The 576,716-nt window shown below is 36.8% G+C and overlaps 6 protein-coding genes and 2 long non-coding RNA genes across 27 annotated transcripts; 3 read left to right on the top strand and 5 right to left on the bottom strand.

The window, feature by feature from the left end:
• Nucleotides 1-91,665: 91,665 nt before the first annotated feature.
• On the bottom strand, nt 91,666-150,390 carry GRB14 (growth factor receptor bound protein 14). 2 transcript variants are annotated; one of them, XM_088168136.1, is made up of 14 exons: nt 150,245-150,390; nt 148,506-148,638; nt 117,040-117,196; nt 112,493-112,614; nt 110,330-110,404; nt 104,940-105,077; nt 103,785-103,895; nt 103,500-103,595; nt 102,858-102,938; nt 100,495-100,611; nt 100,196-100,253; nt 100,016-100,103; nt 96,312-96,405; nt 91,666-92,352 (listed from the first exon to the last, which is right to left on the bottom strand). In XM_088168136.1, the coding sequence occupies exons 1-14, from the start codon at nt 150,373-150,375 to the stop codon at nt 92,206-92,208; spliced, it is 1,548 nt and encodes a 515-aa protein (XP_088024262.1). In that variant the 5' UTR covers nt 150,376-150,390; the 3' UTR covers nt 91,666-92,205. The 2 variants fall into 2 exon arrangements, with proteins under 2 accessions (XP_088024262.1, XP_014736381.1); XM_014880895.2 differs by lacking the exons at nt 148,506-148,638; nt 150,245-150,390 and adding an exon at nt 134,809-134,913.
• Nucleotides 150,391-166,882: 16,492 nt separating this feature from the next.
• On the bottom strand, nt 166,883-244,668 carry COBLL1 (cordon-bleu WH2 repeat protein like 1). 6 transcript variants are annotated; one of them, XM_088168131.1, is made up of 15 exons: nt 238,969-240,293; nt 234,823-235,030; nt 202,327-202,506; nt 197,044-197,245; nt 195,928-196,156; nt 194,231-194,269; nt 193,263-193,357; nt 192,899-193,138; nt 184,851-184,989; nt 183,873-183,941; nt 178,361-178,619; nt 175,814-175,896; nt 172,891-174,503; nt 172,102-172,284; nt 166,883-169,423 (listed from the first exon to the last, which is right to left on the bottom strand). In XM_088168131.1, exons 2-15 carry the CDS (start codon nt 234,846-234,848, stop codon nt 169,337-169,339), a joined length of 3,444 nt encoding a protein of 1,147 aa, XP_088024257.1. In that variant the 5' UTR covers nt 234,849-235,030; nt 238,969-240,293; the 3' UTR covers nt 166,883-169,336. The 6 variants fall into 6 exon arrangements, with proteins under 6 accessions (XP_088024257.1, XP_088024256.1, XP_088024259.1 ...); XM_088168130.1 differs by lacking the exons at nt 234,823-235,030; nt 238,969-240,293 and adding an exon at nt 244,591-244,668; XM_088168133.1 differs by lacking the exons at nt 234,823-235,030; nt 238,969-240,293 and adding an exon at nt 243,689-243,898.
• Nucleotides 244,669-264,713: 20,045 nt separating this feature from the next.
• Nucleotides 264,714-287,925, bottom strand: SLC38A11 (solute carrier family 38 member 11). Of its 3 annotated transcripts, XM_014880858.2 has the most exons (12): nt 287,877-287,925; nt 285,256-285,373; nt 284,767-284,841; nt 284,046-284,180; nt 282,309-282,374; nt 280,601-280,707; nt 280,361-280,440; nt 272,205-272,275; nt 271,200-271,361; nt 269,420-269,532; nt 268,741-268,872; nt 264,714-266,777 (listed from the first exon to the last, which is right to left on the bottom strand). In XM_014880858.2, exons 1-12 carry the CDS (start codon nt 287,904-287,906, stop codon nt 266,532-266,534), a joined length of 1,335 nt encoding a protein of 444 aa, XP_014736344.2. In that variant the 5' UTR covers nt 287,907-287,925; the 3' UTR covers nt 264,714-266,531. The 3 variants fall into 3 exon arrangements, with proteins under 3 accessions (XP_014736344.2, XP_088024254.1, XP_088024255.1); XM_088168128.1 differs by lacking the exon at nt 282,309-282,374; XM_088168129.1 differs by lacking the exon at nt 271,200-271,361 and having other exon boundaries at nt 287,877-287,924.
• Nucleotides 287,926-317,953: 30,028 nt separating this feature from the next.
• On the bottom strand, nt 317,954-388,285 carry LOC106855889 (sodium channel protein type 2 subunit alpha). Of its 5 annotated transcripts, none has more exons than XM_088168124.1 (29): nt 388,033-388,285; nt 379,225-379,825; nt 378,717-378,970; nt 372,229-372,545; nt 368,527-368,644; nt 367,554-367,644; nt 365,891-366,019; nt 365,292-365,383; nt 363,978-364,250; nt 363,617-363,680; nt 362,606-362,747; nt 362,269-362,475; nt 359,120-359,419; nt 355,248-355,595; nt 354,234-354,366; nt 351,516-351,754; nt 350,223-350,396; nt 348,662-349,018; nt 347,312-347,797; nt 337,352-337,472; nt 336,599-336,753; nt 335,431-335,604; nt 331,147-331,269; nt 328,910-329,191; nt 326,496-326,549; nt 325,204-325,341; nt 323,422-323,526; nt 322,068-322,338; nt 317,954-321,242 (listed from the first exon to the last, which is right to left on the bottom strand). In XM_088168124.1, the coding sequence occupies exons 4-29, from the start codon at nt 372,493-372,495 to the stop codon at nt 320,050-320,052; spliced, it is 6,036 nt and encodes a 2,011-aa protein (XP_088024250.1). In that variant the 5' UTR covers nt 372,496-372,545; nt 378,717-378,970; nt 379,225-379,825; nt 388,033-388,285; the 3' UTR covers nt 317,954-320,049. The 5 variants fall into 5 exon arrangements, with proteins under 5 accessions (XP_088024250.1, XP_088024248.1, XP_088024251.1 ...); XM_088168122.1 differs by having other exon boundaries at nt 379,442-379,825; XM_088168125.1 differs by lacking the exon at nt 365,292-365,383 and adding an exon at nt 365,104-365,195 and having other exon boundaries at nt 379,442-379,825.
• LOC148223209 (uncharacterized) lies at nt 323,945-325,196 on the bottom strand. Its single transcript, XR_015804886.1, has 2 exons — nt 324,584-325,196; nt 323,945-324,427 (listed from the first exon to the last, which is right to left on the bottom strand). It is a non-coding gene; the product is annotated as an uncharacterized LOC148223209 (long non-coding RNA).
• A 9,349-nt stretch (nt 388,286-397,634) lies between the features above and the next one.
• Nucleotides 397,635-473,063, top strand: LOC106855874 (sodium channel protein type 2 subunit alpha). Of its 5 annotated transcripts, none has more exons than XM_088168121.1 (27): nt 397,635-397,943; nt 417,826-418,144; nt 421,188-421,308; nt 423,801-423,888; nt 425,516-425,644; nt 426,324-426,415; nt 427,302-427,574; nt 431,417-431,480; nt 432,035-432,176; nt 432,963-433,169; nt 434,566-434,856; nt 438,015-438,362; nt 439,358-439,490; nt 441,153-441,391; nt 442,220-442,393; nt 444,105-444,461; nt 446,116-446,595; nt 455,514-455,634; nt 456,014-456,168; nt 458,232-458,405; nt 460,476-460,598; nt 465,363-465,644; nt 466,158-466,211; nt 467,271-467,408; nt 468,025-468,129; nt 468,293-468,563; nt 469,713-473,063. In XM_088168121.1, the coding sequence occupies exons 2-27, from the start codon at nt 417,878-417,880 to the stop codon at nt 470,906-470,908; spliced, it is 6,024 nt and encodes a 2,007-aa protein (XP_088024247.1). In that variant the 5' UTR covers nt 397,635-397,943; nt 417,826-417,877; the 3' UTR covers nt 470,909-473,063. The 5 variants fall into 5 exon arrangements, with proteins under 5 accessions (XP_088024247.1, XP_088024244.1, XP_088024246.1 ...); XM_088168118.1 differs by having other exon boundaries at nt 438,015-438,395; XM_088168120.1 differs by lacking the exon at nt 426,324-426,415 and adding an exon at nt 426,136-426,227.
• LOC148223208 (uncharacterized) lies at nt 446,612-453,428 on the top strand. The gene is made up of 2 exons (XR_015804885.1): nt 446,612-449,681; nt 451,525-453,428. It is a non-coding gene; the product is annotated as an uncharacterized LOC148223208 (long non-coding RNA).
• Nucleotides 473,064-474,747: 1,684 nt separating the features above from the next.
• CSRNP3 (cysteine and serine rich nuclear protein 3) lies at nt 474,748-573,154 on the top strand. Of its 4 annotated transcripts, none has more exons than XM_014880869.2 (7): nt 474,748-474,928; nt 504,127-504,298; nt 545,405-545,575; nt 556,708-556,967; nt 561,933-562,229; nt 563,714-566,764; nt 572,645-573,154. In XM_014880869.2, the coding sequence occupies exons 2-6, from the start codon at nt 504,151-504,153 to the stop codon at nt 564,755-564,757; spliced, it is 1,920 nt and encodes a 639-aa protein (XP_014736355.1). In that variant the 5' UTR covers nt 474,748-474,928; nt 504,127-504,150; the 3' UTR covers nt 564,758-566,764; nt 572,645-573,154. The 4 variants fall into 4 exon arrangements, with proteins under 4 accessions (XP_014736355.1, XP_088024239.1, XP_088024240.1 ...); XM_088168113.1 differs by lacking the exon at nt 474,748-474,928 and adding an exon at nt 490,892-491,046; XM_088168114.1 differs by lacking the exon at nt 474,748-474,928 and adding an exon at nt 490,892-491,046 and having other exon boundaries at nt 569,604-573,154.
• The last annotated feature ends 3,562 nt before the right edge of the window (nt 573,155-576,716 follow it).

Here is a 576,716-nt window from a genome sequence, read left to right as displayed (position 1 = left end):
GATTAATTCTGAAAGGAGAGGGGAAGCAAAAATCTGTCTTTCTTTCACCAGTGGAAATGGTGACATAATACCAGAAAGAAATTCATCCCCGAAATAGAATATGTTATAGCAGGAAGAAGTTGAAAGAAAGCTGTTTTCTTTTCTTGAAAGAAATTTCAAGACATTTTTCCCCCTATATCAGACTGTTTCTGATGCAATAATTAGAAATAAAAAATAGTTCTTTTTATAAAATACAACAAAATGAATAATTTTCCTACTTGAAACATTCCTTGTTTTAACAATCTGAAATTACAGCTTGTTTCTGCTTTTTTTATGGTATAATTGCCTTGTCTTTTAAATGGTATAAGTTTTAACCCAAACCGAAATCACTTTTGACCAAAAAAAAAAGACATTTTCTCACACCAAAGCAAGACCAAGACATTTCACTTGATCCTCTGTCAAAAATCGGTCTGAATTCAATAAAATGCAATGTCCCAACAAATTTTAAATCCAATTTTTGGCCAAGAAATCACTATTTTTAAAATTACTACTTCACCTCATGTGAAAACTTCCAACAGTTGCTTACTAGAGTAGATGAAGGTGCTGTGAGGAATGCTACACACTTCAGCACACAAGAGTTCATCCTGCAGCAGGTCAGTTTACCTATCTGCAAAGACAGAGTGTGTTTGCAGATTATTCACAGGCACCGAAGTGCAGAACACCCATCTTCCTTACAGACCACAAGAATATGCTTTGCTCCTGGAGGCTGCAGTGATGCAATCTGACATTAATATAAACCATCTACCTTGGATCCTGAAGCAGTTCAATATATTTCAACTCTAAGTAACATAGTTTTAACAAATTCATAATCCATCATTCATTTTCTACTGTAGAGGTGCTGTATTCTCGAGCCTTTCTTTTATATTCTATCCCTCATCCTTACTGCACTCAGTTTATCTTTTTATATTTGCTATATGTGAGAAATATTCAAACAAGGAAAAAATAAAGACACTTCTAGCGATGATCTCTATTCTTTACATAATTTTCTGAAAGGTTCCACATGACAATGCTAGCAGATGTTGATGCAGGCAACGTTTTAGCTAAGCCAATGATTGACAGGTACACCATTATTTCTGCAATCTGGACTGACTGCTTCACAGAGTAAATGCTAATCCTTCTCCATTCAGTTGTTTCTTCACATTATTCATCTTTTCCCTCCAGTGTAGAAATGACTTGTTTGTTGCACTCCTAATCCTGTGCATTTGTGCCAATGGACACCAGACTGCAATGAACACACCTGGACAACCATTCTCTGATGAGGCTACAGAAATGGTAACCACTATAGCAAATGCCTGCTAGTAAAAGTCACGATTTGTGACTCCTGGGAAGCCAAAGAACAATTCTCCTAGCTTCAATTAATTGATATATACCTAGAGATTTTGTGTGCTCATGTAGGTTTCTCTTTTTATGAGGACTGCTTTACATGTAGAAAAGATGCCTGACAATATAAACCTATACCACAGCCTGTTTTAAATTAGGTCCTCCACAAAATACACACTCAGGAGATGGAAGACTTTTACTGGATTTAATTGGATGTTAGCTTCTGAGTATTCCAATTGAATACTCAGTGAATTGTGGGAGATTTTGATGCCATGGTACATCAGGTTGGATTAGCAATAAAAGGAGAGCACATTCTGAGCAAGCTATCCAAAAAAATGCAATTGCAACAGGAAAATACCTTGGGACAATCAAAAGCAAGTCTAAAGTAATTTTGATTTGAGAATATTTTTCATCTTAAGTTTTGCCCTGGGCAGACCAGTTTTGTGTAGCACAACAGGGAAAAAGCTAGGCTTAACAAGTTGTATAAGACTAACGAAATTACAGAAAGCAAAAATTGTGGCAGGAAATTTTCACTCTAGGTGTTGGCAGGATCTTTATGCAGAAATCAGAAACATGCATTGTAACCACTTCCAAACAGACAAAAAAAAAAGCAGCGAGTAGATTATTGCAGTGCATTCCTCATTTCTAAATTTTGGCATCTGAAAATGGTAAACTGGACTGACACAGGTCATCGATCTGGGTAGTTTGCACCTCCCACTGTTACTCTTTGGAATTTCACTTTGTTGTGTTTTATTTTACAGGTAAAGAAGAATGCAACAAATTCAACAGACTGGGAACAAATCTATGAAGACAACATTTCTTGTGGTATTTTGGTCCAATCATTGTAACTAGCTCTAAGAAAAGTCTGTCCTTGTTACCTACTATGTGGAGAGCCCAATTTTCAATTATTTTAATGAATCCAGTACTTTATGCTTTCATCATATGACAATTATCATGGAAATAGAGGCTATTCCAACTTCTGTCAGACTTGATTTAACCATAGAATGCCTATGAGATTAAGAGATATTGCAAAAGGAAGTCAATGGCAAATGGCCAAAAAGTATTTGCAATATTTGGAGATACATCCATGTACTGGCCATCTGAACATTACAAACTTATAAAGTTCATTTGCATACTAAACCATAGGAAAAATATCAGTGCATACTCCTGAATGAAAATATTTCCAGTAGAAACGTTGGTGAGTTATTCTGTGACACTCCTTTACAGATTCTGATTCTGTTCCTCAATCCAAGAACATGCTACTTGTATACCAGTAAAGTGTGGGTTGGTGTTTAGGGTATTATACCAGCTAACAGGTTACAAAATCAGATAAACTGTATTGCCACTTTAGATATGTTTTGAAATATCTCTTAAAAATATTTGTCTGTGACCAGAAATAATTGATAAAGCAAGCTGAAAAACTTTGCATGGGGTATATTTAGCATGTGAATATATTTGTTCCCAGAGCATGGATCCAGCAAACTGTACACTTAACAAGTGGATGAAATTTTGGACTAAGTAATTAATCAAAATAGTTCCCAGCATCATGTGTACAAAAATCACATAAACCTCAGATAAATAGACTTCAAAATGAGACGGTCTAGACAACATTACAGAGCATAATTGTAGTGCCATGAACCTGAAGTGGCCCTGAAGACATTATTTGACCAGCAGTTAAACCTGTGACAATCCTTTGAGAAACTTTGATTTGGTGGAGTATGGAAAGAACAACCTGACAGATAGTAAGCTGATCTGACTGCAAAGCAAATTTCTGCATATGCTGAAGGACAACAAAATGTACAGATTTAAAAGGGAAAGAACATTTATTAGTGGAACTTGAATTTTGAATATCTGCCAGGTGTGAGGGGATTTGATAGCTGATGTTATTAGAGTAGGCATCATGAACCCAACAACTTCTTTAGAAGCTGAGATCAAGAATTGCAGTAACACAAGCTATAACAAAATTGGCCCTGAAACACATGCAGTTGTTACAGTTCTTGTTTCTCCCATCTTTAAAAGTAATACTGGCAGAAAGAAAAAAACAATGGCCAATAAAAGAAAATTCCTCACCAAAATAAGCCTTGAAGAGCTTGCCTAAAGATGGGAGTATTTCAATAGATATGTCTTCTAGAACAATTTTTCCAGCAAAGTTCTCTGAAATAAAAATAAAAGCAACTCTGCATGTTGAGTGCCCATGTAAAGTTGCCAAGGAACAAACCAATACATGACTGCTACAAAAAGCCATCACAGCTGTGCTCATCTTGGTGGCACCATGCCCCAAACAAAGGGATGCCTCTGTATTTATGGAATCCACAACTGAGACCCAAACCATCAATAATTCTATAGCTTTGAAATAAATGAAAGTTAGTTTGAAAGCCTTCAGACAATCTCTTAATAGGGAGCTGACTCTGCTCTGAAATGATGTCTCCTGGGCTTTTAATGGAGCCAATTCCTGCTAAATATTTCATAGTCCAGACCTCTTTTAAGGGAGGAAAAGAGCCAGGTACCTCTTTACCTTTTTTTCTGAATTTCTCAGGTGTTGTTTCAAGGTGGTGAAATGAACTTCCCTAGAAGGGAAATCCCCCTTCTTCACCTTTATATTTTTTTATATAAAAGCATTGCAGTATATACAGCGGGTGACAAACTGTGTTTAATACTACTGCTCTTAGCATTTTCTTAATTTTTAGATATGATTTAGGCAACTAAAGCTGCAGGAGCGATGCATCTCAGTTCTGGCAATTATCCCTCATTTTGGAACAGAGATCTGGATTTGAATTTTTGTACAAGAACCACAGGTAACATATTTAAACTTTTCCATCCACATTAGATACACTGTCCAATTGTCAAGCAAGTGAGACAAAGTAGCCGAGGCCTGCCATAGTCCTTCCACCATAAGTAAGGGATATTTGACAGGTATTTTGCAGAATGTGCAAAGCTTGAGAGCTCCCCTTCTGTAGGGAACCGTATGGTAATGTCCAGAGCACCTGCAGACAGAGAAAGAGGACATTTCCTGATGAAGATGGTGATTCAGTCACTTCATGTGATTCTAGTTAAACATTCCTTATTCCCAGTGCTTCCAGCATGACTGTCAACCAATCACTAATATAACCCACACATTCTGCGTTACTAGTCCCTGGATTTTCAGTCCAGGAAAGGAAATCAGATTTCAAATGAAGTTTAAAGTATGATGTGGAAAAAATAGAGTCCCCAGCATGAGCCTTATGGTGCATAACAACAGACCCCTTAATTCCTCACAGCTCTTAACCTTTTGATACCCTACTTTGAACTTCTGTAAAACTAGGATGCTGACCTGCTTCGTGGGTGGGTGATTATAACACTGAATTAATATTTGTAAACTACTGTGATACATTTGAATGAAAAATTTAGAACTGTAAAGAATTATGATTATGATGAACCTCCAATTCTTTTTTAAGTTGTCCATCTGTCATTATAAACCAACTCGAAGTAGGCTATTATTCAAAAAGCTTAAATATAGTTGCATAATACTAGTTATCAAGACATACCACTGCTTTAACTTAGCAAGTAGTGAAAGGAAAAAAAAAAGCTTCACTTGTATTTTAGAGTCCTTTTCTATTTATACAGCTTTTATACCATGATAAATGGTACAGCTGTTCTGTAAGATACCCCGTATTGTTATAGAGAAGAACTTCAGATTTAACCTGACCTACTCAGAATGGATATCTACACTACAGTATGTCATGAGACCTTTGTGATACTTCTTTGATAATTTTTCGCACACCTCCATTAGAAACATGGAAAAGCTACTTCAAGAGTGCACACTTACAGCTTACTGTTTACCTATACACTCATAAGATCAAAACCCCTGGTCTTACTGTTTTTGTTAACAAGGAGCACTAAAAGTCTTCCCACATACTGAGTTTTGGTTTCCATTTTACAATCTGAGATGACAGACAGCACAAAAATGATGAGAAAACTGTGGGGAGGCTTCCAGAAGATTGATTCTCTCATCAGCTGATTCTTTTCTAGTTAGTCTTTTATTGACTACAAAGGTATAGCCAATGCAGAAAAGGAAAACCAGACTGCCCTGTTTAATCCTGAGGGCATTGGCAAAAGGTGATCACTTTTTGAGAAAACAGAGGCCTACAAGGAAATCAGCACACTGTATGAGCCGTTAAGCTGATTTAAACACACAGGGGATGCCTGGGGTTGAGCTCAAGATCTCTGAGGTGTGAGATGAGTGAAGCCATTGCACAGACTAATATTACTGAGCTTTAGTAGCAGGTGGCATAGTTGATCAGTCAGGAACCTGTCATTTGGAGAATAGACCAATAGATCTGAGAGGTATGAAAAATCCTCCCTTTCTCCCCCCTCTTCCTTACCAAGAATAAAAATATCGTGATTACAAAGTTTAGCAATTACCATCTAAAGCTTATCACAATTTGTGACGTTATAAGGAATAAGGGAAAAAAACAAAATATAGTTGCAGAGCATACACCAGCAGAACACAGAAAAAAATTAAAAGAAATTGTAGCCATGATTGCAATAACAGTCTCTGCAATTCTGACACACAGAATTCCATTCCATGATCAGATGACAAAAAAGAAATATACAATGCCCCAGCATAGCAATATTTACTTTGCATTAAAATCTATACTTTATCATGAGAAACATATTCTGCAGCTCATACACTGTGTGCATGCTTCTAGCAAATATAGGGAACTAGCAATGGTTTCTGGTAGGTGCTTCTCCAGCAAACGAGCCACCATTGAATGGATAAAATTAAAAGCAAAATTTTCACTATGTTTTCTTCCTATATCCCATAATTCAAAACTCATTTTTCCTGCCCTTTTTCCCATTTTATCTTAACTCTTCCCCAAATTTTCAGATAAAAACCTATTACTGCTATTTGCCAATCAAAAGATACCTAGGCAACGTAGGCAAAAAAATAAATCTTTCCCACATTTCTGGTGGTTTTTGCACAAACAAATCTGTACACTTACTTATGATACACAAACTACTTGTTCATGGATTAGTTTGTTTTAAAATTCCAGCATAAAAGCCTATATAATGGTGTATCTTAACAAGTGGCTAATGTTAATAATCAAAATAATTGCAAATACTTTGTAGCTCGTATTTCAAAGACCAGCATCTATATACACTGGGAGAACTTGTATAATTTCTGACTATATTCACATTAAAAAGCACAACATCACAAATAAAACAAGCAATAAAATAAAATAAAATTCAAGGTTAAATATTTTGAATGCATTTTTATTTTTCTGGGGACACATAATTTAAAGTCTCTCAAATAGAACAAATATGGACACTATGCATGTATCTGGTACATCAGGTACAAATACACAATAATTGCAGACTCATTTTTAGCTTAGTAAATTAGTGTGAAATAAAATTGCATGCAATACAGATTATCCCACGAAAGAAAGTTGCACTCTAGATAGGATTTAATAGCGTACACAAAGGACTATCTTCTAAAACTGTCAAAGTTAAAAAAAAAAAAATTAAAAGTGCCATAACTTTCCTAGACAATGCTGTGGAATATTGCAATTCTACATGATAGAGGTGCCCATAGAGCAGCTACAACTAACCAACTGCTGACATGGCATGGCTGCAGGATCATAAAAATTTTGTAAATGGTGAGATTTCTGTCACTACTCTTGAATGCCAAGTTACCCAATTCTACAATCAAACATGAAAGCAAAGTCATTTACTGGATCTTTAGTTAGCTTAATAAACTAAGCACTGCTTTTACAATTAAAAATACACACATTTGAGTCTGAACTAAATTTTGATCATTTGAACAATGGCTATTATCTTAAAGTCTTCATACAGAAAGAAACAACCTTCAATCTTGTAAGTAAAGTGCCAAGTCCTCTTCCAGGCTGGGAGAATACACTTATTTCAAATCACTATAAGCACAAAAATAAATAGCATTAACCGTGAGTCTACAACACCTTTGTCTTGATAGGAAATAATTTTACTCTTATGAAACTAGAATAAAACTTAGAAAAGAATACCCATGGTTCTGAATCTCCAAAGCTGTTGCTTTTTTGGGTCTTGGATTCAACCATAAAGCATTTTTTAGAAGCTCTTATGGAATCACTGATTTCTGGAAGGATGTTAGTTTGGAGCCCTTACTAGATACAGTTTTGCACATATTGTACCAGTGCATCATACTACTAAATGCTTCAGATAAACCGAAAAACATAACACATGTCGCACAAGATGTCATTACCAACTTGCTAAAAGAAGGATTCATATGAAACTACATGCCATCAATATGTTGCTTCCCAAAAATAGTAATTTGTGGATACGTAGTTGAGACCATGACTGAAGATTTTTCTTTTTGTACATTTAAATCTGAATCAAGCAAACAGCAAAAATTTACATTGACAAAGGGATAGGAGTGGCTGACTTTTTTCATCTCACTTCAAAATTAGCTCAAATGACCATATGTTTGGACTCTATATTACACCATGACTAGCTTGGTGCCAATGTAGCTTTTTAGACACAGAGAAACATTTTCTGACAACATTAGAAACAGACTCTTCAAAAGATAGAGATAAAAAATTTAATTGCTTTCTAGCTACCTTCATTGCTATTCTCCTTAACTTGCCCCCAGCTGAAAGTTTTCTTCCAATTGATTTCTGTAGTTGGTACTAAGCTAGCATGTTTACAATGAGTATCATGTTGTGATCAACCACCTAAGTGAACTTTGCAAAGAAAAAGGTCACTATTATTCCTAAGGCTGTAGCATGTAAGTACCACTTTATGGAGGAACACGTTACTGATCCAGTCTGGTACACTGTGTGCTATGCACAGCTCTTCCTTTATGGTGCATGTAATTTGCATTTCTTACAGACAGTTACTGGAGAACTTGGGGGTTTGTCTCAGATTTTCACCACTAGATCCCCTTTTAGTCACTGACTTGCAGCTCAAGATAGCATTCCTCTTATTGACACTGTGGAATAAACAATACATAAAGCACATAGATGATTTCAACATTCACATTTCAAAAGTGGAACATAGTCCTTCAATATCAGACCAGGAGAAAACTATCCTTGTCCTTCGAGATTTTCCTTAGCCATCAATGATTTTCTTCTAATTCCTTCCATGCAACGAATATACAGAAATTCTGTGTTTGCAGATTCTGCCATTAGAGATCACAGATTACTTCAGCATATATATCTATATATATATAATGGCAAACCTCTTTCTGTACATACTCTGGTTATTGAAGTAAAGTTGGAGGGTTACTTCCATTTCCATTGCTGCATTTCGGGCTTCATACTCACCCATTCTCTGGCGCATAATGCCCTTTTTAGAAGATTAAGAAAAAACCTTTCCTGATCATTTCTCAGTCCTCAGAACAGAGGTGTTAGAACAAAATTCTCCACCCTCTAACCTTGATCTTAGTGTATGTTTTATCCTACCCCTTCATGGCAATGACACCAACATTAAAAGAGAACAAAAAAAGGAGCAGTAGCAGCAAGAATGTTGAAGAACTTAATGATAGAAAGATTGTTAAAAGTGACAAAACAGACCACTTTTTTCCCCCCAGGAAATATGACAATTATTTCAGCAGACTCAAGATGTTAACTTCATTTTATAACATTGAAGGTGATGACAAAATGCCCATCTTCAACAGTGATAACAATATCTACACACACACATACACATAAAATAGTTATATTTTTGTAAAGCAAGATTTACCCCTAGCTCAGTAAAATTCATGTTAACTTTGCTCCTCCTCCCAACACAAACGTATGGAAACAGGTGAATGCCACATCCTTCTCTTGCCTTTATAAAAGAAAAACACATCAAATTTGAGGCCTAAAACAACTTGTAATTTTTTTTAATGCTTTTTTAATTCCGTGTTTGACTGGTCACTGATGACCCCTCCTTGCCACAGCACAAGTTGCTGAGGCTGTGAAAGCGCGCGGGAGGAACCAGCCAATGACATTATGGAACAATGAGAAGGTCAAAGTTGCATTGCATATTGCTGTCCTCCTTCCAGCAATGCACACAGCAGCAGCCAAACGAGAAAAATTAACCCTTTACTCATATTCCTTATTACTCGAGTGAAACAGTGCAGGATGTCCTGCTAAGCCAGAGCAAGAAAAGTAGGGTAAAATTCTTGGGGAAAAGCAGTTATAATTAGAGTATTGCTTGCCCCCTCATTCTGCCTTTTGTGTCAAAAAAAAAAAAAAAAAAAAAAAAAAAAAAAAAAAAAAAAAGTTGCTAGTGAGGATGACATGGAAGTGTCTTTTGTTATCTAAAGAAACGAACTATAGTTTTCATCCCACTAGGGGTTTCCACAATAAATGGAGCTTTTCTTTCAGTCTTATTTTAACAGTTCTCAGACTGACAAGCTGTTATAAGCATCAAGTTATCTTCTATTGGAATTGCACTAAGGAAAAGGTCCTATCTTTATCCCTCAAGACAAAAATAATTAATTTTAACAAAAAGCAAAAAAATATGCCAGTATGGAAAAACATCAAATAGTGATTTTCAATATAGGCATAGCAAGAGCTTATAAAAATGCAATGCTTAAAATACTTTCATATTCACACATGAGAATACACATAGAGATATACATAAATTGTATATCATATATGCATATGTTTGTGTATATTTCGTAGGTTCAAATAAAGTGATTGCTGCGCTTTTATACTTAAATTCCAGGCATCTGATATTAGTTTCTTAAGTTAATGAGCCTTCACCTTATCTTGCTGCCCATATTGTATATGTTTTGCAAGCTGCCAGCTGCGCATCAGAACTGCCTCTAAAATTTCATGTTTGCTTATAAGCAAAAAAAATTGAACAAGAACTTCTTAAGAGCCCTGAAATTTACAAAGCAACAAAAGAAGAGCCCTCTATTTTTTCATACTTATTCTGGTGTCATTTTACAATTTATTTCTTTTTAATAAAAGAAAAACACACAGAATAATGCTTCCACTGGAAGAGGAAAAATAAATTTTAGTCTCACAGATTTACAGGTCTGATGGAGAGATTTCCTCCTCCATGATATAAGCAACAGTGATTCAAGCCATACGGGTGCTGGCTGGCTGGTAGGGCACTACAGCAGGAAGTAATTCCATCTGAGTGCTCCCCAGCTGAATGAAGAAACCAACCAAGGACAGTGGGAGCCAGAAAAAGATAAATGGAGAAACATAAAACACACATCAGAGAAATGTCTTTTGTCAATTCTCCTTAGTCTTAGGTTCTTTCATATTTTTCCTGACTCCTAAGATCAGCACTATATATATTTTTTTCCAGATACAACAGTATCGAGAAGAAAGAACAACACCTTGCATAGATTTAAAATGACGGCACTCTGCCTACTGCTAACAGGATATACAAATTCAGAGGGTTTCCTACAAAGCTAAATGGAAACTTTCAACTCAATTCATATTTGAGCCAACAGGAGCTATTAATTTCATCCAGATTTCTATTTGAGACAGAGAATTCAATAATCATTGCTACTTCTCAAAATTTGACTTGCCTGGTAATGTATTTCATTTTTGTTAGAAAGATAAAATATCACAAGTATTCCATCATTATAAATTCTTATGCCACAGAATGATAGAGTGGGTTTTATGTACAATCAATACTTTTTAGCAATACTTATGTGAATGGTTTATTCAAACATGGATAGCTAAAACAGAGAATTGAAAGAAATCAGCAAGCACTTATTAACAATATGGTAAAATGCTCTAAGAATGAACAACAGACATAGACTTGTGAGCCTTCTTTCCAAATGTAAAAAAAAAAAAAAAAAACAGAAAAAACCCACACAAACCACATATTGCAATCTCCTCCCCTCCCTGCCTCTCAAAAAAAAAAAAAAAACCCAAACTAAATCAAACAAAAAAATCCAAACACAGCAAAACAAACAAATATCTTAACAAAAACAGACCTTGTTTATTATTTATAACAAATAAAATTACTCCTATATGACACTTACCCATTGGGAAAAATGTTACCACTACTCCAGCTGCAGAAAAGGCCATATACAAGGTATTTTTCTTTAGTTGCATGGAGTGGGGGGAATAATCAGAAATAAAGGCAAAAGGATAATTAGGTAAAGAAAAAAAGCACTTGCTCTTTGTGCCCTCACTTTATTTCCTACTCGGATATCTGTCATTGATTTCCAGTACGAAGAAAACTGAGAACTCTGGTCCTTTGTTTTTATTGCTCTGGAGATACTAGGGATCAGAAAGACCCACCAGACTTCTGTCTAGATTAGGCCATAAGTGCAGAATTTAGTTTCTCATGGCTTTAGCTGTGATATGCAAAATGAGAAATAGATAATGGGATAAACTTTCTTTTGCATTAAGCTCTCCTTGGTGCCTGCAGTTTCACGAGTAAAGCTAACTGTCCTTTAGTATTACAATTCTTCAAGAAAAACAGAAAATATTTTAATTATGCTGGTGCCCACTGGATAAACTTCTCTGAATGAGGCTCTACACTGCCTGCTGAAGGATGAGACAGATGAGAAAGAGGCAGTAGCCTGTGTAGGTTGGTCCAGTGCCAGAGCTGGATGAGATGGCTAAAACATAATAAAACAAAACCAAGGTTAACCTCACAGTAATTTTAGCAATATTAAAGAACCTTCAAGCAGAGGTACAGTGATGCTAAGTGGAGGTGATCACATTTTAATTTCTTTCTTTAATCAAATGTATCTAAATTCATCATCCCTGAATAGCAAAACATATCAACAGCCAAATAGAAGATCATGCATAAAAGACAAAAGATCACATTCCTCAAAGTCTGAGAGGCTTTATGCATACTTGTGCCACATTCTTCAATCTTCAAAGGAGGTCATTCATATAAATTCAGTAAAGACAGTAATGTGTGAATCTGATGCTACCCTGACCCCTCTTCCACCTTCGAAAGCGACTCTAAAAGCTTAAACAGTAAAATTCAAGCAAAAAGGCACCTCCACTGCTGCCAAAGAGATAGATAGCCTATGCCTGAACTCAATTTACAAAACAGAGACATCACTGTATGTTAGCCACTTTAATAGATTCAAGTTTATTTTCAGAATATACATCTACTCCTTCAACAAACTGCAAAGCACAAACTGAATAAAAATGCTGACAGAGACAGCAATCTATAAGTAAAACAGGCAATGGAAAGAAAAAAATTAACAAATAATAATTATTTTCATAGAAAATGAGTTTTACCTTCAGAACTTGCCACAGCAGGAACAAAAATAGTGCTTGTAAATCTACTAATCCAGAAGGAAAAAAAAAATATATATTGGACCTATTCATGCTCAATATATTGCAGAAACCTGTCAGAAGCTCTGATATAGTCACCCTCAGGTCTAATTCCATTATATCAGATGGAACACTACAAGCATTCATACAAGAAAAGCCCTACCCAAGAAATATCAAGAAGAACCTATAGTAGCGTAGGTGTCTGGTCTTAAGTGTTGTGAGAACACTAACAAGCTGCAAGCAATCCATGAATCTAGAAATGGCACTAAATAGGATTGCTCTCTGTTTATGAGCCTTTTTCATCAAACAGTTCCCAGTGACTGAGAGTTAAGACATTGGCTCATCCAGTAGTGCTTGTGCTACATGGCAAGAGGCAGGGGGCCATGAAGGCTGAGGAAACTAAAACACCAAAAAAATAGTGACAAACATTCATCACATGTAGCCACCTTTCGAGCAGATGAAGAGAAGTTGGGAAATAGTTCTAAGCCATAGGCATTCCTAGAAGGGAACACAGAACAAATACAAAGAAAATATTTCTGGCTGGTTGCCAACGCTATGGAAAGAGTAGCAACAAATTGTTCTTGATATTAAATAATCCACTCCCCCTACAAAATATTTTAGAAGTCTTAGGCTGTTGGTTTTCTGCCTGGAATTGAGTTTTCTTCTTTTTCCTTGAAAAAGAATTGATTATAAGTTAAATTCAAGGTAGCGAATCTTTTTGATGCCTCTTTGTGCCATAAAAGAATCTGTTCAACATATTCTAATCTGTTTAATTTTGAAGGTAGATGCTTAATATTCTTAGAGATCATTTCACACATAGAAAAATAGAATAACGATTATAGAACTTAGAAAGATTATTTCTATTCTCCCTACTAACAGAAATATGCAAGGTGCAAAAGGATAGAATGGCGAGTCACATTTCCTTCCATTCACTCAATAAATCAAGCGCAGAGATGAAAACACACAAAAAAATATTAAGACTAAACTTGAAAGAGTATTGATAAAAATATCTCCACAAAACAGAGAGGAAGCAAGTCTTTGTATTATAATAAATGGATGCTACTACCAAATCTGGCTAGAAATATTTTATCAGTGTTGTATATAAATGGTAATGGAACAAGATAGAATAAAAATGTAATATTAAAAGAACAGAAAGATCTATATAAGACTTAATGATTTTAATTCCTGTTATATTCTGTTTGCTAAAGAAACTCAAGAAAGAATGAACTGAGTTTATATTTTCTTAAATTCAATTACCAGTTTGGTATTGCTACATCATCATTTTTAGTTGACTTCACGCACACAAAAGTACAATATCTCCAGGCAGCCTGCATATTCTTTGAGGATGATTTAACCCCTACACAGAAGTCTCATAAAAGCTTTCTCTCCAGTTTTGGACCACCAAGCCAGGCTTATATACAGAAGAAATTTCATGTAGACTTGCTGCACAAATATAAATTTCTCGTACAGAATTTATGTCTATCTAGCACTTAACAAAATATCATCTCTTTCAATTTTCTTACTTTCCCAAATTAAAAGAAATTGCTTTAGAAAAAACTAGGAAGAACCAAATCCTAGAAATCAAATTCAACTAAATTAGAATGAGCTCTAAGGTATAAGAGGTGAAGCAGTTTATTCCACTAAATTCAGGATATACAGGAAAAGAATCATGAGGACAGACAAGTTTAATAGAATAATTTTTCTGTTGGAATACAGCACAAATGAAAGCACTCTTCAAACAACTTTTTTTAACATCCTACGTTTCTCTTGAAATGACTGTTTTTGGTTGAAAATGTATCCTTTTTTCTAGATTAATAAAGCTTCTCTAAATTATGCCTTCAGTGTACTAATATACTGGGGGGAAGGGAGGGAGAAAAGGTTTTGATGTTTTCCATCAAACATCAAAGCAACAAAACAAGATAAGCTACTAGATCTCCTGTCTGTAGTGAGCCATTTCCTACTTCTTTCATTTGCCAAGCAGTTTTCCATACTTCTAAGATGAGCATCCAAATCCTTGAAACACAATACCTCAACTATGCAGGATATGTTTTATGTGGCTTCAATTGGGAATGTGCATTCAGAGAAAAAGAATAAAACTATCATTATGACACAAGGTTCCCTCATGTTCCTGCAGGCAGGACATTGTTTTTTTAGAACAAGTCCTTTGTTATACAGCATCATGGAAGTTTAAAAGGTGGAGAAAAGCAGCTCCTTTTGTTCTCAAACTCTACCTAAATGTAGAATTTTCAGGGAAAATTTAGGAATCTCCAAAATTAGATTTTTACTATTTCTTTAAGTCTGTACACTACACAATTTAACTGCCTCATGTAAAATATTGTTGGGGATATCTATTAGCTAAGTTACTGCAAATTATGTACATTTTAACCCCAATGTTGTGACATACGAAGGAAACAGCATCACACTGCATTCAAGACCCTATAGAGCCTGAGAAAAAAGTATGATGACTAATAGAATGCCTTCTTGCAATTTTAACTAACAGGAAAGCCAACTCCACCCAGCTCAGAAATGGTACTTGCAATGGAATTCTGTAAAAGTGAAAAAATTATGCATCCCTCAAAAAATGGAAAAGCTCATTTCCACCTCTATTACTCATTATACAATTAATATAGTACTTCATCAAGGATTAGAAACATCTATGGATACCAAAATCAGATATTTACAGAAATGCTAAATTTTTAAATAGAGACTTAGCAGACATAAACAAGAGCAATCATTTTCTGCAAGTCAACAGTGCAAAATTTTCATTTGATTTTACTGAATTGTATCCCAATATCTGCAAACAGGCTTATTTACACCCAGGTATTATATAAACAGGAATTACTAATACCTAGGATTGCATAATTCAAAATGTATTTCATATGTTATGTTACAAATATAATTGTTTTTTGTTGCATATTATTTAAAATAATTATCTTGGATTTCACTAACATTTCAATACTCTTTCACTGATTATTCAAAAGTGAAATTACTGCTTACAGGTGTTGCTCAATACTTCCTAAAAGGAAGGCAGGGAAAAAAAAGGTAGATTTTTATTTTCCATGAAAATTTCTCATTTTTCTCATATCCCAATATTTCTGGTAATGGATCATGACAGCAGTCCGGTATTCTGCAGTAGGAGAGAGAGCAAGCATCATTTTCTGCTCTTGACAAGCTCCCCCTTAAATGTGCCTCTTAGATGTAATGCCCTATGTCACTGCCTAGCTCTGTGCAGCTTCTGTTTCCATGGCTGCTTTTAAAGGTTTTAAAGCCTCCTTTTCACCTGGAAATGTAAATTTGGAAACTCTATCAGGAGGATTGCCTAGTAAGTATTTTTAATCAAAAACTAAATTTTAGGGGATACATTTAGAGCAAGCTTGCCTTAATACAGCCCACAAAATTGCAAACACATCAGTTTTGCACACATAAAAGCTATATTTGTGCAAATAAACAGGGCACTTTGCAAATGTTAACTTGACCAATCATCTGGTTTGTGTGTACTAATTCAGATTCACCATGTGTGTAATGCCTGAGGTGGCAAGTTTCCTGCCAGAAGTATAGAAACATCAGTAGTTCTGTAGTCAGACTGTTGAGTAAAAGCAAAAGTATTTCAACACCAGTCTAACATTGAAGAACAAAAAATATTCCACCAAAAAATGACATAAGGTTCAGTTGGACTTATCTGTTCACCAATACCCTATATTGTGAATCCATACCTTCCAGAACTTTCAGAAATTAGGATCTCAAGCAGGACTTGAAACAAACACATTCAAGAGCAAAAATAAATAATTCTGCACAAGACTGCCTATCATGTCGGCTGAAAAACACCGCTGAACTCTGCACTACAAACCAATTATCTATTAAATGTGTCAAAGCATAACAAAATTTTACAGACTATGGTATGCAACCAGCCCTGAAAACCTTATGCCTCTGGAATACCAAAGGTGGAGAAAGCCTGAATTGGTTTCTGGCTGAGCTGAAATAACGAGTACTTATGATCTAGAAGAGGCATTTTGTGAGTGGCTTTCTAGATAGCTTTTAGAGGGCTAGTACAGAACTGTAAGGCCCTGTATGGCTTATAACAAAATTACATCTTAAGAATACCAAGTTTAAGTAACCACAAGAATTATACCTGTGTAAAGAGTGTCCAGAGGCAGCTCCTCACATGCTGACTCCCACAGTGCCTTCAAACACCTGCTCTCCAGCCTGAGCTCGTTTTAACAACTAAATCAAACTGACAGGGCTAGATCACTACCATGGCACTTGTCTCTTAGTAGTCATGTGCATCACACACATATCTAGCACTCACAGGCTGATGCATGACCGGGCACACAAAAAAGAATATAAAAGGGAAAAAATAAAACCAAACCAAAATATGAAAATCAACAACATTGCACAATAGCAAGGTACAATCTTATGTAAGACTTCTTTAAGTCTTTAAAGAATCTCTGAACCCACACCAATCTCCTGGCCCTAACAGTCACAGTGATGCTGCTTGAGTAGCAGCAGCAGTTTGAGTTAGACATGAATGATGCATCTATGGGAGGAATGGGTTCCGGAGGAGAGCTGCAGCTTAGAAAGCTGATGGAACTTTTCACTCACTGAGTATCAACTGTTCAAATACCCTCAAAGGATGTGCTCCTAAGTCTCATGGCATTTGGCCAAAAGCAGCAGGGTTCTAAATCAGCAGCAATAAGAGAGAGTAAACTTTTCTCCAACATGGGCACTGATGTCAAAAAACAGCCAGTCCTCTAGGATAAGACAGATAATTTCAGTGGCATATGTCTCACCTAATTCTGATCTTTCAAGCACTGGCTAAAGTTATGGGGCAATATCTGTGGAAATCTAACCTTTCAAGGACACATGCATAGGGAAACAGATGGCTTGCAACAGACTGTTTAATCCCAAATCAAATAACAGAATCAGCATTTCAGAACGACTGCTTATACAGACACTTCTGTTAGAGAGTGTGGCCTACAGACAGGCAGCTTATGCAACAAGATGCCCAGAGAAGCTTATGTGATATATTAATAAAACATAGAAATTCAATATTTTAAAAAACTATTTTCCATAAATGTGCTATGGTTATGAAAAATCATCTGATCTTTTCTAGGACAAATACCTTCATTTTATACAAAAACTTCTGTTAACATAAATAATACTTAAAAATATGTAAGATATATCATTTTACTTATACATACCCCTTCCATAATAAAGCCATTAAGCCTCAAAATTAGTCTTTTTTATTATGTTCTGAAGGCAGTACAAAAAAATTCAGTTGATAGGAAGTGATCAAAGAACAAAGCAAAAAAAAAGGGTTTGCTGAACATTTTAAAAAATTTCATGTCACAACATGGCACACTAGAAAGTGTGAGCATAAGAATAGCCCAAGAAGCAAAACACTTGAGAAAAACAACAGCTTCATTATCACGTGAAACTCCATCTCATACATTACTAAGGAAAGAAATTCTTACTAGTGTAGAAACTCAGCAGAGAATTAGCTGCTTGCTCACATGACTATCAGGAAGAGAAAAGTGTTCTTTTAACATCCCAGTGCCTGACATTAAAATTGAAATGTTTGGAAATATTTCCTTTATTTGACTACTTAAGAAATGATGAAGTTGTCAAAGACCTCCAGGTCACCTGCTTGCTGTATAACTGCTCACCAGTGAAGCCAACTCACCCCGGGAGGTGTAAGCACCTCACCAGCTGCACACAACAGCACCAGGCTCTGTACCTGCCCTTGCTCAATACACCTTCAGCTCTAAATATTCACCGTTATGAGAAGCATCTCATGTGTTAAATATTAGCAGTATAACCACAACTCACATCTTCAGCATGATGTCAGCCTGTTGTGTAGTAGAAATTTTGAGAAGCTAAGAATCATTTTAACAGCTGGCAAACAGAACCTAGAATGTTATGCTGCTGTTGAATTTCAGCTTGTTTGCTGTTGAGCACAATAAAGGAATGGATCTTATCCCCAAAACCTATGCTTTCAATTTAAGGGGCAGGGAAGTGCTTTGTTTATCTCAAGATCAAATCCATAACTTAGTGTGTTAGAATTCAATGAAGGCACAAAGTAGAACTATGTGTGACACTTGCCTGGCATGACCTTTCTAGTCAGCTGGAAGACAAAACCTAAATATCTTTAAAACAGTTTAGTGCATGAAGAATCCACTGTCTGGCAGCCACCAAGCAACAGAATTCCCATTCTTTTAAATAAGCATTGAACCAATTTGTCCAGCTGCAGTGATTCCATAATGGCAACAAAATATTGTAGCATATCATGTATAAAACAGACATCCATTCTTAATTTTTGGAGATTGTATCATTACTAAGAAGCCATTAGACCTAAGAAGGTCTAATTCCTGAATTGTGGAAACATTTTATCGATCTAAACCTCCCCTTTTAAGGGTTACACTTTCTTCTCCCAGTTCCTTCCTGAAAACTATTGCATGGTCTTACTGAGTCATCTCAAAAGCAGGAACACATCAGCAGTGAACAAGTCATATATAAATAATGTAGATCAATAGTTTTCAACATGTGGTCTGCAGACTCTTTGGGTTCACATGACCCTGGTGCGAAACGGAAGCCTACTGCAGTAAGTTAACTTTTGCTGCACAGAGATACATTCCTCTGCTGAAAAGTACTTGGGGATCAACAAATCAAAAAGGTTATAAGCCAATGATGTAAGTAATCTGTTAGCAGTTTTAATGCTTTGTAGATTTTAAATGCCATTTCCGTTTACCGTTTAAACAAAATGTAGTGATTTAGGGCCTGGCTAATTTCTACAACAGAGATATTAAAAAATCAGAGTATGATTGTACCAAACTCCCAATGGAGGAAAGATCAAGTGATTTAGCTAAATAATGTTTTGATGAAGTAAAAACCTAAAATTTTGTACCTGTTCTAGTTTTGCACAGCCCTTCATAGCTTAGCGCCCTTGTATGTTAGTTTTTTATTCTTGTTTACTGACAAAAAAAAAAGCTGCAGAGTGAAAAAAAAAAATTTAGCACAGCTACAAATACTATATTATCTTTGAACAAATTAGTAGAATTAATCTCTAACAAAAAGCACACAGAATCAATGAGGCTGTTACATATAGACAACACCGACAAACAACCAGGCTATATTTGTTTGAAGAGCTTATGGGTTCCCCCCACATCCCTGCTCCTGCCTACAACGATTGAAAAGATGTCCTTATCTCAAGTACTTTTCACATATCAGAGAAGTGGTAAATTTCACAAAGCCTGCACTAATGTTTTGCATTTCCATTCCAAGTGAAATGCACTTCAGTAAGTAAACATGAGTATTCAAATAAAACTGTTGCTAGAGACAATGAAAAAAAACCCAACCAAAAAACAATGCCATTTCAAAATAGATTGATAAGTAAATAATTCTAAAAGCATTGGATAATGCTGCAGAACATTGAAGAGCCAAGGCATGCAATGCTGAGAATAGGGTTAGTTCCATTTTAGTGTTGATTCGGGTTTTGCTTTTGTGGGTTCCCTGCCCCGCCAAATCCTCACGGTGCTTGACAAGCATAAAACAAGACATTTGTATTCTAATATTTTGTAATTCTGTAGATAATTAAATTAATCAATGGAGAATAACCACATCCCTCTTACAGTCTGAGAGCACAGACTGTAAACAGCGTGCACATATTCCTTTTCAAATGTTTCACACAGCTGAGGGATGGGGGTGGTGAGGGGTGACTTGCTTAAGAAATGTTTTGCCTTATTTTGCAAGCCCTGAAATTCATAGTGTGTTGGATTTGAGCACCTCAGGATTTCTATTCTCAGAACTTATTAGAAATTCATAGACAAAGTAACTTCTTTTACTGGAGTACAGCACAGGGGGTCACCATCAAGAACCACAGCCTCTGTATTCTAGTTACTAATTTAAAAATATGTCTTGACTTCGCAAACGATGTATGCACATGCCTAACTTCACATGCTGCCAGATAGTCTCACTAGATTCAGCAGGGCCATCTACAGCAAGTTAAAAGCTAGTAAGCTTTTACAGCTTGGTGCTGTAAAAACCTACATATTCTCTAAGATGACGCAAATAAAAAAAAAAGAACCAAACAATGTGATTAGTGTTAATTAATTCATTAGACTATTAATTTGTCTCCTAACCTATATCTACCCTTTCTTCAGCAGGACTTATCTACTGCCAAAAAACTTAGACAATTAATATTTTTAAATTAAATTATTTTAAAATCTCTGCATAATCTTTTCATAGAGTGGGAGAAAAGCTTCTGATGGCAGTGTCTTACCAGAGAACAAGAACAGTCTGGGCTCATTCAGTGATTGCATGCTGTTTGCTGAAACAAGCACCTTAGATCCTGGGTTTCGCTTCTGATCCATTCCTCTGAATGGGAATCTTATTACTGACCTTTTCACTGTAAAGATCCTGATGAATTATATGTGATCAGTAGGCAGGAAAGAAGAGCCTTTAGAGTAAGATTAATTTTAAATATATTAAAAAAAAAAATCTACTAAAGGAGATGACAAATGCAGTTTTCTAAGCACCAGCCCGTGCTGTTCTCTCATGTAGTCATGTCCTGCATCACAGTCCTGCGAGCTGCCTCAGCTACTGTTTCTGAGACCCCACCATATTCAGCCCGTGGCAAAACAAGGCATTGCAGTTGTCTGTTTGTACCTCAGCAAGGTCCTCAACTGTGAAATCACTGGTTAATCAAAGATGATAAAAACAAGATGCAGTGCATGTCCTAAGGCAGAGCGAAGTCAGGCATAACACTGTCGTATCACACTATCTTAAAATCCAGTGGTCAGATGCCCTGAACCAAGGCAGAGGTCAGTCTTCCAGCAAGTTTGAATTTCTTAATCCTGTCTCTCAATTTTTTAAATTTCTTTTGTCTTCCTGATTCCAAGTTTGAACCTGTTCTTCACCCTTACACTTATTTCCAGACAATTTTATGAGACTATTTTAATTATAATCACATGTGTGTTTATCAACAAAACCTTCTAAATACACCAGCCAGCCATCTACACTATGGTCTGTCAGATTCAGATTCTCAAAAATCACTTAAATCAGATTTTTCCATTTCTTTTCAGTCTTTCATCAAATAATAATTCAATGGACTCTGCAGATCATATGGACTGAGTTGAGCTATATGTGAGAAGCTAGAAAAAGACAGGTAATTTGTCTAAGGCCACTCTTTCTGTTAAACTACGAGCACACTCAAGAAAAGTCCAACAATCTACAGCTGTTGAGTGTCCTCATTCTATAAAAAACTTGAAAAAATTTGTAAATAACAAAGTTTTAACAGCTACTCTTGTTTCACAAAATCAGTGACACTCTCAGCAACGTAGGTTGATTATAAATACTTCCAAATAACTTGTCCCCTGGTTTCCTAGGTCAGAAACCAGAGGAAATTACTCAAGCAACATGTAAAACAAAAAAACTATGGACTGAGATACTTGATCCTACAAATACTTGTAATAGCATAGTATTTCTTATCCTAAAAATACTGGTGTAATATTTAATTTTTTTTAAAAACACATTTTCCATAAAAGTTCTTTTCAAATCTTAACTTACATGTAACTGAGCTTCAGTTGTATGAAAAGTTGGTTGGCAAAATTCTCTATGGCCATACTTTGCCTGCCTGTAGAATAGTTTCTATAATTCAGCCTACCCCAGATTTTATTTACAATAAATTTACCTTCAGGATTGACAAATCCAGCTGCTGTGTACTATTCTCAGCTGCCTGGAATTATGAGTACCATTGACCTTCAGCTTCCTCAGAAAACGTGTTCTCCTTCTTCAGCCCCTAACATAGTAAAATTTTTCTGGTTACGGGTAGGTTTTAAAACTGTAATTAAAATTAAATGAAAGTCATTTTTTGGGTCTCCCTATCCTTTTAAATAGCAATGTATTTGGGGAGGGGGGGGGGAGAAATATAATAGGAATAACACAGGAATGCTTGGCATTCAGGTTGCTTATTTTTCTAAAATTGCCTATTTAATGCTTCATCCCCACCCCCTGGGTATTGTTCTTGCCAAGACATATACATTTCTATTCACTCTATTTTCCAGAGGAACTTTTACAAAGCTAACACATACAGTATGCATTAAGAGCCACTTCTAAGCTGCAGGCAGAATAAAACAAATCCAAAAAGTAAATGTACCTTTGCAGAAAATTGTTGAGTAGATTTAACTTGCAACAATAAACAATAAATAATAAAGTCTTTCTGAAAGCTAGAGAAGCACATGTGTCCTCTTCTTTGATTTTATCACTTCATCACACACAACGAATCTGTGTCAACATGAGTGGCAAGTCTCTGAGGTAAAAGATGTACAAGTCAAGGCCATAAAAGCAGACCACATGCTTAGGAATTTGTCTATTGTAACCATAATGAGGTGGCCTGCTGTCTCTAAGGAGACAATTCATGATACAGCATATACCCAGAGAGAAGTGAAAGACTATTTTGTGAATCCAATACAGTCAGCTGTAAGTCAATGAAGATACAATTTCTTAAAGAGACAGAGGAAGAAAGAATTCATGCAAAAAGTGGTGTCTCAAAAAGCTTGATCATATGCAGCTGGATATTTCCATGCACCAATACTATAATTTACTGGAACCAGCAAAGCTACTCATTTAAGTAAATTTTAATTACGTGCTCCTTCAAGAAGAGGCCTTTGATGCATAATATGATCTACCTTATATACATAAATTGCATTTTTCTGCACTCTATTAGTCCTGACAGTACTTCAGAGAGGTTGCCAGTATTAAAACATTTTCTGGAACATTCTGAGAAACAAAGAGGCAAAGCAATTCTTTTCAAGTTTATACTGTGCCTTAGTACTACCCTACAATACAAAACTCACTTTGGGTGACCACTGTAGAAAGCACATAGCACTAAACTGTAAAAGGAAGCTGCAGCCTAAAAACAACTGAAAATTGGGGTAACTGCCTGCTGTCTAAAGTGTTATTTACAGAGGTCTGCTCAGAGAGGCATAAACTCCCCATTTCATTGCAATGATTGCTCATAATGAAGAAAAAAATCTTTATGGAGAATATCCAATAATCTGAAATGACATATTGTGTGTTTAATGGAGGAGGAGGGGGACAGAGAATTGAAACTTGTGTTTTAACAAACATTTTACTTTTGACACAAGAAAACAAGAAGGGAAGAAGAGTTGTTTATCAAAGAACTGCAGAATAAAGAATAGATAAGGGTAGGGTGTTTGACTATCCAGTGGGAAGGGAACTCATAGAAAATAACAGTTTCTTGCTTTCTACCACAGACAAAGGGACCCTTTCTTAAAAGAAAGACAATACTGAAAGGGTTTTTTAATAATTCTTTTTCCTACTGGATGTTATGCAGTGATAAAGAGTTTTGGACACACATTTGGAGATTTTGTTTCAAACCCTGTGAATAGAGTGCATGGGCATGGGACTCTCACTGGAGTTTATAGTAAATATCTGATAACTTTGATTAGCCACCTATTTTCTTTTTTCTGCTCATTGGTAGAGTGTTACACAAAACATTTCAGACTCTTTAGTAGTAATTCATGTCAGCACACTTAGTCATAAAGGTTATTTCCAAATGTGTTTTTTCACATATGCAGCTGAGAGAAGTAATGCCAATATCAACAGAGTAGTTGATTATGGATTTATAGCCTATAAATGTGAGGGCATATGGTGAGACTCTAAAATGAATATCAAATGTTCACAGAGCCTCACACAGATCATGAAGTGAAGTGTAAAATAGGACACAAGTGATTTAGATACAGTAATTTAGCATCTGCTCCAGCTGTATTAATTCAGGTTGGACATTATACAGTAGCATGATACAGACACAGACAAGCAACTGCATACATAAGACAGCTTGATTATATCCTAGCCAAAAACGAACTCTCATGCAGCAGACCCGGGTTACCAGACAGTCCCTCTCCATTATGCTGGTATTAGGTGAAACAAAAATGGGTCTTTTAGTTATACCACTCCTGAATGCTATCCATAGTCCTCTCTTTCCTTCTTTACAAGTAGGAGAAAAGTTGTTTTCTAAGCATCACACCCAGCCTAATGTATGCATCAACAGTAACTCAACATACTTTCTCTTGAAAGGTATGGTTGATCATAAAATGAAAATCAAAACAGCGAGGAGAAGGTACCTTAAACCCCTGGAATTTTATCAATTTCACCAAGACATTAAAACTGTGTCTTTGACAAGCACAATCGCTTTCTTGGAAAAGGACATATTGACAGCAAATCTAATTTGAAGATCTAGAGGCTTCACATCAGAAACAATCATCACTCAAAATATACAGAGGACTGAGAGGGAGAGGCTGCTTTCTGATGTGGTTTCACCTTAAGGCTCCTTACAAAGAGACCAAAAGCAAAGGAAGAATTGATTTCATGATGCAAAAGTAGCACCGTCAGTACTAGTCTTGACAGAGAGTGGACAGTAATCATTAACATAATTTACATGAACTGTCTGGGGATCTGTCTTTCCATAGCTTACTAAACTGGATGGCACACAATAATGCTAAACAGAAGTGCTGGTTCTTGAGGTGACCATTTAGTATGCTGCATGTTTGTTCACATTAGTCTCTGTAGTCCAAGCAGATGGATGTCAGTCTGTCTCTCTTACACACAAACCACCATATTAGCAAAGCAGAAAAAAATATTTTAATTTAATGCTAAAATTTTACTCTTGCCACCTGTTTTTACCACTACCAATTAAAATTGATTGTTTTCATATTACAGGTAGTTAATAACTTGATTGCTTTGGATCTCCTCTCTCAAATAGCCTAAATTAGGAGATTGAGTAATTCATCAAGTCAAAATGAGTATAAATAAAAATGTATAGAAGAATTTATGAAACTCCAAAATGCAGGAACAGTATTTCTAGGCTTGATTAAAGGATTTATCTTTATCTTGCAATAACCAGCTTTTTGCTTTCCTTCTCTAGTCTCTTTTTATCTCCTATTCTTTTGTTTCACTGTTCTCCAATTTTCTCCTTTTTGGTTCTATTCTTTTATTTTTTGAATAGTCGTATAGTTCCCACTCTCATTTCTTCATCCAGCACAAGTTAAATGGTTCCATTTTTCAGCACCTAATGAGCTGATAAAAAGTCAGTGCAGAGTGTTGTCAAAATTTAAGGGATTAGTAACAAAACAAACAAGAGAAGACTGGTCACAAGTGCTGCTGCCTAGCCCTGTGGATATATATGGCAGCTCTGGGTAAACATCACAGTCATCTTTAAAACCCAAAGAACGACTGTTAATCTGAAACACAAGAACACACTTTCCCTGCTGAAAGAAATGCTGTCTGCTTCACCAATTTTTGTCCACATGCTCTCCGTGTTAATATTGGCCAGGTTGCAGATACACAAAACATCATCTTCTGTAGATTCCAGATACAATGTTATTGTAATTCTTGGCTATAATCTAAACATAGAACTCAACCCTCAGCTATCTCCAGCCTTTAATAGAAGCTTTTAAAGACCCATCTGAACAAGTGACTTAAATGCCAATGTCAGGGACAAAAGCAAGTTTTCATTGAATATTAATAAAAATAGCATATACTTTTCCAATAAGAATTGGCAATATCATAAATTTTCTAGTAACTTCCAGGCTGTTTTTTAATATTTGATTTACAGAAGGCTATTAATGAAAAATTTTGAATTGCAAAAGTTTCATGACTCTTACTGTGAATTAAATTTATCCTCCTAAATAATGGAATTTGTTGCTTGTTAAACTAATGTTCAAACATTTCAAACTAGTTCATTACAGAGCAGAAAAAAGTATCACATGACTTCAGTGAACAATCATGCAATATCAAAGAGCATAAGGCTCAAGTGACCAATTGATGAAAAAAAGATAAATTTTTTCTCAGTCTTTTTTCCTATTCTCCTATCTATCTGAAAATACTGTGCTTGTTAATTCATTTATTGCAGACTACAGTACTGAATTGTATAATGTCAGTATAGAATACTTCTATAAACTTAATCATCTTGTTTAACAGATTAACATTTAGCTATGAAAAGTAATTTTCCTCTACATACAGAAATTTCATTAAAAAAACAAGTAAGGTTGGAGTGCCATGGATTTTACATTACAAAATTATGAAAACATTGAAGTCTTCAATGTTGCTTGCTTAGCATTGCATCTTCATTATATCCAATATTGTTAAAAGCAAGTTCTGTTTTCTAATTAAGTTCCATCCTTGGCTTTCCCATTGCTTTTGCTCATGGCTACATACCAATTTTATTATTATAAAGAATCTTCTATTGATTCTACAAAGTTGACAATTTGCCTAATGGAAGGCAAGAATAATTTGCAACGGTGACTTCCTTTCCAAAGCGTGCCTCTACAGAATTTGCAGATGACGTACGAGCAGTGCACATTCGGTTCAGAAGGAAAACATTTGTCAGCCAGATATCTAATGGCCCATTTCACGGTGAATAGATGATGTTCAAAATATGCCAATTTTCATGGGTATTTTAATTACAGTTTTGATGGGTATGGTTTAGTTTACCTCATGTGTTTACCTAACAGGTACAAAAGGCTTGAAATCTCCTCTACTCTCATATTTACCTTGCAAAGCTTTAATTTGTGGAAGCTAATCAAAAGTATTTCCTTTCCAATGAGAATGAGAACTAAAAGGTTGCAACTGCAATATCTAAAATTTGAAGTATTAGACTAAATTGAATAACTAAAATCAAAGGACTGGATTAAATGCAGAAAAAAGAACCACCTTCTACCTGTTTAGAAAGGTAGACTCACTCATCAGCTACCCGATGCAAATATAAGGCAGTATCCATTTAGTTTTCAGCACTACTGAGAACCATATTAAAAAATTCTCTATTCTAGTTACTGGTTTTTTTCCACGCATTTTTATACATAAAGAGGATTTTAAATGAATTTAACACTACCGTGGAATTTCCTAGATTGGATATTATTTATTAATTTCTGAAAGCAGCATGCTGAAAAAAATGTTTTTAGAGAGGTAAGAAAGGAATTCATAGCCCTTGCCCAATTATGCTGCTATGTTGCTTAAGTAAATTTAAAATCTCAGCATTGTTTCATTATCTATGAAGTATCTTCACAAAGATTCCACTATTTGTGTTTCTCCCTGCCTCACAAAAAACGTTTCAAAAATGGGAACACAGAGGCAGAGATTTCATGTTGTTTCAGATGCTGTCAAAGAGGTTTCTTTTTCTCTCCCTTTCTCTGTTGTTTCCAGCCATCCTTCTCTCCATTCGCCTTTGTTTGCTAAAGTAGCTTACTGGCTGTAATAAAGGAAGCCCAAGTGTCAGCTTGAGTCTGCCATGAAAACTAACATTCACATAAACCATTTTTCCCACTTTTGTTAAGCTCCTTATCAAAAGAACTCTCCATCTCTCTCACTCTCTTTTACTCTCTCTCGTCTTCTGTCCTTTTTAGGGTATCTTTCTAATTTTATTGAGACTCCTCTGTTAAGGTACAGCACTATAGTTCAGTAACTATAGGAAAGTGAACCCAAAAGAACCAGCTTGAGACTACCACAAACCATTTTCACTTCTTATGTTAACATTTCATCTCAAAGGACTCTTTTCTCTCTCTGTCAGTTGCAAGGCATCTCTTTGTCTCTATTGTGCTTACTGCGCTAAGGTGCCTCATTGACTGGAGTGAAGTGAACTCAAGCGTGCCAACTTAAGGCTGGCACACATTTTTTAATTTGGTTGAAGTTGACAGCTTCCGACTCAGTTTTGGAGCAGCAACACTCCTCTCCTCCCCCACCTCATGCCCACTCCACTAAGGTAACTCCAAGATATATTTGCTATATTAATATTTTCTATATTATGTATTGAATCTGACAGAATTTAATCGCTCATAATCCTGTAGATCATTAAAAAAGTACTCATTTTATTCCTCACCACCTTGGACAGAATATGGGATACTGAAATATGAATACCGAATTGCCAAGCACACACAGCACCGTACCTGCCAAAAAGCTTGAGAAAACTTAGAAGTAAAACCTGCTTGAAAGAGAAATACCTCTGAAAATTAGAGACTGGGAAAAAAATTTAAAAATAAACATCCAAACTCACCATCTTAGCCTGTGAAGTTTCATGCCAACTGAAATAGTAAATATAGATTTCTAAACTAAGTCCTGACCACTTTGGTTTGACCTTTTTATAATCTTTAATTCCCTTGAGGATATATTTTGGTGACAATCTAATGATTAAATTTAAAAAAAAACTATGATTAAATGAATTATGGCAACCAAATTCATATCCCTGAGTTGAAAGATGCAAGTTGAAAGACAAGAGTCAAAACTGTCTTAACTGGAAATTTCCAGGACAGAACTTAAGTCACTTCAGCACTTAGAACTAGCAAGTTTTTGGTACCTGGAATAAAAAATTCAGAAGACTCTAGTATGCAATATTTTCCACCTTGTTTTGTGTTTGTCTTCAATTATGTTCTTCACTTACTTTCTATGCCTTTCACAACTCCTGACAATATTCAGCTAGCTCAATTTAACATTCTTATCTCTCTTCTGTATTGCCTAAATTAAATCATGCAGTTTTGAATTGGAAAACAAAAATGGACATTTTTGATAACACATTTTGATATCCTTCAGTTTTTCACAGCCAAAACCCCACACTTTGCAGCATGGAAAATCTGTACATCTTAAATTCATAATGTTGTAAAAAAAAGCTTGCTTATTTTTACACAAATCAGAGATTTGTAATGAAGCTACCCAGAAAAATTTGTGCTACTTATTTTCAATTTTTCCTTTTTAAATACCTGTGGATCACACTAGAATTTCAGCAACATGCCTAACATTGACAAAACCCACTCCAAGTAACAAGTAACAAATCTTAAAAAGTAACTCCAAGTAACAAATCTTCAAACCATGCCCATTAATTGTGAACACTGCAGAAATCTTACATAGATATTTTACAAGCTTTCACACACAGTTTGTCTCAGAAAAAAAGAAAAAAAAAACCCAGAAAAAATCCAAACTAAACTCTAAACAAACAAACCCAAACAAAACCCTAAACAAACAAAAACCCAAAACAAACAAACTCCACAAAAGTAACCAGAAACTCCCAGAAAAAAACAAACAAAGAAAAAAACCCCCAACCAACCATAAACAACACCTTTTTAAAATCCCTTAGCTGCTGGAGAAAATATAAAAATATTGTGATTTCAGGGCATACAAAATTTAATACCCCATCCTGTCCATTATACCAAAAGGTAGCACTGAGTACAGAAGTCATTTTACTTCTAACATTTCCAGTAAAAGCCTTAATCTTGGTTGCTACCCTCGAGGTCTTTCCAGCTCCTGAATATACTACTGTGCAATGGTGCCAGTTTCACTGAACATCACCCCAAGACAGCAGCATTCAAAAATGTAGGCTCCTCCATATCAAAAGGGCTTTATTTTTCCACAGTCCATTTGAGATTCATTCTATTCCTCTTCTTGTTTCTGAAACTTCAGAATTCAGTTAAGTCTATGCTTTCAGTTTTACATTGCCACAGCTAAGAGATGGGAAACATGCAATTTACCCTACAGAGAAAGAATCTGGAGAAAGGTGTAAGTTTAGAGGACAGAAGCTAAAAATGAAATAAAAGAAGGGAATAAATATGGATTTTAGACTTTCAGAAAGCTTGATTTTCACACCATGCTCTAATTGAAAACACTCTTTGACACATCAGTGCTTATTAATAAAATGAAGTACTACAAGTTCCTGAATAGTCAAGGTCAGGGATACATAAAAAAGCAAACAAAACTCAAGAACACCCACACCTAGTCAGGACCAAATAGTGAATAACAAAAGAGCTGGTGATGATTTTGTAGAAAACATAACATGAACCAGGTACATAAAAACATATGTTTTAGCATAGAATTTCAAGAATGTAACTAATGTTGCAAAGAACCATTTGCAAATAGTAAATGAACTGTAAAAAATCCATGTCACCTAATTGTAAACGTATTAGGAATTTTATCTCAGTATTTTATGAATTTTAATAATTGGTTTAAGTCTATTTCTTACATGACTAGCGAAATACACAAAGTCACTAGTCTGCAGGAAATTCTTTACAATAAATAAATAAATAAGAGTCATAATTTCTGCTCGGTCCATGGGCATTCTGCCATTGCTCTTGGTAAAATTACATTTTCATTAGTGCTTTTGGAAGACTGTTAGAAGCAGAGACAGGTGTTTTCTGATTTTGGAGTAAAGGAATGTTTACTTCACATTGCACCAGCACAAAAGCCAAGTTTCTCAAGCTGTAACCAGCTAAATTAACAATTGTGACAAAGCAAATCAGTCTCCTGGGCGAAATGATTGGATGTGCTGTAAGCAGTATCTTGCACAGATTCACAGGACTCAGGAATCTTTCTGAGAATTTTCTGGGCCCCCTTTCCTGTTAAAAATCAGTTAATAATCTATTATTTGCCAGCAGGAAACTAAACAAAATGTTACAATGCTCTAAGCCCGCAAACCTGTCTCTGGCAAACAGCAAAATAAATACAACTGGCCAATTTCAATCAGATTTCTTTGGCAATTTTTCAAAGATGGGAAGAAGCGTGACACTACTACTCTGCCAGGCCTCATGTGTCTGAATATTCTGTAAACAAAAGCACTTCAGTGCATCCCCAATCAAAGTCGTACCAGCTGTTGCTGGTATGTTGCTCTTCCTGCACTTATTCTCAGCAGTGAAAAAGAAGACAAAAACTACTGCTTGGACAAGAAAGGGGGGAGAGGGGGAAGAACAAAAACAATACAACAAAAAAACCCCAAAAACAACAACCAAAAAAACCCCACATAAAAACCACCAAAATAAAAGCAGGTAAAACAACACACATAGGAAAAAAAAGGGATATTAATAGCTCTTTCAAGAAGAAAAATTTTCTTTTCAGCAGGAATTTTGATACTCTCATAAAAAGGGCCCATGATGATGATGATGCCATAAAAAATAAAACTGTATCAAGCTAGGACTTTCATTTCCTTTTGACTCATGCAATTTTACCAGATTTGTGTAAAGTTCACAGCACTTCAAGAAACAACAGAAAGACACATTAACACTGCAGTAGTCCATAGAAACTTTCTATGAGATAGAAAATGTATTCATTTTGAAAATATTGAGTCACTAAGCCCCCAGACTGCATTCCAAAAGTCTACCAGAAACATTTCAATCAAGAAGTGAGTATGTGACAGCCAGGCCATTCGGGCTAAAAAGCATTGTGCAGAATTATGTCGGGTGAATCTAGTGCCCTCTAAATGACCTCATATTATGGCCATGGTATTAAGTCATGGAGAAACCTGTAAGTAAGACGAATAATTTTTCTTCCCTTAAAAAATAAAATTTAAAAAAAATAGGAAAGGGAAAACTCTCAAGTTCCCAGTAAGAATGTTAAATTACCCCCTCTCCCAATGGAATGTTTCACTTTCATTTCCAAGTAGCAGTAAGCCTATTGACCCCCACAGTGTTATCCTTTTCACTGCTCTTACAGTACTTTCTTTAATCTCTTGGATCAAAGATTGGTCAATAAAAATCATCTCTGCTTTTGTGGGGAGCAAACAAACTGCACCGAGACCTATGATAATTTTAAATCTTCACTAAAATCCCTGAGAAACTAAACAAAACAGAAAAAAACCGAAACAAAACACCACACCACATATATGTTGATGTTAACTTCGCAACTGGAAGTGCTTGTGTTCTTTTTGTTTTATATTAAATTTTTGGAAGTATTTTTAAAATATTTTTAATTGAATAAAATCAAGTTTTTTATACTTTTTCATGGGCCTTGTATTAAGTAGTTTTATGCCTTGAAAAACTAAAGCTAAATTATATTAACAACCATTATACACTATTTCCAAACAATTGGCTTAAGTCCTAATTGCAGAAAAACCTCTGCATCCTCCACAAAGATTAAAGGATTGCACAATGTTTTCATAACAGAAGAGACAGTTTTAAACACATAGCTCCCATAATATGTGGCATCCAAAGGCTTTATGTTACACCTTAGGCATCAAATCTAAAAAGAATCTGAGCCATGGGGGAAAAAAATTTTAAAAAATAAAAACAAATGCCCCAGTAGAATTCTTTTCCTGTGGAAAAAAAGCCAAAAAATGAAGCCAAACATCGAGACGTATTATCTCCAGGCTACATCACCTTACAACTTAACTCATTTTTAAATTATTTTTCAACTTTAACCAATGCCTCCTGTGTACAGCATCCATATCCTGACCTTATTATTCAGTGTTTCTAATATCCATTAGCTTTCCTGGCACCTAAACTGAAAGGAAGTGATTTCTGTTTAGCTGAAACTCCTTGAAGTCACTCATTATCACTGATCGCTTTGTCTTCATCTACTCTGGACTCCCTGATGAATGCCAAGCATTTCTCCCTTCCCAAGTCTCAAAAAAACTACAGACAGTGGATGGTCCTTTGGTCTGCCTGTGACACAGGCACAACTTTGAATGCTTTCACCAGGTCCCCCAAGACAGTGCTTGAAGGCCTTTACATTACTTACAGCATGCCTTGTAGACAGTCTCTTGCTATCACAATTTTATTGTCACCTCCAACCTGTCCTCTTCCTTCCCTTAGGAGCTGTTAAAGCCTAACATTGTTACCAAGAAGTCTCCCCATTTCACCAACTGTATTTGCCTGGCCCTCATGACAGGTTCTCTGCAAAGCTGCTGAGATTCATGGTCAAACATTGCTCATAGAATCAACAGTTACTCTAGTGAAAAACAACATATGTATGTTCCCATAACAGTTTAGTCATAATAGCAGACAACTTCCATCATTTTGGGCTACATCTTTTCAAAGCAGATGTCCAAGACTTGGAGCTTAAGTTAAGATTTGGTTTAAGTCTGCCTGAACTCTGCTATAACTAACATCTTTGTTTAGTAACAATTTCCTTCTTTATTTTATTGCTCAATGCCATTTTTCAGGTCATGTTGAATGGATCAGGAGATTCAAAGGTGAAGGGGAATGTTTTCTTATTTTGTCTATATGGCACCTTGTATGCACTCTGAAGTGATGTAAAATAACACATCAGTGTAAATACCACCCATAATTACTGAACTATAATTATTTTCTTGCACATTTATTGCAAGGTCAGGAGTTATTCTACCAGAGATTTTGAAAATGAAAAAGACCCTCAATTCCTGATGCCAAGGCTGAGAGAACAGTTAGTCTCCCCATACTCTAAAGTCATGTTAAAGATTATGAAGATGCATTTGGCATATCAGGTATGGCCCCTCAAGTCCCAGAGAGAGGAGATGATGTTTGGAAGACAGATTGGCTTAGGTGAATCTAGAGTGGCCTAAAACAAAAGGGCAACCTTGCATTTACTGCATGAAGAGAATTTCCCATTATTTTACTTAAAACTTTAAGCATACAAGCAATGGACAGTCCAAACCCTCAACAGTTTTGTCTGTCCCCACTGCACCGCCATGACCCCCCATCAGGGAAAACACTTTTTTTCATTTAGAATACAGATGAAAAAAGTAGTTTTTAAAAAACTTAAGAATTAACAGGTTGTTACTGAAGAAACAACCTTTTTTTTCCTATGATGTAGAAAGGGAGCCTGCTGGACATTTTCACAGTGTCAGTGATATTAGTGCACTGAGAGGCTAACAAAAGGCAGCCATGCTGTCTGCTGCAGCACTAAAAATGGAGAAAAATACAGTAAGGTAAAAGGGAAAAAAAGGCAGGACAAGCTAATTTCAATATCATTTTAACAGCAGATTTAGAAATATGAAAGAAGTTGATACCATTATGACAGGCTAAGATGACATTGATTCAGTTACATTTTTATAGAAAACTCAGAAAAATATTTCTTTGTTTAAAGGGACTTCATCATGATTCAAAAATATAATACATATGCACAGCTCATATATAATTTTTCCTAGATCTCAGTGCATCTGGCACATACATCACATGTAGCATCTATTGATACATTCTTGCTGTTCGACCATTTTTAAGATTTCTCATATCTGATAATAGTAATTCATTTAAAGTATAATGGTTTTATTGGTTTTTTTAAATAAAACTCTCATGCCAAAAATGGACATTTCATATAGAAAATAGGTTGCTGTTCTCTAAAATTGATTCTAATGTTAGTTGAATATCAATAAAATCCATAAACCATTAGTACATTATAGCTGCTTTGTTCTGAATTACATAGACCTTTTATGTTTATTCCTCAGTGAAAATGCATTAAAAAAAAAAAGAAATCCTCTCTAATTGTGCTCTCTGAAGATAGCTGGTAAAATCATTTCTAGCAGCAATAAATCAATTGCAGTATTAAAACAACCTGCCAGGTGCATTTTCTGCGTATCAGACTAATTAAGGGAATGTATTAATTGCAACTATTCATCAACACCACCAATATTAGATAATCCTTACATTGAATCTTTTTACTATATTATCCAGCAATGAAACTGCAGTTTGACAAAATATAGGAGATTAAACAACAACAATAACCAAAAAAATATTTTAAAAAACTACACACAACTTTATTACTTTGTTCCCAATTCATTGCTGGTAAATCAATCAAACACAAGAAATCATAACTACATGTACATAGGTAGCTTGTACTTAGACATATTTCTATCTCAGAAGAAAATTTCACAAGGTTACAGATACTAATGTGGATTTTTTCCCCTACCCCCAAATGTAATTCAGATAAAAATTCATATGCATTTTCTGTAGCTATGAGCCAAATGTGACCCAAATTTGAATCATCAAGCCTTCACTGGAAGTAACCATCTCAAAGTAAGCTTCATGGTATCTTCTCTATTTTTCCACCAGGATGTATTTATCACTTTATACATTCTTATAAATGCAAGTAACAAAATCTCAGTCTACTGGTTTGTATGGTTTACTGATTTCCCCCAGTCTTGTTTCCTGGGCTAAAAATAAAAACTGTTTTTCAAAGGTTTGGAGGTTTTTTTATCAGCATCTTTTGCAAACAAATTCTGGATTCCACAATAACTTCATACATTTCAGGCAAAGCACTGAAAGTTGCAGGATGAAGTAAAACTCCTACAATACCAATTTCTTTGCCATGTTTTTTTGTTATAGAAGAAAATTCAGAAAGGGCTACAATTATAGGCAGAGGGGGAAAAAAAATCTACATGTATACATTCAATTAGCAAAATACACAGAAAACAGTAAATACACAGACCAAATCCAAAATACATGAGGAAATAATTTGCCCCACAATATCAAAGTTCGCATTCCTCTCCCCAGTGTGCTGCAAATGCTCCTATCTAAGAGACTGGTTCTTGTTGACTCAGGAATACCTACAAGGTCTAAACAGACTGAGTGACCCTGGTGTCTAAGCACTAAAAATAATTAGATATAACTGGCTTTTCCATTTACAACCCTCTCTCCTATCCCCATCATTATGTCCCAGGTGAACCAGAGATTATAAGTAGCACCTATAGATTCACGGAAAGACATTCTTGTACCTGGATAAAATTTACCTTCTTTTCTGGCTGTATATCCATAGATGGGCAGTGAGATAAACTGGTCAGACTTATAAACCAACGCTCACACACATATTAGACCAATTATATCTTGGTTTCATTCAAAAGAGGGGCTGGGGAAAACTTCACAACTCTGGGGGTCCTGTTTGGGCTTTTGTAAAATTACTCTAAGTTGCATTTCTGCAGAAAACACAGAGAATTATGCACCTTGTCTCAAAGGTCACAGTATTAGATAGTGGCTAAAGTAGTGAGTGAGACTCAGGCATCAGCATTACAGTGCAGATGCACTGATAGCACCTCCCCAGGTGACTTCAACACAATTTCCCAGTAGCAGGCACTGGGGCTCACAGCAGGCAGCCTGTTCAGCACCCACAGCCACGCACACCACGGTCAGGATGCCTCTCTAACATGCATCTCTGCAAACACGCTGCAGTCCTGACCTCCAACACTGCTTATTGTGGGTTTGAGTGTTTCTTGAACAGCTACTGCCAGGAATTGTCAAAATGAATGAAATCGAAAGGAACTAGTCCCACAGTGAAAAACACTTGATTCATTTTTATTTATGACTCACAATAAGAATATACACCTTTCTACTTTTAAAGACTGTCAAATATAGAAATCTTAAAATTATATAGACGCTTCACAATCAGCAATGAATTTTAAAGCCAGTCACCTGTTTCCAGCTTGTGTCAATATGTCTGAAGAAATGCTCTCCATCGCCTTTGGTATTCAAAGAGTTAGAAATAGAAGTTCACAAGTAAGATATTGTTCCTGTCTCTCCCTTCACTACCCAGACTGCTTTCTGATCTTCCTTTTGTCCTCAATCCTTTCCTTATCCCTTTCACCTCTCTTTCTCACTCTCACTCCGTCCCCTTGATCCATCAGACACAGGCAAGCTATCTGACACCAATGCCTTAAAGTAATTTTGGACAGAGGCAAAATGCCCTAGAATCCTTAGTAATCCTCCTCAGATCCATGTACTGAGCCCCAGGTTGGCTCTTTTATAGCCACAAACAGTCTTTCAGCTAGGTAGCCTGGAAACTGAAAGCTGTTTCAGTAACAGAGGAAGGACAACAAGTCCTGAAAGAAAAATAAGCCTTCTCAGGAAGAAGGGGAGAAAAAAAAATCCACACTTTTTTTGCGTGCTAACATTAATATAAGTTAGGATGAATGAACTGATCAATAAACAAAGGAACTCTCTAACTGTAGTAGGCAAGTGGGGGACAGTCAGTTATGAAGGCAGGATCTGTCCTTTCATTGCAGTTGTATACACTCCACATCCTGGTACAAGACAATGGTTTCTAATAACCAGAGGTTTTGTGAATTATTGAAACAGCTACAGTGTTCTGTAGGCTCGTAGAAAAAAGTCTTTCGCCCTTTACCACATCATTCCCTACTGAGTCAGAGTATAGTTTTTGACATACCAGATAGTGGAATTTTTCTTTGTCCTTTTCCTGTACAGCTAAATCGAAAGCCATATGGAATTCAGAGAAGTAAATAAAAAATAAAACACAGAAATCAATAAACTACTGCCAAAACCCTGTGGATCATACTAAAGTCAGTGTTAAGTTACCTTTCATGACTAAGCAAGAATACAGAAAAACTGAAAAGACTGCTTGTACCACAAGAGCTGCTTTCCCCCAGGCTTGGTGTGTACCAGCACTCACACTCCCCTGGTACAAAAGGTAGATTGCAGTGACAGACTGTGGGTCCTAAAGCTATCTCACCTTTGAGAGGAAAAAAATATTTGACAAAATTATTCTTCTCAGTGTGGGAGCATAACAGATCCTACTCTTCACAGCCTAATATAAGCCCCTGTCATCTCACGACTTTCTAATCTTTTCATAGGATAAGAGAATAATTTATGTTGGAATATGCAGATACACTGCATGAGCCAACCCTTCCCAGCAAAAAACCCTAAAAACCCCAAAACAAACAAACAAAAAACCACAGTTGAATATAGTTAGGGAAAATAACACATGATCGAAAGCAATTAAGGATCATCTCTAAGTTGTGAATATTTTTACTGAAAGAATGTGGGGATTTTTGGAAAGGAAGATGAAGGAATAGAAGGAAATAGGAAGAAACTTAAGCTGCTTCTTTTTTTGAAGGCCCATCAGACTTGGCAAGTAGCAGGACACAGAGCCAGATATCACACACTCACCATTTTAGGGTAAGGGCTTAATTCTTCTTCAGCTCTGTCTTGTTGTTCTTGTGGTAAATCCCCGGGGACAATGGATGTCAGAAGACTTGTATTAGACTTACTCTAGCATAATGAGGAGCAGAACCCAACATCAAATTGTAGCAAATACAGTCAATGCGAGCTAACACATCTATCTGCCGATGATATTAGATTAGATTTTTGCAAGTTAAAAGACAAAACCTCACACACTCTTTGCTATTAAAGTTACCAGTCATTTTGAAATCAATTAATTAGTATTTCTCTGCGACAAAACAAAGAAAAGATGCCATATGAGACTTTTTAAGAAAAGAAAAAAGACAAATCATCGCTGAGGGAAGTGCAACATACCATACTAAGAGGTTCAAATATAGACTTGGCCAGCCCCTCTCATTCCCCCAAAGAAGCAATTTACAACAGTGAGAGAACGTAAGTCAGGGGATCAAACACAGGAGAAGTTTAAAAGCAGGTTTTGGCTGCTGTACTGATGCAACCTAATGGGGGCAAGAACAACTTAATGCCACACAAATCCATTTTTCTGGTAGGGCCAGAAGGCTCTGAGACAGTCTGACAGCTGATTCCACCTCTCTGGGATGTCAGTAGGCAATGCTCTTTAGAAAAGCACAGCCCAGACTTAAGAAGCTTTACTCACACTTACTTCGTCCTGATGAATTACAGTGCGTGCCACATCAAGAGGCAAAGACTTTCAGCACTGCCATGTCCAGTGCTCCTAGAATTAAGCTCTTAAAACAGACTGGGGTTCTTTTATTATAAAACTCCTGCTTCTAAAATCCATTTTTGCTTAAAAATAAAAAAAAATAAGAAAAAAAAAGAAAAATACTGGGCAATATAAGCTCAGCTCACACTACCACAAAAGCCATGAGATTAAACAAGCTCATGGTTTTGGAAATAACCAATTCTTGACATTTTTAATCTGGCAATAACAGCTATTTGAGAACCTAACATAAGGGAGATCATTTTCTATTCATGTCTCTATGCCCCCTCATAATTAATGGGAAAAAAATCATGAAGGACGCGTGAGTTTCAGTTTTGCTTTATTTTGCCAAAATGGGAATTGTCAAGAAGAAACCTGACCTTAACTTTCGTGGGTGACTGATTGCAAAACACATTTTCTTAGTCTGCTTTAACATCAGTCATTAGCTTCTTTCTCCAGTACTGTAGTATTGAGGTAAAATTTTACTCAAAACCATCCCAGATATCTGCCAATACAAATGGCATATAAGTACTTGATTTCCAAGGGTCAATACTTTGTGACAGGCCAAAAATTAGGTATCCCCATTTTAACTCTACAGTCTATTCAGTGAAGGCATGTATAAAAACATAGCTACAGTCTTTTGCACGCACCAATATATTCTATATGCTCTTTTCTTAAGAAGGCATTTGGCCTTATACACTTTGCCTACAGCAACAGCAGATCCTCTAAAAAGCAATATCAAAATCCATATTCGTAATCTGCAATTTTTCAGATTGTATTGGTACACCAGCTTCCAGCCATTAGCCTCTACCTTAGCTAGAAAAGAAAAAAGCATCCCTCTAAAATCCTATTGATTCTAAAAACATCTCCTGACCACATTTGTTCCAAAACATTGTTCTTTTTATTCTACTATTCTTCTAAACAATTATACCTTCAAAGGAGCAGATGCTTTCCTCCAAGGTTTATATCCAGTTTTGACTTTTACTTATGGCAGTGCTTTGTTCTTAATATAGTTGTAAAATATACCACATTTTGCCCTGTTCTCACATATTTATTCTGTAGTTTCTCTTTTTCTCTGAAAAGTGTCATCCTTCATGGCAATTTTTTATGCAAATGCACGAAGTCTTACAAACTTTTAATTCATTAAAAATGTAACCATTAGATCTCACAATCACACAAATAAGACAATTGTTTATCTGGGAAAAAATCGGGTTTTAATTATGAATAATTATTTAATGCTATTACATAGATGGAATTTTCTTTTAAAATCATTTTATTTAAGCATATTTAAGATGGCTAGGCCCATTTAGCAATACAGCTATCTGTCTTTCACTGCACATGTAGCTATGAAAAGCTATTGTTCAGGACTTCAGCGGCCTTGCCCAGTGCATGCATCAAGTTGATTTTTGCTGAATCAGGGTCTTAGCTCTAAATTATACCAATTTTTCTTTTTGGACTTCACATTTCCTCTTTAAAAAAATAGAAGAGGGTAGTTGTGGTGTTAAGGCAATTTGTTTACCTGTTCAAAAACACTGGAATATTACAACCTCTGTCATTTAATTAAAAAAAAAAAAGAAAAAGGATGAGCTCTACCTTTATCAGAAATTTTCAGTTGAGTTACTCTTGTTAAGAGTCACTAGTCTTATAAATAAAATGGAAATGTATAATTTGCATTATGAAGAATAATAAGCCAACTAATAGATTAGCAGCATACTTGCTTCCATGTGCTAGAAAATATTTACAGCATCATCCTGTATTGTTAATTTTCACTGCTATGATAATAGAAAATTATCTGCAAAATGGCTCAGTACAAATCCATTCACATTGTTACTTTAGCGAAAAGTACATCAGAATAATCATGTCAGACAACTAAGAGTTTCTATAATGACAAATGTAATTTTGAAACATTCTGGGCCAGAGGGACTAAGATTATGGCAATTTTGGACATTCTATATTTTCTTATTAAATCCTGAAAGACTTTCAGTGCTTACCAGTTCCTACGAAAATCCTTTTTTATTATGAAGAAATTAATATTTTATTAAAGAAAATGTGTACAATGATAATGGTATTAAACCATTTTAGCAACTCAGTTCAACCCAGTATATTTTACCAATAAACCAATATATTGCCAGTGAAATAAATCATTATTCCCTCAATACTTTTAGTTGACACAACACTGTCATTAACAATCTAGCTTCCGCGTTAATGTATCACTAGAGACACAGGTATCTCTTTAGTTGTATGTACCTATATACCCATACATTTCATTCAAACTACACTTAAACATGACTAGGTTTATATTCCAGCCTTTCATCCTTTTCTTCCTCATTTTTCTCAGTAGACCAAACAATCGAGAATTGCATATTTCATCTGTTGCAGTGCTCCTATAATTATGATGGAGCTGTAAAGGAAATTATACACTCTGTGGATGATTAAATCAGCCTAAACATTCTACTCTCATGATTCATTGTGGCATGAATGAAGACACCATATTCTTAGCCTTATATCTGTCCTGCTAATTTTCCTTAGCTTCATTATTTTTTTTGCCTGGTACTTTTGACCCTTCTTTTGCTCCCCCCTACCCTACCCCCTATCATCTGTCTCTCTCCTTTTTTCTTCTAATTAGGCCACTTCTGGGTTTTTCTCTTTTTTCCTGTCCTTCTTGCTCCAGGTATACGTCTGTCCCTGCTCTCACCTCTTTTCCACATTATCTCTTTCTAAGTACAATACCAATGCCACAATTTTTCCCTTTCTGATTTGTGAAACTCATTCTTTCCTCTGTCCCTGCCCAGGCTTCCTACCCCCTATGGGGAAAAGCCTGTGCTTTTCCTTTCTCCTCTATTATGAGGTATGGTCTCTCTTGTATTTCAAGCTCTAAAGTTCACTGAGCTTTTGGGAAGAGAAAACTACAGCTGTGGTGAAACAACATAGGTTAGTCCAGAACTACTGCTGTCAATTCAATTCAGTCAGAACTTTTATTCTGAAGTAATAATATAATTGCCCTAATTACTGGAAAATTAGAAACCAAATAAAATAAAAACACTACAACAGCAACAAAAAAAATCCCTCAAATCAAAACAAAAAGCAATCAAAAGTCTCAAACCAAACACCACAAAATGACAATCTCCTGGGGAAATACACTTAGAGAAATCCTTCTGCCAGAAATTTCACCGACTGCTTATGCTAGGTGATTGCTTTTTAGAGCATTATAGCACAGTACAACTCAACAGAAATTGCTAGACTTAAGTGATCTATACTGAAGCATCTCTGCTAACAACAAAACTGCACTAACATAATCCAAGTGAAGAGCCAGCTCTTCAAGTATATAGTTGTATGGTATAACCCTCTTGTGTAACACACACCCTCTACATTTATTCAGTTCAGCTTTTCTGACACCTAATGTTCCAAATCTAGGAGGATTGTATTATATTTTTTTGTTTGCAGGACTCCATAAAGTGTAAGAAGACTAAATAAAGTGACAAGCAATTGGCAGTCATTTGCCAAGACCTTAGATAAAAGCATAGCAAAGAAGAAACGCCATAATTGTATATTCTCATACTTGGTCTGTCTTGAAGTACACTGCATCAAGGTTCTTGTAACATTATTAGTACTTATGCTCTTTTGTAAGAAAATCACACACCTGTACAATGCACCTTACTAAACAGCTTCTTTTCCCTGCAACTAAATGTAAGCACTTCTATAAATCTTTTCTGATTTGGGTTTTGCATTTTATCTTGTAGCATTCTCATCTATATTTTATAAAGCCATTCCTATTTCTATGCCTGTATTAAGCATATTATCTTCTCTCTATATACATATTTTCTGCAGAACATCCATTGATACAAAACCCTCTATTTCCTTGCAAAAAAAAAAAAAAAGGCAGGAAGATTTCTCTGGCAAATTAAGTTATCATAAATCACTATTAGATTAATGAATTCTTTTAAATGTTGCCTTTGGGCAAAACAAAAAGAAATCAAGGGAAGAAGTTTAGAAATAGGCTTTTGAAAATAATCTGTAAAGTCAGAGTTTTGTTGGATTTATCACTCCATGATTGGTATAATTTTCTTCTTTGGTTGACTAAAAATACATTACTGCGCCATATTAGGTAAGCATTCATATATTCAAACATAAGTGGCAAGTTCTCAGAACTGTTAAACACCTTCAGAAATCATACCTATCACATGGAATCCTTTAGAAAGCAGCTACCCGTTCCCAAGGCATAAAAGGCTAATTTGAGCATTTAACTTTAGGCATACAATGTTAGAAGTTTTGAGGTGTAGAAATTATGTTTAAGTTCACAGAGAAGACCTTCATGTGTATAAATGCATTAATTATCATAAAAAAATCATTGCTGTCAATCTAGGTTTGCCACTCTTCATATTCAGTGGAAACATAGCTGAAAGCAATTCAAAAGAGTTAAACTGCAAAATATACGAAAGAATGAGGACTCCAGTCTTTGCTAACAAATGGATTAGTCAGTATAGCATGAATCAAGAAACAATATCTAATACACATATTCTGGAAGCTTTTTATTAAAGACTGAGAATTAAATACATAGACTGTTTGACTTCTTCTGAATGGTATGAACTAGATGAATTTTTGCAATCACCTGTAAATTAGAAGCAGAATTTGAAATCTTGTATGACAGTGGTCAGGTTGATGTAATTTTACTGCCAATTCTACTGCCCAGATTGGAAGAACTCCTTAGGAAGCACAAACTCTACCAAAGAAAATTATATTCCATTCACTGCCACATTTTTTAGAGTCACTTTAAGACAAATAGTGCTGTGATAAGAAGAAAAAAGGCATTAGCACTAGCATTTCAGTATAACTATTTCATTCTGAGAAGTTCTGCAGAAATCACACTATGCCAATGATATTTAATTGTAACATAAAAATTAAACACCATTTACTTGGTATAAAATTGGGATAGTATGTAAATTAAGTAAGTTTCAATTCATGTCTTCTTACTCACATCTGTTGGCAGTTTAAATAGTTTTAGTGTCATTAATTGTTATAAAAGTGCAAGATTTGCTGTATGCTTGCCACTTAGGACCAAAGGCACAAAAGTCTAATTGAACTAAGTAATTAGTAATTTGTCATTTCCTATTGTCAGCAATTACTTTCCATTAGAAATCCTCACTGAAAATTCTAATTTGAAGTGAAGTTCGTATTTTATTGCTGTCCATCCAAATTAGTTTAAAATTGACAGCTACATTTTCATTTAAAAATTTAAAGATATTAAATATGCTTGAAGACACTAAGACATATTGTACCCTGTGTGTAGTTGAGATAACATATCTGGACTCAGAATGAGATGCAAAATCCAAAACATTTCTTTGTCTTCTTTGATTACAAACTATATACCAGCTTTACATAGGCCACATCAAACTCTTGTGAATAGTGCCCTTAATTGGCAATTTAAATGGGTAACACAAACAGAGTATGGCACACAAAATTCCATAAGTCGTTGGATTTCTTACTCACTTTTATACAAGAAACCAGAAATATATATTGAGAATGCACATAAGAGCAATGGAAGCATTTTCATGCTTTGTCCTAGAGGCTTTTCCCTGTGGTTTTACTGTAAAATAATTTTTCATTTGTTATTTTGAAGACTTGTTAAAGCAATCAGTGGTGTTCAGTTATGAACCGTGCAGCACAAGGCTGTGCTTGGGAGGGCAGGAGTGCTGCAGGTTCTTTGGAAATGCACAGGGCTGATTAATCATGAGGAGGTGGAGATTTATAATTAAGACGTGTCAAATGGGTATGCACCATCATTTCAGGGCTCATAACATGGAACTGCCTAGCTAGCAGCAACTTGGTGCCTCGTGAAATGCTTCTGCTGCCCAGTACAACCCAGTACTGAAACTAGGGGATGACTTGATGTGCCAAGTGGCAAACTGGTTCAATTTTCTTGGCAGAATGTCAAAAGTAATAATAGCATAAATTCATCACTGTCCCGGAGATCTTTTGTAAGCAAGTTACAAACCTGAACACAAAGAGCACAGAGGTTTATTTTTTTAACGTGAAAAATGCTCAGGCCCGGAAATAAGATCATGCTTAGCTCCAGCTGACAAGCATTTCACCATAAAGCTAAGAGTTTAGCAGAGGCGCATACTAAACGTGCTCAGAAGATACCAGCTGGACATGAGTTGCTATCGACTTGTAAGTAAACTTCTCAAAGTCACATACAGAACATAAGAATCTACAATAAGTTCTCACCATAAAATAGGGGCAGGAATTTGATGTTTAAGAAGCTGTATTAATTTACAGAACCAGAAGACAACAGAATTGCACGTTTTTTTAATAACAATGGACAGTGGCTAGTGGTATTATCAAGCCTATCTGCAATTCAACCGCAGTAGTATACTATGGTATACTGCTGTCTTTCTTTGCTTAGTTTATGATACAATTATTTACCTTTAAATCTTGCAATGGTGATGAATTTCCCTCAAATAGTTATTCTACATTCATATCTCCCGAAAGCATACATCTTTTACTGAAATTCTCTCTCCCAAGTTGTTAATACACATCACAGATAACTATCACTCTAGATTAAGTGCACATTAATTACTGTTAACTTGGAACATAATTCCAATGAAGACGCATACCCACATGCTTACACGAAGTTTATCACAATTAATGCTGTGATAGACAAAAGTGAAGATTTCTAATGAGTTGTCACTAATAAGTAACAGGCATAGTCCACAGTATTTTCATACCTGGAGTAGACTGTGTCACAGAATGTCAGACAGTATCTTAAACCTCGCTCCTTAAACTGATTTAATAGATTTTTAACTTTTTCGGGGGGGAAATGTTTAAAAGAAAAACCAAAACACTGAAACAAACCCATAAAAAACCCAAAACACGCACACAACCAAAAAACCACACCAGAAGGGGGAAATGTCATCCAGACCCTCAACACAAGTCCTCTGGACAGGCAGAAACCTTAGCCCAACATCCCCCCCACTCCACCGAAATCAGTTCTACTTCATAGTCTATTGGAAGGAGCTGGTAATAATTAGATGGTTGACATGTATTTAAAAAAACCCTGATCTCAAATGCGAAGACTGTTTCTTAATTATGTGATTCCTACCATGGGGTGTTCAAAGCCAAGGTTTAGAGATATTTTTAGAATAATAAAGATAGTGTGTATATTGCAAACCATTATTCCGCTATTTCTGCAGCTGTGTTTAATCGCCAATAAGGCACTGGACAAAACAGAGAATTAAATTAAAAGTTCAATAAACACAGATCAATATTCTTGTAAATACCAAGTCTATAAAATGATCTCTTTAAATGTAGTTATACTAACAGGTACCATGTAGATAATCTGTATTTGAATTTTATATGCTGCTTTAAGTCTAGTTAAATTTCTTCCCAGTAAAAACGTTTTTGAATCTAGGAATGACATCAAAAAAGAAAAAAAATATTAAAACCTTTCTTTATTCTTAAACTGTTGCTGTGTTCTCATTTCACATTAGCTCACAATCAGCTGAATAAAGAAGTCATCTTCTGTCTAACATGTAAATAAATCATCAGCTTCAGTTACTTTACCACTAGCTGTTTGTCATTCAGAAAAATAATGGTTAATCAATGACTAATCAATGAAGATGTGTAACGTATTAGTTTGCAGTCCTTCATCATCCTATTTTCCTCAATTGCCTGGGGGTTTGTGTTCAGTACTTACAGAATCGATTACAATTGTGAGTGATCATTCAGCTCATGTTGAGAGCTGTCAGCTGGGCTTTCTGCTAGGAGTTTTCACCTTCCTGTTTAATACGAGATGCTAATATTTAGCTGCATCTGACAAGCCAGATACTGTAGTAGAAAATTTTATAAGAAGTGCTTAAGTAACTAATTGCAACACTACATGTCACTTGATGAAACTAAACTTTTCCTGACTTCACAATAATCATAAGCATTACTGCCTTGCTGTGGAAAATTAAAAGAAAATAGCTGTCTGCTTGAGTCTGATCATGCCTGCAGGGAAGGCCTAAGAAAGGCAACTGACAATGATGCCTTTGTGCATAACTGCAGGGGAAACACCGATAATTCTTCAATTTTCATATAAACTGACATTCTTCACCATATGACATTCATGTGTGCACTCAATTTCCTAGGAGAGACACTAGAAAAGTTGGACCCTCAGACTTTTGATACACAACAACATAAATTAATAACAAAGGTTTCTATAACAAAAGTCATGTTTCACTGCTTGACAAGACTATTTTGCTTTGAAGGAGATTTAAGCTTGTCACCAACAGAAGGAGAAAAGATTGGGTGTTGTTCCCACACACACACCAAATATATTACTGCAAATGTATAGGTTTATTCACTTTAATTATTGTTTTCATACTTCTCTCATAAAATGCATGTCAGTGGTAGTCAGAGAGCGTGATGGTGGAAACTAATAATTGTTAATGTATTTCATTAAATATTTAGAACTGAGCGCTATCGATTAAAACAGGAATACGAAGGTGAGCAGTTTTATCAGTTTGAGCTCCAACAGCTCCCTCTTGCGATTGAAGTGTCAAAGCTCCCTTGCTTAAACTGAGCAACATTTGGGTGTCAGGCTAAGTTTATAGGCACTCTTTCAATACACAATACTAAGAAAAAGAGCGAAAGAGACGTAGCCTTAGCTGCAAATAGTGCTAATATATCTTTTTTACACAAAACATTACAATTTATTTCAATAATCAAGGTCATTATACAAATTTAATCAAGAAACTTTTCTTGAGAAGAAAGAAAAAGTCATTTCTCCGCTAATTTAAGGAATATAACTCACCGAAAAGTTATTTTTATAGTGTAGGGGTTTGTTCAGTTACCTTATTTTTATAGCTAATTTGATAGACAGGGAAGATAGCAATTGATTTCGGGAAACAAGCACATTCCCACTAAAGAGACTAAAAGCTGCACTTATACCCATAGAACTGAAAATAATCAGTGCCTGCTTTTTGCATAGTGAATAAAACCACTCCTAAGTACATCCTCTAATTCAAAACAATCAGTGACCCACTAAAAATAGCTACAAAGCAACATTATCACCTTGCTAGAGTAAAGAACATTCCCAGCATTAAATCTTGTTTCGTTTCTGTTTTTGTCCCTGATCGGTGTTGAGAATAAAATTACCTTCTGCAAATGAATAGATATTCCAAAACTTTTTTTGTTTATAAACAGATTGATAGAAAACACTGGCTTCTAGCATGATCAGAGAAATCGCTGATGTATTGGCTATTAGTGCATCCAGCAAAACTAAACCAGAATTGCTATTAGTTACAAGACTAGTACTAAACCAACAAAAATATAAGGCCTAGAAATTATGTGTAGCAAGAATCTCCCTACAATCAAATACCGTGCAAATACTGTAAAGAAGTAAATAAAATACTTGTAAACACATAATACTCATATTTAGTAGACAGAAGAAAGGGTATTTTAATTTAAAATCACTTGAATAAGTTGCCCCCAAAGATTTGAATGAAATAACATATTTTAATTGGTTGTTTCTCCCCTAAAGCTTCCTATAAGTACACAGAAATATCTAGATATGGTCAATTCATATTAGCAATACCTTGAATACTCAGCCCAGCTCCCACTCCTTCAGAATGACAACAAAAATAATTGCTCCAAAATCGCAAAGTGAAGGAAACAACACTTTAAAACATGGATGGTATTCTTAGTGCACACTCCTTTTTGTTTCTCATTTGTTAAATTCCTGCAGAGATTCAAAAAACACAAATAGGCACAGCAGGTCCATTCCCACTTAGTTATCTGGTGTCTACAGAATAGCCTCATTTTCTTAAGCTGTTGAAGACTAGGGGAAAAAGAAAAAAGCACTCGTCTGCTTATATCAAATTCATATTCTGAATTACCTTGTTTGGTCACCTGACATTTTTTCCTTTGGTCAGGAAGCCTCCAGCTCGCTGCACTGTTATTAACAATAACAGCCAGAGTATGGCGGCTATGTGTGAATAAATACTCTCATTAATGACTTTACAAGCCATGCTGACATTTCATTAAAATGCATTTCTAACAAAATTTTCTTGAGCAAAATTGCTAATCTTTGACTTTGAAATCTCTACACCAAAACATCTAAGCACCCATAAGACAAAAAAATGCTAATTTTATCCAAAAAATTGATAAGCCTTATGAACTATGATATGATTCCTGATGCACAGAACATTTTTCTTTTCTTTTTTCTTAAGATATAATCATCAAAACAATGACAAATGAAAGACTCAGAAAAGGTTATGACTTGACAAAGTAACATTTTTAAAACTTGGACACCAATCAAATTGATATAAGCATCAGTGATGCAACACTTTCTGACACTAAAGTCTTTACCACTGTCTAAAACATATAGAATAGCCTATTGTGATTGCTTAATGTCAACTTTTGTTCATAAACTCTTTCATAAAAGTGAAACAGGGAAAAATGATTTAAAGCAGTTCAATTTGTCTATTTACCTTAATCTCTAACTATTCCCATATGTCTTAGATACATGATGTATGACATGCCATAAACCAATTTTTCAAAGATCTACAAGACAGGAAAAAGTCAGGCTCCTAACATTTTATGCACTGAACTTTCATAGACAGCTGGCAAAACAAAACACTTCTAGGCTTCAGAAAAAGCTGAAAGGTTTTATTTGCATCTCTTAAATAAGATACAGTTGAAATACTTCTTCATACACACAACCTAAAGGGAGGAAGGTGGTCTTAAAAATCTGAATTAAACCAAACAGTTGATGGATGATATTTTAATAGGACAAGTAGACTTTTATTTAAGTGGCAAATGCTAGAGCTGCATGCTCATTTCTAAAGCCAGCCTGTGACACTGTACATTAAAAATTGCAAGTGGTGTAATCTCACTTTGTGGTCATATGCATAACTCAAGGCACTAAGTGCAATGATTTTTTTCCCAAGTATTTATTAGCAATGCTCACTTTAATATGCATCAGTCTGAAGAACAGGGCAGGGCAGCACACATTTAGCAAGATTTCCACTGGCAACTTAGAAAACAAGAAATATTGTACAATAAAAACGTCTGTCTGACTTACCTAGAATAAGCAGTAGACTGGAGGAAGGTGATGTGTCAATTAGCAGAAAGTTTTTGTTGCATCCAAATTGCAGCATAGGATCCATTTGGGAATAGGGGGTAGGCAGGGTCTTCGGTGGGATTATTAAGAAAATTAACACTGCTACTCTAAAACAAACAAACACAAAAAATATTTTAAAACTGCATAGATTGAAACAAGCTTAGTTTTATAAAATAAAATTAATTTAAAATCCTGTATAAGACATATAATATTCAATTTATTTTTTTAAATTTCATGCACACTTTTTGTTTCAATTTGAAATACTTAAATAACATTTGTTATCAGGTACAGATACCTGACAATGAAGAGAAGGGTGTATAAATTTTCTAAGAATGTTGTTTCAGAAACTTCACTGTCATGAAATATGTTTATGCTAAAAAAGACCAAGAAGGTTGTATATAGAAATAGAGGAAAAAATAAACATGAATACCTCAAACTTATAGCTACAAAATAAAGAGTTTTAATCTGGAATATAAATTTGTACCAATATATTATAAATCCTAGGATTAAAATGGCTGGTTTTAAACTTCAAATAAGATTGAGAAACAGACTGCAGATCATGTATACAATGTAGGGTCAATGCTGTATTGAATTTCCAGACCATTTTCAGACTACCTTCTGGCAATGGAAGCATTTTGACCACTGACACTTCCTATGGGTATATCTGACTATCCTGGTACAATGCACCATTCCCCATTATTGAATCTACAACAAACTGCTGTAGGTTATTCATTGATTGAGTGTTTAAGTGTATTCTTTGGGAGCAAATGGAGCACAAAATCTGTAAACAATCACATACACAAAATCAGCAAAATTCTTCACTTGAACGTGGTTTTCAGTTTCAGCACTTAATTATCTGTATTATAAAATAAATACCAAGCTCTGTCACTTTAAATAAAGGTGCATAGGAATTTTGCACTTAAAAGTTATACCAAGCTACAGTGTGGAGCTGCACATTTTATCTCAAAGATTAAGCCATCATTGGACAATATGACTACATGGGGACATGTAGTTTAAGCACATCTGCCTACTTTACACTAACATCTTTATCTAGATCAATTACAATATGCACTATCACTGTTAAATAACAAATATAGATGCAGACTGCAGATCTATAATATTCCTAATGGAGGTTAGAACATATATTAAGAGCTCCATTTTCATAAGCTCGAGCAATAATCATGTGTGCTCGTACGCCTGTGCATATCTTCAATCAAACCATATTTTGATATCATAAGAAAATGTTCCTTTTTCTCCTTTAACCTGTGCAAAACACTCTCATATATATATAACTCAGAGTTCATTTGTACAGTTTGTCTGCCACTATGTATTTATAGCTACTGCCCGAATGAGCTGTTTATACAGCACTAGGGAGCTAAAAACATAAGAAAGATGTTTGATGCCTATTTCATCATAATTTCCACCTTTGATTTAACAAACAAAAAACCAAAATAAAAGTATCATCCTGAAAATATGTACAAGTTATATATCTTCACCTTGAGACAACTGTACATGTCACTGCAATACAAATGCATAATAGAAGATTTACATTTCTTACAATTACATATTTAAAATTAGTTTTACCATAAATCTACAAAGTTTTATTATTTCTCCCATTCTCACTGGAAAACTACAACAATATTACTCATAATTTCAAACTAGCCTCCAAACACCAGGAATACAGGAGTCTTAGCCATGTAAAGCCCTTTTTATACAGATAGTGAAGGTTTGACTGTCCTCCAAAGAGCTCAAAATTGAGTAGTTTGGAGCAAAACACACGTGTTGAAAACAACATTCTGTTCTGTGAACAGAACTTCATTATGATTGTTACACTAAATCCTTTAAGAAGGATGAAAACCTGCATCCCTGCTCACAGAGATATTCTAGTGTATGCTGAGCATAGACTATGTTAAAAAATCTGATCCATCCATACACCACTTAGGTATGCATATTGACAGACAAAAATATATCTACGGGTAAAACACAATAGGACTTCATAAGTATTCAAGTACTTTAGCTGCTCATGTACTGCAAGTCACAGCATTAGAATATTCCGAGTTGGAAAGGACCCACAAGTATCATCAAGTAGCCCATACAGAGATCAACCTGTAACTTTGGCATTATCAGCACCATGGTGTAACCTAGTGAGACAACCTCAGCCCATCAATGATCTCCTCTTCCTAGTGGAACCCAGACACACATAGCTATATTCTGATTGCAAGCTGGAGTGAGGTCTTCAGCAGGGCTCCCTTGGAGAGAACCTTAAGTCCACAGTAAATCCAGAAGAACTCCATTGACATTCAGGGAATAAGACTGCAAATTGCACCATGGAGGGCATCCACTCTGCAACTCAGACAGTCGCAATAGGAGCTTTTGAGCAGACGCTCAAGTGTGTTATTAAATTGTGGTGAGGTATCAATTTCCTCTTCTGTCTGACAAAGTTCAAATTCATAGCTCTTACCTCCCCAGGGGACAGCACAGCCATCTGCCAGTAAGCCCAGCCTATCCTTTCCCTTCCATTTAGTAAGGTGTGCTCACATACTTGCTGGTTGTTGCGGGACAGGACAGATTTGTGTTTGGAAACCCAGCAGCACCAACCTTTAGATGTTTGCTTATTTCCATAGCTGTCCAAAACTCACCCAGGAATGAGATTCGGTTGCACTCCATTACAGGTATTTTTGTAGAAAATCTAGAATATTTTATCTGATTTCCAGCTGTCACTTCAGAAACGTGTAGATTTCCTGTAGTGTATCTTCTGGTCAAATGCAGATACGTCAAATGCTCCAAGACTGAAACATCAAATATCTACATTTTGACACAACCTACACATAAATTGCCAACAGCCCATAATCCCAGGGCATCTCAAATATTAGAAGCAACCTGATCACATCAGCTTTCTTGAGATGTGATGATTAGCACAGCCAGAGTAGCCACAGATATTATGGTTTCAATATTTTAGCCTGAAGTCCAGTTATTTCTTCACAACATTCATTGGACTACTTAGCACTTACTCTGTTTCTAAATACACCCCAGAAGCATCTCATTCTTGAGCACTAAACAACCATTCAAACAGCTCACTACTTCATATGAAATTGTTAATGAGTAAAACACAAGCAGTCCCTAGAACGAGGAGCAGAGCACAGATTTCCCATTCCTAGCAGAATACCCCATCAGGAATTCTGCTTATTCCCTTCAGGCTAACACCTTTTTTCTGCAAAGAAGGAAGGGAACAGCAACCTAGGTACATGTAACAGTGAAGACTCTCGCTGAAAAAGGAGACATGGGATCTGATATAGGTTCAAGTCTCTGGCAGTCAGACTGATGCTTCTTCTGCTGAGCACCTCACACCAATGGAAAGAAACTCCTTTCAAGAAAAGAATATCATGTTTTGCTTTTTGTAAAGAAACAGCTCCCAGGATCAAACACCAAGAGAAAACTTAAGGCTATAAATATCACATAAAGGTATATGTTCAAGGTCTGAAAAATTAATGCAGAGCTTCGATACTGCTTGTAATCAGGATTTTTTATTGACTGATTTAGGCAGTCACCTCATAGATGTCTTTAAATAAAAGAAATCAGAAGATCTGATGGTTCATGCTATCAGTGAATCTCTACCAGTCAGATGTCAAAGTAGAGGTTTCATGTCACAAATGAAACCCCTAAATGTCAGGTACTTCCACATCCAGTGTCATAACAGCTGTACTGTGCCCTTTAGGGGCATATATATCTGCAGGTCCAAGCATACAATTGTGTGGATTATAAAAAAGACTTGGAAGCACTTAAAACCTCATCTCAAATCTCTTGTGACTGACTAGTTTCATGTGAATTCTGTTATGTCACAGGCTTCCTTTGGGAGCCGTTAGAAATGAGGATTTATGTCATCATGCAAGTTTTTGTAATACTTTAAAGTAAGGCAATCACAAGAACAATTACAACAAGAAAAGTAAAAGATGTGGGCTTTCTTTCATTTTTATGGGGTTTTTTAAATCAATGAAATTCTATAGGGCTGTTCTATAAAATTCTATAGCACTAGGCTTTTTTTATAAGCTCATCTTATAAGGTTGGGTAAATCTAACAGTATTTTTTTAAAAAAAAAAGTCACTGTAGAGTTTCCTATTTTTGTATTTGAGCTGGTAGGTGAACAAAATTAATTTCCTCCTCCACATATTAAACACATACAATAAAGCAAACTATCATCGTAAAGAATTTTTCCTTTGGGACAGTTGTCTGCACATCCTATCCCCAAATGATATTAATATGAAAACTGGGATATTCAGCACCTTTCTTCATAAAAATTGATTATCTTCTATTTCCTATCCTGAGGAAGACATCAAGACATCATGTGATCACCTTGTCACTGTTCTGGTTTAAATGTGGTCAAACTTCTGCTGTAAACTTCCAGAAGTGAGACTTAGTCATTTGACATTTCATTCCCCAAGTCAAGACGTTGATTTGCTTAAAGAAAGTGGCTGTGCTGCAATATTAATTTTAAAGTTGGTTGTTTTTAAAAGAGCTATCATAGGGATTGCTTACATGAGATTGAATCAAAAGGGCTAAATGAAAAGTATCTGAGTGTATTTGGACGAGCAAGCTGAAAACTGGCAGGGATGCAGAGCTTGCCATTACAGCTGTGCTCACAATCAGGAGTGGAAAGACTTGAGATTGCACACACTATATGAACTCTGCACCCTGATGCAGATGTATTACAGCACAGTTTTGAAATACATGGTCGCTTTCTTTTGCAGTCCTAATATGTACTTTCTATACAGAAACAAATGTAGTACCTTTATGCTACATATTCCAGGCAAAAAAAGTCTTCTAGAACATCCAAAATGTACATGTAAAAAACACAGTATCATCTTAGAAAAGAGAAAAACAAGTGCAACAATTCTTTTATTCTTTCATTCTCCCGAATGCCTATTTACCTGCTACCACGTGTTTTGTGGTGTCTAAGGGAGACATTGACAGCTGAAAAGAAATTTGTTCCATGGTTGCCACATAAGCCCACAAACTTGCCAGAGCACAGAAAGACTTATATCTTCAGGGAATACCACTCTCAAAAATACATTACTAGGACCATGCCAGGCTTTATCAAATGTGTTAGTAGGCACTGGTTTAGAAGTTAGGAGGTAAAGTTTGCTTTTCAGAAATAGTTTTATTCAATAGGAAGAAGAGATTTTCACTTTCATTTGTGGGATGAGAAAATGCATGAAACAGAAAAAATTCCTTGAAGATTATTTAGCTCCAACTTATCTCCATATTACCTGAAAGTTATTAACCACCACCTTCTTAGCAACAGAAGTTTTTCAGTTCCAATTATCCTGACTCAGAATTTTATCCATTCTGTAAAATTCTGTAATAAGAAAGGCTGAAGGAAAATTATTTTTTATCAACACAATGGTTCTGCTTCTAAGGAGCAATTCAAGGTGGAACGGCAAAAGCAGACAGGACTTGGTAGAATCCTGATAAATCACGGACTCATTTAGGTGATCTAGATGATTTTTAAGGTCCCATCCAACCTAAGCCGTCTTATGAATTAGGCTGGAAAAAACATTTAAGAACATAGAGTTCAACTGTTAACCTAATGCTGTCAGGTCCACTATTAAAAATGATTATATATATAGTCTGCTTCTCTTTGAACAATTGTTGAATTCTAGTGTTTATAATAGAATACCTGCATATTAAGTGATACTAAAAATAATGTCAGTCTTATACCAGGAAACCTAAAGAGAAAAAACCCTCAGAAACAGCTTTTTGAATGGACTGAGCTCTGACCCATCCCAACCCCAGATAATAATAACCCCAAATAATTTCCTCATCAAAACAATATTGAAGGGGAAAACTGACACTTAAAAGGAAATATTTCTAAGTTTTTGAAACTTTTATTGTTTTCAATTACATTTTCTGGGTAAAAGATAGTCTCTTAATTTAAGACTCTTTTCCACATTAAAAGTTTGTTAGTTTTGCATCATGATAGATTCAAAAGACCCAAAACAGAAGAAACATAAGTGGTAGTAAAGGAGAAAAGTAATATTAGAAGCTAGATTATTACACCTGAATGCAAGTAAGTGATTTCTGAAGATGCTACATTTCTTTTTTATAGAGTATAAATGGGGTGAGTTCATTTTTTTTTATATATCACAGCTCAGAAAATAACTGTTGATCTAGAACAGCTGGAAAAAATTAGTTATTGACACATCAGTTTAGAAAAGGCTTAATATAGAAGGACAAGGAAAGGGTGGCATATTTAACATTAGCATAACAGAATGACATTTATTGCAAATTTAATTACCTAATATGCATGTTTGAAAGTTGTCTGAAAATAATCACCAACGACTACTTGCAGTGACTGAAAAATTAACAGCTCCAATTGCTAAGGATGCCAGAGGCTGGCAGAGGTAATGCTTGCTGCTGTTAGCTGAAGGAGAAAGCTGGTATTAACACTGGCACGTTTTGGCTAACTAGGGTAGTATTATTCCTAAGGTAACAGTGCAGATGGTACATAAGTATTTCTGATGGAAGACATATCCAAAGAGTAGACGATAGACCCTGAAGAAATTTCTCTTCTTCCTTCTTCTAATAATCCTGCTACTTCCAAGTTAGAAAGAAAAACCCAAGTATGTCTAATATAGTGGGAAATACAGAAGACAAATCTATTGCTACCTGCTTGCTGCTCACAAAATTGACCCTTTTCTAACCTATGAGAAAATAGTAAAAATAGATAGACTTTGCCAGCGGTCAGCTGAATGCATAAGGTGAGCAGGGATGTTTGTGATTGATAAAAGATACAACACTTGGAAGCCTTGGAACAGAGACACTAATCCACAAAATGCTAACCAGAAAAAGTTTTTAAAAAGTATCCCAGACCAGACTGCAAATTCTTCCCAAGGAGAGGAACTGTATAAATTTTATCCCATGTTTTTTTAATGAGAAATGGCCCTAATAAAGATATTTATGTTATTGTCACAGGGGTAACCTGCCATGTAAGCACTGCCCATCACAAAATTAGCTTAATCAAGACTAAAAGGCATGCAAGACTTAGCAAGAACTATTTTAACTTCCCCCCAAAATACTCGAGCACTTCTGCAGCAATGTCAGCTAAAATTCACTTTAAGTTACATATAGACTTGAAATTATATACATACTACAAAGCCGAAGTCAAATTTAATTGTGCTTGATCTCCTGGTTCAAATATTGCTTCCAGACCTCAAAGAACACTATTCAGAAATAAGTTTAGACCATGATTATATTTATCCCAGGTATATAGTTGCAAATATTTCACTAGAACTATTTATATAAAAATGTGGTTGCTGTCACAATAATTTATTCTTATCTACTGATTTAATTACCTAGATAATCTCCAAATGTGAAGGCATAAGATGACATCCTCAATCCTACAACAGAGCTCTCCTTTCCACTGACTAGGATAGGCACTTATTCTTACGAGGATTACAGAAATGAACAAGAGCTGCATGCACAATCTCTCCTTGCCTTATTTAATTTTCAGCTGTAGCATAAACGAGGTCATCGCCTCTCTAAGACAAAGACTACACATGGAGAAGAGCCCATTGCAGAGCTTTCCCTAATTCAGGAAATTAAATTAGGGTCCTTTACATCTCACCACCCTCCAGCAAAAGGGAGCCCATAAGAGATGAACAGTAAATCTGCAAATCAGAAATGTGTTTGATTCCTTAGGAATCTGAGCTAGCCACTGTCACTTAGAAGAAAAGAAAATTGCTTATGAGTGATCTACTGCACAGCAGGACTTCGGTCGTGGTGACTTGAGTAACCAAAGAGCTGAGAGTACCTGAGAGCTACACTCACCCCTTCCGTGCTCAGGCAGTCTCAGAGCAGAAGTAAACACTGTCCCAAGTACTTACTGTTAAAATTAAACAGCTCCTTAACAAATGAGGGGACATCAAGCACCCAACCCATTTTAAACTTACAGGAGAGTCACTTCAAAAGCTGTTTAAAGCACACTGAATTTTTGATAACAGACTCTTTTTCTCCATACAGGCACAACGGCAAAGGGAGCATTTGTTTGAAATTGATCCCCTAGTGCAAGTTTTAATGTGCTGTTAAACTCAGCCATTTAAACCAGAACCAGTGAAATAAAACTCTGATGACTCTTAAAGATTTTAAGATTAATGCCGGAGGAAATTACCTTGCCTAGTCATGCCTACTTTTATTAGTACCCTGCAGTTGTGTTTCATTTTGGATGTGGCAAAAGTATGATTTGAAAGTCAAGAAGGCAACTACTTGCATTTTGTATTTAATTATTGAACACAGAACAGTGCTAAAGCTGCATTTCCAAAGTTTGTGGTGTTGTGATTTGCAAGTTTTTCTTAACAAAACTGCAATCTGGCAGTAAAACATTGTCTTATCACAATCAGACTGAAAAATGTCATGTGTCTTTTGTATAACATATGTGTAGTAATCATACTAGCATTGTAGATTTTGACAATTTATTTTCTTATTTTTAGATAAATTTAATTTTAATACAGTGAAACACATTTCAGTAGGCTCCATTGATTATAGACAAGGGTTGCAAACTTTAGTGTTATTCCCAGTGTATTACATTCAATTTTTATTGTAGTATGGGATTTTAAAGAGAAAGCCAGTTTCAGCTTATAGTGAAGTTGGCTTTATTCATAAGGTGTATAGTGTACAGGGAATTCATTAGCAAAACGGCAAAACAAACTAGACCAACTGGGTTAGAGAAGTCCTAAAACATTTATCAAGCTCTTCAGATGAGCTGTACTCCCCTGGCACATCCCAGCACACCACGTGAACTTCTGCCCAACTCTGCTCATGAGCTCTAGACAGCTACACACTTGTGGAAATGTTTCAGTGCCTAATCGCTAGATACACAGCTGAAAAGATATTCAATATACAAATTCAGCTTGAAATTAATACAACCTTCTCTGTTTACTTAGGCCTCCCTTTAAATGCAAAATTATGCTGAATGAAGCAATTTCATCACCTCCCATGTGTTCTCATCTTTTCACTACCTACAAGTGTAAGTGTCCACAAAATTTCTTATCAAAATATATGTGTACTAAACAGCAACAGTCTGGTGGAAGGCAGTACACTACCTTTTAACATTATTGAATAGAAGAATTGCACAAGAATAGCATTTGTTGCTCCATGATTTTATTTTGATGGTAGTTCACATGAAAAAGGACTGGAGGAAACAGACAGAATAGCAGCAGAAAATATCTAAATATTTCTGGAACTTTCTTTCTTCCTTTTATGGCAATAATGAAAGAGAAAATTTTACAGAAAATAGTAGTGAACATTTTTTAAAGTACTTTGAACTCTTCTTAAAGAAACATGCGACAAACAGCAAAAATCCTCCAAGATATGCAATGTTTTCATCATGGAACAGTACATGCCGATATTCAAACTTGAACTATGAATCACACAGAACTCCTTTCAGCTATTTGTGTCTGTGCACATGTTTAGCACGATGTGGACAGGTCTATAGAGAGAAGTAAATGGATTCTGTCTGAGTCTATACTTAACCCTCTCTGGCCCATGCTGAATGTTTTTATAGTACTCAGCATCACCAAGCAGTAATTTTGGGAAGATAAAGCACAGATTTTCCGTTTGTAACCAGCAAAGATACTTTTAGGAAGAGAAAGTATAGTTACTTAAGCCATCTGGCCAGGGCATTGGCCTTAACTTTCTTCCTCTTGCAAAGAGCTCCATGAAGACTTTGGTGACCATAGGTGGTCAAGGACATTGAATTTACATCTTGTCTCAAAAACCTGAAGATTGTTATGCAAGTATATATGAAAAAAATAAAATCTTGCACTGACAAAAGGTGTAATTCCTATAGTTAAATTTAAAATTTAAGGCTTATAGAAAAAAAAAAATCTCACATTCTCATCCCTGGACCGAAATTCAATGAGCACCTTTCATTGAGTCACTAGAAGAAATCAATTTTAGATGTTTTAATTTTATGCTGCAGAAATTTTACATTTCTTCACTGCAGATTGGACCTTTGTCTGAATAAAGTAAGAACACCAGCAATTTGTTATATCCAGGATCTTGGGGTGAGAAAAGAAACAGAGAAGTAGAGAAAAATACAGAACATGCTGCAATGCTAGCATGTACACTTGAGCATATACTATGAGGGCCAAAGAGGAAGGCAGTGGATGGTCCTGATAAAAATTTATGTTTGTATTCAAAGCCCTTCCCTTGGAAACAGAGCAGACAGAAGCTGTGGGATTTTTTAGTTGCTTTACTCCATAAATTACATTTGCTGAGCACAACACACTGTTGGAATGCCCAGTCAACCTCTAAATGATAAACCAATCCACCCTGCTGACCAACAGGCACCTGCCCCAGGACGTGGAAAGGGGATTCTTGTTCCAACCAAGAGAAAGGACTGAAAATCCATTGAAGTCTTCACTTCAAGGAGCAGCTGTCAAGCAATTCCTGACCCAAAATTCTAGTAGCAGTAGTGACAGGAAAAGTTTTCAGCCAGTTCCCTTTGGGATCAATCCTTCCCCTCCGTGTAATAAGACACAATAGTGTAATCTTCTCAGCAGTACAGATAGGTGCCAGAGCTAATGCTTACAATGTAGGAGCTGAAGGAAGCCGGTGCCTAATGCAGAATTAACACATTCTGAGAAAATGGTGAGGGATAGATACATTTGGATATCCTGGGAAGATTGAAGTGCAGAATTAAACCTGTTCCTCCAAGAACTGTATCCATCTCAGAATATCCAAATCAGCTCTTTCCCTTTCCCATCCCTCATATCCCGTCCCATGCCAAAATTATTTAAATTCAGCTTATACTATAAAGAAATCTTATGCCAGGTGATCATACAATAGCATCAGTTTTTGGCAAGACCTAAAAATTTTGCATATTCATGCCTTATTGTGGAACACTTTCATAAACATTTGTTGCAATTCATTTTCCTAATTTCAGCCTTTTGCTAATATTGAAGGCTCTGCTTTCCTTTTGCTGCTTGCTTTTATGTCCTTGCCATGTCTAATATTTCATTGTGTTTAACTACAAAACAGATTATTTTTCTAACTCATCTCCAGAAGTCAGTTTCTTCCACTCATACCCCAACAAGATTTCAGTCTTCTTGGTTTCTTACTGTAAGTAACTAGGATTGGATGGGAAGAATGGCTAGACTTCAGTACTACTTTATTCTGAATTAAGTTCTTGAAGATAAAGGCTTTACTTCTCTAAGTATTTATTTATTTTTTTTAGAAGCCATCAGACTTATTATACAAAAAAAAAAATCACATCTATTTGAATACAAAAGAAGTAAATCAGACTAGGAAAGGTTATATCTTTACTGAGAAAGTGCTAGTTACACCTAAACAGAAAGAAGTTGTCCCGGTTTAGCTAATAGAAACAGGCTGTGTTGTGGTTACATACGTAGGTTTGGGAGTTTCCCCTTCTATATTTACATACTTCTGTACATAGCTTCGATTAAACTAAGTTTATACTGTTTATCTCTTGGCATGAGAAAACCTCTCTACAGCACACTTCATGTGCAGTCCTGGACATACTCGGTCAATTGTCTCCAACACATCATTAAAAAACATTTAATCCTTCCCTTGTGGAGCCTGGCATAAGGCTCTCCCCTGTACATCCAGGGTGATGCTGTGATTTTATTACCAGTGCCAGTGGTTGGGCAACACTTACTGATGTGAAGCTGTGCTAAACTTTGCTGTGTTTCTCCATGATAGTTAAATATTTCTAGGATTCCTGCCATTGCAATGTGTAAGTGTATACTTAAATGCTTCTCTCAGTATTCCAAAAATTACATTCACTCTACAATGAGAAGGAAACAGAAGAAAGCACTGAAAAGATTTTAGAACAAGGTTGGGGATACCAAAAGAAGCGGGAGCTGTGTTGCCAGCCAGATTAGCAGAGCCAAAAGGAAAGCTACATACAAGGTAGAGGACATTAGATGTAATATAGTTCAAGTTTTTAAAAGTACAGGCAGAAAAAAATATAGTTTGAGCAAAAGTTTTAAAATAAACTTTAAAAACCCAAATACTTTCAAATATACCAGAGGGGGAGACAAGTGTTTGAGAAGAAGAGTTAAACAGTGAAGGTTTTGGTGAACAAAAAAACCCAAAGAAAGAAACCAAACCAACCAAAAGAACAGCACATTGCAATTCTTCAGGCACACAAACAGTGTGACACCATTTCCAGTTACAGACAGGATGTCCTGAAGGAAAATTTCCCTGAACATACACACAAAGCCTGAAGAAAAGATCTGAATGTCCAAATATATTTATACAACTATGTGCATTGACAGTGGTTCTTCTGCATTCATGATGTTCCACAGTTAGAAGAGGTGACCCTTCCTTGGAAATTTCACTTGAATCAACTACATAGAACTGGATTTTTAACAAAGGTGAGAACCCAGAAACCAGTCAAAACACCTGAAGAAGGACTTCTGTTCTTGGAAACTTCTAAGTTGAGAACTATCACAGCTTCATTTGATTAATTTGGAAGGGAAGGATGATCTAATCCCTTTAATGGTTTATAAAACAATCAGCACCAAAGAGACAATCAACCCAAGCTCCAAAACACTAAAAGACCCTGTGGACCTAGATCACAAAAGCCCCAGGCCTTCAAACACATCAAAAATGTGGACAGAGGCTCTCACACACTGCCTCACTTGCTTTCAGAACACCTTGAGCAAACTAAGGAATATCTGCAAGGTGCCCTTTCTCACAGACCCTTGGAACTTTCCTAACTCTTCTAAAAGACACATGGCTTCTCCAAAAATGTACTATGTACATACTCAAGATTTAAGGTGTGCCCAGTACATCTATATCCCCAATTGTCATCTACCAGACTTCCTTAAAATTTCATTCAGATGCAAGTTACCACTTATACTGGGAGAATATAACATGTCAAGAAATTCACTCACAGGGAAAGATTCTGTTTTTAAATTAATACCCATGACTGGAATCAAATATCCCACAAGTCATCCTTTGCCTAATGGAAGCCAGCAATCACAGAGCAGTCAAGACACAAGACGGACATTAATTGCCATAACTACAGCTGAAAATATTTGCTAAAATTATTTATACCACTAACAAAGCTATCCACAGGTTCAGCCAATTTCTAACCACCACTGTGAATCAAGAACTGATAAAAGGGATCAAAATATTGCTAAATACTGCAGAATATTTTTTCCAAAAAAGAACCATTCTATTTATAACTTCTCAGCCCAGAAATGAGAAAGAGCTGAATAAAGAAGAGACAAAACCAGAACTAACGTTCATAGCTCTACAGTGACAACAGTGTTTTGGGAATATTACAGTTTATTCACTAACCCTCTACCCCCAAATATTGCCTTAGTGTTTCACAAATGCTAATTATCTGTCTCTCTCTCTGTGCCATGAAGGTTAGTGACCTTGTCACTCCTCTCCTTGTTAATACTTCCCCTTCGCTCCACAGGTCCAATCACCTTTTCTTTCAAATTGCCTAATTGATGAACATAATCAAGTTAAGCTCAGAGCAATTGTTCTCCACCTATATTTAATTTTGAAGGGTTTTTACTTCTATTTCAGATGCTGAGACTGGCTTTGTGTTCAAAAGCTTTTTTGTCCCTCCCCTAGGAACCTGATAAGAAATAAGCTGATACAGATGCAGTCTTATCAAAGAGTTTGAGGTGGGGGGATAAAATTTGTTACAACTACCCAAAGAGCTGAACATCACACCATCATTACACTACTTAGCCTTCAGATATGTGGAATTTTTTTCTCAAGATTCAACTTATATTTGCAACCTGAAGTTTTGGAAGAAGACATAGGAGAGCATCACAGTTTTCTGTAACTATTTTTTTCTATATCAACAAAAACAAGTTAAGAACAAGGCAAATCTCAGACAACGATATTAGCCCTAATACTAATGCAAAATTTTGTGTTAAGATACTCCCCTCCTCCACAATCACTAAATCAGACTTACCACAGCTGCAGCAGCAGGATTTACAACAAGTAAAACACAAATTTTTTCCAAGTTTTGAGGGTACACAAGTATGGGTTAAAAAAACCCAACCAAACACACACACAAAAGGATAAAAACCCAAAACAAAATCCCAAACAAAAAAGCCCCAAACAAAACTTCAACCTTCTTCCACCTTACTTCCAAAGAAACTTAGTCTCCTAAGGCAACTTAGATCCTTTGAAAAGATTGATAAAGTTTCTGCAGACATTATCACATTCTGATTTAAGCCAAGCCAGAGACACAGTTTCCCTGCTCAGTACAGGGAAGCAATGCCAACCAGCATTAAGAGCCTCCCAACTGCACATATTGCTACAGTGCTGGCCATTGGACATATTGACACAGGATAATTCTGTGATAAGGTTCAAAGAATCAAGTGGAACCTTTTAAATCTCAATACACACTACTGTCTTGCAAAGGTACACATGCTCTGTAATGTCAGTGTTTACTATATCTGCAGACTAAGTATCATTTTGAAGTTGTATCACTGTTTTTCCCTCCAGCTGTTTTGGGTCCTTTCCCCATACAAAGTAAATCAATGTATAAATTTATCATGCTTTACCACACGTACTAAAGCACAATATGTTTTTAAATCTAGTCCAATATCAATAAACCACTACAAATAATTTCTGTGGCTCGGAATTTTAAAAACTCTAGGAAAAAAAAGGTTATTTTTCAGATTAGACAAGCCACACCTATTTCTTTCCTCCTGCCTCAACACTTTAGGGTTACTTTATTTCTACTGGAAGCAGCTACTGGTTTATGTTTGCCAACTTGGTTGTCACTGAGGCAAGCTTGACACTGATAGGCATCCTCACAGAAGCACACCAAGCTGTTTAAGAGCTGTAGGATCCCTCCTTTCCAGCTCTCAACATACTTGTATTTGAAGCTGCCAGTAGTACTTAATGTCATGGTTGTGGGTAGCAGCTTTACCAGCAGTAAAAGAGAAACCACCAAACTCCGTTCAGCACCTGCAATGCCAGTAAGATCTGAACTCAGGTTTCCCGAGGTGAAAGGAGAGTGTACCAAGTCCACCATGCCACCTAGCCCTCAGTGTATTAAGATTTTAATTAGTCACTTTACTTATTATTCAGTCAAAATATGCTGGATTGAAACAAATTAGATTTTTAGCACATATTTCAGACATTGGCTCAAGTCTTGCAAGGATTTTCTTTTATTATTTATAAGATCATGTGCTGTCTTCTTGCTGAAAATGAGATGGTCTGCAAGAGGAAAAAGGTAAAAGAAAAGCAGAGAAATGAAAATCAGATATTCCCTAATGATATTTAAAAATAGAAATTTTGCTACTGTTACATACAGCATGTTCCATCTTTTGAGATTTAATGGCTCTCTTGTGGTTTAATGGAGAATTACTTTCAGTAATTGATTATTAAAATTTAAAATTGCTAACCATCTTCATTATTAGATGAGCGAACATGTTATCCTTGTAATTAAAAAAGCTTGAGATTCACTTTCATCCTGTTGACAGAATGGGCAGATAGGCTCAGCACTCTAGTGCAATGGTTTCAGGGTTCTTGTTGGACAAAATTAGCCAGCAAGCTATTTGATGGTGAAAATAGAGAACATTCTCAGTCTGAGAAAAAAAATAACGAACAGAGATGAAATAATAAAAATCCTTACAAACTAATTAAAGCTTTCTGTCCAAACTATAATAGGCAGAATACAGAGAGCATTTTCCAATGAATTTCAGTTTAGTGAAAAAAAATTAAAAAACAAACCATTAAAGTGTATTGTTTGTGTTACAAATGTATATTATTATATGATTTTTTTCCCCTAGATTTAGGGCTATTTTCACCTTTTGGAACTCAGTGCTGGACTCGTTACATGCAGTAATACAGGAATGTGTCTGGGATAAATGGGAAGACTACCATGTTCCCCCTTAAGAAAGCCTTACAGCTGAAGGAAGGAAAATAGTCTTCCCAAATTACAAAAAGGAAAAACCAATTTTAAGATCAAGTCTTAAGTATAATCCAAAGGACTGAGGGCTTGCACAAGAAAAGTAATCCTTTGGCCTTTCTTTTGAGACTAAAAACAACACTTTAAGTCCTAATTTTAATGCCATAGGCAGCTAATTTTCATACCACAGGCAGAACATAAGCAAAACAAACCCAGCTTTCCCCTCCAAGGCATCCCCCCAACCCCCCCATAAAAAAGAAGGAATTATATTTATTACAAGGTTTTAATGTTAGTAAGCATATTACCTTTTTGGAAGTGTCTGCATTACGCTGTCAGTTCCCACACTTTGCAGAATTATACAAGACCACCAAGAGTTCAAGATTGCTACACAGTAGCAGAGCTTTAAACAACTGAAAATAATATTTTCATCCTGTATATTTAATAGTAGTCTCCTTGCCAGAGATACCACTTACAAAACTTAGTGATATATTTTCTCATTTCTCCAGCAAGATGAGAAATTCACCACCTACACTTCTTACACAAAAAGGAATCAAGAAATTTCCAAAATATAGAGCAATGTTGGAGAACAATTATTTTCCTATTGTAATTAGAGCAGGTATTTTTACCATCAAACTGGGTGATCTTTATAATTAATGGTAAGATCAGTGTGAAATGTATGAACCATGAGAAGCACATTCCACAAGCCCCAGAGTATTTAAAAACTCTTCTCCTGGCTATTCCAGTTCAGTTTGTTTCCCTTCAGTTCTTCCCTAAGATTGTTCTTTTCATCTCATGTCAAAGTGCAGGAATTCTGTTTACTGTATGCATATGGTGGCATAGGTTGCACCATCTCAGCACAATGCCAGGGCAGATTCAGAATGACAATAGTACCTCAGGTCACAACATCAACAATGGGCACGACATGCCAAAATTGTGTATGTGTTCCTCCATATAGTTACAGCAAGTATATTAACTGTAAAGTATTAATTACAAAATATGCAGTTTATATGCTTATTTTTCAGTGTATATGTTAATTTCTGTATCCTGAGTGGCTTGCAAACAAGCACTTTGCATTAGTGCATAAAGATATGTTATACCACATCCTGTCTAATGCTACAAAAATCATTCAAGAGGGGCATTAAATCTTACTTTGAATCACAGAGTAGGACCAAATAAACTGAACTTTCTAACTTCAGTGTATCCACAACTCTCTATAGCTAAACTAATATTACCAAAATACTTTATCCAGTAATAGATAACTTATCCTTAAGCCAGGAGACATGTGTGTGAAGGACCCATTTTTCTATATACATTATCATCATGAGACAGACTTTAAAGAAATTTCTTATTGAAGGGGAAAATTAGTATGGATTTCCTGTCTAGCAGGATGCAAGATGTGTATAGCTGTTCAGGAAGCCTCTGGTTTGTTTTTAAACAAAGGCAAGCTGGAGCTTAAATTGTGAGGTTATGGTATCACATGGCCCATTACATGTATAGCTCCATTTTACATAGATAAAAGATTCTCTTAATCTTCCAAACTGCAAAAAGTCCTTTCACTATAAATCACAGGACCACAGAATAAAATAGAATAGATTGCAAGGAAGGATGAGGCCACTATTTCAAATGTTTCTGTGTGAACCATTTTGCATTTTTATACACCCCTCCTTTGAACACTTGATGTCTTGAGCCTCACTGGAAGACAACTGAATTCCAAAGTTAAATTATTTTTGAGTGAGCACTGTCAGGTTAGGACCATGGAATTATAAAATGAGATGTCAATAGGATTAATTACAGGGATAGAACCAGAAGAACTGTATTTTTAATCATAAAAAATCAAGTTTTCCCTCCAATATAAAAAATACGTGGAAGTTCTTTGCATATATGAGTGATATTCCACAATATTAGCAACACCATGCTGCATTTTACTTCATCGTGCCTGAACTTCATACTTGGTATTCAATATCTTAGTGTAAAGACAAAAGCCAGATTTCACCCTCTTAGGTCACAGAAATTCATGTCAGAAATCTATTCTAATGCTAAAGACCTAGAAGATATTGGGAACATGAAACAAAAATACAGAAGAGCTTAGTTTTCAGCTTTATCCTGTGAGGCACAGAACACTAGCAGATATCAGCAAGGTCTTAAGTGATATAAGTACTTTGGAACACTCAAAACACCAGATTACTTGCTAGCCTCCGATTTCAGCTGAGATTAAATTTACAAAAGAACAATGTGAAAAATTAGATTTGTTGATTCCTTTGAGGAGGCTATTATGGTTAGCAGGCAGTATTCTGTAAAGTTGATCCAGTGGATTATACTTCCTTTGGTCACACATTGTTCATTTATGAAGGCTTGGAGAGATTGTACTGAATGGACTACATTTGGCAATCTCCAAATCGCCCACAACAAGGATTTAGTAGGGTAGGGTTGGAGGAAAACAGGAAAGGGACAGGTGGACAAACCTCTGAAGTGCTACACAAATAGTAATCCCAGCATGGTTTGCAGAGCCTAAAAACTGAATAAAAGAAGAGGTGGGAAGGAAAGGCAATTTATGTTTGCCGGAATCTGCCTTTTCCTTTAAGGATGATTCCTAGTTAGCAAGCTCTACCATAAGCAGTGACAGCAAGAAGCATCCCCTCATGTTTAAATGTAAATATTATAACCCTCAGGTTTGTTTTAGAGATAGGGAAGGGGAAACAGGATAGGCAAAGTGAGCACTCCAAAAGGAAACAGCTACAGCTTGGCCAAAAAGCTTCAAGATTCAAGTACCCACAATACACATCCACATAAAGCTAGTGCAAATAACCATACAATCACATGACTCTATACAGCACATGTGAAAATCCAAACCCTGGGCATGCTTGTGCTTTGCTTTTCTTGTGTAACTCATCACAATCTCCTGTATGAAAACACTAAATCCCTTGAACTTCACTAAAGCATCTATTTCCATAAAACACTTATTAAAATTACAGATTGCTCTAATTCAGTATGTCATTAACTAATGTTGTTGTGGCTGGATTACAAACCCAATGTCACCTCTACATGTGACGCACTGGGTATCAGTGGATGTTTGGCTCTGTGCCTGGCTACAGCATGGGAGACCCAAACCTTCAAAGCTGGCCTTGTGTCCTCCTTTCCTCCTGAGAGAGTTTCTCCTTGTCCTTACATGGCTCTGCTATGCTCTTATTATAGGAGCAGAATACCTAAAATCTCATGCAAAGAAATTTCTACCAGCAGAGACAGAATATAAAGGAACTACGTAGGCAACATAGTTGATTAAATTCAAATTTTCCTTCGCTTACATTTTGTAAGGTACATACTTTGCTTATGCATGCAGGAAACCCCTTCCACTCTTTTTTTGTTAACTGCATGCTCCATTTTGGTTCCAACATACATCACCCTGTCCAAGCTGATTTCCATTCCACTAATATTCTTAATGACTAGCTTATAGCAAGCAACTTCTTGGATTTTATGGTTTTACATACAATGAAGCAAAGAGAACTAATTGTTTGTATTTTCAAGTGAATCAGCAAAAATTACGTGTAATTTAACATGGATTCTTTAACCAAGATGCAGAGGAAAAAAAAATAGATCGTTATACTTGCTTAGAGGCATTATCAGAAGTCTGCTACTATTGACAACAAAAAGCTGTGTTTATATATTAAAGAAACATTTTTTAAGAAATACAGAAGCATTTACAATCGAAAATTCTACGTTCAGCTTCACAGGGAAAAATATACAAAAGCAGGGAAATTACTTTCAACTCCAATTACAATCTCAAAGATGAGAGAGAATACCCAAGAAAACCCCACCACACCAAAATCTCAATTTATCTTTTTTGTTTCTTCTGAATATGAATGAAATCTTATGCTAGTGACACTCACTCTATCATATACTGTTAAACATAACCATCATTTTTCATTCATATCGATATTCATTCAGGCAATGAAAGAATTTATCACATCATTAATGCTTGATTTAAAAAAGGATGCATAAGTGTTTAAGTACTGCATCTAGAACAGGTGATTAAAGGCATTGGTATGTTTTTTCAGTAGCTGAACTACCACAGTGTACTAAATTTGCACATTACTACTGAAGTTACAATTTGAATATTGTCCCAAAATGATAAAGGGAAATGGTGAAATACTTTGAAGACATTTTTTCAGACACCATCAGTGACACAGACAGACAATACAATCTTATCTTACTGACATCATTAAAATAAAGCTGAAATGGAGCATTCTAATTAAATTCATAATTTCATTACAAATAACATCAGCTGGTAGCTATAGCAAGCCACGACAGCATTTTTCTCCCTATCATGATATAGTCTATATGTGTTCTGGATCTAGAGACCTATGCCACTACTTGACAAAGTATAGTAAAACAGAAGATCACCAAATGAAAATAAGAGTTCAGCAAAAGAGGCCCTTTTTTTTAATAATAAACCCTTAAATGATTGAAATTTTACACTGTTATCTTTATGTAGGAGGTTTTTGATAGGCATTTTCTTTCTCTTGTTGTAATTATGACAACTCATAACTACAATATAGCTATCCATTTAAAAATCTCTTCATTAACATAAATGGTATCAACTTCAGTCAGTTTTGATCTTTCTACAGGGAATAAAATCTTCAAATGATTGATAACTCTCTCAGCTAACTACATTTTCACACCATAGCAAACCAAATAACTAGTTTACTGATAGATTCAGCAAATAGGACTTATGAAAGTCCTCCAGTCAAATTTTTCCATGGCTTTAAATATCTATTTGCTCAATTTGCAGGATCTGCTTTAGCTTGCTAAACTCCTGCAAATCCGTATTACTGTGCCAGAGGGACTTAGATGTGGGTTTACTTTCATAACTACTTTCATATCTGACACCTGAGAAAGAGGCCCAGTCTGGCACCCTGGGCTTTTATTTAGTTAGACCAGCCTATAACATACAGTATCAACTGCCCAAAAAAAGACAGTCTTGTACTAGCTAAGGAAATTGTTTGAATTATTGTGTTGTATCCAGGGCCATAATAGTGCAGAAGAGCATTTCTTCCTGGCAGCCACTGAATTAAGCACTGCTTCCAAAATTGATTAGGTGCAGAATGGTGATTTTAACAGTTGTTTTGGCTTTTAGGGTGAGGTGGAGGAACAACAAACTGAAAGACAACTTAGCATTGTAAATATGTGCCTTATTGCACACACACTAAAACCTTACAGCTTAAGTGAGGTGCTTTTCCCATTTTCAAAGAATTTCAATAGAGACATTTTGATGAAAACCCAGGGGAAAGTTGAAGTCATGAAAGCAGAGAACAGCTCCTACTCAGAACAGTGAAAAACAAAGATCCTGTTGTTCATAACTGCTCCAATCCCAGGTCATGTTAGCTTTTTTTGGCATTAAGCAACAGCTGCTTAAAAACTGTCTTTCTGCTGACCAGGGAGACAAAAACACAGCAGTGCAGATCATTACATTTCTGGTAACACTGAAAAACCTAGGGTACAGCTGAGCTGCTAATAAAGCCTGCACAAGACATTCTCTCACACCCCACATAATCTTCTGGTGTGTGCTCAAGGCACAGTTACTCCTTTTTAATCATATATTAGCTGTTAGCAACTCTTAGTCAAAAGATTCCTACTCTTCCTTTGCCGTATAGGAGGTAGCTATCACCCAGTCTTTTACCTTCCTCTGTCAACTCCTGCAGAAAAACCTCACTTTCCAATCCCCAAGTCACTAATGTCCCTCTGCTCAAGACCATCACCACCTCTCTTCTCCTGTCAGGTTGCCCAGCATATTTAATTCTATCTTGAGGCAGAGCTGAATGCAGTCTTTTACATCTGCCTCCATCAGGCTTGTGGAAGCACTGCTCAGCCATCTGGGAAGGTTTCTAGGCCTCTCTTTTCAGTAGAGAAAAAGTTATTCTGTAACCAAGTTGTTCTGCTTAACTAAGTATTACTAAAGCTTGTGATCCTTTTGGATCTTCACACCGCCTTTTCCTCGGTAAACCAAGTACAGATCCATTACCTTCCTCCAGTCTCTCCCACACTGGAATTTCAATTGCAATTGTCACATTTTTTTTCAATAGGATTTTTACTGCTATTAAATCTAAACTAAGTATGAGTTGCAAATGGCTTCTAGCCTAGGGCAGACACATCCTACTACAGGGCTTAATACTTTATTTGACCCTAGTTTGAACTTCATATCAGGATGCACAAGACTAATCAGATGGATAGCTTCAAAGAAGAACCAGGCATTAGCTATTTAGGCCTTTTGCTTAGAAATTTTTCCTCTAAGAACAAGCACAACACAAACAGTAGCCCGTTTAAGAACAAAGACTGTTTCCACAAGCTTTGCCTTTTCTCCCTGATAGGAACACGATTTAAGGACCTACAAGGCCTCTACAGCAGTGACCTTATCTAAGAAATGTTGCACATGAGGCAGTAACATACATACTTTAAGGCAGAATATCAGTGTGCAAAAGGCACTTAATATGTGCAATACTCTATTTATCCTCTTCAGGAATTCTAACCTCCTACAAACTGAGTCAAGAACAAACACAAACTGCATCTATAATAAATTTGCCTATAAGCAGCAATATAGTCATATTCTGCATTTACAGGAAACTCACTAATGGATCTGGACACCACCCTTAAAAGACCTGAAAGCTTGGGATCTTCTCATTCAGTTTATTCCTTTGCATCTGGAAGGCTATAAGAAATCTTTCCTCTACACATTTTTGACCCTTTTGCCAAAATTCATACATTTAGTATCTTATGTACTGTGATAGATGAGGCTCTTTTTCACCTCTGTTTTCACACCATCCCTAAAACTCATGACATTATTAACCTCTGTTTTTCAGCATCTAATAGATGTCACTAGAAAAACAGTTTTAATAAATGCATCCTGGAACATTCAGTTTGGAGCTAAGGTACCATGTGTGAAAAGGAAAAATAATGATAAGTGATAAATGGGATAAAGATTTTAGGGAAATTTTATTGTATTTAATTAATCTACCATTTTTACTAAGTTGCTTTCAAGTGAAATGGCTTTTACCAACTCCTTTTGAAAAGGTTAGAAGGGTATTCCCTGAGCTACAATCATTAGCATATAGATGTCTCTAAGTGTTAATTTCTGTTTTCACTGAATGAATGTAATTTAAAATGAGGCCCTTTCAAATCAGTTAACTTTGGCCATTTGAGGAAGATAAGAAAAACGGACTCAAGCATGAACCCCAGCAAAACCTGCTTCTTAAGGATAAATATATGTGACTATTTAAGAGTCTCCATTGCCACATGCTGCAAATGATAGATTTCAAGAAAATTATGAGAAAAGGTGGATGATGGGATTAAAATCCTTCCACTAGGTGATAGAGTCCAATAATAGGGTTAACAATAACAAAAAAAGGGTTATTTTTATAGTTCATTTTTAAAAAGAGTTGAAAACCAGTCTAGAAATTACAGAGGCAGCAATTAGTTTTATACCTACAGCAAAACGTTGAATTTCTCCTCTTCCAGTTTTATGCAACAAAGGAAGAAATTTAGGAGCTGATCCATCTCTTAAATTAATGATTAATATACCAACTCAACTTCATCCGGATAAGGCTTGCGACTCTTTTGAGGTTTTCATTTAAAAATAACCCAGTACATGTCCAGTATGGTGTACCATGAGCCTCTGACACAGCTGTCCATCCAGGCCTCCCACATGCCCCAAGGTTTCTCTTCAGCAGGTTTCTAACATATATACACCATAGAACATGGTTAATAAAGACACAGAATATTTGTAGTTAAATGCACCTCATCCTCCAACACAATCATACCTTCACCAGAACTTAACTTCCCTGAAACTACATTTTCCTCCATTGATAATTTCTTGCTTCAATGTTTTTAATTCATGGAAGAAAAACAAAGAAATAAGCAATCAGCTTTAGTCTTGGGGAACAGGAAATAAGCATAACATTTGGGAAAGTGATTTGTCCTAACCTACACAGAAATTCCACCCATTCTGGCAAAGCTACAAGGTTTTCGATTATATTTAATTTGCACATACTGAAATGATCATTGCCATATTTTGGTTAAGTCCTCAGAAAACATGTTTGCTCTGAACATATCAGGATCTGGAGAAGTCAGACCCAAGCCATACCATTCCCTTGGCAGCAGCAGATCCCTCAAGTGCAGCAGGAGCTAGGAAGGAAACCAGAAAGATCATTCTATCTTTTTACCCATACAAGATACGATTATATTAGGGAAGGAAAGAATGCATTGCTCAGAAAGTCAAAAAAACCAAAAAGGAGTAAGAGGAGACACTAATGCCTTGTCAGCCCTCTTTCCAGAAACAGAGAGCAGCAACAGCCACAAGATTGAGTCTGATAGATAAAATTGAAAGTCAGATCATACAGACATCAAAACTACAATCTAAAAAATCCACAAACTCCTGCTTCTACATTCTTGTTCATCAAGAGAGATTAATAGAAATCGTCTAAGTTATTTCTCTTTGCCACTTCTACAAGCTGCTTCATTAAATCAATTGAAGATTCCTGTTGTAGGCTACATGTAATGGATTGGTCAGGAGAGAAGTCAATATTTTTCCTTAGATATAATTTTTCTCTAGTTCCCCACTTAATAATCAAAACCAGTTAATTATACTCAAATAGTATTTAGGTTGCAAAGACACAAAATATCCTCCTTTAGAAGAGGCCAACAATGACCATCAAGTTCAACTTCCAGTTCTGCATATCCCCAAAAATTACACCATCTATCTGGAAACATTATGCAAACTCTCAAACTGTCAGGCTTGGTGCTGTGACCACTTTTCTGGGGAGATACTCCAGTGTTCAACCACCCTCTGTGTGGAGAGCCTTTTTCTAATATCCAACCTAAAACTCCCCTAATAACTTCAGGCCATTCCCTTGGGTCCTAGTGTTGGAGCAATCAGCCACTGCTCCTTCACTCTCCCTCACGAGGAAGCTAAAGACTGCAAAGAAGTCTCCCTTGTCCAAGCTGGAAAACCAAGTGACTTCAGCTGCTTCCCCCTGAGACCTCATAGCCCTCTTTTAGGTACCCTCTCATAGTTTTATATTATTCTTATATTGTGGCAGCCAGAACTACACACAACAATTAAGGTGAGGCTGCACCAGAGCAGAGCAGGACAATCCCCACCCTTGCCTGGCTGGCAATGCAGTGCTTGATGCACCCCAGGACAAGGTTGGTCCTCTTGGCTGCCAAGGCATTGCTGATTCATATTCCACTTGCCGTTGACCAGGACCCCCAGGTCCCATTCCATGGGGCTGCTGTCCAACCTCTGTTTCCCAGTTTGTAATGTACACGCAGGGCTGCCCCATCCCGGGTCCAGCACTACAGAATCCAGCACTCACTCCTGTTACACTTCATACAGGCTGGTGGTTGCCCAACTCTCCAATTTGTCAAGATTTCTTGGCAAGACCTCTCTGCCCTCGAGGGAATCAACAGCTCCTCTTAATTTAGTGTCATCAGCAAACCTAATATACCTTTGTGTCCTGCATCCAAGCCAACATTCAACTAGGGAGGAAATAATGCATTAAACAAGTCCTGACAATTACACACATATACAAGACTACTGATTTGAGTTCAAATAAAGTTCTCTTCCTGGGAAAGGTAATGTCAGTGCAAACTTTCCCCTCTAGATGCTCTAAACAATATGTCCAGATCAGTTCTCTTGCCTTAGCCTTCTTTCTTCTCTACCACCAGCCAAAAACAGGCCAGCTGATGTCAGTTGTAGTATGGATACAAGACTATTTGGACTTGGATTAAGACCAGCAACATGGTATATGAAAAACTGAACAGATGGCAAGAACATTCAGCTTTGATATTCTTTTTTATCCTGGTCACTTTTCTACCTCAGATTTGCTTGAAATATGCTGATCATGCAAACCCTCAAAATAAGCATTATCCTCTTCAGATACACACACATGCATTATGCAACCTAATATTTGCAACAACAAATATATAAACAAGCCAATCCCTAGCTGGTATTACTATGAATTGTTGCTAATAAATCCAGCTTGTTTGAATAAGTTGTGCAGTGGAATTGCAGGTAATCCAGTCTCTGTGTTGGATGTGAATTGGCTAGAGGAGGAGGGATTTCCCATACACAGAATTCTTCACATGATTTCCTAAACTTACACTATTTATGGGCAGTATCTACACTGCATATTGACTTCAACAGCCCTGTTCTATGAATAAGCAGAATTTATATGTAAAAGGCCAAGTGAAAGTTATGAAATCACCTTCCACAATTACAAGCCTAACTGTGTTATCCATTGCACAGTGTTATAAACAAATTATAAATACACACTTTTATCTTGGTTTCTAATCTGAAAGATATTTCGGAAAAGCATTATACACTTTTTACTCTCATTCGCATCCCTGAAATTCTATTTTGCTTTAAGTTTTCCTACATACAGTTCCCATAGAGTTTCAAAAAGTTCAATAATTAAATTTCTTCACATCATCCCTTCCACAACAAAAATTACCGAAAAACTCCTGTGCTTTTAGCAGACCTGTAAACAAATAAATGCCATCATAGTCTGTATCTTTTGCAAGGTTCTTCATTAAGTAGAATCCTTGTAGTTTGTTCTTAGTGTGTATGAAATGTGCACAGTCTTTAGAAATGCAGATAATCAAAAAAAGAGCCACTAGGGAAACAAAGTGATAACATTAGCTAATGCCACACAGTAATGTTTATTTAACAAATCTGTGTTGCATGCCTGACATTTCCCCTGGCATCAATTTGTTTTGCTTTTCTCTGATAGTAGCACAAATGCATTTAAAATGTAAACGTATTTTACACCTACCAAAGTGTATACACAATATAATAAAAGCATATATGTCTTTTTTAATATCTTATGGGAATACATACTGGAGATGTGCAGAAAGCCCAGCCACCAAGGTAAACGATCTAGATTATGAAAAATGTTCATTTTTAGCTTTCCCAATAGCTACTAAAACTGCAATTGTCAGTGCACTGTACATCACTGCATTATGTTATTTATAAAGTGCCACAATGTGACAAAATGATGCTATCCATCAGGATCCAATCTTAACTGAAAGTGGCAGGGGAAGTGGAGTGGATGGAAAGATATCTTCACAGACCTTTAAAACTGGCAGTTTGGAATACTTACAAATGGCAATTTTCAGAAGTTTAATTTACTAGTCATTTGTAAAAGTGTACACAAATGATTCAATGAACCAAATTAGAAAAAAAAAGAATTTCTACTTTCAAACTTCTCTGTAATCAAGCCATCTCTTTCTCCACTTTCCTTCCAGACAAAGTTCATGCTGCTTCATTCATCCACTCAACTTCATTCGAGTCCTAGATTTTCCAGCCTTTCTTTTCAGGATCAGTACCTTTCTTGACTTAGAAAGCCAGCCCAGTCAGTTGTCTCAAAAATATCCTATTTGTTTTCCCTTTTCCTTGATATCCAACAGTCTTTGCTGCCTCACTGGACTTTTTCTGAGCACTGACAACCCCAATTTTACATCTTCTAAAACATTCAAGTTATATCAGACAACACTTCAGGCAGGATGACATCCTCTCTTGTACCCATAATCTTCTGCAGTAACAACTTTTATCTCCCATTTTAAAAGAAAATAAAGTATCATTAAATTCAAAGTAATGGGGAAAAATAACCCTGAGGCATGCATATGCAATGATTGGTCAGCAGTTAGATACTACCACTATGAAAACACCAGTTCAATTCTCAGGGGTCAGAAAAAAAACAAACAGTATTAAAAACAGAAGAAAAACACACAGGGAAAACCAGACAAAAAAGTAAAAATACTACAAGATTTTATATACCAAATTAATCACAAACCTTTTATTTTTAAATGCAGCTCTGATTACCCCATTAAAAAGCCACCAGGAATACAGAAAACATTCATAAGGGAGACAGTTCAACTCTTCAACTGCTCTCTTGCCCAGCAGAGTTTCACCCATATCTATAAAGTAACAATTGCTGAAGTAAAGCACATCACCTACTCACTACTTGTTGCTTATAAACATCTGGTAAACACATCAAGAAGCATGTTTTAAAAGACACAAAACTTTCTTCACATGAGAACTGTAACACTGCCTGAGAGGGGGGTGGAAGTCAAGAGTAAAAATGGAACCAAATAGCTGCCAATACTCCAGTAATAACTAATTAAGAACATACAAGATGCAGCCCACTGAAATAGGGTCTCTAATGACAAAACGGTTACAAAAGGAGACCCAGCATTTTGGGGATGAGATGAGGAGAAACCCCTAATCTCAAAGTAGCATTTCCTAAAGCCAAAGAGTACTCCTCTTTTTGATTTGTTTTATCTCATCTCTTCAGTGCTCCATTGTGCTTTCTCCCATCTCTCCTGTAGAACAAGTCAGTTTGAATTTCTACCTCTGACAAGCATTAACAGTTTTCCAGATGCAAGAATTTGGGGCAGAAGGTTTCACAGGAGAGAGGATACATAAAAATTATTCTTTGACCCAAAGAGAATCAGAGCTGTTAACTCAGTTAACATTAACTCCAGTTATAAGCCAAAGTATTGAAAAATTAAAGTAAGCTAACTGGAAAATGAGGTTTAACAAGAAACTGTACACATATAGGTAGTTTTGACTAGATATGAAATTAATACTACAGGTTTATGTCTTTTTTAAACTATAATCAAGAAAAGGGGCCTAGATAGAGAACCTATTTTAGAACCTAACATAGAAGCCTTACTGCTATTATTTCCACAGTAGAATCTAGAAGAATATGCTAGGATATGCTGCCATATGGTCATATTTGCTCAGTTCCCCAGCTCCATCTATTTTCTTCTCCCTAATGAAGGCAGCTTGTGTCGCACAAAAAAAAAAAAAAAAAAAAAAAATCAAAACCAAACAATAAAAAACCCACAAAACAACAACAAAACACACAACAAAAAACCCAAACAACAAAAACAAACAAATCCCAACAACAACAAAATCAAACCAAATCTACAAACCATTACATGAAAAGATATCAGTCTAGGTAATAATGATCTATTGGCCTACATAAAAATATCACTTTTTACTTTTTTGACTGATAACTCCTCTACATGGCAGGAAAACAAAAAACATGAATACTTGCTCAAAGACATACCATGCTTTGCATTATAATAATGGAAAAGTCTGCACATAATACTCGGAGCTAAATGCCATTGTGTACTAACAGCACACTGATGTATTTGTTACACTGCTATGCTCTGTTAGTATGGACACAGTACACAGGTTGTACTTCAGAATATGTCTTACTGGGTAGCAAGAGTAACACCTGAACATGTGCACAGAATTATTTTTGAGTCTGCTGTCTTAAAAATATTTGAGTTAATGTTCAGTGGAAAGCAGAGAACTGAAAGCACAGTTCCTCCTTCTCTGACCTCAGTGTACCACACCAGCATGATTCGTTTCCATGTATCACCAGAATAGTAGTAAATGAATTGGCAGATCTCAATTTTTAAGTGGAAAACACCTCAATGCAGTCACCTACTTCTTTGGTACTCTTTTTCACAGCTTCATGTAATCCTGCTCTCTATTACCTCTGCAGAGAACTAGTCTTTTTTGGTTAGCAGAGGAAAACTCAAAATCTTCCACAAAAAATTGTAATCACTATATTTATTCCACATTCATCAACTTGACATGATGAGCCTTTATTGTTCTTCTTCTAAAGATGTTTAGATGTTTTTCCAGCACAAACACCAGGCAACACAGAAGTGTTTAGGTCAGAGTAATGTGTTACTGGCTGTAGGCTACAGTGTTTTATTTTCCTTCTTCAGTGCCAGTGCTGTTTATCCTCATATAGCATCACTCTAGACCTTTCTCTGCCACTACTGTTTTTCCTAACCTGTTAGTTACCCTTGTCTAGATCTGTCATTGCCTCTATCCCAAGCTCAAAAACTTAAACAGCGACATTCAAGATTTCCTATCGGAAGTCCACAGTGTAATTATTTTATGATTTTGGAAGTGTCAGCTGGGGGCAATGTGCAAGAGCCACAACTCTTTGAAGCCCCACTTTTTCTTGAGTTTCTACTACATAAAGAATCTCCTATGCATAATATCACAGAATAAGAGAAGTTGGGAGGTACCCATCAGGATCATCAAGTCCAACTCTTAGCCCTGCACAGAACACTCCCCCAAAGTCACACCATGTGCCCATGAACATTGAAAAAACTCTTTTTGAGCTATGTCAGGCTGGTGCTGTAACCACATCCATGGAGAGCCTGTCCCAATGCCCAACCACCCCTGGGGGGAACAACCTTTTCCTGATATCCAGCCTAAACCTCCCCAACACAGGTTCATGGCATTCCCTCCAGTCCTGTCAGTGGTCACAAGTGTGATCACTACTTGTCCCTCCACCTCCCCTCATGAGGATGTTGAAGACTGCAATTAGGTCTCCTCCAGGTTGACCTCAGCTGTCCCTTAAGAGGCTTCCTCTCCAGATCCTTTACCAATCTTCATGGCCCTCCTTTGGACATTGTAATTTGGATGCATAAGTTTTAGTTTTGACTTTTTATTACTCAACACCAGAAAAAAGCAAAAACAAAAAAAAAAAAAAATCTCAAAAAGAAAAACAAAAACCACAACCCACTCAGACTGAGGGTTGTTTCTCTGCCTTGCTCATATCAAAGATACCAGGACGTGTTACAAATAATAAAATCGAGGCAACAGTCTAATTCAATACACAGGAAAGTAGTAATATGCTGGGATTCACTGAGAACTGCGGCTGACACACTTGATGGAGATAATCAATTTACTCTTGTTCCTCTTCCCGCTACTCCGAAATAACATACAGTATAATGAGAGATGAAAGTCTGTTAGAGACTAATTAGAGATAAGGAAGTGTTTTGCACAGATTCTTCTTTACCAGATGGTTTCCACTAATATTCACTAATAAAAGCCTGGTTGAGGAGCTTGCATTCAGTCAGATTGGAGAAGGCAAGAAACAGCACAACTATGTCTGCAATTATTTCATTCTAATGACTGTGTCAGTACCATCCAGGAACTCTGTAGGCTTTATGATTTCCTTTACTCCATGTAAATTTATTTTCTGCAGAGTAACATACCTGACAGTCTTTCTGTAGCAAAACTGGTTCTTTTGGCTGTGAAGACGAAGTCTGAACTGGAGTCCTGTCAGTATACAAACATGCATGTATTAATGTGCATCCTTGAGGATAGTACTACCTGTCTTTCATTTGTCATCAATCCTATTCACCTATCAAAAGTTTTGAACAACTTCACTTTGACAGGTCAGTCAATGTATCAAAATATCTCTCATAAACTGTTTCTGTTGGCAAGATACCAATTCATCTCAAGTGTCATCAAATTATTTTGGCACCCTTTCACTGTCTCTCCTGTTCCTTATTACATCACTGCCCAGAAGGAAATTCAGATAAGTCTATTTTCTATTAGAAATATTTAATTCAAGTAGTAGGGGAAAAAACACTGCCCTGGCCATTTGTCAGAAGATCTAAGGTAACACACATTTAAGCATGAATAGCAAATCCTTCCCAAAGCATTATCATGTAGATCCTAGAAGCTATTTGCTAAAGATTACAAAATACAAGTAATTAGATTGCACACACACATTTTAGATATGAAAAGTAACCACAAAAATACCTACCTACTCAAAAAAAGAGGGACCCACTTCCCCTCAAAAAAACCCAAAAAACAAAAACAGACTTTGTGTTTCTTAATGCTCAAGAACCATTTCAACCCATGGTCTTGTGCCTTCCTCAGATCGTCTCCATCACCTGATGACTTTTTGCCATCTTCCTGTGTTCTTTCTGGTGGGATTTCTCTTTACTGATCTTCACTTAAAATTATTCTATCTTCTAAATACCATCTTGGTTCCACCCACACAGAGCAGACAAGTGATTTGTTCCTCCTTCCTCCCACACCAGTGAGAAAACAAACCTGAGGTCAGGACTGTTTGTTTATTTATCCTCAGAATCTGCATCCACAGGCAGAATACTCATCTCCCTTTGTACCAATTACACTTCTACAAAATACATTCATATGAAGTCCCTACTTTAATGAAATCATCTTAAATATGATTGTACCTTGAATGTCCTCTGGCAGAAAGGCATCAAAAGAAGAGATTGTCTGAGGTGATCTTGTGCTGTCTGTGAAGACTATTATATGTCCAGATAGACTAGGAATAGAACAAGAGAACCTCTTCACCAAACCTACTGCTACAGCCAAGCAATTTAAACTCACATCATGATTCCTGGGAAACAGAAATTCTTTGCAAGAATACTGTACAGAGGTACAATATATGGACAGGACATTTTGTTTGTTTAAAAAAGAAAAAAATAGAATTATTGAGTTGATTTGATACTTTGAGCCTGTATGTAAAGTGTGCATTTTAAAAATAATCATCTGCATTATGAAGTTTGTGACATCATGGACTATTCTATAAAGCACTTTTTAAACTGTCCCAGTTATATATGTGAAAAGAAACTATAAAAATCAGAATGAATGAACAATTCTTAAATTAGTACAAGGGCAGAGCAACAGCTTTTTTCAAAAATGGCTTTTATGCTGAACATGTTTGCAGTTTTCAAATTTATGGGTGTAGCTGTCAACATGTATATTCACTTTTAGAATATCGTCCTGGCTTAATGAGGTCTCCTGGAATGATTTCTTCTAATAAAAAGTTAACATGCTTACATATGTGGTTTCCACCTTTCTATTTTTTTTAAATATCTAAGCTACTCTTCAGCAGAGATTCCACAGCAAAGTTTAAAAGTAAACTTCACAGCACATTCAAATACTTCAACACTTCAAAGTCAGCTTCCAGTAAAACTTCCAAGTAACAATTGTCAAAGATAACTCCTAACAAGCATAGATCCACATCTTCAGCCAGAAACCTGTGCCAGAATAGAGTCACAAGACAATTGCATTTTAATTACAATTACATACCATCACACCAAATGATGCCAAATTAGTAAATAGAAACAGGACTGACTAGTCTCTTCATCTTTTCTCAGGTCTTGTAACTGCAACCCATACGATGGGGACAGCTCACTTCTGTCTCACCATCTTTCCACCTGTCTAGACTGTTTCTGCTAGGCAGAGCATAAAATGCTTAGATTGAGATAATCCACGCAACCCCCTGAGAACAAAACCTCCCCTACAACATCAGGCTGCCAAGCGATGGTTGAGAATTATCCAGTAAAAATACCAGTGCTTCACTAATTCAGAATTGCTCCATGAGACAAGTCACTGGCAGAGGTGGTGAGGCTTTTCAGATTCATACACATCCCTGCAAGAATGTCTCAATTATGGGTCAAACAGATTAAGAATCCTCCCCAGTCCCAAGCAGCTGAAGTAGTTGTTCTTTTCTAATGTACTCCATGTCATCTTCTCATTCACTTTTCTGCTTTTCAGGGTTCAAACTGCTACAGATCACATGGCTAAACAGCCACAGTTCTCTAGCTTTCACTCGAAGCTCGTTTCCTCCAGATTCATTATCACTGTTCTCTTCTTTGGGAGATCCCTATTTGCTTAGTTTTTCTTCTCTTGTATTCCCCACAACCACTCTGATATACTGTAAAGGCAAAGTACTCTACTATAAAGATAGTAAGTTAACTCAAAACGGAATTTTTAAAAATTTTTGTTCTGTATAACTTAACAGAGAAGAATTTCTCCACCATCACATTTACTTGTGAAGAGTCTGTATTATATCAAATACACATTTCTCCTACTGCTACAACTTTGAAAACATCCTGAACAGTGCATGTCCATTAATCTATTAAATACCAAGTGCTTCCAGCACTAGATTGAGCCACTGTAGATACAGAATCAATGCTGCTTCCAGGTTACATAAAAAATTTGTTAAGAGAACGTACAAATCTCTTTTTTATAGGAAAATATCTAGGAATATAATTCACAAAAAAAACCTTGAGAAATTATTTTCTGCAGCTAATAAAAATATAATTAGAAAAAGAAAACAAAAAGTTAACAAAAAGCTTTTAACAAAAGTTAAAAGCTGAAAAGAACATCAGTAGCTAACGTTCTTGCAACTCCTTGGATAAATGTGATGGCAAAAACATATTCATTCTTCCCTGTGTTTCTAAATCCATGCTGAGTGATATGGCATTATTTCAAGTGGAAGTAGAAGCAGAAGTAAAGCACACAGCACTGCAGACAAATAAGCATTTCACAGAACAATCTAGAATTTGTTGCAAACTCCCATTATCTTGATCAAGTGGTAATACAATTCAGCTGTACTTCTTTTCCATGGAAAAGCCCTTTTAAGCACCACCTGTACTGCTGGTACTCTGAATTAGCATGTTAGCTTTATTTCTAGCAAGAAACCAAAACAATCAGATCATTCCTTTAATATTTTTTAGTTCCTAACTCTACAGTCATGAGGAATGAAGAACTTTTTCTTTAAAAGTGTCATACATCTTACACTTTCACAAGGCCAAGGCCACTTCAAATATAGATTCCTACTGCAAGTTCTTTCCTTATGGAAAGCTCAGGGCCAGCATGGAGGGAGGTTTGGTTGGGTTTTTTGTGTTTCTTTTTCTTATGCACACACAATGCAGGATAATAAGCATAAAGAGCAATATCAACATACAAGAGAAAAACATTCTTAATTTTTAGTTCAACTTCATATACTGCTCTTCATTTACTTCAAAAATAGAGATGGATATTGTTCAGTCACAGTGAACCCAGTGACCACAGACCATCATTAAATATAAAATCAGCTACAATTTCCACTTCAGCACCAATTGAAGTATCACCTTATTACACTTTGTAAATTTCCACAAGCCCTCCAAGTTATTTTTGACATCTTTGACTCTGATCCTGCCAACACTTACACACATTATCTTAGGCATACAGAAATCCATAGCATTATGCACAGCACACAAAGACATACACGCATCATTTAAAATATGAGGACCTCATTAATTGTTTAGTACAGAAGCGAACCCCTCCAGACGTGATGCGTACAGGTTAGGAAAAATCACTCCAAGAGCATATCTATTGTTGTTCCAAGTGTTAGCATCTCTTAAAATTCTCTCAGTACCCTTCCACCCTCCTACACATATCACCTCCTTTACATTCTCCTTAAATGCCTAAAAATAACTAGCTATGCATATGGTCGGAGCACCACAGCCCTATACCATATAACTGGGGAAAGAATATTTTAGTTTGCAAAGCTGACCTCACATCCATCATCAGATTATATTTTTCCATGAGTTATTTCCCAGAACTTAAACATTTAGCATAGGCTGCAGATTTGGCAATTGCAAAGTTCCACATTATTTAGCAGAGCAAGTATTTTTGTTAAAAGATTACCACATCAAACCACAAATTAAACAAACAAAAAAAAAAAACCAAAAAAACAATCCTGTGAAAGCTTCATGTGTTTTTTGTCCTACCTGCATTCTCTTATATTATAAAGGGGTTTGAAATTATATATTTCATTTCCCTCCGTTTAAGGGCTTTTTCATTTTAGAAAGTTTTCACTGACATTAAAAACCAGTCTAAACTCATGACCTCACATAGCAACATAGCATTCTATGCTATATTCAGGAGTGGGAGATTAAGCACTCCTTCTTTGTTCAGCTTCAGCTGCAAGGAGAAAAGCAGGAAGCACCTCGGTCAATGTGCTCCTAACTTTTTTCTATCAATATTCTTGCTCTAGCTAATGCTTTTTCATCTGCTCCTTCCCTGTCCCCAATCAGGTGACTGGTACAGTAGAAGGGGAAGCTGAAGTATCTTTGTCAAAAGAGGTGTTTTGAGTTAGCTCAGAGCAAGGACATCTGAGTACAATGCATCTCTGGGAGCACTGCAGAAATGCTTCCCAAGACTGCCTTCTGCTAGGGAAATTCCTAGGGCACAGTCTTAATTTCTCACCATCAAAGAGGCACACCTTCTATTTTACCTAAAGAACAATCATTTTTTGCTCAGACTTATCCTTCCCAGTGAGCTCCTAGCCATGCAAGCTCAGTGGGGACAGTAATGCAAACACGGTTGTTGGGTCTCACTCTAGTAAAGGCTGTGCTGCAGTTCTGCTGCCTTCTACAGCCAGGGCTAAAACCACAAATGGTACTTCATAGAACTGAGGCCTCAAGTGCTACATAGAGCTTAGAACTTTAGAATAAAGGCACCCTACTTCATAAAAAGAAGAGAAAAACAAAAAGGGGTAACATAACAGATGCATGACAAGCTCCACTCATTACTTTCCCTTCCCATCTCAAAGCCCCAGTCTTAAAAAAAACAATAATAACACTTACTTTTCATACCAGCCTCATCCCAGCATACAACTACTATTCAAACCCCATTGCACATATTTATTAAGGGTAACTCATTAACTCTGATGGTTTCCAGCTTGTGGGGCTCACCAGCATCACCTGAGGGGCAGCTGCTGGTTTTCCAGGAGGCTGGGCTGCTTACACCCCCCCTTGTCCACACTCTCCAGGAGAAGCTGGAGCAGGTCCTCACCTCCCTTCAGGCTTCATCCACAGCAGCTCGCTCCTACCGTGTGCCTGGGGCCATCAGCTATGGCCTTTGGTGGCACTGCACCAGGCAGAGCTGAAGGAGAGGGAGAGAACAGAGAATTTGGGCTGTCCCTGCTACAGGGTGCTGAGTTGTGCTGCCTGCCACGCTGGGATGGCAGCCCACAGCTCATCCTAAAGCCTCCCTCATGCCCCTGACACACTTCAGCTCCAGTGTGTGGCCAGGTCTCATTTCCTCCTGAACTCTCTCACACAGGTGCTACAAACCAACTCACACCCCCCTGAATGTACCAGCAGATGCTGAAAGCTGTGCCATGTCAGCACCCTTGGCTGCTCTCAGCTGCCTGCTCTCCCTGCAGCCATAGCTACTGCCTTGAGGAGCGTGGAAGGCAAGAAGCCTGGCCCTAGGACTGACTTCTGTTCCAGCTACACCCTTAAAGGGCAGTAAAGTAATTTGTTTTCTCTCCCCCATTGAAAGGAGGATCTCCTGAGCCAGCCCTGTAGGTTCAACATCACCAGGTGCTCCCCCTCACAGTGGGCTCTGGGGAGTCCCTGCTGCCCACACCCCAAAGAGGCCATGGGCACAGCTGCAACACGCCTGCCCTCCTCCCACCCCCAGGAACACAGAGTGAGGGCAACCCTTCCTTCAGGACCAGTGTGAGGGCAACCCCTCCTCAGGAACTTTGCCTGGCACCAGCCATGCTGCCCAATGGCACCCCGTGTCCAATGGCACTCCTGTACCTCCCTCCCCATGGAAGCCCTGGGGCTCCTCACTTGCCTAAATCCAGCATGTGCTCAAATGTTGTAGGAACTGCATCTCCATCTTGACAGAGTTTTAATTGTAAAGTTTTGAGGAATCATCTGTATTATCAGTGCTAATCGCATCAAGTTCTATTTTGAAAATACGACTCACTAGTTGATAAGAGTTTTCCCAAATTGCTTAAAAGATTAATAAAATAATCAACTTAGCAGAGGGGAAGAAAAACCACAAACTATTCCTGTAAGGGAATCTCTTTATTGCCTATACATGTGAATAAGCTGTTTTAATGCTCAGGTTCACTGCCTCCTCTGCATTTAATCTCTTCCCTTTTATGTCCTACTCTGAATTTTTTTAAAAGACTTTCAGGCTTTTATAAAATTAATTATACAAATCATTAGTATTAAAAAGGTAATATAATGGTTTCAAGAACAAGTTTCACAGACTATCTGCATATTTAATCATCTCTGCTAATAAATTTTTAATCACTCATTGAGTTCAGGTTCTTGTCTTGAAGCTTAACTTGATAACAAACCTAGCAACTGGTAGAACTAATTGGTACAGAGTAAGTGAATAATTTATAAGAGGAAAAAGCACTGGGTGTTCTGGAGGTGTGCAGAGACCACAAGTCACAGATATTTCTGGGAGAAAGCATGAAAACAGTGGCTGATTACAGGAATTTCGTGATACACTGCTGACATCCAGAGGCCAACAGTCAATACTGTTCACATATGTGAGCCAGGCTGTAAAGCGTGCTGTAAAGTCAGATTCATTAAGTTTTAAATATTCATGCATTTCATTAAAGTTAACATTAATTGCACCACCATACACATTGATTATGCATAGACCATAAGTGTTTAACCTCTGAAAGCTTACAAGTATATTCAAGTAATGGGCTATGTCCTATCTTCGATGATTTTGGCTACAAAGTTGAAATTAGAAATTGAATGCATTACAGTGAAAGTACTAGAATAGTACTCTGAAATACCAGAACAGGAATAAAAATAATTTTTTTTAATCAAATAGAAACACTGATGTAAGCTGTAAATGGCTTTGTATTTTTCTAAACTAATTTAATAAAGGTAACAAAACTTATGTGTAAGATTTCTTACAGACAAATGCTAGACTGATTTGCAAGCCACAGCTAATAAATAGTTTTAAACAGTTAAAACTAATTAGTGAATGAGTGGCTTCTGTTTAGATGAAGATGAGTAGCTTTTAAACAACAACAACAACAAAAGGCTATTCTCTTGAAATAAGCTGATTTTAACTTAAAAGGAGATACTCGGAGCCCACTATAGAATAATTCTACCTCCAGGGAAGCACAAAATGCTACAATTCTCAAACCAGGATGTACCAGACAACATTTGACAGAAATTCAATTATCGTTGCAAGATCCCACTTGTAGTTAGTTACATACATAATCCTCTTTTATTTAATGGGTTAAAGCTTTCTTTCAAAACATTTAGCTGGATGACTCGAAGACTCACTACATTTCAAAAAATTCCTCAAGTGACTTAATAAGATTGTTAAGTAAAAACACTCAGAAATTTAAAAATGTAATTTAATGCTGCCAGTGCAACCTTAATTCCGGCCATGTATGTATATGCGTTATGAAACAGCAGTGAATTAACTTTTAATCTCCTTTGAGCCAAGAAGATTTTTAGATTGGAAACTAAGGCACAAAGGGCATGCCAACAAATACAATGCTGAGCTCTAGCACAATCTCTGCACTAGCTCACATCTCGCAGAGCATACCCCAGCAGGGCTAATTACCCCAGCTAGGCTTGTGCACTTATGCTGCTTTTGGTTCCTCCACATGGCAAGCTCACTTCTCTCTTCCTGGCAGTGCACTACCCATGAACACTCAGAGAAGCATAAAATTTTAAATCTGAAGAAAACATGAACAGTTTTTCAAATACTATGCTTCATGCCTAAGTGTTTTGGCACTGACTTTCCATCAACTAAAGGTAAAAACGTATCATTTAAATATTACAAAATCCTTCTGCAAATAACACCAGTTTCTATTGTTCTGTTGTTTTGGGTTTTTTTTTCCTTAAAAATCAGTCCATAAGCATTCTGTGAGGTAGATATAAAATTGCCCACATTTTGTAAAGAAGCAAATGTTGAAGACAGATAGACTGGCTTGCCCAAAATAGTACTGATTTCTTCCTGAGCTGTTAACAACTCCTGTTTAGCCAATTCTCTTTGTGAAGGTGGGCACCAAAGTGTAGTATTTCTAATTAGAAGTGACAGTTAACACACTGAAATTCTGTCTAAACAGCATTGCCTACACCCCCAAAGAACTTTATGGTCAGACACATCCTGGCTGATCTCATAGAAATTCCTTGTTGTTTTTTTTCTGATTGGTTGCAAGCAAGGATCTTGATAGTCATATATCAACCACTTGTACCATTTAGTACATCTGGAAGAAGTCTGGGATATCAGAATATTTGACTTTTGAGGGGTGGTGCTTGGTTCTTTGCTCTTACACATTAAGACTACTTCCTTCATGTTTGTTTCTCCAGTAATATTTAAACAAGGAGGTAGCCTGTGAAGTCATTTAAACAGCAAACTAGATTTTATTTGTTTTACTGGTTTGGTTTTTTCTGGCACAAATAACAGTAGAATTCAGGAAAGGTATACACATCATATAAAAGAGATCATGTATTCTCAGCAGCATTTCAGTTTAGATTTTAATTAAGAGAGCTGTCAAAATGCAGGAGGAAATGATTTGCAGTATAAGAAAGTTTTGAATATTTGACAGTTCAAATGCCCAAATCCCATTAAACAATACTTAATTTTACTTTTTTTTTAAAATTATTATTATTATCATTATTCTTATTTTGGTTTAGTTTTGTTTTTTGGTTTTTTTCAATTTCACTTGTGAAACAAAAACTGAAAAAGCAGGCAAAGCTTCTTGATGGTTAATGTCTCTCCACTATGTGACGTAATCCCTACATTATTTTCTTTTCTGATAGGTCCAAAGATGACATGTACTCACTCACTGAGCAGTTGGCTTCTCTGCCAAGCATACATAAATACAAATAAAAGTTACAGTGAAACTTTCACATGTCCAAGTGGAAATGGACTACAATTGACTATAGACATTTGTCAAGAGATGATTTTAAGAAGGGATGCAGAGAATGCTTCTACTTATTCTACGCCAACATCTGAAATTAAACTACCTGAGAAGTAATCACATTATCAAACCAAACCTGAAGAAACTTTAATTAAAATTATTTTTAAGTACAATTTGAAACTATGTCTGATGTTTAAGAGTTAAATTTATTAGACAGTAAAGAGTTTTACAAAGCTTTCCTAATATAATGAGCTTAGGCACCACATATGTTGTATCTTTGGTACACATTAGGAAGAGTTGCTTTTTTAATGAGCTTTAAAAACTGCATTTGCATACCAGAGGAAAAGGTCAGTGATGTGTGGATCAAGTCGGTAAATTAAGTATCACAGTATTGTGTTATTATGCTTGCCTTCCAGAGACGCACAATAACGAAACCACAGGCTACAGTTACCACACTGCTCTAATGCCTCCATGTCCGTGACCCTGTCCGCTGGCACATCCTGGCACGGCTGTGCCCCGGGCCCACTGGCTCCATCCCTCGCCCAGATCTCCTTTACCTTCTCTGCCTCCCCCTCCTGCAGCACTGCAGCTGCTGTGCCTGCCAGTCAGGGAACTCAAGCAGGCTCGGGAAGGGGAAGCTGGACTCAGTTTGACGGCCCATCTTCAAACACTGCTTTTACTCCAGCTTTTACCCTTTGTAAAGACACCCAGGACAATATCCTGAGCCCTCATAACAAGATCAAATCTCTTGGACAGAAAAGCATTAGGATGGGGATGCCTCTTTCCCAAGTCCCCTTCCACTCGAGTTTTTGTTCAAGGATAAAGCACTATCAACTCTCTTTCAAAACACAAATACCAAAATTAGTTGTAATGCTGTGGTCCAAAATTTGACTTGGTATGCTGGCACAGTTCTTTTCAGCAGTAATGTTAGATACTTGGTAATCTGTAAAGATTGCTTGACTGGTAGCTAAATTGACGTTTTTATTTTATAATAAATAACAAAATAAGCTAGGAACACTTTCATGAGGCTTTCATCTACGTCCACTGGATTTACCTTTATTTCTAAGTATTCTAAATTACTGATAATTTGCAACTATTATTACTTTTTATTTTTAAGGGCAATTGAAATTGATTCCTTCCCCAGCCACAGTACTTAAGAACCACAGTACTTAACAGGTCTTTCTGCCTCTCTTTGTATCAGAGATTATACGTGCACTAAACGACATTATGCACTACATAATAATTTATGCATGTTTATACATTTCACAGCCAAATAAGTGACAGTCCAGCTCTGTATAAAGATGTAGATTTAGTCATTGGATTAGAGAAAAGAATCCTTTAAAATATTACAAGAAGAATAGCACAACTCAATACAACTGAGCAGTTATAAGTGGTTTTAATGATTTTTCACCTTTTGGATACGATAATCCTCAAAGTAGCATTCAAAAATATAGTGCAAAATATTTATTCATTTTATTTACAAATAAAATGTGCAGTTCAGCTTCTTATCCTTGCCACAGTAAATATCATTCATTTATGTGAAGAACAGAAATTATGAGAAACATTTATAGAGAAAAAAATTTTTAACCTCAGAACAAAGATCTTCCTTCAGTTATATTTTTGTAGGAGTTACACAATATTTTTAAAACTGTCTTCGGTTGAAAAGAAAAGTCCAAGACAACACTAAAGAATTACATTGGAAACAATGGTTTATCAAAACCATTAAGTTAATTTTGCTGTGACAATCACAAAGCAAAGTTCTTATCTACACAGAATATAAATTTATTTAATTTTTTTGCAGCTTAAACAGAATCTTTACAATGTAATGATTTTTTTCTCCCCTTTTTGCTATACAAATTTAGGGGAAAAAGTATAATAGTATCTTCCTTTCCCTTTGATGAAACAACAATGCTTTGGTTAAAGAGCAATCCGTGCACAATAGTGTTTTAACTTGCAAGGCAGTACTCCTTTGTTAAGTTGATAGAATTCCACTAGCTGGATGAGATCAGTAAATCTGGTATGACCATCATCAAGGGTATAGAATAGCTTCCCATCATCTTCCAACTGTAAAAACGGAAAAACAAGATTCAATAAAATCCTCTTTTGCTATGGCATTTCCTTCTGACTGCAATACTTGTTTGAGAAGTGTTCTTACACACCAATATATTCATAATCTTGCAACTACTGTGAGCAGAAGAAATACAGTGATCATTTACACAAAAAAACAAAAACAAAACCAGAAAAACAAACAGAACAAACAAACAAACAAACAAAAAAAAAAAAAAAACACCAAAGAACAACCCAATAGGAAAACAATGTATTATTTGACTTCAAGCACACACCTAAAAGGAAATACTCTTTCTGCATTAACAATACTACTTCATGCCTTAGCTTTGGAATGATAACTGGGGTTAATACCAACCCTGAGCTCTTACAGAGCAATATGAAGCAACCAAGCTTGAAGTTACTCATAGATTTCAACCTCTGCTCCATTCACTTCCGTGATTTTCTACCACTTTTGTGTGATGAGGCTACACACCAGTGCAGTGGTGTGCTGGGTAGTATTAGCTACACAAGACACTACCCCTCACAAGAGTTACATGCTTGCTCTAGTAGCTCTTTGTTGTAGCAGGAAGAATTGCTGCAGCTCCAAACGTATTAGCAGAGACACAGAAGAGAAAGAAGAAACTTCAACAGATACCTTGAAAGATTCCTTTTGACTTCTAGATGCTTAAAAATTTGCAATCACTATTTCCCTCTTCTAAGTTACTGAATGTTAGCTCTTGCACAATTTGTTTTGCACTGCTGACTATATAATTTCTTGATTTAGTTCCTCTACTGCTGATATGTCTAATATCAAGAGGATTGGTGAAATAGTGACTAATTGGTATTCATGTAAATATAGGATGAAAAAATCGATTCTAACTATTTTTAAAAAGAAAAGGGGAAAAAAAGATACTTTATGAGACTGAAAGAGTAGTGAACAGAGAATCCTGAAGTAGGGCTAGCACAGAGTAGCAGATGGTGTGGTAGGGAAAGATGCAACTACCTTACTTGAATACAGAGGAAGAAAGAAGATATAATTAGCTGTCTTACCTGTAATTAAGATGTTTTGCCTGAAGCAGCTGTTGAACTGCTTATGACTCCTGGTTACTCTACCCCTTTCTACCATTACTGGAAGTAGTTTGTAATTTCTTTTTCTCAGACTTTGGTCAAACCAGGTCAAACACTGCTAGTTAAGGAATTACCAGTGTGAGAATGTGTAAATTCCTGTGCTCCAGCCAAGAACCTGAAAACGGATTATCATTCATTGGACTTTTTAATGCACGTAATTCTCCTGCCAACACAATGCAGACAAGGAGAGCTAACAATCCAAAAGTCTGTTCTCCTCCTAACAAGTTAATTCCAAACCTTGAAATGAATACCAGACAGATTGCTAATTCTAAAGCTATCAATATTTTGCAAAGTAAAAATTCATATCAAAGTCCTGTTGCCCAAGAACATAGCATCTTCTGCAAGCTAAGAAGGCTGTGACAAGAAAATATTTATTAGAAAAAAGACAGTTAGAGAATTCTGTATCAACTCTTCATCTTTCATATGGATGAAATTTCAGGATAGAATATATTGAAGTGGACTTGCATCAGCTCAGAGTATAAAAATACCTTTGAAAAATACCTTTAAACTAACAAGCTCTCCAATTTTCACAGTACAGGATCCCAAATGGATTCCAGAGGTTTCCTTCTGAAATTTTCACAATCAATTCCCTACTACCCACCTGCAATACCTGTTGCACAGGTTGCCAATGTTAACACATTGGCACCTTTTTACGTGGGGGAGGCGTGAACTAGCAGGCTGTGTGCCCTATCTAAAAGGAGACATTTTTAAGTGCAGCATAATCTGAAGCAACCTAAAATTCAAGAGAAAAATAATTCATTTAGAGATTGAATTGTTTTTACCTTGTGAAAAGGCTTTGTATATGGCATTTATTTGTTTACATTTAGTAAGAAACTTTGCCTTTACAATGGCTGGAAACAGGCAAGAGTTTCAAATTCAGTAGAATTTGAAATTCCAAGAGGTAACCTTGATCATCAACTAATAAGCTATGAATTTACAACAGTAATACAAAATGCCTTGTTTTTAGAAAATGATCACTTCATTTAGATCAGCAGCAACTGGAACCAAAACCCTTCCTCCCTTAAACAACAATTTTCTGAAATCTTTAAAGAGCACTGTTCTAGCAAAAACAGAGCACATTTAAGTCAGGGTATTGAGAATGGAATGAGGGTACTGAATGCAACCAGAAACTGACAGAAAGGAACTGAAATATGCCAGTATTTGGGGGAGAGCTTCCATGCTGAGACACTCTCTGTGGATTAAATTCTTCTCATCACAATTTTTTCTTCTGGTTACTAGCATAGGAAAAATTGCTTTACTTAAAAAACAATTCAAAAACATTTCCTTCAAGTCAAGTTTTGCAATGAAGTGGTACAGGTCTTCTCGATGAACAACACAGAAAATGTGACCCAAGTCTGTAGACAATTATATCAAGACTAAGAATTCCTGGTTCTTCCAAAGATCCCACAACAGAAGAGCGTGGTTTTAGCACAGTCTTTTGAAGGGAAGAAGAGAATAATCCATCTCAGAGGAAACTGAAGATAACTGAAGTCTCCTGCGCTTAGAGAAGAGAGGGTCTGTTTCCTGACAGGGAAAGCAAAAGGGCTCTCTTAAATTTGATAGTTAAAGGACATCCCAATGAAGTAGAATCATACACTCTTTGTACAGAGTTCAGGTTTTCTAAACCACACAACAGTTACACCAAAGTAAATACTAGAAGTGACTACAGTCAATGAATGCACAGAGATCTTACACCTGGGATTCTTATCAAGGATTATATGTTGATGATCACATGAGATCCAGAGCATAACTATCACTTTTGGATGAAGGAATCCTCCATATTCCGTACTTAAACACAACAAAATCCTGGACAATTCTTATAGCTAATCTGATCGATTTTTTTCCTCCTCTCAAATAATGCTTCAGTTTTATTCTACATGAACTTTTGTTAGTGGAGGGTATCAGCTACAAGCCCTAGGTAAGGCATACAGAAATTTGGTGAATGATCAGAGAGAATCAACATATCAAAGACCAAAAAAAAATAGTGCCACTTGACTAACTTCTACTGAGAAACAGCAGAATCTGCTAGAAACTTCAGCAGGAAGATACATGGAGGCTAGAGTATAACGTGTCTGGAAGAAAGGTTCTTGTAAAGAGAGATAAAAAAGTTCTGCGTCTGCTCAATTCTGTCAAGTATCTGTGGCCAAAACACAAAATGCTCAAGTATTTCTCACCTCATGAGAAGCAGCATGTAAAGAAACCCACATAAACCACCTCACAAGAGAGTGGAAGCAATGGGGATGGCTAACCATTCTGGACAGTGTGTTCAATGAAAACTAACAGAAATATTATTTCAGCTTAGTAACTTTCAGCTTACCTATAAAGCAGCTGGACTAAATAATGATTTTTTTTTTGCTCCCCTGAAGAAGACGCATACATGAATATATAGCAGTAACAAGAGAGGTCAATAAAATGTATTTGACTACAGATATTGAAACTATCCTGAACAGAACACTCAGTGAGATATGGACACATGATGGAGGCAGTCCAAAAGAGAAGACTTAAGAAACTGTGTACATACGGAAAAGTAAAAGGAAACATGAACTCTATTAATACATTATTTTCATGCCATCAGGGATTGCTTCTATTCCAGTTGAAATAGATTTGTTTAGTTTTTCAATAAATTTTTTAGGATTTCATAATCCTTGTCACGCTTTAGAATAAATCAAACTGCAAATCTCAAAAACATTCAACTCTACTAAAGAATACTAATTATATGTAGTGATACAGGTATGATATTTACATCTTCCATAAAACGGCAAAAGAAAAAGAATCCATCAATATTCTATCACAGTTATTCAATTATTTGGTTTTATAACTCTATATATAAATTGAAAAAACTTACTTACTGGTACAATTTGAAAATGTTTTATTTTTAATCCATGACTCAGTGACAATACAAATGTTTTGGGGTTACTTTGGCTATCACGTACCAGGAATACCCTAGAAGAGATGAAAAATTTCAAAGTAAGATAATCTGAAATACTTTTATAAACATCCAGTTAAAATTGTTCTAAATTCATTACAGCAAGTATTAGTGAAAAGCATAAATAATATCATTTATGTAAGTTAGGCTTTTAATCAGTATTTCTCTGCAAATGTGTCACTGGGAATACTTTCTCTTAAATTCTTCTTCACCTTGTCTATTATGTGAAAAACATGCATTCTCAGAATAAATGACACTGTAGGCGTTAGTTTTTACACTGCATAGAATTACAATACATTTCTTCAGACAGAAAAGCACCCTCAAAGTTTGTGCTTTGAAATTTTTTCTTTGTACTCTGACTAGAGAAAACTTGAATTTTCTAAATCACAAGAATTATAAGGAAAATTCAAAAGGTTAAACAGGAATTTTACAGAAAAGGTAATGCAAGGCACAACAGAATGTTTTTCACATCTGGCCAATCCTCATAAATGCACTCTCATTTCTGCACAGCAGCAAAATTCCCAACAAGAAAGAGCTACACTCTGCTTGCTTTATGGAATCATTATTCAAATCATGACACTCGGAATGGCCAAAAGGGCCACTGCAACTAATTTAACTTATTCCAGCCAGAACATGGACAAACATAACTTTGCCATAGTCCTGGTAGAATAATTTGGTCCAGGCAAAGGAAGATTACCAACATGAGATAGTTTTCACCGAATCACCTGGTTTGGAGTATTGGCAGAGAGTAGTTTGGGGGACAGGGAAGAACCTGATAGATAGCTTTGGAGTGGAGAGAGTCTGAACTGCTTGTACTGTACAGGTGTGGGACAGATACAGCTGACCAATGTACCAAAGGAGGGAAATGGAGGGACAGCCACTGGCAAGCATGCTCCTCTTTCAGGACAGAAAAGAAATGGGCAAAATGGATTTGCATCTTCCAATCAAGTGAGCATTAGTGACCACCTACTCATAATTGTTTGCCCCACTGCACACAGAAATGAGAGCCCAGCTACTACATAAAAAGAAAGAATTTCAACGGAGAAAAAATAAAAAGAAAAAAAAAAGCAAGGCAAAGGTTTGCAGTGGATTTTCACTGACTTCTGGCATGGATTCCAAGTACTAATATCATTCTCCACGTTTTTAAGAGTTCTGTTTTTACACAGTAAGAAAATATCTGGAATTAATAAATTTGGAGTCCATAATCATGACCATTTCTGTCCAAATCCCTGTGCAGTGTACTTCGGAGCCCTGTTACTAAGGCGCTCCTCCCGAGGGCGGCTGCCGGCTCCGCTCTCGGCAGGGACAGGGACAGGGACAGGGACAGGGACAGGGACAGGGACAGGGACAGGGACGGGCGCCGGCAGCACGGGCTCCGCTCAGAGCGGCTCGCTCCCACCACCTAGCGGGCTCACCCTGCCCGGGACGCGAAGGAGACAGCTCACAGCCCGCAGCACACACCCTGCGTACTGACTTCCATATTTTATGTATTTGTCATTAATGGCTGGCACTTCATTTCATTCAGAAAAATTGCACTGTAAGAATCCACTTTGCAGATATCCAAAATGAGGTCTCTACACCCAATTACTAGGATCCATATTAAATGATACACAATGTAATCACTTTGATTGGGATTTAAGTCCCCATTCATCAGTTCTTTTAAAGTACATTTTCTTACTTTTTTCCTCGTTTTATCACAAATATAAGAAACACTTCTTCTTCTTCTTCTTCAGATAAAAATATCTTTATTGTTTTCTAACATAATTACAATAGACCTACTTTAGTTGTCAAAGAACCTTTAAAAACTTTATTATGAAAAAAGGGTTGTAATTCACAGAATCTCAGAAATGTTGGCTGGAAGGAGCTTTTTAGACATGCTGAATTACTCCATTCAACTTCTCCCCCATGAACTACTCTGAATGAGTTGGACCTTTCCATGGGCCTTTTGGTAATGCTCTTATCCCTTTCATCAACCAGATGCTGATGATTTTGTAATCCTGTCAACCGTTTATCACTGGAAAGTCTTCAAACATACTTTAGGGGGTAAAATACAACATCTACAATATTACCAAGAGAATTTTTTAAAGAAAGGTAGTTTAACACCAGATCCAAAAACTTTCTTCCTTCATAGCATGCCTCAAGATTGCTGCTGTCCCTAATTGTTATTGAGTTATCCAAATACTGTAACTACTATAGTTAGTTTATATAATTGCCTCCTTGTCTTCTAAAAGCCATCATGAATAACACATTTGTTGGTTCATACAACATTACAGAGGTCCTACTCCCTTGTCATATATGCCTGAGAACTCCTTGCTCGGGATCACCTTAAAAGGATCAATATGGATTATTTTCGCTGCACTCACTCCCAGACTCCAAAGTAAAGTCTTATTTTTCCCATTAAAAATGGCTGCATTCCTGGTTAATACAGAATTAACCAGAATAATTCATGCTTTTAGCTCATCAAAATGATGTCACATGATGTCATGTGTTCATTACTTCACTGTATCTCCTGAATATGGATCTGACAGCATATCAACACTCCTACTATCAGTGTTGAATTAATGCTCGGCAGTCCACACAAATGTATCATCGTCCTCAAAATCCCACTGCACAGCCATGAATGGCTCCAAGAATAAAACATAAACCACACTCTATTAAACCAATGCTAGTATTCACTTTCTCACTTCAGTGTGTGTGTAAGAAATACGCCAGAAGATGCATCAGGCCTAGAATGACATCCTGCTCAGAAATGTATGTTGGATTCATCCCCATGTCCTGTCCCACTCTTCTAACAAATGCAAAAATAAATGCAGAGCACAAAATCAGTTTCAAGATGATAAGCCAGGCTTAAAAACAAGACCCTAGAAATTTTTAAAAAATTAAAAATATGAAAGTGGAAGTCCAATTAACCATCTCTGTGCTGATTATGACTGGGTTTGTCTCCCTTTCCTCCCCTTTTTTTTTTCCTGGAGCTCTTCCTGTAGATGTAGAAAACAATACTACAACATACTTCATCTAAAGCTGAAGGAATTTAACCAGCAATCTGATGTTCCAGGTACCTAACTGGAAACAGACTCAAAGAAACTGAGATTTTAATGGAATTACTCATTGAATGAAGAAGGTTCAAGTTTACATTTAGTACAAGACTAAGAATATAGATGCAGGAATGAAAATCAGGACGATTTGAACATAAAATACCTACTTGCTTTGCAATTTTTAAATTAATATTTAAATTAAATATTTTAAAAATTAAAGTTTTATCCTAACATTTATTGTTTACTATTGTTTTCAGGCTTTCTTTCACTCTTTCAACACTAATAGAGATACAAACGACAGTGGTGCCAAGGCTGACAGATCCCAGAGAATCCTGTGCAAAGGCACAGCTCTAGTGCTTGGCTCTGAACAGACAGAAGTAATGGGTCAGTGACAGAATCAAAGTCTTAGATCACCACTTCACTGTTTCCAAATGATATAAAATAGGAACCAACTGATCCCCAGATAGCCTTATATAAAAGAATTTTTATTCCTATTAGGTAAGTGCAAACTACTTCCTCCACCTCCCCCCAGTAAGAGGCACAGTTGGCCAGAAACATTGTCTCCAAGAAGCTAAGTAAAGAATTAACTTACCCATCTACAAGTCCATGCTGCAAAATAAGTCTCTGAGCCTCTTCTCTAGAGATTTTATGATGAAACCATGACTGAGATCTGTGTATAGCTGCAGAAATAAAGATCAGTGAAAAAACATTTTCCCTTCATTGAAAGAACCAGTTATTGCATTTCTCTGGCAAGGAATTAACTCACACATACCCATGTTAGCCACGGCAACAGGACTACCATGTGAGTTGAGTCGGAGACACCCTCTCCTCTGTATGAGAGAGAAGCAAAAACATGACTTCAAAGCTCTTTTGTTAAAAAATAAAAAATAAAAAAACCAAAAAACAAATAAACCAACCCTAACCAAACCAAACAAAAAAACCTAAAAACAAAAAAAACCCCAAACAACAACAACAAAACCAACAAAAAACAAACAAAAAAACCCCTCCACACACACAAAAAAAGCAACTCCACCAAACCAGCAAATATTATTCTGATAAAGGTGTTTATACCCGCCATGCTAATCCTTCTTCAACTGCAACTGAAAGGGCTTCTGTTGGATTTTCTATAATTCTGCTTCTGTGTCCTGAGAAATCCATTGCTACTAAAGAATTTTCTGAAATACTTCTCTGCAACAAAGAAAAATAAATTTAGTCTGCTCACTTTTTACAAGATTCATCATTTAGAAGTGAGCTTCTGAGAAAACATTATGTTTTTTAAATGATATTTCAAGTATTGGCAGTGTTTCCCATCAGAGCCAAACTCATTTTACCCTAGGGAGCATTTGTAATTCCAGTATGCTGCTGCAAAGCTGAATTTTACAGTCTGGCAGGACAGACCATCTTTTTGCATTACTGCAATGGATGACAAATACATCACTTCACCATAAACTGTATTTTTATTTTTAACTATAACTAGCCCTTTCCATGTCAAAACAAGTCAGGAAACTGTTATTAAGACGTCCAAGCAACAGGGGAAAAACGGTAAAATACAAAAATATTCTACATAATGATCAAAATAAAAAATATTCAAAATATTTCTTAGAAATATGTCAGATTTATATGTTTGCTATACAAATTTCCATTCAGTTTACCATATTTAAGCATTGAAAACAGCAATTTCTATGGAGTATAACTTCTATTTTAATACATCCCTTCTAACTCTAATCACAGACTGAATAACTGCAGCATCTGTTACAAAAAAATGCTTGTGTTTCTTTTCTCTCAGTGAAGATCAAATTTGTAACAACTGAATAAGAACACTGAGGTTTGACAAAACAGTCCTAAAAAAAATCCCCAAAATGTTTCTCAGAAATCAAGGTTTACAAAAACAGGTTTTATAAGAATTGTGATGGCTCAAATGTTGGCAGGCACTGGGATATCTAATAAATAAAAGAGCATTCTAGTACTGTGTAAGTTAAAGCAACATCTGGACACAAGAGGCTCAGATTTCTATAGGGTTATCAAAGCTTCCCAGTCCAAAACCAGAGCAGTTCTGGTGTTTGTTTGGTTGTTTTTTTTGTTTTGTTTTTTTTTTTTTTGCTTGGTTATATGCATGAATATAAGTAGAAATGGAAGACGGCAATTCTGTAGTTCACTGTAATTCTTGACACTGCAGACTAAGTTCTATCTGAGTAACTGCAAATCTGTAAAAAACATTGCAAAGGTAAAAAAACAAGGGAAAATTAAGATAAAATTTTTGCCTCTAGAACTCTTTGTAGCTGACATAACTGAGAAATTAAGGAATGTGAAATGTGAAAAGTGGCTTCCTTATTAAGTATATTCATTAGAGTGTGCACTTAATCCCCAGATTATTCAATTTGCTGTTTAATTCATGAATTATACACAAGTAGAAAACAGTGCCTTTGTTAGCAGTGGGTAGAGATTCTGCCTGTTAGAAGCTATGGGAGCTAAAATGCACAACAGTGAAAGAAGAGAGAATGAGTAATGGTTCCCTGATCCATCATAAGAGCAGCAGCTGGCTATTGCAGTAGCTTCACATAACACAAACCAAGACATGGGCAGTGTATTAAGCACATGCTTAATAAGCCATGCTTATTAGCAAGATCACTGAAAACTACTTTTGTGAATACCTGTGATAGCAAATGCATTTCTTAAGCATTTTATCAGCAAGAACTATAATAAAAGCTAAAAAAAAACCACCATAAAATCATTATCACAAATCTCAGCAACAAGTAATTTTTACCCAATTTAGCCAACAAAAAACACAAAAGGGATATAAATCATCCATGAAAAAGTCTGAAATTAAATTACTCATAAAGAGCTGGGATAACATAAGATATTAAGAAATGGACAACCTCATCCAATCCTAACTACCTGACTGAGAAGATAGATACAATATCTAGTATAGGCTGTTTTTTCTCCAAAACAGGGCAGACCATCTGCCAAATTATGGTCTTCCTCTGAAGTCCAGTCAGTATTGCACCAGCTGAAATTAATCTCAATTATTTATTTTTTTATTTAAATTAAAAGAGGAAGAATACCGAAAAGGATTTGTTATAATATTCTTATTCATCAGCATGTGTAACCTTGAACACGTTGCTTCTCTTTTAATGCATTTATAGTTCTGCTGCTTTGTTTTCAAAATCTTCTTTCCATTCAACAGTAATCAGCCAATGAACTCCCAAAATACTGAAGATGTTGCAAAGGGAAAAGTCTTTTATCCCCTTTATTCTAAGTAAGGAAATTAACTAATTAGCTGTCTAGTCAACCCTGGCAGCCCTAAATATTTCGGCAAGCGTTCGCACATGCAGGGTTTGGAAGGAGCAGGTCAGTAGGGTAACTGACACAAGTTACTTGAAAAGAGCACAATGGCAGAAACACGTATTTATTCATGGAGCTACTGTGGGACATACCATAGGTGTTATATTCAAAGGGCTGCAGCCACTTCTACCTTGATATGGTTGCATGTAATTCTGATACAGCTGCATCCCATACTAAAACCAGAAAATAACATGGTTAGCATTTTAAATTATAAACCTAAGCCAAGTAAGGTTTTTTTCCCCAGATGAAAAAGAGAGCATACGCTTTTCTTTACCATTAAAAACCAGGGACAAAAGCTGTTAGGCTAACGAAATGTACATCATCATTGTTGCTGCTGCCTTTATAAATGTACACTTTGCATTAAATACTACCCATTTAACATGCCAACTCGCCTGTTCCTATTTTGTCACAAACAGTCACATTTTAAAAACATTAAAGTTCCCTTCTTGTGTATTCTTCTTGTTTTGTTCAACATTACTCAGCAACCTCACTGAATTCAACAAGGTTACACAGAAACTCATACTTAATGTTAATGAGGCATCATTCCATCCCTTACAATGATTCTAGGATTTGATCTCTCTCTTCTTGTTGGGATGAAAAAAAAAAGCTTTCAAAATACAAAATTGATACTGTTATTGCATGGGAACCTAAAATCATGTTACCTCTCTACTCACAGCATCAAAATATCACATAGCACACTTAAGCAAGAAGTTAACTCCACACAGAAAAATTACCTTGAGTAACCTAATTGCTGTCATCCAACAGGTCCTACTTTGTTCATCATCTGCACAGAGCTGTTTCAGGTCTCTGGTTCCTCCTGATTTGTTAGGCTAGAAGGCCACAGCACATTTTTTTAGCATTAAAGCATATCTTGAAGATAAAACCTGTTGAAATAAAAGCCACTAATTCTCCTATTTTATAACAGACAGCTGAGTATTGCTTTCAAAGCCTTAAAGAAATTTAAGCTTACCTAAAGACTCTGGCTTGCTTTAATATGTATCAGAATAATAAGCTTGTACCTTAAAGCAGAATCCATAGTTTGTTGGTGCTCCAGAAATCTTTTTGCCTGTTAAAGACATGTACATATCACTATTGCTGAATTCACAGAAAAACTGCAGATGCCTTGGCTCCTAAAAAGAAAAGTAATGTAATACAGTTAGACTACTTTTAGCTAGCCTCTCCAGATAAGAAACTTGGAAGAGTACAGTAGTTATCCTGTTCCAAAACACAGACTTACAAACTTCAGTTTTAACCATGACATCATGAAATCTAAAAAGAGGCAACTCAATATACATTTCATAATGCAAAGGAAAAAAAAAAATCATATCAGTTAGAGTTTATTCTTCTAGAGAGGGAAAAAAGCCCAGAGTACAAGTACAAGTTACATAATTTCTGAGAAAACTTCTACTAGATTCAAGCAATAGTAAAATTAGAGTAGGAGGCAAGTTTTGAGAGCAGTATGCATTTCAAACATCAAAAAAAATAAATTTTCATAAACTGAAAAAAAACATACTGTTATAATTATTGCCCAGTACCATTTCTAACCATTATCTCTACTGCTAAGGTTAATTATGTCAAGGAAGCAAACAAAATAAATTTGCTAAAGGCTATAAACCAGCTCAATGAAAAGTTTGGAAGGTAATTACAGAAAATCCAAAACATGAATAAACATTGGTTTGAGTAGTTTATGTAAAAGGTTTCTCAACTCCAATGCTTAATATGATAAGGCTTAAAGAAACAACATCAAAATTTGAACTAGTAAAATTAAAGACTTTCCAGTGACAAACTTTGAGAATTCCTGAAGTTCTCCTGTACAAATTCTTACTTTATATAATTAATTACTATATCCACTTTTCAGAACATCTACTTATACTTCAGAAATTTAACAGTATTTGAAAATTCATTCTAACAGGGTATTCTGAGAAATATCAACCAGAATGAAGCAAATTTATCAGGGAAAAAGAAACTGCAGTTTCAAAGACAACACCTTGCCAGTTTTGTATCTCCATATCTCTCTAGATTTTGCCTATAATAATTAGATTTATTTTTTCATTTTTTATAAGTTTAATTACTTGGTTATAAATTTGGGTTATTATTACAACAAATGATAAATACATACATATTTGCTCTGACTTCACACTTCTTGCTCTCTCTCTTTTTTTTTCCTCCCTTACCTTAGATGTACCTTTAGTGGAAAAATAAAGGCCAGATCTTCTCAAAAGAAAGTACAATTTTTTCCATGATTTTTTCCCCTGCTCCTTTGCATGCAAATAACCATGAATCTCAGGATATGTGCTGGAGCTAAGGAACATCTGAAAGAAATTATCAGACATGCATTTTTCTTTTCCTCTGAAACCAGCTTTGTGTTTCATTAACATATACAGGACTAAGGAGAATAACTCCTAAATACACTATCACACCACAATGATCCAGTTGTGATTGCATCTAATCCCATTAACAGTACCTTTGATTTAAGGCATGTCAGAATGTTACACAACTCCAAGGTATGCTAAGCAAGTTACATATTTATATGGAACCATATGGTTTGAAATGAGAGCATTACTTCTGCAGTATGTGAACTTCTGCAACGAAGCCAGTGTAAGAAGTACTGATCCCATGCCTCAGATCCTATTTATATAAAACTGCTAATCAGTGCTAACAACAGAAGAAAAAAATTATGTCCCTCCCCTCACCCACCATGTTAAAAACCAGAGAAATTAACTGACCTGAGTTAAAACTGATTCAGCAAACAGCTCTGAATGACAAAACCATGCAGGTCAGGCAGATATTAGCATTTTCAAAAGGAGAGAATAAAGGTCTCTGCACCTGAAAGGTGCTTAAGGAGGAGCTTTAGTTGAACAAAAACCAGAGAGACTGGGCCAGTCCCCAAGACAGCTCCTGCCTCTACTCAGGATATTCAGTGACTTCTCTTCAGCCATTTCATCAGACATTGTCAAGAGTGCAACACAGCTCTTATCTTGCTGAGGCTTAGACACTTCTACTCAGTCTGCAAACGTACCCACTAAAAGTGAGCAGCCATGTTAACTTCACCATAATTCCATGCATACAATTTTATCACTCTTCTTCCAATAACACTACTCAGAACTATAACTCTAAACATACTAATACAGAATCTTCTATTTCCATATATTCCACAGAATCTATTATCACTGAGGTCTTCAAGAAACCTTGCCCCAGGACTGATCTATGGTATCATAAATTCTGTCAAGGCTTATATAGAGGTATGGCACGAAGGATTTTCTGGTTGATATCTGTAGTTTTCATTGCTGAATTTTCCTCCTACCCACTTCTCTTTCCAGAAAATCTTATTTGAGGAGTGAAAAAACTGATTACAAGGCAAGAGATGGACTGGTTACTACTGGGCTCCAGCAGAATGAAAAAGTGAGCGTGATTTTGGAAGCATACCAAGTTCTCTGGCCACTAAATAATACAGTTCAACCAAGATGTACAAGGTTTCTTTAACTTTCATTATTTTCCTGCCTTGCAGTGAGATGCATGACTGCACCAGCTGCAGACCAACCTGAGCTGGTGTGAATGCAGTAACACGAGCAGGGCTCCACTGGCCAGAGGAGTGCCCCAGTCCACCACCAGGACTGCATTATGAGCAGCTTCACAGCTATTCACCTGAACAGTTCCATTACAGTAAGCCTAGGTACATCTATCTACATGTGCTGCTGGCACACAGCTGTGTGCAAATGCAGTTTAAGCTATTTTAGCCACACTGAAGCAGACGGGTAGATCTTGATACGTGTCCCGGCTGCTAATCTTCCCTTTTGCCACGTACTAACAGGTTCACTGGTGGGAAATATACAGGCTGAACTGAAAAAGTATAAAATCCATAAACAAAGTCAAATGCAAGCCTTAGGAAAATATAAACGAGTCAATGTATGAAAAAACAAAAGAGCATCTTTTTAGGCTTTAATGTCTCTGCTGAAACTAAAAGGAGTGGTTGGCTTCCTGCCTGCACAAGTGTCTTCCCTAGGATTTCTGCCATAAGAGCTTCAAACCAGAAATTCTGTCATGAAAAACACTTCTCTTACTCAGCAGACCAAAGTGGAGGAGCAATACAATGCTAAGCTTCGACAGTCACTGTTGTACCCATGCTATCAATTAAAATAAAGTAGCAGTAATGCTAGGAAAAAGGCAATCTTAAATCCATCTTTTCTTTTCTAAGACAGCTGAGGACTGTGTGAAAAAATAGAACATGAACAAGCTGTAGTAAAAACCCTTAACTGTCAGAAGGATGAGCAGTAAAAATATTTCAGAGTGAGAACTGAATGTCTGTAATAAATGCCAAAAATGAATGATAGTAGAAAAGAAAATTTCCTTGGGTTGTTTTTTGTTTCAGGTTGTTTTTTGTTGGGGTTTTTTTGTTGCTCTTTTGTCGTGTTGGGTTTTTTTTAATGGAGGTACATACAAGTTTGTTATAGGAGGGAACAGATCTATGTTCATGAAGATAAAAATAAGAAAAATCCTCAATACTGGAAGAAGAGGGGAGACCTAAATGATAGTATGCCGCAGACAGGGACTATTGGTCACACAATATGCACAAATAAACTTGCATCCTGTTCCTCACAGTAAAATATATACCCTGATAAGTAGAGTGGTGTCAAATGCCACCACGTCTTTCATATACTGATATAGACAGCCCTTAGGACTTGATTACCATCTGATTAGATGTAAACTAACTAATTTAAAACCAATCTGAACACGAAACAAAGCAAATAAAAGTATTTTGTTGCAAAAAATCCCAAAACAACCCCTAAAGAAATAAACAAAATATCAAATCAATCAGAAAGTGAAAAAACAACAGAATAGGAAAAACATTGCATTGTCTCACATGAATAAAATGACAGTGAAAATGCAGATATCCCAGATGTCACTGGCACTCCTAACTATAAAACTTTTTTATCTACATCAACATTTTCAATGAAAGAATGGCTGCAGTAGCAGAAACAACAATAATATCTGCTAAGGTGGATGCTTCTTAAGCATTTATGCAGTGTTTTGGGGAGTTAAAGAAGCCATCTAAGACTTTGTGAATCATGTTGAATTTGATGACTGATTTCTTCAAAGATGTGATTACAGCTAACCATGGTCCATATCAATACTACTGGGAATGAACTGGATTTTTACCCTGAACCTGCTGAGAAATTTTGGGGGCCCAAAGTAATTCTAGTGAAGAATTGATTCTGAATCTCATTATTGTCTCCTATAGACTTCAGTCCACCTGACAGGTCTAGACTGGGAGGCCAACAAAACCTAGAGTGGAAGACAGAGTAAGGCAGTGGAGAGATTAAAACAATATCCAGGAGATTGACAAGAGAATGAATTTCAGTTCAGGGCTGTTTCAGCCTGAAGCCCAGAATGGCAGGTGAGAAACTGGTTAGGGAAAGAAGGACTTGCTACAGCAGAGAGATTAAAGAAATGAAAGCCTGGCTCTTAATAATGATCTTAAAATCTTCATACTACATTCATTTTGGACATATTTTAAAACATCCAATTTGCAAAAATAGCCTTAGGCAAGTTCCAAATGACCCAGACTGCCTACCACTAAGACATACACACAGTGTTGTGCCTCAGAGCAGCTATATCCTGACCAAACCACTTTTGTAGGCTAAAGATCTTCATGGCAGCAATTAAACCTCTCTCTTTGGTATATGCAGACATTCAGTATATCCTAGACCTGGTACTTTTACTTAGCACATGCTAAATGGGTAGGAGACAGATTAACTTCTCTTTTGTTTTCATGACTCTATTCTACAAAGATTTTCTGATTCAAAATCATCTGCCAAAATACTCACTCTTCCACTTTCAATGAGAGTGAAGAAAACAGACCTTGAAAACATTTTACTTGCTTATAGCTCAATCCAGAAAAGAATGCAAAAGTATCAGAAGAGATTTTTTAATCACTGTAAGCACTGAATTGTCAAATTAATGTCTCTTTTGATACTTAACCAAGCACATCACAAATAATAATGCAGCCCATTAACCTGTCTTAATGAAAGTTTCCAAGGAAATAGTGACTCACTGTAAACAATTTACCCAACAATTTCTGCTGAAATGTGCACAATGGCTGCACAATCCATCAAGGTATTCTCTACTTTGTGCCTATTAAGTTTTATTTGAAGAAATACAATTAAACATACAATGCAAAACAGAATAGCAACAGAGGAGAGTTTGAAACATGTTTTTCAAGCTACCAAAATGGCAAGTAACTAGATATATTTAGAATGATTCCTATCTTACCTACCAGCTTTGAATATATTCTAGATCTCAGAATACGGGTTTAAAGAAGTTCTGTACAAGAATATATGGCAAATAGTTCTCTTATAAAAGTCTTCATTTTTTAAACTACTGAATTATATTTGTGAGCAAAAAATATAAAGTTCTATTAACATAGGGGACAGAATTTTCTAAATTAAATGTTTATGCTAGACTGCAAAATCTGTGTTATGTAGGTGGCAAAAGGGAAACAATTTTCATTAGATCTGCAGCACTTTTGAAGTCATAAAAATTTAATCTAGGTTTGTAAAAATTACTTACAGAATCTAGCGTGTATCAAATTTAATTTGTAAAATTTTTTACTATATTTGGGATAATCTTAACATCTTGATTAACATTCACTTTTATAAGGATATAACTATTTAATATGAAGGAATGCTTTGTGAATTAGTAACTTAAAATGGTTTTCATTTACTGGTAGATACTAAGGTAGACTTTATCGTATAGATCTTCTAAAAATTGCAATTTCTGTTTCTTTTGCTTCTGCCCTAAATATCCTGTGTTATTATATTGCCTTTCCAATCATTCTTTATCCTCAAAACTCATGCATAGGGTTACTGCCTTAAGACTAGTGGAAGTTCTTCTTCTATGATTTAATTTTTCTAATGACAAGCAAACAAGAGTGATGTGTATGTTTCCACCTTTATTACTCATTTTTCCCCTCTTTGAAAGTAAGACGATGATCCCTGATATGGTCATTCTGTATTATCATTTCATTATTCCCACTGTAAATTAGAATCTTGTGTCTGCTCAAAAGATGACTAACTCTGAGTGACCTACCATAATTTTTTTTGACAGCTACAGTAGCTTTCAAGCTAACAAATCATACTAGTCAGTCTAAATTTTTTACTCGTTAAGTTTAACCATTTAACTCTTTTTCCTATCCATTTGTGTCACATCACCAGTTCTTTGGTATTCTACCATAGCCTGTTGCTAAGTTTGTTCAGCACTCCAGCTATTTATGGAAAAAGGGTCTTTCATCTGAAATACCCAAAAAAAGGTATTTAATGTTTTCACTGTATTTTCTCTGTTTTGGTGCTTCTTGATTCTTAAAGGATGTCCAAGTTTCCAAGTGTGGATAGCTGCTTGGAAAGGACACATAATTTCATATTTCTTGAGGGAAAAAGTTATTAACCCTGTCTTGAGTTATTCAAAACCTAGCAACAGATCCAACAGCAATAAGGAACTATACTTGCACAATACAGATAACAGGAAATTCTGAGTTGTGCTGGTTCATCTTCATTCAAGGACTACATACCTGTAATATCCCAGAGTGGCTTAAAGCTGCACTGGTCTCACTTGGAAAAGATATCATATGATCTGGAAAAAAGCTCTGTAACAACAAGAATTTGTATCAAAGTTCTGTAGAAATAAACATAAAACTTTCTCTTTTGTATATGCAATTTAGGTTCTCAGTGCAGTGCAAGACACTGAAGATTCTCTGAACCAATAGTTTAGGCTTACCTTAACATCATCCCAAAATTTGGCACATGTTATATATTATTTGCTAAAAAACACAGAATTTTGACAAAACATCGATAGTCTCTAGAAGAGGGTTTCAGACACCAATGCAAATCACATTGCAATATTTGGCCCATAGTATTTCCCCTTGCCTGGGGATTCAATATGCTACAAAGTAAGGAGACCATACACCAACACGTTAAAAAGTGTATTGTTTTCTGTTGTTTTCATTACACTAGAAACCCACTAAAATATTTTGGAATAACTTCCACTAACACAGAAAAAGTTGTCTCAGATATTTTTTTAATCTTCTATTTTATGTATTATATAAATTAACCAAAAAATTCTGACTACATCAACATGATGAGGTTAAAAGTCTATGGTTAAAATGCCAGTTTCATTATCAATGAAAGCTCAAGGGATAATTTATGCAACAGACCTGTAGCTGGGGTGTTCAATACTGTCATGCAGACATGAACCAGACAAGGGTTTGACCATGACAAATAATGTTTTCTCAAGGCCTGGGCAAGTTTGAAGTTAATACTCCCTTGGCTACCCAATGTCCAGCAATTTCCATTTTTAATGAAACTGAACTGCTGTTAGGGTTAATTTATATTAACTCATTAATAACTTGCTATAGCTGGGACCAGAACACCCAGAAGAACTCTGCTTAGCTATAGCTGCTGAAGCTGGTGTAGCTGCTGCCCTGCCATGCTCCACAGCTGGTTCCACTCACTGGCTAAACAGTGCATAAACTTAATTCTTGGAGGTAACAGACAGAAACCAATGCATAGAAAGTCCAACCTGAATATATGAGGAAGAGCTTCTTTACTACATGGGTGATCACACACTGGAACAGATTGCCAAGAAAGGTTGTGGAATCTCTTTCAATGGAGATATTCAAGAACCCTCTGGATGCAATCTGTGCCACGTGCTCTGGGAAGACTCTGCTTGAGCAGGTAGGTTGACCCATTCTATGATTCTGTGAAAGCCTCTTTACTAACCATCTCAAGCTCAAAAAAATTTTCACTGGTATAGTGATATCTCCATATCTAGGACAAATTTGTCCAGGGACACATTGGTCAATCAAACAAAAAAAAATCCCAAAACTTTTATATTTTTGTTATCTTTGTATTTACCTTTTTAACCTTTTCACAGATAGATAATCTGAGTTCCCTTTCACTCTTTACCTTTTAAACCCTCACACAATTTTGCTACTTCTCCCTTTTACATCTGAAACAAGGTGGCTTTATAAGAGACAGCATTAGGAGTTGTCCAAATATACCATGGAGCAACCAGATGGTAAGTTCCTTCTGCTGAACCAGGACTGCTTCCGTGGCCTTTGCCATCAGGCAAGGTCTGAATCAGCAGCATTAACCTTTGGCAACATCCCTGAGTTACAAGATATCTCTGCTCTCTTTCCATTCCTTATGTGCACTAACTTTGGCTTCACTTTCACTTACCCCTAATAGGTTATGGCTGCTCATGGCCTTTTGTGTCAGTTATCATTTAGCTACAGCTGGGAGAAGCTGCAATTGGGCAGTGCTGGGCCAGAACATTCAATTTTCACTTCAACAATAAAATCATCTTTGCTACAGGTGCCCCTCCTCACACTGCTTCATTTTATATGTTGTCACTTGATGAAAAGTTCACTGAGTTGCAAAAATCTAATTTTGTTTTACATCCGTGTGAAAATTTCCATACAATTAAATCCATTGCTGCTCCCCTCACCTCCAAAAATAAAAAATTAACATGGATATTTTACAACTGTAATAAAGAGACCAGCCAATGATCACGTTCACAACAATACATTCCTGTATTTCACATATTCCCTCTCGATTATTCCTTTTGACTCCTGTTCCAATTAAAAATTTAAACTCTGACTATCTGTGTGCGACAAAAAGACTTTTTTTTAGGAACAGTAACTGCACCACTTCACAGATATAATGTTAGGACTTACCAGTGGATTTTTAAAAAACTCATATTTTGCATAATTTTTTCTAAAATACAGTTTGGTTTCCTCTTCCATTACCCAGTTTGACTGGACTTCTATCACTAATTCATGGTCTTCTATAGCTCTTCCTATAAGAAAACAAAAAAAATTTAAAAGAAAATGCAAAAGAAAATATCAAGCTCATGACTAGCAGAAGATAAAGAACTCTCATGATCTACAGATAAAGCAGAGCAAAGTTAAACTTCCATTGAATTTAACTCATTCTTCACTGAATTTAACCAATTCTTTAGTCCAAAAATTCAAAGATTAAGGATGCTATATGAAAATCCCATTTTATAACCAGATTAAATGAAGCGAATAAAACCATAAAGGAATTCAGGAAACAAAAATACCCAAAAATAGTGAAAGGAAAGTAAGCATTTTAAAACTTTGTACAGGTTGTTCTACTCCAAAACACATTCTTCAGATGCAAGGGCAAAGAGACATTGAAGAACTGAAGCTGTTAGTTAAAAACAGCATTTTTTTTGCTTTCAGTTTTATAGAGAGAAAGTGCTCCTCTGAGATGACATTTAAAACTCTTAAATGCTTGGCATTGTGACATTTAAGAAAACACCATTTCCTCAAGACTTATTTCTTGGTTGAAAAATATGACATTGTGCATCACCCCAAAGGATGGGTAAAGGTGCTGATATTTCTTTATTTTTAAGGTGTCTCACAGCAAAAAATATTTTATAACTGAGTAAACTTACTTCTCTGCAGGAGCTGAAACACTGAGTGCCCTCCAAAAAACAGCCTTGTAATCAAATCCTTAAATGGTGACATGAAAAAGCTGCCCTTCAGTTTAGGTAGAACATTTTTGTCTTCCAACTAGACTGGAGAGGTTCTACCTCCCTTTCCATTATCTCTTTATTACTGCTATCTCTAACATGAGGAGCACCTGCTACAGTCTACAACAGCCTCCTTAACTATGGAAAGTATTTAATGCACATGAAAGATTTCATATTGGAGTACACGATAGAACACATTTCAAAAATCCTCTTCTCTAGCCACCCAGTGGGGAAAAAATTTAAACTAAATAAAAAATAGAAACATAATGCTCAGCACTATTGCACAGGTAGTGCTTTATGAGCCTTCCCAGCCTTCACAGACTACCTGAAAGAATGCAGATTGAAATCAAAATGTGACTGAAAGACACTGATGATGTTCCTGGCCAAAGCACTACCCTCAAAAGAAGAGCCCTAGAACCTGTGTGTTCAGGTGCAGATGCAAACAGAAAACTGTTTACAGTTAGCACAAAAATTTCTCACTAGAAAAGGAAAAATTTCCAGATGAAGATAGTTCTTCCCTTACAAAAGAGAGCAGTTATGGAGAACAGTTCTGTTTTCAGAGCCTGCCCTGCTGAGGGGAATTGCAGTGGAAGTATGGGACTCCCAGCATCAAGGCCCTTGGTGGTAGGGATGATATGGCATCACCCAAATTTAGGCACACTTCAGCTGCTTTCAGTGATCCTAGACATTGTGAAAACCATTCAAAGATGTATTTGAATTCAATATATTAGGATAAAAAAGAACACATACCAGAAAGACACAGTTCTGAAATATATTGATTTCTAGAACTGCAAGAATAGCTGAACAGATATTTGAAACAGAACCCCCGTTACTGCAAAACTTGGGTGGTGGGGAGGAAGGCTGAGCTTCCTGGCTGGCAAGGCAGCAGCAGGGGCCGGGTGCAGTGAGGACACAACCATCCTGAGTGTTCAACAATAGAGCTCTGCACCGAAGGCAGATATATTTGTGAGAACTGAAATGCAGAAACCGTGGGTTTCTGCTTTGCTTTAGGTGGGAGTTTTGTTGGGCTTTTTTCCTTTTTAAATCTTCACAGCAGATATCTCCACACAGCAATGCAGGCACAACCCAGTGATGTAATTAATGTCTGTCTTGATTAAAAGTAGAACACTGTGCTCAACTCATGAAGATTCATGCAATTATATCTAATTCAGGAGTATTCAGACAGCTGTTAGATTTTAAAGAAAATGTTCACTAATTGATGGATGAATTATTAATCCACATCATTCTGGAGTTTACTCAGACACACACATTTTCTCACAGCACCTCTCTTTTCAATACCGATTCACTTAACTTATGAAATAAAAAAGACTTTCCAAATTTACATGGGTAAAACATACAACAATAACAAACAGAAAACAATCCCAAACTAACTCATTATTTGAAAATTATTTGTTCAAGCTACTCTTCCAGTGCTTAAGAATATACTTGATGCAAGTCAAGATTAATATGTTAATTCTTTCTAACAAAACCAGATCTAAACCAATATAATAAAAATAACTCCATTATTGTTCAGTACTTGAAAAATATGTAGAGGATATCTGAAATTGTTCCTTTCCTTGACCAGCAATGTTGAATTGCCAACCTCATAATCTAGAAATTTATTTTAAAATGAAATAGTCACCTTTTTCTAGAACTACATTGAAAGCAGCTGGAGCAATTACAAGACTGCATGGTGAATGAAGGTCTTCAGCAATTTTGAGAATATCAAAATATTAGGAAAACCAATTTCACTAATTACTTGATATTGAAATCTTCCAAGAAATCCTCCAGATTGAAGAAAACACACTAGTCAAAAAGTGTACTGTGCAAATACAGAAACCTGGAGAAAACAGTGCCACTATAGCTCTGGCATGGTTTCCCAAAGGTGTCTTCTTCAATACTTACTACATTACTTGCACACCAGCTACAATATAAAATAGAGAAAACACTTCTGCTGTTTATATAGTACTGTTTTCTAAAGCCATTTTTCTACCTCTTCTTTTCTAGCAGTCATTTTCAGCCTCGACCCAGATTTAACTCTTGCCTTATTCTGAGTTGGAAGCATCTTACAGCTGATACATTCAGTGCAAAAGGTTACAAATATCTTTGAAATCTTATAAAGCAAGAGAAGAAATTTGAACAACGTTTGTGTCTGCCTTCACAGGATAAAGGAGTATAAAAGGGCAGAAAATAGTTTTAGCTTTTGTAGTTCATCCTTAAAATACAGCTGTTAAACATAATGGAGTCAGAGATGCACAGTCAAGTTTATTTTCAACAAATGCACAAGGCCGGATTCTCTTGGTACATGCAGAGAAAGGGACTCTTAACAACAGCTTTTAGCCATGTTGAAATAGCTGGAGGGGGAGGGAGGGAGTGGCCAGGGAAAATGTTTGTGGGGGTGTTTGATTTTTATTCGTGGTCCATACTTTTTTTTTTAATCAAAAGCATTGAAGTTACCAGGTACCAATGAAGCCTCTTTTGAGAATTAAGAACTCCATGGAGTTTTCTATATATTTTAGAATGCAGGAAGGCATCCAGAACATCCTCTTTTTCAAGCCACACTTTGCACTAGCAGATGGAACTGCCCTTGAAGTTGCAGAAGTACTACCTTTTTTAGCTCTAGTACAGTGCCAAAGTTCAAGAATAACATGGAAATTTTGAGTGATGCGAAATTATAACCATATTTCTTTGGCATTTGTCTTCTAGTAGATTTTTCTAACATAATTTCCTATCAAATCCATACACAATACAGCACTGAAACACAGAGCTGTATAAGCAAGTAAGATTGTCTAACTTGAGATTCAGTTCAATATTACATTCCAGCAGTGGCTTCTAAACTCCTCTCTTGCTAAGGAAAGTCTTTCCTGTATTCTGCATTTTTTACATCTCTGCAAACATCTCCATTCTTCCTACAATTAATTAGCCTTATGTTTTTTGTACTGCAAAACTACACCTATACACTTCAAAAAGGAACAGAGATCAGACATTGTATTTTGAAACCATAGATTACACATTTTGAACCGTATAGTAGAAAAAGAGAGGTTTTACTACTCTAGAGGAACACTGACAATGTGAAAGAACTGCAGAACATCTTGTTATCAGCAACTTAAAATACTACACATGGCATCGCTTCAACGCAGAGCACTGGTCCTATGTGGAAGTTTAGAGGAATGGTTTTGTTTTCCTTTTAAAGTAGCACTGTCACAGATTCACCATAAATCAGCCAAACTGGAGGTAGTGAAGGAAAATACTGACAGCCCACTCTGATATTATTTCTGCAAACGAAGTCCTAGAGTAAAGATAAAGCAGCACTGTGTAACCTCTTTCTGTTCCAGATGTCAGATATTTCACAAAGGTGTATTGGGAACAAACAGGATTTTATTTGCAATGAAAATAGCCCAAGTCTTTCTAGGAAGAGGAAGAATTGCCAGAGAAAAGCAATGTAGAGCAAGGAAGAATTTGCAATGAGAACTTTCTGTTAGTGTCTTCCAAATCGTTTTTACAGATGCAGATCAAGCAGTGTGAAGCAAATGTACCATGAAAAAAATCTAGTTTATACCTCTGCTTTCAAAAATAATCAGAAGAAACAACCCCAAAAAGAAAAAATTCACACAAGACTTCATATCATTTTGTTTGCAAGCCTTTCTATTAGAATTGTACTTCCAAATGAAAATGAAAGCCAAACACTTTATTTACCATGATATCATTATATATTATTAGTCTTACCTAAACCTGTGTGGGTAAGTTGTTCAAACAGAGTCCAGCTGTGGTCATCAACATAGTGGTTCTTCAATATCAAGAGCTGACACACATCCCTGGCTGTTATATCACTTGGTACTTCCAAAGCTCTGCTAGTATCATCTTCACTATAGACTTTGATTACCTGCAATAAATAAAAACTCTAAAATATCTGTAAGTTTAATCTTTGCTTTGGTTACTCCATATATGTTGCTCTCTCAGCTTCATGACTGAGACAAGAACCCACACATGCAATATGAAAGACAGCCATTCCTCTCTAGAGCAATGGCAAAATTGAGAACAGAACAGCCAAACAAATCATATTCCACTTCTAAATTTGGCTACTGGATATCCCTTGCCACAGGACTCTGGACAGATTGGTGCATTAGCTTTAAAAGTAAATATTAATAGACAGATAATTAAATGCAGTGAAACAGTACATTCTTAAGTAAGCTGAAAAAGAGACCACAGTGCATAAATGGTGAAACTCAAGAACTCTGTGACTGTAGAACTGCAGAAGATTTGATAAAGATTGTTAGTTCAGAGAATGGCAATCAGACTCAAGATACTCACAGTTCTGTAGACAATAAAACAGCAGATGTTACAGAGCGGCTTCAAATTTTGACAAGCAAGAACTGGAGTTCTTGAACACACATCCTCAGTTTAAAGGGTGCCCAAGACGCTTTTAACTGACAAAATACTCCTCTCAGTTTATTGAATTTATCCATATTCATGAGAATGCAAGACAAAACTCTCCTGAAATTTATGCACAAAACCTAAATATCATTGTAAACTCCTCATTAAACAGCAAGGTAGAAGTTCTCACTTGAAAGACAAACAAGCCTGTTACTGTCAATCATTCTTAACAGCTGCCTTACCCAATACATGCTCATTTCAAGCATCTAACAAACAACCAACAATGTATTGTATCCTAACTTGTCAAGGAGGCTCCCTCTCTGGTTTGTGCTGAAGTTGGTAGGAAAGTGAGCAAGGAACTCCAACTGTATCTCCTGCCACCTGCATCTTCTCACCAACAGAAAAAATCCAAAAATAATTTTAAAAAAACAAGTCATCTCACTCATGTTTTCCAAACATCAGATCAAGGTAAAAGCACTCAAGTTGTAAACCATTCCGAGATTTTAAAGCACATTGATGATCTTACTCCACTCCAAATACCTATTTTAGTGGAACTAAAGAGGTACAGAAGTTTGGTTCCAAACTTTGGCTCTGCACATTAAATGAGCATGAATCCATAATTTGCTTTAATATTGCACCTAATAAATGTTGACAGGTCAAGAGTTCCACACAATATTCAGCCATCCTTGCCACAACACCAATCTTCGGGATTTGGCAAACATTAAATTCATGCTCCTAAAGTGCTGAAAAACCTCTCCCTGCTCATGAATCAACCACCTCAAAGCTGAGACTTTAAAGGGAAATAGGCAAACCTCAGAGAAAGAAGATGTAGTGTTTCCACGGGCCTAAGCTGCAGCCCAGTACTTCCATTTAATACAAAGGCACAAGGACCACATTGCTACTGAATTCAATACTGCCAAAGCAGCCATGGGGGATGGCTGTGGCTGTTTTTGGAAGATGTCTGTGCTTGGGCACTGTTCCCACTGCTAAGCAAGAGAGATCAGCAGCAATGCAGCCTGCTTGCAGTAGAGCCTGGTTGCACACACACAAAGTCCTACTCCAGTCACACAGAAATGATGTTTGGCCATTCAGGATAAACCAGGATGAATTATTTAAATTCCTGCAATATTTACAATGAATCAAAGATGAAATCAAAAGATGTGTCTGGCAGGGTGCACTGTGAATGGGATGGAGGGCTGCAGGGGTGACTAGAGGAAACAGCATTCCATCACCTTAAAAGAGGTCCTGCTCTGGGCAGCACTGAAGGTCACGGACAGCTTCATTAGTCTGTCCAGCAAGTCTGTGTCAGGCTGAACCTAAAGAATTTTACAGGTTGAAATGCCAGAAAGGAGAGAGACAGCAGAGAAGGTGAAAGCAAAGGAAAGAATTGAAACAACTTTCCAAGTATTGACAATTGCTCTAAGTCCCTTCCAGCTGAAATATTCTATTCTGTTTCCTAATATTCTCGCAATAAAGCCAGGGTGGGAATTCATGTGAGCATGCTGGCTAGGGACTCCATGGCACAGAGCAGCAACTGCAGTTTTCCCCAGGCACTCATCAAGTTCAGTGATATGCTTATTTTACAGCAAGAGCACGTACAGCCCATGCTGAGGCTCTTGACGGATATTTTAACAGAAATTCTTTTTAAAAGGGTTAAGAGTCGCAGTGCAGATGACTTCACTCTTATTGCTAGAGAAACAGAAGAAGAGTTTTTAAAATGCTGGAGACAGCAACACAAGTCATGATAATGAGCTGCCTGTGGCCATTCAGCTCAGGGAGTGGGAAGCCTTGGAGGTGGCCTTGGACTACTGGAGCTCAGCTAAAGCAAAACAAAACAACATAACAAAAAAAAAAAAAAAAAAAAAACAAAAAAAAAAAAAAACAAAAAAAAACAAAAAAAAACAGAGACTAAAAACCGATTTGTATTCTCTGTGAGTATTCTCACTCAGCTTTCTCAGTATAGGGAAATAAATCCTGCTCAAGTCTAGGACAACACATCACCCCAGCTCATAGCTATGAGGGGGTACCTTATAAAACACAGATGTTGTGACCTTCTTCTCTTCCTTGCAAGAGACTAAGATGCAGCAGGAGACAAGTCACCTAATAGTCATCAACTTCTGTCACGCATTTTGCTTGACAAATTGGTATAAATCTCATCACAGAGTGATCTTTGAGGGTTTTTTAAATTAGAAGTTGCTCAGTAAGCACTTAGTGCTGGGTCTGAAGCAAAGTTTCCTGTAAGATTGCTGGGAATCCACTTATTCCAAAGGGGAGTGGACCAGATGAAAAAGGACAAACTTAAAATCTGATTTTTCCTTGGAAATACATTGTAATACTTCTCTTCCTAGAAATAGAAGATGCTTTAAGAATTAAAGGGTGGCAGAGCTATGGTAAAGATGCAGCTTTGCTGACTTGCTATAGAAATGAGTGAGCTTGAGTGATCACTTTATTTTTATTAGTGGTTCTCAGCATGTATTTGACCGACCAGTCATCTCCACTTCCATTTTTTTCCCTGAAAAATTTGTCTGAGAAGTATAACACAAGAAAAGAGCTGCTAATTGAGAACAAGTTCTCATTAGAGTTTTCATTATCCTACACTCTCAAACTTTTCTCCAAAGCAAGCTGTTTTTCTGCCCTTGACTATACCGATTAGTAAGGCAGAAAAAGTTGCATCAGCAGCACTGAAATCTTTCCGGGGTAGTTTATAAATACAAGGAGATTTTAGGTCTTCCCAAAGCTGGAAAAAGAAACACCTCAATAGCTTCTATTTAAGTCACTGGAAGTAAGAAACAAGCCAGGTCCAAGATCTTCCTATAACAGGAAAACACCATGCTCAGCATGACAGGCATTGATCATTTTTACTGCCTGTGGGAGAAGGCAAAGAGGTACAGCATTCCTACATGTTCTCTTTCAGTTTTTCAATATACTAAAAAGAAGCCAAGGTCCCAGAATTATGTGCAATGCATCTTTATCCCACCACAAATTACTTTTTTAAGAAATGTTGCTTCATAATGAAATATATTATTTTTTTATATTTCACTAATCAAATGAACTCAGAATGTAAAATAAATGTTGAAAAATACAATCAAATATTTAATAAAGGAAAATAAAAAGAGGACCCTGGATTTTACACTAAAAAGGAACCAGAAGCAGCAAAAATACAGCAATTGTTTAAAAGAATAAGTAAAAGAGCACATAAGGTAAGCAGTGTGGGAGGATGGAGGAGCAAGAGAAGCAAAGCTGGACTCTACTCCCCCGAGTCTTCTTTCCCACTCAACCGTCATCTCCACTACAATAATTAAATAATGTGTTCATAGACTTTTAAGAGAGGGTGTCCAAGTCTGATTCTTCAGAATCTTCATGCCATCTGTTTCGGAAGTTCCAATCTGCAGAAACAGCACAAACATATGCCCTGCACTGAGGAATTTAAAATTTCAAACCAAAGTCCTAACGTGTGAAAAAAGCCAGGTAGAACCCACAGAAAAAGAACCACTAGCACACAGATTCCATATTTAGGTGCCTACACCAATATGACCTGACATTTATATGATTCTTAATGCTTCTGTATAGCCATTGACATGGTGGGTATTTTTTTTTTTTTTAAATCAGGCCACTTTTATTTATAAAGATAAAAGCACCTAACTTTAGCTTATGATTTCTAAAATTAATCCCCCCTCCCCCCAAATAAAACACTGCACATTTTTGTACTTGCATTATAATTTTAGTCACATTTTTGTTAAATGCAAGATTATTGTATGCAAAACCAGGCTTAGAAAAGTCTTACACTCCAGGGTGTCATACTTCTTCTGAAATGCTGGCCTGATACTCTGCTAACCCCTCTCTGTAGTGTTAACAATCAGGCTATTTGCCTGCAGCATTTGTTCTGCAACTCCCAACCCTGCTGCCTGCTAGACAAAATTTTTTGCTTATTGATATTGGCAAAGGGTAGAGGAATTTGGAGTGTATTTTAACTACAACAGAGGCGCTTGGAAACTTCTAGCATTTCAAACTGGTTTATGACTTCTCGCAATAGTTTGTCTTGGTTTTAGTGAGAATCAGCAAAATTCTGCATTCATAAAAATATTTAAGAGGTTTAATCACAACTGTTAGAAACAAACAGCTCGTTAGTAAAGTTTACTGTTTTCTTTATCAACTGTGAATGCAAGACTTTCTCTTTAAATATCCCAGTCTACAGTTAAAATGTCAGCTTCCAGTATTTCCTCCAAAGGGAAGATTTCCAGGCCAAAAAGATTCACGCAGTTTCCAGAAATCTACATCTGTCATTAAAACAAGGTGCATCCAATGTCTACCTGTACATATCTTTACTTCTTATTTGGAACACAGTATAGCTTCAAGAGGCAGAAGGAACACTGCTCCTATATTCTGTCTTGCAATCAAACCAAAGTGCAAAGGAAGAGCAAAGTCTAGGAAGATTGTCCACCTTTTCTTCCACAGCCTCGAAAAATTCACTTTTTCCATAATCGAACCTTTTTTAAAATGACATTTCAAAGAGCAAAAATAATGTTAATTTCCAACCTTTATTCCAGTGTAAGACAATGCCTCAAAACATATATTTTTTTTAGACCTAAATATTCTTCTAGAAGGTACTAAAAAACTTGTTAAATTTCATATTAAAAGTATGCATATACTATCAATTAAAACAATTTCTACTTATTTTCTGCAATAATCTTCTGCGGCACTGTATTTACTATGGCACTATGGCAACTGTCCCTATTACACAGCCCCCAGAGCCACTCCCCTCCTTCAGACTCCTGGTACAAACTCCATGCCCTACCTAGTCCATGCCAGGAATGAATAAATTACACCAAAACCAGAAACTGAAGAGCAATGCAAAGAAGTAACAAAAAATACTTCATACTACCTACAGACAAAAAGGTCCAATTCTTACTTTTAAAAGACATACTTGCCACCTGACTTTGGGCAAGTCAGCATTAGTCCCCCAGTTTCACTCAATTTTACAACACGGGGCAGGGGAAGTGAAATCTGTTTCTGTACAGCAAGGTAACACTGAACTCATTAAGACTGGTAAAGCACTTACACGTCCTCACATGACTCCTGCTTTAGATGTGTAAATATGTAGTATGATGAAAAGGGAGGTTGAATTATGCAAATTGTAATAGGCTTCACATAAAAATATACCAGCAAAGTTCTTTCAAACAAAGGTTATGACAATCGCATCATGATACTGGAAAAAATGGCAGGATGAGGATAATATGACATGCAATCATGGCAAAGACAACATCAGTAAAACTGAAGAGAAACAGAACTTGAAAGACACAACAGGGAAGTTACAATACAAATATCATTATTTAATCCTGAATTTGATACATTCTGTTATACCATATTGGTCAACAGAAACAAAATATAGTTCTAAATAGTAATAAAATAGTTGAAGAAGATTTCATTTCCCTGTACAAAACTGAACAAAAAGGCAAATTCTAGAGAAAGTCACTGCCACATTTTGGACAATTAGTACAACTAGGACATAGTACAACTACTTTTAGAGGAGTAAGTGAGATTCTCATAAACTATATGATAATCAGATGACACTTGGCCCAAAACATTACAATAACTGAAGAATTAAATAGCAACAGCAACACTGTTCAACACCCTGTAAGTAGGAATGGCAGTAATAAACAGATTAAAAGTTGAAGATGTATCACCATCAACAGCCATTACCTCAAAGGACCAAATCAGGAGTGAGAAATACAAAGGGATCTACAGAAGTAAAACCCACAACAAACTCCTTAAAAAGAATGTACATTATTTATAAGGAAAGGTAGGGGGAGATCAAACAATTTATTTAAATAGAGAGTCTCAAGTTAATCTACCTTATCAAAATTTTTTTCAAACACTGGAGATTCCAAAGAAAGCCAATGAAAGATACTTCAAATACAACTCTTAAGATGTGTGTAAATAACTAGAAAGTTGTGAGGAAATTCAAATATTATCAGCAAAAATTTCAAATACTATGCTTCCATGGAACAGCAGAAATGAAAGAAAATTAGCAGACTTGCCAAATGATTAAGCTGTCAAAGGAGCACTTATACAAGATAAACACACCGCAGAGAAGCTAAATCATTTATCTGCATTAATTATTCACAACAGATATGGAAGAATAGGTTCCCAGATCTAGCCTTTATAGGTGAAATAAAATTGTCAGTTTAAATGGAGGGAAGGCTGGAAATAAAAAGGCAAATACTTAACAGGAGGTTATACAGTCTAGCATTTAAAGAAACTGAAATGGCAAATCTTAGCCTATCCTAGCACCAGTAGAAATGGAGGCTTAGGCTCCATCTATCACTTCATCTGATGTGCACTGAGTATAAAGTTCTGCTCAGACCTGAAAAACTGGAAAAGCCCAAGGGCTATTGCAGCAGATTAACTATGGGGTATTGCTTTGTAAATTTGTGAGTCATCAGTGCCTATCACCAGGCAGCTAAGAAAGAATCTACTAACATTACCTAAGAAAACCTAAAAAATTTATGAAAACTTTTCTCCATCTTGTTCATAGCAATTTCTAGAGTGATTTAGAGTAATTATCATAATTCTGAAAAATCTCAGTGGGGTAATGCAGTTCACACTGACTGACATCAATAACCTTTTCCAAGTCCTTCAAAATAAGAGCTATAATAAAAATTAAACAGTTATGAAGAAAGAGACTACAAAATAAGATAAACTTGGAATGCACAGTTCATTGTTAGAATAGCTGTCTATAATCAGGTAATTTTGGGGTCTTACTCATATTAACCCTTAAATCAGAATGAAAGAACCATGTCTTACCAGCCTTGATAAAAATAAGTCTTAGTTATTTTTCATTACAATACTATTAATGCTAACTTTATGCATTAACACTTGACACAAGGCTATTTGCAAAACTTCTTTGTGCTGAGAAAGGTAAATGGCTCCCTATTCCTTTCTTCTTAAGACTATCACTTAAAGAGAGCTAATGCAACATAGGTCCCTTCTCAACTCCTCAACACAGTATGCATGGCTTTCCAGTTAATCTAAACTCAATTTGTGGATGATCAGGAAGGCAAGAGAATTTTACACCTTCCTAGCCACTAAAAAGAAATTAATTAACAGTGAAATTTCTGTTAATGAAACTTGGGTAAAATTCTTTATGCAAGGGAAAGTAATTTTAAAACTCAGCTGAGACACTAAGGTAATCAAACCACTGAGTACACAGGCTGTGCTCCCTCAAGCCAAGCATCAGCACTTCTTAGTGCTGGAATCACAATGCTCTTCCATAGAGTTCAGCTCAAACAGACCACCCAACACAGCTCAGTTGTTTAGGCTGGATGCACACGTGCTTTATGACCCATTATTTTCACTCAGAGCTTCCTTATTATTTCTCATGAAATCCACAGAAGATTGCTAAAATAACCAGCAAGGTACCAAAATCCCCTTGGTAATGGCTAAGAGTTTTTGCCCTCAAACCAAGGCCTTTTTTGATAAAAGTTCAAAAATCTTATTGTTTGGCTTAAAGAGATTAATTTTCAGACCAAACTTGAGTATTCAGGTTAATAAAAATGTACATTCACATGAACTTTTCTTCATTAATTTAAAAGTTAATTTAGTGGAGGTGATCAGCTTATTAACCTTATTAATTACTATCTTCTGTCCTTTGTTTCCACACTGCCTGCTAAGTCTTAGCTTTAAATAGTTTTTATATATTTAATAATAATATTCAGGTTTACATTTTACTACATATAATAGCAATATTTAGAATGCACTTACCATAGACAGATGGAAAAACATCCAATAACTGCACTAAAAAAGAGAGATGGAACAATCATACTGGAGGAAGAATCTGACTTAAGAAGGCACTTCAGTATTTTATTTTTTATAAAAAAGTTTTTCAGATAGAAAATGAACAGAAAATGAGAAAAGCTACAAGTGCATCAGTGTTTTTATCCTCAAACCTAGAAACATGGTAGAAATTATCCATGTACTACTCTACTTTCCAAAGAAGTCATGTCTGAAGACAGAGGAAGAAAGAAATTTAAATACAAATCCACTAAAATAAACCACTCATCTTTGTTTTCTGTGTACAACGAAGATGAGGGCAAAATGTTATCAGCCTCATGTTTGTATAGCTTGTCCCTATTTATGTCAAGGCACTAACATTATTTAAATGAGGCTTTCTGTATTTAATAGTGCAGTTTGTCCAACATATCCTTTGCTTGTCAGAGATAAATAGAATGCTGTGTTCCAGCACAAGAGAAAGCAAATCTGTTACTGCCGCGTTCTGGCTGCAGTTTATGTTTCTGAAGAGATACCAGCTATAAAAAGAAGTACCTATTGTTTCTACCAGGTTTTTCACACCATGTTGCTGGTTTCTCAGTAGAGCAGATCTCTTGCAAAATTGAGAAAGACCAAGTCTCTGAATAACACTGTTAAGAGACCAATTAGCTTCCTATTTCCTTTGCAGCAGCCCTGAAATAGATTTTTTAAATAAGAAAAAAGAAAAAGGAGAACAGATTTTTTTCTTAAAACTCTCTTTCACTTGGGCCATTTTAAACAGAAGTTTTGGCTTGAACTGTAACACAGCTTCAAAGAGAAGAATGCCTTTATCATCAGCTATATCTACTGTACATTCCCCTGAAGGTCACTAGAGGAGAAAATAATGTAGACTCCAAGACAAAGCAAAGTTTAGATTTTTAGCTAAAGAAGACACAGTTTGGAAATTTTCTCTGTATTTCTAGAGTGGTACAAGGAATGTTCAGAGCAAATATGACGAAGGCCATGTAGGGTAACCCACTGTAATAAATGGTTGTTTTACAATGCTGAAATAGTTTGCCACTTGGTATATGATTAAAAAGCTTGCTTTGCTGGGTCAGATTTTAACACCCTTCCAGCTCAATACTCTCATACCTGGGTATCTGTTTCTAGTCATCAGTGGAACATAAGAGCAAAGTTTAACTGTTGTAGGATAGGTATTCTGACAGAACATTTTATTTCTCAGCACTTCTCAATCTTTTTTTTATTCACATAGCATTGTTCCCTCTGGCCAAAGCATAAAATCCAAATAAAGAGTAAATCCTGCAGTAAAGCTAGTAAGTCTACTCAAACCACATAAAACCTTCAACTATACACTGTTGTGTTATTACAGATTTGTCAGCAGGTTTTGTTGGCAAATCTAAACCTCTAAAGGAACAGAAAAAAAGATGAAAGGCATCTGGGCATGGAAACCAGTCCCTGTAACTGTTAGCAAAATGTAATAATCACCGAGTGCAGCAGACTAAAACAAATGAACAAAGTGAAATAGGAAGATAATAAGTGGGTGATGTAGTTAAAAGGGGGTGATAATTTCAGATATGTAGTCCGTTTTGATAATGTTTGCCTCTAATCATTTGTTCTAAAATGAAAATGAGATACGCAGACTGAGCAGTCTTCAATCATACAGGAAAGCTGAGAAGCCAGCAGCACATTTCCCATCTCGATGCTTGTTGTGATACCCTGCATTCAGAGGTCAGCTGGGTTGTCTGGCTGCTGCTTCACTTGCCCACACACAAGCCACGTTCATATTACCATAAATGTATGCATTTTATTTCTGTTATGATCATCCTACAAGTCTTGTCAAACAGGATACCCAGAAAGACGGTGACAGAACCAATCCAACAAGTTACAATCAAGAGGACCAAAGGAAAAACAACAACGCTGGGGGCTGACATTGCATATGCAGCTGATGGGTATGATGAGCTAATGAAGCCTGTCTCTCAGGCTAATACAAGACAAGTGGAGGGCTCCAATTGCTATTCAGTCTAGATATTATTTAATTGCTAACCTCTAGGAGAACGTGAATGACTAACTCAGAAAAGCAGTCCAAGTGGTCCGAAAAAAGAGCACAACACTATGTTAGGGCAAAGGTTGTCAGTAGAAATGATACAATAGGCAACAAGAGTGATAAAAAGACTGAATAAATTGGAATGCACTACAGAATAGTGGGAGGGGAAAAAAAGAGGCTACTAGTAGAAAATAAAGGAAAAGCATTAAGGGTGTCAACTGAACATCTCCTCCCAGGTCTCGGGCCTTCATTTGAATTTAGAGGTGTCAAACAAAAAAGGTATTGACAAAAACACCAATTGCAAGTTGCAACTGCAGGGATGTCCAAATCCTGGGAAAGAAAGGAATCAAAGATATCTCTCCAAGCCATCATTTTTGATGCCCAAGCATGAGTTTTAGTGAACACACTGGTCAACAGTCCAGGACAGCCACTTGCATCTCCCAGAAACAGAAAAAGGAGATGAAATATGAGATATATGCCAAGAGCCTGTCAACTCTGGGTGAAGAAGGTGGACGTGTACTCTTCGAAAGTGTACCTTAAAGTTTCACTCACCTGGCTTTGTATTGTTCCCACGGCATCTGTTATAAACTGTACTGCAGCAGAGTACATCTGTCTCGTATAACTACTTTAAACTGTGAAAAGCTGGTTGGCCTTGAAATAATGTAAACATAAATAAAGGGTTGAAAGCAACTGAATATGGACAACATCAAAACAAAAATTTTAGGAAGTCACTACCAGTGTAAGAGACTTAGACAGACTGGAACTGGGCTAAAATTCCCCATGTTACAACAGAGTTATATCGGTTGGGACACTTTGATCCATGGTGGGTTGACATTGTCTAGACACCTGGTGCCCACCAAAGCCACTCTATCACTTCCCTCCTCAGCTGGACAGAGGAGAGAAAATGTAACAAAAAGCTTGTGGGTCGAGAAAAGGACCAGGAAACACCACTCACTAATTACCATCACAGGCAAAACAGACAACTTGGGGAAACCAGTTTTATTATCAATCACACCACAGAAAGGCAATGACAAATAAAACTAAATCTTAAATCACCTTTCCCCACCGTGGACTGTGGGGGAATCCCTGCTCCAGTGCCTGGAGCACCTCCTCCCTTCCCTCCACTGACCATGGTGTCTGCAGGGCTACTCCTCTCAAATGTTCTCTCTTTTTTCTGCTGCAGTTGCACAGCAACCTTTTTTCCATTCTTAAATATATTAAGCATTGCCTCTATTGGACATAGAGGGAACTTTCTAAAAGCTTCTCACAGAAGCCACCTGTGTAGAGCCCCCCCTCCTCCTGTTACCAAAACCTTGCCATGCAAACCAAATACATGATCAAACAGTTGCAACTTCTTTAGGTCCTTAAGGTCCTTTAGGTCTTTGTTCTGTTGGGTTGGTCTTGCCTCTGCTCCTGACCAACAGGCAGAAAAACTAGGAGTGAAGAGGAATGGGGCATGGGCAGTACCTATAGCAACTGCATGAAAATGAGGAAGAAAGCATGTCTAAATATGAATAATTCCTTGGTTCACTGTGACAAGTTTTCTTTGCATTCATTGATGCAGCTTCAGTTTATCAAAAGTAAAGAAAATTTTCTAATTTTTCAGGCACTAGCTTATGCATGTTGAAAATAATATGTAACAGACATATAAGTAAGAGAAATTTGATCTTTTGCATAAGACATACCAGTACCTCGTCTGCTGTTTGTTGAGTGTCTCTCTTTACATGCAGCAGTGCAGCATAATCAGTATGGGGTTTACTTTAGCAGAAATAGCTATTGATATACTTCAAGGCCAGATAACACTGTCTGAAGGTCAAGTTCTGACTTCTTGAAGCCTAATTTATTCAAGAGGAGACTAAAGTACTAGAGCTAGAAAATGGCCAAGCACTTTCTTCAATTGATGAAAAAAATGTTTTTTTTTCCCAAAGGATTTCTTCCCACAGAAGAGGATTATGAGCAGAGTAGGGCACTAAACACTGCCAATTTCCTTGGTTACTGTATGAAGATGTTCAAAGAAAGCAAGAAGAAACTGAAAAAAAATATCAAAGATCTGTTCAAGAACTGAAGACAGAGAAGAGATGAAGTGCAACATTAATTGTATCACTAAACCTTGTCAAACTATACAAAGGACAAACAATAGCCAAGTGCATTAAACCACTGAGATTTTAAAAGACTTTTAAAAAGCTCTGTGAACTTAATACTCACCCTCTCACGGGCACATATACACATACATCTCTATCTATCCTTCATGGTAACTATGCAGCATGGTGCTTTACATTTTAAATTTCAAGATCACTGATGATTTTGTGTACAAAATACTCTGGAAAATCTGATCGCTTGTAGAGACTGGAATCTCAAAGGATAAAAAAGAACCTCCCTTTCCCTGCCTGCACCTAAACCATAAGGACTGCTAAAGTTTTGATTTTGATTTCATTTATACATGTGGGATCATTTTTGTACATAAATAAAATTTTTTGTATACAATAAAAAACAGTAGGAAGTTTCACTGGTTTTGTGCTAGTCAAAGCAGGAACTGGTCAACCAATATATGATGGCTACACCAGAATCCACTTTAGGTGCCTGCTTGAGTATAAGGAGTACATATGCAGTGCAAAAATTGTTCTAAAATTCTTTTCAAGAATAGGCTCTGATCTAGATTTATTTGGCCTACGTCATAAAGAAGGGGATGGGTGCTGCAATACTTTCCCTGGAGGAGGCTCTGTGAGTAGCTCTCTCCTAAACAGTCCCTGGATCTAAGCAGATTTCTTCCACAATGACTGAAAATGCTGGTCTGCCACCCTCCTTCTTCCCTATCATCATCCATCATGGAATCACTAGCCTCTCCTCATCCTCTGTCACAAGCAGATAACTTACTATCTCCAAGCACTGTACAGCAGAAGACTGAATTTTAGGCAGTTGATAAATCCTTTCAGAGCTAATATGGAAGTTGCATGCTCCCTCAAACAAGGCCCTGAGGTGGATACTTGTAAAGCTATTTTCACAAAGTTTTATGTATTAGAAGAAAGCAGGAATTCCACATCTCCCCAAACAAACTGTATCTATCCTAGCATGTGTTAGATACACAAAGGTGGCAAGACCTTTCTGTAAGCCTACATCCTAGCTTGGCCTTCTAGCAATCTTAAACATAAAATTCTTTCAAAAAACACACTACTATTTTTCTGAATTCAGTTTGGGTCTCTTCCCATTCCCATATATATTCCTCCTTCTCAAACTTCCTCAACTCTTTTTCTGGCTCAAAACTTTTATTCAATTTGTAACAAACTCTGCAGATAAAGAAGCAGCCTATTGTGATGTTTTATCCTATCCTATTATGTCTAAGACATAATTCTGTAGTGAATTTCCAGTCACACCAACCCTAATGATTTACCTCTGATTATCCCCATTACCTTCTCTCAGATCCCTCAATAATTAATTTAAGAAAATATTCCATTTTGAATAAAGACTTTAAATTCAAAAATTTCACCTCAACCACTACAGTTTTTCTGACCACTGCTCCTTAACATTTTAAAAGCCTTTAAAGCCCACTCAAGTCCATCTCCCACTCTCTCTGTCTCTAAGACACCTCTCAGCTGTCTTCAAAACTTTGCAGAATGCTGCCCTTATATGACTGTATTAAAGAAACATTTTATTACTGTATTATAGAATCAGAGAATCCTAAAAAGCCTAGGGTTGGAAGGGACCTCAAAGATCATCTCACTCCAATCCCTCTGCCATGGGCAGGGACACCTTCCACTAAACCAGATTTCTCAAAGCCCCATTCAACCTGGTCTTGGATTATATGATTTATTATTGTATTTCTTTTATTTCTATTACTGTATGAAAGACAAAAAAGGGCACTGGCATTGTTTCTGCATTTTTAAATTACTATTTTTCAAACTGTCTTTATGAAGACATGTTTCATACATGAATGCTTGGTCTGCATCCAGTAATTTCATAAAAGGTATCCATTTAATGACACCATTATCATGTCACTTAAAGTGCCTTATGTAAAATTCCTGGATTAGCACACTGGCCTTTCCTCTCAGGGATCCAAATGCAAAACTGAAAAATTACTTTCATGCTCTTAGCCTTGCAGACAGACATTACTAATTCTCAGTACAATTTGGCTTAAGTGACCATTTTTCCTTGGGGGAGGGATAAGTGTTGATTAAAGCAGCATGTGATTTTGGACCAGAAAAATAGACGGAATAAAAATGCAAGAGCATCTTGGAAATTTGCATGCTTACACCAGTCCTAGATTTGAGCAATCTAAATCATATCTTCATTTTCTGATCAATATTTCTTCCATTTTAAAGACACTACACAGTCTCTTCAAGAACTGCTGGAAATTATTCAGTCAATACATATTGACTATGTACACAATGCTTTTTAACATCATCTGACCTAGTGTGCTACGAAATTCTCAGCTCTTGTGGAAAAAAACTGCAAGTTGCCTAAGTCTTCTACTCACCATGTAACAAATCTAATCGACCTGTGAGTGTTAATATTGAAGAAATCTTTGGTCTTTGACAGTAAAACAATGTCTTGAATGCATTATAACCTTTCAAGTCTAATTTTTTTAAGTACTTTTAGAGCCGTACAAAGTTATTCATACAGAAGATAAAAACATTTACTCTGAGTTAGATTAAGTATATGGCTAGTCTATACATACTATAAATCTGGTTGTGATAGCACTCAATATACATAATTTCCCATGTTCATTAAGCATGTAATTTTCCCACCTGTGTTACAAGACCCCTTGGAACCTAAACAAGGCCCGGCAGCTTTAGTTAAAAATATATTACTTAATAATAAAACATATCAACTGTGATAAGTACTTCATATCAGACTTTAAAACAGGAAGTATAAAATAACTTTGGACAAAGTATATTAGACATTTTGAATGAAAATGAGAAAACCTAAGTGTTCAAGAAGCTGGCAGAACAGTCAGATTAGCACATTGACAATGCAAAATTTTACCTTCTGTGAGATGGAAATATACAGACTTGCAACTTTTGCAGTATTGTGGTTAAACTAGACTTCTTATACAATTACCTATTCCATTAATTTAAGAAACAATTATTTGTAATGATTGTAATGATACTCTAAAACAGCATTCCATGAGCTAATGTTTACATTTCTCTTGACTTTGCAGTATTAATGTAAAAATCCTACTTTTTCAAAAAGTAGAAATTACACTTTAAGTCAAAGGTTCTAATGTCCATAAGAAACACGAACAAATTTACACATGCACATATGGCACTCCTTACCAGCATGGCTCTTTCCTGCCTACCTTCCTGCCTTCCCTTCCTCCAGTATTCTAGTTCTAGAAAGTAAGGGTATTGCTACAGAAATAACAAAGCCCCTTCAGTAGAAATAAAAGATACTTCCAGAAGGAATTCTACATGCATAGATACAACCATCACAAGCCTTAACAAGCCTATTAAATTTGGCACACAGTGAGACCTCAGTGAGGACAGATGCCTTCAAGAATTTTTTGTAACAGTATGCAACCCAGTAGCTACCTACCTAAGGCAACATCCTATGCTGCTTCCTCCTACTGCTTCCATTAATTTTATTTTGGGCTTACAAAGTGCATAGATAAAGAGAAGTAAAGCCAATAACTGTTGGCAGCTAATTTGATAACAGCATGAAAAAAAATGAGAGAGAATGTGCAGAAAATTATTTTACTGTGAATTTGTCAAAAAACTCTTGTATTTTCTCAGAGAATGATTATCTTTCAACATAAAAAAAAACCCCAATCCATTGAAATACACACTACAGTTAAAAGTGAGTTTCCCAGCCTTCGGAATGCTAGATTGAGCAAAGTTACACCTCTCCCCTCCCACACAGCACCAAGTACTGCTGTGTGCATACCAGAGGAGTCTAACAGAACTACACACTGCAAGAACAAAGACCTTCCTCTCCTAACATACAATTAACAAAACCCAGACAAAAAAACCCCAAACTATGACAACTGAAGATTTGAGTTCTTAAGGGATGTTAGGGGGAGGAAGAGAAGACTGGGAGATAACCACAAGATTGAGAGGATGAGAGCTGAGAAGTTAAACCACAATTTTTAAAGGAGTATTTTTGAGAAGTGTAACAGAGATATTGCAAATTGTTTGATAATACTGTGTAAGAGCACATCTTGCACGTATCTAAATGTTAAAGTTACTATACCAGAAAAGTAGTATATTATTGTGCTAGTAAACCAGCAGCATAATCTAATCTGTACCAATCAATCCCAATAAAACTGTATGTTCACAGGCTCCCCTTCCAACTCAAACAATGAAATAATACAAATGAATACCACATATCCCAAATAAAAAAAAATTATGTGTTTATATACTTCTTTAGTCCTACAGGACCAATGCTGTAAGTACAGGCTGCATTCCACATAAACTGTTCATAAGAACCATTTAATACTATTTAGTAATATTTCAGTGAACTTTAATTTTTCACAATGCTGGTACATTAAAAGCCACTGAGTAAGAGAAGAGTCTATTAATAATGAGTAAAGCACATTATGCAGCAATGAGGTTTTGAAAAATATCTACACATTTACAAAATAAATCGAAATAATTAATAACTTACAGCTTGTTTGAAATAACTTCTCATAAATTAATATATCTGGCTCAGCAGAGAGTCTTATTTCTGTACTTCATTTCCGTGTGTATTTTTAACTTCACAGATACCCCCAACGCATTGAGTTACTCTAGGCAATCCTAGTGCACACAGATGTAATCATTTTGCACTGCTTGCACTTTTTATTGAGATAACAACAAAAAAAAGGCAAGCTACAGTGGTTATGGAAAAACATTGTACAGTGTCACCCTGATTCCCAAAATACATGATGAGCCATCCACTATTAAGGCATTAGCCAGAAAAGGTCAGGAAAAAGCACATTGTGTTTAAGGCTGATGGAAAATCTGTGGAAGCAGACTCCAGTAATCCTCTGTTAGGAACAATATCATAGCTTTCAACAGAGGCATATTTTAATGCAATCATGACACTTTGAAAACTACATTAATCTGTGAGAAAAATAATTTTCTGCAAAAAGTACAAAATTATAGCAACAAAATTATAGTAAAGACCACCAGTAAAAAAATTCAATTATGGATACATATATATTTATAAGCAAACATATTCCACATAATGAAATAAAAAATTTCTACATTTATCAGAAAAGAAACATTGTTATTACACTAGAGCAATTTTTTAAGTGAAAAAATAAATATAGCCATGTTTAAGCATTGTTATCAACCCATACTAATGTCAGAATTAAAAGACTGATTTAAAAGCCATACCCTTTTCTGCAGAGTTATTGGCATAACTGCAGGCAGTGTTACTCTTCTGGAAGACAAACTCATGTCTGCTTTTCACAGAACTTGCCCACCTTCATCCAGGTGATAATATGAAGCAGAACAAAGTAGTTAGTTTCTTGAAACCTAATTCCTCATAACCTAAATACTGGAGAGTCAGCACAAAGGCTAAGGCTCTAGTAAATGTCATTCCATTTATGTGAATTCAGTACTACTCAAAGCCAATGACAGAACACACTGGGGTAGGACAAACTAGAAATCAACCAACCAAAGAGCTTGAAAACTTCTCTTCTGTCCTTGGAAATGCCCACACTATCTCTGGCTATAAAAATAAGCAGAACAACATACATTTCTATCACTCAGAGCTTTGTCTTTACTGTCAAAACAAAACCAAATCATTAAAAAAGACTACATTCTAACACTTCACATTGAGTGGTTACAGTCTTGGGGCTTTTTCTCTGGCTTTTTCCAGGGAAACAAAATATTCTTCAGTGCTTCTGATCTTAGAGTTCAGAAAAGTAACTGAGCGTAAGAATAGATTTAATGAATCCATGGAGTTTAATTATATGATTCTTAACTACCTTTAGTCAAAGCAGAAGCAAAACACCCCTTTTACTTTAAGTAATGCAATTACATTTCCAATGCAACCAAGACCTGAAAAAGTGGCACATAAAATGCTACAAGGAGTGAAATTTAAGACTGTTTTATGAACCCAAGTTTTTGTCACCCTCATTCACGTAATTATTTTATGTATCAAATATCTGCATAACAAATCTGCTTTCATTAACATTGTTTGACAAAGAAAATCTGGGTTTCTTCTTTCCTTCTTTGTAAAAAAAGGTAACATTTTGTAATGCTTAAATGATAAAGCAAGCCATAATCTTTTTAGAGGTCTCATAATGCACTTAATAGCAGATTTTTTTTCTGCTTTTATGCAGTATGACTAAGCAATATTCCTGTTGTAAACCAAATTATTAAACAGATGTTAGAACTGTGATATTGGATATTTCTTTCATAACTCTTGACCAAGCAGTTCTCGGCAGAAACATTGCCTATCGTAGCAGAAAATTGCAGACATTTAAAAAATTATTTGAAATAAGTGTTCATAGCATCTTGAACAATAAAATGTCAGATATCCAGGCTACTGTATTTCATAGGCAGTCACTGCAAGTGTATTGTTGATCATACATCTGATGTATAGGTCCTAGAAGTATTCAGGACTGACTTGGTAAATATTACAATAATCCATACTAAATTTCACTAGATCATATTTATAGGGGTTTTTTTTCCCCCTCTCAGTAACTGGAAGTGAGAACACTTTGTAGCAATCCCAAAGTACTTAAAAAAAAGTCTCATCTCCAAGACATAAGAAACTTTACAATGACAAGTTAAAAATAAATTTTATTTCATGTGATTTTCTGATTTGAGTTTTACAGGTGGCAAATATATAACAAGTCTCTGGCACCAATGAGATACTTCACAATCTATGGATTCAAAGCCTCTCTTTTCATGCTAAATCACCTTCCTCAAACCCTACAATCAGTAGTGTTGAAGTAAGTTCTGTTGATGAACAAGAGGAGCAAACACCATAAATACAAAAAATACAGCTCCCTCCAAAAACTAAAACCTGCATTACACTGGCATTTTACCAGCAGCTCTCAAATAGTAATAAAATACTGCCAAGGAATAGGAAGCAAAGATAAATATTTTCCTAAAATTTCACAACCTGTTGTCCTTGATTAAGACACACAGGATGGAAAAAAATTGGTAAGAAATTGATGTCAAGTCAAAAAGAGAATTTCTTTACAAACAGACATTTGATCCTTCTTGTTGCTTTAAAAAAAGAGCTTCTAATAAAACTATTAAAAAATTAAAATACAGCATTATTATCAAATAACCCATTTCCATGCCTGATAATAAAGATTCACTTTTAACTTTGACTCCTTTTACATTCAGTTTATAGCAGCAAGAGATCCATAGCAACTAATCTTTTTGGTTGAAGGTATTTATTTCATTTTATTTTTGTCCAACTACAGTCCAAAATCTTTATGATTGTCTTGATAAAATAAAAAAGTATTTCTGAGATCAAGTTTAAAGTGCTACTTATGTAACATTTGGAATTAACATCCTTTTCTACTAGAGATAGCTACGATAAATGTCAAGTGTTTGCAATTAGGATTTTACCTTTCAGGCACACGGTTTTTATTTCCTATGGGAGCATGTTTTCAAAATTCTATAATACAGCTCCAAAATTTTGCTGTAAGAGTCAGAAAAAAACCTTGTGGTACCAGAGCCCGATCCCATCGCATTTTATTCAAGGAATATTAGACATGCATGTATTTGTAGCACCAGAACAAAAACCTCCCTCTACTCTTTTTCCCTTGGATCTTATGAAAAAAATGTTTGGGCAATAGTGATTGTAGAACTTGCAGCATTGCATTAATGACTTTACTAGGAAAGAAACAAAAATAACCCAAGCCATTTTTCCTTACCCCCGGGTACTGAAGGTCCTTGGATCTTGAAAGCATGTGCAGCTTTTTGCTCTATGAATAAAATTGACCCATTTGTCTGCAAGGTGAAGCAAAGGCTTATTTTCATCAGTGAAATTATTTGTATTGTATCTTTTCCAACCAGAGGAACAGACCAGACCCACTTAGAAAGTAACCAAAAACTTAAGTGCTGCATTTGACTTGGCAATAAAAATCCAATATTTAAGTAATGATTAGGTTTTAAATAAAAATATTACAGTAATTTATGTATAGTAGTGAAAGTAAATATGGTTGCACCAAAAATAACATCATGGAGTATTTTCTTTTCTTAAATTTCACAAACACATATTAAAGAAAATAAATTGAATAAAACAAGTGCAAGCCTTGCAGAATCACTTCATCATGTGAAAGTCAAGAGGAGTTCTATTGATAAATGTGAGATACAGAAGGCTTTGAAAGCCAATTATGCCTTCAAGGAAATACATATATAACCACTTTTTTTTCCCTACAGATAAAAGATTTCACTTGTCCATGGCAGGTCTGCAAGGAATTTTGCTGGTGCTGGTGGACAGGAAGGAAATCAGATCCAGCTCACTTGCTTAAGAGCCTTGTGAAATGACTATGTTTATGCAGCTTTTCACTCCTATTTTTGTCACTAAGCTACCAGATACAGTTGTGAAAACATTGTGCAGATACTTTTTAGATACTTCAAAATATAAACCACTTCTGCTTCTTGCCACTTAAGAAAGGGTGACTAAATGGAGTGGGCAAGAATTGAACTGCCCTTAGTAAATTAGTAACTCCAATAAGGGTTTTATACCAACATATGGAATAGAGATACCCTGCTAGAAGAGGAAGGTCAGTGATGTCCTTAAGGCACTGAATATGGAGTCACAAGAGCTGATCTATTCCTAGTTCTGCCAGATATAATGCAGGAATGTGAGCATTTATAGGTAACAAGAGCAAATCAGACTCAGCTTTTGCTTCTGCAGATGAAAAAAATCAATCTAGATAATATAAATCCAGTAAGGGTTATAAAAAAATTTGATGCTATTTTTTACTTGTCTTTGAGCTAAGGCAGAAGTTTATTACACAAAACCATGATAAATCAGGTAAGTTATTTGTGGTGCTATTTGCCCTTCCTGGTGAGAGTGCTGCTGTCTGCTTGGCACAGTCACTTTGTCTCTTTACCAGAAAAACCCTTTAATATGTGACCATAGAAACATACAGAGGCTGGTTTTTTGCACAGGCACATTTACATACACTTCACAAATAACTACTTACTTTAAAACCACCCCAAAAAAAGAGAGGTTTCAAAGTGATTGAATTGTTGTTTTTCTACTCATATAGTCCCTTATACAAAGAAAACTAATAGGCCTTAGTCTTCACATAGAGCATACAGGACACTCTCTTGGAGGGTCCATAAGGACTGCTGCAGATGCAGTTGTATTAAAACAGGCTGTATTACCTGTACAGCAACACAGACATTACAATGTACCTAGGAAATTCATAAACAAGTTTCAGCCACAAGGAACATAATGCAGTTTTCCATCCTCACCACCTTTCCTCACAAAATGGGGGATCTTAAAGCATTGTTACATATGCTCCTTGCAAAGCTTTTCAGCTGCCTATTTTTGTAATCAATAGGTTGAAGCCTTATAGAAAAGCACACTGAAGGTCTGTCAGTCGAATTATTTAAGACAACCCTTGTATTGCATGGGTTTCCCTCAAACTACATAGCACTAAATTCTAGCAATTAGGAGAATAAATTCTTGCAAACTTCCAGCCTGTTTCTCAACAGCTGATACCATTTCTGTGCCATTACCAAGAGCTTGCAGCTGTTCATAAACACCAAGTCTTAATGTAATCAGTAACAGGAGTTATCATAACATAACTAATAAAAAAAGGCTATTTATAGCCCAAGAATGCAGTAATTGCAAAATCCCATTCTGATCACAGGACAATCTAGCATATATTGATTTCCTGTGGATATAATATCAAGCAAAGAAGCTAGAAGACAGACCTACCAGTATGCAGTATAAGCATATCAGAAACAGGCAGGAACACCTCATCAGTATCCTAATTAGAAGCACAGGCATACCTCTAAGATAACCAATATATGTTTCCCTCTTGAGACTTAAGTATTAAATATCATGTACACTATTGGGCTAAAATATGAGCTGATTAGCTGCAAATGAATGTTCTGTGACTGAAACAGGAGAAAAGCAACTTCTCATTGTTACTAGAGCAGAGGTCTAATTTCTCCTCCCTCTTAATTTCTCCTCCCACAGCTGCCCTTCTTGAAAGATTTTTGTTGGCCTGTTTAGCTTTTTTTTTTTAAATCTTCCCATTTGAGGTGACTCCCATCAGGACTATAACATGAGAGGCACACTCTGTCTTGAAAGTCTCTCTCTCTGTTCATACTCAAATCAAAAGCAGTCATGGAAGTGTGAATGCCTTTAGAAGCAGTACCTTTAAACATGCTGAAGACAAACATGGAGAACATGGGCATTAGTCAACTGTTATCTCCCACTTACCACTGCCAAATTTCACCACTCGCTAGAAAGTGCCATCTTATTAGTAGGAATAATCAACTGCTAGAAAAGTTTGGAAACTCTGAGCCCCGAAATCCCCAGCTGGAAGCTGTATCAGTTAGTGCCTCTGCACACACACAGAAAGAAATCAGCAAGAATTGTCTGTAACAGGATGCCCTTCCACTGCCTGCCCATCAGGGTTCCTGCTACACAAGCACCAACAGACAACTATTATGCTAAAGATACTCATCTAAGTGATCTGCAGATGTCAAGACACAGATATAAGTTTGTCCTCTACTACACAGTTTGGTAAGAAGGGTGAGACATCTCAGGGTTATCGTCAGTTTCTATACATTTTCTTATGAAAGGGAAACCGAAAGCAGGGAGTGAAGCATGATATAAGCAGGCACCTTAAAAAAATGAGGAGCCCTTTTCCTGTCCTAACAGTGACATCTCCAATTGATCCAGTTTTCATTACAACTCTAGCTTGATCTCTTAATTACACTGGCACAGCATAAAGATCACTACTGCAAAGAGTTAGAAAGAGTATGAAGTAAAAATCATGGGGGAACAACCATACTGTATTAGTGGCTCTGGAATTATCATGTGAAAGAACAAGTCCTCAGTTATTATTGTAAATAGAAACAAGGAAATATGAGTATACAAAGAGTATTACAGTATTTTATCAATCACAAATATTCAATACAAGGATGATCAAGTTAATTCCACCTGGTGAAAACTGACCAGGTTCAACAGTGGTATTTATATGGAGGCATGCGGGTTTTTTTAACATAAAACCTAAATTATACTTATTGTGTCAACATTTACCCACAGAAGCAGGAGAGGAATCTGCCTCTGCTTGTTTCTCAAGCTCTTATTAGAAAAGATAACAACTCTCAGAACATCAGAAATGCAGCAATCCAAAGATATGCTAAAAGCTGCACCAAAACTCCTAGTAATAACTGATCTGAGTTTGAGCTCCATTCTTCGGTTAATGCCCAATACTAGAATAACAAAGTTTTATGATGACAAAATCATGAAAATTCAATCACCTTGTACACTTTTTAGTACTGTAAAATGTACGGTAAAGTACCTTGTATTTTCTCCTTCTATTGCACACCTTTTCATTCAAAAGGAGTTGTAAACCTTTATCAAGAATCATCTAAGTTGTCAGCTTTATTAAACCTGTAGCATTTAAGTAATTTAGACTACCCTAGTCTCATTCAATGCAACTATAAGGTGTTTATGATATAAAAACAGCAGTAGCTGATATAAAACAGTTGCTTAGAATACTGGGCAATGATACAATAAAAGTAGACCAGAACAGAACTACAGAAGTTTTGTAAGATCAGAAAAGAACACTGAGGAAAAACAAAATGGAGAAAAAACCCTCCACAAAAATACTTAATGCTTGATCTAATTGTATGAATATTACTAAACACTGTTCTGATTAATGTAGACTGTGTGCCCCAGGAAATCAGAGGGGAAAGTGTATCTGTTCTCATCAAAGACAGTTCAAACATGGTCTGTAAGAGGAAGATGTTAATCGTGTTCTGCTGTAACAATACTGACCTCTTGCATCCCCTCCTTACCACAGCATGACTTACTGACAATGCCATCAATGAGAAGAAACCTCAAAAAAGATCTGTAAATAAAATATTTCTTTAATCATATATCTGTCTATGGCAGGTATGGAGTAGCTACAAAATGACCCAAACTTTCCAATTCTCCAGTGTAATCCTAAATAAAAGCACCCATCCCTAGGAGCAATTATAAATAAAAACTGTGTTAGTATCTATCACATCTCACTTCCTTCTGAAAATTATGAGGATTCAAGATCCATTCATGAGAGTTTAATCTTTTAATGTCAAATTCAATAAAACTGAATTATCAAAAGTGACTCAGCAGCATTTGAGAAAAAGTTCCCTGCAGTTTCACCAGGCTTTAACTGACAAGTCTCTTGTATATTCAAAGAAGTTGATACTGTTTGTATCATCATCTGCTCTAGACACCTTGCAATGACACAGAGACATCACAGGGCCAAAATGCCAGATAGTCAATGCAGAACTCAAAAGATAAATATTAAAGCTTCACTTTTTGGAAAAATCAAGGTTTGCAAATTTACAGAGGTTTTTCTAGACATGTTATTAAATCTGCTGCAATAGCTCAGAGGTTTCTTGTTCAAATAGAATTTCCCAAATACCACAGAAGAAGCAGTCTCTTGTACTGACAAAACTGGCCTAAAAGAAAAGCTTGACTTTTATGCTGATGAATCCAAAACAATTAAAATACAAGACTGTTAAAACCATTAAATCTGACAAACACTGGCAAAATGTCTACCAAAATCTTTGACAGTATTGGTAATTTTTTTTTATTTTATATAACTAGAAACTGTAAAACTTAAAGCCTAACACCTTCCTGATATTACCAAATTAAGCAACAAGCTTGCAGAGACAATATATTAATAACCACAAAAGTTAAAGTGGCCTTGTTTTCTTGCCTAATAGAATGGGGGAAAAATAAATTCTAAAAAGAGGACATACTATTTTTGTGAATTTAGAATGCTTACAGTCTTTGTTTTGGTTGTTTTTGGACAGTAACAAAGTGAAAGAAAACACTGAGGGTTGACGTGAAGTTTAACAGAAAGCAACTAATTTCAATGTAAAGAAGATAAAGCAAAATACAAAAATAAACAACCAGGTGATTATTCTGAAGTTTCCCCGGCTGATGTATCAGACAGCTGGTGACAGGCCACCTCTGGTATAACCAGGCAATATTCCTGTTTGCTAAAACAAGAAACTGTTCAACTTGCCTCCAGAGTTTTACCTATATAAACCTGTGACTTTCTGTCACAGTGTTAAGAAGACTGGTTAAAGTACAAAGGTACCTGCATTAAAATAGCAAGTTTAATAGGGCTCTAAATAATTCCAATTTACTTTAATATAAATCAATCTTTCCTTGGTGGGCAGGTACAACAACATGAATGAAGAACAGAGCACAGGAACTGGAGCAGACTACCAAAAGAAACATCACAAAAAGGAATCCAACTGAACCCTTTTTGGAATCCTTACATTAGAGATTTCATTGAGCTCTTTAAATTGGCTCTGTACAAAATGTTTTTATTGTTAATCTATAAATCTCACTTTAAAATCCCAAGGTTTTTTTGTGTAATTTAAGGGAAAGACATAGGGAAAGCTGATATATTTTTAGAGGCTGTAAAGAAGAAAAAGTTTGAGAATTGATAAAGGAGGCCATGTGCAATTGTTTCCAGCTTGGAAGGAAATCTGGCAAGAAACACGGAGACTGGAATTACTAAGTTCAAGTAATGCCTCTTTTGGTTGGAAAAGATGTCTCAACCCTTGGAAATTGATTAAAAATTATGAATCATTGCATTTCAAAAAAACCCCCCCTTTTTGTTTTTGCATTATTTGAAAGTCAAGAGTAAACAGATATTTCAGCCAAAAAAATCTGTCATGAAAGCATTTAAGTACCAAAGACTTAGCCATATATGTCTGCTAGTAGAATTATATGCAGTTTTGCAGAATAGGGCTCCAAGAAGATACATTAGAAGACCCTGCACTATAGCTGTAAAAAAATAAATGGCACTCCAGTTACAACAGCAATGCTCAATATTATTCATAAACTTAGAACAGCACACATTAAAAAAAAAAACTGCTTTTTAACATAAAGTTGCTCTTAGCTCTTCTTTGTCAAAGAGCTTTACATGAAAATCTTTACGAATATAAAAAGCAAAGTCATTTCCACTACAATCACATGTATTTGAGGTCTCTATATAACTGATTTCCTGGAAAGAACATTGTGGGAGTATATTTGGATTCTACATGATAAAAATATCTACTTGTTTAGAACATCGAGAAAGACAAAAGAGGCAAGGTAAGATTTCAGATTTTCTTCACCTTGAGATTTACTTGAGTTTTATTTTTGCACTTCTAATTTAATTTAAAGAAACAAGGCACTAATTACCTTGAACTACTTTTGTCATGAAACACTTTTTGGCTTATCCTTGAGCAGGGCAAGAACTGTCACTGCAGTGCAAATATTAAGGGTTTTTTTCAGAAAGCATTAAAAACTAAGCTTCCATAAAGCTACAGTAACCTATTCTTAGGTCATTTGACCAAAGACAACAAGAACAGAGCAAGTTCTCTTACAATTAACATTTTTCCCGACTAATATTTATTTTTATCATAATTGAAGAGAGAAGTGCAGTGTTTTACATTTTCAGTTCCTTGTAATTTCTTAGAGAACAAAGGCTCTGAGACACAATCAGATTTTCTATACAAGTTCATGAATTCCACCTAATAGCAGCAGATGCTCGATTCCTTAGAGGAAGGCAACATTTCCCACCATCCACCAAACTGACCATGCTGTGCTGGACATGAGGGGAAAGATGGTTTCTTTGGCCTATTCAGATAAAAGTCTTCCACCCTGAAACATGAAATTCAGCTTATCTGAACACATTTCATAGAATCAGAGAATCATCAGGTTTGGAGGATACCTTTAGATCATCAGTCCAACCATCAACCCAGCACCAGCACTGTAACCCCTAAATCACCCAGCACCAGATGCAGATACCTCTGAAACACCTCCAGGGATGGTGACTCCACTGCCTCCCTGGGCAACCTACTCTGTTACCTGACCCCTAGTGAAAAAAAAGTTTCAGTTATCTAATCTGGATTCCCCTGTCTCAGCTTAAGAACACTTCCATGTGTTCTCTCACTGCAGGCACCATAGAAGGAAGAGACCAGCCCCCACCTCACTCCAGTCTCTCTTCAGGGAGCTGCAGAGAGCAATGAGGTCCCTCCTGAGACTCCTCATGACTAAACAAACCCAGCTCCCTCAGCCACTCCTCACAAGACACATTCTCCAGTTCATTCATGAGCCCTGCTGCCCTTTGCTGGACACTCTCTAGTATCTCCATGTTCTTTTTTGATGTGAGGAGCCCAGAACTGGACACAGCCAGCACTCAAGGTGTGGGCTCACCAGTGCCGAGGACAGTCCCTGGCCCTGCAGGAACCATTATTCCTGACCCAGGCCAGGATGCCCTTGACCTTCTTGGCCATCTGGGCACACACACTGGCTCATTGTCAACCAGCACCCCCAGGTCCTTTCCCACTGGGCCACTTTCCAGCCCCTCTGCCCCCAGCCTGTAGCACTGCATGGGGCTGTTGTATCCCAAGTGCAGGACCCAGCACTTGGTCATGGTGAACCTCATGGCTGTTGGTCTGGCCCATTGATCCAGCCTGTCCAGGTCCCTCTGCAGGGCTTCCCTACCCTCCAGCAGATCAAAATCTGAGAGGGCAGATCAAAATCTGACCCAGCTTCCCATGGTCTTTGAATTTGCTAATGGTAGGCTCAATCCCCTCATTCAGATCATCAGTAGAGATGTTAAACAAGACTAGGCCCAACACTCCTCCCTGGGGGACACCTCTAGTGACCCGACACCCACTGGATGGGCAGCACAACTCACCATCACTCTCTGGGCCTGGCCATGCTGACAGTTCTCAGCCCAGGGAAAAGTGTACTGTGGACTGACAGCTTTTCTGAATTTTTTCAGAGGAAGGCTGTTAAACACTGGAACAGGCTGTCCAGGGAGGCAGTAGAGTCATCATCCCTGGTAATGTTCAAGAAACTAATGGACATGGTACTCAGTGCTATGGTTAATTGAACATGGTGGTATTCAGTCAAAGGTTGGACCCAACAATCTTGGAGATCTTTTCCAAACTTTATGATTCTGTGACTCAAAGACATAACATGAAACTCTTCCAAACTGCAAGAGGAGAAAAGAGATGGACAGCTGTTGTTGGTGAGACAGACCAATAAAGTTCAGAGACACAGACATACTGCTTCCCAAGCAAAGAGGCAAATCACTACTCTGCTATGTGGCTTTTACCAATTTGCTTTTATAAACTTATTTTCAGTGAGTCAACCCCACAAACATGCTGTTCAAGCAGCATCTTCAATGTTTCGAGGGGCTTACGATAAAAGATCATCAGAAGACAGTAAGAATTTCAGCTTAGAAAAACAAGAATGCAAAATAATGTTAATCTATTTCAAAGTAGAAAGATTTCAGATGTCACAGGTGCTACGAATAAAAGAGCAGATATTCATGACAACTTCTTTCTTCTACAGAAGCAAAAAATCATTTTTGGAGAGAAAAACAAGACAGAAGAGGCATCTTTTTTTTTTCTCTTTGAGAAACACCCATTTTGATAATAGTTACCTACAAGACATAAGTAGATATTCACTCTGCAATTTTTCTTCCCTATGCTTGAAATTAAAAACACAGCAGAAAAAGAAACTAAATCAAAAGCAAGCAATCTAAAAGAAGAATCGTTGAAAACATATGTAGATCATCAAAGAGGCAACAGAAAGAATTCTGGCAGCTGTCAACGCTATGCACCAAAAAAAATTCTTAAAAGTAGTTGGTTTCTCTTAAGAGTTAGTAAACTATCAAACTGTAACAGTAATATTCATGAAATTTTTGTATAGAGATATGTATTTGCACACAGACCTGCTATAAAGTTGACAGAATAAGGACAGGGGGTAGAAATATGACATTTCCAAGCACAGCTCCACAGTCACCTGTGGGAAGTCAAAGTCACAGCCAGTTCACTTCTCTTTGCACACCTGTTTAGTATTCTCTCTCTTTTTAAACCTGAGTAATTTTATTAACCTATAAGAAGATTTCAATCTGAATTTCAAAGATAGAAGTTTAATTTGACAGTTGTCATTTGGCTTTAATAGTTCTAGATGAAGAATGTAACAGTCATGCTGAGTCTGACAAATGGTCGGCTTGGCCTAGTATCATTCCTCCTGCAGTGGCCATAAACAGACAGCGAGGTGACAGAAATCATAGTCTTGTTACAATGCTTCCACAAAAGTAGCAGGAATATTTCTCTCCATTTTTCTGGTAGCTGAAAAACAGGTCAGGCCCTCCAACAGACACTAGCATAATCTTAGTTCACTTCTGTCAGGAAACCAGTTGTTCTTGTTCCTGCTTTTACCAGAAAGAGTACAACATTCTTAAATGAAAATCCAGGAGAAATAGAAGGACTGTGAGCAGAAATCATCACAAAAAGTACACGTGAACCTATATGAAGAAGCAGGAGTAAAGTCAGCGAAAATACGAACTTCAACTTCTGGAAGACTGAGGCTAACACTTAGCTGGTTTAACTGATCCAGCCCACCAGTAATGTTAAATATGACTGGCCACAAAAACAATTGACCTTAGTGTGTTAAATCACGTTTTCCATTTTCAGGTCCAAAGATTACCACAATAACTGCCATTTAGGTCTGCAATATGAGTAATTTAAAAAATCTTTTTAAAAATGTGACTTTTAGTCCTTTTGTTCTGAAAGACAATATTACCAATTCAGTGTTTTTCCTGCCTCTGCAGGGACAGTCAATGCTTCTACCTTGACCAAGAAGATGAAATTAGAACAGTTTTATCCCACTGCATTAGCAATATTCAGATGCACGCTGACCAGAAATGCTTCAGATTAGTATTGCTATTGTGGGAGAAGAACTAAAAGTAGAAATAAAATGTAGTAGAAGAAATAAAAGTAGTCCAGAAAGACACCATAGCTTACAGAGAGACACTATGGTGTACATACAAAATAGGGCAAGATCAAATCAGGGCAGTTTCCCAGACACATGCATGTTTTTCACTGAAGAAGTGAGGAGAAGCTTCCTCCTTAAGGTGCTAGCCACAACTTGCAAACAAAGTTCTCTGGTAGATGCACAGAAACAGTTGTGCCAAGTTAGCTTCAGAAAAGCTAATACAACTACAAGAAACTTCAACTTCCAGGCATATTCTTCACGCAAATTTAAAAATGGAATAACCAGCAGAAGTTTAAGTTCTTACACCTCCAATATCTCCCTTAAAACTGTTTAAAAAGGGATCACGCAAACCAGAGAGTGTGAAGGAGGGAGTACTCTTAATACCACAGATGTCCCTTGTCAGAATTCTTTCCAGTCTTGAGAAGAGAGAATGAGACAGGTAAGCTTTCCAACAGTGAAACTGATCTTCGACACCAGTAATCTCCATTAACTGGAAATTCTTGTGTTTGAACAGTACTGCCAGCTCCTTCTGCCCACTCAGATCTTCCCCTGGCTTACAGTTTAAGGTCTTTATGGAAATATAGTAACATCAGCCATACACAGATAAACATACATGCATATGAGCACATATCCAGGTACACAGCATTTGCTCCTTCCCCAACAATTTAGGTTCTTTTCCATTACCCTGGCAAAATTAGAACTTCAGAAAAGCTGTTCAGTGACTGTAAAAACCCTCTGTTCTATAACACTGATGACAGTAATTGGAGGTGGGGAGGAAGGGAAAAAAGAAATTAACTTCTCATTTAAGGACATAAAGTACTGCCTGCCCCTGGTTCCACTTAAACTAAAAATCTGCAGAGCCACACATAGACTCTGTGAAAGAACAGCCATGTCTTAAGTCACAGATTCCAAAACCTCATTTTCTATAATCATTGATGACCTACAGAGAAAATTTCACCAAATTACAGAAATACGGAACACCTCTATTAGAAAAATAATTTAATAGGTAACCAAGCTTTTCCTCAACCTTTCATTTAACCAATTTAGAAAATGTCAAATAATAATTTATAAATCTTACCTGCTTTTTTCTTGAAGTTGCCTTGGGCAACAGACTGGCTGACAAAACTGATGCAAATGGTGAGCAACACAGCTCGGGAAAAGGATTTGGAATCGATGGGTTCTCCAAAATATTGTCACCTTTCTTTTTTCTCCTATTGCAAGAGAATACATAATATCAAGCAATGATTGTAACAGCTGCTGTTAAAATTGCAAGAACCAACCACGATACGTGAACTACTAATACCACGATGCTTCCTGGTTGCAGCAATTAGCTTTTTTTCTTTGCAGTTATTTTATTTAATCAGTAGGCTGAATATATTAACATACAGTGCCTAACACTACTTGAAAGCAATCCAAGTATTCAGCTCTGAATATAAAGTTGTTTGAACATGCGTAAATCTTTGCAGAGTAAGAGCAGAGATATATTTATATTGGCTTCTAAGGACATTAGTAAATATTTTGTTGTCCCTGTGTTTATGCCATCCTCTATGTACACATATTACAAGAGTAGATGCATGTAACTTCTCAGCAAAACTTCCCAAGTATATCACAACAGCATTTTAAACAAATGGAAACTTTTTTTTAACCAGAATCGAATCAAAGTGACTGACAAGAGAAAGCAGTGCAAAGCAATCCATTCATTTCTGTTTCCAGTTAGTTTTGTATTGGCATCTCTGCAGCTCTATCATAAAAAAAATGTCTCAGTTGTTGCTGTCTGCTGAAACAAGACTGTGTCAGAAGTATCCCCACGCAGCATTTGCAGGAGTAGAGAAGGTAATCACTACTGTACTTGCTGAAGAGCTCAGTTATGCATTGGTTTAAAGTATCACATTAATAATGTGGTTGTTTAGACTGCTGTGTACATTACAGTGCATGGTTTTCTCACATCAAATATTGAAGAGCACTTTGTCTACTTGATTTCATCTGAAAACCTGCACCCAAAGCACCCCATGTATTTGCATCTGCCAACATATAAGAGTTTTCTACGTGTGTGAGTTGATGCCTCCAAGCTTACTATTTTACTTCATTACCTTCTTTATTATCATTCCAGATGTAATATAGCAATTAGTACAAAGCGGGGAAAACCATCAGAATAAGGTAACAATGCAGAATGAGGATACTTTACTTACTGAAAATACACACCAAAAGAATTTATTTAAAGTGGTATTTTGCTTTAGGACGAGCAAAAAAATCATGTAATGCAGTATTTTAAGATTCGGTAAACTACCAAAACTCATCAGATGCTTCATGAAAAACTCAGCTCATTGCTTCCTTTACTAAGAACAGAGACCAATGCCTTTAAGAACAGCCTGAGAGGGAACAAACGGGGTGCACACCGCTGACAGCGGCACCGCTCCCGGTGAAGCGGTTTTATCTCACCAGCACTCTGAGAAAGACACTGCAAGGATAAAGTACCGGCTGGCTCACCCTGACGAGGCAGGCTCGGCACTGCCGGCTCCTTTCACCTCAAACTGAGAAACCTCAAAAATAAAAAGGGGGTGGGGGGGTGGGACACACACGCATCCGCAGCGGCGGAAAGTGTCTGCAGCGCCGGGAAACAACTTTTGAGCTGCGGAGAAGCGCGGGCCGGTCCAGAGCCAGGCCACCCCCCTGCTGCGCTTCTCCCCCTCCCCAAGCTGCCGCGCCCCGGCCCCGCCAGCCCCGCGTCCCGCCCGCAGGGCGCTCCCGCCCCCCGACGGCAGCGGGCGGACCCGAGGGAGCGGCAGGGCGGCGGCGCCAGCCCAGCTCCGGCCTTACCTGTCGGGGGGCGAGGGCGGCGGGTCCCCGCCGGGGGGCCGGGGGGGCGGGCGGGGGGAGCCGCGGGGGCCGCCGCCAGCGGACTCCGCCGCCCGCCCTCCGCCGGGCGCACCGGGCAGCGGGGCGGCCATCGGCGGCGGCGACGTCGTGGCGGGGCGGCACGGCGGCGAGCGGCCCCGGCGCTGCCGGGCGGAGGCTGCTCTCGCTCCCGCTGCGGAGGAGGGGGAGGCGACGGGGAGCGGGGGGAAGCGCCGCCCGGGCGGCACCGAGCGCCTTCCCCGGCACACGTGCGAGGGCGGCGGCGGGGGCGGGCGGCCGCCGGCTCCGCGCTGCGACGGGGAAGCGGCGCGGGGCGGGCGGGGACCGAGCGGTGCCCTTCGGCTGCTCCGCCAGGCCGGGCGGCGGAGCGGGGCGGGCCCGGCAGGTGCGCGGGCCCGGGACTCGAGGCCGCGCCGTGACCCGGTGGGGCCGAGGGCGGTGGGGCCCCGCTGAGCGGGCCCGGCCCCTGGTGCTGCCCGCTCCGCGCCTCCGCCCGAGGGGGCACCGCGGGCAGCGCTGCCCCGGCATGGCCCGTGACCTCCCGTCCCGCGCCGAGCAGCGGGCTCCGGCCGCGCACCGCCGGACGGGCCTGGCACGCGGCTCGGCGCCTGGCAAATCATTGACTAAACTGACACATCCCTCTGTGCATCGCGAATTTATGGATAAGCCTTGGAGAAACAGGGGATGACCGAGGCCGGGGGACAGAGCGTTGCCTTGTGCCGAAAAAGCAGCTCGTGAGGACGCTGGGCTCCGGGCTGGGCCCAGCACCCACGTCCAGCCACAGCCCGGAGCGCAGCGGAATGTGAAAAGGTTTTCCCTGAAGCCCAGGGCTGCTCCACAGCAGCCTGCTCCTGCTCTGCTTTAAGTATACAAATCCCTCTGTGGCAATTCCATGGCCGTCCTTATCAGCGTCCATCCGGTTTCAAAGTAAAAAATACCCCTTGCTGTATGAAGAACTGTTTGATAGCACCGAGCAGAGTGGGTAATACTGTGTAAGGCAAAAACTGAAACCCCGGTGAAGACAGCTCCATGTAGAAATCTTCTGAGTGTCCTTGGGCATGGTCAGGGGCAGAAACTGAGATGCGAGACTGGTAAAAATACAGAATGTTTTGAGGCAAATGCTTTGCTGTTTTCCTAAATCTGCTGAAAAAATCATCGCACACAAGCCAAGATTTCAATTCTGGGGAAAGAGTTTTGTGTCATAGAAGCAATACCCAGTTTTCATTTTGGCTGAGTCACAGATGATTTTGCAGGACATTCATTTTCAATGAAATGAAGGATTCCTTGTCCCCTGAACAGCTCATTCTGTTACACTTACAGTAGAAGTCGAAATCTGAGTTGATTAACAGTTCTTATATACAAAGTCTGGCAAATATATCAGGAATTTTACAGTGTCAGATAATTGACTGGATTTGCTCCTTGATTGTGAACAGCTAGCCTTTTACAAAACTACAGAGACCAGACCACTGGGGTTTTTTGCCTAATTGATTCTCATGCATAACTGTGGCATGTTAAACCTCATTGCCTTCAGAAGAACAGAAGGGAGGACAACTAGTATAGGTGCTGAAGGCAGAAAACTGAGATTGGGAAGAGATAAAAACCTGCAAGTGGCAGTTGTATGCTGATACTCATCATCACTTTAAAAGTTGAGCCACAAAAAGAAAATATATTTTGACTTCTCACCTATTCTGTACAATGCATTACACAGCTGCAACCTGATACACATGGCGGTTTTTTGTATCTTTGGCTTAGTCATGTAGTTGTTCTAAAATGCCAGGCAAATAAAAGCCACAGTTAGAATGAATAGTAGCAAATATGTTAAATATTTTATTTTTTAAAATACCTTTGGTGGCAATCTAATTACTCATGACAGAAACAATGCTACTTCTAGAAAAAATCAATAAAAATATAATACTATTATAATTTCACTTACATGTAAGAAACAAACTGACTTAATTTTTATCTCATAGTCTGTCCTGATGCTTGCTGCTGTCAGTGCTTTCTCTGGAATAGCATTGCATGGGGGAAATACAGTCAGTGGAATACTGAGGAATGGAAGGACCTATGTGATTGTTCCAGTGTAGCATTGGAAATGCTGCGTGCATGAGAACGTGAAACTGAAGGTTCTCCTGCCTTACTGCCTCTCTTTGCAAACAACTGTAAGAATAAAAATGGTTTCCTGAGCTTGGCCAAAATAACTGAGAGCATTTGACCTAGAATCTACTCAAGTGTAACCTTTATTAACTCCTTCTCTGAGCAAGTACAAACCCAGTAATCTCTGAACAGTTAACAGAGTTGATATTCAAAGACTAGCAGATTTCTGCTAAGACCCAACACCAAAACATTTATGGATATGTTGAGCTGTGTGACTTGGTTTCCTATTCATCATAAATACACTTAAGCTGTTTAGTGTGGTTTTTGATAATTGCTATGCTTGGGCAGCACAGTTGTTCAAAGTTTTACCATTTCCCTAAAACTAAGTTTCTGTGAATTCTTCAGAATACTCAACTCAGTAGGCTTTTCCCTCCTCTTTTAATTTTATCTTTCTTAGTCATAATCAGGTCGAGGTGTTTATCAGGTAAAATTAAAATATATACTGAGAAAAACTGCAAGGATTCAAGCTATTCAGTATGCACCCCACTTCCAGAAAATCAAGCTCTCCAGTTCTCAAAAGCCTGTATGTTGTTTAGAATCACAACACTTGATTAATGTGACAAAATTATGCCTTTAATTGGAGTAAACTCACAATTATTACTGACAAAGTGGAGGTTTAAAAAAATCTAGACTATCTCTGATTATCTTTGTAAACTGTAGAGGATTTTTGTTGGATTTCTCACCCTTCCACACATCCCCCCCTTGCTTTTATCAAAATACTCGCAATGTATATATGTATAATGGTTTTACCACAAAAAGTTTCACTGCCCTAAGAGAATTAATATCATACCTTTACACTATCTTTTGTCGTAGCTGCAGTAGTAGAGAAAGGAATTATTTCTATTCAAGTGCTAGATTGAAGCCACAGAAATAGCTACTTTTTCCAGTGCAAGGCTACAACCAAGCATGTCTTGTCTCCCCATACATTTTCTCCAAAAGCCCCCCCAAATAAATTGCATCAGCAGTAATGCTGCAGATCACCCTAAGAAAAAAATAATTCCTTCAGTAAAAAAAGGCATGCCCCAATTTATGTGTATTTATTATCTCAATGGACTTAAAATGTGTTGAACAAATGATCCTCATACAATGAGCTGTGCATTCTTGCTCCTTCTAGAGCATTTCAAAAGCCCATTTATAACTTTGAAAATGGGCTCAAGTACTTCATGAGAGCCAAATTTATCCAATGACCACAAATGGAGATACCACTAGCTAACTTCCTGGCAGTAGTGCATAAATCTTTGAAAAGTGTATGTGGTTGAATGTTTTTTGAGGAGTCTTCTCTATTATTACAGCTTGCATTGAATGTTAAGTTTGCAATTATTGTTAAAACGTGTATCTTTTATTGCAAGTAAGGAAAAAGTTCCAAGGAATTGAATTAAATTTCAAGGGATTAAGTGAAAGCAGTACCACCAGTCTCAGTCGTTTCTCCAAGCTGCTTTTCAATCTAATCTGAAACTCAGTGTACAGCTACACAAACTACAGCACAGTAACAGTGCAATGTTTCCCCTGACTACATTCTCTTTTTCTGCACTTATTATCAAGAAGCAGATTTGCACTTGTTTTCTGTTTCTGTTTGCTTTAGGATTTTTTTTTATCAATTGAAAAGCAAGAATACTTCAGCATACTTTTGTAAGGAACTTGAGTAGAGAGATGGATTTTATTGCCAGCTTTGACAACAGTGCTTGTTATTTCAATAGCAAGTTCTGTGATTCCCTATGATAGCTCTGTCAGAACTTCCCCTGATGGAATTTTGCCTTGAACTGTAACACAAGATTGGAATGAAATCCTGTGCAGGTTTTTTCAGAGTAAGAATGATACCCTTCAAATCTATCAAATTAAATCAAATCAAGAGCTTGTGATTTCTGAAATGTCGTAGCCAAGAGCAGATAATGAGGTTCAGCACAGGGTTGACTGAGTGGCATGTAGGGCTTGTGAGCTGCAGGTCAGACATGTGACACGCTGGCTTCTGCTCCCTTGCACTAGGGCTGCATGAAATCAGTCACACAGAACGTCTGTAATAAACGATGCATTAGGTGATGCAATCTGTGCTGGCCAACCTTGAACTGAGGCCTAAAGTTCTTTCCTAGAGAGAACTGTAATAGCCCAGGGTGAGTGTTACATACGTGGGGGTTACAGTGGCTACGTCGGCATCCAATGGTAGGGGAGGCTGTGTGCTCACTTCCAGAAATAACTGCAGCAGTATATTATGTGGTTCATTTGTCCATAACTACCCCCAGTACCATAACAGCTACTGCACTAGATGTAATCTTCTGGAAGGGAATTGACAAGTGGATGACTTTAAACATCGCATAAATTATTAACCATTTAGATAAATTAAACAGGCGATGTTTCACAACAGCAGAGTACTGCTGGTACTTTTTGCAGCCCTATTTCTGGAACTTCACCTTACACAAAAAAAATATCATTTCTGACCTCATATGTCTTCAGAATACTACACAAAAGCATGTAATTATTATGGAAGGAAGGTTGCAGGTGACTGTGCTATCTGGTACTCCATGTGTTTATCCAGCACATAGAAGTTTCGTTTCCATAATGTGAGTTGTTGGGAAATCAGATTTGAGATCCTTTAACACTAGTCATTTTGTCAGTAGGAAACAAAATACAAGCATTAAAAAAACCAAACAAACGAACAAACAAAAAAAAACACAACAAAACTCCCACTCCCCCAAACAAACCCAGACCAACCACAAAAAAAACCAAAAAAACCACCAAGAAATATAGAGCTAAAATGACTTTTCACAAACCATTCATAAGTCTCAGCCATTTTTGAGTTGCTGCCAAGGACACTGAAACAGTAGAACCAAAGCACAGTAAGAGTCTCCAGACACATGCAAAAAGGAAGGCAAATGTAAACTTCTTTTGGACTTTAAGAAACAACATACCTGGTCAGACTTAAGGCATGCAGCACTCCATTTTTGTTATCAGAGACAAGGCTCATGTATGCAATTGAAAGACAAAATTAATTGCTTTTGGAAGAATTGATATAAAGGGATTTATTTGCCTAAATGCAGATATTTCATACCAATTTAGATTCCTATTCTACCATGCCCTAAGATGGCACAGATTTCCTGTTCAGCCTGTGTCACACAGGTCTGTCCTGTGGGGATGTTTCAGATATCACTGGTATTAAATATGTCACCAGTCGCTTGTATTTAGGTGCCTAAACTTCACTCATATTATTTCTTTTCTCCTTCTGTAATATGCAGCTTGCAAAAACATAGCCATGGCTTTAAGAAACAAAGTCTAGGAACATCAGGCATACTGCAGTGTGAAACTGGAATTTTAAAGCTTTCATCAGATCTAAGGAGATTTTCTCTAATTCTGGGAACAGTAAGAAATTTGAAATGTGTTCATATGCATATCTGCATACATGTGAGGGAAGAAGGAATTTTTCTCTTCCAAAATCACTGCAATAGTCTAGCCCAGACTTGTACCCCCAAATTTGCACCAGCCCTGGTTGAGCAGAGCAATTTCCAAATCAATCTACCTGTGCATGTGCAATTTAGAATGCCTTGGAAATGGGCTCTGAAACGGAAAGCTCTGCTGAACCCTGATGATGGAGTCATTATGCTTCTGCCAAATGACAGAAACCAAACAAATGCTCTTCAGTCCAGCTGGAATTCCAGAGGTAGTGCCACTGTATGATAACATACCTGCCACCATTTTAATACATCACCTGGTAGGACATTTAGCACTCTTTGGAATGAATTAATCACACAGAGGAGGGCATTTGCTCTGTCTCAAGAATTATTGCAAGAAATCTATATTCAGGAAATGAGATACTCAACAAACCTTTGAAAAAACAACCTACCGTTCATATTTTAAAAGCATTGTGCTGACTACTTGGAAGTTATTATATTAAAAGGTTATTAATGCAAATCTCTGTAATTCAGGAACCTATCTAACAATGCCAATCTCAGCACTTATTATGGACCTAATTATCACATCAGTGCACCTAACATTTTAATGTATTTATTCCCTTCATACGGATGAGTAAATGTTTGCATCTTTATGTGCCTGAACATGTTTAAAAATTAACCCTAAGAGGGTATTCAGAGTGCCTGACTTTAGACAACTATACCATGTTAGCTTGGCCATCACAAAGGAGAGAAACAGAAGACTCCAGATGTCAACGAAAAAACACAGGGGGTTTAGCGCTGACAACCATCCCAGAACAACTTTTTGTTTCATCTGAATATATAGAAAACCTTAGGACAATTGTCTTATGATTTGCACATCTCTGTTTGCTGTTGAAAATTAGACAATGCAATTAATGTGCTAAGTGATTTTCTCAAAATCTAATGGAATTTGTGGCTCAGTAAGAAATGCAAACTCTGAGTCCAAAATTAGTACTCTAACAATCAAGCTGTCCTTCTTTGTATAATGGAGGTTTCTTATTTCTAAAAATAAAAAGTTAAAATGCATTAATACTTTGCCACTTCAAACAATAAATCAGCTTTAAATCTGGTCCAAAAGGCATTTTTCCTTTCAGCTGGAGAAAAAAAGTACCTTTTCCTTTGATTTCATGTTTATTGAAGCTCTGCTCTGGAGTTGTTTAGTACCTACTAGAATTTTTTTTTTTTCCTAGTAGTCATAATTTTACCATGAGAAATAGAACAATTTCATAACACTAAATGTAGTTTGTTTTTGTGTTTTTATGAAGGAGATACTACACAATATATGAATAATAATATTGAAGATCATTCCAGGCAATCATGTTACACATAGTGACCTTATAAATTCTGTTTAACAGTCAAAAAGTCTTAGAAAAATTCCCTTGGGGTGGGAGGACAGTGGGAGAATAAGAAAAATGCTGCCAACTGAACAAGCTAATAAATAATTAGCATCTGACTTCAAAGAAATCTAACATTTGGTGTATCTGAAGTATTTGGGAAGAAGGAGTACAAACTGGGGGATCATATCTAAAATTAAGAAAATTATTATAACCACTCAGCCCTTTCAAATTCAAGCTTTAGTGTTCTCCACTTCCAGAAATTTATCCCAACTCATTATACTTGTCTCAGCATTATAATATGAGAAAGCAGTTTTTTTTTCTTTTTCTTCTTTTTTTACACTACTTGAACTTACTTTCTAAGTGACAGTGAAGTTTTCAGACTTCATCTTGAGCTTTCATCCTATCCATCAAGAAGAGCTGCTGGACTAATACATCCCCCTTCTATAATGTCCAGGTCTTTATACATCCACACTAGACATAAACTTGGTATACTTTCTTATGACTAGATTTCTGTGCTACTGGATCACTCAAGATGACATATCCATCCCACAGATGGACTAAGCATACAGGCACAGTTCTGTCAAATTTGCCACAGCACACAACAAAGAATCTGTACTAGCTTTATGGTTTTTGTGTTCTCACTGTGGGCTGTGGGAGGACAGACAGTAACTGATCTGGCAAAAAGCCTAAAAGTTCAAACCACTGAAAGTCCTTAAAGAATTGGAACTAGCAAAGTGAGTTGGAGAACTCTTCTTTCTGTGGTAGCTCTGCAAGGCCTCAAGCCCATCTTAGCATTTTATACAAGCCCTGGCCACGGAGCCAATACCACCTATCATTGATCGTGTAAAAGCCAAGATGGATCGCTGAGGGTGACACATGAAACTTAGTAACTGATATACTGGACTTTGTGCAAGTCCTTTAACCAAATTCCAATTAACATTCCCAGCCTGCATGGTTTTATCTGGAGAAGATACTTTGCAGTGTAGCTGGAGCTAGCCCATTGAATATTGCATTTGATCCAAATGTAATTGCACTTCAGCAATGAGTGGAGTTAATTCTTGCATGGGCTGAATTTTGCTTAACTGCAACTTGGATTCAAGCAAAAGCTGTTTTAATTTCCATGGGGAGTAAGAAAGGTATATTTTAATATCTTTTGTTTTCACAGTCCCTTCAGAGCATTTCTCCTTTTGTTTATTTGGAAAGAAAAATCTACCATTAAGTGATTTGTTGAAATCTTTAAACTCCGTTTTGGCTGGCTCTCAAGCAAGAACGTAGGCTTCTATTATAACATATTGGGAGCTTTTAAACCAAAGCAATTCATAATAAATTTATTCAAACTGACACATTTCTGGTTATAATGTCTTCATTATTTCTTCAGAGTTATGAAACATGAATTATATCACTGTAACCACAACACTAGTCAAGGAAATCTAATTTTCTGTGAAGTCTGTTTGAACAGTCATCATGTAGCTCAAGGCATACATTCATTTTCTTCTACTGTTCCTTATATTGGTGTTATTCCAAAGGCTATACTAATATTATAACCTCATTGCATGTAATGCTAAAAAATGTCCTTACTTGGCATGTTCTAAAAATATATAACAACATAAAAAATTAAAAATAATTACATCATTACATTCTATAAGGCACACATTGAAGAGAAGTGCATTTCAGATTATTTTGTATGTTTCAAACATTCTCTTTAAGCAGCACATGTATTTTATCATCATAGCCAGCAAGTTAGCATATATTTTATTCAATTCAGATTAAAACTGAATTAAGTTAACATGGTATAGAATTCCTGAATCATGAGAACAATCATTAAAATGATCAACATAAACCAAAAAAGAACTTTTAAAAGCAACATAAAAAGGTTCCCTATAAGTATCTTGTCTCTCCTATGCTTCATTTATTAAATTATTTTAACAAGAATGAAATTAATTATAATTAAAACAAACAAAAAAAACCACCTCTGATAGCCTCTTTTACAGTTTCTTAGGATGGAAAGATTTTTTTCTCTCTGCTGTCAGAAATGAAAGCCCAAGCTGCAATTATTAAAGGCCTGAATTTGCATTTTTCAGCAATCCAGAGAAATGAGAGCAGGTATTGTTATCATCATTATCATTATAAAGTTCTTTGTCAATGGATACTCTAACAAAGCTGCTGGTCAGCTGTTTGTCAGATGCCTTGCCAGTTATCAGATAGTCTTATAGCAGATTAAGAAGAAAAGCAAATTAAAATTACAGCTTTGTGAACTCATAGCTATTAAATCCTCTATAAACTAAAATAACTGAATGTGGTGCCTAGTGCCAGAAGCTAACACAGAAAAACTGCTGAAGCTAAAAATAAATTAATGGATTTGTTTGTAAATAGCTGGTAGGATCTTGTCTCCTAACAGTCCTCTTTCCCTCTGGTCCTTTTTGTTAACCCAGCTGGACTGGACAAGCTAAAACTCCCCTAAGCCAAGACCTCTCCAGCTTACTGTATTTGGAACAGGGATTTGAGGATGCATGTTAAAGTCAAAATGACCCTTGATAAGACCTTGCTAGCCTGAACTATCAGAGCAAGATCCCTTCTGGAGTAGTGGAAGGCAGTGTCTGCCACAAGTCAGACCAATTTAGATTGCTCTTTGAGTAACTGAGCTGACTAAAAGAGGCAAACTCCGCTTTATTCTATGAATGAATCTTTACAGACCTGCTATGGAACTTGTCCAAAACCAGCTCAAGCAGACACCCCCAGAAAGAGTGTCTCAGTGTGTTATCTGCTACTAAAAGGTATCAGGAAAAGTGGAAGCCAAGAAGTTTACTGTTCCTAGGAAGGTTTGAAGTGTGCATATTTTATTTCCATGTTCTCTTACAAAGTACCTTTATTTGTCTTATTCTTTGCTATGATCAGATATGTGTCTCTCTAGTTTCCATGTGGAGTCAGTCTGGAAAGCTGGAATCCAGCACAGCATCCTTGAGTAAGTCTGGGCCCTGTTTAAATGCTGTTGCTGTAGTGGTTACTGTGGAAGTCTTCAATGGAGGGCTGCCACTGGCAGCTTTTTCCAGCCTTCACCCCAGGGCCAACCAGCAGCCTGTGCTCAGTGTGCTACCATGTGGAACAGGGAGGGTGAAGTGAGGCAGTAGGTCCTTATACCTGTGTGATGCTTCTGGAAGTGAGGCAAAACTATATTCCTCTGCACAGGCAATCAACACCATGTTTGCTTCCTGGTCCTGCACAAGGTGGGGGAACAGCTGGATGACAGTGTCTGCTTTTGGTGTAGGTTCCCTCACCATCTCTTTGTCTACCTCTGGCAGACGTGGACACTCTTCAAAAGCTCTTGGCACACCTTGCTGCAAGGGAGTCATGGAGGTGCCAGAAGGGCCTCCCAAACACAGGAGGTGATGTGGTGTTAGGTATTGTGGAGAACTCTTTGGAGTCTGCCGTATAGATTTGGGCAAGACACTCTGACCTGGAAAGGTCTTCTGAACTGCTCAGCAGCATTCAAATAGGACATTCTACTGGAATACTAGGATTCCACTTTTCAGGGAGTAATAGTGAAAATATATCAAATTGCTGACCCTTCACAAGTTAAATTAATTGTTGTGTAAAAAAATGAATTCTATGTTTACACTGCAATTTGTCCTTGAAATGGAGGCTCAATTAGAGTTTCAATGATTTACTAAAGACATTTTAAACATAATGTCCAAACAATGCTACATAAATTAAACATGATGTAATTGAGTGTAACACTAAGTGGCTCATCACTGTTGATTCATGTGGAAATCACTGAAATTCTACTGATCATTATGCACTCATTCAGTATTAATGTAGATACCATATGTGCTTCCATAGGGATTCTAGTGTTACTCAGCATTCATTAAGTTTTAATGTACCATTAAAAAGGCATCAAAAGACCCATCTAAAAACACTGACACAAAGGTAGTTCATTTAAAAACAGATAAAGCATCGTGTTTCACTTAAACATTGCAATACAAAGTAAGGTAACAATGAATCAGCAAGAAACAGTTCTGGAAAAAATAGTGTTTGTTTGCAAGCCAGACTAGAGTGTTTGAACTAAAGGCAATACATTCACCCTGTTCCAGATTTCTGGACAGCTACTTGTATTTGTAGACAAAAGTACTTATCATGCAAGTACATGGCCTTCAAGTTGAAATTAATGAACAAGTACATATCATATCCTTAAGGTTTTAAGTCCTTTTGTTCACTGGCCAGAGAACTGAAAAGATCATCTATGAATCAGGTGATCACATCTGTGAATAAATAGAACTTCACAAGATTCTATTCAGCTTGATATTTAGTGCTTTAGAAGCATGACACACAAACTTTTCTCAAACTTTAATCTTGTATAGAATAGGTATATCCTGTAGGTGACTCACAATAGCAAATAGCAAAAGGATACAGATTAAAAAAATTAATGTGTCTAAGACAAAAAAACCCTCTTCCCAAGATATTGAGAAAAATAAAGCATAGGCATACTCAGACCTACACATTTGTTTTGGCAAACCCGATGATATTTAATTGATAAAATGGCCAAAGTGTACAAGCCTCAAATGCCTATGGCACAACTCCTGATGTTATATAAGGATATTTGTGGCACAGAGAGCATGAATGGGGATTGATGAGTTAATGCCTCTTTCAGGAAAAGCATTGGAGAGGATTAAATTAGGCTAGCAAGTAGAAGCTCACAACAAACAAGAAATCATTTATCAGACAGTGTATTATTAAGTCAAAGAACTCTGTGTCACACAGAAATGTGTCACTGTTCAAAATTTATGGGAGTTGAAAAAATAAGTTGACAAGCCCTTGAACAAGACTATTTAAGACTATTAAATACACAGAAATCATCTTCACTTTGGCATTCTCAGAACTAAAAATTGTTGAAGGTTTAGCATACTTGGGGGTAAGTATTACTTTGTGTGTTTTATAATCTTATGTTTTTCCCTAAGCATATACTTTTGATCATTGTCAAAAGCCAAATAAAACTTCCGTTTGACCCAGCATAACTATTCTTCCTTTATGCTCTAAAACTAGCTGGAGCAGCCTATTGCTGGAAGATACAATGATTAATCACTTGCATTCATGTTGCAACTTTAGTGTTGAAACATGGTTATGTCATCATAATCAGTTTTCCTTTTGTTTTTATAACTAAAGCAACTCCATTCCTTTACTCTCTCTTGACATGGTTTCTAAAGGTCTTGTTTTATTCTCACCCAAACTGCCTTCTGCTGTTAGATAAGCAATCTAAAGAATCAGAATTCAATCTAAAATTCTGCTGCTTTTAACATCTTTATTTTTCACTTGGAGATTTGTTTGATTCCTGCTTATGTTGGTTTTTTTTGATGATCAGGCAACTCACATTTCACATCACCTCCAAATTATGTTTTTAAAGTAATGTAATAGTTACACAAGACACACCTACTTCCTTTTCCTGACAATATGGTCTAGCAGACCCTTCCTTATACCTTTTCAGCCTTTTATCTTTAGTTGGCAGCAAAGACTATGTATGTTGTGTCTATTGAACTTCCAAGCACGCCTGACAGCCTCAAATATTTTATTTTTACTTTAGAAATTTTCTTTAAAAGAACACAACAGCAGATAGAGTTTGAATAAAATGAAAAAAATTGAAATCACCATTTACAGGTAGAGCCTTGCAGCCCATGTCCCCCAGACCTCCCTCTCTCATGGTTCCTTTCCCTGAGGGGCCAAGCCCTAGGTGAACTTGATACATAGAGCTTGTGCCTGTGTCTCATGGTAGCTTCTGTTAAAGCTCTTAACACAGCTCACAGCAGAGCTCAGACAGAGGTTAAACAGATGTGTAAGAGATGGTCAAAACATGCTTAAAGAGCTGGGGCCACCAGCAGCTCAACTGTCTGCTGACCATTCACGAACCACCCTGGCACTAGTGCTGCTTTAGGAAGGTAGCACTATGCTAACCCAGGACAGTGAGGCACCTACCTGTGCAGCTGCCTGGGTGCCCAGTTTGCTCCCAGTCCTCTGCAATTTAAAAAAGAAGTTGTCTGTAACCCACTTCTTCAACCTCCTTGTTGCTTTGCTTCACCTCTTTGTTCACTTAGGTGCTGAAGTTTAGAATTGGCATTCATAGCATAGGGATTTCCTTTTTGGTACATGCACTTTGAAACTGCAGGTAGCCAAATACACTTCAGTTAGCAGAATGCAAGTATTTAATTAGCTTTTAGCAAATAAAGCAATGTAATACTGTCTGCTGATCAGACCAATCATGCTGTTTAACCAAAGCAATTTGACCAATTGCAGCTCCTTCTGCATTCCATCTCCCCATTTAGTTCAAGTATTTAATTTAGAAAACTGGAATCAGCTTAACTATTTAAGATATTATTTTTATTGTATTGTTGATAAATCAGAGCTATATAAAGCCTGTCCCTTTGCCACTTCAGATTAAGTGTGACTATAACCTGTTAGATTGTAGTCTTACTTGCTCAGGATCACATAGGGGGGAAGAAATGAAAAAAAGAGGCATTAAACAAACAGGTAGACAGACATATATAGTTGAGGGGAAATTACGAAATTCTGAGTCCAGCTATAGTTTATTAAATATTTTTTAACTAGAAATATTTTAACCATTAGTAAGTACTCTAGTGGTTAATGTACACCAGCACTAGCACACTGAGTACACTAGCAGTTGCAAGCAGTCACTGTTGGCCACGTGTTTTTTACCAGCTTTCACAGATTCTGTGGTCTTAACTCTCCCTCTGCCCTGAGCTGACTCTATACTTCAATTTCTTTACTCCTTTGGATGTTCACCACCACATACACAAGCCTAGTCTTTAACATTCACATTCCTTAAACTATTCTGTCGCTTGTGAAGATTTCCTTGGGTATCTGGTATTTTCGCATGTGTTTGTTGCTCTGGCTGGGATGACATCAAACGTAACAGGCAAAGCAAAGTCTGCCCTGCTTAGTTCTGAGAATAACTGGTAAAATAGATGAAGAGGCTAAAGAAAATGTATTCCATCATTACAGAAGACAAGGAATTTCTGAAGAATGCATTCTAGTATTGTCTTACCAAGGACAGCTTACATATCATGTTTGTTATTTTATTAACAGTGACCCAACTCTCAGTAAAAATGTACCAGTTGTTCTGAGAGCACTGAAATGACTAAGGGTAAACTTAAGAATAAGCTTTCCACCCTACCCCTAAAACTCCTGTTATATGCATTGTTTGGTAATTCCCAGACACTCATGGAAACTAATGCTTTAGAAATCACCAAGCAGATTTGTTGAAACAGAAGACAGTTGTTCTTCACCCACAACAGCTGCTATCAACAAATAGCTACTAAAAATACACTAATTTTACAATCACAAACTGGTAACAGGCAAACATCATTGGCATTTGTGTATAATGACACTGCTATGTTATGGGCACAGGGCTGTTCTCAAAGTTTGGGAAGTTCACAGAGGAATTAGCAACTTACATTCCAATTAAACTCTGGGATTCTTTTAGGCACTTGAGTTCTGTTTCAACTGGGAATGATATAGCCCTTGTTATTTCCAGGTCCATACATTCACAATCACTCTAAAATAATACTAATACTACTACTAAGCTGAAATTTCCTTAAATTATTAGTGTGCTTTTTGGATACATTTATTTTTCCTTTTCCCCATGCTAAGAGGTTTTTCTTCTATCACTATTACTAGCAAATGTGGAACAAGCTGTTCAAGAAAAGTATCCAGATTAAAAAAAGTAAAACTCCTTTTATCTCTGCCTTACCCCTTCTCCTTCCCCTCCCATTTTTTTAAACTGTCTTGAATAATTTAGGAATAATTTAGTCCATTAACAGTTTTGATGGTCTTTTCATGGTGATGGAGGGACATGAGAAGAGTTCATCTTCTCTATCCCTTAAACACTAGCTGTTTTACTGCTAGTGAATGTCAGGTTTAATACAACTAAAAATGAGAAAACTATACATCTCTTCCAAATTTGCTCCTCGAAGACATAAACCCACCAAAAAGTAAATTGCTTGTGTTAAGAAGTAGAAACAGATGACAAAAAGTAATGCAACTTTATGTACAATATATTGCAATAGACTCTTGACAAAGTTTATGTGTTAGTTCCAATACCACATAGCTCTTTCAAGGAAGGCAAAACAAAATTAACTATTTAAGTTTTTAACAAGCATAGTTTCCCATACTTTCAAATTTCATGTCATTTTAACAAGGATACCTTCCCTCTCACAAAGCTACCTAATCAGAAATTTTAAAGAAAAAAAAATCCATCTAAGCTGTGGTTTTCAATTGGGTTGTATAAAATTGTCCCCCATAGAAGGCATGCTTTCCAATTAGAAACTGTGAAACATTTCCATTGATATTGCTACAGCTTTGCTTTGTCACCAAAATAGACTTCATAAGCAATCTGTCTACAAGTGATATTTCAGCTACACCATCAGCAGCCAAGCACTAACAGAACACCACAGCTCCAGACCCTCACACCATTCACAGCATCCACAAACACTTTTGGGCCCATGACTGCAGCAGCTCCCACCCAAACACACCACTTTGACTTCAGCCTTGCAGTCAGTTCAGACAGACAGACAAATTAAGACAGGTTCCCTTCTGCAAAGAGCTCTATTTGTCTGGCTACCAACTCACCTGCTTAGTCAGTTACATTTAGGCTTTTATGTTGCTGTAGTTGTCCAACACCTCAAAGGATGCAGTCTGGCCAAGCATTCAAGGATGTTCACCCTACTGCTCAACAGCACTTTTTCCTAGCTTCTATTTAACAGAAGTACTGCAAACCTTTTGGCAACTTAAAACAGGATTCTAAATTGTTTGTTTTGGATGGTAACAGCTACCTGTAATAAACAAAGTTAAAAGTATTAGGTGCTGTCATGTGTGATACCATGCTTCTTGGTCCATATCCACATAATTTTAATGTCTTCCTTGGAGATCGTTGTGTTGTATGTTACAATTACAAGTAGCAGGAAAAACTAGGAGACTGATTATGTCATACTGAATATATATCCCAAAAATGGAGACACTGAGTGGTCTAACATCTTGCAGCTGCAAAGTATGAGAGCTCTTACCTCTGCCTTACAACCTTTAGTCACAAGAATATTTCCAAAAGTTATCTGGTGATGCTGTCCCAGCAAAACTGCTCTCTTCTCCAGGTACCTCTGTAGTATTAATTTTATTCTTCTGTAGAATAAATTTTAAAATATATCTTCTATAATTGCTAATAAGGTAACTTTTACTACCTAACTCATTGTTTTCCCAGCCCTCAACTTGAAATTCCCAGAGTCTGAACTGTTCACTGTGGATACCTGCTGCTTCTTCAAAGAACCGGTACCAGTAGATCTTAATGCACCTTCACTGGGGCCTGCTGTTTTTTCTGGACAATTACACTGATATTTCATTTACTTCAGTATCCTCACTTTCATTCCTGAACATTTTGACTGCCATGCAAAAGCAAGGGGATTATAAGAGGTATGGCATAACTAGTTGGCTCCTGTTGGAAGACATCTGTGATACATGTTGTCCAAACTGTAAGTATTCTTGGGCTCAAAAAATAGTCTGTTTACCTGCATGGAAGGTATCCACAACAACAAAAAAAGAAATGCTGTCTAGCTTAGGCTTGCAGTTATAGAAACACTTACTTGTTACTTGAGCAGAAATGTTTTTATGGTTGAATAATGAATAAACACATCAAGTTCATCAACAAGAGCTTCTCTAGTAGACTTTAATAAAAGAGTGTAAGAAAAAAAGCATCTGTAGAAATACAGCAGCAAGATTTAAAAATGTCTTACATATACATGTTGGAAAAAGAGGGAAAGAGAAAGTTTTGCTAATCAAAATAGGCAGCTAGTAACAAAAAGTCACATTGAAGAGTTTCACAGTACTATAGCATGTGTAGACATTTCAGTCAGTTATCAAGTTCAGTTACAGAAAGAAGAAATCCTAAAATTCAAGCAAGGTGGTTTTAATCTCTATTACATAAGATATTGCCTTCAGAAGTTCACATGAAAAGGCAGTTTATTTTTAATATATGGGACTAAGATACACAAAGTAGTACAGTTTTGTAGTCAGAACTAAAGAACAAAGTATGATTACTTGAACTTTCCCCAAACAAGAAATCAGACTTTGTTGATTTGTTTGAGAAAGTGAAACATCATATATACATTTGTATTAGCACAGATGGAGATTAAAATAATTTTACAAAATACCTTTGGTCACCTTGGCAGAGAATACCAACCATTTGAAAAAAATCCTGTAATCCCCACACACCCAAAGTACAAGAGACTCTTTTCATAATGCAACCCCTTCTCTGGCAGTTACAGATCAGCATGTTTTATAGGAATGCCTAAAACACAAACTTCATATATCAACAAGAACAGACTAGAATCCAGGGAGCAAGTTACAATTTTCAAGTCTGTCCCTCAAGACACTGTGACATCTAGAATGTAAGCCCCAGTGAGAAACTAGAAAAGCCTCTGTATCTTCTATCTCACTATTTTCAAGTGAAGGTTGAAACTTTATTTTGCAGTCAGACCCTGAAACAGATCTTCTGAACTGCCATGTGAGCTTCCCCCACCCTCGGAATGAACTCTTGATTGGAGGCAAGAAAAAGGAGGAGATGGAAGTGGTAACACACATTGACAAGGGACTAAGATACAGGAGAGAAAACAGGAGAGAACAGCAATGAAAAAATGTTCGTCAGATCTCTTTATGAATTTTTATTTACTAAAACATTCCTTAAAGGGTTTCAGCATTAAGTTAACGCCATAACTTGTAATTGGTAATTGACTCTCTATTAGGAAAGTAGTTAGACCTCTTTGAGATTATTGCACAAAAGCCTGGCAGCAAACAATTTGAAAATGCACAAATAGATCAGTTTCTGAAACTGAGTTACATAATGTTTCTAAAGTACAATATATATATATTGTTAAAGAATAGAAATAAAATACAATTGCTTAATTTTAAATCAAGTCCAGCATGAAAATATTTTAATATAGCAAATACCCCAGGACTTGCTGCATGCTTCCATAATGTAGTTATTTCATCATGAGTGTGATCATATTTCCACCCTCTCCCCAAAATGTATAATCTTGACAAGAAACTCAAAATAGATAAAATATAATGTGAAACATTTTCTTTTAATATATATTCCCATTTTGGTATTTAATGCTTAATCTATAAATAGATGCTCTCTGACACAAGCATGATTTATGTGTTTTTGTGCTGTTTTAAGATTAAAATATTTTATATTAATAAATCCAAAACAGTTCATTTTTTAGTTATACTAAAAAAAAAAAGTGAAAAAAATATTCTATTTCATTAAGTGTCAAACTGGAATTTGTCATTTATTAGTAAGTAACTACATGCTGATGACTACTTAAAGATATAATTAATTCACAAAAAGTATTGCTTATCTGAGTGCTAGGTAAATACTATATACAGATATTTAAAGAGTAGTTGAGAAACATCATGTAGTGCTATTGTTAAGAAAATGTTTTGAGTAGTACAGAAGTTTCCAATAATTTATGTCCTGATTTTTTTGTGTATGTGTGCTACCAGGAAAAAACATTACAGGAGGATAAAAAAAATCAAAATACATATCCAAATAACTGTCTGCTAGAGGAACAAAACATCTGTTTTTTTAGACAGAAACAAAGTATTGCATTGAATTAAAATTTCTACTAATTACAATTTTAATTTAATAAAGTAATATGGAGGCAGCATGTGGTAGATTTAAGTTCATACAATCTGTTAAAGTAATACATAATCAAAAATTAATAATTGGATCTACAACTTTTAGGTTGCTTCCAATCTGTAATTTCAGCATAGCGCTATATATTGTTCAGTCTTGAAGGCTAAAATCAAGAATCTTCAATTCTCATTCTGTCATAAGCAAAGCTCACCTATACCTCGTCTTAAAACTTTTTAGCAGCATAGTCAGCTTTATAAAGAGAAAAAGGCAAAAATATTACTATAATTTACATATTCTAATAATCTTTTCAAGGCATCAAAAGACCCAGCTTGAAATTGTTATAACGGTTGACAAAAATATATTAACATACACTTGCATTTACACTTTCAAAAATTTGTAGTTAGTATTAAGTTGGCCTATGAAGCAGTAGTAAAGTGCAAAATACTTGGTATAATATCTAGGGATTGGCCTTAGATTCTGTGGAATACAAAGGATTAAGCCTGGCTCTTCCATTGACAGCTATGGTGTTTGATGGAGGACCAACCTGGAGGCAGGATGGAGAAAAAAAAAGAAAGAGAAAAAAAAAGAAAATGTTAAACTAAATTTCCAGATTTTTATCTCTCCAATATGTTACATAATGTTGCTTCATTTAGTGTTTCTCTCATTGCAATGGAAGATATCCTATTTGATTTCTTAACTAAGCATATATTCTACATAAGTTGAAACAGAAGACATTGCTTAAAAACATATTTTATCCTGACTAAAAATTTCATGCATAACTATTCAAAAGACTCGCAATTTTTAGCCCTTCTCCACATCAAAGAACCACTAATGAAACATTTTTATTAAATATTGAACAGATCTGATTTCTTACTAAATCTTCTAACACTTCCTTTATACCATAGTATTATTTCTTTTATCAGAAGCAAACCATAACTTTTGGCACAGATAGCCAAAGCTTGATTTTCAGTGGAACTGCATAACCCAACAGCTCCAGCTGGAGTTAATGGGAGCTGTAGATGCTCCACAGCCATGAGAACCACATACCACTGCACTGAGTTTACTAAACACAATGAAAACATTCTCAAGAGAAAAATTGTTAAAAACAAACCTCACTTGACCCATTTTAGCTTAGTAATTACTGAGGGCCCTATTGAACAGGAAAGACCAGCAACACAAAAGGACACAGATCTCAGCACTGCATACTCACAACATATTAAGTAAAACAGAGGGTGAAAAAATTTAAAGAACTTGGCAAGTGGTGCCAGGATTCTATTTTTTAAATTACTCTCAGAACTGCAAGAAGAGAGAGTGTGGTAAGATATAAAAAGAGAAGGATGGCCCTGATGGACATCACTCATTATTCAAATGGATTTTCCTGACTGCAGCAGAATACTGGAAGCTATGAGGTGTATGCATTCTACAAGTCCTCTCAATTCTCAAAAGGACTTTTGGGTGCAAATTACTTATTGATACAAAATGCTTAATTTCTCTCTCCTACTATTGCCAGTTCTCCAATGTTAAACATAAAATGAGACCATGATTTTATTAAATTTGCTGTAGGCCAAATAAAAACCTTTCTCCTGTCAGATATACCTGTGCCACAGCATATGCACTCTGAGAGTGAAAAGAACAGCCTGTACAATTTTATGCTTGGCAAAACTTCAGTGAGTTCTTCACTGCATTTTGTTTGTGTTCCAGGGGGTTTTTTTAAGCCTGGTTCAGATTTCTGTGCTGCAGATTGCTCTTCTTTATGGTTACAGCTTCTTCATTATTATAATTTCTTCTTAAAAAGTACAGCCCTTTGATCACCCCAGTCTCAACATGTAATTTACTGACAAAGCACATATCCCACCCACAGAAGAGAAAGGGAGAAGAAAACCAATTTCAGTCATTATCTCTCTCCCTTTCCCCATGCCATTTTTGTACCTAGACTGAGAAAGAATATATGGGTCAACTCTACACTAAGAACATTTCTATTAAAAAATATGAATAAATAAATGTGTCATATTATTCAGAATGCAATTATGCACTAGAAGAAAAAAAAAATCTTAAAAATATATGCAAATAAAATCCAAACAGTATTTCTGGTAGAACAGATTTTACCTCTAACAGATTGTGAACAATACAGTGTTTCCTTAATCTTATCCTGTTATTAATGTGATTACTGACATGCAGTTAGAAGAAATTTTACAGTGTATTATATACCAGTTTTACTGACTAGAGATCAAACCCTACTTGAGCATCCTTGCAACTTTTCCAGGAAACTCAGTCTTCCTATTCACTGTAGAAAGGATGAGAGATTTACAAGCCTCAGAGAGACTGTTGCACTACTACACTGAAACAAAAAGCTATGAAATGGAATGTTCCACTATCTGACCATTCACTGGGAGATTTTGACCCGAGGGAATCAAAGACTTCGATAGAATAAACAAAAATGTTCCTTGTATCCACCTACCACACATCATTAGTTTCTTTCAAGTGGAAAAGAGAAGAAAAACAAAAAACGACTGAGTTTCTTTGACCTTCTGCAATGAAAAAATTATTCCTCAAAACAGAACGCAAAATACTAATGTGAGGTCAAGAAAACTTTGTGAGACTGTGATTGTCTGGTTGCAAACTTAAAACAGTACAGATTTTAGAAATGTAGACTGTTCTACCCAATGAGAGATGCACAGATTAATTTTAGGAGAGAAAGTTTCTAACCAGAGGGGGTAGGGGAAGATGGCCCTTCTAGGACTGCTGACAAAACATTGAGAAATATCTTAGTTATTATGCCTAACAGATTAAGGACCTGATAAAGTCTAATAAATACGAAAATAGTCTCAGAACCGTGTGCTATCTGCCTGCAAAAGGTTGCAGCCACTTCAGGTCTAGAACAAAGCTGCTCAGCCATACCATTTCAAACCATGTAAATACAAACAAGTCAGATTTTATGGACAAGATACTTAACTAATAACTTAGAGATTTCTATTTCATTTCAGGAAGATTTTGCTTACATTTGTACTGTATGAAAATAACAGACAGTTGAAGCTCTGTGGGTGCATTCACCAGTTTATTCTGCAAAATTGACCCTCTTCCCCACCTCCCTTCCCATTGTTTAGAGACCTCCCAGCAGCAGTTTGTGCCAAAACTAACTGCTTTTAGAATCAGGCATTAGCATGGTAATTTTGAAGGAAGTACCATGAGTTCTTTGTTTTGGATGCAATGATGAAAACTCACCCTTTTCAATTTGGCAGCAGCTTCCCCAGAGCGGATTGCAGCCAGCAAGCTCTGGTGGATCTGTTCGGGGTCAGCGCGCGGGAGCGTCATCGCGGTTTGTCTCTTGGTGACAGGGCGTGGGTGGTCAGGGGAAGCACCTGACTGTGCCTGACTCTTCTGCTCACTATGCACATGGCTGCCTTTCTATAAAAGGAGGAAGTGGAAGGAAAAGAAGCCAAAACCTTTTAATCTGAATTAGTTATAAATGGAAATCTGAATCAACCTGGCACAAGGTTGCATAGCAAACTGCTGCCATTCTAGTGTTTGCTTGGTTCAAGACTTCTGAGATCAGCCACATTTCCAGCATAGCATATAGTTTCTCTTTCATGTAATTATACCAGCAAAACTTTGTATCTCCATTCAAGACTGCTTGTGGCATGACCACTTGAAGCCAAGTGGATCACACCACTCAGAATTAAATTTAAGAAACTAGCACACAGAACTATAAAGCATAATAAGTATTACACAGGATAAATGACTATCTAATTTACAGTTCTTTAAAGCAGAGGCTGCTAATTATGGCAGGAAATAATTATTTCCAATCATCTGAATGATGTTGCTCTTATTTTTAACATTCCCTGTATTGCTCCACTCCATTATAATGCTGTGCTAGTGGTGGACACCACAGGGTGTTTTCCCTGCACAAATACAGTGCTTTCTGACCAGAGATGGTTCAGAAGCCAGCCTTTACTGTGGTTACATTTGATGGCACTGGATCCACAGACAATTAGTATTAGAAATAAAATTTACCTTATCCATTAGACTATTTTGTGACCCCGCTGTTACGGTCTGTAGGGAAGGACTTTTCACTTCAGGCATGGAGGTAGCTGAGGAGAATCCAGCTGCCAAGGGGACAGAGGAGAGTTCCACTGGCAATTCCTCTCTCGGTGCCTGGCTAGCGATTGTACGTGTCTTATTGAATGATTGTGACCTTTTGACTGCAGATGAGACAGCAAGAGCGAAAGGGGATGGTCTTGAACTAGAGTATGGCTTTGGAACTGCAAAAGTTCTGAGAGTTTTTAGATTCAACGGTGCTGGAGGGCAGGAGGAAAAACTTAAAGGTGTATTGCTTTTAACAGGAGAAGTGGAAGATTCAATGTTTTTTCCATCATCAACTTTTTCTTGATCTGCAGGAGGAGAGGGAATACTTGTTTTTTGTGAAACCAAAGAAGTCAAATCAGGTGATGAGATTTTTTTACCCATCTCTGTATTCTTAACTTCATTTTGAATTGTATTAGGAGCACAAACTGTGCTTCTGGCAACTGCAGATGTCACATAGTGACCTGAAGCTCTTCGTTGCATCTGCAGATAAAAAGAACTAGGCTTTGTTGTAGGACTTAAGGGACTTAATGCATTTGACTTGTCCTGAGTCTCAGAAGAAGCATTTGTATTATCCAAGTTCAGCATCAGTGGGACATGCTGCTGGAAAGATTGTCTTTCCATCTGGTTGCTCTCAGTAGTAGTCTCAGCTCCAGAGGTCACAGTATGTTCAGAAACACTGTTCACTCTCTGCAGCAGACCATTTGCTGCTGCAGCTTCATTTTGTGAACCAGCCTGTAAAGGACCCACACCTTTTGACAGACGAGGAATTTCAGTTTGTACTGTTAATTCCTTGGGGTCTTCCAAAGTAGATACCTCTTGATCCTTATAATCTGACAGAACTTCTGATTCCCAGCTCTTCATCATTTCTAAGAATTTTGGAGGCACTATCTTATAAGTAGTCATCCCAATTTTTGGTATGTAATCCCTTGTAATTTCATTAGCAGGTTTGGGTTTAGGTTTGGTGTCCTGTCTATAAAAGGGCTGACCTTTTACAGGAGAGTCATCTGGAGTTTCAGCAGTTGTTTCTGGTGAAGCAAAAACACTGCCATTTATACAGATGTGACTCTGGTCTTTTGTTGGAATTACTTTTTTACAGGTAACTTCTTGCATCTCAAGATTTGGTTCTATTGAAGTATCTTCACTCTCTTGATGCATTCCATGCATCACTTGAACAGAGGAGTTGTTCTTATCTTTGTTGTGTGGAGGGACCAGTTCTTTAAATGTGGATGATTCAACACGCTGAGGAACAGTAATTTCCTTCTGCGCAGTCCTTCCCAAATTGCTATCCAAAGTCTGGATTCCAACATCCTGAGTTTTCACTGTGTCCAAGCCAGTCTGATTTGTTTTGTCATCTTGCTTTTCTGAAATCAGTTGCGGATAATTCCTGTGACTTACAGAGATGTCATTTTTACATGCCTGGCAGTTTGATAGTCTGTCAACTTCAAGATTGTTATTTTCTTTAAAATCTACTGTTTTAATTTCAGCTGTCTGAAGTTCTTTCCCTTCTTCTGTTGTTGGAAGGAGTTTTGTATCACTTTGATCTTAAAGTTAAAGAAAGATTCCAAAATTAATACAAATGCCAAAAAGATTCAATCTTCCCCATTACATCATGAAGCTCTGCATCCAGTGCATTTAGTAACAATTATTAACTTCTCACTGATGCTAAGACTTTCCCTAAACCTTTTAAAGGCTATTTAAAGATATGTTTATATTGATTAATATTGCCAAATAATTGCATTCTAATTCAGGTATTTTTCCTTAATAAACGGGCTACAGATGCCATGCATGGACTTAATAGAAAAAAAACTACTTTAGAACAATTTTAAAAGTATTAATGAATTTCAGTTCATTATATAGGCATCAGTGACTCAAGAGCTCAAGGACTATTCAATATCAAGTAAGATGCAGTTTTTATTTAGTTCCACACATTTAGGGCTTCTGTTCTTCAGTTTTAATGTTACAAATCTTGTCAACTACACCTTATGTATTTGCACAAGGAAACAACTAAAAAACATATGGACAAGAGCAATTTGCCAAACCTATATTTCCTACCCTATAGCTGTCTGATAATTCAATTTTCTACCCCTGGACTAAACATATGATCATCTCCCAAACACAGGAATATGAAAATTAAATTCTTCAGGAATAGTCATATGGAGTGGTAATTTTGGGGGGGAGAAAATCCTCATTTCATGTATGCTATAAAATGGCAGTTAAAATTTATATCACATATAAACAGGACTTGTGTCGTTATGATTTATTAACAGAGGTGTACCGAGTAGAAAAGACTATAGAAGGCCTAATATATAAATCTGAAAATCAGTGTCACAAAAGAGTAAAATAAATCAGTCAGGTCACTAAATCCACAGGGAAATTTATGACCCATTAGATGCACAGGATGTCGTCATTTCGTTTCAGATCAGTGTGTCACTTTCTTTCATTTGTGCTTAAAAATATTTGCATTTTCATGCAGAAAACTCACCCTAACCTCATAAGCAAAGAACAACTGACGGCCTCTTCTTCCCCAGTGGGATGTGGCAGCCATGTCACCCCACGTTGCAGAATTACCTTCGTGTTCAGCCTTCCCTCCCCTCAGCACTGTCCCACCCACACCATCCTCTAACAGCACAATGCAGCTTTGACTACTGCTAAAATAAAAATATATTAAAAACAAACCCAAAAATCCCCAAACTGCAGCCAGCTCTTGCCACCTCATCTCAAAGAAAATACACTAGAGTTAGGGTAAAGAAAATAATCTGGTAACAACAATTCAAGAGTTGACTACATGGCCATTTCTTCAAAGAAATAGAAAAGTTCAAGCTTCAAGTATTAACAAGTGGGAACTACTCACCATCAATTTTATTTTGATCTAAAATTTTAGGCTTGTCTGTTTGAAATCCAGCATCCTCACTGCTTATCTTAGTCTGTAGTCCTCTGCAAAGCACAACAGTACATTAAATATGCTGGTACCATTCATTTCAGTAAACACAAGGAATGATGCAAGAGAACTGGCAATATTCTCCAAACACAGATGGACAAAACAGAACCACTCTGCCAAACACTGGAATACTCAACAGAATCGATTTAAAAAAAAAAAAAAAAAGAGGAAATGCTGCCATGATATTTTACCAAAATGACATGCAGCTCCACTTGCTTCTGTGTAAGCAGATGATCAGTCTTCCCTTCTCTTCTCCCCCTTCTTTTGTTTACATGTGCAGTGTGAACAAGACACTTTGCAATAGCAAATCCATTCCAGTGAAGCCACAATGGTTTTTCACTCATTTAAAGTGTTCTGACACACCTCAATCTAAAATGTGTCCCTGACTTTGTCCCTACCATGCTGCATGAGACACTGACTGTGTATGAACACAGGAACTGAGCAGTACAGACTTCTCAAAGTAGTCCCTTTCAAGAAATACCTTGAGAATAGCACAGGAATACACATGTTACTTGCATAGTAAACATCTTGTAAATGCATACAGTATCTATTTCCCTCATTTCATGGGAGACAAGAGAACTGCAAAAATGCTGAATAAAAACCTCATCTTTTTGGGGGTGAGGGGACATATTAAGTCCTTGGCCTCAAAAGGTAAATGAAAAAGGCAAAAATACTTAAAATTTCTTAATTAAAAAGTTATTAAAACTTCAAACTTTGTTCAAGATGTTTTTTTATAATATGTAGTTAGAAATACTGGCATGATGAAGATTCCAAATTATTTGCCCCATCAAATGCATTAGTTGTCAGAAGCAGTGCTTTGAGCTGACACATCTGCTTTGACTCATTTAAAATGATACATTTCTCAATAATCATCCATGCTCATGTTGCCTGTATAGTCCCAAGCATACTTTAAGTGTCCCATAAACCACTGAACGGGAGCATATGCTCTCAAAATTATTGTTGGAAGTTAAAGCTCAGTCCTGCACTGTGTGATCTTACTTAGCACCATTCTTTTTAACATAGCAGGGTGACTGAGCTAAATCTATTAACAACAGACTAAACTAGATTTTTAATAGGAGTTTTAAAAAAAATCTAATCAAAACCCACCAAATCCAAAAGCCACTAAACACCGTGGAGTATCATTATAGAAATCAGTGGTTTTGAGTAGAATATTTTGCAAATATTCCTAGTTTGATTTTTAGAAACACTTGTCAAAGTAACTAGATCTTATAAGATCAAAATTATCCAAAGTTTTCCAGAAATATAATGTCAAAGAAACCCCAATCCTCATTTTGGAATCCCCAAGATATTTTAGGAAGCAATTGCCAAACTAAAGCCAGAATGCAACCTACCTGATTGTCACCAGGATTATAAGACATGAAAGGTTACTACCAATTCACAGGGGGGAAAGGAAAGAAACATCCCCTGGACAATTAGGCAAACCGGCCCAATAACACAGGCTTGATAAATTGCAAATTCAAGACAATTTGTTAGATCCCCAAAGAGGAGAAACACCCAAGCAACTGGGACAATATTCACCAGGACAGGATTTTTGCAAAGCCACATTTGGCCTTGGACTGACAAAAACGTCCCTTCAAATACAAGTTAAACCTCTCTTTACTACCTTGAAAGTTCTTGGCTACTAGGGCAGCCACACGTTTTGGCTTCAGTACAATAATCGAAATAGTTCTTTCAATTTAATTTGGGAACAGTAGCCAGCTTAGTTGCCCCAGGGAACAGAGAAATAGTGAATTACATTAACACAATGGGACTTCTCTGGACAATCAACATTTATTTCAAGCAGGCACTAACTCATGTTGGAAACCTGCTGAGTCAGGTAGTTTAACAAACATGCTGAAGGGCAAAGGTACAGCATCACCAGAAGGGAAAAAGAGCGGTTAAGGAAACTAATGTGTTTATTTTTTAAAAAAGCTGAATTAACTTGTTTTCCTGAGAGCAAATGGATTGAGACAGGTCAAGACCACATATAAGGAAAAGAAAAAATAAAAATTAAAGCCAAAACAAATATGCAAGCAGTAAGACTCATGCCCAAAAAACCAGAAATGGCGATGTATCCATTTTCCCTCATCTGCAAGAATTAAGTTGTATACTTTTATTTAACTAATTAATCCAAATTTTTTTTTGCAGCATGCTGCTCTTGTAAATACACTGGGCATTTTAGAGCTGGGTTCAGCTTTTCTGGGCTCCAGCTGTTTGAGTAGTAAGGAAAGGGAAGATTAAACAGAATAGACTGCAGAACACTTCACTGTCATTTTTGTTGAAAAGCTTCATGAATTACTGTGCACAGAAGAGTGCTACAATGAAAGCTAAGCATATTAAAGCTCATTCCTCTCTCACAATTCTCTATTCTGTGCTTCACAATGAAACAGCACTCAGCATTTTATTTGCCTCCCCCATTGTCCCCCCAGTGCTCCTTTCTTTGTCACAAAACGTACTTACTTGCCATCTGTGCTCATATTTTCTTGTTTTTCTTCCTTGAAGCTTTGCGAGTTGTCTATGGGAACAGTGCCAGGAACAGGAGCTGATGAAGCAGGATCGTTTTTGTCAGCTTCCAGTGGTACCTCAGCAGAGCTGAAGGCTGCAGTAACCTCTCCTATCCCAGGAGAGGTATTGGTACTTCCACTGTCCTCTCTCTGTTGCACACTTAACTCTTCCCTTTCATCAATTTCTTCTAGGTTGTATTCTGAGTTCCTTACATCTACATTCACAAAAGAAAGGAAAAGAAAGTAAAAATACCTCCAAACCAAGAAAATTTAAACTAATCCACGGTTCTTAATGCAGGCTGTAGATTAAAAAAAAGGAGACTGTTCAAGGCAGCCTAAAGAGTTTGAAGAAGGAAAACTGACTTTTTTTCATAACTCAGGTAAATTTTAAAAAATAATTTAAGAGATCCATTCAGACTTCACAGAATTCTGTTTCTTTTCAATTCTCTCTCTTGACACAAGAATATGCTGATCACAATGCTACTGTCCATCTGGTTCTGTATCTGTACCTACCATAAAACATTTCCATATTTAACCCAAGTATTGAATTAAGATTGCTAAATATATTTTTATTTTTCTCATAACACCAAATTTCACAGTTGCTTTTACTCAGACTTCTTGTACTTCCATTAGCTCTCAGGTGAGTTTTTATATACACAGTTCCTCTATATCAGAGTAGGAATGTCCAAGAACTAAAGAGTAACCCAAATATCAATTTTGCCCATGGTTTGAACAAATTTCATCACCACTATCAAAAATTTCCCATAAGCATCCTAAGTATATTAAGTGTCTTGTGCAGTGCTTCACGTCACAGTAGAAAAATAAAGTTCATAGAAAAGTGCTAATCCATAAAAATACTGACATTTGCAGCCAGAGCACAGTTAAACTAAAAGGTTGAGTTGCTGGATTAGGACACAAATAGATCAGCGTACTTGAAGTTGAACTAATAAATACACTTGACCAGGGTACTCCCATCAGCTTTGGGTGCAGTGACACCTGTCAAGAACAAGCCTTGCACTTGGACAATTAGGTTTCAGTCGAAGTAGCACCAGTAAATTTCCAAGTGTAAACCAAAGTCAACAAAAACAGAAAGGAATACTAGAAAGATGCAGATCCCAGAGTACAAAAAAAAAAAAAAAAGTTTGACTGACATTTTTTAGCAGCTCTAGTCTACAATGCTTCCAGTACCTCCAGAGAAATACAGTGCTATAGAAAAGTAATAAGAGGATATATATATATATATTGGAGAAAGGCTCAGTAGAGAAGAGAAACTTTGATGTTTACAATAGGGTCAGTAGTTAAGAGTTTGGTAATACCAAAGATACTCATTCAGAGTTAGGGAGAAACTACAAAAGACAAACATTCGATTCTTGGTTTTACATTGCAGTCTTGTAATAGTGTTTTGTAGTTACACATGAAGCAATGTGATCAACACATGCCATAGTGCTGAATGCAGAGTGATTTAGATCCCCAAGGAAAGAAAGGCAGGACTGCAAAATGGTGCAGGTGAGCTCCTTCCATGTGGTTTCAGCACAGGTACACAGAAATACGTCACTTGGGGATTACAGGACTCCAACAGGTATACTAGTCATAAGGGCCTTCTCTTCCTTTCACCATCCACCAATCCCTTTTCCACCTAGGGAAAACTCATACCCAGCAGCCTCATACTTTGGGAGATCATTTTAGCGATGGCAGTATCATTTAATGTGTGATAAGTTAAATATATATGTCAAAATGAACAAACAAAGCATAAGAGAATGTGAGCAAACATTAAACCAGCTAAGATTATCCCACAGCCCATAACTGGCTCTCTAGAACATTGCCTCCTTCACTGGTAAGACCTATTATGCCATGGGCTTGAGCCATCACCAGCTACAGGAACAAAGACTGAGATTTTCAGTCTAAATACTCTATGGAAACCTGAATTATACAACAAAGAATAGCCAAGACTTCTGACAGGAGAAGTGGAAGCATTCTGGAGCTTCTGTGGCTTCGTGCCCAGGCCCTGCTGTCATTTCTCTGCTGCTTTTCCTCTGGAGAGAAGTGTAACAAAGGCTGAGTTGTATCTCCTGGGATGGAAACTTAGCTTGGGTTGGCAGGAGACATTCCTGACATTCCTGCTATGTAAAAGTCTGTTCTTTGCTGTGCTAGAAACACTTCCAAGCACTGGGGTGGACCAACCTGACCTACAAATGGATAATACCAAACAAAACCAGCCCTCACACCTCCTCAAAAATGCTCTACCTCATTTGTCAGCATAACATCAGCCTTGCTTGCTAGTGGATTTTCATCTGTTACTGGGTCTCATTTCAGACCTGGGCTGTCACTGCTGCAGCAGAATAAAATCTGAATACATTTGAACACAAACAATATTTAACAACCAACTTTCACTTACATCAATGCAGGTAACTCCCTAGGGGAGCAGTTCAGATTCTGATTTGTTTCCAAACCTTCAGTCTATAGCTTTTACATGCAACATATTTCTAGGAAGAACTTACTGCAATGCTGGCTAAATACTGTTGCCTTATTGCTTATACACCCGATCCATAGCTCCGGATGCAATAAAAATTTCATTTCTATCTGCATATAATTTATTCTCTTAGAACATTAGTAATTGGGTTTTAAGTAGCCCTAAAGCAATAGAATTACAGTGTGCCACTGTGAAGGTAGATATATAGATAAGGACACATACATATACATAGATATATATACATACACACCCCCCTGATGACTGACATAGCAACTGCAAGTTTCCTTTGAGCAGTAAGAATACCCTTTACCCAGCAGAGAACAGGCTGGTGCTACTCTGTGAGCTCTCATGCTCATAAGCACCAGAGCAGGAAAGCCTGACTACATCATGCAAATCTGCTCTTGCTTCTACAACCCCTAACAAGGTGCTTAATAAATACTGTAACCAATAGGATTATATCAAGTGATTTGTTTGATGGAAAATTTTCTGAAAATCTCTAATTTCAAAATTTGTTTTGAATACTGTTTTACCGTCTTCCCTAGAAAAATAAAGACTAAGCATTAATTAAACTTTGGGAAGATGGAGAAAAATCATAACTGATAAAGAGAATTGTTTATAATCCCAAATGTTCACATTACTTCTCTGTCAATGTTTATTCTAGTAGATGGGTGTCTTCAAACTACTTTTGTCAAGATACACACGGGTGTTACACCATGGGAAAACTATCATTTCACAAGAGACATGTTGGCAATTCCATACTATATAGCTCCATGTATACGTGTCTAAGTAGTGCATACCTAACAGACACCAAATTGAACATTTGCAGTCGTTCATTTTAGGGCAAAAGGCAACACTGTATTTGCACCTTAGGGTTTATTGCTTATTTGCTGAAGCAGCACTGCACAACAGAACCCTGCTGGAATGCCAGTCACAGCTGAACAAAAACTCACAATGCTTCCCAGATGCCTGACAATCAAAGCAATATTAATCCAAATGGAAGGAACTCCTGGTTTTTTGTAAGGTTAATTATGTCCAGCTTTGCAATTTAAATGATACTGAGCTATTTTATCCATTTAAAACAATACCCATACATGGATAATTTTCAGACTAGTAATAGGACAGGTGTGCTGCATCTGATTTTGCTGCAGGTTAATATTGGTTCTCAGAGCATGAGGGGCTTTGCTAAAAGGACCCTTTATATACAGGCCTCAAGACAGTTTCAGAGATGCCACCAGAGAGCAGCAGTATCCCATGAGAAAAAAAAAGAGGCAATGAAGCTCTGCTATGTGACTTCTATGTACATTTTTAAAAGATTGCACTACGTTAAGTCTTCAGCAAAGGACACTGCATGAAGACATAAGGAAAACCAGAGACTGAAGATTGTCACTAACTGTAGAGGAAAATCCAAAGGCTCAACATAGACTGCCCTAAGCTCAGTAAAGATGATTACCTTTTTCTATTTCTTTCCATTACAGCTTAAATTAAAATACTTAATTACAGAACTCAAATGACTCAAGCAGAAGTTTCTAAATCTATGGAAAAATAAATAAGCCATTTATTTGAATTTCAGGGCTGTTTATCTACACAGCAATTGGACATTACAGTGATGGGAAAGGCAGAATTCTAGCACAGATCGACAATCTTAGGATAGAAACAAATACAAGAAACAAAAAACTTGATTTAATCACAGTATGATAAACTTGTTCGTTTTAGACCCACTGTATGTAGATAGTTTTCAAGGCACAAAGTTCAGTACTAATAAACAAACCACTCACTCAATTTATTATTCTCTTTCATCTGCTACAACAGCTAGGACAAGGAAAGGTTACAACTTTGTTAGATCTTCAACCCCACAGTACAGGTTCCTTCTCCCATTTACTATATTACATATTGTTTCACTTTAATGTCTTCTCCAATAATTTACATAAATTGCCCTAAACACAAACCAAGCCCAAATTACTGATTTTTTATTTTTCCCCCTTTGCCAGAGACCTAGCATCCTAGCAAATTACTTTTTCAGCTCTTGTGGTACATTTTTATTTTACCACTCCAAACAATTTGACTGGCATCCAGAATAAAACAGCTGGAAAACTACTTACAAATTCCTGTCAACTAGCACAGTAACTGAGTGCTCAGCCTCATATAATGACAGCAGCACTCCACAGGCTTAGCATTTATATACTTCATTCTTATTAAATGCATTGAAGAGTTATTTTTTCAGACTGCACTGGCACTGATTATTCTAAAAGCTTTTGCAAATTTTAGAAGACTTCTAGATGCTGTATCTTGTAGCTGAACTCTACAGTCTGGTGCTTACAAACAACAGTATTTCACAGTACAAACTGCATAAATTTAAAAAAGCATTATGTTCAGCTGCTAAATAATTGTATTTTAAGCAGCTATACTTTCATATATCATTTTTCCCATAACGCCCTAACACCCAACAAATAATTTAATGTATAAACAACTATTTATGCATTCCGTTTAGATTTACAACTTATGTTTTCAAAGGCTGTTCAGATGCCAACCAAAAGCCAGGCACAGATTTGCTCCTGCCCCTATGTTATGCAGGTCAAGGGCAGCACAAGGCAGGGTTCTAAAAACAACACTGGGCTTTAGCTTTTGAAAAGCTTGTTATGAGGTAGAAAAAAAAAAAAAATCACAGTAATTCTGGATAGTTCTTCTCTGTAACTTGTGAGGAAGGAGAGAAAACAGGGATAATGTTTAGTTTATCAAATGTAAAGCACAGATACCAATACAAAACATATTGTATTTATTTCTGTAGAAAACTAAGGTAAAATATTTTTTATCTAAATCTATCTATCCTTTAGATAGACAGAAAGCTGCATTTTTACTTCAAAAGAAAACTTAATTGAACTGAAGCATTAAAATTAGGTCTATACTTATGACACATCTATAGTATAGCAATTTATTGCTATGAATTATCTTAACTTGTTATGAAGTAAATTTTATCAGTACTTTTGTAGAAAGAACCAACCTGTTTCAGGCTTCGTTTCAGTGGCTCTTCCTTCCGCTTTAGTGGAGGCTGATTCTGTTGACTCTGTTACTGCAAAAAGTGAAGCAACAACCTTTACCATCTCTCAGTTTCAGCACCAAGAAAAGTTCTAGATAAAATGTTACAGTGGTCATACAGACTATGATTTCTTCAAGAAACTCCTCTGAAGCAACTAGTGCTGATTGCCACATCTTCCAGATATTTTAATCTCAACTCTCAGGTATTTTTGAACCAGAAAATTGAATTTTTGATCAAACTGAAGAATTACAAGACAACAAGTAGACTTTCTCTAAGATTCTTCTAGTTAGACCATTTGCTATTACACTCCGATCCAGAGAAGCTAATCTTTTCTCCCACCCCAAGCAGTCCACCTGAGTAACATATACACAATTCTATACTTAACCTAACTATAATTAATTTGGTATTGTCTGTGTTTTCTTCTGATCTGCATGCTCTAAATACCTCTCTTTCTCACACTTGTGGGAAAATAACAGAACATTGGTGAGGAGGATTGCAAACACACGCAAGAGACTTGCAGTAGGGGTGAAAAAACCCATTTATATGCTATTAATTGCTGCTTAGTCCTGTGTGTTTGACAAGTGGAACAGCTGCGTTCAGGTAATACAGGTGTGTGACAGACTTACAAGGCATCTTATGGGACATGCTGGAGATTCCTGCCCTGCTGTGGCAAAGATCAAAGCGCTGTGGTAAATACACCTGTGTGAATCCCTGACACAGAGGGAAGGGAGCAGGTTTGGCCATTGTCTGGCGTGGACTGAGCTCTGCAGTGCCAGCGTTCCCCCCCGGGTGCCTCTGCGAGGCAACAAAGATAAACGCACTCTTTGCATCCGCAGTTTTGTGGCTGCTCGCTTGGCTCTTATCTCACAAGGTGGCGTTACTTTCATGTTCAGCCAGCCACACTTTCTGTCGCCTTCCAATGAAACAGCACGGAAAAATTACCAGGCTCATTTCTGCTTTCACTGGGATCTTCTGGTGCTCTGGCGGGCGGTGCGGGCGCCTTGCGCTTCACCCTGCGCACGGAGGAGCCGGCGGGAGCGGCGTCGCGGAGCCGCACGGAGCCTGTCCTCGCCACGGCCACCTGCGAACCGACACGGGACAGCGACACTGAACAACAGCAACACTGCTCCGGTGATTGCTCTCCAGAAGTATTTATAATGTACATTTGGGAAAGAGAGAACGTATTACCAAAAAGTATTCTGTTTTTCATCTTAAACTCTCCAAGGAGGTGTTTTTAAAGAAAAAAAGAAAATATTTTCTCAAGTATACATTCACAGAAGTGCAACATAGAGCAATAAAAGAAAATCAGTTGTTACCTGTAGCGCAAAAGAGAATTTGAATTCTTTTAATACCAAAGGCTATTCTACAAACCCAAAATAAATATTTTCTAAAAGTAGCTAAAATCATTGTAGAAAGAAGTTTCAACTACACCCCATCATAACATACCACAGTGTTTCCTTCTCCGTTCTTTCAATAGCAGTCCTAATTGACCTGAACACATAATTATTATGAATTTCTTTCCCTCTTTGAAATACCTGAACTTCCATAAAAATGTTTGGAATGCCTGATTTCAAAACTTATCAAGTACAATGTCTTATAATATTTAACGAAGTTAAATTTAGTAAGTTGCAAAAGAAGTTATAGCACACAGTAATGTTACAGCATAGTAATGTCCTCATTGTTGTAACAAAAGTAAAAAATTTTAATTCAAAAATAATCAAAACAATTTGAAAAATGGACAAAGGATACCTGCTGAAGACCTCATATTTTTAATGATATAGCTGTCCAATTGCATTTTAAGCTGTTTTAGAAACACATTCCCTGTCTCAGAAAGACAGTGGTTGTAAATTTGGCTGCCATTCTTAACTACAGTTTGCCTTATGCTGAAGAAAATTATATCCACATCTACTAGATGGACAATGTTCAGAATTCCAGCAATAAAAGAATGCATTTTGAAACTGGACACAGCTGTCTGTTTCTGTAGTAATTCTGATTCCTATCACTTGTCTACTCAACAATAATAAAATCCTGCAGTGACATTCATTTCTGTCTAGAAGGATCCACACAGCAGTTGGGTGTGGGGTCATCTCCAGAGAATTTCTCTGTGCTTCAATTAACCAGCCCACTTCACAAAGCACAATATCAAGGAACAGAGAAGACAAAGATACCTACATATTATTGTTTCACTGACAATCCTTTCAAAACCATCAGACAATAGAATTGTTGACCGTGTCAATTTCCATGGAAAAAGATGCTTATCATTTAGGAGGCTACCACTGAACAAATATCCAAAGATTCCACAGTAAGTGGGATATTAAGGACAAAAAGCTAGAGTATTGTTAGAGTTGTATACAATCAAATCTATAAAGAAAAATTACAACAGAAAAGATACTGGAACAAGGTGTCTGTCAGGCCGTGTTTGCCTGAGAGACAAATCCCATGAGATTGCAGTACAACACCTGAATGAATGAACAGGGCTTTGAATGACAAACTATCCTCTGAGCCACCCTGGGCACCCTCAGTCACCTGCTTTGTCCCACCCTGGTATCAGGTACAACAGATCCACAGATACTGCACTAAAACAAGCCCAAAATCCTACACACAATTCTACCCATCACTCTACTCTCAAAGCAAGCACTTCAAGCCTTTTACAGCAAAGCAAGAGTCAGGGTTTAAGAAAGAAAACACAAAGCACAAGGTGAAACATTCTTTTAAGAACACCAGAGGATAGGAACACAGCACTACTAATTAAAAATACTTGCATGCTTGAGTAGATTTTAAACAAGTCAGTTTTTAGATTAAAATGTCACACAACAAAAACCACTTTACACTTCTATGATTTCTTATTTACAGTTCCAAAATAGTTCTTACAAAGTAAAAGTAATTAATAGTATTCAGCCTTTGAATTTATTCAGGAGGGGATATCAAATACAATATGATTTCCCCACACGAGGCTTTTTTTGTAGCCGAAGTATTTCCTGCTCGCAGTTGGGCAGTTGTGTTTGTGTCCTCTGTGGCAGCTGTGCTGGGGCTGCAGCCCCTGTGCTCTGCACAAAGCCACATTTCCCGGTTGCCAGGTCTGCAGCCCTTGTGTCTCACACCGGCTCCGAGCACCGAGCTCCGCGCTCGCTCGGCTGAGCAGATGTCACCAGAGTTCCCTTCTGCACACAACAAGTGTCTGTGTAGGGGGGAATAATGTTCTCAGCATAAGAGCACAAATGCTACTTGAAGATTTTTATAAGCCTTTCTACTGCCCTTTGCATCCGAAGAAACAAACAATTTGCAAAGAGAGATTTCAAGAAAGTACTAAATGTTCCAGTTAAGGTTCAAGTGTTGAACAGATTTTCTCAGGAATTATTCAACATATGAATATTAAGAGCTTTCATATCCTAACAAAGGCTGTAATGTGAAAATAGTACTTTAAACAGATGGAAAAAAATTAAAATAATGTCATTAAGACATATCTGACAAAGCTTTGGAATATACATCTGGGTGTTCATGTGTCATACCAGCTGCCTATGATAACCGGTGCTTTATCAGCTATATTTAAATTAAAATGATTGTTAGGATCACTAAAGTAATTAACTGTGCTCATGCAGAAACACCAGTGAACTCCGTCATAACTTCTACAACATATGCAAGAGTTCTGCTTTTAACACCATACACCCTCCTCATCCTGCAACGAGCAAGGGTGAGTATGAAAACTTTTTAGTCTCAAATTTGGCCCCAAATCTCACCCAAAGCAAACCCAAAAAGAGCAGATGCCAGTGCTTCCCAAGTTCCAGCCTCTGTAAGCAGTGGCAGACATAGTGCCTTCTTACAATTTAAAAAGAAAGCAAATAAGGGTAATTAAGATACAGTCATTTTGAAGCAAAAAACCAAAAAGCATTTGAGAAAGAATATAGAGGTAGTGAAGCATTTCAGTGTGCTGGAAAGCCTACCTCACACCAACAGTCACTAGACAGAGATTTCCATATGACCACATCCTACCTCTTTTGCTCCATATCTATGTTTAACAGAGATTTATAGGTGACTGTATCACGTAGGGATAGCAAAGCACATTGCTACTCATACAGCTGGTATTTTTCTTCCCTTTGTGTATGCAGGTAAACGTATCTCCAAGGAGTAACAGAAAAAAAATACGTATTTGACCCTACAATAACTCATGCACTCAATTTCTATTACATGGCTTAAGCTTTCCCAAAATACTTACACTTATCCTAAGTACTACAAAGGAAGTAATATACCTCTGATCCATTGGAAATAAAAGACATAGAGAATATATGTGGAGAAACTCAGCTGGTGATATTCTGTCCAAACAACCAATATGACTATTTTCTCCTAGGATTTATCTTGCTGGTCCAGAAGCAAATACAAGAAAGGAGTAAAGTTATGCATTTGCTATACTGAAAAGCAGATGCATGCAACATTCACCACTAATTCTGAAACATCTCAGAATAATATCAGATTATCTTCATGCAAACTTCAGGTAGTCCTGAGCACTCTCTTCTCCCTGATAACCTTGATTCCACACAAAATTTCCATGCTGACCATAGTGCTCAATGCATCATTGCCCAGCTTCTCCTTTAAAGAGCTGACCATGAAGTTGCAGGCAAGCAAGGCTCTGGTGTAATTTATTCAGCATGGAACTCACCCCCACAGAAATCCTAACTAAGCTGTCCTGTGACAATGGCTAAAAAAAAAATCTTTCCAGAAGTCCTTTATGGTTTAGTTGCTTCCCACCCTTTCCCCATCTTCTTCTCCCCTTTCTTTTTTTAAGAGGTAGCCTGGGAATTTAGATTTCTTTAGGAGCTAGGGTTGTGTAAGTAACAGCAATTTTTATTTCTACTGTATATGTTTTAACTAAAAATTTTCACTTAATTGTTCCTACCCAAGAAGAGTTTACACATGTTCCTAAGAATAACTGTAAACAGGGTAAGGAAAGAAACATTAATGGGATAAAATGCAGATGTATCAGTCTAGGTTTTATAAACAAAGCAGTAGGAAGAAAATCAGCCATGGCATTTTGGGTACAATCAAATGCTTTTCTTTTAAAGAAGTGTTATTACTAGAAAATTGCAACCACTTTTATGAAAACTGTGAAGATACACACACTAAATTATACAACAACACTTTGCAAAAACCCTTGAGAGTCCTCTCTACTTGCAAGTGTATTTAAACTTGCTAGATCTAAACATACTTCTGACAAGAGTCATCACGCCCAGAACTAGAACTGACAAATAAATGAGGGATTTCAGTATTAGAGACTAATATGCTTATTTCCCATCTGAACATAGAAATTTGCTGGATAAATATTAACCATTTAAGCTTACTAGGCATCTCCCAAGTCTCATGTAGAAAAATAAGCACATCGTGCAATGTAATAACTACTATTTTCTCCCCTAAAAATAGGGCCATGTCCCTAAAAACTAATTTCATAATCACCTTGAAATGGAGGTAGAAAAAATTCCAACCCACATATCAGAATGTAACTACTCACACAAAAAGAAAGCAGTTTCTTTAATGGAAAAGTAGCAGAGAAGCTGTAGGAGGTAAACAATAAAACCCTTTTTCATACTGTGAGAAACTGGACTACAATATGTTGAGAATTTGAAGAAAGACAACAGTGAGAACTCTGTTCCCTTAAAGTTGGCTCATTTCACGTTGTCTGATAATACTACTGTGACACATTTCTCTCAAAACTAGACAGACAATTCATTCAGGCAAAACTGACATTTCACTTTGTCCTCCTTGTGGATGTTACAAGAGAGGTTTGTCCATCATAGGGCCCATGCAGATGGCCATGCCGGTCCATAGAAGAAATAAAATATGTATCCAGTCTGCCAAGTCAACTGAAGGGCAGGCTATGGAACTTAGGCATTGCTAAAAGCAGTATGATTTGCAATGAAATGCTTCTTGTAAGGCAAAAGGAGATTAAAAGTAACCCTTAAGAGAAAACAAAAATTGTATCTTCACTCTTTTAAGTTACTTCATTGGACATTGAAGTAGCAGTGAAATTCCCAGAGGTACCAAATATAGCAGTGAACACAATCAGCCTGGTGAGAAACCTGAGAGTGACTAAGTCCCACCAGCAGAACACACATTGTCAACAGCAGAGAACATGACAGACCAAATTCTTACATGGTTTACAATGAAACACTTGTGATCTAGTGTGACCATTATACTGGCCTCATTTACTGAGAGCTGACCTGGATTAAGTGAGATCTTTTGAGATAATTTGGTCCAACCTTCTGTTGAAAACAAGTTCTTATACTTTATTATTGGTTACTGCTAGAGCCTGTCAAGGAACATCTCAAACATTTTCAACAAAGAAGCTTCTGCCATTTCTTATGAGTGACCTATTCCAAAAGTCAGTTTTCACAGCAATGAGTTTTGTTCTTCAGTCTGAATGGAATTTCCACTGGAGAAGTTAATGCCCATTGATTCTCATCCTGCCACATGCACCCTTGTGAAGATTTCCCTGTAGCATTGTCCAGATATCAGAACAATGTGATTAAATAACATCTGAGCCTTCTTTCCAATAAACATTTATTTTCTCCAAACCTTTAAACATCGTGGTGGCCTGTTTCCAGTCTCTGTCTTGAACTGCAGGAAACAAATCTGGACACAGTAGAGCAGGTGTAGCATAAAATTACTGAGTACACTGATTCCAGGTGGATGACATGATCAGACCCCAGCCAGTACTGGTGCTTGGGATTACTTCACTCCAGACAGAGAATGTCATATGCATCTTTTTTAAATCTTATTCAGACTGTCATTGCCTCCCTGAATGGTGGCTGGAGCATCTGCCTCTCTGCCCATTTTGGTACTGACTTCAAGTTTGTTGAAGGTGGATTCAGTTCCATGATGTAGATTGTTTATAAAGATATTTAACAGTATTGGCCATACTACCAGCTTCTTGGGAATCCCACATTACAACCAGTCTGACTTGGAGCCATTGCCCCCACTGAACTGCAGCCACTTTTTGTCCTATCCTGTGTTTTGTCTGTCCAGCCTTCATCTCACTTTTTCAACAAAAAAATTGGAGGAGACTGTGATGAATATCTTGCTAAAATAAAAGGCAGATGACCTCATCCTTTATTCTTGGATTTCTGCTTGCCACTAATTGACAAATTTCTTGCTCTTGACATCTTCTGCCCCTTGGAGCACCAGGTTTGCTTTTGCATTCCTAAGAGAACCTCTGCATGTCCAAGAAGCATCTATGTATTTCTTTCTGGGAATTGTTCTGCTCCCTTTTATTTTTGCACTTGAGTTCTTTCAGCAGCACATTTAAATAAGAATGTTTAAAAGCATTTAAGTGTTTGTTTTCATGTCTATTCCTATTCCCATTTAGGAGAATGAACTACTCTTGTACCATAGGAAGGCTGTCTCTGAAAATGTCTCAGTACATTTCCAAGCAGCAATTTTATTGTCCAAGGAAGTCTCCCACAGGATCCTTATCAGGAGTTCCCTGATCAAGTTGAGCAATATGTACTATGCCAAATTCCTTCCTTAGATGATAGGAAGGTAGATACAAAAAGACAAAATATTTTACTTGAATTAATAAATTCAAAGGAAAGTAAGTATTTGTCCACATTTAAGTCCTAAGCACTACACTTTCTAATAAACCACTGTGCAATCAAATCCCAATGAGAGAGAAATCACCTTAAAAAAAGCGTGCCAAAGGCCTCTAAGTTTTGAGTTGAACAAAGTAGTACAAAATAGAAAATATACACAAGAATACAACTTAATCTGGATGTCATCTCTTTGTAAGCTATTCAATTTCAGTCAGATCACTTTAGATTAGTAAGAAATGTCAGCACAAAATAATAAATCTAAGCAATTGTTTGAGTGACAGCCAAGCAGCCATACACATTACTTTCAGACAGAATATTAATCATTTAAAGCATGTTAACATTTATAAGATATTTTTTTTAAAAATTGAATTCAATTAAAAAAGAAACACAGTGAAGTAAAAAAACCATTTTCTTACTCTCCCCAAAGGTTCCTTTTACTAAAATTCAGAAAGAAACCTTTGTCTTCTTCAAATGATAAAGCTTTTCAACAGGACACAATACACAAAGGCAGAACTTCTGTTAAACAGTGCTCTCTTGTGGTTCTGTGCATCAGTGAAAGACTAAATCATTCTATAAAGGTAGTCACAGCCTGAAATGTCTTGTCGCCAAGTCTAACTCAAAATTAATCCCTCAGACTTGGATTAAATTTAGTTCTTCACTTAATTTTTCTAGCATGTCAATAACCTCATATCTAAAGACTACCTTTAGATACGGTGTTCAAAGCAAAGTATGAAATAAACTTTAAAATATATAATAAAAAAATTTAATCTTGCTCTTTAATTGGAATTCACAATTGACAATATGTGAAGTTAATACTGGAGGATATCAGGATAGCTGTTAATGCATCAATTCTCACAAATTCTATTGTCAGAATTTCTGCATGTCATGGGATATATACAGGTTACTCAAATATGTAGCCCAGATCTCGTAGCTTGAATATAATACAGACCAATTTTTTAAATAAAAATCTTACTTGAACTTGCTGGGAACAATGTTTAGACTGCTCCCCATATCCACTTTTTTCTACAATACAGTGTAAAGAACAAACTACTCATTATCCCATGTAACTAAAATATCGAAATTAACAGGAATAATTAACCCAAATTGCTAGTTATAATAAAGTGAGACGATTTTTTCATATTTAAAATACTCATCCAAAATAACAAAAAGATGCTTACAAGACCAATTTACCTAATAAGTTGGTTTTACCTCTTCAAAATACAGCAGCTACTTTGGTTATAAAGTTTAAAAGGAATGCATCATTCAATTTCTATAGTTATTTTCTAGTTAAAATTTTTGAAAGCAATTACTTCACTTTTCCATTTATTTCAAGCCTCATCCTATATTAACAACAGGGTTATCAGGGTTACCAGGTCTGTACTTTTAAAGAGAAGTGAGGCAAATGTAACTGACCTGCTCATTGCTATCAAAGCTGTTGGATTTCACAACATCAGCTGTAGCTCCAACTTGGGCTCGTGTGAGCTCCTGGGGGGCGCTCTGAGACGTGGGCATGGGTGGCAGAGGAGCTCTCCTTTTCTTTGGCATTTCAGCTGGCAGAGTGCTGGAGTCGTACTGCTTGCTGACTGTGTTAGACCTCGTGATAAATGTTGGCCTTGGCTTGCTCATCAATGGAGTTGCTGGGGCACTGGCAGCCTTGAGGTGTGGGAAATAAAAAGAAACCCAAGTTGTACATATTTTCTGGAAAATAATCAACAGTATCGATTGCTTAATCTGAATATGGTTCTAGAAGTTTTCCTTACACAAAGTTACACCTTACTTGTTCTCTTTTCTTCTTATTTCGTTGAAAAAAGCTGAAAAATCCTTTGTTTTCTTTCTCCTTCAGAACATCTATGTTTTCAGATTGGTAGGAGCCTAAAACAGAAAACAATAGTTCTAGATGCCATTTCATGCTGAGATTATTTCTCCTGCCTTCTTACTATTTCACCATGTCATAAACCTCCTGCAATGATACACAACACATCATAAATCACCTATATAATAATTTTTCTAGGTGCTGCAAAACAAACAGTTTGTCTATCATCCATGTTCTTCCTCTCCTCCTCAGAACTCAGGGCAGATGAGTTTCAGCTGTCCTTAATACCAGCATTTATTGCAGCCCATCCCACTTGTCACATGCCATGGTTCATATCACTAAGGTGGGAAAAAGAGCATCCGACTTTTCAGCTCTCCATTCCTACTGGCTTCAATTTGTGGCCAAGTGTGAAGTGGGACAAGCCAGGCCCCAGCCTGCACATGGTGTAACTATGGAGAAAGATCACCCAAACACTCAGTCAGGGCACACATAACTGCATGGCAGTCATAGTAAAGACAGTCAAATCTGTTCTCCTTATCTTGTAGAATTTATCCTCCTTAAATTGCTTTATTCATGCAGAGGGCAGAAAATTTGTAAATCTCATGACTGACTTTTTAAAAATTTTACCAGAATGAACTTTCTTAAAGAAATCCCATTGAATGCAAAGGCAATGAGCAACAGAAATCACCAAGTCTGGTAAAAGTATCAATATAAATATGACCCTAAATTGAATAAACTGATCTAGGGTAAAACTACACAAAAATACTTTCTATACAGCTGTGTATATCCAATTCTGCACTATCATTTGCAATATGCATTTAAGATAGGACAGAGATAGTTATTATTGTGACAGTTAAGCAGATGTTATAATAGGAGCAGGTGCTAATGTCCCATAAGTGCTAAGTTTCACTGCCTATTTCAGTAAATCATACCTTGAAAAGATGGTAAATTTAAATCAACTGGTGATGCAGCTACAGAAAGACAAAAAGAAAGACAGAAAATGTGAATTTGAATCAAGGATGTAGTAACAACAAAGAAATACAGAAAGCCAAAGCGGACCTTCAACATTAGGGAAAAATTACTCTAGGTACTTTGCAGAAGTAAAGGGATGTGCATGTCTACTGCCTCATACTTAAATCATTCAAGAGCTTGAGCCTGAAGATATGCAACAGAGACTGCAACTGTGTACAAAAATAGGGAGACTCCACTTGTATTTCTGAAGCAAAGAGAAAAATCAGTATGTAGAATAAAAAGTTTGTTCTGGTTTGGATGGTTAGGCAGTCCAAACTTGGAAAAAAAGAGGAATGTAAAATTAAAATATAATATTAATTAAATTTAAATTGAATTTAAATCCTATTAAGTAAAAGATGCACCTCACCATTTACTTTCATAAAGATAATGGAAAATTCAGAGCGTTGAACCCGCCTGCACAATTGAAATGCTGAACTATACTTCATAATAAGAGAACTGAAGAGTATCTAAATTTCCTAGCAGGGCACTGCTATGTAGAAAGTATATATGCCCTGGTATACCCTCCTAAGGATTCTTGCTTCAAGTGAAACACACACCATATCCTGCAAAAAGCAGTTTTTCCAGTCTGTAGACAAAAGCAGTATATAACCAGACAAAAAACCAAATAATGCACTTGGGAGCACACATAGTCAAAGTAATACATTTAGGCAAGTTAAAATATGTAGGTTTCCAGTGTGGAAGGGAAATATTTCATTTTTGTTTTCTCTGTGGAAAAATGAAATACTGAAATGAAATGAATGTCATTCCGACCTTTAGGAAGTAAACAGAGAGCTCTTGAAACTGCAACCACCAAACAATAAGGTTACCATATTTAGGTAGAAAGAGGAGCAAAGACAAACAAAATCCCAACAAGCCTCACAGGTTTTAAGCAGAAATAAAATCAAGCAAATAAAACAGTGGTCAATACCCAGAGTGAGTCAATCAATATTATGTCTTTCTGCATTGAGGTAAAATTTCCTGCAAGAGATGTCAGAAATGGAACAAACTACACTTTACAAATTTTCAATTACAGTATACTAAACCTGCCACCTGTCCAGATGAAGTTAAAATCTGGCCTAGGAACCTCTGTACAAATATTAGAAAGTTAGTACATTGCATCCCTGTCAGACCAGAATTAAAAATACAATTATGATTCCTTCACAATCTATAAAATTAGCAAGCAGCACACAGAAATATACATAAAGACCATCAGAATACACTAGTGCTTTTAAAGTTTTAAATTAAAGAAAACTAATTTTCTCTAACATTTCTGTTCTTTTCAGGTCATTACATCATGTAGGAGCAAAGGGAAATATGTGGTTGTTGGAGTTTTTGGGGAAGGTGTGAGAGAAGGAAAATAAGGCTTTATGTTTAAGAAAGGATTTGTGCTCAGCTAATTCTGCTGGTAGTGAACACTCAGCTAGAAAATAAAACTTTTATACAGCACTTCTGTAAACGAAAGTCCAGCTACACGAGTCAGTTTCAATTTTGTGGAAGACAAATGAAATATATATTAAATTTCTAGAAAATATTTTCCTAAGTAAAAAACCCAACAACATGTATATAATTATCAAGCAATTATCTTTTATATAACCATAGTTTACAAAAGTTATCTTACCTTGACTGACATCCATGGCATACAGTTCTCTTAGTCCAAGATCATTAAGAGATTTTGTCATATCAAGGGGGTCTTGAGACTGGTAACTCTTCAGCAGCAGAGTGTGTGAAGGATCAAACTCACATTTGCTACAGATAGTTGGTATGAGTTCTTGAAGGGGTGAATGTGGACTAACTCTTACTACTGTTTTCTGTGTCTTCTTGTAGTTTATTACTACCCTTACTGTTTGCTGAAGAAAAGAAAATTCCAATAAATACCAGCACAAATTCTGAAAGAAACGGCATTTTTACAACAGCCTCACAGTAATCACCAGAATTCCACTTATGGCCAACTCGAGCAGTGCTGCAGGTTCAGAAACATTACATTAGAAGTAAGAACTATTTTGCTGTTCCCTTCCATGCAAGAACAGGACACGTGAAGCAGACTGCTCTCCCCTTCAGCAGGGCCATTTGCCTGGGCAGCAAATGCAGGGTTACACTGGGCAGCTGCAGAAGTCAGGAGCCACAGGCCAGTGCCTGTGAGCACGTGTGTAGGAGGAAAGCAGAAGGGCAGCAGAAGAACTCTCCTGACCCTCTCTAAGTGCTTCAGGTAAATTAAGAGTCAGTATTCTTCTACATAGCAGAATGACAAAGGTGGAAAGATTTAGGCAACATCCAGAAATTGGTTTAGTACCTCTTAAAGCTCCTGACCTCTGCAGGGTATATAAAAAAAGCCAAGAGAGAACAGTATGTATTGAAGGAAAATGAACATACAATCAGAAGGGTACATATATCACAGCATGACAGATGGTACAAGATGTTGATTTTCAGTTTGTTCAAGGCTATACTCAGCCACATTTCATCTGCAGAATTTTTCAAAAGGCTGAAAAAGCATAGGATTTCAAGTAACATTGTAATATTTCCTTCTTTCAGCAGCAAAGATGTTTGCTGCGACAAACTGGCATGTATTTTACCTAAGAGGAGCTTATCAAAAACAGACTAAAGTATTTCACAGAGCTTCAAGGTGAGAGGATGAAAGACAACAGGAAACACTGAAACAAGAGGATAAGCTACCAGCTCAATTTGTTGAATACAGCAGTAATTCTAATTTCTCAATATGCTTAATTTTAGTTCTTACCTCTGGTATAACTGGAACAGGTTTCTTCTTATCCATTTGTTTTGCCTTTACAATGACCTTTTCCACTTCAAGCATTCCCACTGGTGTGTTGGGCTTGAATTTAATCTGGTTATTTTCTGCTGATACCAACTCTATGGTATAACTTGATGGATTTAAATGATACTGTGCACAGAGAAAGATCAGCAAGTCCATCATGGGCTTCCTGTAAAAGACAAATGGAACTGTCACAACAGATGACAATTAAGCAGGCTATAACAAGACGTGCTGCTAAACATTTAATTCAAGTAATCCTTTCCCTTCCAAGACTAAATAATTACTGCTAGACACCAACTTGAAATATCTTCAAGCTTTAAAAAATATAATTAAAAAGTCAGCCCCTCAAAAAAAAACCTAAAAAGAAAATGAAACCAGTTTGCACAAAAGTATGCCAAGTACTTGCACAGAGTGGGAGCTTCTTGTTGCATTAAGCTTTTCCTGAGGACAGGGAAATCAGGATTAGTTACCTCATTTAACATTTAGTGGGAACTTTAACAGTGGTGATAAATACACTGTTATTCGATAAAAAGAGCTCTTCTGAAAAGTCAGGCATTTTTATATCCATTTTGAGTTACAACAGACTTTATTTTCAGAAAAGTCTGTGCATGAGCCACCTGGAAGATGCAGGAGAAATGAAGTTTGAGAAAGCCACATTTTCAGCAGGTCTTGCATTAGGGAATTATCTAGGTGCTTAATACCAACAGTGACAAATGACTGACAGTCATTTACCATAAGCTAAATGACAATAGAGTAGGCAAATGCCATTTCTTGAGAAGATCTGTGGGAAATAAGTCCTTTCCACAATGAAGAATGGCCAACAGAATTTGTCAGATGTAGTCAGTACCCGCATGTTCTTGTTCCCTCAGTGCTTAATGAAGAACATGCAGAACAGTTTATTAAGATAGGCTGAATATTTCCAGTTGCTACTGAAATACATTTAATAAAGTTGTACTATAAACAGAAATGTCATACATGTTTAAATAGACCAAAAGAAGGAGAATGTCCTAACTCTACATGTTACAGAACTGAATCAGGTTACAGCACTATCAGATCATTCCTCAATATATTTTTTTTGAGCTGGGCATGGACAATTTCATTGTGACACTCTCTGCACTTTTCAATTACAACTACGAACAAGGAAATCCATCACCTGCTCTGTCTCACAAGGATATTATGAAAATAAAAGTCTGTGAAGCAATCAAATGGTATGTTGAAAAAAATGCTGACGTGTTTCTGAGAAAATTAATACAGAGACTGGCTGGTATGGCTTTATCAGAAATCTTAAATTCTAGATGTAATCTCATAACAGAGGCAAGTATTCCGGTAGCACAGCCAAATGTGGAAATAGCTTCTACAAAGAACCATGAGATTAAGCAAAGTTCTAGATAATAAAGATCACAAATGTATTTATTAAGCAGTAAGTTAAAGCAGACTTCTCATATGATACATAGTTCTGTAAAAATAATTAAGAATGACTCAGTGTTAAAAGCTATTGTGAACACTGAATTTTTCCCCTTTAATTTACCTTAGAATATCATTCCCGTTTCCCTTCACTTTAACGGAAAAAATGTTCCATAAGCAAACTGTATTCTGATCTCTAGCAGCAGGGCTGGACCCTCTGGTGCACATGCTGCACTTCCAACAGATAACTGTTTGAAAGCTGGCAGGTATTTCCTTTCCAGAGGAAAGCTTCTGCCTGTTTAAGTGGCAAGAGAACACTTGCCTCAGGAGACAAAGGCAGGAGGAACAACAAAACAAAAAAACCACATACAGAATTGGTACTCTAGTGTGTGAAAAAGCAGTTATCAGATGGTCTGAAGAGGTATAGGAGAATGTAATATCCTTCCATGCTTTCACCTAAATGATATATAACAGCCTGAGGAATAGCCTGTGAAAAGCAGAGTGGTAACTGCTCTTCCCTCTTCAAATTACTAAACGAGGAAGTTGATTTCAATGCATCTCCAGTATATAGCACAACCTGCTTCAGTTACAAGACAGAAGGAGGGGAATACTTAATTTCTTGTATTTCTAATCCCTAATAAAACAAGTACATCCATCCCACTGTAAGAAGTAAAGGCTGCAAATGCAAATCTCATCATTCCCCCATTTGACTGGGGGCAGAGCAGGGCAGGGCCAGGGAGGAGGGAGCCAGAGGAGGCAGACACTGCTCCTGTAGTGACCTTTCTGGTTACCAGCAAATCCACTAAGTTACTGGTTACCTTTCTACTGGTGAATTTTATACACTGACTGGCTTTAAAAGCTGCCCTTCAGTTACTGGAGAGGAGTAAGAATGTCAGAGATGACCAGAGCAAGAACTGACAAGCAAGGATCCCAGGAAGCCAGCCATCCTACAGAAATGCACCACTGCCAGGGGCACACCTTCACCTTCACGTTAACCACAGTCACAATAAGTGACTGCTAAGTGAGAATGTTAAGTGAGAAACAGCTGCTCACAAACAACAGGTAGAGATGCAAATTAGTACATGAGAACAGTGATTCAGTGCAAATTTGCTTTCCAATGGTACTTCCAGAAACAAGCTGCTTGAGACAAGATATCTTCAGCAACTGTTTCAGAAAGATATTCCTGCAGTGATAAACAAAATGCCAAACAAGCTTTTCTTGTAATCACACCCCCAAAAACTGTAAAACCTTTTCCTAAAGCCTTCAAGGATTGTAGATGGAAGACTAGATCTATCACAGTACATTTAACAGCTTCCATAATTAATATTAAATGAAACACCAAGAAGAGGCCATCAGCTACCTCAGAGTACATCATCTGCTTGTCCTCCTTTATCTAACTTCAGTAAAATATTTATTTGCAACTTAACTTCATCAAATTACTCTAGGTTTTCTGGAAATCTCTGAGCATAAATGTATTTACATATTCAGACTTCTACATAATCAGGATTTTTATCTCACTAACACCTTGCTTTGTGCTACATAGCCCTTGCTACCCATTATGCCAAAGCAGGGAGCAAACCAACCCCATTTAATCTGAAAAGTTTATTCTAGTGGACTGTGGAATTTGAATTCACAGCTGTTAAAACTCTCCATTTTACTGTTTCTACTATGAGATGCAAAAAGTGTTCTCTCCTCAGGACCTTCAGAGCTGCTCACCTCCAGTTACAAACGAAGAAAGAAGCAAAGTAATGATTTGTGTGTTTATGTCATTTCTAGAGGGATCATGCCTATTTGTTCACAATATATGACTATAAAGACAGAGTAGAACACAGCTAGAACAAAAGATAATTTGAAATATATTTCACAGTGGATTGCCAGTCCTTCACATCTCCCCTCATTCTGGGATGAGCCTAGTGCTAATACTGGTTCTTATTTGCACAAGAGTCACTTATGAAATCAATCACATACAGTGACTGAAAAATCCTGTAACTGTGGGATAATAAAACTGATTGGGAAATGAGTGCAATGCCCGACAAGCCTGTAAGGCCTGTCTTGAATACTGAGTAATTACATACAATGTAATCTGTCCGAGTGAAAATAGATGCAACATTCCTTTCTGGAACTGTGTTCTGAGCAAAGCATGAGAGAGGGCCCATGGTACTCATCATATGGACAAAGGGAGCAAAAAGAACAAGAAGCTCCTGACAGTGTACACATGGAATCTCATGTCTAAGAAGACTTAAAAACAGAGGAAGGCATCATATTTACAGACTGCAGTATTCCTTGCTATAAACATGCTGAAAAAAACAACATAAAGCATCAAGTATTCCCATTATTTAGGAAAATTTCTTCTGAGAAATAAAATCTCACATTTCAGTTATCCTGAAAAATCACAGAGTCAGGGAGAGGTGTAAAAAGACCCACTGCAGCTCTGGTGAACAAGCTGATTTTTGATGTCTAAGCAATAACCTCATGAACTCCAGCAAATGACAGTGTGCAAACAGGCTCAAGCCAGATTTCATCTCTCATTAAGAAGTAGGTATAAGCATGCATTTACAGTACCTGGTATGAATGAATAAATAAGCCAGCCTGCTGGGTTTCAGTAGGAGAGACATGGGCTATACACTAACAGAAGGACAAAATACAAATAGGATGTCTTATTTCAGCTTAGGATAGCAACAAACTGGCATCCAAATCGCTGTGATCCATACACAGCCTTGCACAGGACCCTTTTTAGTAGACCTATTTTTTTGGTCCCAGGATTTATCATTTCAGCTCAACAGTAAATGTTCAGGTTTTTCTGAACAAAAGGTGATTTGAGAGTTACATGCACGATCTATCCTACCAATTAACAGTCTGAAATTAACAGTTTGCATTTCAAACTAAAACCAGCTTAAGCAAAACATAATTGTTAAAAGAAATCCAAAGCTGTAGCTCTAAGGATTTTTTTAAGCATTACAGATTTTGTCTAAAGTGATGACATGTTTTTATGATGACCCCCTAGTAGTCTACAGGTAGCAGTGCTGAGGAAGTGCTGAACACATAACTTGGTACCCAAATAGGATGAGTAAACTCATCTTTAATAGGTAAAAAACTTATGGGAAAAAATTCACTGAATCATACAAATCTATATTTTATAGAGATTTTTAGTGACTAGAAAAAACAACAAATGTGGCTACACATACTGACAGGTACTGTACAGAATTTCTGAATCTTAAAACAAGTCTTCTGAAATAGTAGGTAAATGTATAAAGAAGATGTTTTCATATCTACCAAAAAATCATAGCAGAATCACAGAATCATTTAGAAAAAGATCTTTAAGATCATCAAGTCACTAACCCAGCACTCCAAAGTCCATCACTAAACCATGTCCTGAAGTATCATATGTACACATCTTGTAAATACCTCCAGGGATGGCAACTAAACCACTTCCCTAGGCTGCCTGTTCCAATGTTTCCTTTCCATGAAGGAATTTTTCCTAATAGCCAGTCTAAAGCTCCCTTTAGGCCATTTCCTCTTATCCTATCACTTGTTATTTGGGAGAAGAGAAACTCTACCTGGCTACAAGCTCCTTTCAGGGAGCTGCAGAGAGCCATAAGGTCCCTCCCGAGCCTTTTCTCCAGGCTACACATCCCCAGCTCCCTCAGTTATCCCAACCCTCTTAAGACTTGTGATCTTGACACTTCACTTTGCTGCTCCTTCTTTGGACACATTTTATGTTCAGCTTCCACATTTTACCAAATGATTAAAACCTGGATGAAGGTTGAAGTTTTTCAAAAACTTGAAACTTCAGAAACTTGAGCAGAAAAGTAAAATTAAACAAAAATGTCATTCTGAGTAACATACCTCCCATTAACTGTAGTGTACTTGATCACATCTCCTGGCAGGACCACTGATAATTCAATATCTTTATCGATTACATTCTCTTTCTGTTCCATGATGAGGTTGCTTGGCTCTGTGTTATCAAACGAAGAAACAGCAATGGATTTTGTTTCAGATGGAGGAGGTGGTGCTTTAGATTTTCTTCTGAAATAAACAAATAACAATTAAAAATCAAGTATGCATTTATATTTATACATATGATTCCAAACTGGCAAAGGCAAACTAACAAGTCTCAAAACGGAAAGGAACAATACTTTATGCTTTTCAGAATTAATATGTGCAACAAAGGGATAAGAGAATATCTTAAATATACTATCAGTGGTGAGAGAAGACAAAACAGGCTAAAAACAGATTAAAATATCCATCACAAAAAACCAAAACAAACAAACAAAAATAAACAAACAAAAAACAACCAAAAAAATCCCAACCACCCAATAAACATCAAGCCAAAAAGAGTTCTTTAATGTACCATAAAAGAATAAATTAGTTGGTTGTTTTTTGCCCTCGGGTTATGCAAAGACCCTATTTGTGCATTCTCCAAAGAGATTTACTGGATTAGTATAAACAGAAATATTGTATTATGCAGTATGAAGCCAATTGTACTAGCAGTGTGCTTAATACAGGATAGACACAGAAGCAAATAGTGACACTTTTCCTCCCCAGATTTTTCTTCTGGTTATTAAAATTATTCAAAGAAATCCTACCACTTCTACATTATTTAACTTTATACAGTAATAAAACTACAGTATAACCAATCCTACAGTGTTGTAATATTTCCTGACATTTCTGTCACAATATGATTTCATGTATTCCCCTCACCTATGCTGATCTCCTATTTTAGTTTTCTCCATACCCTTTCCGATGTCAGTGACTTGGATACTCTTGAATACAAGGACTGTTCACTAAATAAGCTGCATTTATCTCACTAAAAAAAAATTTAAAACAGCATAAAACCCTCTATATCTCTTAATACATGTATGTTACAGTAAATTCTGAATGCAGGACTCTCCAAGTCCTGCATCTAGTCCAATATCTCCCTTCATTTAAATAACTCTCCACAATTAACCAATATATACAGAAGGAAAAGATACTATTTTTAAGAATTTTACCATTAGAAACAAAACCAAAACACAGTCAAGACACACTGTGTCAAGAGAGCTTTTGAATTTCTTATAAACATTTTTGAATGGAGCCATATTACCAGAAAGTTAAAATACATTTCAAAATAATACACAAAGGTTCCAAAATTATGCTTGTCATTTAGATGGAGCTGTACCAAAGTTTGATTACTTTAAACCTAAGAAAATAAATTAACCCCTATAATTGTCCAACAGAATTAAAACCAAAAAAAAAAAAAACTAGCATACAACTAGAAACACACACGTTTCTTGAGAAAACAAAGTTTAAAGTCACTCACAATGAAGAACAAGCAAGGTCCAGAGCAGCATTGCAAAAAACAACTGTAACGAGGCTTCACATGACTGCTCTGTTGCTGAAAGTGCTTAGAGTTTTGAACTTCAGAACTCTGTGCTGAATTATTAACTATTCACAGCCCCTCCGAGCTAATCAGGAGCACTCTCAGGCCTCCAAAAACACTGAATGAGGATCCACATTCAAAATTTCTACCTCCTCTCTCAATGTTTTAAATTAGTTTGGTGTGCTCTGTATGCAATTCATGATGTGCAACATGAGCTGAAAATTTGACTTTGGTCTCTACAGCAGCTTGCCTGGGTTGTTTCAGGGTTACACGAACATTGCAAAATGTATAAATCAAACTTCTTTGTATTCCTCCCCAGCTTCTTTGGGGGTTTTCTTGCCCTATTTTTAGTTTGCATAACTGCCAAATACAAATTATTACTAGTAGAGCATCAATACAACGATTAGAAATAAATAAAATCCCAAAACCATAAAAATTTACCTTATAACTTTAATACCAAAAAACCCAAAGGGAATTAGTACTGCTTGTCCTCCTTTCTTTACTCTTTCTTACATCTTTAATTTAAAATGACTGTTAAAAGCTATTTATCACAGAATTTAATCTTTGAAGAAGTGTCACAGAAAGATTTCAAATGCTAGTGGACTCTATTTTCCATTAAGTATACAATTGCAATTTTATCACTGGAACTCTACTATCACCAGAGTGCTTAATGACACACAGCAATAAATGTGGTTTATTCGTACATTATCTAACTTAAACTGCAGAGAGCTAAAAAACTGACCAAATGCTCTCATTAAAACGTGTGTGCAACAGCTGAAGTTCCACGTATTTATAAAGAACACAGACACACGGGGTCAGACAATCCAACAAAGTCACTGCAGCCTCGTGTCCCCCACTGCAGAGCCACGTACCCCACCCATTTCTAAACAATCTGGATGTGCTTTATGGTTAGTCATGCTTACCTGTCCCACCCCACACAAAGGAGGAAAAATACCAAGTGTACTTTCTCAGAAGTCCTGCCAAGTTTTTGACAACCTCTTATTAAAAACAACAGGGTCAATGCTTTCATTTTCTGTTTCCAGATGCCATAGTTTGGGTTTTTTTCTTCAGTTCTCACTAATTCTCTCATCTCTAGCTCTCAGTCCAAAGTATTTGCATCTGGTCTCATTGTTTTATCATTATTTCAGCTTGTGTTTCTACCTTACCAGGGGAGCAGCTGCCTAACCCCAGAACTGGTACTGAACAATTCAGGTGCCATGATTATATAAACAGGTGATTGTTGAAATACACTTGCAGAGGTAGCTTTTATCTACAAACACTCCTCTCCCTACTCTGCAATTCAAGAAGCTAATGGAAGTGATTTTCTCACCAAGACATCCTCCACACATATTTTATCCTAAAATCGAAAGTAACTCCAAGTCTATACCATCAATTCAAATACTTTCCCATCATAAAAACCAACAAATCCTGGTTCTCTCTTGCCTCTTAACCTATACCAAGTACTCAGCAATTGAGGAGAGCTGTTGATTTGTAATGATTTTGCTAAAAAGACAGAGAAAGATGTTTGTTAATCTATTTTCTTCTCCTGAAAACAAAACCTGTTATTTTTAGTAAGACAAAATACAATCATAACAAAGAGAGTAATTCCCCATCATATAAAAACAACACTTCAGAGGCCAGAAAAGCGGTGCTAAATGGTCTTACAGCACCTATCACGTTCAGACAGCTTCTAGATGTGCTAGAACCAAAGCCAACCTGTTCTAATGTTCAAATTAAACAACAGGAGTTAGAACTACCAAAACCATGCTCTTCATTTTCATGGCTACTATAGAATTACAGAAAAGCTGCAGGAAGAATCAAACAGCACTTACTTAGCTATGAATTAGTTAATACAGAGGGAATTAAAAGAAAATTTTTAACCACACGAGGTCACAACTCAATAACAGTAAGAGCAACTCTGGAAATTGTGCTGCAGTATCCTACACAATGTGGGTCCTCACTCATTCCTTGCCCCCAAATGTCCCAGTCCTATCTACTGGCTGATCCTCCCTATACACCAGACATTGAAACTGCCCAAGCCCAACTTTCTGAAAGAGATGTGCTCCCCCCCATTTACCATCAGATAAACAATACCAGCAACATATTATCTTCCACATAAATTTTCTGTTTAAGCTACTGCTTGAGCCAAAGCAAAAAAATACATATATGTTTCTTCTGATTCTTCCTAGCCCTGGACAAGGCTGTCAGAGGGACACCTGAAATGCTCTCACAGGGACAAGGTGGTGCAGCCTGGCAGAGTTTCTATTTCCCTTGTTACCAGAGTACCTGGAGTCCACTGTTTATGCCAAGGCATTCAGCTTATTCTTATCTAGCAGAGATTATATTGCTCCCCAGAGAACTGATTCATCTCTCTTACTAATTTAAATTTCTGAAGTCCCACCTGCCAATTCCTGTCAGTCTGTGTGACAATACAATTCCAGCATTAAAGAATTCTTTCAGCCAAATGCAAATAGAAGACTAACATTTTTTTTACGAAAAACAGTGCATGTTTAAATCAAATCCAACACCATAAGGTCAACATTTTATGTGCTTCAGATTCCACCTCAACAGAATAAAATGTCTCTGCTGTATCTCAACAACTTTTGTGCTTGCAATGGAAAAAAGTAACTGAGTAACTATCAGTGATCTGGATGCACAGAAATCTTTTTAAAATAAAGGTCTGACACAGTAAATAAATAATGGATCTATTTATTTGGTTTTCCAAAAAATCCTGTTGGGAAGTTACAAGCAGTATATTTTTAACTATTAGTAACTAGAGAAAGGCACTAAAAATAATGAGAAATACTTGAACTTCCACTGACCTGGGTACTCCCAGGTTTTCATCAGCATTTCCTTTCAATAAGAACCTCTTTCCCAAAAAAAGGAAAAAAAAAAAAAAGAAAAAAGAGGAAATCTATCTGCTAGATTAGTGTACAATCAAAGGCTACAGCATCAAGGAATGTTACTGTTTACAGCACTTAACTTCCTATTTGGAACACAATTACATGAGAAGATACAAAGACAGCTTGATAGCACTCTCACTGAAATGATTTTGAATCTAACCTCCAACATCAAAACCTTTTCCTAAATTTTCTATAGCATTCACCTAGGACAGGAATGGTCATAGAGAACTCACTTGCAATTCAGTCATCTCTCAGGTACTGAAACAGTTCATTAAACATAAATATTAAATATTAAAAACCTTCTAAGCGCAACAGACAGACTTCAGTTTGTTCATTTGACTTAGGGCACTATGAAGAACACTGCTTTATTCAAAAAGCAACTAGTTGATTGTTAGGGGTTTTTAATCAATCTTTACTAAATTATATTTGCCAAAATTGCAGGCAGCAGTTTGTTTTATTTTCACTCATAGTCAGAAGAAGATTTAACTCTACTAAGACCATATCATGAGAGGAAAAAGTCCACTATAACAAAGCTTCTTCTAGAGCTTTTCCTGTCTTCAGCTTCTCATCTGAAGCAATTATTAGAATGCTCTCCTGACCACTGCAATAATGCTGTTTCACTGCCATGTCTTAGAAGCAGACAGCCAAAACCTCACACACAATCTTCTCAAATAAGGAACAGTTGAACAAGACTTCAGGCCCATATTAAAAACACAGATTTGGTTTTTTTGACAATGAAACATCAATTTTGGCCAACAGGTATACAAAATATTTAGGCTCCAGCCCAGTATTCATCTTTAACACTCACAGAACAAATCTGTCTACTAGATTGAGTTTATTCTGTTCCCTCTTTGTGGATAATAGTTTCACAGCAGCACCACTGCAAGTCTTCAAGATCAAACACTGCCCACTAGGAAAAAGCTTGGAGACAACTGCAGCATTACTATCTGATCTGCTCCTCACAGTGCAGCACATGACTGAAGTTGTCAAGGCAGGTCACTCCTATATATTTCATGCCTAAGTATAAATGAAAAAATACTTTAAAAATAAATTCTATTCATCTTCACTAAATTATTACCAGGGACACAGGTTTCTATACAAAACGTGGGATGCCACTAAGTGCTTCAAAAAAGGTTACTTTTAAGTTAGACATATAGTAGTATTCTAGTATTTTTCCTTAACGTTAAACAGCCCAAATATTTGCTGTGCCAGTCCCAGAACATCTATGTAACATGACTATCAGCCTTGATACTGGGCTTTCATCTCAACATCAATATCACTGTTTGATATACAAGCTCTCTTTATTTCTACTATAAAAGCACCAGTTAGATGTTAAGATCAAGGTATGGATCAATGAGAGTCAAACAATGTCCATTCTTAGGTTATCCCTTCAAGCCAGGCTTATGATACATGTAGGACAATATAAAGGAAAAATATTTGCTCTATCTGCTCCAGAGAGAAATATGATCTTTCAGATTTTAAACTCATCCGTTTAGTTATCTGGGGAAGAATGTGAGGTCATACTGTACAGGTATTGAGTCTAGCAGGTGGTTCAATAGGTACCAAGAAAAAAAAACAAGTTCAAAAACACAATTTAATTTCAATTTCCAGGTACAGGAAATTGAAATTTTACAGTTTGTAAATCATTTGTGATAACAGGTTATTTTACAGGGCACTTCTTTATACATATTCCAAAGACTGAAAAGATACAAATATTGTAAATACTGGTATTTTAGAAATAGAGGAAAATATTATGGCATAAAATAAGGCACTGGGTATATAGCTCTGCCAACACAATAATTCATAGTGCAACTGATATATCAACTGACATGGCAGTAGTAATGCTATGGGTGATAAATTTACTAATTAAGTGATCTTTGAAGATTATCTCTATTGATTTACTCAGTGAGGTTTCAGCAAACAACAAATCATCTACAGATGTTCTCTTACTCATGCCTTTATTCTGCTATAAAGAAAGCAAATGAAAAAGTAAAATGCATTTTCGCTCCCTTTCAATAAAGTGGATCAAGAAAAGAAGGCACCCCTGAAATCAGGACATGTTTTTAAAGATCTTGTGAGAGAAAGTTTCCCTAGTCAATGGGATGCGTGGATTTACCCCCTAGCTAGCCTCAGTGCTCTGAAGATTTTCTTTTTAAGTCTTATCCTAGAGAGAAATAAATCACAGAACTGGGACGGTAACCATGACAGTAAGGTGAAAGCTTAATGGAATCTCTGGATGTCTGCTTCACACTAAAAGCAAGAAAGCAGCAAATGAATCCTTCAGTTCCCTCCAGACCATTTGGAACAGACATTTGCCCCCTCTGATTATCTGTCCCCATGGCAGTGGCAATCTTAAAAACAGAAGCAACAGTATTTGAGCCATAATTCATTAAATGTTTTCTGTAATTACAAGGAAAAAGAAGCAATTCTGAGACAACATAAACACAGATCTGTATTATGGGCATGTTTATAATTTATAAATTTTTATTAATTTATAAATTTAATAATATTAATTAATTTCCCTTCAAAGCCAAATCGTAGCTAATATTACAATGATCTATTCAAGCTCACTTAAAACATATGAAAGACCCAATCCCTGAGAACAGAAAGCTGCTGACTTAGTGTTGTCTTGTACCATCCAACAAAACACAGTTAGCTCCCCTCTGGGCATAAGAATCACTTTGCTCTTAGGAAGAGAGCCAAAAGCTCAGAATCCTAGCAGGCAATAGAGGATTAAAAAAAAAAAAAAACAAAAAAAACTTTCTCCTCTAAATTAGCATAAAGTTTATTATTATTAGTGAGAGATTATAGAAATGTGTTCTCATACAAAAGTTTTGTTACAACACATTCTGTTGTGCCAAGAGAAGTACTTCTTTTTCTCCTGGAAAAAACCAAACCCCTAACTAAAACTAACAAATAAAATGAAGTGAAAAATTAGTTCCAATGACATTACATCTAAAGAGGTTGAGAACTTACACTTCTGAAGTAAATAGGGCTAACACAGAATATAAATACAAACTTGGCATATCCATATGTGACATCTCTGCAGAAAGCAGATACTTATATCTGTTTTTGCAACCTTTCCTCAAAGTAAAAAATGCAAAAATGTAACCTAGATTCACTACCAAAAGAAAGAACAAAAAATCTGAATGGCATTCAAAACTATTAAAACCTTGTATGGCTCAGTTAGCCTTTATTATATTTACAGTTACAAAAACAGTCTAACAGAAAAGGAGAGCAGGGAAGAGAAAGCAGTAAATCTGTAACAGTAATTGAGTAATATATAACTGGCTGAATAAACAGGAAAAGAAAACAAAGAGCAGCTTGATCTGAAAGGGGGAGCTTAACCTTTGATACACTAATAAATCTAACAAATACTTAAAACTCAAGCAAAGTATGTTATCTCCACTAAAAATAAACTCTTAAATCTTTATCAAGAACTGCTAAAAAGGTTGCTCATACAGCTGTTTTTCTTCCATGACTAATAAGAAAAGTCAATTAAGGGCTGTAATAAATAAAACAAAGGGCTGTAAATAAACCAAAACCTGAATCTGTCCTTCTGGTTGTTACCCCCAGCCATGAAAGCAGGTATACTGCCACTGTTTTTTCAAAGCCTGCAGATGAAGCACCTAGCTCTGCCCTTGGCTTTTCCAGCTGCTATTCTGAACATCAATAGAAGGAAGAATTGTTAATAATCTGAGCTTTGCTGCTGCTGCTTTTTTCTCCTGCTCAAAATCATGTTTTAGAACTAACACTGGAGGCAGGGACTGGACAGATTTAGAGGCTGGGAAAGGTAAGGAAAAGAAAAGCAGAGCTGCTCAGCATCACAGCAGGCAGGAAAGAGGCCAATACAGACCCTTCCCTTTTCCCTCATAGACATACATGCCTCAAATACAGCTACGTGGCTGCAGATGGAGCTGGGTAACAGAGACAGTGCTGCAGGACAGCAGCTAAGAAACTCTACACTAACAGGCAACAAAATCCAACCCCTTTCCTTTTACCTGCTGTAGAAGGCTGGGTTTAGCTACAACAGTAGCACTTCCCAGCTGAAAATTCAGATACGGGAAAAATAACTGAGACAGCATGGCAATGCAACTTTAGAAAGCACTACAATTTATTTTCACTCTTTCTGGAGGCATTTTGAACAGAACAAGATTTCTCCCTTTTAGAAAGTTCTTCATTCACCAGAAACTTTCTCTTAGCAGTTATATCCTTTATCTACCTAGAGCTCGATAACACTTAAAATCTTTTGTATATTCATGTAAGCCAGAAATAGGAGAATTTATTAAACTGAAGAACAGAGATGACGTTAAGTATTGGAAGGGAATGGGATGCAGGAAAAGTTTCCTATCCTGAGCAAGATTAAATATAAATATCCTTCTGTGTGCATCCATATGCATTTATACACAGATGCCATGAGACATAGGATGAATTATAGAGTTCTGACACAGACATCCTTACTCATTACAGAAAAGAAAGTAAAAAAAAGAGTTAAGTTCAGGCTAAGAAATTATACTAAGCCAGGCATTTTCTTTATTAGATTTCAAGAGGAGCATCTTGGCAGTTAGTATCTGGAAAAGTCTGATGTAATAAAGAGGTTTTTCCCAAAATATAAGGACTGTAGCTATAGTTCCTCAAAAATAAACACCAAGCACCTTGGGCTAACACTGCTTGCAAAACTAAGAAATGCTTTGAGTACCCACCTGCCACCAGATTCTCCTGCTCATCCTTGACAACTGCCTCAACATTCACTCTCCTACCTGCATCTTCCTCAAAAAACAAAGTGGAAAAACCTTTTCACCTTCAGGACCAGGGTCACAGGGTCCGCACATGCCAGTGCTGCTGCTGGAGCCCCAGCCTCATCTCAGGCACTCTGTGAGGGGCAATGGGCTGCAGGGAGCAGAGCCACAGGTCCCATGCCAGCTCTCTGCACAGCACAAACCCCACCAGCAGTTTTCATGGCCACCTTTGCAGCCACTGACAGCAGGAGCTCCCTCCCCTTTGTCCTACTTTAACTTTACCTCCCTCACTGGCTGGCAGCTCAGGGCCCCAAAAGAATGCTCTTATTTTGTCTCCAAATTCATCACCATCTGCACACAAGAGCTGTCATTATCTGCCTTCTCTGCTTATATCTGCACACTCAAAATCCCCGGGATCCAATCTTTACTGGATTCTTGCAATGGGCAAGAGGTCAAGAAAGAAAGAAGATATTTCTTTGAAGAAAGTTGGCTCCCTGCATGAGAGTAACACCAAAGCTATTTTGGATGACCAACTACTTCCATTAGAAAGCACTTTCTGTACTTTCTGCACTTTCTGTAAAAAGGTACAGGTATTCAGCATTAAATATAAAGTAGGAAAAAATTGTTATTTATATAATAATGATTATAATCATCAGCAGTCTGCTCTGGGGAATGTAAAGAAACTTTCCTAATGAATGCTTTGCTCTTAACTACTATACTTAACTTCTATATTCATTCCTGCATCCTTTCCAACTTTCTCTACCACAGCCAATTTACAGCCAACTTCACTGCTGAGTTTTTAACATGCTAACAGATGACACAGTGCCAGCAGCATACTGACTTCTACAAGAAGTTCAACTAAACACTGTTTCTTGAATTCTTTCTTTGTAAGCAAAGTCCATCTTGGCATTGTCCAGTCATTTAGGAATTTAGTCTAATTAGGTACTACAAAATATTTTAATGCTTTTAATGATAAATGAAACCAGTATACAACATACAAGGAACACACAGAATACACAGCAAGGATTGTGTTAAATTAAACACTAAAAGAATCAACCTTTACAAGGTATTACGACAAACTAGTGAGGCTTTTTTCCCCAACAAAATTTTCGATCAAAATTTGATGAATGCAAATCAAAGAAACCAGAAAAGCCTAACAGTCTGCATGAAATAATAATTTAAAATAAACTCAAAAATCTCATTTGAGCTTCTAGGCACCAAATATCAACTTAAAATAAAATAGGCAACAGCTTCTATACCCAGAAATGTACCACTAAAATTTCAGCAGTCTGCCCACATGGATAAATGTCTTTACACACCCTCACCTCAAAGCCAGAGTTAGGATTTTAAAAACCTTTTGTAGAATTATTACATACTTTGTCTGAAAAAGGATAACAGATGTTAATTCTTCTTTCTTCATAGAGGCCTATATTTAACTTCTGGCAATTCATGTACTGCCCTACACCTGAATTCTGAGTTCCCTCCAAGAGCAAGGATTTACATGCTACTGCAGGTATATAATTATTGGTAAATGTTTTTTCCTCAAAGCAGATGTTAGGACAACACAACACAAGCATTACTTTGAAGCCATTCTGCAGTCTCTAAGCAAGGAGAAGGAAGAGCAATAGCTAAAACTGATTACACCACTTTTCTGCTTACCCCCACGACAGCACAGGTGGTTCTCCTCCATTAATATCAGGTGGGTTTCCCTCAATAGCATATGGAGGTAGAAGGGAGGGTGTGAGTGTGGGCATGGCAAGCTCGCTGTTGTTCCTTTCCCCTGCTGCTGACATCAGTAAGCCTACCTATTTATAATCCCACCACCTGACCAAACAGCCCACAGAGTACATCTAGAGATTTGTACAGCCTGTAATCCTGACATATCTACTTCAGCCAATTCAAGAGAGAGTATTAAGTAGCTTTGTTATGTCTTCTGTGGCTTTATACCATAAAAAGAACCCAATCTTGTTTTCCGCACCCCTTTTATTTGCACAAAACAAGTTTAATGGGGACTTTTAGAATTAGGACTGATCCTTCCATCCATGCTTTTTAGCCTTCCCCATTTCTCTGCCTGTGAGATATTCAACTACACACCTCAGGTGAGCATATTCTAGGGATTAACGGAATATTTAGACAACAGAGGCAAATAGCCACTTACATCCAGTTAATTTGATCAGTACTACCTACAAAATTATTGAAATTTAAGATTTTCACAAATCAATTTCACAAGCTAAGTACAATATTTACACAAAACAAAAAAAACCCAAACCCCAGAAGTGTTTAAAGTAGGATAATTTACAGAAGCTTGACCTCATTGTCAATTAAAACCAGAAGCTGCTTAAAAGCAGCTTAAAAGCAATTCTTGATTCAGTTACCTCTTCCCAAAGTCAGCCCTAATGCATTCAGCCATGGGAGGGCTGCTGCAGCTGAGTCTGCCCAGGGATTGGGAAGGAATGCAGTCAACAAACTCTTTGGGCAAGTGCTGTCATCAGTGGCAACATCCTGTGGCAAGTTTCTATCATTGGTAAATGTTGCTTCTAGATCTGTATCAGGCCACAGTGTGTTTCAAAGTGGCTTGAGTACTGCTTCAGTGAGAGGAAAACATCTGTGCGAATGCCTGTGTGCATTCAGTAAACATTACTGACAGCTCCTTACCTAACCTCTCCTACCTGACAAGTCCTATCACCAGCATCCATCCCACACTAATGGCAGACAAAGGAGAAATCTAAATCACTTTGCCTAAATATGTGTAAGGTTGAATGAAACAATCAGATGAATGAGTTGTGTTCCAAGCCAAATGCACTCTGCAACCAAACTTCAATAGCTAATAATAAAAGAATAAAAATCCTTTCACTTGGTTGATAAGCTGGAGAGGGCACTTATGCAGATGCAGCCAGACTGCCTGTAAGAGAAGTCTGGTGAATGAAGGGTATCAATGTTGGCTAAAACACCAACACATTGCCTGGGGCTGGTATGTCCCACACAGGACACAATATTTGAGAATTTCCCTTGGAGGCTTTAATTATTATCTGGGTCTAATGGCTACAGCTAGAAACATAAAATTAATACTCACAGTAATAAAATATCTGATTTTTTTTTAGTCCTGCTGTTCTCTTGTGGTTATATCCTCCTTATGGCTTTCATAGATTAAGCAGTAAATGAAACACTGTTGAAAAATTACAGGGCTTTCATTCAGGGAGTGACCAACAGAATTTAATACCACTGACCACAAGCAATGTGTCCAACATTTCAGATAACCTGAAAGGACAGAAAGGTTTTCCATTTCTACAAGTATGTACCTGGCCATTTTTCCTTCATCTGACAGAAGTTACTTTTACTTTTTCCCCAGTATCACTCAGCATAGATTAGTTGCTTTTGGGGGATTTGGGGTTTTGTGGTTTTGTTTTTAAGTTCCCAGAACACTTGTGGAAGGTAAAATTGTGAGAATTTTAAAAGATGAGGAAGGAGGAGAGTTTACACAGGGTATTAGGAAAAAAAAAGAAAACCAGCATATAAAGGAATGGAATATAAAAGTTTTCTTAGAATTTGGTTTAGAATTTTAAAGTACTTCTCATTTTTTCAAAAAACACCCCCTTAAAACCCTAACATTGCTGTGCAGCAACACTTCCTAAACTGAAACATAACTGGATAGTATCAGCAATGAAAGGCAATGTATGTGAATGCACCATAAACTGCATTTATTTTGTAATTTCTAGTGTGTATATTTAAAAGAAGCAAAAGAATTCTATTTTGCTAAATAGAATGACATTATAGGGCTAAATATAAAACACTTCCCAAAGAGGTCCCTGCACAGGTCACATTTGAGTACAGATCTTTCATGCTCTTTAATCCATAGAATTGTTTCCAAGACCAAAAAGTTAAGACTTTCATGTACTAGTGAGAAAAGAAACCAAAACTTTCCCAGTATTCATTTTTAGATCTTTAATACTTTCAGATTCATTTGTCTGTGATTACCCAGAGCATTTAGTAACTTTGCAATGGGGGAAAAAAACCCAAACAAATAAAAAAAAAAAAAAAAAAAAAATCCAAACCAACAAATCCAAACCACAACTCCAAAAGCCCAATGCACTGTTAGAACTCAATGGATGTGTATCAATAATGTGCATATGGAAAAGCTTCTCAGAATTATCTGGTTTTAAAAATCCCCAATAGGGACCTATCTGTGAAGCTGGGAACTCTTTGAACCTATTGTCTCTATTATTATAAACAAAAGACCCTTTTTTAAAAACTATCTGATATTTCATCTAACCCTGAAATAGTAATGATTATTTTTTTAAAATAAAATCCATGAGAAACTAAAGTCTGAAGGCAGCAAGAATAGCAGGAAACACAGATTACCAGGGTAAGAATGGCATTCTTCCAGATTAAATTCTTGCTTTATTAAATACTGTTTTTTCAGTTACTTTGTACCTACTGAGCTGACATCTCATCTGTGATGGACCAAACACAGTCAAGTCTCCAGGGAAAGGCAAATAGTTTCATTAAATCAAAAAGAATTGGAGAAGAGAGCATAGACAAGAGGCTTCCAAATGGCTTGGAAGCAGACCAAGAACTTCTTTTTCTTATGCAAGTCACACATCAATGAGGAAAGTTGATTTCAGATTGTATCATCACTCAACAATAAGTGGGACTTAATTATTTTACCATTAGTTAACATTTGTTTTATGGATTTCATGCATCATCATTAGACAATTCTGCTGCACGTTCTCTTTTCACTTACTTGGAACTGTTAGAGCACGACAAACTGGCATATGAACAAAAGGTAAATGTAAGAACACAGTGACATGGTCTCAGCTCTCATGTCCCTTAAGCCATATCTCACCTTTGACCATTCTCTTGATCCTCTCTGAACCTTCTTCTGTTTACTACATCCCTGTGGATACAGCAGAGACCAGAACCACACATTGTATTGTCATTAGAGATTTACACATTGGTGAAATCCTGATTTCCCTTTTGTTCTCTCTTCCTTTGCTAACACACATGGCAAACTGATTTGTAATAAGTCTATCTAAAGTGAATTTAATCTCATTTAATTTGAAAAACCTTTCTGCAAGTCTTCAGAGTCTTGCAGTATTCTTATTACAATGAATAAACTTTATACCATCATCAAAGTATCACCTTACTATTCAGCTGCTTTCCTAGACTATTAACATGCTGAACTAAGAATTCCAGCACAAATCTCTATGAAACTCCAAGGTGGCATGCCCTCACCTTCATAGCAGAATATTTCCCATATTGCTGTTCTTATTGGGACAAAATACATAACCACACAAGATTTACTGTCTTATGTCATGTTTGTTCAGTTTCCTAAAATGCTTTGGGGTAGAGACCAGGAGCTTTTTGAAGGACAGGCATGACTGTGCCAGCAGAATTTTCCTCTTACATTTGGTCAGCACAGCTCTTAGATTGTTTCCTCTTTCCACAGCCTTAAGATATTTACATTGCAGATACACTGCTACACCAAAGAGCTCCTCATTTTAGTCTAACTGCACTTGTTGCATGAGTCTGCAAAGAAACAGATTTTCATTGTTAAATTCAGCCACCAAATTTAGTTTGTCCTGAATAAGGTAGTACTTAAGAGCCCTCACTTCAACAAAGCTGTCGTAGCTGCTGTGCAAATTCAGAACAAAAAATAGAGTGTGCCTACTCAGAAAACATCTGTGGACTAAAGGACAAGCCTTTATTTTGGGCTGCTGTTGACAGTATGACTTTAATAAATTGGTGCCTGACCCTTTCACTTCTCCACCTCAATTACAACCTTTTCTCCTCATTTCAACATTATAGATCCAACTACCACAAAAGGCAATACACAAACACTAGCACATCTTTTTACTTTACTGCATCATTATTTCATCACAGCTACAAAGGATCTGCCTCGTTATTCCAAAGCTGTTTTAGTATTTTCTTCTGTGCCAATTCTCTGTCCCAGCCCTCCAAGAGCAAATTCTGTAACTTTTTCCACAGGACCACCACCAGCTTCTCACCTACAGCTCTGCTTGCATTACACCTACAAACATCTGACAATCAAGAATCTGTAACAGTTCTCGGTAAGTGCAAGGTAATACATGACAACTTCCCTCACTGTTAAGGTCAAAGAGAATCAGAAATCAAGGGACTTGGGATAGCTTGTGACAATTAAGCTCTGCAGAGGAACACAAGGGTTAAGGTAAAAAAAAAGCGGCAAAACCTCCAGTGTCTGATGAGCAAAATGCTTCAATTCATGTTCACTAGGTCAGAGAATAAGAGCATAATAATAGATGTTATCCACAAGTTTTTTTAACTTAAAATCAAAAAGATCTGCAAATCGCAAGACAATCCTCAACTTCTGAGTTTTGGTGATTCAGACATACCTGAGAGAACATGACACTAAAATTAAGAGGTCATTAATCAACCAGAAATTATCATTTTGGGAAGACAGCATCTCCTCCCCCCCAGGTACACATGTTACAATACAGAAATGTCTAAAAGAACCAAATACATCATTTAAGGAGTAAATGACACGTTACTACATGTTGGTAAGTAGTACTGACATGGGATTAATGGTTGCCAGGAATAAAAGATAAGAAATAAGAGACAAGTAGGGTTGTAAACTGGGGGGCTTTTTTCCAATATTTTTCATGTCAATTTGATATAGCTAGGTAGCAGATGGTATATTATGTTTTTCCTGCCTTGACACAATTTAAAAACAAGTTACAGATGGCTATAATGAAATCCTCATTAACACACTTACATTTTCACAGTTCAGTATAGCAATAATGAAACTTTCAGGTCTGGAATTTCCTGTTGGTTAATTAGTGGTTAGGTTAATAGCCTGAGGAAGTGCACAACCCAAAAAGTTTCCTTGTTTTTTAATCATATAATTACTACATTCATATTTCTGGGAAAGCTCTCAAGATAGATTAAATGTCACAGTAAAGCTACCTTTATAGCCCTCGTTTCGTGAAACAACTGTATTATTTTATTTAGCAGAGCACGTGGGCAGGAAAGCCATGAACAGGCCTAATTCAGCTGCCTCTGGGAAGTTTCAGCTTGTTTTTATTTGAAGATACCAACTCAGAGAATTCTGCCAATACACATTACACCAAACAACCCCTACAGAAAAGCTAGGATCAACAACTATGGGTCCATTGCTACAATGTTATTGTAAGATCATTGATTAATGCTTACATAATTTCCTTTTTTAAATTCCAGTTTATAATCATCCACCAAAGCTTGAAATATGACATATGGTTAACAGCATACAGTGTTATCCCTAAATCTCCGATCAAGAAAGAGGAAGAAAAAAAATAGAATCACCACAAGTCTGCTCAGGTTATTCCCACAAGGTAACTTGTGCCACTAAACAGTATGGTTAAAATAGATGTGGAATTCAGCACTAAAAACCCTCTGGATTTTAGTAACCCCATGCTAGCTACTGACAGATAATACTGAGCCCTCATTACTATGCTCCTCATGCTGTGAGGCCAAGGCTGCAGCCCAAGCCAGGAGAGCCTTCCCCAGCTGCAGCCACACCTCCAGGTAACCCACACGGTGCTACAGAACAAGGAACAGGCTGGATTGGCAGAACCAAGTCCCAAAATATTATTGAGTGCTGTTGCTGAATTTTTTCCTTTTTTAACTGCCATCACCGAAAAACTACATTGAGAAATTGTGACACCCTTGATACCAAGCACAAATGGAAACAACCACACAGCTCTTTGAAGTGCTAGAGCTTCAAAAGAGGATAGCCACTGCCAAGCCATAATGAAAGCAACATAATGTGGAAAACCTGACTTGTAACTGAAGTTACATAGTTAAAAAGAGACAGTATTCAAATATTTAAAAGTTATAATGCTAAAAATATCTTTTTAGTCCAGCAAGCTCACTTATGACAAAAAATGGCAGGGAAAGAGAATTTGGATTCTCTAACAAACATATTATTATTAATATTATTATTGTGACTGTTCTGTAAGATTTTGCAGTCCTCCCATTTCTTCACAATTTATTTTGACATCAAGAAGAATTGAAGCAGTATTATCTTCCTTAACCAGCAGAAGTGTGAGCCATGTGCTTCAAAGACTTTCTGGAACACTAAATGTCACTACTGGGCTCAACAGTGAAGCACACCCAGAAACCAACTGAAAAAACCCAGAGTGTTTTTAGAGATCTGAGAACTACAGCTCCAAGCAGAGTTACAGTGCTTACTTAAACTCACTCTGAGACCTAAAAGGCCAATAAAAAAAAGAATAGACAAAATAAAGTTCGTACAATTATTTTCTTCTGGAAAAATCCCATATTTTAATTCAGAAACTTTCAGATCCAGTTTCACATAAAAGTTTCCATAATCATATCCATTCCTTGACAGAACAGTCTGTACTGTGACAGATCTTTCCATGGCAGTGTTGCAGCAAGAAACTTAGATGTATCTTTATTAAGAAGTTAAACAAGTTTCTTGTTCTGAATATTTACACACAGTATAATGCAGTTTTTATAAACCTGTACCTCTGGTCAAGTTCAGTAACACTCGCTCCTATCCTTCCAAACCAAAAAGTTAAAAATAATTCAATGTTTCAATGTTAAACAGTAGTTTGTGAAGCAAGGACACCTTGTGTTTGCTTCACCCAGGACTCCCTCACTTCATTTTTCAGAACAGTGCAGCTGGTGCAACAGCTCTCTTAATGTTTTGAGTTTCTGTGCTTATCAGATGACAAAAAGAAAAAACTGATGTATATTACAGCTATAAACATTGTCATGCAAGTTTCAGGTACTTCTTCAAAGTGAAGTATACACAAGACAATGGAAAAATTTTACAGTTAATTGTACAACAAGGATAAATACTAAAATCTGCATAGAAAGTCCTCCCCTTTTTAATAATGACATCAAACAACTCAGAAAAGAGTTTTGTTTTACAGAAGCTGAAACTGATTTACAAGAGGGTCTTCATTCCAGAGGGGTAAGAAGTTGTCTGGGGAGCAGAAGTCCATGGCTATAAAGACAGCATGTGGGAAGGAACATGCCTCAGGTTCCCTGCTACCCACGAGACAGGAATGAGGAAGAACAGTACAGTGTTCTTTCTTACTTAATGCACACACACATAACCTCCTTAATTCAGATAAGCATCTGTCTCTGGAATCAGTATCTCAGACAACTAAACTGGGAGTCTATCACACCAGCTAGTCATGTTTGGGGATTCTCTCTGTCATTCTGTAGAAGAAAGTTCAAATCAACAAAGACAAAAAAATAAAAGATAAGGAAGCATGCCTTCCAAAATACAGACTTCATTGTAGATAAAGCAGAGATTACAAAACAGTTTAAGATATCTCAAAGAAGGTCAAATGTAACAGGTCGGTATGATGAAAATGCTATTTGAATAAAATGCCTTTACCAAAACATGCTGGCTGGGACAGACCCCCTGGTTGTCCTGTACAAGCCACGGGATTTCACCCTAGGTAATCTGCTCCATAACCTTCCCTCACTGCATGGGGCACTCAGCTCATCACACAGTGCCACACTGCCTGTGCAGACTGCCTGCTCTGTGTAATGGCACAGAAATGCTTAACAAAATTTTGTATACTAATACATTCCAAGTTCTTAAAAAGCTCTACACATAATTGGACCATGCCCTTGATTTTCTACCTACTCAGAAAAGATTAAAAGAGGAGGTGATACAAATATTTAAACATTGCTATTTGCATGTACTACAAGCATTGAAATTCTACCAAATGTTAAAAAAAAAAAAAAGACAAAGAGAGAAAAAAGAATATATTTACCCATGCAGTAATAGGCCTCTTATACCACAGCAAATTCACAAGTGTTTCTAGGAGTTTTGTCTTGATGTGCTGCTAGGAAAGCATTACATTATTACGGTTACAGTCACAGAACATTCGGTCTGCTTTATCTGCACTATCTAGTTTTAAACTTAAGAATACAATACACCAAGTTTTTATGACTCAGTGTTTTACTGTAGTCCTGTAAACATTGCAAGCCTTCACAGAAAGTCACTTACTGAAACTGTTTGCCTATTTCTGGCAATATTTTTTCCTATAAAACATCAAACATTCCAAGTTAGAGACAGCATATCCCAGAATTCACCCTTGGGTGTTTTGCTGTTTTCCTCTCCCTTTCTTGGCTGTTTGTACAATCCAAAATGTGTCTTTTCAGAAAGGTTCCTAGAGACAGAAAGTTTCAGAGGTGAGCTCTTGTGACAATATTCGAAATTTTATTTTAAAGAAAGACATAAACAAAAGCACCTATCAAAAGGATATGGCAGGGCTTACAGTACAGTCATGAATTTCACTTTCTCAATAGTGAGCAGCGATTTTTCTCTCCCAGTGAAAAGCCACCAGAGACACTAACATGCTTTTATCCAAAATACTGGACTAATGAGACTTTGATACACAGTATACAAGTTTGGAAATACATTTTCTTAAGATACAATTACAGTTCTTTTGTGATCCATGGTATTGAAGGAAACATTGTGCCAGGCAAAATACTAGTACAGGAAGGACGCAAGTCAGGACCTGCGATACAAAAGAACCTACATTTATGTGTACATTTCCATATTCTGTCTTCTGTTTTAAGGAGTAATCAGAACTGTCCATGACTTATACTTGAGTCATTTTAAAAACAAAACTCAAAATCTAAAGTACAATTAACTTGTTCCTTCCATTGCAATTTATAGCAGCCTAAAGGACTTCTGCAATAATTAACTTAAATCACAGACACTTAAGTTTACAAACCCCAATATCTCAGAAGCCTGATGTGCAGTAGAAAGAACGAGCTTCCTAAATAAAGACAAGTAATCAAACTTGTGTCTCTGTTCCTCACATCGCTTTCTACCTTTGCTTGCTCCTACCTGGAAATCCAGACTTAGCAAAATATGTATTTAACTGCAAGTATTATAGGACTCAAAACTGTTTGACAAAAATAAAGTACGGTTTTTAACTGTTTCTTTGTAAGCTTTTTGTCCATCATTTTGCTTAGATACATACTGCATTTGTAATAAAAATGATAAATAAAAGAAGCACAAGCCTGCTTGCCAAAGAACGGAATCATCCTGACAACACTGGAAGACAAAAACTGCATTTTTATCTCTTACTATTTAAGACTTTCCAACTTTTACTACGAAACTTTCCAACAAACACGACAACTACAGGTATGGACTGCAGCATCAGGTATTTCCAGGTCAGCTTTTAGGATTCTGCAAGAACTCAGATACCACAATCATACAGCTCTACTTACAATTTACACACAAAATATGTTAATTTGGAAAAAGAAGCATCCACTTTCCCAAAAAAGATCAAGTATAACTTTTTTAATTAGGAGACAAATGTAAATATAAGCAGCTGCTTATCAGAAAAGCCTAGACGCATTAAGTATACAGCCCGATACTTACCATGCTCTACATTTTTCCTTTCTCTTGCTGAGAAACACCAAGCCCTGGGTGCAGAGGCTGGAGCCCAGAGTGTCTCAGCAAGGCTGAGGCTGTGCTAGCCCAGACTCGCTTTGTCCCCTTAGTCACTCGCCTGCCTCCGCACGGCGCTGGGGCAGGCACGGACACAACGGCAGAGCGAGTGGGAAGTGTCTTTGCTTCCAATAAACACTCCTGCAGCAAGAAAACACTGAAAGCGTGTTCGAAGTACCACAATAAAAACTCTCACAACACTAAGAGCACTGACCCAAATGGGTATCCAAACGCTGGGGCCTAGGGGGTGCAGAGGTGGTGGCTGTGGCCACAAGCCCAGGGAATGCTGCTGAGACCCCACTGAGCAGGGATGCTACTGCTCCCACCTGTGCAGAAGGGCTGTTCTGCTGCTCCCTGCCAGAATGACAGCAAGAAAATACACAGCTAAAATCCCACCTCTCATCCAGACGTGTTACTAAACCTAAGTTGACTGTGAGGATGGCAAAGCTTTTCCTCTCCAAGATATGCCAAACAGGAGCAGTGCTGAAAACTTGCTTCCTATGTGTTTGCTTGGTGTGAAACATCTTCCACATTATATTACTTCCTATATATGAACATAAACATTCAGGTACTTATCCCACCGAGATTTGAGCAACTCTGTAAAATGGTGCAAGGTAAAGCACTACTACTTCAAAGCATAACACTGCTCTTAGAAACAAAGCCTTTGACATCCTTCAGTTTAAGTCAACAAAAATGCAAACGTCTTGAATACAAAATAAAATCAACTACCTCCATAAGCAGTGTTATGTCTACCTAGACAGTCTAATTTTAAAGTTAAACCATCTGCCTAGAAAACTGATTACCTAGAAATAAAATATTTGCATATGTAACTTTGCTGGAACTGCTGAGACCAATTATCATAGTCCTTCAAGTTATTGCTGAGAAATGACACATTTTCCTATCCAACTCCAGTGTGATCTTTCCTTTTCAATGGCCAAACCAGGCATTGCTTAGTGATTTGATGCAGTAGGTGAATGAACCAGTATTGCTCAGAAATTCTCTTTCTGGTTCTTCATCTAAACAGGTTTCAGCAAGGACAAATAATGCTAAATGCAGGCAAAAAAATGTGCTTTACTATCCTGGTTAGACCAGGTCTGCAGCTAGGAGCACAGACATTTAACAAGTTCATAAGTAACTATCCCTCTGGGGATGAGGCAACAGAAACTGGTTGCCTTAATAGAAGCCATGAAAAAAGAAAGCCACAGGGTGGCACTGCAAGTAGGCTGTATTTTGAAACTACTTGGCAGTTAATTCTTTTCCAGACAAATCAGAGCATATCTAATCCCATCTGTATAAAACAGGGAAGTGGTTCAGAAGTTTTTCTTCAAACTTATTTTCCAGCAACAAATGTCCCTAGAATATAAATTACATCATAAAAGAGGCACCTACTTCAGAATTGTCAGGGTATTTTATAAATTCATAAAATGGTATTTAAAAGCATTAACACAAAAATGCTATTGCAAAGACAGGCTAAGAATTGATAACTATCTTGGATTTGTTAGTTCATTCTGAAGCAATTCAAGAAAAAATCTTCCCAAAGCATGTACATTTTCATACAAAACCTAAAGAATTTTCTTTATACCATGACTTTTTATCAATGCTTAGATGGCAAAATCTCAAACAGATTTCTCTTTCTCTGAAAGGAAGGACAGTATTAACTTTAAAAAACGTATATGAAAAAGTCTTAACACAGCATTCAATACTAGCATATGCTTTTAAAACATTTCCCTTCTATATTCATATATAAAAGAATTATACTTAATTTCAACCAAATTAGATCACTTAGTACAGCAGTATTTCAAAGCTAGACTTAGAAGTCTATTTAATCTACTTTGTTGGCTTCTTCTCTCTCATATTTTAAATCCCTGCCAGTTGAGTTAAAGCAGAAACATTTGCAAAAAGTGCTATTCCTCCTCATTTAGTGAACTAACCAATTTTCAAAGGAGAGTTGGAGGTCATCCAGGATTGCAAGTTACTTTCTACTTTATTAAAAAAAGCGCCACTTCAAGGTATAAATTTGATATTTCAGTAGATTCTGTACTAACAGACACTCCATGCCTATGCACAACCATTTTAGTTGCTGGAATCCTAGATCAATTTCAGTTTGAAAGTACCATGAGTAATAAATGAAAATTTAAAAAGTTGTATTTTGGTTTAGTTGCACCATAATATAAATCAGAACACCAATTCACCTGCTATCATTTTTCTCACTCCAGAGGGCAAGAATTCTAAAAATATAGAAAGTTTTAATTTTTTTCCCCAGACAGAAGTTCAAGAGTCGACTGGCAATTATTCCAAGTGCCAAGTAAATATAAGTCATTCTTTCTGCTACAAGATTGCTCCCTGTATTTTTAAAACTGTTTGTATATGGAAATTATTTTGCTATTAGATAGCATAACAGTAATATACGGGCAGAGAAATGTGCCAATAAAGCTGTGACTTTAACTTAGATAAGGCAGATGATTATGTAATAGCATTGATTGCCAAAGCCATATAAATTTGATTAAAGCACATATTTGCCTACTTCGAGGACTCATACTAAAGCATTCTGCATGCTAATAAAGGGTTTCTGCCTGACCAAGACTAAATTAAAAAGTTAGTGACCCAGAAAAAGTAAATTAATTTTGGTACCAAAACATCAGTAGCTGGTGTCAATATTGCTTAAAAACCATGTATTTAATAAAAGAGTAAGTAAGGCACCTCTCTCTCAAAAACCCCAAAAAACAACAAAATACCAAAACAAACCACCAGCAAACCAAAAAACTCAAAGGAAAATTATTACTATCAAGATTTGTCTGTTATTATTTCCTCTGCTTGGAACGGGATAGCAAAGGCTTCTATTGAATTGTTGGTGTGCAGACACTGAGTAACTGCACTTCCAACACTTCACACAAGAACTTCCCAGTTCATCAGTTCAACATCAGCTCTGACACTGTTTGTACACAACACTGCAAGTCACGTGCTGAATGCAGCTCATGGAAGTGAACTCCAATTCCAAACACAGTAACTATTTAGACAACAAATAGACACACTGGATGCAACCTAATATGCTTCAAATAGACTACTCTCTGCCCCTCTATTGACATCTGTGCCATTAATAGAAAGTTAAAGTGAACAAATTTGGGAAGTAGGTACATTGTTCATCAAGGGCATATCCTTAAAAGTATGGACTTTGAGGGTGCTGGGTCTAAGAAGACACATGGAATAACCAGCATGTCTTTTGTTTGAACTATGTTTTCTTCTGCTATTTGATTTTCTTATTTAAGGCATATTAGTGGTCATAGTTAATTTGTATATATTTTTCACAGCTTTGGAATATATCTGGACAGCAGGAAATGAATTAAGCTTTCTTAGTTGGACATTAGTAGCTGGAACAGCACTTGGTCTCTGATGTGCCATTACAGAATTTTCAGCTCTAGGTAAGAGGTTGCACACACATACAATCCCACCAAAGGGAAAAAAACCAAACAAACCAAATAGCCTAATTTTGACTCAAAACCAAATACCAAAGAAAAGATTCTACTAATCCTAGTCCTGTCTTACTCAATGTGGAACCAAAAACAAACCAAGATAATCTATGCTTTCACATCTTGGGTATCTGAGAACTTCAAAGTTATTTATTTATGCAGATGACTAAATATTTCCATTTTTCAAATATCCTTGAACGTAAGTATTTGTTCAAGAACATAAAGGACAGAAAATAAGTGGCTGCATAGCTCTTGTCATTGCAATGCAAAAACATTTATGTCCAGTTCTTAAAAACCGCAGTATCACACAATTTAATACTCTTCTTCAATCAATATTTAGTCCAAATTTCTGCACAACCCATATATATTTAGGTATAAGAAATTTTTAAAAGCCAAACCCTGCACAAAATTACTCCTAGCCAGCACTGCAAGGCACATTCTTACATTCCCATGGAAAGTTAACAGGATGAGAAGCATGGCTGCATGTTCCCTTGAGGCCATGCACAACTGAACTGCTGGACAAAAAACAAGTTCTGGTCCCCATCACTTGCACATACACATAGACCATGGGAACTCATTTTCTCTGGGTCACTTGGCTACACAGCTGCGTGTGTGTCATTTGTTTTTAGAACACAAATATTTTCTTTTAAATGAACAACCAAGTAGTACTTGATTTTAAAAAAAAGGAGAAATCCAGAAGAGACAAAAATATCTGTCTGAATGGCATGCTTTACAGCATAAGCCATGCAAAGCCAGTTTTGAAATGTTCAGAGAAACGATCTCATGAGGACAAATTCTGCCAAGTTAAAAACTCAAGACAGTTGACTCTTATCATCATAATCCTTTCAGGAGGAGTCCAAAACCTACGATGAAGAAGCCCCATCACACTTTGACAATCTTGTCCCTCTCCCAGTTTCCCAGAAGTCATGAAGACTTCTTTAACAATTTCAAAAGGGTGGAGGAGTGAAGGTGAATGGAAAATTGATGCAATCATGTTGCTGTCACTACCGTGATACAGAAGCAGTTCTGTGTTCAAAGTTGAGGGACAGCCACAAATTAAGTTTCTTGGAGAAAGCTGGTCTAGTATTGACTCAGACATATTGACAGGGAGCAGAAAAACAGGATAAAGCTTTCTCATTTCATTAACATAAAGAGCCTCAAACAAGGCGTGACTGGCTGCTAAGAGACACCAGAATTCACCAGTCAAAATAGGATTTACAGTAGGTAAAGACAGAGCAAACTGAGTGATTCTGGATGCCTCTTCATAAGGTCCACCAGCCTCTCACCATGCTCTTCATCTAAGGACCAGCCACTGGCACACAACCTCACTGGGTCCCACTGCTAATCATGATGTGAACCATGAGAGCACACCTCCTAAATACTCACCAGCAGCCCAAGTTGAATCTCTTTGCTAAACAAAACAATCCTAACCTGGCTAAAAAATGGATGTTCATAAAACACTTCACACCAGTGCACTATCTCTGTGCATAAGGTCATATGGTTTCTCAAGCTCACCATCACTTACACTCTCATAATTCCATTTTCTGCATATTTGCCAATGTGAAACAGGGTTGAATGGGGGATACCTCTGCCATGGTAACATTGCAGACCGTGTGAAACATTTTTTAGACTGCAAACATGACACAACAGACTTTAGAAACAGTCCATACCATTCGCTTTCTGGGGTGAAAGGTGGCTAATAAGGGTATCAGGTGACTGTTAAAAGCAAAGAATAGTAACAATGACAAACTTCTGAGAAAATTGCAAGAAAACTTTTACAGCTAGGACAAGCTATCATTTCTCTCTATCTTTTTATAATTATATGACTGCATAACTTGATCACAATTGATGTTAAGTGATGAAGCTAAGTGACTGGGTGAAGGAAACAACAGAAGCATAGAATAATTTAGGTTGGAGAAGACCCTTAAGATCATGAAGTCCAACCATAAACTTAAAACTGCCAGGTTCTTATCTTCACTGGAGGGATGAAACTGCCTTTTCAGTTTGTCTACTCCTATTCATATTCTTTTTTTTTTAATACTAAAAAGACAAAAGGCAATCATCCCTTCCATTCTGGCAAAAGTACATACAACCTCAGCTGCTAAGGCATCCAGTTGCAGGCCTTGGTACCCCACCTTCTTTAATCACGTAGCTCTTTTTGAAAAATCTCAATATTTTATTGCCAAATTCAAGTCTGAAACTCCCACTTAGGGAAGCTTAAGGGATGTAAATCATCTGCTTCCTTTCTTGGCATCCTGTGTCTCCAAACATGACACTGTTATGTTCAAATCAGACTAAATTAGGAAGCATAAACATTTAAAGTGACATTAAGCAGACAACATTGTGGTCAATTCTTTGATATGACAGCTTTATCTCTCACCAGTCTTGCTTATTTCCAACAAAACTGTAATAACATTATAAATTTTAAATAAACCAACAAAAACTCTCACTGTTATTTCACTGGATTTGCTGTATATCATTAAGCTTAAAAGCAAACTGAATGATCTCTTACACTTAGTATTATTTCAGTACTGCACTAACTGCAGCAGGAGTCCTTATATCTGCTGAACAAACTAAAACAGAAGTCAGGCTGTATCAGCTGGGACTATGCAATGTTATGGTGCAATGCAACTATTTTACCTAAAAGTCAGTTAGTCAAAACAGCTCAGATCAATAACAATTGATTCAGACCAGGTGAGAGCACCTTCCAGAAAATACTGACATTTTCTGATGACAAAGCCAACATCTAACAATAGGAACTGGTGCTATCCCTGACTTTTCTAGTTTAAAGCCTTAAGTGAAGCATCAGAGGTTCTATGAAAAACATTCTCCTTATGAGTTTTTTTAATCTTTATTTTACTACTGACTATCTCAGCATGTTGAAAGAGAAGTTTCATCAGTGAAAGAATCCATCAGAATTTATCAGCTCCTTGTACTTAATTTCTTCTTGATTTAATTCCCAGAACATCAGTCATTTTTCTATTAATTGTAAGGTCAAAGAGGATCCCATGGAAGCAGAAAGTAGCAGGAACTAAATAAACAGAAGACCGGATCTTTAATGCAAATGTGTTTCCTGGAGGAAAGGAGTAAATCAGTGCAGATAATGTAGTACAGAAGCAGGAAAAAAGTTTAAAAAATAAAAATCACATGTTCTGAAACAATCCGTCCAAACGTTTTCCCCTGGAACATAAGTAGCTCTTCAAAACCAGTGCCCTGCTGAGGAATTTACAAACTTGCCAAGGTTTAAGTTACTAATCAAAAGCAACAGCTATTTGCTTTGTGGATGAAAAGGCGTAGCACTTGCTCAAAATTAAAATAAACCAAACAAGCAAACAAGTCACAATTATTTTAAGGTTCAAATACAAGTGCAGAGTGAGAGCTGCCTGTGTGAGTGCATAATTGAGACAAGTACTCCAGAACACATCCCCCTTCATCACAAGTTCTAAGAAAAAGAACACTGGCAGTACAATTAAGAGGCCTTCAGAGTACTGAACCAGGTTAAATAATGCTTAATGCTTTTCAAATCCATCAGTTACAAGGTCACACCAGGGTAATTCCACAGCATGTCTCCTGATAACCATGCTTCTGGCCTGTTAAAGAACCACACATTTTTATGAACAGCTAGAATTTAAAGTTTATCTTTAATAAGCAGAGAGCATGACTATTTAGATATCATGTGCATTTTCCAAAATCACTGTTCAACCCTAAAACATTATCCTTACTTAATTAGCCACTGCCACAGACACTAGGACCTCTGATGACTGACAAATATGTTTTCAAAAATGAGTTTCTGGCCCCAGAAAAGGTTCTCCTTCATAGAAGCTTTTTATCTCTGTATCGTGTCCTCCCAAGTACAATCAACAAAACTTGTTCTGTACTACAGAAACTCCTTGTGTTTCAAAAAATGACTTCACACCTGATTAATTCCTACAACTGCTTAGTAAAGAAATGAAAGGCACTTAAGATTTTGAGACTTCTTCCTCCCCTGTGAAAATGCAGAAAGAAGTAGATTAGCAAAGCCTTACTTCTTCAAAAACACATCCATTACTTGTTATTGGAATACAGTCAAATCCTAGTTTTAAATATAAAGTTATTTTATCAGCATTTTTGATAAATACTGAAAAGTGGGTACCATAAGGAATGAGGAATTATGAAAAGGAGTTACCAATAGGTATCTCGTGAGACTAAACACAGCTGCCTACAAAGCTCCTGCGATATCCTTCCCTCACAGAACTTCAGTGAAATCTAGATAAGTGATGGCAAATAATGGAATAGTCATTATAAGCATCAAACTTCATGAAAATGATGCATTAGCATGATGAATTTATCTTTCAGTACAAAGTACAATTGATATTAAAACAATATTAAGTTTGTGCTGTGTGAATATTCTTTCAGGAGTGAATTATATCTGCTTTCCCTTGGAGCTCTGCACACCTGACTCACCATTGCTGCCTTCTCCCTTTCTTCTCTGTTGCTCTGCTTCCATCAGCAGCACAGTTTCCCATTTGATTCTGGTCAGGATGCTCACTGCAGGGAGGTTAACTCTGCACTTGAGTACAAATGCTAAGATGATGACAACACTCTATTAATCAGTGTAAACTCACTGAAAAATCAGTGCTAAAATCACTCCACCAAAATAGTTCTGGCTTTGAGGGCTTATTAAAAAAAAATTTCTATAAAAACATACGCATATTACAGGAAAACCAATTCAACCTTTATCCAGGTACTTGTTGTTCCAGATCCAGCTACTTTTGCCTAAGAAAAACTTACTTCAACGTCCTAAATAACAATCGAGGCCACCCTACAGTGCAGCACAGATCTACTGTGGGGGGTGGAATAGATGATCTTCAAAGGCTGCTTCCAAGCCAAATAATTCTATGATTTCCCTGAAGACAGAAATAAACTCGTAAAAATCAAAAGCAGAAAAATATTTTGGCATACCTTCTTCCTGAGGAAAGTATACGTGGATGTAGTGCTTAGAAGCATAAAAACTATTAATTTTAAAAACAAAGGCAACATCATTCTATCTGGCATTAAGAAACAGTGGAACAGTAAAAACAGGGCAAAGAAGTCCTTTAAAAGAATATGAAAACAAACCAAAAATGGTTTAAGCTATCAAACAAAAATTTAAAAGAGGCTACAAGTGAATGCAAAAAAAATCCAGCAAGGACACTGGCATGGGGAGAAAGCCACCTGGACATTTCTGGATGCCACAACTAACTGGACACAGCTTGAACCAACAGGGTTTAACAGGCACTGGGGAAATACTTCACATCCTCCTCAATAAAATCACCTTTGACATAAATATACCAAAGGGGTTTTCTACTTGTTCTAAGCAATCATAAAGAGATAAAAATAACCCTATTCTGTTTGTCCTATTGAATAGGGCATTAAAATAACTAGCAAGGCTTTAAGTCGTTGAGCTTGAGGTGGATTCACCAGGTCACAATTGGAAAAGGAGAGCTGCCAGTCCTTGATAAGCACAGCAATTACCATTCTTTTATATACAGAACCACTCTAAGGGAGTACAGCTTCCTTAAACAGCAATAACAGCATATCCTTTGATTTATACAGCAGTCCTGCAGCAATACAACCAACATCCTGTTTTCATCTTAAAGTACAGCTGGGCACTTTGTCCACAGGCTTTATTTATCAGAGTCCCCATAACTGAGTGCCTTGTCATCATAAGAAACAGTACCCTTCAACTTAGCAGCATTTTATCTTCCTGGTTTTTTCCTTATGAAAATACTGACATGCTACTTACCTGACCTACAGAGCACACAGACGTTTACAGCAAACTTTGACACAATGTAACTTAAGTTTATAAATGTTAACTAAATAGAGTAACACACTTCTCCCACCCAGGAAGTCATGTAAAAAAAAAAAAAAAACCACACACAAGAAAATTTAGACAAAAAGGAAAGGACAAAAATATCTAAGCTGGCAGATCTCCTAAAGCCTGTAAAACACACAAATTCCTCATATCTGAAACCATCTCTAAGTTCTCCCTGGATTTAGAAGTTTTGCCTGATTATAACAGCATATATTTCCCTGAATTCAACGTCTGTAAAATGCCTAAAAGAATGTATGTTTAAAACATTTGATCAGACATGACATTGATTATTTCATAATTTTGTATCGTGTGTTATCACAACAGTTGGAATCCTGTCAGAAATGCAGTATTTTCCACATTCTTACCCATAAAAGTAACCAGACAAATAGCATTTTAAATGATTTACATGCTCATACTCTGTAACCATGCACTAACTCATGAACATGCCACTTAAATGTTGTCACACTTTAGAAATAGAAAGACCAGAGTGCTTAACTCTTTACCACTTGATTTGTTCAAAAGTTTTAGAAGAAGTTGCTGCTTATTGAATACATTAAATCACTAAAAATTTATGAGGAAATTTTTACTAGCTATATCTATAACAACCACATTTTTTACCCATTTATCCTCAAGCAAGTGGTAAGCTGTGTGTCAGCACAATCTCAGTGAAAACAAAAAGGCAACTACTAATTCCAATATAGGGCAAACTTCTTATTTAGAAGTTAACAGCCCTGATTCAAGAGCAATAGAGGACCTTGGATTTGTCTGGCCAGAAAACAGCCTGTGGTAGGGGTAAAGAACAGGTAAAATTACTGCCAACACTGTACAGCAGAATAAGCCAAAGTGAAAAGGATGCAGATCAGAATATCAACTTGACCAGAGTGTCCACTCCTTAGTGGTAGGAGATAAGTCAGAGATAAGCTGCAGATAGTTCATCTTCTAAAATCTCCAAAATTTGTCCACATTTAACTGCAGCAGATCAGCGCTTCACTTGTCATAAAACTGAAATTAACAAGTGGAAAACCAGAGCAGTCAATTTGGACAAAAGTTCATGAGCAGCTATCTATACAGATTCACAGAAGCAGAACAAAACATAAACAAGGGAGCACTAAAACTCACAAATCTGTGAACTTGTCCAAAGTTCACCCTCACCCTGCTGAGTAAAACTAAGTGTCAGTAACCTGAAGCCCATCGACCTCTCCCAGGCACCACATTTTCTCTCTCCCAGTAAGTATGGGTTGGGTTTTGAATGCCTCCCAACAGAGGAAATCCATGAAAAGAACTCTGGCTTCCTATCAGAGAAGAACTGAAATTGTGGCTAATGGCCACCCCACTGTTCTTTTGACACACATAAAATAATAATAATGATAATGATCAGAATTTTAGAAATTTTTATTACATGGATATTTAGTAGCATAATGCTGTTAGCTTAAAGCAGAAAGGCTCTTTGGAAACAGAAATTCAAAGCTGACACTTCAAAAACATCAAAAAACTACAATATCCTAAGGTGAATACAGACAAAGAAACAAAAGCCTTGCCTAACATTAAAAACAGAAAGAGGAACAACCCCAGACTTCCATGATTTGATTACCAGCAACTTATCACTGGCTTCTTCTGACTGAAGCAGAGGACATGAAGTTGCAACAAACTGAATCTATCAGCACAACAGCAGCAGGAAACCTACTCAGCTGAGAACAAGACACACAAACTTCCTTCTACCTAGACAGTCCATAAGGGAGGGAAGAGAGGTATGCAACCTCTGTCAATTATTCAATGACTATCAACATCCAAACAAAGAAACAAAAAAATGGGGGAAAGAGGAAGATCTCCCCATCCAGTGTCAGATATCTTTGCATTAGCAGCCTTTCTCATAGACAAAGTGACCAAGTCACTTCTTTCTTGCTGTCACTTAAATGTTTAAGCGAAAATATTTGTCAAAGTCAGTGGTAAACATAATGGTACACAATAGTGGTACAGCTACATCAGTTTGAGAATGTGACTCATATTTTCTGAGGGATCTCATTTTATCATCAGAAGCCAAAAACTTTGTGAGTTAAATGCTGTTTACAATTCCAACCAATGTCATGCCATGTTTAGCTATGCCCTTTGTATTTTTGATAAAGGATCACATGTCTTTTACAGACAGATGGGAGATCTTTCAACCATGTTGAGCATTTATTCACATGATACCACAAACTGACTCAAGGAAACAGTCAGTGTATGACTGAGATGTGAAATATGATGTGACAGGATGTGGGAAAGGCCGGTAAGTGTAGATGGAGTTTTCCAGATCTCATTCGGCTTTTAAAATTATTTTTAAATGGAAGTTAAAACTTTATCAAGTACTTCTAAACTTGGAGCTTTTGTTTTCCTGTAACAGAAGGACTCTGAATACACAACCATTTTTCTTTACTGAGAGTATGTTGTCAACAAATTAATTGCACTCTTCCCAATGAACTAAGGTAGAATTTTGCAAGGGCGTTTCTACATTAAGCTGTTAAAGCTCTTAAAAGTGGTCCCGACAAACATTTTTACAAAATAAACAATTCGCTGGACACGTCATTTCCTACTGTCTACCTCCACCACAAGCAGGAAGAGAGCATCAGCTTGTCAGAGAACACACAGATTTCATCCAGGAAATGTGAAGGAATATCCAGCTGTTCTTTAGTGGAGACAGAATTCAGGACAGCTGCCTCTTATGCAGAATGGCAGAGCGCTGATCAGCACACAGAGATCTTGCCACAAACCACTCAGCCAGGGTACCAAGTCCCTTCAAAGACTCCATCTATAGCAGCAGAATAACATAGGATGAAATCTCAGCATTTATGTTACATGTCATTATTTCCAAACAGTCTCAATTCTAACACAAAATCTTATTCTGGATTAAGTACTGGTAAGCAGTCTTCAAAAAAAAAATTCCTATAAACCTGTCATCTGGCAGGCTTTACATATTATAACTACAAAATCCAGGAAAATTTAGGGGCAAATAAAAGCAGGAAGAAAACCTAACAACAGGAGCCCCATAAGCAATAAAAAGTATCTTAAAGAACACCATCAGAAAAAAAATATTTAAAGAACCAATTGTTTTGTGGGAATATTTCTAAAACTATCATAGTACCACATCCCCATTTTTTTCTAAAATAAATCATTGTATACTTTTAAGGTTTCATCCAACATTTACAATTCATTGCATTTCTCTCCTCCTTTATTAACTTAAGATTTATGCATAAAGATCCATTACAGTAGTGTATTTTGGGAGGAAGAGTGGAAAGTTTGTAAGAATGTTTGGGCAGTGGAAATATAAGAACAGTCAAAGAAAGATGCTTAGAAATCAGACAGATTCCAACAGTTCAGACAGTGATGTCAGATCCTTATTACTTTTCCAAAATAAGCCTCTTCAGATTCTCTCTTATACCCTTCACTATCACTATAGCAGCCCTGAAAAAGTGCTTATAAAATGCTTTGGTTTTCCCTGTCTTCTACATTTTCACCTTGCTTTTCTACAAAAGTGAACAAGCATTGTCTGGTGTATTGAGAATAATCTCAGCAATACCTAGGACGGGGCAGGGGGGATTTTGTGCCCTGCACTGCGAAAGAACCATCAAAACAAATCACAAAAATTATCTAGATTCCAAAGTCGTCTGATCCCTGCACATACCACTTGGCAGAAAACCAGAGCCCTCTCTCTACTTCAACAAAACCCTGATCAACCATCAGGAAACAAGAGAGAAGCCTGAAGAAGCTGAAGGAGTAAAGATACATCTGACTCAGCTCCATCAGCTCATTTCTACAACTAATTCCTGATAATCTATCATGCAGATGTCAAATTATATGTATCTAATTCTGAGAAAGGACAGCATGTAATACCTTAATAAAATTACTGCTACTGGCCCAACAAAGTCATAGGTAAACTCTGACTTGCTTGAATAAAGAAAAACAAAATCCTATTTCATGGCTGTAGCTATCACTGCCAGCCTTGAGAGCCCAGCTTCAAGTCCTGCAATGTCCAAGGCATTACTCAACTCTAGATAAGTGAGCAGATGAGATCAGCAACTATAAAATGCCCACATAAAATGCCACATAAAAGGGCCTGGGAGATTCTTCTCCCCTTCAACAGTGAAGCGAAAAATATTCTCAATGCCCATATAAGTACAAGGGAATAAGATGCGTTGAGCTAGGTTAAACAGAATACACAATTTTAAACACAAAAGTGTATTTATAAAAAGAAGAATTTATAGTTTCAAAGTGAAGTCAGGGAAGAGGAATTAGATACAAAGAGAATGGGATATAGGGGGAAAAATACCAAGCTGAAAGGCCAGGCTTTTACTAAATGTGAAGATTTAAAAGAATGCACAAAGCCAGAATGCAAAAAGACCCAGTCAACTTGCTGCACTCTTACCCCTGCAGGCAAAAATGAAGTACATCTTTCTTTACTAGTAGCTGTAGACTTACAAACTAATTTAAGATTGAGCAAAAAGGGACTTCCTCCAAGCAGTGAGTACTTCAAAAAGTGAATGAGGTAAATATAGGTCAATGAGGGTGCCAAGGATGGAATTAGTGAGGCTGATTTGTAATGTGGGTAGAAGGAGAGGATCAAAACTGCAGGCAAGGGGAAGTAAGAGACCATGAATCAGACCCCAGCAGAGGATACAGAAAAGTTTATGTCTGGAGACTTCAGTGGGTAAATGGAAAAAGCAGTAACTCTTCAGAAACAAAAGCTGGGAACCTGGGAACAGCTTTAAACATATAACCAGACCTGATTTATGAGGAATTAAATACTCTGAATTTAATTTTTTTTAAAGAATTTAAAAAGCAAAGCCCAAATTTCTGTCATGGGTTGAATTTCTGATTTTACACAAATGCCTGAAAATTATCAGAAATTCATCCTCTAGAAATTCCACCTACTATACTACTGTCATCAGCTAACACACACCTTGTTTGTCTTACTAAAGAAATAAAAAACTCATCCATCCATGCAAATAATTTCTACGCTCTCAAAGCCAGAATGGTTGCATTTTGAATTTTGCACAACATTATTTTTTTCATGAGAAGGGCAGAACGCTGAAGTCCTTAACTACTAGTAAAGAAAAAAGCACTTCATCTTTGCCTCAAGGGTTACACCCAGCAGGACAAGTTGTAAACATTTTTTTTTTAAACTTTGTTACTAACAGATATTTTGGCTCCTTTTTTTAGGAGATGAGTGGCACAGCATTATTCTTCCCACATAAAAAGAGCTTTCAACATTGCTGTCACAAGAACAATTAAACAATAGCCAGCCCAGTAGATTATCCAATACTTGCAATATTATGCCCAGTTGGTTTGTCAATCCAGTACAGAGGGACTGAGCTAAATTTTACAAAAATCAAGAGCCATACAATGATACTTAAACAAATGGCAAACTAGTGATGACAAAAAAAACCACAAACCAAACTCAGCATGCCATGTCCTTCCCTAATCAAGAATAAATTCTTCCCTAAATTACTTTGAACATTCTTATTTAACTCACTTAGTTCAGCAAAGAGCCCAGCACATCAAAGGGGAGGGGAGGAAAGGACACAGATGGACAAAAAACCCAAACAAAACAAGCAAACAGTCAAACTGAATGAAACAGAAAAATGTAAATAATTTTGTGAAGAAAAAAAAAATAGAAGAAGCAGCTCCTCCAGACAACTTTGTTAATTGTAAGTCTGCATTAAGAACAGAGCTGAAAATGCTTATATTCTTCCCACTGCACAACATTTAAAAGTTACCTGTCAAGGCCCAGTTACCTGTCAAAGCTTCAGTCTGGAAGAAAATCCATCTGATGGTCTGACTTTAAAGTAAGGTAAAACACAAAAAGGGAAAACTAACTCTCAACAGATAACCAAGGCCCATGAAAACAAAAAAAAAAATCCCATTGTTGAATCAATACATCAATAACTCAGGAAAATTGGATTGAAAATTTATGTGATTTTAAACAAAAATACACATATTTCTGATGTTGTTCTTTTGAGATAGGATGGCATTTTCCCTGTTGGAGGTTTTTGGTCCCTTTGTTGGAGGAAAATTCAAACTCACAATATTTCTTGTTTAACATAGAGCAACAGCTTGCATCGTTTGTGAGGGAGAGGTTTGTTTGTCTATTATTAAATAAGACTCCAAATCAAGTAGCTCTATTTCCAGAAGAGAAATGAAAATCAAATGAACATGCAGAAAGTATTTTTAAAATACAGCTAAGAAAGCTTCAAAGCTGTACTATTTCTTCAATGAGAACCTCTGTAGAGTCAAAGCTTGCAAAAAAACCCATTCTTTCTCACAGAAAAAAGCTTAAGCCCAGCTAAAAATATTCACATGCTCTATTTTCTTTAACTGAAAATAATAATCCTGGCAACCATGTCAATAGTTCCCAAGGGAGATATTTCATAGACAAATAAGGGACTCATCCTTTAACCACCTATGGCACTCTGATAATTTGCAATAACCAAACAAATGCACATGCCCATTCTGAACTGGATAACCTCCTAGCAAGTAAAAACAAATACAAACTCTGAATTCTGAAAGAATTCCTATGGTATTCCAGTTCTGCATTAAAAAAAACATTTCTTAAGCCATGAAAAAAAGTGCAGTTATATCCATCAGTCTGTCACATGAAGATTTTAAGTCAGAAATCATCTACTGGAACTCCAATTAGTAAGTGTTTACATTTACTTCATAAAGAGCTGCATTTTAAATTGTGGGACTTACCTCAGGAGAAAATTCAGGTGAGGCATCAAATTTTTAATTGGTTGCTACAGCTCAGAACAGCAGGGGTGGTTTTCCCCCTTGAGCCCTCCATTGTTGCAAGCTGCACAGTCAGAGCTTCCTCTTCATTGTGCTAACGCTGGGCACAGCCACAGAACTCTACAGGAATCCAGGAGCCAACATCTCGGCTTCTTGTCATCCTCTAACGCCCTGAAGTCAGCTCTTTTACAGCTGTACACAGTGATACTCAGTGAAGAGCAACTTTCTCAAACTGCAGTTATGTGAACTTAAGTTAGAGTAGCAGCTGCTGGGGAAGCGAGTGCGAGCCAGGTGAGAAGAAAAGAAAGTGCACAATCAGGTCTGGTTTAACTTGCAAGCAGCCATAAAAGAGAACACCTGGCATTCCTTGTATCCACTACATTAACAAAGCAACTCATTATACTAACTTGTTAATTTCTAGAAAAAAGAATAAATATTTAGTTGAGCATGCTAGCCTTGCTAGTTTCAAGGGCTGGCTGGACAATCTGGCATCTGCTCTTCCCCAGCACTCATAAAACTACAACAGTGGCAGCTCAGAACAGCAGTCAGGCTAGAAAAACCAGCATGCTCAGAAATTTTTTTCCAAGCTGCAGTCAAGATAGTCAGAAATGGTAGTGCACTTTATGAAAGGAGACCTATTTAGGTGTTGCCAGATTAGAGGAGAAATAATTTGTTTGCGACTTTAAAATACTCCAATTATTTTGTCTGTCAGATGACAGAAGTCCTCTAAAGACCTTCAGTTTCCTCTGGAATCTAAGGTTTTGGTTCCCTACAATGGACTCTTTTCTTCTTCCACCCAACACAGATGGGCCTACTCAAAACAGTGATCTTCAGGTTTATGTAAACACTGTGGTCCCGTTAAAAAAAAAAAACAAACAAATCTAGTAACTGCAGAAAGAAAAGAATCTACCCTAAGGTAACACCAAAATCCAGCCTCAAGCACTTTTTCCCCTCAACTGCTTTTGATACCTCACTATCTAGCTCTCACTGTTCTTTTTCACAGAATACCAATGCACTTGGACAAAGCTTGGAAGTAACTCTGCTGATCTCTATTTGTGTATTACCCTCCTACACATTTTTTTCACCCTAGTATCCACATTCCAACCCCTAATGTTTTCTTGATCTCATTCCCACAGCAACACACTCCAACAGGGAACATTACCAGTAACTATTCCATAGGCACCCAGCTATGATTTCAGACTTAAAGAAGTTTGAGTAAATAGCTTTTAAACACAACATTCAGTTAATGGCATCAGTGTCATTCCACTATTTGAGGTTGCCTTGCTTAAGGCAGATACATTAAGAAGAACAACACAATCACCTCAAGAAGTGTTATGTGTACATTAGGAACTCAGTTGGCAAATTGGCCCCTGGAATGATTAGCATTCAAGTGGCTCCTGATGGACATCCACCCACAAAGGAGCTAACTCCCCGCTTCAAACATCCAGCAAGCTCTACAGTCCCAAATTCTCAAAATTCTTTCCATTTTGTTATTGCTCATTTACTTGTTCTTCATCTGGGTCAGGAGGGTGAGAAGAACATGTGAAGTATTACCTTGAAATCCTCAGTCTAAGAAACGAAGCACATCTAAGATAGGACTACTTGTTAGACCCATAATGGCCTAACCTCTGCTCTTAGACAGTGCTACCACTTAGTAGAACGAGTACAAAAGGTCTTGCACTTAATGATAAACACGTGTATACAATATACAGAGCAATGGAAACAGCTAATTCATTGCAAGAGAAAAACCTAGTTTCACCCTCACATAAATTTCACCAAACTGAGCAAATTCAGACACGTATCCAAATCCTCACCCCCACTCTGGGGCTGTGGCTCAGGCATAGAATGCTTGGTTTGAAGCTATCACTACACTTGCTGTCCCTTCCCACACTCCACAACAGGAAGGACTTTCATTTCTATTTGAATAAACCTGTGGCTATGTTGTGAGCTGACTCAAATGAACACATGAAAGAGAAGGAAGAGAGCCCAAATCAGTATTCCAAGCTTGACGCCACACGTTTGCCAACACTGCACCACAGCTGATTCTCCGCAAAGTGACTGAAATTATTTGATAAAAACTCAGTTACATGCAAGAGAAAAGGTAAATTTCTTGCGTTTTCTGAAAACATCTCTCACTTCCTGAGACAGCCCTGGAAATCATGTGAAAAAGATTTTTCTCCTGTTCTCCTTAAATTTTTCAAATACATCCATTATGCCAAGCAACAGTGAATGGGAAGCTGAAGATACACACGCAAAGTGTTTCTGGCACTAAACTAATCAAAGCTATTTGGCCCTGCCCCTTTCCCCACACAACCAGCTCTATCTTCACGCCCTGGAGAGCAGCTCCATGCCCTAAGTATGTTTTTGTTAGAGACACAATGAAAATGATAAAAACGAAGGGGTAAAGCAGGTCAGAAGCTGTTATTTTGTATGTAAGCATATACAATCTTTTATAGATTTACAGAAACAAATGAAATAACACTAAATTCTCAGAAACATTACAATTGAATTAAAGGTGGATCTCAGCATGAAGGCTAGTATTTCAAAGCATAGGAATATTACATCTACCAAAATCCACATTTGCTCCAATATTCTAATGGCATATTAAGCCATAATACAGTTCTTCATGGTAAAATCATGTGTCAACTACTGACATCTACTTGTATTGTAAAAAAGTATTTACTCCAGGTTACGGGATTGCTGTCCAGCAGCAGTAGGAAAATTGTGTTCAGAAGGTAGGACACCAACTACAGCCACTTCTTTTTCTTATTTATAAGTATTAAATCACACATTTTCCTACCATTTCATAAAGCAAATTCAGCTCTGCGATGAACAGGAGCAGACTTTGTCAAGTGGCCTGGCGGGAGCTCTATGCCATGAGAGCTGCTCAGACTCAGGGTAAAACAGATGAGCTATAAAACTGCCTAACTGTCCAGCCAAGTTTCTCCTGCCAGGAGAAGAAACTATGTGTCATGGCCAGCCAGTTACTGGGCACACCTCCTATTCATCATATTCCAAAATATTCCAGCCAGTTGCTGGGCACACTCTCTATTTGCCACATTATAAACCAAAAGGGAAAAAAAAAGAAATCCAGCAGAAGACTTTTTTTAAAAAAATATTTTCTTATTTACCTTAAATATACAGAAAGAATAACATGGGCATGTTTCTCACCGAATTCAGATAAATATTTTTATTCACAACCAGTTTTAATAAACAGTTTTTCAATAGGAAAGCATAATCCTGCATGGAAAAAAAAAAAAAAAAAAAGAAATGACAGGATTCTTCCCGAAAGCTTGTCCCCATAGATCTGGAAACAAAATTCCGTATTAAAGAGCCATCAGCAAACAAGTTATATAGGAGTTCCAAGCTTTAACTAACATCAGTGCTTGTAAATTTACAAAACACTACCTTCTGAGCAGTTAGCATAAACAAACTTTCTCAGCTGTTAAGAGTTACCAGCAATTACTCCACGGAACTTCAAACAGTGATTTAAGAACACACTGGCTGGTAAACAGTTTTCAGCTGTAGATTAACACTTTCAACCTGGCTAACAAGAACAGATGTAATGTAGTATATTACATCATTTGGTAATACATTTAAAGAAAAATGCTATTTCAACTGAAATTCTTCCCAGATTGCACAAATTTTCCTATCATCTCAGAGAGGGAACAGTAACTGCATACTATTCAAAAATGTATCTGTGAACTATTTTCAGTAAAACTGGGAGTTGCCTTGTTTTCTGGTATATCCACATTTTTTTCCTCAAATCCAACATTTCACAAGCAAATGAGACCATCTTACAGAAATAGTTAAGACTGTGAATAAAGAACTTTTGTAGCAAGAAAAGCATGGCAACTTGATTTTCTATGTACTAAATGATATGTGAACAGCTGACAAAAGGCCTGAAAATCTCTCTCCAGGGCTAATGCAATGAGCACTACTATTAGCTACATATTTCTCAATACTGTGAAGTGGATGCTGGCAGATACTTGAAGTCACATAAAGGGAACTTAGATGTCAAGCAGCAGATAAAATTCATTATACCAAACAGCTTTATAACAGGCAACAGGCCTAGAGGAACTGTCAGAACAGTCAAAGTTTTAACTATGTCTTTCTGCTTGTTCTTATGTTCCTGCCCACAAGTAAAACCGAACACTTTCAAGACATAATATTTTTGCCACTCCCTAACCTGGAAAAAAACCACTATTATCCCACACTCAGTCCTTCCAACTCCACGTAAGTACACAGAGCCTTAAAAATGCAGTAATTATCTATACTGTAATTATACCTTCTACATTGATCAACAATGTAAAGTCAATTTCTCAACGTCTACATATAAACGTGGAATGGTGACAAGGCCTTAAGTGAATAAATACTCCTCCCTTTATGAGTCTTACATATTCACTACAGCCATGACTTCAAACTGGTTTGATTACTGCTGCAAATACTACAATAAATTGCCGTCATCTGCACCTGTTTATCCTGTAGCCACTTGGTCAGCAATCCAATTAATCCATTTTTGCAAGTAGTATGGAAGCTCCACAAAAACGTTCATACTACAAAATATACCCACCATGAATTTCGTCCGTTCTATTTACAGATAACTTCAGCAATCTTACCAGTATTTTGATTCACTCCCACTCCTAGTGAAGCCACTGAGTAAACTAATGTTCTTCAAACGTACCTGAATAGTTAAGAAAAATCCTCCTCCTGATCGATAACCGAGGTAGTTTTACGCAGGATTTAAGGAAGATATTCTTTAACGCTAGATTTTCTACTATAAGCAAAAGAAAACCAGAGTGGCCTAACACGCAGAAGGAAACAAGCCAGCCCTTTTACTACTCCAAACAGATGCTGCTTGTTTATTTTCTTTTCCCCAGCGTCGGCAGTTCCCAGAGCACCGAGGAGGGCGCAGCCCTCCCAAACCGCCGCCACTCTCGCCCAGAGCTGGAAGTTGTCTCCGCACACCTAAGGATGCTCCGACCGGCAAGTGCTGACCTGCAGGGAATTGCCAGAGGCGCCGATCCCGGCAGAGCCGTGCACCCGGCAGGTCCCGCGCCGGCAGCGCTGCAGTCCGGCAGAGGCACCGGGACGGCAGCGCCGGCGGGCGGGCTGCGGCTCGTCCCTGCGGGAACTGCCCGCGGCGCGGAGCCGGCGCTGCAGCCGCTGCTCGGTCGGGCACGGCCAGGGGGGGCGGCGACCCGACGGGCTGGTACCGCAGCCCCGGCCAGCAGAACCGGCTCCGGTGCCGTCGAGGCCCCGCTCCCGTAGCCGTTTAACGGCCGCGCCGCTCCATCTGCCGCCGGTCCCGCCCGAGGCTTCCGCCCCAGGAGCCCCGGGAAGGGGCACGGGGAGCGCGCCCGCCCGCGGCGCTGGGAGCCGCCTCCCGCCGCTGGCTGCCTCCCAAGCGCCGCACCTCGCAGCAGGGCAAGCACGGCACCGGCCGACCCGAGCTGCCCCCTCGCTCTCATCTCACCTCACCTCACCCAGCCCCGCGCACGGCCCGGCATGACCCCGACTCCCGGCGGCTGTCCCTCCGGAGCCGGGGGCGGCCGCGCTCCCGCCCGCACCCTGAGCTGCGCTTACCCGGACGGTGGCGGGGCGGCCGCCGGCCGAGCGCGGCCATCCATGCCGGCGGCCAAGGGAGCGCAGGGCGGGCGCAAGCCGGGGACCCGCCCGCACAGCCGCGGCTCCCCGCCTCACCTGCTGGGGGCGGGCTGAGGGCGGCCCCGCTCCGCAGCCCCCGGCGCCGCCTCGGCCCCGAGCGCGGGCATTCCCCGCTGTTTAGGGCACGGACACTGCGCGCCTGCCCGGGGCGGCGGCCGCGGTCACGGGCTGCGCCAGGCTCCTGCCGCTCGCGGAACCACACCTTGGGCGTTGGGAAAAAAAACAAGAAGCTAGGAAGAAAAAAAAAAAAAAAGAGAGAAAAAAATAGCAAAACCGAACTTCGCGGCGAGAAACTTGAAACCCAGAACTTTCCCTGCTCCGGCACGCACGGAGACAGAGACTCCCTGTTCCCGTCCCAGCGCCGCCCGCCCCCACACAGCCGCTGTCCCTGCAGCTGCGGCCGGAGCGGGGACTCCGCTCGGCCCCGGCCGCGGGCTGTCAGCGGCCAGCGGGGGCAGGGCCGCTCCTCTCGGCTGGAATTTTCCTTTCCTCGAGCGGAGCGTCCCGGCGGCCGCTTCGGGCTCAGCCCTTTCCCATTCCAGCCACCAGGGCGCGAGGCGAAGTCTCTCAAAAGTCATTCCAAGGGGAACACCGGACTGCCACAACGTGACTCCCTCCACTCCTGCCTACTTGAGACTAGCCACAGCTCATTGCTGATTTCCCCATCTGCCTGGGGTAAGGGCTATGCCTTCAGAAAAGTACGAAGCCCTCAGGTCTAGGCGTACGGCAGTCACAAGAGCCATGCTCAGGGGAACACAAGATTGCCACAACTTGGTTCATTTCACAGCTTTTATCTTGGAACCAGTCTCACTCCCATGCAGATTCTAAAACTTACCCAAGGGTTAGGGTTACGCCTAGGGTTAGGGTTTAGAAAACCACAAAGTCCACAGCTCCTGGAACTTTTGCAGCTGCAAAAGTCATGCCAAGAGGAACATAAATCTGCCAGAATATGGCTCCCTCCACACCTTTCTACTTCTGACCAACCACAGCCCAGGCATGCTTTTACTCCTATGCCTAGGGTTAGGGTTACACCTAGGCTAACAGTTACGCCTAGGGTTAGGGTTAGGAGAAACACAAAGCCCAGAGCTCCAGGCACACTGCAGCTGCAAAAGTCATGACAAGGAAAACACAAGACTGCCACAACATGGCACATTTCACACCTTTCAACTCGCACAACCAACTTGTCTATGTGATCTCTATGGAGTCCCTAAAATAATCTGTTAGACTTGGACAATGACTTGCAGTAAGTCAGTAAACAGCCCAGTTTAGTAAAGGGCTAAAGTGTGTAATGGTATTAACATAAAATTGCAAAATTTTCTTTTATAGGAATAAATTGTGTGTAAAAAAAAAAATCATAAAATCACAGTTTGTTTGAAAGTACACGGTTTTGCCTTTTTTTTTCCTTCCTGTCAGCATAAAGAGCTTGATTACAATCAGGAAAGGCCAGACTAGAAGCTGCTCACTTGATGGTCATAATAATCCCCTTCTCTTATTGCTGCTTTTTCCTTTATGGGCAGATTAAGGACGGGCACAATTTTAGCACAGGCTTTTAAGTTCACCTGTTCATTCTAATCATAACTGATTAACATAAACAACAGGAAATGAAAATCCAAATTGGAAGTGAGCCTTTGTTGAAAGTACAATTCTTAGGTTCTTTAGTCCAACATATTTTAATACACAATAAATGGAATCAGTAGGATTTCAATGGTGGGTTTTGTAATAATCAAGAGAAGTGTTTCTCTCTGTGGAGCATAACCATTTTAGAGAAAGACTTGCAAAACTACATTAGTTTTAAGTAACCTCCAGGAAGGAAGTCTAGCCAGTTCAGGGTGCTTAAAAGTTTACTTTAAAATTAGTAGTTATCTCAAACAGATAATATTCTGTAGAATACATAACCAAAAAAAACCCCCAAACCCACTCTATATCATATTTTATCTAATAAGCAAGCATACAGATAAATAATTTGAGGTTTTCAGTGTTCCAGAGTATGTGATATGGAAATATGCAATACACAAAGAGGTCAAAGTTACAAATTTTATGTGAAATTTGTCAAAAGCCTCTCCAGTTTTGAAACAGTAGTGGTTTTTTATTAAAATAAAGTATTTTGTTTCCTATTAATATGTAACATGTTTTAGAGGGTTCTTTTAATTGGCATGCTGCAGGCTGCTGGTAGAGAGGGAGTCCAAGAACTTATAATGGAAAGGGATAAATGAGATATTGCTTGGGTTTTCTCACAAAAAGCTTACAAATTGAAAAATGTCCCTTACCACATTTTTACTAAAATAAGGAGCAATCTTCCTTTCCAAACACTCCAGTGTGGTATGATCTATGTGTCTTATTTTATTTTATGGCAGTGCATGATTACTTTGTCAGTGGCTTCCAAACACCTAATTATTTGCAGACTCATTTATTTTCAGAGTATCTAAAACCAAAACTTAAACTTATGTCTTGGAGTTTCATCATGCCTGGATAGATAAATAATAAAGAGAACTCTAAGGTGAGTGTGATGTTGAGACTCTCAAACTAATAGCTATGATTTATAATTGTCTTTTCTGTTGTCACGCAAAGGGAGAAATTATTAGATGCAAGGGTACTGTATAGTGGTTAATGTGGTTGGATTTTCAATGAACTTGAGAAAACATGCCTACTTTTTTAGGTTTATGGTGGGATCAATAGAGACAGCTGAGATTTTTCTATTTATTTAGCTATATCCCTTTTCAAAATTAAATCTAAATTTCACATTTTGTGGAGGAAAAAAATCCTGTCTTCAAGGATGTTTCCAGGTGTCCTTGTTTTCTCCTGCAAGTTCTAAGTTTATATATCTGGAAAAAATTATTATAATTGACCATTTGATGTTAACATTCATAATACTCAATGTTAATGTTCTTCATAGCTAGTGTAATACTGTATATAGGATTGTAGAGATACTGTATGTTAATAACATTTTGCTTCTCCCTGTATATGCCCTTCTCATCTGCAGTGTGCTTCTTCGATAAAGATATTTTTTCTGCTTTTTCACTGGAGACTAACTCTGAAGCCACCTGTTTTGACAGAACCTGGAGGTTGTTCCCACCCTGAATAACAACATGCCATTATCAGGCACACCCCATTAATGTGTGTATGTTTTTTAAACCAGAAAATTAATCACTGGTGAGTCAGATGCATTTTCCATGGTCCAGTTTTCAGAGAGGCAGTGTTCAATGACTTGATCAATTAAGAATCTCAGGAACAATTTCAATTGAGGACCTTATCTAAGTTGTGCACCCTTTTCTCTTTTGACAATCTACTTTCTATTCTCACACTCCTCAAATTGTTTGGCCACTTCCTAGGTTAGGACAAAGGTTGATAAATTCCTTTGTATGTTGACTGTTCCTGCAATCAGGGCATGGTAGGTAACTTTCTGCATTCAGTTTGTAGCATTAGTTTAAGTACAAAATAATTCTCTGCTTCCAACCAGCTACTTCTTGGGTAAAACCATTACATGACAGCACCTTCTAAACTCTAATGAAACTCCCATGCTGCAAAGGTGTGAGATGGTTCAACAGTATCATGATGTTTCAGCTGAAGACTGTAGCTGACTGTGTATAACTTAGAATAATTGCATGTGTTTGTGTCATGTTATCATACCTGCTAATAAACTTTGCTTCACCACCAATAGATAAGGAGCTGTTGTACCACTCCCTTTATAATCTCATTTAAAAACCAATATATGCTATAGTCTAATTCTTTTGGCAAGTATTAATGCCACAAAGATTGCAATCTATTGAATAGCTCACATGGGCTCATAATAGAAACTCAGCAATGCCAGGCAAAAAAGTGCCATCAGGGAAATAACCTAAAAAAAATTATTAATGGTGACAATTTCCAATAGAGCCTGGGAGATTATCTAAAAAATGCAGTTCACTGAATAATGCCAATCTCACTTTAAGAGGAGAGAGGTTAGGTTTATTGTCTTACACTACCACTTCTTACTCTTATCTCAGTTGTTAACTAAACACCATCTGAAATTCTGATCACTAGAAACATTGTAGGCTCTAAACTTTAGTGCCTTCAGGCCATGTTCTGCAGTGGCAGTTTTACAATAACTAGACTTAAAATTGTTTGGGTTTTGAGGTACTGGAGATACTATTTCTCTTTGGGGTCTCAGTTTTTAGAGAGAGATTCTGGACTCCTATGGCACTTTGTTTCTTTATAAATAGAAAATCAGTTCTGTGTTTGAGTTTCAAAAGATGTTGACAGAATCAAATGCTCTTTTTAAAATTCTTCTATTTTTATAAAGTTTCCAGCTTTATCCTGAGCTCAAGACATTGTTCATACAAATGAAACATAAGTCTCATACACAATAAACAGAAGGCTGCATCAGAGAATACCAAGTTGACACACTATTCATTGTCTCTTCTACTGAATAGCCAAAGGCAAAAAAAAAAAAAATCACAACAAAACTTTTAAAGTTCCCTAGATTTTTCAAGCTGATCCATGAAGATATCATTGTAACAATTAATTAAGTGGTAGGTTATTAATTGCACTGTTGCAATAATGTCATCTTTTGTCCATGGTTTGAGGTAAAATAAGCCTTTATCTGGAGGCATTAATCCATGTGGCAAGCTGCCACCGGTGGCACTTGTTGAATGTACTCGGTGCTATTATATATTTAATATAAATGTTTGCAGATTAATACCCAGTTCTGATTATTGTTAGCATAACCTTCAAATTATGCAGGTAGTGAGAACTGCTAATTACAACTGATAGTTGAAGGAGAACTTCTATCTTAGGTAGAAACATGAAGTTCCAGGTATCTTAATAACTATGGGACTTTTACAAGTTAAAGTACTAAAACCGAAATCTTGCCTGTTCTAAAAAAACCAGCAACATCCCATGGCATTTTTCATAACAGAAATTGCCCTAGATGGCTTCAGTACTTCTGGTTGCTCTCCTCTGTTCAAGATGTTGTCAGAAATGCGAGTACAAATATTTTTGAATTAAAGAACCTGTAAAAATGTAATAGTATGATTTTTAGAGAGGTATGCCCATTATTGCCTAAGGTGAAAGCTTTTTGAAGTGTTAAAGAGACCACAGGAGCCTTACAATGTAAAGGTCTGCTTATGAGGTTTTTTAAATTTCTTAATATATAACAAGATATAGTGACATTTTGTGATTTAAGGATGTAACTGAATGCACTCCTAGTGTGATTTGTGGTATATTGAAAATAATACTATGTCACACATTAGTTGTTTTGAATATTATTGTGCAAAGTAGGTGTCCGATTATGGAACTGAAAGATGTTTTCCTTGTTAAATTACCTTCCTGATGCATAATTAAAATACACTAGAAAGCTGAGCTGTTTATACGTTTTATCATGTACAGCAGACATGATAAAAATTAGAATTTTGCCTTTATAGTATAAAGATAAAGCAAGGAATTATTATATGATTCTTCATTTTGTTTAAATGAAAACTGAATCAATTATGTAGTTCTTCTTCTATGGAGTAGTCAACCAGCCTACGCTGCATCCTGTTGAACAGTTGCTGTTTCCGTGTTTGCATTCCAAGATGAGGGTTAGGTTTTGGGAGCATGCACACACACGTACATAGCTACAGAAAGCATTGCTGTAGGCACGGGGACAGGTTTGGGAACACACTTAACTGAAGGGCACTGTCCCCTGTGCACACACAGCACTGCTGAGGGCACACCTCGAATCCTGGGTTCTGTTCTGAACTACAGGAAAGACATTGAGGTGCTGGGGCACATCCAGCTTTGGCCTGAGACAAAGTAAAAACAACGCTACAAAAAACTACCCCATATACTTTCAGATATAGGACTAAGTAATTTCTGCCTTTTGTATAAGTTTTTCCCAATAGTCAAAACTACACAAAATACTTCCCCAAGTAGTTTTTGCTCCTGATATCTATATTAGGGCATTTACTTTCTTAGCAATACACTGTCCTTTTAAGTCATATTTAAGACCTGCATAACATAAGGATATTTTGATACTCTCATTACTACCACTGTGTTTTCACTGATAGTATTTTATTTTTGCCTTTGGATCATGAAAGCAAATCTTTTACTGCTTACCAGTCATGATTTCTAAGTTATTTTGTTGCTGAGCAGTATTTTTGGGGATGCCCCAAATAACAATTACTGAGGTATTCATGTGGATTAGCATCGCAATTGAGTAATGTTAGAAAGTTTCAGATGATGCCAAGTAGTGAGTGATATAAGGTGTAGAATCACATACGCTGTCAAGTATCCTTGCCAGGTATTTTTTAAAACAGTTTTGTCTAATTATTTTAAATCATGTTAGCCAGAACAGTTGCAATGAAAGATAGATGATAATTAATTTAAACGTTAATCTTAGCTGGGGTTTAGAAGAAACTTCAAATTCACTAAATTGTTCTCATGCACTAAATCCACACATTCTGAATGCATATAGTGTGCAAAATCCTCAACACTGAAGTCTGCAAAGTCTAAATAGTAAAAAATATTCCTGAAGAAAATAACCTCTGGAAAGAATTACATTCATAGTACCTGTTCAATTGATTAGTAATTCATTAACTTATGGCTTATTGTATCATATATCATAACACTACAAGAAACAATCTCCTTTTTCTGTTAGAAAAATACACTTAGATACAAAGGGAATTGTTTGTTTTTTTCTACAGAGACAGTGTAGCAATAGCTAAGCTATAAGCAGATGAGTTATCTTAGGTTCTGAAATCAATATTGCTATGGTTGTACTGTGTCATGAAAACAAGCTATATTAGCCAAGGAGAAGCCTTATGCTGCACAAATTTGTATCTCTTGGTACTTAGCCAGCTTGCTCAGAACTAGCCTGGGTAACTTTACAGCCCTCATGCTTTCTGGACAGCCTGGAATGCTGTAGTGGAATCTAATTCCATATGTTAAGATGCTTTGGAAGCATGGAGAGGGAGTAAAATGCTTCACTTGGATGATATGAACTGTGTACTTTGATTAGACAACTGAATAAATGGGGAGGAGAGAGGGAAGAGACACTCCTCCTCTGGAATGCTAATAAGGAAGTGAAGTTGCTCTGTGTGCAGCGTGCTTATTCAGGTGTGCTTTAGGGACCTACAGCTGGAATGGGCTACACAGCTGGGCTCCAGGGGGACACATCACATCTGTTTTAAACACGAGATAGTACTGAGATGTTCAGCACAGACAAATCAAAGGTAGCTTTCATCACATATGTGCACACAGTGAATTCTAAAGATCTGGAAAAATGTATTTGTTGGGAAAAAAGCTCATCCCACCTTCATATGCTGGCAGTTTCAAGAATACAACACTGCACCAAGTTATATTTAAGTCACATATTTTGCATCATAGATCCAGAAATAATTAATGTTCTAAGCTTTCAGAAAGCTGGATTTTTTTTCCCCAATAAACATTTTAATAGAAGTCATGAACATATACTTACACCAAGTTAAGTAACTGGCAGAGTTCACCTACCATTTCAAACACACTGGACAGGAGCCCAAGGCTTTGTATTACAACTGAATGTGGCTTTAAGTCTAGTATAAGCTTCATCACAGGGAGATGAAACATTAGTTACAGAAATTCTTTGAGGTTTTAATCTCCAAATTATTACTACTCTGAGTTTGAGAGCTTGCATAAATAATTTCAAGTCATTTCAAAGCCCAGCTTTAACTGCTTCTTTTCTGCAGTTTGCCATTGTCTTCTTGTAGAATACCTCTTTAGAGAGCATCTATACATAGTCAACACAGCTTGTGCAGACCTGTCAAAGACAATTTTAAATTAGCATGTGCATGAAGCTCAGCTTAGACTAACAGTTCAATTTCAGAGCCGGGTTTCTGGAGAATGTAGAACTAAAATTATTTCTCTCCTTGGCTATGCTTAGCAGTAGTACACAGGATGGACTAGCTCAAGGTATATTCTCTGGTAAGAATCCATCAGTATATATATCACTATATCTGCCCTGAAAACAAAAAATGGTAATTAAGCAGCAAAGTAGTCTCGCATATAACATTATGCCCCTGGCAACACAGACTGAGAAAGCTGTCTGGCCTTTGTGAGTCGTGTATAAAAATACAATTTGTATCCATATCTATTTGCTATTGATGTACCAAACTGCAGTGTAGATATTCAGCATCATTAAATGCTTCTAAATTAAGCAGTTACATTTTTGCTAAGTTTAATTTTATTTAAGAAATGTTTGAAGCATTTTCTAGCACTAGTTTTCCCATTTGTTTTTAAAGGAGGGATTATATCTATACACCATAGGGTGCACTCTTCCTGGCACCACAGATGCTGTTCTTTTAATCTTCCTTCCTTCCAAATTGCTGTGCTAAAATTACTGCTTACTATCCACTAAGTAAGGCATAGTTTGGAAAGTTTCATTTGTATCTTGCCACAAGCAGGAGGCAAAAAAAGGCTTAACAACCTAGTTTGGATTTGTTCTGTTTATTATGGCATAAAAACGAATATAATGATGCTTAGAATTCTCACATGCTAATTACTGTGTATAGAGGCAGCAATTTACATGGTTTCTTACTGTATATTAACATCTATCAATTCACTCTAGTTAAGTACTGTGTACTAATCAGAAACAAAAGTTGCATGAAATTGTCCAAATATTTTCATTAAAAGTAAACTAAAAAATATAAACAAGCTAGGATAGGGCTTTAAAAATACTCCATATGAAACCTGCAAAAGAAATGCCCGTAGATCACCCAATCTGACTCGGGCATTAGACCAGATTTAGAAGACTGTGCAATGTTCTATTCATAGCAGTATGACTACACAATTAAAACATCTGAAGATTCAGCTTTTAAGCAGCTCATTAAAGGTATTTTCAAGCTTTTCCTTTGAAAGAAAAACCCAACTAAATACAGAAAAAAGATTTTGAATGCATCAGTCAGTCCCACTCCATGACCAATGTGTAGGTCTACTGTCATGCATTTTTGCCAGGAGATGTGAAATTGCCATTATCATTCTAACTGGAACTATAGGCCACTGAGCTGCTGTAACAGCACTATAGCTATTTCTGACTTTGTGGAATGGGGACAATGTTTTTCTCAGAAATAAAGGTTAGAAAATGAAAAGAGCACTCATTTTATCTCGCCTGTCTCTTCCTGGAGAAGAGTGGGAAAGTTAACAGTAAAGAAATTCATCAAGAGTTCTTAAATACAAAGCACCATTTCTGGCTCAGAAAGTTCCTGAACCACAGACTGCTTGATGATAGGAATATTTACGGGAGTATATATGTTTTCCCTTCCTTTTCTAGTGTCCCCCTCAATATAATTTTTGGACATTGCCTGACAAAGGATACCAGGTTAGATAGGACATTCAGACTGACACTGAGAGGCCAACTCACGTTTTGTGGTTCTTTAGATATATTCGGAAGTCTGACTTCAAAACAGCAAGACCCCATTTTTAATAAAGGTAAAGGAGTGCTATAGATGTATGCAGTTTCTTTGAACCTACAGTAATTATTTCAAGATTTTGCCTTGGGTCTTATTTTTTACATTGTAATGCACCACACCTTTCAAGCACTTAAGCATTCAAAGAGCTAGTGAAGGCAGTTTGGTGGTGTTAGGAGGTAAATTACATCTCTGCTGAATGACTTACTTGGGTATTGACTTTAGATGCTGTGTAAAGTGGCGATGCTGAATGGCCTCATTAACAACTCTGAGGCCAGTGTGCCTGAGAGATGGCACCAGGACAAGGAGATGTTTTATCTCTTTCTAGCAGTGTATGAAATGCTTATTGACCAGGCTGAACCTTAAAAGTCAGGCCATTATAGGCAAATACAAGTTCATGGCTTCATTCCAGACTAAGATTCACAAAGATAAACATGTATATGCTAATTAACGCATCAGAGTGTATTTAGGCCGAACAGTTAAAGAGAAAAGACTGAAACAGGACAGAGCTGCCCAGATGTAGAATCAGGAAAAAGAAGGGGGAAAGAAAGGGTAAATAAAGAGTCACCCTAAATAGTTCATAATTTTTTATTTATTTTACCACTTATGAGACTGAATTTGAGAAATAAGCAATCGTAGACTCTGATCAAAATTATATCAATTTGAGCCGAGTCACACAACCACGTTTTAAGTGAACTCTTGTCTCCTGGTTTTACAGACAGAACCTTGCTGCATAATCCGTTTTAAGTAATTCAAGATGCACCTTAGAAAATCCTTGGCCCAAGGGCAGAAACTTTTTGAAACATTTAAAGTGAACGGGAAGATAAATCTGCACAGTGGCTCAGAAAGTAGGTTTCTGTGAAGGTAGAAGGAAATTGTTTTAAAATATAGACTGAACTTATCAAGGCTAAAAGGAAACATGATATTTTTCAGTGTAAAACATGAAGACTGAGATGACAGAGAGAATCAACAGGTTAAAATGTCTGGCGAGGACGGATTATATGGTTAAGGAACACAAAGCTATAGGAACAAATTCATGGCACAAGTTTTGTAATGTATTGAAGTTGTACTGTTACACACCTCCATTTTTCTATTTTTAACTATCTCCCTCTTAACTCTAAATTAAATCATGAGAAACATATTGAAAGATACTTCTATTTAAGAGCCCTAGACATCTGGGGTTTATGATAAGAAAAGAAGCCCTTTACAATCTTCAGCAAAGTAGAACATGGAGGAGACAGTGAGGGCAGCATTCAGAATTCATTATCACGGTCACCGTGAAGAGAATACTCTCTTAAGAGCTCTGGCAATTATGTGTAGCTAAAAGACTAAAACCTAGAAACTCACTCTGATGACTGACGAATGTGAAATCAAATATCATCCAAATAAAAACCAAGAGTACAGCACAAAAATGGTATCCAAGTTGAGTATGATATGACAGAACACTAGGAATGTGAAATGTGCTTAAGCTGTAAGAACTTGAACCTGATGCTGGAAAGAAGGAAGTGAAATAGTATTTCTTAAATCCTTCTATGCAACACAGCTTACTTCTTGTGTTTACCCAGCAAGCTGGCCTTTCCAGAGATCTCTCCAGGTTGCACCAGATAGCAGCGAGTATCACACATAGCAAAATGCCATAGCAGACTGCCATCTGATTAGAACTGTACCATTTCATTTGCAAAGTCTACTTCAGTTACAGATTAACAGAAAGGATTTAAATTATTAAAGGAGAAAATTAGTAGCTAGTAAAAGAAAGGTAAGAAAAAAGCATGCTGGAAACCATAGGAAAACCACAGGACTGGATTATACTATAAATTTTAGCTTTTGTATACAGTTTATCATGTTTATATGAGTAGTCTCATCAAGACCAAATATACTTTCCAGAGATTATTAACTTATCCAATGAAAAAACATAGATATTTAACTGAATTCTAAGTCAGCTCAATGCCTCTGAAGTCACGTATCAAATTTACATAGTAGGCATGACGAAAAATGTGACCTATTAGGAACAGTGGAATTATAATCTAATCTATTTAACTTTTATGGTTACCACCATGGAACTGGTAGTCAAGGCATGGGAACTTGTAGTAAAGACATGGAGTGGTAATGCCTTTTCTCTTTTTTGCTAGAAATCTCACTTCTCATCTGCTTCAAGATCTACTTTACCAGAAGATTTGTCCTCAATAGTACCCGTGTTTAATCTGCAATACTTGAAACAGAAAGCATGGGTAGAATCCTTTGCCAAACTCAGAACAAACAGCAAGTTCCAACAGGTCCTCCAGTCCTCCCTTTCACTACCCAAAGGCGTACAAAAGTCAGGTAACTGTTGCAATTTAATCTCTTTAGCAACATTTGATCCAGCAGGCCTAAGAGTAGTTTTTGTATTCCCATTCTAAATTACATGCATTAGGCACCATAAACCCAGTATCATAGAGCCCATTGTAAGGATGGGTAAATTCTACAGAAAAAGATGTGTCACTCAGCAAGAAAAGCTTCCTGAATTTCTTCCACCTGGCATTCACTGTAACCCTAGTCACTTCTCAAATAATGCCTTTTACTGGAAGTGTGAATAAGCAGAAAGGTTTCAGTATTAAAAAAATTATTAAGAGCAGCAAGTTTTAGCATACCATCTGCAATGATCACACTCAAATATTTATCATGTAAGTTCCACTAAGGAATAGTCAATTAGGTTTGCCAGAGAGCTGAGGAGAGCTCAGAGGAGAAAGCAGTGTCAAGCAGCTTGTCACAGTATAAAGAAACTACAGAAATATATGCATCCAAGGGGAGAACTTTCAGGCAGTGGAAGCTGAAATATGGCATTCATTCCTTCTCAGTTTCATGAATACACACTGGATTATTACATGAAAGGAAACTGCAGTTCTAGCAATTCCGTGCACTGCAATTCAGGTGTGTTTTCCGTCAAGGATGACCTCCTGACAAGCACCTTATTTTCATCTCAATGCCTGGATTCTCAATTATATACTTCATAATAACTTTGATATAATGAATACAGACTTCCTAGAATATTGTCTGATAGTTTGTGCTAAGAGCGAATCCCCAAAAATAGAATGCCTGGTCTCAAAAAGAGGCAGAGACTGCTCTAGTTCCTTTTTCTCTGTTTCCTGAAGGTCTATTCTCAACTGTTATACTGCTAACTTTCTAACAGTCATCTTCACTTCCAGAGGCATTCAAGGATCAAAAGATATATTATGAATAGGTTCTCAAGTGTTCTGTGCTTCAGCTTGTCTCTTGTGCAGACTAATACTGCTCTGCCAGTGTTTATTCAGCAGTTGCCATTGTCTGATACAATGGGCCTGGGTTACCATTTATCAGACTTGTTCTTCCAGCTAGTCTACATTCCTTGTCCTTGCCACTTCCAGGATCAGGAGATATTTTATAAAGATACTTCCTGAGCCTGCCAAAGGGGCATGCTCCCCTCTTCAACAACAATAATCACTTTCATAATAAATTTAAAACTGAAGCAAATGCTTTGAAAAATATTTGATTAATAGCCCTGATATAATTATCTTTTTCTTCTTATCCTTCTTGGTTTCAAGAAAATAAAATATCAACTTTCCACATTCTAGCTTGATTTCATGATGTCTTTTCCAAAATTTTCATATTTGTAGCTTTTGCCACTCTCTGCAAGTTCAGTACAAGCTTTGTGGAATAGCTTTATTAAGAAGGAGTTAAAGCATTTTGCACTGCGCACAAGCTATGCGTAAAAATTATTAAAATGCAAAGGGTTAGAAATTAACAACAATAATTTAAACCACTTTATAACTAAAATGAAAAACTAGTTCAGCTAGTAAAATGTATTTTTGTTTAGGAAAATGTCTGACCAGCTTTTACAGCTCTTCTCATAACATTTTTCATATGTTTCATATGTACTTAGCCAGAGGTTCTCAGAATCCTCACAGAAGACTGGTATGATCAATAAACCAGTTATCATAAAGCTCCTGGTTCATGCACCCTTAACTGAGATAACCATAAATAATCCTTTCACTATCAACTGGAGAGTAATGACATACTGAACAGTATGAATGCCCTCTGCAGGTAGAACACAAAACCACTATAATTCTCGACTTTATTTGAGTCTGCCTATTTAAGTGGAAGCTACAACAGGTCTAGGCTAGTCCTTTTCAGCCTGCTCTGACGTTGACAACTTTAAATGGTACAGTAGCATCTCCAGATACTGCTGATAGGCAGTTTCTAATCTATCACACTCTTTTCATCAGTCACCAAGGCAGCCTGTGTCTATACTGCTGAATTAGACAGGAACATAGAGTCAGATCAAACCCTGATGTGGTTGGACTGTACCAGCTACCATTCTTTTCCATACCTTCTGTATAAAGCTACCTCTAAGTCTTTACCAGTCGCAGGAGGTGTTGTGCATCCTTCCCTGAATGCTAAATATTTTGCACACATAAATTATGCCTAAAGCCAGAGCACTGCTCTATTTTGCCCAGGGGGACATCAAGGGCCAACTGATGCATATCATGGAGATAACCAATTCTGTGCCATTCAGCCTCTCATCTAGAGACCAGTTGCCCCTCTCCAAAGCCTCAATAACCTACTGCAAGAGCCAGGTTTTGAAATAATCGATACTGCATTTTCCTGAAAGGCCAATTTAGTGTGGGGGACAGCACACAAGCAACAGGTGAAAAGAGCTTCCTGTTGAAGCTGCTATCAAAACAGATGGTAAACCACCAGGCTTGTATAGGCCTGCTCTGAGCCTACTGCTGTCTTTGTCCACTACATGTTGCCAGAGGTTTCAGAGCCTGTGTCACTGCAGTCTCCTATTCTTTACAGAAAAATAGCAGTCAGCAACAATTGCATGCCTGAACTCCATGACCCTCAGCCCCATGATCTCCATCTCAGCATATTCATGCTGGTTTTCTGACTGGTCAAGTCTGCTGTGGATGAGATCAACAAAAATGTAAATACATGCACTCAGTTTAAGAGAAGGATGATGTAATCTCTTAGCCAAAGATGAATGTGAATAAAACTATCTGAAGACAATTATGAAATCAGAGCAGGAAACAAGATTTTAACACAGTCTTTACTGGAACAAGAAGACTGATGAACATCATGTGGAGCACAGTAAATGTCATATGCAACAAGAGTAACAAAGCAACAAAAGCCCTAACAATCAAAACTAGAAAAATATGACAGTGTGACAGAGAAAGATCTATGGCTATGCTTAACTTAGTCACCAAAATTTTAGTTATTTTCATAGGAGCTTCTGACCTCTTTCATAAGAACATGCCCAAAAGATCTTGCCTTGGGGTAGATTGACTCTAATGGATGGCCTTGACTTCAGCCTGCACATGAGCTGCAGCTCTAACTTAATGTGCAGTACAGAGTATCAGGTGTATTCAAAGACTCACGATGTACAGACAAATTACTTGCTTGTACTTGTCCATAAGTCTGCCATGGAAGTTCAGGTAATTCATACAGTCCACAAAATCAGTACACACAACTACTATGCCTGTCTGTTTACTAAAAACATTAATAAATTACTTCATTGCTGCATTTGAGAAAGCAAAGAGTGATACTCTACATACAGGAGCCTCAGCTGCCAGCTGAATAATAGCTGAGGAATAGAAAACTGTTTGATCAGCTTTGAGTTCAAAGACATGTCATAGCATATGTAACTTCCAAACTGGATTACTGCGACATGGCAGTTACAAAAATACTTTTCTTTTTCTACACCTACAGCTTACCAGTCAGGTCCATGAACATTGCTTTGGACTTTCTGGGTAGTCTTATTCATGCTCAGTTTATCAAAGGTCTTGAGTCATACATTTAAGTTCCATAAAAATCACATTGTATATATGTGTACACAGTTCTGAATTGAATCCTGATTTACATTTCAGCAATTTATTTTTTTTCTGCTGGAAATGCAGCAGTCTCAGAAGCTGACATCAGAAAACCTAACAGAGACACACTTCTCATGGATGCTGCAGATGTGCCAAGAACTAACCAAGGCAAGAGCAGATCAACCATGAGAGCTGCGATTACTTGAAAATGCTTTTCAAGCCTTTGAAGGTCTTATATTAAGGTCCCTCCTTTTAAGGGCAATCTAACAGAGAACAGGTAAGTCCTTCTATTTTCTCCCCTGACACATTTATTGAAACACTAATGGAAAGATTATTTTTAAGATTAAGTGTATGACAATAGGCTTAGCAGCAAGAGACAAAGACCAGTACCTTATTTTATTTGCATGTTGTTTTGCAAGTTTTTCTTGTTTCCAACCTGCATGTTCTGTTTTCCAAAGAATGCACAAGTGGTTTTGATTTTGTGTATGCCCATATAAAATTTCTACTTCCCAAACTCCAGTGCAGTGCACACTACTTGCATTTTCCTGGAAATTATGAAGCCCAAACTTTGTTACTTGTCATAGACTTCTTATATTAACTGTGAATTCCATAGGTGTCTCCACTAATATGCAAGTTAGCACTGTACACAACATGCCTGTCCTGCCAAAGACCAATCTAATTCCTCCCTTCTGCACAAAATGCCACCACCACTACACCACTTCTCACTTTTTATATTTTTCATCAAATCTCTCTCTTCATTCCACTACAGCTACCTCAAGGCAGTTACTGCCAGTGTTAAGCTTTTACTATTCAAACAAAACATCTTCATTAACTTGCCAATATATTTAATTAAAAATAGACTATATGCCTGGGGTGGGGCTTACACAGCTCCCAAGTTAGGTTAATCTTCACACTCTGTAACATAAACTGAAGTGAGAATTCATCAAGGTGTCTGCACATGAAATATCCAAGAAAGCAGGGACTGTAAAGCTGCCAAGTTTCAAAGTACCTGAGCATAGCATTCACAGAATCTGCAATATAGCATGTCAACAGGTTGTCACAACCATGGACTGAGAGTTAGCAGGATAGCAGAGTATATTGAATTTACTGCATTTTAACACAGGCCAATGCTTATTTTCTGTATACAATATTAACACTGGATTTTCTGATTTGTAGAAGGTTTTATGGTTAATGGACTGTGTGTAAAATTCCCAAGGCTCTTAAGAGCCTTACTGTGTATCACTGCAGCTAAACTTCAGTTCAAGCAGAGAATTTTTCTGTTTTTTAAAAAAAGTTAATAACCATCACTTACATCTACCATCACCCCTCCAAATATTATTACATTTATGCTTAAATCTACAGGACAAAACATCTCAGTCTGATAATGAGAAAAGCAAGAGTTTAAAGATAAAACTGTTAGCATTTGAACTGAAATTAAGTAATACAGTAAGATAAAAATTAAACCCAAAACTTATTGCTAGGAAAAAACCCAGTAAGGATTCAGAGACAGAATTCCACAAATTGCTGGGTATTCTGTTCTTCCATTCTCATTCACAGTTTCATTTAATGAAGAAGTGCATGTAATAGCCATTCTATGAACAACAAAAATAAACCCAAACAAATAAAAACAAACAAACAAAAATTAACTGAAAATGCACCACTCAGTTCTGATGCAACTAATTTTGGAGCACCATCTGCTGGTCTGCTTCTAAAACAACAATCAAATTTCCCAATTGCTGGTAACATCTGGATAATCATCAGGTTTGCACTGACTTATCTGTTATAAATTTAGTAAAAGCTCCCACGAGCCATGCATTAGCATCATACTAGAGGAAACAGCAGAATTCATGTAATAGTGATAGCTATAGAGGGGATGAGTTGGAAAGTTTAAAATGCCTGAAGTTACAAACACATTCTGAGTTCCCAGTTTACACCTAACTGAAGAACAGCAAGAACAATGTTGGGGGATTTTTTTGCTCTAGTTTTGAAAGCCTTAACCCATCAGTTGAGAGTACTTTCAAGTTTTCAACGAAGTTCCTTACTCAGTTCCAGGAGTCTCCTCTTTTGATGTCCTACTAAAATTTCAGGATGTTTTTTGTTGCATCCTGCTTTAGTTTTAAGATATAAGCCCTTTTAGAACTACCCTACAAGTTTCACAAGGGAAAAAAATTACAATGGAATATCCATCTAAGGAAGAAATGCATTCTAATAAAAGAAGGTGGGAACAGATGTCGCCAGTGCTGGGGGGCCTCTGTGAACCCCAAAACTGCCTAAGCAGTCCTCAGTGATAAGACACGTTTGCAAGCCTTGCCCAGACAGAATTTTGCTTGCAAAGTGCCTTCTGAACCAGCAGACAGAGATCGAGATAAGCAGACAGGGAAGTTCCATGAAGTCCATTCTATGAAGGGATCCAGTCTAGCATATCCAAAAGGGTGGGGTTTCTAAAGGGTTTTTTATATGTTTTGGGGGTTTTACATTTTGCACCAATTAGCAAGGGAATTCTAAAACTAACCAATCTACAAAGGACCTTAGTTGAGAAACTAACCAATAATACAAAAGGAAAATGAACCACTAATATTACAGAAAGATAACACAGGGTTCTACAAGAGGGGAAAAAATACTTCTTGGTATTCGTCACTGTAAGCAAGCAATTCCTTATCTTTAAGGTATTGTCTTCCATGGGGCTCCTTCCAGGGGCTTGGAGAGGGTTTCTGCTTCCTCCACACACAGACTACCAGTAATTAATAATATAAAGTAGATTGCAAAAGAACCTAGAAAATCTTTTAGAATAAATTCTGCTCCAAGAAGTCCAGAATTCTTTACTTTTATGGACTGAATTCTGTGTATTAGAGGAAATACTATTCCCACCTATTATTCCCATCTGTTTTCTATTGCATTTTGAATGCTTATGTTGACTTCCTGGTACAGCTGATGTTTAATAGCAGCAGAAGCTTCCAAAGTGAAAGATTTGTTTCAAGTTTCCTTGCAGCTTTCTGCATTTCCCTGCCCTTTTAGGCAATGGTTGCACTGGACTTCAGAGTAGACAGAGGTGACTAAATCAATCCCAGATGCTTGCATTTGTTTACAGCAAGCAGAATTATTACTATCTTTCTGTTGTTATTCTTAGGCAATACAAGATTGAAGATTCACATAAAGTAGATAAAAATATTCATCCTTTATTTAAAATAACAAGCTTTCTCTGCCATGCTATCTGTATTTTTCATGTGCATGAAATTAAATGTGTTGCCTAGTTCTGTTTCACAATGAGTAACTTCTCCCTAAGAACAATGGCATGGGCCTTCAGAGCACCTGCAGATGCACAGGATCCACAGCTACACCATTCCTTCTGTTCAAGCTTTTCACACTCTCTTCTCTACCTACAAAGTCACAATACTGATCCAGCTTACTCACTCTCATGGTCTTTTCCTATTGCAGTGCCCTGTAAACCACTTCATGCAATAGACTAGAAACACAGGATTGAAGGGAGAGACTGTGAGGAAGAAATGTACATTTTGCCAGGGGTTTTCACTACTTTTGTAGCTGAACCTAAGAAAATTGACAGTGCTACATACCTCTGTGGTGTAGATCCCCTTCCTTTCTCCCCATGAGCTGGTTTAAGACTGCTGCATCCACATGCTTTTCCCACAGCTGGGACAAGTACCACAGAACACACCAGCAACAATTTCATATGCCATCAATTCTGTATTTGCATTTCACCATCAAGGCTTACTCTTCTTCCATGAAGTCTGGATTAAATTACATCTGATTTCTGAAAGACTGAAAATGTCAATTATCCTGTGATAACTGGGTAACCGTACACTTGTCCCACCTTTCCAGGAAGGCTTCATGGTGGTTATGAAGTCTCTGGAAGGACCTGCAAACTACAGGTTGCTCTTGGATAATATGATTTCAGCATAAAATGAGCTATATAATAATCTTTTTGCATAGTTTAAGAATTACTGTCCTCTTAGGGTAATATTCCATTCCACTGCTCAGTCATTAAATGGGAACAGATTTAATATACACTGTTAAATAAGTGAAGGGGAGTATGAGAGCACCATTTGTCTCACACTGCAGGCCTACTAGCAATGTTACAAAAGTTTGGTGCCAACATACAGCATGCAACTAATTTAAAATGCTGGAAAACACTGTGTTATGGTACTGTCTTATATGTTACCTCCTTCAGAATTTAATTTTAGGGATCTATCTCTTTAGGGATGTCTCTCTTCTCTGTAAGACACCTAACTACATAGTTCAGGAAAGATAATAATTCTTTCGTGAAAAATCCTGTTATTTTAAGATGTCTATTGTTCTACAGTAGGCTGATGATAAGAATATTAATGTAAAAAAATTAGAAAATACTTTGCACTTCCCACATCAGAAAGTCATACATAAACTGTCTGCTTAGCTCCTGTGAGAATGGTAATTGTACAGCTGGTGTCCTGAAATGCCTTCTCAGCTGCAGAGAGGAGCATGGAGAAATAGTGAGTCACACCACCAGCTTTTGATGTGAAACTTTAAATTCTGGCATCCGTGGCACCCAACTTATAATTTTCAATATACTTATGGCTGGGAGAGCCCCATCATCACGTGGGAAATTCACAAATGTAAACGAATATCATGTACGATTTTATGATTACATGAATTCAATTAGTTTTGGCAAAAGAAACTTGTAAGAGTGAAAGAAGCTTTAGCAGCAATGAAAACATTTAGCTGACCAGTACTACTTCAGACTTAACACTTCAAATATTAAAAAGGACAGTGAAAAAAAATTCTTTACATTTTAATTTATAAAGTAGAAAAGCATAGAAAGACTCATGCTTCATGAAGGACAAGCAAACATGATTTAATAACAACACAGACTTAGTACAATGAGATGGAAATTATTCCATTGACACTCTATAGCAAAGACAGTTTACTACCTGAAACAAGGTAACCTACTTTAAAAATAAAAACACAAATCAGAAAAAAAAGAACAACAAAGCTCATGGAAGAATTATGATTGATCAAAAAGATCTCATTAGCTGTCACAAGGAAATATTACTTGGGTTTAATTCCATTTAGCATAGAAGAAAGTGAATCTATTCAGTAACAATTCACCCACAGCTAAGAAAAAATCAGCTCGTACTAAATCTAAACTGATGAGAAATATTTTCTGTAAACATTATCAGGTACTTGGAGAACAAATAAATTATCACCCTCAAAGCTGACACTATGTAGAGAAATGAAAGAAGAGTAATTCTCACACTTCTAATTGTTTTACAACTTCAAAAAACACAAAACATAACCAAAAAAACAACAACAAAAAAAACCCAGTAATATTTAAAGCATTTATTTTGGAAGCACTGCTTTTAAAAAGTTATTCTTGCAAGTATTAGCACCATCTAGTGACACTTACAGATCTGTTAAGCTGGAACTCTTGAATGACATAGTTTTGTCATTGAAGAAGAAGATAAAACCCATGCCCATTAAGCAGCATAAAAATGAAGTATCATTATGCATCTAGTTGGCATGAGGAACCACAAGGATCACAATAATGCAAAAATTAACTCAAGTACATGTTTTGATTTGGTAACAAAACATTTTCAAAATTATAGTATTGATATGACTGAGGATACTCATATTACTCAACCTCAAATTAGTCCTATTCTATAGGCACGTGAATCTATTTTTATATATACTTATGTGTATATGTATATTTATACACATAGATACATGAATCCTTGATGTTAAATGAACTTTGGAAAACATCACAAATCACCAAAATTTGACAAACCATGACAAAATCATCAGTCATATACTGAAAAGAAACAGAGGACTAGAATGATAATCAGGTTTAGAATGTTAGTTTCAATTCAATTTCAGAAATAATGAATAATATTATAAATGTAAGAGTTGAGCTGCAATATAATTTCCTTCTTCGTCAATCTTGAAATTTTTACAAAGAATGCCTAGTTGAATCTTTTTAAATCCACTCTTGTGGATTTATTCGTGCAATATATTTCAATTACAAGACCACATATTGCAACAGTTACAATTAAATTGTATCAGTTACAGTTCAGTCAGAATAGAAAATTTTCTTTGACTCAAGATCCAGTAAAAGGGAAGCTTTCAGCTCTAAAGAACAGTTACTGCAAAATCAAAGACAGAATTAATAAGGATCTTTAGATTTAATAGCAGAATTGTAATACAGAGATATCCAGACATACTTTCTGTCAAGACTTCAATAAACTCCCATACTATAGTATGCTAATAAATATACATGAAAGATTTAAAAATTAATAAAAACTAAGTTAAATCAATGAAACATGGGAAAGGTTTATATTCCAAAACATTTAATTAATAGCTTTTAAAAAGCACTGCAGATTAAGTTAAAAAATGCAACCTGTTTGGTAGGCTTGCAAGTTATTCAAGTAATGTCTACTGAAAGGCACCTCTGAGATGTTGTGTTTCAACAGCTGAAACTGAAGTCTTACCTGAAAAAGGATGGCAGCATAAAATCAAGTGTATAAATGCAGCTATACAGTTTAAAATCTTTAGTGCATCTCAAAACAAGAAAAATCTTTGTCCTGCTCTCCTTTAAACTGTGATATATGGCTCACTATGAGATGTGCCTGATCTAGTCTGGAGGTTGGTGTGCTCCCTATGGTGGAAGTGTGCTGTTGAGTAAAGAAACATTATTAGGGGAGCAGTAGAACATTTCTCTTCCATGGCTACATTCCTGCGGATGCAAGACAGTCATGACAAAGCCAACTGCCATCACCAGCACACCAAGAGCAAGAATCAGGCAGGAAAGGAGGTTATCTGAATGGCTCCACCGCTCCTTGGACAGCCTTAGGTAACACGCAGATGGGATGATAAAAACAAGTGGGGTAGCACTCAGAACTCCCTGTGTGTGAGAAAGAGCAATAGAAAAAACCTCATAAGCATGTTTATTTAGATGTGACGAACAAAAACCTACATTTTTAAACAGTTGTTATTAGACTGATGCAACAGTAAAAACAGAGGATAAAGGCCTTCTCCTGTGTTGCCATACGAAAAACCTTTTCAAAATCCCAAATAATATGCAAAAACATCTGTTAAACTATTTCAAATAATGAAGATTTAAATAAATTGTTTTGCTTTGCTGATACAGAATAATATTTTAACATTGCAAGAAGCATTTAATCTTATTACCCAAAGTTTCTCAGCTCAAGAGATAGAGTCCAAACATAGTTCTTCAATACTTGAACTGATTTAAAATATTTAAGATAATTCCATGGAGGAGTTTAACTAAAACACTGCCTTTAAAAGGAATAAATCTTTTTGAAAAGTGGAAGCATCATGTAGCACTTCAAAGAATTCTGATCAGTTTTGACATTTATAACCCAATTTAGGTTGACTTCCCTATGAAAGCAATGCTCCTTTTGACAGAGTAGAACCTTTCCTCTCACTAAAAATTCATGTCCTTTTTAAATGCTCTTTTAGAAAGGGACAAACAAAAAGCACTGTTAAAGATTCTTTTTATAGTAAAGCCACTGCAGATTAGCATATGAGTTACATACCAAAAGGGAGCAATTTTATGTAGAAATTTTGAATGTTTATTTTGTTACATATTTAACAAACACTATGTTTCAATTTAATTATGGCAAGATAGTAATCCAGCCTAAGTAATAACTTTACATCACCATTTTTTACAAAAGTTCCAATATTTGTATGGTTGAACCTCTTAAGAGCGATCAGTATAGACTGAGAAATAGGCATAACCACTAAGTATCTTCTCCATGAAGATTAAGACTTAGGTCTGTGAAGTAAAACAAAACAGCATCCCAGTAAAAGAATAGCAAAGCAAACTCTGTGGCCCTTTGACTCCCACATGACCCAATAGCTTCCCTGGGGAATTATCACCAGGCAAACACAATGGCTTGTGTTTTGTTCTAAAACCAGAAAGCAGGGAAAGAGTAAGCAGGGTCAGAGAAATAGTATCAAATGCCATCTGTGGTGAAGACCCAAAAGACAGCTCTTCTGCTGGACAGAAACACAGCTGAAAAGACACATCACCTTTCTTTCATATGTAAATACTCTGTCTATTCATTTTTTCCTACTGCTGGATATCTAGACTGAACAATCTTCCTGAGCATCATTATTACATCCCATAAAGACCTACAGATGTATTGTCAAATTCTCTCTTCAAGAAGAAAAAAAACAAAAAACCACAAGCTAAGAGGTACCCATGCAAATGCCTGGTTATCAACTTCTATTTGTAACTGAATAAAGATATCAGTTTGCCTACTGACTAATTGTTTAGGGGAAAAAACCACTGCATTGATGGAATGCTTGCTTTTGAGGGAATTGTATCTTTCCAATGAAATATATATAATATATATACATATGTATATAGATATAATCGTGTATTTCCATCTCTGTGGTCTAGCTACTACTGGCTCTCTCTTTCTACCTCCCTTTTTGGTTTTAGCTCCTTTGTATCAAAGCAGTCACTAAAATCTGCCCCAGTGTTTAGTAATTTGTCAACTTCATCAGAAGCAGGGACTAGAGAAAGAAATGCCAAGTTCAGTACCACTATACAGTCTGGGTGAGTATTTTAGTGATTTCTGCTGTGACTTAAACACATTTTGTAAGTCATAGCCACTTGCCTTATCTACAAAACTTCTAAAACCCTCCCCAACCATACGACTTTTACTGCTTGAAGTTCCTTTCACCTTTAATTATCTGTTTTTGAAGCAGTAATTCCTTCTTGTAGCACTACTGTTGACTATGTCAAATTACGTAAGATTTTCAGTAGAGCTATATATTTTACAAAGTTCTGATTAATAAATGATGTATTAAATAAAAGAGTACACAGGTTCACTTACATTCAGCTCTAAAACTATTCCAAGGCAATCATACACTAATGATACACCAGTCGCCACAGCAATGATAACTACTGTCACAACAACATGGAAAACTGTTGAGAGGCTCCCATGGAAAAACACATTGGCAATCACCTGAAATAGAATCACAATTTTAAACCTTGATTTTTCTCCTTATGTTATCAAACAGCTTACTCTAGACCTTCTAACCTTAGGAAACTAAAGGAATGGATGAGAATACACTGGCTGAATTTTACTTGCCTTGCTTTAAGAAAACATCTTCATCTGCTTCCAAAAATAACTCATAATAATCATTGCTAAAGTTGCAGAACACTTGCCAAACTGACTTAGTTATACCGGCAGGATTTTAGGATTTACTCTTTTCTCATTTTCCCTACATTTTTTCATTTCCCTCATTTTTTCATTTTCACTACAGAATAAATCCACTTATTTATTGAATTAATAGATTTCCTATATGGAGATACTTCTAAAAAGCCAAACTATTAAGAATGAAATTGAATGTCCCCCATACTCATTGCACATAGCAGGATAAAATATGCTACTATTTATCACAGATTAATCATAGACTTCAATATGTATGTAGCTACAATATGTATAATAATGTGACAATATTATTAATTTATAACAAGAGTGTTAAAGGTAAAATGTAATAAATTCTTACCTCTCTAGTCACAAAACATTCAAGGGGGAAGGTCAGAATTACAGTAACTCCATAACAAAACCTTCCAAATGTAGCAAGGTTGTCATCTCTACAGTAGTTTTCAAATATATCTCCTGAGGTACAGCAAAACACCAATTAGCTTTAACTTCACATTATTTACCTATATTTGCAACTTGGAGTTACTGGAGATTTTCTGATCTCCTCTTCTGACATATAACTAGAAACTAGTTACAGTCACAAGTTATGTCTGGGAACAACTTTCAGCTTATACTGCTGGTAGCAGTGTTTTTACCTCAAGTAGCATTTATCTTCAAAAAATATTTTAAAATATCAGAGTTTGTCATCTGTTATCTTTCCCATAACACAGATTTTTTTTAATAAGATGCCAGTGTTTGATTAAATAAATATGTGACAGATTCAGAAAGAAAGCTTATGTGTAAAAGACAAATTTTCCCTAAAAACTCCTAGAACAATTACATAAAAAAAGGTGAGAGTTACTTGTGGAGAACTGCATTTCCCTGATAGTATCTAATCACAGCTAATAAGCTGTAGAGAAGAATTTCAAGTATTCTGACCCCAAAAGCCCATTATAAACATATGGATTATTACCTAGAAAATCTTATATCTAAAAACAAAAGCATCACTAGAAAATTCAAATCGTCTTGCTTGGTGTTTACCACAAAGAATCTGTAATAATGATCTGTGAAGCACAAGAGACAGTGCAAGACAGTGACCAGATGATCTATCAGTTCTCTTTTATATGATTATGATGCTGTCTCACGATTTACTACTTTAAGGATCACACTGAAGAATCAATAGGGTTTACTTTAAACAGCCAAAAGGTTTTGACATGGGAGATAGAAGGTGAGATGGAACCTCCTAACACAAGAGTCATAAGCAGAGGAGGAGCTGCAGACAGAGCTTCCTGTACCTGAAAGTTCTCAGCCAAACCTACAGTACATCTAGGACAGTGACTTACTCTGCTGGAGTAAGCACTGGAGGCAGGAAAAAAGAACAGATAAACCAGGAGTCCCCGTCCTACATTTTCTCTGTTCTCAACTAAATGCTGCTGCTCATCAGAAAAGGAAAAAGCTTGGAAGCCTCCTCCTACAATCCAGAATGTTACTATTAAATAACAGAAAATATGCTTGCTTATGAAAATGTGTATTTCCCTTGAGGAAAGTAATGCACTGAAACCAATTTATACCTTGCTCTTATGAACATACCTTTTCACTTCAACAGAATTATGTTAAATAGCGTGATGCAACATTGATTTTATATATTTATGTGTATTCATAGACCCTCACAGAGGGGACAGTAGAATTAGTAACACCAGAACAGCTGTTGCAAAGATAGGAAAGATCTCTAACTCTAGAATGCTGCATTAATACACAGAGGAAAAAATGTAAGAAAATATACACAGATATATACCACATACCTCATAGGAATTTTTTTTCTTACTGCTCTCTGCTGCTGGACCATTGGGATAAATCATAGCTGTACAGTCCTCAGAGTTTGAATGATGGAAGTATTCAAAGGGGACTTCCACTGGTGAGGCTTATGCTTAAGAATCTGCCAGCTATTAGCATGTAGCTGACATTTTTGGACCCCATTTTGGTTGTTGGGTAACTATGAGGAATGTCCCATTTCTGCCCAAATATAGTTTAATTTTTGCCTTTTTACAGTCACTAAGATGTCTACATCTTAAAAAAAATCAGGCAGAAAGGCATAAATGTAAGGATTATAGCAAGCACCAAAACTGAGGGATCCAGCAGTTTACCTTCTGTGTATCCTGTAAAAGTCATATATCCACAGGCAGCGAACACTACACTGATGACAAAAGCAAGGGCCACAGACGTATGTGTGACTCGAGACCAATTCTTCAATGTGGGTTCTTCCAGAGACTCATATATTAGAAAACTGTTATGATGGCAGATGAATGCTGGAACACATGACAGTTTAAGCAAACGTATGAGTTCATGCATAAACACATAGAGACACAGCACGGTTTGAATTCACTCATTATTAAATACAAACATTAATCTTGCAATGAGTGGCAAAGATAAATGGTTTGAACCTTTGCTTGCTTAGTTGATTTGATGAAGGTTTATATCCACCCTGAGATTATTCTGATTACATTATCCTTAAATGCTATGCCATTTCCCACCCTTCACATCTCCATTCCACAGCTATTTCCTCTTTGTGCTCCTCTTTTACTTAAGAATCCAGCAGCAGATTTGAGAAGTTTTGGGTTTTTTTAAATCTACAGAGCCATTTGCTACTTCCAAACTTCATATGGCATCCATTTCAGGCAGCAGCAATCATTGGGAGGCCTCAGATTATCACAACATTAACAAGAAATAATATGCCAGATCCTGCAGGCAGGAACAGATTTCAGAATGAGGACTTTTCTGTTGGAGGTTACCCAAGGGAATGCAGAATGATCCCAGTCCCCTCAGTTTATCAGTTAGATGAACTCAGTGATGCAGGGGCTTTAGGATGACCTGCACAGGTGAGCTGGACTCATGTGCACACTGTCTTTGCTAAGTGGCAAGCCTCTATGGCCAAATGGACAATGGATGACATTAATGTTTTACACAGTAACAATGACATTGATATGGATCATTCAGTCAATTTTTTTTTTCGTACACCAGTTTAACAGAAATATATATAAAAAAATCTTGGTTCAAAATATTAAATATTTTCTTACAAAAATTAAGTAATTTCTTACAATTGATCTTGATATTAGGAAAAAAACCCAGCAAAAACAGCAAAAAACACTTACCAAATGACATCACTCCAATGGCTTGTACTGCATTTGATTTTGCAAAAATCCATGCATTTTCTGATTTGGGTCTAAAACAGACATTTAAATAATTACCCTCTTTTCAATTACCAGTTATTAAAAATTACTCAAGTAACATGCTGTAATACAGAACTGCTGCTAGACAGATCTCCAGAATTCTCTGAAATAGCCCCACTGTTTATCAACAAGCTGAAACCTGAGAGATATCTTTCTCATTTCCCTTGTTTTGATTCAAGTATTTGTGTAACCAGTGTTTACAGTCAAAAATGTCAGCTTTGTAAATAAATTCTTCAAGTCAGCATATACCAAGAAACAGCAACACAGAAGGTAAAAGCTGTTACTGATTCTGACTAAGGTTATCTCAACTGAAAATGTCCTCTGCCTATTTAGAGGCAATTTCTACCTTTGAATTTAAACATGTAATCCATGCAGTCGAGAGATATCATTTTATTAGGCTACAAATCAAGTGAAGGACTTTGCCTTTTTTTACATTTCTTCTCACTGTTCCTCATAGTAAAGAGATTCTGCTGCTTCCCAAAACATGTAAGAAATTGCAAGAGAGTACATGGAGACTTTTACAGTCAGGCAAGAATGTAATATTCCCTACACATCCTCCTCTAAGATATGCTCACAGATTTGTACCTGTAAGTAATTGCAATGCTCAGAAGAGGACCATCAGCAAACTTTGTTAAAAACCATTTACTGCATGAACTTCATCTTGGAATAAAGAGCCAAAATGAAAAAAACAGGGAAGGACACAAAACAACCTTTTCCAGAAATACAATTTGCTAAAAACATCAAATGAAATTCACAAGTTAGTTAAATATTGAATTTGTAATATTAAAGCACACACAATGAAAAATAATCCAGCGAAGCTTGCTCTTAAAAAGTTGGCTACTGCTAACCTTGATTGCTCTGTTTTTATTTAAAGGGAAAGCTGCTGTCACCTGAGGCCTTAAGAGGCTCTTTTCCTACTGCCCTAGGAAGCAGTATGGCACTCAGGCCAGTTCTGTGAAGGGAGCAATGGCAGCTTCATCTCTCCCTCTCTTTGGTGATCTCTCCCTCTCACTGTTTTGACAGCTGCAGTGGCATATGCTATGCTAGGTTTCTTTGCTTTCAAATGTTTAAATTGCACCTCCATCCCCTAAAAATAAACAGATTAAAATAAAAGTAATAATAATTTTAAAAGTAGAAAAAAAATTTGCATTTTCCTCTTTCAGAATTAATATCTTACTATTTCTTGAGTTCAAATAGTCAATCCTTCATTTTCATATTAAGAAACCCAGGTTTTAAGTACCCAATGCACATTTGGTTCAGACTTAGAGCAGCTTCTCAGCTCTTAAGCTGTGGTTGTGAAGCTTAACTTTGAAGTTAGCAGAACCTGAACACAAAATCAAGTTCCCCTTTTTTGTCCTCAGGTACAGTATACTGTCTTGAACTGCTGTAACATACTGCTTGGAGCCTTAAGCAGATGAATATAGCTCTCCTAAAATATCCTCAGACTCAGCAAGTAGATGTAAAGTACTATGAATGAAATAGAGCTATCTGGTATTTGTCTTGAAAAATAGGAGTTCTGACGCTCTGTAGCTGCTGTTGCTCTATATATAACCTCCTTTAATATTATAGTGCAACTGATTTCAAATCACCACACCTAGCGATTTGTCTGGAAAATTAATATCAATAATTTTGAATGTAATATCTTACAGGAAAACATTAATATCTGATTGGAAAATCTGCAATAATATTTAAAAATAAAAAGAATATAAAAGAAGCTAACACTACATATTTCAAAATAAAAAGAATATAAAGGAAGCTAACACTACATTTGTTCCATTCTGCAACCACTAGAGGTCAGCTTAGATAATAAACATACAAAATGAAAATTTATTTTATATTTTCCTTTGACAGCAGAATTTATCAGTTTTGACTCTTTCCTAGTAATAAATAAGTTAGATTATCGAATAGCTTATAAACAAAAATATTTTTAAATGCACAGAAATAAAGAATGCTTTTGCCTGAAACACACTTAATTTCTGTGAAAACAGTATATTCTGTGCAATGTTATAGCTATGAGCTCCTACAAATACATATTTAAAAAAGAAATTCAGAAAGCACATGAATTTCACTTGAAACATTTTTAATAAAGTGGCCAATTAATTAAAAAAAAACAAATCACAGGAGCTGTTTTTTCCCTTGCACAGTGTTAGTTTATGCACTAGCAATATGCAACAGACCAAGAGATTGCTTTGCTTTACCAATGAATGACAAATCAGATTAGGAGTATTATTTGGGGGAAAAAATCCAAAAGAACAAAATCCTGCTTATTTAGCAGCCTAAGAAGATAAATTCCTTCCATTCTAGTTGCAGAATAGAAGAAGAATTTCAGATCCCTGATTTGAATATTACCAGCAGCTTGCAATGTTCTGCAATGTATGCTGGTACAGATGTGCTATGTTCTTCAGTAACTCATATAATGTTGCATGCGCTTTGAAAATCTTTTTCATACCATGGAAATAGAGGGATCTCATGCAGTGAAAGCACACAGCCAGAAATTTCATTTCTGAGTGTTTGGAACTGAGAGTCAACAGTTCTAGAGCTGTGATCACATCAATAAGAAATTACCCCCCAAGATCAGTCTGCAGAACACAAAGACTTATGAAAAGTTCCTGGGAAAGGGTGCAGATGACATGGAAGTGTCTATATAAAACAAGACTTCATAGAAAGACTTCTCAGAAAGAGAAAATTGTGTCAGAAAACAGTAGGTGTTAGCTATGGAAGAGCCATATAGTGAACAATCACATAAAATCACTCACAGGTCAAAGGGCAGCTAATGGAAACATCATCTGTCAAAGTAAATATACACACATTCATATAAATATATGCATCTCTGTAGGCAGATGCATACACACACTGAAAGAATATCACAAGAATACAGGATAACTTGTGGTTTTTCAATCCTGCTGCCACTGGTCAAAATGATTTTTTTTTTTGAGGGGACCTTTATTCTGACCTACATTCTTCTTAGGAGTTATTAGGGGAAGATTTTAACTGCTGCTTATGCAAGAATAGCATTAGCTGTGAAAATCCATGAATGACAAAACCAGCTAGCTCTCTGCTTCTCAGTGTATAAAAGCACAGGCTATGTCTGCATGAACAGGAGGTTTGTTCATGCTGAAGAATTATTAGTTGGATAAAACAATGAAAGATAATAGAAGAAATAAATTTTTGAACTAAATGCACTTGCTGACAGCTGTATGGACATATTGATCTGTATATGATATATCTACCACATATAGTAGAAGCGGAAACACAAAGTAAAACCTGGGATATAATTTACCTGTAGTTCTTGGAACAAAAATAGTAAAAGATTGAGTAAAAAGACAGTCTAAGGGAGTTCCCATACAGGAAAGAAGTCTAAGCTAAAACTAAGACAAAAGCAAGACAGAGACTGAAGGTAGTGAGGCCTAGAAATGGAGAAGACCTAGAGGGTAAGAAAATAAAACTTTAATCAGTCTTCAGTATATGTAAGTAAAAACAAACCATAATAAACATATTAACAAATTCTGAATTCTTTTTAAAATATTCATGTTTATCTATATAAGAACAGGGAAACTGAGAAAAAATGAACCAGGCAGAGGATAAGACATCCTAACAGGGTAAGCACCCAGATCATGAGTAAGAGTTGGGCAAATTTGTTTGGCAGTCTAAGATGACCTATCTTTCACTTCTTCTAAAACACTTGCAGCATAATAGTGCTCATCTTAAGATCAATGCTATACAAAAATATTTTTTGTCATTTATATAGAAATGCTGCAGCAGAAGAGTGCATGACAAGCAAAGTATTTTTAATGAAGAGAAATAAATATCCCTGATCTCAACCAGCTTGTGGCTATGAAACACTGGCTTGAAAAAAGAAAGGTGATTTCTAGAGAGGAGCTACAAGTTGGAATAAGTAAAGGACTTCCAGTGTTTTGGATTGAAGATCATTGTCAAACTGCCAAGTTTAGGTGCAAACCAGCAGTTAACAATATAAGCCAGAATCATCTCACAAATTCATTCAGGTTTAATTCAAGGATTTAAACATTAGGAAATTACTTGTAACATTTCAATTTAATTCTATTCTAAGGTAAAATGCCTTTCTAGGTATTTTTGAACTTTAAAAGTTTAAAGATACTAAAAAGTTCATAGATGTTGAATATAACTTTAATCAATATAATGGAAAGAAAATGAGCACAGCTCACATTAGCCTTGGATTTGATATTAATCAAAGTCATCTTGTGAAAGAACACAGATAAGGCAAAGCCATTATGTCAGCCCAACTTAGACACAGCTACTTCTACTCTTCTTTCCTCCTTAATGAATTACTTAACAGTTCTGTAAATACAAAGTAGCTTACTTGGGTTTTTTTAATTTCATCACACATTAAGTTTACCTTTCATTACTACTGTATTTTTATATGTAGGAAAGAATCAATTTTTTACTTTCAAGTTTTTTTCCTGAGCCCTTGGTGTTTTATTTCTGTGCTCAGCTGCCAGTTGAGTAATTCTCACGTCCTCTTTATGTGTAGCAGATACTCCTGAAGTTTTTCATAGACATTTATGTATTATGGAGACACTGACATCACAACATTCTTGCTAAAGAACATCAAATTAAATTAAAATGGCTCCTCTTTACAAGCTACATAAAATATTTCTTTTTACAGCAAGGTGCTAATTTCAGGTTTGAAGCATGAAGCTATTCCATGCAGTATTAACATGCTGCACTTTGCAGTCAGAAAGAATTCTTGCCTATTTTTTCTGATCACAATAAGTAAATATCCAGCCATAAGAAGATGGGAATAAAGATGAGGTCAAAATATATTTTTATCCAACATAAAATACAGAGAATGAACTCTTAATAATCCAGAACACTGGATTCTATCTGCAGGTTTATTATGTCATTCAGTTAACAATAATCATTTGGATGATAGTTATCAAAATCAAAACAGGAAAAAGAAGTACCTCAGTTTTATATTTGTCATAAAAGGAAATTAAACCAAGTAATCCCACATCTTAAATACATTTTGTTTTTCTCATGAGAACATGAAAATTAATATTCCTAAACTGTCCTTGAACAACCTGCCCCAAACCCAAAACAAATAAAGAGGAAATCAAACAAACAAAAAAAAAAAAAAAAAAAGAAGCAACACTCAAAACCTTGTAATTCCTGTTTAAAAATAGTAATAATCTTGTTGTTTCTCTGATGGTCTAAAATATTGCAGAAACTTTCAGATTACTGCAGAAAATATCCTTTATTGCTTTGTTGTCCAAAAAGAGATTTAATTTTCAACTAGAGCATGGATTGCATTTAAGCAAAAAAAAAGTTTTATCACTTCCACATAATGATCTTGTACCTCTCAAAGAGAGAAGAAGTGTTCACTTTGAAAAATCTAAAGGTAAATTAAAACTGATTATTACTCAGAAAGTAATTATGAAGCAGGAAGATATCCAAATGGGATTCCAGTGGAACCTGACCTAAGTCCAGTACTTTTGAATGTATTCAGCAATTACTTGAATGATGGAACAAAAAGCAAAAAGTGTCCTTAATGGAAAGCATGAAATGTGCAATCAATACAATCATGCTAGAGAATCATAAATATGTTGGTAAATGGAGAAAACATGTAATAAAGCAGCAGTCAATTCTGTAAAGACAAATTTTACAGTTATGTAGAAGATAAAAAGGCTTCACAAGAACAAGGCAGGGAGAACAAACAAACAAAATCCCAAACTTCATGAGAAGAGTATCAATGAAAGGAAAATTCACCAGCAAACAGTTTTGCAGAATACCTCGTGTTTGGTAGTTCTACTAGACTGCAAACTCAAGGCACATTCATGCTATCATGCTATTTTCCAAAGAGGCTAACATCAAACTAGGTTCCATAAATAGAGGCATGACAATCCCCAAGGGATACAGTTGGAAGGGACCTTGCAACACTTTGCATTTAAGACACATCAATGTTTTCTCCTCCTCAGAGGGAATATCCCAGGCAGGTGGGGCACCACGATTCCACTTTATTTTGCAGAAAACTTAAGTCAGCCATTGAGCATGATTAGAAGCACAGGAAATGACAAAAAGAGAAACCCTAAAGGAACTGTGCATGTTTAGTCTATAGAAAGGATCCCCAAAGGGGGAAAAATTACAGCTTTTTTACATGTGTTTTTCAAGCACTTGAAAAAGCATAAAGAGTTTCCTGACCACATCCACTGTGGTTAGGCCAAGAGGCAACCAACATGAAATGGACTCATACACATGTAGGAAGAATTCGTAAGAAAAGGCTTAGTTAAGGATTGGAATGGGAAATCATGGAATTGTCTAATTTGTTCTTGACAATCACCTGTCATCAGTGGCAGACACATAATCAGTTCTGCCATATAAGCATTGTAAAGATTAAATATTCTTGTCCCCATCAAGCCCTTATCCAGGATTGTACAAATTATTTTCCTATATGACAAATACAAGGACTGTGCTTTTATAATAATAATTTTAAAAAATCTCTTTGGGAACTCTGACTTCTAATGTATTTTATTTTAATAAGGATTCACAGTAAATGTGTTAATTCATTTGTTTCAGTTGTAGTATGATGAGACCCATAATAACAGTAACAGTAATAACAGTATCCTTTATTTTCATTGCAAAAAAAAGTCATGACACTATACAACAAAACAGAAGAGAGTTTTAACAATTAAAGTATATGTCTACGTCTAACTGTAAAATAAAATTAGCAAAGGTAGTAGAAATAGACATTAACAGAATGTTGGTGAAGAAAAAAAATTACCAACTCTTTATCAACCAACTTGCTAGATGCATTTTTGAAAACAAGAAGTGTAAAGGCAGAAATGAAAGTCTCTAAAGAATTAAGAAGTAAAACTTCAAGAATCATTCAAAACCAAACAGCATGTATTGTAAGAAAAACTAAAACCATGCATTCCATATTTTCAGCGCATCGCAACTGTGCAGAAGAAATGTTACCATAGTAACAAGGTTATCAGTAACTATTATATATAGCTTGTTCCTTTCTTAACAGGGAGTTTTGAGATTAACCTTTTAAATACCCCTTTGATACACAGTGTGAAAAACATGCTGCTCCAGAAATATGGTGGGGAGGGAAGTTCCATACTGTTCTGAGAGACAGATTTTGTGGATGATAGACATCATCATCTGGTACAGCTTAAGAAACTGCTATTCTAGGCATCTTCCTACCATTAAACCTGAATACCCTGCAATTAACCCATGTATCACAGCAGTAATACAAATGAACAATTGTGCCTAATACTGATGAAACAATCCTGGTGGAAGAATCTATTTATGGAATAAGGGCATAAGTACCACCGTATAGGCCTGTTCCAATAAATAAAAAAGCGCATTCAGAAATAGAATTTGTCATCTTTATTAATATATCTATACATTTAAAGGATGAGAAAAAAGACAGCCTTTCTAAGCCTTTAAGGAAAAATAATAGATTCATAACACTTTCTTGCAATATAATCAAAAAATATTGTCACAACACATACTTATGTGTACTAAATTGTCTAGAACACTCCAATGTCCAATGTTAAATACTATCTTCAGAGTAAGCGTTTTTCATATTTTCATACTATATAGTTGTTTTCTCAAATGACAAAATAAAGATTTTATTATTGTGTTGTTTTAAAAAATTCTCAGGGTTTGTATTTGATTTTTATTATTAATTTGTTATATTTATCTTATCAGAAAAAGAAATATTCCTAACATAGTATCTATTTTAATGACTGTAAATATAGTCTGACAATAATGGAAAAATTTTTTAAAAAATCTCAAATGACAGACAATCTCACATGCCAATTCAGGATCCACCTGCTATTGTTATCCATAATTTCCCATTTATCTCTAGAGGTTTTGAGACTTTCTCTATATTTGCTCATACCCAAGAGAAGAAAAAATTTAAAAGGATGAAGTATATTTAGCTGTTCATTTTGTATTATTGTTGATAGAGTTTTTTCAACTACTTGTGTGTTCCAAAGCAGGCATGTTCCACAACTATGCATGCAAATGCAATAGTGAAATAACTGTTATATCTGAACAGTTGTTCACTTTGTGGCAAGTGTAAGAATACTCACACTTGGGGACTGAAGGTTACTGTTCTCACCATCACAATAATCAGGATGACAATGGTTAGAATCAGAGAAAGAAGAGATACCTGGAAAGGTAAAAGCACGACTTCAGTCAGTAAGCTGCTGAAAGGTTGTTCCTTGAGCAACATAATCATTTGTTAATTATTTACACAAAGTTATGACTGGCACTTATTTTCAATGGCATACAGAATAACAAACCAAAAATCAACTGCTGTTGTGATTTACCTTTCCCAATTTTGCTATGTCTCGATATAAAGATATAGGTAAGGTAAAGATGATGGTGGTAACAAGAATTATGAAGTGACGGTCGGTAAGCACGTTATCCAGCCCAACTAAAGCAAAAAAGAAAATAATTTATTTCTTTAAGAGACTAACTTGAGGAAAAGATTTGCTACATTTGAAAGGTCAGAAGTAATAAACTGTTGGTGATCAAGCTTTTATTCCCTTTACTCAGCCTAACAAACACTGAAAACTAGGCATTAACTACACTGAGAAAGCCATGGATAGCATGGGCATAAACACAAGAATTCTGAAAATTCAAACCAAATGCATCACATATGGGAAATATTAAATCAAAATTGCAATGTCTGGATTCCTACATATAGATTGGTATTAACCTCTTTCATCACGTCTGGGGTCAATGCTGGGAGACTGCAAGTAAAAAATTTTACTACTTCTTTCTACCATTTAGTCTTGAGAATTTTTTGATACTCTGAGTTGACATCAATTACTGTGCTGTTTAGGATAGCATTATTCTGTAAGAAATGGCCTAAAATAAGTTAATTTTGAGGTTTCTTTCGAGCACCTCCTTTCTTGCCATCAGCCAGCTTCCACTTGCAAAGTAGATTGCCATGTGAAGGCAACAATGCTGTTATAATATTCCATGCAATCAGTGGGATTTGTTTGCATAACTGGTGGGTTTTTTCAGGCCAATGACAACTTAAAATAAAACATCTTCAAGTTCCAGTGAGGCCACCATAAATCATTGGCCTGAGTGCACACTTGATAAATAATTATGGTTGGAAAGTGACCAGCAATTGACATGGAAAATTCAGTGTTCTGTTCCCTCTTTTCTTTGGGAGATTATAATGCTTTCCCACCTTTTTCCAGGCAGGTATTCTACCAGACAGATAATAAGATTTGCCATGCCTCTATTACAGAAGTCATATTATATATAAATTATTAGATATACACTGTCACAATCAATTTGATTGGGTATTCAAAGAACAACAGAGTGTGACAAAACTGCATCCACGCCTTTCAGGTTTCACATGCTGAAAATTACAGTTCTCCTGTGGAAATGAAACAGTTCATACAAATACGCATTTCCACTTCATTACAGACATCTTTTCTCTCAATTTAATTTCCCAGTGAAGAATGCTTTAACTCAGCTGATTTTGTGCTAAAGTAGATATCAAACACATACACAAATTGCTCCACTGATGCTGGTTTGAAACTTAGGGCACAGGAAGGGAAACAAGGGGCATGAGTTAAGAAGCATTAAATTCATTATAATATTTGCAACTTATCGAGAATTATTCACTAGATGAAGTATAGTTTCACTATTTAAATTATTATTATAGGAAATATCTTTAAAAAAATTTGCAAAACTCAATAATCTTGGATATACACAACTGTGCAAGACTCACTTCTATCTGCTTAGTATTTCACTGAAGCATCTGGTCTCTTCACTGACACTGAGTCCACTGATAGCCAAGGACTAGGATTCATAGTTTTTATTTGGGAAAGGCTTATTAAAGAAAAAAAAACAAACTCAAAAAACCCCACTCATAAACATATGCTTCAAGTACTTAATTTGAACTAAACTTAAGAGTAATTTACAAGCTAAATTACAGGTAATTCCAAAATACTTATGCTACGCTTCTATACAATACATAATCCCCCATTCTTAAAATTTTTAAATGCATCTTACCTCCAGGAATTCTCTGAAAAACTTTAGTTAAAGTGTCTCCTGTTATTATATTGTAACTGATCATAGCTTAAAGAAAATAAGTGTTTTGTTAGTGTAAGTCATATCCAAAATATTTGATTAATACTGAATTCATACATTTTGTAGATTTCAGGATTATATGCCACTATCCCTCTAATATGAATTCTAGCTAGCAGCAACAACTTGTAAGTTTCAGGTTTAAAAAAAAATTATTTAATGCAGCATTGTTTATTTTTTTTAAACAGGTACAACCTAAGCAATAATGCAGCCTTATAAACAAGGCCATTGTGCTGAGTGGCCACATAAGCTTACTTCAGAAGAGGATAAAAAAGGCTTTCTAAAACTGTTTGTTTCAAATAGCAATTCTTTGTCAGTTTATTTTCAAATGATTGTTTCTATTTAGTAAATTTCCTGTGCTAGTCTAAAAATCAGTTCCGCAACGAAATGCAAAGGACTTTCTAGCTCATGCAAAAAGTAGCTAACTCTTTAAACCAGAAAAACACGGAAAAAAGAGATTAAGATATCAGATAGGGACTCCCTCTCATGTAAGTGCTGTGGCCTTAGCACTCATATTTCATTCTTCTCTAACGCTACACTAAGAATGACTAAATTTGTGCATGTGCGTATATGCACGCACAAAATATATTTATACACTCTCGTGGTCCTCAGCATTTAGACAGCATATATTTACTTACTGACCTTAACTACACGTAAATATTCAGTATTGTGAAATTTTAAGTCATTAACACTACTTATATAAATTAATTCAAACACTTACAAGTGCATAACCATAGCTCCATGGTAAGGACTGAGACCTTTACAATTCTTTTTTCGTATTATTGATGGAGTAGTTGATTTATAAAGGAGTGTAATTAAAAGTGTAACACTGCTGCCTGCAGTAACAGTAACTTGACACCCTTAAAAATCTCAGGTATCTGTATCCAGACCCAAAATAGGAATTTTGATCTGTGACTCTGTGATCATGAAGTCCAGACTCCTAATATCTCAAGTCATCAGATGATTTCACACATGCAGCCCCATGTGTGAAAATATCAAGATTATTTCAGATTTGAATTAATTATGTTGCAAAAGCAGGAGACAGATTCAGATTATAACTTTATTTCAAACTTCTGGTCTAAAAAATTCCTGCCCAGATTATACCTTTTTGTTCATTTACTATTTCTTCTTCGAAGGAGTCTTGACTGCCCAGTTTCCTAGTACCTCGTTGGTTACAAGGCTGAACTAATGCTTCTGCAGAGCAATGACAGCACATAATATTCTAGCAAGACCTAAACAGTGGCTTCCCCAATTACAGTAACATTGCATCTTTGAAAAAATACTAATTCTGTACACTCCTAAATTCATATTTTCCTTTTGTTTCAGACACATCAGCTTTGTGCTCTGCTACTCAACCTAGAACAGAATCTCCTTTGCTATTTTCCTAGCTACTTTTGTCATTAATTTTCATCTGTGTGATGACGAATTTCTCTGCTATTACATTTCAGTTAATTTCTATTATTCTGATCCTTCAACTCATTGAATTACTCCTCAGTCATTTTTCAGAACTCACAACATAAATTTAAATTTTTTAAATAGCAAAGAAGCATACACAGTATGTTCTTTATATAGTTCTTAATATTTAATCAGCAAAACAATGAAGTAATGTGAAAAAGCTTGTTACTTATAGAAGTTAAACATTTCTATTTTATGTGATCTTACCAATAAATGGATATAAAAACTGGAGAGTTGAAAGGATTAGATAACCTACAAGACCATAGGTTTTTTTGACCAGCTCTTGATAGGTTCTCGTACTGGACAGATTTCCTCCTTTGATCAGTAATATAATGGAATAATCTGTTAAAATATAAAACTACTGTTAAAGACAATATAAGCCAACTTGTGGTTGATTACTTTTCATCTTCTTTCACTCTTCTAAAAAAAAACCAGCCTGTAAGAAGAAAAGCAGTGGCACTAGGAAGACCAGGGATGAGAAATCTCACAAAATCTTTCAACCCAGGAGCTATAGGCTCATACTGGGAGAAAAATACTTAAAATCATAGTACAATCAAAGGTTTTCATTCTGTGGTCTATTTTTAAACAGTCATATACAACCCACTCAAGATTCAGTCTCTTAATTAGGATAAAAACATGGACTCAAACAGGTGATTATGGGGGCAAAAATAAGAACATTCTTTCAAAGGTTACCTTGACCAGGAAACTAAGGCTTTATGAAAACAAACGCAGTCAAAAAGCAGCATCATATGTTGTACTGTGTAAGTCTCTATTTTTACTAATCTGCTTAAGGGATTAGTGAGGTAACAAAAAATTAGTCATTTTTATTGTCATAGATATACTTGTTTAAGGTATAATTAAACTTAAGATCAGCTAAAATATTGCATGACTAATTTTATCTTTACAACAGAAATTGCCTTTAGAGTACCTGTGATATAGGCAACCACAAGCAAAAGCAGTACTCCTAGAGGAAAACCTGCTTCCTTCATCGAATATGGCAATCCTGCAAAGCAGAAAAGGAGAGACTCTACAATACTCTTTCCAAATATTTATTTGTGAGAATTAAAATAAAGAAAAATTCAGATTTTAAAAAATGCTAGTCATCTCCCAAATTGAACCAGCATGCTTAAACCTCAAAAAGATAATTTTCAGTGGACAAAGTGTTGCTTAAGTATGAAGCTCAGCCAGCACCTGCCCAACCTCTCTGATCATTATGGCCACGAGACTCTGGGGTATTTATCACTAAGGTGTGGCCTCAACTGACACGTCTGCATTTTTGTAAAGTAAGCAAACAAATACAGTGAAAAATCTTTAAAAATAGCAGCAGAAAATAAGGAATCAGTGTTATTCTCCAAGTGGATAGTCATACATGAATATACAAGGCTCAATACAAGACAGTGAAGAAAAGTAGACTTACCTATAATGCCTGATCCTATGATTGAATTAATGATGTTAAAGCCAGCTGATGCCAGATCACTGTTTCCTCCTTTATTCTTGGGCTTACTAAGGAGGGCTATTTGGTCATCTGTTTCTACCTATTTCAGGAAGACAAGGAAAACACTATACATGAGAAAAATAGGTGAGAACAACGATTTTGCACAGTCTATTAAAGATTTTAAAAAATTGTCATAGACTCAGATTTGTAGAGGTATTTTGATAAATAAATCCCCTTTTTTTCAGTGAGAAATCAAAGGGGTATTAAGCAGCTAATTCCTCTATAAGTCTGACCCATAATCTTCTGTAATTATCTGGAAAATAGTAAGTGGAAGGACAGAAATATATATAAACTCAGAGGTAGGCTGCTAAACAAAGACATTCTTAGTCATGTTTTAAAGGCAGAAATGTGAATCAAGTATTTTTGAAAACAGCTTGGCTAATACAATTAGTCAGTAAAAAAAGTTTCTGAATTAGGGAAATGAAATTAATTTCAAGACTTACTAGTAAAGTATGCCAACATCTTAACATACTCTAATCCAAGGTTTTATCCAGTATTTTAAATATTTCTGTGTCATTCAATGGTTTAGTTAATTACGAATAGTTAATGACACTATAAAATCAGCTAGTCCCAGAAAGTTTCTGTGGGAAACAACCAAAGTTCAAAGTACAATATGTAGCCAGTAGCTTCAAAAACGGATGTTTGTATCTTCATAAAAGAACTTTTTAATAAACATGCAGTAACCCTCTCCTTAGATCACCACTGTGCTGCCAGAGGAACATTTTAGAATTGTCCATTAGAAAGACTGTATTTTACCTGAAGCTGTGAAATTCAAGGGAGGAACAAGCATTTAATGAATAAAATGCTTGCCTGTGTTCTGTGTACTAAGTTTGAAGGTAAAACCATTATTTCATGGATGCAGAAGCCTATTTAACATACATAAAAAGTAGTAGAAACTCAGACGCTTGTCACTAATATTCCTGGAAAAAAAATTAAATTACTGAAAAATCGAAGTCATCTGTAGATAGACACAAACTGACAAGCATAAGACTGCCTGCCTCTAGTAGGGCACACTTAAGTGGAACCTTTAATCCTTAAGCCACACTAACATAAGAAGGGTAACACTGTCTCAGATCAAAGGCCAGTATAGCGTGGTATCCCATTTCTGAGTGATGACCATGGAAGGTGCCTAGGGAAACGCATAAGAACATAGGAAATAGCTAGTTAGCAAGTAACTTTCCTGTCCCAGCTTTCCTCAGCTTGTATATTTTGGACTTCCCAAAGTGGTTGTGTTCTTTGTGCATCACACTTCTTAATGGACTGCTGCTTGATTTTTCCCTTTATTGAAACAGTCTATAAGTTTTAGAATCTACAATATCATGTGTCAGTGAGTGCCACGTTTTAATATGCACCCTAGGAAGAGACAGGTATTTTAATTTAATTTGCTCTGAATCTACCATTCAGTATTTTCACTTGGTGTCTCCAAGTCTTTTGTGTCATCACAGACAAACTAACCACTATCTCCTATCCTCCTCATATCACAGAGTTTCGTAAGTGACATTCTCCCTCAGTTGTTTCTTATTTAGATTTGTGCTATATTTCACTACTGATTTCGGCAACAGAAGCATCACTGACATTCTCTCCTGAAATTTTAATGCTCTTTGCTAACAGCACAGTACAGGTGAAATTGCTCTGAATAGAACAGTCCAGTTCTCTCTCTTCAGTTATTACAAGAAATTAACACAACGCGCTTTGCTAAGCCCTGGTCCCTTTCCCCGGTTGAAAGGGACATATTTAAGTGGGGAAAAAGAAAAGGTAACAAAAAGTTGTGGCACGGGTGAAACGGCTGCTGTGTGAAGAGCAGCGCTCCCGAGGGTGCCCCTGGCCCGCAGATAGGGATGGACGCCAGCCCGGCCAGAGAGCTGTGCAAGGCGGGCGGGGTGAACGGGAGGCGTCTGCCCCTCGCAGGGTCGCCTCCTGCGGCCCCCTGCGGCCCCCTGCGAGCTACGGGCCAGCCAAGGCCACCCGCTACGGCAGCGACAAGAGCGGGCACGGCAGGAGACGGGGCACGGCAGGAGACGGGGCACGGCAGGAGATGGGGCACGGCAGGAGACGGGGCACGGCAGGAGACGGGGCACGGCAGGAGATGGGGCACGGCAAGAGATGGGGCACGGCAGGAGACGGGGCACGGCTGGAGACGGGGCACGGCAGGAGATGGGGCACGGCTGGAGACGGGGCGCTCCACGCTCTGGTGCTCACGCGACACCCAATTTCAGCCGTGCCGAGCAAACGCCCTTCGTTCCCCTGCCTCACACGGGTGAGGCCCCGACACCGCATTTCTCCCCCTCGTGGTACCTATGACTCTTTCTTCCTCCTACGAATTCGGGGGCAACTGAACAGAGATGGAAAGTCCATCGCTGTCGCCCGCTCGCCCGCGGTGCGGGACGTTCCAGCGGCAGCCGCCGCAACCGGCCGCGATGCCCCTCTCACCCATCCCCGCCCCACGGGCGGCGGAGCGCACAGCGGAGTCCGGCGGGTGCCGGCGGGCTCGCCGCGCCGCGCACAGTCCCACACCTGGCCTGTCCCCAGTGTCCGCCCGGTACCTGCTGAGCGGCGGCCGGCGGCGGCTCCATGGCCGGCGGGCCCGGGGCGGGCGGGCGCGCCGCGCTCCTCGCGGCGCTCGCGGCGTCCGGCACGCGCTCCCCTCAGGCGGGCTCGGAGCGGTCCCGCGGCGCCCCCGCCGTGTGGGAAAGGCGGTGAGCGCCCGGCCCGGCCCGGCCGCGGCTGCACGGACCCGCTGGATCGCCGTCGGGAGCGGGAGGAGCGCCCAGGGCTGGCACGGGCGGGCGGGGGATGCGAGGAGGCGGCCCCTCCTCCGGGCGGTCCCTGCGCTGGAAACATGACAGAAAGTAAGCGCTTCTCCGCCTTGAATTTGTAAAACTTTGAGTTCGCCCAATCCTTGTTTACCCCGAGGGCACCAGGAAAGCTTTCTCGGTGGGATGTGTAACAAAAACCAGGTCCGATGTCTTAGCTGCTAATTTGTGGTTGCTTTTTAATACCTTTGTTGTTGGCAAGGTCTCACTATTCTCAGGGATGGTAATCTCCTGTAAAGAGTGATGAATTAGATATAGAACATACTGAGGTTCTAGTGAAAGTATAGGAAAAGGCCGAGCGAAATAAAAGATGCAAAATGACAGTGCTGAGCTGAGACCAAGCAGCGTCTAGCAGAAATATGCTTTGGAAATGTGGAACAAGCCGCACAAAGAAACATGTATCTTAAACCAAAACCCGTAGGAAGTTGTAGGCATTGATAAAAAATTGGAGGCAGTCATTAATTTCATGAAGTATTACCGGACAAAAAAGGTAGAACCTACAAGAGTGAAAAAATTGCACCTAACTTCGGGAACTTACTTCAATTACTGGGGGGCATCATCAGAATGTCGGCCCAAAATTTTCAACAAGATTGAATCATTATGGAGAAAAATGCTGAGAGATGACAACTAAGTAGCAGAGAAAATAGAGCGTGTTAATTTCCTTTCTATAGTCTTAAAACTCCTATAGTTGATAATACTTTGCTAGGGTAAACTGTGGTCGTTAAAGGAGCACATGTGCTGTGCATCAGTAATTGTGTCCTTAAAGATCTATGATGCATATGATTTAATATGGAGAACAAAGTGCACATAAAGGGCATATATGACATTTTTGTTCAATAGCTTAAGCACATTAGCTTCAGCTCCTTCAAAAAATCTCTAATCATCTCCATGACTAGCTACAAGCTGACATGTATTCTTGTGTAACTAGTCAGATGACATGACTCAGCAAAGAAACTTTGAGAGGCCTAAGATGCAATTCCCGTGATTTGTAGCAATGTTATTTTCTTTCTTGGACTATACAAAGAATTTTGTGTAAAACCAGAGAATTAGGCTGTTTTAAAGCATACTATATAGTATGTTTTCAAGATAGTCTTCTGCCAGATTCTTTATGTTTAGTACTGTAGCAATTTCCTCACAAGGCCTCTGTATCTGACATTCATGTGCTCTATAATAATGAATAATGTGATTTTAATTCTTGTTTGGAGTGTGCATTCGTTACCTTTGAAAATAATTTCTGGTTTATGCAAATGCTTTCTCATGTATACCTTACAATTAATCAGATACATCCTTCAGGCTTTTTTTGACAAATTAAGTCAAGCTCCCACAATGCAGCTCTTAGTACATAAGGGGGCTGGTGCCTGAATGTGGCACTCACTTATTTAAGAGTCCAAGAATTTTACTTCTATTGGTCACACTGGCATGATTCCAAGTAGTGTTATGAGCTTAGTAGTTTTAATTCAGTATAGTAACAGTGAATTCGGGAAAGGAATAGGCACTTCCCAAAAGATTGTGCAGAGGTGTTTTTCCTATACTATGAGAATAGTTTTTGATTACTTGGATTACTCTGTGCTTCTTGTTGTGCTTTGGAATGTGGTTATTGTATAGAATGCTTAATACCAGTTTTAGTCTTAGCATTAAGACTTGCAGTACATTGCAAATAAAATTACAGGGTGCACCACAAGTCCATAATCCACTGTTTACATTATGTTCTTTGGGAGTTTGCTGTAGGACAGTTTGTACAATTGTTTATCCCTCTGGTTGTGGTACAAGATCACATTCTGAAGGATTCCAACACAATTAAACCACAGGAGACAATTATAAAAAAAGCCAAACAAACAGATGGCGCCTTAAAAAAAATTGGCACAAAGGAATTTGTGTCTAGAAAAGGAAACAGAACCATAGATTTTCATGAAATGCTGAAACATACTAAGGAGGCCAAAATAAGTGGAATTTTTTTACTCTTGTATGTTCTACATATTTTGTCCGGCAATACTTCATGAAATTAATAGGTGAGAGCAACAATCGCCAAAAAGGAATCTTTATTAGTACCTGTAGTATTTATGAGCAGAAATTCTGCAAGAGAATCCTGAAGATTCACAGAAATTTAAGGCTGTGTGTGAAGAGCAATCACAATAAAACCAGAACAAAGTGAAGAGGGGTTGTTTTGTTTACTGGAGAGTATCTTGGGAAATTTTCCATGGCAAAACACTTTCCACAAGGAGGGCTAAACAGAGAACATGCCTTAAATTGAATTATCAATAAAGTGACTGGAAAATATAAGCAGTAATGATTTGGGATGATCAGATACATTCATCTTGGAATCATAAATTAATTTGTGGCTGGGGAAGGTAGTCCTAAGTTTTTGCTTAATGTCAGTAGTACTAGTGGTATTGGAAAACAGCACATGTGATGTTAATATGGCTGCCTGAAAGAACTCCAAGAATGATCCAGGAAACTATGTACAAACATGCCTGACATCCCCACCGGGCAAGGTATACAAACTGTAATAAATAATAGAATGAGATGGCACTGAACCATGTTGGCAGAGCTTTGTGGAGAAGCCCACACTATTGTAAGAACTAGATTTCTAAAAGCCAATGATACCATTGCCATCTTTCACAAGCATTAAACATATTAAAGCAAATAAGGCATTTAAAAAACCAAAGAAGAGTCAATACTATAAGCTCTTTGTGTACTCCAAAAACGTCTGAATCATCTGAAACCGTATAAGATTAAAGATAACAACATTAGACACAAAGCAGGCCTAGAAAAATAAGTCATGTGATGCAAACTGACATATAGAGAAGACTACATTTCCTTTTATCTCTAAATGAAGGAAGAAAACTGAAAAAAAATTAGCATTTTTTGTAAGGAATGATTGTTATAATCACATGACACTTTAATGTCAGATTCTTTAGTCCTTTCTAAAAAGGTCAGTAACCTTTTACTTTTTAATAGTGTCTTTGAGGCAAACATATAAAGAAAGGACTAATGTTTTCAACAGCAAATTAATTTAGCTGTGAGATACATAACAGTCTGCCAGGAAGAGATTATGGACTTTTTAAAAAAAGATTTTGTTGAGAAATGAGCTTTGGTGATGCATGTGAGAAATGAGTGGAAACTGTCCAGCTATATTGCGCCCCCTGCAAGAGTGATCAGGACTACAGGGGAGTGCAACCTCCTAATATGACAGCTGTGGGCAGTCTGCCTGTGTTGCTTAGCTGGTGAGCTTAATAAATACCAAGCACCTGGTCTCTTTAAGAGTGTATTGAGCTGTACAGAAACTACTCAAAAGATTTATGGTTTGAGGAAAATGTTTGTTTATATCCTGAAACTTCTAAGCTGGCCTTCATAAGAACCTGTAGTGTTTGTGAAGTTAGTGGACAAGAGCTAAATATCTGACCTGGAAGTTATCAGTGCAGCTTTTCCGGTCCTGCAAGTTCAAAGTACTGTTATCTGTTTTGGAGAAACAGAGTCTTTAAGCTTATCATTGATAAGTGTTCTGTAGGCAGTGTTGGTAACCTTGTGTTGATGGCTCTCATTGTGGATCCTGGGGCTTCAGTCTTATGTGATAACATTTTCTGCCTCCTATCCTGCACTGTTATGGTCAAAGGAAACATATGGAGGGAAAACAAAATCTTAACCTGCAACTGGCTATGGCTTACTAGTTGGTTGTGACCAATAATATACTATGTATTTAATTTAAGCTTCACATAAAACCAACTAGGAGAAATTGAAGCTTTACATATGAATTTTTCTTAAGGCAAATTTGAAATGTAAACTCATTGTTTGTCTCTCAGACTCATTAACTCATGAGATCTGTAGCTGGGAAACTCAAAACTGAAATTCTTCTAGTTCAAAATAATCACAATGAAACCTAGAGAGTAAGCACACTGCTGTTAGAGAGCTGTCCTAAGAACTCATGACTCTGAATTGAGAACTGCCTTGCTGTGTTACACTCTGTATCTCTTCAGCTAAGGTGTATGAGTCCAAAAAGAACGGATTATTTGCTTTCTTAGAAGTTTATTTCATCTTTCTAGAAGCTTGGAAGTTTTTGTCCTTGTGTCCTTTTGAATCACAGCAGCTCTACTGTTGTTTCTTTACTATAACTGAGAAAGTAATTAAGAGAATAAATGGTTGCTTACTATTCCAATTACTGTGCTGTGACACCTTGTGGGTTAGCAGCTAACTGTGCTTGTGTGTAACAAAGGGTCTAGGGTTAAAGGGGATACCACATTTTTACCTGCTGGACTACCCCTGTTGAGGGGAAAAGAGAAGTTGAATAGAGGAATGAGTTGTGTCTCCTTGATTGTTTACTGGGTATGAGCTAGAATTTGAGTGAGGAGGAAGTTTCAAAAAGTTGGGATTTGCATGAAGTAACGCATTTTAGATGAAAGAATCTTAAGAGAAGTGGGAGAACTAGAGGCAAGAAAGTGAGGCACAAGTGACTGATAACTTAGTAGCCATCAGCTTTCCTGAAGGCATTCAGTGTTCAGAGAACAAAAAGTAAGGCCACAGAGGCATGCTTGGCAGGCTTATGTTTATATTTATGTTACATTAAGAGGTCTTTTCATGACGTATTCTTAGTTTCTTTGCCTCACACATGGTATTGATTTATGCTGAGTGGTAATGGCACCGTGTTGCCCATTTGTTAGTTTACTTGATTCAGTTCTGATTCTGAGCTATATAGCACAAGATGCTAATATTGCATGAGCTGCTATTCTGCTGGGTGTTGCTGATTCACTGGTAACGTGAAGCCATGTGCAATACTAGAGCTTTTACTGTAGTATTTTTGCACTGCCTTAACAGATCCTACACAGAAGTAAACGAGATTTCTTTGATTATTGTTATGTGCTTTTATTTTCAAAGGATTAAAATAGGTGTTACAGTATTAATTTCTGTTACTAGTGCTGCTTGTTTCAGCTGTGCTTTTTGTTCTTTAATCCTTGAACAAATCCTAGTCAATGGCGTGATTCCTTTCCTTTTTAGGAAATATATTTTTTGTGTTTTCTGAAATGGGTGGTGAACTGATTACTTGTAGTAGCATAAAAATGCTGCCCTTAACATGGTAAGCTCCTGGTTTATTTGAAAATCTGAGGTCTATTTACTCAACGTTTGTCTTCTAGTTTAGAACACAATATATTGTTGAGTACAAACAGACCCCTTTCCTCATCTTTAGACATGCAAATCCCTTGTAGCCCTAAACACAACATGGATTATTCTTGGAGTTGTTTGCTTTGTTTTTAACTCCTCTCTGCAGAGCGGCCGGTGCACGCTCACGCCGGTCATTGCGGAGCTCCGGCAGCCGGGCTAAGGAGCGCGGTGTTCGCACAGCGGGCACCAGGGGGCGCTGTGGCACCGCGCTGCCCCCGCGGAGCCGCCCGGAGCGGCGGGGAATGGCCGGGACGGCCGCTGCATGCGGCGGGGCCTTCTGCCGTGCTCGGAAACAAAGAGAAAATCAAGCGATAGACTGTCGTATCATCAAAACATGACAAAACTTAGGGAGAGTAATTAAGAGGATCGTGTCCGAGATTAGTCGAACTCCTGTCTTTTATTGACTTGTTCAGGCCCATCTTTGTAAGCTGGCATGCCTGTCCAGTTATGAGTCTTGACCACTTTCAAATTCATGTTTCTCTCTATTTCTATGCAGAGTGATGAGATAAGATATTGCAAGCCCGATCAATGATGCTATGTAAGTATTTAATTTATCTATGGCGTAAAAAGTTACAAGTAGTAAACTGATAATAGTTTATTTATTATGTACCAAGGGGCAGAATATTTTTGCTATCCTTTTGGAAAGTATGAATTCCCCATACGTCTTCTCTTGTTCATTATTTTAAAATATGATTTATAGACACAATATTAATGATGAAATCTTGGGTAAGGAGGAGTCAGTGGTGAAACTCCTAAATGCTCTATGATATTGTATGAGTATAGCAGAAGAGCTAACCAATTCCATAAACCTGTAGGATGTAATGGATTACTTTGTTACACTTTTGTGTGTTTTTGTTGTTTGTAGATGTAACACACTTGTTTGTATGTAGCCTGTAGTTTGTTCTGCAGTAATGCAGGTTTGGAATCCATTAGGAAGTGAAGGACTGATTTCTTTTGAGAAGGAGTAGAAGAACAGGTAGTTTTTGTTCTGCCAAAAGGATAGCCAGGGGAAGGAAAAAAGAGAGAGAAACTAGAAAAGACTGTGGGAAGGGATAATTTTTAAATGCTTGGGCAAAAATAAGTAGGAGGCAATCAGGCTTATCAATTATTATTATTTTTCTAATGACTTCCCTGCCATTTAGCTTCTCTTTTGACTTCATTTACAACATCTTCTATTTTTCTTTCAGAAGCATTTTGTGATTTGCCAATCCTAATACTTTATCTTAGTTAGGTGATTAAGTGTTTCCCAATCACTATTCACTTTGTAATCATATCTGATTGCTAATTTTAATCCTAAATGAAAACATCACATTTTGAAATGCAGCCAAGAAGTATCTGGCAAGAGCTGTTGATTTTATTTTCGAGGTTGAAGAGCTATATGCAAATACAGTTTCCATTGAAGTTCAGTAAAGCAGTGGATCTCCTTTTAAGTATCTACTTGATATAAACCAAGAGATTTGTTAAACATATAGAGAGCAATGTTTGGCCCAACATACTCCTACTGGTATGTAGGGGCTCCATATAACATACAGAGATTTTCCATTAGCAGTAGGATGTGGATGTACCTTACAAATCTCTCCTCTTTGTCAAAGCATATGTGACAGATGGTTACAGTGACACCTTAGTTCTGCCTCCTGCTTCAAAATAGACTTGCTGTCAATTAATTCAGACTAGGAGTGAAGTAATTTGGTTATCTGTTTTTTATTGGTTACTTAATACATATTATTATTAGCTTTTCCATCTTGTTTGTTTGCTAACATTTAGCAGAATAAATCATGAGCCATAACTTCTATACATTAATATAGTGTAATGAACTAGATGAAATAAAAAAGTTGCATTCACCACTCCATTTAATTAATATCACGGAACAACAGTAAAATCATATAGCAATATTTTCCAAAACACTGACAAAAATTAGGAAATAAAGGATTATATTTTCAGAAAGGTATTCCTGATTTCAGCATATTTTTCTCTTATGATGTTGCACATACAGTTCACTATCTGTGCATGAGTTCCCTACTGCTAAAATAAGGGCGAAAATATTTTCCACTTTATGGAACTACTGTGAAGAAAAATCCATTAATATTTTTTCTCAGATATTAATGTGGTATATAGAAGCTATAGAAAATGCTTCAAGTAAACAACAACCACCCCCCCAAATCTACAACCTTTATTTGAATTTGGGAAAAAAAAGGAAAAATAAATATTTTCAGTAAGAAGTTAAAGGATAATATCCCTTTGAGCATTGAGCTGATTTTTTTCCACTTTTGATCCATTTGGAGAATGACTTATGTAGGAAGAAATCTGAGAGAAGTTAGAAGTTGCTAATGTGGAGCCTGCATGAAGTTGCTAAAAAGGAAAGCTATGTAGGAAGAGCCTATAATTTTCATTCCTATCTTTGGACTTGGATTAATGCCCAGAATAGTGACAAATAGAGCGTCACTGGGGAAAGACTGAGAATAATCTCCATTGGCAATAACAACTAACTAAAGGAATAGATAACTGTGATTATAACAATAAAGTATTTGCTAATAAAAACAAACCTTTTCTATTTTCATAAAGATAACTGACAAGAGAGACTTTTGTAGCATTTTCAATGGGAGGAAGAAATGGAAAGGTTGATAACTGTTTGTACATGCAGCTGTGTGAATATATTCATGAGATATATACACATATCTATGTTCAACAGACAAATTCAGCTGGAGGTACTACAAAATATCCTCCACCTCTCAAGGTCAAAAATACACTTTTTCTAGGAGAGTTGCTGAAGAGGCACTGTTTTGAAGAGCTTGGCACAGCAGGTGCATATATATTTTCATAAATGTAGGGGTGGCATGTAATGTGGTAGTGGTATTTATTTAATTTGTCCTCTTTGTAATTTAATCTTCTTTGTTTAAAAAAAATATAGACAGATATACTCTAGTTCAAGTGTTATCTCAGTCCCATTTTGCTATTAATGGTATCCCTTCAGACCCCCGACTTTCCCTGTGCTCCTCAAGAAACACTACCTCACCTGCTGCCCTATTTCTGCCTTCTTTCTGAAGACTTAGGCCTACAGAAAACCACCATATGCTGTCAGAGTTGATAATATCCTTTGAGAAAAAGGGTAATGGACTTTTCTGGCTATCTTTGAAGCCCGAAGGAACAACAGTGGCCCCTGTAATTCTCATATCCCTAATTCAAAACTCAAGTCATTCTGTCTCTTTGTTTTGTAGGTGAAGTATTTATGACTGTAAGATGCAGTGGCTCTGACTTTCTTTAGGAAAGGTTTAAGAAAGTGAGGCTCTGGCAAAAGAACAACAGAAAGAGGGACAATTGGAGCAAAATTGTAGTATTTTGTAATAAAGTTTTGTTTGGCTTTGTTTTTTTGGTTTTTTTTTTTAACATGGTTACATATATAGAAATGAAAAGCAGACCATAGTAGCTAGGTTTGTGTATGGAACACAATGTTACTCTAGCACAGCATTAACAAAAGTTCCCCTTGTATAAGGAGGTAATAGTTGTATTAAGTTTGCAGGTTTTGGATTCCTTGTGGTGCTTTTGAAGCATGATTGACCTAAAAGGAATGTAGAATTGCAAGAAATCCACTGCCAATTCTGGCCAAAACCATCCAGAAACAAGACATGGGATTTGAACAGTGGACATATTTTCCTTGTGAAATGGAGAATTTAGTTACGGAGATGTTAGTTTTAAAGTATTTGTGCTGCTATCGAATTCTCTGACCTTATGATTTTCCTTATTTATGAACACTTTTAGTGTCTTATGAAAGAGTTAAATTATATATATAATTTATATAGAGAGAGTCTGTCTAGGTTGGGTCTATGTTGAAAGATCAGCTGATCACTGAATTCCCTTCATGTTTGTTATAACAGAAGGAAGTCTTCCAAAACATCTTACTTTATTAGATAAAAGTATGTTCATGAAAACATGTATGTGAAGTTAGATATGTTATTTTTTTTAAATTCTTGCATATCCTGCACGCTATTTCCTAGTACATGTAAAATCTCTTTATGACTATTGAAACAATTACATTTTCTTTAAAGAATATCACCGTCTCATCTCTTCTATTTGGAGTATTCCTTACAGTGCATATGGAGTAAAATGAAGGAATATTCAATAAATAATTAAAGTAAAATATAGTAACTATAAAATTTAAAAATAAGCATCTATATTTACAGGAGTAATGATCACTATGCAATCAAATATTTTGGACAATTTAACATATCTTACTTGCTTCTACATATAAGGAGGCAGAATTACTTAAGGCAAACCCATCTATTTATAGACGTACTTATGTATATTTTTACAGTAGAACCTAGGGTTAATAGGTACTAGCTGGTAGAGAAGTCTACTTTTGGGCTGAAAGACTGCAGTCACTCAAACTAGTGACATTGCTGGGGAGGTAAAGACATGCTCTACATATTAACTGGTACGAAATACCCTGTTGAAGCCTGTTGTTGACACCCTGTTGCTCTTTAACAACAACAGGGGTCTGTTTGCAAGCAGAAATAGGAGCATGTGATATGACTGAGCAAAATACAGTTCTCCATATTATGTGCAGTTGCTAAGGATGTAAACCTATCAGTGATATCTCATTTTAGGAGTTCAGAGAATGAATAATAGTTCTATGACTAACAATTAATGATATGGATTGAAAAAGAAGAGCTGTTGGGTAACAGAAGGTAGAATCATTTTACTATATGCAGCGATGAACATTACCTTGCACAAACAGTACAGCCTTGAAGTAGGGTGGGTGGAGGTGCAGCTGGGTGGGAGGCAGAAAAGGACTGAGAGAATATGATTTATGGGTGAGAAATTTTTACATTAGAAATTTAACACTAGAGATGCTGCAGGCTGAGCTCTGAGTTTCCAGATGCTCCCTGCTTTCAATTTTGGGTTAATGACAGTTATTTCCACAGCAACCATTAGTGACATTGCAGAAAGACTGCAGCTAGAGTTTTTCCATTGTTAGACATTGTTGTGTATTACAGCTGTATTATTGGTTTTTAAGGTGATCCCGTATCAATCCCTTTCCTCTAACATAATATATGCAAATAAGCATCACAATTGCATAATCAAAAATCAGCTAAACAATTTTGCCCAGGGTTTCGAAATGTTGATTTTGTAGCATAGCAGTAGAGATAGCACATTATTCAAATGTTTTAAAAATTATTTTAATGTTCCTAGTGCTGCCTTAAAAGCCTAAGTACAACTGATTATAAAATTGGAAGTATCTGCAGGATTGAGGCGATGGCAGTAGATTACTGATGTGGTTAGAGTCATAGAATCCTTAAGGTTGGAAAAGACACCCAGGATTATTGAGTTCAATCTTTCACCAATCACCATCATGTCAACAGCTCACTAGATTTGGGCCAGAAGTGCACCAATGTGGTCACAGTCATTACAGGTAGGATAAGCATAGGTCTGATAAAGCCAAGAAACACACATTGTTATGAAGAAATGGAGTATCTCAATTCCTCTTACAGCCAAGAGATGGAATTGCATGAGGAGTTATAGTAGGTTCTTTCCACTTAAAATGTTTTGTTATTATTCTATGAATAATTACTCTTGAACCATACTGTGATAGTAACAGCTTGTCTGACTACTTTCTCTTCAGTCAGTTTTATTTGCAAAATAAATATTTAGTGGTCCTGATCTACAGTGCCAGTTCAGAAAAGAACACTTGCAGGTGTGTTAATCATTTTTTTCTTGCTGAATCCTCCAGCATCAAAAGTTAGGTCCAAGGGCTTCTGTCCCATGCGGGTAGCTGCTATGTCACTCCTTTCCCATGGTGCATCTCTGTGTAGAAGAGACTGCACGCTGTTGAAAGGAGCAGTACTGAGCTACTGCATTACCACACCAGCACACGAGAGTGCAGTGTAGGGGCTGCACAGCCAGGCATGTCGCAGCCAAGAACACAAACATAACTGACAGTAAGTCTAATTTTAGGTGCAGGAGCCTCAACAGTTTCTTTACAAATAACAAGAAAGACTTAAAACTATCTCAGTAGGTACTATAAATGAGCAATTTTTTTGGTCTTATTTTTTATCAGTATCAAGTTTGTATTTTGTGTATGTGTGTACAATTTATTAAAAGAGTTACTTAATTCATTTTTTCTTCTCATATTGTAAGATGCTTCAGTCACAATTTCCATATTTATTTGGCAACTATCTGTGTGTTTTAATACATGTCACTGCACTGCATTTTTTAAATCGATGTTTAATAACATAAGCAAATACTTATTTCACTGAACATTAATGCAGTCTACAAAGCAAATACCTAGTATGACACATTTTAAAAGCTTTTTTTGTGGGCTTTTAAATAGCTGCTTTTGAAAATTTTATTTCCTTTAAACTAATGGCAGCTTTTGTATGTGCAGCATTTTGAGGTGTTAAGACATTAACACACAGGTTGCAGTATCTACATAGGCATAAATACTCTGAGTGAGCAGAATGACACCTAGCCAGAAACATGTGTAAAATGCCTGCTATAGTACTTGTCAAATCACTTATAAATAGCAAGGGATCAGTTTATACAATATTAATCTAGTTATTGGCTACCCTTGGCTCGAGAAGTATAGCTCACCTTTTACCCTGCTAATTGCATACATTTGATTTAATGAAATGAAATGCTCTATTCTCTGAGCTAGATGGAGAAGGACATTTTGAGTAATACATCTTTGACAGCAGAACTCTGCTTAGTATTGTAGAAGTTGACCGGTCCTTCCTGAGCTGCCTGAAAGCACTTAAGGCATGGGGAGATAAAAAAAATATATTTTCATAAGGATTTTTCTTGGGTTGTTACTTAATTTCTCCCTTTACATCACCAATCTGAATGGACCAGGGAGTGAGGTTTTTTCTTTCTTTTATTTTTTTTTAATTGCACTTACCTTTAGATCTGTTTGGTCTAAAAGTCACTAAATGGAGTTAAAATTCAAGTGACACAGACCTTGATGGTGTTGGAGCACCTGAATTTACATGCAGAAAATCCTGATGCCAGAAATGTGACATCACTAACTTCAATGATTTCTCTGGATAATGCTCTTAAAAATACATATGTAATTGTACTTGACCTAAATTAACTAAAAAGTGGGATTATGAATAGTAAGACTCTTTGGTCTCACAGCAAGGGTCTGTAGCCTGGAGAGTCAGAATTTGGGCATGTTCCCTACATGCTCTATTAGCAGTTCAAAGCAGAAAAAGTGGTTCATGACAGAATTTGATTTGCTTTCAGAAAGAGTCTTAAAATTTTGGGTTCTTGTTGCAGTACTAGTATCAGAAAGAAAATCCAGTATAACCTCCATATGTAATACAAGGCCAGTAATGGTAAAGCCAATTGTAGTGTTTCAGATTTATATTTCAGATGTTTGCTTTAAAACACTTATACTCTGCTTCCAGATTCCTATGTGTTTGTGGAGACCTAGTTCTGTCAAAAGGGAAATGGTGATAAAATATGCATGGTATAGTTAATAGTACAAAGATAACCCAGTACAAAAACCTCTTTAGACATTCATGCCACAGATTGAGAACACAGTGACTTAAACCTGTCTTTAGATAGTTCCTATTTTAAATCCGTGTGCTCTTAGTAAAATAAGATTTTATCTTACTCAGTAAGATAAAGTAGATGAAATTTTTTGTCTAAAACTTGATTTTTATTGTTATATATATTAAAAATGCTTCTATTCCTTTTGCTAGGCTTTTTCTCCTCAGTTATAAGCGCGTATAAAGTGTCAGTTTTCTGCTATAGCAGATAGAAATTTTCTGCACTTGTAGTTTACTGCCAGTGGTGCAGCTACTGGCAGTAGATAATGTTTTAAGCATTTGCATCAGTGAGCACATTTTACAGGCACTTTGAGCTATCCTACCATGTATTTGAAGGAAACATTGTGTCTCTTTTGACCACAAATTGAATTTATTTGCAGGTCTCCATTTTATAAAATATAAAAAGATTTCTGCCAAATTCAGTTTTGTGTTTTAAAGTCTCTCATCCTAAGACGAACTGAAAGGCATTTTGAATCAGGAAAACCCTTGCTTTTCTGTAAAAAGGGGGAGGTTCAGTATGAGATATGAACCTGGGAGAGCAAGGATTGACCTGTAGAATTCCTTGTAAGTTTTCAAAACTACATAAAATTCAAAGCCAGAAGGTGATAGGAATTAAAAATTACTTTATTTCGCAGGATAAATTTGTCTGTTCCCCTCAGCCCATTTTAAAAATTTTATTGTTCAAATCAACTCTCTTCTACAGTCCCATTAGGTGCTGTGTCATGAATGTAAAGTTCTGGCAGACCCAGTGCTGAGTGCCATTTTTCACCTTCTCCCATTAAAATTGACAAGTGCAAGTAGCACTTACCAGGTCTAAGAAACTGCAAAAATGGGAATGGTAGCCTAGGGAAGAGGGAGTGGGCACACTGGAAATTTTTCAGTTTCTGGAGTATATTAAAATAGGCATATTAAAGGATTGTATATTTTAAAAGGCTGGTTTGTGTAGGATGTTGCAGAATGCTTTATGTTTTTAACTATCCTTGTAAGACAAAACTCTATGCAAAATGCTGTATGTTTTTTGCCCATGATGATTTTTTATCTGGAAAAAAACCCCAATGTATTGTCCCAAATAAATGAGATTTCAGTGAACAATGAATAAACAAGTAGCTTTCCTTGTTTTTGTGTGCCCCGCAATGTCTAGTCTAGCGGTGTCAGAAGTTTATGGGTCCACTGCTTTTTCTGCTTCTTAGAGCACTAGTGGCCTTTTTAAATTCTGCCAATTCTGTATCTAGGTCCTCTTTCTCTCTGTGTCCTGTAGGGATTTTGAAGTTCCATTCCTAGGAAGATTTATTTGTGTAATCCTATATATAACTAAGATTTTTATGTTTTTACCCTTGCATAATGTCAAGCTTAACTTGCTTAAAGTTTATGGATCTGGAAAGCAGCACAAAAATTTTAACATATCCTTCTTTTACAGGTAGAGAAACTTTTAGATCAGAATCTTACACTCCTGAAGCCTTTTAAGTCACTTGTTTGCTGTAAAAAGGGGCATTTCCTTTCGCAAGTTCCAAATTCAAAATTCTTTAGCTTATAGAATTAAAACTGCTTCTAGTTTAAGTTATAAAGAGGTGTGATCTAATTTTTTTATGAATCAAGATCTGTTCATAGGTGTTTTTGCAGTACCTTCTGAAATGTTTGCAAAACCTTTTGTGTTCCTTGATAAATAACATCTGTATGTGAAATTCATATGCATCATGACTTGTGATACTTTTTTGTCAAACTTGAGTTTTGCAATGTGTATTTTTAACATGAGTGCTTAAGTTTTATACTCTAAAAATGAAACTACTTGTCAAGTGGACTTCACATGGTGTTTCCATTCTGTAGCAGAGAGTAGGTGTTCCCCTGCTAGAGTTCTGGTTGTAATGTAAAGAGAATAGGGAGAAAACAAAGGGATCATGTCAGCAATCTGTCAGCTAACCCAGTAAACTGAGATGGAAATGTCAGCAGCTTATCTGCCAAGAGGGATGAATCACTTTGTGTCCCTGTCTGGGGAGAATGAGGAAGGAGCAAGCTGATGTGCCTGACCATGTGCCCAGAGGTCTGTCCTGGAAGGGAAGCTGGCTGTTGGCCAATAGCCACCAGGTTAACCTGTAATCTTTTCTCAGATGGTACCACAAGCAAATGAATTGTCTGAGAGAAAGAGAGGATGGTAGAATGAAAAAAACATACATAAGTTGCACTAAGGCAGAATTCTTCATCTGTTAATATGTAAAGCTGTTCTACTGGTGAAAGAAATACTCCAGTCAGGCAATTTGAACTGCAAAAGCGTGTAATCTCATGTGCATGATGATACCATTGAATCCAAAGAGATGTTCTATGTATGGGCTTTTTAAAAACTTCTAATTCTTGCTATTTGATGTTTCTTAAAGGGATTTTGATTCTTTTTTTTTTAAGATGCTAGTAGTAATTCTAATAACTCTTCCTTGTGAGAGTAAAATAAGTTGTGTAAATCATAGTAAATAGAGTGATTTTACAAGGCTGTAGCTCTTTTGCAGATGTTCTGAGATTGGACATTAGACTTTGCATCTATTACAAGATTATGATATGCAAGGACTATTATCTCACTGCATTTTAAGAATGGAGAAAAGGAGTATCTTCTGCATGTAATAGGTAGATGATAATCACATTGCTTCAGTATTCAGTTGGATTGTTGGTATGTGAAGCGCAGTTTTCATTTGGCATTATTTAAGGTCTAAAATTGTTCCTTGAAAATATTTTTATTTGGGTCTTTTTGTCTTATAACTGACTTTTTTAACTTCTCTTTTCTTCTTGAGCAAGTATGCCAGAACGTGATGCAGGACCATACCCCAGGCTATGATTAATAGGTCTTTGCTACTGTTGCCCAAAACCAGCCACATAGAATCTGCATGGAAACACTCCATTGTATTAGCAGCATCTCATTTACATTTACCGTTGGATACCTGTCTTTTACAGATTACTGATTTTTGCTTTCTGTATCTCAGAATGTCATATAAGCCTGTTAGAAGACTCTGCAAGGCATTTGATGTCAATACAGTTACTTTGATCTAATAAACTATATTCAGAAAAAAATGATGTTTGATGAGACTTAGTTCTCCTTAAGCTGTTTCGATGCTGATCAGTTATTTTAGCATCTCCAATTCTAAACTGCAGTCTTTATTTTCTATTCTATGATTTTACCCAGTATCAGTGTCAAAGTAAAAAGCACATATTTATATGTCTGGTGTCTTTCATGCTTTGAAAATACTTTATATTAATAAGAGGAAAAAGAGTAGGTAGTAATTAAAACAATAAAGAAATTGCAACAATATGAAGACTGAATTTAAGATAATTATAAGGAGCAGAAACTACATAAATGTATAACAAGGAAATAATATTTCTGTGCTAATGGCAACCTATTCTTCTACATTCCTTTAATGCACCAAGATCAGATATTTATGTAATCAGATAATGAATTTGTATTTTTGAATAATATCTGAAGTTTCAATGTACACTCACAAAGAAAGGCAATACTTACTTAATTTTAAAAGCAGATTAGTGTCCTGTGACTAGTCTATTTCCCATCCTTTATGAGTTATTCTTTTTATGAATGCTATAGTCTGTAGAAGCAGAAATCTTATGTTTATAGTACTGAGTGCTTGTCTGTAGGATGCCACATTTCATCATGAAAATAATTTATATGCCTTACATAGAACAAGTAGACTTTCCATGGGGAATGTCTAGAGCACTTCTTTATGTAGATGTTACATATATTTGTGTAACACATACCTTTGGACTCTGAACGCAGATGGAAGTAAAGAAAATGAGTAACAGTTTCAGCCAAAAGTCTGAAGTCCTGTAGAGGAGCTGGTAACTGGATACAGTCCTGTTCACTTCAGCATTTGTGCTTTTACTAGAAAGCCATCCTTTGGAGCAGTGACGGGGATGGAGCTAAAGTTACTCAGTATTGCTTTTTTGTATAACAAACATTAAGTTCTTGCACCTTTGTCTTCCAGAATATTTTTCAGGATGTGAAGAAATATAAGTTACTTGGGTTCTTCAGCTTCCTTTTAAAATGGGTGCTGTAATGCCCTTCAGTCCTTTGGCAGTTTTTCCTGTGTTTTCCTGTGATTGGTGTACAAACTCTTTGGAACAGAAATTATTTTGATTTGTATCATCTTTCTGCTTGTAATAAGCATCATATTCAATAACCAACAGCAAATCCATCCTTGTTAAATGATAAAAGATGAAAACACAATAAAAAAATTGCTGTCAGAGGAAAACAGTAATGAGTTTGTCTCTCTAAATACTGATGTTTGAAAGTCACCTTTTATGTGGAGTGTTTGTCTGTTGCAAGATGAGTGTCTGGATTTTTAACGAATTCCATACAATAATACGCAGGTTGCTTAGTTCATCAACTCACAGCTTATCTCTTACTTGAAGAATGTCCTGTGAAATTACACCTTCTGTAATAATGTAATAATTCTGTAATAATTCTGATTTATAATTTGAAAGGAATTACCCAACCTAATCTCCTGAATTGTTTATCCCTACTGTTTTTGTAGATTTTTGCATGTGTTTTAGTATCTGTCTGTGGTTTGCTTTATTCTAAAAAATGTGAATACTTATTATCTGCTGTTATTCTGAGCTCTGATGTGGCTTTGTATTAAATATTAGTTAATGTGTAACTGGGTTTTTTTCACAGAGATTCAAGGAAAATAAGAGTTTGTTCTTTCACACTTGTTTAAATTTTAATTGCCTTTTCAAGTAACAAACAAGCTTCAAGCTAGGACTTGCAGATGTTGAAAACTAGGTCATCTTGTTTATGCACAAACTCTGCTTGCTGTACTGCAGAGTTATGGTCTATAAAAACACATTAGAATGATTTTACTAGGATTAGGCAAGTCAATAAGAATTTTAGAGCATCCTTGTTGCAAGTAGCCATGAAATAACCATTATTTTTTATGAGTTATTGACCTGTTGTAATCCTGTTTTTTGCTAATTGGATTTACTTTATTCATCCATAATATGATAGTTAATTTTTAAGGATACTCTTCACTAAAAATGTGAGCCATAGAACCAAAGACCAAATTCTGGTATTTAACCAGAACTGATCCTGTGGTTTCCATAATTCGAAATAATTTGTAGGGTACCTTTACACAGGTCACCACAAAGAGAACAGGGTCATGCAAGACCACATAATCATACGTGGCTGTTACACAGCCATCTTTTTAGACTTGAAATTAATTTAGAATGTGGTGATTTAAAGATGCTTCCTTCTGCCATCTCATGTTAGTCAGACCATATGCTGTCAGCCATTCACTTTGCTAAAGTGGTTCATTAACAGGCCAACGGTTTTTATGTTCACTGCAAAAATCTTATATTTGACTATTAATCAGAAGGGGAGGATAAGTGGTAAAATGGTGACATCCCAACTACACATGAAAAAGATCTTTAGTGTCAAACAGCAGCAGTTTGTATGTAGTTTATAATGATTTTTAGATTTAAACTGTCACTTATTGAAAGAGAGTAAAAAATGTCAGGATCACATACAGTAAACTAGAGTAAACACAAAGGCATGGTGAAGTTTTTGAAAAATTTTGTTCTTCCTTATCTGTTCTGCTTGATCACAGCCGGCATCATGAGTGAATTGCCTCCAGTGAGTTAAAGTGCAGCCTGGTTTCCTGTGAAGACCTATATGCAGTTGGGTTTTGTTTTCTTTCTGGGAATCTCTTACCATTGATGGCAGTAATATTAAAGATATTAAGAAAATTTTATTGGATTTCAGAGCTTTTTGTTTCATCTTAGTAATAGCACAAGATTGTTGCTTCATTTGCCCCTACTAATATCCAGTCTTGTTCAGAATAAATAACACAAAGCTATATGAGAACGGAAGGAAAAACGTTAATGTTTTATTAGTCTTAACTCTTCTGTATTATTTATCTTGTATTCTGTAAATGACCAGAGTGCTCATGCTACTATCCATATAAATACAAATTCAAGAACCTCAGTGTTTGTTCTCCAAGACTTAGCTTCCTTCTGTAATTTTTGTATTTCATATTTGTCATCTTTTTATTACTCAGAAATAGGATAAGGATAGTTACCCTGGAACCTTACTGCAGTGCTTGGTAGGTTGAGTATAATGTCCACATGAAAGGCTCTCTCCGTTTCCCTGCTTCCTCCTGTTCTACTTCATATCTTCCTGTCTGCTTCTGCTTTACAGACGTTAATGTATGTAAACATGATGATCTTGTACTATTTGTGTTTATTTTTCATTCCCTCACCTAACAGTGTGTGCATGTACTCAAAATGGTAGAATTTTAAACTCAGGTGGGGGATAGAAGAGAAATGGAGAAAGTTGACTTTGTTATTTAGAACATTGCTCACTTAGAAAATTAATTTTATTATTTGAGATGAAATTTGCCAAAAAAAATAGGCTAGGTTGATAGAGTTCTATTTTTCACCAGATGACTGGATTTATAACAAAACCTTTTCTTTATGACAAGTATATATCTCCTTTAAAGCTAAGTAACTGAAAACTAGAAAGGTTCCTGTTTTCATCTGAAATTTGCCATCTTTCAATGTGAATAACACTGTAGTTAGTAAATAATTATCAGTTTTGATGTCACTGATTGCACTTTTCTTTGTACATTGGATTCTTTGACTTCACTACATGGTCATCTATGAATTTTGAATCTTTCTCGCCCTTTCTTCCCCCACTTCATCATGAGGGAAGAAATAACATTTCCTAGTTATTTTATTCATCATTCCTTTACAGATCAAGACATATTATAATTTTATAAAGAGTTTCCACAATTCATGACTAGCGGGAGATTTTTATTAGAGTAAGAACAAATAAAGGACATGAAGTGCGATAGAAGTTTGGGGGTTTCTGCCAGGGACCAACATTTCATGACACTGTTGAAGTTAATCACCAATTAAACTAATGTAATTTAATTATATTGTACTGTATTAATGTAACAATATTCCACACAGAATAGAAAAAGCCGTTTGCATTTTAGAGCCATATTTAAGCACGTTTAAGCATTTTTTTCTTTGATGATCATAATTTTTTTGCAAGTTTTATATATCTATAGGGAAACACTTGATATTTGTACCATTGCAGATGCCATTTGGACTTTACCTTTAGATTGGCACTTGGCATGTATAATTTAACTGGCAGCCAAAGCAGTAATGAAGTTGTTGTTACTCAGCACCTCATGACTGATCTTTCTTCCTGTGTTTGAAAAAGAGTATTTTTTCTTTCTTTTTTCTTTTTTTTTAATTACACAAATTTATTATTCAATTAACTTGTAATTTATACCTATATTGTTATTTGTTTCAAAGTTACCAAGTTTCCAGCCTAGAGTGTCTGTCCAACTAGAATTACTACTGTGTCTTGGGTAATATTCTGTGATTACTTCTTTAGGAACTACCATATTCATTGTGCATGTCTTCTTTGCCAGGTGGTAGGTTGTATTTGTGTCTCCCGTTTTTCATTCAGAAACCTTTGGGTGGTTTATATCTGAATACAAGATGCTGATTTGCCTGTAATAAATTGTATGGTTGATAATAATAAAAGTGTATTGTGATATATACCCACAAGATGGCAGATTAACTTTAGCACATGTGACCTATAGCATTTGTTGAATATTGGGTGTGGGCATGGAGATTTTATGTTTATTGATGCCAGAAAGTCTCTGTCTGCCTGTTGAATGGGTGTATTGGAAGGAGAGTGACTATGGGCAGAGTGCATAAGCATATTGCCTTTGCACGCTTTTAAGGATTAGTTGAAATTTAATCAATTAGTACCTGAGAGCACTGAAGCACTCCTGATTTCTCCTGACTTTATCAAAACTATGCCTTTTCTGCTATCACTTGAAAGATAAAATTTTTGCTATTTACAAATGATGTAGTAATTAATGGAAGAACGTATGATGTAATCTATGACACCTGTGACAAGGTGTCTCAGTGGAGGAGGGAAAAGCTGAGGATGTCATCTACCTAGGCATTACTGAAACCTTTAACACTATTTTCCACAGCATTCTCCTGGAGAAATTGGCTGCTCCTGATTTGGATGTATATACTCGTCTTTGGGTAAAAAGCTGGCTGGATGACTGGGTCCAGAGATTGGTGGGGAATGGAGTTAAATCCAGTTGGCTGTGGTGTTCCCCAGGGCTCAATTCTGGGGTCAATACTGTTTAATATCTTTTTTGATGATCTGGGCAAAGGGATTGAGTGCATCCTCAGTCAACTTGCAGATTACACCAAGTAGAATGGGAGTGTTGATCTACTTGAGAGCAGGAAGGATCTGCAGAGGGGTCTTGGCAGGCTGGATTGATGGGCCAAGGTCAATTGCATGAGTTTCAGCAGGGCAAAGAGCCAGGTCCTGCACTTGGGCAGAACAACCCCAGGCAGTGCTATGGACTTGGGACAGAGTGACTGGAAATCTTTTCAGGAAGAAAAGGACCTGGGGTGTGTTGGCAGCAGCTGAACGTGAGCCAGCTGTGCCCAGATGGCCAAGAAGGCCAATGGCATCCTGGCCTGTATCAGCAATAGTGTGGCCAGCAGGACCAGGGCACTGACTGACACCTTGTAGAGGGCACTGGTGAGGCCACACCTTGAATCCTGTGTTCAGTTTTGGGCCTCTCTCTCCCAGAAAGACATTGAAGTGCTGAAGCATGTCCAGGGAAGAGTCAGCCCATGTGAGTAGATCCATAAGAGATCCAGGTGTCTAGTAGCTCTTGACCATATAGGAAAATAGAGGTCCTGTCCAATTCAACAGTGCAGCCTCGGAAAACTTACGTACCATCTCTGGTGGGAAATCTAAACCACAAAACAGAGAATTCTGCAGCTTGCTATTTAGGCTTCACCCTCAAATTTACCCATTTCAGGGAACTTGTGAACACTGAAAATCCTTGCCAGTCTTCGTTTCTCTCCTGGGGAAACCCAGTGTGCTGGGAAGATAAGAGAAAGGAGATACCCCCACTGTGTCTTTCCTATCAGAAGCTCAGCCTGAGGTAGGGGCATGCAGCCACATCTGAGAGCTGTGAGGGGCTGCCTAATGTGTGTGTAATCTGAGGTCTAGGCTAAATATCTGGGATAAGGAGGAAATACTCTGCTCACATTCCATTTAGGCCATCCCCTTTCTTTACTGGGATGCATTTCACCTGCTTGTTTCATTATTTATGTTTACTGCTTCCCTTTACTGAGTGGTGTTGTGCTGGTACTTTAGCCAGTTTCTCTGTGATTTTTGGTCAGCTGATGTTTGGAGTCAGTACCAAAACTGGCAAATTGCTGCAAGCTGGAAATTGGTAAGAGCAGGCAAGGAGCACGTAACAGTCTGTGTGCATTTTCACTTGAATAAAAGCAACGTGTGTTAACAGTTGCAGCATATTTTAAATTCTGTTTCTGTAATGTCGGCATTTTCAGCTTTTGGTCATAAAGCATCCTTTTTAATGATTTTGTGACTAAAATTGCATTTGGAAGAGAGTGAAGCATGTTAATTCACGTAGATTTTCAAGCCACTTTGTTTTATTGATTAATTTTCATAAGCCATTATTAATAAATCTGGAACTTTCTTCAGATTTTATGCTTTGAAATGTATTGTAATTTTCTTTGGTTTCTGTTTGAATCAGGCTATTCAGAAATGTGCTATATGCATTCAGCAGCAGCAAAACAAAGCTTTGCATTCTGGCTCATTGCCTCCATTGCAGGGGCAGACAGGTGGTGATGTCTTGTCACCATGACTACATACAGCCCTTAGGGAGGGCTCTTGTAAGATGATAGTAATTCCTGAATGGGGGAAGGGCATGAAAATATTCTCCTCCTAGCTGTGGGTTCTTTTGTATGGGTTACACATGATTACATGTCTACCCTGTCTACACTATTATGTGCGTGCATGCTCCCTGAAATGCAGGAATGGGAAAGAATCGATCACTGCAGACAGTGTGATAGAGGCTGCTTGCATTTGCCATTTAAAATATTTACGTGGATTGGAAAGGCAAGAGAACAGTTGGACTGCCTGATCTTTTGCATTGTATTGACCAAAGGTTTTCCCTGAGTCAGGCACTTCAGAAGGAAAGGTATACCTATATGCTGAGGTGAAAACATGAATACAGCAGTGGTTTAGGACGCTGGTCTCAGTAAGAAGGGAGGACTCTGTGGCTATGACCACTTCTAGCAGGAGAAAGTAGATACACATTGTGAGAAATGTTAATGAGAATAAATGGGAAAAGTCCTTCATCTCAGTCTTCCCTCAGTATATCCCAGCAATTTAGGTGAGTAGAAATATGGTGTTGGACTTTGCTTAGGACACAGACTTTTGTTTCTGGAAGAGGTCTTATAGCATTTTCAGTGATGAAATATGGTTTGACCTTGTCAGTGTCATAGCAGAAAAATGTGATTGCATCTTCTTTGGATTCAGATTCAAGTGGGTCATAAAAGTGTCACCTAGTGAATTGCCAGTATTTTCCTTCCACATGCTTTGTGTGGCCTGACCTGGAGTGGCCTCATTTAAACTTCTGCAATCTGCCAAGACCACAGCTGGAGTTGGAGTTGCTGCAGGATACTTGTCCTTTCAATTCCACTCCTTCTTTGCAGCAGTGCAAGTAAACATCTCTGCTACAAGAGGAAGTGAAGTGCTTGATTAAGGAGTGGGGAAATCGAGATATATGTAAGAGAGTTACCATAACCTCAAAAAAGGTAAAGGGCTGTCAGACTTGAATGGTACAGAGCAAGGTGAATGAAAGCTGGGAATTTTTGTGGTATATATGAGTGAGATTTTATATTAAGGACCTTGCAGCTGTCACTCTATATGTCTGTACATAATACCTGGTGAAGATGGGTTGTGGAAAAGAATTTGTTATCTGTGATATTATTAATATTACTCAGTGTTGGAGTTTTCAGCCTAAAGTTCAGCCAGGAATGTTGTACACAGGCAACAGAAAGATGTCCCTGTTTCAAATTAATGTAGGCTGACATAAAGAAGGAGAGTATAGATCTCTGGGAGAGTAAAGATGGAAAGAAATCCTACCTTTTTAATGGGGAATTAACTAGTGATTTGGCTAAATGGAAGAAAGAACTTCAGCTAGTACTTCCTTGAAGTGTCTAAGTCCCCGTGTTAAATGAGAGTTACTATCTGGATCTTTGTTTCCCAAGGGAAGCAGCTCTGTGTATGTTTTCGGTGCTGTGGAGCAGTGTGGGAGCAGTGGTGAGCCACAGAGAACAATTGGTCTCTGTACTCCTTCTTCAGATGAAGCATTTCCTTCACTTTGCTGTTTGTTCCTAATGATTCAGGAACAGAAAAAAGCAGTGACCTAGAAAATATAGGAATAACATTTTATTGTAAAATATTTACAGTCACTAGCTTCAGCTAGACAAATTCTACAGAATGTGGATTGGGAACAGCCAAGCTGGTAAACAACATTGTCAGTTACATATTTTAATCTGAAGCAAAACAAAGAACTTTTATATCCTTGTATATATGAACAGTCTGAAAAATAGAAATAGAATTGTTAGAACAAGAAATACAGGCTTGCAAAATCACTTTGAGAATTTACTACTCAGCCATCAAATAGCTCTGCTGCCTTTAACAGCATAAATCACGTAACTAAATAATATTTCATGCTATGAACAAGTACTCTAGGCTTAACTAAACAATGGAGGGTTTTGTATTTTAGTTACCTACTATGTTTTATAACTTGTTTTTCATGACAATTATGAAGACATACAAGGTGTCAACGTCAGAGTTGTGGTGAACTCAGATCACAGTATGAAAATAGGCTAATCATGGATCTAGGGACTGAGAGTTCCCCTGTACGACTGCCCAGTAGAGGCCAAGTACCCCTTACAGCTATTTGGACTCAGTATATATTTCCATGTATATGGGCAGCAAGCAGGATGTTGCTTCATGTTCCCATATGGAGCTCTTGAAATTCTGCTGTATGTGAGGGACCCAGAAGGCATGGTAGAGGATGCAGGTAATTTAAGTACTACTGCTCCTATTGCACAACTTGGATGCACCAGGTAATTTATTCTCATTCTTTGGTTAAAAAAAGAAAAAAAAAAAGCTAAATGGAGCAGTTACATATTTTTAAGGCTAAAACACATAATTGAAAATATCAATGTAAATTAGATTGTAGATTAAAATGCTGCATTATGAAGTGAAGGCAACACTAAAATAAAAATCATTGCTTGTCCTGATTTCTGGACAAACTCTGCAACACATGAATTAAGGATGTGCCTGGTGCAGATGGGAGATGTTAGTAACATCCTTTCTACACAGCACACATTCATGGAAGTAGCATATGCTCTGCCACTTTTGTCTCGTCACTTTCAGAGTTTGAAAAGAATGTGCTGTTCCCTGGACTTGCAGTAGCAAAATCCCATCCAAAGAATAAATGATACCTATTATACGTATCTTACATGTTAGGATCTGACTATATCAATTTAAACTATCCCTTTGACCTTCTGTATAATTTTGTGTTTATGTATTTCCTTTAATGTTTCTAAATTGAGAGAGAGAATTTATACGACTTTGTCATTGCATGCTTTCATATGCTTCTCAGATCTTTCTCTGCATATTTGCATGAAGAGGTAAGATAAGGCCCTTGATATTCCATACAGATAAAATCTGTTATTTTTTTTCTGGGTCAATCAATTTCCTTCCTTAGATCAGAGCTGGGATCTCTGAAGTGCATACCAGGACTGAGCTTCCTGCAGTCATAAAATTAGACCCATCACTGTCATCCCCCTGTAACAGCAACAAGAGGAAAAATTGAAGAAGTGTAAATTTTTGTGGCTGTTCAATTCAGTCAATCAAGTCCAAATCTCTGGGAAAGAAATTCATAATACAACTTACAGTGTTTGTGTGACATAACTAAAAAACCTGTGCATGTTATCTTTGAATATAGCTGCTGTTACATGATACGTTGTTAAACTGCTTCTTTTGGTTTGCTGGATGTGATATCATGGCATTAGGCTGAGGGAGAAAATGGCATGACCCACTTCGATTTAGGAAGACCGATTTCACTCATTAAGACTGTACTTTGCTTGTATTTTGCTGTAAGCATGTACCTGGGGCTATGCCTTCTGAAAGCAAAGCAAAACACTTCTATATCAGGAAAATGGTGAGGCGGTGTTTGTTATCCACGTACAGACCACTAGGGTTTTAGAATAAAGAATAAATGTCCCTGTGATACTGAAATTCCTGTTATAGTTATAGAAAAAAACAGTAGTACTATGTAAAGTCTGGTAAGTGCTTTTTATACTTTTTATGTGTGTTTCTATAAAAACAATGAATACTTTTAGGTGTGATAGTGTTTTCCCTGTTACCCCTTAATGTAGGTTATGAGAAAAAAAAAACATTAAATGGCTTTTATTTTACAGGAAATGTACTTGAAGTGTGGAATGCTTGGGAACGAATGCCTGCTTTACTGCTATAAATTGTTCATGATATGTCTTTTCATATATGCATCAAACGTAGCACTTGCTGCAGAGATGCATGTGATTTGTCTTCTCTCCTGAGAGATGGTAATTGGCTTCAGTTTACTTAGGCTACTGCAGTACAATTTATTCTCTTAGCTTAGCCAAGCCTCATGTTGCAGTATGTTTTCTTCTATGAGGGTGAGGTATTTAATTTGTAAAGTGGTGCAGAAGATGTGTTACATTACAAAGATGAAGCACATCCCTGCTCTGTAGTGTTTAGTGGAAACAGATCACAGCACTTCACCATCCTCTTTTACCTTATCTTGTCTTATTATTAAATTGTATGTGAATTAATCATGGTCTTTTAGAAAACATCCATTGTAACAAGCTCAGTAATTTGAACGTATGACTAATGAACTCTGCTTGCTATTTGCTTTGTCTACTTATAATTAAGTATTTCTGTGGTTTTGAGCTTCACTCTCATGATGTTATTTGTCTTTTCCAACGATTATCTTTTTCTAGAGAGCCAAACATTCTTCAAAATGGTAAAAAATAGAAAATAATACAAACTTATTTTAAGTGTAAGATTTTGTTTAGTCCAGTAATTTTTCCTGCTCAGATTTCTTCATGGTTTTTCTATTTTATCTAAATGAGAGGCTAAAGAGATGAACATAAAAATCACAACAAATGTTGCTTCAAGAGAGTTAAGCTCTGAAATGTAAAAATGTTCACACAATTCTGACAGTTAATGTAGCAATAATAATAATAATGTATCATGTCAGTCATATACTAGTGATGAACCCTCTGGGTAAGGACTTTCCTGATTTTTTAATTCCCATTGTGATTTCACCTTCCAAAGGATTTAATTTCTTTTTCAATAAACTACAGTATGCAATTTTTAATGGACTAAGAAGTTCTGAGCACTCACCATTTCCTTTAATATGTTAATGAATTTCACAATAAATACATTTGACTACTCAGGATACTAACTTCCCATAATGACAGTCCTGCTTGTCTTTATTGTGGCCAGTCTGCTTCTTGGAGGAAACGATTGGGAGTTTTTCCACCCCATATTGGTCTTTCCTCCTTTGTTAAAATTACTTCAGTGCTGAATTAGCTCCAGCTAATTCTACAAACTCGTTACTCTTTTATGACTGTGCACATGGTAGTACTGCTGCATTAGCTCATGTGAGGCACTGGGACTTCTCGGAACACTTGCTTGGGAACAGCATTAAGCTGTGCTGCCCTATGAATTAATTTGTAATGTACTGAACAGGAATATGTCTCCTTTCTGGGCATCCATGTGGAAATTCTTTCATCTGAAAACTCATTAAGGAAAAGTACTAAGCAATGAACTTATACTAGGAGAGTGACTTAGTTCTACTGTCAGCATTACTAATGCTCTCTTTTTGGCAATACGTGACAGATAAGAAATTGAATACAGAGTGGGAGGCATTTTGTCTGTGGTTAGACATGTTGAAAATTCACCTGGACATGGATCAGTAAAGTCATATAGTGAGGATTTTAGGAGCTAATAAAATAAGGAATCCTCCTTTTCTGACTGGAAACAAAGGAGGGCTAACAGTGAAGAAGGACTATAAGCACAATATGGTAGTAATATAAAACTATGCTCGACTGCAATAGCCATCACTACTGGCTCACCTAGTAGCATGTGGAGAGTTCTTTCAAGTGGGATTTCCATTCAAATGCATTGGAAGCATAGGATTGGAGTAACGTCAGGTTTAAATTATACAAATTCAACCGATATCTGTGTGAAAAGGAACAGGTAGGAGGGACAAGGTTGTTCACAGAAGCAGCAAAGGGTAATTATGAGTGGGATGACATAAGGTTGGTGATATGTTGCTTCTGGGGTTCCACAGGACTCCATCTTAGGCCCTGTTCTCTTCAATATATTCATGAAGGACTTGCCTACAGGACTGGAAGGGATATTAAACAAGTTCACAGATGATGCAAAACTGGGAGGAGCTCCCTCAAAGGCAGGGAGGCCCTGCAGAGAGACCTCAACAAATTAGAGGACTGAGCAACACCAACAGCATAAAGTTCTGCTAGGGAAAGTGCCAGGTTCTGCACCTGGAATTGGGCAAGCCTGCATGTACGGATAAACTGGGGAATGAGGTGCTGGAGAGCAGTGCCACAGAGAGGGACCTGGGGGTTCTGGTCACTGGCAAATCAGCAGTGCCCTGTCAGCCAGGAGGATCAGCCATGTCCTGGGGGCATCAGGCACAGCATTGCCAGCTGGGCAAAGGAGAGATTGTCCTGCTCTGCTCTGCTCTGCACTGGGGAAGCCTCACCTTGAATATTTTGTGCAGGTTTGGTCACTGCAATATTAGAAAGATCTGAAGCTACTGGAAAGTGTCCAAAGGGGGGCAATGAAGATGGTGAAGGGCCTTGAGGAGAAGCTGTATGAGATGTGTCTGAGGGCACTTGGTTGAGCCTGGAGGAGACTGAGGGGAGACCTCATTGCAGTTAGAACTTCCTTGTGAGGGGAAGAGGAGGGGCAGCACTGATCTGTTCCCTGTGGTGACTGGTGACAGGACCCAAGCGAATGGCCTGAACTTGTGTCAGGGGATGTTTAGGTTGGATATTATAAAAAGGCTCTTCACTCAAGGGGTGGTTGGGCACTGGAATAGCTCACCAGGGAAGTGGTCACAGCACCAAACCTGACAGAGTTCAAGAAGATTTGGACAATGCTCTTGGGTAGGAATTGGATTCAATGATCCTTGTGGGTCCCTTTCAATTCAGCATTTTCTGTGAACCAGTGAAGTATGGATTCCTTATTGCATGCTAGTCCTACTCAGAGACAGCTGCAGTGACTGCTGATGCTCAGTGTATTAGAGATTTTGATAGACTTTAGTGTTACAATGTTCCATCAGTTATTTCATGATTACATGAGCAATTTATTATTTAGCCAAAATATGGTTAATATGGCAAAATATCCACAGAATAAGGAACACTGGAAACATGCCAGTGGGAAAACTCCAGGAATATTCTAGTTTCTGTTAATTTTGAAATATAATGATAAATTTTAACTTCAGTAATATGATAATGTGGTGTTTCAATGCCCTAAATATTTCTGCCCTTGAACATGACATATGACATATGACATCCATACTAAGTCAAACTGTCTTACTGGTTAACATCCAGATACTTTGGTTATGAAAAGTACTTGTCACAGCTGAGCATCAGTGTTATCCCTTACTTGTGAGATCAGATGAGATGGTATTTAATAATTTTGAGAATTACTGGAATAAAAAGAATCCCTGTGCAACTAAAACCAACTTTTATCTGTTTGCAGTAAGCCTCTTGGCTAAATGTTAAATGGGACCAAACAAAAAAACTTAATTGGAAAATTTGTTTGCATATTCAAGACTCATAAAACAGGGGCAGCTTTGGTAGCAGTACTGAGCAGTGCCTTTATGGCTGAGAAGGGCTTTTGAGGCTTGAGAGGACATTTTGGGAGTAGAATCGTGTAGGTGTCCTCATTTATTCCCAGACAATATGCTGATAACAAAGAAGTAGAAATAAATGGAGTTTGATCAAAGTTCTCAGATTTTTTTTTAAATAATTATTTTACATAGAAGTTAAAATGTGAAGAGTAAGGTGTTTAGCTCTAGGGGAAAAGAAAGAAATTCTTATTTGCACCAAAGTCAGTTTTTATCTTGCTTTAACCAGTAGAAGAGACAAAGCAAAATAAAGCACACACAATTTTAAAAAAAAGAAATCTTTATTTTTTGGCTCATATGTAATATTGTTTGCGTTGTTTATGATAATAACAATTTCCTGCATGCATTTCACCAACACATTACAAGTCAAAAGCATTTGTAAAAGAAAGATTATACATTTAATGTTAGCTTGTATGAAACACAAAATGTCCTGATGACCTCAGTTATACAAATGTGCCATTTTCTTCTTGGGAAGTATTTTATTTGTACAAGCCTAGTGCACTGTGATTCAAAAAAGAATAAGAGTAGACTATGTAAACAGACACTGCAAGATTTAATTAGCAAGGATTTAATCAACTATGAGACTATCTTGGAACTTCTGATGCAAATAGTGCTAGAAATTCGAACATTCCCCTAATGCTTTCCTTGCTATGTCCTGTAACTATTTGGAAACAAGCTGGGTTCCAGATTTACACAATTTACTTCACATTGGAATATATGCAAATATATTATGAAAACAAGATAGTTTACGAATATTCACTTTTCTTCTCATAGTGTGATGATGCCAGTTTGGAATTACTGTGGTTAAGAAATAAGCCAAGTGAATGAGGAAAGAAATATAAGAAACAGTGATCTAAACTTGAAGACACTTTTCTTATATACAGAACTGTTGCCAAATGGTATTTCTTTACATTATTTATATATGCTAACCACATTGTCAACAGGTTTAACAGTTTGCAATATGGCCTGTACAGTCTGATTCTACACCATATAGCAGCCACTTCAAATTTAAAATGCAAAACTAAAAAAGCTCATAAATAGCTCCAAACTATTGCTTAATGATTTGAAAGAATGAGGTCTGGTTGGACAACTTGATTCACTTTATCACTGATACGTGGCTTCCTATAGTGGAGACTGTGGACAGTGGAAGGAGCAAGGTACAGCAGCAAAAGCATTGACATGCATCAGTGATACTCTCCTAACTATCTATGACACAGATTACAACATGTCCTGTTGAGCTCTTGCAAATTAACCATACTGTGGTACATATCTGATGCAATTCAATGCTGCAAAGCCATTTAATTCTATGCTCAAATATGCACAACAGTATACTGTTAATATTTACATGGAAAAGGGTATTTTATGGATTCAATGGATGATGGAGATAATGAGAGAAGACAGTAAACAAAGAATAGCCCAGGAAAAAAAAAAGAGCTGTTAAAAACAAAACAAAACCAAAGAACTCCCAGATATATTTTGGTGAAGCTATTTTTCCAGTGCAGAAACTGCACAATATTTTTTGAGCTGTAAATATTTTAACATAAACAAGAACTTGTTCATGTTTAATCATTCACATAAAAATAAGTCATTGCAGATTCCTGTAAATTAGAGGAGACTCTCCAGGCACATTAATCTGGATGCACATCATCTGGATGCAGCCATACAAGTAGTTAGAATACGTCAAATTTAAGAGCAACCCTGAAACACAGAAGTTCTTAAAATCTTTAGCTTTGTGCAACGTCATATTTTTATTTATGCATGATTGACAAGTGCAGCATGTCTATGCAAATCACTCCTGTCTGTACATTACAGAGAATCTGAGAGTAGAACTCCTGGTCCTCACACCTCTTTCCCCAACATAAAACCTATTACAAAAATAGTCACATATAATAGTAAACAACCTGCGAATTAAAAAATGATAAATACACTAATACAGTTTTTGTAAAAATATGACAAATGTGGCAGTTGCATTACAAACAGTGAAGAGAATTACTGTTCTACATGTTGTGGAAATAAAGTATCCTTTTGCACTCATTTCCTGCTCCATCTTCTTGATGGAGCCACCTTTTCCCTTGTTCTTAGCAGTGTCAGCTGTAGTGAAAACAGTAACCTCTTGTCAAGTTTTTTACCCTGGTGTACAGAGTCACAGTCTGATGATGGAGGTTCACTGTTTTGTTATAGGCACTGACCTTAAGTATATATATAATGTATATATATGCACACACACGCGCGCACACACACACACATATATATGTGTAAAAACTGTCAGTTTGGCATAAATCTCCTGCAGGAGTCCAGTTGATGATTCATTCTCAAAGACTGTAAACAAGTTGTCCCCTTAACAAAATTTTTATATCATTATTTTTTATTTTCCCTGATGTCTTTACCTTTGTAGTTCTTTTCTGCTTTATCTTTTTCATATTTTTCTTTGTCTGGCTTTGTTACACTGTCATAAGAGGGTGGGGAAGTTGTAGAAGAACTCTCATCCGTTTTTTCTGGAGTGGAGTTCCCTTTTAGTTTATCAATAATTATCTCTTTTATAATGTGTCCATCTCCTTCTTTGTTTTTATTTCTATTATATATACTAGACACCTGTTTAACTTTTAGCCTTAAAAGGTGACGTCTGTAAGCACGCTGAATGATGACAGCAGACACCTCCTCCTGCTTTCGTTTCAGTGTGGTTGTAATGGGTTCATAGGAGACTTTAGAAGGATTGGCTGCCATAAACCGATCTTCCATCTGTATTCTGAGGGCGTCCATCTCCCCACTTTCCCCCAATACACGCTTTGTGAAAGCAAACAAGATGTCAAGGCAGTGAATTCTGTCACCGCTCACCATGGGCAGGTCCATTGCAATAAGCTGGACTTTGTTTGGTTTTGCTATGAGAAGAGGTGGATCTAAGGAAGCCGCAAAATCTGATAATTTACTATATTCTATGAATTGTGTTGCATCAGGATCAAACTTCTCCCAGACCTCATAGAACATCTCAAAATCATCCTCACTCAAGGGTTCAGCGCTTTCTTCAGTAGCAACACTGAAGTTCTCCAAAATCACAGCAATGTACATGTTCACCACTACCAGAAAGGATATGATAATGTAGCTGACAAAGAAGAAAATCCCAACAGAAGGGTTGCCACAGTCACCTTTCACAGAGCTCCCCGGGTGATCTTTATGGGGGTCACAATCTGGCTCCCCACTGTTCAGAATTGGGGCCAGCAAACCGTCCCAGCCAGCGGACGTGGTGATCTGAAACAGGCAGATCATGCTGTTGCCAAACGTTTCAAAGTTGAACATGTCATCAATCCCAACTTCTCTCTTGACATAGGCAAAGTTGGACATGCCAAATATGGCGTAGATGAACATGACCAGGAAGAGCAGCAGCCCAATGTTGAACAAAGCAGGAAGAGACATCATCAAAGCAAAAAGCAGAGTGCGGATTCCCTTAGCGCCTTTAATGAGGCGCAGGATTCGACCGATTCTGGCAAGCCGGATGACTCTGAATAGTGTGGGAGATACAAAGTACTTCTCAATCATCTCAGCTAAGAACATACCTAGAAAAAGAAAGTGAATAATTAAAATAAAATTTTAAATTAATTAATTACCTATAGAAAGATTTATTTGCTATCTCCAAAATAATCAGTATAGGGATTCTATGTTCTAGCAAAAAATTATACGAGTTATTACATTTTATTGAAAGCTGTTAATAAGGTGAAAGCATCTCCCCTTATGTTGAAATGCTATCCTGGAGAAGGTAAATAAGTAAAATAGTCTGCTTGTGGCAAGTAGGTAGTTCCTGTCAAAGCTTTCAGTTGTTCTTAAAATGGTTGGGAAAGGGATGATTATGTCTTAGATACAGCTAATTCTTAAGGCTGAGACTATAACCACTGTCTTTTATGAAGGATGATATTGGCCTAATTTCTGCAAGTCAGAGATTTCTTTACCAGATCTAGTTTTCATCAGCACAGTCTTTCTCAGATATGTCACTATTTGCACCTTGGACAGTCACTAGCTTTTAACTGACAAATCTTAGCTAGCAGAAGTAAAAAAAGTCTCACCCATTTCACATAATTTTCAGTTGTAGTACTGCAAGTAAATTTATGTTTAGTTTGCATATACCACTAAACATTCCTCTTTATATTTGTCCACATTAATCTAATGTGCCAAACAGTTCCATTATGTCTTTTGATGTGGAAAATGACAGTGAATCTAATGGGAGAGATAAAAATCTCATATGCAGTATTGCATATATTATATGCTAGATAGTATGAAGATGTGAATCAACGTGTAAGTTGTCTAGGAAAAAGACTATCAGTATCAACATACAAATGTTTCCTATTTCTTCCACTAGCTCTCTCTTGAAAGGGAATTGCTCTTACCTACTATGGAGAGAATGACAACCACAAAATCAAAAATATTCCAGCCTACAGTGAAGTAGTAATGGCGAAGTGAAATCAATTTCAGGACAAATTCTCCAGTGAAAAGGACAATGAACACCAGATTAATCCGGGATAAAATTGTTTCCATTTCTTTACTCTGATCATCTGTTTCTACCATCATTGTGACCATGTTAAGGCAGATGAGTATCATGATGCTGATGTCAAATACTTGTTTGGTTACAAAATCAAAGATCATGCCTTGGAATTTGTTCTGCAAACACAAAGATGGAACACAGTTTATACAGTGAAAATATTTGTCTTTTAAAGTGCCAAATGAGACAAAAACTCCCTTCAATGTTTAGAAGTGCAGAGCAAGACTCATTCACAATACAGGCATTAATATAAGCCCAACACATGTGGTTTATATCTCATCCTGTTAGAGTGAATCAAGAAGTTCACCACTGTTGGCTGAAGAGACAAGAAGGGAAGCAGTGCAATAATAAGAGTAATAATAATGACAATTAATATTATTGGGGTAAAATAGGTGTGTAAATTGATAGCCAGCAAGAGTACTAGCCGAATTGAAACTAATTTTCTTATCTTTATTCTCAGATAGTTTTAGAATGCTAACGCTCTTTCTTCCTTAAACTAATTGTGCTTGGTGAGATCATTGTGCTGCTGAAGATACATGTCTCAAACACACCATGACTGTAATATCCTAGTTTTTCTTTAGTACTTAGCTCAATGTTTTTTGCCATATGTCTCTCCCTAGAAAGTCTATTTTTAACCACTTGGTGCATAAGGTGCAACAAGTATTTTATTTTTTTAAACAGTGTAGGAGTTCAGTAAATAACAAGAGTAGTGTCTTGTCTTAGAGACAAATTTATCCTAGTCTATGCTTTACTCCCTAGGACATTTTTTTATTTGGTAAGATTTTCTGCATCTGTCCTTCCCATTAGGTTACCAGTGCCCCTTTCTGTCTTCAGCAGCAAGGGCCAGTGCATCCCCATTTCCTAAAAATTATCTGTGAGGAGAAAAAAACAGAAAATGAAGTTTATCCCTGGTAAAAAGAACCAATAATCCAATTAAGTGTGATTTCCCAGGACTTAGGCAGGGAATTTTGAAAATTATAGTAACATTATCAAATAATTTTGTTCATACTTCATTGTGTATGTTTTTAAACAAAATATGAATGATCCAATCTGGTGGATTAAAAAAGGGGCAATTTCTACCTTTACAAGAAAATAAATGGAAAAAAAAATTCTTTCTAGACCTATAACCTTATCTTGTGGACAAGATCATATTCCCAAATAAGCATTTCATATTAGGGGTGTAAAAATCAAATCACTCATACCACTGGCCTAGGTATAGGTTTCTGTGGCTTTTTGGATCCCAGTTTTTTCATTGCGTTGTAGTATTTCTTCTGTTCTTCTGTCATAAATATATCCTGACCTCCAAAGTAAAAAAATAATATCAAAATTAATTAGTATCATGACCACACATACCTACAGTATATCTCTCTGTTATATAATATTAAAATTAATTTATATAAAAAAGGAAGGTTTTCTTCAGGTGTTTATAGTGTGGATGCTCATATACATTCCTAATGCACAGGAAAAACCCATTGCTGGTGCTTTGCCAGCTTGACAGTTGAGTTTTTCCAATATCTTCATGCTCACTTTTGCTGAAATGGCTAAAAGCATTCTTGCTGTACTGATGCTGTTCAATAACTTGCTGATTAGGATATGTTTATTGAATAGGAGTGTCACTAGTGCCTTATATGTCCTATCTTCTGTGCAGATTTTTAGGATTACAGCTAGACAGGTCTCAAGGAGGCATAACTTTGAGGCACAAGTTGTGTTAGGAGAGTGGATTAGTATCTGATCTGTGGGTTTCAACAGCAACCCCCCTCACCACCTTTGATGTAAAATTTAAGAAGTAATTAATGTCATGCCGTAGCAAATTAAAACACCACTGGACCTTGACAAACTCCAATCAGCCTTTGTTTGCAGATGCAAATGCTGCCAGTCAGATGTGCAATTGACTGACTGACTTCCAGTATGAGTAAATTGTGCCTATTGATGAATCTGTGCTAAGTCAGATGGAACCACAATGTCAGTGTCACTGTCTGCTAAATTGGCTACCACAGCCTCAAGCATCTCACAATTGACAGTAAACCCAGATATGTTTCTGACTCTTTTAGGAAGCTAAAGAATATTTGCACAAGGGAAAATTTCTGTAGTTCACAGTTTTCTTTTACCAGAGAGTCTGTCTGGTATTGCTCTTTTTTAATTGGTGATTGGAAAAATGCAAATCATATGAAATTGCTTTTTCACAGCACACAAAAGTTTAGAATGACCCTGGCATTTGAAAACTAAAAACTGTGAGGTTTCAAAATATTTTAAATGTGATTATTCGGTTTTTTATATCTTAAAGTTCTTTAAAACTGAAATGTACGCATTATCAATACAATTATTTTAAACATACTTGTATGTCAAAAGTATACAGAAATAAACCACCATTCCCTGTTTATCTTTGCCTTATTCCTGATAAGAAATTATAGATTGTATTTGTGTCTAATGCATTAATCTCATTTCTCAAAAAAGTGTTAGGAAAGAAAAGCCCTGATGTACACATTTTTACTATAAAGCCTGTTCATATGAGGTCTATTTGACTTCCTCTTAACTTAGTTTTTAATCAGTTTGCAGATCCATTTTCATTGTATGAACACAATGCCATATTGTGTCTTCATTAAGTGTCAAGAGTTTGTAAGAATAGTTATAATTAATGTAACTTAATTTGTCTTAATTCTTTAGAGTCAATTGAAAAATAAATTATTTCATGCCAGATAATATTGCATGTAATCAAACCAATAATTCATGTTCACTTTTCATATCTTCATTTTAACTGTTTACTCAATTTGAAAATTATTATGAACCAAATTTTCACTTGTCAAAATGCTAAAAATGCAAAATTCAGAATCACATCCACAGATTTAGCACAGATTATTATTTAAAAAGAGAAACGTTATTTACGGTCTTGAAATGACTTGATTTTTATTAGCTTTACATAAATAACCTATTAATTAATTATAGCTCGAAATTCATAATAATGCGGAAATATTGAAAATACTTATCTTCTTTTTTTGTTGGTTGAAGTTGTCTATAATAACACCAATGAAAAGGTTTAAGGTAAAAAATGATCCAAATATGATAAAGATGACAAAATAGAGATACATATACAAGTTGTCCTCATACTTAGGTTGATCTTTTACCTAGAAAATATTAAAAAAATTATTACCCATGAGAAGACTAGATGTAAAAAATAATATGTATAATTTAGATTTAGGTATATGCCATCTCAGATAGAAAAGCTATGAAGACACTAATTTATTACTAAGATCCAACTCGTCCATTCCAATCCACATTTGGAGAACTGGAAGCTTACAGAAATATTGCTTATGTGGAATTTTTAACTAAATGTGCCTACAGATATGTTTGTCTATGTATGGTGTGTGTGTATATATATAAAAAATTCCTCTTTATAGAAGATAGAAGCAATGTGAGATGAAGAGCAGTCATTAATACTTAAAATTTTAATAGCAGAAATCTAAATATTTTATATTGTGTTCAGTATATTATCATGCAACAGAATCAATAAATTTTACTGTCACCTAAATCTCCCTGTAACTCTTTTGGTATTGTATGAGCATTCTTACATTCAGCTAGGAACAGATGCTTTCAATAAATTTCCAAGGAATATATGTTTTGTGAAATCCATTAAATTGAGAAAGTTTCAAAGGAAGATGTTGTTATTGTCTTGACTTTTCTGAATGCCACATCCCAGCATCTGCACCTCTACAGAACAACAAGCTTGAATGTAGAAATGCTGAAGGTAATGAAACAGGACATTTCACTCTGGGAGACAGTATCATTAACATGACTATTAGTGTAAGTGAAACAGAGTATTAGTTTTGTAGCCAAAATAAAATTCTAAGCCCCAGAAAGCATAACAGGTGATCTTCAACCTTAAAATCTAATTTCACTTAAATATCTAGATAATGTAGGCGCTCAACATAAGGAAACAATGAAATGCACAGTTACAAATTATAAAACCCGATTAATGTATACCATATTTAATAACTGCATCATATAATCTTAAAATATTTCATACTTATGTTTACAAAAAAATTGTCAAAAACGTCTTACTTGTTCTATTACATTAGCATTATCCTTAAAAAAAAATCCAGTTAATTTAGCTTTTTTGGCTAAACAGAAGTGGGGTTAATTCTTTCCAGTAAAAATTTTGCGATTCAAAAAATATGTATTGATGCTGACTGTAATTCTTTGTTGTGTGTGTAGCTGTTCAAATTCTGTACTCTTTATCAGAAAATAATCAACAGATGACCTTTGAAAGGTTTACACTTACATCTCGTGAATCAACAGCAGCATACATAATATCCATCCATCCTTTGAAAGTAGCCTAGAAATAAAACAAAGTTTTTTATCTTCCCCATAAAAATTCATAATATATACAATAACTAGGTTATTTATTTATCTGGACCTCCACTTTCAATAAAATCACTTCCAAATTTTTAAACCACACTTGATAACATAGGCATCATAAATATTTTCCATAGTGATATTAGGGGTTTTTTTTATCATTTTCTTTTTAGTTATTCAAATAACATTAAAAATCAGGCTCTGAAGATCTCAACAAGTCAACAGTATGTTTGGAGCTGCAGATGTTTGCTTTGCAGATGAAGAATGATAGATTTAGACAGACATTAGTTCTGGATATATTTAGGTAGGGTCTACTAGAATCACTCATGGCCAAAGCCATTTTGTTAAGTTTACAACATGAATTGATGGAATTAGTAATATAACTTCTGGACAGAAACCAACATGCATCAGAATGCTTTTTTTGTGTGTCTAAACTGACCCGGTATTTTTAGAAATGTTTTAATCCCACATAGCTAAAAAGAATAGACTGTTCAAAGTAAAAAATATACATTGGTTCGTGAGAGATTTGTTTTACAGAAGACCAAAAAGTGAAATGTGAAAGAGATGTAATTGACATCTATAAAAATTTGGCAGAGTTCTTATAGAGATTTTTTTTTCAAGTAAAAAGTAAAAAAGATTTTACCATCATTGCTCTAAGAAGGATTTTTTTATGGATTTATGGATTTTAGGATGTTTTTTATGGATGCAGTATGTCCATTTTCTAAGGAACACCAAAGTTTGTGTGACATGCTAATTGAAAGTGTGAGTGTGCAGCCATTGGCCAGGGTTTCCAAGCTTATTCACAATAGAGAAGAAAAAGCTAAATAGGCTGTGAAATGAGCAAAGAGCATCACTCCTGAGGAAGTTCAGGAGAGGAACCATCCCAAGGAGTGTATTTCCATCTGTGCTTGCCAGAAGTAGATTTAGTACTTTGGTACAGCCGCCAGTTTCCACAGCAGAAAACTTGCACTCTGGAAGTGTTCGTATCCTCCTGAATCTTGCAGTGCAATACCAGTTACTTAGAAGGTGTGCTTCAAGCCAGGCTTCACACATCTTTCTGCCTCAATTGGAAATTGCCAGCCAGTGGTTCACTTTACACAGCAGTATTAGGAAGGATCAGAGTTAGACAAGAGCAGTAAATACAGAATAGTGGAGGGAAAATGTTAATGGAGACAATCAAACGAAGATGTGACACAATACATGCTCAAAGATCCCTTAATCTCTGTGGGGAAAGTAAAGGTCAGAAGGAATATTTGAAAAGGAAAATTACGAAAAATCAGAACAAAAAAAATTTAAAAAAAAAAAAAAAAAAAAAAAAAAAAAAAAGAGAGAATGAAAGGTTCACAGCAGTAGTTATTGAAGACCTAGACTGTCTGGATGTGTGACACAGATGACATTCATACACAGCTTCAAGAGAAGCAGTTTTCCTTACACATCTTCAGAGGCAATGGTAGCAATGAGATCTGAAGCCAGAGAATCAGAGTCATCGCTCAGTACTACTACTCAGCACGTAAGAGTCACATTTTCTTTAAAGGCAAAACATTTTAACCTGGGAAGTTAGTTTTGGAATTAAGGTCAGCTAGAGATACTGACCTGCTCTGAGATAGAAGGGACAAGCATACAATTATTAGATAACTTTGAATATCAGAGCTCTAAAAATCTTTTCATTAGTGAAACTGTATGTTGAGTTATAGACAAGTGATTCTACAGAGTTCAATCATCTAAATGTAACTTCATGCTTTCTTGCTTGTGTTTTGGATCATATTCCAGCTATGAGAAGCTCCAGTCTAAGCATGGAACCTGTAAAGAGCTAAGGTCTTTATTTCTTTGACACAAATAAAATATGCTCAGTACCTAGAATAAAGGCAGTTCTGAACACAGTGCATAAGATAAAGAATTGAAGGAGGAATGCAATTTACAGATTTTGTATAAGCAGCAGTAACTCATGGACTGAATATGCTATGCAATAACATCCAGTACTTCACAGGGATAATACTATAAGTAACATAATACTTATTTTGTATACTATAATAACTCGTTAATAAGCATTAAGGAATATAATAGTTCTATATTGTGCACCACTAAAGAGAGTCTTTTATTTTCTACACTTACTATTTTCACATTGTTATTATCATCATCATGAGACTATATTCCCTGGTCTTGGAATGGAAAATTACTCTATCATTAACGAAACAAATTACAAGAAACAATGTAGTATAGTTGCATGAGCTGTACATTATTGTTATGAAGAAATTATTCCTCTACGTAACAGTCTTAACTTGCCCATTTTTCCCAAATACCTTTAAAAAGAGGAAAAAGAAAATATATACATTTACTTACTACTTGAAGCAGAGCAAGATATCCAGCTCCTACATTATCAAAGTTTACTTTCACATTCTTCCATCGGGCACTTTGATTGCTTTTTATGAGTTCCACACACTGAGTATAATTGTTGACATCACTGATATCAAACATCTCACCAGTTGTGGTGTTGACACAGTGATAGAATTTTCCAGCAAAAAGATTTACTCCCATGATGCTGAAGATTAGCCAGAATATAAGACATACCAGCAATACATTCATGATAGATGGGATTGCTCCTACAAGGGCATTTACAACCACCTAGTGTACAAATTAGACAAAATAGCCACTTAGCTCATAAAAAGAAAATGAAAAATATTTTTAAATACTTCAAAAATGTCAAAACAATATTATTATAGGATAGACAGTTAAAATATTACAATAAAATTGGTGATGGAAATTTTAATTAAGGTTTAATAAAATGCTAATAAGATTGCAAAAAGCAAGAAATAAAATTATATGGAAACAAAGACAATGCAAAAGTCTGAAAAAAAATCAAAAAGCAAAAGAAAACCTGTTAGTAGCAAGATGGATTCTTAGAATTTGTGTGCTCTAGAGAAAAAGAGAGAAATAAAAGTTAAATTCCAGCAATATAAATTAAAATCTATAAATAGAAAATAAACCAGAACAAACTCAAAAATGATGATGTGGAAGACTGAATAAAAATGTCTGCATGTAAAACTATCATTACTAATGATTTTATTTTAGAAACCTTATATATATATATGGGCATCAATGTATTTTAGTATCCACATAGAATGCAACACAATTAAGGATATCTTATTTAATTGTTATTAACAGCATCTGTGCTAAGTCTTGGTTTTAAATTGCCTGGGTCACTCTAGTTGCTCTTACACTTATCTTTCCTTTTCTTTTTAATCGGTTGCATTTAATTCCCTTGAGCTACTGTGTATGGGCAAGAGGCAGTAAAAGACCAGATGAAATCCTTGGACAAGTTTTCTTTTAGTTATTGTGTTTCAATAAAAGAAAGCTGGAGATATTCAAACAATATTTTTTTAGAAAATCAATAGAGACTGCAGTAGTTTTTTGTGTATGATTTTGAAAAAGGTAGTACTTTTCATTTCACTAAGCTGACCAAAAGTAGTCTAGCATCAATAGAAGTTTTGCTTATTTATTAGATAGGCACTTAGTGTGTTGTTTAGATTACAAATCATGTAAAACATAGTGGCGATGGTGATGTGCACAGGACACACTTCCCTACACTGGCAGGCATGACCACCTCCAGGATATTGGCAGCCTTTCCTAGACAGGAGCCACATTATTTATTTATCAAATGAAGACCTATCACTGAACTATAAATATGTATTGTAGCATTGGGGTGTTTTGAGGTGAAAGAGTAAAAGGAGATTTCTCAATAACATTTTCTTGTTCATTTTTTATGTGTCAATTTTTTCAGTAAGTAGCATGGTCTGCTACGTTTATAATAGGGTTTTTCCAGGAGGGCTTTTTTTTTGGTTGATTGGTTTGTTTTCGTCAGATTAACAGAATATGAAAATTACAATCTCCTCAACAGGAAAGTTTTAGCTCTCTTTACATTCATATGATGTAAAAGATCTCTAGCTGTGAAAATTATTTCCCATCTCTCCCCTTCTGTACTTCCAAACCTATCCTTATTTCAGGTGTCTGTTCAAAAAACCTTTCCTTAATACTACAGCATTTACTCTGCGATTTTTTTCCCCCAGCCAGGTAGATGGGGAGACACAGTGAAGCTTTAGTTTCTGGTATGTCACTTTGTCAGCTTTTTTTCACCTTTTTTTGGTTTGTTTTGTTTTCTGGCTAATCGTGTTCCATCCTGAACCACTGACAAACTAACACGGAATTGAAGTTAGCTACAGAAATTGAGTAAAAAAATTTCCCAGATAAACTGCAGGAAAAAATCTCCAACCCTCTATTGTAAAATTTGTCATGTCCTTTTATTTTATTAGGACCACAAATCAATGCAAATTTTAACAGTTAAGAGGCTGGGAAAACATGACTGTGCAACAGTGACCAGGCAAATTTAATGAGCTCAAGGTCTAATTTAAAATGTAAAGTGTACATAGGTCTTATTTGTAAGGATATGCTGAGAGGCCTTTTTCCACACGTTTTTGTATGCCTTCCCATGCTGGAGTTCTTTGAAGAAAGCGTGAGTGTAACCGTTAATACATTAATTTTTGTATGTATACATTTGTTGAGATTCATTCGTTTTATCTCACCCTCATTCCTTCAAATCGTGACAAGGCTCTTAAAGGTCTTAAAGCTCTTAATGTCCGTAGCGATTTAATGGCACCAAGTTCAGAATAGCCCAGAGCATTGGCTATTAAACTAACCAATGAGACCTATCAAATGCAGAAAAAAAAAAAATTAAAAATAGTTCGACACTGTTTATTTAAAAAGAACACAAATTCAAGCAACAAATCAACAGTGACAAGTTGTAGAATGCCACCATTTTCAAACTTGCTGGAAAGGCAAGAGGTCTCATGAAGGCATGGTTGAAAAAGGAATATATGTTATTAAATGTCTATCTATTACACTTGGATAGTTTAAAAGTCATATGGAAGCATACTGTTGGTGAAGGATAAAATTTAAAGACAAAATGAATATTTAAATACAAAATAGCCATACTTTCTGTAACTTAATTAAGATTCAACCTTCCAAACAATTTAAAATTATGAATACATTACATTATTTTACTAACTCCTGTTAATATTGTGAATATCTATAAACACTAATGATATACTAAATATTGTAGTACTAATCACAAATATTTGTTATAAATCTTATTTCTAAGTGAAACAGTTCATAGCAACAACAAGGATATTTCTGAAATATGTTATATTGAAAGAAGTGGTACTTTCTCACTTGCCTGGCAAGTCTCTGGGGTTTTTTTAAAATCTTCTAAGTATGGGAAAATATTACTGGACAGATATTAACAGCTGCTCACCTTACAGCAGTAAGAGCTTTATTATCTACAACAGTATTAAGCTCCCAATGCATGTTATTGGGATTTTTTTATAAGACAATCCACTTAAGTAAGGAGCAATTAATTTGCTTCTCAAATGGAACTGAGCTTTAGACAGTGTTAATATAAAGGGAATTAATTTTCTTCTAGCAGTTTTGGAGACAGCAGTGGGGAAAAATCACACCTTACTCATATTTTATTAATTTCTACCACCAAAAGCATAAATGACATGTAAATGAACATAGGCATATTTTGGTCCTTAAGAAAATGCCTCAAATGTTAATTTCTGTGCCGAGGTTTAAAGAGCTCTTCAAACACTATACAGAAATAGGCATCCTCTGATAATGGTGGTAAGATTTTGCCCGTTATATGAAAAGTTGGTTTCCTATGTTACTTATATCCATAGAGAACAATTAGATGACTCACAAACACAAGAGTTACAAGATCATGTCTAAGAAGGACAGTCCAAGAGCAAATACAAATCAATTATTCATTGCTATGTTGCTATATATATTATCTAACAGAAAATAGTGTTTTAGCAAATTCATATTGCTGGACATTTCAACTGGATTTCATGTCAAAATGTAATTCTTTTTATCAAAGGAAAGGATTATTTTATTGCTCTAATATATAAATGGAAATTGCTGTGATTTATAAGCATATTAAGAAGAAAATCCTACTGATTTTCTTAGTCTGTAACTGAAGTCTGTTCACTTAAAAGAGATAAAATTATTTTCAGCCATTATATTAACTATTGACATTAATTATTATTAATAATTATCAATACAATTTATTTTTTCCTGTGACGCTACAGTGAGACAGATCTTTTTTATCCTTAACTACCCGTAGTATGTTCCAGAGATAATAACATGGAATTTTATATTTTTTAATAGAATATTAATTTATTCACTCAAATCAACAAGATACCCAGGCATAACAGTAAAACTTCGGGTAGAGACAGCACATATTATGAACTAAAAAAAACCCAATGAAACAAATATTTTAAAAATCTTTTTCTCACTGGGAGAGTGAAGTGTCCTATGAAATTAAATTCACATTAATGGCTCCTACATTTTATACTTTTCTCTCTAAATTTGCACTATGCCCTCCTATATTTCACAAACAAGATCCCTTCCAAACTGCTAGGTAGCAGCAGTTCTTGGCAGCCTTCAGTGGCATTGTGTGTATTGGCAGTTCTTAGGTTCTGACTGTAAAATTCTTCAGTCTTCTTTGTGCTGCCTATTTCAGATTACTGGCAGATTGCTTACCATGGTGATAGTGCTCTTACACCATAAAATTTCTTTTTCTCAAAGAAACACTTTATCTCATGGAAACAATGTGTTTTCCTCTGGACAGTTCATATGGGATGCAAAGTTTTGCTTGGAATTCTATTGTATATACAGCTGTTCTGTACTTCTCTGGTGATCTCAGTCTTGTTAACTTGGTCTTTTCTCAGCTGTTCCACCTGTTCTGTTGCTAGTACATGAGATACACTGATAAATAGACTAATGCATGCAGATGCAGTAATTTTAAGAAGTGAAAATTAACTTAAAATGGTAGAAAGTTATGTCTCCTAAAACGGAAGGATTGTACGTCCTCATTTGTGTTTGTCTTCTAATATAGACCATCTGTTGCAAAAAAAAACGTTTAGAAGCTTAGGAGCGACAGCCCTGCTCAAGATCTTCAGTCAGGCCATACAGTAGGATGGCATGATAGAGTCTTAAACTGAGGTAGGCAGATGTATCAGGAGTAATTTGTCACAGTTGTAAGGTGACAGACCTGAAAATTACCATTTCTTAGTGTAATTATCAAAATCTAATTTAGTCACAATCAGTGAGAGCAACTATGGCTACTTGTCACAGTGAGACACTCAGGTATGTGAGATATTAAAGGTCAAGGCCCTAAAGGACTATTTGTGTTTACTCTTGAATAATTTTAGAGAATGGAATTAAACAATCTGATTAACTTTAGTCACTTCTAATGAAGGAGGCACTGGTGTTCTCACTGGCAGAATGCCACTGAATCACACCTGTTTAAACTCCCAGTTAAAGCAGTGCAGAGTCTGCTTTTCTGTAGGAAGATAACATGAGCTCGCATGTTTCTTTCAAGTGCTGGTGGTGCTAAAGGAATTGCTGAGTTAGCCTGAAACACAGTAAGGCATTTTTACCTCTTGCTACAACACTGAAAATAATTCTTCAAAAGTAGAAATTTCCAATCTTATTTATTCATGTTTTTGTTTATAAAATTACAAACTATTGTGAAAAGTTAGCAACATAAGCTGCTTTACTTACAATGATGTATTTTTAAGTTTAAAATCCTGTTCACATAACAGCATCTCTGAGGCTAAACTAGGAAATCATAGAGTATGGCATAGAATAATCTGATTATGTTTAAGATACAAAAATAATAATTAAAACATGAGTTGCAGTTTATCTAAAAAAAATCAATTTTTAACACAATCCTGTGAGAGTGCATCCCTCTATTCCATTAACACCCTCTTAGGAAAACCATTCACACTGCTTCATTCTAGTGTAGATTTTCGGGAAGGAGCTAGAGATTAACTGTATAACAAAACTAACTCAGGCAGGTTAGAAAAAACAGAAGATTGTCCATTTTGAATTATGGGCCAATCTAGCTGGTTTTTTTTTTTCCTGTGGGAGTTACAAATATGATAAATTTCTATATGCATATGGAATAAGTACTAATGAAACCAGAATTTATGCAGTTTTCTCCAGAAACATGGTAGCATGGGCAGAAATTACTATAAATGCATAATTGCCCTGAGATGCCATCTCACAGTTCCACACTAAGGACATGTGTAGCCAATGAACTGGGTCAGATAATATGTGAGGCAAGAGACCAAAATATTCTGGGAGCAAAACCAGCTTTGATCCCTTCCAACAACATAAGCAAGGCCTTTGCACAGAAGTGTATCACAGCTGGGAAGGCAGCCAAGAAGCCTTGTATTCTTCTCGATCATAAACCCTGCCAAGTCATAGCTGATTTAGCTATTGCAGATTGGCAGTCCATTAAAACCAATTATTTTTTAGATCAAATAGCCACTGTCTTTCTGTTTTTGCTAGAAATTATTACAGGATAGTTTTCAGTGAGAGAGTTCTGAGAACTTAGATGAAATCTGGACCAAATGAATTGTTTCATTTGAAAAGCTGCAGTGTTCAAAGAAGAAACTTGAACAAGGAACTGTCTTATTTTCTAATGAAAAGCAGGATCAGAGTCCATTAATAATAGTACGCTTAAAAACTAGGTTTTTCCTCATGAAATCTCATGTTTGAGACACCCTTTGTATGACAATATTAACCATGAAGAATAGACAAACTGATAGGCAGCCATCCTTTTCCTTTTGGCATCTGGATGGACTTTAAATAACACCTCCAAATCACTGCAGGCCATTACTAATGCAGTATAACTATAAAATGGGAGTTATTTTTGCACATTTATCATATTAATCTAGTACTAATAAATTTTACAACACAGAAACTTTACCATAGGGAATTTTACAATATTAATTTGTACTTACATCAACAATCAGGAAGTCCAGCCAGCACCAGGCATTAGTAAAATATATTTGAAAACCATATGCTACCCATTTTAAAAGCATTTCCAAAATGAATATATACGTAAAAACTTTGTCAGCATATTCCAGCATGGTCTTGATAGTTTTGCGTTGTTCAATATATATATCTTCAAAAGCCTATAAAAATATATTCAGTTATTACTACTGTTTCACAGAATATGCATTACTAAATTAAGGAATAATAAATAAAAAATAATTAAAGGAGAGCTAATATTCCCCCTTGTTCTTCTTAAGTCTCTTATTCTATATGTTTTCCATCCTTAACCATGCTACTAATTGGAACAAAAGGAGACCTGTCTGGACTTGAAAAAAAATTTTAAAAAAATATTATATTTTACTAATGAATGAAGAAAGTAACTCACAGCATGATTTTTTTATCCACTGTGTATTAAGAAACTTTCACATGGCCACAAAACCTACCTTTTATTATATATCTGTTCCAGATATTTATATTGCTTTCTAGAAAGCAGTTAGATAAAACTTATGTCTGAAAAACCAAATTTAAAAGCAATATATTTTTTAGAATATAAAAATATGTACATTGATATTGTAGCAAATGTTCAGCTTAAGTAAAGCTGGAAAGGTGGGTAATGCAAATCTTTTTGGATAGTGGTTGTTATGTTTAATTTGCTGCTGCACTCTTCCATACCTCCTGCCTTGAAAATAGGAACAGAATGAAGTAATTATTCCATTTTTTAGTATGGTGTTTCACAAGCAAATTTCAAAAAGTGGATCAGCCTAGGAGGAATTAAGGACTTAAACCCATATATTTAGCTATATATTCACAGTTAACAATCGTCCTTTATACTCAAATCTCTTGACAAGCATGCTGAAAATTGACAGGCAATTTAAACTGAGTAACTACACTGTCTTAAAGAAAATGGCACCATTTTATAGCAGCAAGACAAAAGCATGACTAAAAAAGTGCATATGATATGCATCAAACTTTTTTTCAAGTTTGGGTTAAGTTTCATCCATCCTGGAATGATGAAACACAGGTAGTGTTATACAGCTCCAAGCAAAGCAAGTTTTCCTGAAGCAAATTTGATTTTTGCTGTTGCTCTTAGGAGATAACGAAATATTTCAGCATCTGCAATTTTGTTCTACTTACTAGTGCTCCACTGCTGAGGAGAATCATGAATACAATGAAAGTCTCAAACCAGTTGTGTTCAACTATGCTGTAGCAGGTTTTTCTAAGATTCCACCAAGTTTTTCCTTTGCCATCTTCTATACTGACTTGACAACATGGAAATTTCTGCACACAACCTGCATTAGATGAAGAGATGTTAGTATCCAAAACCCAAATACTTCAAAGTCAATATTTACTGTGCTATATATTTTTAGTAGCTTTTGCTAATTTTATGATTTTTAAAAAGTAATCACTAGAATGCTGAATAGGCTATCACATCACACAGACTGATGAATATCTGAATTAAGAAAACTAATCTGGAGAGAAACTAGACAATAGTGTACTTAATTATGAAAGAAGTCAATCCAAAAAACATTGGTATTTTTGACTGTTGGCATGTAACTGTTCTATTTGTTGGTGGAATCACACAAAAATTTATTTCTTCCAAATTTCAAGGGCCCATTCAAATAGCTGAAAAGCATTTTACCAATAGAAAAGTTAAGGAAGTTTCTTAATTACAAGTTGTATGCAGTGGCCAGATATATGAAGTTAGTCAAAGCTTAGGGAAACCTTGTTTTTTTCATCTGATTTCCAGCATTCTAGGCTAAAAATATTTTCTTTTGATTTTTTAGGACATGAAGGTACACCATATTGGAAACCCTCAAGAACCTAAATATGCCTAGTAACAATGTCATTTTAGCAATACATCTCTTAAGTCAACAGTTATTGAACAACCTTCAGTAAAACAGGCTTCTGGTTCAAGAGCTTCTTCACTTTCAATTTCTGCTTGCTCGCCCTCTCCAGGAGGAGCAATATCAACAGTGCTGCCTTCTGATGAGCTTGATGCATTTAGTTTCTGTAAGTAAAGTTCCACAGAATAATATTTTCTCATTAGATACATATTCTATAAAATATGGTACTGAATCAAGTCATGCCAGTCTAACTTTTAAAGCATGGCAAATTTATAAATATGCATCATTAAAAGTAAAACCACAGTAATGACATATAGATTTTATAGTTCTGTTTCCCAGTTTATCTTCTCATAGGGAACAATTACATATAGTTTGGCTACTAACCTGATCCATGTAAATGACTGGTGAAGTATTCTGAGTAGTATTAATACTGGAGAGCTTGCATGCACCACACTCAAGTTATTTCATTTTCTTTACTATTTTGCTGGATTACTTTGAAATGTGTCTTAGTTTTCCTACCAAAATGAACTAACACAAATCTGCACATATATCTTCTTGTCCACTACGTATGCTACTTTCACAAAAATACATGTTATCTGGATTAAAAAATGGTAAATTTAACGACATTTAATGGAAAATTTCTGCACAATTTAACTTTTGCAGAAAGCACAAATTACCAGAGCTGAAACATCTTCTTTGCATTCTGGTCTCCTGTGTTTATTGAGAGACCTCCTGATGTACTTTCCATCCCAAATTTTTCTAACATTCTACTGCTTTTTTTGTACAGTGGAATACTATAGTCCTTACTACTTACAAGCACTTCTAGATCTGAAAACTGCAAGAACTGAAGAGTAATAGAAAATAACTCAAATTAATAAAATTTTTACCAAGTACATTAAAAATCTGATCTGGTCATACAATTCAGTCACACAAGACTGCCCATAATTTTGCCCATTTGAGAAAACGTAGTTTGTAAGGAATATCCTGCTAAAGATGCAAACAACAAATGCAATAATCAGACATAGTGTTTGTAACTTGTTTGACAGTACTGTTGTAATTTTTTCATCCAAAATACTTTCTCTTTTACTGTAAAATAAGGCTTGTAATCACAAAGCAACATTAAATAAATTGTGCCTTTGAAATTCTTCCAATTTATTACACATAGCAGTTGTGCATAGGAATTTCACAAGGGATGCAGAATGCACCTCTCAATTAAATACTTTAAATTGTACACATACTGATGTAACAAAAGGGCATTCCAGCACTGAGTAGATTTGTGCTTTTAGCTAAGCAGAACTGATCATGTCCTTTGGAGGAAGGTCATGTTTAGAAAGTATGAGAGAGTTTGAGTATTGTTGAGAGAGTGCTTAATAACCACTACTTTGCACATTTAATTTTCAAAATAGTGTCATTTTTAGAATATAAAAATCCCCTACTGTTCAGATTTTACAACAAATAATAAACAGTAACTTGTTTCTTGAACGAGGCATTTCCATGTATTCTCTTCTTCTTCAGGGACAGAAGAATTTTTCTGCTGAAAATTAAAACTAGTTATTTTAACTGTTAAAACCCAATCTCTTCAGGAAAATGTATTGGCAGCTAAGGGCTTTTTCTGCCAGAAATGAAGTAAGTGGCATATATATCTCAAAACAATTTTGCAAGGGATTATTTCCTCAAATTTAACTTTTACATGATATGAATGAAGTTTTAAACAAATATCATGTTGAATGATGGATAATTTCAGGGACAATTTTCAAGAAGCTGCCTTTTGTACACACAATATGTAGTCAATATAGGGTCTTTCAGACCTCAGGTCCCATGGTTGTTACTGCATTGTGACCAAAAATATAATGTTTCACTTCTCATACTGCACTTCCTTTATGATTTCCAGAATTTATATATGTAAAATAGTTACAGCCATGTTGCCTCTACCTGAAATAATTTTATTACTGGTCAGGTAAATCTGCGAGTCTGAGATAAAATACCATGTATCTCATTGTGAGAGTATTTTAAATTTCACTTTCTCTATTACATTTACAACCAAAATACACAGTAATGTACATTATATTAAACATTATTAGCACACCACCTAACTATCCACAAATAAGGATGTCTCTCTTTTAAAAACAATACTTGTGAATTAATTATCGTACTTTATATCATTGAAATACCCAGAAATAAGAAACCTTCCATTGAAATGATAGGCAGTTTCTTCACTAAATAAAACCCAAATATTGTAAAAATAATTTTCTGGCACATTCAACTTAGGAAAAGTAAAACTAATTCATGGCCTGATCCATCATCATTAAATAAATTACTGGCTTAATAGTAGCAAGATAAAGGTTCATAGTAAGCATCCATTATAAATCTATGAGTGCAAATTAAAAGAGTCAAATTTTTAACTACATCTTCCTCTGTAAAGACTGCTGCAGATAGTTCTGTCAGCAGTGTTACTAAAAGCCAAGTGACAGAAATGCAATTTACAACCAGTACAAACAAAAACTACTATAATTCTTTTCAGTAGTTTTCCCATAAAGCATTCTCTTCATTATTTTTCATATAATCTCAAACAACTGTGTTATTAAGAGAAAAACCTCATTACTAAATAAAATTCCTCTTCTTTGCTTCAAGACCCTAAATTAGGAAAGAACCAATACATTTTAAATAAGGTGATGTTAATGATATTCTTTCCAGCAATAAAGCTAATAAAAGTAATAGGAAGCTCGAGATACATGATGGATTAGCACAATCTTCTTGTCAGCTCATAAATGTGATTATCAGCCTCTAGAACACACCATGCCCTGTAAATATTTATTTGCATCTTCAATGATATCACATTTTCCTTTATAAAGAAACATTTGAAAGCAATTGCTTATGATGCGGCATTCTCAAGACCTGAATCAGCAAAACAACATGCTTGACTAGAGCAGAAGCCTGAGCAGTACTGTGGAAATCACACACAAAAATAAAAGAAACAATCAGACTACCTCAGTGGGATTATATTTTTCTGAAAACAGTATTATAAATATTATTGTGTAGGATTTAAAAGAAAAAGTGCTTCATCACCCACCCAAATACTTGGTTAATGTATATATAATCAGCCTCCATAATGTTCTTTCAGAGCAGTGCATCTCTTATCAACAGCTTCGATCATTAAAACAAGCTTTGACCAACAGCGTGTTAATGTGCCCATTTACAAGAAAATGCATTCACTTAAGACCCAGTCTTGCTCTCATTTGATTCTATTCTAGATTTCAATAAGAGCAAGAGCAGGCTACTGAAGTTTTAAGCTTTACAAACGGCTTCATGATTCAAGTGACAATAAAATAAAAAGATTCAGCCATTACAAATTGCCTTTAGTAATTCAGCCATGTGGTTTTATCCTTTCAGTCTTGAAAGCTGCACTGTAATTGAGTTGAAAAATATAAAATAATGGAGATTGATGATTCCAAAGTGATTCTAAAGTGACTTTAAGATCTCAGACCTTGTGGTATTTGACTTTTATATTATGTTAAGAATGCAATTATTAAATCTCTTTCCTTAGAGTTTTATTTGGTGTTTAAAGCATATCTTGGTTTAAAATTTATTCATTTAAATCTGAGAATTTTCAGAATACCCACCAATATTAATTTTTTGGCACCTCTGGGCAATTAGGCCACAATATAATGTAGGCAGATCGTGCCACACTATAATCAAGGACATAAAATGAACCACTTGGTGATCCTTTTGAAGCCAGTGAAACTCTGCCTGAAGGAGACAGCTTTCAGTCCTGCTACAGGACTGAAATCTCAATCCCCTCCAAAGTTTGATGCTCAGTTTGACTAGAATAATTTAGCCTCCTTTGTTTCATGTAACTTTGGCTCCTGTGCAATAATTGCTGTCACTATTCCTGAAGGCTCTGCCAATTACTCATCAATGGAGGGTATGTTTGCATATAATGAAAAAAGTCCCTAGGATAAATAGATATACATGCAATTTTATAAAAATGATGCTGACTACTCCGTAGTCTTTCTAATTTACACAAGTAAGTCCCCCAATTAATTTATGGAACACTATTGTGAAACACATTCCAAATACCACTATTTATAGAGGTTTAAGAAAAGAGGAGTTGTAAAATGTTTAGCTTTTGAGAGTTTGTTAAGGAGAGTTATTTGAGAGGTATAATTTTAGCACTTACAAAACTGCTTGCTTTGCTTCCAGTTTATAAAACTCAAGATATGCACTGTCCAAATGAATACAGAATGTAGTTTGTAACTCTTGAAGATCTGCATTACAGTGCATTGTAGATTTAAAAGTATGACTGTAATTTTTACACCAGTAGCTACTGCAATAATTCGAATGTTATTCATTAAGGAGTTGAACTCATGGCAGTAATTATTTCAAAATCATTTAACGTATTTCATTAAATATTTACATTTATAAGGGCTGAATCAAAAAGGGTTGTTTTTATTTTTTAAAAACTATGCATGCTCCCTTTTTCTTTGGCTTCTTTAGCATAAAACATTCCAGTACTTTTATGATCCATACTTCAAAACCTGAAGAGCATGCAGTTATTGCTAAATACTGTTTTTAAATATTCAGAAAAACCATTAGCGGAGTTAAAAAATGTATGTTGGGTTTGCCAATCCCACCTGACCATGCTGTGATGTGAGTCCCATGACTCAGCAGAGAGCAGCTGTGCATGTTTCTACTCTTGCAATGGATAGGGAAGGTACATAGCTGAATAGCATGCAGGCCAGTCAAAATCCATTAAAAAGTGATTATATATATATACATATATATATGTATAACTTGCTTAGGTAACCTGTGTGAAAGTGGTGACACGTTGCTCTACCTGGTTAAAAAGCACCAGAGCTGCATTCTTGATTGCTCCAGCTTGGTTTTACCCCTGTGAGAAGTAAGAATGGTAGGTAGTGAAGTTCAAGACACATGATCACTAGTTTTTCTCTTTTTGGAATCTCTAAGTCAAACATGGCTTTAACACAATTAAAACATAGTTATGAAATATTTTATTGTTAGCTGGAAAAAGGGAAATACATACCACCTGAATTGTTCAACAAACTTTTCTACAGAATTTGTTAGTTTATTTTAGAGAAATTAGAAATATAAAGCTAGAACTGGTAATCTGCACACAAAGACTGTGATTCATAAACAAAAATTGAATTAATACAATTAACAAAGACATGGTTAGCAGATCTGGAAACTGTTCCTGTATTTATATAGTCCTTAATGCTTGTTAATTAAGATTTTAAGGGTTTTGTTTGTTTTTTTTTGTTTCATGTCCTAGTCTTTGTTTAACTGACTATGTGATTATCTCTTTTATTTGGAAAATATACAGGAAGCAAAATACTTTGAAAGTGTATGCCTTCCCATTCCTCCTTCATCCTCTAACAATGGCGGAACTCCTAGATCTTGATGAAAATAAACATCTTTAATTTCTCTTCAACATAAATGTGATGACTTATCACATTGTGTAAGTTTCTACTTTAGATTTACTATGCTATACACTTCTGAATCTATAATCTTTATCTCATTGTTTCAAAAGCGGATTGTATCAGTGTCTGGACAATGGAGCATCAGTGTATCCACAGATATGGCTTAAATCATTAACCATAGCTAGTCCATAACTTAAATAATTTAACACTTCTGAAGATACTGGTTAGTTTTAGAAAAAAATTAGATTTTTGGACATTTTAAACATGATAAAAAATTTTTCCAACAAATTGATTAAATCCTGCTGTGTCTGTTTTGGCTAAGAAATTTATTGGAGCCCAGTGAAAATAAATAAATTGGAAATAAATTGGAGCCCAGTGCTTGTTTCTTGGGAATGCAATAACTCTGGTTTTGTCTTTTTCACCTCATCTAGACACAAAGGCCCTATGAAGCCAATCATAAAACTGGATGTATTAATTGTTTTTAAAATTGGGTAGGTTCGATGATAAAGGATATTTTTAATTTTATCAAAATCATCTGTTGTGATCATCAAAATTCAATTGAGTAACCTTATTTCTCCAATCTGAGTTTGTATTTACTGTACATACACTGTAGATAGAAAGGTTTTTGGAATTGTGAATCACTGAGGCCTGTAGGTATATGTATTTCTTTAGTTGTAAAATAAGTTTTCCACAACTGAGAAATATATTTGAAATTGTTTTCCCATGTTGAAATGCAAAACAATATTTATAAAGTTGACAATCAGCTATAACAAAGTTGTTAAGTGGTATACAATATACAATAGTTAGAAGTCTTATGTTTGGTAAGATTAACATAGTTACTCATTTCACAACAGAAACAGCATCCACATGCTAATGTTAAAACCCAACAAATTATCCCCTTCAGCTATTTCTAATTTTTTATCTTCAAAGCTAATGATCTTGAGTATCTTTTTTTCAGAGCAGAAATCTATTTCTTTTCTGATGATTATCTCATTGGGTACTGCACCTCACTTTTCTGATTACTAAAAAATCCTCCTTCAAAGTATCAATGAAATATTCACTTCTTGCAGGTACTTTAAGCCAATTATTACTCTGAAGCAGTGAGTAACTTTATCATCTATTAAGTGTTATCATTCTGTTTCAGCCAAAAAGAGATTTCCCCAAATTTCTAGTGTTGTGTATTAGAAAGATCTTGTTTGGGTCTGGAATTTGCAACCAGGTTCCAGGATAGGTTCTGGAAGATTTTGGAAGTTATTAACTAGCAGCTTAATTGGAAAGCATTTCCATGAAATCATGAAAGGGAGGGAAAAAAAAAAAAAAGAAAAAAGCTAGTGTTTAAAGAGAAGCTTGGTGGCTAGTTATTTTCTACTATAATATATCTGATTAAAAAAATAGAAAGTATTACAATTTGTTCCTCACTCACCCACAATTACAATGTCTATAGTAATTACCTGCTCCTGGTATATTGCTCAGGGAAATACAGGCTATGACCCGCTTCTAGCATGACAGACTTCAAATAATCATTCTGCTCTTAACATCAGTGACAGTCAGTAAGACACCAGAAAAAAGATTCATTTTATAGTTCCTGTGCAGATCTAGCTTCCCACAGCTCTGTGCTTAAATAAAATGTTATTATAGGGGATACCTCCTCAGGGTATTTTAAGTGCTAAGTACTGCCACAGTTAAGGCAGGGGAAGTTCTGCCCCATCTCTTACCCCTCCTTTTGCAGACCAGGCCTTCTAGCAGGAATGTTTTCTCAGTGGGACCCCTTGAGAGGCAAAACAAAGCAAGTGATGGTGTACTGTTCTAGAGAGGTAACTTAAACCAATGTACTCTTTATCTTCCTTAAAAGACAATCAGAAGGCAGCAAAAGATTCAACAGTACTGTTGACTTGGTAGGAGAAGATTGGGAAACTTCATAAATTCCTGTCACATGCCAGAACTTCTGTTCATATATTCCAAAAGACAGTGGATTTTTATACACACAATAAAATAACCCCACTTTATTCTTTCCATAGAAAGCATCCAGAAGGAATGGAATAAGGAATCCAGAGCAGGAAGTGAAACTAATATAGAATTCACAATTTTCTGCTGATTAGATACTGTTCACAATATGCACACTTGCAGTGTATGAATACGTCACTCAGTTAAACAATAAACAGTTGTGTGTGAGCAGAACTTGATGGAAGTATTATTGCACCAGTTTCCCAAGGGTATTGACTACTACAGTCTATGAAAATACTGAAGCAGCATGGAAGTCCTAAACCTATATTAACTCCACTGAAAATGCCTCCACAATTTCTTAATATAAATACCATCCATCATTTACTGCTGGATTTCCCATAGCCACCTGAGATTTTCACTGTCAAATTGCTTATTAATTGGTTTCTCTTCCTGTAGACATATAGATACCAGTCCATTAAAAAAAGGGCAAAATCCCTTTTGATTTATTACTGTCCAGAAGCTTCAGGATGGCCTTAGGAGATAAAGGCATGATGCCTGAACCAGGCAAAGCTGGGGTTGAACAAGTCACCTTGATATTGGTATTGAGAACTTGTCAGCACATCAAGAAGGGCTTTTACTCCCTTTTCTTGGGGTGTACATACATCACATCACACCTGGAAAGCAGAGGAGTTTCTGCCTTTGCGTTGCATTTAGTTTTTTCCTCTGCTGTTCTGATAGAATATATGGCAGTACATTGTAAACTGAGCCATTCAATCTACCTTACAGGAGAAACAAACCAGTAATACCTGTGGCACAACCAGTGACCTGCCTTTTCTGAGCCAGAAAATGCAGCCAAGACTTCCAAGGGATCACTAGCCAGGCGTGGATGGGAACTTCCCAAGTTTCTTTAGTGTGGAGGCTAACATGTCATGTAACCACAAATTCAGTATATGCATAGCCCCCCAACTTCCTAATGCATATTACAAACCTTTTAAAAAGTAACATATTCAGGAAATGTTTAGGCTTGTAACGTGATGGAGTTAATAGGAAGGCACTCATAATTGTATTTATCAAAGTTAGCCACAAGGACAGAAAATATATAGTGTAATGTAATTTTTTAAAAAGAATATCTGAAAGGACATAGAAGAATTTGCTAAAGGTTCATTAAAAAAGAAAACCAGCTTTTATTAGATCAGCTTGTATGAAAAATACTTAACTCTCAGATCCAGAATCATTCTGAATGTTTTGGGTTTTTTTTTCAGTACTAGTTGATCTCTTAATTTACACTGCTTTACACTTCCTGTATCTCTTATATTCTAAATTTACCATGGATAAGCACTACTGTTGTACTATCTTATACATCTGCATTGAAACTGTTTGTCTCATAACTGAGCAACTCAGATGATAGAATATCTTGCTCTTCATCTTGCAGTTGTTACACAGAGCAGCGTTTTTTGCAGCTGCAAATATACACACACTCTTGATGTTCTTTAGCAAAAAACCCATATCATGATTAACTGGATCATGGCTATGCATTAATGTAATGTAGTGTAGTTTGATATTACTGAGGAATACATAATTATTGCAAATATGCCAGATATACAGCTATGATAAAGTCATGAATGCAAGGCTTCTTTATAGGAGAACTTTCTTCATTGGTAAACAAACCCTTTTGGATTAATGAGTTATTACATAACATCACAGCTTGTAATCTAATTGAAAACAAATTTATCCATGGTTCCTGATCCCTTAAACGTCAAAGTTCCTAAATTTCTAATTAATATAATTAGATTCTGCTAATGCCTTTATTAGCTTGTCATTGATCACTACCCCAACACAGAATTTTCCTTGAATATCATTAGCACCTGTTCCTGATCACTTCTGGTAATTGAGCCACTTAGATTTTGAAACACATGGCATTGGTTTTTTAGACCAACTTCTGTCACTTTGCACAATAATAACAGCATAAAGCCTTCAAGTAAGCTGTTTCTGCATGCATCTATATTACAAGGTCATTCTGCTCTCCAGGATAGCTTGAGCTGCTGCTTTACCATGACATTCATCAGTACCTAGGTTACTTTATTTCAGTCAGCCATCGTCTCTGAATCACAAGTCTGTACAAATATTACTCACAAAACTTTTTAGATAATCTAGAATACATTACTGATTTGTCATGTCTCAGGGTGAATTTTTAGAACTACCCTAAATATTGAAAGAAATATTTTTTTCTCCACTTCTGTTTGCTTTGTTATGCAAAGCTCCTTAATTGTTCCTTAGTCTTCTACCCTTATTCCATAAATTCTTATATTATGACATATAGGTACTACAGAAGACTGTTCTATCAAGTGTTTACTAGTCCTAAAACCTCATAAAACTGTGAAAGAAATAATCATATTTAAAATCAAATATCTTCCAAATTTTAATAAACAATACACTAAAAAGGTAAACTCAAGGGGTCCTTTACTATGCCAATATATTCTTTTTCTTGAATGGTAATACATAAAGTTCTAAAACATAAAATATATTTACATGGCATATTACAGTTTAAGAACCATTCTAGATATGTAATTAAAGCATGTAAATGTATGACTACAATTTAATAGTTAAGATATGAAAAATCCTACCTGTTTGCTTTCTTCCATATCAGATTCGCTGCTAAATTCTTCTGTATTTAAATTTTCAAAATCTGATTCTCCAAGTGCAATGGGCACTGTCACAGTGAGGCCTGGGTTGTTTATGAATGACATATAATCATTTTCATCAATTACATATTTTTCCACACTGCTGCCTGTGCCTACACCACTGGTGGTTCCATTCCCATCTTTAAGATAATTCAGATCTTTGCTTATTTCAACGGCAGTATGATTGGAAATGCAGCTGTCTTTCTTGTTGTTTAGCTCTTCAAGTGCTTTGATTTCCTCTAAAGATTTCTGCTTTCTAACGAAGGCTTTTCGGATGAACTCCCGTATCTTTTTTTTAACATAATCTATGCCTTTCTGAATCCTTGCCACAGCGATCTGGAGATTGTTCATTTCATTATCATCATCTGTAGCAGCAAGGTTGTCTGAACTAAATGAGCTCAGCAGCAAGGCCAGAAATAGATTCAATACCTAAAAGATGAGAGAATACAGCTTTATAGTAAATACAATCATATCAGATGTGTTAAATTTGGAAGTGCTAGGTTAACAGTTGTACTTGATGATCTCAAAGGACTTTTCCAATGTAAATGATTCTATGATTCTAAAAAAATCAGTAGAGCAGGTTGCAGATCATAAATAACTTTTTGGGGCTCTGCACATTTTTGCTGGTAAAATGTCAAGATTGCAAGGTCAGGTAAATGACTAACATACAAACATTTTGAATTCCATTTTATAAAAATGTAAATAATGTTAAAAATATCACTAAAGGAAGAGAATTTTGACTGCAGATTTTGACTGCAAATTTTAACAGTAAAAGAAACTTAAAGTGTTAATAGTGCATCCCCTTTATAACACTTATTTCTAGGAAGTTCTTATCAATTCAATATTTTCTAGTTGAAATTTTGCATTTTAACTTGTCAGCTTGAATGTAAACTTTTCTATAAAGGTTTATTTTACAATCTTGAGTTAGAAGCTTTTTAACATGTTTTTAAGCTGGTTAGCAAATTACTCAGGGTTTCATTTTTGGTTTTGTACACGCAAACAATAAAAAAAAAATTAAACACCTCTAAATTAGCCACAGCACTCCCATGATAGGATGTTGGATTTGACATTTTAGTTTCCTTCTAAATGCTTGTACCCATAGTAAGAGTACTTCACTATAGAAATGTGTGAAAAAGAGGAAAAGAGAATCTTCATATGTTTTTACCCAAAATTTAGAACATTCAGATTAATTTTTTAATTCTAAATGGAATGATGACAAACATTTTCATTGCCTAGCTCTAAGACCCACACATCTGCATCAGGGTTAATGTTAAAAAAATGTTCATCACGTACCACTAGGTTTCCAATCACCATGACCAGCATGAAAACAATAAGGCACATGGTTTGGCCTGCAACCTCCATGCAGTCCCACATTGTTTCTATCCATTCTCCACACAGCACTCGGAATACAATCAGGAAAGAGTGGAAAAAGTCATGCATGTGCCAGCGAGGAAGTTCACAGTCACTGGAGATCTTGCAGACACATTCCTTGTAGCTTTTCCCAAACAGCTGCATCCCAACCACAGCGAAAATGAACACAATGATGGCCAGCACCAGGGTCAGATTCCCCAGAGCCCCCACTGAGTTGCCAATGATCTTAATCAGCATATTTAGGGTTGGCCAAGATTTTGCCAGCTTGAAAACTCGAAGCTGTAAAACAAAAACGCAGATAAACCATTAGTGTTAGTTACATAATAGAAGCTAGGTCCAAGGTTTTTAGCAGAGGATACCATTTTCTGTAGATTAATTTGTTCTTCAGTAGTACCACATTATTATTTTAATGTAAAGCAGGGAACATGGAGTATTTTTCAAAAAGGCATTGTTTATAATTTAATTTCAGTGATGCACATAGTAAAAAAAAGTCGTAATTTCTGTTTGTATGACATTTTATTTTACTATTTTTAAATGTCCACTTACAGATGATTCCTGAACAACTCTTAAAGACATTTTAGAAGTTTCTATTCTGTTCATCACCATCACTACACTCTCTTTCCTGTTTTGGTTCCCCTCAGCACCACATTAAGCCTTCCAAGCTTAAACATAGGCCAGTTTTTAAAGCAAAAACTTGATGCGGCCATTGCAATGTCCATTCAAATTGTAAACACTAAATTAAAAATAATATTCACTACCCAAAGTCTTATGTGAAGTTGGGTACCATTGCAAGTAGTGCTGAATAAGTCACTTCTATCTGTGTGTATTAGGAGATAAGGTTTTCAAGTAATGTGGTAACTATTGGTAGTAAAGACTTCTAAATCATTAATCTTGTGCCTCTAGTAAACATATTTATAAACTAGTTTGTGTGCAATGCTAATTGCTATTAAAATAAATTTCTAGTAGAATCTCAAGAATATTTCAATTTAAATATTATCTCAAAGTCAGCTTGTTAGAATCTACTATATGTAATGGAGTGACTATAAGTTTCTTGTTGGTGCCCATTAAAATTAATGTGAAGAGAGGATCTGCTTAAGTACTTTACATGTAATGCAAAGTAATGTTCACAGACTAAAAATGTTATGGTTCTTTGTGCTTCTGGCAATATGTATGTTTTCACAGATATTCAGCTTTTGTTATTCTTAATGAAATCAGTATAAAGATTCACAAAATTCTTAAAAGGTAGCAGTTAGTGTTATGTTGGCAAAGGATATCAGTTGCATAGAAGGTCAACAGGATCATTTGATACTAAAAGGTATCAAACACCTTAAATTTGTACTTACCAAACATGGCTTGTAAATTAGACACATATTAAAAACAATGTGTCATTGAATATGTAATATATATTTACAAAATATGGTAGCTATTACAGGCACCAGCACTTTTATTTTGCATGCAAATATTTAATTATGAAGGTATTTACCAATCTGAATGACCGAAGAACAGATAATCCTTCAACATTTGCAAGACCAAGTTCCATTAAACTAAGGCTAACGATTATACCATCAAAAATATTCCAGCCTTCTTGGAAATAATAGTAAGGGTCCATGGCAATAATCTTTAGTACCATTTCTGCTGTAAATATCCCAGTGAATACCTAAAAGAAAATGTAATGAATTGTTATGAGAAATTTATATACCTGAGGAAATTTTTTTAATCCAATGAGTTCTCTTAACTGTTACTATAAAAACCAATTGGTATCTCCAAACGGAAATAGCATCAAAGTATTTCTAAACACTGAAAACTAGTAATTAAATCAGGATATGTAGTAGGACAGAGGTTTGATAAACATATAAAAAGCTATGACCAGTCAGCAGTTCAGCTCCCTGGTATGTGCTGGACTACTCATCCAACAGATGATGTGATGTGACCTGGTGTTTTAAGTCCTGTTTGATGAGGATGGTTCCAATAAGAAGACTTGACAGCACGTATTTTCCTAGCTTATAGTCTAAAAAGATGATAGTTTCTTATGTCAGACTGTCTAAGCATAGACTCTCTAAAGTCTGTCTTGTAGACAGGAGAAGTTGGACATTCTTGTAGTGTGCTTTTTGTAAGAATATAGAGGTTTCACACATTGTTACCACGCTGTGCTATTTACTTTTAGGAAAATGAACCTCAGGGTGATAATGTTATATGAAATATCTCCAAGTGTCAAATGTGAAATTATCAACATATCTTAATGTTCTTAAGTCCAGAATTTAACTCAACACTTTCTTTCACTGTGTAGTGATCAGTGATTTATGCAGCACAACAAAAAGTTTGGGAGCATACCTTTTTTGTAAAAGTATTTTCACTGTAGTGTAACTGAAAAAAATTCCAAGGCAAATTCTAACTTTGAATATTTAATACATTTTGTACAGAAGAAAAATGTTTTCTGAGATGTTATATCAGTACCATGGTAAAAATAGCATAATCTACCTTAAAGTTTGAAAGAAAAAACCCAAGGTAAATGTCAAGAAATCTGGGATTCGAGTGAAGACTGCAGTTCTACACACATTCATTTATTTCATTTTACTTGTTAAAAAATATATTAATGAAAGATAAAGCCTCCAGTAAAAAAAATCACTTTACCTGTGAAAATCATATATACCATTTCTAAACTGATTATAAAAAGACATTCTGGAATAGATTTAAACAAATACAATACATTTATAAGTTTCTTCTTTGAGAAAAGGGTATTTTTACATCAAGTAGTATTGCATGACAAGCTACTTACCAGGTTCCCCACAGAAAGGACACTGCTAAACTGTTCTGTCATTGGGTAATGTTCCATGGCCATAAACAAAGTGTTTAAAACAATGCAAATTGTTATAGCAAGATCAACAAATGGATCCATCACAACTAAATTGACGACATGCTTTACTTTTAACCAGGGACTCCAGCAATCCCAGATCAAGAAAGTATTTGCAAATCTGTACCAGCATGGTGGGCATTTCTGTCTGGATTCTTCAAGCTCTGGAAAAAAACAAAAAAAAATGAATATTATAAATGTATCTTCTGGAAGTTCTTCTTTAAAATATGGAAGAATATTATATCAATCACATAAACTGCTCTCACTAACATGAGATTGCTCACTCATGTTTATCCACCTTAAAATAAGGCATCTAATTTATTTAAGATATCTACCACCAGTAGACAGTGAAGTCCATTCAGTAAAGAGTAAATCATCTGAGACAACTGTCTAAAGGGAGAAATGTTTGTCTTTCCCAGGACAGAAGGGAGAATCTAGACATTTAGTTTAGGTTTCTTGACTTCCTTGCAGCAGATACCTTAATTTCAGATATTAAAAGTCAACATGACTCACTCATCACTGACCTACTATACATAATTGGTATAAACTTCATAAAGGATTCACATTTTTTGTGGTATGTAATATGAGTATATATTTTGATTTGAGATAATAAAAGGGTTATATTTGCTACTACACTGAACCAGCACAAGATCAGATAAATTATTTGGAGCTCATACCTCTAATTTCTTTTTTGAATTTATATTTTTAATATATTGCATGTGTTTTCTTATTTTTAAATTATAATTTAATTTGCTTTGAAAATGTTTTGTACAGTTGCAGTGTCTATAGACTAAAATACAGAGTAACATATATCTGTATTAGCAAAACAACTATTTAGCAACTGCTTTCCATTAGAATCTTTGGAAACTATTTTGTCTTCGATTTCACTGCTGATTTTGTCAAAGTTACAGAAGAATAGTAACTTTTTCTAAGTTAATAATAACAAGGATAAATATCTAATGGGATGGGATGATTGAAGACAGTGTAGAAGGAAGACTGCTGATTGTTCAAGTGAGAAATACTTAACTACAAAAAATGTAAGAAATGTCCCCAACTGTTTTGATTAAATTTCTGTGTAGTGGCATCAACCCAAGTCTGAAATTTCCCATTTTTCAGGCATCCTTTAGAGCACAGAGATCTCCATCATCATGACACTTATGGATGATTCTGCTACAATAGCTGTTTCACAGATTTGCTACTAAAGATTTACTGCAAAAATAGACACTGTGAGGATAGTGGGTTGATTTCTCTAATATTGTCCTATATGGGTGGAATTACTGGATGTTAAAAGCTTTCAAACTACTGAAAGAAGCAAGTTCTCCTGGCAGAAAGGGTCATCATAAGTAGCTAAAGCTTTCAATAGTCTTTACAAATCATAACAAAGACAGTATTTTTGAAGGAATATACACATTGGGTAATATAATCACATTTCTGAACATGCAACTCAGAATGCTGAGAGGCAAAATAGGACTGGCCTTGGACACAGGTGACCACTCATACTAGATGCTGAGTTGACACAGACTTTGTTGCTGCATGTATCAATTTCTGAAATGGTGGAAACCAGATATGGGCAAGGAGGTGAACTATCAGGAAAATTTTGTTTACATTATACTTTTTTCTGGTCAGGAGACTGGAAGGACAAACTTTTTAACTGGAAGAACAATGCAGCACTCTCTAAGGAGATAGAGATATCTTGTTTATGGAGTGGAGAACCAAGATTTAAGAGGTACCAACAGCTCATGCTTGCACTAAAGTAGGAAGACATAAAGATAGATCTTTGTGAGAAAAAATTTCTTTAGAAGAAAATAGGTGATATGAGCCTTATATTTCTGACTACAATTATTTCTGACTACAGTGTTTGTGATTATTTGTTTATCTGAGAGCAAAGGGCTTCAGAACTCACTTTAAAATTATATTTCAATACTGGCTTAGTAACATTGTAAAGTTTCTTGGTAATTTCTTGTCTTTTTAGAATTTATGTTGAATCTGCAAGGTTGGTCTGACTATAACACCTACCACACTGCCTCTATCCAATAGATCTTCCAAGCTTATAAAAATACTGGAGAGTGAGCATACTCAGTTTCCATTAAATTAGAAAAAAAAATCCCCAAAACGTATGCTTTTTCACACAGAAAATACAATATTTTTTTATCTTTGATAACGACAAAAATTTAAGAAATGCTTAAGACACTTTGTGGGTTTTGGCATGGGGTGATTACATTTGGGGTTTTTTCCTTTATGGTTCTCATTCCAATTTCCTATTGTCTATCCTTGGATTTAAAGCCTAGGGGAAATGACTGTTCTAGCACATCACTGCCTTCATCATGGCAGTTCCTGGGTTATCATAATTGATTTTTCCTGCTGATGTCTAATGGAAAAAAAAATCCCTATACTTTCTATTTGAGGCTCTGGCAATCCCCTAGCTACCATTATTTTATCTCTGTTAGCCCACTCAGTAAAGTAATATTTTGGAAGGTGTCATGAAACATGGTTAAGCATTTAGATTGTGTAAATGACCTTAGAAATGCTCAAAAGCCTTTTGTTCAGAAACTCCACATGTCCAGTTTTATATTTACAAAGAAAATTACATAAATAATTTCTCTGTACACATGAACTGCCTGTCAGATGAAAAGCACCAAATACCTTCCATTGTATTTGTAAGTATGCTGGCTATGCTCATTGCTCTTTGTCTTGCAGCTGACTCTTCCAGCATTTCCATGGAAATTTGGTATGAACTCAGTCTTCTTTTCCTTATTTCTGTTTCTGTAGTGGTGCCCTGTAAATGAAATACTGAGGAATTAGACCATCCTTTTCAATAACTAATTGACAGTATTTATTGCATAAATAGTTTAGTGATAATCAAATCAGCTTTGTGCAATGTACTGTGCTTTTCAAAGAGTTTTTCTGGTTTTGTCATGATTTCTTTCTTATTTATTGAGGAACTCAGTGGGAATTTTGTACAGTGCTACAAATAATCAACTGCAGGACCCAATACCAACACAGTGTGGGACCAAAGGTGGTTCACACTTAAATCACTGGCTGAACAAAATTTTTGCTCTATACCTCCTTGATAGAGATGATAATAATAATGATAATAATAATAATACTAATACTAAATAAAATGCTATGTATGGAAAAGGCTTGCTTGTTTGAATGTTTGAAAGAACATCTTAGGTTACAGAAGTCTGAAACTGAGACTAAAATATTATGTAATTTCAAGGTACATAAGAATTGTACATATTTTTCTCATGAAAGGTATGAGAAAAAAATCCTTAAGAAAAATTCAGAAACTGGTATTTCTAATAACTGTCATGTGAATAGTAATCACCTTCTGTTTAATTTTATAGGAGTCTGCCTATACATATTTCCAAGCTATAGCCTTATTAATATATTGAATATCTACTTTGTTGAAGTGAAACTATATACAAATTTTCAAATTCAATTAACCTTTTTTTTGCTATATGTAGATGTTTTGCTATAATACTTTGCTAAGACTTAGACATAGGAAGTTGAGGACTCTTTTCCTTTATGTTCCCTTATTCAGAAAATATTGCAAATTATTTCTTTAAGAAATTATAAGGAATGCAGAGATGAGGAATAAGAGAAAATTCTGTGCCTGAACCAAACTGTAATGAACACTGGCTTATTTAAAATTACCTCTGGTATAAGCTGACCAGTAGGTGAAGTTAGAGTTGAAGGTCCTCCAACCAAGGAAACCACTCCATTGCAATCCACAGTGCTGTGCATCTTCCCGTTTACTGGAAGGGCTGGTATCATTCTAGATGACACACTGGCCTGGCTAATGTTACTGTTGCGCCTTTCTCCATGTCGATTTGGAACAAAGAGAGAATCTCTTCTGCTCTCATTGTCTTCAAGAGTGCTGTGCTCATCATCAGCAAAGTCATTTTCAGATCCTATGTCCTTTGCATGACCTCTGAAACTGAAAATGCTGGTTTTGCTGTTGCGCCTTGGTGAGAACAGAGAACCACGAATGCTTAACAAAGACTGTAAAAGATTTAAAACAGACCAAACAAAACAGCATTAGAACTAAAGCTGTAAGTTCTTGGCTTTTCAAAGAATAATTACAGTGCTGGAGGAAGGATAGTAATTTTTTTTCTTCCCCAGTATAAGTGTGTCCACTAGGGGAATGTGTTCACCAGGGGACCTGAAGCAGAGGGGAAAAAATTCTTTCAAGGCAATGTAGCAGGACTGAGAAAAAGTTGTGCAGAAGACATAAGCAAGGTAGAACAGTTAGGAGTGAAGAAGATGCATTGAACTGGCATGGACTGTTCTGGAGACAGTTTTCAATATCACTCTCAAGATTTTGAAGGTACTTGTCTTTTATTCCTTCAATTACAGTACAGAGCTAAAAGTCTTTTACTTGTCTTCTTCATCCCCTGGATTCCTAGGGATAACAACTAATAATGCTCACCAATCACACTTTTCTGTTTTATTTGGTAGATGCAGAAGTGATCTTAAGTTTGCCACTGAAATCCTTCTGAACTGATGTAAGGAACTTGACTGACCTCTTCCCAATAGGCTCAATAGTGTGGGAAAAATAACTGGAAGACAGAGGGGGCAGCTTGGGGAAGCCCTGGAAGTACAGCAGCAGCACTCTTAGGCATAGGTCTCAGGGGGCCATAGCAGGTTGCTAGAAGGTATCACTTGGTTATCAGGCAGCTCAAAGCAAGTATTCACTAGGGACACGGTTACCTAAAGATATTCTCTTACAAGTGAGAAAAATAAATCAGTGGTTGTTGGTAATTCATCTTTTAATTACAGTAGAAGCCAGTTAATGAAGTGTTCTTCTCCCTTGCTACATATTTTATTAACAGCATTCATGAATAAATAAAATGAGTACTAATTGTGGAGAAAACCTGGCATTCTGCCTTCTTCAGTTCTGCATTTGTACAAATCTTCACATCTTGGCTCATCAAAAACCTGGTTTGAGACTATTGTCACTTTTTCACTATTTCTGCAGGTGGAAAGTCCTCATATGTAATATCAATGGGTTTGATCCCAAGATAGTTAAAATGAAAGTGAAAACTATCCTATATTTTATGAACCTATGTTGATATTTTGAAAATCAAACACTGTATATGTACATGTATCAACCCATAAATATCTCTGTATATGCATAGTCAGATATATAAATTCCCAGACATTATGTGTGTGCTGAACTGGTAGAACTGCCTGTTATAAGGCCTGGCAGGTTTTTACCATTACAAGATGTATTTTTTTTCTACTCTTACAGCTATACCAAATTTTAATAGTTTGGGCTGAAATTTTCTAAGCTGGCTATCAGCCTCAGGCTGAGTTACTAGAAAAATATCAGCCAAATGATTTTGCTAAGCCATTTATGTAAACTTGGCTGGAGAAAAAGTGTTGTTTTGCTTACACTGAAAGATAATTTTATCAAAAAAAGCCCCTAGCGTCTATGGAATATGACACTGAATTCTGACAAAGCAGTGAACTAATTACTACACCCTTTTTACATTTCCTTGTAAATAAATCTGGCCAACCTACAGTCCTTCAAAAAAATGACATGCTCACCAGGGTTTCATCTGACTGCCAGTGATACCCTTGTTCTTTTAGAGAATGTTCCCATAGCTGCTATGTTTTATTTGTAGGCCAGTCTTTCCAATATGTGTTACCACATTTTGAGCACAGCTAGTTGGATCAGTCCCCTCAGGGATTTCGGAGAAGTAAAGTCTGTTCTGCAAGTCCTTGCTGCATTGAGACAAAAGATACTAGCCAAAATGGCTGCAATTTTAACACATGTAGAGGCAGAAATATATGTGTCTACATGCTATTGGAAAGTAAGGACTGAAAGGAAGGTTTGACTTTTCTGGCAAACTGCATCATTCATCTGCATATAGTATCAAAGTGTATATGAATATGGAATCAAAGGACAAAACCTCATACAGGGCCCAATTGAGCAGATTATCTCTCCTTACCATTCTGCCTCACTGCTTCATGCTCTGTCCCTGTCTCACCAGGGAGTTTCTCCATGGCTAACAAAACAAATGAGCTCTTCCTTTACCAATTCTACTGTTTGCAATTCTTTTGCTCTTGTGGCACCTAAGTTTTAGTTGTATGCTGTTAACTTTTGCCCCAAAGCTTTGTAACAATTGCAATAAAAAAATAATTGTCAAGACCATCTTTAATTAATAAGTTATTCTTAACCTGGGTGGTATTCATAGGTAAAAGTCATTTATTGGCTCAGACCACACATTATCATTTTGAAGAGATGCATTTTAAGTAATTTTTTTTTTAATGCTGTAACTCTGTGTAGCCTTGAAATAAGCAAAGGTAGCACAGAATCATTTAGGCTGGAAAAGGCCTCCAGGATCATGAAGCCCAGCCTTTGACTGATCACCACCTTGTCAACTAAACCACAGCACTAAATGCTACATCCAGTCATTTCTTGAACGCTTCGAAGGGTGCTGACTCCACCACCTCCCTGGGTAGTCCATTCCAATTTTTTACATCCTTTCCATGAAGGAATTCCTCCTGATGTCCAACCTGAAATTTCCCTGGCACATCTTGAGGCTATTTCCTCTTATCCTGTCACTGGTTGCCCAGGAGAAGAGGCTGACTTCCACCCGGCCACAATCTTCTTCCAGGGAGTTGTGGAGTGATAAGGTGCCCCCTGAACCTCTTCTTTTCCAGGTTAAATGCTCTCAGCTTCTTCAGCTTCTCCTCATATAACTCACTCTCTAGACCTTCATTAGCCCTTCTCTGGACCTGCTCCAGCACCTCCATGTCTGTCTTGTACTGGGGACCCATGGCTGGACATAGGATTTAAGGTGTGGCCTCACTAGTGCCAAGTACAGAGGGCATAGCCTTAAGTGACAGGAGACCCTTTGATTTATGGGAGTAGAGCTTAGGATTTTGGATTAAATGATTTCCAGAGGTCCTTCATTAACTACGTTTTTTCCTATGATTGCAGTGATTCTCCATCATGTATAATGGATTTCTAATGAAGAAGAACAGTATGAGTAAATTGTTACACATACCAGCCCAAAAGATCCCTGTGTAGTTTGTCCTTATTGTGCAGTGCTAATTCTACTTTTCTCATTATCTTCACATTAAAGAAGCTAATTAAGGAAAATAATAGAAATTAATGGTAATGTGGGATTACCTGGGCAGAGTATTTTGATGTTGCAGTCTGCTAAAAACCCCACGTATTTGTATAGTTTTGAAAAGGATCCAGAACAGAGAATATATGGTTCATTAATGCATATATATGAATACTAATCTTTCTTTCTCCCGTCTACTAGACACATCCTCAGAAATACATTTTCAGAAATGTGTTAATTAAGTTTATAAGTATTTGTGGTACATCTTTTTTATCCCTTTGCTAATAGAATGAGTCAAACCATCTTAAACTTACACTGTGAATGGTATTGCCACTGATTTTTCCTTCATTTACCATTTACTTAACTTCCCATATGTAAACCTGCTGTAATATCATGAAAATAAAAGTAGAGTGGACACACATGACTTAGTAAAATAGAGTGCTGTACCTGGTGAGGAGAAGTGAGCCTTTTTTCATATGTCAGTTGACTTCCATCTGTGGAGAAGCGGAAACTTTTCCTTCTGATACTGTCTTCTGACTCAGACTTGGGGAACTTATCGATATCTCCTTTGTCCTCTGCTTCAGACATTTCTTTCTGTCTTCTTTTCTTCCTTCTGTTTCTTCTTTCTTTAGCACTCTTTGAGCTCAACTTCGATGCTTCTGAAGAGCTTTCCAAGAGTTCTCCTAATCCCCCTACACCACTGAAATCTCTTGATGCAACTGATGCCGCTGCTACTGCTGCTGTTGTCTGTCAGGTTACAAAGCAAGGTATTCTTAGTAGGCCAAAAAAAGAATAATTTTATAGTCTTTTATCAACCGGTTTTTATTATCACTGTGATAATAATGCTCTTCATACACTCCTGAGTGTGTAAATATACCCAAAAAAATTGTATGAAGAGAAACTATTGAGTTCTGTTTGAAGATCCTGAGTGTATTTGAAGCACCAACTTCAGCAGAATAACTACACTATTTGTTAAAGAATTGCTGCACAAGACACTTGTCTGAAAATAAAAGTAGTCAGAAAAATGTTAACATAGTGCTTTTTCATGTATTTCAGACCTGTTATTCCATTTTCTCTTGAGAAAAGCCCCACATCATGCTCTAATTCAGCTGATCCCTTCTGAGTTCTTACAGAGAAAACTAATGCCCAGCATTCATCAGGCAAGTTCATATATCAAAATCCAGCTAGCACCCTGAAAGCATTTGAATCCAGCCGTTCCTCACTGTCTTCACAGCAAAAACACTCCTATTACTTTTCTTCTGCCTTTGCTGGTACCAGGCACAACCTCTAGACACATCTTCAAGCCCTTCCTTTCTCTTCATGTTTCCCCTCCCACAGGTCCCACTGCATTGCACTCTAGGTCTTTGTCATGGATATGCAAAGGTGATTGTATTGCCTGTTGGTGCTACAGCCTGAGAAAAGGAAAAAAGTTGAAATTTCTTCTTTCATGGAAAGGGGTAAGATGACTTACTGGAGGAGAGTCATCCCAAAACTCAGGACTAGTATCTTTAACTACAGTGGTCAGCCTACTTGTTTCAGTTCATTAGAGAAAGGTTCTTTTAGTCATCAAAAAAATAAGAATTGAGAGTATATCCAGTGTTGTTCCTCGAAAGAACTGTGGAAGATTGTGATGAAATTCTGTAGTGGCAATATCTCTGGGGAGATGATAGGCTGCTCATAGCTTACAAAAAAGGGTGGTGTGATAAATGGCAAGAGACTAGGGTTATATAACAAAGATGACTAGTAATTATCCAGCAAAACATATTATATTCAATGCCAAGTATCTCAGTAATGATGACATATCTCTTTACAGCAGGAAAGGATAGTTTGAAAGCTCATAGTATGAATTAATGTCTTTGTTTACCACAATATAAAACCCATGCTATAGAAGTTGGCTTGATACAGACTTTTTCTGCTAAATGGAGTATTAAAAGGATTCTGAAGTGTTTATAAAATAAAAAGCAATACTCAAAATTTTGTCATACTGGTTCAGAATATCATCCTTCAAAGACTCTAACAGAAACAAAGGCAGCAGATGCTGAGTCATCACCCATCTACTTCATAATACTTCATAATACAGTAAGGGTCGGACACGTGGAGCAATCCAAAGACCACTGTGATGGCTTAAGTTTGTGGATGAATAGGTTCAGTGTCAAGAAGGTGAAGAGATGGGTCCCAGCCTAATTTCTGCCTTAGCAACTAATTCATCCTTGTACTGCCTACTTCCTGCTAATGTTTTCACAAACAAAAGAGATCCTGACTGTAATAATGTTTTACGTATAATTAATGTAGTCCTTGCTCATTAAAAAAAAATTACTTTCCAGGGTCTTAATTCAACCTTACTTATAGTCTTTCTTTCTTTTTCTATTCTTCTTTCTAAGTCTGGATCAGCTTCATTTTTCCCCACTCTCAGATACACAAACATCTTGATGACCCTGATGATATCTTTTAGTATAATGTGATTTAGTGCCTTTAGGCATTAAAATACCAGATTTAAGAAAAACCCAGCAATATACACTTTGCTGACATTCAACCTTCCTAAATTTGAGTTTTGCAGGATTCTACTTTTTCTTTAGTAATTTAGAAGGGATAAAGTTTAATGACTAAAATAAAGATATGTTAATTAGATTTCACAAGTCATACATAATGGTTTCTTTTCAAGCAAAAGACAGAGTTTGTCTTTTTGTTAGCACTTAATGGAGTCATTCTAACTTAGTGAAAGTATCTGTAAAGTACTACCAAAAATAGAGTTTCATGGGAGTTTCAAATTTGCTAGCATATTATAAACACTGTCCTGTTGAAAATTACTAAATGCCTTTTGAAAAGCAGTGGAAAATCAGTCCAGAAATTAGACAGATGGCTGACTCACAGACCTGAACTCCTGCATGTATTTTACTTTCAGATAAGAAAACCTTTCACAAAAGTATCTATTAAAATGTCATTTTCCTCATAAAACTTTAAATAATTTTCTTCTCTTTTCAAATGAAACAAAGATTACTTTAAAAGAATTCTGAAGTAATATATTTGTTATTAATATTGCTTATCTGCTTTTGAATATTGCTTGTCTTTTCTAAGAATACATAAACTTCTGATTTACTACAGTGTCAATTAGGGATATTTTTAATTACCTTGCTGGATAGAAACCTAGAAGAACACTGATCACAATCTTTCTATTTGATGAATATTTGGGGAGAATTATTAAGTACATCAAGCTTGGCAATTCTAACATAGATGTAAACCGAAGTAACATCACTAGTCTTTGTTCATGCTATTTACAAGATCTGTAACATAAAAGTACCATTATTTATGACTACTTAAAATCAGGTGTCTAGAACATTCTTATGACAAACATTTTACTTTTACAATCTTTTGGTGAATGAAGCAACATTCTTTTCTGTACCATTAGCTTGCTTTTTTTACTATTTGGTTAGTTCCTGGTTTTCATTGGCTATTTCCACTTTTATAACCTGCATGGTAAACACGACCTTTTATTTTCTATAATTCATTGAACAATTTGTTCGTGTTCTTAATCATAAAAGATTTTTTTCCTTGCCTTAAGAACAACATCATTCAGAAAGTATGATTTCCACCATTACCTGAGCTTCTTCCTGTTGCTTTTTCAGTTGTTCCAGCATTTGCTGAAATTCTGCCTCTTTCTGCTCTGCTTCTTCCATTGTTGCTTGATTCTGTTCTTCATAGGCCATGGCGACCACAGCCAGGATCAGGTTTATCAGGTAGAAAGAGCCCAGAAAAATCACCAGGACAAAAAAGATCATGTATGTCTTCCCAGCAGCACGAAGAGTCTAGGAAGTAGAAAGCATATCTATATATTATTCCACAGCTTAATTTTTTCAGCTCATGCAAAAATAAGTCTATTTATGTAATTCTGGATGTCACCAACAGTTTACTATTTATGTCATAATCATTTCTTACCAGCTGATAGAGGTTTTCCCAGAAGTCCTGAGTCATTAGCCGAAACAGTGACAAAAAAGCCCAACTGAAGGTGTCAAAGCTTGTGTAGCCATAGTTGGGGTTTCTGCCAGCTTTCACACATATATATCCTTCTGGGCATTGCCTATGTAAAAATCAAACAGGAGGCACTTAGTCATAACTTTTATTCCCTTCTAGAACATATGTATTATCTTTTGGAAGAATATGCATTATTTTTCAACAGAAAATCCATAAATTACAATTAAATTAATTCAGAAAAAAAATTCCCAATAATTTAACTAATAACATAGTAAATGAAAGACATTCTTTTCATCCATTCACTGGTTGAAATGGCCTAAATATTAAAATTCTCCTCAATAACATTTTGCAAATAGAATCTTTATTCCAAATGAATTATTTCCTGGCAGAAATAATTGATAAAATGTTGTTAAGGTTACAGAGAGATTAAACAATATTATTAGCTAAATCCAACTGTAGTATTAGGGATTTCCCACATAATGCTGATACATATATTTTTAGTAAACCTCTTCACTGCTGCCAGTCAGGCATCCAAGTTCAGCTAACAATGCTAGGCTCTTAATTTGGCACATAAATGGCAGAATTTGCCAGAAGTGAAAGTTAGGCTTGAAAAAAACAGGTTCAGTCTCCAACTGTGAAGTCACTGTGATGCTTTCTTAATATTTTCTTAATATATTCACTTTCTCGCTTTTAATTTTTGTTTCCTCCTACTTTCTTCAATCAGTAAATCACCAAAAGAGACTTTAAAATAATTCAGATCTCATCAATAAAACCAACTTCATTTTCCAATCAAGCAGGAAACAATTAGTATTTTTCTTTGCCAGAGTGTAAAACATTTTGACTCCAGTAAGAAATTCTCACTTAGCTGTAAAACTCCATAAGTTCTGTAACCCTGCTAAATCTAGAGTTGCAACTAGATCCCATGTTACTTCTTTTTCTACAGAGCATAACAGAGAATTTTTGAAAGGGTCTTACCCTGCATCAGAGCTATTACCACAAAGTAGGGCATCTCTTTGTCCTTCCAAAATGTAAAAATGAGCTGTGTAGAAAGCATTAAAAATATATATGAATAGATCGAACAAAACTGAAAGTGCTACAAAGTAAAATAAAAATAAATTCTGTTAAATCATAGTTGCTAGCTACTGATCACTTTGCACCTTGTTTAGGAACCTTTCTGGTTGTTGTATTTTTTATTGTATGTATTTGATCTCTGTAAATCTGTAAGCAGTTCTACATAAGGCAGAAATATAAACCCCTCAATGTTCTATGTTTGGTCACAAATAATTACATATTTTAGCCACAAATATATTAAAACAGTTATATCAGATAGTCTTACTTTCATCCTCAATGTAATCCTTCCAGTTAAACGTGCTCACTGTCATGTTAACAAGTGTACCGTTTTCATTCATTGTGCTGTTAAAGTAGGAAATAATGTTTATCTCAAAAGTAGAATTGTCTGGAGGCCACTGCAGGCATTTATTCCTCAGGTTGCCCATGAACAGCTGCAGCCCTATCAGTGCAAATACACTCAGACAAAACACAGTCAGGATCATCACATCTGAGAGCTTCTTCACGGACTGAATTAGGGCTCCTACAATAGTCTTCAGGCCTGCAAAGAGAAAAGATCCACAGAATTATCATAGAGTATCTTTGCCCTTCCCGTATAATTAAGAGGCCATGCAGACACTTAAAAAGAAATTATTTTTTATTTCTCAAAAGGTAAAGCTTCATGAGCAGCCTCAGAGCTTGTGAAGATGAATGAAAGAAAAAGATTCATTTTTATGAATATGCAATGTACATATATTCCAATAAATCAAATATATAATATTCTCAAGCAGGAAACTTTATCAATCATGCTTTCCTAGTACAGATTTGATTGCATTTCCTAATTTTCCTCTGCATTAAATATTCTGCCAATAATTCAGTTTCCAGTTAATTCTAAACATGACTTCACAACAATGTGAAGTAGCATGAGATAGAATTGCTAGTAATTTTGAATAAAAAGTCATTCACATTTGATAAATTTTCCTGTGCATCATTTATTTCCTCTTTGGTATCTTCTTTTGTTGTTACTTGCTTATTTTTGAGACTAATGTCAATTTTAAGTGGTAAAAGAAAGAAAAAATTTCAAGACCAAGAAAGCCATAGCACTAAGCTTTTGTTATGTAGAGGCAATTTGTCACAATAAAATGCAGAAAAACAAAGCAAAATAACCCATAGGCCTCATACTTTATGTTTCATGCAAGACTCTGTTAAACTCAAAGGCTGATTTTGCAAAATAAAAGAAGCTAATGCTGAAAAGGCAAAGAATCATAAACTAAGTTAATGATCCATGCCTTTTTTTTTTTCCTTTTTTTTCTTTTTTCTTTTGGCAACATGAGCAGCAAACAGCAAGACTTATGCTCAAAGGAAGTGAATTCAATGGAAAGAAAGTCAGCCTCGGTGTTTAACCTCGCTCTCACCTGGAATGACTGATATTGTTTTCAAAGCTCGGAGAACTCTGAATGTTCTCAACGCTGAGACATTGCCCAGGTCCACAAACTCTGTCACATATCTGTAATAGGGGAGTTCACACACAAACACAATGACAGCACACAAATAACAGTTGGAGATATGAGGGGCCTAACACCTTACACCAACTACTTCTTACCTGGAATTACAGAAATAGTTTTCAAAGCTCTCAATACTCTGAAAGTTCGAAGAGCTGAAACATTGCCTAGGTTTACAAATTCTGTTACATACCTGTAGGATTAAATCACAGTTATTCAGAATTGAGGCAGAGCTTATACTAATTATGTGGGTCTTCAAAACCTCTGTGGCAATACTAGCAATCATACTTCAAAATTTACCTGTCTTTTCAGTACATTTCACTTTAATAATTATTTTCATCAATTTTGCTTAAAAGTCATTGAAGTGAAACTCACTGATTTGTATTTGAACATCTAGTTAAACTAATTAGCTGGTAATGGGATGGTAACATGAAGTCAAAGGGATGGCTTCATTTCTGGTGAGCAGAAAAATGTAGGACATGAAATTAGTGTCCCTCAGCAGTAATTACACTAGTGGCTGACACTCCATCTCAGCTTCTGCCACATTTTACTTTGATTTATGAATGCTAAAATATGTGATACAGGGTCTAAACTTCAAAGGTTGCAAAAATTAAATATGTTTAAATAATTACATGTATTATAATAATATTTACCACTAATTTCATGCCCTAAAAGCTTAAAAAGTTCTTGAACCACTTACGCCATTAAAATGACACTGAAGTCAAGCCAGTTCCATGGGTCTCGCAGAAAAGTAAAACCTTCTAAGCAGAAGCCCCTTGCAAGAATTTTGATAAGTGATTCAAAGGTATAAATTCCAGTGAAGGTGTACCTGAAAATCATCAGTGCAGGAATAATGGATTTTTGCATACTTACAGACAGTGCCATTCTTTAGCAAAGATGACTTAAAAGAGAAAAAAAAGTATTTAGAAGTGAAAGGAGTAAATTATTAACTTAATTTTCCCTAAATATATAGTTGCTCTTCAGTCTTTGTTGAATTTTGAACCTGATATATATGCTACTTATTTTCTAAAAGGTTGATTTAATCTCAGTTCTTGGCTTACAAATAATTTCTGACTCTAGTATTTATGGATACATTTCAGACTTTGATATTTATATGTACATTCTTTGGCACTCACAGGGTTGCCTCTTTGCTTGCATTCATAAATCAGGTAGATGTCTAAGTGTTAGAAAAACTGAAGATTTTTTTTATGCCTAAATCAGAGAGTTTTGTAAAAATCAGTTCTAGATAATAACTATACTAATGCCTGTATTACATGTTTATTTCATAAATAATCATCACATATAAAAAAGCATGCCCAGACTGTTATTCTCAAAGATGGGGGGCATGATTACCAGCTTACCTGGTGTGGGAACAGCTATTCACTTAACAGCATAGAATAGTCAGTTATAACCAGCATACTGCAGGCACTTCCTGAGACCCACATGGATCTCAGAACTCTGCCTACAGACCTTACTGCTCTCTTTTCAGACTCCCAGCAACTCTGACAAGCCATTGTCACTGTTAATTGGGAATGGCTTAATGGTAGTTGTTTCTAAACAGGGTTCAGTGTAAGCTTCATTAATGCAGAGAAATAAATAAATAAATAAATAAATGGCTCTTTGAGAAAAGGAGGGAATGAAAGAAACAGCATGTGATTAGAGGCAGGTTTTTCATGAGTAGTATTATTTCAAATAAAAACATAAAGGGTTTTCAGGAACATGACCTAATGGAAGATGTCCCTGTATGCCAGGGGGTTGGAACTGGATGATCTCTAAGAGCCCTTCCAACCCAAACCATTCTATGATTCTACAGTATTTCAGAGGAAAACATGCATTTATAACCATGAACAAGAAAGAGAAATATTCCTTATTTTGGTCATCTCTTTTTTACTCTTTCATAGGTAAGGCCTTTTACTTGGCAGTTTGAGTTTCTTGTGGTTTGTGGGTTGTGTGTCCTTGTTGTGGCAGGCACTTATGAGGTCAAATCAGTAGGGCACAATAAAAGTCCCACTGTGATGAGATCATGGATACTCATGCAATTTTACAGGCACAATTTTACATGCACATCTGTAGCTCCTTGTATGACTTACAGCTCAGAATATCCAAGGACAAGAGCTCCTGTTTGTATTACACTACAGAAGTTCAGATATTCCTCAGACATAATTTAAATAAACAGGGTGTTACTCTTAGATCATTTAAGTTATTCAGGGGGAACAGGAAAGATAGTGATGATCTCATGGAATCTGATTCTTCCTGACACTGGACAGACCCATTCTGGCATTTACATTTTTATAAATGCTTGTCATTTGGAGTCACACAAAAACAAAGACCTAAAAATAAAGAAGTAAAAATGTTTAACTTACTCTACATTCTTTGTCCAGTCTGGAGGGTTACTCATGGTCATAAATACACAGTTGGTCAAAATAGTGCACATGATAAGCATGCTGAATAATGTAGGTTATAGTTAAGGCACATAAGTCAAAAAAGTAGGACAGCTTGATAACACTGAAATATCTTAAAAATATTAAGTGTTTACAAATGTGTACAAATAACATGACACTCTAATTAAAGACTAAAAAAGCTTTCCACATAATTTTATGGATTTTAAATGATGTGCCATCTGGCATATTATGGTGCACTTCTGTAAAAAAATGCCATACTTCTGTAATTATAGCAGGTTTAGGTTTCAAATGAAGCTTAAACATATCTTTAACTCTGTAAATCATGAAATGACTACCCAAATGTAATTACTCATTTAATACAGGTGGATCATTCTAAAAGATCTTTAGTCAGAGGTTGGTTGTTTAGGCCCGAGTTTTTCTTTGAACATGACTGAAATACATTTGAAAATACTTCCCTTTATTCAGAATCTTTTATAAGACTCCTATCCCAATGTTGAAAACACAATGCTGAAAAAGCTGCTCTTTACCCATGCTTTTTTGTCCTTGCTAACTGAGTCTAGTTCATGAATAATACTACTGGTCTTGGTAAAAGTGTGACCTTAGATATGTTCAAGTGCAATGGTTTGTTACTAATGTGGCCTTAGCTGCAGGGCTTAGTAGGGGATCAGGTCTCCTTTTAGATATAAAGCCTGATATTTAAACTCTGACAGATTTAGGTGGTTCAGTAGAGAATTCTCTCGGCAGGGATGAAGATCATACTGCAATTCACATGGGATATTGCTCCTTTTTTTTTTCAGGGTGAGCAACATATATTTATTTAGCATAGTTCACTCCAATGGACACAATTTGTATATCCACATTAAAAGTCATTATCACAGTCATTAAGTATTTTTAAATAGCAACACATATATCAACATTAAGAAAAAAGGATATGAATGTACCAAAATCTTGATAGCAATTTTTCTGATGGGATTAAAAGGAGTTAAAATATACAAGGCAGATGTGGCACTGAATCGGAAAATTGCTTTTCCCTTATTCAATACTATGAATGTCTGCAAAAAAGAAATACAAAATTAAAATACAGTGTTGACTACATATCTATCTTCACCTCCTACTAAAATTTTCCATTCTCTACCTGAGAGGTACAAGTTCCATTCTACTGTCTACCTGTGGTAAGAAAATTTCTGTGATTTCTGTGAATACAATGGAGTAAACCTTCCACAGCCAATTCTCCAATTTGCAAAATTTGCCAGCATGTGGACTGAATTATGATGTAATTAAAATTAGTGGGAATTACAAAAAAAGAATGGCAGTATATCAACAAAAGAAAAATGCAGAATTTTGCCACTAAAATATTTCAATTTTATTTCTTATGAAGTCTTTGATTAAAGTGAGAGCTTCAAATTTATCAAATATATTCCACCTTGTGAGCAAACACAAACAAAACCAAAATAGCAAAAGGACAATTCTAAATGCCAGTTTGTATTTGGAACAAATACTTGACAGAATTATATACACACATATATATACTGACAAGGAGAAATTGTCATTACAAAATCAACCACAATTTAAAAATAATTTTGCTTTCATTTTCTATTTTAAATACTACCAATATCAATTATTTTCATCTTCTAAAACATATATCTGTGAAAAAATTAAAATTATTAATATATTGCCAGCTAATATAGTTCTAAGCAATGTAAGACAAACATACACCAGAATTTGGCATTCTATCACAACAATTTTTTGTTTTAATTGCTGGTTTTCTTGTTAACAGTGTGTTCTTACTTCCCCTATATGTGAGCAGAAAATTTAGCTAGTGATTATCTTTTAAATTTCGGTCTGATAAACCTATGGTTGGTGTTCAGTTTCTTCTATTTCTATGGGCTGTCGTTGCCTAAGTGTATTTGTCTGTGAATAAGGTTTACTTGCATCTTTGTACTGCTTGAAATTTCTTCAGGACATAACTGTTCTTCATTCCTTTGGCTCTTTGTCAATGGTAATGGCTCTGCTTTGTGTTAACATAATAGTCTTTGTTAAACTCTCAGCAGAGCTATATATTATCACTGTTCTCCATGTTGATTTCCATTCACTGTAAAAACTTGGCTGTGATCAGAAAAATTCTGCCCTCTTTGTGGCCTTTACTTCCTATTTGGACAGCCATCTCGGGCAAGGAAAGCAAACCTCTTCACGATGGGAAAGAAAATAGGTAAAGGAGTGTTGCTGGTGCCTGTTCACAGAATAACACCAAGCTTACACTGAGGGTGGCAGAGAACGGACACACACTCCTTGGCATTTCTCCCTGCCCTACAGTCCTTCACCCAGCTGGAAATGCTAGAAAGATGTTGCCTGTCCCAAGGTCACTGCTGCAGCTGAGCCTGAAGACAGACTAAATTCACATATGATTTCCTCTTCACTGACAAGTCAATGATTAAGGGTAGTTTCTACTATACACCAGAGGATGGATGACTAATTCTAGTCCATGATTTAAGATGTCCATTTGTTTTCTGTTGAGCATAATTATACTGCTAGGTAATATAAACACAGATGTAACCTGTGACTAAGGATCCTACAGTTTATTAATTGCTCTCATATACTAAGAAATCCGTCATTAGTATGAGCTTTTACACTTTGGTTCAAAAAAATCTGACTACTTTTTCTGCTCAAAAGAGGTTAGAAACTATACTTCAGGACTTCTCAGGCTTTCTGAAACTTCATTTGTTCAGACAATTTTATCCCTGTACTCATTTATGCAACTTTAATCCTGAAGTTTTGCAGCTAGTCCAGAAAAGGGCTTAGTACTGGCAATTATATTTTAAGTAAGAATTTGCATGGAACTGTTGTTATTACCCAAATCATATAAATTTAAATAACCCTTGGCAATGCTACTTCTTTGACCTTTAATTTCTTTACATTTCCTTAATAATGTACATACTTGTATTATCTACAGCATTGTTTATTTAACTTTGGCAACTGTTAGGTTATGCAATTACATACAGATTCTGCTTTCTTTTCTGCTTCCATTACTGAGGCCATAATTTTTAAACCTGTTTTATAAACCAAAGGCAACCAAAAATTTAGCCACAAAAGTGAGATTATTATTTGGATGATCTTTTTCTAGCAAACAAAGTTTCTTTGGAGTTTAAAGAATTTTATGCTGTGATTGTTTTATAGTGGCTCAACATCGAGTTTCTTATCTTGATGGTAGCCTGGAATGCTTCATGCCATCAATAGAGCAACTGTTTCTGGTTCTATCTCTGTTTCAGAGAGATGGGAAAAGATAGTCCCAAGTATTTCTCTATAAAACACCTTCTGCATTTTTTTAATTTAAGGGTATTATCCACCTCTTCATCTTCCTTTACTGTCCTTAGCCACAACACTTTGAAGTCTGTCAGAAACTGAGAGAACATCTTGATGCTGCTAAAGGAGCACACAGAAATAAACAAGACTACAGAAGAAAACTGGCGTTTACTGTCACCCGTACTTTCACTAATCACTGCAGGACCTAAGATACTTTTACCTGTTCCCAGGCTGGACTGTATTTCAGACCCTGGAAGATTTATAACAGTCTACAGCTAATCACAGCTATGGAAAACAAATACTTATTTTTTCCTTGTCTTTCTCTTAACTTAAATAACACCAGTCTGCTTTCAGTTGTATGCATAATTGCTACCAGACCAAAACCTATACACTCTACTGTAGATCTTGACTTTTTAAAAGTCAAACTTTTTACTTGAATGCATCTGTTTGAACTACTTTTTCTATTTCCAAGTCCCTGACTTGGAGATCATGTGAAAAGGAGGATTCTGTATGACTGTGCAAATTGGAAGGGAAAATGCACCTCTTTTAGGGGTTTGCATTCTTCATGGAGCACAACTTTGCTAATAATGGTCCCCTTGTGTTACAACCCCACACATGTAACTTAGATACATTACTTTTATTTCATAACTCTTTTCTCTGGTCTTTCTGTGTGAAAACCCTTCAGAGGACCAAAAATGTCTTTTTGCAATTCCTTCCTTAAAAATAAGCCTTTCCATGGTCTGCCAGAGACTTCTAATTGACAGCTCTGCAGTAGAGATCTATCATAGCAAACCCAAGCACCTCAAGCAATAGTTTGCATTGTGGTAGTTTCATATGAGCCTACATTTACAGAGTCTCTATATGCTACATATATAGACATACATGTGTTTCATATGTATGTTTCATATGTTATATAGCTATACAGAAACAAAGAATATGGTTAACTTCTTTACCAAGAAACAAAGAATATGGTTACAGTCCTCTATTCCACTAACTTGAGTGGATGCTACCTTCTTATCTACAACTATTTCCATTGCAAAACCATGCTTGGAACCTCTCTCTTGTCATATCCAGTCTTACTATTATATTGAAATCAAAATAATTATTAATTCTGTTCTCAAGTTCAGACATGATCAAGGAAGACACATCTTCCTTACAATGAAGTAAATAGCAAGTAACTCAAGAGAATTGAAGCAGTCACAATATGGAAGGGCATAAATCAAAAGATGATTCTGGGTATTTAGCAGATTGATAGTTCCAACCATCACATTTTGTGATTAAACTTTTCTGGTGTATAAATTTATATTCTATTTTGTGCAAAACATAAGTGACTCACTTTTTTATTGATATAATATGGGTCCAGGTCTTCCAAAGGTTCAGACACCATTCCTGGAGGTATGTCGCCATAAATAAATGGCAGTGTCTTTCCTGCCTCCAAGTCACTGTTTGGTTTTGGACCATTTTCATCATCATCATCTGTATGTTCTTGCTTGGGCTTTTTAGCTTTTTCTTCTGCAGAACGCTTTTCAATAGCTGCGAGAGAATCTCTAGTAAAATAGCGGAAGCTTTCAGGTCCAGGTGGTACCAGCAGTGCCTGTGCCATGTTTTCATCCTGCAAATTTAATTACTTTTAGCTTCTTGCATAAAAATGACCTATAAAAGAAAATTAAATAATTTAGGCAAGCGAGATTGTACCAATAGGAAAAACCTCAACATTTGGTTAGAAACTCTTTCCAGGCTTAAATAGAAATAGAAGCAGCATATTTCAAGGCTGAATGGCAGTTAAAAGCAACAGTTCAGAATTTATTTAGATATTTTATTAATTATTTTTCAGCTTTTTCCTGCTGATCCAGAAAAAGACATTGTTTCTTCCCACAGATAGTGCTTTGCCTGTGTCCTTGGACACTCCTAGTTAGAGCAAATTGCTGATAAAGTGTTTTAACAGTACAGCTTTTTTTTTTTAACAGCAAGTATAAAAATGCATATTCAGTGAGGTACTGTTGAAAATTGTAAACCTACATTCTACTACTTAATAGATTTCATTTTCCCTTATTTTTTTCAAGCATTAGTAATACAACTTTACAAATGTCAATACTTTCATTAAATGAAAAGATTTTGCATGACTGGTGCTGTTTAAATGACAGCAACTGAATTATGGGAGGAACATGCATAATTCTTTCTTACTGACACTTAACTGTGGTGAAGGCTAATATTAGATACCAGAGCAGCTTAGGTTGCACTTATTGACTGTTAGCTGTGAATCAAAACCACAGGCCTTTTAAGTAAAAGGAAACAGCATGTACAATCAAGACTATGTGGGAAAAGATGCTGCTTCTGATTCTTTGCAAGGCAAGTGTCATAGAATTTTTGCAGACTGAAATTAGTCCAAAACCTAAGGCTCTGTTTCCCTGTGAATATCTTTAGTACCAGTGGTGGATGATGCTGCTTTTTCCTTCTCTCTGCATTGAACTCTCTACTGTACAGCAGGTTTCTTTATGAAGTCCTGCAGTGCATCAACTGAAAGCAGTGTTATTTTTCTCTCTTCCAAGTCCTTCTGCAGCAGGATCAGTTATTTAAAGTGATGTACTGTACAGCACAGTTGAGAGATTTGAATAGCTAGAGGGAGAGAATGGCAAAATGAAGGCAGATATAGGTAAAGAGTGCTGCCACCAGGGAAGAAATTAAAGCTTTACTTGGTGTCTACTTTGCAAGAGTTTATGGCATACTGCTGTAAAAATTTTAATTATGAGAACCACTTTTAAGAGGGAGTTTCAATGCTTAACTGATGAGCTTTAATTATGTTTTCTGTTACATGAAGCCATGTAACCTTTGCTACATTGCTTCATGAATGTGCAACATCTGTATCCTGGAGATGCCAGGATCTAAATATGAGACATAATATTCTGCTCATTTGCACTCATTCAATAGTCCTTCTCCTAAAGCTTCCTGAAATGAGATATGTAAAGGCAGAAGGGGATGTTAAAAGGTGCTTGAAAAACCTAGAGTAAGAAACTGGAGGAAAGAAATGGAACAGCATACTCCTATCTCTGAATTATCAATCCAATGGCATGGTAAGGACTCCTGTTCCTATGCCACCTCAAGTCTTTATCTCTGGAATGGGTTCACAGCACAGCAGTAGTGTGTATGATCAGCCTGGAGATCACTGAAATAATGTAGTCAGTAGATTATAGCACCAAGTGGATAAGTAATACAAGACCAGAACCAAGATACCATAAATTCAGAATTAAAATACACTGTACTGTAGACATGAAGAAGAAAATTTCTCTCAAGGAATATCCTGGAGAACTATGAGTTAATGTAATGTGCAGAATGCCAGAGAGCTTGGAGTGGTTGAAGACACAGATGCAGTATAAAAGGAAAAAAAAAAATTACAAAGCCAGGCAGAGTCTCCAGCAGGCAACCTTATCACAGGCTTCTATGCTGAAATTTCTGCTAATTTTTTCTTTGTACAAGATGGATGTCTTTACTAATCCCTTTTTTTAATTAATGTAAGTCCCAGTTATAAGGATCCTAAATTCAAACTTGTCCCTTATTTTTAGAATTAAAAGTATACCTCATTTTCTGGATACAGTCCTTTGATTACTACTTTTGCTCATGCAGGATTAATGAATTAAGAAGATATCTGAGGTTTCTTTTTGGTCTTTCTGAATAATTCATTTCTTTAAACCCCATTTTACATGTTTGTGATTCAACTTTTCACCCTAGGTGCCTTTTCTATGAAACTAGTCTCAAAAGATGCATCCAGATCAAGTCATCAGTGTGTCTGCCTTGTCTTTATAGTTCAGTGCATTTGTTTAGACTGCTTTTCATCTATTAACAGTTACAGCTATGAATGCTGTAACAAAATGCATCTTCCTTATTTAAAAGATATATATTTGCATTGATAGAAACCCACAAAGGAGACAATGACTGACTGGGGAAAGTATTGGCAGACTTAGGGATTCACTGTATTTCTCAGGGAAAAAAACATGCCCTAAAAAAGTTTTCCTGATGAGTTGCAAACATTACTTGAGACCTGCCTCCACTACTGTCTAGTGCAATTATATCTTTTCTTTGCTGCTGCTATTACACAAGAAGGTTTCTCCTATACTAAATATGCCCCAAGCATTTTCATTTAAAGCTTAACAGAACAACACAGAAATATGTATCTGATTTACTGTTGCTATACGTGCATTCATTTAATAGAACAACGAAACAAAAGTTGTGCTGTTGCCTGTACTGAGCCCGAACAAGCTCTCAGCAATCCTTGAATCTTGAGCTGCTCATTTGTTAGTGATAGCTTCCCTCTCCTTCCATCACTGGTTTTAAAATGCCTTGTTATCTGCTAACTAAACTGCCAGGATATGAATGCTATTAGGCAGAATTCAGACACTCTGTATATCTAATAATTCAGAATAATTGTCATTAAAAAACAATCTTTAAAGAAAGAGTGTCAAAACTACATATGGTCCGGGCCTCTCTGTACCTTCTGCTGCTCAGCAAAGAGAGTTTCAAGTATTTGAAATACAATTCTGGTCTATATATCATATATGTAATGCTCTATAACTTAATACATTTCATTAGAAAAATGAAGTTCCCATTTATTAAAGACATGCTTTTGCTATTTAATTGCAATTGAGCATGGCATTCAAGTCCTTCTCCAGTTTTCCTTCAGTCCCCTACCATTAAATAATTATTAAATAATAATAAAGATTGAGCAATAAACAGTATCGATATGTTTTTAATTTTATACATATTTCAGCTGGTTATATTATGTCCACAGATACCTTGTTAAATTTTATTTTTAATATAATAATCTTCTCATCATTTACAGAAGATGAGTCAGAAAGTAAGTAAAATATCTTTAGTAACAATGTCAAATTAATTTTTCTGTGTCTCTGAAAAAGCCAGAAGAAGTGGCCTGAAGGTATCTATTTTTATGATATCTTAAATAGGGCGAATGGTAAAGTGAAAGTACCAGTGTAAGTACCAGGTAGATACCATGATTGTTTATTAAAATTTTCAGGTTATCTAACAGGTTATCTGCATTCTGCATGAAACTGTACACACCCCCTTCAAAATTTTCAAGGTGGAGAAACAGCAAACCTTGCTGGGGTTTTTTCATTTTAAAATAATGCCTGCTAAAACCTTGAAAAAGCTGACTACTGAGATTTTCATTCCATTAAAACTGAAACAGTTGATTAGGGCTGGAGTAAGTGCAAGGATAGCAAGTGGAATCTGTAAAATGACCAGCTATCCTAATTTTCTTATGCTAATCTTTTATTTGAGAAGCTGTAATTTGGAACTAATATCTTTCTCTGTGCCAAGCCCTGCAACAACCTCTCAGATGCTAAAGCCCGGATTAAAAACTTTCCTCTAAATCACTAGTGTTAATAAGACCAGCTGTCTCAATGGAAGAAGTAAAGCTATTTGTCCAAATCAAAAGGATGGGTGTTCCACAGTAGGACAGACAGAAACAGCAGGGCTAGTGGCATCACCTCAGCATCAGCTAGAGATGAATTTCTGCAGTTTAGAAATAAAAAGTGTAGCTCCTGCGTGCTGGTATCAGAAAAATATCTCAAATCAAGCTCTTACAGTCCTGAGGTGAAAAGAGATACAAGAGAGTGTATGCTGGGACAGTCTAAAAAAAAATGAGTCATCTTAACTCTCTCTCTTAGTGTTTGGGAAGTTGCTTTGCAAAATTCAGGTGTGGTTTTCTGGAAGTGAAGGTAAATTACATCTAAGTTACTGTGCTCTGATCAAATTCCAAATCAGTAAATGCTGCCTTCAATTTTTTCTAGAAAGACAAGGATAGGTAAATATTATTCTTGTGAATAAGATATAAATAATCTAAACCTAAATCTAAATATTCTTGAATTCTATTCTTCTTCTTGAAGAAGAACTAAAATTAAATATTTTTATTTTAAATAAATAAATATTTTTATTTCTCATGGCTTTTGTGCACAGAGAATAACTTTATGAAGAAAAATGTGGTCTGAAATATTTTTTAAGTCATAGATCATTATCTTTTCATAATTGACATTTACCATCATTTACCATTTATCCTGGCATATTTACTCTATTTTTTACTGCTTTAAAATATTCTAGTAAATTACAAAAAGATCAAAAGAGACTCAAAATGTCACTGCTGTAGTTCACAGTGGTAAATGCAATGCAATGCAGATTTCTCTGAGATATCTAAAGAGACATGCAGTTGAAATTATCTGTGGGTCCTAAGGCAAGGAATACATGAAAGTTAGTTTCATAAAAATAGGTATTTCATGGAAAGGAGTGATTTCCTCAAAGGTGAAAACAGTCTCCAGAACTTATCACCTGGTCAGAACCTGTCTCTTTAAACTGTAATCTAGTAATTCAAACTTTGACAATTTGTTTTAATAGGTCCTCCCTGACTTATACATAGGATTTATATTCCTTTTCTGCATTCAGTTCGACATTTAGTATTGATCCATTGTATCCTTTTTTTATTAGATTATAATTTATCTGTAGCAATGACTGCGTTTGTATTTTTGTCTGTATTTGTACAGTCATCCTCAGTAGCCTATAGGCATTAGTGTTACATAACTATTCAAAATAAAAATATTGAAATCACCACCAGGTGTTTATTAATAAAATTAATAAATCCCAGAAGACATAAATACTTGTTATGAAAATATGAAATAAACTAATAAGGATATGTCACAGAAATAATATTCCTTAATAAAAACTTGCTTTAAAATTTAGAATGGGGTTATTCAAAATAAGTGGCTGAATGTGAACTGGTAGTTCACATTGGCCAAAACCTGGCCAAAGAACAGTAAATGTAGCAAAAGCTTCAGGTGCTTCAGGGGTATTACATGCAATTTTACTTCATGTTCTCAGTAATGACTTGAAATTAGGTGTGAAAGTACGTTAACTACACCTTAAGACCCTCGACCTCAGCAAAAGAAAACACTGTAAGACTTTGGAAATGTGTGTAGAATATATTACATGAGGTTCAGTCTGATTGGTGTAAGACTAGGCAGATAGGAAAACGCTCAAAACAGATTAGATTGCAGACTGGAAGCCATTTCAGACCTGTCTGAAAGATCCAGAAACTGCTTCATGGGAAAATATTGTTGGACACTACTCCCTCTCACCAGAAATTGCTATGGATAGCCCTTCCCTCGCTTATTTGTCTGTTCATGCCCATTGCCAATCCAGTCACCCCTTTCCTTCCTTTGACCTCTCTCCAACATTCACTTTTCAATGAATTTGTTCCTGTTTCTTATCTTAGTAATCAAAAATTGATAGGTTATGTAAAGGAATAAACCTGAATTCCTCAGATATCTACCTGCAAGCTGTAGAACTCCCAAAATAAATTATCTGACCCATTTATCTTATAGATAAAATTGACCAAAACCTCTAGGAATTCTTTAAATGTAAGCCTTCCTTGTATTTTCTTTAACACCATGAGTTGCATCTGAGAACGTGTGAAAAGAGATCAAGTGTCAATACTGGAAGTATGGGAGAAACTTGAAGAAGGACAGATGAAAGCCATATGCAATTTAAGAGGAAGAGGAAGGGTCTGTATTTTAGTCCATCAGCCTAATTGGAATACTGTACTCTAAACAACATTTTGCAAATGCCTTTTAACATTAGAGATCCTTACATTCTGAAGAAAAAATAGCTAAAATATACCTAACAAAAATTTCTACAGCTGGACCTCATAAAGGTGTTAATTTCATTTTTCCACTGGTATTTTAGTGAAGATATGTGGCAGAATATCAACTAGCCATCTTTTGCAGTGAAACATTATTTCTGGCTGAGAAGAAAAGACAGTCTTACCTTTATTTTTGTAAGAAACGCCAAATCTCAAAATTTAACCTCAGCATCTTTTGCTAACGTGAAAAGAAAAAGGCTGCATTTCTAGCAGAAAATGAATTGGTAAGGAAGGCTTCTCCTTGAAACCTAAAGCTTCTTCAAGACTGCATTTCCTTCAAGACTCTCTCATTCTTTGTTCCTGTGTCCAAAGCTTCTCAAAAATTAATTACAGTAGACCAGAGTAAGTCTACATATTCACATAGACGTATTTTTCCAACCTAAGAGCACCAAGAAGTAAGAAAAACAGGATTGAAAATTAGTTACTTCACAAAATCTAATACAGAACAAAAGTACATTTAAGAATATTCTTTAAGTGCATTTCAAAGATTTCACCTAATCTTTTACCTGCATGCTTTTACTAAAAGGGAAAAATTATTCTTGTTGGAATTGTTGCATCATTAGTACAGTCTTTGGTAGACATGGGGTAAGACATTGTAGACAATAGTTCTCAGATTAACAGGAGTGTTCTCACCTGTCATTTGGGGAACTGAGCAGTGTATCATTACTTCCAATTGATCCAATTGATTTTCTGTCTTTAAGCAGGCATGGAAGTTAATTAACTCTATATTTGCATGAATATATGGGTACTTCTTCAAGTCATCTATATAGGGATTGTTGTATGAATGCTTTTCTTTGTGCAACACAAAGTCTTCCCTGACTAGTAATATAATATCAGAAAAACACAGTACCTTCAGGTTCTTCAGTAAAAATTACTTGCATCATTACAACAGCTGGCCAAAGGTCTTCCTCAATCTTTAATAATCTGGGTATCCAGTTCATTAAGTAGTCTACTTACATCTTACACATATTAGTCTTCAGCCACAGAGATTCAGATGAACTGTCTTTGAGACATTTATTTTCATTTGGATATCATATATATATATATATATATATATATATATATATATATTTCTGGCTTTCTTTTTTTACTGTTTTATGTTGTTATTTTGTTTTACTCCTAGAGAAGAAAAGAAGAAGACATCCCTCTTTTTTAGGTCTCTGCTCTTGCCAAAGCAGGTCTTAATAATACTTTTCTCCAAATACAGTGAGAATGAACAGCCACTGTAGAAACTCTGTAGATAAAATAAAGAAAATCTGAGTAGACACAGATCAGGTCAGAGAGAACACAAAAGGGGAGAAAACAAAAAGTGAAAGCTTTCTCTTAGACCACTGCTTCTCTTACTCTTAAAGACTGAGGATCTTCAAATACATCAAGTACAGAGAATAGGTTTCAAAAACTGACCTAGAAATTGCCTAGTACTATTTCCTATCAATCTAGAATTGCATTTTCCCAAATATACAATAAGTGGTAACATAATTAGAGCTTCCATTGTTTGATAATGTAACATAAACTCATCCCTATGATGGCTAAGAGCAAATTCTTCCAATGCCTTGGTCATTTTGAGTGAAGCACTGATTCAGCACATTCTGCTGTGGTGAGTCACTACTGGAGAGGCTCCACTGAAGACATCTGAAAGCTGTGTCTCCAGTACTGACCTCAGGGAATCATGACTCTGCCACCATTGATACTAATCCACCAATGCATATTTTACACTGAATGCAGCTTTCCCTGGGGATACAGACGGGGCTTCCCCATCCCTTTGACTATTGGGTGCATCTGGATTCTGCCTCTAAAGCAGCACTGTGGCTGAAATTGGATCTCATGGTCAGATACAGCAAATGTTTAAGTGCTTTTGCTCACAAGTTTCAAAGTAATATGAAAGGGATTCTAGAGGTTTCTAATGAAAGAAAAATCACTAACACTAAACATGGCATTTACTTTTAAAAAAGGGAGTGTAACTTCTCTCTAGTTGTAAAATATCTGCTAGTTTGCAAAAAGTTGAGGAATTCATTTTTAATGTGAGAATTATTAATAACACTAGAAGAGCAGGTAATTTCAACAAATCTGTACTTTGAATTAAAGCACAAGGCAGAGATCCCTTTTTCACGTGTAACCCCAAGCTTGTCTCTACCTCTATGCATCATGGTAGTTATAGCAAAACTTGAAGGAAGCAGGTTGGCTGAATCGTGTGTCCTTTGTCCTGAATCTACAGTAGACCTAGGCTATGTCAGAGTAATTTCATTACAGGATTTCAACTAATATCTCATCCCATATAGTTTTTAACGTATTTTTTTCTGTGTAATATTCCATACATTGAAAAAAACCTCCCAAAAAACCAACCAACCAAATAAAACCTACCCAAAAAACAAACCAAGAATTCCCCCTCACCAGCAAATTTAAAAAAATAAAACCCAAACCTCTAGGGTTTTTTTCTTGATCTAATATCTTTGGTTCTCACTCCAGTACCAGAAATTTTCATAGATGGAGCCAGATTACACAGTTTCACTGTGCTGAAAGTGATGATAGAAAATTATTTTGGCTGATAATTTGTTGACCAAAGTATTTTTATTTAGGGTAGTTTATCTTAATTCATGTCCCAAGAATGAATCGTAAGTAAAATCTCAGGCCAGAGAGTCAGAGGTGATTCCTGATGGACAGGTTACATGGATTTTTTCATGTAGGACTCTTTCCTGACGTTTTCTGCATATATGGCATGAGCATTTTAATCTAAAACTGGTTAGAATGTTTCAAATTCTGAGACATAATGTTGCTTCAAAGAATGCTTCAAACTATATCCTCATGCTCTTTAGCTCCCTCTCAATGTAACGATAAACTGGAAAAGAAAGAAATGGGGTCATTCAAAATGAGATTTTCTTATAAAGACCATTATAGAACAGTATGCCAGTTGATGGTGCCACCTAAGTGAAATCTCGTGTCAGAGGCAAATGCAATGAATAGAAATTGTGGGCAGCTGTATGGATATTTGGTGTTGAGCAATTATAAAAGTGTTAACCCAGTTCTAGATTAACAAGAAAAAGAGTTATCCACAAAATTAATTGTCCAAATTCAACTAATTCCTAATACTTTCTGTATTCAAATTTAAATGTGCTGACAAGTGAAACACTGGTACATACAACAGTATCCACGGGAAAGGTGTTTAAGAAGTTACAATAAAACATCAGTGAACAATATCAATACATCACAATATCGATTTTGCTATATAAAAGAAAGAGAAAGCTCTGATTGTAAAGTAGTACTCTTTTCTAAATTTTTGTAGAGAAATAGGAAAATGCACTTGCAACAGAAAACATTTTTAAAGAATTTAAGAAAAAAAACCCAAACTAAACTTGGAAAATTAATTGAATCATTAAGAACCATGCAACTGAACCACTTACTTTCCTGGTTTTATTATGCTGCAGAAACTAGTCAATACAAAATATGAAAGAATAAACTTCGTATAACACAGGATTAATGGACTGTATTTGGAATTTGGCAGTTGTCTAGGAAACCAAAGGGGAAAAATTGGAACTTCTGTTAGAGGCTTACACAGAGTCCTTGGCTGAATGTGATTGTTACTACACAAGGAAGAAAACGCACATGAAGTCAACAGGGAAACAGAATGCTTTATACCCAAGGTTTAACACAGCATATGAAAAATATGCATGGATTTCTCCAAGGCAGGTATTCAGGCGTCATGGAACTATCTAATAAAACATAATTAAGCCTTAATTCTGGAATGTTTTCCAAATGGAGTATGGAAGTATGACTTAGATCTAGTCTCTATCTGCATATAATAAATCTAAGGTGCAAAACCTATAAGTTACAACTTTTACCACCTCTCTAAAACTTATCTCTTATAATGTTCAAATTTCAGTATATTAAAAAATATTGTACTAATTAGAGGCCTATAGCTTTATGTGATATATGCTATGGAATGATAGGTAGTGCTGTAGCAGCTACAAAAATTCTAGTATTCTATCTATTATAATACTAACTAAAGCAAATTTATATGTAGGAAATACATGGCAAGTAACTTAAACTGGTGTTAGCAAAATCCTTTCAGGAAGACTCCTTTAATGCTCAGTTACAGCTTCACTCAGTAGGTAAGAAATTCCTTCATAGTACAGGTTGAATTTTATTTATATTGATTTTGGTCAGAACTTCTGTCTCAGGTCAGATTTCTTCATGCGAGCATTTTGGCTTTAAATATTAGTGACAGGCTTTTCTTTAGACATTTCATTTAAATGACAGTAAACATTAGGATCGCCCTCCTTCAGTTCAGTCTGACCTTGGACTCTTGGGCCCTTTTGAAATTGCCTACTTAATTTCTGTCATCAAGTTTACACCACTCAGACATAAAAATAACATTACTGATTGCCTTTCTAACTGTAAAGCATACTACTTTTGCTTTCATCTGTCATAAACAAGTTTTGAAGATTATTGGGCCATTAAGTAAGAATAAACTTAAAGAAAAAAAAAAAATTCAAAGCATTGAATATAGTTACTCAAGAGCATATGCTGTTTGTTTGAGGGGAATTTATTTTGCTCCTTGATGAGGTGCAAGAGTGTAAGTTAGGTGTATACCTTCACTCATCATTTAAAAGTTCCCTCTGTGTAATGTAAAATTCTCACATAACTTAGATTTAGATCATTATTTTTCTATAAAGAGTGCTTTTCAATGGAAAACACACTCAAATATCTGCTGAAAATAAGAATAATTTTCTATCCATCTATCCCTGAGTGTCACTGTAGAGTTAGGTTAACATTTTAAATGTGTATAGGCATTTTTCATTCCTATGACTTAATATCCTAATTTTGTAGTCTACCAGTTTTATCCTTATCATTTAACCACTGCACAAAAACATATACATTTGAAAGTAAATATTCTTGATAGTAATAATGCAAAGAAATTTCTGTGCTCAAGGAAATCAAGTTAGTATCATGTTAATTGCATGTGAGAAAAAACCCCCACAAATTTGGAATTCCTCATTGTGTCCAAACATTAAAAGATAGTACAATAACGCCTAAAAAAGGACAGTTTTCAGGATATGCAAATCTAGGCAGGCGAGAAATTGGGACATGTGGACCCGGATACAGGCTGCATGGACTCAGAAAATTTCTGCTTCTATTCCAGGACTACCAGGCACAGAAAGGCCATAATTTATGAGAAATGGTGACAGACTTTTCCTCAATTAATACAGTAGCCGGGCCACATAGTGCTATGTTGCCCTACATAAAAGGAACTATTTTTCCTGTGAACATTTAATTTCCTCATTTACTTCTTCATCTGCATTTCTGTAGTGATTTTGAACACAAACTTGTAACTTTCTAGAGTCCTATATAATCATATATAATAATATTTTATTGTTAAGCAGATAAAGGAAGTTTCTTGCTTCACATTATTCTTAAATTATGCTAAAAGATCATAAACCCTGATCCCCTCTCACACTGAAAAGGAGGACCTTAAAATTAAATAAGCAACATCTAGCGTAAGTATAAATAATCTATAAATGGAAATTGCCTGCAGTGTATACTTATCCCAAGATGTTCCCTCTGTGTGGTTCTAATGGGTATGTATGGTTAAGGGGATCACAGAATCAGTAGTGCTGATGCTCATCCCAGCCATTTTCCTTGCTGGAATGTGTGATATCCTCTCAGATTTACCAGTGTGCCTCATTAATTTCATTCAGGAAATGTTGTAAAGAAATATGAGGCAGGGCCTGATGCATCACAGGGAGTCAGCTGTATGTGCTCTTCAGCTGATCTACACACACACAGTAACTTCAGCACCCAGGAAACTGCAGCTCTGCTGAGCAGGTACAGCATGTATGCAGCTGATAAATCTGGCATGTGCCAGACCCATGCATATGGACTATGCACTCAATATATGCATATTCAAAATGTGACATTTGTTAAGGGTATATGACATGCAGAAGGTTGACCCAAAGAAGTAGCAGGAAAAACAATTCCAGGTTGAAAAAGGGACCTGTGCACATGGTAGCTCCATGATTACACTTACCCAAGTGAAATTACTCAGTCAAAAAGAGATCAATAGCAAGAAAGAATTATTAACTGGACAAATAATGAATGAATAATAAATAACCTTTTCCTTAAGCTTTTACATATGAAAAGGCCTCATAAGCTTTTAAATTAAATATTAACTTCTTAAATTGCACTTTTCACTGTAAAACATATTCTGTGATCTGTCTTAATTGATAGAGTAAGTGAATAGCAATTTTTCGTAAGATGTTACCAAGACTGGGGACCACATTAAAGTTTAGCAACAATTTGAAATCACCATTTTGGGGTGGATTATCTGGTACTTTTGTTTGAGATCTGGATCTTATGGGTTTTTTTTTTTTGCTGTTGTTAGTTGGTTTGTTGTGTTTGTTTGTTTGTTTGTACTGTGAATAAATAATTTGGGGTTATGTAATGAAAAAATAAGAAACTGGATATTTTTGTGATCTAGAATTTAACTTGCTTATTCCTGTTTAGGATTATAGTGGTAGTACACACACATTATGGTTACTCAAGAGCATATGCTGTACCTACTCTATATTTATATTTTCAAGTATCACAGTCCCTACCTGAGCTGCTCTTATCCCTATTCTCTCCGTTTTACCTCATTATATGGCAAGGAAAGTCAAGCAATAACAAATACTATCACAGTAATAGACTGGAGATTCCTTCCAGCTGTTGATAAAGAAAATTTTGATGAAAGCAGATGAACAGGTTGTATGAGGCCAGATCCAGTATCAAGGTCCTATGGGAGTCTAATTGGTCAATAGCAAACCTAGACATGCCATTGCAAGGTGCTGCACAGCTTTTAATCAGGAATAGATGTAATGAATAATATCAGGTTTCCAGTTAAGAGGACACCTTTTTCCTACAGGTGGTTTTTATGGTGGTTGGCAGCTGGTTTGATGGACTGATTGACACCACAGCCCACAGGGTGTACACGTATTCTGTAAGCAGCCTGAACTAGTGGGCATCAATCTTACTATGATGCTTTAAACCTTTTATTTATTCAAGTGAGGATGAAAAAAACACTATATCTTGCAAATGGAAACAGTATTAATCAGTATATTACTGATTAACAGCTGTAAGGTAAATAAAAACAAACAAAACAGAAGAGTTATACTGAGTAGAAAATAAGCTAACTAGAATTTTGTAAGTTCTAAAAATGTCTAACTTCTAAATAGAATTTTTTGATACACAATAGAGTAAATGTAACTTTCTGAAACTTATTTTCAATTTTCATTGTCAGAATTCAGAAAATATACAAATAAAGTACCAAATATCAGAAACTTGCATTTATTCTCATTAGCTTTAACTGAAGCAGAGTTCCAGCATTTCTTTTCCTTTGTCACCTTATGACAAGAAGAGCATACAGATAAAAGGAGCCAAGATTTGTACTTCAGATAACAAGGTCACAACTTGCTTGCCTTGTATATAGATCTCTTTTAGTATCTGCTATTCATTGATTCATCAAAAGCTGTGGGACTGCAGTAATGTCATTAGCACATAGCATACACACAGCAAATTATATTGGGCTGAGATGGGAGCAGCAGAAGGAAATGGATATCATCAGTCAGAAAGTTCCATCTTACATCCCACTATTCTTTTCTTCTTCAAAAATCCTTGCTCTTTTGAGGGCAACTAAATTTCTCTCCATGCCTAATCTTCATAAGGTACAAGTTTACTCATCTACTGCAATCTGTGAAGAAAATGAGGTGAAAGCACAAAAGGTGCCACCAGCATATTGATTAAACACACCCTACTTTTTATTCTTCTTTCTCTTGATATTTCCCACTCCAGGTTACCTGACAATAAATGGAAATGACCAAACTACCACTGACAATCTTAGAGGGAACAGGGGAATTGTTCCATGCTCTTCACTGAAAATGTGACATTATCTTTCTTTGCTAACATCTAGTATTACCTATACAGAATTTTGCAATACTGAGCTTAATTGGCACAGCTCAGAAAATCAGTATAGGGACCTAACGTCTGCTCATTGAGGGAAAAATTGTAAACTGACGACACAAGCATAATTTCTGTTAATATCACGGCCTAATAAACAACAAATCTGTTTAACAGGTGCTATGAAGCTTCAAATTACTGCAGCAGCTCACATTCCTGTCTTTAACAACCTTCCATCCCAAAATGGAGATGTGAAAGAGAGCAAATATTAAATATTAAACTGTTAGAGTTAAAAAGTCTTTTCTGAAACTGTTTTCTTGACAAGTCAATTATGAAAGCACAAACGTGATATGTTTCTAAAGCAAGCATCATTATTACTGATAATTTATCTTGGAGTGAAACAAGGATATCCCAGGCACCATAATGAACACAAATTAAAAACTTCTTTCTTTCACATCACTACTTCAGGTACAGGCCTTGCTTACTACTCTGAATATCAGCTGAGAGCCAAGCCTGCTTTTTTTATGTATGTATGGATTGAGGTGGTGATTTGTAAACTGTGGGTTCCTTATTCTGCTCTATGGGGGTTTTGGGCATTTTTTTTCTTACTCTTTTCTTTTGGAATAATTTCCAAATCATTACTAACATAACACATGTATCTCTAATGTCTACGTGTGACTGTAGAATCACTACTGAAAAAAAGAATTAACATATCAAAGTGATCTTCACTACCTTTTACCTTTAATAACTGGCAGCTTTAATTATTATGATAACAACGAATGAGACAATAGATGAATGGACAATGAAATGAAGAAATATAATAATTCTTGTGTTGATGTCTTCAAACAGTCCTATTAAGAAGCATATATTAAGCTTGACAGTGATGTTATAGACAAAATGTAAACTATACATTTGGTGTGGACCTCTGGTTAATTAACAGTTGCTGAGTCCATTCTCTCCTACACACAACCATGCAAAAAATGCCACAGAAAAAAATATTTCCTTAAATATTTTTTTTACAAAATTTAGCTAATAGGGGATTTCTTCAAATACCACATACATATATATACAGAAAACAGCAGTAAACAACGACATAGATTTTATTCCTGAATCATCAGATCTGAGATGCTCAGAATCTTAGGAGATCTTCTCTTCCCGAATCTGAATATCACCAGATTTTTCTTCCTAGGAAACAAGGTCACTTTTATAAAATGCTTGGGATTAATGTTGTATACCTTGATAATAAAATGATCTGATTTTGTGAGGAAGACTACGGTGTTACAACATCACATTAAGAGTAAGAGATCAGATATCAGATTTAACGGTGTTGAAAAGGAAAAAAAAAAAATCACACCATCATCACAATCAGTCAGTACAAAATGGCTTTGAATTCCCCGTTCCATCTTTGACTCTACCTTAACAGCAAACCAGAGGGGAAAATCCAATTCCAAAATGTGGAAAAGATCACGTTGCTACGATTGATTATGGGTAAAATTAAATGTTTTGCCAGCTTACCTGATTGAAAGAGAATGAAAAATCACTGCAAAGCCCAGCATCCAAAAATAATGTAATATATGTCTCCTCCTGAAACAGTCCAGATTTCCATCCACAAAGCCTTACTAATTGATCGTAATTTCTGTATTCTCGGTGGAAAACACAGAGACCTTTCCAGAATCCTCTCTGCTTCTGCCTCCGCTTGCTGTCCTCAGTCGCTGTCTGGTCCCCAACATATCAGAGCAGGCAGCCTGTTCTGCGGAGGGGCCGGCCCGGGGGCTGCGGGGCGCAGTGACGAGCCCGCAGCACCTGACGTGGCAGCTCCACCTACTGGTGGCGATCCCGAGCGCGGGGCCGGCGCCGCTCCCGCCCCGGCTGCGCTGCAGCAGCGCCGGGAGCCGCTCGCTGCGGACGAGGAGCTCAGCGGACCGACAGAACCGCGCTGCTTACTGCATAACCCTCCAAAGTACCGCTCTCTTAAAATAATTAGATTTTGAAACAGCATACGTTGAGCAGAGCGGTTGGTTTTAAATGTGCTGTTTCCTTTAAGATGCATGGGAACGGAGGAATGTGTAAATAACAGCGCAGACACTGACTGCCTCCCTCACTGGTGTATGCAGGACTTGCTAATTATCTCGATACTTTTTTCTTCGTTAAATACTACCATGTAGTTTTGGCACCATGATCACGTCTTTCAAGTGTGTAAAATGTACTATGCTTATGTAAAAAGCAAAGCTCAAAGTCTTTCTCTTAGACAGGCTTCCTGGGCACGTGCAGATTTACATCTGCTTAATTAAGATTCCTCTGGCCATCCAGGGAAGAATTATTAGGGCAGTGGCTCCAGCAGCACCTGCTCCATGGGTAGCAGTAGCAGTATAATGTCCTTCAGGCAGCATATTGTTGGTCCTGCCTGGAAGTTTGAGTGTTGTGTCTGTGGAAAGTGAAGTGTAGAAATGCTGTGCAGTCTCAGCGAGTGTGTGCAATATAATGACTCACAGCCTTGGGCTAGAGGCCACTACGGATCCCACCTAATTGAAAATCAAGCTACCAGCTTTCTTCAGTCATGTGGGATTTAATAAACAAACATGAGTTCACAAAACAAGAATAAGCAAGTTTAAGAAGCAATTAATATCTTGCTTTCTTGTAGCTCCTGTAGTTCCTTTAAATGCCTCTTCTGCAGAATTTAGAAACAGCCCCATTCTCTGTCCCCTGGTCAAACAGTTTGTTTTAGAAGCAAGGACCCCAGGACAGCCAGCACATATCTGCTCTGATGGCCCCTACCATGTCACAACTGCACAAAGCAGTAGAAGTGGTGATAACTGCCTACAACTCATGTCCCACATCTCTCATATCAATAGATACCCCCTTTTCAGTTAGCATTTATCCTAAAACCTTTTGCCAATTTGTGAGAAGTCCTTTTGATTTTAGTTACACTTGCTGTGTGCTTGACAGATATAAACACCAAATTCCTGAATCTGGCGGCAAGAAATAGAAATATATTTTCAGGTGATGTATGTATCCTGTATGCACAGAATAGTCTCTGTATACTAACTGAAAGAGATGTACCCTCACCTTCAAAATGTCTGGGTTTTGTAAACCTGGGACATACAGGGACACTCCTGATCATACTGTTCAAACAAGTCCTCGTTTGCTTCAAAGAGACTTTGGGAGTATGAACATATACAACAGTCCTATTAAAAAAAAATAAAAATCTCCCTTTAATTTTAATATTATAAACTTCCAGAAGTTAAGAAGGAATGTATTTTTAATTAAAAAGTGTTCATTGTCTCTACAGCATAGATTTTGCTTACATGAGATTATGTTAATTTAGCAAACCCATGAATGATGAGAAGCTGATGTCTGCATTTTAAATTGCTTAGGAACATTTTTTTGCAAACGCATCATGTTTTGGAAATCAAAGCAGTCTTTGAATAGGACTTTCATTTGCTTACATTTCTTTTATTTATAATTTTTAATCTTAAAAAAACTTCCTAGGGATCTTTAGAAGTTTTCTCTAGAAAGTCTTTATGTCATTGTCAAAGCTAATCATCATCTAGTAACGTAAGTGTTAAAGGGGAGTAATACATGTTGAATCTGTGTCTCTTGGAAAAATAAAGAAATTTGAATCTAAATAACAAACTATTTCAACTTTGTTAAAAAATAAGAAGCATAGTCCTTAATACTAGCTATGTAATTCCAACAGAAACGGGTATATGAAAAACAGTTTTGATCCTCAGCTGGTTCAGAGATTTGATTCTTCGTTAAGTTTTACGAGAGTGTAGTCTTAGGATAGCTAATTTTTTGAACTAATGTTCCACTAGATGGCTAGATTAATGTCAAATTGCTAGAAAACACCCAGTTCTGCTTTTTTGTGGTAGTGTCCTTATATTTATTGCAATCTTCTGTGATATGCCAGTTGGCAAAATGACTGTACTTACTGCATTTGTCTGTACCAAAACAGTCTTCTCATAGGTATAGGTGTGCTATTAGAGAAATATTATGTCACTGATATATAAAACAGTTCAATTATCAATCTTCACACTAAAAGAAGAATCCAGAAAATCTAAGTTGTGTTTGTAGAAATGCTCATGCCACACAAAGTCACGTAAATGTTCATTTACGGAATCACAGAATGGTTGTGTTGGAAAGGACCTCTGGAAATCATGTAACCCAACCTCTCTGCTAAAACAGGCTCACCTAGAGCAAGCTGCAGGGTCACATACAGCTGGGTTTTGAATATCTCCAGGGAAGGAGACTCCACAGCCTCTCTAGGCAGTCTATTCCAGTCCTCTGTCACACTCAAAGTCAAGTTCCTCCTCATGTTCAGATGGAAGTTCCTGTTTCAGTTTTTGTCCACTGTCCCTTGTTCTGTCACTGGGCATCACTGGAAGGAGTCTGGTCTCATCTTCTTGCACTTTGCCCTTAAGATATTGTATGCATTGATAAAATCCCCTCTCGGTCATGTCCTCTCCAGGCTAACCAGGCCCAGATCATACATAGCTCATGTACAGTCCATATTCTTCTTTAATCATGTACAGACTTTGAATAATGTTCTTAAGAACTTTAAAATCTATCAGTGGAACAACAGGGCTCAAACAAATAGCTACATACATTTAAAATATAAATGCATCAAACCATCTATACAGAACAACTCCCCCAAACCCCTGAATTTTTAAATATGAAAATTTCATTTTAAAAAACTCTCTTTACAAAATGTATATATGTAATACATGGTATATATACAAAATCTATCTCCTCCCGTTCCTCAGTCTCACTAGATCCCACTGCCAGATCTGAAAATCAGAAGTGGCCATTCAAAAGACAACAAATAGGCTGCTTTGACAAAAGTAATTTATAGCAATTCCAGCTTGATACTTGTTTCAATTTAAATCATTATTACAACTTTTAGTGCATCATCACTGAAAGTTCAACTCAGAAAATACATTTAAAAATGTAACTTGAAAAGCCCTGACATTTCTAAATAATCTGTCTGGGAATCTTGCCCCAGGTGCAGTTCTGCTCCCAGTAAAGACTGAATAAGTGCAAAGCTATCCAGTCACTTTTAACTAAATGGCTGAAACACAAATGTTCAAATATCTTCATTCCAAAGAGAAAAATAATTTTGAAGTGTTAAATATGAATGAATAGGTATGTATTCATAATTCATTCATAATGTTGGGGGTTTCATAAGGGCAAGACCTGTACATAGCTCTATGTAAGTTTTCAGCAATTAAGTCATCAACTTGTTTTAACATCCAATATTTTATTTGATTAATACAATTACTTTTTGACAACAATTTTCCTTAGTAATTCTCAAGAACTTTTGTGAACTAGCGTACTTAAAGGCACCAAAATATAAAACATGATATTGTAACTATTCCTTCAACTTAACAACATTACCTTTTGAAAGAGATCAAAATTGCAGTATTTAGTTAAGTGTAATGAATGTGACTTTAATTCAACACTGACTGATATAAGTGTATAAATCTCTTTAGTTTCTCTCCTTTTTTGCTCCTTTTACCCCTAGTGTGCCAAATCAAAATAAAACCTGCTTTTAATATATTTTATACCAGCTACTAATGCATATTTACAAGCCATGGACCTGACATAGTAGCTTTTCCACTAATATCTGAACTTATACTTGAGAATCTATTTTAACAGGCCATAGAGCATACTATCTGAAAAATTAGCTGCTCTAAATTATTCCTAACATCGTAATAAAGATATATGATCAGCAATCTGTACTTTAATGGCTATAAATTTTAATAATAACAAGATTATTTTAACATTATGTTATTAAATAATAGTTAAACTTCTGCAACTCTTGTAGAAGAACCAATAAGAAGGCCATACGTAAATGGACTCGGTTGTGATAATTTCATTCATTCAATAAAAATGAACTAAAAATAAGTCACAAAGTATAAAACACCCCAACCACCTTCCATATGTGCCTAAATGCTTTCAAAATACTGATCTCAGGTTACAAGTTTCCTGTCATTCAGATGAACTACAATCACAATCATAAAGTTATCATGAGCCAAACAAAATGTACACAACAATCACAGCTTAGAGATCTCTTAAAATGTTCACTTTATAATGCACATACTCTGTTCATATATTTAGAAAGAGTAGGACTCTTGTGTATCTACGTTTTGAAGAAATAAAATGATTGTATAAAACTGATGTCTAAGTTCAAGATAATTACAAGCAGATAATAATAAAATAACTGATCAGTAAAAAAATTTTTCTTATGCCAGCGATCCTCAAGGTAGAGGTGGGCCTAACTGCATCACTACTGGTCTTCAGGAGCTTCACAGCCAACCTCACTTGGCATTGTTCACTACTTAGTGAGAGATTTGGTGAAAAGCTCCATTGGTTACCTAGAAAGATGTAGCTTTCCCACCATATAGGTTCTAGCAATTTCCATCCTCTAGTATGTAGTAGGCGCTGCTACTGCTGCCACTACATAAGTAGTTTACAAATTTCTGAGTGCCAGAAGCAATATTTCTTCTAATCTTGTTAATCTTACTTGATAAGGTTTTTTTATTTTATATTTATTTCATTACAACACAGGAGAATCATAGGAGGCAACTCATTTATTTGGAAATACTTTTTTGCATGACATATGCCTCAAGGACTTACAGAGATGCAGGCAAACAGGTTAGGAGGATTCTGAAAAATACGAGATATTTATATGAGTAATAAAAGTTAGAAAAGGAAACAGGCACTGACACAGAAAATAAGGGTTCAATATCTAAGACTTGCAATCTTCTTGTGTAACTTCCAGAACTTAATGTATGTATGTGTCTCAGTTCCTCTCCTATGAAATTGAGATAATTCCTGATGTCAGAAGAGGCTATAGGATAAATCAATTTTTTTAGACAACAAAGCTGTAGAGATCGAGTGAAGAAACATTTTGTTATTCCTTGTAATGTCCAAGGATGTCCAAGGAGGCCAACCAGGCCTGGGAAGCTAATATTTCAAGCACCATATGTTCACAGGACATGGGCCATGTTCAAAAGGATCTAACATATATATGACAAAACCAATAAACAAAGATGAAATGAAAGCAATCGATTTCAGAGTGAACAAATACAATTTAAGGTAGGCAGATTTTAAGAGGTGGAGAAATGAATTAAATGATACCTCAGCAACAAGTGCACTAGTGTGCTCTCAGAGCTAGTAACAAAATCTAATAATGTTCTCCCAGGACACCTATAAACAGAGAGATTGCATTCATATGTTTTCATTCCATTTATTGCTACTGAGTCATGTGGTTTAATTGGTCAGATGAAGGGTAATCATCACTTGGAGAGAAGGGAGGTTTTTGTTAGACAAACCTCAAGTTATGATTTATTTATTTGCTAGTCTTTAAAAGCTGGAATGCCTAGAATAATTGCTCTGTTTAATAACATATGCTTGCCAAGTTGATTTTGCTTTAGAAAGTTTCTCTGTGTCTCATAGTACATGTAGCAGTTATCTGCACTAAAAATAGTACCTTTATAACTAAACTATGAAAATATATTACACTGAAAAAGATGACAAAACATTTCAAACAATTGACTCTAGCATGTTAAGAAAAATAATTGTACCTTGATCTGCTTTTGGCCAAGAATGATAAGGACATAGAACATGTAAACTGTTTGCTGCACTGAATTATAAATACAGGCATACCATGTCACAGAGACCAAAGATGGAAGTGATACGTTCTTTCAAAAACCATTGTACTTATTCCTTGTCAAATCTCTATCCACCATTGGTCATTAGAAGGGACTTCAGGGTTAGCCTCAGGCAGCAAAGAATTTACTGGTTTTAAAGTCTGAAAATATTATACATGTGATATAAAATAGTCCCTTCTTCAAAAGTAGCTACCAAGACTGAAGAGTTTTCATTATGTAGAAAAATAAATCAGAAATCTTTTAACTTCCAAAGCTTTTTTTTTTCAGGCACTAACACACCTCAGATGCAAAGATTTTAGATCTACAAGAACAAAATTCAAATATTGCTAATGGTTAGTAGTCACCAAAGCTCTTTCTCTTAAAGTAACTGGAACTGGGAAGAGAATATACTTCATATTTAGAATAACATTAAAGTTCAGTTTCACTTAAATGAGTAGTTTGCAAAGGTGACTCTCACATGTTAAAGGCAAGAATAATAGGCTTTATGATTTCATAAGAACTAAGAAAAGGCTAATAACTTTTGATTGAAATTAATTTCTGTCTTTTAAAAAGATGACACTTCAATAAACCACTGTTCAATCTTCAGACCTGTCTTTTGCCTTAGTAATTTACAAATTTAGGTCTAGAGTTTGAGAGTTATGAGATTTGTGGATTAAAAAAAAAAAAAAAAAAAAAGATCAAAAGGAAAAGAAAGAGTTCTACTTATGTGAAACAGCTATTTCTTTGAGGCATGTAAACGACAGGCGTAGATAAGTGTCTGTTGGCCAGAATAGCTCCAAGCATTGCTCCTGAATCTTAATATCCCATGCGCTGTGGAAACTGGAGTTTGACCTTTTGCTCCATCTCTTTCTGGGCAAATGTTTTTGCATGATTTAATAGAATGGTTATTTTTTATGCAGATGACTGTTAGCCATGCTCCAAGAGGCAAAAAGAAATTTCTGGTAGAAATGAGCTCTATCAGCATGGTTGAATAAGCAGAAAGATTCTTCCAGCTATCCTAGTTTTAGGACACTTGAAAAAAAATCAAAAAATGAGATTTGTTCAAGGCATATTTGTTTTAATTCCTATGGATTTCCTATAATTACTATTAAAATGGTTAATAAAACTATGAATAAATCATGTTTGTAGGTGTTGTTGGATAGCTTTAGGAGATTTGAAATCAGCTCTGAGAAATTTGCTAGGATCTCTCTGGATCTCTTCTGAAATTTTCATAGAGAAACTACTTTCTTGCAGACACGTAACTGTTTGAAAGTTTGTGCCACTTTGTGAAAAATCAATTTTTTATGGGAAAATAAAAACTTAGAAAACTCCTGAGGATCTCAGCAGGAGTCTATTGTTTCTGATTTACTGTGGCACTTTGTGATATATGTGAGATCTTATCATATCTCATTTTAATTGTACTTTTCATAGAAGATACAGAAAATCAAATCTCACTTTGCCAATGAGCATTAGCACTAAGATGCAATTGCAATATACCTACAGATTATAGAAGTAAGAAGTGAATAGAAGGATTAAGATTACAGAATAAAAGCTTTTCTCAGTTTGTGTATATTTTTATAATGCAGCTGAAATGCATGTTTATTACCAGTATACCTTTAAGTAAATTGCTGCTCTACTGCAAAGAATTACATATTAGTACTATTATAAGTAATAAAGTTTCATATAATTTCCAAAGTTCTTGTAACAGTTTTATCTCACTTTTAATATTACAGATGTTATTAATTCAAATTATATTTATTTTTTCTTAGATAGCATAGAAGTCCTTGGTTAGTTTATGAAGTTGAATTAATATTCAAAACTTTAATATTATATATTCCAATTAATTCCAATTAATTTTACAAAAAAATACATTTTAAAAGTGCCTTTAGAATTAGGCTTTCGAATACCAGGTTCAGCACTTTTGGTCTCAAGTAGGCCTATAGGCATTCATGATGTATTTCCATATTTATCCAAAGTTGTCAAAGTAGATTCCATTGTATGCCGTGCTGGGTGCCCTGCTGGGCAGGGCGGGCTCTGCGGAGCCGTGGCCGTGGAGCCAGGCCACGCTGCAGCACCGCGGACAGCGCCGGCTGCCCTAACACCGGCGGCGTGCGCAGCCAAACCCCTGCGAGTGCCAGGAGTTCTGGGTAAAGTTGTATCTTAAGGAAAAAAATTCCTGAAAGTCAAACTAGACCGCATTTTTTGGTGACAAAAGGATTTCTGCGATGCTCAGTCCATGCTCATACAATAGGTGTTTTGACCTATTATTATCACTGCTTGCACTATTTTGGAGTCCTTTCAGGGTCCAAGATCCCATTGTAAGGCCTGAACAAGCATGAGAATGGATCATTTTCCTGGGACACTCCAAGGCTTTGGGATAACCCTGATGAATGGGTTCAGCTGACACAAATATCCGTCATTACTCAAATTGACTGTGTCTTCAGCTACTCCCTTGTGTTGGCAACACTGATTTTTATGATGAGTTAGATCGTGGATCCTAATTATAAAGTCCATGGTTTTCATCTGGATCCATTCCTAGTTAACTTTGCACTTTTTCCTCCCCCAGGCCCCATGTTTTGGTATGATTAAATTTTCCTCCACAGCTGAGAATTGCTGAGCCAACCCCACATGCAGGTGGCTGCTAGCTGTGTGATGTGACAGAGCAGGTGTACGTGATAGAAATAGAAGATAAAAGTAGAAACAGTCAGCTACACAGCATTCCAGTATAAAGTATCCTTTAGTAACACTAAATCCAACACTGCTATTATAGGAATTGTGGCTAGAGACAACTGGGGTGAGGCAGTCAATTTGTACATTAGTCTTTTAAAACTAATTGTATCCAGAATACCAAAAATCAGTTCTAAGATGCTATAAAATGCAATGGAGCCTTGGATTAAAGTAAGTAAAACAGATCATCCTAAAAACTCTTTATTGAGCAATAATGTAATAGTCTTGGCTACATCCAAGCATCCATTTCTTCTGTCTTACTTAACAACTTTTTTTCCTCTCTGGCTTTCAATAAATATGTAGATGTCATTTGCGTTTTGCAGGATCAATAGTCAGAGAAAAAAACAGCACTCTTATTTTCTACCATTCTGTAGTGGAGGGTTTTGCATAAAGAATGATTTCTTTATTTCTAAACAGAACATGCATTATTGCATAGTAAAATAAATATATCAGGCAGAACCTTGAGTTTTCTGCAATTACGTGTATACTGATGTATTCAAACACTTACCTCACTTTAAAAAAAAAAGGAAAAAAAAGAAAAAAAAAGAAAAATCATGTTGTGTACTTTAAATGTCAAGCCAGTTGTCAGGAATTGGTAAGCAGTGCTCAGTGTTGCCGTATTTAAAGCTGTGTACTGGAGGGTAACGCGGCGCAGGAGCTGTGCGGGCAGGGTGTGCGGGCACCGGCGCGCTCGATCCTGCCAGGAGGTGGAGCCAGCGCGGAATCTGCTGCCGCTTCCTTTCCTCCCTCTCCGCTCTCCCCCCTCCTTTTTTTCCCCCACAACCAATTTTGTGATCGATGCTGGGATTCAAGGAATGAATCTCAGAACAGGAAGCAGGCGAAGAGACTACAGAATACTGCAGAGGTTCCTTTGTTGCTTTTATGGGGAGGCTCTTTGTTTCTTTCCTTTTTCATTTCAGTGAGATCAAGAGTTTACAAGCTTCTTTGCCCAGGAACCTGTACCTGCAGTAGAAGGAGCCTCTCATCATCTATCTACAAGTGTATGGATATTTCTTATGCTATGATTTTAAATTCTCTTTTAATCAGGTAAGACAACATTATATTTAATATGAATGCTACAAACCAACAAATTCTAGCTGGTTTTTACCAAGATTCTTCTCTTGTGGTGCCACACCTAGTTTTCAATTAATATTAATAGAGCAAGAGGAGAGGAAATAATAGCCATCTTTGCCACTGCATGGATTTTTCATAGCATTTAATTGGGTCTTAGCACAATAATGAAAAATTATGTTGCTCTTTGCAGCTTTCTGGTCCTGTGTTTTTAAGCTTGCATGCTTGTAATAAGAATTACTTTCGAGTTTGTGTTTTTCATCTGAATTGTGTTAATTTGTTGCTGTTGTTTTGAGGTGGTCATCCACAAGTGTTTTCTTTTGCTACTGGAGGCTATATTGGTGCCGTATTCTGAATACAAATTGGAGTGTGTTTTAAAGCACACAACTGCATCCCTAGGATTGCACAATTTTGATGCAGAGAGATACTGTTGCTTCTTTATAGCTTTTTCAGTGTGAGGCTCTCTTTCCTTCCTAAATTCGTCTTTTTTTTTTTTTTATGTGAGGCATAGGAGATTTATAGGATTCTCCCCTCCCTCATCTCCCAAAACAGCCTCTCCCTGATAGAAGACAGAATGGAGGACTTGTCTATGACTAAACATGGTTTTGCACTGCTGCATACACCATATGAAACACATATGTTTTGTGAATTGTTTTATGTATATAAGAATGAAATTTTTATTTTGAAACTTCATTCCATATTGCATGAGAGAGAAAAAATATTCCTTTCATTATTTTTTTAGAAGCATGATACCCACTGGGAGAGACAGCAGAATGACTCAGGAGGTGGGAAGCTCATGCAGCACCCCCTGACTCTTCTTTCAAACCTTCTGGTCTTTTTTCTTTACCTTCTCTTAATTACAGCAATAATGGTTTTCGTTGGGAAAAACAACACTGAAACGCATTGACTTACAAAGTCACAGATCAGGGAAGGGGCTCAGTAACCAGTTTGTGAAAAAAAAAAATAGAGAATGTGCAATCAGGTTTTTTCCCTGTTGCTTTCTATTATAAGGTGGTAAGGAGCACTCCATCAAAATTTTCACACACCTGCGTAATCGCAAACTTTTTTATTTTTGTGATGATTAGTGAAGCAACAGAAAATTGCCTGTTGGAATTTAAATGCTCGATGCTGTGTTGGCTTTAGATGATGCCACAGATCCAAGTGAAACGTTCAGAAGGTTCACACACATTCTCGCCATCTCTGCAGGTTGCCTGATTAGCTGCATTTTTCTGATCAATGTTTTCAATATGCATATTCTGTGTAAGGCTGAGCCATTGCAATGTCTGAAGGTCTCTTCACTAGATGGTAAAGGTTCCTTCATTACTGAACGGGTCTGGAGAAATGATGAATGATCATGTCCAAATGATCTGCAATTTCATCTGGTGACAAATGCATTAAATAAATGATGCTCTCATATGTCTATAGGCCCCACTTCAGCAACAAACAGACATGTCAATGGGATGACTCACATTCTCAATATTAGGCAAGTGGATAAATACCTGGTTCTGTTCTCTTGACTTTTAGACTGCACCAATTTTCAGAGAAAAAATACTATTTGTAATCACAGAAATTTTGCAGTGTTCATAAAATGCAGTTAGTAGGTCAAATGGGCATGTAGCTTCAAAGGCAATCTTTAGATTAACTCTTCTGTTTAAAAAAATAAAATCAATTGAGTTATAGCCCTTAGAGGAAAATATTGAAGCAGAATTCATACAGATTTTGAGTATATTTATTGTGAACATTACGTCTTGGGAAATAGAGGCACATAAATGGCTGTATCATATCAAAGCATGATCCAGTTACCTTTCACTAGGAATAAAGTTGGGTATTTCTGAAGGAGTTCAAGCAAAACTTGACCCTAAGAGAAAGCTGACTCTCCCTATGTTGTGTGAAACTTTAGTATTCTTCTTATTTTTGAATACTGAATTACTCTGATTTGTACTTTGTACTCATATAAGCATCAGATCTCAACAGCAGAGACCAGTGTACCCACCCTGCAGCAAGAGCCCAGCATCAGTTATGCTGCCAGTGCTGCTTCCTTGATTTCATCTCACACCTTGATGAATAGATTTGTGTGGTCACTACCTGTAGCCCTGAAAACTCTTCCACCAAAGAGATGGAGATGACACTGAAATCTAATACAATCTATCTGCTTGACTCATACCTGGTAGCAAGAAATGCAGCTGTAATCCCGTTATGCACTCAGCTCTCAGCTGGAGCACGAAAAATCTCAAGCAAGATTTTTACTGTGTTGCTTCCAATGTTTTAAGGCCATAGATGTGCTTCCACCTGCTTTTCCAAACCACAGTGTGGATCCTTTGCAGCTGCACACCCTGGTCCTGCACTCCCCCTGAATAGAAGTAGTCTCTTGCCCATCAGAGCCCTCCTGTTCCTTTCTCTTTGTCATCGGTCCCAGCTTGCCAAGCAGGCGTCAGGAATCCTAGGGCCTCCTTTCTAGAGGCTTCCTGAAGTCCCTTGAATAATCCATTTCTTGTACCTTCTCTCATCTCGCAGACACTCACCACTCTTAGAAATGCTGGGTGAGAAGACATTTCTGTCAATGGTCACTTCTATCTCCTGTTCCTCTGTTACTGTCTTTGAAAGACTAATTATATGTACCTCATTTCCCAGAGGTGGTAATGAAGAGAGGCAAATGATGTTGTGAATTACTAAATGCCTTAAGGATTAAAAAAAAAAGCTGAGGAAATTAATACTTAATACATGCTTGGGAAAAAATGCTATAAAGAAGATTTGGAACCAAAATATTGACAGAGGACAACTTAAAGGAACATTGAATAACTATATTCATGCTCTCCAGTTCAAATTCCAAGTTTGCAGCTTTACCTCTTTTACTTTTGCTTCTGAACCTACAAGTGTTTATTTTCCAACCCTTACCTCCAACTGAAGTTCGGCTGCTTCCTCTTTCTGCCTCTGACTGGTTTGGGCCCAGCAGAAGAATTTTGCTTCCCCTCCTGCTTTCAGTGTTGGGTGCCTCAGCAGTTCTCAGTATTAAGTGCACTGAAGGGGCTGCTAATGTAGAAACACAGCAACACATGGCAGCTCTCTAAGTATTTATTACAAGCCGCTAAGAAGCTTTTTGTGAACATATCTAGAAATTATTTTAGAGAAGTGTTGAATGGCCAGATTTCAATACATTTAAACGGGAGCAACAAGACTCAAACTCGTATATTGCCTGAGCAGCCTACTTGAAACAATCCAGAATAAATAGATTGTAGCAAAATTTTCAAAAAAACTGGCTGGAAATACATATTAATGCTGCAGTATTATCACCGTGCTTATAAAATAAACACAAAACCAGTTTTTAATCTTTCTGTTTAAACACCCAACAACATAGATTCATCATTCTTTCCTGTGTTTTTTAAACTTGTAGATTAGGGAAATAATACTTTCAAACTTTTCCCAATAAGCAGACTAAAAATATACTTTTTCTATTAAATGGTGAATTTTTTGTTGTTATAAGCATTCAGACTGAAAGAGGAAACATGAATCCACATTGTGAAGTTTATATTTTCTTTCTGATTTTATTGAAAGAAATATCTCACCATTAATAGTGCCATTAAAGAAATAAATCAAGTCTCAACAATTAATATTTGGCAAAGCTGAAAGCATTATGAAGTGGTTCACATGATGGAAACATTAAGCAAACAAAACTGTCAAGCTGTTCATACTATATGAAAAAAAATTTAAAAATAAATAGCAATGACTTATTTTTATGTCTCTCGAGGTGAAGTCCAGTGATTGTTCTATGTGAAGTTTTCTTAGGCTTTGTGTAATTGTGATCCTTCCTACTTGTTGCTTGATTCTTTGTTTGGTTTCCACTGATTATGGCCCGATGAATTGTTGTAGCTAATGCTAGTTGGTTCTCACCATCTTTCTGGAGAGATCCTCACAGGTGGTTGACGTTATGCATTAAAAATGCAAACTTCCTTCACCAGGAAAAAGGCTCACATTCAATAACATAATGGTTGCACCACACAGGGTAAAGCTACGTTACCTACACAAACCGGTAACATATAGCATGAGCAGGCATGCATTTTAAGATGATGGATGTCCAGGTTTTGAACGTACAGCAAGTGATCTTCTGATGTGGCCTTGTCATATTGAAAGGGGGTGTCTGAGTTTTATGCCATAAGGTGCTGATTGTCCGGTCTTAAATGGAGTTGTAACATACAGCTTTTGAGTAATTCAGATGTCAAGCCACCTGCTCTCGCCAAAATATTGGGTACAGTTCAACACTGCAGTGAAAAGCAGGATGGCAGCAGGTCCAGCCAGCCTTTAGATTAGTACTTTGGTTTCAAAGGCAGCATTTGTGCTGTATGGAACTGTACAAGCCTACCTGATTATTTTGGCCGTCTAACTTCTGACTCCATAGCTTCTGGTCGCTGATACTGAACTAACTTAATTTGAGCTACAATGTTTCCCCATCTACTGCTGCCATTCTTCCCGCAGCAGAGTGAGTGTTGTTGTAGCTGAATTTTTAGCAGCAGGTTTTCAGAGTGGGGCAGAAACAGTCTTCCTATCTGAATGGGAGGTAATTATGCATCTTTTTTTTTGCTATACCATCTTCACCATCTCACCATCCTCAGTGTAACTGCAAAATCCTCCACAGACTTTAACCCTAATGTAGTTTTGTTTGATGATAAATGTAAATGACTCACTCTGAAATTAGGAGTCTGACTCAAGTTCTCTAAAGCAATACACTGTGTTCTAGACTCACCCATTTGTCTCAGTAGGATAACAGATATATTAGGAGCTGGATTCCATACGTGTATACAAAATGGAGACATGCAAAAAAATTGGACAGTCTGTGATCTCAAGAAAAACAGTGGCCAGAGTTTAAACGTCATAAACTGTGGGGAGCATGATTAGAAACAAATGTCCTTTGCATAGACACTGGGATCTGAATTTGCTGTTTAAAAATGAGTTCCATATACAGGTGCCAGCACCCAAGTATTTAAACAAATCATGTGCTTATAGACAAGTATACAGCAAATTTCTAAACAAACACTATAATGAAACAAGGACTCTGCCCAGGATAGTTGAAATTTGACAGCCTGTCTCTAAGTATGCTAATTGTATTTTGTGTATAAGTAAACATTTGTACCAAAGACAAGCCAGTGGAAAATCCTACTTCTTGGGCCACAAGGCAAGCTTTGTTAGATAAGTCTTCCCTCCTGGAAGTCTCTGGCAAAGTTATTTTAACTGGCACTGTAGCACACAAGGTTGTATCCAAAGAGTTTAACAGGTGTATTTGTAGAGTGTGTGAGCTCCATGTGTTTTCTCTTTGCTGAAAGTCAATAATGCAACCATGGAAACTAAAAGATAAGTACTGACACTAGGCAGAATGAAAAAATCTTCCATCTGTAGTTGTGTTAACCTGAAAGCAGGCATGGGGCAAACACTGCACGATTGTTTGCAGATTGAGAATTTGGTGATGGCTGCACAAACACCCTGTGCAAATGCGTTCACAAAGGTTAAATTTTTCGGTGCAGAGGCTGGTTTCCATTTTGTAAAATGGGAAGCACCACAAAAGTGTTGACAGTAAACAGCCTCCCAAGTACCACGATAATACAACTGAAAAGTTCTTCTAGTGAAGCAATGAGAATATGCTTTGAATACTGGGGTGCAGGTTGAGCTCTACTTTCATTTGGCTTCTGGAAAATACTAATAGATGAAATAGAAAGCACAGCATTTTACTCTCACAAGCAATGGGAAGATGGAAGTCTTTACAGTTATTAAGGAAGTCCATTTGATTTGAAAGAAATAGAATGTGAATGTTACTGGACCACACTTTAAAAGAGTCACTCTTCAACAGAATAACATTTTACATCTTGCAAACGGTTTGCTTTTGTAGTTACGTTGGCTAAACACATGTAACAGTCACGTTTTCAAGACTTATTGTTTCAAATTTTTTATGGTATTTTTAGAGTTAGAGTAAACATTTAAAGTGCTTCACAGCCTTTACATTTGTGACCATAAAAAGATATTGTGCTTTTGCCAGATGAAATTTTTTATGAATATCATGATCTTTGATCTGAAACAAAGCTTTTGCCCTCGAAGCCAAGCCGAAGGCAGGCTACTCTCACACAGATAAATCTGGTACTTTACTCCACTAGGGGAAAAAAAATTGAACATGAGCCTCAGGGAATGATGATGATGATGACCTTTAATGTTATATGGGACACTTGGGTGTTATTACTCATGCTGGTATCTTGTTCTGTGGAGTGGCAGAGGCTGGGAACTCTGGAGAAGTGTTCTCCATTGCTGGGAAAGGGATTATATAGCTTTTCTCAGTATTGACCTCACTTCCAAATTAGTTCATGGATTCACACATTCTCAAAATAATCTGTCCTTAGTGAGAAAGATAAAGGATATGATGCAGAAATAGAGTTAGCTGGTAAGCTGGTATAAATATTCTAAGGATGGGCAAAAAGCTCTGGAATTGTGGTAAGAAGAAGAAATATCATCTGGGAATCTAGAGAAGAGTGACTGATGGGCAAGAAGCAGTGAAATGTAGGGTGGGGGAAAGACAAATTTTAGAAGGGTATACAAATTGAGTTTATATAAAAAAAAGGTTGAATAAATTGTAAAGGAAATATTGACACTTGTATTCATGTTTCTGTATGGAAATAAGCAGTGTGGCGTGCATGGCTCCTGTGGGAAAACGTCCTTGCAGTGATACAGTTCCAAGTTGCAGGTGACGCTGTGAGCAAGGAATGCTTCTAAGAACTCTTTGGGGAGCTCCTGTATTCCCTCTAATCAGAACCTGTTTTGCTGGCTCAAACATACTGGCAATGGAAAAACTCTCCTGAGGAGGTTTTCAACATCTGCTCCGTTGTTTTATTCACACGTACCAACAAATGTAAAAGCAGTATATTAAAAAATCCTGTACACTTAGGAAATTATTCTGAACTGGAAAAAAGCTATCAAGCTCCACTGAAAAAATTTCAGTTCCAAATAGTCCTGTTACAATTGGCTGCAGTTGCATTTTAGCCTAGAATTTTGTAGATTGTCCTCAGCAATCGTTCTTTTTCCCATAGTTATAAAATATTATAATGAACAAGCCTCCATTTTTCTTTTTTTTAAGTTATCTTGAAACTGAATCTGCATTTTTAAAGAAAGTGACTGAACTTTAAAGCTGTTAATTGTTTTCTTCCTCTTATGAAAACAATCAGGATCTATAAAAAATTAGTTTTGGGCAGATATATGACGTATGTGTTTCTGACACATTTCCATACTTCTGTGCCACTTCTCCTTTTTTTCCTAACATCACTACCCAGGAAAGCGAGTTCCAAGTATTAAACAAGGCACCCATATTATTGCAATAACACTTTGCCATAAGGTAACTTACTAAGGGTTTCTCATGAATTTGGTGTGTTTCAGCTGAGACTCTTTAAATCAGAGGACTGGTATAATCCACACTGGGCAGGATGTCAGAATAAACACTCATAACCATCTCCTCTGATCCTACACTTATGAATCTGCATTGCTCCCTCAGGCCTTTCAAGTTTCTTGATGCAATAGTGATACTACTTTCCTGCTCTTACTTAACTGCATGTGTCAGCCATAGGCACTTAGTCCCTCAGGATAAATTGATCCATAAAGATGTTTTCATATTTCAGAATATTCTCGGTTTATGTCTTGATATCACAGGTCTTGAGGACACTATAAAAGGCAAACAGAAATTGGGCCTGGCAAACTGTTTCAGGATTTTTTAATGGCATTTTTATTTAATTGTGGGCCAATTAACTACTCTGTTTCCTTTCAGATCAAAAAAAATCTTCTAAATTTAATAGAGACTTGTTTAATGCTTTCTAATGTTATATATCTGACTGAGCTTTTCATTACCCAGGGAAACAAACGTGCTGGTCAGGTCACCAGGGAGTAGTGATGATATTTGCTCTCTGCTTTTGCGTGGGATGTGGCAGGGATGAAGGTGCAGCTCTAAAGCTTTCTAACAGTTCCTGTATGATGGTCTGGGAAATCCTTTATAACCATTTGGCTGTGTTCTGCACCAGTCACCAACCATATTACTCATCATAAGATCTAATTTCATGCTGTTTGGTTTAATTTTTCCCTTTTGGTTGCCAAATTTTGAATATACATCCAGCCTTATGTGACTCCCACTGGTGACATCTTCATTTAAAATACATAGTTACTCAGCTGCAGAGATGCCTGTAGTGTGAAGCTTTGGAAAGTTGGCTGTAATACATATTAACTAGTAAAATTACAGTAATTAATACATATTGTTGAGGAATATTCAAATCTCCCCCGTCTCTGTCAATGAGTATCAGAACTCAGACCCCATATATTTTCATATGTCATTCTGGTTCCCAAAACACATGTGGGTCTGCTTCCTAAAACACAAAATGGGAAAAATTGTAATAAGTGCAAAATAAGTGGCTGATATTTAACAAGGAGGTGTGGAAGTAAAAGGATCCACTAAATATTTTACATTTAAAATTGACATTAAAAGTATGGTAGTAAGCGGCAGAATCAAGCAATCAATTGTGGAACACTGAATTAAGGCTGTCTTCACATTCTAGAAATCACACATATGATTTGTAGCCACCTATATAAACAGCAGTTTGAGTGAATTGCCTGCCATCAGGCAGTACTGAGTAATCATCTCTTGCCCCTTCTAGTCAGTCCAGAGAGACAGGCACTTCTAGGGCACAAGTTGCCTCATCTTAAGGTAGATATCTGAAATAGGTCAGAAGAATTATCTTTTAAAGGACCTATTTTTCTCCAGAATATGAAAGGAGTTCAGATTGGCTTAGAGGCAGATGCCAATAGATACAGGCATCTGATGCCAGAGAAAGCAAACCCTACTTGTGGCATGGCCAATTCTCCAAGACAGCATACAGACCTTGCAGGAAGGACATAATTATCATCCTCCTTTTCCCCTTCCCACTAGCCACTTCTCCCGATCCCTGTGCAGCACCAACGAATCAAGGAAGTCTCCTCCAAAGCAAATCTCACTGCTTTTAAGAGCTCATCCATATTGTATACTACATCAGACAGTGAACACTGCATTACAGTATCTTTTGACAAATGCACCAAAACTAAAGCAGATCTCTATTCTATGCTGTCATTTCAGTCCTTCTTCCTACAGTAATAGGTGCTTTTTATTGGAGTGTTCATAAAAATTTTTAGGGAGTCCATATTGATACACATATGAATGAGTTATTGAATACATGTTTACACATACTTCACAAAGCTCTTGTCACGTTTATAAGCTCAGTTTCATATCTTTTTGTCCATCCTTCCAATTAATTCCAGTCCAGTTATCTCAGGTTTTTATTCCCTCTCTTGCCCAACCATCCCAAGCTTTTTTGCTTTCTCCTATCTCTGCTTGCTCCATTATACTGCCTCCCCTGCTTCCCTTTTCCTTGACTGTTCCCCAGTCTGGTCTCCTTTGATTTCAAATTGATCAACCTAGATTAATTTTTTTATCATAATAATCTACAAGCCTTTTGATTTTTTCATGTCTCTCCAACCAGCCTGCAGGACTACTGCAGCCAATTTTGAGACTGCTGCTTTATCCAGGCAGACAGTTCTTACACGTATCACTTCCCTGGAGGTTTCTTATTCTGCCAGTCTTCAGTCTGAGATATGTCTTCTTTTTTTCCTAAATGCCCCCTTTTCCTTCTATATTTCCTCCTGGGTTATTATGGGTTTTTTATTCTTTTTTCCCACTTTTCTGTTGTTGTTGTTGTTGTTTTTGTTTGGTGTCTTTAACCAATATACAGAATGATTTAGAACCAAAAGATAAAAGCATTCCCACTCCTGGGTCAGCAGAGTCCACAAAGACAGGCTTCATTTGAAGGAAAATTCCTTCAGATGGACAATGAAACATTACCAGAAAAATGCATTATCTCTGTAATTCACACCTTTAAATTTCTAGAGTGTTCTTTAAAATACATGCAACCTAATTTTTCAAGTATTATTGATATACCATTCCAAAAGTTCCAAATTCAGGATGTGACTTATTCATGCTTTGAACATTGGCAGCTATAAAATTTGAAGGGTAAATACATTTGTGTAGCCTTTTTCTTAGAAATAGTTTCATTTGAGTTGAAGCTTTCCTCCAAAAATTGGTCTGAGGCAAAAATGTAAAATTATAGCCCCAGCACTTCAAGATAGCATAACCAAGCAAGGGAGGAAGTAAAAAAAAAAAAAATAAAAGGAAAACTGGACAGGTCAATGTCAAGTATCTCCGTAGTAAACAGTACCATCAGCCCAATCTGCAATTAGCATGAGACATTACAACCTGTAACTAGTAGCTGGCTTGGACCCATCTGCACTCTGTCCCTAAGGATACAGTAAGAGCTGCTAACCATAAACCATCATAAGACTAAAAGAATATTTAAAAGCAAATATGGGACCTCATCTGTGACTTAACTTCTAGAATCACTGAAACCATTTTGTTTCTGGTTTATTTGTAGTGGCACTTTACTGAAACAAAGCCAACTCTTCCATTCCAGTGGCAAAAGGAATCTGGTGGGGACCACACATGAGAAAGTTGTGCTTTTTTATAGTTGTGCTTTTCTGTGTGTGTGATTCTATCTCCTTTAGAGACCTTGACATGTTTCCAGGTGCAGCTACATAGTAGGGGCATGAGTAGTGCTTATGAGGAAACATTTTGAGGCATCCTGCCCTTGAAGGTTTATATCCAGGGAGTTAATGCTTCTTTCAAGCTGCATTAACTCCTGCAGGATCCCCTTGGCAGCTGGTGCTGTGCAGCTGCAGGGAGCCTGTCAGCGTCAGTGCAGTTCCCAGGGGGGAAATTCTCATCTGTTATCCATGGAGATATTTGTTTCCCCCATGTGGGATGGTCCTCATGCTTTCTGTGCCTATTGTGTTTAGGGTTTGGAAGTTTCTCAAGAGGCAGTTGTGTTTGTCACTAGTCAGCTATCTATGCAAATGCAAGCCTATTTTAGAAAATGCTCCGTTTAGATCCAGGTTCTCTTTGTTTATTTTGCAAAATTACAAATTGGACGCGCACCCCCTCATGTCCTCTTAAAAATACCAAGTCAAAACTCAGGGGTTTTGGCATGTGGTGGATGAGGTTAATTTTTAATCAAAAATATACCAACAGCTTGAAATGAGTGGAGATGATGTATAAACGGTCCCAGCACCCCACTCCCCAGGCCCGTTTCTATGGTTTTACAGTCACCGTCTCCTATTTAAAAAAGCTCCACAACACACCCGCCCACCCGGAGCAGGGGAATTGGCTGGCTGCAGGCAGTAGGCAGCATGGCTGACTCTATCCAATACAGACGGTACACAAATTCAACTAAGGCAGTGATGGTGATCCCCCGGTTTCTTCCCGCCCTGATGGTAAACCCTGAATTTGGCTCCATCGCTGCTCGCTCAGCTCTTGGGACAGCGGGGAGCGATCTCGCCCGGCGGGGCTCCGCTGTCCCTCGCTGGTGGCTCTGAAGGGCGGGTTCTCTTCAGCAACCCCCTCCCTCCCCTTCTGCCTCCCCTGCCGTTCTCTGCCCTGAACACCTGCTCCTCCCCGCCCCTCCTGCTTCTCCCGCGTGGCCGGGCCGGCCGAAGCTGCCCGGGGCAGCTGTCCCTGCGGGGCAGGCCGTGTGTCAGGGCAGCCTTTGCGGAGTCCCCGAGGCCCGCGGGCGGCGGCGCTCCCCCTGCGCAGCGCGGTGCCGCAGCCGCCGGACGGTTGCTTGGCAACCTCCCCTGGGCGCCGCGCCATTGCGGAGCCCGGCACTCCCCGGCCGCCTCCCCAGCCGCCCTTTCACTCGCGCCTGTCGCTTCCAGCGACACCGGGCTGCCCGCCCGTCTTCCCTCCCGGGGACAACGGGGGGTGCCGAGGTTTGGGGCGGCGGTTCGGCTGCCGCACCTGCGGCGCCGGGCGGGCTGGGCGGTGGCGCCCGGCGGGCTCCGCCCTGCTCCCCCTGCCTCGCTCCCCCGCCTTGTCCCGCCTTCCTCGGCTCGCCGCAGCGCCCGCCCCGGCGGCCTGTGGGCGCTGCCAGGTTACAAGGAGCGGCTGGAAATGTTTTGCGTGGAAGTGGAAGCTGCTCGGAGCAGTTCATGGAGATGGAGTGCTTGGTCCGTGGCCCTTTGTCCCTGGCTCGAGGGAAGCTTCGCTTGGCATCCCTGTCCGAGCCTGACCTGGGCTTACGTAAGCGATAACTGAAGCACAGTCTTATTCATAGGTTGTGTTTGCAGCAGAAGACAGTAAGAGGCTATAAAAGTGGAATCCCAGAGTACTTCCCACAATAATTTGTCAGTAGATTCAGAATCATGTTCATCCAAAACTTCTATACAGATGTTCGGGGGGTGTTGGAATCTCCCATCTACCTGGTGCCTAGTATCTAGAAGGATATCAACTATATATGAATTTTCTGTAGCTGTGCTGTAGTTAAGATTAATTGGAGATTTCATTCTAAACATCTGTGCATAATGCCCATACTGGGAATGCTAAATTCTGAGTTCTGGTTTGTCAGGAAAGAAATCAGAGCATGTTTTATTAACAGCATAAGTAGTCAGCACATTCTCCTCTTCAGGCATCTGGAAATATCTAGCTCATCCCATACATATGGCACTTCTGTTATCATTACATCTTTGAACTGTATATTCACTCTCCCCACACAAACACACTAAAAATGGATATATCTCTAGCCTGACACTTACACAAGACTCTACTTGTGGGGACAGTTTCTCACGATGTGTATCAGGGCAAAGATTGATTTGAAGAAGAGCCCACTGCAGCTAGATAGCTGAAAGGCCATAATCACTTAATCAGCTTCATTGGGGATTTGGTGAATACTCTTACATCATCTTCCCACATTGCTGTTTGATTTGGAGACAGTATTTCTCTTTTTGTCAAGTGAAACTTGAACTGTTTTGAACCTTTCTTGGATTTAAATCAGCCTTGGTTTTTCCCTCTGTTCAAGGAGCACCGGAGGAGATCATTGCAGTCTGGCAGAATTTATCTCACTGTATTAAATAAAAAAGTTAAGAATGGTATTTTCATCAAGTGAAAAATCCAAATTGTCTAATACTAGAAGGAAGGATTTAAGGAACTCTTATCTGGAAAGACAAGTAGCTTTTTTGTTCGTGCACTGACATTTGATTGAAAACCAGAAATTGTTCAAAGGCCATTTCTGATAAAAGACGAAGATTGATTAACAAATGCAAGTCATTGCCAATTATTGTTTAACAGTAAGTAAAGATAACAACTGATTTTTACTAATGTGTTTTTCATACTCCTTTGGAGTACATCTTGCCAGAAACCTATGGGTACCTATGGGTAGTTTCCTGAAATAAGTTTTAAAGTAAGAAAAGTGATTTGAAGGACCCCCGAACTTTCCCAATATGGATCTTTGTACATCTGTTTTCACATTGTATGATCTTTGCTGCACATTTTTCTTAAAACACTGTCCTGATGTCCATGTTGAAAGGAAACAGGTGATCCTGTTCACCTTCTGATCTTGGAAGAGTAATCCTGAGGCTGCTGTAACTGAATGGTAGCCTAATTTGATCCTTAGATTTGCTAGCATTTAGGCATTTTAATAACCCTTTTTATTCTACTTGTGCTGGGTTCTACACCAGGTACAGGATCTGTGCCAGTATTTGTTGACTAGAGTTACTAGAGTTTTGTTCTGCTCCATTGTTCAAGCTCTTGAGATCAATTTGTTCATATTCTGGTGCCTTAAGCCTTTTGAGCTTAAGTGGAGCACTACAATTTGAAAGACTAAAGGTAGTCAGCTATAGTCCTTTTCACTCTAAAGTGAGAGGACATCTTGAGGCATTAAGACTCCTAATTTCTTTTCTTAAGTGTGATGGATCAGCTCTTTGATCTTTCTGAAATCTGTCCAGTTATTTAAAGTTTTCAGCCAGACTAGTGAGCTGATCTGGTTAAAATGCAGAGATGCAAAGATGCTTAGGCCAACAAAGTGGGAAATGAGCAGGGTAAGAGTGGGTGGAAAACGTGGCTGTCCTTTCTAACAGACATATCTCATACTGGCTTAAGGTTTCAAGTAACTGCATTTTTCAAAGGTGACTTGCTAGTTATATATCCATCTAAAATATTGGAAAATGTGTAGGAAGCTGTATTTTTATATAGCTCTTCTAAGAGCCATTTGGAAAGATTTGTTTTGCAGGAACACCTACTGTTCAAAGTGCAAAATTCAGTACATCGATACTGTAGGAAGGGACCTCTGTCTCAGCTGTGGCTACTGAACAGACAGTGTAGCACTGTACGAAACATACAAACCTCAAGCACGGGAAAACTGATGTTTATTTGCTGCCTAATTTCAGCAGTGGAGCACTAAAAGCATAAATCTTAGCAGAGATACTGTACCAGCTCTAAACCTTCCACCTTCCAACAGGGCAAGCCCATGTTACGCAATCTTCCATGCAGTTCCGTGCAGTGCTGACAGATTCCTTGAGGCCTGAGGACAAACATAACAGATAAAGCAGCACAAAACAACGACAAACCTACACTTATTAAACTTATTAAAACCCTAAAACAGTGAAGGCCTGTTACAAGTTTCTTGATTCTCATCCTGATCAGTTTGCTGTAAAACTCACACTCACCACTGATCTTTTTCTTCCAAGGTCTAGCTTTTCTTAAAATCCGTGAAAGATTGTCATATATCTACTCTGTTAATTCCGTTTTTTCACTGGTAAAATGTTTTCCTAACAAACCCTCTTGCTGCAGTTTAACGCCACAACCTGTGGCATGTGTTATCTTCATGCTAGATAGAAAACAAATTCCTTTGCTTCCTTAGAAGAGCTTTTTGGACATATAAAGACAGTCATGTCTTCAATTGATCTTTTCAATCTAAAATTAAGGTAGAAAGAGCTCAAATCCTACATCTCCTTGGATGCTTTCAAGTGTAGGATCTCTTGGATCCTACATTTCCTTGGATGTTTGATTTCTGTGATCTGAATTCTTTCCATATTGTCTAAGTATAAAATGTAGAACTTATATATCTTGAATTGCATCACTTTTTGAGCCCATTTTGTTGTTTGTTAAGACATTTTAAATTCTAATACTATCCTCCTGTTTACTTGTAGCCCTCCCAATTTCATGTCATCTCAAAGCTAGCAAATATGTTTTTCAGTCACCTAGATAGTAAGTATTGTAAGTATCATGGGGGAAGAGGTGACAGGAATTCTTCAGATTCAATGTATTTGATTTAACGGATACTATTTACAAGAAGAAAAAGCTCCACTTAGGTCTCTTTTGCTCTTTTAATTAAAATACTATTTCATTTTAGAGCATAAACTTAATGGCTGTTTATGTTTTAAGATTGAGGGTCTTAGAGTAATATTCACATATTTTCCAAACTGCAGCAAGTATCACATTAACCTACACTTTGGTCGAAGTTGCTTGCCACTGTTTTAGTTTTGGGACAGATTTTATTTAAATTTTAATTTATTGTTTCAGCAAAGAAATGGAAGTATGCCAATGTAATTTGCTCCTATCACAAAGTTGTAAGGCATTGTCAAAGACTGAGCAAGCTATTATACAGAAAGGACTAGATGAGCTTGATGACTGGTGTTACTGAAACAAGATGAAATTCAGAACTATAAATGAAAAGTCATGCAATTAGGAACAATCTAATATAGTACAGGGACACACAGCTGGAGAGTAAAACGACCAGAGAACCACAGAGAATGATGGCTAGTTGCCAGTTGTGCATTTTAATGCTTTGCTTTGCCATTGAGCAAAGGCAGTTTTTACACATTTCTGAGGAAAAACTGGTTATCTATTTTTCTTCTAATTTTATTAATCAGGATTGTCTGTAAATGAGGGCTCCTAGGATGTGAGGAAAAGATTTGGAGGTTTCTCTTGGCTCTGTCCTATCAAAAATCATTCACCCTAATGTAGAGTTTCTTTACATTTGACACTAAACACTTCTTCATCTCTACCCTCTCTGTGGGCCTTGTGTTTTCCCAGATGATTAAATGATAAGGTCCACTTCAAGCTTTCACACATGCCACAGTAGAGGGAAGATGGATACCATCAGTGATAAAATTGTTCATAAAATGTTCCCGTGTCTGTAGGTGGGAAGCTAGACAGCAGTTGGAATGACTTATTACCAGAACTGCCATTCTTATTTCATGTTTATGTTTTAGGTAAGTTTTTACATGTTCACACAATAGTTCTTAAACATAGGCTATGTTGGATTGGGTTTTCATTGATACTAGCTATTTGATTTAATAATTTTCCCTTTCTAGCTAATACTTTAATCTGTTATATTTATTAGAGCTATCTGTAGTGTCTAATATATTTTAAGGATTGTTACAAGCTTCTCTAGATGTATTACTGTAGTCTCCTTTTTAGAAGTATATATGTCTTTTAGACTGCAAAGCTGATATTGCATTTCCTGTCCAGTCTGTCTCTCTAAAATACTTCTTCATTTTCCTCACAGTCTAGTAAGACTGTAGACCCAAGCCTCTAAGGCAATGGGATACAATGTCCACTGGCTATTTCCTTTTTATCTTCTGTTTTCACTGTTCTTCCTAACACTGTGCATGTAGATTGTATAGCACTGGTGGAAATCAAAATGAGATCTCTGGTAATTTCAGACCCTTACAATAAGGAACAAATAATCAGACACTTTAACTTAATATACTGTTAATGGAAGAATGAAGCTTCTTTTCCACATTGTGTGAATTAGCCCAGCTTTTCAGGTACATAATTTACTGTAACTTTCATACATAAGCAGTTGCCTATCCATACAAATAAATAATCAAAATGCTTTTGTAGTTAGAAGTTCCTCTACTCCTCCTGTGGATCTGTGCTGTCTCACAATCCTCTTATTTTGAGACTTCGGAACAGCCCCAAGTAAACCATAGTCCTAATTAGAGCCAGCCAGAAGTTTTCATCCAAAGCTTCTTAACCAAAAAAATTGGTTACATGAAACCATGTGTTTGTAGGCTTTTTGTTGATTTCTTTGAATCATCTGTGAAAATAGAAAACCCTATTGAATGAAACACTTTTCTAAAAAGGCTTTTAACATTATTGTGTAATTTTTAAATGAATCAAAACAAAATCAGTACTTTTGATGTGGTTCAATTATAGTTCTCATTTGGCACATTTTTTTCTTGCTTGCTGAAAATATTAAAAACCTTACTTTGACCAAGTCAAACTCTTCATTCTCTCACCACAATTACAAAAGGAAAAAATTATCAATGTTTTCCTCCCCTCTTTTCTGTCTGTTTTTCAAAGCCAGTGACATTTCTTCAGCCACTCGATTAATTCCCTCTCTAACAGCTCTCACTTTAGACAGACCTTTTGCTTTTTATTACTTTCCACACCTTTTTTTTTTGTCCTCTTCGTGGCTGAGGGAAAGGAGACAGCAGAGAGAAAATGACTGCCAGAAGATCTGAACATATAGATACAGCAATGTGTCTTTCTTGAAAAGTTTGGAAGAGATTTGTATATGTGTGAAAGAAGGAGTGAAGGGCAGAAGGTTGATGGTGAGGTAGGAGGGAGATAAAAAGGTTTTATTGGTGCAGCGGGAGGAAAAAGTATGAAAATTGGTGAGCATGGAAAATACAGAGAAAGCAGAAGAGTGGAAAGAAGTAGGATGGTGTTCTGGTGGAGTGGTGCCCGAAGGGGGTGTTTTACTGATTTGCCACAGAGAGTGGCTTACAGTGCTCCCAATCACCTGCTGCAGCAGGGAGCAAGAATAGATGACTTCTGTACAGGAACTTGCTGCTGCAGTGAGCACTCAGAAGTGCCCTCCTTCCCTCCCATTGCTGGCCAATCCCCATTTAGAAAGAATGCACAGCAAACATATTAAATACATTTATTTTAGAATATTTACACAACCTATAGCTTAAAATAATCCAGACTGCTGATAATACAGTTTTAGCAATTGCTTAGGTTGTACTCTGCCTCCATTTTTTGATTTTTCTTTCTTTTCTATCCCTCCTACTTTCTTTCTATCTCAAGTTCACAGTTTTAACAGCTATGGTCACATCAGCAGTAGCTGCTATGTATTCAAAAGAATTTTTGAGAATCTTGAGACTTGACTGGTTATATAAAATCACATATTTTAGTCCAAGAGTCTCTGTTTAAGCAAGTGTTCAAGCATGATGCAAAAATTCTTTACCATTTCTGAGAATAATTTATGAGTATATATCAGTACCATCTACTGGCAATAAGAGTTACAGCACTTAGTAGGCTCGCACAGGAAATGCCAGACTTTACTTCAATAACCAGGATCCTTCAGCAGGAAGTTAGGTGTGGTCTGTAAAAGGAGAATTTAAAAAAAAAAAAAAAAAAAAAAAAAAAAAAAAAAAAAAAAAAAAAAAGGAGAAGCATGATGGAATTTTAACTGCAGTCTTCCCTGGTGCCATTTCAAACCCACATAACTGCAAGATTCTTCACTGGTAATGAATTTTTAATTGTTTCCTGCAGTATTAAAACAGAATTATGCTTTTTCTTTTTCCTCCTGTAACTAGAAATAAAACCTAACAGGATTCTGCTGCAGGACCACTTTCATTTTCCTAATGAACCCTTCTGCTGCTGGTAGTCAGTGTAGCTTTGGTACAGACCGTCCATGACAGAATGCACCAGGTGCATTTGCCTGCAGTGGAAGAGCATGCTCACAGGGAGACCTGCAGGAGTTGGGATGTGTGTGGATTGTGTAGGTGTAAGTGGCTGTGTGCATATGGTTGAAAAGGAGGAGAAAGCATCGTGTTGCAGCTTATTTAACAGCCTTCAAAAATATTGGTTTGTTGCAGCTGTGCTGGAGTATGTGTGCTAAGCGAGACAGTAGAATAGGATCAGGCTGATTGTATTCAAACTGTTGTATCATTTTTATCTGATAATTGTTTCTGGGTATATTGTCGAACTCAGAATTCGTTACTTTATTGCACTTCCTATATTTTTAATGTGCTTATTCCGAAGGACGCTTGAGAAAAATTCTTGTAGGCTACAGCAGATATCCTGTTTGCGATTTCAGATCAAAGTATTTGCATTGGGAATATTTTCCACTTGTTCTTTTAAACTGAACTGCCTGGAGACATGCTCTTGCTAATGAAATTTGTGAAATATATATACAATTGATATGATATGAGACATAAAAGATCTAAGTGCAGTATGTAATAATTAAAAATCGGTTTTTTTTAATTCAGCAATTCTTCCAGTGCACAGTGTGTTGCCAGGCAGGGGATCTGAATCCAGGTGCTTATGCCTGAACCTTGTTTCCTGAGCTGGCAATTCGGCAAAGGCAGCATATTTGTACTCAAAGAGAAGGAGCATCTTGTGCTGCTTTCAACTGATCCTTCTGGCCTTACGTGGCAATAGAGGATTCTAAGAGTCATTTCAGGTCCATAGAGCTAGAGAGAGGACTGGTCCAAAATGCAGCTTTCAGGATTATAAAGAGCTACATTTTCTGGAGTCTCACCCCTCAACACTGAACCAAATACTTCAGAACTGTTGATTCCTTACACTTAGTGGAAAATATCTCCTACTTTATTCATAGGAATGGATAACATTACCCTTGATAAAGGCAAAAGATGTTATTGTATTGCATGAGACTTTTATCAACCTGTAGAATTGACAATCTATTGATTGCAAGCACTAAGTGAATATTAAACTAAATGTTTTAAGAGTTGATACCTCTGAGACAACTCTAAGAGGCAAGCTCAAAGGAAGATGGTTTGTCTTGAAATAAAAACAAATTTAAAAATTCATTTCACTGCAACCTCCTCTTGGATGATAATTACTGAATTTAACAAGGTGCCCCACACAAAATTCTGTGATGGTATATTACTTTACATTGTTTGTAGCTGTGCTGCTCTAAATTTTTTCTGTGGTTTTTTTTTATTTTTATATTTTTAGCACTTTTTTATGAGAGAGGCTGAACAGTAATTAAGAGGTGCAGGATGAAAAGATGGCACAATCAGTGCTGGTACCACCAGGACCCGACAGCTTCCGCTATTTCACAAGAGAATCACTTGCAGCTATTGAACAGCGTATCAATGAAGAAAAAGCTAAAAAATCCAAACAAGAACGCAAAGATGATGATGATGAAGATGGCCCGAAGCCAAACAGTGACTTGGAGGCAGGAAAGACACTGCCATTTATTTACGGCGACATACCTCCAGGAATGGTGTCCGAGCCCTTGGAAGACCTGGACCCATATTATATCAATAAAAAAGTGAGTTTGTTGTATGTTTCTATCAGACTTTAAGAAGAATAAATAACAAAGAACCCTTCAAAGACGTAGTATTTCTATTATTTTTGACCCAGAGTGTTCCATATAATATTCCCTCAACAGCTGATGTGATTGGCAGAAATCTCCACTCTAAGAACAGAAATTAGCCATGCAAGTTTATGGGACCTTACAGATCAGTAGAGATGCACTTAAATTTTTTTGTTATAAACCTGACATTTTATTAAAACCTGTAACTTTTAGTGTTTTACACACAGGAGAATTGAATTAGCAGCACAGGCGTTATCTTTAGAATAATTACTAATTGCTGTATTATAGTTGTGAAAGGAGCAGGTCTTCAATATGAAATTCATCTCAAAGGAAGCTACACATCTTTCTAGATTTCTTCACTGCTGTGAAAAGTTTAGGTTGCATTCTCTTGTCACTGGGAAGGATAGGGAAGTATGTAAAGGTAATTTCTCAGGATATGATGATCATCCTGATCCTTATTTACTCTGTAGAGGCATCATATCTCCAATTTAGTGTGGATGAAAAAGAAATTATTATCCTGTTCTATTTTGTTCTATGATTGTTTTCAAAGAGGAGGTGTTTAAAAGAGGGACATAAATAAAGAGGAGGTAGAAATTGCACTTGGAGTGTTGACAGAATGTTACATAATTAAAAAAATATTTTTATGGAGATGTTAATAAAAAAAAAAAAGAAATCCACATATTTGCCTTTTTTTTTTAAAGTAACAACAACTGCTGTGGCCAGCACAAAAGTGTTGAACTTTAGACTAGTGTCCAGATGGCCCTGGGTTTCCTCCAGATTTTCAGTCCCTTTGATTTTGGCATCATATGTATTGCAGTCTCATTATTCTACTAGTAAAGAAGAAATTATCTTTTTTTCTGTTTTCATAATTTTTTTCTCCTGCTTTCTTTTCTTTCCTGTGGAAACTAACTAGCTAACAAAAACAAGTGAATTAAAAAACAAAACCCATGAAAGTGAAGAAACTGCTTCAAAGAAAAATGAAGAAAAACTCCAAGAATGGTTATGATTCAAACTCAGACTAAGAGAAAAAATGCAAATGAAGATATTTCCAGCAGGAATTAGGGGTATGCCTCATCAGCAAAATGTTGAAACAATAGCAATATAGGCATACCATGAAGAACTAAGCAGACAGCTCAAAAAAAATCAGTTGTGCCTTAAGTGTTCATTGCAGAATTTCTAAAACTGAGTTCATCTATGGAGAATCATGAGTTAAATTTGAAAACAAGGTTTTCAATTAATTATCGTGTTTTGCTCCCTTTACTCAAGTGATTTATCCTGTTCAAGTCTGGAAGGTAAATAGAATTTGGGTCAAAATACTGATTCCTGTCTTTAATTCTTTCTGCATTATGTAGTAGTAAAAATCTAAATTCAATGCCAGAAATCCTAAAGTTAGAGCATGTATCATCATGCTTTGGAAACTAGAAGAGTAGTTGTGCAATTAAGTTTGGATGTGAAGTAAAATCCTGCTGAATTGTTTGTTCCTGACTGAGAAATGCATAGCAGTTGTCATGATCTTTTCCAAAAGCATTGTGGTTTCCAGTAGAAGCAGGACTTCAAGCTGGATGTAGCAATCATAATTTCTCCTATTGTTTTTCTTACTATTCTTTGCATATTTTTGAACATCATTTTTTGGGTCAGGCTCCATTTTAATTTTTAATGTAACTTGGTGAGTCAGCATAACACAAATACTACTTCATCAGAGGTTTTGTCAGAGTAAAGGGAACAGAAAACACAGAACTCTGATTATTAGAAGCCCTGTTTTCATTAACTCCAGGACTAATAGTAAGAGTTGAAAAATCTTCATAGTAAAGAGCATGCTACAGACTCCTGTACAAGAAAGATCAAAGTGCAGCTTGAGAATCACTAAGTATGGGAGAATGCAAACATGTTAAGTTTGGAAGCACTGATTTTTATAATTTATAATTTATAATTTTAGGCAGGGAGAGGCACTGTGGTTTCAGCTGCTCTATTTGCCACACCTGCTCAGAAAGTAGAGCGTAATCTTGACAAATGCTGCCCTCTGACTGCAGTTGAGGCAGGATCATGGCTGCTGGCAGTGTTCCAGGTCTGCATGGCTTATGTGCCCCTTGGGCTTCCTAGGACTGCCACAATGCTGTCTAGATCCACTTCCTTTCAAAAAGCATGAACTTTCATCCATGTGTAGAAAGCAGAGATGATGGAAATAGACAGGACTTTCCCCAGATGTGTGGGAATCAACATATTTTTTACAAAAACCTTACAGGTTTTATTCTTTATTTCTTGAATTTTAAAATCACTCTTACATTTAGAAATGCTTTTTTAAATGTTGCTAATATACATGAGTCATTGCTGAAACTGTAGAGATAGTGAAAATATATGGATACAGTGAATAGAGTGAATTCTGTATTAGGTAAAGTGTGACAAGGAAAATAAATTTGAAGGTACAGAAGTATCACAAGCAATAGTTGAAAAGGAGAGTAATATATCACTCTCAGAGTACAGAAAAAATTGAGTACATTAGTGTTATATTCAAAAATGGTTATTGGACACTCTTAATTTCCATATTTTCATGATCACTGGAAACTTAGATCACTTTGAGTTACTTCTGTCTTACTACTTTGATTTGATAATTTATGCTGGTTATTTGATTTAGGGATTGAAGTTGAAGTTTTAATGGCTCTCATTTTGGTTGCAGTTACACACCTCAGTGTATACATCATACTGTACAAAAAGTAAATACTAATTCTCCAAATATTACCTACGCTACTTTTATACTTGTCTCTGTTTACTAGCTAGAATTATCAGGATTACTTATGATTTCTAAATAGATGCATTCAAGTGTTCATTTAATTGTATTTATCTGGCTGGACGCTACAGTGTGTGAATTGGACAAGGGGATTGTGTCAATGAAAAAAGAGCATATTGACCAAGTATGATTAATGATGAAATGAAAATGATTCAGGGTTTGTAACTTGGTATCTTCTAAATGCTATGTTTCATTCTCTTTTTCTCTTTCCAGACCTTTATAGTATTGAATAAAGGAAAGGCAATATTCCGATTCAGTGCCACTTCTGCCCTGTATATGCTAACTCCTTTCAATCCTCTTAGAAAAATAGCTATTAAGATTTTGGTACATTCATATCCTTTTCAAGTGGTTAGTCTAAACAGTAATGAGTGAGATGTTACTTAGTATTTAAATCAGTCTCTGGCACATGTTCCAGGATCAATATGATCTGTAGTGCTTTGTCCCTCTTCTCTCTACTATTTCTGTCTTCTGTTCTTTTTCTCATCCTCCTTTTACATTTCTGTTCATTGCTGGATCCTAATATAGTAATACCGGGAATCAGACAACCAGTCATCGTCCTTTACAATTTCTGTGTCTTTTTTCTTCCCCCACATAATTTTTCCTTCCCTCCTATTTTTTTCTGCAATCATCACATCTTTTTTTTCATCTTTTCCCCTCTTCAACATTTTTTCATAACCTGTAGATATATTGCTCAGAATACTTTCAGTTCCTCCCTAACACTGTGTATTAAAATCAAATCTTTGATCCCAGGTCTGTACTTGCATGAGTATTTAGTGAAAATATGGTTTCATTATTCCTTTTAATTTTCTGATTCAGCTAATGCTTACAGAAAGATAAATTCATGAAACAGCTTAGGTTTCTTGTTTTGTTATACATTCTCACTCCTGTATGTATCCCACCTGTCTGTTTTATTTCTTGGATCATTATTGCATTATACACTTGTAAGCCTATTGATGTTTTAATTTCAGTCTTCAAGAAGGTAATGAGATTTCTACATTGCAGGTAGAGATTTTAAAAGCTAAATTATTATAATTACTTAACTATTATTTTGTCTTTTTCAGGGTTTTAATAGCTGACTGCAGTAGGCATCCCACTGGTCTGATCCCAAATACCAATATGTGCAATGAGGGCATTGACTTTAGAAAGCCAGCTTACTTAATAAGGAACTGATATAAATGTTTGAACATTTGTATTTACAGAAGTCTGACATAAGCACACTGAAAGTAGTTCTGTGTTAGCATTGCATATAGGGATCCTAAGATTATGTAGACTAAACATTTTTTCAGGGCTTTTTTCAGTCTTGGTATACTGGAAGACTGATAATTACAGCAGTTGGTACGTGTTATCAATGTCTAGCCTACAAATGACTTCCAAAACTATCATAATACTTCATAGCCTGTTTTCATTTTCTTGCTACAGGTGGCACTACAAATAATTATTTTTCAATTATATGACACTCTTTACCATATTCTGGAGCATTATTGAGTTATGGGGAATAATTGAAGATTGTGGGACTGAGGTGGTGGTGAAGAGCTAGTCACCAAAGTCAGAATCCTAAAACACATTGTTTAAATTTATGGTAATATATGTCATAGTTATTTTTCCACTAACGAAAGCGTAGTGAGGATTTGCAACTCTAAGTGGACATTTCTTCAAAAAGGATTTTGAAGGCCTATGTAAAGTACAGGCTGGTGAAACACTTGTAACATGTGGTTTTAATGTTTCAAAATATATATTTATTTCTCCTTTGCTCTGTTCATATTTGACTTACATAAAGAGAAGCTAAGTTCTCAGTAAGGGATTTTAAATATATTCATTGCACATAAAACCCAAAGAATTGTTGAATGTAATGCCACAGTTTTTTCACAGCTCAGAAGGTAGGGGTATCATTATCACTTGAAGGCTTTTTTATTAACATAGACATGCAAAGAAAGTTTTCGAGGGGAACCTCACAGTACTTCTCACCCCATTATATTCAGATTTCTATTTAGGAGCACCATATGAACCGGCAGCTGTTCTCAAACTCGAGCTTTGTCTTCTCTGTAGCTTTAGGTGTTGGTGCCATCATGTGGGCGTTTTGTGGTTCATCTGTATGGTTTTCATTTTGGTGGTTGTATTTTTTTTGTCTTAAAAGAACGTCAACAGTTCTGAGAGTAAAAGGTTGTAGATTTAGAGTGGTTCTGTTCAAATATATGAAATTGTTTATGACTTGGACCTGTTCTGGAATTCTCTTTGGATTTCTTTTTTTGAGAATCACATATGCCTTCCCCTCCCAATAGCATTTATATTACAAAAGTCATATATGAAACAAACAGCAATAAAATACTTTTCTTGCTAAGATTTCCCTATATTCTGTCCTACTATGTGGCAGCTAGCTTTCACTATATCATGGTGATAAGGAAAAATATTGATATGTGCCTAATTTTATGATAAAACAATAAAGTGAAGAAAATGTATCTTTCATTGCTTTGCATGCATGAAGCAGATCTAGATCATCTAAAATAAATACTTTTTGTGTTATTCCATGAAATTAGAAGCTAATAATTCAAATGTTGACATTTTTGTTCAATAAGCAAAAAGAATTGAGAGTTGGAGTGCTTTTTAAAATGCCTTTCAGATTTTCTAATTTTTTGTGTATGATTGTTCTCTTTTAGCTATAAAGCAGTGAGTGAAAGCTTTAGCATATTCAGGGCTTTTCCCTGGCTATTAAAAGAGCAGTGAAGGGACAGATAGCTCCTGATGTGAAGATCTACCAAAGCAGTGTGTTATTTGATCCTCTTTTTATGAGATTTTTCTAGCTTACATTCCTTAACTCCTAGCCTACATTATTCAGCATGCTTATCATGTGCACTATTTTGACCAACTGCGTATTTATGACCATGAGTAACCCTCCAGACTGGACAAAGAATGTAGAGTAAGTTAAATGGATTTTCTCTGAATAAATAAAAAAAGTACTGTAAATTATATTAGGATGGCTTGTACTGGCAGCAGCTACCTTGTTGGCACATCCTATTAACAGCTATTCTGATGCTATTTCCTTTACTGTAACATTAAATACATATAATTGTCTCATGACAAGTTTTTTAATGTCATTCTTCTGTTTCTAGTACTAGATGGAAAATGTAAGAAAAGCTATTCTTATGATCATACAGAAAAAGTGGATTATAAATATTTTTGACTGAGTTCTATGTCACATCTATGAAAGAATGCAGGGAAATGCATCTTTCATCTCTGTTGCAATAACTGTTACAGATAAAGGAATCACCTTATGGATGGCTGTGTTGATCACAGTGCATCTTTCTCTTACCAAACCAATGTAACAATGGAAAACTTGTATGCAAATAAGCTATTGAAAAGTATAGAAATGGCTAGCTAATCATTGCTGCAGTATGATATCTGCTTGGCTCATTGGTCCAGTACGATGCCAGCTGCGAGGTGCCGATACACAGTGACAGTTCCAAAGCTGCAGGCCACAGTGTGAAACACTGCTCTTGGTGTTTCATTTCTGCTGCCTTTTCATTCCTTACTGCTTGGGCTGATACATACCTGTATAATCTTCAGAAATCAAAAGTGAAATCATAGGGCTATTAAGGTCAACAAAGACATTCTCATTTTGAGTTCAGTGGGAGCATCTATGTATTCAGCATGTAGTAAAAATTGATGATAAAGACTAATTGCTTGAATATTTCTTCATGTCTAAATATTGTGCCATTTAGAGTTACAAAGCATGCCCTCATCTGTGGAGTAAAGTTCTGCAGGAAATACATTTTTTAGTAATTGAATGGAAAACTTCCATATCCAAAATCTGTTTTCAGGTTAACTCAGTTAGAGTAAGCTTCTTAAGCAGTTTAATTTGAATTCTTTTTCATTAAAGATATAAACAAACTAAATTTCAGGATGGCATCACTTGGACACAGAAGATTGAAATTACTCAGAATTCCAGAATTAAATATTTTTTCCATTTACATTTCAACTACATTTTTTAGTCAAAATGAGTACCTGAATTTTATTTGCAGTCATGAATAATTTTGGTTGTTCTTGCACTTGTTTGACTCCACTACTACATCTGCCTTGCTGAAGGTGAAGTACTGGATATACCTACTCTGTAACAGTTACAGAGGAATGAAGACTGATAGGGGTTGGCGCTTGCCAACTATTGGGACTAAGCAAGGTTTCAGCATAAAAATAACGTTGGAGAAAGGAATTTTTATCCTGAAAGTAACTTCTAAAACACTAACATAATCCATCAGTGTGTCTTGTTATAACATGGATTCAGACTGGTAATAAACATGCACCAATGAAGTAATCTATTTTATTGCATAGATTACAGAAGTTGAATTTAAAATGTGGATTATCAGTCTTTTAATCCTAATTTCATTCCTCTTTCCTTATGATATAAATTATGCAGATGTTAAAGTTGGTTATAACTGCCATTATTTCTTATGCAACTTAAAGAGAAGAAAATGAGAATAAAACAAGTAGAGAGCATAAACTGCAAAAATAATGTGATCTATAAACTCTCTCTTGCATATTTTCCTCAGATACACATTCACTGGAATTTATACCTTTGAATCACTTATTAAAATTCTTGCAAGGGGCTTCTGTTTAGAAGATTTTACGTTTCTCCGAGACCCATGGAATTGGCTAGATTTCACTGTCATTACATTTGCGTAAGTCTTCTACTTTTTTTTTTTTAATAAAAAATCTTTCTGGTAGCATGAGATTAGTGACTAAAAATTGCCTCATATCTTGTCAGCCAGAATATTTGGAGCCTGGACTTCCTGCAGTTTCAATATGTTTCTTCTACCTCTTTTACACATTTTAGTATTTCTAGCCAAGCATGTGCTGCGGAGGCCAGCATGGTGTGCCAGCCCATTAGGATTGTGAATGCCATCACCCTGAACTGTTCATATCCTGACTCCTTTCTGCATACCAGAATTAAAGGAATCCTTTTGACTTCCTGCTAATAGCTGACCAGATTAGTTTTCGTACATCAAGTCAATGTGGTTTATTATGATAAAACTTAGTTTAATTTTATGGCCAGAAGCACATTTATAACGCAGGCAAAATACAGTGAACGGTGAAAAGGTCTTGCTCAAAGACCCAAGCAAATATAATAAAATCTGCCTCAATTCTGAGTAATTGTGATTTAATCCTACAGGTATGTAACAGAATTTGTAAACCTAGGCAATGTTTCAGCTCTTCGAACTTTCAGAGTATTGAGAGCTTTGAAAACTATTTCTGTAATTCCAGGTAAGAAGTAGTTGGTGTAAGGTGTTAGGCCCCTCATATCTCCAACTGTTATTTGTGTGCTGTCATTGTGTTTGTGTGTGAACTCCCCTATTACAGATATGTGACAGAGTTTGTGGACCTGGGCAATGTCTCAGCGTTGAGAACATTCAGAGTTCTCCGAGCTTTGAAAACAATATCAGTCATTCCAGGTGAGAGCGAGGTTAAACACCGAGGCTGACTTTTGTTCTACAAAGGCTGTACTCACATTTTCAAAGCATAAGCCTTGTTTGCTACACATTGTCAACAAACCAAAAAAGCAGGAATCAAGACATGTAATTTTATTTAAATTGATTCATGCTTGTATTGTATTTTCTTCTCAAAAAAAAAATCAGCCTTTGAGTTTAACAAATTCTTGCATGAGATATTTGCAGTAAACAGCCTATGTGATTTGCATCTTATGACATCAAGCTTTCCTTTACTTGTTTTAAATATAAGTTAATTTTAAGCTTTCATACTGATGCAAATTTTCTCATTTACTGAAGGCACTTTATACAGCAACTTAATTCAGTTTTAAGTTATGTCCAAAAAATTAAACTCTAAAGGATAGCATGGGCCATGCATGGGGTATCGTTCTAAAGATGTCTTTCTTCTCCAAACCATCACCTCTCACATATTGTGACAAGATTATTATGATATCATGTCAATGTGCATGTATAATGTCTTTACAATGGGGTTACATTAATATAGAATACATTGCAAAAGTTCATAAAAGAAAGGTTTGGGCAAGAAGCATCAGCAAAGCAAACAGTGCTATTCTATGTAGGGTTGAGATATAGCATGAATAATAAAATCACTTGTTTTGGCATAAACAATGTGTTTGATATTATCTACTTTTTATTTTTGTACACTATAAAAGAAGTAGAAACTTACATATTTTCATTCATCTTTCCAAATAATAAGGTTTTCTTTAAAATTATTGTGTCAAAAATTACTAGTCTTTTTGCATGAAATCTTTATCAGGAAAGAAAGTCACATGATTTTTGTGTGTGTTTAGTATCTATTTAACATCACAAGAAAAATCTTATCTCTTTGCAGGCCTGAAGACTATTGTAGGAGCCCTAATTCAGTCCGTGAAGAAGCTCTCAGATGTGATGATCCTGACTGTGTTTTGTCTGAGTGTATTTGCACTGATAGGACTGCAGCTGTTCATGGGCAACCTGAGGAATAAATGCCTGCAGTGGCCTCCAGACAATTCTACTTTTGAAACAACTGTTATTTCCATCTTTAATAGCTCTTTAGGTGAAAATGGTACATTTATTAATGCAACAGTGACAACATTTAACTGGGATGAATACATCGAAGACAAAAGTAAGACTTAATTATATCATCTACTGCATTGATTTTCTGGTATTGATTTAAACAGATTTGAGAACATCACTACCTTTTCCTTGCCTTTAAAAGTGTGTAAGATGACCAAGAAGCATAAAAGCACTTGTTTTTCTCTAGTAAATAAAAGCACAGTCATTATATTATTTAACACTCACAATATTATACTGGGTAGCAAAATATCTTTTTCTTTCATTGAATATGACTTTGAGAGTAAAATCACATTGCAGCATAAACCAGAAATTTCCGTGCTAGCTTCAAGCCTCCAGAAATAGTGTGCCAGCCCTAACATGGGATCTGAAATGTAATAGCTGGGTTAGTGCAAAGTAGTGCCCAATATCATAAGCCCATATCTGAACATGAGTTAGCCCAAGAATCCTGCCAGAGCTGGTCAACGTAGCTAAGTTGTTCCTTCTGGAGTTGGGGGAGTGCTAATTTGTTTCTTATCTTTGGAAAATGAAGCAATGAGCACTTTTTTGTCTTTTGTACCTTACAATGAACTATTTCCACCATTTTAGATAGTTAATGTTAGTACTGTGTTTACAAAACTAATTAAAAAATTCAGATACAGAAACTCTGAACATATCTATAGTAGATTGGTATTCTGTCTTTCATAACAGTATTGTTAATCTCTCCCATTTATCTGTTCAGGTCCTTCTATTTATTTTCGTGTATTTAGCATATTTAATTTAGCATAATTTAATTTAGCATATTGAATATTTTAGCATAATTAGGCATAATAGGTTTTTAATAAAGTCTGTATATATATTTTAACTGGTGACTGTATAAATGAAAATTTAAGTTTAAGAACTAAATGCTTTCGGATCCAAGTCTCATTGCCTTATAATCTTTTAATATACTTATCATCTCAACATGCTTGAAATATACAAATGTCATGCAGGAATTTTGGATGATAACCTATTCTTAAAGCCATCTGAAGAACAGATTCCATTCCCCTTTAGTTGTTTCTGGTACTATGTCACACAAATAGAGTTTTTTTCTAAATATCTGACCAACATTTTCCTAATTACTTATTGCATATATTACTACATCTACTGTGGATTTAGAAATAAGATAATCACAGGCTACTTTATATTAGTCTTTATACAGTTTAAAATCTCTTATCCTCTGCATTTCTGGTCTTTCCTAAGCCAAGCAATCCTGTTTTCTATTTTGCATTTTCTATACCTATTTTTCTTTTTCTTTTTTCAATTAGTCTGGCTTTTTTTTTTTCTTGTTGTTTTTATTTTGCCTTTTTTTGGTTACAGTTTTTGTTTGCATGGGTTTTTTTAATGATATCCTCAAATTGGGTGCTAACTCCTCTAGCAATTAATTTGTATCTTTACCTCATGCCATATATGCAACATTCCTATTAACACATTTCAAAATTACCTCATTTTTATGTCAGCACTGTATTGTTGATTCACAGTCAATTTGTATTTTGCAGCATTTATTGCATCTTTTTGTACAATGGTGGCTGCAGCCACACCCTGATATTTTGTATTTACATATCTGATTTTGCCTTGTCAAGTGTAGCATTTTCCACTTGTCTCTATTGGAATAAATCCAATTCCTTTTGGACAAACTTGTCAATTTGTAAAGGTCATTCTGACTTTCAAATACCTTTTCTCCCAGCCTTATGTCTTCAGAATACTTGGTGCATTTTTTTCTATTGTTTCAAATCTTGAGTTGGTAATGCAACATGTTAGAAAACCATGTCTAGCAGATACCTGGGAGATCTTCAGAGAGATGCCCTTATGAAGTTACATTGCATCACTGGCAATTGCTCTCTAAGAACTTTCTTCAAGTATTTTGTGATATTTCCAGCCAGAACATATCTCCTTTATTTGTATCTGGAAGTGTCAGTCATGCAGGACTTGTACCCATGACTTTTCTGTTATTAAGTTGGCAGGAGACAGGAATAGTTTTGTTTATGTCATATTTTGTACAACTCATATTTACTATTTTTATTACTTTATCATCATTATTTTTCTATTTAAAAAAATATTCTTCTTTGTTTTCCAAAGTACTGGACTGAAAGTGGAGGTGTGCCACATTAAGAATGTGAATTAGGCCCACAGACAATTTTGCAAGTTCTGCTTGGAGCCTGTCTGCATATTTAACCTTCTTTTTAAGTAGAGGTCAGATGTCTCACAGGCTCTGACTCTGTGACCACTAGAATGTCTGAAAATGCACTGATTTCTTATATGATACCTGAGACTAGAATTGCAGATATATAAATTATGGACATAATTTCTCTCTTTCTTTAAAATAAGCAGATTTTATGCTGCCTCTATCGTATACTGGTGGTGAGAGAGTAGAAGCAGTCAGTAGGAACTGGTTGCAATTCCCTGCTTGTCTGTTTAGCATTAGCCCTCAGTTAGTTCATGCCAGCTAAGCTAGTCTATGCCAGCTGGCAGTGAATCTCACAGAACCATCTGCTTCCTGAGAACAGCCAGAACATACCTAGTTCTGGCAACTTTAGCTTAATGTGCCACCTGACCCAAAAATCTCCATTAGAGATTCTCATTTTACCCTAAGAATTGCAAACTGGGAATTGATGACAAAATGTGTTTCCCTTTCTGCTGCAAAGAAGGAAATATAAAATAAAATAAAAGAGTACTGGGGGCTTTTAGACCTTCTGTCTCTTTAAATTATATTTTACCTCATCTTAATAGTTAGCCTAAATATTCAAGTACATTCCCCTGCTACAGAATTTTGTTCATTAGTTTTGTGTAAGGTACAATAAGTGCTTGGTTTCTCCCTCAGATGCTCAAATCAAGATCCAATTAGAAATTTCTTGAACCTGTTGTGTTACCAAAGAAAGGTTGGAAAAGACCTTTGAGATCATCTAGCCCAACCTATTACCTAACACAGTCTTGGCAAGTAGACCATGGCACTGAGTGCCACATCCAGTCTTTCCTTTAACACCTCCAGGGATGTTGACTCCACCACCTCCCTGGGCAGCCCATGCCAATGCCCAGTCACCCTTTCTGTGAAGAAATTGTTCCTTATGCCCAGCCTAAACCTCTCCTGGCACAGCTTAAGGCTGTGTCCTCTCATTCTGTTCACTGGGTGCCTGGCAGAAGAGGCTGACCCCCACCCGGCTGCACCCTCTTTCCAGTGAGTTGTAGTGCCAGGGCCTCCCCTGATCCTTCTCTTCTCCAGGCTAAACACCCCCAGCTCCCACAGCTGCTTCTCACAGGAGCTTCTCATTGTGCTCCACACCCTTCACCAGTTTCACTGCCCTTCTCTGGACCCGTTCCAGCACCTCAATGTCCTTTCTGAACTGAGGGGCCCAGAACTAGACACAGCACTCAAGGTGTGGCCTTACTGGTGCTGAGTACAGGGAAAAAAATCTCATCCCTAATATTTCAGGTTTTTTCCAAGGAATACTTGGATAAAATAATAGGTAATTGATAATTATATATGAATAGTACTAAATGTTATGTATCAAAATGCATGAACAAAGGCACAGAATTGCCTTCATCCTCTAGCTCATATTCCTGGTATTCTTTTGATTTGCTAACATACACAATTTGGTATCCCACCCCTTGTATCTTATAATTTTGTTAGGTTGCTAAGAATTAATGCATAACTAACTTTTTCTTTTTAAAGAAGAGCTAACTTCAAGATTCTGTAGAAAGTAATTTTCCTGTCAAAACAATGCTTTCCATGCTTTTTTCATTTCTAACCACTATATATCACAGTTGAACAGTTTGTTACCTCTGCTAATTTCTTTCAAGTGTAAAGGTCTATATTGCACAATTTTCATTAGGCATAAATATTACCTTTCTCATCACCTCTGATTTTTTTTTAAACAGGTCATTTCTACTTCTTGGAAGGGCAAAATGATGCACTGCTCTGTGGCAATAGCTCCGATGCAGGGTAAGAAAATGATAATTTTCATTATGCATCAAAGAAAAATAATTAGCTACTTAGAATAGCTCAGGTAGTCAACTTTAATATCAAGTGTACTGTAGAGTTACAAATTACTAATGTTTTGCATTTGAAGCTATACCTAAATACAACCATCTCTGTCATTTGAATTTATACAGGCACTTCCATCAGCCTCTTAGGCTACTTTTGTAAAGGTAATCACATGAATGATCTGTGCATAAATGTTGCTGCCAGCTTGCTAACAACTCTTTATCAACCATACTACATGTTCTTCTCTTGTCCTGATGGAGTTGTATTATGGCAAATTGTGGGGAAGGGTAGAATATTATTAATTATATTATGAAAGCACTGAAATATTATTAGGAAGTGGAATTTAAAAGTGAAAAATAACAAGCTATGTATTTTTATCTTAGGTATGTAGAATAACATTTTACTTGTTCATAATTTCGTTAGCAACTGGTACTCCTGAACAATTTTGTTTTACTGCAGCATATCGTAATTTAGAGTAGTTGTTAAAAATAGCATTTCCTCTTCTTTTGTAGTCAATGCCCAGAAGGATATATATGTGTGAAAGCTGGTAGAAACCCCAACTATGGCTACACAAGTTTTGATACATTCAGTTGGGCATTCTTGTCACTGTTTCGATTGATGACTCAGGACTTTTGGGAGAATCTTTACCAGCTGGTGAGGACTTATTAAAGTAAACAGCACCATCACCAATACCATTACTACATAGTACTTGCATAGTTATTTTCATTCACTTGTACCTAAGGCCTTTGGAGCAGAAATCATGTTTAATTTCCTATATGTAAACTGTTGTCTAAATAAGGCCATTTTTCATGATTTAGGTCCCCTTATGCTTCTTAAATACATTATAAGGAATAACTGATATTTTATGAAGATGGTTAAGCATTATTTTTTGTTTACCTAAATGAATAAATGAATTTAAGTTGTTAAAGTTTCTTAGCCAAACATACTGTAAATAGATGCTATGTTAAATTGATTTGCAGTCTAGTAAAATTATGTTTCGTTTGAAAAGGTTACATCTTGTCCCTGAACTACACATATCCTTACCTGAAGGACTGTAATTTTCTCCACTGTAACATTTTGTGTAATGCACTATTTTTGTGGCAGTGTAGTTTGGGAATGATGAGACAGGAAGGTAAGATGCTGATCAGTGGCCCCACCTACTGTTAAATTTAAAGGCTATAATGTAGATATATAGATTCTTATTGGTATAAGTTCTGAACTATTCAGAATTGGATTTACCTTGACAATAGCAGACACAAAACCTTTTCACAAAACCTTTTCATATTCAGGATATAATACTATTTCTATAAGAAAAAAAACTAAATAATCTTGTGCTAACATAAATCAATCTTATATTACTAAATTATAACACAGAGGCTAACTTAGTACGCAACAGTAGTTAAAGTCTTTTTAAAAAGTGTGTTACCTCTTTTTCTCCAGACTCTTCGTGCTGCTGGGAAGACATACATGATCTTTTTTGTTTTGGTCATTTTTCTGGGCTCTTTCTACCTGATAAACCTGATCCTGGCTGTGGTCGCCATGGCCTACGAAGAACAGAATCAAGCAACAATGGAAGAAGCAGAACAGAAAGAGGCAGAATTTCAGCAAATGCTGGAACAACTGAAAAAGCAACAGGAAGAAGCTCAGGTATCCTTGTAAAGTAAAATTTCTTCTTCCATTCATGACTGTGAACAGATGCTTTAGGTCCACACATGAGAATACTTTTACTCTGCTACTCCTAACAATATATTATTTTGTCTAATAAATTCCTTCATACTGTAAATAATCTCTAATGTTTTCCATTGCACTGTTTTTTCTGGTTTGAATGAACCTGTTAATTTTGTGACAAAAATAATAACCAACATGCTAAAGCACTGGATTTTAGAATTGGAGATGGAAATCAGCTTTTTACAAGAGCACTTGAACAAGTTGCCCAGACTGTTTGTGGAGATAATAAAAAGCCATCTGGATATGGTCCTTGGGCAGCCTGCTTTAGGTGTCTGCTGGAGAGGTGGACATAATGACCTCCAGAGGTTCCCTTCCAATCTCAGCCATTCTGTCATTGCCTGAAATGGAGGGGGAGATGTGGAAAAAAACCCCAAAGAATAATTGTGCCTATATAAGTAACAGAAGCAAAATTATTGTAGGTGATGGCGCTTCAGCAGTATTTGGCTTTTTCTGCTCCCTCCCTATCTCTTACAGCAGAAAGCCATAGCTTTCTAGTTTTAAAAAGTATTGGAAAAAGTGGAGAAACAGAAGAAAACACTTCTGTGGTACAAATGTAATGATTACATACTGCTTTGAAATCCCTTTCCTTTTTTGAAGGCTCTCAAATCTTTAATAGCAAAACTATAACGTCTGCTTGGCATGTGGCCACGTAGAGCAGAAGTTGAACTATGTCTTCCATATAAGCACATGACTAAAGTCAGCATCAGGGGTTTTTGTTTCATTGGTCAATTGCTATCTGTTGGAGGGGCATTGTGGGAATTTTTTTGTTGTTTTTTTACCACAGCTTGTAAATAAATGTTAATAAAATGCTCCACATGTTTTGAAAACCAAACAGCAACAAGTACATAATAGTTTGTAGTTTAACACAAATCTCTGATTATTATTTGCAAAAGTGTGATATCAACATTACATAATTACACAATATTAATAGACTTTAATAGAGAGTATTCAAACCCTATGAAAATATAAGAAAGAGTTGCTTCCTGTTAACAGGGGTTTTACCACTTGTTTGAGCCTTGATTCTTTATTTTTACATAGTACTTCAGATGTAAAATTCATTGCAACATATTGCTTCAATCTGAAACAGATGTTTTTTAACTTGTTTTTTTGACAGCACAAATCCCTTGGGTTACTCTTGCTCCTGGTTTATGGAGCAGTGGTTCCTGTGGTATTTCACAAATTATACTTCTTATGATATGCTAGGTTTGGTGAAGTCGAAACATTGCTTTTATTTCAAAATAATAATTTCTTTAAGAGTGGCTATAAATATGTATTTGTATAATGCTGTAAATTGCACATGTGCTTGTATGTATAGGCGGCGGCAGCAGCTGCAGCAGCTGACTCAAGAGATTATAGTGGAGTAGGTGGAATAGGTGGATTCTCCGAAAGTTCTTCTGAGGCATCAAAACTGAGCTCAAAGAGTGCTAAAGAGAGAAGGAATAGAAGAAAGAAAAAAAAGCAAAAAGAACAGTCTGAAGGCGAGGAGAAGGATGGGGAAGAATTTCACAAATCTGAATCAGAGGACAGCATCAAAAAGAAAGGTTTCCGATTTTCCATTGAGGGGAATAGGCTGACATACGAAAAGAGATTCTCTTCCCCACACCAGGTACCATAGTATTATTACCTCCTAAACAATTTTTTTATCTACTCGTCCTATAAAGAAAGTCCTGTATAGTAGTTTGGTTTATTCTTGCAAGATACCACAGATTCATTAATATACTAAATCAAAAGACTAACCAAGCAAAAACTTGCAGCCAAATATTAAACTGTAAGAATTTGAGAGATTTTGGTTTTACTCTGAATTCATGTGTGAAAAATCAAAATTACACATATTAATTAATATGAGCTGTATTTCAAGCTTCTTAATTAAAATGGACCTATCTTCCTACCAAGTTGGATGTATTCAGCATGATGAGTAGCTTCAAAACATGGTGCATACATACAAAATGGAGTGTTTCAAATGAGAAGAGTATTAAAATTTGGGATGCAAAAAACTCAATAGAAATTGCATTAATGCTTATGTGAAATTTGAGAAATTAATTGATATGAGACCATTAAATATGTTTTCTTAAAGAAGGTAGAAATGTGTATGGCAATGTGTCTTTGCATGTATTCTCTTACATTGAAACACCAATGACTCAGCGTGCCATCTGCATTTCCCATCCAGACATTTATTTTATTTGATAGTTTTGTAATGTTATCTCCTACAGTTTTCAAAGCTTCTTTTCATTTGCCCATTTCTCACTCTCCCCTTAGCACTGCAAATCCAGATCTCGCATACATTCTTTCCTTTTTCTGCCCCTTTTTGTGCCTCAATATGCTTCTTCCTTCTATCTCCACCTTCTCAATTTTCCCTGGTCTTTATGACTTGCTTTCTCCCTCTTTTTAGTCATTATTACTAAACTCATTCTGCCTTTTTAATCTTCTTCTCTTTCTGTCTCTGGAAAGATTGTTTCGTTCCTTAATAGATCATGAGTGTTCATCCTCTCTTCATGTGTTGTTTTCTCTGGCCTCCCATTCTCAAAGAAGCTCAGACCTCTTCATCCAATATTTTCTTACTAAGGACTGTCCTCCTTAGACCAGACTGTGGTGGGAATAGAATGTTTCTGACTTTCTATTTCTGCCACTCCTTCCACTCACTTCCTAATGTATTTCCTTTATCAATAGTAATGCATCCTTCCCCCTTCCCCACCTCCTTGGTCTGACACTGTTTTATGTTGTTAACTGTCTAACTAATCTCTGTGAGGCTTCATTGCTGAATCTAGCTCATGATTCATTCTGTTCCTTATACAAATTTTCACACATGTCAATTGACTTCAACTTTGTGTTGAAGATCCATCTGATCCCCTAGGTGCATATTCTTGCCTATCTCTTCATTCAAACTGCAGCCTTATTCAACTGCAGATCAATCCATCCATCTTGTAAGAAATTAAGCATTCCTCATATAACTTGTTCTTCTAACATTTTCATCTCCAAGTTCATTTACAGTTGTTTGATTATGACAGTCTAGAAATCACCTCCCCTCTGGTTTTCCAACCCTAGTTCCTTTTCACTCTGGATTCTAACCACTAAACAGAAGTTCCACTCACCAGTTTTTAATACCATTTTCCTAGAGAAAACTCAGGCTTATATATCATCTTTGACTGTTTCCTTGGCATTTCATTTTCTTTTAATGTAAATGACCATTTTATTCCTCTTGAAATCTTATTCTTCCTAACATTCATAACTTTGTCTCCTCTCAATTCTCCTAGTTTAGTTGTGCTTTAGGAGATCCTTTTACCCCCTTGACAGTTTTCCAAGAGATTTCCACAAGGCCTTTTGCTAGATCCCTTTTCTCTCTCTTTTTCTTTCCTTTATTTTTTTTTAAACTCTATTCTGGACCCACAACTGTGAATCATTTTTAACTTGGACCTCTTTACTGCTGTATTCATCAAGAATGTTGTTGCAAAGAACACTAACCTATCCCATTGCTTTTCTCTAATCTGCTAGTGAATATATTTGCCTAAAGAATTTTTTTTTTAATATCATAAAACATACTGTACCTAAAGTTCCTCCCAACCCACCATGTCTACTTACAGTAAACAAGTCCTGGCTTTGACTGACCCAAAGCAGCATTCATAACCTCCTGTTAAATTTTCAAACTAGTTTCTTTGAGCTCTTTCCGGTATGCTGCCCTTCATGCTTGGAAGAAGCTCCCATGAGTTTTCACAGAACACTTCATTGCTTTCCTCAAATCCCTCTTTAAAACTCTCTTTTACCATGCTGCCTACAGAAAGCTTGACAGGGAAGTGACTTCAGGTGAGCTAAGATGACTGTTTTTCATACTCATCAATTTTGCCTCTGTGTAATCCCTCTCTTTTTGTATCCATCTGTTGTGTTACATTTACATGATAAGTTCTTTGCAGAGTGCCTTTTTGTTCTGCATTTTGCAGTCCCTAGTACAATGGGGCTCAGGCCCACAAAGATAAGTTGCAGAAGAGAAACAAAGACACTGCTTTGTTATGTATCATCTCTGCTGTTCACGGAGGTCTTGGGTGAAATCAGCTGCTAATACTTACCAATCAAGTCAAGGCAATTACTGATATGAGTTAAAATTAAGAACGTGTAAAAGTAATTGTAAGACTAGAGCATTGTTTTGACTCTAATACTGGAGATCCTCCAATAGCAGAACATTTATTCTTATGAGTAAACTGATGGAGATTAGCAAACCTGTTCATACAAAATTACAGGCAAATTGTTGCATTTTCGCGATAGCTAAGACTTAAAAAAGAAATAAGAAACCTATTATGGCCTAGTTGACTAATATCTGAAAAAGATATGTATGTTTTTAAACTAGGCAGTATTTGGGAGCTACTTCTGTGTGCAGACTGAGTCACAGAAAATTTGCCTAAAATTTTATTTACTCAGCCTGTCATACTAATGCCAGCCTGGGGTAAAGAGTGTCTAGATATACTTATTCAGTTTATGAACAGTTGGTAATAATATAGGCAGAATAGCAAAGGAAACAATTCTGTCAAGCAGTTTCTTTTACTCTAATTAAACTGATTGATTTCATATATCCAAAGTAGTAAAATAGCTAGTCTTTGTCTGTCACTTATGTGCTCTTCGTTTACTACCCAAAAGGATGTTAGAGGGGGGACTGTACCAGTTCATTTCTTTGTAGATGACCTTACCCTTTAAGACATTGTGGATTTTTCCTCTGTATGAAAATGTTGTATTCTAAGGGATTTTCATCTGACAATAATTGTTTTTATTTACCTGCAGTCTTTGCTGAGCATTCGTGGCTCCCTGTTTTCCCCAAGGCGCAACAGCAGAACAAGTCTTTTCAGCTTCAGAGGTCGAGCAAAGGATGTGGGATCAGAAAATGACTTTGCTGATGATGAGCACAGCACTTTTGAAGACAATGAGAGCAGAAGAGATTCTCTGTTTGTTCCTCATAGACACGGTGAACGGCGCAACAGTAACATTAGCCAGGCCAGTAGGTCATCCAGAACAGTACCTGCACTTCCAGCAAATGGGAAGATGCACAGCACTGTGGATTGCAATGGAGTGGTTTCTTTAGTTGGTGGGCCACCAGCTTTGACATCGCCTACAGGACAGCTTCTGCCAGAGGTGATGATTGATAAAGCAGCCACTGCTAGCAATGTAAGAAAGTCTGCAATAGCTCAGGCATGATGTTCTCTCCCTGTATGATCAGTCACTGTTTCCACAAAATGTAGTCACATGGCAATGATGACTTTCTGGCTAAGCTGTGAATGCTCCTTTCATGTATTCCAGCTATAAGCTAAAGGATAAACTGAAATTGTCCAGCTCTCATTAATTAAATATGTGAAAATGCATCCAAATTGACTGGGGATTAACAGAATAGCATAGTAAACCATTGAATAAATTTAATTTGTGTAGTTTTACGCCCATTGATTCTTTATGCTTAGACTTAACTGGATGGTTCTGTACTTGTATATCAGAAAGGATATCAAAATGGGAAAAAAATTACATTTACTTAATCGAATATATCGGCTTCCTGCTGTCCATACATGAAACTTTTGATGTTACCCTGGTAGGACAACTTACAAGGGTTGTGACAGTGTTCCTGCAATATAGCTAATTTTCCTATGGAGTATTTTTTATGTCAACATCACAAAATATTTTTCCATTTGTTTGAAAAATGTGCTAGGAAATCCATAGTTTATTCTAAATTAAGAGTTATCTTAAGAAAATGCACTTGTGCTTAGTTCCTTTACTGCTAGCTGTGTGGGCTGTACATTTTCATGTTTGGAAAAATACTTCACTGCCTAAATAGAAAGATATTTGCAGCAAAGCTCATTGACAAGCACTGTGGAACATTTTTTAGTCTGAAATCTGCTTTAATATCTCAGGCCTGCTTCAGCAAAATACTTAAAAACATAGTCTTCAGGCACAGGAGCAATGTACTGCAGTGTTTGACTATTTGTTCTATACAGTCAGGCATACCTTAGTCTGTTGTGAAGCTTCACTATAACGAGCATGGGGTGGGACAGCAGTGCTTTAAACCAGTAGAGCTCTACAGTAACTTAGAGTGTTATTAAATGTACAGTCAATTAGCTATTTCATCTATGTTTTATTTTCAGGGCACTACTACAGAAACTGACTTAAGAAAGAGACATTCTAGTTCTTACCATGTTCCTATGGACTACCTAACAGACCCAAGTGCAAGGCAAAGAGCAATGAGTATAGCCAGCATGCTTACAAACACAATGGAAGGTATGTAACACAGATTTTTTTTGTATGACAGTGCCTTAAAAGTGCTATCAAATGTCTGATGCATTAAGTAGAAAGATGTTTTAAGGCATCTATTTCAGCCTAGAGGGTACAGACAAGAAGAGATTTCTGTATGGAGTTAGGGGTAGATTTTTTGGTGTTCAGGTTTTTTTTTTAATTTGGGACTGATAAATTTGGAAAAAGAGTCAAGCTTGCAACATACTGATAGGTTTGAGGTAGAAGTAGCAAGTTTCCAATTTAAATGCAAGCAAAACCAAAGCAAGCAAATTATTCAATGTAGTCTTTCTCTAGTGAAGTTATGTTTTGGGGTAAGCTCTTTTTAGGTTGCTGAAATGGTTGTGCTTGTTGAGTAGAACAATCCCTTTCTACCAATTCAATAGACTTCATGTTTTACAAAGGAAACATGTTCTTCTTTCTGCAAGGCTGAATACAATTACTTTGAATCATGGAATTAAGCAACTATTCTAAGAAAGGGTGAAACATTATGTTGAGGCTTAAATGACTATGCCCAAAATAGAAAGTTGGAAGGTAATAATGAGCAGTTGTGTAAACATGGACCATAATGCTGTTTAAATACTAGTCTGACTTCAGGCTTGTTCTCAATGCTTATCTTTCATGAGGAAATTTTAAAATATTTTATTGGAAGGGGCCTTAAATATAATCTAGTTACAATGTCATATTCCCTGCCATTGTCAGGAGCACCTTTCACTGGAGCAGATTGCTCAAAGCCCCATCGTGGGCCTTGAACATGTCCACAGATAGTAGGGCATCTACAGCTTCCCTGGGCAACCTGTGCCAGGGCCTCACCACTCTCACAGTAAAGAATTTTTGCCTACTACCTAATCTAAACCTACCCTCTTTCTGTTTAAAACTGTAAACCCTCATCCTATCACTCTACTCCCAGATAAAGGCTCCCTCTTCATCTTTCCTGCAGGCCCCTTATAAGTACTGGAAGGCTGCAGTAAGGTCTCCTTGGAGCCTTCTCTTCTCTAGATATAAGCAACCCCAGGTCTCTCAGCCTGTCTTCATAGGCCTTGTGCTCTAGCCCTGAATATCTTTGTGGCTTCCTCTGAACCTGCTCTTGTGCTGGGAGCCCTAGAGCTGAACACAGAACTCCAGCTGGAGAAGAGGAAGAGAACTCCTTCCCTCAGCCTGCTGGCCATGCTGCTTTTGATGCTGCCCAGGAGGATATTGGCTCTCTGGGCTGTGACTGACGTTGTTGGCTCACACTAACTGAGTGTTAGTTAGTTAGTTTTCAGCCACTAATAACCCTAAGTCTTTGTCTGCTGGGCTGCTTTCAATCTCTTATCACCCATGCCTTATGACAGGTTTCTAAGAAAAGTTTCTCTTTTGCATTCTATATAGCATTAGCTTGTGAATGGTTCTTTTATCTACTGAATCATTAGTATAGTTGTTTTGGGGTTTTTTGGGGGGTGTCTTTTTGATTTGGTTATTTTGTTTTTAATTTTTAATAGTTTATTTTAAATTGTAATTTCTTTTAGCTGAAAGAAGTCTTAGTTCCAAAATAACAACACAGTTTATCAACAGTACCTTGGAAAACAGCATTTAGGCTTAATGGAAATATCCAGGCAATTCTGGAATAGAAAAATATGTTTAAAATGTTATTTTCATTTTTCTCTCTAGAACTGGAAGAATCCAGACAAAAATGTCCACCATGCTGGTATAAATTTGCTAACACTTGCTTGATTTGGGACTGCTGTACTCCCTGGCTGAAAGTCAAACATATTGTAAATTTGATTGTGATGGACCCATTTGTTGATCTGGCCATTACCATCTGCATCGTCCTAAACACCCTGTTCATGGCCATGGAGCACTACCCAATGACAGAACAGTTTAGTGGTGTGCTTTCAGTAGGAAACCTTGTAAGTCTTTCATGATGTGCCATGTATGTAAAATGTACTTTTCTTTAATTCTTTTGTGACTTTTGCACATTCATGTAATAGAAAAAGTTGACTATTTAGAGGTTTGAGATTGTTGAACTTAAATTTAAGTAGTTGACATTTGTAAATTTCACCACTCTTACTTTACAGAGTAAAGATCTACTGAGTCAATATGCACTTTGATTTTTAAAATCTTCATCCTCTGTCATTGAAGCTCATTGATGGATAGTTAGAAATCATAAGAACTTTCATTTCCATTCCCCCACTCATTCTGCTCCTCCCTAGCACCTTCTAAGGAGCTGGGTGTTCAAGGAATTTTAGAGGGGAAAGACCCAGTAAGCATGACATATGTAAGGAAATGAAATGGAGTGGCGGTGCCTTCCACAGGCCATCCTGAAGAAGAAGAGTTCTGCTCAACTTTCTGTATCATTTTTTTCTTAATAAAATAAGTTTATGATAGGAACAATTATCTTTATCTCTAGAAGTAAAAAGGTGGTCTAAGGACAAAGATGAGCTCTAAGGATATAAAAATTAGCATTAAAATCAGATTACATTCTGTGAATTGGCATACATACATATTAGCAAGCTTGATAAAAACCGTGTTTTCCCATTTACCTCTTTTTCCTTGGAGCCCCAACATTTTGATGCATATGTAAGCTTCAAATATTAATTTTATTCCTAATCCCAGTGTATGGAAATATAGAGAAGATATTCAGATTTATCATTAATTTCTTGCTGAAAATACCATTAATTTTACTTTTTAAATACTTTCTTCCTAAACTGGAGTAAGGAACTGTATTTCCCTTGCAGGTGTTTACTGGAATTTTCACAGCAGAAATGTTTCTCAAGATAATTGCCATGGATCCTTATTATTATTTCCAAGAGGGCTGGAATATTTTTGATGGTTTTATTGTGAGTCTTAGTTTAATGGAACTTGGCCTTGCGAATGTGGAAGGATTATCTGTCCTTCGATCATTCCGATTGGTAAATATACTATTTAAAATATGTTCCTATATTACATTTTTGTATTTGTATGTATATATTTTGTGCACTTTTCATTTGCAGATTAAATATTTGGCTGAGACAAAAGATCTTTCCAGAAAGCTAAACTGCATACTCACTAGATGGCATGTATATATTATGTCAAGTTTATTTTGCATATTATCTGAGTAAAGTCTATTTCTCCTTCAAGATATTGTCAACATCAATTCTATTCTGAAAGTATGCTTAAAGGATTAACTTTTATAACAGAAGTATTTCGTAGAGTCTTCTCCCTAGATGAGGGAGTAAAAAAAAAGCAAGAGCCACAGGGTCCCCACTACCTGTGACTGAAGATTAGTAAATTGCCTGGTAAATAATGGGTTAATTAAGAAAAGTTTCTTGACAATTTTAGCTTATATGCTTCCATTACCAATTGCCTTTATCGGTTCATTTTAAAAGAGATAAGTGTTAAGATTTTTCATTGTCTGGGGGCTTTTCATCCCTACCAGCCTTGTCCATACCATCCTGGGCAAGGGACTATCTGCTCTCTAGCAGCTTTTCTGTTCAGAAGTCACTACAGTGTCTCTCTATGTTATTAGATATCTCTTTTATGAACAGGAACTCGAAAAACCTTGGTCTTGCTGCAGACTAGGCTAGCATGCAATTCAGTGTCCAAATACTCTTTTGAAAAGACCTATGCAGTGAGAGACATGAAGCTAGCATTCCTGGTCATCCAGCTCAACTGACTTAAATTAAAAAAAGATATTTAACTTGAAATGAAAGTTAAATACATCCCGTTTAAAAATGAAGGAGTTTTAAATATGTGTTTTCTGGTTCTCTGCATAGTATTATATTGTACTTTGCCTGAAGTCTAAAATCTGGCTGGATTGACTTCTCTCTCAATAGTAGATTTTGGTTTTAACTTGACATTTATGTGTTTTCTTTATAAAACATAAAATCATCACACGAAACAACATTTAGCTTTATATTCGTTATAGTATTCTCCTCATTCAATTATCTGAACAATTGCTGTGTCTTTCCAATAATTTCATTTTTGTCTGTTTCAAGATGTACTTAATACAATACTTCTCTTTTTTTCTCAATGTTGTGTGACAAGCTTTGTAAGACACATTACATTTATTTTAAATGGCAGAAAATATATTGTTAAAGATACTTGCACGTCACTTGTATGTCTGTCATTAACAACTCTAGCTTGTTTCTCTTTTTAGGAAAAACATTTCCTCCATCTCACTGCCTGTTAAGATGAAAGAACCTGGAAGTGACTATACACTTATTGTCCTGTTAAACTGATCACATTTCATATGTTCTCATTTTTTTTTTAGTAATATTTTCTCGGAGTTTACAGGAGAATGACTGTTTTGTACAACTTCTTTAATAAGTACAATTTCTTTATAAATACTAAAGTCACCAAAAGAGAAAAGAGTCGAAGTTTGAATTGGATTCTTTGTGATAGTTTCAATGTAATTGAAATGAGCATAGAGACATTATTTTTGATTTCTTATCACTTGTATCAGGATTTAACACTGCTGATGTGTATTGTACAAAGAACTGGAAACAGAAATTTTGTAACTAAAACTTCAAAGATTACAAGAGACATGATGTAGACACAGGGTAACTGAAATATGAAATGTATAGCAGTAATTTCATTACTATTAGATAATAAAGAACCATATACCATTCTTCTGTTTTGCAGCTTCGAGTTTTCAAATTGGCAAAATCTTGGCCAACCCTAAATATGCTGATTAAGATCATTGGCAACTCAGTGGGGGCTCTGGGGAATCTGACCCTGGTGCTGGCCATCATTGTGTTCATTTTCGCTGTGGTTGGGATGCAGCTGTTTGGGAAAAGCTACAAGGAATGTGTCTGCAAGATCTCCAGTGACTGTGAACTTCCTCGCTGGCACATGCATGACTTTTTCCACTCTTTCCTGATTGTATTCCGAGTGCTGTGTGGAGAATGGATAGAAACAATGTGGGACTGCATGGAGGTTGCTGGCCAAACCATGTGCCTTACAGTCTTCATGATGGTCATGGTGATTGGAAACCTAGTGGTATGTAATCTGTGGGGGTTTTTAAAAACTCTTAAACATATCTCCTGTTTTTCATGATTTAGAAATCTGAATGAAGACTAGAGAAGGACTTCAGGAAATCATGTAGTTCACTTGCCCTCTCTGTACACCAGGTTCAAATATACCTTGATTATCTGTGAAAAATGTCTTTTTTTTCTTTTAAGTCTCAGCAAGTTTATAACCTCTTTAGTAAGATCAGTGCTGATTATGCTTACAATTGAGAGGGTTTTTAAAAAAAATCTAATTTAAATCACCTTTTACAGCCAAGTAAACTAAATTGTCTCAATATTGACGGAAAACTGTTGGTCTTTATGACATTTATAATACTTAAAATCTTACTGTTTCCACTTTCAGTCACTTCTCTGTGAAACAAACCTAATTCTTTAATTTTTTTTCTCGTAAATGATGATTTGTAAATGGCTTATCCCTTTTGCTGCTGACCTCTGAATTCCTCCAAAGTAACATTTTAAATACAGGTATAAGTACTGAATAATGTGGAATAATCATACTTTCATTTTTTACACTAGCATTCCTTGTAGTACATCCCCAAAAGACACATGAAATTTCTGTACCAGCATTGCTTTCCTGATGCAGCCTCTATGCCCCTTTCTTCAGGGCTTCCACGTTGCCAGTTTTCACACCTTCTGTATATATAATTTTTATTTTTCTTAGCAATCCTTAACACAACAGTACTTCAGAATTAAACACCATATTGATTTTTGGTGTTTTCCACCAAATTTCACCAATTTTTCATAAACCATGGTTATGTTTAATTGTAGTTCTTTCTCCTTGAGTGCTGACATTCTTTCTGTATTAGGCATGATCCACAAATGTTATAAATATGCTTATCCACAGTCATCACTACCAAGTCTCACCAGACTAATGTGAGTCCTGTGGCATAGCTTTTAAAATATTCTGCAAGTTTGAACAGGGAGAACTGACAAATATAATTTAACTGATTCTTAATTAAATTACTTTTAATCAGTTTTGCACATGATCTGTCATAATTTCATGCAATCCAATTTTCTCTTTTATGTTTGTAAAATGTCATGCAAGAAAGTCTGAAATAGATTTTTGAAATTGCAGTGTAATAGTTTCTTGAAATTGAGGTGTATCACATCTGTGGACTCTCTCTCTTTGCTAGTGTTCCTGCCCAGAAGCAAGATAGACTCATACATACTTTTGTATAAATACGAAATTTAACTATATTCTGAATGAGAGATACTAGAACTATGGTCTGTTGAACTGTAGAAGACTGGCATTTGCCTACATTCCCCTGGCTTATGAGCACTACAGTAGATGTAGCTTGCATAAATCACTGATTATGTTGTACTCTGCCTCGTTATGTCATTCTTCATTTTGAGAAGAAGGTCTGCACTATTGCAGATTGTGACTGAGACAGTCAAGGAACAGCTCAGATTTTCACCTGTATTAATGAAGTTAAACTAGCTAAAAGTGCTTTTGGCAAGATAATAAAATATTGAGGACAGGGATTATGAACTGAAAGAATAGCAGGAAGGTGTGTAGAAATAAAGTGTTACATGTGAAATATAAATTATCTCATGTTGAAAAACTCATAATATATTGCTTTTATGACTTAAAAATAAGAGTAATTTTTTCTTATTTTCTTTTATAGGTACTCAACCTATTTCTGGCCTTGCTGCTGAGCTCATTTAGTTCAGACAACCTTGCTGCTACAGATGATGATAATGAAATGAACAATCTCCAGATCGCTGTGGCAAGGATTCAGAAAGGCATAGATTATGTGAAGAGAAAAGTGCGTGAATTCATCCAAAAAGCCTTTGTTAGAAAACAGAAAGTTTTAGATGAAATCAAACCTCTTGAAGACCTAAACAATAAAAAAGACAGCTGTATTTCCAACCATACAATAGTAGACATAGGTAAAAACCTTGCCTATCTCAAAGACGGGAATGGAACTACCAGTGGCATAGGCAGCAGTGTGGAAAAATATGTTGTTGATGAGAGTGATTATATGTCATTCATAAACAACCCAAGTCTCACCGTGACAGTGCCCATTGCTGTTGGAGAATCAGATTTTGAAAATTTAAACACAGAGGAGTTCAGCAGTGAATCAGACCTGGAAGAAAGCAAAGAGGTAACCCTATTTCTAATTTTTAAATACTCTGATGCTTTTCTCTTTTTTTTTCTGAGGTTACTAGGGTTGAATTAAAATCTTTCTTTAATTCCTTTACAGTAGCATATACAAACTCATAATGTTATTCAAGGTAAATTGATGTAAGGTCTGATTGATGTGAGCTTTGAAAGGTGGTGATACAATATTGCATTTTCAGTAATAATGAAGATGTGTAAGAAAATTTTCAGAAAAGTAATATTTTTTCTATTTTATTTACTTAAATCCTTAACAAGCAAAGTAACCAGTGCAATAGTCCTGGATACCAGAAGTCCTACAAAGCGTGTCTGGCTAGTGGAAATTTCTCCATGCTTATTTCATTAGAGCAGTTTATTTTTTAATCTGCTTTTTTAACAGTTAATTCTGATGTTTTTAACCCTTTTTATATAGTGAAAATGCATCCATATACATCATAGCCTTATGGTAAAAAAGTTACAAAGCTTAATATCCCAGTATAAGATGCTTTCATTTGACTACTCATTGTTATTTTCAAAGCTTTAAGATTCTTGAGTCTGTTACCTACTGTGACTAATAAAATGTACCTCTTTCTGGCACAATGTGGTGCCAAGTGGATAAATCCAAGCTAGCACTGAGAGTTATAGTGGATGCCAAGGCATTATTACTGTGTGTGTATTATTAACCCACTGCTTTGTCCTGCACAACTGAAAGTGGTGGAGGCATATCAGCTCAAGTGGAGTAAGTCTGTGCAATGCTTAGTACTGATGCTAGTCTATTCAGCATTAGCATGGATATTTTTGAACAGTATTGCATGCTGTGGGGTAGACATAAATTAACATAAGGCTTTCATTAGTGATTTTCTCTTACTTGAATTTGAGGGTATAATATGGGTAAGACTCTAGTAATTTTCCACCTGAGATCCTTGTTTTGTACCAAGTGCATTACACATTTATTCATATTTTCTTGTTTCTTATCACAAATGTCTTTATTATTATTATAAAAATATTTCTTTTTTTTCAGATTGATTGTATTAATATTTATCTTGCTCTTCAAAACCAGTACTTGGGTGTAGAACAAAGCAGTTGTAGTTTAACCTTCAGTTGTTCTGTTCTTCACTGCACATGAGCACTTAATGCACTATGTCAGTAGGAGAGGTGGAGGATGAGCTTTACACAAACCTCTGTGCTGGTGTTTAGCAGGGCTGAGTATGACAATGGTGCATCTCTTCACTGTATAACTGGATGATGTGACTGCTGAATGTTTTCATTAGCCAAGTCTTTCTTTTCTTCCCACGAGTTATTCTACAAGATGACAAAAATACTGACTTCCTATAGAAAAGTTTTAAAGCAGATTATCCCACATTTGAGGCACGATCTCCAGTCATTAAGCCTCCACCATAAAAGAAAGGCTTTCTACTCCACCTACCACATTTAAAACAAAACAGTGTCTTCATTGCATTCTTGGAGGCACTTAATGCTGTTGTGCTTCAGGAGCTGCAAACTGATCAGTTGATTAGACAATGAAATTAATATTAAGTCAGGGTGATCAAGTGCCAAGCAATTTTGACTGGCCAAGTCTGAAACTCTGCTGAGCATATTTGGGGCCAAAATTTCTTACTAATGCAGATGCTGAAGGTGAAAAATTGAAGGGAATGTTTATCATTTTGAGGGATTTTCTAGAGACACAGCAGTAAGCAAATATTGTGAGCATATTTGTTATAAAAGTGCCTACATTTCAAGTAGATTTGAGTCACAGAAGCATGGCATAAAAGCATTAAAATCTTACTCCTAGTTTCTTCTCTTCACTAGATACTCTTAACCACCATGTTTTTTGATATAGTGGAGTGTTGGCTTACTAGTCAGCACTCTTGTAATGAAAATACTCCATAGGAAAAGGAGGCATTTTTTAAATTAAAAAATTGACTACAAATTACTTTTTTACAAGCTTTCCTCTTTTTTGCTGTGCCATAATGTGCCTTGCATTTCTGGCCTCTCATATTTTCCTATTTATATGACACTGCTGTTGCTAAGTTGATCTGCCGGTCACTTCTTTGCTTACACCACAAATGAAAAAATCTGAGTCAGGAGCTGCCGTCAAACTGTGTTCAATTAGCAGATTTGCAGATGGAAGGCAGTTGAGGTATCCAGGTGCTGTGAGGACACTGCACAATATAGCCAGATGCTGGTGTGTGTCTGTGTGCTTCTGCTTGCTTCTGTGTCTACAACCAAGTACATGTATTCACAGTTGTATGGGGCAATAAGCAGAATTCCAACAAAATAATTATTATTTATTAGCAGGTTTTAATTAAGCATGTTAATGTTTGGTGAATTCTTTATTATAGCACACGTATCTTTCAGTAGTTTTACAGAAATGTTAACTAGATTATGCCTCTGTAGAAACAATAAATACAATGTTGTACATGCTTAGTAGGTGTGAATTAACAAGGAATTTTCCAGAAAGTTACTGAAACCTAAAATAAATTTAATTATAGAAACACTGTGTCCATAAGAATGTCAGTGGGTGAACACTTCCAGTATAATAAGGAAATTAGAGAGCAAACACTAAATAAAACTTTATCAAGGAAGTAGACCATTAATAATTGTGGGATCACTGTGCTGAGTCCATTGTCGTATAAATAAAGGTCTGTGGATCTGAGCTGCAGTACTGCTATTTAGTGTAGAAACTATAAATATATTTTTTCCATTTTAGGTTCTTAAGTACTACAAGGATGGTTTATATAGAAAATTTTGCAGTACATGTATGACTGTATAATAATTAGTAAAAATAATCATAATAGCGGGTAATAATTAATTTATGTTAAATGTAACTTATAGGCCAATAATAACACCAATGACAAAATATTTTTCAATGCTTTGAAAAAAGCGGGATCTCCTAATGCTGTTGCAGACACATGAATAATGTATATTTTACTTTAAGCAATATTCAGCGCAAAAAAACAGAGGTGCTGTGTCCTGAACTTCATTTCCTACCGTTCTTACTTCTCACAGGAGTAGAACCAAGCTGGATCAGTCAAGCGGGCAGCTCTGGTGCCTTTTAGCGAGGCAGAGCATCGTGTCACCAGTTTTACACAGGTTACCTAAGCAAGTTATACATCTCTCTCTATCCTATTTAATCACCTTTTAGCAGATATTGACTGGCCTGCATGCTCTTCAGCTATGATCCCGTCCCATTCATTGCAATAAGTACCAACATGCACAGCTGCTCCCTGCTGAGCCACGGGACTCGCATCACAGCATGGTCAGGCAAGAGCAGCAGCCCCAAGATTTCTGTGGTTCCAATACTCTCCATAATATTTAAATAGTATTTTGCAGTGCATGCTATGTACCTTTCCCAACCTTGCTGATACAGAATTCAGGATTCTGTTTTTGAAGGGGTTTCTTTTGTTTTCAGGGAAGGCAGATTATATAACACATATGCCACGTTTCTCATCAGAAGCTTATATTTATATATAAGTCCATCTGTAAATTATGTTGCTAATGAAAAGCTGCTAGCTGTTTTAGAGAACTTTCATACTATTGTATTTTAACTTATAATGGAGGTAACCTACAAACTCATCATAGTCATGTTTTTATTTTTCACATTTTTTTAGAAGTGCTTTCCTTTAGTACTTATATAAACATTTAGTTATTTTGGAGATCACTATGTAGTACTTGGAGCATCATTGAGCATGAAATTAATTCAATTTCTGCAGTCAAAGTGTGTGACCATAATTTGGTTGAAAGAATTAATACAAAACTGTTATTTGGCTGGTTAAACATTCAGAGATTAGTTCTGCTCTTACACTCACACTTAGGTGTAGAGGTGCAAAGAGAACACTGATTGCAAGATGTGGCCCAATTCAATCTTACTACAGCTCTTTAATTTATGGCCAAACATTATTACTTCCCCAAACATCTAAAATTGTCTGCCTTGAGAAACTTATTCTCATCTCATCAATAATAAATAAAGTTCAGCATTCAAGTAAATAAGCTACTGAGTTTGGATCAAAATGTCGGGAAGTTCCCCAGCTTCAGTGTGATTTACATCTCACCTATTAAACTATGCAATATTATTTATAACACCACAGTTGCTGCTTTCAGTTTTGTACATCAGCGGAATTAAAATATACTTGTTCCAGAGATTTTCCTCTTACATTTTGTAAAGAATAATTATTCTGATAAGATGTATTTTGATTTAAAATATTCATTATTTAAAATCCTTTGATACTCTGAAGAATTTAGGCTTTGTATTGTGAATGGGTAACATTGTATTGGCATATTGTGATTCACTGTGGATGATATTAAGTTGTTCATGTTGGAGTTAACTGATGTTTGCTTAATTAATATTTGCAAACAGCAGTCCTTTACTCTGTTTCAGAAGTATCCTTTCACTATTGCTTGTATGAATAAAAGAGCCTTTTTAAGTAGGTTCTGGTGGGAGAGCTTTTTCCCACCGGCACATATTTCCACTGCTACTTAAAATGCTTTTGCCTTCATACAACTTTTTTTGCAAATATTTTAATTTAATAAATTCTCATTAATAAGTAGATAAAAGGAATTATGAATATCAATGAAGTCCAGAGTGAACTATAGTTTAGGGATAGTGGGTTTTTGCAGTATCTGCAACCAACAATCACCACAAAATCGTTTTGATTTGATTTAGTGTTCTGGATTTTTGTACTCATAGTTATTCTGCCTAACTATATAAGCATTAGAAAGAGTGACATCCAGATTCCACTTAATTACACCACAGGAATCATAATGATATCTACCACTTCGAAAATTTTATAGGTGATAGAGCTGTACTGAAAAAGACTGGATAATTTGGATATAAAACTTCCATTTATATCACAGACCATTTCATTTTCATACTGACATCCACACAGCACTGAGAAAATAAAACCAATTTAACTTCCATTATTTATCATTTTCACAGGTATTTGGGAGGAAAGGAAATTGAAAGCAAAATCAAAATAGTGGTTTCTCTTGGCGCCATCTTCCTGCTTATGTCTGTCCTGCTCTTTGCTCCTTCAGTTCCTTAAATTATGATTTCAACATCTATTAGTGACATCCTGGCCAATCATGAAATTTCAGGTTTTGTTAAAAATGTTAAGCTAAGAGCTGTCCAGCTACTGTCAGATAATCATCTTTGGAACCAACAAAGAAATGTTAGAAGTTAAAAGTGGCCTGGCTGTAAGTGAAGCAGAATTGTATGAATCTGTGCGATGTTATCAAGGTTCAGAAAGTAATTATGTCAAAAACTTCCTGACCTAATCTTGGCTGCTGCTTTTTGCAATGCTTCTCTGATAGGCAAGCTGCTTTCCTATCTTGAAAGCTAAACTAAAATCTATATCTCATACTGTTCTGTACTGCTGACTGAAGCATGACTGGCAAGGCTGTTGATACATGTGATGTAAAAGATATTTAAATCTCTATGATAATCAGTATACTGCTGCTTTAGAAACATGTAACTACTTTTGCCCCTTACTGTTTTCTTCGAAAAAGAGGTGGAGTATGTACATTCTAAGGTTTTGAAAAACAGATTTCTCTGAGAATAATTTTCTTAGCATACTATTCAGAAAATTTCTATCTTCATAACTCTAAAAGAGTGTCTAATGCTTGATCTTGACAAATCTTTTATAATCTGCATGACTGAATCCTTCTGAAATCTACAATCATGGTATAACAAAAAGCTTAAAATGAACTTACTATTAGATCAAAGCTAATACTTGGGTTTGATGGTTATCTTGTTTCTATAGGTTCATTTTTTAAAAAAAGCTATATACGTGTTAAGTAAATAGCCTAAATCCAGTTTTTGTAGTGCTGGTAAGCAGAGAGCTATTTGCCAGGTACAAAGGTAACTTTCAAATGTGTTTTGGTAAAGAACTGGGATATATATTCATACTTAACATATCAGGGTCTGCAGTTAGAGGTAGTCTAGCAAGTCACATTAATGCTAGCAAAAGTCTTCCTATGTATTAAGGCATGGACAAACATAATAGCAGTAACATGGTCCATTCCCAGGTCATGTTATGTTGAATACACAGAAAACAGTACAAAGTCCCTGAGTCAGTTGCTTTATACCAGAGCATAAGTTTGCTGTGAAAATGCATGAACTGAAAAGTTTTCCTAGCATATTGAACTTAATTGATTCAATAAAACCTTGAGATGTTGTACTGTAAAATCTTCCTAGCTGTTTCTGATGCATACTAAATTTTATAAATTTTGTACATAATGCCATACAATAAATTCAATAAATTTGTTTAAAATAACAAAAATTTAAAAATAAATTATACAGTTGAAAATTTCTAATTTTTGTTCTTTTCCAAATTATGCTGAATTCTTACAGACTGAATATACTGAATAATTTTAATAACATTTTTCTTTATATAATGATCTGGTTGGGGGTAAATTCAGGTACAATAGAGCAGCATGCTAAGGAAATACTCTGTTACATCAACAGAAGAGTGAATTCTCAGTGGGATAAGGCATTTAATTGTTGCATTTCAAGGATCAGCTGCTGTTGATTCAATTTAGGATTTTTCTGTTCAGTTTAACTCCTGTGATTATTGTTACAGCTCTGTAAAAGAAGCATACCAGATTTTTAGTGAGAAGAGACTTGAAAGATACATCTCACCATACGTAGTGGACCACATAAATTGTCTTTTTGATGTTCCTGATAATTGATAGTTCTATTGATAATTTTTTACCTATCTGATATTTGTGATCTCTCCTTATAGTGGCTATATCTAATCTTCTATGTTGAGTTAACTGTTAGTTTTAAGCAATTTCAGTAATAGAATTCATTATCTTTTTGTGCTTATTAAACTAACTGCATAATATCTGAGTCACTGAACTCTTCATTTTCCTGTAAAAGAATGGACAGTAGGTCTTTCAAACTTACGGTTCAGCCAGTTCATAATTTTTGTTTGCTCTGCTACTACTACAGCATTCTGCTAGAAATGCTCTCCAGATTGGAATGATGCAAGCAACATTTTAAGAAAACACTATGTAATAAAAACAGTCACTTCTCAGTTTAAAAATTATTTACTGTATTGTATTAATAAATGGTAATTTTTAACATCATATATAAATTTTTTTGGAATGTACCTTGCATTTATAGTATTTCCGGCCTTTCCTCAAACTGATAATTGATTTCCACTGATATTTAAATGCTGTGGTCATTACATGAGGACTACAGTATTTATCCCATACTTTCCAGTTTCTCCATTTTAGAGGCAGTATTCCACAATGACCAAACTGCCATGCATTATGTGTAATTCAAACATATTGCAATGTGAAATTTGTCAGTAATAATCTGCAGAAAAGTGTGCATCCATCTCTTTGTACATTTGATCTGACCTCAGTAGGTGTTAAAACTCATGCTGAAATATGAAACGTGAATGTCTAAGCTGGGATTTTCAAAAAAGCATAGATGAAATGGGTGTGCAGATGTCTCTGAAACTAGGTGCATAAGGCACCCTCCAATACATGTTTCCATTTGTTTGGCCTTCCTCTGAAATGTGCTCCATAATGAACCATGGTACACAAAAATCAAAGTTAAGCTTATGTCAGAATCACAACACAATATATTGTCAGTGTGATTCAATAGAATCAGAATGGGGGAGAAAGGAATTAATCTTGGTTTTGTTTGAAGAACATACTGAATATTTGTTGCTATGTAAAATTCTATTAATATCTCAAGTTACTTTCTGTATCCACCGACTAATACTGTTTACATTTCCTTTACAAAAAACTGTATAGAATTTGAAGCTACTCTGAAATGTTTTTAAGGAATAATGCCTCTAACTTCAGATTTAAGTGTCAGCAAAAATAGATATCATTAATTTTACCATAGAATATCTGTCTAATATTAATTCCCTATAGACTCTATTCTAAATCTGCTTACATCATTCCCTTTATAAGATTAGCTACTTATCAATGCAGCCATTTTACTGATGTTATACTCCATATAGTGATAACATTAGAAGAGTCATAGAATGCTGTAATCAAACTACTTTTACTTATTATAGTACTCATATTTGTCTGTTGCCAACATCATATGATGATGTGAAAGAAAAATTTTTAAGGTTTGGATTACAATATTGGTATAATCTATTGGTGCAGTATTATTTTATTAAAGTATTGTTTTAAAAGCATTTATTTTCACTTCTGTAATTCAAAATTTCTTTTGGCCTTTTATAGTAATTAGACATCTATGTGTACTGTACCAAAGTAATAAGTAGTTTCAAAATGCACAATAAATTCAGAAAATGCATTGGCAAGTGAGTATGCAAAATATCAGCTACTGCTCCTAAAGTAATATGCTGCTCTTTCGGAAATAAAGATAATTAAACTGTTGTATAAAACTCATAACATGTGTTTTCATGTCAATAATAAAGAAAAATTATATTAAAACTTTTTATATTTAGGTTTTTACAGACTTGCTATAGTAATATTTACTTGAGACATGAAAATACATCTTTGCAGCTTGCTGTTGGTTTGGTCATGATGTTGGAAATTTATTTGTATTAACAAATACTATCTGAAGTGTGACCTAAAATGCAGCCACATGATTGGAATACTTAAACAGTACAATATATGGAAAGCACCCATTCTCATCTTACTGAAATTTCACTTCAAAATTCTTATGTGTGGCTTAAAATAATACTCTAGTAATTTCAGCGATTCCTTGTATGAAAATATCAAAATATTTTCAATAGGGAAAATGCACATTATGTAGTTTCTAATCTTGTGACCTCACCTGTAGTAGAGGAATTTGGCATTATAGATTGTAGATAAGAAGTTAATTTAGTATCACAGCACTGAATAAAATCAAAGTATTTTGATATACATTTCCAACATTAATTTCTATTTTAAATAATAAAACCGGAAAAAAATAATTATGTGGGGTTTCATTCACAGAAATTGAATGCATCCAGTTCATCAGAAGGCAGCACAGTTGATATTGGACTACCTCCAGAAGGTGAACAGCCAGAAGCAGAACCTGAAGAAGTTCTGGAGCCAGAAGCTTGTTTTACAGAAGGTAGGCAAAGCAAAATAAGTGCAAGACAAATAGACTAATTGTGCTGACTTGGGTGGGATTCTCTTTTAATTCAAAATCAAAATAAGTTTACTGATTATAGTTGTAATATCTGTTTGTATTAATAACTCTTCCAGAGTTACTGCCGTAGATTTCATGTATTCTTGAGTGTTCTTTTTCTTTCTTTCTTTCTTTCTTTGGAAGGTATTTCAAAAGATACTTTTAAAAGCTTTAAATTCAAATGCTAAACAAAAATGCTCAAAGAGGAATTATAAGGATCTAATGCAGTAGTACTGAAATAAGTAAAATGATTACCATTCCTTGTGATTCCTAATAAATATTTACTTTATTCTGACATCTCAAAATTTATTATCACATTTAGGGTGTGTACGGAGATTCAAATGCTGTCAAGTCAGTGTAGAAGAAGGAAAGGGGAAAATCTGGTGGAATCTTAGGAAAACCTGCTATAAGATTGTTGAACACAACTGGTTTGAGACCTTCATAGTCTTCATGATTCTTCTCAGCAGCGGTGCTCTGGTAAATTAAGTGTGGAACAATTATGACTATTGTGATTTTAAACAGCAAGCATGTAAAATTACAGTTAATCACATAGCTACAGGTAACAAATTACAATTTGATATCCAATTAATGAATGTTCTAATATAAACATATATCTGCAAGTATTTGGCATATATTGTAGGACATGTAAGAATTTGCTTGAGGGCTGTGAAACAAATTGTTTGACAAGTTCAAAATGTAGTGTTAATGGAAATAAGAAATTAGTTTTATCAGACTGGTGTTCTCATGTCTTAATATTGATGGTAATAGCTTTTTTTTTAATACACATTTAAATAAAAACACAGCTGAGCTATGAACTTAGCAGCAGCAACTCGAATTGTCAAATTGAGGTAGGTGCCAACACAATTCCATCAGGCATTTTACAGATTGGTGTTAAATCAGGTGCACTGAGTATGTATTGAAGTAACTAGTTTCTAATAGCAGGAGCAGAATATAATGTTCTTGCTACACTTGGATCAATGCACAATGATTCTCTGTCAATGTATACCTTTTTTTTGACAAGACAGTTCTCTCTATTTGGGATTGCTTGGTGGGTTAGTTTGGTTTCCATTATTACTCAAAAATACTGTATCACAGAATAATTTTTAAATCCCTCATATAATTTTAATATAAATTTTTAACTCTCACAAAAGAAATCTTTATGTTAATAGGCCCTTGTTATCTGTAGTGAGTTGACCCTGACTGAATTCCAGGTACCCACCAAGGGTGCTCTGTATCTCTGTGTGGACAGGGGAGAGAAAATATAATGAAGGGTTCATGGGTTGACATAAAGCCTGGAAGAGATCAGCCACTAAATACTGTACTGGGCAAAACAGACTCAGCCTAGGGCTATTAACTGAATTTATTGTTAACAAAATCAAAGCAGGATAATGAAAAGTAAAATAAATGTTAAAAACAGCTTTGTCCCATCTCTCCCTCCTTCCCAGCTCTACGTCCTCCCCCAGCAGTGCAGGTAGACCAGGAATGGGAGTTATGGTCAGTTCATCACACATTGTTTCTGCCACTGCTCAGGCAGAGGAGTCCTTCCCCTGCTCCAGCATGGGGCCCCTTCCACCAGAGACAGTTCTCTATGAACTTCTCCGATGTGAGTCCATCCCATAGGCAACAGTTCTCAAAAAAACTGTTGCAATGTGGGTCCCTATCCCATGGGGTACAGTCCTTAAGGCACAGCCTGATCCAGTCCTCCTGGTCCTACAAGTACTACTGGGCTACCTGCTCCAGCATGGGCTCCTCTCTCCATGGTCTGCAGGTGTCTGCCAGGAGCCTGCTTCAGCATGGGTTTCCCACAAATTAACAGCCTATTCTCAGGCATACCCCTGCTCTGGCATGGGGCTCTTCTAGGGGCTGCAGGTGGAACTCTGCATCCCTGTGGATCTCCATGGGCTGAGAGGCACAGCTGCTTCACCATGGCTTTCACCACGGGCTGCAGGGCAGTCTCAGCTCCAGTGCTTGGAGCATCTCCTGACCCTCCTTCTCCACTGACCTTGGTATCTGCAGATCTGTTCCTCTCACATATTCTCACTCCACTCTGCCTGCAATTCCACCTGTGCAATAATTTTATTTTTTCCTTCTTAAATATACTATCACAGAGGCGTTACTATCATTCCTGATTGGCTTGGCTTTGGCCAGTGGTGAGTCTTCCCTGGAGCCAGCTGGCCTTGGCTCTGCTGGACATAGGGGAGGCTTCTAGGAGCTTGCCACAGAAGCCACCCCTCTAGCTCCCCCCACTACCAAAACCTGGCCACACAAACATTGTCCATGGAAACAAATTAAAATGAAGTTTGAAGAATGGTCTTTCAGTAAGTTTTGTGTATCGCTGTTCAACTCAGCTGAAAGATGAATATTGTTTGGACCCAGCTTTATGAAAAGTATTAAGTGAAAGCCAAAGTTATACTTGAGGGAAAGATACATGCCTTATCATCATGTATATTTTTTCAATTCAATTTTTTTCCTGGCCATTCCTATATGACACTGCAAATTGTGAAGACCTCTAATTATATCTTCAAAAATCTTTTTCGCAGGCATTTGAAGATATTTACATAGAGCAACGTAAAACTATCAAGACCATGCTGGAATATGCTGACAAAGTTTTCACCTATATCTTCATTCTGGAAATGCTTTTAAAATGGGTTGCTTATGGCTTTCAAACCTATTTCACTAATGCATGGTGCTGGCTGGACTTCCTGATTGTTGATGTATGTATTCTTTTTCTTGTCCTGTATGACAGGCTTTAAAAATCAAAATGTTATGTTTTCAGGATAAGATTTCTATTAACAAAAACTATTTTAACTGCTGTGGTGCTATGGTTTATAATTCTGTTCAGAATGGAAAAAAATATTTGGATATATTTATTTGTTGAGATGTTTTGTTGAAATTCTCTAGTTTTATAAAGTTGTAATTCTTTCTTGAAATGATGCTTTTTACTATATTTTTTTTGGTGGTGTAGAGAAGATGCTGTTCATCCTCTTCAGGTTTTTTTTGTTTATGGAAACAATTTCTCAAACGGTTTCTAATATTTTAATCAATTACTGTAAGTGTCCTGTCACTTACTCTGTGCAATATGAAAGGAAAATACTGCTTAAGAATTGCCAGTTCCATTGTACTATTCAGTACCCTTGCACTTTTCACTATATCATGGGGGTGACCTCAGTGAGACAGTTCAGAGACATTTCAGAGAACCAAAGATAAGCCCCCTTAGAATAGGTTTCCACATGATTTTCCAAAGGCTGCACTACCAAGGAGCAGATACACATTGTCCGAAGGAGGCCTGGTGAGAAGTGCATTGTAATTTCAAGTCTACATGCACAACAATGTATGAAAAGTACTAGGTAGCATAAATGGAAGACTACAGATCTTTGGCCATATAGTGGATATTCACTTCCCTTCCATCCCGATAGCCTCATTTACCTCTGTTTGTGTTAATAGTTCCACAGATGTAATTCCCATGGAATGCAAGTTAAGAGTATATTTTAAACCTCCTATTTGGGCATTACAAAAAGCATCAGAATTCTATAGAAATTGCTAAATATTCCCTAAAACTGCAGTGATAGATCATGAGGTCTTTACTACACAGAGCTTGGAAAATATTATATCTTGTAAATCCAGACCAGCATTATAAATCCTATGATAAGACATGACTATATGGTCATATAGTATTTTATTATTGAATCAGTACTTTTGTAAAACATGTATTGGCTCAATCATCGATGTGTAAATTGTCATGACCAGTAGAGTTTGTATCTATCAACAAATATTTCTTATTCAATAATCTGTGGTTTAGTTACTTCTGTGACCCTTATAAATAGCTTTATTAATTTTCCATGTCAACCTTACCTTTGTGCAATTTTTTAAATTAAAAAAATGTTATCTGAAGCATTCTTTTTAATCTATAGTCAAGGGGTAGAAATAAAAAAGCAAAAAGAACAATCTAGATATGAAGGAATTGAAAGAACAGGAAGGATGGAAGGGAAGGGCATTAAATGGATGGAAATAGAAGGTGATTTGTTTAATTTTTGATTTATTATGGCCACTCCTTCCCAATGACTATTAGAAATACATATCTAAGGATTATTGATGAAAGATAATTGTATTATTTATTTTACAGCTATTCTAGTTTATTTACTCATCTGCCTGCAGACCAGACCAGCGTTATGCAAGCCAGAATTGATGAAATGGTTAAAGGAGTCACAGGGAATGTAATGAAGTGTGGATATGCCTAACAGTGAAGCTTCTACCATTGTCTAACAAACAGTTGGTTCTCAGTCTTGATTAGTCTGGTTAAATCTGAGCAGCACTGGTAGCTAAGGCTGTTGAATAAGATTTTCTGGACACTAGAAAGTTCCATTTGAACAAAAGCAAGGTCTGGATGTGGTTTCTGAGAGCGTTTACATTCTCGTCAAGCTCTGAAGATATCATGAGAAGTCGTGACCTAAACTGACCATTCCAATTCACCCAGCTTTTGGGTGGTTTGTTTTTGCATGTGACTTCATTTTTCTTTAAATGCCACCAAATGTTGACTGGTTTATGTGAATATAGAAGGCACTTTTATACCATTCTACAACATGATTTCATCAACAGGTACCTAGAATACACTTTTATTCTACTTTGTCTGACATAAAGATTTTTCTGCATTATAGATGGTTTCCTGGAGAAAGAGGTCCAGCCTTGAATCTTCTTGAGAAGTTCAGGGCACACATCATTCCCACCATATGTATTGGAAGGATATAAAGATGAATGAGCAATATTGCCTTTCTGTTTTTGTGTAGGTCTCTTTGGTTAGCTTAACAGCTAATGCCTTGGGCTACTCAGAACTTGGTGCGATTAAATCCCTTAGGACACTAAGAGCTTTGAGACCTCTAAGAGCCTTGTCGCGATTTGAAGGGATGAGGGTAAGACAACATGAAAGAATCTGAAATAATGCATGCATCCAGAGAAACAATGCATGCAGAATAATCAACGACCAATCCATGCAGAAATGTTACACTACCATCCTATATATTTCACATTTATCACTAACATATAAGCAACAGGCTTCATCTGCTTATATGAATTCATGTGTAATTGCACATATTGTTACACTTTAATGAGGCTCCTTGGCCTTTCACCATTTTTCATATTTTCATGGAGGGCCCAAGGATTTATCAACTGCATGGATCCATGCAATACTACTGAATTTATCCTATACAAACACATCTGCTATAGTCAGAACAGTTTAAAAAAAACCTCCAATACTTCCTCTTAAAAGTGTGTGCACATACACCATGTATGCATGCACATGTGTACTTTATACCAGTTTGGAGAATCATACATAGTCTCTATCTGTTAACATAGTATTCTGTATATATAAATTGAGAACGTCTTTTTGAACTAAAAGTTTTGTAATTAATTTGTATGTTAAGAAGTAAATTGGCACTATTAAAATACTTTATTTCATATTAGAACCATTGCATTCTATTTAAGAAAATTTTTCTAGCATATGAGAAATCAAGCTGGTTTTATGATTTCTGGTTGCTTACTGCTTTCCATATTGATTGTAAAATGTTGATTATAATCTATAGAGCACTAGGCAGCCTGAAAACATATTAGACTTTTCCTGGTATGTTTGAGAAGTTACTGTCCCCATCTGTTTGTTATCATTGTTAGTTACTAGAGCTGAGACCCTGAGCTGCCCAACAGGGCACGTTCATGTCTGTCTCAGTGCAAAGTCAAAGTTAGTTTAGATCACTTCTTTAGTGCACTGAAATGGACTGCACTCTGCTATGACTCGAAAGCTCTAGAAATATTTTTCTCAGGGGTAGTAGTGAACAACCAGATATGGTAGATATTTCTAGCTCCAGCCACAAGAAGATGTCTGGCTTACACCTTCAGGGTCCATCTGTCCCTCTTGGATGAACTGCCATAGTGGGCATCAGCAGATGCACCTCAACTGGAACCCTACTGCTATAATTAAAAGGGAACCTTGTGTGAGCTCCCTTCTGTGATCACTATTGTTTGGCACCCCAGGTGATAAGCTGATTACCTCATTTGTAAGTCAACTACAAATTGGTGAGCTTCTGAAGAAAATGTCATGCTCTGTGTGTGTGGAAAGAGAAGACACTTCAACCAAAAAAGAAATGGGCTTTGATGAAATGTTATAAATTAAAACAGGAAATAGCATTTCTTTGCCTACAAAAAATTTCTGGACCTTTACTAAAGCAAATTTGAAAATCTGAGATGTTTATATCAGAGGTAAGGCCTGTATGAAGCATCAGCATTATCTCACTAAAACCTCAATTACTGTTGGGGTTTTTTTTGATTACAACAATTAGCAAAGCAAAAAACCCAAAATAAAAATATTTCAAATTTTATATAAAATTGCTTAAGTGGCAATTTATTGATGCAAGGAAAAAACCAATAACCTTGTCATGAAGGTTTATAAATAATTATCAATCCCATGACTTCCATGTTGGTGTAAATTTTACCTATGGATTTGATCCTGATCTGCCAACTATTTCTCTTTGTACAATAACCAGATGAGGAAAAGATTTATGAGTTTAGCAAAAAATACAATAAAAAGTAGTAGATTAATTTAGATTATTTAAGATTACAAATCTGACCTATAATTTAATTAGTTAGGCAATTAACCACTGAAATATTCCAATGGATGGAATGAATTTTGCCTTATTTGATTAATTCCAAGTTTAGTGTCTTTAAAAATACAGTAGCTCAAGATGACAAAGAGATTAGTATGAGAACATTTTAAGGTCTGATAAATGGAAATTCAAGATGTCTGTTCATAACATAATCATTCCACTGGCATTTATCATGTATGAACTGAAAGTATAACAATACAGTACAATGCATATAGTTGCATAGATGCTTAAATTTACTTTCATTGAGCATTATACTTCCCATATACAAACAGGAAATTCCATTCAATGCATATAAAATGTTTAACTTACCATATTATTCTCTAGGATTTGGACTTGTGCCTGCTCAAACTAGTAATTAATAGAAAAAAATTGCCCCATGAAAAACATGATTCTTTTTCCCCTGCATCTTCCCACCACTGTTATTGTTAGGAAAGTTATACTTTAATTTGCACTGGGTAGTTCACTTTCACTAAAATAGCCTGTGGGAATATAATTAATCTGTCCATGCTCTGTCCCAAGCAGTATCACTCACCACTACAGATGCTAGGCACTAATACCTTTTTCTTTCCACTAAGAAACAAGGGGTTTGATGTCTTTCTTATGCTTCTCCTGCTTTCATGTACTGTCAGGCCTAGCCCTCTTTTCTCACACTCTTACTACCAGTGGAAGCTGGAAGGTGTTGGGATCAGTGTTTCCAGTGATGCTCAGCCATATCTTTTGAGTGAATTCAAATGATTCGTATCACAAGCTGGTTCCCTGTAGCTTTAGGACTCAGACTAATACCAGAGAAAGTAGGTCAGCTGTAGAAATCCAGTAATTAAAGAAAGAACATGACTGGACCTGCAGCTGCAGCAGAAACAGGAAAAGAATTATTGGGTGTACTGAGACTGAAAGCTCGAGGACAAATATTTTCACTTCATTAACTATCCCTTTATAACTCAAGAATCGTTCCTGATGGATGATATTATTACATTTAAGAAATCTGCTTATATTTTTTGAGTACAAGAATTGAGATAACTTTCAATTAAAAAAAAAAAAACTAATATATTTGGAAAATATTTCCAAATTGGGAAAAAATTATCTTGCCATTTATTATTCCAGCCAAATTGCTGTAAATGTGAGTTCATGATTTTCCAATTTAACCTAATTCACCATTGTTATTAGACTGGTCATTGGCTTAGGTCAAACAATGTCTTATGGCCTCCTACAGTCAGGTGGTTCACAGAGCTGAGTCCAAGCTTGTCAACATAAGACAGAAATATAAGCGCTGTTGACATAGAAGAGATTTATCCATCAGTTAGGAAATCCTCTCTACCCAGCTGCTGACTTATAAAATTCTATATTAGTTTTACTTATTAATTTATAACAGGTATTGCTAAGGAGATTTTTAATATGATTAAGAAACTATTCTGATTTGTTTTAAATTTCCCCACTATAAATAACCACTTATTAAAACATTTGATTTACAATATGTGGGAGAAAAGGTACAAACAAACAAAAAAACATGGAAGATTTGGACTCCATGCACCATTCTGTGCTTTTATAGAGTCATGGAGTATTTGTCTTGAAAGCAACTTCATTTGATATAGTTCCTAAATTTAAATATAACAACAATTTCACTGAAGTCCTATAGGCTCTCAAATGTTGTCCAAAGTATGTATCACCCAAAAGAGGTAGTGTTTTTGACCAGGAATGAGGCCCTGAAAGTAAAACAGTAATTTCTCTTTTCCTTCAGCCCATTTCTACTTTATAGTACACATGATGGTGGTTCATCACCTAACTAATATTCAAAGCGTTTATTTTCTGGTCTGTAAAAGGGCAAGGAATGAAAGTCCATCTACCTGGATGACTAATTTTATAATTCATTGATTCTATGGATGGTATTAGTTGCAGATACAACTTTAATGCCAAAATACTTCATAGACCTTCACTACGTATTTGTATTTCGATCAGAAACAATAAGTTTATTATGCTAGGGGATCTGCCCTAGTACTTACATCATATAAACTAAATGAATTATAAAAAAGCCCATCAAAGTAATAGCTAGTTTTTTGCATAAAAAAAGAGCAAACTTCACTAAGTTTTAAGGATCCGATTCAGTTTTAGCAAAGTTGGCGACAGTGCTCTATACTTAAGAAATTTTATATTCTTAGAGTTATTTACAGGGAGATTTAAAAAGAGAATTAAGTAATTTAGCATCATCAGTTCCATCATTAAATTAATAATTCTCATTCATAACGGACCTACTTTCTCCCAAATTTTATTTTCCTTAGTGTTTTATTGTCATTCTGGCATGTTTTTAATCATTGCTCATCATCACACATGAACTCATTTTCACATTTTTCTTTCCTGAAGCCTGATTTTTCCCAAAATTCAGTTGGTAATTAAATCAAGTCTCTTTTTCAAGTTTTATCTACCAGTTGCCTGAAAACTACAGATCTGGTGTGTTCAGATGCTCAGTAGCTTTCCTGATTTGAACGTTTCTACTTTTCTGATTCTATATATAAACATCTAAAGGAACATGCATACATCACTGGGTTGTGTTTTTAAAAAGACTCAAAGTTAATTTCATTTAGAAATTTGCTCAGTGATACATTTGAACGTACTTGGATTTGTTTATCCAGTAAACATGTAATATTAAAAATTTAGTTTGGTTCAGTCAGTGATTAGAATTATTATGGTTTTGCAGACATACATTAAGTAAATATTCTAAAAAGCACTGATAAATACTCCTTTTTCCTCTTCTTGTTTTCGTTTGTTTTACTAGTTCTTATTTTACCCATTCTTTAAAGCCACTATTTGCTACTATTTGTATTTTTTCCTTCTAATTAAGTTTGATATTTTGTCTCTTACCCTTTCTCTATACTGCTTTTCTGACTTGTTATTCTCAACAATTGAAGTGTAATACAGATATTAGAATTATAATAGCATGTTACATTTGAGAGTGGATGATGAAGCATTTGTAAGATCCTGGTGCCTCTGTTCTTACAGTGTCTCTCTTTGGTTTCATTTGTACTCCAGGTTGTGGTGAATGCCCTGTTAGGAGCAATTCCATCTATTATGAATGTGCTTCTTGTTTGCCTTATATTCTGGCTGATATTTAGTATCATGGGAGTAAATTTATTTGCTGGAAAGTTTTACTATTGTGTTAACACTACAACTGATGAGAGATTTGATATCAGCCAAATTAACAACTTTAGTCAATGTGAGGAGCTCATACAAAACAATGAAACTGCCCGGTGGAAGAACGTGAAGGTTAACTTTGACAACGTAGGCCTTGGTTACCTTTCTCTGCTCCAAGTGGTAAGTCACCAGCCCTTAATTTCTATTTCTCTTTCTATCTCTCTATTTTTTACTTGAACAGTATTTTTTTTTTTACTTTTTTTTTTAATTTATAAATTTTTTCTCTCAATTCTTGGTTTGAATTATGAAGTGTGGGATAAATCCTTGACTCCACAGAAATAACACAAAGCCTAGAGGATATACTGACTATGAGAAAAAAATAATTCAAACAATACACCTTAGCTGCATTGAATCTGTATCAAGTAAACCTCTAATGCTCATGCACAGAAAAAATAAATTTTGCATCAGATATAATTCACAATAGGCAAAAGTCCTCAATGGGTGCTATGTCCTCTTTAGTCAGATATTGGAATTGGCTTGCAATTCTTGTACATGAATAAAACATGCAGTAGGAGGCAATGCTGGTTTCTGTGATGAGTACTAAAGACACTTAATTTTCAACTCCTCAAAAATGCTTCTGACAAGCCATTTTCCAGGAAAAGTATGACCTAAACACCTGTGTTCTTTTTATAGGCTACATTTAAAGGATGGATGGATATCATGTACGCAGCTGTGGATTCTCGTAATGTAAGTATAGTCCCATGAGTCCATTTGTTTTGACTGTATGAGCTCTAAGATTTGAGAATGTAATTTTAACATCTTTCAGAAATTACAGTAAAAATGAAAGAACAAAGAGTTACTATAATTTTCTAGTTAAAGAAAATGGAAACCATGGGAAAAACACAAGAAATGAGGAAAGCAGAGGAGCAGTCCTAAAGGATTCCATGTTCTCCATGGTACACTTCAATCAAAATTCCTCAATCCTACAACATTTACCATTGCCCTGAAATACCTTTTCCTCCTCTCATTATGCATTGAGCCATTCTTTATATTTGGAAACAGACACCAATACAGAGAGGGTTTTTTTTGTCATACTGATCTTATTTATTAAGTTATGAAAGTTAAGACTTTCATTGTGGTCTGCAAGCTGCCTAACTCCTTTCTTTAGGGTACAGTGCTTGCTTTTGATTAGACCTGTGCATTTTCTTACCCTTTGGCCAGCCCCTTGTTCCCTTCGTGCAAGTTTTCCTCTAGTTCTAAGTAGACAATTGAATAAACTATACTGGTAAAGCATTTTTTTTTGTAAGCTGCACTCACAGCAGGAGGCTTCTTGTAGTATAGTGAACGTGCATAGCTATACCAAGAAAATATGCTGTGTCTAAACATGGCTTGGATACCTCCCTTCCATAATCCTGTGCAGTTTCCTAAGTGCCTGTAGCAGTGAAATCTCTAGAAGTCCACGACACTGGCCTCCCACAAGATTTACAGAAAATTCTGCAGGTGTAAAACTTGGAGTTTCTGATTGTCTGTACACTCAAACAGGTGGAACTTTGCTAGTTTAAACCAATTGTGTTTTCAGTATTTATTCTACATTTGTACAGGCCACACACATTTTATAAAATGAAATATCAGGTTTGATAGAAAAGTCCTTTTTCAAGAATGTAACCTCTTGTAGATTGAAGGTCACTGGAATCTATGTCAGGATTTGGCCATAAGAACCAAAGGTCTCAGAGCCCTAAATTCTATCCAGCAGATATTTTGTGTTCATTATTAAACTAATGCAGAGTTTCTATGCCTTTTTTACAGGTTTTGGATCAGCCAAAGTATGAAGATAACTTGTACATGTATCTTTACTTTGTCATCTTTATAATTTTTGGATCCTTTTTTACCTTGAACCTTTTTATTGGTGTCATCATAGACAATTTCAACCAGCAGAAAAAGAAGATAAGTACTTCATTGTTATTCTGAAAAGAACATAAATTTTTTATTTTTGGTCCACTGATGACAACTTTATTAATAAATTTTTAAAATGAAAAATCAGTTAAGAGTAAATACATAGTAAATACATTAAATTATTAAAGCTTATAGTTTGGCTTGATGAGGGTTTGATGGACAAGTGACCATTTTTTGAGTCTCCATGGCTAATGAAAAACCCGATGTCATCTTTGTAAAGATATGGATTTGAGACTGAAGCCTTGACTCATAAAAAGGCTAACCACTGAAGTAGCTAAATGTAGCTATGACAACTCTTTGCTATACTACCTTCACACAGCTCAGCAGTATAGACTGCTGAACTTTGATAATAAACAATGTATCATCTTTATTCATACCCTCTTTAGTCTTTGCATTTTATTTAACACTGCCTGAAAAGGTATCAGTGTTCCAGCTGCCAAACTTAACATTTTCTGTAGCTTACTACTTAATATAAAAACCATTAAAGAGGATTTTTATGTCTCTCCTAAATTTTCCCACAGACAAGAATGTGAACAAGAGGGATCATTATTTATAAGTAATCAATAAAGATACATGATTGTAACCAGTTTTTGTCTCTTGGGTTTACTTTGGAGGTCAAGACATTTTTATGACAGAAGAACAGAAGAAATACTACAATGCAATGAAAAAATTGGGTTCAAAGAAACCACAAAAGCCTATACCTCGACCAGCAGTAAGAATAAAAATATCTTCTGTTATTTTTATATGTATTTAAAAATTGGATGTTTTCTATTATGCCTTAAGTTGAAGTAAATTGTAAGCTAAAAAATATATGATATACGAAAAGCCTTATTAATCTGAAATACCTTTTTTTTTCCTTTCTTCTGCTACAACAGAACAAATTCCAAGGCATGGTCTTTGATTTTGTAACAAAACAAGCATTTGATATCAGTATCATGATACTTATCTGCCTTAACATGGTCACAATGATGGTAGAAACAGATGATCAGAGTGAGGACATGGAAAACATTTTATATTGGATTAACCTGGTGTTCATTGTCCTTTTCACTGGAGAATTTGTCCTGAAATTGATTTCACTTCGTCATTACTACTTCACTATAGGTTGGAATATTTTTGATTTTGTGGTTGTCATTCTCTCCATAGTAGGTAAGAGCAAATAATTTTTATGAAATTTCTTATTCTGTGAAAATGGAAATATTTTTGGCACATAAAATCTATTATATTTTGGTTCAACTTTGTCACTGTATAGTCTTATCTATAAGATATCTGAAAAGAAAGAAATTTTTAAGCAAGAGGTTTCACACACTCCTTTTATTGGTTGAAATTAGATCTTTATTCTGAAATGAGTAGAGATTCCTATGCAGACATGAAAGGCAATTTTGATATAAACTTAGAGTGACAGTTACAGGTAAAAGAGTCCAGCCATCCAAAATCCAAGAGCAAAACCTGTGTGGGACTGTCATAAGGGTAGGATACATGAATCCCAGACAGGCGGGTACAACCCTTTTCTTACTTCACTTTTGTTTGGTCCTGAGAGGCTTTGTGCCTGAGCTAGAGTGAGCACTGGAGCAGCAGAGCTGAAGCAGATGTGGTAACAAATAATGACTGCATTAATCTTTGCTTTATCTAGAGCAGCAGACTTGAAAGAACTTGAGTAAAAATTGTGTCATTTTGTGGTTTTTTAACTTTTAAGTACTCCTTAATATGCAAATCACTTTTGCTATTTTTGTATCAAAAAAGTTATTTTTCTGCTTTGAGGCACATAATACAATGTTCAATAGTTTATTCCTCTGTGAATTATAACAAACTTTTTTATCCGGTTTTTTTATGTTCGGAATTTCTGTGTCATTAGTAATAAACCTGTGTTCATGTTATTTTATGTATGATTAAGAACTCGCAGTTCTCTTCAAAGAAACATATTTTTTTGAATAACCTAACTTGATTACGTGGAATTTTAATACTACTGTGCACATGATCTTTCTTCAGATTAACTGAGATTATTTTTGTTACAATTAGACAAAAGGGTATTCATCTCACCTCAGCCTTTGCTAATATACCTGATATTTGCTAATATATATGATAACTAGTGATAACACTGATTATCAGTCTGTCCTAAAGAAGTACACCAAAACACAAAGGTTTTGTAAAGAAAACTGAATGGCTAGTTCCTAAATATCTGTTTAAGTATCCTATTCTTCTTAAAGTTCTATGCTTGTAGATTTGTACAATATATCTTTAGCAGTGTTTTTTCAATGTAATAATACTCTTTACTGATTTAACTTGTTCTTTTTCTAGGTATGTTCTTAGCTGAGATGATTGAGAAGTACTTTGTATCTCCCACACTATTCAGAGTCATCCGGCTTGCCAGAATCGGTCGAATCCTGCGCCTCATTAAAGGCGCTAAGGGAATCCGCACTCTGCTTTTTGCTTTGATGATGTCTCTTCCTGCTTTGTTCAACATTGGGCTGCTGCTCTTCCTGGTCATGTTCATCTACGCCATATTTGGCATGTCCAACTTTGCCTATGTCAAGAGAGAAGTTGGGATTGATGACATGTTCAACTTTGAAACGTTTGGCAACAGCATGATCTGCCTGTTTCAGATCACCACGTCCGCTGGCTGGGACGGTTTGCTGGCCCCAATTCTGAACAGTGGGGAACCAGATTGTGACCCCCATAAAGATCACCCGGGGAGCTCTGTGAAAGGTGACTGTGGCAACCCTTCTGTTGGGATTTTCTTCTTTGTCAGCTACATTATCATATCCTTTCTGGTAGTGGTGAACATGTACATTGCTGTGATTTTGGAGAACTTCAGTGTTGCTACTGAAGAAAGCGCTGAACCCTTGAGTGAGGATGACTTTGAGATGTTCTATGAGGTTTGGGAGAAGTTTGATCCTGATGCAACACAATTCATAGAGTTCAGTAAATTATCAGATTTTGCGGCTTCCTTAGATCCACCTCTTCTCATAGCAAAACCTAACAAAGTCCAGCTTATTGCAATGGACCTGCCCATGGTGAGCGGTGACAGAATTCACTGCCTTGACATCTTGTTTGCTTTCACAAAGCGTGTGTTGGGGGAAAGTGGGGAGATGGACGCCCTCAGAATACAGATGGAAGATCGATTTATGGCAGCCAATCCTTCTAAAGTCTCCTATGAACCCATTACAACCACACTGAAACGAAAGCAGGAGGAGGTGTCTGCTGTCATCATTCAGCGTGCTTACAGACGTCACCTTTTAAGGCTAAAAGTTAAAAAAGTATCATGTATATTTAGTCAGGATAAAGGTAAAGAGGAAGATGATCTGCCCATGAAAGAAGATATGATTATGGATAAACTAAATGAGAACTCCACTCCAGAAAAAACAGATATGACCCCATCCACAACCTCCCCACCTTCTTATGACAGTGTAACAAAGCCAGACAAGGATAAATATGAAAAAGACAAATCAGAAAAAGAAGATAAAGGTAAAGACAGCAGGGAAAGTAAAAAGTAACATAGAACGCTGTTTGTAATAAACTGTTTACAGCCTGGAAAAGTGTGTATTTGTGTCAACAGGACTCCTGTAGGAGGTACATGCCAAACTGTCAGTTTTTACATATATAGATATATATATATAATTATATATATATATATATATATATATATAAGGTCAGTGCCTATAGCAAGACAGTGACCCCTCGTCATCAAACTGCAACTCTGTAAAACAGGGTAACATCTTGACAGGAGGTTGTTGTTTTTAGTACCAGCTGACACTGCTGAAGAGGTGATAAAATGGCCAACCAGACTGTAGGGACCAGTTTGAAAAAAAAGGTGCAAACCTATGAATCTCTGTGTTTAACATGAAACACACAGTACTAAAATTGTATCCACTGTTAGCATTTCAACAGTCACATTTGCCATATTTTTACAAAAATCAGTGTTGGTGAACTTATCATTTTTTAATTCACAGGTTGTTTACTATTATATGTGACTATTTTTGTAAATGGGTTTTATGTTGGGGAAGGGGGTATGAGGACCAGGTGTTCTACTCTCGGATTCTCTATAATGTACAGACAGAAGTGATTTGCATGAAGGCATGCTGCACTTGTAGTTCATGCATGGGAAAACATGACGTCGCACAAAGCAGCAGTCTGACTACTTCCATGTTTCAGGGTGGTTCTGTATGTTGAGGTGCTTAATAACAGTATCCATCTAGTATCTCATCCAGACAAATCTTAATGTGCCTGTAAAGTCCCATAGAGTCTACAATAATAGAACAGATGTTTTATTTTTTCATAAGTCATTTAACAATAGTTGAACAATCTCTGCATAAAAATTCTACCAAGGGACATAGAGTTGACTTCTAAGTATTCTTCTGTGGAAAACAGTTTACCTGATCTTGGAAAATTGAGTTTACCAAAAACTTGCAAAACATAAGGATTATGAAGTTGTTCTGCTTCACCCTGCAGTATCATTTAGCCATCTTCTGCTCTCAGCAAGGTTGACATTGTATGTGTTAATTAAAAAAGTACCCTCTATGTAAATAGTTAATTTATCCCGTGGTGCATGTTTGAGCAAACAAATAATGACATGTGCACAATATTTATTGCATCAAATATGTACCACAGTAAGTGTAATTTGCAAGCTCTCAACAGCTAATATGAAGTATTCTGTACCATTATAGATAGTTTGGAAGCTATCACTGATGCATGTTTATCTTGCCTTTGCTGCTGTAATTTTACTCCTTCCACTGTTAAGAGTTGAATATGGGAAGCCATAGCTCAGTGGTTAAGTAAAATAAATTGTTCAATTGGTCATCATTCTTTCATGACATCAAGCAATAGTTTGCAGTTATTTAAGAGCTTCTTGCTTTGCATTCTAAAATTTTAAGTGACTACTGTACGGTGCATAGTCAGACTGTACAGGATATGTTGCAAACTGCTTAATCTGTTGAAAACTACATGGATAGAATTTTCTAAGAAAATATAAATACTGTAAAAAATACCATTTTATTTTATTTTTCAGCGTTTTGTACATAAAATAAGAAATGAGAATTATCTTCAGGTTGATGTTACTGTCACTTTTATTACTTTCTATCCATAGCACTTTTTAATTCAAGAACTTCACAAAATAAGAAACAAAGGAAAGAATGGGGTAGCTTTAGGTTTCTGCTTTTTTATTAGTACTGTATTTTTGCACACATTTTAATGTGAAATAAGTTTCAAACTGAGTCCAAAATGCACTTGCTTCCAAATAGATATAACTTGTAATTGAAATGTGGTGGGGAGGATTTGTTTAAAATTCTAGCACTGCCTGCATCAGAAGTTTCAAGGTAGTCTTTTTATTCATGAAATCTTCACCGGTGTTTGTTTACATAGACTATTCTTATTCTTGTTGATTCATGCTGCACTAGAACTGTTCTAAATATAATATGGGATCCACAATGTTTTTTTTTTTCCACAGGAATTAAATAGCAAACTTGTATAATTGATCACATCAGGACATTTTGTGTTTCTTACACAAGCAAAAATTCGATGTTGACTCCTCCTTTTACAAAAATATTGACTTGTGTGTCGGTGAACTGCATGCAGGAAAATGCTATTACCATAAAGAACAGTAAACCACATTACAGTTGAGCCAAAAGAATAAAGACTTCATTTTTTATTGTATTTAATGGTTTTGTCTTTGTTTTTTTTCCCCTCAAAACTATTGAATATCAAGAGGTTCTATGAAAAAAAATAAATATATAAAGTGTTAGAAATAGATTTGTGAAAAGTAAAAAAAAATAAAAAAATGAAGCTGTATGCTTTCTGAAAGATCTTAAACATGATTTGCATTTACACTCTTGAGGTTATTAATCCTATTCAGAATCTTAGTAGGATAACTTAGTAGGATAAGAGCTCATGATGCTTCAATCCCTTTTTCATATCAGGTATTCTGAGACAGCTAGAAAAACGGATATTAAAGAAAGACTCTAGCTACCAAGGCTGCAATGTATGTATTACTTCAATTATATTTTACATTTGAAGTGAAGAATTATCTTTATGTTACAAAAAAATTATCTCATTATTTTTTTAAGTATAATTTATTATTTTGTGCTAAGACATGAGAGCCAAATTTTTAGGTAGCAATCATATTTGAGTGCTATTTCTAAAAAGAACTTTTACCTGTTGTAAATTTAAAGTACTGCATGAAATTTACACTGAACAAATTAAAAGCACAAATTCTAATAATCATCATAGATGTGCAGATATGTGCTCTACATCAGCTCCTCTGAAGAGTATTGGGCAAACCAGATGTACCCCTGTGGGATCTGTGTGATGTGGAACTCCGAGCTTTGGGTGTGCACCCCAGCAGGAACACTTGCAAATGGAGCGGGAGGATGGTGCACACTTTCCATCTGTTCTCTCCGGAATTTTCAACCACTGATGGTCTGTTGGGGTTATTTACTCTAAAAATGGGTATTGCTAATCTCGTGTAGTCAGCTACACTTCTGTAGTAAGGCTTGCAGAGTTTCAGTCAGATTTTTCACCTCACCTGTAAAAAAACAATTGTCAGGGCAGGGCGTAAGATAGGGAGAGATGAGATAATCTAAAATAATAATAAAAACAACAACAAAAACCAGGAAGTGTAATTAAAGGACAAGTTTCACGTTGGTTTGGTTGCTTTTGTGGAGGGAAAGGTCTTGAAAAAATTGCAGGTTCGTAAGTAGTATGCTTGTCTGACTTGACAGAAAATAATCAGTATGTGTCTGAGAGAGGTTTGTACTTATCAGAAGACTAGCACAAAGGAAGTAATTATTAAATGCCTCACACAGCAAGCAGCTGTGGTTTTGCTTGGGTACCTCTCCCTTTGTTTGTTTTGTAAACAAGTCTGTAGCTGCGCTGGAAACAGCCGTGGGAAGCACCCACACGGGACGCCGGCGATGCCCGGCGAGTCCGCACGGGCTCCCCCGCGGGCGGCGCGCGCCTCGGAGCGCTCGCTGCTGCCGCTGCTGCCGCTGCTGCTGCTGCTGGGGCCGCGGCTCCGCAGCGCGGCTGAGGGGCGCGGAAGGGGCGCGGCCGCTCCCCGGCACCGGGCGGGAGGCGGGGGCCGAGCAGCTCCGCAGGGCGGCCGGGGGAGGGCGGAGCGGCCCGCGGGAGCCGCTCAGGGCTCACCCCGCCCCGGAGCTGGGAACGCGCCGCTGCCGCGCTCTCTGCCGGCGATGGAGGGCGGGGGCTCGGCGTCCCTGTTGGTGGCGGCTGCGGGCGCGGGGCCGGCTGGCGAGCCTGGGAGGCGCCAGGAAGCGCTGGAATACCGGTGCTTCAGGTGAGGAGCCGCAAGCGCAGTGCGTGTTTGCCAGCGCAGGGCGGCGGTGGAGCCCGGCGTCCCCGCTGCCAGCCCGGCAGATCTGGGTGAGGAGAACAAACCCCGCTGCCATCTGCGTTTGAGTCACCCGGAGAGAGCGGCTGTCCCCAGACGTGCTGGATCCTCGCCTGTGAGACCGCCTGCCTCTCCTGGCGTTTGTGACACCTGAGGCGCGAAGGGATGCGAGGTGAGGTGGCCCGCGGCACCCCTTTAGGCTCCCTGAGTTTTGCCTGTCCCTCGGCGCTGCCACTAGCGCAGCGCTTTGGTTCCCGGCCGCGGCCTCGGCTCGGAGCCCCCCGGTGTTTGTGGGTGCGCCCGGCCGGGCCTGGCCGGGCCGGGGGTGCCGCACACAGCGCCCGGGCCTGGCTTCCCCTGCACGGACAGAGCTGCGCTAGCCACGGCTGTCCCCGGCACAGCGGAATAAATGGGAAGCGTCTCGGGGGATTTCTGTGTAGTCGGCGGTTCTGGATAGATCCTGTGATGCTACAAGACTGTGCTAGTCCTGTGTGAGAAACTACGTTCTATATCCACCCAGCACAGCAAACTCTGGAGCAACGAGACACCTCCAGTTCATTCTTTGTCTGAAACATCTTCTGGTCTAAGTAGACAGGAAGACTGTTGTGAGAGGCAGTGGCTGACCCGGGCTAGTAGAGCCAAATAATGAACAGATTGCTCAGGCTGCTAAACATGCTCAGTTTCCCGTGTTCCTTCACACTTAATGGGTAATTATACCCGCCATATATTGCAGTGTTCTGAAAGAGGATATGTTTTACTGGAGAAAGATTGCTAACAAAAAGATTTCACATCCACATTAGTCGCCCTTTATCAGTGTACAAACTGGAGAATGGATTTTTGCGTAGTGTATATGGAAAAAAACAAAGCTCTAAGGGATTTGTAAGTTTCAGTTATATTTACCCTGAAAATTGACAACGTAAATAAAGACCCAAGGGCAAAGGTGCTGGAGTAACGTGCTCCGCTAGAGTGATTCCAGAACAACTTATGTGCTTTTTAGACTTGTCAGAGGAAAGCAGGCTAAAGTAATCTCTAAAATACAGGTTTTAAAAATTGACTGTAAGGAAAGATCTGCCCTTTTTGTATGCATGTTCTTATCTGTGGCTGTTATTTCAATATGTTATTTTTGTGTCTATCGTTTGAACAATAGTTCAGGTTAGCTCAGCAACATCCCTCACTAGTCACTAAAAATCTCATCAAAATTTGTTTTACAGAATGCAGTTAAGTGCAGCAAAATGAGAAAATGTGGATAGTTTGTGACTAAGCATGCTTTATTTTAAAGGGTTCTTACACATCATAAAGCTTTCTAGGTCTATTTAGCTTTTATTCTGAAATAAATAGAACTTTCTGCAATATGTGGTAGAAATTTGGTTGAAACTTGGGAAATCTGTATTTTGAGTAGGCTGTATATATGGAATGTAAAGCACTTGAATGTAGACTGGTTTCTTCACTCTATAGGGACCCTTACTTGTGTAATAGTCTGAAAAGTGCAACATGCGCTGTTACTTTGTTGTGAATTTATCTTTGTGATAAGTCTTGTGTCTTAGTGTTTAGATTTTTGTTTCTGTGAGGTTGCTCTAATGACAATTTACAATTATTTCCTGCCTCTATGATTGCATCCCAATGGCTGAGGAGGGAATAAGCAATAAGCAACTGCAGGAGGTTGTAATGTGTGTTACAACACACATTCACTATTGTAAATTGTTGTATTTTGGAAACAAATGGCCTCGTAGAGATGCTGCAGATCAGCAGACAGCCTTGTTTGGCACTTGTCACACTGGTAGCACAGCTTGCTTTAACCACAGACAGATGTTACTGCACGGATGTACTATATCAGTCTGTTTCTTCAAAGTGAAGGGGGGGTGAAGGGGACTGAACTGTGGTTTGGTTTACTTTCTACAGGGAAATCTTCTACAGGTGGTTGATGGTGACTGATGGCTTTGGTTTAACCCCAGCTGGCAGCTAAATGCTGCACAGCTGTTCACTCACTCCAGCAGCGGGATGGGGGAGACAATCAGAAGGGTAAAAGTGAGAAAACTTGTGGGTTGAGGTAAAGGCAGTTCAGTAGGTAAAGGAAAAGCTGTGCACACAAACAAAGCCAAACAAGGCACTCACCCACCAGTTCCCATGGCAGGCTGTTCAGCCATCTCCAGGACAGCCAGGGCTCCACCACACAGAGTGGTGACTTGGGAAGACAAATGCTGTTGCTCCAAACATCCCCCTTTCCCCCTTCTTCCCCAGGTTTGTATGCTGAGTATGACCATATGGTGTGGGATATCCCTGTGCCCAGCTGGGGACAGCTGTCCTGGCTGTGTCCCCTCCCAGCTCCTTGTGCACCCTCATTCTCCTCGCTGGTTGGGCTGTGTGAGGTGCAGGGAAGGACTTGACTATGTGAGCACTGCTCAGAAATGACAGAAACCTCCTGGAATTACCAACACTGTGTCCAGAAAAATCCAAAACACAGCGCCATACCTGTGCCATGAAGCTGCTATGAAGAAACTTAACTCTCTCCCAGCCAAAACTGACACGCTAATTTAGAGAAATGATGACCCAGAGAATAAGAAGGTTTGAGTGCTGTGAAATCCCCAGACTACTCACTCTATGAGCCATTGAAAAGGGCTTACAGTTGTTCGTGTACTCTTAAGTTAAGAGAAATACTGACAAGGTATTCTCAAGAGATCAAAACAACAAAAAGAACTTTATTGAAGTTTAGAAAATGAAAGAAACTTTGAAAATATTTCAATCAACATAAAACACTTCTCAAAGCATTAACTTGGCCCATTCAACTTAGCAAACTCTAAGCCAGTTCAGTTTTAAGTTCTCAAAGATTCCAAGGAGAGGGAATTAGAAGAAGAAAGAAACACAGAAAAGGACACGTATCAGTAACAACTCCTGGATTCCAGTGGTATGCAGATAAAGATTCCAAGAGGAGGTAGGGTCAAGACATCTGATTGTTTGGCGTTTGGCCGAAAGTACCCCTTGGCCTTACTGGCCCTTCCCCCAGGTGGGACTTCTGGTCAATGGGCCCTTAGGAGCTGCTTTAGGGGCTCCAGAGGGGTGTGGAGCCTTCCCCCCTGTGCCAGGAACTGGCAGCCACAGCAGGGCTGGGATACAGGCTCTAGGAAGGGGGTTGTGGAGCAGGGCAAGGCCTGACCTGCCCCTGCCCCCTCACACATGCACTCCAGAGTGTCTCTAGACATCAATCTTCTCAGTCTCTCACAGATGTCTCTGGCAGTGAAGACATCTTCCTAATGTGTGTATGAATCTGATAAAAATAGAGTATTTGTGTTAGTGGAAAAAGGATTAGTCAAATAGATGTAGTGTTAAGTGAAGGACTGTTATGTGCATGTGAAATGATCTAGAAGATTTAATATTTTCCTTTGTTTTTTGCTGTTTTCTAGTATGCATCATTGTACTGTATTAGTTACTTTCTTACCCCACAACCATTTAAGGAAGCTTATATTTTTGCTGATTCTACAAACTTGTCAAATGAATAAGGCCACACTATTCTGAAAGTAAAATTTTACCTTTTAAAGGTTTTCTCACAGAACTGGTTCACTTTGTTGCAAATTGCTTGACCTCTTGAGTCCAGTTTAAATACCTTAAATACCTCTGCAGACCTTAATAAAGATGCAGGTATCGCTGCTGTCCCTCTCATCCTGTTTGCCCTATGACTTTGATAGGTAAAAAAGAAAAGCCTGTTGCATTTCCCATTTCCCAGGCAACTACCCTCTTTGTTGGGAATGCCTTCCGTTACTCTCAATATCCTCAGTTACTTGATGATTAGTCCAAGCATTTTGCAAGACCTGTACAGTTCTGTGCCAGAGTGTGCAGGCTAGGTCAAAAAGGAGAGTGGGCATGGCCAAAATGGAGATAGCTGCTCTTATCTGCCCTCCAGGGAGGGAGATGAAATGAAGGTAATCAAAATTAATTAGTTTCAGTGATAATACATTCTGTATAATGTGCGGTCTGATAAGAGAGTGTTGTTAGAACAGATAAAAAAGAATGCATTTCCTAATTAATGTTCTGCAAAGCAATCTGGAACCATGAGCCAGTCTGCAGATAAGACTTGTACCTAGTTTCCTAGGATTCTTTTTAAATTAGTCATAGTCTGATACTTAAGTAGCTATAATGTTAAAAGGTATTTTAAACATCTGTGAGACTGATTTGACATATAAAAGCAGCTTTTGCAGGTAACTGTTTTGTAAAACTGTTTTATTTGGGGTTCTCCCCAACTTCATGGTTGTGTCACAAACCAGCATATGTGACCAAAGGGTCACATAATTTCAGTGCAGTACTTATCATGTAGTGTTCTCAAGACATTTTGTATCATACACGTATTTGACAGGAAAATAAATCTAGTGTCTTGATAAGATTATAATGGGGTGCTGAAAGGGTTATGTTTGAAAGTATGAATTCCATGTTATTACATGGATCCTTTGATCAGCCTGTTGGGTTTTTTATTCACACTTCTGCAAACTGTTTGTGTTCAAGTGGGAGCTGCATGACTCTGTGTTTGACACTGCTTTTTCACTTTGCTTTGAAGTGCCAACAGCCTTCTCAAAAGACATGGTGTTCTATTTTAGTAATCAAGCACTGTTTTTTGTTACCTGGTGAGAACAGATACAAAGGGCAAATTGCATTTATACCCTTGAAATATTGTTTTGTATAATTGCATTAGAAGTCTTCCTTTATATAGCTTGTCTTATGCAGTATTTTTTGTGTGTGAGCTTTAGTCTTTTGTCTCTTCTGCTTTTTTGAGATCTACTTAGTCCCTCTACGCAAAGTACAGTAATGTAAATCACTAATGTACACTTTGTACCAAATATATCTGGAAAAGACACATATGGAAGTAGGTATCTTTGCACTGAATGCAGTATATATGAAATAAAAATTTACCTCATTTTGTATAAGCAATGTCTATATATGCCCAGGTTTTGGTGAAAATTTGCAAGGTATTTGTAGAAGGAGGATGTGGAAGTAAGATTTGAGGCAGCATCTTGTTTTCAGGTTGAAAATACTCAAGCATTTTTTGTATAAAACCCTGGACTGTTGGTCATTTCACAGCAGACTTGTTTCTATTACAACCTTGCTATGTCACAACTGGCTTCTTTTGCAGTTTCCATGGCAACAAGGATTTTTGAACTGAAAAACAGGATAGTGGTTTGAGGGGGTATAAATATTCTTTATTATGAAAGAAATTTTGATCACTGAAAGCTGATCAGGCACTCTGCTCTTCCCCCTCAGGTTCTTCCCCTTAATAATCTGTGTTTTGCCTATATGTTTTCACCTAAATGTGAATTCCTGTTTGACAAAAATATAGTTACCTGTTCTAATTTTTAACATAGTATAAGAAATTATGAAAAAATTGTCAAGCCTAACTGTTATGATAGCATAAAAAAGAATGTTGTCTTCCAGATACAGTCTCAATAAGCAGGAGAGCACTGCTTATACCTAGAAATTTGTATGTTTATGTATTTGTGAACATTGTATATGCTTATTAAAAGTAATGAGAGTTTGGTTGCTCTGGATTTGCCATGCTTCTACTAATGTTTACTTTGGCTTGAACTTGTTTCTAAGATGCATTCATGAAATACTTACTTCTTTAACAGACTTACACTAGATTTTTTTAAGTGAAGGATCTCAAAATTCTGCACCTGATCCACAAACTAAAATTCATTTACAGTGGCAATAATTTTGTGTGTTTTTCAGTGTCTGTCCCTCACCATCTCATATGAGCACAGGTGGTGTGGGATGTGCAGGGGTATCCTGAACCAAATACAAATACCAAATTCTTTAGGATAAGCCTTGATAGAGTAACTCTGCTTGGGTCATTTTTTCTAAGTTAGATAGTTTTTCTGTGTTGTTGTTTTTCCTTCTGAGCACTCATTCCAAAATCAGAAGCTAATTATTCAGATGTGTCAAGTTCCTGCCATAACCCCACAGTTTATTTTGGGTTGTTTTGTTTTATATCTGGTGAAAAAGAAAATGGGAATTACACAGTTACTGAAACAAACAGCACAGGTAAAGTAGATAATTTAATGCGGTGAAAGCTTCTGAATAGTACATCTAAGAAATTTATCCTCATGGTGTGTGATAGGTAATTTAGAGATGTATTAAAAACAAATTTGGAAAGTAAAGGCAGTTGCTGGTGGCCTGCAGGTCTTCATGGTTTGGGCTGGGAGACCTCTGTTGCCCACTGCCACTATCACCACACACAGATGTGGGATTATTAGGGAATCATGAAAAGGAAAAAACACCACTTTGACCTCTACAACTGCAGCCACTCATCCAAAGAAAAGCAGTTCTGCTGGAGAAGGATTGTACAGGAAAGAGTAACCTGATATTTAGTAATAACTTCATCCAAATATCCATTTGTTAAAGACTTCTCACTGCTGCTATCACCCCTGTAGGTTATAGCTGTAACAAAATAACTTGCATATATACACGAGAGAGAAATTGAGCCTAGCACCCAGAGCCAAGCATGAATACCCTGGATGCACATAATTTATTTTTAAGTGAAGCTAGAATTTCTGAAATGATTAATTTTAACTTTTTCTTCCAACTAATTTTCACCAAGTCGATTCAGAGCTAATATTGGAAAAATGCTTACAGGCTGCAGAGGTAAATAATTCATCATGCTGTATGTGATTCTGGAACATTCTGTGTGGAAATTCAGGAAACTCAGGCTGTGAAAACTGGAATTTTGAACATGGGTCTGAAAAGATTTATGGTGATGGACAGCATCTGGCAGTGTATTGCATTGCCCCTCCTCCCCTGCCTTCCAACACAACCTCAACTCACTTGTAAGAGCTTGAAGGCTTATTTTGGCATTTGTTTTTCTGGCTTTGCTTGTAATACTAGGCAGTGCAGTTTTTCACTGAATAATTTGTCCAGTGCTCCCTGAGAATTCAAGAGAACAGATAATTCCTTGGGTTTTAGGCTGAAGAAATGCAAAAAGTTTAGGGAAAGGGATCCCTTAAATGCAGTTAAAGAATAAGAGGAGTTGAGTAACAATGTCAGGAATTCTCTGTTGTTTCTGGTGAGGATGTGAGGCTGGTGATCTGCATGAAGCTCGATGAATGGGTGGAACAGAGAGCTTCTGCATCTCTGTTGAGACACATTAGGAGTGACAATGTGATGACATAATCACTGACCCCAGATTGTTCTCGGCTATAAATCCTCTGGTTGCAGTCTCCACTGTTTCTCTGCATGTGCCGTTCACGTTTAAGGGCTTTTCAGATCATCTCCAGCACCATCTGCTGCATAATGGAAAGAAAACAATTGTTCTGTGTGTGGAGCCAGCTGACTCCCTGAGTGGAGTTGGGGGTTTGCAAAATCCATCTCGTCTGGAAGAACTCGTCTGTCTGCTTGTTCTCTCTGCCACACTGAGCACCAGTCACTAGGCTGCCATTATGCCTGAAAAATAAAACAAAGTAGGGGCTCATTACAGGGACATAAGGCATTTTCGAGCTGGTCAGATAACTTCATGTGTCTTCTCCTGCTCGTGTGCCTGGAGTACCGCGCATCCTGATGTCCCCTAATTGGAAAGAGGGAAACATTGTATTTGTAGCATCTTGTCAGTATGAGTGTGTTGGTAACGCTTGTGCACCGGCGAGGAGGAGATAAGCAACAGGATTTCTTAACAGCAAGCGTGCACTAGGTGTCAGTGCGTGATTGCACCGAGCTGATGCTCCTGCTGAGTTCTTTGGTTGTGGTGCTTCCCTTATGAAGAGGGATTTTAAAGAACATTCCCACTTTTGTTTTCAGAATGCAATGCGGATTACATTTAAGATTAACTAACGAATAAAAGTAATTACTTCAGCCTTTTTTTAAAGGAACAATCTGATAAAAACGCTGATATTAAAATAAAATTATTACTATGTTTTGTGCTTAATGAAGATAATTTAAAGACTTAGAATAGCTCCTGAATTGATCACTGTCAGGCTTTCTTGTCAACATCTGGTATATCACTGATGAAACACTATTCATACTGCTGCTGATCCTGGGTATGACTAAAATTCCTATTAAGATGTGGAAAAACTGTAGTTTTTATAGTGATATCTTATCTGTAAAATGAATACATTCACTAAATTATTATCAAAACTTTTGTTTTCTTTAAGAGATGTTAAAGGTGAAGTCTGTAAATGTCAGTCAGAGAGGAGGAAAACCCCATGAATATGGCTAAAATTGCCAGGTTTTCTGTTCTTTTATCATATTGTATCCCTAGAATTAAATATGTTTATTAGAATATCTTCAATTGCTTGCTTCTCACTATTAAATGTTTTTTAAAGGTGGACTAAAAAATTGATTAAAAAATCAGTTTTTATAGTAGATTTAAATTCACATTTACTCTAGTTATAGTAATAAATGATGAAGGAATTAATATTTTCAATCTGTATAGAGTGATCAGCATTCATCTAGAAGTTTAAATTGTTCCAAAATGGATATTTTTTTGTGGTGCTTGTGGAAGTGTTTGGTGAGAACTGTATATTAGTAGGTTAAAAGAGCAAAAAGAGTCCTTCATGTGATATATGAAAATATTTGAAAGGCTTTCCTGTATCTTCCAGTTTATATTGAACTTTTCCTAGTATATTTGAATCCATAACATTGAGTGGATGATACCCTTTGCCCTTTTATACTTAATCGATGTACAAGTGAGGCCTTTTTTAGAACTGTTCCAGCTTACCCTCAGGGAAGTGCCAATGGTCATGCTAATAGATAGGAGAAGTTAGCTTGGTTACAATGACAAGTTTTTGATTTGTGCTGTACACTATATTCCTACATATTCAGTATGTAGCAGAGATACTGAAGGGGCTGTCTGATGGCCAGCCTGCAGTATTATCCCTGTTTGATGTAGCTGTGTAAGGGTGCCATTTTGGTGCCATCTTTGTTTCATCATACCATCCACCCGTGAGATAGGAACCATCTGATCATCAGAGGTCGATTTCTTCTGCCCCTGGGTCCCTCCAGTTACATTTAAGCACTGAATCTCTCATGGGACACAGCTACCTGACTGGACAGATTTTTCAGACAATTTTTGATTGAGTTTGTATAAGATCTCTAAGGGATACAGTAGAAAAAACGTGGAGACCATTGCCTGCACCTCTCTCTTACAGACACACTGAATATAAACACTTGTTCTAAGTAAAGGAGGGCTTGAATGACTTCTCGTTGCATATGACTTTCTGATTTTGTCTGAACACTGAGGGAAAGCCTGTTCTCCAGCTTCTATTGCTCATTAACTTCACCAAAAATTATTATCTATTCACAATGATGCAAAATAAAGCAGACTGTGTCACTGCTTTGAAAATCGTTCCTAGCCTAAGGCTTAACAGTTTGTATAAGAAGTGAAGCTTTTTGGTTTTAATGACAACTTTGGGATTCTTCCAGAACCTCTCTTCAGAAGCTGATCTGTCTGAAAAGAGCTCTCTCTGCCCAGTGACAATTTTTTTTGTCTCTCCTTGTTTGACATGTCTTGAGAAAGCTGTTTTAAATTATTTCCTGCTTGTTGCTTTTGACTACCCTGCTTTTCACTGCCAACCCTGACATTCTGTTGGTATGGCTCCTTCAAAGTTTGTGATTCTGCTAAGCATTTTCTTGCAGGCCTGCTGCTGTACTAAAGGTGATTAAAAGGGCATTCGCAAGTCAGGAAATCCATTCGATGTCTCTCTGCAGCTACAGCTTTTAAAGTAATGCTTACCGTGTTTTTAACATAGCCCAGTAGAATATGTGTCTGCAAAACATAAAAAGAGAAATTCAGTCATCCTGCATTTCACTGGGGCTTCCACTTTGCTGAAATGGGCATACTAGCACTGTGGGATATTTGAATTTATGAGCTTTAGAGAACAGTCAGCTCTGTGTGCTGGAAATTCAAAGCACTGATCTCTTTTCTATGGGTGAACTCTTAATGTAGTAGAATTCTCTCTTTACCAGTGACAGACATGTAATTGTTCATTGTAGTTGAGAGCAGTTCCTAAGAAAATGAGAGACTTGGATACTGTTTTTTCTTGACCTGAAAATGTTGAAACTGACACCTACGTCTTTCAGAGATGTAAGGTAGTGAACAAGCTATAAAATAATACTGGGAGGATAGCACTAAGCCAGGGCCTGCCGTTTCTCCTGGTTGGCATTAGTAGAGGAAGAGGAATATAAATAAAAGAAGAAACTCTTGCCTGCAAAATAAGCAGAAAAAGAACCCATATTAATCATTCAGGTACTTGGGTGTGTTGACTAAGTAAAATCTCCTAAGTTGCCTGTGTCATAGCAGTGAAAAGTGGTGTTCCTCCCTGACTTAGCTGTCAGTCTGTGTCTGTGTTCCTTTCACAAGGGGGTAGTACCTCCTCTTTTCTCTTACTGTGCTGTGCCACCATCACTGGAGCAGGTAAAGCTGAAAGCCAAGAACTTTTATTTACCACTAATAAAACCTGGGCTAATAAACTTTTTCAGGTATGTTTAGTTTTGTATTTCAGTGATGAAGTGTAGATTATGGTTCAAGAGAAGCTTGTTTTTGAAGTCTGATGTTTTAGGCTTTTGTACTGTTATATAGTTATGAGAAGTCAATTTCAGATTTTGGGAAGCACTTACCTGATTTGGTTGGCATATAAATATGCAGAATTGGAAATAATTTCCATGGTAGAAAGCTGCTTTATAAGATAGTCACAGATGAGTTAATGGAAATCCATATCTTGTGCAAAAGTTCTTTGCTTACCTTTTGTCTCTTTTTCTGTCATTTGTTATATGACTTTTGCTTTGAAGGCAGATGACTATACTTTTGAGCTGACAGAATATAAACTGAATGTTGATAAATGGGTATGAGTCTGAGAAACTTGAAGTCTATGTAACTTGCATTTCTAAGAGGTTAAAATTAGTCTGCCTTGAATATGTTTTTCATTTTTGCCTGAGATTTGTTCTTACCTGGCATTATATTCATGGAGGTTTCTGTGGTGTGGGATTTTTTCTTTTTTTTGTTTGTTTGGTTTTGGTTTTAATTTTACTTGAATTCACACAAGCTCCCTGCATATATTTTAAGAAGAAAGGAACGTTTGGTTTGCTTTTCCTTGGTTTTGTTTATCAAGGAGTAAAGAAAAACTAATTTATAATGGGTGCTGCCGTACTGTTTGTCTGAAAGCTAGGGCAGGTGTTTTTGGCCTTCAGCAGCACAACAGGCAGTGCAGTCCTGCCCCGCTAAGGACAGTTCCCCGTGTGCCCATTCCCGAGGCTGTGACACTCCCACAGCTGGGACCAGAGCCCCTTCATGGCCGTGGCCCGGCGCTGGACGCCCAGCACAGCCCCCTCACACGGCCAGGCCGAGTTTCCTCGCCGGTTCCACGCCGGCTTGCCCACAGCAGAGCCTCAGGTGTCCATAAAGCCATTTATTCCTGGCCCAGTAACACAAACAGCTCGAGCTGGTGCCTCCGAGCACGGACCCCTGCAAAGGCTTTGTGCCTTCACAGTCTCAGTGCGGAAAAGTCTCGCTGCTCCTCCTGACTCTTCAGCTCTTGCCGCCCTCTCCGTGTCCATCCACCGTGCTGGTGTCACCCTACTTCATCTCCTGTGTTATTAAATTAATAAGTTCTGCTGTGTGTCTCAGTGTCCATTCACCTGGCCAGCATCACCAGTCTTTGCACCCTTTGTCATCCCAGAGTTGGCAGCTCACAGCCTCTTGTCTCCCTCTGGCCTCCCACCCAGAGCTCAATCTGCATCTCCATCTGAGAAGAGCAATCTCAGTGTAGTTTTTACAGCTTCTGGATAGTTAATTCCTCCTACTGTAACAGGAGGAATATGTTGAAGTGCCAGATTCACTGGCCAGTATGATGTACCTTATGAAAAAGGGGTTGGTTTGTTGCTGCTCTGAACTGGAAAAAGCACTGTTCAGCTCCTTCAGGCACAGTAGAGTCTTCTAGCTTCTATTAAAGAATAAAAATGTATGAATGCTGTCATTAATTAATCCTGTTCTTTCCTGAAGCAGTTTTGATTTTCAAAATATACAGTGATGTGTTTTCATTGTGCCCATAATTATCCACCACCTCTTCCAACCTGAACTGTCATCCCTTCAGACTTCATTGAATGCTGTCAGTAGGGCATTGAAGCCAATATGGCTTGTTATATGGATTCTGCATTTTTACTTTCCTGTTGGACTGTGGAGTTTTGGGGTTTTTTTTGTGTTTTGTTTTGTTTTTTTTTTTTTCCCAAAGACTCATGGAAACTGTATCACACATATCCTGTTTGATAGCTTCAAACTACTTAAACCTCAGAATACTGGAATTCTGCAGGCATTTCTGAAGACTAGATGATGGCATTTGTCTATCATTTGTGAGAAAGAATTTTCCATTTGTTTTCAGTCATAAATCATATGTAATTTCCTGGCAATGCCAGCATCTTCAAATTAGGGAAAACTTGGCCTGGGTTTTATAATCGAACATCAGAGGGTTCCAGTTTTTTTGACCATGCAGGATTTTTCTTGGTAGCTGAGGACACACCAGTAAGTCATACATAGTTCATTCATCATGTGATCCTTTTTTCCCTCCATTGGTGTTTATTCTGCTTGGGGATCATGGTGGCACATTTTGTAACAGCATCAGATATCCTGAGTTGCCACATGGAATTGGCAGGTTCTTCCCACTTTCAATATCTTTGCACAGACGCAGGATGCTGAGAAACAAGGTGTTACAATACCTGTCTGCATTCTGGAGATCTAGTAGATCAAACATGTGGAACATGGCATGCCTTCCTGGGATCCTGCTGGCAGAACTGTGAATAAGGGTCTTATTTCTAGACCTGTGTGAGAAATTTGTTTTAATATCCAAGGAACAACCTTTCACAAGAGCGATTTTGCTGTGGGAGACCTGACCTCTTACAACAGGTCAGGCGACAGCTCTTCTGCTCCTGAGCTGGCCAGTGGCCACTGCTTGTCTTAGGCAAATGCCTGAGCCTGCAGTCAGTAGCCTGGTGAACAGACAGGTGACCATCTCAGACGTCTGCCTGGAGCCTTCTCTAGACATCAAGCTCCACCTGTGCCTTCATGAAGGGTGATAGACCTGCTCTTGCACTTGGCAGGAGAGATCTGCAGTAATTGGTTTTAGTGAAGGACTATGTGATAAGCTATTATAAAATTATATAACCTGAGGATAACTGCTGGTATCCAGGGGCTGTGAGTACCTGTGTGGTGTACCAAGTGGATCAAGAGATGTTAGTTACCAGTAATCAGAGTTCTTTGAGATTTGTATATCTACAAGATCATTTTGTCCTCAGCATTGCTTACCTTCTCTCCTACTTGGAAAGATTTGTATTTCTGGAGAAACTAAAATGGTGAAGGAAGTGCTATCCAGTACCCCAACGTGAAGGTTTATTTAGAAGGAGGCAATCCTGTCGAACTATTTCATACAGGGATTACCAAAAGAAACTTCATTCTTTGTATAGCCAAAGAAAACAGAAGTAAATATTTTGGTAGCAATAGATATAATCAGGGAAAAAAAAAAGCGAAGGAAGTTGTTGCAGGAATCTACCTTCTGGTAAAGCTTTCCTTTTTTCCAGTGTAATAGCTTTGGAGAAAAAACATAGGTATAGGTAAGTTTAAAAAAAGGAGAAATAGCCAAAAAAATACAAGTACAAAAAGTAATTCCTTGAATCGCAGCAGGGACCGGGTACAAACCTGGATTCAGTTTCCCTTTCTCCATCTCTGTGTATACGTGGTTAATTAGTCCAATAATGGCACTTTGGAGCTGGAAGGCATTGCTAAGATTTAGCAGGTGCTGGCTCTGGAGAGGGCCGGTCATGTCCAGGTGCTCTGGCAGGGAGCAGCCAGTGCAGCAGGTGGCTTGGAAAGAGCAGGTGAGGCAGAAGCCGAGGCAGCTCAGCACTTCGGAGCAGCTCCGGCCGGGGTTGGGCTGGGCTGGGCTGGGCACCCTCCGAGTGGCTCAGGAGGGTGCCTGGCCACGTCCCAGCGGGGCTGCAGCAGTGGGAGCATTGCTCCAGCAGCGACCAAGGGTAAGAGGCTGAACTTGGAAGGAAGGGTCCTGGCAAAGGTGGGCAGGGGCTGCTGCTGCCTTCCTCTCTCAAGGCCACCAGCTGTGCTGTCTGTAGGAATGGCCAGGCAGCCAGGACAACGTCCTCAGCACCCTGCAGAAGTGAATTTCATATATTTAAAATGCATTTATCATGTAAACGACTTTACTCAATTCTTGATGTGCAAATTGGGGCAAGTTTCACAAAGAGGTGTTTGATGTTACACGGAAATCCGAGGAAACTGGCAAGGTTAGGTTCTGGAGATTTAACAGACCCCACTGATAGTGAGGCTTGTGTGTGCAGCCCTGTGGAGTGTGGGGGAAGTAGCAGCCTACTTAATATTAATCAGTTTTTGTAGCAATGCTAGTTGTGGTTTAATTTAGGAACACTCTCTGTCTTAAGAGTTGCTTCATTCTGTGACTCTTCTAGACCTATTGGGATCTTTGTTGATAATACTCCTCTATTTTCATAATAGATTTTGCAAGGCATTCTGATTTACTTGTTTATACTGCCCATTTTTCTGACTAGCTATTCTGATGGTGTTTTGGGGATGGAACAGTGCTGCACCTTGCATCTATATTTTAAAAATGTTTATTGTCTAGTTGTGGCCCTATAGTTCTGTATGTCTTCATTTCTGTCAGCACTTAGGCTGGTTGAAAGGTTGAGTGTTGGTGCTCAACTCCAAACTTCTTTCTGCAGATCAAAAAGAAAATAAATTTGAAGTCTTTCAGCCAATTGATTATCAGAGCAAAATGTCTGTTTAGGTGTTCCTCAGTATTCCCTTTTTTCCCACTAAAGAAAATGGTATTTTTTTAAATTTGAAACCTAATAGTTTTTTAATGCTTGCAGGAAGGGATTTCCATTTTTCTAGGCATCTAAGAAGAGGTTTTATGTTAAACTGAGGTAATTTGGTTAAAAAGACACCTACTTTACTTGTAAAGACAGAGTCTGAATGTTATGCATAGGATCTGCTGGCAGTTTGTTGTGATAAGAGTGACAGCTAATTTTTTCAGAACTAAATCAGCTATTACTTTGTAGTGAAAGTATGCTAATTGGTATAGTCTTGCTGTGGTTAAAGATCAATAATTCATTGAAGAGAACAGATGCTCGTATTTAAAGGAATTCGCAGTTAATTTTATTGGAAAGCTATAGCTGAAGATTAAAATTAGTAAACACAGAGGTATTTGTCAGCTTCTGCTGCTTAATGTTTTTCTTTAAAGGGGAAATCCTGGAGTACAAATGCTTTGATATGGCAGTAAATGATATCTTAGCTAAGAAGACTCATGTTTGATTTTGATTTTAAATGTAATTAAACTGTCACAGACTAAATGTGATGCTTTTGTCTTCAACTGAGCTGATACCTATCTGATTAATATAGAGAGGTAGAAAATAAAAATTCTCTGATCTAGGATTTTTTTTTTCATACTAGATTTAAGAGGCTACAAAGAGACTAGGAGTATATTAATTGAAAATTGTTCACCTAGTCATTTTCTGCATTTGAATCCTTATTTAGGTAGAAAGTTTTGTGTAAAGTTCATGCATCACCCTGAATATTGGCTATGTATTATAAATATAGTAAAATAAATGTACACATACCAGTTATACAGGTAGAGTTTTACACAGCTAGCATACAAGTAAAAGTATCTACTAACTATTAATTTGAGGTATTTTATAAATATTGCCTCAAACGGAAAGAAAACATATTTTGTAGGAAATTCTTGGCCTCTATCTCTGAATTATTCTAATTTACATTGAGATTTCAGATCCTGGTTTGCATAAAAGCACCACTGTTATTTTGATAATCACAAGCTTTCCTAAATACACAGCAGCACTCTTCACTGGAGATAGCTGAGTCAGTCTCAAAGAATGTATACAGGCAGTAACTGTGTTCCTACAGCTGTTTGCTTGTTTTTTCCTTACAAAAAGGAGCTGAAAGGGAGAATTCCTATTCAGTAGTGGAGCTGAAGGTTTATTAATAGACTTTTTTTTTCTTGTCTTTAAATTTTGTCATCACCTTTTAGTACTGAGTGTCCTCACTGACTACTAAGTAGCTTATTAGAGCTGGTTTTTAGATGTGCTTTTTTGTTCTGTTTTTTTCTTGCTGTTTTCCCATTTTGCTAGCATGCAGATGGGGGTGGGGAGTGGGAAATAAGGGAGAGAGCATGTTCCAGAGGATGCCAGGATGACTTCAGTTATTGGATGGCTGCTGTCTGATGGATGGAAAAAGGGGGAGTAAACCTTTCATTCTGCACTGACAGAGCTGAAACACAGAAACCCGATTTACAGGTAAGGGTGAAAAAAATTGCTGTTATGAATAGCTATTCTTGGTCCTTGCCACAACATTTCTAAGATATAAAAATGCATGTGCAAGCATCTTGCCTGTTCCTCACGAATGAGACTGAAGCAGCTTTTCCCGTTATTATTTCTCCTGCCTTGGGAGGTTTCAACGGATGTGAGATCCATAAACAGTGAAATCATAGGCATGCCTGATGCTGGCAGCTTTCTCATGTGACAGGATACGCATTGCATCTCATTGATGCCAAAGTTGCTCAGTAAGCTGTAGGAAGAGAGGTCATTTTGTGTGATGGAAATACTCACTGTTGAAAATACCGTGTATGCTACCAACAGGAAGAGAGTGCTGGAAGATCTAAAAATGCTTTCTTTGATTTTGGATAGGAAGATGAACTGCTTCTGAAACTATCTTAGTTAGTGGTGAACAAACAGTAAGAATGGCTCCTACTGAAAGGGATTTTGTAAATTTTTTTGCCTTATTTTTAGGTTTGGAATGAATGTGGTTGATAGCTCAGGTATTAAATTATCTTTGTCATGAAGGAAAAAAAGATGCATATAATTATGTGTATGAGACAGATAAATCTTGTAGTACCTGCAGCATTTGCATATGAGTTTTAATAAATTGCTGAAATAGCTTCCTTCTGCAGAGTTTGTGTTAGCAGCTGTTAGTTCACACAGTCTGGAGATGGCAAGCAGCAAATAAATTGCTTTGTACAGAAAGTAGATTTGTTTATCAAGTCACATGATATAAGAATAATAGGACTACGGGCAGAAGTCCTGGCCCCACTGAAACAATAGGATATATTTTGATTTTTGCCTCATTGGGGCAAGGATTTTAAAGAGTCAGCTCTCTATTGATTTACCTCTACATTTTACATGTAGGAAATAATTGTTATACAGGTTCCTATTCTGTTGGTTTGAAGGAAAAATATTAACTGATGTAAATAAATTGTGATTATAATTGATTTGAGTATATATCTATATATATTTATAAAATATAAAGCGAAAAGGGGGGAATTTAGTTTTAATAGATTTCAGAGGTTAAAATCAGTAAATGCATGAGTCCATTTTTGTTGTATTCACTAAGGGAATTCCCGTAAAGCAGTCCTACAATTACTAAAAAATTGTGCCATAAAGAAAAACTGGAACAAGTCAATAGAACTCTTATGAGTGCTGAAAAGGACCAGAAGAAGCTTTGTCACTGTCCATTTACTTACGTACCTTACCATCGGGAGTGGTGTCTTTTCCTCCTAGCTTTCTGTTTCTTCAGAAAATGGAGCCTGGTGTGTTTGCTAAAAAATATTTTTAAAAAATCAGTAATTTGCAGCAAATATCAATGATACACGAAATTATTCTGAAAGACTGGAGAGCTGTATCTTTTGTTTGTTTGGTTTCTTTTTGTTATACTAGAATGAAAACACTGGTAAATAACACTGACTGAAAAATAGTGGAGTTGTATCCTAACATTTGTTATTTGTAGGTACTGGATATGTTTTGGAAAGCAAAACCTTGACTGTTAAATGACAATCTCAAATCCATGTATTCAAATCACTTTCCCCCATCAAATGAGAAATCTGACTCAGAAGTGCTCCAGTAACAGAGAGTAGTTGATGAAAACAGAGATGTAGTTCCACATGTGTTTAAATTATTCTGTCTCCTTGGAAACGCTGCTGCTGCAGATGGATTTGGCTTTTGGTGGCTAAAAATATCTACCACTTAATAATGACAGCATGAAAGATACTGAATAAAACTACTGTGCTGTCACTAGTTTTAAAGTTCTCTAATGATTCAGGTATTCTACATGAGCTACAGATTTGCATTTTCTGTCCAGCATTCAGTGTCAGCTGCTGCCAGCATTCACCAGCTTGGTGGAAATGAGATAAGCTCATTAGCCTTGGTTGGAGACCCTGCTGAGAAGGGAGCATGTGAGTGGGAGGTAGACTAGATGAAGAGTTGGAAAGCAGGTAGAAAGTTGGTTAAAAAAATTCATGGTGGTGATGCAGGTAAGGTGCTGTATAATATTTGAAGATACAGGCTGATTCCCAGCAAAATCTATGATAGAAACATGTGTTTAAGCACTGACTTTGTAAGTTAACAACCTGCAAATGAATTTTTTTCTTTTATTTATTGCATAAGTGAATGCTTGCTTATCAGTTGTATGTGCAGGTGACTGAAATATCATGCAAACCGTTTTAAGTAAAATATTAAATCGCCTTAAGCAAAAGCCAAAAGCTATATCACTAAAAAACGTGTTAAAAGCAAGAAATAGCATTCAATTACTTAGCATAGCTAAGCAATTCCATCTTTTAAAGAATTAATCATTTTCAGTTAAGAATGCCTAACCACTACCTGCTGCAGTTGGACTCAGTGATCCTTGTGGGTCTCTTCCAACATGGGATATTCTATCATACTACTTTTTTAAAATCCAGTTCTTCATTATTTATTCCTTCCACATACCATAACTTGTTTTGTTGTTAGGTGTTATTCAATATAAATGAAAAATACCAGTTTTTTATGTTTCTGCTTCTTTCCCATTGGATGACTTCCTGCTTGTGCCTAGAAAACAGAACAAATAACAAACATTTTCTTAGTGGGCTAAATATACCCCTCTTACTCTTTTAATTTGTTGATATATATGATTCCTGGTAGCATATGTTAGTTAGTATGCTGATTCATTTTTCATCATTGAAAACGGAATTTTTCCTGTTATGAAGTATCTTAAAGATAGCATTAAAACATTACAAGGTATTGTGACACATACAAATAAGTAATTCTATGCAAATTAATACTAAAATCCATTTTTAACTGACATTACAAATACCAAAGGTCAATTGAAGTGTAAGTTGAGTACTTGCTTTTGATTACTTGAAATCACAGCATCAATTACGTTGGAAAAGATCTCCAAGATCATTGAATCCAACCTATGACCAAACACCACCGTGTTAACTAGACCATGGCACTAAGTGCTAAGTCCAGTCTTTCCTTAAACACCTCCCTGGGCAGTCCCTTCCAATATCTAATCACCTTTTCTATGAAGAAATTCTTCCTTATGTCCAGCTTAAACCTCCCGTGGCACAGGTTAAGGCTGTGACCTCTTGTTCTGTTGCTGGTTGCCTGGGGGCAGAGACTGGCCCTCACCTGGCTACACCGTCCTTCCAGCGAGTTGCAGGCAGTGCTAAGGTCCCCTCTGAGCCTGCTCCAGACTAAACACCCCCAGCTCCCTCAGCTGCTGTTGACCAGCACTGCCAGGTCCTTTCCCACTGGGCCACTTTCCAGCCCCTCTGCCCCCAGCCTGTAGCACTGCATGGGGCTGTTGTGGCCAACATGCAGGACCCAGCACTTGGTCATGGTGAACCTCATGGCTGTTGGTCTGGCCCATTGATCCAGCCTGTCCAGGTCCCTCTGCAGGGCTTCCCTACCCTCCAGCAGATTGACACCCTGACCTAACTTTGGAAATTTGCTAATGGTAGGCTCAATCCCCTCATTCAGATCACCAGTAAAGATATTAACCAGGGCTGGGCCCAACACAGATCCCTGAGAGACACCTCTAGTGACCTGACACCCAATGGATGCAGCACTGTTCACCATCACTCTCTGGGCCCAGCCATGCAGACAGTTCTTAACCCAGCAAAACAAGTGAGAGGAAAGGATATGGTATCTTTCATTCTATATGACTGTCAACGTATTAAGAAAGCAGATAATTAAATGGATTATAGAAACTTTTTTAATAAGTCTTTTTGAAAATAATTTGTTTTCAACTTGAGCTGGACAAACCTGAGTGCTTTAATTTTAAATCTCCTTTTATTGTGTATGTAATTTAAGATTCTATGGAGATAATAAGTAATCTAAACATTATATTTGAGGAAGTGAAGATGTGATACATTGTTGGAAGTGCATCTTTGCATTTTATAGTGGTAGCCAAGTTGTGCCAATTTGTCATGAATCCTTTGGGTTTTGGATATAGAACCAGAAGTTCTCATCTGGTAAAAATAGTAATGGGAAAGTTTGTTGCTTACTGCCTATGAGGTCTAGGCTGTGAAAGATAGTGATGATAGCATGGAGGAAGTACTGTGGCTATTTTTTTTTCTGGTTTGGTTTGGTTTTTTTTATAGCAAGTTGCAAACAGATGAACTGAGGATTCTGCCAGGCTAGATTTTTCCAGCAATTTTCAGCATTGCTTGTTCATGTGTGAAGAGAATTCTGTGCTTGTACAGTTAATATCAGACCACAAGGTGAAGACAATCTTACCACATTTGCCACTCTGCAGAAAACCTCCATAATACCCACTCGTCTTGTTTCTAAATAGTGATCTCCTAAAGTTAGTCCTTTTTTAATCTTGTCACATAGAAGTAGTGCTATTGTCAAAAATTGTGGCCACAACAAGCTATTAAATATTTGGTCATTTTTTACCTAAAATTTGCATGTATACTTCCCTGTCACCACTTGGACATGTGCACACATCCCTCAGTAATTAAAACAGTTAAGCTGGAAGAATCTGTTCCTGTATTTTTAGAAGAGAAAAAAGAAAAAGGAGGAAAACCTAGTTCATACTGAGTTTTGAAAATATGCTCCAGTATGGTTTTGTTAGAAGTTCATACTGCTGCTCTTAGACTTCAGATGTTCTGAATTTGGACATGTTGAGTGTTTTTGTGAGTTTGTTTGTTTTGATTTTTGAAAATCTATTAAACACTATGTATTTCAGTGTAGAGAATGGCTGTCAAGATGCAGACAACATGGGGCAGAAAAGGAGAACTGTTTAATTCATGCTCTCTCTCTAGTGGCTTTGATGGTAGTGGTGAAGGAGCAGCCAGGCTGGGGGCTAATGCAGCATGTAACAGGGAGCTGAGGGATGTATACTGGGGCTGGAGAGGTGGGAAGGCCCCTTTGGCATGTACCAGTCATGGCCATGCTGTACTTTGGCAGGAGATACACGAAGTTCCCTGCTATGTTGTGCAGTTCCTCTGCAGACAGGATGGAAGATTGATGCTCATCAAAGAGCAGTGTGGAAAATCAGCACTGAAATGGTATGAAAAATGTTGCAGTGAGCCAATTAGTATTACTACATGGGCTAATCTGGGCAAAATTTATATTAAAGTCCACTTATTTCCAGCACTCAGGAAGTTGATAGCATTCCAATCTTCATTATAGAGCTGGACCCTACTGCCATTCTTGCAGCTGGAAGCAACATAATGCAAAGCTACTGTGCCAAATCCACTGCTGCCAGTCTGAGAACCTCATTCCAGTTGTTGGGAAGGTGCTAAGCAAGCCAAATGTTGTATGTCCTTTTGCAAAGAGGTGCAATAAAGATGTATTGGTAATAGACTGTCTTCCAGATAACAGGCCAGATAATTTCTTTCCATCACCTGTATGGTCACTCTGCTCTAAAACTCTTTGTATCTGTAGAAGTCAGTAAGACTGACTACTGTTGTAGCAGTGTTTTTCTGTTTTCACATTTCAATTTTAGAAAGAGTTGTGACTCCTCCTGGCCAGACCTTTGCTGCAAGCAGTCTGGCAATACAGTTAATGCCAATAGTAGTAAGCCTTTACTGGGAGCATCCATACAAAATTCAAAATTTCTTCTCGGATACAGGTAGTCATTTCTTTTTTTCTTTAAAAAGAGTGAAAGAAAACTCTTCTGCAGAGATTTTGTGTGAAGGGATTTTAATTGATGAAATTTCATCATGAAGACTCAAAACGTAGAAGACTATTGCCCAATACCAGGTCTCTTCAGTAGTGTTGCCTGAAGATTATGGAAAGGACTTCGACAGGTGCAGCTAAGCCCTGAATGACTTATATAGAGGTTAGCCATTATGAACCTGAGTTTGTGGCTCAGGATGTCTTTTTCCTGAATCTCCTTTTCTCCTCTAGCACTTGCTGTAGTAAGCTTAGAAAATTGTTATGGATGACACACAAGCTCAAACAGCTTCTGTGGACACATCTCATCTTGACAGGAAGGCCCTCTTGCTGAATTGCTCTGAATCCCTTTCTACCAGGTTGCACCTTCATTGCTTGAGGCCTGAATGCTAGGGTCCTGGCTTCCTGGATGAATTAACACTGCCTCTTACTCATTTTACTTTGTTCTCTGGGGAGCATGCTGAGAGAAAATTTAAAAAAACTAGCATAGAAGTTTCTTCTGTTGGCTGAATTATATAAGCATTTCATTCAACTGTTGACATCAATTGATGTAGCTAAGAATTAGAAGGCCATTTCACTGCTGCTGTATGCAGGAGTCTTGTGCTGGGTGGTGGAGAGGGGGATATTTGCATGCTTGGTTCATGTAGGACCATGTGAGATGCTTTTGGAAGACTAAAGGAGACAGATCTATCAGTGTCTGTACTGCTTGTAGATGTGAGAGGTGAGCATATGCCAGCATCATTTCTGCATTTTAAATTCATTGCCAGTGGAGCTAGGTGGCATGTGTTAGAGTGTACAACAATGTGTAGGCAGTCTAGAAGATTAGTGGATTAGTACTCAAGTGTGAAATCACGAGTACTGCAAAGTGATGGTATAGAAACCCTGCAAAGAGCAGACTTGGCAGGATTTGGCTTGCAATGCCAGTACAGATTCCCCAGGTGGAATTGTGCAGTCTTATCCTGCAGGATTTACTTGGTGCTGTGGATTTAGCTAGACTGAAGCAAACGAGGAGAGGAAGATTTTACCTATTTTATGTTTGCATAAGTTGACCACTGCTGTAAGCAAAAATATATGAGTAAGATTATACTAATGATATTCCCTGTACCTATACAGTGTAGTTTCTTAAGTGGAATTAGGTTGCTATGTGTTTGTAAATTTTACAGATTGTAGTACTGAAACTACCAGAGCCTACCTCTGGCAACTGGTGCTTATGATTAGAGCTGCCAAATACAGCAAAACATGCACTGCAAACATTAATTTGAATTCTGAACAGCTGTTTAATTCATGTTCGTGTACCTCTGTTGTTCACTGTTTGCAAGCATTCATGCAAATGGTTTTTTGTCTGCATTAATGCAGTTCCTTATGTGAATAGTCATTTTCACAAGCAAGTAATATTCTTTGTGTGTGATGATGTCACTGTAGGGGCTTTTGGGTTTGACTATCCCTCCCCTCCCAAATTTAAAACTGTCAGTTACACAAAAAGTGGAATAATTCAGTGCATTACGTGGAGCCAAGCAGCCGCCTTGATTAGTTCACAACCATCTCTGCTGCTGACACTTATTTAGCAGGTAAGAAAAATGTCTTTTAAAAAATGAAGCTCTGTTTGCAGGCTAAGAAAAGGACTTAAATTCAAAGAGAGTATTAATCACAGCAAATAACCCAAACATCTTGGTTTGTGAGCATCAATATTCGTGATTTGACTGAAATTATTTGCCAAATCTCACTAGAATGTTACAGTACATGCTGACTGGCCAGTGGGTGGGAGTTGTTTGTGATCAGTACTTTGCAGTAATGTTTTATGGGTAACATCTGTTTTCTGCATCCTCCAGTGCAGTTTGCAGTCATTTGCACAGAAGTGTTTTATGTTCAAAAGTGAATCTATATTGCTGCTGCAGACTTTAAATTTTTCTGTACTTTCAGTTGATAGATGTGAGACAAGGAAAATGCAGTCTGACACATAGGACAGTTATTTATTTAATACTCACCTTTGGTGTTTATTTTTGGTTTTATTTTCAGATAAGAATTTTTATTCAGGTAGTTTTTATAATGAAATGTGATCAGGTCTCAAGAGGAAATTAGTACAAAATAAGGTTTCATAAATAAACCAAATAAATAAGTAGTTGGATTTCTTATACCCTGTCCACCAGCCCCCTCTACTCCAAATGTCAATGTGTTCTTGAGCTCTTTTTCCTCTTGATTTTGCCATAGCTTTAATCAATAACTGATTCCTATAGTGAAGCTTTTCTCTAAATTGTGAGGATATGTAATTTGAATAGGGTTCTGGTTTATTATTTCATTTTTTAAATGTTTACTACATATGGTATGTTTTTTATGTTTATTTCTTCACAGGTATGCTCCATACTTGTTCAGTGTCCCAGATGATGTTGTATGAGCTGTATACTATAGCACTGAATTTTGCAAAACATTTATTTGAAAATTTTCACTAGGATGAAAAAGTTGTTGGATTTGTCTTTGTGTCATGTCCTGGTTTTGCCTGGGATGGAGTTCATGACAAGACACTGATGATTTGGTTGTTGCTAAGTGGTGCTTGCTTTAAGTCAAGGACTTTTTGGTGTTTGATCCACTGCCACTGAGGAGCTGCACAAGGAGCTTGGGGGGACACAGCCAGGGCAGCTGACTTAAACTGGCCAGAGGGATATTCTATAGAATATAATGTCATGTACAGTATATAAACTGTCCGTGGGTGTCAGTGAGACACTGGGGACATGGCAACTTAGGTTTTGTAGAACAAATTTGGCAGTGTATGTTACCACAGTATAATAAGAAACATTTTCTCCTGGGAGCGCAGATAATGAATGCACTGTCATCTGTCCACTCACTCAGTAATTCTAACCACTCTTTTTAGGCTTTTCACTGGGATTTGGAGACACCTGCTATCTAAAGAAGATATCTAAAGGTCTGCTGCAATGAGATTGTTACCAAGATTCTCTAAAATTTCCAGTCTTTTTAGGTACCAGAGAAAGTCAAACCAGCCAGGCTTTTATATTATTTTACTCTGTAGATTCCAGATAGTACTGTGACAGTGTGAAACATATCTCCCACATTTACATGAGATTTTTATCTTCTAGTAATAATATACTGCCTCTGAAATTCTTAAATATCGGATGCCTGCCAGTTATCTGGCATCGTAGGAAGGCAAAGCCTGTTGCCATGGAGCTTTGAGGACTTGCCTCACCAGTCAGCATACCTCTGACAGCACTGGTGCTCCCACATACCTCCAGCCAGAGAAATGGCTAAATGATTTCATTGTTGGAGTAGTTTCATCAGGGTGGAGGAAAACTAGGAAGTGAAGGCGGAAAAAATGGATGGGAGGTGTTTAAGATACATCCTTCTCACAGCTCATAGCCATCATATGCTTTTGCTGTGTCACTTTCTTGAAGAGTCCTTAACTGTGTTAGGCAATTGGTATTTGACCTAGAGCTTATAAGCCATGTGTTAATTTATTTTCCTTGCTTTAATACTGTTCCCTCTGCTTCAACTTTGTTTTGCTTTGCTATGGACTAATGCCACACAAACATGGTGAGAAGGATGGCAGAGGATGATGTATCACATCTCAGTGCAAGGATTTTGTTTTGAAGGATCTATATATGAACAGGAAAGATTACAGTGTCTGGTTGTTACTCAGTTGTGTGAATTGGAAGGATGCTGCTCCAAATCAACTGTCAAGTCAACTTTCACCCTTTTTAACCAAATGGATAAGTATGATAAAGCAGATCTCTTTACCTGTAGCTGGCAGTTATTTTTCAGCCTCTGAAGGCTGAACCTCACTGGTGCTTTAGTGGTAGTCCAAGAATATTGATTAACCATCCATTTGTTTTTCTTAGTCTTGTGCTGTTGTTTGGTTCCTGTAGTCAGACATGAACTTCTGTGTACTGCATTCTATACCTATATACATTTCCTCATTACCCTTATGATTCCTCCAATCAGTTATGGGATTTATTTATAGTTTTGCTTTCCATTCATGTATTGAAAATTTGACTTATGTAAGTCTTTGGTGCATTATACTATTAGACCTACCTCTAGGGTCTTCTGCTCAAATGAGGTTGGATTTGGATTTCTTCATGACTGCAATTACTTCAGTTGATTCCCCAAAATCTGAATTTACCTATTCAATCATAGTTATGGTGCAGGACAAGGAACAATTCAGTTGAGTTCTCTATCCTGGTTCCCAGATTGTGCACTTAGGGAACTTTCGTATCACTAACTTTGTAACCTCACTGCTGTTAGAAGTTTGACTGTTGCTTATTCCTGTTGGTTTTTGGCATATATCTGTGCCTTCCACTGGGATATATCACATAATGAGCAAAGAGGAAAATAATGCTTTCATATACAGCATTGGGTTGTGTGTTTCTCATGCTTATTATGTCCTAGTTCCTGGAGATGTGGATGTTGCTCAGGTACTGCAGGATGCCTGTGTAAATAAGGCTATCAGATAGAACATGCCTGTGCACTACTGTGCAGATGTGCTTATTTCTGAAGAATATTGGCTTATGGAGCGGCATCTGTTTATACAGATGTTATTCTAAAGGGATCTCCTGCTGGTACATAGTGTGTACAAACAGCTTTACATACTCTTTAATCTCTCTCTGTGATAGCCAAGCTCTTGAGTAATGGAAGTGTCTCCTTTCCCCCATGTAACATATTCCTGGGGAGATTTGATTACAGAGAGATTAGAATCAACAGATCTCAGGAAAATGGCAACGCCTATATTTGGTCTCAACTACTTTGTCAAACAACTTCCTCAATAATCTTCCTGGAAGAGATTCAGAGCAAAAATCAGGCAACAGTCACACAAAGTAAATAGCTAGCTATGCCTTCTTCGTGTTGTGGTGAACTCAGGTTCTGCATTAACCCTGTTCCTCCTGTACCTTCTCTTGATCAGGTAGCGATGTAGAGCTAACCTGTGTCATTCCCAAGGATCCTGAGACCCTTTTGTTATGGTTCTTCATACAAATTGTCTTAATGAAATGGCTTTGCTGCTACCAGGTTGTGGCACTTGTTGAAATGTAGGCTGTGCTAAAAACAGGCAAATTTTAAACCCTTTGGTGTAAAAAAATATTTGTTTCTGGTACTTGCTGGGAGCAGTCCTGGCTGTTGACACTCTCACTATATGCAGCGACTTTACTGATGTGCAAGACGCCGTTTAGTCATCCAGTCACTGTGTGCTTTTACTGGTGGGAGACAGTGTCTGACAAAAGGGCTTTTGTCTGGAAGTCATCTCAGGGTATGAAATGAGTTCTTGCTCTCTGACTGGTTGTGCATTCGTGATGATCACAGATATTAGGTTTGCCTTGCAGTGCAGTTATGACTTACGTTCTTTGGACCTGGAACTTCATGACTCCTGTATCCACAATCTCAATGGGTGCACACATGGATTTGACTTAGGTCTCACTTGTACAATAAAGTCTTTGTCAGCTCATTTCTCACTCTCTTCACTGAGATGTTTGAATGTAAGCATTTTCTTTCTCACACTCCAGCTGCTTCTTTACCCTCTTCTACAGTCAAGCTATAATCCTGTGGATTTGATATTGCAGGCTGTTGCCATGGAAATAATGGTGATTTCACAATTTCAGGCTGTAAGCACTGCAGGAGACAATGGAAAAGGTGGTTGGCAAGAGACATAGTGAGAATATGGGGGACAATTCAGAGGACTTGTTTCTGAACCTGTACTTGGGGGATGACTCTATAATTGTGGGGTTCCAGTGTGTGTGTATTTAGTTCTTTAATCTATTTCTCTTTTTCTTTTTTGTACATGTGTTTTTATTAGAGGTTGGTTCATAAAATGCATTCTTATGTTTTTACAAAGGTTATTACAAAGTGATGCTAAATTCTCATTTTCATGTCCTCAGAATAAAAATACAGTGCTTTCTTTGCAGTTTATAGTAATTCATTTTTGGACAAAAGGGTAGAGGTTGAGATCTAAGCAAGTTCTGTTTGAGTCATAGATTTAGCCTGAAGAAATCCCTTTCAGGAAAATATTTTTTTCATAAATAGTAAAGCAAAATGAGAACATCATGGTGAACATATATATTTAAAGTCGTCTGTGTGACTGACTGTATGAAACCCTAATATATTTGTTATTTAATTTTTATCGTGCTCTGCATGCAAACAAGTTTGATGCTGAAGATCATCTTATGCAGCATCTGCTCCTAGCGCTATGTCAGGATTCCACATCTATACTGGAATCTTTTCTCTAAATTAGACACATCCATAAAGGTAGAGTGAAACTTACTGGGAGAAATAACTGTGTTATAAAATGAATTGAATTGGCAGCTTAACAGGCTGAAGGCAAGTGGCATCAGATGAGAATTTTTGATACCAAAAGCTTAAAAGCATCAAACAGAAGCCTTTTTTTCCCCCAGCTATTTATGGCAGCATTTCAGATTAGCATAGTCAGAGAGTAGATATTATCTGTAACTTTTAACTGAAGATTTTAGAATTAATTTTCAGTCTGCAGTAGGAATTAATCAGTAATGAGGGTGATAGTAAACTATTTTTTAATTAAAGATAGAGAAAAAATTGTTTCAACCTATCAGATGTGTTAAAATTATCTAAAAAATGCTTTAAAAATATTTCAGTCTTTTTCTGCTTGGTATTCTGTAAATGTAGATGCGAAGATCAACTGTTATATATGAAAGGGAAACAAAAAGGAATGTTCAACATGACTCTGGCTTTGTTGGGCAATGTGATTAGAAAGTCAGGTTCTTAAGGACAGACCCAGTCCTTTCATGCTTGTGTGAATGGAAATAGTCTATTTGTGTGCCAGTACTCATATCTGAATTCCAAAATTGTAGGCAGGAAATTTCTAAGTAAATTAAAATGACAAAATGAGCCAGAACTGTTTACGCAGGGTCTGCCCTGTAAAGATGCAAAATGTCTCATACAGCCCTCAAATCTAATATCAACTGCGGGCATTTGTTAGTACTGAGAATCACATAAATCAGACCTTTAAAATAAATCAAAATAGAGAATGTGTTTTTTTCTTAACTATATTTATTACAGAACAATTTTTGTCATGTAATGTTTCTTGATGCCAAATAAGTTTTTAAGTGTTACATGAAGGTCCATTTTTGATGAATAATACATTGGAGTATTATGCTTGACCTAAATTTGCTGCATAACTGAATCTGTATCTATTTATGTATGAGATTGACTATAGAATTGTCTGCATTGATAGAATACAGGTAGCATTTACCTTCTGTCATAAAGTCGGTGCGATGATAAATATACTGCTGATAGGTTGTGGGGTTTTTTTATTCCTTCTCGGAAAAGTTGTTTAAACTCTTCATTAAGGAGCCATTTAGCTGCAGGTAGTAGTACCTGATTGATACTACTAAAACTGTTTCATTATAAATTAATTGGGAGACCTGCACAGTAGGTGGGTGTTTTGGTGCCTGATTGCCTCTGTTCCTGTTACAGGTGCATGGTGACAGCATTGCAGCCATGAGTGGAATTTTAAAGAGGAAGTTTGAAGAAGTTGGTGGAACCTCACCCTGTTCATGCGTGTGGGAATCAGATGATGACGTTTCTAGCAGTGAAAGTGCTGATAGTGGAAGTAATGTCCATCCATCTCCTTCTAATCATTTTACTCGTAAGTACTAAAGGGGTGTGTAAGGCATGATACTTCTTATGCAAGCTAAGAAAGGTTCATTTTACTTGTTAGAAATACAGTGAAAGCTACCTGCTTTTTTTGGATGTCTATTTTCTGTTTTATTACATTGAAATACTGGCACTGTGAGGATGTACTTATTTTTGAAAAAATAACTATTTCCTCTGGTCATTGTTTCTGTGTAAATTTTTATGTCAGAGTGAGTTTCAGAAGAAATTCCGCTTTTGTGCTCTAACGTTCACATCTAGTTAGTATGACATTTTTTAAGTATATAGGAGAATGTCTTCCATTTTGGGTGATGATTTGCGGGAAGGGGAATATTGGCAGTAACTAATTTGGAGGCCAGTGCCTCTGCTTGGCCTTTTGTGCTCAGAGTTGAGAGTAGGTGCATATAGTCTGTGACAGAATCTGATCAGTCATCCTGCCACCTAAGCCAATGCAGCCATATAGCTTTCAGTCTTTTTCTTTCACTCATTACAAGGGTAAACAGAGGAACAAAATTGTAATCTTGCGTGAGAGGGTATTTATAGTATAGTTGCAGTACAGTTTTATTTAGGAAGAATGTGTTTATTGGAGTGAGCATTGTAACAGATTGCTGCTTACTTAAGATTTTTCAGAGGCTCTGGAATTTCTCATGTTCTATTAGAACACATCTCTTTACAACCAGATTCTGATAGTAGTGACTTCAGATTCCTATCCTCTTTATTTTTTGTCATCAGCTTCTGTAAAACCCAAATGCCAAATTTATTAACAGTCAAAAATCTCTAGATGTAAAATGGAAACCAGTAAGAATATTTGCAGATAAAGATTTCTTCTGTGAGAAAGTTGCAGGATAGGGTTGCATAATGTTCGATTATGGAGCAACACAAGAAAACATGCCTTGCTGTTGCAGACAACTCTATTCTCACTAGCATATGCTATACACAAACCAGCAGGCTTTTAGAATGTGTAAGACGGTTGCTCTAGCCTCATCTGAGTTCAGTGTAAAATTCTTACCCCCTCAGCCCACCTTATGAAGTAATGTGTTTATTCTGTACACATACTCCATGAAGTCTGGTCTCATACTGTGTGCCCAAAGCCATTCTGCTGTTCAAAAAAAGCTAAAAATATTCATATAAATTCTTCCTACTCTTATTTGTTAGTACACGTGAAGATTGATTTCTTCTCTAAGGGACTGCTGAGACACACAACAGCTATCTAAAAAATCCTCTATTATGTCATGAGCTCCAGTAAACCATATCAGTACAGAGTAAGTCTTTGTGATAGTAGAATGTTATAACGGTATTTTATAAGGTGCATGTAGATTAATGCTGTTGATAATAATTAATACTCAATATTACAAAATTATATTTATTTTCCTGTAGTAGCCTGTCATATACAAAAATAAATGTTGTGCATATCCAAATCAAATAAATGATTATGGCAGCCTTATCTTGATTTTCTTTTCCTCAGTGGTATCTATGGAAATAAATGTACCTTTTTAAGAATTAAAAATAAAAGTCTGCATGCATGTATACACATGTACATATATGTATAGTGGGAGCAAAGCATAACTATATATGTGTATGTGCTTTTTCCAGTGACATGTAGATACGTGTGCTTGTGTACATATGTATGCACATGTGCAGTAATTGTGCAATGGCATACAGAAGCCTTAAGTGATATTTTAAATGTAAAGTCTGTGACAGAATGCCATAGAACTGAAGGGTGAGAAGCTGCAGGGTTTTATACATATTTTTGACTAAGTTCCCAACTATGGTAACAGAAGAAGTATATTTGTCTCTCTCCCACTGAGGTTTACGAATTTGTGTGAATCGGGTACTCTTCTAATAAGAATCCTGCACATGCAGTAAACAAATCATGCTGTTCTTTTTAAGGATATTTGATTTGTGGTTTTCTTTCTTTGTTCCTTGTCAAAAAAGTTTATTATTTCTCTCATGGGTTATTTGCTGGTTATTTTACTAGAATCAGGATTTCACTTTGGTTTTAATTCCTGAACTCATGGTTAGAGAGGTTAACAGGCAAATTCTACTGTCTCAAACTTTAACTTAGGTGCAGCTGGAAAGTTTCTCTGTGTATGTCAGTTGAACTCCAGTGGGCTGTTGAAGTATGTTGCACACCAAGTATGCTCATCCTACCATTAAATGTAATCCTTAAGCAGGGTGAGAACGGGCGTGTGGTGTGAGCATCTGAAGTTGTTTAGCAGGTCTGGAAAGCCCTAGATGCTATCATGACAAAACGGAATTTATTTAAGGCAATTCTAGGAAAGCATAGGGAATCCAAGAATCTATTTGCTCTCTATTCAAAATATGTATACCTAGTTATTTTAAAAGAATAAATTAAAGGTACAGAGGGACAATATGTCAGAGGAAACCATCTGAAACAAAAAGAAGTCCCTTAAATTTCTCCATAAAACTTAATTCAAAGCCTCTGAGATGGTTATTTTAAGATCTGAGTACTTCCACATCCACATTGCTGCTTTTAGTGTTACTTGCAGTTAAGCTGATCAGTTTGCTCACCTGCAGTGAAGCCAGTCCAGTAATACTCCTGTGTGTTATGACTATTTTCTTTTCAGCAGGGTGATCTCTGCTTAAAGGGCAAGTGTTTGCAGTAAGGCAACCATGTCAATTAGTAATTATAAAGTGTCAAGTGGTTCCAGTAAAAGGCAGGAAGAACTCTGGAACTGAAGTTGGTTTATGATTTAGCTCTGGGAGATGGTGAGGGAAAAACTCTTGTAGCCTATCTTAGTCAGGAGTAGTTATATTTTACAGTTTCATGTCACAGGGAGAAAGTCTGAGATGTTTGGAATGGAGCTGAACCATCTTGTGTGGGGCAGAGGCCGGCAGATAGAAGTCTTTTTCTGAACAGCATTTGTAAGAGACAGAAACTAATGGCAATACAGATTTTTAAAGTGGTTATGTCAATTTAAAAATGCCAAAAATGGGATCTTAGAAATGTTGAGAACCAAAGGTCCCTCCAGGCTATCTAAGATGTGTAATCAGAGAAATTCAGTTCCTTTACAGCATAAGCTTGCAATGAATATTTTGAGAAGAGTCTGTTTGCTGTTAATGTAGCCAGAGTGTAGACCAGGAGTGATAAATACTATTGCTTTCCAGACTCTGAACAGATTATTAAAAAACAATAATAATCCCTGTTGTTATAATATTCTTTGTTAGATTTGGAAAACTTGTTGACTCCCTGGTTAAATTAATAGAAATATCTCCAGCACAAAAACCTAAGCCTGCAGACATTTTCCATTGCTCTGTTATGTCATGACTGACTTCAGTTTTTACAGTTTCTATGACAACTGTGGTTTTTTTGATTGGTAAAGAATCAAGCACTAAAGGATTTTTTTGAGCTGTAAAGTATTTTTCCATCAAAGGAGTAGAGTGGAAATATCAAGATGCTTTTCACTAATCAGTATTGAAATTTAATTGCTGTCTAAATGTGGATACCTGTTCATGGCAGACTCCACATACACTAATTTTTCAGATAGAACAGATGACAAAATAGCCCTCTTAGAGTTGCCAAATAATTTTCTGGAAAAATAATGATAATTTATGCTTACAATTTAAGACATTTTTATTTTTCAAATCATGTAGGTATTGACATTCCCAGGCTAACCCTTAAAGAAAGGTACTTATCAAGACATGGTTCAAAGAAACACCACCGGATTGTTTTCTGAGATTCTTAGGCAATTTTTGCGAGTCATCAGCGAAATGGTACTTAGGAATAAATGATGAAATTACATTAAATAGCAGCGGGGGGAAAAAAATTAACAGAATGCACAGGTGAACAGTTCGTAGTTACTGGGGAAATACAGAGGGGAGCTAATAAAGATCTCGTCAGAGTGGGAAGACAGCTTGAGGACTATGTCATGTATGAAGGAAAAGAGAGAAGGAGGGTCCCCAAGATGAGGAGCTTGACAAGCAACAGGGTTTTTTTCAGTAAGAGCCGGGAAGCAGTGGTAACAGATTTTACTTGGTAAATATGTCAGCTTGCAGAAAGGGCTACAGATTGGATGGCTCAAAACTGGGAAAAGGGGGAGCTAATGAACAGAATGAGAACGAGCCAGCTTATCAAGATCAAAGGAATTTAATGTGCCGGGAGTTTGCAAATTCTTAGTCATTGAAAGTGACTCATCCTCTTTCACTACATTGATGTATATGGAACATATTTCAAAATCAAATTAGAAAATTACTGGGAAATGTTGGTTTTGATTCTACAGCACATCTGTATCTGCTGCATTTATTAGAGAAAAGCACCTTGCACTCAGAACATACCTATAAGGCCTGCTCTGTATTCAGGAGTGTGCACTGTCAGTGGGTCTGGAACCATCTTTTGCTGGCAATTCTTAGTTCAGAATGATGCTAACACAATGTATGGGATTCTGTTTGCTGATTGAATGTTGTCTGTGAGATTGGATAAAAATTAAACATGATGGTTAGATATTGTTCTTTATTTGTTCTACAGAATTAAAATCATACCAGATCATATCTTTGCCACTGTTTTTTATAGCAGTTGCTGTCTCTAGATTACAATATGCAAAATAATTTTAATAACTTTACAGTCTCATTTATAAAGTCAAAGAATATGAAGTTTCTTTTTTCTCTCACCAGTGATGCATGTAATTTTAGAAATGCAAAATCATGATGACTGTGGCTTTTTTGACAAAGAGGGATGAACATGCCTAAGCTTACAGATTTTCAAATTTTTTCAGAAGTTTTTCTTTTCAGCTAACTTCTAGCTTGGATTTGAATTAGTCTCAGCTAACATCCTTCTTTGGAGAAATTATAAGATTGGGAAGTAGGTGAGTTTTATTTGAGTGAAGACTTGCTCCATGGTCTTTGTCAAATAAGATCAGGATTCTAAAATGTGTTTCTAAGGGTAAAAAAGCCTTGAGATGTCTTGGGTGTTAAAAGTTGCTGTCCCTTTTTTCAGGTACAACGAAGCATTATGACAACATTTGGATACCAGTGAAAGCTGTGGGTGGCCTGATAGCATTACACTAGCTTCTGTAGGGAAATAATTGGCGAATCAAACCACAAAGAAGGGAAAAATGGATTTTTCTGTTACCAGTTTATAACTATGAATAGATTCATTTTTGTCTGAAAAAATGTTTCATGCTTGCTTTCTCCTGACTGCTGTATTCTAAATCTCACTTTTATTCCTAGTAAGAGTCCCAGTGGCCTTCAGCAGCCTTCTTGGAATTGCTTTATGTGCTCTTACAAAGCAAATGAAGCTTCAGAAAGATTATTGCGATATCCTCTCTCCTCATCTAGTGCCATGATTAGTACATATTCTTCCTTTTATACTAGTTTACAGTGTTTCCTACCAGTGTAAAGATGGTTTTAAAGATGTTTTGAAATTTGAAGCCAAGTTAGATTCAGTGCTTTTGACAGAGTATGTTGTCTTATTGGCCAGGTTGGATGGGACCCTGAGCAACTTCATCCTCATGAGTGGCATCCCTGCAGGGGGGTGGGAGGTTGGAACTGGGTCTTTAAGGTCCCTTCCAAACCACACCGATTTGTTTTGTCCATTGCAGTGACCTTTATAACTAATTTCAGACTGTAGCACCCTCAATACAGGCACTATTGTGCAGCGTTTTCTCCGTACTGAATGTTGCTCTGCTGTTCTTTGCTCTGATTTAGCCAAGCATAATTTAGCAATAGGGATGACTGAGGGGAGTTAACTCGATCATAAAGGCACAGATTCTACTGGTAGTGGATCTTGTAAAAGAAGTTCCTTCCAGGGGCTTGTGCCTGCTCAAAGGTTTTGTCTCTGTCAGTTGGTGCAGCTGTTGTTTGTATAAATATGCTGACCTTAAGTCTCTAGCAGTGAGCTGGGAAGAGCCTTCTGTGGGGTTTGGCTTGGTTGGTCTTTTTGTGTTTTTTTTTAATAGACTAGCAGTTCTGCTTGCAAAGCAGAGTTAACAAGCAGATGAACTTAATAGTTTTATCTTGGTGCTTCATAATGAAACCACTTAATGCTTACAAGAAAGATGCAACTGTATTTTATCTCTGCTTGCAGTCTTACCAGCCTTCAATGGTTGAGTTTTATATTCTGATTTTTCACATAATTTGAATTGTACTCGGACTTTTTGGCTCTACTGGGGACTTGGAGCTGCTTAAGATGAAAGCCTGTATCTGCATACAGAAAATTCAGACTGATTGTCTCCAAAATAAGACGGCAACCACATACAGCAAATGCATGTGGCTGCTGTCTTATATACTGCAGGGAGGAATGAATCCATGGAAATTACTGGCCCATGGGCAAAGATTTCAAGAACTTTGATTGAAACATTAGGGGGAGAGTATTCTGCTTGCTGGAGGCTGTATTGACTTCTTCCTTTCTTCTTCCTCTGCAGACCAGCCCCATCTCTCATGTGTATTTTAGTCTTGCTAAGATGTCCTGGTGCTCAGGGCAGTCTCCTGGTGTGCATTGAGTGTGAAGGTATATATAAGGTCCAGATCCTTACAGGAATATAAAGAAATTGAGTATTCATCCTCTCCCTCCTATAAAATACTCTAGTGATGTTTTCAACAGGTGCAGTTAGGAGACTCTAAACAAGCTATCATTTCTTTGGAATTTGCCAATTCAACGAATTAAAAACAGTTACATTAATTGTTTGATTCTTAAAGCTTTCACGAGCTGTCTCTACTCTGTGAGGGTTTATCCGTTTGGCTTCCCAGCAATCTTGCTGTAGTGTCTTGTGTTCATCTACCTGTTCATCTGTCTGTTTTGAGCTTTCAAATTTAAAGCAAGTGAGGGGATGTGATTCTTCATAGATAGTTTTCACCAATATTGATCATCATTCTTTTGTTCACATCATTTTTGGTGTTCTGATTGTGTGACTACTGATGGTACCCTACCACAATGTATTTGTAGTACTAATAGCATTAAGGCATGTGGGTAGCATCCAGATCTCAAAGTTTATATTTCAGAGATTTTATAATACCTGCAGCAAAAAAAAGCTCAAAAAAAAAAAAAAAAAAAAAAACAAACCAAAAAAAGCCCCAACCAACCAAAAAGAAAGAAAGAAACAAAGAAACAAACCCAAAAAAAGCAAACAAAAAAAGGAGAGAAGATAAGCAGCTCACTTAGTCTGAACTAATAGTAGTGTTATGTTTGTTCTGAAGGGGAAAACCAGTTAGCAGTTATCAAGGACATTGGCTTGTCATCCTTTTATTTCCGAGTTCACTATCAAAGGCAATTAAGACTCTTTTTGTAATGTGGAGTCTTTTGTATTTTAATGAATTCATCATCAACTATGTATGCCTCAGAGTAACAGTGGTGAGAAAGGGAGTTTCACCATCAAACTGATTGAAGACCCAATGACTTCATCGCAAGTGAGGCTTCAGCTGTTATTATCCGTGGCTCCAGCCTTGTTACACGACTCGTTTTCAGTGGGTGCTTGTGTGCAAAATAATCATGTGCCAAGCCATTAACCCCCACTTGCAGTGAAGGTACTGAATGCACTGTCACAGGACTTGCTGTGAGATTATCAGAGACAGCTTAACCTAATGGTAGTGCTTGTTGAGTTTCTGAGTTACTGATGGTTAGTGAATTGCTCTGTATAAATATTTTTTTATTTACAACTTTTAAAGTTGTTTCTCTCCCTTTTGGAAACTAAAGGCTTTAGATACAGACAAAGAACAGATTTTTTTTAGTACTGAAAAGTAGGTTTTGTGTGTTGTCAACTGGTTATCTGAGTACTTTATCTAGACAAGGATATTAGGAGATGCTTTTGAAAATGTTTGATGTTTTAAATGTTTTGTTTTCAACTGAACTAATGTCACTTCCAAACTCCTCCTTATTTTAATTGAGGTATGACGGCTAGCAAAGAAAGCAACCATAGGCTGTGGTCATCTGTAGAGCAATAGTTCAGCTGTGGTTACTATGGCAACCATAGGTGACCTACATTTTACCAAAAAGTGATCATGTGTTCTTTTCTTCTTTTTTTTTTTAATAGAGCATACCGATTGACTTCTACTACTGTTTTTCATCTTTTACACACTGTGTTACTTAAGTAGTATTCTTAGTTTTGAGTGATTAGTGTGAAACGGGCATAAAAAGTTTTGGAGCAGAGATACCATTTCAATGTTACACTACTACTTAAAATTAGTAAAAAATTTTACCTTTGCTGTCATGCCCAATTGTATGTTCTTAGGAAGAAGGTAACACAATTTAATTAATTACAGTTGCATTAAAATAATCTGTATGTCTACCAGCGTGTGGTTTATAGTGGTTTGCAGTGGAAAGACTAACAGTTGTGAATTTATCTATTTCACTAACATTACAAGTAGGTAGGTACGGTATGAATAAAGCTACCCAGACTTTGGACTTTGAATAAGCATCAAAAATGCTTTTGGCTGTAGTACATTCATCTTGTCATTGCCTTTAAGGAAGTGAGAATTTTCTCAAAAAATGAGACTATTCTCATTCTGTCTGCAGACAGACAGAAGAGCAGCTAGGAGAGATGACAAAATGTGACATTTCAGATAAAAATTGAGTTAGCATTTAAAATATACATTTCTCACAATGAGATTAACACAGGAGGGGATGTGCTGGATCAGAGCATGTGTCCAAGGAAGTAATTAAATGTTGTGATTTGTCTAGAATTTTGGTTTTCAGATGAGCCACACTTGGATTTTCATAAGATTTTGTTAAAATGGGTTCTTCAAGAAAATTTACTTTTTTTTTTTCTCCCCTAAATTGGGGTGACTTTCGTAGTCTTCAGATAAATACAGCGTTCTACTTTGAATTGTTTATTGTGCTTTGTAGTGTGAAGGAATCTTTAGTTTCACATAAATGAGGGACACACAAATCTATAATAGGGGCTTTGGGGACCAAATTTTATTTCTCATAACTTAATGGATTGCCTGCTAATTAATAAAACCCTGTCATAGCTGTGAGAGTCTATCATGGTGTTTCGTAGGACTACTAAGGGCTGGGGTGCATTTATTCAGGTTCATATTTTGCAGTCCCTCTGCACTGTTCCCATGTACAACATCATATGCATCCTGCAGTTGATAATGGAACCACCTCCCTATGTATCCTATATTTTCATTTTCTCTATCTGCCCACGCGTCTTTTGTACCCTGTTTGTTGCTTTGAAGTTTGTACAGCCCACTCAGTTTCATCCATACTGCAGGGCATGCTTTGCACCATCACTTCAGTCATGTGTTATTAGATTAGCTATAGACTCATTTGTTTGCATACCTCAAAAAAGAAAATGTTTTTTGCTATCTTTCTTTCTGCTTCAGAAACCTGGAGTTGTGTGCTCTATGTCCATCTGTGTATGCTCTGATATGTGCAAGCAGCAGCAGTAGTATTGGCAAGAAATATTAATTACTTGTGTGAAGCAGCCAGTACTAAATGCTTTTGGGAGTTGAAGTAGTTTGCCTTTATGATGCTGAATTTAATTATCACCTACACTTCCTGTATCATGATCAAAAACTTTTTTCCTCAAATCATTTTGATATGTAAAAATTCGTATGTATCCCTTAAGCAGAATGTCACAATAGCAAGCATTTCAGCCCTGATTGTCAAGATCATAGCTAAGACAATGTGGAAGAGCTGTATGCCCAGAGAATTATGGCCTATGCTGAAGGAGGATGTGAAAATCACCAGAGGTCTAACAGGAGTCTGTACCAAAGCTAAGACCAGCTAAGCTAGGATTCCTACATTATTTCAAAGCCAGATCATAAGTATTTGGGGTAGAATGGAAAGGGGCACTGTGCTGGTTTTGGCTGGGGCAGAGTTAATTTTCTGCACAGTGGCTGGTAGGGGGCTGTGTTTGGATTTGTGCTGAGCACAGGGTTGATAATGCAGAGATGTTTTGTTATTGCTTACCCTGAGCCAAGGCCCTTTCTGCTCCTTGTACAGCCACACTGGAGAGGGGCTGGGGGTGCCTGGGAGACACAGCTGGGACAGGGGACCCCAGCTGACCAAAGGGACATTCCAGACCACATGGCATCATGCTTAGCATATGAAGTGGGCGGGGAGAAGGAAGAAGGGAGGACATCTGGTGTGCCAGCATTTCCCAAGCAACCTTACCCTTGATGGGGTCTTGCTCTCCTGGAGATGGCTGAGCCTGCCTGTCTGTGGGAAGCAGTGAATTAATTCCTTGCTTTGCTCTGCTTGCATGCATGGCCTTTGCTTTCCCTGTTAAGCCCATGAGTTTTCCAGCTCTTGCCTTTCGATTCTCTTTGCAGTCCTGCTGGTGGGGCAGTGAGTGGCTGCCCGGGGCTTGGCTGCTGGCTGGGGTTAAACCATAACACAAGCAGGCATCTCTAATGGCAAAGTTGCTGCTGTCACTACCATGTGCCACCAATCCCTTCTCTCTGTATGATGACCACAATTTTTCAGTATGTATTAAATGTTTGTTTTTAGTTTTGCTTTTCCAAAAACTATATCCAAAAATGTATCTCAGAAAGATATCCAACCTCAGTTTAAGGACTTCAACAGATGGCAAGTCTGTCACCTGCCATGGTAAGCAGGATTAATGTTTAATTGTCCTTGCAATTACTGAATTTTGCCCTGCTCAGTGAAATACAGGAAGGTATTCAGACTCCCTGTTGTGCCAGAGCAGAAGCACCTCACGTGTACCAGAAAACAAATGTGCATACTGACTGTGTGCTCAAAGGTTGTATGATCATTTATTTTTTATATATCAATGTGCTTTTCTGAATTTTTTCAACCTAATATGGTGAATTGGCTTTATTGCAAACAAACAGAATTTCCTGTTCATTTTGTGAGTTTGCATATAGCATCGCATCATTTTTGATAGAAATTGTAAGAGTTTGTTGGTATCATTTTAACAGTAATGAGACATGAATTTCATTTTTAAAGGACAGATTAAGGAAATGTCTACAGACTGAAAACATGATTTCAGAGGTCTAAAACTCTCCTGAGAGAAACTGGTGTTGAGATCACAAGGTCAGTAGTACAGTAGCAGTTATTCACATGCATATATCTCTACAGTTATACAAGTCCAATTTCATTTTGTACCATTTGATGGTACGAAACATGATGCTATATTTTACATCTCTGCAGGGAGTTTGATTAGCACTTTTGGAAGAACATAATTTTTGAAAAATCAGTTTTCCGGCTGCACCTTTGTGTTTAAAAATGCTTAAAATTCCTGCTGAAATCTACTGGATTAGCATACACCAGCAACTTCCAGTGAAACTAGATTTATGCAGGTAAAATGTTCCTAATTTACTGTCTGTGTTTGTAAATAAATTATTATTGTATATTTGCATCCTTTTTTACTTGCTTGCAAAAGTATCTTTGGCTGTTTGATATTTTGGAAAGGGAAACACCAAATTATCTGAAGTGGTACTTTTAAGGCTTTTATTTTAATTGTCACATCATGAAGTGATTTATTTTTTCCAGAGACTGGAAGTAAGGGATATGATTTATTCAGCCAAAAAGAGCTGGCCAACACATCTCAAGTAGTAAATGTGTTCAGAGAACTGTGTAATCAGTAAAATATTTTAATAATGTCACAAAGTATCTTAAAATGCTTGATAAATAGCAAGAAAATGATGATAGCATCTCCTCGTACTTAGCTAATTCATAATTTCATCTAAGCTTTACTGGGATACTGGAAAACGGGTATTTATCTTTTATTTGTTTGTTATTAGAATGTTATTTTTAAATGTAATATGTTCTGATGAAGGAAAAATCAGAAAGCACGACTCTAGGTAACCCTTCTTCTGAAGGGTCTGTTTGATTTAGGAATTAACCATGATACGAATGCAGACATTAAACCTGTCTGGTTTTTGTGGGTCTAAGTGTGACAGTTTGTCATATTGTTCTGATTGGAGATGTGGAGGAAGGATAGGAGTTCCCAGCCCTCCCCACTTCTACCTCTAGTACTCAGAGTTTGGTTTCTGGTCTATGTAGGAGATGAGTTGAAAAGGGTTTCTTTTTCTGGGCTTTATTTAGTAAAGAACATAAGTAGCCTATCCAATACATGAGATAGTAGGATTAAAAACAAAAGATAAAAGAACAGGCATGGTGGATTTTTTGTTGTTTGCTCACCTTGCCATTTGTTTTGTGAAGAGCAATTTTGCTCTGTGTGTTCTTCAAATGGCAGGTTAACTGCAGTAGCTTTGGAATAAGAATATTCCAAAACAAGGTCAAGGTGGGAAAATTAATAATTTAACCTCAAATAGGTGGGATTTTTGAATTTCAGTTACAGGGCAGACAAATTATAGAAATGTAAGATGACAAACATTTTTGAAGAAATAAGTTTTACCCATATCACATGTAAGACAAAGGAATTGCTAGGCAGCTGCAATTCTGTTTTAATTTTGGTTGGTTGGTTTGGTTTTTTGTTGGCTTTTCTGTTTGTTTATTTTAAATATCCAAACACAAGGTCCTTTTCTACCAGTTATCTTTACACCACAATCTGTGGCTAACAGCAAAGAGTGAAAAAGTCTACCACAACAACAAAACAAGCAATTTCCCTCCCAGAAAAACAAATCAAAACTTCTACAGGTCTTGAAATGACTCTGCATTCACAAGGTCTGAAGAGTAACGAGGATGAAAAATGTACATGTTCAAATCTCAATCCATTGTCTTAAAAAGGGGAGAGTGAGAGACAACATAAATCAGTAATCCAATTGTGCTAGAACAGCTGCCCAGATACAGCAACCGTGAAATCTGTGCTAGCAACCTGATTAAGTTGTTTTTTTAACCACTGTGTCATCTAAGTTAGCTCTGCTGTGTGCAGTATGACAGTATCTGGATTCAGTGGCTGCTTTAAGACGTTTTAGCTGGTGGGGATGAAGCCCGATGAGAGTTCCTGCACAAATGCAGTGTTTGCAGCCTCTCCAGTGGTGCTGGCTTGGGGCTGGATTGTGCACTTGGCACAGGAGAGATGTGAGACACACCGAGATTTACCAAAGGCTATAAATTTCGGAAGGGGACAATCACCACTATCACAAATGCAACAGTTTTCCCATGTCAGGATCTATAAAACTGCAGGATGGCTGAACAGAGGGTATTTCAGGAACAAATGATGGCATAGTCTTATTTTTAAAAAGGACATAATTTAATTTTATGTGATGGTGCCTGCATTTTAATGCATAGCATAGCAAAGCCTGAACCCTTTGGCTGAGGTCAGCCTATCTACTAGTGTCTTCTTTTAGGAGTAGTTAAGCATATAAAGACAAAAGTCTTCTCTTCCCACAAATACTTTCCAATGGTTAAATTCAAGAGCTTTTAATTAAAAATTGCAATATATGAGAACTTGGAAGATTTCTGTGACTATAAATTCCCTCATAGCACTTTTTTCCCTCGAAATTAGAAATGCAGAATAAAAAGATTAAAAAAAAAAAAGTGTTCCATGTTGTAGTTGCTGTAAAATTTATGTTGTAGTACTTGGGGTTTGTGTTATAAGTTGTGGCCTGTGGTTCCCTTTCTGACAGTTTTGCTCAGGTGCCAGTATTAGCTAAAAATAAATAAATAACTGTTTACTGGGGATGACAAAATCCACTATCCAGAGAGCAAAATTAATGTGTAGATTTTGTGCTTCTTCTGATGTAAACTATAAAAATACATTACTTACCCATTTCAGGGCTAGGAGACAGTTTAAAAACCCAGAGTAATTCCACTGGAGAAGGTATATGTTTTATGTAAAGAATAAGCACTTTGATAGTACCTCTACCCTTTTTGTCTGGTAAGACACAGATTTTGTTGATAGAATGATGTAGTGTTTGAAACGTGACACAGGGAATTCAGAGACTTGCATTCTATCCTCTAGAGTTTCCTTCCTTTGGGAATTTGAAGAATTCATTAAATAAATCTGACCAGAGGAGATTAAAGCCCTCTTTCAACAAGGTGCTTAAGTTGGATTCATGGTTAATCAAAATAATTGTGCTGGGACCATTGCTTTCTAATATTTGCTCTCACTCAAATGGAGCCTTAAGAAATGAACCGTCTAAAATGGCAGCAGAATAAGTAGTTAAGGATGCTGATAAACAATTTCCAAAAAGTATATTATTCACAATATTTTAAGAATCTATTTCTTTCTACCTCTATTTATTCATCACTATCCCTATTATCCTTTTGATTGTTTGAAAAGCATTATAATTCAGTGGTCTGGTTTAGTACTTAAGTAAGTCCTAGACACATTCTTGTTATTTCTAATCCATCAAGAGTATTCAACAGCTCCTTTATTTTCTTTATACCAGTCTAATGAGGTCAGAAAGGTCAGAAGAAACTAGCAAGAAGGGTCAGAGTGGCTTATGCAAGGGTCCTTTTCTGTAGGCTGATATTCAGCATGCTGGGAATGGGTCTGGCTATAGTATTTGCATTCTGCAGTGAAATAATGACATGAGCAATTTGACAAGTAGGCTTTATTATCCTTTCCCACAAAATGTATTTCCACAACTAGAGCAATTAGTAGGGATTATCTCTGAGAGGAGAAATAAATGGCTTTTAACCACTTCGTGTGTACTAAAATACTGCTAGAGGCTTGAAATTTTTTCCCATCTGGAGAATTTTTATCTTTTAAATTCAAGTGTCAGAATATCACCCTATCTCAGAAGAAACAGTACTTTCCCTCCACTTACTAATCTAACTTAGAAATAGAATCCTGAAGTTCATATCAGACTTAAATTTACAGACGTGACACTAAAATTTTCCTTTCCCCTCACCTATTATTGCTGCAAGTGCAAAATATTTTTCTTCCTCTAATTGTTTTGACTTGTTCAATGAAACAGGTTCTCTCTAACTGATGGTATTGAAGCAAACCTTTTACTTGTAACCACTAAAAGCACAGTTGAGGGATGGGTGACAAATCTTTGATTAGGGTTTTTTAAATTTTTTTTTTCAAATGGAGATGCTAGGTATGGAGTAATTAAACTTCTCAAAATCCCACAAAAGTCCTCATTACAAATGGATTTCAGGAGGCAACTGATCATGCAAACTGATTTCACATCTCTACTGCTAGTCCAGTGCTAGCAGTTCAGTAGGTTTTTTTTTGCAATCCAGAGAAAAGGTTTGAAATGCAACCATTACTTAAAGTATTGATAACATCTGTGTACTGAAAATAAGAGTAGTGTAGCATTTAATAAGTGCTTGGCATCCTATTTGTTACCAGTTTTTGCTCCTAGTGCTGAATTGTATGCAGTCTGGCTATGGCTTGAGAGTCTTCGTTGGTTACCCATTGTCTGGTAAAAAATTCTTCTGTATTTCATTTGACATTTATTATGTGGACATCTGAACTTTTGGGTTTGTTATCTGAAGATTTGACTTTGGCTGATGATGGTGTTGTGTAGAGACCTTGGTGTTGGAGATCACTGATAGATTCACCTTATTTGTATGCGTGGAACAGAACACTGGATGTGCAGACAGGCAGGAATTTTTATTTCTGGCTCAGGCTGTATTTAACTCAGCAGTCAGCTTGTCTAGTTGTTTGGATTTTGGCATTTCCCACACCCATTGATAGTAGTTCGAGGCCACTGATATAATTTCACCAAATTCTGTGTTTTTCGTAGCAGAGTGAAATCTTTCAAATCTTGCACTTCTTGCTCAGTGCGCTTTGCACTTTGTGAATTTTGCTGCTGCATTTGCTGAAGGGTTAGGATGCAAGGGAATTCCTTTTTATTGCTTTTTCTATTTTAACAGATAGAGTTATGTTCCTAGCATAAATTGGCCATCAGTGCCACAGTATGGTATTTCTGGTATTCCCATTCAATTAATTTTTCTCTGTCATTCATTTAATTTAGGACCAATGAGCCTTATTTTGAGCACATATATATTAGATAAAAATATATTTCTTAGATCCCAAAATAAACATTTTGGCCTCATCCTTCACAATTCATCTTCAAGAATTTACTATATTTCATCTTCTGAAATGCTGTGCTTTTTTCCACTCTTGGTTCTTTTAGTCTTCTAATTGCTACTCAGTTTATTTTTGACAAGTCACTTTGTTCCTTCCATATCTTACAACTTTCTACAAAGTTATATTTTTAGTCGCCTTTTTATTCCCATCTGTACGTTTTCTGGTTAATCTAAAAAAACAGAAAAGTTTATGTATAATGTCTGTGCTAACAACATATGTATCCTTCTCAGATTTTTACTGTAAGATTGTTTTCCAGTAAGCAGTTTGTCTCTCCTCCAAGACACTTGACTGAATTCAGCTGTGAAGCAAAAGAAAAATCATATGCAAACTTTTTAGCAATTTGCATCTCAATATCACAAAATCCTGGCCTTAAAAAATGCATCCTTGCTGTGTTCTCCCGTATAACTCAATATTGCTTTAAAAGTGATGTTACTTTGACCTGCTGATGAATCTATTTGTATCCCCATTAGCATCACTTTTTACTGTCATAAACGTGCATTCTTTTTCTCTGCCTCTTGAAACAGAGGCAAGTTTTTGGTCTTTTCCTGTCTACTTACCAGTCAGGGTTCACTGATTAATACTGGTAACTTTTAAAATGTTTAAATGGGTTGCTCTTTCAAATGTTTTGGAGAAGTTCCTGCAAATGTATTCAAATTTTATCTTTTAAAACTTGCCTTTGTCATTATGTGTATAAAATTGTCAGTTGCAGTGCAAAAATAACTGTTACAAGATGACAAATGGTACCTCTTTGTTTCTCTGCAATGCTAGGTCTTTGAATCCATCCTTGCTTCCTGTTTGACATTTAAGATACTCAGCTTCTAAGATTATATATCAGTTTATATATAGCTTTTAAGGCTGTAAATGCTGTCATTGTGATATACTAATTTAAGGCATCTCGCAAGGTTTGTGGGGAAATTAGCATTTTTTAATTAGATTAGCTTCTACAGCTAGAAAAGTAGGCAGGCTTTTGTGTCTCTGACCCCTTTCTCATGTCCTCAAAGGGTTTGGTTTTCCTACTTATCTCAGTTTGTCTACTTCAAGATACTGCTGTTCTCTACAAACTGCCTATGTCATTGCTTGACACACTGAATGTCACGACAAGGCTGGCAGTTGCTGATCTAGGTCTGTTCCTGTGTGACTATGATCATAAAGCAATTTTTGAGTTGTTTTCAATTTTGCAACTACAGAAAAGAATATGAAGATCATCACAGAACATGTACCAATTTGCTGTTGTAAGTATGTAGCAAGCTAAATGTGACAGCTTTTCAGGAATTCTCACCGTGCTGGAGATAATAAGAAAAACTACAGGATACAGGCTGCACAGTTATGAACTCATTGCCATTGTAAATGACACAGAATATGTTTTCTGAATGGAAATGGGCCACTCCTGTCTCTCAATCCAAGACATCCAGGGCAGTGAAAATGTCTTTTGCTCTGAAAAAGTAGAACATTTGGCACTGGCAAATCTTTGTATTTCTTGAAATCTTAAATGGCTGAAGTCTGCATTTGCAATCCTGTATCCTAGAGCCTCTGTAAGTGGACATAGGGCAGGAGAGCAATTCCAGACCAGCAGCTAGAACAGTGCTGAAATCTGTCACTGAAATCTGCCCACCCCAGAAGATGGAAAGAGGGAATCAAGGATCTTGACTTCCTGCTCTTCAGTCACAAAACTGGTGAGTTCCCCTCAGCTTGGAGCTGTTGATGTGGTAGAAGTCTGTTAACAGCAAATGACAGCTGGTGCTGTCAGCTTGCACCTTTGCTGTGACCTGGAAGGTCAGAACAGACACACTGACTACACTGTTTCTAAATATCTGACAAGCCTAGTATTATCTCAACTTAATATAGCAGAAATAAACATGGTCTTCATGTTCCTAAAAGGGAAAATATTATGATGGAAACAATATTATTTTCAGTGCCTAAAGATGTTAGGCCAAAAGAAGTAATCCCTTTGAGAAGTCACAATCATTGCAGGGATGCCAAAAACCTCACTGAGTTGGTAATTGCTTCTTTTCTGCAACACAGGAAACTGTTAGATGATGCAACTTTATATCAGGTGGTATCAGCAGTCTTTATGGTTTTGTCTGTAATTGATGATCCTAATGCAAAGTATTTTAATGTAATCCTGGTTGAAAGTTTAATTTATTTTTTTAAGATGTTCACTGGAAAATATGTTGAATAATGATTTCAAAAGGGTTAAAAAAATCCTTCTCTGCAAGTGCACCAACACAAGAGGCTGCAGTCTTTAGGGACTGTAGTCTGACATCCTCAACCCTTGGCTATTGTACTGCTGTCAGGGTGATAAGTGTGTCTACTTAATATTGTGAACAAAAAATCTAAGTGAAACATTTAAGTTCTGCAGCTGGTAGTTTTCAAGCAGTTTAATTTAAAAAAAAAATCATGACAGTTTCTGAAATGCTGAAATCTTGAAAGATATTTAAGCTATAAAAATACTCTAATTAAAGCCTTTATTTAGTTCTGATTCCTTTTAGGTACAAGTCTAAGATAAAATAGTCACTCAATAACTACTTCTGCAAAAGAACTTCCAAAATTTGATCATGTTGCAGTAATGTTGGTCCTTGCACAGTCTCAGGGCACATAGCTACTATGCTTAACCCTTTATGCTCTTGAAAAGTTGGACCAAAACCACAGTGTTTTGAACTTTGAACACCAGCTGAAAGCAGTGTAATCAAATTATAAATCAGTCTATTTTGATCTCTGAAGTTATACCAGACCGTCCTGGAATTGTCCACTGATTTGCTAATATGAATGTGGTTATTTAAACACTGCTATCCATCTTCTTTCTCTATGAAAGAAATTGCAGTCAGTGTTCCTTAGATATTTCTGAATTGAACTGGCTTACTTTCATAGACTAGAATCATAGACTTAGGTTGGAAGGGACCCTAAAGATCATCTAATTCAAAGCCCTCTGCCATGGACAGGGATGTTACCTGCTTAGAACAGATGGCTCAAAGCCCCATCCAACCATCCTTAAGCACTTCCAAGAAAGGGACATCCACAACTTCTCTGGGCAGCCAGTACCTCACTGCCCTCTGACTAAAGAATTTCTTCCTAATATGTAATCTAAATCTCCCCTGTTCTAGTTTAAAACAGTTTCCCCTTGCCCTATCACTATCTGTCTATGTAAAAAATGAGCCTCTCTCTTTTTATAAGCCCCTTTTAAGTACTGGACAGCCACAATGAGATCTTCCTGAAGTCATCTCTTCTCCAGACTGAGCAGCCCCAACTCTCTCAGCCTGTCCTCACAGGAGATGTTCTCCAGCCCTCTGATGATCTTTGTGGCTCTCCTCAGGACCTGCTGTAACAGGTCTGTGTCCTTCTTGTGCTGAGGACCCCAGAGCTGCCCTTAGTTCCACAGATGGACTCTTCTGACACTAGAGGGGCAGAATCAGTTCCTTTGACCTGCTGGCCACTCCTCTTTTGGTGCACTTGGATTTCTGGCCTGTGAGTGCATACTGCTGGCTCGTGTACTTTCTGAAACCTTAGAATGTTACAATGACATAGTAAAAAGTTTGTTGTAAAAGTACAGCAGTTCAGTTTCAGTTTCCTTGATGGAAATTGCATAGAGATGCTAGGAAAATTATTTTGGATACTAAAATATATTAAAAGATTTTTCATTTAATTTCTTTAACACTGATGTTAGAGCAAGTGAAATCATTGTGTTTTTAGGGTAGGAGAAGAGAAATTACTGGCAAGACTTTTACTTTATTAATGTAGGCTGCTGCCATGGAACATCTAGGGGACAGTGGGGTCTGGAGAGGAATTGTGTTGTGTTGTGCCAGTAGAGAAAAATCAGCATAAACAATAAAATTCCCATTGCTGTGCTGATTTTATCACTGATGCTGGAAGACAAACAAAGAAGTAAATAAAAATTATTTTCTAGCTCTCTTGGATACACAAGAAATCAATGCTGGCCAAATGGAAATGGACAGAATTATTAAAAAAGAATCAATTTCTATTTTTTAAAGGTTATTTGAAACAGTGAAAAGCTACCTTACAACCTAGAAGTGTTTTTTCAAGCTTTAAATGACTGTGTTGTATGTGGGATTTACAAAGGTGGGAAGAAGTGTTGTGGCAGATTCACTTCCTGTGGAATGAGATCCTAAGCTGATGTTCAGTAGTTCTAGGCAGGAACCTTTTATTTTAGAATTTAGAATCTTCTTGTCTATTAGACTGAAAGTCCACTATGTAACATTACGTAGTTTTTCCTAAGTTGTATGTTGAAAATGTCTCGTACTTGAAGTTGGAATGCTTCATAAACTAACTGCTGTAAAATGTAAAAACATATTTACATTGCTGCTTAGATATGTCTGTGTATCTGGTATATTTTCACATCTATCTCTGCTCAAAATACTTGTTTTTATGGTAGATTGGAACAAATTAGAAGATTGTAGCAATAAAAATATATCTTTCTGTGGAAGATGAAAACTAAAGAGCTTGTCTTCTTCACTGTGGAAGTTGAGAAAACAAAGAATGAGGTAATGTTGTTGGTTTAGCAACAATGGTGCTTTAGGAAGGTCTGTTGATGACAAGTCCAGTAAGGAAAGACTCTGCTTCCATCTGGATTTTCTTCCTGTTCCAACTGCATTGACTCAGTAAACTTCTTTTTGATTTACTATGGTACATCAAAGGGAACTAGAAGAACCAAATAGTTGGAGAGAGAAAATATTAGCTATCATGCTTGCTTCAAATATCTCCTAATTTTATTGAATTTTAAATGTTTTCTGGTCAACAGCCAAGTGAAATTTTTAAGTTGGAAAATGATACTATGATACTTGCTTAGTGACCAAGCAAGGAAAATTTCAGTTAATTTTAAGCAAAAGGCACCTCTGTTTCTTCTGTTTATGTCTTACAATTTCTAACCACACCGAGCATAGCTCTGTGTAGTTCTGAATTACTCCTCAGCATGGATCGTGTTGGAATGTCTGAGGTGTCATGGGAACTGGATGGAGAAAAGCTGGCTTATGAAGCCATACCAGACAGCACAGGCAATTTCTCTTCAAATATCTGCCTTCTAAGTCTTTATTTTTTTATTTTTTATTTTTTTTACTTTGCTCTTTCGAATAGAACTTACTTTGTTTTATTTGAAAGAATCCGTGCTCTTCTAGCATTTTGAATGATGGCTGTATCAAGCATTACATTATTAATTATTTGCTTTGATTGTTCACATCATCTGAAGCAATAGCAGTCAAGAGATTCTTTTGCTACTTGGCTATACACCTCTCAGTACACTAGTTTGCCTGCCAAAGTTAGTATTTCTTTGATTTTGGTAGTTAACCATCAGTTTTGAGAAAGGTTGTGAAAGGAGAAAGAAGCTCTGTATGTTTACTGCAGAGGAATATTATTGTGTACAGTAGCTCTTCTAAAGCATAATATTTCTCAGCAATGTTTTCTGAAAGGAAGTGTGCTCTCCTCTGGGATATCAGCCTGGAATAGATTAATTTTATCTTGGAAAAATGTAGTTTATGTAAGATGTAGCAAGAATGTATCTTCAAAAATGAGGGTTTTTTCACGACTTGTGCTAAAAATCATCAGGAAGGGATATGCTGTGCTATATCCCACAGTATGTGTAAAGAGGATTCCATCTTACTCTATGCTACTTTTTTATCCCATGATTTAAAAACTTGCCTCTAGTCAAGCAGATATTAAGAGTCAGAAAAAAAGCCACCTATAGATGGTGTCCTTCAAATTGGCATGGCAGGGGTTAGGGTGCTGGAAGTAGGAGTGAAGGACAGGCACTGGCAGCTTTACACTGACATGCCAGGAGTCACTGTGTGAAGTTTGGTGATGGGATTGCTAGAGTGCCAGAAATCAGAACAGCTGCTCACAGGCCTGCCCCTCACTTATAAGCTGCTTTCTCCATCTGTCTGTTGATCTGAGGATATCACCTTTCAAATAGATTTTGTCTATTTCCATTCATTTCACTAACTAGACTCTTATTACAAAACATGGTTGTATTTTTTTGTTGAGAATGCCATTTATGAATGAGTGATATTTTCATATTTGTGCAGTTCAGGAACCAAAAGAATGTCATTCCTCCTGTCATGGCAGGCTATGGAAATCTATCAAGCCCCAGTATTTGGAACTGAATAGTTAACGTGACACTGCTTGAAGATGGTTTAGCTGTGACTCATCTAGAGAAAGCTAGACATTTGGGGCCAGGGTGAGAAAATTTATTTAACTTATACTTGATCTAGAAAGAAATATGTAGAATTTATACTTAAGATTATCCTACCTATCCAATGTTAATGATAACTTTAGGTTAGTTAATATTTACACTGTTTTCTCTTAGGTGATTACTTTTAACTCTGTAGACCTTCTGTAATGGCACAGTCCCTTGGGAAGTTTGCAGCTATACCTCATCCCAAATTCAATTTAGAGGAGTTTGCATGGGCAGAGTTTATAGATCTTACTGAAGAAGCGACCACAAATCATCTATTTCCAAGCCTGAAAGACAGTGCTGAGGCATTTAGAGCTGCTGCTGCTGTAGCTCATAAATTGCAAGCCATGGCATACAAACCATGCTGTTTGTAAGAGCTGGAGTAGAGCATACATGGTCCACTGAATATATTTTATAAATCTTGAACTTCAAATCTTTTTTGTCACTAGAAGACTGTAAAAGTTTGAGCAAAACCCTCTGTTTACTTAACTGATATAGAAGTTATTATGTTTCTGTACTTGAAGAAACCAGACCTCTTGCATTTTATTGCAAGGTACAGGATTTCAACCTTTAAAATAGCAAGGCATTGAATGCAAGTTGTCCCTTTATTGTTTCATGAAATTGATCAGTGAGTGCTCTTCCCATAATTGTTTTGATTCTCAGGTGATTCATCCAACTGTGGTACAGGATACTGAACAGCAGATTAAGTTTGATACCCAACGAAATAATGTAGTTGTATTAGGTGGAAATGATTTGAAGTTCAAATCATGGGCTTAGTCTGGTTTGTGATATATGGCTGGTTTGGGGTTATTGTGGGTCTTTGGGTTTTTGTTTCGTTTTTTTTTGTTTTTAAATTCTGTCCAAGATATATATTTCAGTGCATATAACCTTTATAAAAGTACTCAAGTCTAAATGCATATAGAGTAGAATAAACCAGGACTTATAAAATTATCACTTATTAATGATGGTGATTACTCAGAGTCCAAATTTCCTTAGCCAGTTCACTTCTGCTGTAGCTTCTGTGAAATGGGAAAGCATAAGAATGTTCCTATTAATTGTTTTTCCTACAAAGTAGATGTGGGATCTGACAGTTTATCATTATTTACAGATGATCAGCAGGTTCTTGATTCTGTTTCCATTTGGATTCACAAAGAATTTGAGAAAAGAGAGCCCTTGCTTACCTTGACTCCCATGGGAGACCCTGAGTGGAAGAGACTGTTAAGCATTTGTATTCTCCCACTGTTGTTTCAAGGAGAGGTGAATTTGGATTCTCTTGAAGAAATCCTGACTGTTACAGGAGGTGTATCAGGAAGTATTGTCTCATTTGAACCTCTTCCTTTTGTGGAGTGACAAGGGAGGCCTAGGTTTTGGTTCCTGTGAATCTCTTGGGTGATCTACAATCCCTTTTTTGGTGGCAAAAATGCCCTTCCTCAGTAGTATGTTTGGGCAGAAATTAAGCAATGTGGCTCTGACAAATATTTCCTTCTATTTGTGAGAAGAGAGGATGGGATGGAATACAATTCAGTTACCTAAAAATGTCAAGTTATATTTAGGAAATTCAAAATTTCCACTATGGAGGATTGAAGCTTCCCTCCCTCCCCCCACCAGCCTTGAAGAAGTGATTAACCAAGGGTGCCTCTCAGCATGGAGACTGCTTGCTGCTATTGCCTCCTGCAGAAACAACTCTTTGCTGCTAACTGGTTTAACTGTATCATGTCCTTGAACATGTTTCCCTGTAACCACCTTTCAGGATTTGAGGAGTGTTCCATAGTGTATATAACAACACACAGAAAAATGTGACAAGAGTAGTCTTTTCCTGACCAGTTTTTGTTCTTTCTGTCTGTCAAACGTTTGGGTTTTCTTTTTTCCCCTAGTGCTACTGCAGCAAAAATGCCTGCCTTTTGTTTATGTCTTCCTACATGAGCATCGTGACATCATCAGTGGTATCGCCAGGGGAAAAAAATACGCATAGCTGTAGCTAAACCAGCTGTTCGTTAGCAATCCTTCCAGTCTGCTTTCATTTCTTCTCATTAGTGCACACACAGTAGTGTTTCCTGCCTGAGAGACATGGAAGGTTCTCAGCCACAAAACATCTGCTCGGACCGTGTCTTTGGGTGGATGAAAATGGTGGCGCTTCAAAATACACTCATTCTTGATAATGGCATTTTTAAAAAACTGAAATGAATGTGAGAGCATAGAAGATACTCATTACTGGATTGAGCTGTGGGTAATTCTGAATCCTTTACTGTCTTGTATAATTCAGTGCAATCATAGAGACTGCATATCAACTGTTACAAAACCTTAATAATACAAACGGAGCAAGATGCCAAGAACAATAAAGAAATGAGTTTTGTCATTGATTTGCATGATGACACGGTAAGGCGAAAGAATCTGTTTGTCATGCTTGTCCCTTCTTCCATGCAAATCAGCAGCAAAACTTCCACTGACTTTGATAGGACCAGAATAATGCCAACATGAGGTACAAGCTGTCATTTATTCTAATGAGAGAGATCTTAAATAGAATAAGGAGGTATTTCATCTGTGGAATGTTAATGAGAAAACAGTTTCTTTTGCTATCTCATGTTATCAAAATGCTCTGAATTATTCTAGAGATAATTGACTGTTTTGTAGAATAGCTGCATCTTTACAATGTTAATATTATGGATAATTGCGTGTTCGGAATGAGCTTTCAGAGTAGAGGAGAGAGATGTTCATTTATTATCACTAGCTGTTTGTAGAAAGCTAACTTTAAATTAAAATATTCAGGGAATTCACTCTGCAGTAGGAATCAAGTTATCTCCAAATATTCTAGTATGGAACCCTGATACTGATAATGGAGCAGTGAAAAAAATAATTAATATTTACGTTTTTCTGTAAGGGCTTTTGTAATTTGAATTTAGATATTCATTTATTCTAAGATGAAATACTCAGGTTTTTTAACCATTATAACATGTTATTTAAATTTATAATTTTTTGTTTAAAATAAACAAGAAAAACCAAACCAACCAACCAACGCACGCATACACACACGAAAACAAACCTCTAAGCATCACCAACTATTACCAAGAAGAGATGAGACTTCATTGTATTACATAATTTGTCATTTGGATTTGAGAGTAATCCCTGCTCAAATGGCCAATTCTTATTCACCTGAGTAGCCTCACTGAAGCCAGCAAAACACATTTTACAACCAAAGATTACAGGATAATGCCCTTGACTGATGAGACAAATTTAAATTAAGGGGCTGTTTTTTAGGTACAGTTTTTCATTTGTAAGCTTGTCCTCCACATAAAGGCTAAACACTGGCAGATTAAGTGTTGGCAAAATATTACCTCTTTGGAATATTAATTTCAGTGTGTACTGTGTGCAGAGGGATGCAGACAATGCATAGCTTGTGCCACTCCCCGCAAGAAAAAATTACTTTTAACAAATCTCTTGAATTTCTTCTTGGACCATTGTTACAGTGGGAATGGTAATAATAATTAAAAAAAAAAAAAAAAAGTCGAGGAGATTTCCATAACAACTGCTGTCTTAATGAACTAAAAAATCCTTAGAATTTGTTATTCCTTCCTCATAGTAGACCTCAGCTGATAAAAATATCCGTAGCCGGTGAAATCAGTGGCATGCCTGGCTTTCTCAGACAAAACTCCCATGTGATCACACAGGCAGCCTCAGTGAGCCCGAAGCTGCTCAGCAAGCAGTAGGTAATGAGTCTTTGTGCAGAGTGAAGCTCTTGTAGCTGAACAATAAAGCATATGGTACCAGCAATAAAACACAGTGCTGGGAAATTCAAGAAGATTCTGCTGCAAGTGGGAAGACAGTGAATATGTCAAACGTTATAAAATGACGATCAATCTGGTTTGGGTCCTAATTAATAAAAACAGTGCATGGATTGGAAAAACAACAATTTGAACAGGTCAGTTGTTTTATAGATTCTTCACACACTTCAGTGTTTTAAATATAAATGGGGTTTTTGCTATTTCTTTATTGTTAATAAAGCCAGGTTTTTTCATTTTGTAAGGTGGGATTGGAAGGATGCACATTAGTGTAATACCAAGCTAAATAAATTGTGTAAGTTCTGTGATCAAATTCATTGCAAAAATGTTTTTACCGTTATTCCTATGCAATTCAAACTTCAATTGTGCATGAAAAATGGGATAGCAAGCAAAATTAAATTTATGCTAGGTGGATCATTTACCAATATCATAAAATATTTAGTAACAACAATCTATTACTCTGCTATGTATTCGAGACTAATTCTTTCTCAGTAGGAGATCTGTAGTGTTTGTGTTTGTTTAAAATAATGTAACATTACAGCATATCTAACAGTGCACTTACAAGGGTTTTTTTCCTCCACATTCTTCTTGGAAATTTTTGGAAATGGTGTTTAGTGTTATTTTTAATGCGATTGTATACACATGGGAGTGATACATTATAACCCTCTGCATGCATTTCACTCTAATATTCACGCGAAATATGGTATTATTTTTCGAGTAATTATTTATCACAGCAGTTCTTAGTTAATTATACATAATTATGTTATTTTTTGAAAACTGCTCCCAAAGATTTCTGTGGCCTGTGTCTTAGAGAGGACAGACGTGCAAAGTCTCGGTGGTTTCACATCATGTAGAAATTAACCATGTGAAAGTTTTAATCCTTAAATCTCTTTACGGTATTGGGTTTGAGGGTTTTTTCCGTTCTTTTCTGAGTGAAGATCGTAAATTAGATATACTGAATTTTGGGGAGTATTTCAGCAGGACGGAGATGGAGCCCTTGAAAAGCGATTGGGGAAATAAAGAACAAAACTCGAAATGCAGAGAACAGTATCTCTTTTCATGTGTACTTATGGTTTCGGGGGAGAAACGCGCTTTATAAATAGCACGTTTATTCCGCGGCTGCGGCCGTGCGGGAGGCGCAGGGCCCGGCGCTGCGCAGCCGGGGCTGGAGCGCTGCGCTCCGCTCCGTCCGCAACGTTGGCTTTGTGCGGGGCTGCGCGCACGGCGAGCCCGCGCCTGTCATTACAGCAAGGCAGGAGGGGAAGGAAGCCCGGGCTCCGGCCGCAGGGCCGGGGCGGGGGGAGCGGGTCTCCCAGGAAACCGCCGCGGCGGGCGGGGGGCGCGGGCGCTGCCGCCCGGCTCCGGCGGGCCCGGGCGAGGGGCGGGGGGGCGTGCCCAGCATGCCCCGCGGCGGGGCGGGGCCGGGCCATGCAAATGCGGGGGCGGGGCGGAGGGGCGCGGGCAGGTACGGCGGGGTGGGTGGACTGTGCCCCCGTATTGTGCCTTCCCGTATTGTGCCCCCCCCTCCGTATTGTGTCCCCCCCGCTCCTGGAGCGTGACCCGGACACGGAGCCCGGGCGGGGCCGCGGCTGGGACCGTCGGAAATGTGCTTTGGCTCTAAGGGTATCATTTACCACTTGTAAATATTGCTGATACCTAAGAGAAGGTGCTTTGCAGTCCGTGCTTTAAAAGGTAATTTTATATTGCAATCCTGGTACAGCATGGCATCTCAGAACGCAGGCCTGTTTGTGTTTTAGACAGTAAATCAGAAAGGATATGTAAAAATACTTTTTCACCATACTTACGTGCAGCTATTAATTTATTTAACAGAGAACGCTGGTAATATCGCAGTAACACCTGCAGTATGTACCATAAGATTGGATGAGATAACACTGAACATGTCACTCTATGCTAATTTAAATGGGGAAAATACAGCAGTATACAGTCATGCAATTATCATATAATTACTATATTCGTCTAAAATGAGTACAGTGGATTTTAAATTTAAATTTATGAGGCAGTTAGGTACTTACAGTAAGTGCATACAGAGATAAAATGAACAGCGTGCAGTAAAATAACAATAGGAGCGTCCCTGCAGAACAGCATTCCCACTGTTACAGTGGAGTCACAACTTTGAAATACACCTGACTTGTCTACTTATGTAGGAAGGAAACAGCCTGTGGAGCAGGCTCTTCATATTCTAAAACACTCCCAATATCAAGTTTTCTAAGAAAGCTTAAAGAAAAAATTCCTGAAGCAAAAAGATGTTCTGTGTTGCTACCAAGTTATGGTAATTTTAAGGCACACTTTTCTTTAGCCTTTCTAGACTCTGCTGAAAGTGTGGTTTATGTAAAAATTTTATGCTGCAATTTGAATGGTGGCTGTTGAGTCTCTTTAAGAGACTCATAATTAATCTTAAATAGCACCAAGTCTTTATGTAGTTATCCAGCATTTTGGAGACAGAGACATGATTTTGATCTCTCATGTTACTGAAGTTCTGTGTTAATTATACTGTCTTAATTTACTTCTGGATCTGAGGAGCCCAAATCTGGTGTGCAATATTTTGGTTTGAGGATGCAGTGTTTGCTTTATATCTTATGTTTTTTGGTCTCCTTTTTTTATCAGAAAGAATAATTTGCATTTATTGTAAAACAACTTGCTTTGGATAGATGCAATAGTTGACTAAATGAAGTTTAATATAAATTGAAGACATGTAAGTCATGGCTAAGAGTATACAGTGTCAAATGTTTAGAAACTATTTCAAAGCTTAAGTATTTTCCCTGAGATAGCAACAGATGAATGTCTCATCTAAAACTTTTATTTGCTCTTAAAATGTACTTCTAGTAACTGAACCTTGAGGTTTAGCATTGTTTTCCCTTTGAACAAGCAGGTGGGAAGTCAGGCTGAAGCAAGGCAGCTATAACATATTGCAGCATTGGAAAAGATGTCTTAAAGATAAACTTACATGCGGTCTGTCAGTATCTCATTTTGCCTTGCTCTGAGCCAGATATGATGCTGAGGGTAACTGGATTATAGATGTGCCCTTTCCTCAATAAAATATCCCCAAACACCATCACATCTTGAAAATGCTGATACCATTTGAAGTCCTACCACTGACTTTTGATCACTGCTGCTCCATTGCTCTTTTACAGGCTTTTTTTGACCCTGGAAAGGGGATCGAGTGTAGACAAAAGACAGATACAACTCATTTGCAAATGTACAGAAGCCGAAAATATTTACTAGGTTAAAACAGCTCAAGGATAAATAGCATGTCTTTAATTTCTCTATCTCTCCACGGATATGAATAGAATATTCTAATGAAACTTGTGAAAAATGGGAGATGCGAGTGATTGATATAAAAACAATAAAAAACAAACTGGAAAATTGTGGCCTTTTTCTTCCCTCACATTTGCATATAATTCTCTTCTGTAGCTCCCTATCTCTAGTCTTATTCCCCACCCTACAAAAGAGGTTTGCATTTTTAGCACCTCTCCTTCAGTTTTCCATCACTTCATATAATTTTTCCACAAATAAATAGGGAAAATGGGAAAAGGAGTAAAAGCTTGTATTGCCATAACAATTTGATGGAAAATACACTTAATATGTGTAACTGGACAACTTACATACTGTGGATTTAAGGATAAAAGGAAGAGGAACTGCTTGAGTTTTTTTAAGGTGTTTTTTTTATGCTTAAATGCAAAAATATAAGCAAGGATACTTCTTTAAAACTAGCATCCAAATGCATTTGACAATTTGCATTCAGGCTTTCGGATAAAAAGATGCATGGCTTTTGTTTAGTACTTCATAAATAATTTCATGGAATGTATAACTTGAAGTCCTGATTGATTTTGGGCTGGTTTGTATCCTGCTCTTTCATAAGCGGTAGGGATTTGCATATTTATGCCATTGTCTAATGTGAAGTAGGAAATGTGGGCTGCATAGTATGGAGCCTGACCCTCATCAGTCGTTCTGAGGGATACGGGCAGGAACACTACAACATCATTTACTGACTGTAGCTTCACCATCTCACGGAGCTGTTGGATTTTGATGAGGAAATGCAAGCAGTGATATCGTTGTGTATGGAAGGCTGCAGAGCAAATAAGCCTTTGTGGTATATGTAGCTCTCATTAGCATGCTGCCCCTTCATTACATTTATTTATTCAATTCTGGCAAATCATTTCTGTGCATGCCTGTAAGTGAGTGATATTTTTGGTCTGTGCTGCTGGGGGGATAAAGGCAGCGTGCAGAGCCCGAGCTGCGGCCGCGCTGTGCCTGCGCCGTGTCGGCACCGCCACGGGCTCTGCAGGGCCAGGGCTCACACTGGCCCAGCCCTGCTGGGCATCCCAGCTCGGGGAACGATGGGGAGGAATGGGGAAGAAGGGGAAGAAGGCTTCCCTTTCAAACACATCTCCCCGGGCTGCTGGGAGTGCGGTCAGGGCTGTGTGATGTCTGTGGCACCTGAGGCGCACCTGGCTGATCCTTCGGGGATGATGAAATAGACTGACCTGGTGGTGCCTTCAGGAGCAGGTTGGGTTTTTTGAATAGGGATATGAATTTGATGATGAAATGCTCAGTGATTTAAAATCTGTTCTTTGTCACTATTGAACAAAGTCTGTTTTCAGTGTATCGTGAATATGTTAAAACGGAAGCTGGATTGCAAATGTTTTTAGTTGCACTTCCTAAGCGATAGCCATCTCTAGTAAATGCCATTTGTGTGGGGGTGATGGGGTAAACAAGAAAACCTTGAAAGCCACAATATGTATTTGTTAATTGTTTTTATTGTGGACAACAAATGGTAGTACTGCTTACTTCCAACTGTGAAGCTGAGCAGGCTATTCTCAAGCAAACATTTTTGTTTAATAAATACTGTATTTTAGGGGCGGGGAGGGAAACCCCACGACTCAGAAGGGAATTGACTCTCAGAGTTGCCATTGTTTTGCTCTCTTGTTGTACCAGACTCTTTATTGAAGCATTCACTTTCAGAGTAGCCAGAGGTTTAACTTTGTAGCTTTCAATTAAGTTGCTCGGTTGTTTACTATTATGCCCTTCTCACCCACTCTTACTTCTAAACAAACATCTTTCAACAATAAAATAGAAAAGTGGAAATTGCACAGTATTAACCTTTTTAGCTCCTTTGGAAAAGACACAGTGATCAGAGATTTAATAAAGCAAAATATATGAAATAATAAAATAAAATCACCTCAGGTTGGAAGTGTAAGCCACATACCTCCACACCAGTGCTTTTCAGGAGAGTGTAGGGCAGATAATTAATTTTGTCCCAGCAGACTCCCCTGGCTGAAGTGGTGCTGAATGGTCAAAAGGTGCTTACAAGTCAGGCAATGAGATGGCAGTGGGCTCGCTGCTCAGCTTCTATTCATCACTGTCTCAGTGACAAGAGTGCCTTGGGAATTGGATGGGTACATACTTATTATTAGACTTCAGCTCTTCTGTCAGCTTTCTAGTGAAGTTTTCAGCTTTGAATTATAAAGTGAACTGAAAAGAATTCTTAGACGTGTTTATCAGTATACAAGTGACTACAGGCATAAACTCCCAATTTTCTTTAGTATGAAAAAAAGGTGAAGAGAGTCAAGACTCGATTTTAACACAATTGGGAATGTAATTTTAGATCAGTCTTACTGTGGTCTGCCGTGTTGTGTTGGCAGCATAGGTTGTTCCTTTGGGTGCCTTTGTGTTGATTATACACAGGTACACATGTACAGGTGAGTAAGGACCTATGGATAATTTTTGCTGGCCACAAATACAAAATTACTATTGGAAATTTTGCCTGTAATTGAATATGTGCTTTTAAAATCCGTTTTGAGGTTTTCAGTTACTGAAATTATGGAGAAGACTACCGGCTTACAGAGAAACATTTTAGTTAATTGATTACCCATATTTTGTCTGCCTTCATTAAAAAAAAAATCTCATTCTATGATACCATGGTCACTAAATCTGGGACTTTGAAATCTTAGTGTCGGTGATCTTTTTGACTAATTTCTTAAGGAAACTAAGTTTATGCAGTTGTGCTTTCTCTGTGGCTGTCATATTGTTCAATATGTCTACCATATTTTCCTAATTAGTTTTTTTAACCTGTTAGTTCATATCAGCTGAGCTTGAAGCAGAAGCAGTCAATCTTCTTCAAGTATTGTGCCAATGGGTGGTGAGAAGGGAAAGAGAGATTGCTAGTTCACACCAGTGAAAAACCATTTGCACTGTGACTAAGACCCTGATTATCAAAATAACCACATAGAGGAAAGCTTAAACATCATGACCCTGGGGAAGAGCATCAGTGAAGCAGCCCTCATACTGTGCCTTGAGTAATCCACCCAGAGGAGACAAATCCATAAATAATCAAGTTCTGCTGTTTTCTCAGATTTTTTCTTTTTCTGTAAACTTGAAATTCTACTCATTTTTAGCTGATAGCTGAGTAGCTTCTTTTTACCTTGTGCTCTTCTTAGAAGAGAAGGTGAATTGTCAATTCATTACATACGTGTCAGCGGCAGAAGAAAACTTCACAGTTGTGTTGTATGAATTCACTGTTTCCTGCATTCAGTAATTTGTTGTATATGTTATGGGGTTTTTTTGGTGAATTTCACTCATCAGTGTTTCATTATAGATATAATATTATTTCTAAAAATCTCCGTGTTTTTAAAAATAAATGTATTGGTTTTCAGAGTTGGATAGATACACCATTATGGTGCAAAGTCAAAAAGCAAATGCTAGAAACAAACAGCAATTTTGCATGTTTTATTTTTTTGTCATTTTTTTGTGGGCCTGAATACCTTCTTAGGATTATCTTGGGGGTGCATGAAAAATGTAGATTGTAACATTATATTTTGGTTGTGCATTGTCCTTGATCTAGATAATAATTCAAGCTTTCTATAGCCATAAAGCTATTTTTGAAGATAGTAATTTCAAAACATCACAGCCTTCCAGTAGATATTAATAATTTATATTTTCCAGTACAAATAGTTTTATTGACTTTATTCTCTAGGGAGAAAAATGCACTTAAACATATTTTTACTAATTTTGGCTTTAGTTGAGGCCAAGCCTTGAATGAAGTCATGATTTTAACTATCATGCCATGGAGCTACATAAATTTCATTGGTGGCAATTGAATGTTGGCTCCTGCTGACCAAAATTATTTTTGTTTTTAGGGGCCTCTTTTTAGTCTTCGTCAGATATTTCTGCTGACAAATATAATATGTTTTCTGGTATTTTCTCAGCTGTTTAGTTTCTACCATTTTCTTTCAGCTTTATAGTACTAAATAGCAACAGGGCTACCAGGGAAGCCAGTCTGTAACTTTACATGACTACTAATAGCTGTGCTAAATATTTACTTGGTGTCTTAAAAATGTGCACAGCACTGTGATTTTATTAGAGAATTGTGTTAATCATCTTCTTTCTAATGTCACCATTTATTAAAAAGTTAAAAACAAGCTGTTATGGGAGATTTTTATGTTTTTGGTGTTTTAAAAGAAAAGAGAGAAGGAAAAAAGGAAAAAATAAAAGCCCATCAGCCAGAAATCTTTCGATTGGTTGCTTATAAGTCGTTGGATGCAAAGAACCAAGATCATACCGTAAATTTTAAATGTCTTGTTACTGAAGTTGAAAGAATAGAATCTGATGTTGAAGTGTTAGGGCTCCACACTGTTTTTCGTGTGTCCCCTCACTGAACCTGGAGACTCCTGGAGCACCCAGATCTGTCAGTGCTTGCACAGGCATAGGAGAAGGTACTCCTGTAGCTGTGCCTTTTTTTGAGTGGATGTGACAAGGCAAAGGCATGAGGTTGGACAAAATCATCTGCCAAGCTGGAATGTGAGTGCTGAACTGAGGAAAGTTGAAACAGTGTCCATTAGGGAACGTGCTGAGCATGTCTATTGTATAACGCTGCAGCAGTACTGAAACGCAAATGGCTGCTGGCTGTGCACAGGCAGGTCTTTAATATCACAGGATTTGGTGCATGATAAGCCAAGACCCTTTTTCATGCCACCTCTGTGGTGAATATTTATTACCAATATTAGTTAAAGCATAGTAAACGTGTACATTAACTGTATATACATAATTAAATTTTACCAGCGTCTGACAAAAGAACGCCTATGTTAGAAGAGCAACTAAATTTGCAATTAAGAATATTTACTAAATAGCATATTTTTCCATCATATGACCCTCTAATGTGTATTTATTTTGATATCCAAAGCAATGTGTATTTACACTTCTGAGATGCCTGTTGAATCTAAAGATGTATTTCACGGGGGTGCTGCAGATGGTCTGTGTGAGGGCAGTGTTCTGCTCAAAAGCTGTGTATATTAGTACAGCTCATGTGCTTTTGCTGATTGTGCTGCTTGTTCAAAGTGAGCTGAGATAATGCAAAACCTTAGCTATAAGTTCAGATACATAGCAGAGATGAACACCTCTGAATGGTAACACTCAGCTTTGGGGACACCTGTATTTTTTTGTATCTGCTTTGTATATCTTCTCCTTTCTAGCTGCAGTGATTGTGACAGAGCATGGCTTCACTATTTCATTTATATTTATTTTAAATTGTGACGGAAATTTGAAACTCAGTATTTTTGTCTGAGTCCCACTTCTGTAGGAAAGGAATATTTTTATAACCTTTTGCTGCAATCCCTTCTCATGTTTTTTTTTCTTTCTCCAGTTTTGCCTGTTTCATTGTAGTGTTACTCAGTCTGTATTACCATTTTCAAAACCCGACTAATTTAGGCAATTTTTCATGTTTTTAGGCACATCTTTTGACATTTCTGAAAATGTCTCTACTAAGAATTTCAAGTCTTTTCAGTAATGTTCGTTGGAGTGAGAATGCTTTTCAACCACTGCAGTTGCAAAATTTTTAACTGTCATTGTTTTTTAACGCAGATAAAACACTTTATCTCTTTCTCCTTTTTAAATATTTTTGCCAAGTTCAGACATGTGGAACATACATGTAACTTGTAATGTAGACGAGAGAAAAGAGAGTGAGAGCAACTTTTTCATGTTCCCTCTCCAGAAGAACCCTTTTAGAGGTCAGAATAGCCAGCATAATTGATTCCTGCCAGAGGCAGTATGAATTTATATCTTTACCCTTGACTTGACTTTTAGCCTATATTTGTTTAGCCATTTAAATTGTTGTAGCTGTTTCTTTGGACCATGCCCTTGGCAGTCTCATTGTTGACATTTTCACAACACTTCCTCTGCATTTGAAGTCATAATGCCTGGAAGTATTTTTGAAAGAAAGCATGTAGGCTACAAGTAAATACTGTGTAACTCTAATCCCAAGGGTTAATGCTTTCCCAATCAAAGCAAGCATTGTGTAATATAAGGTGTACTTCCTCACAGGGAAGTTCTGACTAGATACTGAAATTGTAATTTTGGTGTTGCATTAGCTGGGATATGCAAACATAATGCTTTAAAGATGTAATTAGGGCTGTTTAGAGAGAAAAGTTGATTTTAAAGTGTCCAGATGAGAAATTAAAGGAATTCACTTGCCTTTTCTTGAAGGGGGGAATTTATTTTGAGAAAAATAATTTTTAAAATTAATGAGCCAAACGGTCATTCCCCCAGAGATCCTAGTATTTAATTCATCTGTTTAGTGAATCAAACATTTCCTTTTGGAGTGTTTAGAATTGATCAGAATCCCATTGTATTTGAAGACAAGGCAGAATTACAGGGTCAGCAAAGCTAGTTTTACTGATGCAGAGGTGCAAAGTATAGGGAGGAGTGCATGTTTCCTAGCAGTGTCAAGATGGCTGTAAAATTCCCTGTAGTTCCAATGGCTCTTTGAGCAGGAATGGTTTTTCTCTTGTACTGAGGTTTGGCTGTGGCCACTGAGGACTGCAGGTCTTTGCTTCTGAGCAAGGTTTCAGGATTAGCCTCTAAGTCACATCCCCTTACTGAAGTAAGAAGCAAGGCAGTTGGATGTTAGCTGCTTGAGAGAGAGAAATGTTTTAATCCCTAATGTCTGTGTGGTTGTCCTTCAGTGTGGAACCATAGCTCGTGCTGTTGGAGCTCCCTGTGCTCCACAGTCACAGCCCAGTGCCTGCTCCTGAAGGGAGGTAGTCAGACTTTCCCTTTCAAGAGCAGAGCATAGGTCACTCTTCCTCTACAGATCTGCTGCTGAGTGGGTCTCTTGTTAATGTACACAGCAGAACAGCTAAGAAACCCACCCATGTGCTGGAGAGCTGAGTTCTGTTGTGCACTTCTGCCTCTGAGCTATAGCTTAGTGGAGAGCATCTTAGTCCGTTGTTTAGGTGGAGACCATTTTGCTGTGTAGAAAATAATGCCAGGATTCATAGTCCAAAGAAGGTGGGCACAGGCAGCAGCCAAGTGCTGTATTTACCAGCCTTTGGGTACATAAACAATTGCTCAAGGGTTTGGGCCTAGCCCAGCCTTTTCTGTCCCTTTTCCTTCTCAACATGATTTGCACTCATAATAGATTTTCCTTTTGTTCTTCAACACCTTACTTGGAAGAACACAAAGTTTCAGGCTCCCAGGGAGACCTCAACAGGAACTTATTCAGACATCTCAAATCTCTGTAACTTTGGGTATGTGCAGAAGTGCCTTTATGCTAGGGGAACTTGAAAGTGAGACCCTGGAAAATCTCACATGACTTTGAAGAAGACAGTTTGGTGACAGATTGGCAGAGACTTCTAAGAGAGGGTTTTTGGTCTGAGGATGACCAATGAGAAAGATGTTGGAGTTATTTCAAGGTTTCTGGTTACTCCAGTGAAAGCAGCTGTTGCTCAGCCAACAGGCAGAAATCAGCCATTTCTATGTCCCTGTGCCCTTGCAAGGGGGAGACTGAGCAGGTGTAGCTGTGAGGTGCCAAAGTATGCTTGTTGAGATAGCACGTCACTCCCTCTGTTCTTGTTTTCGAGCCCTAGGAAATATGGTACCAGTTCCCTGAGCAGGCATGTGTTGGCTGTATTAGGGGCCAGTGCTCCCTCTGCATTATTCTCATGAGCTACAACTGATGGGAATCTGCATCTTGTTGCGGAGGTTATTAACTCAGAATTGGGAAAAATCTGAATAGTAAACAAGTGCTGAAGTGTTTTCAGACTTGCACAGTTTCTTGCTCATTTTCTCTTCCTTGCTCTTGCTTTAGTTCCCACGTTAAAAGTGGAGTAGTGTCAGCAAGAGGCTGTGTGGCTTTGGAGAGCTCCCCAGAGGTGTAGGCTGTTGAGGGTTGCACAGCTGTGAGATTGAGAGTGTAGGCAGGAACACGCCAGGTGCTTTCCAGCAACTGCAGCCATTGAACAGACGCCCCAGCTTTGGGATGTGGAACTTAATGTGCAGTTCCATTTGTGTGTCCGTCGCTGTTTCCTCCCTGCACGCCCCCCCGATATAAAGGTGTTTCCTAATTCTGTGCAGGATCAGCAGATGCACTCTGCCTCCTGTGTAATGTAATCACTACTGAAATGGAAATACCACTGTAATACAGCAGCAAGATGTCAGTGACTTCAGCTGTCTCCACTTTGAGGGGGGTACCTGTGTAGTTCTGTCTAGTACAGCATGCTGCTGGACACTGCTGCCTTTCTGCTGCTTAGTGTCCAAAATATTGTAGAGATTGAAACTGCAGTGATTTTGAAGGGGGTGTGGCTGTAGTTTCAGTAGATGTGTTTTGTTGTGGTTTTTTTCTTCTCGCAGAAAACTAATAAGAAATTTGTTGCCTCAGGAGACCAAGCCAAGTGAATTTCAAAGAGGCTTTGCACTATCATATAGCACCATTTCAGTCTCATGCTTAGGGGAAATTGGCTACAAGGATGAGGAAGCAGAGCTGTGTATCTGCAGTAGTTTTGGCTGGATTTTGCATCCCATTGCTTTCCATTGAAGCATTAAATAGTGACTACTGCTGGAGACAGGATATTAAACTTGGTACGATTGCATGTGTGCTTTTTAGACCTTTTGATTCTCAAGGAGTGAATGAACTCCCTTATTATAAAACTTCTGTTCTAATTCTTGTAATTTAACAATATCATAAAAATCTTGTATAATGTATATGCAGTTTCTAGTTTTGACTTACAAAGGCAAGTTTAAACCTGCTCATAAGTCCCTCCTGCTGTGCTTAGGAGCTGGTAGGCAAGGTAAAATGCTTTGTCAGCAAAGCAAAACAAGTAATGAGAACTAAATTTCTGTTGCACTGAGAAGAAACCACCTCAACTTGTGAATTTCATATAGACAGGCTTCAGTATTTGTGGAATTATTATTTTGAATTAGTTTTGCAGAGTCTGTAAGCTGGTGAGTCCTTTTTTTCTTTTTTTTATTTTATTTCTTTTTCTCTTTTTTTATTTTGGTAGTTCTCATTCTCATATGCCTACCTTTATCTTGTTATGACTTCATACCATGCTGAAAGGTTGCAATTCTCTTCATGTGGACACACTTTTTTCCAGGAAAGAAACTGGTGTTGGGGCTTGAAGGGAGCTATAGAATACATAGGAGACATTGAAACTACTTAGTGTGAGGCCAAGTGTGAGTAAAGATAGCAGAGAACCTGCTGAAGTGCTGTGTTTACAGGGTCAGAACACAGGGGCTACATCCCTCTGTACTAATTGAAAAGATAAGAACGATGCGGGCTAGGAACAGCATTCCCTCGGTCCTGCTGCCAAGTGCAGGATACAGCTCTGTTCCACAATGGCTGTCAGGCCTCTGCCAAGCCCAGGTGCCCTCATCCAGCCTTCCTGCTGGGGATGGTTCTGGCACCTGCTTCATCCTGCTTTATCCAGGAGAGCGCGAAGTGGCCTGAGCCAAAACCCTGAAATGTGCTAATTGTTAAACGTTTTGGCTAGTACTGGAATGTCTGCCTTAACCTTGTCTTCTTTAGTAGCCATTTAGCCCAGCTTATTGCAAGCTTCCTCACAGATATGTTGGGGTTTAAACATAGAGACATAGAAATGTTGGTTGGAACAGAGTTCTGGAGGGTGTCTAGTTCATCTTCCTGGAAGGAGCAGAATGTGTCTGGTCCAGAATTAAGGAATCCTGGAGGTAGCTGTAGAGGTTTTATTAGTTCTGTTTCATGAGCAATGTAAATTAATTTTTTATTTTTCTTGCTTTCAGTGAGATTTGGCAGAATCCTTTGTCAAGTCTATAGTGCTGGGTTGTGTGTCCCTGACAAGTACAGTGTGTCATCAATCCCAGACAAATTTTTTGCCTGAATAAGTGTTAGGAGCATTTCTCTTTGCAGTGCTGCAGGCAGGATGGTGGCAGCTGTGAGTCCTCTGGGCAGGCTCCAGGTGTTTTTCATCTCTCCCTAGTTAGTTAACTACATGCAATATTTCCACCTCTGCTGTGTTACAGTTTAGGAGGGGTACTCCCCAGTTTAGTGCTTCCACAGAAAGTCTCCAAACCGTGCTGCCTCACTTCCAGACTCTCCCTTCTGCAGTGGGCTGGAGAGGAGAATTGGAGGCATAGAAGGTGAAGATCATGGGTTGAGATAAGAATAATTTACTGGAAATGGCAATGAGATAAGAAAAGGAGCAGTAAGGGCAACAATATTCATGACAGAGAGTACAAGAAAAGAAATGTTATTGCTCTCTGTGGAAACCTACAGCAGACAATACTGCTCCCTCTGGCTTGGAATTGGGACAGTAAGGAACTTCTGCTCCCCAGAAAAGACTCCCTTCCCCCTGCCCCCAGTAATGATGTGAGGAGGTATAAAATAACCTTGCTGTCCTGCTCATGCCCTCTGTGGGCTACTGCAAAAAATTAACCCTGTCCTGGCTGGAACCAGGACATGCTGCTAAATTTCTGCTTGAATACTTAGCTTTATAATATTCTACTCAACCTCAGAAATATATTAGGCATTTCATTTCTTAATTTTGGTATCACAGAATAATTTGGGTTGGAAAATACATCAAAGATCATTCAGTCCAACCATTAACCTGACCTGACACGTCTGCCACTAAACCATGTATCCAAGTGCCCATCTACATGGCTTTTAAATACCTCCAGGAATAGTGACTCTGGGGTGACTTCCCAGGGCAGCCTGTTCCCATGCTTGACCACCCTTTCCTTGAAAGAATCGTTCCCAATATCTAGTCTAAACCTCCCCTGGCATAGCTTGAGGCCATTTCCTCTTGTCCTGTCACTTGTTACTTGGAAGAAAAGGCTGGCCCCCACCTGGCTAAAAAGTCCTTTCAGAGAGTTTTAGAGAGTGATGAGGTCCTCCCTGAGTCTCTTTTTCTCCATACTGAACAGTCCCAGCTCTCTCTCAGCTGCTCCTCATATGAGTCACTTTCTAGACCTTCACCAGTTTCATTGCCATTTGGACTCATGCTCAACTTACTGTCATCTGCAAACTGACTGAGGGGATAGACACTTGATCCCCTTGTCCTGATCACTGATAAAGGTATTTAAACAGGACTGAGCCCTGGGAAACACCACTAGTGACCAGCCACCAGCTGGATTTAAATCCATTCCTTACCACTCTCTGGGCCATCCAGCCAGGCAGTTTTTACACCCACCCAAGACATAAGCAGTCAGTTTCTCTTTGAGGATGCTGTGGGAAACATTGTCAAAGGCTTTAGTAAAGTGCAGGTAGACAACATCCACAGCCTTTGCCTCAACCACTAGACAGGGATATTTGTCATAGGAGAAGATCATCTTAGTCAAGGACGACCTGCTTTCCATAAACCCATGATGTCTGGGAGAGGAGAATGTTTGGAAAGCAGTTGGTGCCTTTAACTGGTTTGGGTAACGTCTGAAATCCAGGTATTTATTGAGCACAAATTCATATATGGTCTTTGTGCTCTCACTGTCTTTTATCTATCTGTAATATTGGAATGATCAGATGGAATTCTTAAAGGGTGATGTGAATACTGGTTACATCACATATATTTAGCATTGGGAACAGTAGTGTGTGGGATAATTTCTTCTTAATTTCATCCCTGATTGTGAACATTCCTTCCTCTGTGGCAGCCAAGGGAGGGACCAAGTCAGTAATTTTTTTCTTTGTTAGAAATTTCACAACATAACCTAGAAGAAGATAGGGATGCTGTTGACATAGTGGGAAAAATACTCCCTGAAAGCAATCTGTTACAGATTATTCTAGTGAAATAATCATCTCCATACATGTTAAGTTAGAGTAGGAATTAAGATTTTTTTTCTTCTCTATGGCTTCATTCTCCTAATTAATCATGTGTAATTTCATATTAAATGATTATTCAAGACTAGAAGTGGCAATTTACTGCTATTTTGAAATAAAAATTACCTTGGAGTTTATGATTGCGTATTCTGCAGTTGGATGTTGCTGTGCCTCATTGCCTCTGTTCCTGTTACAGGTACATGTGACAGCATTGCAGCAATGAGTGGAATTTTAAAGAGGAAGTTTGAAGAAGTTGATGGCTCCTCACCTTGTTCCTCTGTGAGAGAATCAGATGATGACATTTCTAGCAGTGAAAGTGCTGATAGTGGTGATAGTGTCAATCCATCCACTTCTAATCATTTTACCCGTAAGTATTAACTGTGTACCCAAAGAATTATTCCTGTTTCTTAAAATAAAATAAGTTTTGTGGTTAGATAAGCATGATTATTTTTAATTTAACAAATCATAAAACAGTGTCTCCATGATATTCAGTTTGTGACTTGCTCAAAACGACTTAGTAAAATACTCTTACATTCTTTGGACTTCTTGTCTGTTTGACTGTTGCTGTAAAAGTTTAAAGTCTCTTGGAAGCTCCTACTTATTTGCTATTTGAATTATGTTTGTAGTTAATGTTAGCAGTTATGTTCAAAATATTTCGAACAGGTACTGTAGGGAAAGTGCTTTAGCTCAGTTTGTTTATTTTCCTTAGCTAAATGTATTGCAGCTGTCAACTCTCTGTAGTACTGTATTAGTGAGAGTTCTTCTCTAAAAACAATATAAGCTTTCTTTTATTTGGATCTGATGAATGCTGTGTATGGTACACATTATTTTAATAGTTTCTATTTTTCAGGTACCAGAGGATATCTCTGTACTTCACAATGATTTTGTGTACAAATAAGAGTTTGGACTTAAGTTAGCAAAGCTACATTTGCAGCATATATTTCTGGGCAAGATAAATTTACATTTTATGTTTGCAGTTTATGGTACTTGTATTAGGTGATTATATTATTTATTAATAGTGAACTGCATCTCCTAAAAAGCAGGGGTTTGCCTCCTTCAACTCTGTTGCATTTAGATCTCCTCTGTGGAGTTATTCCTTAAAACTGTGAGCCAAGGAGTATTTGAGGCTCCTCAGTTCTGCCTGTACAGAATGTAGTCCATGTGGTTTGGAGTGGTTTGGAATTACCTAGAAATCATGTTTGTAGCATGTGATATGAATATTCCTATAACTGACTTACCTACAGATGCTGCTGTTCAGTTTGAATGGACGTTTAGATGTGAGGATCTGAATCCTCTTTGCCCTGGGAAATGTTCCTGTGCACAGGAGGGACAGGCACAACTTTTGAAATGGGTTCACATGGAGCACCCTTGAGGTGCTATATGATATTTAAGATGCAGTGCTAGTTGAGGACCTATTTTATTGAATAGCCACAAACAAGTAAGTGACCCAGTAAACCTCTTTGGTAGTATTTAGAAATATCTTGGTTATCTGCAATATTATCTGCATGCTGCTACTTTCACATTTGCATCTGTTGAAGAAGTTAGTTGATTATTCATAGACTGAAAATAGGCTTTTTACATCAAACAGTCATCCCCACCCACACAGATGAGACCACAGTTTTATTGTGAATACATGCATGTAACAATAAGCTTTAATTTTAGCTGACATAACAAATAATTTAATTTAAAGAAGCTTCCCTTTCTGTGAGAGAAACTACATTTCAGTGTTACAATTAATGATTTATCTGACAGAGATATTTGTGGCCAGAGTAATAAATGTTTATCTGTGTGGGCACTCACACACGTACAGAAATTGTACATATTGCATTTTTTAAAAATATATCTGTATATATCCATTGGCGATACAGAAATAGAAAGAGCAAATAGTTTGTGTGCATTTATAGTATTTTTTAAAAAGTATTGTCTTTAATATAGATGCACCAGCCTAAATTCCAAGAAATCAAATACAGAACCCCTGTATTACTTAAGAGCTGTTAAGTGATACTCACCTGAAAATTGCATGCACATGTAATGTGCACTAACAAAACTGTTAACAGTGTATATTGGAAGGTATTTTGTTCATGCTTTAAACTCATTCGTCTTCCATAACAAAAGACAAGAGACAAGAGTTTTTCGAAGTTGAATATTTGAATGTAAATATAAGGTTGAGTTCTGTGAGACTTTTTCAGTGAGCAGACTGAAAACAGCCAGTACAGAAAAAAGGCTTGTGAGATTCCTTGCCTCTGTTACATGCCTGAATACCTCCTTGATGGAGATTATCTTCCTAAGCTATTTCCTGACATGTTATACCATTTTCTGTTCTATTTAGTGAGACACTGTCCGATCCTGTGTACTGTCTTTTTTCTGGTCTGTTTTCATATAGGTGAATGTGAAGTTCACTATAAACTCTCTTTTTTACTGACTGGAAAAGGGGGAAAGAGTTGCGTGATCTGTAGTCAACATCAAGATCTATATATTAATTCTTAAATTAAGAATTTTAAAAAAAATGCTAACATGGTCCTCTAAGTCTTATTTTTTCTTTCTAATTTACCTGACAAATAGATAATTCTAAATTGCTTGTAACTACATCCTCTTCAGAACTTCAGCAAGCAGGCAGTTTGCATATAAATCCATCTAGCACAGCTGATGCATCCCTGTATTTACACAACCTTTGAAATTATATGTGTTGGGTCAGATAAACAGGAGCTTAGCAAGAATTCTGCACCATTAGTCTTAAAGTCAGTTTAACCTGCCAGCTAAATGAGGCACACAGCCGCTGTGGATCATTCAGGTGGGCAGAACTACCAGAAGATAACGTTGTTCTCAGCAATTAACCCTGTAGTGTGATGGCAGAAAACACATGGCTGAGATGGCTCTAAGTGCTATTGCTTGTGACTATTACACAGGGATAAGTACAGAGTTTCACTAACAATATATCCATTTAAACAAATAAAGACAGCAACACGAAGAAATTAATAAATCCCTAGCCTAAGTTGCAGGCATCTGAATCAGTAAATAAAAATTACAGTCTATAAAGAATAGGCAACTTTTACCATTAGCATTTTCTTGATTAGATGTGTGTATTTTTAAAGATGTGTACATTTTTAAATCTCTTAGCAAATGGTGATGGAGTGCCTCCATTACTGATGGCAGATATAATCCCTGTTGTGTATTTTACTTACCTTTCTCAGTCTATTGAAGCAATTTCAGTTTGATTCAGCAGGTCATTAGTCACTGAAGATTTACTTTAATAGATGCCAGAGCATATTACCAGCTAGTCCATATGCCTGTCCCATTTCACAGCCCTGCCTTCATATCAGGAAGAAGGATATTCATCTTCAAGTAGCATTGCAAGCATGCATGTACAGTATTAGTCAGGACTTAGGCATACAGGGCTGGAACACTCACAATGCCATTTGAGCTCCTTTCAATTGCCCTGTTCAGTTCTGGCACCCCACTGCTGTGTTTCATCTACTCCACAGCAAGCTGAAAAACCTGGAATTGCTGTTGAGGATGTCAGTACAACACCCTGACCATTCCATTATTGTGTGTACTGAGGAGCACTGAGTTCCACATTCCAACTCAGCCGTGGGGAATATGTGCCCTTCCCAGGGAAGGGTAATGAAGCTTGTGAAGAGTCTGGAACATAAATCCTGTGAGGAGCAGGTGAGGCATCTGTGGGTATTCAGTGGAGAAAAGGAGGCTTAGGGGAGACCTTATTGCTCTCTACAGCTCTAAGAAAGTTTGTGGCAAGGTGGGGATCAGTCTCTTCTCACAGACAAGGGGAAATGACTTCAAAGTGTGCCAGGAGACGTTTAGGCTGGATATTAGGAGAAACTGCTCCACTGAAAGAATAGTTAAGCATTGGAACAGGCTCCCAAGGGAAGTGGAGAAGTCACCATCCTGGGAAGTATTCAGAAAACAAGTAGACATGGCACTTCATGATAGGGTTTAAAGGGCATGATGGTATTCAGTCAAAAATTGTATTTGATGATCCTGGAGATCTTTTCCAACATTAATAATTTGATGATTCTGTGATTCTTCCTGCTTTGGTGAGGTACGTGCCTCTAAATGCTTGATGGATTTTTTCTGATACAGAGGAATAGCCAAATTTAACTTATAGAATCACATGCAATTGAAAGACCTGTGGGGACCTTGTGAAAGCTGTCTTTTGCACTTTGGTGCTGGTAATAACTCCCCATAGCACATTAATCACAGGTGCAGCTCTTAAGAAACATAAAGAGCTGCTGCTTTCCTCTGCCATTTCAACTTCAGTGTCGTGTAATTGAAACTTTACTTCTCTTTCTTGCCTGCAGTCACTTGAGATAACCAGCAGCAGTTTAGCTGATAAGGTGATTGTCTCCAGCAGGAGGTGGTGTCATCACACAGTCTGGTTGATACCCCCATCAGTTATCTCTCTATTGCTATTAACATCATCACTGTCGTGAGGAAGGTTATACTGTGGCCATAATCATCGATCCTGTCATTCTGCTAATTAGGGTACTGTCTTTAGAGCACTTTTGGATGTACCTTGGTTCATTGGGAATGGGGCAGGTCACTGAGGGCTCTGAGAAAACCCTTTGGTCTCTAAGTGCTCTTGCCATCTTTTGATTTTGCTGTTAAAGATAATGAGGTATTTGAAAACACAAATACATCCCTGTTGCAGTTCCTTCAATATGCCCTGTAATGGACTGTTCGAAGTTTGTACAGTTGCAAACTTACTGAGATTGCCTCATCTATGTGGCCATGTGCATGACGTGAAAGAAGGTATGAAATCTTTAGGAAGATGTAGCTTCTGAATTATCTTTATAGAGGGATAAAGTTTTATTTGATGTAAGGTCAATAGCACAAGACACTACCAGAGCTTTGAACTTAAGCTGCATGTTTAATTGCTGGTTCATGATAGAAATCTAAATGAGTTAGAAGTGGTGGTGCTGGTTTACTGTGGGTAAATACTTAGGTGTAACAAATACAGGCATTCCTTTTTTCATGGCATCTTGCAGTTATTTATGTTGCCAGCAACCAGGCTTGGAATTTCCTTGTTAATGAGGGATATGTTCTTATTGCTGTTTCTTGACTCATGTTATGAAATGCTAATAGGTTGAGAGGTTCTTGGTATTTGATTTTAAAATTAGTCAGCTCATCTGAGCATTAAAAAGCAAGAAATGCAAATAAATTCAGTGAAATGTAGTGCAATGTCTTTGCTCAAACTCACACAAAATGACAAGACAGGGTGTGCCATGACAGCATCTTTTCATCTAGAATAAGGAATACTGTGGTGACAATTGTTAAAAATTGAAAAGAGGGGTTATAAGGCAGGCTCCCACTAGTTTTTCAAATGATTTGTGCAAGTAATTATGTTTCTATATTTTTTAATAAGTTCTCTGTTATAAATTAGTGCAGTTTGCACACAAGACAACCAGAGAGACAGTTTTTGCTTACATGATGTTTTTGTTGGCTTAGAAAGCATCAAAATTGTTTTGTCAGAAGATGTTCCTGATAGATACATAAAGTATGTTTGTAAACGCAGGGTGTCAGTCAACTGAATGGGTAGCTGTGTTTGCATGAAATGGCCATTCACAGGAGTCACACATAGGATGGGACAAAGGATTGCCTGTAGAGTCATAGGAAAGCTCAGCAAATGCACCTGTTATTCATGGATGTTCCTACAGGGATCCCTGGTAGGACCTTCCTCCTCACAAAGCTTGGGCCAAGGACAGGAATAATCATCTGTGGAACAGCACTGGCATTTAGAGGAAATGATGAGGCAGAGAGCATTTAACCATCTCCAGTCCTCTCCACAGGCTGATATTGCAGAATGGAGAAACTGGACTAGTATGAAAAATGTCACAGAAAAGCACTCTGGAGGTAGAGAGTACTGAAAAAGTAAACTTAAGCTTTCATTGAAATTTCAGTGGTCAAGTTCCAGCTTCTAGTATGCATCCTAACAAACATTTCTGCGAAATTGCAGACAAAACACTTGACAGTGAGGTAAAATTATTAAAATACAAATTAAATCCTCTCTATTTGTGTCAGACTTGTCTGTGAGCTAGTAATTTCAAAAACCTTTTCAAATGTCACTTAAATAAATGTGGCATTAGGCAAACATTCCTATCCAATTCCTCCTGTGAGGCAAATTTAGCTTTGGCTTTACCCTAAGGGAAGCTACTGGAAGGATAGAGCAGTGAAATGTTCTAAGTAGGTGGTGGTGTTCCACAGCATTGTCCCTTTTCTCTCAAATTTCCACTAATTTACAACTGAGTATGCAGTTCCCTTCAAGACTTCCAGACTCAAATTTCTTCTAGAAAATACCTCCCTTGTCTTCAAGACTACGCGTTTCTTTTGGAGGGTATATTTTATGTCACAGGATTTCCTCTTAATGTCGATTTCCAGCATGTAGGAAAAGTGTTTTATCTTTCAAGGTTGGAAACTTGTATATCGAGTGTATGGAGACTCTTAGAAAATACATTTTGGAAGACAGTCAGAGAGGAGAAGTAAGAAAAAGAGGTAGAAGTAATTTCTGGATGCAACCTTTTCCTAGATTTTGCTTTCTGTGAGGGTTGGGAAGCAAGCTGGCTTTTATAAGCAGTGTTCTGACCTGGATTACCAGGAGGGATTAGGTTTTGCTGTTGTGTGGTGGTAGACTTGATGAAACACTGCACAAAAAGTCATGGAGCAGGTGGAGAATAGTGCTAATCCTTCTTGCCATAATGATTTATATGACACTGGGTATGTAACAAGCAGACAAATGGGTAGCAGAGTGTAAGAAATGCAGCATTTCCACTGGTCTAAGATAGAGCTTTAATCCAAAAGGCTGCTTCACACATGTTTTTTCCAGCCTTTTGAAATTTTCACGTGCTTAAGATATTTTTGCACTTGTGACAATGAATTGCTTTGCCCTCATTGATGCAGGAGCGTGAGTAATCTGCTGGGGAGCCATATGGTTCACATTTATTTTAATGTGTCTTTGACATCAGAGAATAGCTGAGACAGCAGAAGAAAGTGCTTATGCCTTGGAGTTCAGCCAGAACTGAGATCATTTAAGTTTTATAATCAAAGAACTACCAGTTTTCTGGGTAAAAAATGTTAGAAAAACATGATGAGCTTAAAATGTCATTCCTATCAAGATTGTATAAAATTAGGAAGCAGATTTTGCATTTGATGGATGAATACAGCTTCAGCGAGTGCTTTTCTTAGGTGGAGATTTGAATTCCATTTCAGCCAGTAAACATGGAAGGAAGTGCTGTGTCTTCCACAGGTTTCACGTTGCTGTAGCTCCACTGCCCAGCTTGGAAAATGAAGATGTTGAAAGGCAAATGGACAGTGCTGCTGCATAGTGCCTTGGATATATGAGAGAGCAAGTCAGGAAAGCTTTGTTTCAGTCTGCCAGCATTACTGCTCTTACTTACCTATTGCATCAGTTATAATTTATTCATATAGAAATGAAACTTGGGTGATTCTTTTAAGCATACATTGGACTACTAGTGGAAATATTGATTTTCCCCTTTAGAAAACTACTTTTCATGGGATTTGGGAGTTGGATGGGCCAATGATGACATCTGCTACCAAGATACAAGAAATAAATGGTGACTAAGTATGAAAAAACCTGTATTTTTCAAATTTTCAATAAATTTTGTGGGTGTATGTATATTCATGCTTTCTAATAGATCAGCACATATGTATTTTGTGTGTTCCTCTGCTCTTCCTTGAGTTGAGCAGGGTCCTTAGCAATGATTCCAGCAGATTTAACATACTGTGTAAGGTACAGTGCATGTGAAATAGCAAATGCCTCTGACTCTGAATAAGATGGTAGTTCTGTTTTGGTTGGCTTGAAGCAAAGGGTTTGAATCAGGTATAGAGCACTTTGTTCCTGGTATTGGAAAATGTTCAACATTTCCATTAAATATCTAATAATGTTTTTGAGCTCACATCAAGGCAGCCCTCTGCTCAGAGATTTTTAGGAAGTGTAATAGACAAGAACACAGTGCTTTGCAGTGCTGACTGTGCTTCTTTCCGTGTCCTTGGCAGCTGAGGTTGTCACAATTCTCACATCTCCTCACTGACATTCTAATCTGTGCTTTTGAGTAATCAAATACAATCCTGTGAACTCCTGTAGCTCTTGCCAGATCTGTTCTTGTAAACAACATTCACATAAATATGAATATATTCTAATTCCTCCTGACAGTAGCATTCAGAAGATGACCGTGGAGTTCTTCATAAGGCCTTAACTGGCATTTAATGAGCTCTACCAAAAGATAGGATGTGTTCCAGCTAAAGTAATCCCATGTATTCTGAGGGCTCTGAATGTTTATACACGTTTAATTACAGATTGTCATATAATGTGTCTGACTCAGAACTATAACATTAATAAATAACATCACCAACTTTAATGGCATTTACAACAAATGTATGTCAGCTCTCACATTGTCTTCATACATGTCTTCAATCTGAATTTACAGTGCTGGTGACAGTGCAGTTACTGTATGGCAACATTTTCATGAAGTTCAGCTTAATTCTATTTTGACACAGTTTTAATCAGTGATATATCAAAAACGCCACAAACAACCACAACTTCGATGGTATGGCATTGACAATTCAATTACTGAAAATGATAAGAACTATAAAAAATTGAAGACAAGCATTAGTGGATTCTTTAAGACAGCCCATGACATCTGCAGTCTTAACTGAGAGACTGCTGACCGAACTTTTAGGCATAATTGTATGGCAGTGCATGAAATTCATGTTCTAATTTTGTACACACATGGCAAAAATGCACATAGTGTAAAAGCTCCTTCATGGTATTTAGTTTTTATCAGAGATGACTTTTTGTTATCTGGGAATAACTAGATCATAGACTTTTCTGCTTAGCTTCATTTAGCTACTAATGTTAGTGTGTGAATAAAAGTTAAGGATCATTTATTTATTTATTTATGTTTAGCCAATAGTATGAAAGTAGTATCTCTACCATAAAGAGATTGACAGACATGAAAAACAGAAGAGCTTTTATTGCAGCATTTTTCATTCCTGCCAGTAAAGCAGCCCTGTCAGGAGTTCCACAGCTAAGATCTAAACCAGATTACTGTCAACACAGACTTTGTGTTGTAAATACTCAGGTTTACAGATGAGGATTCAAAGGTTTATGTGATTCTCTAACTTTTGAGATTTACAAGATTTAATTTCTTCATGAAACATATGTGTGTGTATTTTTTCAAGAGCAACTTACCTTTCTTTCCTTGAGTATTTTACAATAGTTTTATTTCTCATTTCATTGTGACTGGTTCATTTATTTGGCGGAAAAGCTGCTTGCCTCTCAATAGCTGCCAGTATTTATTCCAAAACACAGGCATCATCCAGGTAACATCGATACTGTTATATCGGAAATTGGATACACCCCAGAATTGTTTGGATACCTCCTACACCAGAAAAAGGGTTTTTTGATATGCACTTTCTTATGTATTAGAGCACATTGGCAGTGCAGGTTCTGATTTAGAGTATTTACTTTTATTTTACATTGAAAGAGAATGTCTCTGTATGAAAATTACCCCATCTTAAAAATGCTAAAAATTGGTTTTATTAAAGGTGATTTTGTTTTAGAACTGTGGTGTATATGAAAAAGAATAGCACATTAAAACTATATTTAATATCATGCAAAATTGACACATCCCTATCAACTAGTCTGCTAATGAAATACCCTCTTCCCTCACTAAAGGCTTCCTATGAACATTTTTGACAAGATCTATTGATAGGAGGTTTGCTTCAACTTGGATGTAAGTTAAACATGCCTAATGTAACAGAATTTGTCTTTTGATTTCCCTTTGTACATCCTACATCTTTTTTTGTAACACACTTTACTGGGAGCATATGAGTAACAGAACCTCATCTTATTTATCTGTTTTATATTCAAATCTAGCATACCTGAAGGAGGTCTGAAGTGCCTGTTATTTATACAGCAAACCATACTTTCAGCAGTTTATTAGTACTTAGGAGAAAGAGCCCTGTTTCAATGTTTCAGTGAGCCACAAAGATTTCTGTGGTAATATCTGTAGGGTACACTGTCTGTTATTTGAATACAGGCCTTTATTTTCTAATATACTTGCTTTTCACACAGTTTGGTAGATGATACTGGGGCTTTTGGCAGTTTAACTTCACGTAGACGTTTATGGATTTACGTTTGTGGTGATTACCATTTCCAACATAATAGCAGTAATGGAGACTGAAATGTTTTACCTGTGACAATAAACCAGACCTGTTACAAAACCAGACCTGAAAGCCAAGTGCATCCCATGTCAAGAAAAGGTGGAATTCTAGATTATTAGTGTACGTCTTGTTGGCCTTCCTGCTTTTATGGAATGATTCCAAGCCATTCAAGAGTGGTCAGGCACCCTTTAAATAATTTTACTGCCTGAATTCTGTCAGTGAGGTCTCTCACTCATACGTGGACACATCTGCAGTTGTTGCCTACAAACTTCAAAGCAATGACTTAGAAGCTTCATTCTCAACAACCTGTTGCCATTTTGCAACAAATGAAATAAATTGGACTGCTTATCTTATAAATCAAGGAGTGTCCCTTACCTTTCTCTAAGGTTTGTGTGTCTTTTTTTATTTCCTCTAAAGGCACACAACTGTTTTTAGAAACAATAGATCAGTATCATGGGAATGACTTGCTAAGTGTCTGTAGAACCAAATGAAGAATATTTAAACAGTTAAAATTTGGCATTTGTTTTTAAATAAGTTTCATATGTTACTCTATTTGTTTATTTAAAAACCTATTTGTTTATGAAAAAACAGGTATGAGTGGAATCAGAAGAGAGTTAGAAAATGCTACATTTAATTTTTTGTCAAAATTCTACACATTAGACTATACACACACACACGTATTCAGTGGATGGCAGCAGAAAGAAGGATGAAGGTAAAGAAAAACAAAGTGGGTCTGACTGCTAGTCAGAATTATTTCTGTACCATTCAGTGGTGATGATGATGGTATGAATTTTTGAGACAGTATGAAACACTAAACATTCTGCTTTTATAGTTTTTCCAACATCAATTTATCACAAATTAGATTATGGGATAGACTGATCTTTTCTGTCAGTGTGACCCACTGCTGTAGCAATGTGGATCTCTGCTGCCTTGTGCAACTTTGTTGGCAGGGTTTGGAAGTGGTACAAGTCAGTGGATCACCCTCTGTGTGGTGACACCCAAAGAGGTTTCTTTTGCTGAGTTTTGGTTGCTTTCTCAGTAAAAGAATAAAACATTTTTATGATGTGATGGTCCAGATATTTCTGTTCTGAAGTAGACAATGGTGTTCATGACTGTAAGAACTTGTAGTGGCTTCTAGGTTTGCATATGTGGTAAATATTCCTAATGTTATCTTCTCGTTATTCTCATCTTGGAATACAGTGTCTGTACAGTCAGGTATTGTCACTTGTGCAGTTCCCTTTACATTAACACATCTGCCTGACTGCAGGTTACCATTCACACTGAAATCTGCCTCTGTTCCAGCATCTTCAATCCTGAAGAGAGAGAAGCGGAAGAGAACAAAAAATGTCCATTTTAACTGTGTTACTGTGTATTACTTCACGAGAAGGCAAGGCTTCACCAGCGTTCCCAGCCAAGGGGGAAGCACACTGGGAATGTCCACTCGCCACAACAGCGTGCGCCAGTACACGCTGGGGGAGTTCGCCATGGAACAGGAGAGGCTTCACCGAGAGATGTTGAGAGAGCATCTAAGGGAGGAAAAACTCAATTCTCTAAAGCTAAAGGTAAAACTTGTCTAAGACTTTGATCTCTGCCCTAATTTAAACGAACAGTGTCAGAGCTATACGGGCCCAAGGTGTGTGCTTTAAACAAAACTATTGCCTTCTGTGAGCTCCATTTTCAGTTGAAAAGGATGTTTTCCTGGGGTTTTCTAATTTTACTGAAGATACATTTTTGTTTGATTATACCAAGTGCTCTTGCAGTTGTCACTGCTGTGTACCTCCAAGTGCTTTACAGGGAAGTTGTTGTTTACTCTCTGTTTTTTACAGAGAGAAAAATAAAAGCAGAGAGTGGTGGGAGTTAGCCTTGAACAGGGTATTCAGTAGAAGTCTGGAAGTGCCAGGAAGAGAATGAGTCTTCTAAACCCAATGGCCTATTAGAGAGGGGAATGGTAACATTATAGGTACAGAAAGTGAAAGAGCTTCTTTTCTTGGCCAACTTGAGTGAATTTGGGAAACTGTGATACTAAAATGTTTTCATTTGCAGTATACCAACTTTTATGATTGTGTGTCTGTACTATTTCGGCAAAGAATGTCCATTAAAGAAGAAACGTGTCATATAAATTAACCAGCTCTATCAGTTTAGCTAGTTAGAACAAATCCTGGCTAGTTTTCACAGGATCACAGAATTTTTAAGATTGGAAGGGAGTTCTGGAGATCATCTGCTCAACATCCTCCACCAAGGCAAGAGCAGGTGACACTGGGATGTGTCCAGGTGGGTTTTGAATGTCTCTAGAGAGGGAGGCTCCACATCCTCCCTGAGCAATTTGTTCCACTACTCTGCCACCCACAGTGTAAAAAAGTTCTTCCACATGTTGAGGTGGACTTTTTTGTGTTTTAGTTTATGGGCGTTGCTCCTCGTTGTGCTGCTGGCCCCACAGAAAAGGGCTCTTGGCACCCCCTTTGAGATTTCATGTGCATTAATGAGATCCCCTTTCAGTCTTCTGTTCTCCAGACTAAACAGGCCCAGCTCCCACAGTCTCTCCTAACAAGAGAGGTGCTTCAGACCCCAAACCATCTTTGTGGCCTCCATTGGACCCTCTCCAATAGCCCCTTGTCTTTCTTGAACTGTGGAGACCATAACTGAATACTGACAATACTCCAGATGTGGCCAAGCAGAGAGACAGGATCACCTCCTTCAACTTGCTGGCCACACTTCACTGATGCACCTCAGGATACCATTGGCCTTCCTGGGGCCAGCTTCCCAATAAAACTGTCTTTTTGAATACAACATAGGAGAGGAAAGAAACTCTGTATCTGAGTAAAGGAGAACAGGGAAAGGGAGTGTGTTCCTTCTGCTGCTTTAAAACTGGTGACAGAACTTCAGGTTTTTTGTGTCATGGATTGCATTGCATATAGTTTTGACTTGTATATTGTGTACTTTGATATTATATTTTTTCAGATGAATCCTGTAATTAAAAGTGAACAATATTTAGAACTGTAACTGAGCTTCTATGCTGCACATCCCCTTCTTTTGTGATACTGCATCTCTATTTCTATAGTTGTGCAAAGTGGCACCCTCCAAGTTTAAGAAATGCCTTTAAGCATTTTTCCCATATGACATGAGTCCACGTCTCAGGGCCTGAGGAAGTGTACACGATCTTCATGTTTGTAATTAATTTTTTCAGTCTCCTGACTATTTGGGTTTTTTTCATAACTAAAGAGAGTCTTAAATAAATTCATAAGGTTATAAAATTTGAACTGTCATAGAACAAAGATGAAACCACTCAGGACAAAGGCAAATCAAAGACAGATATTTGGACAGGTTGGAAACCAAAGGCTAGTAGAGTGTTAGTGACTTACCACTTGATAGAGGTTATAGATGTAACATCTCACATCACAGGATTTTCAGAGCATCAAGTGTGAATTGTGCTGTGTAACTGATGACTAGCTGTAGATCCCTTGGCTGACTTCCAGGAATCAGCTCAAAGAGAGGAATCCCCAGTGCAGTGAGTAAAGAATAGTCAAGCACACAAATATTTCACTTTTCTTTTCTTAGCTAGAAAGTAAATCTAGAAAAATCAAAGATTTTATTTGCTTTGAAAGAGTGGATGAGGCATTTTAGCTTTTATGCACTGGAGCTTGGCTCTTCATCCTTTCCTAACCCTCCTCTTGGCTGGGTTGGATCTCCCTTCTTCATTAACTTATTTCACTTCAGCCCAGTCTGTTTTGGGGACACAGACCATACTTTCTGCTCGTTTTCCAAATACATGATTTTACATCTTCCCAGCCACTTGTTTGAGTGGATGATTATTAAGATTATTAAGTTTCTGCAAAATCTCTTCATAAGCATTCAGTGAATAAGGAGAGCCTTATTTGCATCTTACTGGTGTTAAATCTTTTACTAGAGTGAAATATTCCTCTTCAGCTGGAGCATGTATAAAAACATAGGCAACAGAAAGCTTCCTGTTTTAACTAGTCCATTAACATCAGTTTAGTTGCATCCCTGATTATGTGCTTGAGTTTAAAAAAAAAAAAGAAAATTTCAAACATGAAGAGAAAATCCAGGACTTGCTGAAATAGTGAAGAGTCACTGTAAAGCACTGAGCGTGTTTTGTTTGCTTAAGAAAACAGGACCTTGCTGAATTTTCATTAGAGAGATGGAAGAGCTGCTTGGTCATTCACATAGTTTCTAAATGAATAAAAAAGGAAATGTAGCATTCTCAGGTGACAGTGTCAGCAGTTATGTCAGCAAAATTATTATTCTTTTAATGAAAATATGCTAATCAGGATTTGCATAAAATATTACTGTACATCACAGAAAAATGAAGTTTTTAGTTTTTTCAGTTTCCCTGGGATTTTATTTTGTACATTGTATTAAAATATACCAATTGGTGGGTAGAAAGTATTTGCTCTTGTAGAATCTGTTTAAAAAAAGATAAAAATACAGGAATATATTGAAATGGAGTTTCCATAATATTAGGTAGTGTTTATTGTTTTAGTTGCCAAGAGCAAAGGGCCAAAGAAACACCTCTAGATTAAAAGCACATAAAGACTGTGAAATCATCTTCAAGTCACTTTGATGTAAACATTGCTGACAGGAGCATAAACACTTGTTAGCAGCAGAGTGTGAAAATTCTGGCTGTAAAAGCCATCTTACCAAATGAAAGGTACTAGGTCATCATTTGAGAAAACATGAGTAAGCACAAAAAGTTACCTAAAAGAGTCCTTATTGCTTACTCATAATGTCTCCTGAAATTAACATTATTAGCATGAGACAAGTGATGTTAAGACTCTCTGGTCAGTGAACACAGTAGGTTCCCTTTGTGGGAGGTTAAAAGGAATAACTTCCAACTAGGGCAAGGCAGAGGTGTCCATCCTACATTTTTCCTGTTTTACTGACTGAATTTCACCCAAAGGCTTCACGTATTCATTGGCCTCTGTTCTGTGGTTATGACATTACCTTTTAACTTTATGAGGAAATGTACCCATCTACATATCAAGTTTATTTCAGATAAGCAATATTATGTCAATCAATGTCATTAATGTTCCCTTGAAGTTCTGGATTTTTTTTATAATCTTCCTCCCTCTTTAGTTACCCAGTTGCTTTTTTGAGAAATGTTAGACTCTTTCCTTTTATTAAATCATTTGTTCTTTGTGTGGCAAAATGGAAGAAAAAAGATTAGAGGAGACAACAAAGAAATCGTCGTGCAAAGGAGTCAGGAGCTGCAGTGGTTTGAAATGGCAGACTGCTGGCTGATGCCACGTGTTTGATGTTCCAGCCTGCTGGATGCCTTTGGCATTCAGCACATCTCTGGAGGCCAGTCCTTGATACTTTACTGCTGTGGAGCAAAGTAGTTAAGATTTGCAGGAGGAGCAGGAGGAGGGGAAATATGTGACAGGATTGGTGTGGTTCTGTAGGTGCCTTTGTGTGCTGACCAGTTGCAGCATTCACCTCATGGGTAAGAGCCCTAAAAGTTAATATCTATTAAACATTAATTGAATACAATAGTAAACTAATTAAAGAAGCAGGGATTAGAATTTCTCTCCCTCAACAGATTCAAACTTAGATTAAATAACAGTGGTCTGCTTAAGGAGTGTTTTGAGCCTTGTGTATATAAAACTAGAGAAATCAGATTTCTTAGGTAGGTCATTCCCCTATTGCATATTAAACAAAGAAATCAAAACAATATGAATGCACTCTACTTAGTTTTACCTTGCTAACATAAAATGAAAAGATATAATCAAGAGTGCCATTCTGGATTGAAATACCCGGGCTGAGTTGTGTGTATGGTGAGGTATTAGCTTCAGGCAGCTAATTCAAGATGCATTTAATCTCTGTGTGGATTTACGTCTCTCTCTCTCTCTGTAGAATGTACAGGAAAAAGGATGACTTCTAATGTTGTTTTTCCTACCTTTCTGGACTAATAAATTGTAATACCTGGTGTAAATAATCTCCCCATTGTCCCAGGGCCAGGCAAAACTGTTTAGGGAGCCATTACCCTCTCTTTTACCAGTGTAATGTGAAATATGTAACAGAAAATGAGGTAGTACACAAAATATTTTTACAAACTATTTTACAAACCTGTAATGCATCGTAATCTGAAACCATGTCAGTAGCATCATTGCTATCTCAGAAGGGATATTTAAGAATTTCAGAGAGTCAGAGACAGGAATCAATTAAGGTCTCTACAATTATCTTGTGAAATAATACAGGAAATACTAGAATTTCAGAAAGGCATGAGATCTAGCAGCTAATGGCAAACAGTAGATTTAGGTAAATAAAGAACAGATAATTTCTTACCTTCATGACAAAGTTGGCATTTTAAAAGTGTATTTAATTAATATGCTAAATGTGAAATAAATGCCTGGTCACCCTATCTGTGATATTTTTCTGGAGCTTCCTGGCAGTCACGCAGCATTTTTACATACAGCTTTGTACGTTGATAATGCATTTCACACATTGACATCTATGACATGATGTCCGTGTGAGTGTTGTTGAAGGGCTTTGTTAATTGTTCTGTGCTACAGATGACAAAGAACGGTACGGTGGAATCCGAGGAAGCCAATACACTGACTCTGGATGACATTTCTGATGATGATATTGATCTAGACAACACTGAAGTAGATGAGTACTTCTTTCTCCAACCCCTGCCTACAAAAAAGCGGCGAGCATTGCTGCGAGCGTCTGGAGTGAAGAAGATCGATGTGGAAGAAAAGCACGAGCTGCGAGCCATCCGCCTGTCCAGAGAGGATTGTGGCTGTGACTGCCGTGTGTTCTGTGACCCTGAAACTTGCACCTGCAGTCTTGCAGGCATAAAATGTCAGGTAAATGTCTACATTATTGTCATTATTTAATTGTCTGGGGAGGGGGAAGGGAGTGTGTCCATGCACACGTGTGTACTTTCTGTTCTTGAAGTTATAACTATTGGAAATTAGGTATTAGGCAATAACAGTTGTGGATATCCAACCTGTTTTCAAGGCCCCGTTTTAAGGATACATAGTGGGCAATCAATACAATCTCCTAGAATATCTTTAGTATGATTTTAGATACATACATGGCTTAGGGTGTGTTTTTGTTCTTACACAATCATTCTACTCCTCATACTCCTTTTAGGCCTTTATCTAAATAGGCAGATGCAGACAACAGAAGAATAAGTAGCCTGCAGATTTGAGAAGGGATATTACCTTTTATTTTAGAAACAATAAGCAGACACTCCAAATGTGAATTATGTGAATTATTATTGTTTCCATGGGAAACAATAAATGCATTCTGCAATACTGTCCTTTATGTAACATGCATGATACTTAAAATCTATGCATGACAAATTTGCATGTAGGCAGCAAAAAGGTATCTGCTAATACAGCAGGGAAGTTTTTCCTCTGCAGACTGAGGAGGTATTTCATATTGTACATTTGCATAGTGTCAGCTGTATGTGTCCCAAAATGCTCCCTAAAATATATTTCTGCTAGTTCTGCTGAGTTGCTGTTGTGCAGCTGAGTTTTCTTCCTGAATGCATTTTTCATCTCATAAATCCAAGCTAAACTTTCTCTGCTATTTTAAATAATATATTCCCTTTGCTGTTCCTGTTTTCATCTCCACATGTGGGGAAGATGTACTGGATTGTGTTGCGTGGTTCTCCTGCGCATATTTGATGTTTAGGTGTTACAGTGCAGATGAAAGTCACAGACCTTAGGCTATCTAATCAAACTTGCCAACACATGGATTCGGTGACATTTTCAAAAATTTAAGATATTAGATGTAGAAGCTCTGTGCCCAGACTATTAAGGTTACAATATTGCATCTAGAATTGACTGGATTACCTTTGAAAATGCGCTTGAGTTTTTGTTCGTGTTTTCTGAGGTGTCCCAATTGGTAACTTTATAAAGTTTGTGTATATCATTCATTCTGTTTCAATGAGTGTCTAGTTTCCATGATTTTTGGCAAATTTTGAGGTGTTTCTGGTAATGTTTTTGCTGGATTTGAGCACAAAATGAACTAAAGCTGTAGCAGATCGAGAAATTGAAAAGCTACCTATTTTTTGTTCCACTGTGTAATACTTTCGCCTGTGGAACAGAATCATTTTTTCCCTTCTCTGCAGTTGTGGAGCATGTCCAGGCCCCTTACTGTTCTCTCAGTACTGCTGAACTCCAGGGCTGACTCCCTGAATGATTGTTAGCTTTGACTAATTCTACCAGCATTTCTCAAGGTGAATCCCACTTCACCTTTGTATTTCTCTAGGCTGTCTAGGCTCTGTCATGTCACCAGGCTTTTGCTTCCTATTGTTAATCTGTATTCTCTTTTTTAAAAGGTGGATCGTATGTCTTTTCCATGTGGTTGCACTAAAGAAGGGTGTAGCAATACAGCAGGTAGAATCGAATTTAACCCTATCCGTGTACGGACTCACTTTTTGCACACGATAATGAAACTTGAATTGGAGAAAAATAGAGAGCAGCAAGTTCCAGCACTCAATGGCTGTCACACTGAGATAAGTGCACACAGTAGTTCCATGAGTCCAGGACCCCATCCAGTTGAATATTCGATTGCAGAAAATTTTGAGATTGAAACTGAACCCCCGGCTACAGTTATGCATTCCCAGTCAGCTGAGGACTTGGACTGCCCAGGGGAAGAGGAGGAAGAGGAAGATGGGAGTAGCTTTTGTAGTGGAGTTACAGATTCTAGTACACAGAGTTTAGCCCCTAGTGAATCAGATGATGATGAAGAGGAGGAGGAAGATGAGGAGGAAGATGAGGAGGAAGAAAAAGCAGATGATTTTGTAGAAAGTATGAGCTCCCATGCTGATATGGTGCCTCTTCCTTCTGTCCTTTGCTACTCTGATGGAACTGCTGTGCATGAAAACCACTCTAAAAATGCCTCATACTATACTAACTCTTCAACTCTGTATTACCAAATAGAGAACCACGTTGCTGGCACTGCTAACCAGATTGGTGAGACTTACTCAGAAAGGGATGCTGTCAAGAATGGTAGTCTTTCTCTGGTGCCTTACAACATGACTTCAGAACAATTTGTTGACTATACACGGCAATCAGAGGAAACTTTTAGCAGCCCTCATTACCCTTCTGCAAACCCCTCAGTGATTGTTTGCTGCTCATCTTCTGAAGGGGATGGCAGTGCTCCCTGTAACAGTTTATACACTGAGCATAGGCCAAGTCACCCACCAGTGGAATTTCACTCATATTTGAAAGGTCCTTCTCAAGATGGCTTTGTTTCAGCTTTGAATGGTGACAGTCATGTGCAAGAACATCCTGCTGAGAATTCACTAAACCTCCCAGAAAAAAGCAGACTGCACGAAGAGTGCATCAAATCACCAGTGGTAGAGACGGTGCCTGTTTAATATTAAAATTATTTTAGGACTGACCTCCTGTGTTAAAATTCACTCCCATTGGATTTTCCTAGAAACTTACTTTTTTAAGAGGTAGACAACACTTGGACTATAGTCAATGTTCCAGACACATTTTGTTTTCTCAAGCTACACTGGCAGTGGTATTGCACAAAAACAGTTCATGTAAAGATTTAAATTAAAATAATCAACCCCCTTTTTGATAAAAATAAAACAGAAAAGTAAAAAACACACCCAACATATTTCAAAGTAGCCTACCTATGAACGTATGTGAAACCTGCCAAGCTATCTGAATCAAAGCTTCATGTTTTTGACTGTCGGGCCTGTGCAAGATTGTTTAAAATGATACTTTGAAATAATCATGTTTAGAGTCCTAATTTTCAACATATCTGAAAAGATGGTAAGTTTAATGTAAAAGTAACTGCTGTAAAAAGAAAAAGTTTTAATTGTTCTGTACTGTATGTATTTTATTTATAGTAGTTTAAGATTCATGTTTTGATAAAAATGAACAGCATGTTCATTTGAGCAGAGGATCCATAGCTACTTACGAAGAGCATGTCCACTTTTCATCTGGAGTACCCTGTATTCTTCCTTATTTTTTCTTAATACCATTTCTGATAAATCATCTTGAAACACATTTTTAGAGTGTACTATTTTCTCTTTTACTGTTTTTCACAAACAGAAGAGTCAGACAGGGGGCATTTCCATGTTCTAGAATAGAGAAAGGTAGACAATCCTCCATTTAAAACTAAAATCAGTGCCATTCCAGAACTAGTACCCCCTCCCCAAAGAAAAATGATCTTGTATGTAATGGCAAAGCAGTAGCTTAAGCTCACACAGCACCTTCAGCCCAGCCACCGTTCAGATACTTTGCACTTTAGTGCCACTTTGCAGTACTGTACGAACGGGACCTGTGAACCTCTTCGGAGAAATGCCATAGCTCCAGATCCTGAGGCAATGTAAGGTCTTAAAATTCACTGTAACAAAACCTGTACGTTTTTCCCAAGCCAGTTTATGAGTATGTCAGTATGCAATTTATAAAAGCAGAGCCTTACTGATCAAAATTTAAATAAAGCATGGAAAAAAATGCGGAAGTGTCTAGATTGCCTAAATTTTTATTAAACACAAGACTGGCTTATGTGGACTTCTGATTGTATTTCAAATTTTATACCACTTGGTCTTATTCAGAAACAGTCCATTCAGTGAGGAAAAATAGCTTCAGAAATTTTGTATCTGCAAAACTCTGTAAGCAAAAGAACATGTGCATCATATGGATATCCATTACCTTGTTTTTAAATGAAATGGGAATGAAAGTACCTTTAATTTATTAAACTACATTGCTTTTGTCTAGAAAAGGAGGCATAGGAACCAGCTTTTCTCTGCACTGGTAATTCTGCACTGCCTTATTTTGATTTCAAAATCTATTTCAGCATTTTTATTCTTCTAATACTGAAAATTCATTTATTATACATCAAGTGGTTGAAATGTAGGCCTGTCTTGTTTGTCAAAGTAAGGATCAGCATCTTACTTTTTATCTGTGTCAAATCTAGATGGTTAACAGTGTGCATGTAAACACAGTGTAAATTTTCTCTGTAACAGTGACTCTTCTGCTTAGAAGCTCTTTAAAACATCATGTACAGTACTCCAGTAGAAAAACTGCTGATGTAAAATATGCTTTTCAAAAAAAGAGCTAACTTAATTGTTTTTATATGAAATCTGGGCAAAGTGATTTCTCATGTTTATGCTAAATTAGCAAAATATTTTTACTCCATGTAGTAGCTGGAATGGTTTTTTATTTACTTGTTTCCACAAGAAGTCCTACATGTTTTATATGAACTGCATTGAAGTCTAGTTCTCTAGGGACTGGATTCCAAACTTGCAACGTATTCCATCTCCTGGGAAAGTGCTCTCATGTTGGTTGTCTGGCTCAGCAATTCCACAGCCTCTGTTCCTCGCAGTCACAGACCACTCTAGTCTCTTTCTCTAAGCCTGAGTAGCCAGGTAAGTGCCTGTATTCTCCAATGCCATACAGCAAATACCTATGACTTTTAAAGAGAAACGTGCTAGTCCTTAAAGTTCCACACTTAAGAATAAATTATTCTATTCAAGATGTTCTAAGGGCAAATGTAACAAGTCTCTGTGTATATAGGGGTCTTGCTTTTACAGCGGGCTTAAATTAGGCACTCTCCCTTAACACCAGCACCAAAAGCACAAATCTCTTCTGCTTGCACTGGGACAGTAGATGAGGATCAGTAGCAGCTCTTTAACTTCAGAGTGTGTTAGTGAACCACACACACGTTGCTGGGGTATTTCTCTCAGGGGAAAGTTAAATGAAATCTTTAGCTTTGTTATTCATGCCCTTACTGAGCAATAAGAAATTATTTTCTTGACCCCTGTGCTTTCACATGAAAAATATCTTTAATAATATCAGCAAGCACAGTAAGTGATTAACTTTATAAAATACTTCTCAGCTAGCTTTAAATATTGAGCTGATGGTTATTTACTATTTCCATTGGCATAGATTTCTGATCTCAGTCCTCTGTAATCTTAGCATCTGTAAAAACTGAGTATTTGGATGTGTATATTCCATGCTATTGGGGCATCAGGGATGAATACAGCCAAGTTCTCTAAAGCCTGCAGAGTAGGATAACATGCAGTACCTTGTAAGAGAGAGGTAGAGGGAGCAGGGACTGTTTTCCCATGTTTGAAGTAGCTCATTACTGGAAGACAAGAAGTAAAATGTGCAGAATAAAAATTTAAGTTGAAAAAATATTCCTAATTGACTAGGCAGTGATAATGTCTTCTCTTATAACTTCTAAAAACGTCACTTTTGATGCAATGTGATATTTTATGATCAAGATTTGATGTCAAGACACAAAGTAAAGAAATCTTTAGTTCTTACAGCAAGTTATAAAGTCAAGTCTGTTTATAATTATGGAAGGTTCCTGGTAACTATTATTAATAATACCACCAAGCCTTCTAACAGAGGTAAACTCATACTGAGGAAAAAACCTCTCTTCTTTTCAATACAGGTTAAACCTGTTGCCCAGCCAAATCCATGCCAGCAAATAACAAAGCTAAAGCCTTTTCTAGCATATGTCAGTTGACTAGAGTGAAAAAAAAAAGTTGAAACCCTGACCAAAACAATTAGGTTAACTCAGCTGAAACCTAGAGTAGGATATAGAAATCAGGTGAGAATCAAGTTTCCCATCACTTGATTAAACTTTGATGGGTTTTTTTGGAACAGAAAACCATGCTCTTCATTTTAAGGAAAAGCAAGCTTAAATCATGGGATGGAAACTATTTTAGTGTTATTTTCTGGGGCTAGTATATAATAATACATGCTGTGTCCCATTTCCCAGCTGGTTAATATTCATGTTGATAATCAGTCCTTTGATTTTGGGTAGGCTATTTCTGTGTGATAAAAGTATTGTGTTAATAAATGATAACCAGCAGTATTTGCTTCTGTATCAACATAGTATATTATTTGTGAAAATATCTACTTTACTGATAGTCTTTATCAGCTTTATTTCCAAGATATCTGGCTACTGATAAACACTCCTAAGAAGCCCAGTATATATTTGTGATTATATTGCATTGTTCACAAAAATTAGTCATAATGACAGCATTTCCCTTTCTTGAAAAGAACTGGAATTCTCACACAGGCCCTTACTGGAACCACAGATGCCTTTTTGCCTATAAGGTGAACTTCACCTCTCTTGGAAAAAGGTTCACTGTTAAATATATATAAAGCTTTAATTGCTGTTATACATGAAATTAGAATTTTCTTGGCACCATTACAGCAATTGCAGTAGTTGCTTAAGAGCTGTAACTCATGTCCATTGAAACATCCTTAAAATTAAAAGCTGGTCAGTAGAAGTTTCTAATATTCTTTGTTGAGCTGTATGCCACTTAGATCAGAAAATTCTAGATTTGTAAGGCTTTACAATTTTTCATTTACATAAGTTCCTGCTAGTGAATCATCATTGGAGTTGACATTTGTTTATTTTAAGGCCACTGGTTGCACTCCATAGTAACTATCACTTGCTATAGATAAGGTTCAGCTGCTCCCCTGCTCTGTTAACAGTGGGGTTCTGCCTTTGGTCCCAGTGCTGCAGGACTCCTGTATGGTATTGGTGGTGCTGTGACTCACTAGATTGCTGACAGGTCCCAGTCCAGATCCAGTTTCTAACCTGATCTGGCTGTTTTATTTCAGTAATAATAAACCAATCAACTGATCATGTTGCTTTCCCTGCCTCCCAGGAAGTACCTTCTCAAACACAGCTGCTTTGTTAAAGATCATGTACATATATTTGTATGCAAAACTGAGCATGTATAAAGGTTTTTATTAGTTCAGGTGCTCCTGATAGAAATGTGATATACTGGATAGAGTACTGGGCTCAGACAGAGGATACTTTGTCCTGCTGTGTCATGGGATTCTCCGTGCTCTGGTTTTTAATGCACTTGGAGATACTGTGATAAAACATAATTCTATAGAACAGGTAAAATACCATTTTATTCTCGTGTTTTGGCGCCATAACGAAATTTTTCTGCTGCAGACTATGCCATTTTCCAAATGAAGCCTAGCTCAGAAGTGACGAGAAATTTTTCACTAACATGAAACACAGCTGAAATGAGCTCTCCTTTCCTTGGACTGGATTAATGAGCAGAAGTTAAAAAGTAAATTTCACAGTGAAAAATTAGAATAAAAGCTGTTTTGAATATACAACATTTACCTGTCTAGTGCTTAACATTTGAGCAGCAAGATTGTAGTTTTCCTGCAACACCATACTTGGCAGCAGCAGGCAGTCTTACTCCTCTGCATGTTGTCTTTTGCCAGCTGAATTCTCCCAGTTGAAACTCCCTGTCTAGGCTGTTCCTGTAGCAATGCAGGTGTCCTTACTCGAACATAAGACAGACCCATGATATCCTTTTAAAAAGCATTTGCTAAATAAGGATCTTCAGTGTTACAGCTCATGAGTTTTATAAACCGATGTTCATTGTGCCAGTTGTTTTATTTCCTGAAACAGTCAGGAACAGAAGAGGATGACAGGGAAAATCCTTACACATTCGGGGTAGTTACACTTTCCCACTGAGACTAAAGAGTAATTCTGTCATCTGCTTTATTATGGTTGCAGGACAGTTGATGTAAAATACTTTGAAAAGCTAGAATTAACTCAAGAGAATATATTCTATAGAATTTATTTCTAAAATATTAAATCCAATTACTATTTTTTTAAAATGGTAGAAAGCTGTTATTTTCAAAACAGAGTCTAGTTCACTTACGTGTTCCTTGGTATGAGTAATCTCAGCATTTGCCTTTTCAGTGTTTCAAGGTTTTTTTAATATTCTTAATTTTGCTATTCTCTGTAATCTTTGTCCATATGCAAATTATTGTCCATTTTCTCCAAGTGTCAAATCCAAAGTACAAATATTGTGAAGTGATGAAGTGCAATGTAAAGATGTCTGAGTGAACACATGCTTGAGTTCTTCACAAGTTCTTCCTTTTCACTGTCTCTTCCCTCCCCTAAATCCAGGACAGCTTTTAATTTTATGGCTAATAAATGTACCAGGGTATTGTTTCCATTTAAGGAGGAAAGTTACAAAATCTTTGAGGACTTTTCTGCTACCCCAATAGCTTATAACTAGAATTTTACTTTATATGAACATCCACTTATGAAATACCTCTTTTGCAGCCTTAGTATTTTCTTTTTAATTCCTTCCTTACTTCCTGTTGGTGTTTTGGAGGTCTGTTGTACATTAAGACTTCTCATTAAAATGGAGCACAAGGGCAACTCTACTGTCCTTTGTGCTGAGAATGAGTTCTTGAAAAGCCAGGTTGGGTGGGGTTTTGAACAAGGTGATCTAGTGGGTGGCAGGGTCAGGGTGGGTTGGAACTAGATGGTCTTTAAGGTCCCTTCCAAACCAGGCCATTCTGTGATTCTAAGAGGTAAAATATGTATTGCCCTACTGCTGTCTTCAAGACAGACACCCGCCCCTCAGAAGGTTCCACTGACTGGAGAACCATAGTCCTGGTGCTCTTTCTCAGTTGAGATTATAGTCCTTCATCCAAGGCTGGAGGTGGAACAAAAAAAAAGTCAAAAGATAGATTTTGTACTTTATTAAAACAATTATTTTAATTTGGAGCTTAGCAATGATACTTCTCTTTCATGAATGTCCAGCAGACCCAAGTAAAAAAAAGTGTGTCTCTCATGTACATTCTTCTCTAACTGTTCACCTTTCCAACAAACCATGAAGATAGGATTAGCTGTTCTTGATAGGGAAAATGGTGGAAGATACAAATGTACATCATTGTTCTAATACAAGGATCAAGATAATCCTTTGTCTTCAAACACTTGAGTGAGTGCAGGGAGGATAGAAAGAACAATTTAGAGAAAAAGAAAGATGAAGGCAGGAGGCAGATTGATGAGGATTATTTTTCTTCTAAAGGGAAAAATAAAGCATATTTTAAAAAAACACAACAGAAGGAAAAAGACAAATTTAGATCTCTTCAACGCAAGGAGAAAAAGTAGGTGAAAGCATGAACTCAGCAGAAACAGGAAATGACATTTTTTTCCAGACCACAATTATACAGGTGGCCATTAAATAAAAGACTTATCCAAATGCATGGGGTAAAAAAACTAAAAAGCTACACCCTAGAAGTATTGCTAGCATATCACTCTTTGTTGATGGCAATTTTAAAGACAAGTTCAAAATCATTTTAGTTAACTCTGCTCCCAGGCACATATTCTCAAATACCCAGTTTCTCAGCTAGCAAGAGATGCTAAAAGCAAAGACAAAATGTCCTTTTATCAGCATTTTATCTTGGCATTTTCAAATGAGGCTTAGTACATTAGGGCAGTTAATTATTTTAGGTTTCTCCATTTTAAACTTATAAAATACGTTCTTAAGAATGAAATTTTGGGTTGGATTGTGGATGAAGGTTAACTTTGCTGGGGTAATGGGGGAATCACTGTAAAGAAACATTTGTGAGTCTCAGATATAGATTCAGCACCAGTTTTCAGCTTCTTGAAAAGATCATCATGTGCTCTGGCAGCTGGTTCTCTTAAAACCAGAAGCAAGCATGCTGGTTTTTTTCAAGCCATTTCACACAAATGCCACAACTTCAGGTCTCAAATGCCCATGTAAACAAGGCTTAATAACTGGGCACTTCTTTTAATTGACTGATTGTAGGCACTTCTATGGAAATACGTCTGAAGTGTAGTTTGTGAAATATGTTTAAAAAGTGTTTGATGTAAAATAAGCGCTAGAAATTTAACAGTACAAAAATAGTCAAAATCTGTAGATTACAAAATGTTCCTAAGATCCTCAGCCTGTAATATTGTCTTAGTAAAGTTGATCTTTTAAGTTAAATTGCATTCTGGTGTGATAACCTTTTACAATTAAAATTATTAATACAAATGTACTGATTAATACCTGTTAACATAAAACGTGGCAACTGTTTCAGTCTACAACTTAGAAATTTTGTAAAAAAAAAAAAACCCACAAACAGAAACAACACGTTACCTTTTATATGTTTAAAGGGTTTTGTTTTAACAGACTATATTAACATTCACACTGTCTAGTCCAACCCTGTCTTTTAGCAGGTTCATCTTTCTCTGTATACATATATATATATATATAGCCCCATAAGAATATAAAATTGCTTTTGAAATTTGTGTTGGCAAGTGGTAAACAGTACACTGTGGCATAAACGCAGAAGCACTTAAGTTGATGGTATTTCAGACAGGTAATCCATTCAAATGGGACTAGTAAGAATGTGTAATTACAGCCATTAGTTTAAAATTTGTACATTACTTCTAACGTTACTAATTTCTGAGAAAAATAATTACGTTACGTACTTAACATTTTCCATTACAGATGATCTTGCATACTAAAATTACGGAGGTCTCAACAGTTAAGCAAGATATTTAATTGGACTGCTGCTATTAAACTGTTTGAAGAAGCAAAGGGAAAGAAAATTCATCTTAAAATCTGTATATGGAAATAATTCTAAGCTTCATGAACTACACATTTCCTTAATTTCTTTTTTTTAAGCAAATTGTAACATCAAAGATGCCAAAGGGTAATATAAGCTACAATAATATTCAACAGAACTTAACCTAGATCTTATGTTGTAATAATTTATTCAAATCAACTGTATTCTTCTGTATTTATATTTTCAGTATTTATTATGAATGATATGAAATTTGATGTATTTATTGTGGCTTATTACTGCAGTGTATATATTACAAAAATGAGCATTTTTAAGTATTAACATTAGTTTTTTTTGTTAATTAGTGGCACTTGTATCAGCTGTATTTTTATTATATATTGTACAATATATATTGTCCATTTGTTTGCAATGAAGTAAACCAGGTTTCTACGTTACATGCTGGCTGCCAGTGCATTGTGCGTCTCATTTCTGCTACACAGTCACTAGAAAGCCTCTCAGCTCAGAGAGCCAGAATTAATACTGCACCTCCTCCCTGACACCTGCAGAGCCTCCAGAGGCACTCTGTGAAATTTCAAGCATTTCTCCCATTCCTGATAGTCTGATAGCCTACGGAGATGCAGTTTGTGTGGAATTTTTGTGTGTGTGTGTTTTTGTTTCACAATATTTGTATGCCAATTAAATAAACAGAAATGCCTTCTTAGGTATATATTTGCCCCTTAAATAATACTACTGCCTACAATTTTCGTTGGCCAGGGAAATAGTGTACCTGATTCATCCGTGCCTATAATTTTCATAATAAGGTGATGAAACAATTGTTTTCAACAGCTGTTGAAAGAAAATTTTGCAACAGCTCTCTCTGGTGGACAACTTGCAGTAATTTTATACATCAGATCATTTCAATGGCAACATTCAAATACTGCTAAATTTCAGCAGAACTGCTTATTTTGAAAACTGATGATCAACATAGCTTCATTAAGAAAATAATTAACAATCACAGCACAACCTCTATCTTTTTATTCAAATACTTATTAAAACTGAGATGCATATTTATAAAAAGTAAGTTGTCCTTAAGTTTGCTTATATGATAAATTACATATAGCTAAATTATTTGTATTTTTAAAAAGTGATAAAGGTGAGATGTTGTTCCCTAGATTATAAAAAAGTTCTTACAGGAATTATGCTATCATTTGGTTGTAGTCTGTTGGGAGTCCCATATTTGCTATTAGACTGCTTTTGGCATTGCTGTGGAGTGTGGCTGAAAGGGCTGCTCCAGGGCTGGCTAAGCCACACTGATACAACAGAATGTGAAACAACTTTCAACACTGCTTCTAAGTCAAGATCCCAAGATGCCCATTCAAAAGTAGGAAGGCATAACTCTTAAGTTCACTTGTAAGTTGATCTGTTAATAACACTCACGTTATTCTATACTCACCCTAGAGTAAAGCACCAATTACTCCCAAGGGTGATAAAACAAAATCCTCAGGTATAGTGGGCTGGCAAATTCCCACTGCAGTGAATGGTGTCATAACCAGGTGGAGCCACAAGCAACCAGTAGGGAACTCTATTCACAGGCAGTACTACCCAGAGCCACAGGCCCTGAAGTCACAAAATATTTAGGACCTGCTTTGTCCTGCTAGGAGCAGGGCTGAACTGGCGTGGCCTGAAGTCAAGCCTTCTTCAGACTTGTGGTTACTCCCTGGATGTGTAAGAGAGCATTGTGAGATGGAGGTTAACACTGATGCCTGCTGTTCTAGTAACCTTCAGTAGTTTATACAGCCATGTGATTGAGGTACCAATATTTACATGTTGTGTATGAAATACTATTTACCTTTGTCCCCTTCGTAGAGGACATTAAAATGTTACTGAAAGAGATTAGTGTTAAAGAAAAAAAAAAGACATAAAAGAGCTAGAGAACCCCTCTGCAACAAACTGATTTTTCAGCAAGTCTTTCTAACTATTAGAAACTATCAGCCAGCCACTTTCAAGAGAACGTTATCAACAGCCAGAAGATGCTGCTGCTTTTTTAGTAGCTTTAGAAAACCCCCAAAATCCAACTTCCCAAACCTCTAGTCATATTTACAGATCTCTTACTTCTCTCCTAGTAGTATATGATGCCTATATATGTGTGTACACTCACACACACACCCACACACACACATAAGAATATCTCAAAGTGAAATAGTCGGTGTGACCTAAAAGTTAATTTTGAATCTTCAAACAGAAGAGAACAAAAAAGTCACTTAAAATTTTCCTCTATTTATAGATTAGCTTCCCTCTTTTCTGGCAGGTAGTAGGGAGTCCCAAGTAAGACTGAACTGCTAAGAAGACTAGGTACTGCAAAATACAGACTAAAATACCACAGTTTAAGGAACCAGGATAGTTAACATACCTTAAAAAATATTGTGTATAATACATATTTTGTACTAGTGACCTATGCTAGACCAGAAAAGGAGTCATAAAATGAAAGGAAAATCTTAAAATACCATTTTAAAATCACATAATTAATTTCCCTTTCTATATCTAGAGCTAAAGACAAAATATAGTAACTAGGTGAACTGCTATACCTATTCTTGTAAAAAAAAAACCCAACTACATATATTGCTATATCTGAAAAAAAAACAAAAACTAAAGTGGAGCTTCTCTAGCATTGCTTAGGAAGAGGTTCCTACCTCCAAGTGCAACAGAACACTCATTTCCTTGCAATTTAAATTCTACCTTGGTTTGAAATGTTAGATCTTAAAAAACCGCTCATACAATGGCAAAAACCCAACTGATAATGAGTAGAAAAATGACGGTTCATATGTGCATATGTTCATATGTGCATATCTGACATGCTTGAAATAGGTTGCATGAAGGAATTATCCTTCAGTGATATTAAAATAATACCCTTTCTATATAACACGAACTGAGAACTAAAAGGACAAGTACTTTTAAACTGGTATGATAAATACCTTGTCTTCAAGAACAGGTTCCTCTGGACACTGAGTTTGCATTCCATACCCAAGGTTCAACACAACACAGCTCTCTCTCTCTCTGTAATCTCCCATCCTCTATTCATATTGTTCAACAATTTTCACATTCACCTGCATTCTGTTTTTCCTTAATTCCCCCGTTTTATCAAGTGCATGTATTGGCCTTCCAATATTGGTTTGATCCGCAAAAGAAATAATACTTTGTATTCCATTACCAAATTAAAACATTTCTCAGAGGACACATGCAGATCTTTGTGCAGTGTTGCTCTGCACAACCTTCCAGTTTCAGTGGACCCTGGTACCCTTCCTGGTACAGTCTTTTCCACAATTTCTGTTCACTCTGTATCAAGTTATTGTAAGTCATACCACTTTAACTTCACGGAATACCCTCACAGGTGTCTCCAAAAGCTTTACAAAAGCTGAGATGCAACTCAAAGGCATTATCAATCCCAAAAAATAAATTAGAGTTTAAGCTTCTGGCAAATTATCACTAGTCCTTGCTTATACACTGTCTTGTCTTTTAGATAATTTATAGGTACGGAAAGGAATTTTTCTTGCTTTTATTCAGAAACAGAACTCATTAGTCAGGTACCATTAAATTATGAACAGACTGGCTCCCTCCCCACCATAGAATTAAAAAAACCCCACACATCATCATCTATTCACCCACCAGACCTAAGTTAGCATTTATCTGTAATGATATTACTTAATTACTAGGACAAAAGAACAGATTTATTATTAATGTATTTTTGGCCTATTCAGCCTTTAATATGCACCCCCTCAGATTTATTCTTAGCTTTGTATTTGATCATGTTGCCAAATATTTGTCTTCACAAATTTTTAAAAATTGATTATATATATTTGATTATGCTATATTATGTTCTGTAATCAGCAGAATAATTAGAAAGGCCAAAGTCTCACTCAGACTGATAGAATTGAGATCAGTCCTTTGTAAGAGGGGAAACAAACAAGAAAAAAATATTAATATGCAAGTGTTGGCACAAGAAATTGTTACATATGGATA

Source organism: Sturnus vulgaris, chromosome 7 (assembly GCF_052056855.1).
Source record: "Sturnus vulgaris isolate bStuVul1 chromosome 7, bStuVul1.hap1, whole genome shotgun sequence".
In the NCBI taxonomy this organism is placed as follows: domain Eukaryota; kingdom Metazoa; phylum Chordata; class Aves; order Passeriformes; family Sturnidae; genus Sturnus; species Sturnus vulgaris.
The sequence above is the reverse complement of the archived record's forward strand: the minus strand, read 5'-3'. Positions and strand labels throughout refer to the sequence as shown.

What these genes read in the sequence shown, in the direction of transcription:
- GRB14 (XM_088168136.1), bottom strand. Translation starts at nt 150,375, where the DNA reads ATGGCCGCCCCGCTGCCCGGTGCGCCCGGCGGAGGGCGGGCGGCGGAG. An exon ending in CAACTTCAAGAAAAAAGCAG is followed by an intron (nt 117,197 to 148,505) that starts GTAAGATTTATA and finishes TATTTATTGCAG; the next exon opens with GTAATCAAAGTCTATAGTGA. An exon ending in ACTATGGATTCTGCTTTAAG is followed by an intron (nt 103,596 to 103,784) that starts GTACAAGCTTAT and finishes GTGGCCTTCTAG; the next exon opens with CCTAACAAATCAGGAGGAAC.
- COBLL1 (XM_088168130.1), bottom strand. Translation starts at nt 244,634, where the DNA reads ATGGATGGCCGCGCTCGGCCGGCGGCCGCCCCGCCACCGTCCGG. An exon ending in TGCCATGGATGTCAGTCAAG is followed by an intron (nt 194,270 to 195,927) that starts GTAAGATAACTT and finishes GTCTTTCTGTAG; the next exon opens with CTGCATCACCAGTTGATTTA. An exon ending in AAAATAGTCTAATGGATAAG is followed by an intron (nt 172,285 to 172,890) that starts GTAAATTTTATT and finishes CTCCTTTTATAG; the next exon opens with AAAGGCAGCCATGTGCATAG.
- SLC38A11 (XM_014880858.2), bottom strand. Translation starts at nt 287,906, where the DNA reads ATGGAGCCGCCGCCGGCCGCCGCTCAGCAG. An exon ending in CGCCGGCCGCCGCTCAGCAG is followed by an intron (nt 285,374 to 287,876) that starts GTACCGGGCGGA and finishes TTCCTGAAATAG; the next exon opens with GTAGAAACAGATGACCAAAT. An exon ending in TTTTCAGAGAATTCCTGGAG is followed by an intron (nt 280,708 to 282,308) that starts GTAAGATGCATT and finishes TTTTTGCTTTAG; the next exon opens with TTGGGCTGGATAACGTGCTT.
- LOC106855889 (XM_088168123.1), bottom strand. Translation starts at nt 372,495, where the DNA reads ATGGCACAGGCACTGCTGGTACCACCTGGACCTGAAAGCTTCCGCTAT. An exon ending in GGATTACATTGAGGATGAAA is followed by an intron (nt 363,681 to 363,977) that starts GTAAGACTATCT and finishes CTTTCTACACAG; the next exon opens with CTCATTTTTACATTTTGGAA. An exon ending in AACCTATACCTAGGCCAGTG is followed by an intron (nt 322,339 to 323,421) that starts GTATGAGTGATT and finishes TTGTGTTTGCAG; the next exon opens with AACAAATTCCAAGGCATGAT.
- LOC106855874 (XM_088168118.1), top strand. Translation starts at nt 417,878, where the DNA reads ATGGCACAATCAGTGCTGGTACCACCAGGACCCGACAGCTTCCGCTAT. An exon ending in GCTTACAAACACAATGGAAG is followed by an intron (nt 439,491 to 441,152) that starts GTATGTAACACA and finishes TTTTCTCTCTAG; the next exon opens with AACTGGAAGAATCCAGACAA. An exon ending in TGGTGATTGGAAACCTAGTG is followed by an intron (nt 444,462 to 446,115) that starts GTATGTAATCTG and finishes TTTCTTTTATAG; the next exon opens with GTACTCAACCTATTTCTGGC.
- CSRNP3 (XM_088168113.1), top strand. Translation starts at nt 490,978, where the DNA reads ATGGAAAAAGGGGGAGTAAACCTTTCATTCTGCACTGACAGAGCTGAA. An exon ending in TCCTTCTAATCATTTTACTC is followed by an intron (nt 504,299 to 545,404) that starts GTAAGTACTAAA and finishes TTCCTGTTACAG; the next exon opens with GTACATGTGACAGCATTGCA. An exon ending in TCAATTCTCTAAAGCTAAAG is followed by an intron (nt 556,968 to 561,932) that starts GTAAAACTTGTC and finishes TCTGTGCTACAG; the next exon opens with ATGACAAAGAACGGTACGGT.